We start from the raw sequence: 444,385 nt of genomic DNA, 5'->3' as shown, positions 1-444,385 counted from the left end.
TGGAATCCCCTTCCTTAAAAGTTAAGGTCCCCCAGGCTTTACAAAGCCCTGGCTGGGATGATATAGTTAGGGATTGGTCCTGCTCTGAGCAGGGGGTTGGACTAGATGACCTCCAGAGGTCCCTTCCAACTCTGATATTCTATGATTCTAAATTGGCATCTGGTAGGGGGATACTTTGAAACTATAGGCGGTTGAACGTGGATATATATGAAAGTGGAAACTTGTAAAAGACTACATTTTCCCTGAAAGTTAACAAATTCTGATGCTGTGTTTGTGATCCAAAGAGACCCAGATTTTCAAAGATGCAGTGTAAGGTGCAAAGTTCACAATGGTTTTCTGTAGCATAGTATATTTGCTTTAGCACAGGGCTTCTCTTTTTTTTACCCCCCCCCATAGAGTGGAATATTTCTTGAGAGAGATTATATGTGGATCACTTCCCACTTCACTTTCACAATCTCAGTTCCACAATGTCAGTAAGATTTTCCATGTATTTTTTTCTAACTGTGCTCTCTGTCACCATGACTGACTGTAAATGTTAATTAAATTCCTCACCTTTTGTCTTTAACTCCATTATCTCTTGTTTATTCCATTTCCTCTCCAGCAGACGTAATATGACAGCCTTTCCCTACAATTACCCTGGACATAGATGCTGCATTTTTCAGCCATTCCTCATGAAGATACATTGGGCTTTTCTTGTTTTATTTAGTTGTACTACAGTAGCACCTAGAGGCCCCAACTCAGATCTAGGCTCCATTTCACTAGACATTATACAAACACATTATAAATCCCAAAGAGCTTGCAGTCTAAATAGCACTTCCTTTCTTCCATCATTTTTTTATCTGATATAGACACATGGAGAACTGAGCCAGAGCATATGTTTTCATGGCAGAATTAACTCGAGTGATTGGCATCTAGGTTAGCCTAGCCTGGGTGTGACCAGCCACACTGTAAGGCCATACCCGGGTTACTACATCCTCATTGGTATGGGGGACTTCTGGGAGTGTATCCCATGGTTCCTTGTGTTCTGGTAAACTGAGCAGCAATATGATTTTTTCCTAATGAATCGTGGGAGAACTTGGCAGGACTTCTGGGCACATGGGGAAATTGTGAGAAGCCACTGGAGGACTGTCAGCATTCAAGTGATTTAGCCTGCATCCTCACTCCAAAGGGAACAGTTTACCAACCCGCAAGGGAAAGCAGCACCTAACCTCTAGCCCAGGGGTCAGCAACCTTCAGCATGTAGCCCATCAGGGTAATCCTCTGGTGGGCTGTGAGACATTTTGTTTACGTTTACATCCCTGCTGCCCATGGCTTCCTGCAGCTCCCATTGGCTGGGAACTGCGAACCGTGGCCACTGGGAGCTGCGGGGGGCCATGCCTGTGGATGCTCAACATAAACAAAATGGCTCACTGCCTGTCAGCGGATTACCCTAATGGGCCATGTGCCGAAGGTTGCCGACCCCTGGTCTAGCCCATAATCCCAGCCAGACCAGATAACCCAGGTTTAAAGCACCATCAAACTTGGGTGAGGGGGGGTTGTGTGTGAATGGGAGGAGGTTTAAGGTTTAGTGATTGGCCCAAGGAAATCTGTGGTTGAGCTGGGGACTGAACCCCGATTTCCTGACTGAATTCCAGTAGCTTGTGGTCACTAGTGCTGAACTTCCTTATTGTGATGATTTGGGGAATCTGTTTATGTACAACTGATGAATTCTCTGTAGGATTATGAATTCTCTGGATGTTTCTTTATCAAGCTACAAACCACATTTTGAATGTGCAGCTTGTTTGTCCTCTGTTGTCCTTTTACTTCCCCATGGGACTGGAATTCCAAGGAGTAGTGATACACAGGGCTAACAATAGAAGGTTGTTAAATCTGGATGGTCCTCTATTTAAAAGAAGCATTCTAGACAAAAAACTAGCTTCCACCCAGGAGAACTGGTTCATCAGAGGAGAGTTCACCTGGCAACAAAGTCACCTGGTAGGTTCTGTGATCACGTGATTAGGCAGCTCATGGCGTCACCTGACAAAAGGGGATGGAGAGTATAAAAAAGAGGGTCTCTGAGAAGCCACACACTCTCTGTTTTGGAGGAGAAGCCTGACTCTGTCCTGAAGATCCAATACCTGAAGAACTTTCCAGAGTAGTGAGGAAACCAAGGCAGGGAAAATGCATGTAGGTATGTTTATTTTGCCTAAATCTCTTTCTTTCAGGCTTAGCAAAGAGCAATGAGGTTTTTAGACTCCTGTGCAAAGTACAGCCATGTGTATGTTTTGCTGGAGTTTATCATGTACCCAATAACAGGTGAACTGTAAACCAGAAGGCTCATGCCTACGGTGGGATTCTGGGGAATGTGTAATAGCTGCTGGGGAGGCTTGGGGGAGATGGCATGAGCTTCAAGACCTAGGCAATTGGACCACTGGGAGTCCTCATTGCCAAGAGGAGGAATCAGGCATGAGGTCTGTACCTAGCATGCCTGCCTAGAGGGCCAAAGCCAGGAACAATGCCTAAATTCTTCCCAGCTTCAGCAGGCTCAGGGCAAATGTGATTCAGCATTAGGATCCCCTTAGAGCACTCTGGTGAGTGTCAAGCAGGGGAGCTTGACCAGATCTTTGATTGTTATCAATCAGAAAGAAGTGGATCCTGGATAGTTTCTTCCCTGGTTGGCCCACTACTTTATGGATTGTGAAACTGTCCCCTATGAAACAAAACATTTACAAAGAAGGTGCAGGAGTTGCAAGAGAATATTTTAAATGAGACAAACGCATCCTGAACAACTCTACTGCTGATCGTACTACCCAAAGCAGAATCCTGTAACTAAGCCACAATACACTAAGAAACAGTGTTCTGACTCTGATGCTCATCTTCCTGGGTGAAGACAACTTCCCTTTCCATAGAGCTGTGGAAATGTAAACATCTGTAAAGGGGCAACTTATTTACACTGATCTTTTTCTTCCTGCCCCATCTGTAGCCCCACTGGCAACCTTGTGGGATCTCTTCCATCTATAGCCTGCTAATATCCAGAAATAAAGGAACCTGTAGTTTCGCTGTGCCCCACCTTGGCACCTCCTCCACCGGTAACTCTGACCACATCAAGGAGGGTGAGAGTCGCTACTCATGGCTGATATCCTATTTAGGAAGTAATTTTGTGACTGAGGTTGGTGGTGTCTAGAAGGTGAGAGTTTCACTTGGCAAAAATAACTTCATCAAAGTCCCCAGACCCAGCTCTTCTGTGACAGCACTGGGATGTGCCTTTAAAAATAGTGCTCCCAGAAAATATATCATTGTTTGGTTCAGGACTTAAGGATGATGATGATGATATAGGGACGTGGCTCTCCACAGTTCCAGACTACTGTGCCCCTTTCAGGAGTCTGATTTGTCTTGTGTACCCGCAAGTTTCACCTCACTTAAAAACTACTTGTTTACAAAATCAGACATAAAAATACAAAAGTGTCATAGCACACTATTACTGAAAAATTGCTAACTTTCTCACTTTCACCATATAATTATAAAATAAATCAATTGGAATATAAACTGTACTTACATTTCAGTGTACAGTATATAGAGCAGTATGAACAGGTCATTGTATGAAATTTTAGTTTGTACTGACTTCACTATTGTTTTTATGTAGCCTGTTGTAAAACTAGGCAAATATCTAACTGAGTTACTGTAACCCCTGGAAGACCTCTGCATGCTCCTGGTTGAGAATCACTGCATAGGGTAGTTTTGTTTGGGGGTAGAAGGAAGCCGGGTTTGACTGTAGGACAGACAGAGATGTTAGCATATTTCTCTCTCTCTGTCATTAGGCTTTTCTGGGTTTATTTTTTGTGAAAGGTTTCCTGGGTTATAAGGGATAAAGTTTCATCTTGGGATTTGTAGTGTGTGTGTGGCAAAATGATAGAAAATCACCTCCACTTACATTATGATAGAAAATCATAACCACGTAGATGACTATTCAAGGTCAGGAATGGGTGATAAGCAGGAGGTGGCAGAGTTGGGCACATCTACAGCTTCTTCACCATCTCACTGAATGAGTCTGTCTGGGGGAATCTGTTCAAGGAAATAGGAGTCTCATTGTCTTTAGAGCTTGTACTGAGAGAGCAAAATAAAGGTTATATGCCCTTCACAACTATAAAAAGTGAAGAATTTGTTGATGTGGGGAAATTATGTACCAGTTAGTCAGGCCTGGTCTACACTAGGAAATTAGGGCGGTAAAACTATGTTGCTCAGGGATGTGAAAAATCCACATCCCTGGGTGACCAGTTAAACCGACTTAACCCCTGGTGTAGACAGCACTAGGTTGATGAGAGAATTCTCCCATCGTCCTAACTACGGCCTCTCGGAGGATTGGAGTATGCTGGTGGGAGAAGCCCCCCTGTTCACATAGGTAGCAACTGCACTGAAGAACTACAGCGGCACAGCTGCAGCACTTTTAGTGTAGGCAAGCGCTCAATCTCTTCTTCCCTGTTCTACAGTAGAAGCTGCTGCATTTTATACAATACCCGGCAGCAAGTGATAAGGGAGTTGCTAATCACTCTTTCTTTTATATAATATGTCCATGCTCTACCCACCTCCCTTAGAGTACTTTGAGGCCATTTGATCACCAAAAAAACCCAAAAAAAAACGTGTGATGGACTGATAAAACTATACTAAACCCAGCACTTGGAAGAGAAGATGGTGATCAGAGCAGTCAGCATGGATTCACCAAGGGCAAGTCATGCTGGACTAACCTGATTGCCTTCTATGATGAGATAACTGGATGTGGGGAAAGCGGTGGCTATGATATACCATGACTTTAGCAAAGTTTTTCATACGGTCTCCCACAGTATGCTTGCCAGCAAGTTAAAGAAGTATGGGCTGGATGAATGGACTATAAGGTGGATAGAAAGCTGGCTAGATCATCGGGCTCAACGGGTAGTGCTGAATGGCTCAACGTCTAGTTGGCAGCTGGTACCAAGTGGAGTGCCTCAGGGGTCAGTCCTGGGACCGGTTTTGTTCAACATCTTCATTAATGATCTGGATGATGGGATGGATTGCACCCTCAATAAGTTTACAGATGGCACTAATCTGGGAGGAGAGGTAGATACACTGGAAGGTAGGGATAGGGTCCAGAGTTTCCCTTGTCTTTCTCTTTCCCAGCTTTCACCTGAAGATCTTTACCTGGTGCTGTTGTAGCAAACTAAGGCAGTGGATGTACATTAAATAGCAGACTGGCACAAACATCTACTGTAGTCTTCTTCAGCAACTGCTAGAAGGTCCAACTGCTAGTGGTAAATGAATGTTAGACTACTTACATCCATTTGCTGCTGTTGTCTGTAGATGCCAGCCCACTCTGTCAAAGATAAACACCCCTCTACCAAGACTGCCTGATAGGTGGCCTGTGTAAAATTCATGTCCACACAAGGGTGCCAGTGGAAGGGGGTAAAGTATGGGGCTTTGTTGTGGGGCCCTGATAGTGTCTTGGCAAGTGAGAGACGGGAAAATAGAGAACCAGGGTTGCAAGATATGAGTTAGGGGGCTTGATTTTTATCTAGGGTGGAGGCTTGGGAGATGTTTTGGGGAACGTGTCATTGTGGCATTGTTATCTCACCCACTCTTCCAAACCCCTATTTAAACCACCGTCCTGATGCTTCTCTATTGAGTGCTGCCTCAACACATCATCAGCGCCATAGCCGCCGCCAATCAAGAGATAAGGTAAGGTTGCAAAACAAGAGCTATGCTTCAAACCACCAGGTAGGAATATATATATAATTTTTTAATATCACAATGGGTGTTCTATAGTTTAGTCTTACAGCCACTATAGCTTTAAATTTAACTTGAGGTAATGTGTACTAAAATTCTGACTTGAAGCTGTTGTAACAGATTGGCCAGCTAATGCCAGCAAGGGCAAATAGTACTAAAACCTTTTTGTTTTTGTTTTTTTGGAGCCAGGAATGACCTGGATTAGGTGCCTACTTCTCTCTGAGGGATGAGGCTTAGGCCATACCCCTTTCCTGGCATTTCCTCCTGGCTAACACAGCCAACTCCCTGCCTCAGCATGAGTCTTCTGTGAATCCCCTTTGTAGGTGCCTAACTAACTCTTTCCATGCAATGTATGGCACCTACCACTTGGTGGCAGGGCCTCTTAAATTTAGGCATTGGAATTCTCCTCCTAAATTCCCCCTGTGCTTAACTCACCGAACCCATCTTGACTCTGGTGGCCACTGAGAAAGGAACAGAGAGCTGGATTGGGAAGGAGAGGCACCACGACTATACTCTTACAACAAAAAATATATAAAGCTTTCTCAAGGGCTGTGACTGAGGCTGACAACCTCTCCACCTGAGCCTTTATAAATAAGGACAACAAATTACTGTGGACAGCCTTCATCTGCTACTAGTCCCTTCATTTGCATGCTGTGATAGTTTTGCAATAGCCTTTGCAAATAAATAGATCAGTACCAGTCCTTTATGATTATGAGCACTGCCTTCTCCTGCAGACTGCTATCCATTGGCCACATTTGATTTGTTTTCTGCTGAGATGTTGATACAATCTTGAGTTCCTTGAATCCTATCACTTATGGCTCTAGCCTGCAGTTGACTGTGGTTGCTTACAGTAGTGACTTTATGGACAGGAATGGTCAGTGCTATATTTAGAGAGGGAAGACTACCAACCATTCTTAAACAGGTGGAGGTCTAATCTCAAGAAATCCACTTCTGCTGCTGAACTGCGTGTTCCTTGCTGCTCAATTTCATATCTAGATATAGGGAAGCTGAGAATTCCCTAAATTTAATTCCAGGTGCCTTGGACCCTACAGTAGGTTCCAAGTTTCCTTTATAAGGAAGACTGCATTTTAATCATGATCCATCTCAAGCTGGCTTTAGGTTGTCAGCTGTCTAGAAGTTTTTGATACAAATGAACATGGGTTGTTGGTTTGGTAACTAACTAGTAGCTGAAGAAGTGCCTTCTACGTCCAGTCATAACTTCCAAATGACAAACTATTACATTCCACATCCACTGCTGATGCTGTCTCTCAAGGTTCTGTCCTATCTTCACTTATAGTAATAGGGAAGGTTTCTTAATGAGATCATTACTACACATTAGAGCATCACAATGATATACAACTAACTTTGCTACTGAGCCCATGAGACATATTGGGGAAATGCCTGAATTTTTTATTTTCACTGTTCAAGTCTGTATTACTGCCTACCTAAATGCAGTGTGTTAAATCAAAAGAGGCTGTAAAGCAGTGGGTAAGGAGCCAAGCAGGAAGTGTTGAATAATGACATTGGCTGATCACCTATCAGTAACCCAGCTTCAAGGGCACTAAGACAACAATGTCTTGGACAGCAGCTGGTAGGTTAGGATGTTTTACTCTACCCAAGGCTAAGCCTGAGATCAGAAGACCCTCACTATTTTTTGAAAAAAGCTCCTGGCAGAAAGGGAGAGGGGTAAGTGGTCAGAATGGTGAGCTAGGCTGTATCAGTGAAAAAGCAGAAGACTGACTGAGCTACTCTATAAACGATGTAGACTGGGGAATAAGCCAACTCCACCTAAACTATTGCTGAAGAGGTTAAGCTTAGTTAAATGAATATGGATGTAGGTGGGATTTTTTTGTTTATTTGAAAAACACTTCTCTGAGCTGTGTACACCTCTGGGGAAAAATAAATCATACTTTGTTTTAAAGAAGCTGTTTCTATAACACTACAAATATGTTGCCTCTGACTTCCAAAGGGAACTCCTTGCAGACGCTGACCCCAATTGGACCTGCTCTATTAGTCCCGCTTGGTACACAGGAGGTTGCAACCCAGAGACTTGATCAGAGTGTGGATGGATTGTGCAATCTCACCCCAAAGAAAAGTGGAGGCACAGACCTGCCACGTGAAAGGAGTACACTTAGGGTATGTCTACACTGCAATTCAACACCCACAGCTGGCCTGTGTTCACTGACTAGGACCCAAGGGGAGAAGGTCCCTTCAGCTTGAGCATCTACACCACAGTTAAACAGCTCCTTAGCCCAAGACCCATGTGACTGAGCTGAGTAGGCTGACAGGCATTTAATTGCAACGTAGACCTCCCTTAGAGGACAAGGGCTTCAGTATGGGCAACCTACCCAGAGACCATGCCTACAAGTGGAATTTCTGATTTGGAAAACTCCTTAATGCTATTGCCAACTAAATGTATTCATTTCTACCTAACAGAATGGTTCAGCTCTGTCTATATGATGTGGCTTGTGTCTCCATGCTCCTACCTGCTGGAAGGATTTACTCCTAAATAGCAAGTTAGGTTAAGATTTTTTTTTTTTTTTTGGAGAGGAGGGAGGGAGGGAGGGAAGTTACTAGATTATCTGCTTTCCATGGAAAAACATCTTCCTCATGTGGTACTAAGTCTAGATGTTAATCTCACAGCAGCAACACACACACTTTGGAAAGAGGGAGGGGAACTATGTAATTCTCAAATATTTTAAGAAACACTTGAGTTTGTTTTTAAGGAGGGTCCAGTTTCCCATCTATTCATTTTGTAGACACATAAATGTTTACTACATTAATAGTTCACTTCAAAATAAGCCAATACATAATTCAAGTAACCAGAGTGCTGGCTAAGCACTTTCATGTTTATTGTTCATGTGGAGGAAAGAGAAGAACTTTCCCAACATCCTCATTATTTATAGAAGCAACTTAAATGCTGCTGCATAGCAGTTGCAGTTGCCACACCATTAACCAATAGTTATTCAGAGAAGTTGTTTTCATTTACATGAGGTTTTACAAGTTAGACTGTAGGTTTATATACAGTACATTTTGCATATATGGTATCAAAATTCTTAATGAAGAAATAAATTACAAACAATGGTACAAAATACTTCAAGCCAACATTTGATCAACAAGAACGTAAGTGTGAACTTTACAAAGATTTATTATTTTTTGCATTGCTCTTATAGTAAGCAAACTAATAGTTTATACAAAATAAACTTGGAATTTTACATAGTTAAAAATCTTTGGCTAAACAAAGCTATATATACACATATATACATAAGATATTTTACATAGCCATACGGGAACCTGTACACATACTTACAATAGGCAACATTTAAAAAAATAGTTTAACAATTTACAAAAAAAGGAATTCAAGTCAGAACTAAACCAATCATTTTTTAGTTATGAATGTAGAGCAACAGAAAGAGGGGCCAAGTGTGCTTTATAATAATATTTATTGCTTGCCTTTGTGAGGGGGAAGAGGAGGGTCAAGCACTGAAAGCCATTAGCTTTTCTTTAGTGCCTTTGATACTGTACACATTTTGTTCTATAAAGGGATCAGGAACCTTTGGCACACGGCCAGTCAGGGAAATCCACTGGTGGGCTGGGATGGTTTGTTTACCTGCAGTGTCCACACGTTCGGCTGATCGCAGCTCCCACTGGCCGTGGTTTGCCGTTCCAGGCCATTGGGGGCTTGCGGAAGCGGCAGCCAGCACACCCCTTGGCTTCCTGCAGCCCCCATTGGCCTGGAACAGGGGACCGCAGCCAGTGGGAGCTGCGATCAGCCTAACGTACGGACACTGCAGGTAAACAAACGGTCCCGGCCCGCCAGCGGATTTCCCTGATGGGCCGTATGCCAAAGGTTGCCAATCCCTGATGTATAAGATGGAAAACTGCCAATTGCAAAGCCACAACCTATGTTTAAATAATTCACTACTTCTAACATTGTATAGGGTGCTGCTATCTAACACATAGGTTACATACTTTCCGGCAATGTAACAGTCATGACTCCATAGGTAATATTTGCAAAACAGAAAACATAACAGCACAATTGACAAGGAATAATCAATCCAACAGTCTATTGGGCTTCTAGTTCTAATATGTTTGTTACTGTTCCTCTTAGGATGTATGTGGCAGGGGAATAACATATGACATGCTGATGGTATAATAAGGGTTCACTGGCTTTTGGAAAAATGTAAGCCAACCTAAATTGTAGCACTAAACTGAAGTTAGTAAACCAGGGTGAGGTTCTTATTCAGGCAAAAGTCCAGGTAATTTCAATTTATGTTTTGATGCAGTAAAGACCACAGAATCTGGTCCTGAACCTTGACATCTATTTATTCAAATTACAAATTTGTCCAGTGCATAATTAGCAGACTGTGACCAAAATAGGCATCTGTAAACTTATTAGAAATCTATGATAAAATGGTAATGTGTATTTTAAAGAGAGTATACTAATATTTAAAGATAACAATTTCTAAGATTTTAAAGAGTTAAACACATGCACTTAGACATCTGATGCAAGGAAACTTTTGAACATTGACATGATGCTGCCCAAGTATATTAAATGGACGTAGGCTTTCAGTGGCTGTTTAGGAAAGGATTTTCCCTCTGGCAATCAAATATGATATTGCCTTTTACAAGGCAATTACAAAGAAGTCCATGTTTCTAAACCATTTAAATTAATGTGATTAATGCATATTAAATTTTAGTGCCAAAACCCTACACATATTGAAGGATGCTATTTAAATAAATGGCTATTTCTAAGATGCACGTTAGAGAGGATAAACTTTTGGCAAAATGACATGAACTTTTTGTAAATTTGTATTACTTAAACATTTCTTCTGAAGGAAAAATTCAGCTGTTCAACATTTAACAGACAAGGCTTTTTGAAACAGAATCCGAACAGCCACTTTTTCACCTTCAAAATACCCCTTAATAAAGGAATACTCCACAGCAGTCAATCTCAGAAGGTAAGCACTCATCTGAAAAACTGGCCACTGAATTAATGACTAGTTTAACTCCTTGACACAATGTCCGATTTTCCCCCCAACATGAATTCCACTGTTAGCAATTCATGCAGTAGGAAAGGATCAACTATGTCATTATGTGATAATCCAGCTACTAAAACAACTGACTTCAGGATTATTCCTATTAAGAACTGTATTTTAAAGTCACATTGGAAAAAAACCCCACAACCAACTAAAACAGTGTTTTACACACCCAAGATTTCCTAGCAGTTGGACAACAGGCAATTATTTAGGTTTATAAAACCCATGTTTCACATTGTCACACAAAGTCTGTTTACAGCACCTTTAACAGGCTTCACTAGTTTCATCAGACTGAGCAGGTTTCCTCAGTTATGTAACAAGTTTAACTAACAACTGAGTCTCCGCAGTTTTGAATTCACACTGTTCTATTGTACAGGAATTTTCTTCCTTCATTCAGCCTGCTGGTTTTGTTTGGCTTTTGTTTTCCCCACATATGGCTGACATACTATTGAGAGGCTATAAGAATGAATGCTCGTTGCTATTTGAGCCAAGATAAAGTATATGTCAACTATATGGAGAAGAGTGGGCTAATAAATGACAGTTCACCAGTTTACTGAACTAGGTGTTCTGACTTGGATACTTCCCAAAGTATCCATAAGTGTGTACTTGGAGTAGTCAGTCATTGCTGACAACAGCAAAACCCTGTACCACAACAGCAACTTGCTTAATAGCTACTTGCACTTTGACTTTTTGAACAACTTCATTAACTGCTTGAATCTTTCTGAAACCTAAGGGGAGAAAAAACAAAACACCACACATTATTAGCACTCTGGATTTCAACATCTACCAGTTCAGATTAATCCACCAATATTAGAATTTCTAGATGTAAATCTGACTGTCTCTCTCAACTGCTCGTTAGTTCTGTGAATTTTAGGGGGAGATTTTTCAGAAGTACCCAAAGGATTTAGGAATGTGACAGCAAATGGGTCTTCTGCTCCACTTTACACTTTCAGTGATTGAAATCTTCATTCTCCATCATAATTACTGAGATTCAAAACAGCTGGAGTCCAGTACTACTTTATTTTCCAACATAGTATTCCTGCCTAAGGACTTGAGACAGACAAAAGATGAATGCTTATAATTCAAAATAATAAAACCCAAAAGAGTCAGAGATTTCCCCTTCTCCCAATCCCCAGCTACATGTGCAAGAACAATAATAATTCCTAATTTGTGAAGCCTAACATCTCTGTCCTTAAGTGCTTTGAAGAAAAATATTGTTCCAGGACTATGGAATCAGAAATGTAACAATACAGGAGCTTGTCCAACTAGAATAAATATACATACCTGATCTGGGCTTTTGTTTAGCCTGGCAGCTATGGAAACAAATGTTTTTCCTGAAGGTCCGTTTTTTTGACACGCCAATAGAATTTCTCGGTCATCATTTCTAAGAAAAAATTCCAAGATTAATTTAATTTTTAAACATTACTTTGACACACAAAACCCCACTATTCCCAAACTATGAAGCATTAATTAAAACAGTGATATGAAACTGATAGCTTTACATCAGCAAAAGGAAATGTCTGCTATCAGCAGTGTTGTTGCATACAAGCACTGTTAATGTAGATATATAGGCAGACTAAATTTTTGGAATAAAAGATTCTCACTCTCCCCCTATATTTGTACAATAAAAAGGGCAATCAAGTTTACTCAGCCTAGAGACCTAGAACGTAGGACAGCATTCAAAACCATGGTCTTCTCATTTCATAGGGCACTGTACTACCATGTTAACCTCTAGTGTTCTACCATTTGTGCAAAACTCAGAGATCCCACATTTTGAAGTTTTGAATGTTCCAGACTCAAAACGTCAAACAAACACGCTACTCTTAAGAATACCAGTTATTTCATTTCTCCACACTCCTATTATCTACATAGAAGTTTAGTGATCAAAGCAGAAAAGAGTTAGGATTCTATTCCCAAATTTGCCATTGATTCACTATGTGACCTTTGGATAGCTCATAACCTCTTTGTGCCTCAGTGTAGCCATCTGTAAAATGGGCATATATACCACCTTCACAAATCGGCTAAGAGGAGTCATTTGTTTGTGAAATCTTTGGATGAAACGTGCTACATACACCAATAAGTGCAAAGTATGTTATTTAGAAATTCCACAAGAGCTCAAAGTATATAAAATTAAAAACGTATGTGATGACTAGCTATTTAAAATGAACTCTTCATTATCCTTTAGGAGGTAGTTCAGCAGGAGGAGAAAACTTCAGGCCTTTGAATTAGAACAGATTTCATAAATCAGAAATTGTAGCGCACTCTCAATATCTTAACTGATTTGCTTGTTTCTAGCAACAGTTATGATGTATTAGATTTTAAAAATCACACTCTTGTAGGAACAATTAACTTTCTGAAGAAATCAATGAGAACTTCAAAATAAAACAACATATGGTTAGGTCAAAAGGTTTCATGATAAAAATTTAGGAGTGTTATATAAGAACATAAAAAGGGCAATATTTGGTCAGACTAATGGTCCATCTATCCCAGTATACTGTCTTTTGACAGTAGCCACTGTCAGATGCTTCCAAGTTGTATGCAGTGCAGCTGCATCTGTGTCAATACCCAGATATTAGAGATGCAAGGTGGGTAATCTCGTTTTTGGACCAACTTCTGTTGGTGAGAGAAAATTTCAAGCCACACAAACCCAGACCTGAAGAAGAGCTCTGTGTGGCTCAAAAGCTTGTCACTCTCACCAACAGAAGTTGGTCCAATAATAAAAGATATTACCTGACCTAACTTGTCTCTCTGAGATGCTTCGAAGGGAACAAACAGAAAAGGACAATTATCAAGTGAGCCATCTCCTGCTGTCCAGTTCCAGCATCTGGCAGTCAGATGTTTAGGGACACTCAGAGCACCAGGTTGCATCCCTGACCATCCTGGTTAATAGGTCCATCGATGGACCTATCCTCCATGAACATATCTAATTCTATTTTGAACCAAGTTATACCTTTGGCCTTAACAATATCCCCTGGCACTGAGTGCCATAGATTGTGTGTGTGTTGTGTGAGATAGTATTTCCTTTTGTTTGTTTTAAGCTTACTGCCTATTAATTTCATGGGCTGACCTCTTGTTATGAGGAGTAAATAACACTTTCTTATTCACTTTCTCCACACCATTCCCGATTTTATAGACCATCATATCGTTGTCTCCTTTCCAAGGTGAACAATCCTGGTATTTTTAATCTCTCCTCATATGGAAGCTGTTCCACACCCTTAATCATTTTTGTTGCACTTCACTGTATCTTTTTCATTTCTACTATATCTTTTTTGAGATGTGGTGACCAGAACTGCACGCAATATTCAAGGTGTGTGCATACCATTGATTTATATAAAGGCATTATCTATCCCTTTCCTAATGGTTCTTAACATTGTTAGCTTTTTTGACTGCTGCTACACATTATGGATAGTTCTCTGAAAATATCCTATCAATGGCTCCAAGATCTCTTTCTTGAGTGGTAACAGCTAATTTAGACCCCATCATTTTTATGTATAGTTGGGATTGTGGTTTCTAATATGCCCTACTTTGCATTTATCAACAGTGAATTTCATTTGCTCAACAATGAATTTCATCTGTAATTCCAGACATTTTAAAAAAATAAAAATCACTGCTGGGAGGCTAGATAAATCAGAAATTATGAGATCTGAAACCTTTCTCCGTTAGCACACCTGTCTGACTCCAACCCACATAAAGTGACTGAAAATCACTATCTTCCAATAGCTGTTCAGTGGATTGTGAAATGAGTTAGTGTCTCAGACCTGTTTCCAGTGAACAGATGTCAATATGGTTAAAATAATAAAAAAAAAAACAACAACCCACACAACCACTAGCGCCATTAAGTGGCACCCCCAGAAAAGAGATCAAGAACTAAATGGATATGGAGACTAGATCACTCTCACAATCTAGGAGGTCTTTTCTGAACAAGGCTGAGGGAGGCTCAACTTATAGCAGCAAATGGGGAGGCTTGCACTGCTGTGGCCATTACTGTGTTTATTCTGTAGAAATATGGAACTTCAGTCACCAACTAAATTAATTTTTAACCCCATACTTCAAACATGTCCCCTGACCCCACCCCCCACCAAAATAGTATACTGTCAATACTCTTACCTTGTCCAAGAAACAACTACTTCTCCTTTCTTTTTAATGATGTTTTTGGCATATAGACTACGTGGCAATGTGGAGGAAGTTGAAGGATCTTTATTCTCAGGCAATTCAGTCCTCTCACCGGAAGACGATCTTTTGAGAGCTAAACCTTTCTCCTCAGACTTCTTACTACTTTTATTATTTCTTTCACTAGCTGATTCAGTTTCCTTTTTTGGTTTTTTTGACTTGGAATTGTCTGTTACAGACTCTTTTTTTCTCTTTTTGCTAGTTTTATCAAGACTTGTCTGGCATCCCAAATCAACATTTAAAGTGGATTTTGTTTTAGAGTTGCACTCATCTGCTTTAATCTCACTGGAAAGCTCTTCTGTTAAATCGATATATGCATCGATACTGCACTCTAATGGTTCTTCCTTTGTATCACCTTTATCTAAGTTTCCTGTATGAATTTCCTGTTCTGTAACTTTTAAAGTAGATTCCACTGCAAGACTACATAAATCTGCTTCACTTTCATTGACAATATCTTCTGTCAAATCTATATATGCATCAACACTACATTCAGAAGGAAAAGCAACTTCAGCTTTAACAGGACTTTCTACTGAAGTATTAGATATTTCTTTCTTGTTTTCAGGCACTTTCAATTCATGCATCTGAGACAGCTTAAAGTCTTCACTTGTGTTTTCACTACCATGGCTATTTTTGTTTGATGTTTCTGAAAAGGGTTCATACAAGTTAGGAGCTTCGTCTTTTCCAGGGGCACTATGGGGCTCCTTAAGAGGCTCAAGCAAATCATGAGCTTGTTCTTGTCTAGCACTGACATTACACAGCTCATCAGTGGAATCAATGGCGTTCATATTGCTCTTAGAATCATTTTCTTCAACAGTCGTGCCTGTAGCAGCCCGATTATCTTCTCTTATTTTGGCAGATATTATTTCTTCCTTTTCTTTCTTGGTTAAGGATACCAGTGACTCCTCCACCAGGGTAGTCTGACAAAGGGTCGGTGATGTAGATGGCACTGCACGCCTTATCTTAACAATGAAGTGATCATTGGATTTCTCCATTATTACTGCTTGCATTGGTAGGCTGGGGTCACAAGGGAAACCTGGAACAATAGGCCGACTTGTCCATGAAGAGCAACTTGATCTGCTGCTTGAGTTATCAGATTCTAAAGCCAAATGAATGTCTTGTTCGGTGGCATCCTCTTCTTCAAGAAGAGCATCTTCACTGTAATGTGCACTAAGAACTCCCTCAGGAGTTGAACCGGATGTGTTTTCAGGTTTCAGAAAGCTAAGATGAGCATCCGATTTCAAAGGTGATGGAATAGTTAAAGAAACTGCTAGATCTTCAAGGAGTATAGAAGAAACAAATGACTTATTCCTTTGTAAACTGCATTCATCATCTTTGCTAGAAGCTGCACTTGGGGGAACTTCAAACATACAGCTTTCATCCAACACATCTGGATCAACTGGCATCTGAAGTCTAGATGATAAAGATGAGGCTCTTTCAGGTGAAACTGCAGGCCAATTAATACCCTCTACTGGTCTAGATTTCACACCGGACGCTATTGGAACTGCCTCTTCTATAACAGAAGCAGGATTATTTCTGCATTTCTGACTTTCCAGGATCTGTTTTTCTGGTGTCCTGAACTCCCACTGATCTGCATCAATGCTGCTGATGCTTTTTTCTAAAAGATCAGAGCCTTGTAACAAACTTTTGAATATTTCACCCATTTGTGCATCACTCACTAGGTTGAATGTGAGGCTAGAAGTTTGCTGTTCTGTGAGAAGTTCATAATTAAAATCAGACTTGTGAGCATCTCTGACCAGGTGAAACCCTTCCTTTTCGTATCTTGCACTTTTCAGTGGAGTTAGGGTGCCTTGTAAATTATTTTCCTTAGAGGGCAGCACTTGGGTTTGGGAGTTCCTTGTATTATCAATGGAATTTAGACATTTTGTAATCACATTTTTTGGTGCAGCTATTTTATTTTTGTCATGGTGACACTTGTTAAATGGTTGATAAGTTACCACTGGTTTAGGAAGGACATATTCTTCAGACTTTTGAGATTTTACTTTTAGGGACTTTTTCCTGGATTTCTGTATGTCGTTTTTATGACCTGTTATGCATTTCTGGTTTTGTGTAGTTACAATTTCAAGCTTTCCTTCATCACTCTCATTTCTGATGCTTACTAAATCACACAGTTTTACTAAAATTCTCTTTATTTTTTCAAATAAGTAATCAAGCCGTTCATCCACAAATTTCCATAACTGTTTTTTCATATCTGACAGCTGTTGTTCAAAAAGTTGTTCCACTGTTGCATTCTTTTTAACATGCCTAAGTTTAGACTCTATAGTTTCACAGAGAGTCAGTTTTAAAGTCTCGCCTAATTTAGACATCTTGGAAAAGTTTAGGTACTTTATCAATGATGTAAAATTCAAAATGGCTGATTCTATAATTCTGTGAAAATGCTGAACTGGGAAATGCATCTTGAACTTCATATAATTTTTCCTTATCTGTTTTCGTATAGCTTTTAACATCTGCATAATTTCTTGTACTGTAGAAGGTTCAAGAATAATTTGAACTATTTTTTCAAGGCAAGCAATGCTCACAGTTTTATTTTTCTTTCTTTCCTTTGACGATCGGGTAGCTCCAGTTTTATGTTTTTCTCTACTTTTGTTTGCATTTACTTTTATGTAAACTAATTTTCCACTATCTTCATTGCAAGATGCAGTTTTATTCATTTGGTTATGTGGACTGCTGCTCAAATTGTGTGTTTCAGGAGAAGCTCTTCCCCTTGATATTTTACTATTCTCAGAGTTTCTTTCTGATTTGGATTTTTCATCATCACTTACAATTTCTCCTTCTTCTAATTCATCAGAGGATATGCTCAGCTGGGACTCCATCTCTGAGTGTTTGTCAGGTGAGCAAACTGGCTTTTGATTTTCTTTATTTACTTCATTTGACAGAGTCTTTGAGGGACAGGCAACTGTGCTTTCAGGAGTTAAATCTATAAAGAGAGAATAGTTTGTTAAGCATCTATAAAACAAAAATTCCACACAGAGCAAACATTTTAGGAAAAACCCAGAAGACTCAGCGGTTTACCTTTTATTAGAACTGGGTGCTTAACTGTTTAGAATTGTCAGCTTCTACTCGGTATACTTGATCTTAAACTCTGATAGCTATGAACAACACTGAGAAAGCAGATTAAAGATAAAAAATAAGTACCTCATTCTGCTCCCATTGATGTCAGTGGGATTTTTTCAGTCTTTATAAACAAATATGGATTATGCAAGTTTTGTTTGGTGAAAATATTATGATCGGCACTGAATTTTTTGGTTGAAGAAAAATAAAATACTTGAAAATTTTCACTATTTTACTCTTTACACAAATAAAGTTATTTGTTATGCTAATATTGTGCAAGGCTGTGTCTTTAGAGTCCAACTATGAAACCACAAAGCATAACAAGATTTACACCTGAATTCTGGTTTTCCTTTACTGGTTTCATAATAAGGTCAAAATATGTAACATAAATCACTTATTTACTTTGGCATTCATTTCTCTGAATCAGGGCCACCAAAAGGGATGTAACTGTCCTTTCAGTATTTAAAAATCTATGAATCTACTAAGTAAGGGTTGGGTCCCATCACACTAAGCACTATAGACACAATAAGTTAATTTCAGTTGCGGATAACTTTAAGATAAAGATTAGTCCAGAGGTTAAACCAAACGCTACAGCATAAGAGATTGTTCCTCCTATTAATTTTTGATAAACAAGTATTTACTTTAGTTGTTTGAATTACAGAAATGTGGGAGACAAGGGGAAAGGTCAGGATTTTTTTTTTTAATACTGCTTTCTCAAAAATTACTTATTTTTTCCCCCTCACAATCAAGTTTACCAATTGTTTGATCTTTCAATTTTTAATACCTTATTGTAAAACCAATCAATTAGGAGTTTTTTTTAAAAGGCATCTGGTTAGAGTTAGTGCAATATCAAGCTATTAGAGACAAATTTTGGCTCCCCATTATAAAAAATAATCAAAAAATCATCTACATATGTGTAATTAAGTGGTAAATACTATTCGATTAAGATTTGTAGCTGTTTGGGTTTGTTTGTTGGGCACCCATATTTATTAAATTCTTTTATATTTTTAATTACATAGGTATTAAATATCCTTTTTCTCACTGACATCTCACAACATTTCATGTCAAAAACAAGAGAAAATATGAATTCAAAATAATTGCTTTCCACAAACAAACATTCTCCTGTGGCCACCTCTTTGAAGTCAGTGTTCTTGGACATTCATTTTGTATAGCTTCCAGAGCAGTAAAACTGTTATTCCATTAATGATTTTTGGAAAGGAATGGAGACAAAGATATTTGACAGTTACATAACAATTACCTTCTACAAGTTTTGCAACTTTTACTGTTCTTAAACAATGTTTTTCAGCTTTCTTTATGCAAAAACTCCTGAACTTTCTACCTAACCAAACTTTTAACAAACTAAAGCAGCAGCATATGCATAAAGTGTATCCTGGGACACCTAAGCAGGAGTTATAATAGAGAGGAGTACTGAATTTCAGGACTAAGGGAGACTATAACTTCTTGCCTGTCAAAAACAGATGAAATGGCTATTACTATTAGAGAGTCTAACTTAAAGATAAAAATTACTACTTTGAGGTATGTGCAGTGTTGCTATAAACGTGCTGGTCCTGTGATATTAGAGAAACATGGTTGGTGGGGTACTGTAACATCTTTTATTGGACCAACTTCTGTTGGTGAAAGAGATGAGTTTACACAGAGCTCTTCTTTAGGTCTGGGAAAGGTACTAGTACAGAGGTGGACAAACTATGGCCCATGGGACTGTCCTGCCCAGCCCCTGAGCTCCCAGCCGGGGAGGCTTGCTCCCAGCCCCTCCCTCTTAGTGGCCTGCCGCTCCTTCCGGGGAGCGCAGCTGGCTCTGGCCTGGCGGCGTGCTCCTGCTGCTCTGAGCAGCATGGTAAGGGGGTGGGAGGTCCCAGGGGGCAGTCAGGGAGCAGAGGGTGGTTGGATGGGGTGGAGGTTCTGGAAGGGGGGCAGTCAGGGAACAGGGAGGGTTGGGAGTGGGAGTCCCGGAGGGCCTGTCAGGGGGCGGGGGGTGTGGATAGGGGTGGGGGTCAGTCAGGGGACAAGGAGCAGGGGGGGTTGGATGGGTTGGGGGTTCTGAGGGGGGCAGTCAGGGGCTGGAGGCCAGGCTGTTTGGGGGAGGCACAGCCTTCCCTATCTGGCGCTCTGTACAGTTTTGCAACCCCAATGTGGCCGTCGGGCCAAAAAGTTTGCCCACCCTTGTACTAATATATATAGTTTGAAATATGGCAGTTCAAGTCCTGGACCAGATGGATACTTTTTTTTTTTTTTATATAAACGACTCTAGGGATATGCTATAGAATGATAATCCTTCATTTGGCATTTATCTACTTGGGGTCTAATCTCCTCAGGTCCCCTATTTCTATTTTCTTATCAACTAGTATCAGCTATATTTGCTGTTATGTTAAATATCACGTTTGCAAATTTATGAATGGCGGTTCAGATGAAAAGATTTAAGAATTGCTGGTCAAGTGCGATAGAGTTCTACCAGTACACTGAGTTTTGCAGAAAGTAATGATTATACAAGTGTAGTAAAGTATGTGAAAAAGGATTTAAACTCTTCACCCTTTCCCATTTCTCCTCTGTGAATACACTAAAAGCTCCATTAAATCCCCCATTATAGTGATGGAAAGTGAAAGTTGAGATTTAACTACACAGGAGTCAGGAAATTCAGAAACAGGGTTACTGACTTTTCCCTAACTTCTCATGTTATTGTATCTCATGTGTACTTGATAGGACAGCTCTTCTGTCAATTTATGGTACACTCTAATGATTATTTGTATGTGAAATTTTCTGCTACTTTCATCCTGACTGTCTCATATTTGTAAAACATATTTAGACATTCAAATTCATTTAACTGAGGGGAAGAATAGTTTGGTGGCTAACGCACACCCCTGGAATTTCGGAGATTCAGCTCCAATTCCCATCTTTCCCACAGACAAGTCATTTAGGGCCAAATTTTTTAAGGTATATAGGCACCTAAAGAGGAGATAGACATCTAGTAGGGTTTTCAAAAAGCATCTAGGCACCTGACTTCCATTGCAATCACTGGAGTTAGGCATTAACCTGCCTCTTTAGGCCCCTCAGTACCTTTAAAAATTTGCTCCCTTTGATCCCAGTCTCCCATCTGTAACTAGGGATATCACTAGAGGTGATCAGAAAGCGTGTGCATATTCCCCCACCCCAATGGAAAATTTTAAATTTTAGGCAAGAATTTTAATATTTTGGTTTTCTGCTGAAATACTGCAATTCTGAAATGCCGCTGTGGTGCCTTGTCCTACCAGAAAAGTCAGTCTGTAGAGGAGAATGGGAGTACATCTCCCATAATGCACCAGTCTCCTTTCTTGGAAAGAAGCCAAGGTGCATCATGGGAGATAAAGTCCAGCTGCAGATCCTAGCTCATAAGAGAGAACGGGAGCATGAGGCACCAGAACTGCAACTCCCATGAGACACTGCAGCAGCATTTCATAATAATTAAATATTTTAGTTTGTGAGCATTGTGTATTTCAACAAAAATCTAAATTTTCCACAGAAAACCAAACACTTTTTGCAAAACAATTAATTTAAACAAAACCCCAATCTTCTGTTGAAAAACAATGTTGATGGAAAACTTTCAATCAGACCTAGCCCCTTCTACTTTCTACTCTACTTGGATGTTGGAAAGCTTAGTTCACTAATGTTTGTAGAGCAGCGAGATCGTTTGCCACAGAAGTGCAAAATATTTTGGAGGGCTCAATAGTTTGGGTTACTATCAATTTTTCTATGTAAGATAGGGTTTAAATCCTTTTGAAAAACAGGTATATAGAAGCCAACAAATAAAATTATTGCTGTATATGTTGGAAGAGTTTATGCATTCATTATGGATCAAAGTTATGTTTGTCAATGGATTGTAGAAAATGAATTTTCATCAATCAATCCTAATTGAATGTATAAACTAACATAACAGATGCTTACATGAGATCCCTTCATTGGTCTGTCCATCCCTTTAATGACTATGTTTTATGTTTATGTTTACGCAATGTTGTGTGTTTATTTTGCATAAGGTTAATACAAATTCCTTCACTCCTTAACTCCAAGGTATTGTGTGTGAATCGTAAACACTGAAGTCCAATTGCCCACTGCAATCAGGCAATCATAGATTCCCCACTATAAAGTGTGCATACAAAGGGGAATATGAAAGAGAAAGCAATGGCATAGACAAAGCCATTCTCTGGGTTTAAAAATCTCAAAAAGACAATCATCTTTACTTCCCACTAATGCAGGGGTGGCTAACCTGAGCCTGAGAATTTACCAATGTACATTGCCAAAGAGCCACAGTAAAATACATCAGCAGCCCCCCATAAGCTCCCCCACCACTCACAGGGCCTCCCACCCACTGGCAGTCCAACAGATCAGGACCTCCCTCTCCCCCCCAATCAGCTGTTTCCTGGTGAAAAGGGGAGAGGAGCAAGGGCATGGCAGGCTCAGGAGAAGGTGGAGTGGGGGCAGGGCCTGTAGCAGAGCCAGGGGTTGAGCAGTGAGCACCCCCCGACACACTGGAAATTTGGTGCCTATAGCTCCAGCCCAGGAGTCACTGCCTATACAAGAAGCCGGATATTAACTTCTGAAGAGCCACAGGTTGGCCACCCCTGCACTAATGCATATTTTGGAGAGATATCTAAAATTGAAAACAAAACTAGGATAAAATATAGATGAATACCTTTGTTATAACTCTTCACAAGTCCTTTGCAAGGGCTCTCCATCCTAAGTACTTTAGCCAAGGGTCGCATTGGACTATTCAGTGGGCTGATAACCTTTGGAATGTACCTCAAGTGATTGAGATCAATGCTTAATATTGAATTATCATCAGCAGGAACTGGGTTAGTTTCTCTTGCTTTAGTTCTAGGATCTATTTTATCACTATGAGAAGATGTTACTATACTGATTTCTGGTTCTGGCAAGTTTTGCTCCAAATTACAAGTGTTTTCATCAACTACTGGTATGCCTCCATCAGCTGGTATATCCCTGTCAGTTGGCTCAGATGTAGTCACGCCCTCCTTGTAAGGTACAGTTTTCGAAACACTGTTTTCCTTGGCAGGATACTGAAAACTTTCTCCAGATGCACCATCATTGGTATCTACCACTTGCATTAATGAGTCTGACTTCATTTGTCTAATATCATCTGTGACACTATGGGACTCAAAATCATCAGAACTAATGGTCTCCAAGTCATCATAATCAATGTTCCGAGCTTCATGATTCACAGGGCTTGCTAACTCAGAAACTCTGCATGTTGTGTCTGCCTCTTCCATCTCTTGTCCAGCCTCAGGAAGGGACACAGTGTTATCATTAGTCAGTTCAGGTTGCAGTGCATCCACGGTTTTTGTCAAAGCTTCAGGCTGCAGTAGGTCTAGAGTTTCTCCCAAAGCTTCATTTTCAGTTTTCCTTTTGATCTCAGAAACAGGTGTCTCTGGTTCCAAGTCTGTTTGAACTGGAACCTGGGTTTGCTCTACTGAACCAATACTAATAGGTTGGGCAGGTGTTAACATTTCTGTATGCCCTGGGGTCTCTGCACTGCCTTCACTACTGGCTTTTTTGGAATCTGTTTCAATTCCATTATTTTGACAGAGAGGCTGTGTTTTAGCAGGAGAAAGAGTTAAATTTAGCTTTTCCATAAAGCTTAGTTTTAGATCTTTCTTTTTTGTTCCATTTTTATCATCTTTAGCCTTTCCAGCTTTGTGCTCTTTTAAACCATCTGCTACTCTGGGTGTTCCTTCTGGTTTAGATGATTTGTTTCTCTCATTTTTTGTAGCATCTGTATTCTTGGATTCTTTTGTAGTCTGGTGTGTAATTTCTTTTGTTACTTTTCTTTCATTTCTAGGATGCCTACTTTCTTCCTGGTTTTCTCTCTCTCTTTTCCTTTTTTCTTCAGTTCTGTGTCTCTCTGATTTTGAATATGTAGTTTCCCATTCATATCTGCTGCTACTTTCCTTGGAGCGTGTATGTTTGTGCTCTCTGTTGCTGGAAGTGGAAGGTGAAGATCTTGCCTCTCGGGAACGATGATCATTTGCTCCCCCATCCCTCTTGCAATCTTCATCTGTTCCTCTTCTACAGTCTTCCATGGGGAACTTATGTGATTTGTGTGGGCTCCTTGCAGTTTCATTCTTTGAATGTGGACTATTCACTCGGCAAGACCTTCTTGGTTGTTCTTGTTGCTTTTCAGTTGATTTGTTTTTCTGTTCAAAATTTCTCTCATCTTTATCACGTGTTTCAAGGTCCTGTTTGTTTATGTATTGTGACCTTTCAACCTTTTCATCACCTTGAGATTCAACTGTTTGTGATCTCTCCTTAATGGTTGTTTGTTTCTCCCAGGTAGAAATGCACCTATCAGTTCTATTTTCCACAGGTGGGCTACATTTCAGCATTTTGCTCTTACTTTCTTGCTGCAGCTCACTTTTACCAGATTTTTCTGAATATATTTGCAACTTTTGATAAGAGTCTGTGTTTCCCTGTTCACTATCTGTACTATTGCCAGTGCTCTGGTATGTATCTCTTTTGTACCTGTTGTCATTAGCCCTGCTATACTGCTCACCATTTTTCATTTCTCTTTCCTTCCTATTACCCTTATTGGAGTAGTAGTCAAAGTTTTGGAAACAGATAAGAGAACTGTCATTACAAAGCTCCTTAGGAGGATATCTGAGTAAATATGGAGAGTTTCTTCTTTCTGTGTGTGATTTTCCATCCTCCATATTGTGAGATGAATAACTGTGATGTATATCTTTGGAACAGTCAGTTTTCAATCTATGATCTGTCTTTGTATTGTCTACTAAAGAAGCAGCTCTGAATTTAGGATCTTTTGTTTTAGGTATCTTGGAGCACCTTGTGTTAGTTGATCCTGGAAGATACGTTCTAGCGTAGTTATTTCGATGACTGGAAAATTCTGATAACCTATTTGTAAACAGAGAGAAGAATCATATTAAGTCTTGGTGTTTGTTTTTTTTATAAATTTAACTAAAGCCAAAATTCTATGAACACCTTGGTTCTTTCTTAAACTGTTATGCAGTGGTACTGATTAAAGGACAGCAAAGCTCACAATACAAGGCATTTATCTTAAAATTTCTAAGTTTGCAGCTTTTATAGGTGAAATTCTATAGAGTAAGAATTGCAGCTTAAGGGTCTATGTAGCTTGATCTTTCACAATTTACAGTGAATGTTTTTCGTATTTATTTTTCTAAATTCTCAGTTTGAAGGAAGAATTGGGTAAAACTACGACATTAATAAAAAAACATTTTTAAAGTACACCTAGAATTTTAAAAGCTGACAATCAATTCACTTGGCCTCAAAAAGCAACTCATTTGAAAAAAAGACTTGTGGTGAAATATCCCAAAAACAAATGCACAAGGAACCACAAGGCAAGAAAGATAGAATTGTATATTCTACATATTAGTTTTATTATTTGAAATTACTGTTTCATTGCCAAGCAGTGAAAAAGCTATAACCATCAGCACAAGACTCAAAGGTGGTCTCAAATATAATCAGGGCTTATGCCATTCGGAATCATAAAAATCAACCACGCTAACTCAGACAGCAAACCTGCCAGTATGTAGACAGGCAGTAAGAATAGGTGTAATATGATCAAACCAATAAGCAAATAAACTATTGTGTTGAACTTGCTGCACGCAAAAGAAAACAAGTAAATTATGATAATCAAGCCTCATCAAGGCCATGTGCAACTGCTGCAAGGTCATCACGGTGGGGGGGCGAGGGGAGGGGGAAGAAGCACAGCCTATGCAAATAGTGAGGGGCATGCAAAAACTACATAGCTAGAACAGAAAAGACTCACTTTTGTGCCAGGTCCAGCATATGGCACTCCACATAAAGGGCCTGGTTAAAAACAACGCCATGTTTCTTACACTCTCATGACTAATTCTAAATGAATGCCAGTCCATAATCCAGAAAACGAAGTAAGAGCATAGTGATAACATATAGAAGTCATACTTGTAGGTGTTTTCAGAGTCACGGATGAGATAGCTCTGATACCTACAACTTCTAAACTGAATCCAAGTATACCTTCAAAACTAAGAACAAACATGTAAGGAACTACAGGGCAAAAAAAAAAAAAAAAATCTCATGTCAGTCCCAAGTAGAGAAACATTATTTGCTGACCACTTAGCAGCCAAAAAATGGAATTTGCCTATGGATGAAAAAACGTGGTTGTCCCTATTTTTGGTCTTATGCTTTCCAGTCAATAAAATTTTGTTGCTGCTGTGATTGCCTAAAGCCATTTCCCTGTACTTGGAATAAAAATGAGAGAGTGTTCAAAACAAGCCTTTTTTCGTATGCCTGATTTTCATTTAGTGCTAATGTTTAATTTTGCCCTTAATTTAATACACACTAAAAAACCTACTGGTCCTTATTAGGCTGAGACTAAGTCACATTGGAGATTATGTAATAACTCATTTTAAAGTAAGTAAAAATTCTAATCCTTAGTATTATTTAGGTATTATGTTAATTAGGTTTGAAATCTAGATCTGATCAGACAGAACAGCTCACCTTTACCAGTTCAGCTTGCTACTGTTGTTAAGTGTTCACTGTGACTGCGTCCACCAAGATTTTTTAATCCTGGTCCTCTTTCACACTATTAGGGAGTAGCCTGATCTGGCTAGAAAGTATCTACACTGGGGCCATTCACCAGTATTTGCATCAAATCCTGTGGGCTTTGCTGAATACGTGTATGAGCTTGTTTTGATTATGCTAATTTTGGAAAACCTATGTTCTGACATCATAGTGCAACAATACAAGGAGAACAGTATTTCCATCAAGAGCAACAGACCCTGAAAGGCATGTATCCTGACAGTTAAAAGCATATGGGTACTTACATTTGTTGTGAACTTGATGGTATCGAAGTATTTTTTTTAATAACCCTTTTATTTCCCTCTCACTCAACCTCTATGTAAAGTGGCTTAAACAGATTAACAATCTGTATATTGTCACAATGTGCCAATTCTTCTTTATCACTAGGGCACTGTGTCTACTTAAAACATCAAAACTGAAATACATGGGTCCGATTTTTCTACAGATTTGTCTCTTAAGACCCAGAGATGTTTACTTTTTCACAAATTTGCCATTGCTATAGATAAGTTTTTGGACATAAGGGCCAAGACTTGGTTTCATTGTTTGAGTTCCAGTACATTGTATTCTATTCAGGTTCTTGTACTGTACCCATCACCACAGTATCTAAGAATATAACACTTTGTAGCTTTTTCAAAGCCTCAAACAAGGCATCTTTTCCTTATAAAGAGATTTCAGTCACAATGGTGATGAAGTCTGTCATGAAATATGTGCCCAAAATTTGTCTGTCGGGATTGCCATAAGAATGCCCGTAACACTGACTAAATCAGACCTTGACCAGTCATTTCCTACAACATATCCTAATGGGATGACAGATAGATGGGGACGACAGTGTGTTATGACCTGACTAGTAGCCTAGAGTGCATGATGGACACCTCTGAAATAGCTAATAATTGCTTCATTATCTTTTGGGGACTTATAGAAGTATAGTTTGAAAATGTTTTTCAAAATAAAGATTTTGAAAGAAAATAATAGTTTTGAGATCTAGAATGCTGAACTCAAGGTTGTGAAGAAAACAGCTAGCATGTCTCAGCCATCAATTGAAAGAACTAATAGAACAAGGCAATGTGTATTTATCAGACTGTATACTATTCAAATACATTCATGTGGACAATACCTCATGACAACTACGAATAAAGACAAACAAACATTTTTTGATCTCAGTCATAGCACTTCTGATAACCATCTCTAAAAGAACTTCATACAGTTTAGGTGCTAATGACCTCCAACACTGCAACATCTGATTATCTCACAAACAATGGTTTTATCCTCACAATACCCTTTAATAAGGTAGGGAAATTTTTATTTCCATTTTACTGATGGATAAACTGAGGCACAAATAAACTAAGGGACTTGCCTGAGGTCATAAAGGTAGTAAGTGACAGAGCTGGGAATGTAACCAGCTCTCTGGAGTCCCAGTCTTACGCTTAGCCTCAGAGTCCAAGACCCAGACAGTCAACTCTTTTCTAGTCTACACACTAGTGCTTTGAACTCCTGGCCTAGGACAGCCAGAGTATGACAAGTTGCTAATATAGACAGCCCCCTCATAACTAACAGTGGACGTAGAGCTCTTCAACATCTGGCTAGAAAGGCCAGCAAGAAGTATCCAAAAAAAAAATCTATGGGGTTTATCAATCTGAGACTTTTAGAGTAGACTAGCTCTGGAACAAAAATATGGATGAGATAGTCTACATCAGTGGTCACCAACCTGTCGATCCGGGAGCCTCTGCCAGTTGATTGCGATCTCCAGGCCGCTAAAAGTCTGGCAGCGCAGCAGGGCTCCCCAACTGGGAATCAGCCAGTGTGAGCTGCAGGGATGGCGCTTGTGGGCATGGGCAGTGCGTGGAGACCTGCTGCCCCCCTCCCGCCAGGGGTCACAGAGACATGCCATCAGGGAGACACTTCCGGGAGTGACATGGGGCCGAGGCAGCCAGGCAGCCTGCCTGCCTGAGCCACGCTACACTGCGGGCCAGGAGCTGCCTGTGGTAAGCACGTCCCGGCCAGAGCCTGCACCTGGCACCCCCTCCTGCACTGCACTCCCCCTGCCCCAGCTCGGTGCCCCCTCCTGCACCGAACTCCCTCTCAGAGGCTGCACCCCTCACTCTTTCCTGCACCCCAACACTCTGCCCCAGCCAGGAGCACCCTCCTGCACCAAACTCCCTCCCAGAGCTTGCACCCCTCACTCCTACAGCCCAACCCCCTGCCCCAGACTCAGCCAATGCACACCCCACAGTTGAGAATGTTATCCTGATTTGTGACAATCCCTAAAGGATTTTGAATCTATAAAACACAAATGACACTTAATAAAAAGTAAAATTCATAAAACATCCAGTGGATTCTATAAGATCAGATGCAGTGTGACCATATGACCCCTGCACCCAAACTCCCTCCAAGAGCTTGCACCACAATCCCCTACCCCAGGTTCAGCCCTTGAGCCCCCTCCACACGCCAAACCCCTCAGCCCCAGCCCGGTGAAAATGAGTGAAGGTGGGGGAGAGTGAGCGACAAGGGAGGGGGGAAATGGAGTGAGCGGGGCGGGGCCTCAGTGAAGGGGCAGGGTAAATCCTGGGTTGATCTTGAATTCAAGAAGTGATCTTTTGTGTAAAAAGGTTGGAGACCACTAGCCTACATTGAAACACATACAATGGGATGATTAAAGTCCCCAGTTCAAACCTGTCCCAAAGATAAGGTTAAGCATATGGTCAGGCCGTAAGAAATTCTCAATGATTCCTGGGTAGAACCCAGAGAGTTCAGATCAGCACTTCTGACAAAAAAAAAGAAAAAAAAAAAAAAAAAAGGACTAAGATTAGCTATAGACAACCATTTACTAAACAGCGATTTTTCATGTGTTCATTTCCACTTAAAATGCATAAAAAGTTTTTAATCGAAGGCTATAAACCTATGTTCAAACAAAAAGTAAATAATAAATTAGACTTGTCTACTTGTACCTTTGGTGGAGGTTACTAATTTCCTCATCTTTGCGATTAATTTCCACTCTAGCAGTTTTGATAAGTGCTGAAATATTCTTTTTAAGTGCCTGATTTTCATTTTGTAGAATGGAGTTCTATTTAAAAAAATGCATGGAGAATTAGCTTCAAATATTTACCCTCACACATGCATTAAAACATTATTAGACACATAGGATAGCAATTAGAAAAACAGACATTCCTATTAAAAGAGACTACAAAATGTATGGCAATAGTTATGTAAAAGGCAGTGAATGAATGGTCTCTACACGAGTCAAAAGTCTTCATTCTTACTGATGTTCTTTGTGTTTTTGATATATTAAAAATATATATCACCAAGATGTAACCATGTTTTATACTGAGTGCCCATAGAATTGTACTGATGTAATCCACATCCTTCCTTGCTCCAGGCCTTCTACTATTTGTTGCTCTCACTGTCATTGTGTCAAGTGTACAATTTAGCTTGGAAGCTGTACAATTCTCTCCTGGCAACATTAGTCTACAGCAGGGTCTACTGGGGTTGATAGTGGGCATCAGATTGTTCTCAGTAAAGCATGACAAAATACAATTATGTAGGAACAAATTCAGAGGCATTGAGCATTTTCAGCTCTCACTGCCATCAGTGGGAGTTGAAGGTGGTTCAGCATCAGGTCTTTATTTTTTGCTTTCAATTCCCTAATCTTCAGGATTAACTACTCTGAAGGGCTGTGGAGACCCTGACAAATTATACATTAAATAGACAATATCAACAAAAGAACTGAACATCTTTCCAGAAGCAGCCATCCAGCTCGCTCTCTCTTTTTTTAATTTTTTAGAAGTATAGAGTTAGGGTTCCTAACAGGCTAGCTTACATTATTGTGTGTCATTTTAGAAACACAAGTTTATCTAGTAATCTACTAAAGGCACTGTCTCATTTTGACATTTTGAATATATCCTACAGAGGCGCAACAAGTGACTGTCTTTTGCTTTAAAGATTCCTGGGAAAGTTCTTGCAGTAGATACCTACCAGAAAGATATGATGTTTAATTAGTTGTATTATCTCTTAAAGCAATATACTTTGGATGCCTTATTAGCGTATTTAAAGCAAACTGAATTCTCGTTGATAAAAGTTTTAAAGATACTCTTTAGCACACAGTACCTGTGCCTGTATTTCCTTAAAATTCTTCATCAACTCTTTAATCTGCTGCTGACATTTTCCATACTCTGCCTTCAACTGTAAAATAAAGGAGTTTTCACTTTATAGAGGATGACTATTTTGCAAAAGTTGGTTAAGTTAACGGTTCTAAGATTTGTATCTGGAAACTGTTCTTTAGTTAAGGACATAGCTGATAAAATGACATTTCTTCCCAACACCATTCTCATTTTAAAATATTAACTGGTCTAAAAAGCTGTCAGATTTAAAAAAAAAAAATCATGTTAGCTTATTTATGTGAGTGGATAAAATAACTTCCCCAGTTTGGGTGTTAAAAAAGGTATGAAAAAGCTCACTGACTTTCACATGAGCAGAGTAAACTTACATGTGCATATATGTACAACAGTAGTAAGCTAGGGAGGTACAGGGAGCCAAGCCACTAGGAGATGAAGATGAGCTTATCTGGAGTCACAAAACAAGCTTCTGCAGAAGTGGAACTTCTGATGAGTTCAAAAACTGTGCTAAGCAGCAACTCTGCATGCATTCCTTTTCTTACAACCTTTAAGAGCTATATGGGTAGAGCATGTATAGCTCTCTCTGGTTTTGTAAAGTACCAGTCCCCATCAGGGACCCTGTGGACTTTATGTAATACAGAGGACTCATATTTTAAACTAAATATAATGAAAAATGCCAAATCCCAACCTTTCCAAAAACAGTCAAGGAACAAGTTCTTGTAGAGGTAAAAAAAAATAAAGAAAGTTTTAGAGTTTCTAATTTAAGATATTTTTTGAATCATACAGAAGTTAGGAAACTTTTATAAAAATGAACATGCAATTTTCCAAACAGTCATACTTATATCACAGTTTAGCCAACTGCCTCCAAATTTTCAAAACATTTTTTTCTTTTTATTCAGGAACTACAATTCAGAGGTTTAAGGTAAAGTAGTTTAAGTTTTGCAGTTTCAAGATTAGTTTTCTGAGAAGCCCAATCACACCCTTAAGTATACAGACCATTTCTCCATAATCAGTGCAAGAGTTTTTTCATAATATAACTGGGAGGAGGACTGAAATGTCAAAGGGTATAATCTCATCATGACACTTCATATATTAACATGAGAATAGACAATGCCATAATTAGAACATAAGCCCAATTCTCTTACATAACCTTTGAAATTAAGATAAAATTGTTTAGTACATAGTTCTGTTATATTAAAGTTTTTTTTCTTCTATGATTTGACCACCAGTGTTGTTTTAAAAACAATTTTTGCAGTCTGCTAGCATGTGACATAGCTGTAATCATATTAATACACACATCATTGTAAGTTGCTTCCTTTGCAGTTCCTTCTTCAATCAGGATCTCATCAAATAGGTTTAAACAGTTTCTTGTGGGTGTAGAGTTTTGAGCAGGATTGTCTGAAATAAGAAATACTCATTAGGAAAAGGAAAAAAAATATGATCAAAGTAGTTTGTGTTATGCAGTGAGCAGACTTCTGTCAGAGGAGAGGCCTTTTAAACAAGACAGTTCACATTCTTCAGTGAGAAAGTCACAACAGTAAGAAGATTCTCCCTGCCCCACTTTAATATTTGTGCTACTTTTATTTTATTTGAAAATGTAAGGGCCTAATTTGCAGTCTAATGTAAACGTAAATGAAATTTACTTTTAAAGTCTGCTTGCAAATATTTTGTTTACATTTTTTTATTGTTGTTACTGACTCATAGGACAGCTACCCTCACTGAGATGCATTTTACATGATTGGTTAATACTGTTTTCAATTAAAACAGAGAGCAAATGCATAGCAAGCCCTTTAATTTAAAAGTGCTGAGAAGGGGTAAATCTAGATGGTAGGCCAAGTTTCCAGGATTTTAAAAGTCAGTAATTAATGGATAGCCAGAACAAAGTGTATCTTGCAATGCATTCTGCATCTGGCTGGGTTCAGTCTCAGAAACATTTCGAGTAGGAGAAGATTCCTGGGGCAGAGACCAGCTACCAAGAAAGCCCAGCCTGTGACTCCTGTGAGTTACAGGTAGCAGGCAGGTCAGTCAGAAAGAGAAGGGGCAGTCTCACACTCAACCCAGTTACCAAGAATGTTCCAAAATGAAGGGCACTTAGAATATAACTGGCAAACTTTCCTCTTTGTTGTTTTATGTCCCCTTTCACGTCTTGACTCACATGCTTTAGCTCCACTGTAATGCAAAAGCATAGACCACAGACGTCAAACACTCTCCCTCATCCTATCTGTATGTTTTGTTCATCAGTCACCTCCTATTCAGGCACCTAGACTTCAAAATCTCTGTGACAGGGATGTTATTTGGCTACACAGTGCCTACCACAATGGGGCCCCAATCCTTGACTGAAATTCTTAGATGCTACCATAATACAAATAGATATTATTAACATAATTCACCCAGTCAGGCAGGTGACACTTTATTTGTGTGTAGCATCAAGAATCCTCACATAGTAGATCAAACTGAATAAGACAATGCAGCAGTTTATTGTCAACACACCTGAAACAACTGAAGTGCTGTCCAAACCATCATAAATATCCACTGAGCTCTCATCATCATCCCTAAAAGAGGAAGCTGCAAATAAAGCAAGATCAAAAGCAAAATTTTTAAACTTTTAAGCTTTACTCTTTCTATGCGAGTGTGCATTTCACAGAACTACAATTAACACTAATGTATTAACGAACAACGTTTTACATTTGTATAGCACCTATCATCACCAACTACTTTATAACTAAGCATATGTACTGCTAATGGAATTCAGCTACCTCTGGGATAACAAAAAATAGGCAAAGGCTACACACTGGTGGGAAATAGGGACATTTTGGCCAATGACACTAAGGTAAGTTTCCACTCCTATGAAAAAAAAAGTCTTTAGTGTCAATGAGGAAAAGACAGACCCTTGGTTCCCAAAGTCTTAGACAGAAGATCTACACATAAATAAATTTGTAAGCAGTAAGTCATCCATATTGAAATTTGAAACCCTAGTCCAATGGCACTTCACAGCCAAAGCTTGGACCACTCTGGAAATTAGATAAAAGCATCATAACACCAAATGATGGAAAACTACTGCTATTTTAAAAATCTCCTCATAGTACATTGATAAGAAATTTAATATAGCAATCTGTTTATGTAATCTGTGTTTCAATTCAAATAGCTTATTCATATGATTAAAGTTTACTGATACTTTAATAATATAACTAGAGCTCATTGGAAAAAGCTGGTTCATCAAGACTGAAATTTCCCATGAAAGCAAGCCCGGGGTCCCTACCAACTCACTTGGCAGGCTTTGGGGGAGCCCCACCATGTGGACTGCCTTGGGCCAGGGACTGCAGGGCTTCCAGGCTTCCTGCAGCAGAGCAGGGAGCCTGGAAGCCCTGATTCTGCAGCAAGGAGCCTAGAAGCCCTGAAAACTCTGGCTTGAGCTAGGAGTCAGGAATCACTGGGAGCCACAGCTGTCAGGGCTTTCAGGTTCCCTGCCATGCAGCTGGGAGCCTGGCAGACTTGGTTCTCAGTGTTTAAGCTCCTAGCACTGCAGCAGAGATTTTGAAAGCCCCATATGAATCTGGAGCTGTCAGGCTCCTGGCCACTGAACCAGACTCCTTGGCCAGTTGGCTCCCTGGCCTGAGCCAGACTCTTGAAGCAGCTAGCTCCACAGGCTGTGGGAGTCAGCCAGCTGGCCTGGGAGTTTGGAAGTCCTAAAATCGCAGCCGCGGGGCAATCTGCATGGCAGGGCTGCCCCACAAGTGCAGCCCCCTGGATCTCTGGCAGCTGTTGACACAATTCACACCAGTTTCACTGCAGCTATTCAATGATGGGCAGGAATGAAACTGATATAATCATGTCTATTTCACTCAGCTGCTGCTGGATATCAAGGAGTCTATTTTATTTTAGAATCACCCTGTTTCAGTGTTCCAAAAGAAATTTTTTTCCAAATCCCCCATTTCACAAGAAATTTTGAATACTGAGATTTCTTGCAAACTTGGGAAATTCTGAACATCTTTTGTTTGTCTTATTTTTCAGGTTAACAATCCCAGTCTTTTCAATGTCTTTTCATATCAGACTTCTTATGCCTCTACTCATTCTCACTGGCGTTCTTCGAACCCCTCCAATTCTGCAACGAACAGTTATTACTACTGTAGATATTGGTATGCATAGTGCACCTGAAATTTGATATCTGGTCTTGTTTGCCTTGTTTTGATTTTCTCTTGGTTGGGAAAATAATATTTACAGTATCTTGATTGCTTGTGAAAGTAAATGTACTCATGAATATACAGCAGACACAAACTAGTACACCTCCTATAATAATCCCACATAAAAAACTATTTTAAAATGGAGTTCAGGTTGAGGGAAGCAATTTAAAGGTAAGACACTACTGGGATGTTGTAGTTATCTCAAAATCTTGCATTACAAACCCAGGAAATGCAGAGTTAAGGTTACACTTAAAATCTACACATGTTAAGATACCCACACAACCTTAACTCTGGCCTGTACTGACACCATGCATTAACCACATGATTATAGCATTTTAGTACTTGCAGTACTAATTAGATTTAAATGATTTTTAAAGACACATTCTATTATTTTCACTCATCATAGTATTACTATACATATGGTGTGGAGGATTTGTCTTCATCTTGCAAAGTAAAAAATTAACAACCTATTTAATAAAGGTCTTACCACCATAAGGGATATCACACAATGTCAGTCCATCATCATCTGTTTCCATTATATTAACTCCCTACAGCTTCCCCATCTGCGTGTACAATAAAAAAGCAGAACAGTTAGATTAACCAATATTTGAAAACTATATCATGAACTAAAAGCATCTTTAAGTATCACTCACAACAGGTTTGAATGTGGCACTCATTCTTTAATGAGATCCAACAACAAGCGAAGTAGATCGAGGTGGATTTTTGATGCCAGGTTACAGAATATAGCTCTGTAGTCTGGCAAAATAAACAAGCCTTTATCATATAAATGAAGGACAACTTCATGCAGAATTACAAGTGTTCTTAAGCAAGACAAAATTATATTAACCTCTATTTTATTTAGTATTGCTAAATAATCTTCTTAGGAAAAAGCTTTCCTAGGCAGCCAGTTCAGTTTACACTGCATAAAGATAATAGGTCTACCAAGTGTATTCCTAAACCAATTAATGAAAATAATCCAATTCCACTCCTGCCTACACTTAAAAAGTAAATTCCTGTTACAGTTAAAAACCAAAGCAGCAACCTGTATGACACTGCACATTTACGTGACATTTTTCCTGCCAATGGATCCAATAGCACTTAGCCCAAGACATTGTACACCAACTGGAAATTATCATTTAATCCTTCCCACCACCATTGACATGCGACCACCGCTGAAGTGAGGGTGGCAGCCTGGTGAACATAGAATAATACAATGGGGGGGGGGGGGCAGGGAGACTAAGATATCTGGATACCAGCACAAGTAACTATGCTATGAAATCTTTACCAGGGCATACACAAAGGGCAGCATCAAGAGTCTCAGTGGGTGGAGGTGTTGCTCTCCTCTAGACTTTCTCCAGTTTGTCCACATCTCTCCTGAAGTGTGGTGCTCAGAACTGGACACAATACTCCAGTTAAGGACTTGTCAGTGTTGAACAGAGTGGCAGAATTACTTCTTCTTGCTTACACCACTACTGCTAATACATCCCAGAATAGTGTCTGCTTTTTTTTGCAACAGTATTGTACTGTTAGCTCATAGTTTGTGATCCACTATAACCCCCAGATCCTTTTCTGCAGCAATCCTTCCTAGGTAGTCATTTCCCATTTAGTAAGTTATGCCATGCCAGGGATGGCAATAGGGAAAATAGGGGTTATGCCATGCCGGGAGGTGAGGGAAGAACAGGGATTGGGTTTATGACTGGCCAGGGATGCTGTGGGCTATGCCAAGGTGGTGATGACAATGACTGGGCAATGGGGCAAGGGCAGACAGGAGCTATTCCAGGCTGGGGGAAAGGGGGCCAGCCGGGAGAGGGCATGTCAGGCTGGGGATGGGCAACAGCTGGGCAGGGGGCCATGCCAGTCGGGGCAGCTCATACTGGGTGGGGTGGCAGCAGCTAGGGAGGTGTCGCTGTGCCAGGCTGGGTGGGGAAGGTGATGGTGGGGGCTGAGCCAGGCAGGGAGTGGCCGTGGCAGCAGCGGGGGGGGGGGGGGATGGCGGGGTTGTTCCAGGCTAGGGCTGGTGGGGGGGCTATGCCAGGCTGGTAGCTGTAGGGGGGAGGCTGTGCCAGTCCCGAGGGGGCTATGCCGGGCGGGGGGCGGAGATTGGGTCTCTCTCTTCCAACCCCTCCCCCTGGCTGCGAGTATCCGCCTGGCGCCCCCTGTCCCGCCCCCTTCACCAACCGGTTGGCGTCTCTCCCGCGCCGCGGCAGCTTCCCAGAAACCCGGGATCCCCCCAGGGCCGCCGTTGTCGCCGCCGCCGCAGGTCCCGCAGGCCGGGCCAAGGGGAGGAGGGGCGGGATTCGGGCAACGGCCAGCCACTCAACAGGGACGCACAGCACGTAACCTTATTGACGTCACTAGTTCCCGCCTCTAGGCAAAAACAGTTGGCGCGAAAGTGAACCGTCTGAGGCGGCCCCGCCCCCAAGAGCCTGGCCTCACCCCCTCCACTCGAGCTCCACCCCCTTTCCCCTGCGCCCAGAGCTCCGCTCCCAGACCCTAGCGCTGTACTCTGCTTCCGGGGCGCCTGCCCCAGCGCCCCGCCCGCCCGGAGCCGATGTACCTGCCGGGAGGGAGGGGTAATGCCTCGCGTCCTGGGGCAATGGGCAAACGAGGAGGTTCATTTTTAAGTCTCTATTTTCACGCCGCAGCTAAAAATACAGCTGCACAATCCTCGTGCTCCGCCCGTGGGCAATACTCGGGGCGGCCAAGGGGGAGCGAAACAGCGCCGCGAACTGCCTTTGCCTGTGTTAGTGGCACTGTTTGCAGCGCTCACATGACATTATTCGTTTTTCACCACCGCCACCCCCTCCAGCGGCGTGTTGGGTACAATGAGCTGGACAAGGTCTCCGTCATGAAGCATTTGCAGCTTGAGACCCTTATTCAGTGAAATCAAATCGACTCGGTGTGGGTATAAATGGATCCCCTTGTAGGATCAGAGTCTAAAACAGGAGGCCCCGATCCTGCTGTCACTGTATCAACGTCAAAACTCCTTGAAAATATTGTCAGGCTACCAGCTTCTCATCCAGATTCCCCCACCAGGCTCCAGTGTGCCCAGGTGTCTACAGACCACCGCCAACACGCGAGGAGACAGCAACGGTGCATGCGCCGCGCCGCTAGTCAGTATCAACACACGACCATGTTCTAGTTACCTCGTCGCCCTTCTCCCCGAGCCCGACCTGTTCGCCTCATACACCTGCTGTCTCCTCGCTGCCCATGTAGCTGCAGTGTCATATCAGTAGTTCGGTGGGCACTGAGGAGCCTTGGCAGCCGGCAGGACCGAACTCTGAACGCTGAACCCGGGCAGGAACGAGCAGTAGCATCCGAGATCACAGCGAAGGGACAGGGTAAGACTCGCCCCAGCTCCCGAGGCTGTGAGTAGAACTGCACCTGCTCCCGGGGAGCCCCTTGGAAAACTACAGATCCCAGTAGGCAGCGCTCGATCTTCCCAGTGGCCGCTCGGGCTCACGGGGGAGTGATGCATGCTGGGACGCGTAGTTTTCCACCGGCCCCGCGGCTGGGGTCGCGAGGCTTCTTCCTTTCCCTCAACGGCGCTGCTTGGTGACGTTTTGCCAGAAACGGAAGCTTGTCCAGCGCGAGCTGCGCGTCTCTTCTTGCCCCCCACGTGTCGCGGTGTATCGGAGCTTCCGAAGGGAAGCGCGCCCTCCCCCTCCACGAGAGACCCCGGAGCTCGCGGCGGCGGGGGCTGTGGCGCGGGGACATGGAGGCCCTGCGGCTCCACCTAGCCGGTGCGCTGCAGCTGGTGGCGCAGCGGAACGAGAAGAGCAGCAGCGAGCTGGGCAGGTTCCTGGCCAAGCAGGTGAGCTAGTGGCCGCGCAGCGCCAGCGCAGCTCCCGGGGGCACGGGGCAGCTCCCTGGGCAGCCCTCCCACCCCGCGCCTCCCCCCGCTGCCGCCTGCTGCGTCACCCGGCTATCGCTGTGGGGCTGGGGAGGAGAACAAGGGCACCCCCTTCTTCTGAAACACCCTCACCCGTCGTCTGCTTCGCCAGAGCTGCCCTCCCCAAAGACACGACCCCTCCCGCCCTCCATCTCCCTTCGGGCAGCGTCTGCTACGGAGAGCAAAGGACAGCTGCACCCTGTGCAGGGAACACCATGCACCCCCATCGCCCCTCCGTCTTTGTTTCCTGCTGGCTCTCACCCTGCAATGCTTGTCCAGCCCTGTCTTCTCACCCAGGTGTTTCCCTAATGGGGAAAGGACAAAACACCTCTTCTACTGTTCTGCGTAGTTAGATCTTTTCTTCTTCTGGTCTCTGTAGTTGGAGCCACGGGAGCTCCCCTTCTGACATCTCTGTACTCTATCCCCATCGATAGCAAACTGTTCCTCCTTGGTTTTAACCTCCACTGTCTTCCAGGGCTGTGGAGATGAATCTGCCCTACAGTGAGAGCTAGAGGGAGCTAGGCATTGAGATACCTTTCATGCTCTGGGCCTCAGTTTCTCTGCTTCAGTTCCCTACACTTCAGGATGTATTTTTCTCTCACTCTTCTTTGTAAATATTAGAGGGAATATGGCCTAGTAAAGTAATGAGTTCTGTTCTTAGCTTTACCACTTGCTATGTGATCTGGAGAAGATCTCTGACTTCTATGTGCTGTAGTTTCTTTAGTTAAAAAGTAGGGCTACTTATCTATGTTGTGTTGATGTTGAGATCTAATTCATTTATGTCTGTGAAGCATTTGGCAGTCTTCAGTTGGAAGGTGTTGGAAGAGGAGATAAAAGTGCAAAAATTTTGTATTATAGCATCTTTCGTGACTGACGTTTCAAAGCACTTAAACGGCATATCTGTATACATAGGGCTCAAAATACACTTTCCCATTTGAGTGTTCCTGATGTCTGAGAGTGAGGGAGCCTAAACCATCAAACTTTTTCAGATGTAAACTTTCATTTCAAAATGAATTTCTCTCTGCTAAAGTTAGGAAAAACCTTCCTACTGTGAAGCAGTAATTTGCAGTCTTATTTATTTTTAGACAGTGCTATTCATTGGTGGTTACAGTTTTCTCAAGCACTAGTAGGAGCAAAGTGAAACTGATGTGCAAGGATTTAGCCAACTCTATAAGCGAACATGTATGTGGGAGATCAGATGGATGTGAGAACTGCAAACATCATTGCACATGGAACTGAGTAATTGTCCGTGACTACTGTAGGCTGTTGTCTCCTTGCTTTGCGCTGTTTATTTTTTTCACATAAGGTGTTGATGCACTTTGCTTCAAAATAGTTAATGGTAACATGACAAACCTGCCACCACCTTGCTCTGTCATGGGCTGTTTCTTCCCAGTTACTGGGCTCGACCTCACATGTTTTCAGATTTGACTTCAGTGTATCTTTATACCATTTGTACCAACAACCATGAGAGTGACTGCCTTGTTGTAACTGACCACAAAATATGGCCTTGAGTGTTCTTGAGTCAGCCGTACAAACAAGGTGCCCAGACCAATGCAGCTGAGCCATTATGAGCATGTTTTGAGTGCCGGACGTCTGTCAGCAATTAAGGATTTTGATATTAGGAATCTTGATCAACTATTTGACCCTGCAAACAGACTGAAGGCAAATGGGACTGATCGAGTTTCCTGGAATGAGGCAATGTGTTGTTCATGTCTCACAACCATACAGAAGTGTCGTTAGATATTTTGATTATCGCTTATTTTGGTGCCCTTATCATTCTGTAGGTGGTGTGGCAACTTCCCAAATGCAGAGTTCGCCTTAGACAGCATGCTCTCCAGGTATCAAGAGGAGCGTTGAGAGGAGTGGTGTTGATCTTAATAAATGGGTAGACATGCACATCTCCCTGCACCGGTTCATACAGTATTTCAGGGTTTTTTTTAGACTAATTGTGAAACTAAAGCAATTAACTGCATGAACGAAGTGATCAGTTTATAAATTGAATGTCATTAATCTAGTGAACAACTAGTGCACAAAGAAAAGGAGTACTTGTGGCACCTTAGAGACTAACAAATTTATTTGAGTTTCTAAGGTGCCACAAGTACTCCTTTTCTTTTTGCGAATACAGACCAACACGGCTGCTACTCGGAAACCTGTAACTAGTGCACAGTCATCAGCAAATAAAAGTAAAAAGTAAATAATAAGTAAAGCTGCCACTTTTGTATGAGCACAGAAGTGTTGCAGATTAAACAATTTCCATCGGTGCAGAACTGAATAAATATTCCTCTGTCAGTGTTATGAAGTGCATGCATAAGCATAGCCAAAAAAAGGATGGAAAAGAGTATGGGAGCAAGCACAGAGCCTTGTTTGGGGCCATTAGTGACAGTGGTCTGCTATCTTTCCATTTTCCATCACTCTGACCATTATCCCATTATGGAAGGACCAGATGACAGAAATAAACTTTGCACAGCATCCAAAGATGAACAGAAGTTTCCGGAGTCCCTCATGATTTACAGAATCAAAAACCTTGGCTAAGTTGATTAACACCATATGAAAGCCACAGTTTTGTTCCTGGAATTTTTCCTGGAGCTGAGGGGCTGCAAAGATCATGTGTGTAGTGCCCCATTCAGACCGAAATCCCCACTGAGACTCAAGGAAAATAGTTTCCAAAAATAGTTGTTAGGTCTATTCAGTATAACCCAGGAGCCGAAGGTAGGGAAATGCTGAGAGATGATCACCTTAAAGGTGATAGGGCAAATTGATAAAGGTGAACAATATTGACATCCTCGAAATCCTGTGACACTGACTCTTGCTCCCATATAATTTGGAAGAGCCTTGTAAGGTGCCTTGCAATATGGTAGCCAGCCTGCTTGTACAGTTCTGCTGGAATGGCATCTAGTCCAGGTGATTTCTCTTGTGACATCTGCTTGACTGTAGTCTTGTATGAGGTAGGGGCTGGTGCAGGCCCTTCTTCTAAAGGGTGTTGCGGAAGGGCATTCATTGCTTCCTCAGGGATGTCTGAAGGGTAGTTGAGAAGTGAACTGAAATGTTCCATCCATCAAGCATTTATTTTTTGTTAATTAAAAGTTGATTGCCATCCAGAGTGCGTACAAGGGTTATCCCGTTTCACCTGGGAGCATACCCAGCATGGAGACCAGGAAAAAAGCTTTTGGTGTGTTTGCGGTCTGCTATTGGTTGTAATTTTGCCACTTTGTTTTCTGCCACTGCTTTATCATTTGCTGAAGTCTGGTCTGAACCATCTGATTTGCTCAATGATATGCAGCCCTCCTAGCAGCTGAACTTTATCTGCTTTGTAGGCTTGGAGCAAAAGCATGCAGCGAGTTCAAGAGCTGACATAGTTGAGAGTCATTCTCATCAAACCAGTCCAGATATTTCCTCTTAATGAAGTCAGAAACTTCAGCTGCCAAGTTATATGTTGTAGGAAATTGACAAGACTGTCAGAATGATACATTTGGGAGCTGAATCTGACAGGCAAGAAGCAGCGGAGTCAGGTATTGAAGTTATTCATGAGGGAGAAAGACCTGAGAAATGGAAGCGGGGAAGGGTAGAGTAGCAAGAAGAGGCAGAGCAGTCCATCTCTCTCTGACTGGAGCCAGGAGGGAGAATGTATGAGAAATAGTATGAGAGAGAGAATGTCCTTCCCCTTTCCTGTAGCTTTAGGAGAAGGTGAGCTTCAATTTTATTACTCTTGCTTGCTGGAAACTGATAGAAAGATGGATTGTAGAATAGGGGCCAGTGGTAGAACCTTGGTGGATAGTAGTTAATTCTTTTGGCGAGATGAAAGGCTGTTGTGGTATTGCCAGGCTTTGGACCTTCAGCTTCCGAGAACTTAGTACCTTATATATTAGGCTGGGGTCACTCAACAGCAATCATCTCCAGCCATCCTTTCTGTTCATCATTTTAATTTGCTAAATATATTATATCTTTATGGCTTTATATACAGGATACATTCTGCTTGTATTGTTCTGCAACTTCAGTACTTTTGTTTGGCTCCCTTCTCCTCGTCTCTTTAGTGTTTCATAAATAATTGTCAAAGGGACTTGTCCAAAATCTATTTGGTACTCCTGGGGGAATTCTGTGCCACTGCACAATGCAGAATTTTGCAGAATTCCCCGTTTTCCCCCACAGAATTGGGCTGCAGAGCTGCTGGCCACCACCAGGGGCCGCTGGACTTTGCAATGCCCAGCTCTGAGTGAGCGGAGCATCCAGCCTGGCTGGGCTGGAGGCTGCACTATCTGCTTGATCCTCATTCTCCCAGGGAGAGGAGAGGGCCCGGGAGACCCAGCTCTGGCAAAGGGTAAGGAATGGCAGGGCTGCACCGCACCACGTCCCCTGGCAGGACAGTAAAGAAGCTGGGGGGAGTAAAGCCTCTTGGGGTGCTGGTGTCTGGGCTGGGGGGTATTCTGCAGCTGAGCTTTGGGGAATGGGAATGCAGGGGTCTAGGCTCTGGAGGCCCCACATAGCCTCCACCAGCACCATCCAACTGGAAATGGGTTGTCGTAGGGGTTTCTTTAACTCTCTACTCCTGGGGGAATCTTTTTTGCTGCTGACTGTATTGTTGACATACTTGTTGACAGGTATTTTGAAATAAATTACAAAAATAATTGAAACTGGAATGATTATATTGTGTTATTTTGACAACTAAAATATGCAGAATTTTGCAAAATTTTAAAATATTGTGCGCAGAATTTTTTAAATTTTGGAACAGAATTCCTGCAGGAGTAATTTGGGGAAGAGAATCCTGCTTTTGGGATTCATTTTAAAGAAGCATTTAAAGCTTCTCCCTCTGGTTGTAAGGGATTTTGCTGTTCATGCTTAAATGAGTCATATAAATAGTGTCTCAGCTAAAGAAAAATAATCATGCCAAAATTTCAACCACTCTTAATTTCCTGACCCTGCATTTCTGGGTAATGCAAGCACCCTTGTGAGGGGCAGCAATTAATTTGAGTCTAAAATGAGAGGTATTGGTGTGATTATGGGCACGTGGTATTTATTTGGACTAGATGAAATGAGTTTGGCTTAGTACAGTTTTCACTTGCGGGGGATCCATATCATGCAGCACCCACACAATTGGCACCCTTGTTGGCAACTCTGTGAGAAGCTAAGTATTGAATTGTCATGGTAACAGAATGACCCTTCTCACATTTAGAGGGATTTTTCTATCTAGAGTAGGTTCAAGAAGGGCTGGTAAGGAAAAGTAGGGGGAAGTTTTCACTGCTGCTAGTTATGCCTTATTTACTCTATGAACAGAGGATTTCCAGTTTTCAGTGGTGTCAAGGGGATATCTTTCACAAGCACTAGCCTTACCTATTAAAACTATGTCTGCACTGCACAGTCCATGCTGGCATAGCCTCCTTGTGTAGATGCAGCCTACCACCAGAAGAAGAATTTTTCTATCTGCTTGTAGGAACACCACCTCGAATGATATTAGATAGGTTGAGAGCAGCACACTTCTGTCGATAGAGCTGCATCTACGTTTTTTCCACATCTAGTGATTGATATAGCTAAGCCGATATAACTTTTAAGTGTAGACCCAGAGTTGTGCTGCATCCATGTGAGAATGTATCTTCAATTTCTGTGTTTAAAAATAATCAAACTCAATTGTTCTAGTAATGTTTACAGACACCCTGGTCCAGTAGCAATGTAAACGTGAGTTAGCATAATAGGCATTATCACCAGTATTTGGGCATCTGCCACAATAAAATACTCAGCCTGAATGTTCATACCGTATAGGAAAAGGTACTGTCACAACTAACATACATTTTCTATTGTCCTTAATGTGCAGCAAATATTTGGACTTCAAACTCTTTTGAATCAGAACGTTGCATTTTCATGGGTGCAGTCTCATATGCTGGTTTTATTAGAGAAAGTCGTTTTGGCTCCTTGTGGCAGTGTGGGGTTTTGTGGCCACAGTTCAGAAATGTGAAGGTCAAACTACAAGCAGGAGGGTAACACAACATCCTTCTTTTTTTCTCCGTCTTTCATCACTCTGTGAACTGAGCAACTTGAATTGAAAGTTCTGAGTCTTTGGGCAGTATCTCTATGCAGTTATGGCTTAAGCAGCAAGTAGGAGAGAACATTTGAGAGAGTCTTAAGGGACATCTGGGACACTAGATTCTGGTTCTCAAATTGGTTGATTCTTTGGGATTACTTTACGTTTATGCTAGTTTATCTTGCATTATGACTTTCACTTCTCAGATGTATATGAACTGAGGGATTTTTTAATAAAATAATAATTTGCAGCTCTCCATCATTTTACCAAGGAGTTATTGTCATTACTCCCTTCACAGATGGGGAAACTGAAGAACAGAGAGGTGAACTCACTCCCCCAAGGTCACCCAGCAAGCCAAAGCAGAGCAAGAATAGGCTCTATGCTTCCGGAGACCCAGTCTAGTACCCTAACAACTGGGGCAAACTGCCTCCTCCTTAAAATGTTAAGCTTTAAAACAAACAAAAAGATTTAGCTACCAGATATGCAGTCACATAACATGTAGCAAAGGCATGGTTTGTGCTCAGTGCTGAGCTCTTTCTGCCTCTCTGGCTCTGAAGAGCTGTGGTTTCTGTGAATGATTCTATTAATAAAGAAGCTTCTCCTGCAGAGGTGGAAATCCTCCATCCCTGAGATGGGTGGTTTACAACAGTCTCTTCAAACACTAGCAATCTGAAGATATTTGGTCTTTACTGGGCTTTAACAAGCCTTGTATTTACACATACCATTCAGGGTATTGCCTGGATGTAATTGCACATATTGTTTTATCTCACTCTTTTTGGCCATTTCTTGGTAGTATTTAGCTTTTTCCCATTTACCATGCAGGAGGATGTGTATGTTAGACAGGTGTGGTTCTGTCTGACTTTGTAGATGGCTCTAGCTACTACGTGTAAAGCCACTAAAACTTTAGTCACAAAAAAATTAATGATCCTTTTTTAAAAAGGATCAAATATGGTGATCTACCATGACATGCATGTTCTAACCTTCAGTACAGAAATAAAAATAACTCGCTAGATACATGTTCAGAATTGGGAGAGAAATATCTCTAACAATTTATTATATGTGTTATCATAACATCAGATTGGCTTGTGATTGCTGCTCTCTAGTGTTATGAACCTAGTCTGCCGATGCTTTCCAAATCAAACTCTACACTGGAAATAAACTTTTGATACTTAACTTGCGCACCATTCATCTTAATGCCCTTCACCTCAGGATGATATGGGATCTGTGCACAGACAGAGTGAGCAGTGTGTACATGTTCTCCTTTCATGTGGGACAACACAAACCTGCAGTTGAATCTCCAGGTCAGATGAAAGTCTAGCATTCAAATTAAATGATACAACTTAACACTGCACAAAACATTTAGAACAAGGAAATAGTGTTTTGAATAAAACCCGACAGGAGCGCCATTTGGCTGTCAATACCTCCTCGCATGAAGGCAACTGAAGATTATTTTCATCTGCCCTTGGTGCGGTTATGCTTCTTCATCCCCTGACCCTCTCCTTTTCAATACATTTGTGATTAGTTTAAATTAGGCACAAGCCTTTACAGCTAGAAAATGGCAGTTGTTGCATTTGTATCTAGCCCACAGTAGTGACCATGTTATCTGTTATCCTTGATATTAGTTTAGGTGGGACTGTTATCCTCCCCAATCTTTGTCCTCATATTAAATAGTTTATTGCCTATTAAGTTTCCTGTTCCAAGGCAGTAGAATGTACTGTTTGTTCTCTATAGCAGTGGTTCTCAAACTAGGGCTGCCGCTTGTTCAGGGAAAGCCTCTAACGGGTTGGGCCAGTTTGTTTACCTGCTGCGTCTGCAGGTTCGGCCAATCGCAGCTCCCACTGGCTGTGGTTCGCCGCTCCAGGCCAATGGGGGCTGCGGGAAGCGATGCCGGCCAAGGGATGTGCTGGCCGCCCTTCCTGGCCCGCCAGGGGCTTTTCCCTGAACAAGTGGCGGCCCTAGTTTGAGAACCACTGCTCTATAGGTTTGTCTTGATTAGGAAATGTGGTTGAGCCTAGGTCAGGCTTAGGCTGTGTCTACACTACTCACCTTACAGCTGTACCGCTGCAGCTACACCGCTGTAAAGTCTCCTGGGTAGCCGCTGTGTGCCGGTGGGGGAGAGCTCTCTTGCCAGCATAATTAAACCACCCCCAATGAGTGGCGGTAGGTATGTTGACAAAAGAGCATCTCCCACCGACACAGCGCTGTCCACACTGACACATTTGTTGGTGAAACTTGTGTTGGTCTGGAGGGTGTTTTTTTCACACCCCTGACTGACAAAAGTGCTAGTGGAGACAAAGCCTTAGTTGACACATGCTAGCTAAGCCTGACCTCTTCCAGAGGTATGTAGGTTACCACCTCAGCTTATTTTATCTGTCTTGAGCTTAGAAGGTGACGAGCTAAAGATGTTACCCTATATCTACATGAGGAAAAAGGTCAATTTCAGTCTAGCTTAGCGTAGTTTGGCTAACTTAATTTAAACTCAGCGTCTTCCTACTGTAACTCTAAGGGTAAGTCTAGACTATAGTTTGTGCTTCCATTTTAACTTGATTTAAATGATCATCAGTTAATTTAAAACAGCATATTTTTAAATGCTAACCTAGACACTCCACAGATGTTTGTTTCAGAACACAAATGTTTAAACCAAACCACACGCATTTGTGGAGTGTCTCCGATCATCTTGGCAAATATCAAATGGTGGACCTATCTTCCATGAATGTATCTAATTCTTTTTTGAGCCCAGTTGTACTTTTGACCTTCAGGACGCCCCTTGGCAATGAGCTCCACAAATTGACTACATTGAGTGAAGAAGTACTTGCTTATGTTTGTTTTTAAACCTGCTACCTATTCTGTCATCAGGTGACCCCTATTTCTTTTGTTATGTGAAGGGGTAAATAATACTTCCCTATTCACTTTCTGCATACCATTCATGATTTTGTGGATCTCTAACATATCCTCTCTTAGTCGTCTCTTCTAAGATGAACAGTCCCAATCTTTTTAATGGGTTTCAGAGTAGCAGCCGTGTTAGTCTGTATTCGCAAAAAGAAAAGGAGTACTTGTGGCACCTTAGAGACTAACCAATTTATTTGAGCATAAGCTTTCATGAGCTACAGCTCACTTCATCGGATGCATTCAGTGGAGAAAAAATATATATATTTTTAATTTCTACTTGAATGGAATTTGTTCCATACCCCTAATAGTTTTTGCTGCTCTTTTCAGCATCTTTTCAAATTCTACTATATCTTTTTTTGAAATGGGGGCCATCAGAACTGCATGTATTATTCAGTGTGTGGGTGTACCATCGATTTATGTAGAGGGATTATGATATTTTCTGTCTTCTTATCAATCTCTTTCCTGTTAGCTTTTATGACTGAAGCTGCACATTGAGCAGATGTTTTCAAAGACCTACCCACAGTGACTCCAAGATCTTTCTTGAGTGGTAACAGCTAGTTTAGACCCTGTGGTTCTGAATGTATAGTTGGGATTATGCTTTCCAATATGAATTGCTTTGCACTTATCGACAATGAATTTCATTGATCATTTTGTCATCCACTCAGCCTGTTCAGTGAGATCCCTTTGTAACACTTTGCAGTCTGCTTTGGACTTAACTATCTTGAGTAATTTTGTGTTGTCTGAAAATTTTGCCACCTCACTGTTCACCCCCTTTTCCAGATCATCTATGAATAGGATGAACAGTACAGTCCCAGGACCGATCCTTCTGGGACCCTGCTATTGATCTTTCTCCACTGTGAAAACTGACTGTTTATTCCTATCCTTTGTTTCCTCTCTTTTGACCTGTTGTTGATTCATGAGAGGGCCTTCACTCTTATTCCGTGACTGCTTAGTTTGCTTAAGAGCTTTTGGTGAGGGACCCGGGGTGGATTTGATTTACATCAAATTGATTTAAATCATAATTTAAATGGTTGGTTATTTCATTTACCAAAGGTAATTGAAGCAGATATTTATGAAGTCATTGGGAGGTGAACTATCTCCAGTTCATTAGTATTAATGTATTATTAGTATTAGTATTAATGTAGTATTAATCATTAATATTTGGAAGATTTTCTTGCCATGCTGTATTAGGAGGAGAACATCGCCAGACAGACATTTAAATTGTTTTATTTAACTAAAACAACGTTATGTATTCTGGATTTTTTTCTTCAACAGCAAACATATAATATTTTAACAAAACAAGCATATGAATTTTTGAATGTAGTTAAACATTCAAGTTTTTTAAAATCAGGTTTGTTTTTGTTAACATTGTTTTTAACTAAAATAGTTAAATGAAATATTTTTTTTTAAAAACAGAAATTAAATCGACTATGTTAGCCAGGTCAACATGAGAAACTTAAAATATTGGCTTCTGCAGCTAACTCAGTTGTCCTCACCTTCGTTTTCCTGTTTGTTCATAATCTGGAAAAGAAAAACAAGCTTTCCTGCTTTTTCAGGTCCCAAACGATTTCTCAATTTGGAATGAATTAGTCCAAAGGAAGAAAATATTCTTTCTACACCGTCAGAAGAAGCGACTGCTGTTAAAAATTAGATTATCACTTCAACAGTCTCTGAATCCAAGTGCTTAAGTGACTTCCACCAGTTCACTGGTGTGACTTTCTTTAGAACATCATCAGCAAACATATTTCTTGAATGGTTCACCATTAGCTCTGAAGTTTATTATAGTTGGCATTATTGAGGGATGATTGATGGATGTCCATGTCATTGCCAACTCCTCTTCTTCAGCAGTTAAGGTTTGACCCTGGTCCCGAGTATTGAGAATATTTGCAAGAAAATGAGCTGGAGATAGTGCTTGTCCTATTCATTTTTTTTAATGCTTGTAATTTAACTCTGTCATTGCATATGTCTCTTTCTAAGATCTCACTCAGTTCCTTCCAATTTTCAACAGTGTCAGCAATAAAACGGCTGTTTCCCTGCATTTTGTTCAAGGCTACAGAAATAGGCTTCAGGGTACTCAGCATGTGTTCAACATTTCTCTTAAGCCCAATGCTGAGAACTTTGGCTGCTACCATGGGGGCCCTGGACTTTATTCTCTTAGTTGGCAGCCTAAATTTTACCTCGTTGCCTGTAGAACCAAAGGACTGTCTCAGAAACAAAATAAGCATCCCTGTTAGCTGTCTTATTGGAGTAGCTAAGGATTGAGTAGACTTGGAGACTAAATTACTCTTTCACCCTAGATGTGATCCCTCCATGCCAGTACTGAGGTATGTGAGTGGTATAGGGAAATTATGCTGGTGCTGTTTGTGTATTGGCTCCATGTCTAGTTGGCAGCCAGTGTCAAGTGGAGTGTCCCAGGGGTCGGTCCTGGGGCCGGTTTTGTTCAATATCTTCATAAATGATCTGGAGGATGGTGTGGATTGCACTCTCAGCAAATTTGCGGATGATACTAAACTGGGAGGAGTGGTAGATACGCTGGAGGGCAGGGATAGGATACAGAGGGACCTAGACAAATTGGAGGATTGGGTCAAAAGAAATCTGATGAGCTTCAATAAGGATAAGTGCGGGGTCCTGCACTTAGGACGGAAGAACCCAATGCACAGCTACAGACTAGGGACCGAATGGCTAGGCAGCAGTTCTGTGGAAAAGGACCTAGGGGTGACAGTGGACGAGAAGCTGGATATGAGTCAGCAGTGTGCCCTTGTTGCCAAGAAGGCCAGTGGCATTTTGGGATGTATAAGTGGGGCATAGCGAGCAGATCGAGGGATGTGATCGTCCCCCTCTATTTGACATTGGTGAGGCCTCATCTGGAGTACTGTGTCCAGTTTTGGGCCCCACACTACAAGAAGGATGTGGATAAATTGGAGAGAGTCCAGCGAAGGGCAACAAAAATGATTAGGGGTCTGGAACACATGACTTATGAGGAGAGGCTGAGGGAACTGGGATTGTTTAGTCTGCGGAAGAGAAGAATGAGGGGGGATTTGATAGCTGCTTTCAACTACCTGAGAGGTGGTTCCAGAGAGGATGGTTCTAGACTATTCTCAGTGGTAGAAGAGGACAGGACAAGTAGTAATGGTCTCAAGTTGCAGTGGGGGAGGTTTAGGTTGGATATTAGGAAAAACTTTTTCACTAGGAGGGTGGTGAAACACTGGAATGCGTTACCTAGGGAGGTGGTAGAATCTCCTTCCTTAGAAGTTTTTAAGGTCAGGCTTGACAAAGCCCTGGCTGGGATGATTTAATTGGGGATTGGTTCTGCTTTGAGCAGGGGGTTGGACTAGATGACCTCCTGAGGTCCCTTCCAACCCTGATATTCTATGATTCTATGATTCTATTGCCTGTCTTATAAAGCCTCAGCTTCTCATCTTCCACAAGTGATAAAATTAATACCCAATTTGCCTGCTTGGCTTTGTGTATTTTCATTGTTACCTTTTGATTTTACTATGCAGACTCATCTCTATACTGATCTATATTGTCTTCGTACAACTTATCAATTGTTACAGCAGTTAAAAATAATAGAATAGTTTTTGCTACTCAAAATCAGGCACCTGTTTTAAATTCTGTAATGAACAGACTCTTCCATGTCCCTGATGAACATAAAACAATTGGTTCAAACCACCTATAAAATAAAAATAGTAGACTCTTAGCTGGTGTCAGAGAAAAGTATGTTGTCTCTGGGTTTATTCTCCTCTGAGAGCTGAGAGGAAGTGAGGGAAACTCAGTGTTCGGTTTCACAAGAACAAAACTAATGGTAAATGAGGAGCTGGTCAAGACAATTTATGTTGTTTGGAGCGAGGGATAAGAATGTTGTATGAATGTATTTATACTGCTTTATGTTTTGCTACACAGAACCTTGAACAAGAAGGGAGATAAGTTTCCACAAGAACTGTTTTATGACTGGGAGATAATAGCAGTAGGCTGCAAAACAAAGACTTGAGAAAAGACTAGTTGTTTTTTTACATAAAGAGAATGGGAATGAACTGGTGTTGATAACCAGTCTGGGTCTTATTTGTTCTCTTTTGCAGAATTTGTGATGCATTTTCTTGTATAAATGGTCCCTTGGACATGACTGTTGAAAATATTTTTCAAAACTGCAAATAAAAAATTCCTTCTCTCAGAAGTGTTGTGTACCTTAAACACTATCAGAAACGTGGAAAGAAAGTCATTTATAGCATGACTGATTTAAGGTTTGGTGTCTTAAACAGAAATAATAAACAGGCATGTAACCCGAGGTTGTAACGGTGTTTCTTTATAACTGCTATAAATGCTTTTCAGACTGCGTAGTGGACTACGCTCCTTACTGATTTCCAGTGACAGTGGTGTGACTGCAGAGGGTGCCCTGAAGTACAAGTGTTTATGTATATATAATCAGTTGTGGAGCCCAGGTTCTGGAATGGGGTTCAGGGGGAGTAAATGACATACGATTGGTTATTGGTGGGCAGCCCTGCACTCACCCAGCAGTGGCAGCTCCTGTCCCATAGCGTTGGGTCTGGCTCCCCACTCTCAATGTTGCAAGTTGGCACATGGGATCTTAGAGTCATTTAGTTTTGTCCCTGGCTCTCTGTTCCATTATGATGCTCTCCAGAGCATCAATTTCTGGTGTGAAAATCACACAATTTCTGGTGTGAAAATTTGTGTCATTATACCTCCTTTTGCCAGTTGATTGAAAAGACACCACACACATTTCTAAAGGCTGCTGTGGGGAGTAAGGGAAGTTGGCCTCCTATCCTTCCCCACCTCCTATTACCTCTGCCTTTGCTACTTATCTGATGTGCTGCCTGATTTCTGTTTAAAATTTCTGGTTGAGTCTTAAACTGACTGGTGACGTAAGTAGCTGAAACGTGATTTGGAATGATAACTCATTTTTGATGTGATCGTGATTGTTAATTGTCCTTTTCCACTTTCTTCTCCAGATCTGGACTCGGCAGGATCGCCAGTGTATTCTCAATGCCTTAGCACAGTTATTAGTGGATAAAGAATGTACTCTACTGATTGGTCGTCAGTTTCGACCAATCCTGCTGGATTTACTGGAAAGAAATGCAGAAACCATTAATGCTGGTGGCCAAATCAACCACGATCTGCATGAAAGGCTTTGTGTAGCAATGAGCAAGCTAATTGGTGACCACCCTGATGTGCTTCCGTAAGTGATGTGATGTCTGCTTGTGTGATGTTTGAACTTGTTCGCTGTATACTAGGTAGTGCTGACTAGTCAGTAGATGGATCTTCTGGCTATGGGAGAATGGGTATTTTCATATATTTTTATTGCCTTGGTAATGGACATTTCTTGAATTGAAACTCTGACTGAGAAAACCCAAGCTTTTAAATTAAAGGACATGTTTAAATGAATGTCTGGCAATGTCTAACATGATATGCATCTTTTTCAATGATTGAAATAAAATAGAAAAATGTCTGACGTGCATGGTAGAGAGTTATGTGAAAATTATTCATTGGCTAAAATTTTCAAAACTATACATCTAAAATTAGGCTACTAAATCCAAATTTGACCTAAATAAAAGTGGTCAGTACTGGTTCAGCAAATTGGAATTAAACCTCTCTTGACAAGATCTTAACACTGGTTAGTGGAAATGGTGCTGACCACTGTTTGTCCTTGTAATCTGTATAATCAGCACTAGTCAGTTAAACTGACTGTTGACAAATGACTGCTAATGGTTGTTTGCAGTGTGGTGGTAGTAGTAAGTGGTGGTCTCGGGTTACAGTAGAATCTCATAGTTACGAACACTTCGGGAATGTAGGTTGTTCATAATTCTGGAATGTTGGTAACTCTGAACAAAACATGATGGTTGTTTCTTTCAAAAGTTTACAACTGAACATTGACTGAATACAGCCTTGAACTATGCAGAAGAAAAATGCTGCTTTCTCTTTATTTTTTTAGTAGTTGACATTTAACACAGCACTGTACTCTATTGTCTGTCTGTCTGATTGTGTACTTGAGGTTCCAGATGAGGTGTGTGGTTGACCATTCAGTTCATACTCTGGTGTTTGTGACTCTGAGGTTCTACTGTATTAGAGAGACAAGGTGGGTGAGGTAATATCTTTTTTATTGAACCAACTTCTGTTAGTGAGAAAAAACAAACTTTTGAGCTACAAGAACTCTTCTTTGGGTCTGGGAAGGGGAGTCAAGGCTGGTCTACACTGGAAACTTACACCAGCATAGCTACATCTGTCAGGTGTGTGAAAAATCTACCCCCCTGAGAGATGCAGCTATGCTGACCTAACCCCCTGTGCAGACAGTGATAGGTGGATGGAAGAAGTCTTCCTTTGACCTAGCTACCGTCTCTTGGGGAGGTGGATTAGCTACAGCGATGGGAGAATCCCTCCTGTTTCTGTGGTAAGTGTCTACACTGAAGCGCTACAGCAGCGCATATGTGTCTCTCTAACATTTTAAGTGTGTGTATATATAGGCTTCAGAGTGTCATAGGTAAATACAAGATGGAACAGATACAAGGTGAAATATGTTAACTACTTATGCTAAACAGTCTATTCCACCTTGTGTTTAGCTGTGATGCTCTGAGTACCTTTCCCAGACTTGAAGAAGAGCTCTGTTGGTGAAACAAATTTTCAGGCTACGCAGAAATTGGTTCAGTAAAGGATATTACATCACCCACCTTGTCTCAGATAAAATGGTACTATTTCCAATTGTAAACAAGGCTTCATTTTACATTTGGTTTGCATTGTATAGTACCAACAATTACTGTTTCAGGACTTTTGTGGATTAGAATTCTTTTGTAGATTGTTTTCTGTGCTATTTATGCACGTTTGCCTATCGTAATGTCTCCACTTATCTCTCTCTAAGGTTTGCTCTCAGATATTTTAAGGATACATCACCAGTGTTCCAAAGACTCTTCTTGGAAAGTTCTGATGCAAACACAGTCCGATATGGGCGCAGACGGATGAAGTTACGTGATCTCATGGAAGCTGCATACCTATTCCTTCAACAAGAGCAGTCTGTATTCCGGGAATTGTGGGACTGGAGTGTGTGTGTTCCGCTGCTAAGGAGTCATGATACTTTGGTCCGCTGGTAAGTTTAAATCCAAAAATCTTTTCCATTCATGGACAAATGTTCTGAATTTCTCCTAGCAGCCTTCACTTTTAAGGGGAAAGATGAGAGCAACCTTCAGCAATACCAGACAAAGAATGTGCCACTCCTGGGGGAATTCTGCACCACTGCGCAATGCAGAATTTGCCCAGAAATCCATGTTTCCCCTACAGAATTGGGGTTGCTGGCTGTCACTAGGGGCTGCTGGACTCTGCAGAGCCCAGCTCGCAGTGGGGTTGAAGGCTCTGCACACTCTGACTGCCCAGCTTGGTCTCATTCTCCTGGGAATGGGAGAGGTCCTGGGAGACCCAGCTCTGGCCAATGGTGAGGAAGGGCAGGGCCACACCGCAATACATCCCCCAGTGGGACAGTAAAGAATCTAGGGGGAGTAAAGGCACTGGGGGTGGAGGTTTGTGGGGCTGGGGGGTGCCCCGTGGCTGGGTTTTGGGGAGAGGGGGGTACGAATGTCTGGGCTGGGGGGTGCCCAGCAGCTGAGCACTGGGCGGCAGGGAATGCAGGTGTCTTGGTTCTGGTGGCCCCCAACACACCCCTCCACCCCCTCCCCCAACTGGAACTGGTTGTCATAGGACAGGGTAGTCAATAGGTGCACCATGGGCCAAATCCGGACCACCAGACGCTTTTGAATGGACCCCAAAATCTTTTTATTTACTTATTATTTTCATTATTGTTATTATTTTTTTACTTATTTACTCTGGTGTCTGGACCTTGACTAGACCTTGACCAAGAAATTTGGACTTTGACAAAAAATAATTGACTACCCCTGTCGTAGGACTTTCTTTCACTCTCTTCTCCTGGGGGAACTTTTTTTTTTTTTTTTTTTTTGGTGTTTTCTGTATTGTTGACAGGTATTTTGAAATAAATTACCAAAATATTTCAAACTGGAGTGATTGTGTTGTTTTGACAACTAAAATATGCAGAATTTAAAAATATTGTGTGCAGAATTTTTAATTTTTTTGGCCCAGAATTCCCCTAGGAGTAATGTGTTAAATTGGGGTTCAGATTTCATACATGTCTACCAATGTCTCCTAAGAAAAAGGTCTTAAGTTTCAGTTAAAATAAAAACTGTAAACATTTAAAAACATTAAAGTTTCTACTGCAAAATGGAGGGAAAAACCCCCACCCACCTACCTAACTTTCTAAATTATGATAAAGCACATAAAAGACAGCTCCTCTAAGCCTGGTGCATCACCCAGAATAGAAAGTGCACTCAGTGGGTGATGCACCAGGCTTAGAGAGCTGTCGTTTGTGTGCTTGTACTCCTGCCTCAGTTCCTTTTCCTTCTGATGGCACTGCTGTTCAATAACCCAGAGCTGCCACTTTTTCCAACGAGTGCTTGTAGATCATCTTGTTCTGGCTTGAATTTCTGAGCTGTGCCTGCACATGCTCCTCACACCAGAGCCCAAGGAAATCCGTGAGCTCTCTTTGGGTCCAGGAAGATACACAAAACATTTATAGCACCTTTTGCTAAGATCCAAAATGATCTGAAAGGTTGGGAGCTTGCTTACAATGGTGGTAGTTCACAGATGGGGTCTGTATGGGTTTCAATAGCTCTTCATCATGACTTCTGGTCAAACTGACTCCTGGGCAATGGAGTGAAGAAAGGTTAACTGTCTCGATTTTTAAAAATACACCAGTACTCTAAATTCACTTGACAGTAAGGCATGAGATAAGGTTATCATTTTAGAGTTACTGGTTCATTTACCGGAGTAGGTTTATATGGCTTTTTTACAGTAATTTTGGAAGGGAGAAACTAGCTGACTTTAAATTTTGTGCTGAGCCACTCTTCTTCTGGGGGCTTTCCTCTTTCAGCCTCACTGCACATTGATGGTGGTCAGAAAGTGAGAACTGACTAAACCTGATGAAAAATGTATTTGCCTGTCAGATTTTGTACTAAACATTTTTTAAGTTATATATTCATTATTTGAAGAGGCAGCTGTATCGAGTAGTGAAGTCAAAAGATTTGAAGTGGTTTTAGGATTCTGTTGGCACTGAGCCTTGAGCTAATGTCTTGATCTGTTGATACTATGGTCAATCTAACTGCTGAATTAGAGGAAAGCCAGATCTTCTAGAAAGCCAGATTCTCCATTTAAGGTGAAGATATCCAAGAGATGCTTCTATTTAAAAAGTGCACCTAATTGTTGTGTTTGCCGCAATATACCCTACTTATAGAAAGGCTTGTTACATTGTGAGGCACATTGTTTCAATATGTCAAGACTTGAGTCAGTTTTCTCTAGAGAAATATTTCAGATTATTATACTGTAAATAAAAACACTTAAAGAGCATTCACTGAAATGAAGCAATAAAATATGAAACAGGACACAGCAAATCATTTTAAAATGGTACTACACTTTTGCCTTGGGTAGCAAACTTTTATAGCTTACAATACAAAATTCATTGCCTCTATCAGTTATATGCCAAAAGGTGAGTCTTTTTTCTACTAAGAGTCGGACGACACATTCTTGATCTATAGCCCAGCTGTAGCTATGGGGAAGCCAATTCTTTCTCTCTACCGACCCCTCTGGGGGAAAAAGATGTACAAGATTCTTCTTCTAAAATTTTGTGTCTTTGTTTATGAATCAGAAAAATAGGTTTCTGAAGAATCTTTTGAAATCTATTTTGTTGAAAATGTTCTTTGCAGGTACACTTCAAATTGCCTTGCTTTGGTTACATGTATGAATGATGAGCACAAATTATCTTTCCTTAAGAAGATCTTCAATCCAGATGAATTAATACGTTTCAGACTAAAGTAAGATGCATTTTCACATTGAATACATTGCATGATTAAGTATATTTGGTGTAAATTACATCCAACTGCAATAATGAATGTGGATACTAATTTGACAGGCAACTGGAAGAATCACAGATGTGGAATGTGGAGAGAGCCCTTGTTTTGGCCAATCCAGACACCTCTCTTTGGCACAGAGAGAAAGGGCTGCAGTACACGCAAGGAGACATCATATCAGGTGACCTCTCTGCAAATGTAATAGCAGTATGTGGAGTTGTGCTACCAAGGCAACAACTTGTGCCTAAAGAACAGGTAGGTACAGCCTTAATTGTCTCCTAATTATTAAAATGTGAATGCTAAGAATTGACCTACATTGGTTGATTTCTTAAGTGAAGTTGAATGTATGTAGTACTGGCGGCAAATTTTATTTCACGCTGTGCCATTCACTAAGGCACTGTGAAGTGGAATGTTGGTACTTCAGAGAAGCTGTATGTTGGAATGAAGCAGTGTAAGGGTTAACACGGCGATTTGTTCGGTTTCTACATATCAGCTCTTGTAAACTGGCTCTGAGAGAATGTTCAGCAGCTACTTTTCCAGCTCTGTATAGTATCTCCTTGCCAAATCCAGAGGCTTTCTCAAGAACATGGGGTCATGGCCTAGCTAGCAAGGGGGTCTGAAACAGTCATTTGTACCTTCATGGAAATGTTTTTTTATGCCATATGAGTTTATACCCTCTCTTTGCCGGCAGTTGCTCCCCAAAATAAGACATTCTTTAACATTTATTTTTTAAATAAATTAAAACTTACTCTGTGGAGGCTGCCACTTTCCTGCTAATAGGCAGGAAAAGAAAACAAATAGGAAAATATTTCTACACTTACATTGATAGGAAAGGCACTGGACTCTGCACATTTTGGGTAGGTTTTAATATGCATATTTTAAACATGTTCACCTAAACAGTTTTTTAAAAACTTTTATTTCTTTTTGTAAACTGTTAAGGCAAATGAAGTACAGATTGACAAACTGAGAAACATGTCCATGTTCTGCAGAAAGGATCTGCCTCTAACCTGTTCTCCCCATTCCCACCCTCTGTACTTCCTGTAGCTTCAGCCAGTACTCTCAGACTAGACCACTCCCCAAACCACCTTTCTTGCTTTCGCTCTAACCTGATCTCAACTCCTGACTCTGTTCAGCCTTAGCACAAGTTGTTTAATCTAAAAGCACTGACCTGGAGAAGTGTGTGGAGAGCATCAGTTTTTCAGCACTTCTCAAACAGTGTGGGAATCAAGGAGACAGGATTTTCAACTTCTGAATTTCCCGGACTCTGTCTAGTAATAAAATTACAAGCAAAATAAAACTGTATTGACCATCTACCAATTCTTATAAGTAATTGAAACTTGTTTAAAATAGGAGTTCAAAATATTAGGCTCTTCATATTTTCAATGAAGGATAAGTTTGATTTTCTGTTCTAGCTCCTCTCTCCTTGCATGTCAGGAAAATGGCAATTTCTGTGGAATAAACTGAAGTTTTCACATCTGTAGAAAAGTTAAGATATGTTAAGAATGTGTTGATGATTCATATTACACCCTGATTGGAAAATATAACTTCCCATTAAAAAGTCTAAATGCACTAAAATAATCTGAGTAAAAGATGACGTATAATATTTAGTATATTTTTGTTAATGTTCGTACATCAGTGAGTTTAGTGGCTCCACATTGTTGTCTATGCAAATATGAATAGATTCAGCACTTTAATCTCATGAGTAAGGTTATCAGTAAACAACTGCTGTTGGATTATGGTAAGGCTTTGTTCTGTAATAGGGAGCTGCTCTAATGACTTAATTTGCTGTATACATCAAAGGATTTTTTTTTTAATAGGTAAATCTGATAAACATTGGTGGAACATTAAAATAATCACTCTACCATTATGGCATCTGTAGTATGACTGTTTTTTGAGAGCAAATTAGCTCATGCATATACTTTATAGATTGTATATTTTTATTGTAGGTTTTTGGTGGATTGAATCTGTATTTTAATACTAACCATTAAGTATTGTTTGTTCAATCTGCATTCTCAATGATCCATTATATCATTTGGCATAAGCTCCTAGTAAGAGCTATATAGCTGGCATTTTCTAGTATTCAGACTCATTTTTATGAATGCTGCATTGGAGCATTCCAGTAATACTGTGCACAACTCATCTATGAATAAACACTTCAGTATGGTAACTTAAGTTCTCTACCCTAACAGGAAAGTACCATTAAGCATTTTGTGCTGGTTGAATCTACCTGCATGAATCTTCAAAACCTTGCAATGGCAGTAGCTTTCCAGAATCCTGTATTATTAGAGGGACCAATAGGATGTGGCAAAACTTCTTTAATTGAGTATTTAGCAGTCATTACAGGAAGAATGAAGCCCCCTCATATTCTGAAAGTTCAACTTGGAGATCAGACAGACAGTAAGGTAATGGAAAAATATTCCTGCTATTGGGGGAAGGGTAAACTCATTTATGCTTGACACTCAAAACCCCATCCTTATACATGAATTTACATTACTTAAGTTTTTTGAAATGTGAAATATTGATCTGCAGCAAGTCCAAATTCCTAATGGGAATTGAAGAATTTGAAAATGAGAAACTTCAAGATACGGGCTTAGTAAGCTTTAAATTCTTCACAAAAACTGCATCACATCAATTCTTTTTTTTTTTATTTTAAAGTTACTACATTTTTTAAGACTTGTGTATATGAGAGAGCTGCTCTGATTAATTAAAGGGGTGATTTTAAAATGATTTAGCTGGTGTGAAAGGCTGCGTGGACACTCTTATTTCAGTTTTATACCAGGCTTTTTTCTATTTACCTTAAGACACTTGAGAGCAGGTTTAAGTTACATTGAAACAAGTTACTTTTAAACTGATGAATGTCTACACAGGGTTTGCACTGGTGTAACTATATAGATTTTAAAACTGTTTTAAGTTAAACTGGTGCAGCTCTGTCATGTAGACAAGGCCCTAGTGAAAATTGCACAGTTCAGATATTTCATGCATATCCTAGTGAGTTTGAGCTGATGCATTTTCTGGCTTTACACTGTGGCTGGGAGGGCACTAAGAATTTCATTTAACTTTGTTAAACACCTACAGTTTTGTGAGCAGGCTAACATTCACAAACAATGTTGACTTTGGGGATTTTGTTGCCAGATGCAGCAGCCTATACCGCTTGTATGGAAGAGCTAGTCCTTTTCATCGAGTCTTTGAAATATTTAGAAAGGTAGAAATAAAACTGCCTCTCAGAGCTTAGTTGTAAGATCACCATTTCAGGAGAGTGTGATGGGACTGGAAATAAATAGCAAAGTATAAAGGTTAAAAAAAAAATTAAATATATAACTGAACTATCCAAGAAATGCTTAGAAGAGGAGTGTATCTTTATGGCACCGATGAAGTGAGCTGTAGCTCACGAAAGCTTATGCTCAAATAAATTTGTTCGTCTCTAAGGTGCCACAAGTACTCCTTTTCTTTTTGTGGATACAGACTAACACGGCTGCTACTTTGAAAAGAATTTCTAGTGTGTTTCTAGAAAGAGCTTTTTATTTTAAAATGTATCTTATTTTTGCTTTATATATTTGACTGTATTCCAGTTTAATTGTTTCTCCTATATAGTTTGGTATTCTCTTTGTTGTGGGTTTTTCACACAGGGATGGGGAGGTAGAAAACATTTTTAGAAGTAGGAAAATATGGATGTGAAACTACAGTCTATTGGGGTATCCAGGGACAGGTGGAATACCTGTCTGTTTTATCTTTTTTTTTAAATGGGCTGCATTTCAAGTTGGTAATCTCCCTTTTAAGATAAAAGTTGTGTTTTAATAAAGATACGGAAGACCCTAGCTATGAGTGGATGCATTTAGCTGTTGTAAATTATTTCTAAAACTTCATTTTTTTTCCTATTTTATAAGTACCTTGAATAGTAACTTCATGTTTCATCTTGATGTAAAAGGCACAAAGAGTTGGGATGTGTTACATTAGCGGGATGTCAGATCAAGCCATGGAAAGTAATTGATTTAATAAAAATTGTGTATATACTCCTGACATTTCCAGTGTTAACTACTTTTCCTAAGAAGGCTGAGTCTAGCTGTAGATCACTTTGGATTGTAGCTAATAGCTGTTAAGAGAATAATAGGAGTGTTTCAAGAATGCTGTTGCTTACATTTTTCTTTGAACACTAAAATTAGTATCCTACTGAAAAAAACTATCTGAGGATGGTGTTGATATTTATAGAGCCATGCAAATCCACGGATACCTGCTTTGTATCCGCAGATATCTGCGGGCCATTTCTGTGGATCAGCTGTGGATACAAATTTTGTGTCTGCACAGAGCTCTAGAGACATTGCATCCACACAGGGCTCTAGGCAGGTTATGTGTATGACTTACATACTGGGGTTAGATATATTATGTAAGTTATTTGAGTTTATCAAGACATATAATAAACCAGTTTTTATTTATTTCTACTGGTTTTTTTTTTTTAACAGACATTACTGGGTATGTATCGTTGTACAGATGTGCCAGGGGAGTTTGTGTGGCAGCCTGGAACTTTGACACAAGCTGTCACCAAAGGACACTGGATTCTGCTGGAGGATATTGACTATGCTCCTCTGGATGTGGTATGCAATTTACTTTCTCCTATAGGCAACATTGTAAAATAAATGGGTGATGGCATACTGATAGTTGGTTTTAAAGGCTAATGCCCAATCAGCGGTAGTGTGTGCATCTTGGATCTGTTGAGTTGGGGCAGGAGGTGCAAGGGGGAGGAGAGGGGAAAAAAATGATCATTAATTAGGTAATCTGAATTGACCAATTGGTACATTCATTCTTTTTCACTCACCTCTCCTTGCCCCAGCTGAAACAGTGTAAAAGATTATACCATATTATGCTCTGGAACAAGTACTGTGACATTTATCTTAATTGATTCCTAATAGTCAGTTATAGAACTAGTGTTCATTAGAGAGAACTTTTCCTTATATCAGTGACTGGAATTCTACACTGCCTTCTACAAAGAGGTATCTCATATAAATATTATATTGGACGTTCTGCAAAAATTCAAATTCTTTCTTGCATCCAGTTATTTTTTCATAGCTCTGTAAAGAATCCTTTATGGCACTAACTCTGCTGCCAGTTTTATTGGGATGCAGACTTTCAAACCATAGGGACCCTATAACAAAGCCAATATATAGCCTCCTTATGAATTTAGGCCTTAAGCAATTTTATGGGGCTACTTGAAATATTCTGAAGTGTCTTATTTTAAAAGATAAATTACAGTTTAATGTAGCCTGGATTTTTTTATGATATCTGTATTTTTACTTTATAATTCCGTGCTTTTCTATAAACACCTTCTCTATATTTGAGTATTTTACCACTAGAGGGTTGTATACTTCCTCACTTTTGTAGGCTGAGCTTATTATATGCACCAGACTCCTTGCATCCTGCCATCCTCTCTGTCGCCCCCAAACCCCACCCCAGCAAGCTTCTTGTATGGCAATTTCCTCGTAACCCCAGCCCTTCCTCCAACCCGTTATTTCTTTTCTTTCTGTTTGGGATGTAAGTCATTCAGGGGAATCAACATTTTATACTCTAGTGGGGTGATGGGCAGAGTTGGGATGTGGGGATATTTTTGTGATAGAAGGTACTGATGGCTGCCATAAATGAGGTCTTTGATTTAGAGAGACACTTTCCTTGGCCAATTGGAAAGAGGAGGTTTCAAACATGCAAGGGTGAAACTACCTTTTAGTCTATTGGGCTATCAAAAGGCAAGATTTCTGACTTGTGTAATGCAGTGTAAAAATTGGGATACCACAGTGGTCAGAGTGAAGAAAGATGAAAAGGAAAATGCTGATGGTCATTTTTCTATTAAAATGTGAATGCCAGCAGAAAGAGTGTAGTAATGTATTCTCTTTATGGAACTTGCTGCTGAATGATGTTAACTGGGACTGTTCAATCCTTGTCAGTGTCGCTTAGAAACATGTACCTATGAGAGGAAGTGCTGTTTCTGGCTGACTGGCATATTAAGGTAGCTCAGTATAAGTGGGCTGGTGATTCATGAAAGAAATGCAGTCTGGGTGGTTGAGCTTCTCCCAAAAGAAGTAGGAGTATTGCTTTTTGTTTCCAAGGTAGGAGTTCTTTCTCTTTTTCAGATCTCTGTGCTGATTCCTCTTCTGGAAAATGAAGAATTACTGATTCCTGGTCGTGGAGACTGTTTAAAAGTGTCTCCTGGATTCCAGTTCTTTGCAACCAGAAGGTAGGCATGTAAGGTAAAATAAACATGAGCGTTAATTGGCTGCTTTTAAGCTGAAGGCAGCAAGAGTAAGGAATTCAGACCAACATAAAGTTCAGAGGGCTAGAATGCGATACACAGACTTCATTAGTCATAAAACATGTAAAAGAAATGCATTAAATATCGAACAGCCTTGCAGTAGGACTGGATTTATACTGTAGCATCTTATGCAACCATTACTTCAGCAAGATTGAAGGCTTTGTAGGTTAAAAGTAAGAAAGTCAACAAATATTCAGATTGGATGGTCCTTCATTTTCCTTTATGGAGAGTTTTTGGCTCAGAATGATATGTTCTGATTTTCATGTTGTTAAAACTAATATGTAAAATATTTGATTCTCACATTTTTGTAGTGCTTATGAAAGTTGGAAGAATACCGAAGTATATATAGTGCACCATTTAAAAGAATATTGTTGAGCAACATTTTTGCTATACTTTTCAAAACTTAAACAACTTTTTCCTACTGCTTATGTTTTCCTTCGAGAAAAGATTTTCTTCCTATTGATCATTGTTCAGGCTACGATTTAGTCACGGGTATTTTTAGAAAAGTCATAGGTCACAAGCAATAAAGAAAAATTCATGATCCCTGACCTGTCCATGACTTTTACTAAAAATACCCCTGACTAAATCCTGGGGGCTCTGGCCGCTCTGTGACTGCTGCTGGGGCAGTCCCCAGGGCCAGTCACACTGGCTGTTGTTCGGGCGGTCCCTGGGGCCGCCCCAGCAGCAGCTGATGTGGCTGGTTCTGGGGCTACTATAGAAGCAGCTGATGTGGCTGTCCCTGGGGCCACCAGAGCAGCTGGCCTCTGAGCCAGCTGCTTGGGTGGCTCTGAGGTCAGCCACACTGGCCTCTGCAGAAGTCACGGAGCCTTAATCATTGTTTGTTATTTGGGAGCTTAACCCAATGTGCATATGTCTTGATATAGTAGAATTGTAAGCTCTGTTGATGCTACTCTGGTGCTTCACACCTCTTTGGCGGAGCTGTGTCAAAGTATTATTGGGACAGTCTCTAAATAGTCATGAGTGGGTTTCGTTTTCTTTAAATTGAAGGAGTGAATTTAAAAAAAAAGGATAGAATTTCAAGATGTGTAAGTAAAAGGCTGATAATCAGTTGCATGCACAGGACTGCTGCCATGGCGGGCATGGCATGGGCTTTGAAGGTGTGGGAGGTGTCTTAATGTGCAGCAGTAGGTTTTGCTGGTGCGACCTCCTGCTGCTCTGGGAAGCCAGTAGATGGTGAGTTCAGAGAAAACTCTGTCAGGGAATTGAGTCAGGTGAGAAGATCCATGGGCAGCTCCTTGTTCATCCTTACACTGCTGCAAAGGAAAGGGGGAAAACAGGGCAAAAATGAGGGGTGTCTGGCAAGGAAGAAGGAGCAAAACAGGAGGCGGTAAAGATGGGAGCAGTGAAAACTGGAGTAACAAGGGCGGAGAGAGTGACGAGAAAAGTGAGACCAAGACAGGGTGAGAAACAACTGGTGACAGTAATACAGTGGCAAACAAGCAGGGATCGGAGGACAAGGGCAGTGCCCTTTCTTGTATGTGTGAAAAGTGATCTCTGCAACAGGAAATTCTCACTGATGCTATGTCTGAAGGAGCTCTTATGGATATTGGATATCTATGGATATTGAGGTCTGGAGCCATGGGGAAGAGCAATGTCCTCCCAGGCACTGTCTTGTCCAGACCTGACAGACTTCGCAGTTCACAGTTATAATTTCCCCTTGTCCACCTCTGCAGCTGCTTTGAGCCTAGTCAGTGAAAGCACGGATCCTGCAGGAGCAATGGGAGTCAGCATAGAACTCGGAGTTAGGACAGATGCAGCAGCTATGTGTGTGGAGTTGAGAACTGGAGAGGATCTGGGAAGTGAGGAGACATAACTCCCCTCCTCATTCCAAGCCCCTCCCCTAGATAGGGCAGCAAACTTGGTAAGGGAAATCTCCAGGGTAGTTTGCTGCTGCTCTGGCTCTCTCCCTTCTGCATGTTTCTCTGTGGGAATAGGCAGTTTGGGCCAAAAGGAGAAATATACACCAGTAAGGGGTGGGTAATAGGGAAAAGAGACAGGATGACATGCAGCTTCTGCTATGGACCCTAGAAGCCCTGTGCATTCAGATTAGACCAAGACAAATGTGCTAAACTTACTAGTTCTTTGAGGCATTGGAATAGTCCTATGGTAGAATATGGAATTTTAAATTCTTCAGTTAAACTATATGTAATAAGCTATATGACTCCATTGGGTGTGTTTGTTTAATTTAGAGTCTTCAGCTGTGGTGGTGGTTGGTACCGACAACAAAACAGTCATGCTACTCTTCTGGACAAGCATTGGACCAAAATTCGGATGGATAACATGAATAAAGCAGAACTCAAAGAGGTAGGTGGAGTAATGTCGTTATAGAGCACCAGACGTTGTTCCAGAGTTAAGGTTTACAACAGAGATTCCATAATAAACCTGATTCTTGTTTTTGTTGTTCAAAATCCACAAAATAGTCATATTGGCTTCAAAATGGATAGGTTAGATCTGGGGCAAAGGAATACTTATTCTACAAAGCTTGGAAGTGAATCAGAGAGAGATTTTGGGCAACCTCAAAATAGAACCGTTCAGCACAATTCTTAACATCTCTAGGGAATGTCTACTTTGGTTGAGCTTAGTATAGTACATCAAATGACTGCTGGAGAAGAAAGCTTCCATTTAAAAAGTAATTCTCTAGCCCTTTTCTTTGCAGGTATAGACCTCAAAGTGCAATCTGAGTGTGAAGAAGGCTTGTCAATGGGAGGAAGACTTTTTTTTGGTTCTTTTTGTGCCCCCCCCCCCGGTCCCCAATCAAAAGACTTGAGGGGAATTTTAACCCTTCTAATTCTCATGGAGGTGTGGAAGGGATCCACAAGCCTCTTAGGGTACGTTTACACTGCAGTTAAACATCCATGGCTGGCCCGTGTCAGCTGATTCAGGCTTGCAGGGCTGTAAAATTGTGGTGCAGGCATTTGGGTTTGGGCTGGAGCCCAGGTTCTGGGACCCTCCCCATCGCATTTCACAACATGACCTGGGGTTATGCCCTAATTTATCTCTAACTTGCCTCTGAATTGTCTCACTTCACTTGACCCATCTTCTACCAGGCCTCGTTTGACTGTTGTCAAGCCTGATTTTAGGAAACCGATTTTTGGGCCTAGAGTAGATTCCGTTTGTTAGCAACCTCTTGGTTGCCAGCAAAAAGTTGCTATTGTCCAACAATTGCTAATAAGCAGAAAGTAGCTTTCTGAGGCAGCAGCCAGGGAAGGAAATGCTGGGATGTGCCTTCCCTGGGTGCAGCCCACAAACCTGCTTGTGGGCAGACAGCAACAAGGAGGGGGGCAGCAGCCCGAATACCAGGGTTTTCCAGGGAATAGGTGTACTGGGGGCTCATGGAGCTGCACAGTACCTCTCTCTGCATCCTTTGGCTCAGCATGTCCCAGCACTTTCTTCCCTATATGGAGTGCCCTGACAGGGTGTAGTCGGGAGAGTGCAGGTACTGGGAGAGGTACCATGCAGCTCTGGCATCTGGGCTGCAGCTGCTTCCTCCCACTCTGCCTGCAGCCTCCTCTCCCAGCCCACAGCCTATCATCTCCTGTGTGGTCCCTATGTGCAGGTTTGCAAGCTGCCATCCCAGAAGGAAGCTATGGGACCAGCTGAGCACCAGCCACAGGCTCATTTGCACTGCTGCAGCCAGGGAAGGCAGGTCTCAGCACTTGCTTCCCTATCTGCAGCTCTGCAAACCTGCATGCAGTGTGCTCGGCCCATCCCAGTGCTTCCTTGTGGGGCTGCATCCCTACAAACTTGCCTGAAGGTGGATCCTTTTTTCTCAAAAATACGGCTAATAAGCAGCATGCTGTTGCCAATATCCAAACCCCATTTACATTAAAATCAATCGGACGGGATTGGTTCCTGGCAAAACATTGTTATTAACTGGAAGTTGTTAATATCCAAGTTTCTATTAAGCAGAATCTACTGTACTTACATTTCAACACAGTTCTGTATAACATAAGCAAGCATCATAGAACTGAAAGGGACCTTGAGAGGTCATCCCCTGCACTCAAGTCCAGTCCCCTGCACTCAAGGCGGAACTAAGTATTATCTAGACCACCCCTGACAGATGTTTGTCCAACTTGCTCTTAAAAATCCCCAATAATGGAGATTCCACAGCCTCCTTAGGCAATTTATTCCAGTGCTTAACCACTTAGACAGTTCGGAAGTTTTTCCTAATGTCCAACCTAAACCTCCCTTGCTGCAATTTTAGCCCATTGCTTCTTGTCCTATCCTCAGAGGTTAAGAAGAACAATTTTTCTCTCTCCTCCTTGTAACAATCTTTTATGCACTTGAAAACTGTTATGTCCCCTCTCAATCTTCTCTTCTCCAGACTAAACAAATCCAGTTTTTTCAGTCTTCCCTCATAGGTCATATTTTCTAGATCTTTTAATAATTTTTGTTGCTTTTCTCTGGACTTTCTCCAATTTGTCTACATCTTTCCTGAAATGTGGTGCCCAGAACTGGACACAATGCTCCAGTTGAGGCCTAATCACCATGGAGTAGAGCGGAAAAATTATTTCTCGTGTCTTGCTTACCATATTCCTGCTAATACATCCCAGAAGTATGTTTGCTTTTTTTTTTTTTTTTTTGAAGCAGCGTTACACTGTTGACTCCTATTTAGCTTGTGATCCAGATCCCTTTCCGCAGTACTCCTTCCTAGGTAGTCATTTCCCATTTTGTATGTGTGCAACTGATTGTTCCTTCCTAAGTGAAGTACTTTGCATTTGTCCATATTGAATTTCATCCTATTTACTTAAGATCATTTCTCCAGTTTTTCCAGATCATTTTGAGTTTTAATTCTATCCTCCAAAGCAGTTGCAACCCCTCCCAGCTTGGTATCATCCGCAGATTTTATAAGTGTACTCTTTAAGCCATTATCTAAATCATTGATGAAGATACTGAACAGAACCGGACCCAGAACAGATCCCTGCAGGATCCCACTCGTTATGCCCTTCCAGCATGACTGTGAACCACTGATGATTATTCTCTGGGAACAATTTTCCAACCAGTTATGCACCCATCTTATAGTAGCTCCATCTAGGTTGTATTTCCCTAGTTTGTTTATGAGAAGGTCATTCGAGACAGCATCGAAAGCCTTACTAAAGTCAAGATATACCACATCTACCCCTTCCCCCCCCAGTCCACAAGGCTTGTTACCCTGTCAAAGAAAGCTATCAGGTTGGTTTGACACAATGTGTTCTTGACAAATCCATGCTGAATGTTATTTATCACCTTATTATCTTCTAGGTGTTTGCAAATTGATTGCTTAATTATTTGCTCCATTATCTTTCAGTTACAGAAGTTAAGCTGACTGGTCTGTAATTCCCCAGGTTGTCCTTATTTCCCATTTTATAGATGAGCACTATATTTGCCCTTTTCCAGTCTTTGGAATGTCTCCTGTCTTCCACGACTTTTCAAAGATAACTGCTAATGGCTCAGATATCTCCTCAGTCAGCTCCTTGAGTATTCTAGGATGCATTTCATCAGGCCCATGTGATTTGAAGACATCTAACTTGTCTAAGTAATTTTTGACTTGGTCTTTCCCTATTTTAGACTCTGATCCTACCTCATTTTCACTGGCATTCACTATATTAGACGTCCAATCGCCACCAACTTCGGTGAAAACCGAAACAAAGGAGTCATTAAGCACCTCTGCCATTTCCACATGTTCTGTTGTTTTCTTTCCCCCCTCGTTGAGTAACAGGCCTATTCTGTCCTTGGTCTTCCTCTTGCTTCATCATTTTTATAGGCTACAAAAGTACTTAGCTTCTTTTTAAGACTGGATCCCCCCTTACTGGTCTTTGTAACTTGGCCTCTTGGGGAGTGATTATCTGAGTATATCCTAATAAAACTTGCATGACCAGTAGTTGGCTTCTGAGTTTATACAGATTGCAATTTCTGTTTGTCAGATTCTTCAGGGCAGATACCCCAACCTTGCTGCTGTGACTGATTGTCTACTAGACATTTATATTCAGCTGACTGGAGACAAGCATCAGACAACAGAAATCAGTTTTCCTGCCTGTGAGCAGGGAGTGGAAGATACATCAGAAATGAGAAAAGAAAACAAAAGGCCAAATCTGGAGGGAAGAGAACTATCTCTGAGGTAGGTTTGTCCCTTACACATTTATTCAGAGAATATTTAGCCAGCGAGTGAAAGTTTACAGTAAACTTGGCTTGGTTTGTGGTTTTTTCCTTGGGGAAAAACCATTAACATTATGAAACATAAGTTAAAAAATTAATAGTCTTGGAAAATTCTGTCATTCTTTTGTTTGTTTTAAAGTCATTTTTAATGCTTTGTAGCCCTCTGGAACTCTGAATCCAAAGGATGTAGAACTTCACTTTCTTGTGTAGTGTGGAATATAACTACTATGCAAGATTGACTGCATAATTTTGATTAAATGTAAAATGTCCTGAATGATTTGAACATCTTGGGATCAAGGGGTCAGAAATAAGAATTTAATATAAAGCCACAGGGATATTTCTCAATGCCTATTTTAGCAAAATGTATAAGGTCTAGTACAGGGGTGGGCAAACTTTTTGGCTCGAGGACCACATTGGGGTTGCAAAACTCTATGGAGGGCTGGGTAGAGAAGGCTGTGCCTCTCCAAACAGCCTGGCCCCGCCCCCTATCCGCCCTCTCCCACTTCCCACCCCCTGACTGCTCCCCGAGGAACCACTGACCCATTCAACTCCCCTGCTTCTTGTCCCCTGACTGTCCTGTCCTGGGACCCCCCGCTTCTAACCGCCCCCCTGCTCCCTGTCCCCTGACTGCCCCGATCCCTATCCACAGCCCTGCCCTTTGACAGGCCCCCCGGGACTTCCACGCCTTTCCAGCCCGCCCCAGAACCTCTGCCCCATCCAACCATCAGCTGACAGGCCCCCCCGGGACTCCCACACCTATCCAACTGCACCCTGTCCCCTGACTGCCCCCTGGCACCTCCGGTCCCCTTACCGTGGCGCTCAGAGCATTATATCTGGCAGCCGTGCCGCCCAGCCGGAGCCAGACATGCTGCTGCCCGCGTGGCACTGTAGCTGTGGGGGACGGGGAACAGCAGGGGGGGGCTGGGGGCTAGCCTGTCCGGCGGGGAGCTCAAGGACCGGGCAGGATGGGCCCACGGGCCGGATGTGGCCTGCGGGCCGTTGTTGCCCACCTCTGGTCTAGTAGGTAAGATTTGCTAATTACAACTAAAACTTCTTGTTGAAAAGGGACACAAATGAGATTAAGGGGTAACTAATAAATATTTTTTCAGCTGTATTCTTTATTTGCACATGAGATTAGTGCATCTTGGTGTTAAGCAATTGTTTATGGCATTCTAATCTATAGTTTGCTCAAAGAAGCCAATCCTGTAGCATACAATTATTTTATGGCTTTTTGTGACATAAGAACAGCCTTAGTGAGTCAGACCAATGGTTCATGTAGCTCGGTATCCTGTCTTCTGACAGTGGTCAATGCCAGGTGCTTCAGAGGGAATGAATAGAACAGGCAGTCATCAAGTAATCCCTCCCCTGTTGTCCATTTCCAGCTCTGGCAAACAGAGGGTAGGGACACTCAGAGCATAGGGTTGCATCCCTGACCATCCTGGCTAATAGCCATTGATGGACCTATCCATGAACTTATCTAGTTCTTTTTTGAACCCTGTTATAGTTTTAGCCTTCACAGCATCCCCTGGCAATGAGTTGACTGTGCGTTGTGTGAAGAAGTACTTCCCTTTGTTTGTTTTAAACCTGCTGCCTATTTTCATTTGGTGACCCCCTGGTTCTTCTGTTATGTGAAGGGGTAAATAACACTTCCTTATTCACTTTCTTCACACCAGTCATGATTTTATAGACCACTATCATATCCCCTCTTAGTTGTCTCTTTTCCAAATTTGAAAATTCCAGTCTTTTTAATCTCTCCTGACATGGAAGCTGTTCCATACCCCTAATAATTTTTTTTGCCCTTTTCTATGCCTTTTCCATTTCTGATATATCTTTTTTAAGATGGAGGAACCACATCTGCGCACAGTATTTAAGGTGTGGCCTACCATGGATTTATATAGAGACATTATGATATTTTCTTTCTTATTATCTATCCCTTTCCTAATGGTTCCTAACATTCTGGTCACTTTTTTGACTGCCTCTGTGCGTTGAGCAAATGTTTTTAGAGAACTATCCAAAATGACTCCAAGATCTCTTTCTTGGGTGGTAACAGCTAATTTAGACCCCATGATTTTGTATGCATAGTTGAAATTTCCAAAATGCATTACTTTGCATATATCAACATTGAATTTTATCTGCCATTTTATTGTTCAGTCACCCAGTTTTGTGAGATCCCTTTGTGAGATCTTTGCAGTTTGCTTTGGACTTAACTATCTTGAGTAATTTTGTATCATCTTCAAATTTTTCCACCTCACTGTTTACCCCCTTTTCCAGATCATTTTTAAATATGTTGAACAGCACTGGTTCTAGTACAGACCCCTGGGGACACCACTATTTACCTCTTTCCATTGCAAAAACTAACCATTTATTTCTACCCTTTGTTTCTTTTCTTTTAAACGGTTACTGATCCATGAGCGAGCCTTCCCTCTTATTCCATGACTGCTTAGTTTGCTTAAGAGCCTTTGGTGAGGGACCTTGTCAAAGGCTTTCTGAAAGTCTTAAATACATTAAATCCACTCAACCCTCTTTGTCCGCATGTTTGTTTGACTCCCTTGAAGAATTCTGATAGATTGTTGAGGCATAATTTCCCTTTACAAAAGCCATGTTGACTCTTCCCCAACAAATTGTATTCATCTGTGTTTCTGATAATTCTGTTCTTTAATATAGTTTCAACTAATTTGCCTTTTACTGAGTTAGGCTTACTGGCCTTTAGTAGCCAGAATAGCCTCAAAAAATTGGCGTCACATTAGCTGTCCTCCAGTCATCTGCTACAGAAGCTGATTTAAATGATAGTTACATACCACAGTTAGTAGTTCTGCAGTTTCATATATGAGTTCCTTCAGAACTCTTTTGTGAATACCATCTGGTCCTGGTGACTTATTACTTTTTATCAATTTGCTCCAAAACCTCCTCTAATGACACCTCAATCTGGGACAGTTCATCAGATTTGTCATCTTAAAAAGAATGGCTCAGGTTTGGGAATCTCCCTCACATCCTCTGTAGTGAAGACTGATGCAAAGAATTAATTCAGTTTTTCTCCAATGGCCTTATCTTCCTGGAGCACTCCTTTAGCACTCAATCATCCAGTGGTCCCACTGATTGTTTAGAAGGCTTCCTGCTTCTGATGTACGCTTTTTTTTTATGTTAGTATTTGAGTCTTTGGCTAGTTGCGCTTCAAATTCTTTTTTGGCCTGTCTAATGATGACAAAATGCAGAGTAGATTGTTGGATTTTCCTCTTTCTTCTCACATCAAGCACCGAAGATAGTTGTACTGAGTTATATAATCAGTATTATTTCATGAAAAAATATGCAAATACTAGATATATGGTAGTGCAGAGTAGCCTTGGAGTGTGATAGAAATGGCCTTTATTAAAAACATAGCCATTTGCGCGCTTAATATTAGTCATGAACATTGTCATCAGAAACATGTTTGCTTTATTCTGAAGTTCAGAAGGAATGAGGTTTTGGCAAGCAACTTGAGCTTTGAAAAGATTTTCCTTATAAATTACTCAATTACAAAAGCAAGCTTTTTGTAATAACTTTGTTTATCTGGAATTGTTAATGTGGTATGTATGTCTGGCTGTTTCTGATAGTTTGCTAGTACTTTGCCAAAATAGACATTGTGGCTCTTTAAGTACAGTAGAACCGCACAGCTACAAAAACCGAAGTTATGAACTGAGCAGTAAACCAAAGGCCTCATTTGGAACTAACAATACGGAATCAGGCAGCAGCAGAGACCAAAAAAAAAGAAAGAAAGAAAAAAAAAAAACAAATACAGTACAGTACTGTGTTAAAGGTAAACTGCTAAAAAAAGGGAAAGCATCGTTTTTCTTCTGCATAGTAAAGTTTCAAAGCTGTATTAAGTCAATGTTCAGTAGTAAACTTCTGAAAGAACAACCATAACATTTTGTTCAGAGTTACGAACATTTCAGAGGCCTTGTCTACACTACGGGGATAAATTGACCTAAATTATGCTACTCCAGCTACGTAGATTAGGTCGATTTACTGTGGCGTGTACACCACACTGCATCAATGGGAGATGCTCTCCCGTCAATTTAACTTACTCCTCTCATTCCAGTGGAGTACCGGAGTTGACCAGAGAGCTCTCTGCAGTTGATTTAGCGGGTCTTCACTAGACCCAGTAAATCAGTGGTGGGCCGCCTGTGGCCCACGGGCCACAGGTTGCCCACCACTGCACTAAATCAACCCCCACTGCATCGATCACAGCAGCGTTGATGTAGACATGGCCAGAGTTACAAACAATCTCCATTCCCGAGGTGTTCGTAACTCTGAGGTTCTACTGTAGTCATTTGCACTTTGGAGTACACATCCCACTTCTGTGATACCTTCATGTGTACATTTAAAAAGTAAAATGAAATCTGAATGAAAATAAAATCTAGTTACCAGCAGGGAGAGTAATTGGACTGAATTGAGGAAAGAAGAGTTGTGTATTACTGTTCAGCTGTACCCAACATATGGCTTCCTCTCTCTCTTGTCTTAGAGATTTATTGAATTGGTGCGGCAGGATTGCCTACAACTTTGACAGCTCTTCCTCAACTACTGCAGTGAATATTTTTCAGGAGGTACAGTAAGACTTAATCCATTTTACAGTTGTTCACTAAGGATGTTGGTGTTGGCCCTTAAGGCATAAAGCAAGACTCATTTTAAAAAAATAGTGCTGCCTTGAACAGATTCTAGTTGGAGTGATGGATGCAGTAACAGAGCCCATAGGCATCCCTATGGTCTTAGACATCTTGGACCTGGAAAAGGTCTTTGTGTAGTAACATACTGAATTTCTCTCTGATCAACTTACTGGAATGGTGGTGTGACGTAAGTTTTAGTGGTGTGAGTTTGGGATGGCACATTGCTGGTGAGTGGCAAAGTTATGTGTTATGTATATCATCTCAAATGCGTGCCATTAGTGCATCCTATGTGCTACAAAAACACAACTTTAGGAATATTTTAATGTCTTTTCTTTAAAAATGGTGGTAATATATCCCCCACCTATGACCCAGAGGCCTTTATCCAACTTCTAAATCCAACTTATGCAGGACTCAAAGGAAGGGAGAAATTAAAACGAATACATGTAAAACACCTCTCAAAGCAGCCTGTTTTTTAAACAAAAAAATGTTGTTTTAAAGTCTGATAGCCTGGGGCACCTCCAGGGCTATATGCAAACACTGAGCTCATCAGGAAGAGGCAGACCTTCCCTCTCCCATGATGACAAGATTCTGTTTTTGGCATTGCTGATACTTTAAGGCTGTGATGCTTATATTTAGAATTGCTTACTGGGCAGCTCAGGACAGGTTTTTTACCCTTGGCCTGGGGTGGTGATGGGTTACATGTTTTGGTATAGTAAAGATGCATTTCCTGGCTCATTTAAAAAAATAAAGATTGGTTGCTCTTTGAAGTTGCCAAGAGATTTGCAATGTTAGAGTAAGTCCTTGGGAGATGAATTTGTGGGCAAGTGATACAGTGGTAGCCTGTTGTAACTTTATTTCACAGGTCTATTAAATTTTAAATTTAAATTTAAATATTAAATTTATCACATGCTTCTGTGTGTATCCATAGAAGCAGGTATGTGGAGGTGATGCCATGTGTAACACACCTTTGAACCTCACCTGTGCTTTTCCATTACAAGACTTACTCTAACATTTCAAATTCCTCAGCCATTTCAAATGTCATTTGTTTTTTTTGGCAAGTGATTAAAAATGGTTTCCTTTCTCCAAATGTGGAATTTTCCCTATGTATTAACCTGGCTTGTTATGTAGAACTGGTATTGTCCAATCATGCCTCGGAGGTAGCTTTAAGGTGTAGTATCTTGTGACCCATGAGGAGATGCTTATCACCCAAGAAGATTCTAAAGCTGTGACACTCCCAGGTATAGAAATGTTATTTTAAGTAATTACAGGGTTTTTAGGGTTCTTTCTGAACTTTGTGTAGTTGGACACATGGGGTCAGATCCAAAGTCCACTAAAATCAATAAAAAGAATCCTACTGACTTCAGTGAGCTCTTGATAAGGCCCAGGGTACGTGAAGTGTCGTGATTACTGTCAAGTTACAACATATTAATTGAAAATGTGGTGGTGTTTTTTTCCTTTGACAGGCATTAGACTGTTTCACAGCTATGCTGTCCAAGCAAGGGAGCAGGCAGAAAATGGCAGAAATTATTGGAAGCAAACTAAACATTTCCAAGAAAAAGGTATATTGAGAAACGGTTAGCGTGGCCTTTATTTAAAATATTCTAAATTGTTCAATAAATGAATGGTAAAAGATGACTTTTTGCCTGGATGAAACCATTTAATTTCATAGTTACAGGCATAAGTAAAACTGGTTATTCATGTGCAACAAAATGCTGACGCTGATGCTGTTTTAGCTTTTTAGGATAGATACAGTTTGAAAAAATGTATGTATAAGAATGCTTCTCAGTCTAGGTATTAAAGTAATATTAGTCTTAGAGACCCTCCTTAAAAGGACAGATAGTGTATTTGAATTTTTTGGAAATGACTAATTTAAGAATATCCAGGCTTTACACTTCTTAGACTAAATTTTTAAAAATTCTTTTTTTCCCTGCTGTTCAGCTGATGTTTAGAATCGTCTTAGAACAGGGCCCAAGAGCAGCAGCACATACTTGGGCTCCCTCTTCCCCTTCCTGTCTGTGCTCATGACTGCTTTTTGACTCTCCAGTTATAGTTTCAGCCTTGCCACTAAAGCCTCTTTTAAAGGGCCTGGGGACAGTGGCGCTTAAATGCTTTTTATGGGGGGGGTTGAAAGCCAGCAGAACTATCCCCAAACTTTTTACCTCGTGCCGACACCCCCCCTCCCTCCCCGCCTCCCCCAGGCTGAGGCTGGGAGCAGGGTTGTGTCTCCAGGAGTAGGGGACAAGGACATGGATGAGGGGGCTGAGGTTGGGTCCATGGCTGGGGGCAGGCGCAGGGCCAGTAGCAGAGTCCCGTGTGTGGCACTGGCAGCTGGGACCCCACATGCACGGCTGGGAGGGGGGCCGGCAGCTGGGACCCCTGGGCATGGGGCCAGCAGCCATGATGCGGGACCCCGCATGCATGGCCAGGAGTGGGGCTGGCAGCTGGGACCCCGCGTGCGCAGCCGGGACCCTGCATAAAACCTGGGGGTACTGCAGCACCTCCGCGCCTCTACTTCCCATGCCTGTGCCTGGGGAAGAGTATAAATGTGAACTCCTTCCAGATCAGTGTGCAGGTGTTCTCATCATGCTAATGAATGAGAAACAAAGGCCAACTGACGATCTATAAAACAGTGAAGTTGATTAGCACTGTCAGATGCACAAAGCAAACAGAAAGTGTGTTTCCTCTAGTCTTTCACTGATGATTTACTTGGATAACTTACAACATTTTCAGATAAAAGTGTGATCTTCCTCTCTTCCTATCTCCATCCTTTACCCCAAAGTTGACAGTATCCCTCCTTTGCAGCCTTCTTTAATGAATGAAAACTTTAGAAGATCTTTGAGAAGAATTCAAAATGTCAAATATATATATACAGATTTTTCTGTTCACTTCCCTCATTCCCCATTGTTTAAGTATAGGAACAGAAGAATCTGTAACTGCCATGAATATCCTATTGAGACAGACATCCCACTCAGTGCCTGTATACACAAATAATATTATGCCTCACCCAAAAAGCTGTTTGCTTTCCTGCTTCAGCAGAGCACACGTTAAACTAATTAGATTCTGATACAGGTTTAAGTAATTGATTAGCAAAGAGATTGACAAAATAGACCCATAATGACATAGGTTCCATAAGAAGTACAGAGAGAAATCAATACTTGTCCAATGAAAAAGGACCATTGGGAGGAAGGAGTGGAACTTGGAAGATTCTTAAGTCTTCTAAGTGATGAGGATTCAAAATGTGTTCATGAGCAAATGAGCTTGTTACACAATGATACTAGAGGAACAGAAAACGTACAGGCTATGTTCTTTGCATAAAGTATCAGGCAGAATTATGATATACAGTGGAAATAATGGTGCTTTCTATTTAGGCAGAGTTCTATTGTCAGCTTCATAAACCAGAAATTCTAATAAGGGAACATGAAGTCGCTGTGGGAAGAGTGCGGCTCTTGCGGAAGCAAACTCAGGCACTTCTTATACAAAGGTAAAGATGACTGTAGTTCACCCTTCCTGTACCTTTTTCCCTGGGAGCTATACATTTTATGTTGGAGTCGAACGTATTGAAAGCTAAAGTATAAAAGTTGCATGTTAAGGGAGTCTGACAACATCATTTTAAGCAAAAGAAGAAGGCTGTTTGTTTTGATATCAGAATCTTATATCAGGACTGAGATGTCAGCATGGCATCTCTAACAAACGAAGGATGGAGATTCTCTGTACCTTTTAAATTAGAATATCCTGAAATCAGGCTAGAGCTGGAAATATCTGGGAAGGTGTTGAGTGGTGACAACAGCAAATCTGACTTGGTGAAGGGATCATTTGAAGGATGTAGCAATGAAAGCTGTTTTGGTGGCAGTAATCAGGTGGTAGGGAAGAGGGAAGTGTAAAAACCAAGGATTCTTGTGAGAAGCCCAAATTTCTTTAATATAATCAATAAAAAGTTGTTAACGAAAAAGTCTAGATTTCTGAGTTGTAAATAGAGAAAACAAACACTGGTGTGTCTAATCTGGTATTTAAACGCACATCTTGGAACTGTTTTTGTTAGACATATTTTCTTATTTAAAAGTCAAAACTTTAGTTGCAACCCTAAGGGGAAAAAAATTAAAATTGAAGTGAGAGTTTCTTGAGGTACCTTGTCCTTAACAGCTGCTTTCTCTGGCTTGGCAGGGAGAAGCAAAACTTTGCTGCCACACGCCCATCTTCGGTACTGATTGAACAGCTTGCGATGTGTGTTGACAAAGGAGAGCCTGTGCTGTTGGTGGGTGAAACAGGAACTGGCAAAACCTCGACTGTCCAATACCTTGCTCATATTACAGGTATAATAAAGTATAAATATTCCACTTTGTACAGAGGCAATAGAAAATACACAAATGATGACTTTTTCTTTTGTTTCAAGGACACCATTTGAGGGTTATCAATATGAACCAACAGAGTGACACTGCAGATCTGCTTGGGGGGTGAGTCGTTGAATTAGTTGATATAGAATGGACTGAAAATGTATTAAAGCAAGCTTTCATTCAAGCATATTTGATTATAAACACAACTGAACTATAGTGTAACTTATAAAAATGGGTAACCAAGTAGGTGTTTCAGTGAGCAGGAATCCTGCTATCACCACTCGCATTCAAGAGCTTGTGCTCTTAAATGGCTTAATTAAGTTCTGTGGACAAGTGTGCAAGCCACAGCTGCTAAAATAAAAAGCCAAACTTGCCTAGTATATATAGTTATCGAAATATCTACTAGGTATTTTGGCTGATAGTAGCGAGGGTGGATTGCCTATTAGAGCCGTACGGTTAGTATAAAATCGCTTTCTAAGGAGCATGTATGCATTTGCCATTTCAAATCTAATAAACCTTAGTTTATAATTGTTTGTTCTGAATTTCTATGTGACCTCATAACATCTGCAGTTCAGGGACACAAATTTTGTCAAATTTCACAGGAGCAGAGGGGAGCTGGCATTTGGCCATGAAACAAGTAACTAATTTCTCTCTTGGTCCTGCACAGCTATAAACCAGTGGATAACAAATTGATTTGGCTGCCCTTACGAGAGTCTTTTGAGGAACTCTTCTCTCAGACGTTTTCCAGGAAGCAAAATCAAACTTTCTTGGGTCATATCCAGACGTGTTACAGACAGAAACGTTGGCATGATCTACTCAAATTAATGCAGCATGTTCACAAATCTGCCATTAATAAGGAAGCAAAAGAAAACACATCAGGTAAGAATTCAACCTAAGCAAGCACTCATCATCAACAGTTAACTGTTGCAGAAGGTAAAAGTTGTGGTGGTCAGTTCCTTGTCTGCTGATTTGCACAACTTCATCTTCTCTGGCCTTGCAAATGCAATCTTGGCCCTCTCTTCTTATCTATTTAAAATGCTGCTCTAGTGATCGTTTTCCAAGCCTGTCGCTTTGATCAGGTCACTCCTCTCTTTGCATCCCTCCACCGGCTTCCCCTTCTCTAGCGCATCAAACATAAACTGCTTGTCTTCACTTCCAAGGCCCGTCACAGCCTCTCACCACCTTACCTATCATCTCTCAGTAGCTATCGAAATCGAGACATCCACTATTTATCAGGCCGTGATGCCAGCCTCCATCACCCACTTGTTCAATTTTCAAACAAGCTCTTCCATGCTTCTTCCTATGCTGCCCTCATACTTAGGAGGAGCTTCTCATAAACATCTGCAAGGCTACCTCATTGTCCTCGAACAGATCCTTCCTTAAAACTTCCCTGTGCTGTCATGCCTACAGAAAACTTGACAACCGATAGGCCACTGGTGTGCTGAGACCACTGCCTATCATGCTGAAAAATGTCTTGTAGTTCTCTTGCTCTGCCCCGTCTGTTAGTTTGTCTGTCCATCTATTGGCTTTTGTCTTGCACTTAAATTGTAAGCTGTCTGGGATGTGGACCATTTTTTGTTCTGTTTTTGTACAGCGCCTAGCACTATGGGGTCCTGGTTCATGACTGGGGCTGCTGCACACTATAGTAATACATATAATTAATAATAATAATTTTAACTTTCATTTGGTGCGGGCCAAACTGAATTAATTATGTACATTTTCTTGCCCTTCCTTTAGCTGGTTCTCCTCAGCTATGCAGGTACTAAAGAAAGCACTAGCCTAAACGGGGGTGAGCATTCTTCAGGGGAGTGTTAAAGACCTTTCCTGCTTCAGCAGAGCACAGATTAAACTAACTAGATTCTGATATAGGTTTAAATAATTGATTGGCTTTCAGGGGAGTGTTAATAATCCTCAAAGACAAAAAAAAAAAAAAACGTGATTGAAGTCCCAATGCAAATGAAAAGTAATGCACAATAGAAAATAAAACTTACAAAGCTAACCACGTCCGACATTGTGATGAACACTCTTACCTCAGGCAGTGACTTGATCAAAAACCAGACATTATGACGGATGAGTAACAGTATTAGAATATCATCAAGAAACCTAGTTTGTGGACCCCATTCAGTTACAAGAGTGTTTATTCTCAATTTCCTCCCTCCCCAAATAGGTTTTGCAGATTACATCATTTCCTGCAGCACCACTTACTGTCTCACTGGATTGGAAAGTACATTATTTCTGATACTATTGAATGTGTCAGCAAGAGGCAGTGGTGAGCTGGAGCCAGTTTGCACCGGTTCACATGAACCAGTTGTTAAATTTTGAAGCCTGTTTAGAACCGGTTGTTTAAGGGGTGGGGAAGCTCAGGCGGGACGGACAGGATGTGGCCTGCGGGACCGTCCTGTCTGTCCCGCCTGAGCTCTCGGCTGGGGAGGCTCCCATGTGAATTTTTACTGACCCGACGGCACTCCGAGTCTTCGGTGGCACTTCAGCGGCGGGTCCTTCATTCGTTCCGGGTCTTTGGCGGCATTTTGGCGGCGGGTCCTTCAGTGCTGCTGAAGACCCGGAGGGACTGAAGGACGTGCTGCCGAAGTGCTGCTGAAGACCCGGAGCGAGTGAAGGAACTGGTTCTTGAGCTTCTGGCAGCTCATCACTGGCAAGAGGCTGCTCCTAAGCTGGGAGACTTTTGCATGAATAGCAGGTTGATTATACTCATGAAATACAATTTTAAGCTCTTAGAACATTTTAAAAATGCATTTGAACAAAACTATAACAGTTCCTTGTTTTAATTCATGGGATCTAAACTGCAAAACTTGAGTATTTTCTTCTCCTTATGAGTTCAGCTAAGCTCCATCTTATTGCATTATATTCCATGGCTGCAGTGGCTTCACAAAATTCAGTGTTATAGCAATGTGTTTTATGCCATCATTCTGATGTTACAAAAATCAAATTTGTTTTTCTTGTAGGCTCACCACTGAAAGAAAAGTGGGAAGCATTTGGTCTTAGACTTAACCATGCCCATCAACAGATGAAAATGACAGAAAATTTTCTGGTGTTTGCATTTGTAGAGGTATTTAGATATTTAAATATGACATTGGGCTAGGAAAGTGGGGGGCAGTATTTACAGTTACAATTAACCAATATTATAAGATAATTAGGTGTACTGACAAGTCTTTTTATGAAGCAAAAACTTTACAAACAGTGGTGGTGTGGACTTGGATGCACTATTTTTCCTTGAGGCTGGGATGGCTAGAAAGAGTTTGTTTGGTTGTAAAGCAACATATTGATGGTCTGATGAAAGCTATACTTGCTTTGACACGAGAATATCAATAATGCTCATATCGTCAGTTCTGGTGCACCATGTTAGAAAAGCAACTTTGGGAAAACTTGAGCTGAAAATCAGGTTTAGCGGGATAAATGACTGCACTAAATTTTCCAACAGAATATCTAGATAATCATAATTTTGTATTTTTAGCTTCAAGTATCTACAAAGACTTTTATAAATGGTTCAAGTGAATTGCATTAGATTTTTAGTTGTTATCATTTCCCAAATTCTTGTTGATGTTGTAAATTATTGTTCCTTGTAATTTTATTAACTTTATTAATAGTGTACATTCAAAGTATATTTGAGTTGTCTAAATTCTTGACAAGTCATTTAATTTAAAAAAAAAAAATCTTACTGAGAGGTACAGCTCTCACTGAAGTGGAATTTGATTTTTCCATTCATCTAGACAATCCACAGATTACAAGATAGGGTGTAATTCGTGTTCACAGCTTCACCAGATGTTTCGTATATCCTCAACGTTAAATAGCTAACATTGAATGGGTTCCACTTTTTAGGGTACTCTGGCACAAGCGGTGAAGAAAGGAGAGTGGATTTTACTGGATGAGATTAATTTGGCTTCAGCAGAGACTTTAGAATGCCTGAGTGGCTTGCTAGAAGGATCATCTGGCTCACTGGTGTTACTAGACAGAGGAGACACAGGTACTATTAGTATGTTTGTTTGTGCTGTACTTTGGTGTCTGGCAACAATGTACTTTATAAGTGTGTATGTAAGGCAAATTGTGGGACATATGAGATGGTTTGGATTGCAGTGGCACCAGAATGCTGATGACATTCAGCTCTGTCATACTTGGTGGGTAGTGAAGCTTGACTGCAAGTGTCTAGCTAAGATCAGGACTTGAATAAGATGATGTGGCAGAAGCGATCCTGAAGTAGTGGAAGTAATCTGTAGGGTAATGCCCATGTGTTTTGTTACTTTGATGTGCAACGTTGGGATCCTGTTCCGTTATTGACTGGTTCAGAATATCCACCTAGTAGCTGAGGCCACAAGTGCTTTTTTCCATCTGTTTTACTGGAAGGCTGAGACTGGCTGTTTAAGAGAAAAGTATGTATCCTCTTGTCACCATTACAAACATTAATAGAACCATAAAATTTATGATTGGAAGGGATGTCATCAAATCCAGCCCCTGCTCTGAGGCTAGACCAGCTCTGACATGTGTTTGTCCAACCTGTTCTTAAAAACCTCCAATGATAGGGAGTCCATTACCTCCCTTAGAAGTCTATTCTAGAGCTTAACTTCCCTTATAGGTGGAAAGCTTTTCCTAATATCTAACCTAAATTTCTCTTTCTGAGGATTAAGCCCATTACTAGTCCTACTATGGTATGTATCTCTTAAATCAGTTTCTGTACCAGGTGGCTGGAGGATAGCTAATGTGACACCATTTTTTTAGGCTGATAAGCCTAACTTGAGTACCACACAAATTGGTTGAAACTATATTAAAGAATAGAATTATCAGACACACAGATGAATACAATTTGTTGGAAAAGAGTCAATATGGGTTTTGTAAAGGGAACATGCCTCACCAATCTATTAGAATTCTTTGAGGGGCTCAACAAACATGTGGACAAGGGTGATCCAGTTGATATAGTGTATTTGGACTTTCAGAAAGCCTTTGGCAAGGTCCCTCACCTAAGGCTCTTAAGCAAAGTAAGCAGTCATGGAGTAAGAGGGAAGGTCCTCTCTTGGATCAGTAACTGGTTAAAAGGCAGGAAATAAAGGATAGGAATAAATGGTCAGTTTTCAGAATGGAGAGAGGTAAATAGTGGTGTCCCCCAAGGATCTGTACTGGGGCCAGTGCTGTTCAACATATTCATAAATGATCTGGAAAAAAGGGGAAAACAGTGAGGTGGCAAATTTGCAGATGATACAAAACTACAGATGATACAAAAAGATAGTTAAGTCCAAAGCAGAATGTGAAGAGTTACAAAGGGATCTCACAAAACTGAGTGACCGGACAACAAAATGGCAGATGAAACTTAGCGTTGAAAAATGCAAAGTAATGCATTTTGGAAAACACAATCCCAACTGTATGTACAAAATGATGTGGTCTAAATTAGCTGTTACCACTCAAGAAAGATCTTGGCGTCACTGTGCATAGTTCTCTGAAAACATCTGCTCAATGTGCAATGGCAGTCAAAAAAGCTAACAGAATGTTAGGAACCATTAGGTAAGGGATAGATAATAAGACAGTAAATATCATAATGCCCGTATATAAATCCATGATACGCCCCTATCTTGAATATTGCATGCAGATCTGGTCGCCAGAATCCTCCATGAATTTTATTTTATTTTATTTTTTTGCTCTTTTCTGGACTCTTTCCAGTTTGTCCACATCTTTCCTAGTATAGAGCCCGGTTAAAGTTATTTCACTTCTGGATTAGATTACAGCTGTGTGCTGTTCTTGTGGTTTAGCTTGAAGACCATGCAAACATCAACTCATGCAGAATGCAGCTGCCAGTTTACATAACAGTGCTTCTCACTGTTCTGTAGCAACAAAGTCATCTGAATTGGCCAACTCCCCCTCCCATATAGCTTAAAATAATCATTGCAGAATTTTTCCTCCATAAGGAGTGAAAGGCAAATGCACTGGCAGTATGACTTCACTTCTTTATGTGAGAGGAGAAGTAGTACTTACATGAAGGGCCCAGTGTCTTCAGTCTTCAGAAATTGCTGTTGCTCTTGCTCTTAGCCTCTCTTTTTGAACAGATGTCTGGAGCATCCCTGAATAAGAATTTCATGTCTCTAGAGGTGATGCAGAAGGAACTCCGTACATTGGGCAGACAGTATAGTGTATAGCATACTGGACTGAGACTGTGATGACCTGGCTACAGTTCCCAGCTCTGCCTCTGGCTTGCTAGGTGATCCTTCCCTAACTGTGGACCCTACTGGTGTGCACTAAAAGTACTAGATTAAAGTGCTAGTATTAGGGAACTTTTAGTGTACACCTACAGGGTCTACATGGACTAATTAATGCACAACATGCCAGTGCACTTTAGAAATCACATCCCCTGTAGTGGTCATTACCCCAAGGTTGTAGATATGTCCTAACTCACCAGACCAGGTGAATCGCTAAAGTCTTAAACAGTGGCATTGTAGTTAAAAGAGGATGCAGGATAGCAATGAGTGGTAGAGAGGAGGGGGACTTAAACTGTTTTGGATTAACCAAGAAATGTCTTTGATTTACATTATAGTGTTTTGGTTTGCATTTTTGTGTTTGTGAATAGAAGGGAAACATCTTTATTTTTCTTTTTAGAACCTCTGGTGCGTCATCCTGGTTTTCGTTTGTTTGCCTGTATGAATCCAGCTACGGATGTTGGAAAGAGAAATCTACCCCCAGGAATAAGAAACAGGTTAAAAAAAATGAATGGATTGTAAAATAGTTAAAGTTGCTGTCTGTTTTGGAATTTGACTAGTTTCATGAGTCAACATGAATGGTACAACATCTGTGCTTGAAGCCCCAGGAGACAGACATTCTGAGAGATGCCTTAGAGACTAACAAAAATAAAGTAAGAAGAATATATATTATAGCACATAAAATAATATATATTCTTCTTACTGTATTTTTCACTCCGTGCATCTGCTGAAGTGGGTTTTACCCCACGAAAGCTTATGCCCAAATAAATTTGTTAGTCTCTAAGGTGCCACAAGGACGCCTCGTTATTTTTGCTGATACAGACTAACACGGTGTGAGGCAGTAGGGTGGGGGGGAGTGTTGACTTGGGAATGTGGCTGGGGAGTTTCATTGGGGATGGGATACCTGAGAGCCTGTAACCTGAGCTAGGAGGGGGCGGGGGAAGGTAACACCTCTGCCCGGGAAACTGGACAAAGGCTGGAGGAGAGAGCCTGCTGGAGGGGTTTTAGTTTCAGTTTTGTGCTGGGTGGTGGAACTCAGGGAACCCCCAAGGCTGGGGTCTAAGCTCCCTGCCCCCCAGAGGGACTTGACTGAGGGGTCCTGGTTGTACCCACAAGCTCTGTTTTAGACTCTGTTCCTATTGTCCAATAAACCTTCTGTTTTACTGGCTGGCTGAGAGTCATGGTGAACCCAGGAAGAGGGGGTGCAAGACCTGGACTCCCCCACACTCCGTGACACACAGCTACCATTCTGAAACCTGTCATTCTGAGAGGTGTTTGTTATCAGACAGTTGAAGAATGTTGATTGAATAGCAGGAGGAAACTACTGTTCTGCTGATGCAGAACCTAAAGAGCTGGTCTCGAAATAGTATAGAATGTTACTCTTTAGGAGTCCTTCCTTAAATGTAAGTTGTCAAGAGGCTGTAGCAGCATGCTCTGTGCCTCTTGGGAATAATAAAGGCAAATGCTTCACAGTCCTCTAGTAATCATTCTTGTTAACTTAGCAGTGTTGATGGGCTGTACAAAGAGCTATATATTTAGTCTTCAAAAGTTGGAGGAAGGTTAGTTGGACATGGGAGTGGATGTGTGATACCTGGAATATTTGGGACTCAAAGGACCACTGGGGCTGGGGAAAAGTGGGTCTGAGAGAATTTCTTTCTCTAGTGTAACACACCTGACATCACCTGGTGAGTGCTAAGTTCTGGACCTGCTGTGTCTTTCTCATGCAATTTCCCTGCTGATTGTCAGGAAACTTATACAAAATTTATACCACTCTGAAAAGTGACCACGTGAAAATCTTCACTGCTTACTCAGGAGATCTGTTCACTGTGTGTAGTTAATCATCTGCTGTCACTAGTGACAAAAATAAGGTTTTGTTGCTATTAGCTTTGCAGAGCTAATAGCAATAAGAGAGAAAGAGAGAGCTGGAGTAAATTTCACCTTTTGCATTATAGTCAGAATTGCTTATTTTAAGTTCCAGTAAATTACATTTTTCCAAAATCAGTAAAGGCAATGGAATTTTACAAATGTAGCTGGCCTACTTTGGCCTGCAGAACCATTGTTAGCAGTGATGTATGAGATGCAAAGAACCCAACTTGATTCTCAGATCCCAGGATGAGTTTCCAGGACTAAACAATCAGAAATGCTATTTTTATACTTGGTAAGCATAATTAATGCACAGTCAGTGAGACAATGAACATGAAATCCCATTACTGCCATTTTTGGAGTGGCTTAGAACTCCACTTCAGTAGCTAAATTTAAAGTAGATACTTTGCTGCTAATGTAGCTGCTTTGTTTCCTTTTTATCTTGATGAGTTGTTTTTCTCTATTTAAATGGTTGCTCCATTATGAAAAGAGGGAATATGCGAGGTAAGCTTGACAGCACAAAAATTGGATGTGTGGTATATTTCACAGCAGTTGAGTGATTAATATAGAGAATCAGTTTTCAAAAGCCCTCTTGCTGTGCCAATACTTTAATATTCAGTAACTGCTGTCTGGAGCTCTGTACCACAAACTCCTTTTAAAAGCATGTTTCTCGTATTGTGAGTTGAACTTGGTAGACTGTATAAAACAATACAGATATTGATACTTTGTCCTTAAGCAATGTAGTACTTAGCCTGTAGTTACATATTATTCTCTGCTTCAGTTCAGTTGGTATTTGTATATCAAGTCAATAAATCTTTATGTTGGCAAACAAATCAATATTTGATTTGCTGCTTATGCTATATTTTGAGCATTATATGTTCTGTGAGAGATTAACTGGGCCATAATGAAATTTCAGAGTGTCTGTTTTATCATCAGCAGGCAGATGTCTAAGTGTTATAGCTTAATTTTTCTCGTAGGTTTACTGAACTTTATGTAGAAGAACTGCAGAATGAAGGAGACTTGCTCATTCTTATCATGGACTATCTGAAAGGCTTGAATGTGAGCAAAAACACAGTACAAGGAATCATGAAGTAGGTTATATTTACATTTTTATGAAGCCTCAGTGGAATAAGCTGCAAATGAAAATACATAATTACAGCCTACAATTTTTTATATTAGTCTCTCCCACCCTAGGTTCTTGAAGAATGACACCCAACCTCCTTATTCTAGGACTACTTGTATGTTACCTTTTATTGCTGTTTGTCTTCCTTTCTTCCATCCTCATTCCAAAAAGTAGTTTATTGACATTACCAGTTAGAGAGAATTATTGCTTTAATTCTTTCCTCCATCTGAGAGGTTAGAAGGGGCGGCTACTTCAGAATATCATTGTGTGTCAGTTGTGGGGATGGTTTGCTTGCCTGCCACAGAACCTCTTTCCTTTAGAGCAGGCGTGTTGCCTCCAACGTGCTAAATTTCTGCAGTTCAGTTTTTTGGGGCAATCTAAAGTATCTGTTCAGAGGACTTTGTGAATACCTAGTGATACATGGCAAACCAGGTTATCTCCCTGAAATACAAAATATTGTCATTTAAAACATTAATAGTTCTTTCTTGACTTTTTGGGCTTCATTGCCTGCCAGAGTAGGCCCTATTGCAACACTGCGTGCTGACTTCAATTTAGACCTTCCAAGGAAAGTGGTGAATGAAGAGGCTATTTTGAATATTCCTATACAGGGATTAAATCCCTTAGAGAGATGTTTTGATGCTAGAGATTATCAACTCTTCAGTAACGATGAAACACAAACTGGCCTGCCAACGGGGGCCGGGGTCAGGGCAAGGAAAGGGATCGCCAGGGGTCTGGTGATTTAAAAGGGCCCAGGCGGATGGGATAGATACATACTTTTTAATAAAAATTAAGATAGAAATCCTGCTGTGCTGTACAGAGCGCCATCCCTCATTGTGACAGTAACAGTTTGCCAGAGCACTGCCGCACCCAGCTAGTCTGGCAGAGCTTCAGCAACAGCAGCTTGGGAACTGCGGAGCTTGCTGCCTCCTCTGGCTGCTGTGCCTGCCATGCTGTCTCTACGGCTGCGGGTCTGAGGACAGGGATACTTTAAAGAGGAACAAGCTCCTTCTGTGCTACCAGATTTCCTCCCCCGGGGCTGCAGCTCCTCACCAGACACAAGCCAGCAAGTTCAGCCACCCAATGGAGCCTCTCTGTTTGCCGAGAGGCAGCTGGGATTAGCGCCCACCCTCCCCCTTCTGCTGCTGCTAGCACTGGCTGACGAGCTAGCTGCTGTCTCGAGCACAGGATGAGGGGCCACCTCCACCGCTCAACCAGGGAACGAGGTGCAGGTTTTCCCTCTCCTTGGAGATCTCCTGGTTGATGTGGCGCACAATGTCTGCTGTCTCCTCATTGCTCTGGGTGTTGATGTCCCACAGCATCAGCAGCACAAGTATTGTACATTTTAACTTTGTTAGTCATATTCAGTTACATCTTGTATATCAGTTTCTTTCCTGGTCTTTAGATTGCACATGAATCACGATTAGGTGTTTAATTAGCCTACTTGATACTTCAGGTGTTTTCTTACTTTGTGCTTCTTTAAATGTTTTATATATTAATTAGTTTTATATATTAATTAATTTCATAATGTATTTATTTAATTTAACTGTATCATTCAAAATAACAAATTCTATAGCTTATATTTAGGCTCACAATTTGTTTAATACTGGTGCTGTAACTGGGGAAAAAAAAGTTAACTAGATCAAGCAATGCCACAATTTACGCATATTGAGTCCTAATGTGTTATCAATAGGATAAAAAGTAGTGTCGTAAACCTCAGCCATCACTTTCTCGGCAGACCATTGACTGTTCTGCCCTGGGGCTCGGAATTGTTGTCCGCTGGCCTGAATACAAATAAGTAACTGGTTTAACTCTTTATTTTGTAGCTTCTATTTATCTGTGAGAAAAGAGACAGAAGCAAAATTGGTGGATGGGACTGGCCATAGACCTCACTACAGCCTTCGTACACTTTGCAGGGCTTTGAGATTTGCAGCATCTAATCCATGTAAAAACATACAGCGCTCACTGTATGAGGTAATGATCTTTCTGTGTGATTTTGTTCCTAAGTGTGTGTTCAATACACAATCTACTTGGGTAAAGGAATACAAGGAAAATCATATTTTCTAGGGGCATCAGATATCAAACAAATGCCTTAAAAAATAAAGCTTAAAGAAATTTTCACTTCACAATAGAAAATAACTTTATTTTTGTAGGGCTTTTGCTTGGGCTTCCTGACACAGCTTGACAGAGTTTCTCACCCGATAGTTCAGAAGCTAATTTGCCAGCATATTGTCTCTGGCAACATCAAAAGCCTCCTTAAGCAGGTAGGAACTTCTGAATATTTTGGGATGTTTAATGTTATCAGGAAGATTGTTTTTAAATACATTTTCCCTTGTTGATCATGCTTTAGTAATTTTAAAAGTTCTCAAACATTTAAACTTTATCCTATTGGTCGTTTCTGATAAAATGTTATTTCATTTAACTTGAACTATATGGTTTAAGCATGGTATTTTCTTAGCTGACTTATTCTTTCATCTGAAAACATTGAAAGGATGTGGAGAACTTGCATATGACTGAATCTTGCCAAATTTCAGAGAATGACCAGACCAACTTTAATAGTGATGACTCTAATTCTGAAGTAGAGGTTGGGGAGGAACTTGCTGGGTTTTTTTTTTGTTTTCTTTTGTTTTAACATAAGGGGCAATACACATTGGTATGGAAAAGGCTTGTGCTCTAATGAAGCAAAAATCTGAGCTTCATCTTGAAGAGGGAGAATCCAGGTTGATTCTTGGAGCACAGAGTGAACTTGCAGGGCTGAAATACAAAATATTGTCATTTAAAACATTAATAGTTCTTTCTTGACTTTGTGGGCTTCATTGCTTGCCAGAGTAGGCCCTATTGCAACACTACATAGTGACTTCAATTTAGACTTTCTGAAGAAAGTGGTGAATGAAGAGCTATTTTGAAAGTTCGTATACAGGGATTAAATTCCTTAGAGAGATGTTTTGATGCTAGAAATTAACAACTCTCCAGTAACGATGAAATAAAAATAAGTAACCCCCTCAGTTCAAGAAATTCCTACAAGTCACTTTTCAGAATAGCATGTCACATTAAAGTCCAGAACTGGGAGTCAGAGGACCTGGGGTTCTGTTCACAGCTCTGCACAGATTCTTGACTTTAGACGAGTCACCTTCTCTTCCTTGGATTCAAATCTGTAAAATGGGGATAATACATACCTCACAGGAGTGCTGAGGATTAAGCTAATGTCTGTAAATTGCTTTTTATGGATGATGCTATAGTAGTGCAAAAATAGCTGCTGCTGTTAGAAAACAATATGAAACACATTTGTATAATCTGTTATTTCTATCCTGTTTTTCAGCCACTACCAGAGCCCCAAGGAGGGAGAGCTGTACAAATAGAAGGTTACTGGATTTCAGTGGGGGATAAGGAACCTGTGATAGATGAGACTTATGTACTAACTTCTTCTGTTAAACTTAATCTGAAAGACATTGTCAGAGTTGTGTCTGCAGGGTATGTTTGTTTAAATTTTTGTGTCAGAATACAAAATTAAAAAGATAACATACAATTCTGTAATTGAGGTTACCTACCTCTATTATATTTCTATACTTAATGTTGCCCCTTAAATCTTAATAGATTAAAATATGCGTTAACATTAAAAAATGATGAGACGCTTCTTCTGAGAGGAATAATTCTCCTTCATGACTGACCTGCAGAAAGCCTACTGTAGGAATTGCATGCCGAGCTACAAGAATGACCTTTGACCAGTAGCTAGCAGTTGTGGGGGGCGTGTGCACGTCACTTGTTCTTAGTATTCTAAGACAAGAGCATAAGTACAGTAGAACCTCAAAGTTACAAACACCAGAGTTACGAACTGACCGGTCAACTACACACCTCATTTGGAACCAGAAGTACGCAATCAGGCAGCAGCAGAGACCAAAAAAAAGCAAATACAGTACAGTACTGTGTTAAATGTAAACTACTAAAAAATAGAGGGAAAGCGGCATTTTTCTTCTGCATAGTAAAGTTTCAAATCTGTATTAAGTCAATGTTCAGTTGTAAACTTTTGAAATAACCCCCATAACGTTTTGTTCAGTTTTACAAACGGTGTTCATAACTCTGAGGTTCTACTGTAGTCCAGTTATCTGCATGCTTGAGAGGATATGAAACCAGCTTTTCTTTCATTGTCCTTAAACAGCCTAAATTTTGTCATGTACAGTCCCACTTAAGCCCTATAAAGCTTGGTATAAAAATAGTTTCAGTGCTGATATCGACCAGCCTCTGATTTCACAAGTGATGACGGAGGCAGCATGGTATAGTAGTTAGCATATGGGAATAAAGGTATTTGAGATTATGTCCTGGCTTTGACACTGACTGGCTCTGTGACTTGGGTGAGGAACATAAATGAGACCTTGAGAGGCTAAATTGTAGTCTCTTGATAATCTGTTACACAAGGCTCTGATAAATTGCAAACAGTACAGATGCATTACTTCCTTTTCATATACACACAGGATATTTTACTGTCAACCTAAAATACTGCTTCTAAAATATTGTCTTTGCTAATCCCTGAAGGACTCATCCAGTGCTGATTCAAGGAGAGACATCAGTTGGTAAAACTAGTTTAATTCGCTGGTTGGCTGCAGCTAGTGGGAACCACTGTGTGCGGATTAACAATCACGAACATACTGACATCCAGGAGTACATTGGCTGTTATACATCAGACACTTCTGGGAAGCTGATGTTTAAGGAAGGTAAGGTTATCGCTTATCACATTTACCTCTAATTCCCTTCCATTTTACATATTACGCAGAGATGAAAAAAGCTCTGGTCACGGTTGTGTCAATGCAAATATGAGCTTTCATGCAGTTAGTTCAGTTGTGCAGGTCTCTGGTTATTGTGTTAAAGGGGTTCCTTTAGGCGTTCTTCCATCTCTTATTCTTTGGTCCATTGCACTGACAGAGGGGAGAGCTAAAGGGTTTAACAGCTTCAGTGCTGTTGCACATCTTGCTGTGGGTTAACTTATTTTATTCTGAAGTAAAACTGGCTGCAAGGATTACTTGTGTTTGCTGGGTTTTTTGTATATTTTCATGCAGATTACCTTAAAATTTTAACCAGAACCTTTTGTATTCCAACACAGGTGTCCTTATTGATGCTATGAGAAAGGGCTACTGGATTATCCTCGATGAACTGAATTTGGCTCCTACAGATGTTCTGGAGGCACTCAACAGACTGCTGGATGATAACAGAGAGCTGTTCATAACAGAGACACAAGAAGTTGTCAGGGCACACCCTCGATTTATGCTGTTTGCTACACAGAATCCACCAGGACTGTATGGCGGCAGGAAGGTTTGTCGATCTCTCCTCTTGCTTTCGGTTATTCTTACATTACGAAGAAAGCTTCACCATATTATTCTTTCAGGGGTGCAGAGACCTGTGGCACAGAAACTTTCTCACACATATCAGATAACATGATAATATGAAAGTGTAAAGGAGTCGCGGAAGGGAAGATGGTCTTCTAGCCAAGGCACTGGACTGCCTGCCTATGTGAGCTTGGGCAAGTCACTTAGGCTATATCTACACTGCAACTTGGGAGGTGATTCCCGGGACCCATAGACAGATGCGCACTAGCTCAGCTTGAACTAGTATGTTAAAAATCATAGTGTGGACATTGCAGCATGGGCAGTGGGTTGAGGTAGCCACCAGAATCCAAGCCCTCCTGACCCCCTGGGTCCAAGCTGGGGCAGCTAGCTCAAGTTGAGCTGGTATGAGTCTGTCTGTCTACCTGCACTGGGAATCTCACTTTCCAGCTGCAGTGTAGACATACCCTTAGTCTCTCAATGCCTAAGTTGCCATCTGTAAAATGTTGTGAAGATACATTAATGTTTATAAGGTGCTCAAATGCTAGGGCTGTGAATGCCATAGAAAAGCCCGTGTGTAAATAAAACAGATATGTATTCTAGAGCAGTGGTTCTCAAACTTATTTTATCGCGGGCCCCCTTCTTTGTGTCTGTAATAGTAAGCTCCCCACCTCCCCTGGGTGCACAGCCAGCAGCCACATCTCTCCGGCCACCCAGCTCTGAAAGTGCGCAGAAAGTATTTTTTTTTTTTCCCTAACATTTCTCACGCACTCCCGCCCTAATATATTCTGCACCCCCCAGGTGAATGCTCTCCCACCCAGTTGGAGAACCCCTGTTCAAGAAAGAGATCTAGGTTGCCAGCCTAGGTAGAAGGAACCTTTCTGAGTTTTGAAGTTTCCTCAACAAGAATATATAGTAGTTCCAATAGTTTTTAATTTCAAAATTAATCTAGCATGTCTGTTGCAGTGACCAAATGCTGATATGATCTACACTTAAAAATTCTGTGTGTCTTGACTGACTAGCACATCACACTAGTGGATGAATATGAGAAAACTGGCTTCCTTTCTCTTCCTTGTAAATGAAGCTTAAGAACTACTGCATTTCATGAACAGCACACACATGCACTTTTTATGAAGTTCAGTATTGGATGCAACTGGCTGTGAGGTGCCAGAGAAGAATTTGGCAAAGAAGCAGAGTGGGTAGGCAAATAATCTAATTCTTCTGCTATTTGGTGGCCTTTACAAGAGAAGTGAAGTTGGAGAGCAGTGTTCAGTTTAAGCCTTTATTCAGACTTGCCAGTCAGAGAACACACCAAGAATTTTTAAGGGCAGGTCAGTAGCTTCTCTGGTGGACGCTAAAGCTCCAGTTCAGCAGAGATGTTAAGCACACTTTTAAGCACTTTGCTGAATCAGAGCCTAAGTAATTAAATGTAATTTGCCCTGACTGATTATTTGGTTGTCTCAGACTGCTGGAGAATAGACCTTTTGCATCTTTAATGTCCATTTTGTAAGTTTTAAGCACGATCTTATCTATTCCTTGTCCCATTGGATTTTAATCACTAAACCTTCAGGGTAGCTCAGCTTCCTTTGACTGTATGTGCAGGATGTAGTTTACAAGGATTAAAGGGAAAAAGCAAAGTTCAGAAGTACTATTCCCAAACGTACATTTTAGGTGTTGTCCAGAGCCTTCAGGAATCGTTTTGTGGAGCTGCATTTTGATGAGCTGCCAAGTGCTGAGCTAGAAACAATCCTTCACAAGCGATGCAGTCTGCCACCTTCTTACTGCAGTAAACTCGTCAAAATCATGCTGAATCTGCAGGTATTGGTGTCTTTTTTTTTTTCTTCCCCCTTTTAATATAGAAGTAAAACTAAGGCCTTTAAAAAAAATATTGTATGACTTAACAACGGAGAAGTCTCTAATTTAAAATAACCAAGTTTGCTGGCTTAAGTGAACCCTTTCAGTTTGAGTTTTTGTTTAAAAGCAAAACCAAGTCCAGTAGCTACCAGTGCCTCATTTTTGGATTTTTGTTTAAATACTTTAAAAAATATTGTGCTCCCACATTTTTCTAGATCCTAGGTGCTGAAATAGATTGTTGTGAACAACCATTTAGCTCTGGCTACTTACCAAAATATGTGTTTTCTTTAAAAACAAATGCAGTAATAAAACCTGGAGGTACCTCTTTCTTCCTTCTGTCCTTTCTTCCTTCTAGAATTGAATGTGCTTAGACCTTTTTACTGTATTGCAAGAAAGTGAAAACTATATTCCAGTTATTAAATGAGAGGAAGTCTTAGGCTGGGATTACGAATTTATTACGTTTTCATTTCACTGACGTTTGTTTGAATGAGGAATACATATTAAATTTTAACCGTCCTCTTTGCTCACTTGGTAGTCTTATCGCAGAGGTTCAACAGTGTTTGCTGGGAAGCATGGTTTCATTACTCTTCGAGATCTGTTTCGTTGGGCTGAAAGATACAGATTGGCAGAACAGACAGAGAAGGATTATGACTGGCTTCAGCATTTAGCAAACGATGGTGGGTCTTTGCTCCTGTTCTTCATGATACTTCATTTTTTTAAAGAACTAATGTAAACATTTTTAACCCCACTTTTCAAATACAAACCTTTGTCCCTTGTTACTGAGCAGTAATAATCTGTGATGGAATACACTCCTGTATTCACACCCTGCACACTATTGTAATAATCTCTGTACAAAGTATGCCTTGTAAGATGTCATTTGAAAACTCAGAATTTTCTGGTCAGTATTGTCCTGGCAAAATGTGTGGAAACATTGTATGTGTCATTATAAGATTCTACTTTTTGATGTTATGAACACATATTCCAAACCCCACAGCCCTGCCCAGGCAGAAATCAGGTCTGTCCTTAACAAAGGAAGGAGTGTGCACCTGACTTAATTTGCATTTAAGCAGTAAACAGAATCCTCACGTAGGCAGACAAAACAAAGGAAGTTCAAACAGGTGGAAAAAAACCCAGCAGGGAATAGCCTTCTACATAGATTCTTTGTCCCCTGGGTCTCAGCTGCAAATGTTTTTCAAGAGGGGGACCGATAATATAAAAAGGAGGGACAAACACCCCTCTCTCTCTCTCCCTGTCTATTGCATCCACTGCACCTGAAGAGACAAAGGAAGTAGCCATTGGACTTTGGGGGAAGGGTCTGGACTGACTGAGTTTGGGTCAGTAACACTGCTGAAAGCATGTGTGAGAAAACTGCTTTGAATCTAATGTAGTTTGTTAAATTAGGTACCGGTAAGTGTTTTATCTTTATTTTTCTTGTAACCATTTCTGACTTTTATGCCCCGTTACTTGTACTCACTTAAATTCTCTCTCTTTGTAGTTAATAAACTCATTTTATTGTTTTATCTAATCCAGTGTGTTCAAGTTTAAGTGCCTGGATAACTGTTTGGGGTAACAAGTTGTGACCATATTATTACCTTAAAGGAATAATGGACTCAGTATATTGGTACTGTCCATGAGAAGGCATACATGCAGTATGTAGAGGACATACATTTCTGGGTAGAAATCCGGGAGTGTGTTGGGGTCACCCTGTAGCATAACCCAGGCTGGTAAGAGCCAGGGTGCTGCTGGCTGGCTGGCTGCCTGCCTGCAGCACATACACAGACATAGTTGGGAGTGATTTATATGCTGGAGGCTGTGAGCAGTCCAGGCCGGAGACTACAGCAGCAAGGCATTGTAAAGGTCACCCCAGGTTACTGGGCAGGGGTGACACAGCTGCTCATTAGTCTGGATTGTATCCTGACATGTCACAGTGGTGCAGCGAACTAGGGTTTATGCACAGCTTTTTTAGTTTAAATGAGGCTTACACTTTAAGCACCGGTCTAGCAATTTTAAGGGAGTCTTAAGTATGGTGGCTGGAAACAATCAAAGAGAGGTTACAGTTTGTTGTTTTCTGTTTGCTTATTTCTGGTAAGGGAAATATAAACAGTAAAGCATAAGTATGAACACCAGCGAAACAACTGAAAAGCTAGAACTGGCCAGGTTGGAGAAAGAAGAAAGAGATAAAGAATGTGAGCACCAAAGGTGGCAAGGAGAGTGAAGAGCCAAAGACAGGCAAGCGGAAGAGCAGCAGCACGAAGCTGCCCACTGGTGAGCCATGGAGCTGAAGGAAAAAGAAATAGCTGCCCTCCAACAAGCCCTGGAAGCTCAGAAGGAAAAAGAAGAGAGAGAAAAGCTATCCATAGATGACCCAGGGAGCTGAAAGAGAAAAAGGCCCTAGAGAAGGAGAGGAAATATAATCTTGGCATGATGGCAAAACATGGACAGATCCCAGTGTCACCAATCTTTTGCTCCCTTCAAGGAGCTCTCAGCTGTAACAAATTGTGTCCTGCATAAGAACGTAAGAGCAGCCATACTAGGTCAGACCAAAGGTCCATCTAGCCCAGTATCCTGTCTTCCAACAGTGTTCAATGCCTGGTGCCGCAGAGGGAATTGACAGAACAGGCAATCATCAAGTGATCCATCCCCTGTTGCTCATTCCAACTTTGGGCAAACAGAGGCTAGGCCATTGATGGACCTGTCCTCCATGCATACAAGGCAACAGACTTCACTGAAGAATATCTACCACTTTTGAAAGGCTATCTGAGGTTCATAATATTCCTGAGGACAAAAAAGTACCCACACTGATTGCAAAGCTTTGAATGTATTTAATGAAATGCTTATTGAGGTAGCCTTGAGATAGTCTGAATTTTAAAAAGCTGCTTTTCAAATGTTTCAAATTATTCCTGGAGTGAATAGGTTGAAATTTAGAAATCTCAAGAAAAGTGATGGTACAAGTCATAGCGAATATGCCTATAAGATGTGTGACCTAATAAGAAAATGGGGAAAGGGAAGGGGGGCGGGGCATAAGGATTTTAGCCAATTGCTTGATCTCTTTGCTCAAGAACATTTCCTCAGTATATGCACTGATGAGATTTGGAATAGTTTATGGGATAAATCTTTAAAATTTGCAAGAAGTGGCCACCGTGGCTCATTCCTTTGTGCAAACCCAGATGTCCAATGAGAGCAGTCCAGAGAAGGAGGGATGCAAAGCCAGTGTAAAGGGTGATCCTGTTTTACGCCTCAGAAAAAAGGAGGGTATTTGGGAGCCCAGGCAGTCTGCCCCCTGCCCCCAAATTGTTCCCCTCCTGGAAATTTGCATCACAAACCTCCTGAGAAGGAGGAGAGTCCAAGAAGATGTTTCTAGTGTAACTCTACTGAGCACCTGAGAAATCAATGTCCCAAGCTAAAAGAAACTAAGCCCCATCCAATCTATTTTAAACTCACCTGATGAGTTTTGTGAGGACTGACCTTGAGGGGGTCGATGTGGAAGTTGTTAAGGTTGCCAGAGTAAATAGCAAGGAGTACCCGGGGTGGGAAGCGGGGGAGACACTGGAGCCCAGATCTCTCTGGTCAAGGGACGCAAGGTCCAACAGACTGAAATGTTACCTGATGAGAAAGTGGAGCTTCTAGTAGTGGGAGGACATATAATTCCTGTGCTTTTAGCCAAGGTGCATGGGCTAGGTTGAATGGGAAGGTTTAGAAAGTGCAATAGTTGTGCTGGGTAGTATCCCCATTGAAATACTTGTTGGGAATGCTATTTTGCATATGATTAAGGCTATTAATTTGGTAACAGAAAGATGTCAAAGGGAGTATTGTGTTGGATCCTAGAGGGGAGTGGTAACGTCCCAGAAACTGCTGGGGGGAGGTCTCTCTAACTCGGTGGTTTTCAAAATTTCTGTATTAGTGACCCCTTTCACTCAGCAAGCCTCTGAGTGTGACCCTCCTTATGAATTAAAAACTGGGGGAGGGATTTTACAGCTTCTGACCCCCCGTAACCACCATGAGATCCCCGAGGGGTCATGACCCCCAGATTGAGAATTCCTTCTCTAACTCTTCTGCAGCAGAAGGAAACTGTTTCCAGGTGTGGGAGGGGCTGAGGCTGGCGCCTGCATGGCAGAGAAAAACAGCATGCCGTCAGGGCCAGCTGGGGCGGAGATAACCCCTGTGACTGAAGAAGTGGTCCCAGATATCAGCTGCTAGCATTTTGCAGTTGAATAAGGGATAGATCCCACTCTAGAGAGCGTCAGAGGGTGCCCCAGGAAAGAAAAATGGGGAGAGGTTTTTTGAAGAAGATGGGAGATTGTATAGGGAGGCTCCTATGGGTAAAAACCAAAGCTCTGGGCAACCCTGTAAGCAGTTGGTTGTGCCCACATAGCACCATGCTATGTGCTAGGATATGATTGTCCTTTTGCTGGTCACTTGGGGGCACAGAGAACCGATGACAGGTTAAAGAAAAAATAATACAGGCCAGGAATACAGAGTGATGTGAGGAATTATTGCAGGTTTTGTGAATTAAGTCAAAAGTACCCGAGAAAGTTCCTCTATGCCCCTTGCTTGTAATATAAGAGGCATTTTTGAGGGTAACAATGGACATCGTGGGTCCTACCCAAAGGGGAAAGAAATGTATCTTGGTGGTAGTGGATTAGCTCTGACTAAGACTGAGGCAGAATCTGTGGCAAGAGCCATTTTCACTATCTTTAGCAGAGTTCATTTCCCTAAAGAGATTTTTATCTGACCTTGGGTCAAATTTTATGTCTCAGCTATTCAGTGAGCTATGGAAGTTGTGGAGTGACACAACTAAAAGCTACCTCATATCACCCAGAAACAAATGGTTTGGTGGAAAGATTCAGTGGGACCCTAAAATCTTTGTTGGGAGTGACTTATATGCTGGAGGCTGTCTGTGAGCCGTCCAGGCTGGAGGCAACAGCGGCAAGGCATTATAAAGGGCATCCCAGGTTACAGGGCAGGGGTCACAGCTATTCATTGGTCTGGATTGTACTGCTCATATGTCACACATTCCACTTTAAGAATCAAAGCAAACACTCTGATTTCTCTTGCCTTATTTACAGGTTTCATGCTTCTGGCAGGCAGAGTCAGGAAGCAGGAGGAGGTTGATGTTATTCAAAGTGTCCTTGAAAAGCATTTTAAGAAGAAATTGTATCCTCACTCTCTCTTCTCAGAGGAAAGCGTTAGAAAGTTATTGGGTGAGTTTGCAAAAAGGACTAAATCAAAAACCTGATGCGTGTGATTAAAGCTAATCAGCTTGTTCTTTGTTGGGCAGTTAAATCATCTACGCAGATGTCGGTGATGGACAGTGAGTTTAGTCATGTTGTCTGGACTCAAGGGATGAGGAGGCTTGCAGTTCTGGTAGGACGAGCCCTGGAGTTTGGCGAACCAGTACTGCTGGTGGGAGACACTGGGTAACTTGTTTTTCTATTACAGTAATGAATTGTTCTGTTTAGCCCTGTTCAGCAAGGTCCTTAACTGCATACCGACATTTAAACATGAGTGACCTCACTGAAGTTAGTAAAACTACTTATCCTTAAAGAGGAGCCTTGCTTAAATGCCTTGCTGTTTCACAGCCTTCGTGAATCTAAAACTGTCTCAAATGTCAAGTCAGGTTTGTAGCTGCTGTAATACAGAGTTAACTTTTTAGAGTGCTGTGTTGGAGTGCACCTGTTTTAGCAAACTACATTAAAAGTATCTCTTGTGGTTTTGCTTTATTTTATCTAATTTGTACAACAGTGTTATATAAACCTGTTAGGGATGTATTGAAACTGAACTGGAGAGGAGGGGGGTTGAGTTTCGTTCATGAACTGTCTGTTAGAATCTCAGTATAAGAATTACATACCATTCTCTTGAAACCTGGAAAAGTTAGTAATAAATCTGGTGGATAGTGGTGAATACATTTACATATGTTCCAGGATCTGACTGCATAAGGCCCAGCCCATCCTTTTTATTTTTTTCCTTTCTGCAAAAAAGAGGTCATGGAAGCAGATCTCTCATGCTGGTTATAAATTTAGTATTAAGTAATTCTGTTAGTCTTTGTCTACACTGACACGTCGTCGACCAATCTTTTGTCGTTCAGGGGCGTTAAAAAAACACCCCCCTGAACGACAAAGGTTTTACCGATGAAAAGCGCCGGTGTGAACAGTGCTTTGTCAGCAGGAGTGCTCTCTTTCCGACAAAGCTGCTGCTGCTCATGGGGTGTGGAAGATTTTTGTCCCTAAAAGCCTCGTAGTGTAGTCATAGCCTTAGAGAGTAAGAAGAGGCTGAAGTTGGGAAAGAAGAGACTCAAGTAATTAGATGCTAAAAGGGAACTTGGATGCTACTTGGAAAAGAATAAATCTTATGTAAGTATTTCAATTTAACAGTCAAGACCTTTCATTTCTTAGGAGTCCGGTGGCACCTTAAAGACTAACAGCCACTGGACTCCTTGTTTATTTTTTTGTGGATACAGACTAACACTGTTACCCCCTGATATTTGACTTTCATTTCTTAGTCTTTCAAAATGGATGATTGCTTGTGTTCAAGCCTGTAAGGAGAACTTGTTCTACACTAGGAATGGGTACATTGGCTGCTTGTCAAAGGTTTATTGTCTTGGTATTTAAGCTGCTGCTTGAAATTCAATTACTTCATTCACAAAATGTTAATCTGTTAATGGGGCTAGGTGTAGTCCTCTGTGTGGGTGGGCAGTGTTGCTTCAATTTTGGCATTCTCCTCAGACGACCTCCTGGATTATATTTAGTTTCCTGCAGTGGAGCTCTGTAGAGACAATTCATGAAAGGACAAAGAGAGGTCAAAATCCATCAGTCTCCACTTACTGAATACTGCCCCTGAATGTATGGCCAGTACAGATCTAGATTGAATTACCACTTCCTTCCTAGGAGTCCTTTCTGGGACAATTGGAGGTGGAAAGGAAGGAAGGATGGGTAAGGCCTTGTGTAGCCTTAAGCCTGGTTCAAACACATAGGCTATGACTACAATTGTAGAGTTTTTGTGCTGTCAGTTTAAATGGTGATAGTGAACTGGTGAAAGAAAAGCGCTGGTTTGTGTATTCACTTACTTCCACAGGCGTCAGAGAGTGTTTACATTTGCAGCACTTCCATCAACGTGAGAGCAGCACACTGAGGGCAGCAATCCCGCAGTGCAGCTCTCTTCATTTGGTGATAGGTCTTGTGGGAAGTCGGGGGTGTGATCGTGGGGCATCCTGGGTCCCTGCACAGCCTCCTCTCCCCAAGCACTGATCAGCTCCAGTAGGTCAGCATTGCTTCAAGCGGGGGATTGTTGCTCCGTGGAGCAGGCATTGTCACCTGGCCAGATAAGTGAGCACTTGCCAAGAAAACAGGAAGGGGAATTTCAAAGTTCCCAGGGCTTTACAGGGGGAGGGGTGGATGTCTGTTTACCTGGCGTCAGAGCAGCAGAGCTGCTGGCCAGAATGGTCATCTAGCACTGTGGGATATCCTGTGGAGGCTAAAAGCTCTGTAAACTGGAAGAACATGTCTTCACTTGCACATCACCGCAAAAGCATCACCGGTAAGACCTCATGGAGGTGGTTTTCTTTTTGCAGTGAAACTTCTGAGTTTCACTGGAAAAAGACATTGGCAAGTGTAGACATTCCCATGGAGTTTGTGCAAAAAAAGGGTCTTTTTCCACTTTAAATGGCAAGTGTACACATGCTCTTAGTTGCACCAGTTTAATTGTGATGTTAAACCAGTGAAACATCTGTGTGGATAGGTGCAAACTACACTGATCTAAGCTTGCTCTAAACCTAGATAAGAGCATCAATGATGTCTCATGACTCCTATAGTATGGATCTTCAAAAGGCAATACATTTGGAGAATTTAATTTACTGATAAGTTTTTTTTTTCTTCTTATAGTGAGAGGCTAACATTTTTCTCCGTGGCCCTTCTGATATTTTATGATGCCTTAATCACTGATGCATTATGCATCATTCAGAGGCGATTTGGAGATGTGAAATTTGTTACCTTTCTAAAGTCCAAATCAAATCTGAGGGTGCAGGTCCCTCACTATTAATGTTTTAATTAATAATAGTGGCAATTCAGCAATGTTTTGCGTGCCAAAAGTGGATGCAATTCATTTCATTTTTGTAAGGTGGGTCAGCTTTCAGAGAAAGGAATACGTGGGAGTAAGAGGAACAGCATGGTGGGGCCATTACCCTGCAGGGCTTTGAGGAAATCCAGCTGGAACGGCTTTGTTGCTGAAGTGGGCCATTAAGTGGTTGTGGACCCCTTCTGTTTTTGTTCTAAGTTGACTTCATTGGTTTTCTTTGTTCATGTTATAGGTGTGGCAAAACTACTATTTGTCAGATATTTGCAGCCTTGGCAAATCAGAAATTACATTCTGTGAACTGCCACTTGCATATGGAGACATCAGACTTCCTGGGAGGACTACGGCCAGTCAGACAGAGATCAAAGGACAAGGTCTGTCTCATGACAAGGGGTGACTGGTATCACTGAGCTTTAGTGTGGTCAAGAGAGCAGAGAATGACAAATCCCTGCTGACTCTTCTTTTTCTTCCCCATTACCTAGGAGGAATTTGACAGTTCTAGACTCTTTGAATGGCACGATGGACCCCTTGTTTTAGCAATGAAGGAGGACGGCTTTTTTCTCCTGGATGAGATTTCATTAGCTGATGATTCTGTGTTGGAAAGACTTAATAGGTATGCATTCTAAAAGTGTGTAATGTTAAGCAGCCCTTCACCAGGCTACATTTATCACACAAATGAGTTAGATAATCTAGCTTCTAATTGTTAATCTTAGCCAGCGTCCCTTTTTCTTAGTTGCTCAATTCCTGTTTAAATAAAAAAGATCCAAAGTAACTCAGTGGCGCATTCACTGTTAAGCTGCTGTACCAGATCACTTAGTTTGTGAACTAAACGGTCTCCAGCAGAAAGACGCTGACTGCACCCATATTAGTCCTGTAATTTTAGACAATTGCTTGCTATTGGGGAGGCTGCTGGCAACAGAGAAGGAGAAGGGATGGTAAGGTAGACCTATGAAAAGGACAGGATGAAAATTTACTCTTGCACTTCAATAGTGATTTAGCTGAACTTATTAGAAGAACTTAGAAGTATCCTGATCCAAAAGCAAAGGAGTCCAAATTTGTTCAAGATTATTGTGGCAATGATTTGTGTCCTTGGGTTGTTTATATCCGTAGCTGTGTGCTAAGCGTTACTATGAGGTTTGCTCTTCGTGAGTGGTTTTCAACCAGGAGTCCGGGGGCTGCGAGCAGATTTCAGGACGTCTGCCAAAATAAACCAGAGAGCAGGGCTGGCATTAGAGTCACTTTGGCCCAGGGAAGAAAGCCGAAGCCTGAGCCCCGCTGCCTGGGGCCAAAGCTGAAGCCTGTACGCTGCCGTATGGGGATGAATCCAACTTAGCTTTGCGGAGCCCCGGTGGCATGGGACCTTGGACAGTTGCCCTGCTTGCTATCTCCTAATGCTGGCCCTGGCTTTTAATTTACTGGATATGCAGGAAAAAACATTTTTTGTGGCACATGTAGGCCCGGAGTTTTCATAGCACGTTGGGGGGCGGGGCGGACTCGGAAAGAAAAAGGTTGAGAACCCCTGTTCTGTGGCACTGCTTCAGACTGAAGACCACCTTCATGTGCTTAACCTGTGCTCAAAATGTTATAGTCACCTTTCTGTGCATAGACTGACAGGACAAGAGAGTCCATTTGTTTTAACAGCTGGTTAATTTCCCCAGGTAAAATAGTTAAAACACAGTTCTCCGTAAAGGATAGCATGTAGGGACAGTTAACAACACAATAGAACAAAAACAAAATAAGTATACGTGATTAAAATGGAATCTACAATGAGACCTGTAGCTAGAGCTACAACCTTTCCTTATATAGAAAGATAGATGAAAGCCTTATTTTCTGTCAGTTCCTGTAAAAAAAACATTTCTCAGTCTGTCATTACGTTCATGGGAAGTAACATGCCTTGTCCAAGAACAGGAAAGGTGCCTAGCAAATTGGTGTCTTTCAATACCTTCCCAAATTTTTTTATGTAAAGGTGTTACAACTGACACTATATACTACTGTTAGATTACAGCACCCTTCATTTTAAAGTCCGTCTTTTCTCTTACCAAATATATTGAGATGACCAGCAATTACTTTCTTTGATGTCTCAATAGTTTCTTTATTTCAAGTAGATTTTTCATAGCTCATGTGCACCTTGCAAACTAATCTTCTTCAGTTAACTTTATTGTTTTGTTAATGATTCCAGGCAACATCTTCCTGACCACTTTTGCTAACATGCACAGTAATGGGTCACGCTTTTAGCTCCTTCACACAGTTCACTAGTGAGAGTACATTAGGGGGTGGGGTATGCAACTAAAAATATTAAATAGATATTTTAAGTTGCACTGATAGTGAATTTGTTGTAACTTGTCAGTTTTGTATTCCATAAACTTGAAAACTAATTCAGTGTGCTCTTCATCAAGCTTCAGCTGTGAATGTTACTTTTGGCATTGTATTTATAAGAGAGAGCTTTTGAAAGGTCCATGCTACAATGTAAATCTTTTGACCAACCACTTTACACAGACTTTCACATCAAGGTGTAGATGAGCTTTCCACATCTGTGTATTCAGAAATATTGTCAGTTGGAAAGGATAAGCAGAATTTATCATTTACTTTTGCTGAAACCCATTATATTGAGCTTTGTGACTTAAGCTATGTTGACACTGGTATTTGAATGAGAAAACTCTTGTCTTCTGCTGCCCCTCGGAAAGACAAAAGTTTTGCCGCGAGAAGCACCAGTGTGAACAGCGCGTTGTCGGCAGGAGATGCCGCTCGTTGCGGGTGGAAATTTTTTGTTGTCAGGAGAGGCGACAAACAGCAGCTACGCTGCCTGTCATCTAGCGGCACGGCTTTAGTGACACAGCCATGTCGCTAAAAGCTGTGTAGTGTAGACATAGCCTTAGAAATCGAGCTAAGCAAAGCTACCTCACGTTTATGTATTTTTAAAAAGACTGGTGACTTTCTAAAGTGCAAGCTATGGGATTTAAATAAAACAATTTTTATAACACAGTTTTTTTAAAACCTGGTTTGTAGTGTTCTTGAAGTTGAGAAGACGCTGGTGCTTGCTGAAAAAGGTAGTCAAGAAGATGAGGATAATGAAGTAGAACTTCTGATTGCGGGAAAGAAATTTCGCATCCTAGCAACCATGAACCCAGGAGGTGACTTTGGAAAAAAAGAGGTAAATTCTGAGAGGCCATTGGAATTATGACTTGAATGTGCAGCATGCACATGGTATAGGTCCCAGCATGCAGTATTGCATATTGGAGTCTGTCTCCTGGCTCTAAAGGAGGACTAAGGTGTGTCTTTCTTCTCCCACCCGTGTACTGTTATTTTGACAATGTAAACAAGCACTCAACAAAATATCAACAAAGAAAAATGTGGATACTGAATCACATAAGTAGACTTGATATGCAGAACATTTTAAGTAAATGAAGTGTAACTCGCAAAGGAAACTACATCCAAATCCAGTTCTTGCTGTAGAGTCTTTATGATGTGGTGTGGGGATGCAATGACAGATTGTGCTCCTGGAACAGACGAAAACTGGCAACTAGAAGTTGTCACCTAGGGTCTCCAAAAAATGGGCAAATGCCAGTAGGGCAAGATTTCCCACAAAATAAGAACAACAGTTCTAAAGTAACCCCTTACGTTGTTTTAAAAGGAACTTAATAACCGTCTAAGGAATGACAGACATTTGAACTCAAAGCTTCAGCTTTTTTACCCCTAGAGAGGGGGGTGCCCATTTTAAAAAAAAAAAAAAAATCAGTCATTTTTAGCATGCTAACAAATCTACCAGAAAGCCCCGGGTTCAGTAATTAAAGGGAAATTGCTTCTTTATTGCATATGTACTGGTTGATGATTGCTCTTTATAATCCAGCGCAAAGGAGCAATTAAGGAAAGGCATTCCAATTCAACCCTTTACCTCTATGGTGGTCTTTCTTTCAAAGGCCGAGAGGCAGATGAGATTATACAGCCCTTGTTTGATAGACTGTGTCTCTGAAGTTCCATCTCACTCTGATTCTTGCAATCTATCTCATTTTCTCCCCTATTCTCTTTCAGTATTTCAGATGAACAGTTGGTGTGTCCTCTTGGTCTTGCACTAAAAGAGCCACATTTTCTCCTACTAGTGATAGCTATAAACACCCTGTCATTATTAGAAGGAATACTACATGATTTCGAAAAGGAGTCAGTTTATTTACTGTTCTAATAATTCACATGCACTAGAACTACTAGCCTATGATAGTTTAAATGCAAGCTTAAGTAATGTAGGTCTGTAGTAGCCATGATGTATGCTGGTAGTGGCTATATAGTTATATTTTATTGCCTGCAGCTTTCTCCTGCACTGCGCAACAGATTTACAGAGATATGGTGTCCACAGAGTAACAGTCGTGAGGATTTAATACAGATCGTAAAGCACAATCTTCATCCAGGACTGTCTCTGGACAGGATAAACCACCAAGGTAAGTATAATTTAGTTTTGTGTCAAATTTAAACTCTGCATTGGAGAGAGAACTGAATTTGCAGATTGAGATGGTTTTGGCAAGGATTCACACTAATGCTTCTTCCATCCATAAATACAACTATCTCTGCAAACAGACTGATACATACACTGGCCTCTGTTCCTCCCTTCATAGCATTCCATTGCCATGTGACTGACCAAAAGTTGATAGCTTTCAGCAAAGCAATGCAAAGGTCCCCTCCCCACCTGAACTCTTCCCTCCTCTTCAATATCTTATCCTATTTCTCAGGTATTGGGGAGGAACAAAAGACCAGGACCATATCTCTCATTTCCTTTGCTACTGACAGCTTGGCTGTTGGTTTAATTTACTGAGCTCTCTCTTGTGTTCCCTTACATTTTAACTTTTGGGTGGTTCAGTCTTTGACAGTGCAGACGCTGGGTTCCTCCTCCTCTGTTGGTCTGGCACAATTTCCCCCCTGAAGTACTCCTTCCTCTGCTGCAGTTAGATACCTGCTTTACTCAAAGCGGCATACAGGAAAGTGACTTCTGTGTGCAAATCTGGCATCTACCAGAGAAGGCTAAAGAAAAGGATTGGGTTGGGGGGGAAGAGCAATGAACAAACCATCTGTGTCTCCTGCAGTACTTATGTGCTGTGGGGAGCCTTAAGAGTCCTCCTCTGAGAGCGAAACCTTTGCAATTGGCTCAAAGGCTGGATCCATTTCTGGAAATCAGATTAAACTAGCCCCTCAGCTTCTCTAAAGGGGGAGAGAAGTGCCCATGTTGGGAGTTGAGGCTTTCCCAGAGGCATCAATGGAAGCAGTTTTCTGGGGCTTTGAAAGGCCTGTAAAATAGGGCGAGGGCTCACTTGTGGGGAACAGCAACTTTTTCCATGATAGCCTCAGACTCTGAAAAGATTTTTCAGATTTCCACAAGGTAAAGGGCTTTCATTGGCAAACACCACCCCACTCCTTTGCCTAGCCTGTGGATTACATGAGTGGCTCAATGAGTTATTTCTGCCTGCTAAACCTTTCCAGGAGCCTTTAACCTCCGCTCCCAGGGGGTACTCTCAGAATTCTTCGACGTTTCCAGATTCTCTGCTAAGCTGCTGGTGCTTGCCCTTCCCCTTGAGTTTTCATGACTGCTCTAGTAGGTCACAGTTCAAAAGAGGGAGAGGTGTCCTTAGAGCTGAGCCCCAGGCTCCAATACAAGGAGCTCAAGCAGCTTGATAACTCTTGCTGTGGCACGTTTTTTTGCAGAATTCCTTCCCAGTCCCATCTCTCTCTCCAACAGATCATGTAGACAGCCTGCATCGCTCCTGATGTCAGGGTTTTTTGCCAGATCTTTCTGGGGTGGGGTTGGGGGTTCGGCAGTCGCTCATTTGTCAGGAATTTCCCTCTGAAGCATTAGACTAATTTCGTTTTAGGAATACCTGGAAGTGAACCCAAACATTCCTCGTCAGTCCCTAAGCAGAGGCACAAAGATTTGGTACTGTCAACCTTTTTCCTCCATGCTTTCCTTGTGGGAGAGGGTCTTTTTCTTTTCATCCCAGTGGATAATCCTTCATCTTCCAAGGGTATTTTCTCTTTCTTTGTTTTTTCCAAGATCAGGGAGGCCTTTTTATTCTGAAAATTATCTGGGGGATGGGAACAAATTTTGAAGGTTACTTCATATTCTTTGTAGCCCCAAGAAAGAAGAAATCAGATTTATTTTGGGTCCTTTAGTGTGTTGAACCATTTCCTAATCTCAGATTCAAAGTGGAATCTTCCATGTCTACCTTGTTTGCTATGGATGAGGACATTTTCAGGCAACCTGTTAAGCTACTATAAACTGGTGCTTCTGCTGAAATGCTTATAGCAAATACTTGATTAAAAAAAAAAAAAAAAGCGATACCCAATAACCAATTCATCTGTTGCTCACAATTCTGTATCTGGGAACCATTCTCAAAGAAAGGAGTTTCTGTATTTTGCTGAAAAAACTTTGACTTCAGGAACTAAATTTCATTAGTTCCTCATATCAGTATGACTTTTTTTTTGACCTATGCTATATATAAAATGCATGTGATGAATTTTGTGGATGTATTAGTTTTTAAAGTGTGTTGTAGAGGATTATAAATCTGTTCTTCACTCTTCTCCTCTCCCCCTTTCATTGAGCACTTTTTGAAGATTGAAAGCACCACACTTCAATGCAAATATTTTTTTAAAACAAATCTGAAGAACTTGATTGATTTTCTGTATTTCAGGGTTCTAGTTATACAGCTTTGTGCTGGAAATGACCTATATAATTCAGTTTATAATTGCAACATCTCCTTTTTTTTTTATGTTTTAGGGACAGACATAGCTGAGCTGATGATGGACTTTATTGAATGGCTAACCAACCAAGAATTTGGGCGTCAGTGTATTCTCAGTGTCCGGGACGTCTTATCGTGGGTTAACTTTATGAATGTCATGGTAGAAGATGAGGAGTACAGCCTATTTTACATCTCTCCTGTGACGTCTTTTGTCCATGCTGCGTGCCTGGTGTACATTGATGGAATAGGTTCAGGTAGGTCATCAGTGCTTATCAAAGAAGAGGTGAATATATTTAACTCTTTACATTTTTTTTCTTATTTTGCTCTTCATATTTGATTGATATCCCAGTGTTTAGTTTGGTTAAAATGAAGGCATGATGAAAATATTTGCTTCCATTTGTCAGTATCTTTAACTTAGCGTGTTTTTGCTTGCCATTTTTAACAGCAAGGACTTCTTGAATGGTTCAGCAAGCTACACACTGCACATATACAAAACTACATTAAAGTTGCAAAGTCAAGCACCATCCCCTTACGTGTATTTCTGGTGATACAGTTTTTAATTACTTGTTCACATACTATATTTCCATAGGATGCCTGCCTCATTCAGTGCCCAGTATGGACAGTGCTCAATAAATGAGTATCTAATTTGATATTATTTTATCCATCTCATTCAATGTGTGGCCTGAGGCCTTATTTACTGCAGTGTATTCAAGCCCTGCTCTGAAGACAGAATTTTTAATTTCCTCTTGGGCTCTTCTCTGGGACTCCTCATTGTAGTACCTCAGCGTTTCAGAAATATTAACTTACCTTCACAACACTCCTGTGAGATGAGTGGGTATTATCAGATGGGGTGCTGAGGCAGAGAGAATAAGGACAAAAATATCCAAAAAAGTTGGGTGCCCAATTTGAGGCCCTTAGGACCTGGTTTTTCAGCGTACTTAGCATTATATAGCACTTCATATGTTCAAAGCACAGCTCCCATTAACCTCAGCTGCAGTTGTGGATGCTCAGATCTTCTGTAAATCAGACCTCAGGGTTTCAAGTCAGGTGCCCAGAAAATGAGAAACAAACAATTAATGACCACATCTGACAAGTTTAGTTAAGCGACTTGCCTAGCATCACACAGGAGCTCCTTTGGCAGAGGCAGGGATGGAATTCAACTGCCTTAATCAAGAGAGCGTCCCTTCTCTTTTTGCAATCCCCTCCCTCCTTCCCTACATACTTTCCAACTTCTGCAACAAATGAGGCCAGGGTCCTACAGACAGTAGCTTCCTCCTTCCCTACACAACCCTGATTCATCCCCAGAGCAGGTCTGTCCTGTCCACTGATTAAGGGAGGGGTCCAGTGGAAAAACTATATTATCATGTAAATAAAGACTGTATCATGATGTATACACATAAGCGGGCTGAATTAAGGTTGCACAGGCAAACTTAATTCTGGCATTTCCTAACTTTTGAGTGCTTGAGTTTGCAACCTTAATGTTCTTTCATTGTAGTGTTTTTGAGTGTAACTTCCTAGGCTTTTAAAATAGTAAATTGGAAAAAACAGAAATTCTATTGTGGCCTCATATTGACACCCACATGGGTCATTAGCAGGGTTGGGACCTTTAGATCCGCAGCAGAGACCTTTGCCACTTGCATTCACAGAAGAACTGATAGCAATTAGTAGGTGCTCATCCTCTGTCGACCACCTCTAAAGGGGATGAGACACTGACTTTCCAGTGGGTTTCCACAGATATTTGCTGACAGCAGAAGAGTTGTAAGAGTCAGCAATCATGGGTTCTGTTCCAGGCTCTAGAGGGGAGTGTACTCTAGTGGGTTCAGACTCTTCTGCCTGTCTCCACCCTTCACGAAGCTTGATCCCTTTTTGCCCTGCTCCCTCCAACCTGTCTGGCCTGTGTCTGGTCCAGTCCTGTCTCTTCTTCACCCCTTGCCCCACCCACTCTGTTTCCATTTCTCAGGCTTCTCTTTCCAGTCCCAGTCTCCTTGCCCAGCCAATCCCAGTTCCTACCCTCCCAGTTCCTTATCCAATTCGTCTCTCTTTCCTCCTCCTGCCCCCACCCCCATGCTCCCAGGTTTCTCAACCTGTTTGTCTCCCCATTCCGGTAACTTTGCCTAATCAGTCCCAGTTCTTCCTGTGGACCCAGTTCCTTGTCGGATCTGTTTCTTCTCCCCCTGCTTCTCAACCTCTGGTTCCTACTCCCAATCTTCTTGTCCAGTCAGTACCCCCTCCTCCTATCTCCTGTTGTAGGGTGTTTCCCTTCTTCCCTCAGACTTGAAAACTGACAAACATAAGCATGTGAATTTCTCCAAAAAATCTGCCTTAAGCAGACATCTGGCCTGGAAAATTTCAGCCCAAACTGTTGAAGTTTTGCATAGTTATAAGCAGCTATAAACAGGATCTTTTAATGGGAAGTGTGAGGCAACTTTAATAATAGGCAGTGTTACCCTGCCCCACCTATAGTACAGTAGATTGATTAACCTTCACCTTTTTGATTTTTAATTCAAGGCAGTAATACAGTTGTGATGAGACATCAAGCACCTTGTGCCTTCTGGAAAACAATGCTACTGTATCTGTAGATCTATATTTCATACATGTGTGTGTGTCTTTGTTGAATTCACTAACAGTATTTGGTTGAGCTCAGCACTGTGCATTCACTGTAGTTTACTGCACTGCAGTTTCTATACTGTTGGCTGTCCATGTGTTTCTGAATTTTGAAATGAAAGCAACTGGCTGCAGTTGGAAATCTTATTTTACTTCCTTTTGTTTTCTTTAATATAGGTACAACATCTTGCTCTGCTGATACTGCTTTATCCGCTCGTGAAAAATGTCTGAAATTCTTATGTGAGAAACTTTGCACTATTGTTGAGCTTACGGAATATCAGAAGGATGAACTGAGGATTTACTACAGAACAAAGGAGAGAGAATTTATATGGATGGAAAACTTCATCGGAGTCCATCCATTTTTTATACCAAGAGGCAAGTGTTTTTTGTGGGGTGGGGAACATTCATCCCATGTTTTGTTTTTAATGACTTATCAAGTACTAGCCTTAGCCCCAAGATATGTGGGGAACTACGCTGTAATTCATGTGTTCTAAAAATAAAGACACAACCTCTTTTCTTTTTATAAAAGCGCTGCAGAGTATTTCCAAGCATATCTAATATAATTGTTCCACCCTTTTTAGAAAGCCATATCTGTAAGCAACCATTTTTTTTTTTACTTTGAGTGGCTGCTTCAGGCATATTACACTTCATCTGACCTCAATTTTGGTGTGTAATGATATCTCAGTTTTCATGGTCAGATCAGCTGCTAGCTTTGGGCCATGGGCAGTGCTCATCCATCCACTTCTCAAGGAATGGGAACCTATCTTATTGCTCCACTGTTAGAGACTTACTGACTGACCCATTGCAGCCTTAGAATTCCAAGGGAGAGTATGTGGGTACCACAGGACTGAGTATGATATGCGAACCTAGATATTCTTATTGTGTAATATTTGGACCATTCTGCTTGTGGACTGGCTAGGACAATAAGATCTCTTTTCCTCTTAAACACTGATATAGGGCATCAAACTTCCCCTCTCCTCCCATTGTTGTCATTGTGCCCCGTTAGTACACAGGTGAATTGGAGGGACACTATAGTACTGGTGACGTTCATGGCTCTGAGTTTGATTGTGGCATAGTTTCTGCAATCTTGTGCTGCAGCTATAATGAAGTCTAAAAGTTTTATTTTTATCTGCCTCTTCTTCTCCCACCATAGCATCTAGGGAATCTAGACCAACAGAATTGTGTTTTAGCATTGGACAACCTGGTGTATTGTATTTTACTTTGTTTGGATACAGGAAGCTGATATTTAAGATTCCATCCACAAAGTAGATGGAAAATGTGCTGTATTGGGGATCATTAGTGTCTGCTTATGGAGGAACTAGGTGAGTTGTGGCCTACAGCCTATGAGATACCAAGACCACATAAGTTCACCAGGTGTCTTGTTGCTGCTGCAAGCTAGCAGTTTGGGTCAGTTGTTGAGTGAAACTGTTTTCTCTAGTTTCAGAGTAACAGCCATGTTAGTCTGTATTCGCAAAAAGAAAAGGAGTACTTGTGGCACCTTAGAGACTAACCAATTTATTTGAGCATAAGCTTTCGTGAGCTACAGCTCACTTCATCGGATGCATGCATCTAGGCAGCTTCTGTCAGACAAGCGGTCATGGGCCCTTATATAAGAAACCATTTCTTGACAATGGTAGTCCTACAAATTACCTTTGGGTTTTGAGCCTTTTTTGTAGGTAAAGCTGGCTGAGAAGGTTTTGAGGAAGCGGCTCTAATGTTGTTTTGAAACTTCTGATTTCCTTGTCCCGGAGGGTTTTATTTCAGTGAATGATAGTGTCTATCTGCATGGGTTTTCTTGGCCAATGGATCTCTTGGTGACCGACTAAGTTCTGCTGTCTGTTCGATGACTTTATTAGACCTACTAGTTCCTTTTCCTGCTGTTTACTGTGGGGTGATACTGATCTGTCTATGGACTGTGGAATGAGTGGATGGGGTTATTTAGCATCTCTTCCCTCCTTTCTGAGAAGTCCAACAACAGCAGTGTTGGGGAAATTGCATGTCATTCCGCGAAGTTTTCATAAGAGATCTTGTAGGGTTTCATCTTGTTGTCTTCTCTTCTCTCTCTTGTCTCTTCAGACTTGCTCAGGGAAGAGGGCTGGATTCCATGTTTAATTCTGCAGGACATGATATGAATTCGGGATTTCATGATCCCAGCATTCCACAGCATTGGGGGTGCCATTAAGATCAGTGGGATGTTTGCAGAGAGATCAAGGGAGAAACACAGCCATTATGTAGTAACTGAACTGTTTACTCAGCATGTCATTGGCATATTTTGTATCACTTACAAAGGAAAATCTGCTCCTGTTTAGGCCACAACTACTTCTGTCCTTTGTTTCTCTTTTTCGTTCTCTTCTTTTCTCTTTTTCACTCTCCGTCTTCCCTCTGTGTATCTCCTCTGTTCTCTCTGCATTTTCTTCTCTGAAGCAACTCCTAATTCCCTTTCCCCGTAGGGCTTTACACCCATCCTTTTGCTGTTCCATTTGCTAAAATAATCAGCAATGGAATAATTAATATTGACATTGAAGTGTGGTCATTGTGCGTTAAAGTTGACAACTCTAGACTGGTCAAAAGTGGACAATAAAGTTCATACCCCTGAGTCTTTGTTTCAGGATGTTTTTTTCTGACTTGGCAGATATCATGGCATCAGTTACATTCAGTTCATGTGTGGAAGATTATCTCTGTTGCCATGAGGACTAGAAACCCTATTAAAAAAAAAAAAAAAGATGAGATTCTGCACAATCTGAATGTGTCATGCAGGCCACATACATCATGTGGGCTGTGCATTTTGATGCCACTGATAAAACCACATTAATGGATTCGTACTATAGTACCCATTGTGCTGATAGCTAAAAGCTAGGTCTTTCATCAAAGCCAGGCAATACAGTCTCTCTGCTTATCCAGTGTCTGCTTGAGAGGCATGGATCAAGGTGAAATGCCTGAAGTTCAACCCAGAAAAAAGAGAGGTGATGCTGGTGGGGAATGGGAGAACTGATCTGTGGTGGTGAGGGGTTCTATGCTATGAAGTGTTGTGCCTTCCCTTAATCCAAGGTGTGCAGCACAGGGGTTATTTTGGACCCTTATCTGCTACAGTGTCTGATCTAAGTGTCAAAATTTTTTTCTATCTGCGCCTGGTCAGGATGTTGTGACCTGTGTTCCCTCATGCAATCCTTGTCACTCTCTAGATTGGGTGACTCTGATGCACCTCTGAAGTCCACCGGAGATATTAGGGTAGTGCAGGACACAGTAGCCAACCTGTTTAGCTATGCTGAGCATGCTGCACCTGTGCTCTTTATGCTGCAAGGGCTTATCTATGTCCAGACAAACTGGAGATTGCTGGCTTCTCTGAAGCTCTGTATATGGTCTGGCTATGTAAGAGCTCACTCTCCCTTCATACTTTCATTACTGATGAGATTAAAGATAGTGTTTCTGTAACTAGATTTGCAGACCAGGGGAATAAGGAAGGGTGTTTCACTCGGCGCCACTTAACGAGAAGTTGCTGCCAGCTCTTTGGGGGAAGCCTCTGTCTGAGTTAAATTTGTGTATGCTTTTAATGACTGAGAAGAGAAGTGGATGGAGGTGTTACCTTAGCCTGTGTGCTCTTTAGTGTGACATCATGGGAGTTGTAAATTTGGAGACTGTCCTTTTGGTGGAGCCAGTTATTGGCAGGATAATATATTTTGATTGTGACTTTACTGATGTAAAGTCTCTTTTTTTTAGGCAGCAGGCATGTCGATTTTATTTAAACAAAAATAAATGTGTAGACAAATGGAGAGGTCTAATATAAAGAAAAATGGAAGAGTTCTAAATAAGAAGTTTGTCATATAACGCACACTCTTTTGGAAGGATGGAATGTTTTCAGGTGTTTATAAGTAAGGAGAAATGTGCTGGGATGGAAAAGAGTGGTGGGAGTCAGAGTGCTGACTCATAATTCATTTGGCTAACTTTTATTTTATAACATTGCACAATTCAGAGCAGTAGTACCCAGTCTGATTATGGAGGAAGGTCACATAAGCCTAACCCTAAATGTGTGTGGGCCAAACAGATTCTACATATTTGAATAAGTTTAAAGTCACCTGTATTGAGTTATATTTTAAGTTCAGCTTGTTTCATAAGTATTTAGATAGGTTGTTTCTCAATTGTACGGTATTGTCTATTTGCACACTTGTGCAAACTAAAATGATGTAATCATGACGACAAAATACTAATGAATCAGTTAGTGTATTGTGTTGAAGCAGGCCTTATGAAATGCCCTGGTGGGCCTTAGATTGGACATCCCTGTTTAGAGCATGTCTCTGTTGTATTATAGCCAGTGCCTAACTTGAAACATTCAAAAACATGGTGATGGGCAATGTTCCCTCTAATTTTTCCCATGCATGTGCAGAATGAATTTTGTTATGTGCACCAATATGGAGGTGATGTGTGGTGGGAGAGGGGCTGGGGCAGAGGGGTTCAGAGTGTGGGAGTGGGCTCAGGGCTGGGGCAGAGGGTTGAGGTGAGGGCCCCAACTGGGGGTGCGGGCTCTGGGGTGGGGCCGGGGATGAGGGACTTGGGGTGCAGGCTGCCCCCTGGCCACGTGGGGGAGAGGACTTCCCCCAGCCCTCTCCCCGCAGCAGTACCTGTGCTGGGGCCGGGGGAGAGGCGCCTCTCCCTGGCCATGGCAACGCTGGGGCTGGGGCACCTATCCCCGCCTCTACCCAGCCATGGCAATTCCGGGGCTGGGGAATAATCTCTCTCCCTGGCCGTGGCAGCTCTGGGGCTAGAGCTGCGGGGGAGGCACCTCTTCCCACTGTAGCCCTGAGCTCATGTGTGGCCCTTGATAGGCTGCTGCAAAGCCACACAGCTTAGAGGGAACTTAGGTGACTGGCTCTTATAAATACATCTAATCACAGAATCTTATACAAAGTTATACATGGTTTACTTTCTAACAGGATAACTGGCACCCAAAAGGGGAGAATACCTCTTTCCTAGGAAACAAATATCGAAATCTTTAAAGAAGGATAGTGACTAACACCTTGCATACGTGAGAAATGGTGATTTACTATTGAAATTACAGTGAGCTCTAAAGGTGAAGGTTTCTGGTGGGCAAGAAGATCAATGTTTTCTCCAGGATGTGTTCTATAACCAGAGTAAAGTAAATGCTTGCATGAGAGGGCACTTAACTTTGGCTCACAAAACTGGCAATGTGTGAACAGATTCATAAACTTTCCCTCCACTTTGGTTCATGAACACCTACAGGTTTTAAAATTCCATGTCCAAAACGCATTGCAAAAAGTGCATGTGCAGGTGTGTGTGTATGCACAAAATTATGCATGAACAAATGGAGACTGCGCTGAGGTCAAACCGAATATCAAACACTAAATATGTCTGCCAGATTTCTGAGGATAACTGCTTGATACATAATTTAGTTACTGGTCTATCTTCCATCACGCGCTGTAGTAGGGTGAAAAAGCAGTTGGCAAGTTAATAGGTCTTTAGAAAACGTGATCTAAAATATTCTAAATATCTGTAATATTTAGTCTGTGGTTTAATTTTGTTTTGCTTTCTCTTCATCGTAGGCCCTGTTTTTCAGAGGAACAGTGTTTCAGATTATGCTTTAAATGCAGGAACTACAGCAGTGAATGCACAAAGGCTGTTAAGAGCCTTACAGCTTAACAAACCCATTCTGCTGGAGGGGTCTCCAGGTGTGGGCAAGACCAGTCTAGTAGCAGCATTGGCAAAGGCTTCAGGAAATTGCCTTGTTCGAATCAACCTGTCTGAGCAAACGGTAGGGTAAAATATTACCCGGTAATTGATTTTTTTTAAAAAAATGTGTAGATCCATATGTAAAATATTATTTTGGTTTCTTATTTTATGAAGCATGAGTGGTTACACTTGTAAACTCAGATGTTGAGTCATAATTGTCCGGCTTCCCTCATCAGTCTTGAGATTAGACTAATGAGGAGTGGAGTGTCATGACAGAGCAGAGAGCCGCTGTTGTTTCCAGAAACTGTGCTCTGTGCTGATTACAATGTGCAGATCATCACGTACGCTGCATATAGTTTGAGTGCTGCAAACTTGTTTGAAAGACTTAAGCTGTAGTGTAGCCATAGCCGAAGTCAATATAAATTATATTGCTCAGGGGTATGAATTCGCCACCCCCTTGAGCAACATAATTTATGTCAATTTTAAGGCCGGCGTGGACAGTGCTATGTCAGCAGGAGAGCTTCTCCGCCGGCATAGCCACTGCCACTTGTTGGGGGTGGATTAATTAAGTTGATGGGAGATCTCTCTCCCATTGACTGTGGCCATGTCTACGCTACCTGCTGGGTTGGCGGGTAGCGATCAATCTATCGGGGATCGATTTATCGCATCTAGTGTAGACGCGATAAATCGATCCCCGATTGCTCTGCCGTGGACTCTGGAACTCCACCACGGTGAGAGGGGGAAGCGGAGTTGACAGGGGAGCGGTGAACATGGATCCCGCGCTGCGAGGACACGAAGTAAGTGATTCTAAGTCGATCTAAAGATACGTCAACTTCAGCTACGCTATTCTCGTAGCTGAAGTTGCGTTATCTTAGATCAATTTCCCCTCCGAGTGTAGACCAGGCCTTAGAGTGGCTACACAGGGATCTTACAGCAATGCAGCTGCATCAGTGCAGCTGTGCTGCTGTAAGCTCTCTAGGGTAGTCATAGCCTTTGCTGGAGGCTGACATTCATGTTCTTGCATTGTTCTGCATACTGTATTTGGTGACTGAAGTCCCAATATGGAAAATGTAGAATATCTTCTTTTAACTATCATCAATTTTAAATGCATAACTAGATCTTAGCTTTTAAAAAATAAGCAAAAATGCAAAGCAAGCTCGAAATCTGGTAACCTTTTATCTAGTTTTAAATCTTTGCTTTCTTCCTCTGTTTCCCCAAGGATGTGACAGATTTATTTGGGACAGACTTGCCTGTGGAAGGTGGAAAGGGAGGAGAATTTGCCTGGCGTGATGGACCCCTGCTTGCAGCATTAAAGGGTGGACACTGGATTGTATTAGATGAGGTGAATGCAAGTCTGGCAAACCGATAAAATGGGAATATTTAGGAGAAGAGAAGTGGTGATTTATGGGTGTTTGGGGTAAAATTTTCACAACCAGCTAAATGACATGGTTGGAAGTGCCTAAATCATCTTTGAAAATGAGACGTAGGCCCCTAATTCCACTGACTTTCAATGAAAGTTAAGCTCCTAAAAGTCTGCAATCACTTTTGAAAATGGATTTAGACTCCTAAGTTGCTTAAAGCACTTTTGAAAATGTTACCCTTAAACTGACTGCAAGTTATTTCTTTTTAAAAATGTTTTGTATGTAGCAAAGTATGCATTCCTCATGGAGACCTGGACTACAGTTATACTAAGTATGATGTTTTGAAAAGAAATTGTGTCTTTAGCTATTTGTGTATATTAAAAAACAAACCCACCCTAATTTCCTCTGTTGTGCGAAACACAATTTTTAAGCATTTGTGTAACATAAATATCTCAACTAACTTTATTAACTTGATAAAACATTTAATCTGTGGATTTAGGAGTAGCATGAAAATAGTTCAAAAGGAAAAATGAATGCTTGAAAATAGACATCTATAATGCAATCATGCTCAGATACGTTGGTGAGGGCATTGTAAAAGAATGTAAATAGAACAGAAAAACCTTACCTTACCCACTAGTGCAGTGCCATAATGTGGGATTTGTTAGCTGTGGATAGTCATGTATGATCATGTTTGGACAGGCAAGAAAAGTTGAATCACATTTGTGTTTAAATTATAGCCTGCTAAAGTGGAGGCCACTTTTGAACAACATTATTTCATCTTATTTCTTTTTTCAAATAGTTAAATCTGGCTTCTCAGTCTGTATTAGAAGGACTAAATGCCTGCTTTGATCACCGAGCAGAGATTTACATCCCAGAATTAGGGATGAGTTTTCATGTGCAACATAAGAAGACGAAGATCTTTGGATGCCAGAATCCCTACAGACAAGGAGGTGGAAGAAAGGGGCTGCCCAAGTCCTTTCTTAATAGATTTACACAGGCAAGTCATGCATTCATTTCAGGTTATGCCTATGATTCTTTTTTGTGTCCTTCTTGTGATGTAACCCACATGCACACTACATAAATTCCTCCATGTGTTCTTGGTCCTGCAGGTATATGTTGATCCACTTACAGCTGCAGATATGGAGTTCATTGGGAATACCCTGTTTCCTGCCATCGACAAAAATATTATTGCTAAAATGGTTGCTTTCAATAACAAGGTAAAATATGTTTACTTTTCAGATTTGTACTGATGAAAACAGTTGTCTGAGGTAGGCAGAATGAGTGAGAAACGTTTAAAAAAATATATAGAGGGTAGTTTTGGGGTGACAATGCTGACAGGTGAATTTGAAAAATAATTGTTCTCACTGAGTGTGGGCTATTCTAGAAACATGAGGGAAAACCAAAGCTTTGTTTTTACAAAACTGAGTTACATTTCTGTTTCTGGATTTAAGGCTGTTATTTATCATAGAATGCTGTGAAAAGGACTATACTCTAGGAAAAGTAGAAATTGAAGTATTTTGAGCAATAGAGGCTTTTGTGGGTATGCAGGGTATTTTTAGTATATTTGCGGGATGATCAGTTACAATCACAAGAGAAGACCATAATGGATAAATCCTTTTAGCAATAGATACAGAGATAACCAACATCCAGAATTTAGTCTATTTTAACAGGCATTCAATAGCTTCTAATTTATGGTGCCTCAAGACATAGAAGTGCTCTGTTTAGGGTTTAAGGCCTGTTGTTCTGCACATTAGTGTCCTAAACGTTTTCAAACTTACTTTTTCTAAGTCCACAATACATTGTAAAAGTTTAATTCAAATGAGTCTAATTTCAAAGACTTTTATTGCAGAAAAATCCCCTCCACTGAGTCATTGGGGTTGGACTGGTTTACAAACAAAGATAAGATTTTTGACGTGCTTATCGAGTTGCTTCTAAAACAGATAGTTATCCCTGTTTGGCCATATCTGAGGAGACTGGGGGAAGGAGCACATCTACTCTCCAAGCTGTCAATTCTACTAAAGTTGGCATTGTGATAAAGTCCACTGAAAGAATTTTATCTGAGGGGGCTTTTCTTTTGTAAGTGTGTGTGTGTGAGAGAGAGAGATAAAATAGCTGACCTTTAAAGCCAAGAAAAGTATGAAGAGATAAAAGAATATATATTATATGTACACTTGGCTGCATTAAATTTTTTTTTATTATTTCAACAGACAATATTGATGTTTAGTTTAAGCACTTTTTCAATTTTTATCAATTTAAATTTTCACAGTTGCACAAAATTATAGGTTTTAACCATTATTTTTATTTTTATCAAATTTTCACAGTTGAGGGAATTTATTGGGATATTGATTGGGTACACAATAATTAGTAAATGACAGTAAATGTTGTGATTCAAAAAGCTAAACCTTTATAACCATTAAAACACAAATTGTCAACATCACATATCAAAATATCCGAAGTAAATATCCTTAAATCCAACTCTTAAGTTCTCAAGCAGCATTTTTCTTTCTTTGCCCATCTGTAAATTTTGATTATTGATGGAAATATTTTTTCATTAGTTTGTGTGTGTACAGTTAAATCAATGTTTACTGGCATTACTGATTAAAATTTAATCCTTCCATGCCTAATTATATGCCTTATGTAGAATTATTATATGGTGGAATATCACTGAAAGGATATTGGCAGATTGCAAAAGAAATGTGAGTTCATGCAATGACTAAGATGTTAGGTCATTAGGAGATAAAAGACCACCTTCATTTTGGGTGGGCTGAATCTGGTGGCAACAGACCCCAGATGGCTCCTGACAGTGACAATGAAGTGAGCAGGGCTCCTAACTCCTATTGGCAATGTTCTCTACATCAGGTGAGCAGAGCCTAATGACACAGGTCTACTTGGCTTTTAAAAATATTTCTAAGATGACTGCATATGTGAGTGAAATAAAAAGATTTTGAACTGCTGCTTTCTCCAGATTGATCAAGAGGTTAATGCTCTCAAGAAGTGGGGACAGAAAGGAGGACCCTGGGAATTTAACCTGCGTGATCTTTTCCGCTGGTGTCAGCTGATACTTGTTGATCAGTCACCAGGATGCTATGATCCAGGCCAACATGTATTTTTGGTCTATGGTGAAAGAATGAGAACCAGAGAAGACCAAGAGAAGGTGAGCTGTACATCCTTGCTCTCTGTTCCTTGATTGTTACATGTTTCCAGTAATGCCTATGTAAATGCAGGTTTCAGAGTAACAGCCGTGTTAGTCTGTATTCGCAAAAAGAAAAGGAGGACTTGTGGCACCTTAGCGACTAACCAATTTATTTGAGCATAAGCTTTCGTGAGCTATAGCTCACGAAAGCTTATGCTCAAATAAATTGGTTAGTTTCTAAGGTGCCACAAGTCCTCCTTTTCTTTTTATGTAAATGCAATGATATTTGACAGTTTTCCTGTAGAAATTACTGTTGCACACAAAGGAAAATTTTCAGACATCCTTCATGTACCTTTTCCTAATTTCCTTTTGAAATACCTATTGTTTCTAAAGCTATTCGTGTAAGACAGTGGTTCTCAAACGTTGATCACGCCCCCCGTCCCCCCGCTTTGTATCTGTAATTGTTTATGCCCCTCACTCCCACCATACAAACACATATATGGATGCCCAGCTCTGAAAGCAGTGCCGCTGCCAGCAACAGCACAGAAGTAAGGGTGGCATAGTATGGCATTGCCACCCTTACTTCTCTGCTACTGGCAGCAGCAAAATACTTTTACAAGGGCAAAACAATATAAAACATTTCTCAGGTCATCTATTAAATATCAGTATTTATGCAAAAATACCTTACACGTTCTTATGGAATGACCTGAATTTCATGAGTGGATGGGGACCGAAGGTTGTGAAGTTGGGAAGAAAATTAGTAATGATATGTGGAAGGATCTAGGAATTGAGTAGCAATTGGTCGACAGCTGTGGGAGGGAGGGTGAGTAGTGTAATCTACTTAGTTAATGTTGCAAGGTTGTTGTTTTTTCCTCCACTGGCTTTGTTTCGTTTCTGCATCCTTCAAAGCCATTATCTGTAACGTGAATGTGTTGTACAGTGTCACCCTACTTACATTTTGTCGCCATCTACCACCACCCTTCTGTATTATATTCTGCCAGCTTCTTTGGCTTTATTGAACCCTATGTCTTCTCCCATTTGACAGTGCCTTTTTTCACGCCACTCCCCAGGCTTGAAACTGTCTCCCTTGTTCAGTATGCCAAGCAAACCCACTTACTTACTTTAAGTCCCCCCTAAAATTCATTTATTTGGGTTAGCTTTATACCACTCAGACTCCTCCTGCTCTCTAATACTCCTTTCATTTTCCTCATTACAGTTTAAATAAAAATAACCAAACAACCTAGACTGAAAATTTATCAAACCATAAGACTAAACTTTTGTGCCAAATAGCTGCTTGGTCATTTTTCCCTTATGTTTCATTCTTTCCCCTTTCCTTGATCCACATTGTCTCTTTCTATATGCTATTTCAGAAGCTTTACTGGCTGGCTTCTCTGCCTGTACTCAGTTAAAGAAAAGAGGTACTGGTAGTATTAAATTGTGTTCCATGTTCTGTGATAAGAAGCCATGATTTGCTAAGTCTGAAGGACTTGTGGAATTGCTGATGAGTGCTGCAAAACAGTTGCAGCATTTCATTGCTGGATGAAATGATCCCTTTGAATAAACCGTGAATAAGTTGGTAAAGCGCTTTGGGGTAGCTCACAGTGAAAATTTCTACAGAAATAAAACATAATCCCCACACTGTAGAAATCTAGGCTGATTCATCTTTTTTTAACCTTTCTTTTGGCTATTTTAGGTCATTTCCATATTCAGGGATGTTTTTGGCCAGAATTCTAATCCATATAGGGGAACCAGACAGTTTCTCATCACTCCTTATAATGTTCAGGTAAGATAAATTAAAAAGAGGTGATTTTTTTTATCACCGTAAACTTGAGCTTCCATTTTCCCTTCTCTTGCCTTCATCGCCCCCCATCAACATACTTAAGTGTGTTTATTAATTCTTTTTAGATTGGCTACTCAGTTCTTGCTCGTGGCAACTATATTCCTCCCCCTTGCAGACGTCTGTCTCTTTTACATCATTCCCTGCAGTCCCTTGAGTCCATAATGAAATGTGTGCATATGGGCTGGATGGTAATATTGGTGGGTCCTGCAGCTGTTGGGAAGACCAGCCTTGTTGAACTTCTGGCTCACCTGACAGGTCATCGATTAAAGGTTATGGCAATGAACAGTGCTATGGATACAACTGAACTCTTAGGTGGATTTGAACAGGTAAATATTATTTTTGGGGATGGGAGGTAATTTCATAGAATCATAGAATATTAGGGTTGGAAGGGACCTCAGGAGGTCATCTAGTCCAACCCCCTGCTCAAAGCAGGACCAACACCAACTAAAGTTTATCCAACTATATATAGTAGTTGTGACATTAGAGTTAAAGCACTGAATAGTATCTATATACTATGGCTGTCTGGATATAGTAACCGCTTAATGTTGCAGGTTGATGTCATTCGGCCATGGCAGTGCCTACTAGAGAAAGTGGAGAGTGCTGTGAGGACACTAATAAGGGACAGTCTCCTTCTGACTGAAATCTGTCCCGATGATGCTGAAGTTGTGTTGCGTGCTTGGAGCAGTTTCATCCTTAACTTTAAACCCAAATCTCTGGGTGAAGGGAGTAGAAGTGTCACAAGTGAACTGGTGAACAAACTAGAGGGAATACTTGCACTTATCCAGCGACTAAACAACAAAATAAACTCTTATTCAAAAGCAGGTATGTACAGAGCTTATTTGAAATCAAAGCACTGAAAATTAAATATTCCAGGTACGGACAACTCTGTGCCAAGTTATAGATCTAATGAAATGTTGAAAATGATTCCTGGTTTTTCATTGCTTATCTCTGAAGCTACTATGAACTCTGCATATGTAACACACAGTTCATCTGTTAGAAAGGTTCTTTATTAGTGGTTTCTTCAGATTTGTTTTATTATACAAATGTACTATGGTACTGCGCAGCAGCCAAAATCAGGGTCTTGTTGTACTGGATATTTTACAAATATGTAATGAGGGACAGCTCATGCCTCAAAGAGCTTATAATCGAGAACCCCAGAACTTCAGTGAGTTTGGTGTGGGTGGACTCCTGTGCCTGTGGGGAGTTCATAGCATGCAAAATATATGCATGTAACAAACAAATGGAGGGAAAGGGAACTGTTGGATTAAATTGACAATAGTAAATCCTCCCAGTTCAACTTTATAACCAATTACAAGGCCAAATTGAGAGATGTTCGATAGCAGTTGTATTGATATCTGCATCTTGATTTTAATAGTAGAATATTGTTGCATATAAGATTTATTTTATGGTCTTCCTCTCCACAAATTTTTACCACTGTCTTTCTAATTCCAATGGCTGGATTTCCAAAGCTAAAGGAAATGGTTATGGAGGTAGTTGGCATCCTTGTCTTGCCCCTCTGAAGAGGGGAACTTGGGGATGTTTGTTCTTGCAGTTAATGTCTAGAATAAAAAGTGGACACATTTTCATCAATTTCAGGAGGGTGATGCATTTCTAATTAAATCCTGTCAACTGCCCTTTTCAGCATTTAATAAAAATGCACCATTAGTATCTATTAACCTCGCCCCCTGTGTTAGATGTAGTAGACTCTAAGTTCCAAATCTTGCAGCTGTATCCACCCTGCCAAGACCCTGTATCCATGTAGATCTTGGGCACATGGATCCAGTTGCATAAGGGCCTAAATTACATAGTTCTCTTATGTGGAGGAAATGTGAAATCCAGCAGTGGCTCATTTAGTTTACTCAGTAAACTACTAGCTTGTCACTTCACTGGAAATGAAGGCTGTCTTGGCCAGTAATAGAAGTAGTGATTACAAGATGTGTTCTGTTTCAGAGTTTTCGAGACTGATGGAAGAATTTCGACATTTCAGGCTGCAGCTTGTTCAGTCTGTGGATGGTAACAGTCATGGCACTTTTGAATGGGTTGATGGAATGTTGATTCAGGCGTTGCAATCTGGGGACTGGCTTTTAATGGACAATGTAAACTTCTGCAAGTAAGAGCATACAGTAATTTCATTTCTTCAGTCAATAAACCTCTTTCTACCTCCCTTGTTCACTTGGCCCTTCAGTCGTTCATAAAAATTTTCTAAAGCTGAAAAAGTTAGTCTGATGGCACAGTATCTAGTTAGTAAAAGTTCTTTTCCAACTGCTTTGATTACCACTTCAGCTCTTCATTTTTGGATTATAGTGTTTTGATTAACTGTGGGATTGATGATGAAAGATAATTTGCAACTCATGTAAACTTTCTTTTGAATGTAGTCCATCAGTGCTGGACCGCTTGAATGCTCTACTCGAACCTGGGGGCGTCCTTACCATGAGTGAGAGAGGTGTGATAGATGGCACCACCCCTACTGTTGCCCCTCATCCGAATTTCAGGTGCTCCATTTCTTTACTTCTGTGAAGTTACTTTATATTTTTGTTGGGTTTTGACTGAAAAAACAACTTACACTGGTAGTGGCAATTTAAATGCTCTGAGGGCACATAGCAACTCCAGCATTGTTACAATTGGATGGTTTTCTACTGTCCTCCAAAATCTCTTCACATCTAAATAGCCTTCTGCAGCAAGAATGTCTTGTTAGGGGGTGACCACAGAAGAATTTGCCTGTGTTTTTGGGTTTTTGCTGAATGAGTTTAACACCTCTTTCTGTCCAAATAGAGAGGCAGAACAGAGGCAGAGGGTGCTTTATATAATTGATCCAAATAACTTTAAAGGGAAGTTAACATAAATTTGTGTCCTAATGCTAAGGTGAACTTACATAAACTGAACTCACATTGAGTTCACTGGGAATCTGCCTGAGTAAGTTCCGTGCATGCTGGTCCACTGTGGGATTGGAAGATTCTTGTTAGTAATGTCCGTTTTGGTCCACACCTAAGTACTGTGTCTCCTCGTGTTCTGAACCAAGGCTATAAGGGACAGTACAGACTGGGCACTTCTCCAATTCCTTCTTACTGCTGCACGGTGTGAGATGGAACACTCCAGTGTCCTCAAAACTCGTCCTTCAACTTTATGTGTAAATAGTTCAAAAACACATCTTGTTAGATAGTTTTAGTATAGTTAGGGTCTTGGGAGTCTGTTTTTCCCCTTTGGGGGTTTTCCTCTTCACCACACTGCTCTCCCTTCTTCCTGGCATGGAAATCTTGTCACGAGGTAATCTCATCAACTTCATCCTTGCTTACGCTCCTAACAGCGTTAGAAATCTGTATAAATGTAGAAAAGTCCACTTTGGCACCAAGGAGGATGAGGTAATATCTTTTTTTGGACCAGCTTCCATTGGTGAGAGAGAGAGAAGATTTCAAGCCACACAGAGCTGAAAGGCTTTTCTCTCTCTCTCTCCAACAGCAGCTGGTCCAGTAAAAGATATTACCTCACCCCTCTTGTGTCTCTAGTATCTGGGACTGACATGGCTACAACTACACTTCAGCACCATCACAGGCTATAGATTTCATGGGAGCATCTCTGGACTCACTCAGAGCCAGCCTTTCCAGAGACAGATTCCAATCCACGAGCATTCTGATCCGCCTTCTCAGAAAGAGTGCACAAACATTGGTTTGGACGTACCTCATCTGTCTTATGCCGAAATTACCCAGTTTTCCAGACTCTGACTCCAGTGCCTACATGCCTGGCTTTGCATGGTTTATGTGCTAAGCAAGCACAGTAGGGACAATCCCTAACAGTGTGTGGGATGCTCTAACTTTGTGGCAAGACAAAGAACAGGTGTGTGTGGGAGTTCCTTTCACTCCACCGCCTCCCCAGAAGATGTTAATCACGGACATGTCTCTGTTAAATTGTAGTGCATGTCTAGATGAACATAGAGCTGAGGGGACATGGACCCTCCTGTGAGCCAAGAATGTGTATAAATCTACTAGAACAGAAATTAGTCTCGGAGGCCTGCAAAAGATGCTTACTACTTATTCACTCCCAACATGTCCAGTGATGTTGGACAATATGACCAATATATTATACACCTCTACCCCGATATAACGCGGTCCTCGGGAGCCAAAAAATCTTACTGCGTTATATGTGAAACCGTGTTATATCGAACTTGCTATGGAGGGCTGGGTAGGGAAGGCTGTGCCTCCCCAAACAGCCTGGCCCCGCCCCCTCTCCGATTCCCACCTACTTCCTGCCCCCGACGGACCCCTCAGAACCCCTGACCCATCCAACCCCCCCTGCTCCCTGTTCCCTGACCGCCCCCCGAGACCCTCTGCCCCTTATCCAACCCCCTGGCCCGGCCCCCTTAACACGATGCTCAGAGCAGCGTGTCGGAGCCAGACATGCTGCCGCCATAGGTGCCAACTGCGTGGGTGCTCCGGGACTGGAGCACCCATGGAGAAAAATTGATGGGTGCAGAGCACCCACTGGCAGCTCCCCACCCCAGCTCATCTCTGCCTCTTCCCCTGAGCATGCCGCCGCGCCGCTTCTCCCCCCCTTCCCTCTTTCCCTTCGAGGCTTGCCACGAATCAGCTGTTTGGCGCGGCAAGCCTGGGAGGGAGGGAGCGGGGAGAAGCGGAGCAGCGGCACGCTTGGGGGAGGAGGCGGAGTAGAGGTGAGCTGGGGCGGGGAGCGGTTCCTCTGCGCCCCACCTCCCCAGTTACTTGCTGCGGCCCTCCCCGTGCGCCCCCCGCCCCGCCCGATCTCACCTCCACTCCGCCTCCTCGCCTGAGCGTGCCGCCGCTCCGCTTCTCCCCCCTCCCTCCCAGGCTTGTGCAAGCCTGGGAGGTACAGGGGGAGGAAATGCTTTACCTCGTTGTTATATACAAATTCGGGTTATATCGGATCGCCTTATATCGGGGTAGAGTTGTGTATCAACAAGAGGGTGGGGGGGAGAGGAAGAGGAGCAAGATCTACACCTCTTTGTATAGAGTCAGTTCACCTGTGGGATCAGTGCATCCATCATCAAATTACACTGTCAGCAGTACACCACCCTGGAATCCACAACACTTCGGTAGGCAGCTTCAGCCATCACTTCTTGATGGATCGTGAATGGGAGGCTCACAATATGTGAGAGAGATGTTCCATCAGTGGGGATCTCCGACTTTGGACCTGTTGCAGGACAACAAGAAGTGCGTGATGAACTGCTCCAATGGAGCACAGGGTCCAAACTCCAGAGGAGATGCCCTTCTGATTCCATTGTTGGGAAATCTGATGTACACCTTCTCCCCCAACCCTCCTAATTCGAGTTCTCAGAAAGATCCAGCAGGATAAAGTGGTGATCATCCTCATTGCTCCCAAATGGTTGCTGCTGTTTTGGTTCCCTGTTCTCCTTTGACTGTAATCCTGTCCATTGATCAGTACTTTATCCTTCCCAGACCTCCTGACGCAGAACGCAGGCAGGATCAGATATCTGAAGACACTTAGCCTGGCAGTGTAATATTTGGATGGGCATTGAACCTAGAGCAGCAATGTTTGGCAGCTCTTAGTCATCCGTAGCAACAGCAGAAAAGAATCTACCCGGAAATGTTAATTAGCTAAGTGGAAATGATATTCTATTTGGGCTGGATGTCACTATGGTCCCCGCAGGAAACAGGCATCCCTACCCTCTTGGATTGTTCTTTCCCCTAGCTCGCTTTGGTTTCACTTAGCAACAGTCAGCACCTTCTACCCTCTGACTGACAACTATTCCATCTTCATGAATCCAGCAACTGCAGTTTCTGAAGGGTTTACTCAGAACCTTTCCTCCAGTAATTAAACCTGCTCCTACTTGGGATCTGAACTTTGGTCCTTTCAACAGTAACTAAGTAAGCCACCTTTTGAACTGCTAGCACTATGCTCACTATCCCATTTAGCTGTGAAAGTTGCTTTCCTTGTGGCCTTCACTTTGGACAAAAGGGTGGGAGAAATGGGAACCCTAATGGATGACCCACCTTACACCATATTCCATAAAGATAAGGTTTCCTCATAATTCCACCCTAAATTTGTCCCCAAAGTAGTCTCCAATTTGCAAGTAAATCAGTTCATAACTTTATGTATATTTTCCTGAGCCTCACACTACCAAGGAGGAACAGAGACTCCATTCCATCTACAAAGCAAAAAAAAAAAACCCTTTAGGAATTCACTCAGACTCTTGGTTGCCTTTGCAGAATGCATGAGAGGGAAAGCTGTCTCATCGTAAAGACTAAGTGGATTTTGGATTGTGTCTTTCTCTGTTGTTGTCTGAGATTCCTCCACTACACCATGTGTGGTCCCACTTTGTCAGCTTCACTTCGGGGAGTACCTCTTATTTACATATGCCAAGCAGCCACATGGAGTTCCATTCCATACCCTCACAAGACACTATTCCCTGGTGCATGCCTCCTCAACTGATGCATCCTTTACCCTCCTCCTTCATGAGTCCTGTTTTGACAGTCATCCAAAATGAAATACCCTTAGGGACCAGCACTTGAAGAAGAAAGAGAGGTTACCTACCTTCCATAACCAGAGTTTCTCGAGATGAGACATCCCTGTCTGTTTTCTGTTACCAGCTCTCCTTCCCCTATGCTTTGGATCGTAGTAGAGAAGAAACTTGAGAGGTGGGTGGTCTGCACTGCCTCTTATACCCTCAGTCTTCAAATCATGATTTGAGGACTTCAGTAAAACAGCCAAAGGTTATGTGTCTATTACAGGCATGCTACGAGGGTGGGTGAGTTTCTGTGGCCTGCAATGTGCAGGAGGTCAGATAAGATGATCATGATGGTCCCTTCTGGCCTTAAAGTCTATGAGTCTTTAACTTCAGAGTACAAAGAGAGAGTGCACAGATATGCTACTAGAAAGAATCTTCCAGTTTCAGGCATGTGAAGTGCATGCATAGCCACTGTGGAACACAGATAGGGATCACACATCTCTGAGAACTCTGGTTATGGAAGAGAGGTAACCTCTCTTTCCTCAGTATTTAACACTTTATTAGCATTATTTAATTGATTATTTTATTTGCTGTGGCATTCTCTGCAGAGCAAACTTAGTGGTTCTAAAGTGAATCTTAATTATTTTATTAATCTGTTCTGCATATTTAATAGGCTTTTCCTTTCAATGGATCCTTTTCATGGGGAAATATCCCGAGCCATGAGGAACCGTGGGATTGAGATTTACATTCCTGGGGAAAGTGATGGGAATTTATTGGACAATCTGGACATGAAGGTGTTGCTGCATGGACTGGGCTTACAAGGAGACAGTGTATGCAATGCACTCATGGCTGTACATTCAGAAACTAAAGAAACTATAGCAGGTGAGACAAGCCGCCTTAACAGTTCAGTAAATACTCCCTGTCTGGGCATTATATATCTTGTGTGGCCCTAGGCTTGGCACTGAATGTTAAGACTGGAATATTCTGGTCCCTCCAATGTGCGTTATGTCCAGTTAAAGTAGAGAGGCAGATGCTTTTAGTATAATTACGTTTTTTCTTTCATTTCTGCTCTTCAAGGACTAGGTGTGAATTATAAAGCTCAAGAGATCCCACCACACACTTATGATTTCTCTTTACATTGCTATGAATTGTGCAAGAGTCCGCAGAATGCAGAGAGGGGCAGCCGGGGGGGAAGGTGGGTTGTGAATGACAATAAACTTATTCTGGTTGAAAATCAGCACAGGAGAAAAGACTTGCACAAGGCCCTTGTATCACTCAAGCCCCATGGTAAAGGCTAAAGTGGTGTTGTGGTCCTTAGTACTACTTTAAATTTCCTTCTGCATGATCAGTATGACATGTCTGCAACACATCTGTCTCCTTTGTCAGTGCAGTCTTTTATAAGAACTATAAGTATAATTTAATAAAGAATGAGTTATATTTACATTCTGTCTAGGCTGGGATTAATTCAGTTAGCATGGAAAAATTTCTCTCAGTGGGTGGCTCTGTGGAAAGAGATCATCTGAAAGAGAAGAACTGGGAATCTGGAAATTTGGTTTCTATTCCCAAATCTGCCACTTGATGTTTGACCTTGGCCAAGTCACTTAAAATGACACAATCATCTTAAAATTTAGACAATTTTTTTAAAAAGGTAAGGTTTAGATAGGCCTGGGATTTGAAGCAGGTGTGCTTTTGTAGTTTTATAATCACATTTTTAAAAGTCTTTTTCCCATGTGGCTGCATGATAGACCCATGGGAAACTTGAGTGTGACCATATAGCCGAGGCAGAGAGACTGGCTGTGCACTGAATAGCTAGGAAAAAATAGACATTTCTCTACTGTTTCAGATAATGTAATTTTAGGTCTGTCTTGTAACAGATATAATCATTTACAGGCAAAAAGTGATTTTTGAGTTAGTGATGCTCCATTTAACTTCTGTTGGTCTCATTTTCTCTGCTTGTAAAATGGGGATATTTGCTACCTTGCCTGGGGGTAATGCAAGGCATATTTCATTAATGTTGGGTGCTCTGCTTCAAGGCACTATAGAATGATAGTGTGTGCCCCCAGCAGGTGAGTATGGTCAGAAGGGAGGGTGTTGGCAAATTAAAGTATCTGGAATGTTCTACAGAAATGGTTGGCTGATATTAATATTCATTGCTTTTTCAGGTTCTGTGTTGTCATTGTCATCTTTGATTCATGCTACTACACTAATTGTACAACAGTTGCATCGAGGCCTTGGTTTAGTGAAGAGTTTTTACAGAGCTTGCTGGGAAGTGTACGTCCGCTCACAGCAGTCCCAGATGAACCAAAAGGTAAATGTTTCATTCTCCTTAAAACTGTGTTGTGTTTTTTCACAAATGAACAACAATATCGAAATTCCTAGAAAAGACTGCTGCCAGAAGGAGGGTTGGTGATGCTGAAAGCAGCACTCTGTCCTGTGAAAGGCCCTAGCATGCTGTTGGAGAGCATTGTGCTCTTGGGAGTTTCAGGCCCCAGTTTTGAGCTGCACTTGTCAAGAGTCGCAGCCTGATGGAGAGCAGAGAAAAGGTAGTTTTAAACTGCTTTCACACTTCCGGGGTTCAGTGGGTTCTAGGGGTTTCTTTGGCCCAGTGTAATCTGGAGTACCCCTGGGAATTCTCTGACTTAACCCATACTGCAGTGGTTTCCCAAGAGGCCTTTCTGTGCCACAGAATGGCTGAAGTGTACAGTGTACTTCAGCTACATCTTCGCCTTCCATGACACATTCTCCATGCCCCCAGGCATTCCCCTAAAACTGGTCATGGAGGTCATGGGAGCATGCAGTAGGATAGGGCATTTAATCTGAACCCGTGTGCTAGGTAATTCCCCAGCTGGCAAATCCAGCTGCTTCTAGCCTCCTTACTCCACTTCTGCAGTGTGAACCATTGTCTCTTAAGATGAGACTTAAAGATGAGATCTGTTAATTTATTATTTACATTCCATGTCTCCTCAAGCAATAGTTAGAGGCGGTAGCTCTAGCCGATTTACAGCCTGGAGAAATTGTTCTGTCAGCCTGAAGTTCCACCTGAATATGGTGGTATTGGCTTCCTATCTTACTGTTCACTATTATGTGCTGTTACAAGCAGCTGAGTATCATATGTTTTAGTTGTGGTTGAAGTGCTTTGAGATCTTTTAATATGAAATCTGTAATAAAGTAAGATTATGTATATTCTTAATTAAAACCCTGCCTGAGTAGTAGTATCTGAATGCATGTTTGAATACATAATGCTGAATTGCTCTATGCTGTTCTGTTTTAGCTTGTGCTGGAGTTGGTAATGAAGCATGTTTCAGCTCTGACTTCCCATGCAACTTGGGGTGACTCCCTGCTAGCAATGGGATTGTGGCCAGACTCTCTACCTACGGGTCTGTTTTTAGCTGAAGACTCACTTCTTTCTACAGTCCAGAGTGACGGACAGGTCCTAGCATATTGTCTGAACAGACTGAGCCTGAAAAACAGCAGGTGGGCAAGAGACACTTTTTTTTGGTTAAAGAATGAGCAACAAATAATACAGGTTTAACACTCTGTTACTGTATCCACTATCAGTAAATGGTGTCACCACGATGCTATTCAATCAGGGATGTGTGGCTAACTTTTTACGTTTACTCTGAACCCTCAATATCTGTTTTGTTTTGATTTTCAAATGAATAAACATTCTCAGTCTACATTAACCTGGATTAAGGTATTCAGAATTATATAGAAATGGGCAAGGCAAGGCATCTTAGATTTTAAGTATCTTTTTATTCTCTTCCCCAGCCCTGCCCCAGTTTTCTTACAAATTAATTGAATTAAGGTCCAATAGCGTACACAGTTCTTTCTGCCCTTACTGAGTAATCTACCTTACAGTTTAAGTAGTCTAACAAATATATTGAATACCCTGACACTATGAAGAAGGTGGGTGCCCACATTCTTACTCTGAAGTGTTAGTTGCTGGGCATATTGGAAAAGAGAGCCATCAGAAAAGGTTTGAATAAGAGTAGAAACTTCCTGTGTCAGAATGGAGGAGGCCGTTCCAGGTCTAAAGCATAGAGTAAATGTTAACGTTGGAGATACACAAATAAGTCCAATCAAGAACTGGCCCAAAACTTTTTGGATCCAAACCCTTTGAAGTTTAAAATCGTGTGGCTAATACTTCAGAATATACTAGCACTGCTCTGTACTCCGTGGTTTCATCCAGAAACAGAAATAACCACAAAAGGACCTGTTCTTATGCTCCTTTTTGAACTGGCAGAAAGAGGATTACTTGTTATTTGAGAACATTTCCTTACGAGATTTTGGTCCAGTAGCTTCAGATGAATAGCCAAACTTTGAGCTCCTTATCCAAATAGAGCTGCCAGATCTGAGTCCTGCATGTGGTGGTCAGAAGAAAGAGCTCCTCTTGTCAGTTTCATGCCCAATTTTTCAAACTTTCACAACGTTGAAGCAAAACCTCAGTTAGTGTTCACTTATATTGTAAACTCCTGGTGGCAGACTGGTGTCTTCCTGTGCAAATCTTTAAGTGCACTGATGCACAATGTCATGTGACAAGTCAGTGGCAGAGCAAGGCGTAGAAGTTCATACTGAAGTTAAATATTTATCTGAAAATAAGAAAGGAACATTGTTTTTCTCCTGTGCCCTCTCTTCCTTCCCTCTTCTCCCCTCATCCGTACCTGTATTCTCATGCTGTGGACTCTTTGGTGCAGGAACTCAGTTGTAATTTGTCCTGTAAAGCTCCATGCTTTGTCATTTGTGTGTATGAAGTAGCCGTAATACTGAGTTGCTGGTAGCAGACATCTTAAACTCAGTTAAAAATGGTAAAGTGGATTTAAAAATCTACTGAAAACAAAAGCTAAGTGAATTTGGAAAATAGGGGTATTTTCAAATAGTTATCTACCTGGGGCAAAAAGACTGTTCACATAAATTGTGGAGGTTATTTGGTGATACTTTACATAGTAATTATCAGTAATTTCACTTTGAGAATTGACTCATTTTGGAATTAGGGTGTTTTTTTCCTAGTCTTCACGTATTTAACCCTAATTATTTTCATTCATTTCAGAACACTGCCACTTACTCTGCAAGATTTGCAGAAAGTTATGCAATCCACTAATGCAGAGAGTCTCCGATTCAGTGCTGTTCAGATGGATGCCTATTGGACAGATGAAATTGAAGTCCTATCTACTTCTGTTGAATTGTTCATAGAAAAGGCATCCAATCAGGATTGGATGTTGAGAGTTAGATGGCTTAATCACTTAACCAAGAATCTACCACAAGTGCTTGGTAGGTATTATTCTTAATTATTATAGTTACCACAGACTGATTTAGTTCTCTCCATTGTTTTTCCTTCACAGCAGCAGTAAAAACTGTAAAAATTATGCAATTATGTTTACAGATTGCCTAGTCTTAAATAAATTAGCTGGACAGCCAGAGAAACTCTGCGAAACTGGGATTTTCCTGAGATTGTGTGATGTCTAACCACTCAGAATGATGAGTGTTAGATTGCAGGCTAAAAAGCATTAAAGATTTGATAGACCAGTTTAATTATCGTAGGATTGGAAATGCTTTTTGTAAATTAATTTATTACATTTGCTTAATTGAAACAGATAATTTAGAGTGTTTCTAGCAACAGACAAGCTGTGTCACTTGCCTGCAGAAGCCACCCGAGACTGAAAATGCTACTATGCGGCCAACCCCTGCTAGATTAAAACAAACTATTGTAGAGTATTTGGATATTTATACCTTGCAGCTCTATTTGTTTGGGACATCCTTTCACAGGAATGGAACGTACAACCACAGGGGAAAGCCACATAACTGTGCATGCTTGCAAATTCTATCACTGGTGTAATAGTTCACAATGCTGGCATTTAAATGATCATCATAATTAAAGACTCTAGGCTCCTTTGAAAATCCCAGTGGAAGGGAATTAAATGCCCAGTAGGATTTGGGAATCTAACTCCCTTAAGCTCCTTTGAAAATCCCAGTATTCGTTATATCGCATTGCAGTGGTTGAGATTCACGCTCTCGATGCTATTGTTTTTCTCCCAACAGCCATGTGTGTATTAATTATCTGAAATTGTAACCAGAAAATATTGCAAATGGCTAGAAAATTATTTGACTGAAAGTTAGATTCTGCAGAAAAAATCAGTGATAGATAATAAATAAATCCATGGGAGTTAGATACGTAACTTGCATTGACTTTTGAAAACCAGACCCTAAAAATCATAGAAGTACATGGAAATTCCCATGTGTTGATTTCTTGTGTCGTGACTGTCATGTACCCTGTTTACTGCTTTATCTGTTTGACAGTCAATCCCAAAATGCCTTCTGAAGCCTATGTAATACTGAGATCAGATTGTTGCAGAGCATGCTGTTACGGGCCTGCTGAAAGACTGGTCTGCTGTCTGTAGTTAGTGTAGAAAAGGCAACCATGAAGTGGGCAGATGAGATTTTGGCTGGCACATCTTGAGTATTTTTGTTGACTAAATATGCTTTGTACCTTCAAAGCTAAACACTCCTAACTATTATTCTCACCTACAGATTCAGTGCGCACTCAACTAGAAGCTGGTGCCGCATCGCTGAACAGTTTCTACTCCAGTCCCCTCTCTGCTGGAATCAGTAGTGTGATCAAGTTGCTACAGCCAAACATAACAGGTACCTTTACATTTCCCCCACCCCCCTCCTTTCTAGTCATTTGTGCATCCTGTTTTTCTTTTAAGGAGTGAAGACTGTAGGCAGATTGAGTTCTGAATGTGTCACAGCTTCTCTGGGAAAATCCGCTTAACAAAAATAGTTATGCATTATGACTCTGAAAGTGGAACTTGCAAGTTGGGTGGATTGGTGATATGCAAAATATTGCGAAGTTCACTGGAATTAACCTTAAATTGGCGTGTGGTTCCCTCTGAAATATATTGGAAGTGGTTATACAGCACATGTGTGGCACCATGGAGAGTGCTACTCTTGTACTATTTTCTTGGTTGGAAGTAGGTAATGTTGAAAAATATGGGTAGTATGTTAGGGTAACAGGCCACTCCACCTTGAATGGTCCTCTAGAATATGTGCTACCTACCTATGCTAAACAGTCTGCTCCACCTTGTGTTTAGCTGTGACGCTCAGAGTACCTGTCCCAGACCTGAAGAAGAGCTCTGTGTGGTTCGAAAGCTTTTATCTGTCACCAACAGAAGTTGGTCCAATAAAAGATATTCCCCCACCCACCTTGCATCTTGGGTTAACATTTGGCATTTACAGGAATTCAGGGACAAAGGAATGAATAGATTTCAAAAGAATGATAAGGAAATGGCTTTAATCTAGAGGTGTGCAGGGTGAGGCTAAGAAGTGCACCTTCTTAGAAGTAGTATGCTCTAGTAAGGCATGCCTGTTGGGATGGCAGAAACTTTCTGGAGCATTGAAAATGGCTGTTATCCCTAGTTTGTAGATGGGGACTGGGGCACAGACACTAAGTGACTTGCCCAAGGTCACACAGGAAGTCTGTGGTGAAGTAGGGACCTGAACCTGTATCTGAAGTGCCTTCCTGGTGCCTTAACCAGTGACCACCTCACACTTATCACTGAGCTTCCAGGGCCTACAGTCAAATTACTGCTGCCTTCTACTTGGGTGCTCTGTGGGGAGGAGCTTTCCTGCTCTACCTCTCTTCCTCTCACATGCCTGCACTGGAGCATTGTCCCATCCCCAAAATAAAGAAATAGTTGAAAGAATAGCTGACCTCATGAGTCTTCTTTGCATGCTGAAATTGACCCTTGCACTCGATGATACCCCAGTTCTGCTAGTGATCTCTCTCATTACATTTATGGAAATCCCATACCATTTCTTGGAGGGTTGGAGAAAGAAAAGCAATACCATTTTTATTTGGCAAAACACTGTCTTTCTCTGTAACTACTTGCCTTACCAGATGAACACGTGATGCCACTGGATCCAAGATGGAATATGCAGTTTTTGAATATCATTAGAAATTCAGTGAACTTTGATACAGAAGTGGAACACACAGATCAGCTTTTTGTCCTTCTGATGTCTGTAGCAAACCGGTGGGTTAAGACAAATGCAGAGTGGAAGCCTGGTGGCTTGTGAAGTTTACATTGCGATTCTAGCCAATGCTGTTGTGATTATTGCCAATGTTCCTGCTGAACATTTTGCTTAAAGTTTGACAGATAAGGTCTAAAACCCTAGTCTTGGTTTGTTTGGCTATAACATATGAAAATCTAAATCTTCAGCCCCTGCTTTTGGGTTATAGACAGGCTGGAGCCTGTCACTCTGCTGATGGCATAGGGAAAGAGCACATGGTAGTTTAGCAGATATTGTGCTAGAATACTTCCCCAAAAAAACAGAACCAGGGGAAGAAGCAGAAAGCATGGGAGTGGTGCTGTGATGCTACTGACTTCAGACTCAGAACACCTTTTTGTACGGAGGGAAGGAACTAGACTGCCTTTCCCACTATTGCTCTTCGCTTAAATAAAAAGGGGGGGAATGGGCAAGTTATAAAGTAAAACTCTGAGTTCAGAGTAAAAAGGTGGTTCTTGCCACCTGGCAAATGCTAACTTCCCACATAATCACCTGTAGTTGCATGGATTCTGCGGCATAATTGCCGAGTACCTTTCCTTTTGAGGTGTCCAGTCTAAGCTGTTAATAGACAGAGAAATCATTTTGTGTGTTCCAGGAAAAGTTTTAAAAATTGAAGATTTAATTTAACATCCTTTACAGGCCAAATTTAAGCTATCTGACATGTCACTGTTCAGACCTTTGATTCTCGCTTCAAATAGTTAGTTCTGAGATATCAAATCTCCTAATATGCTCTACCCTCCCTGATATAGTATAGAGGCTTTTCAGATGGTCATGTCTGACTTCTCCTAACACCCTTATGTTGTTTTTAATTCAGGGCAATATTATTTCTTGACCGGGAAAAAAGGAGCTATACTGAGAAGAACTTGATTACTAGCAAAAAGTTGAGAACTAGTGCCTTAAGAATGTCTCTAGAGTTCCATAAAGGTAGGACTGATTATCTCATTGTTTCTTTTACTGCATAATATGTTTAATGAACAAGAAAAGAATAGTTATATTGCATAGGATTCTGTTATAAAAGCTCAGTTACCCCAAGCATGATTTTATACTGCCCATCATATGTGTGAACGTTTTATATGTTTATGAAACACATGCAGACCAGAGCTATAGCAATATAAAATATTACTCTAGTAGAGTAGGTACGCCCCTCCAGTAGAGTATGTGTGGATAATTTCTCTCTCCTAAATAAATATGTATGTGTGTAGAGAGAGAGTGACATTGCATGCCTTCATTGGTAACGACTATAAAAAAGGTGTTTAGTGGAAATTGGAGAGGAGTAAAGCTTCAGACTTTTCACTTCCTTTTGGTGTGCAACTGGAGCAATGTTTGTTTATAGTTTAAGTGGAAAGACTTGATGACAAACACCAATTAGTGTCTCATATAGCAACTTTTTGGCACTAGTATTGTGGTTTTATTTTAAACAGAGTTCTAAGTTGATATTAAAATTATTTTATTAAATACAGCATCATTTTGTAAAATCGGAATGGTAGAGATTGGCATTTACTCTGCCTACTAGATATTTTAATCATGTATTCTGTATGTTTGCTGAGCCAACTGCATTGAGCAGGTTTAATGTAATTTTGTTTGTCCTTTTCCAGAGAATGCATGGGCAAAAACTGACTAAATATCAAAGCTTACATTTGTTCTGTGGTCTAAAGACCATTGTCCTTCTGGATCACTGAGAGACTGCAATAAGTTGAATTGATAGCCAGATGAGAAGTAGAATGACAAATGAAAAGAGAGGAGGGTCTATGTAGCTCAAATCTGCTAGGTCTTACCTTTTTGATCTGTGAGGCTGTCACTTCCCCAATTGACAATTTATTTCTTGCCATGGTATCGTTGATTATATATGAAGAATTCCCCTTTCTAATGCTATCCCAGTGTAACATACACACAAACCGTTACACCGCTGGTGGAACTTGATCTCACTGGCTGTATTTAACTCCCCAAGCAGAGAAGAAATTAAATTGCATGTAATAAAGGGAAAGAGAGGAGGTCTGTGGCTAGTGGTTTTTTATATCAGGAAAAACTTAGTTTCAGTCCTGCAATTTTATGCATTTACAGTTTGAATTCCGCCTCAGAAGAAAGTCGGTAACAACATGACTTTCACTTCACAGTTGCCTTTAGTTGACTGACCAGTGTTGCCTCCATATTTGCAGTATTCCCTATCCTTCCTACTTAGAAGTAATAGGGAATGCTGTAGATACCAAGGAAATATGTAGTTACGCAAGGAAAAACTGTAAAGTTTTTAAGCGATGACCACTGTAACCGTGAGATATGGTGGCCAGAGATTAACTCTTCTATGTGACTTTGTGGTGTTGGAATATTGTAACTTTTACCCCCTTTTTTTTGTTCTGTTCTTTAAATCAAGATCCAGGGAGTTATAACTCTCTTCCACATGCTATTGTGGCCAATCTTGCTGCTTTCTTTGAACTTTGGGATGCCTTTATGTTGCACTGGGTGAAGTCTTCTCAAGTGACCTTAACAGATGACAATGTGCATGAGGTGAGTAGAGTTTTTAAATTGCTCTTGCGACAGTTATTTAGGATCCAGAATTCTGGAGGAGCTTCTCTATTTTTAGTCCCATGGACACTGAAATAAATGGCAGGGTTTTGGTTAGAATGTGGAATGTGATTGTTTGTATAGTGTCAGGTATAAGGGGTTAAGCTGATCTGCAGATTTATAGTAAACTGTTGTGTCCATTTTCTACCACTCTTTATTCTAAGACAGTGGTTTTCAACCTTTTTTCATTTGTGGACCCCTAAAAAGTTTCAAATGGTGGTGCGGACGACTTTGGAATTCGTAAGCATAGTCTGTGGACTCCTAGGGGTCTGAAGGCCACAGGTTAAACACCACTGTTCTAAGATAACATGTAGGTTTTCAACATACTTTCATTACTTCCTTTTATATCATCTCTTCCTATCACCTCAAACAGTTCAAAATGCTTTTGTTAAAATCTCCCACCACATCGATCATGCCACTCTTCAAATCCCTTCACTGGCTTCTTCTCACTTCCTACATCAAGTTCAGGTTTCTCATCCTCCTCTCATACCTGAACAAATCTATTTCTTCTTACATCTCTGCTCTCATTTCTACCTACCTGACACCCCCAAACTCCCTTTTAACATAACCTTTGTGTCTTTCATTCTCTCTTGCCCTCTCTCCTTTTTCCGGGCCACTTTGTATGCTTGGAATTCCTTCCCCCATGACGTACCAAACAGTTTCCCCCTCCATCTAGAGTCTGTTTTAAAGCCTCTTGCAACAAAGCCTTTTAAAGGCAATCCCCAGCACTAATTATGTTGCTTTAACGCTATATCTTCTTCATCTGGTGTGTTGTCTGAATTGAATTGTCCGTATCTAATTTAGATTGTAAAATCCTTGAAGGAGGTCCATCTTGCTTTGTGCTCTGTTTCCTACACTGGTGGGGATCAGTTAACAATGGATTCTACAGTTACTGATATTTTTAGAACACATAGGTAAACCAGTTGAGGATAGATCTCTTGATTTAAAACATAATATTGTCTAATTATGAGAGTAGCAGAGTTAGGAACATCAGTGCCTCAACTACAATGCAAGATGTACTGTAATATGCCAGGCTTCAGCGATGGGAAGGCTATAACTTTCCTGACTTGCCTATAGATCTTCTACTGCTTGCTGTGGCGTGACCGGTTTTGGGCAGCATCTGACACACTGACGGTGGATTCTCCAGGCTTGGCACTCCTATCGCTTCACTGGCACTGGGTTGTGAAGCATTTAATGAACAGAATTCCTCAGATGCTGGCTGGACACGAGCAGCACAAGTAGGTTGTTTAGCTCACGCATAATGCAACTAATTGAAAGGGTTGCTTCCCACCCCCGGCCCCTTTGCTACATATATGGCCATATTAAACAGTTACGTTAGCATTCTTTTTAAAATACACCAGCTAAAACTGATGAGCTTCATTTACTCTGTAAGCACAAGTATTGATGTTCGTTATGTTCCACTCTCACTGCAAATACAAGTGTATTAGTTGAATGCGTTTGTTTTGGAACTTCTGACGTTTCTTAGCATTGGCCCCATCCTCAGTGAAGATGTGCCTGTATGTAATTTTGTCCAGCACCCATTTTTTAGTGGAGTATAGGAGAAGAAAATAAGTCTCTTGTTCTCCTTGTTGCATGTCCTTTTGCCTTTACCCGCTTGAACTTTTTTGAAAACTTTTTTCCTTTCTACTTGAAGGGTTTCCAAGGAAATTCAGTCTGTTTCACAGCAGATTCATAGCTGTTTGGCCAGTCCTGCTGGTATTTCTATTGGTGTAAAGAAGCTGCAGAAGTCTCTTGGGAGACCTCTTCCTTTCAAGGTACATTATTCCATTTGTGATGGAATGTTTTGGACAACTATAGCACCTTGCTTCCAAGTATATCTAAGTACATTACAAACATTCCTTAATGCTCGCAGCAAATCTCTGTAGGGTTCTTGTACTATTATACTCATTTCCCAAGCCAGCAAATGGACACTCCTATCTCCCTGGATTCATAAGAATGACTAATGCTAATTTTAACATTTTTTTTAATATGAGTTTCTTTCTGAAATGTATCAGCTGTCTAAATTAGTAATAACATTGTTGATGGATTGTCCAGAGTAGTAGTTCTTTAACGAATAGGTTAGGGTGTTGCATGAGTATGGAGATATTTCTGCTGTAAAGTAGTCCTGGATATTTGTTTCAGAGTAACAGCCATGTTAGTCTGTATTTGCGAAAAGAAAAGGAGTACTTGTGGCACCTTCAGACCAGGCAGAACAAGGGAGGTACACCCCCTGTGTGAACCGCACCATGCCTTTGCAAACCAAACCAGTGTTGGTAGATTTCAGTGTTCAGCCTAGTTGAGAATTTTACCTCCAGGTCTTCTATAAAAGGATAAACTTCTGAAAGAATTAACTTAAAAAGTAAAGTTAAATCCCCTTTTCAGAAGTGACGTAGGCACTTGGGAGCCTAACTTTACTGAAAGTCAGTAGGTCTTAGCTTTCTAAAGGCAAGAAGGTATTTAGGCACAAAGGCACCTAAAGATTCAAATAGGTGCTTGGTGGGATTTTCAGAAGTACCTAATGTGCCTAACTCCCATTGATTTCAATTCCGGTAGGCACCTATCTATATCTTTAGGTTTACAATCTGGCCCTTGGGCCCAGATTTTTAAAGGTAGTTAAGCACTGCTGTGCTCCTCTGTGCCATGTGTAACTGATTTAGGCACCTAAATCCCTTTTGAAAATGAGACTTAGGATCCCAAATAAGTTACACATTACAACATTGTGCACAGCAATGCCTAAGTACTTCTAAAAATTTGGGCCTTGGGGCCAACATCATCTTTGAAAGCGGGATTTGAAAGTCGGGTACTTTTAAAAAATTTACTCCAGGTTCCTACTTGGCTGCCTTCATCCAATCTAATTTCTGCCTCACCCTCACTTCCCTTGAAGCTAAATGGCTCATATACCCAAACTATTCACACTGATAGTACTCAATGATCAGGATACTTGCAGTGGCTTTCAATGTTTTTGGGTTCAGGCCTTGTAAACCTTGATGGGCTGTTGCAACCCTATAAATATCTTTAGTACAAAAAACATGTGGATTACCAAATATTTCTTAATCACAATATATAATATACACAGTAATGTAATAAGAAGTAAATAAGTATTAAATAAATACTCTCGGTGTACCAGATTGGTGGCTCCTGCTGCATCTGTCCCTGGGGCTGGCTAGGCTTGGCTCTGTTGTGACTTCCAGGATCACAGTACTGCTCAGATTGGCCTAGCCCTTGTGACAGGGGGCTGGGCCAAATTTGTGAAAGTGACATTGCATCTTGGCGCATAGGGTTGCAGCACCACTGCCCAAAATTGGGCTGGCCAGCCCCTTGTCATAATGATGAAGGGGCAACTGGGCCAATCCTGAGCAGCACTGGGATCCCATGCACCAGGTTACAGTGCCTGGAACGGAAAGCTGAGTCCACCCAGCCCCAGGGGACTGGAGCTGCAGGAACTGCCCCTGCGGGGTGAGCATGGGATGAGCTCTGCAATCCATCCACCAGGGACAGGATCTAACCCCTGCCCTCCTTCCCCCTCACTGAGCATCCTACGAGACCCTTTGACACATTCTGGCAACCCAATTTAAGAAACCCTGATTCAGAGAACTGCCATTTAAAATTGCCTACAGCCTTCTCAAATGTTCCCCACCCTGCCTCTTTAGAGAGAGATGGCAGCACTTAACCATCCAACAGGTGATGCTACCTCTTCAATTGTTAGATTACGAGGCATATTCTGCATTCCATTGACTAGTATTCAGTTGCTTGAGGAAGGAGAGTCCATCCTTCCAAACTTCCATAAGCAGCTAATGCATTATTGCATTGAGCTAATATGAAAAGCACCACGGTACATTTTCAAAGCAGGGTGTAGAGAGACTTAACCGTGTAAACTAGTTAATGTCAATGCAGCGTAGATGGTTCCAGGCATGACTTTGTAAACCCACTGTCATACAATTGTTAACACATGGTACATGCCTCACTATCAGTGAGAGATGAACGTGTTAAATGAAAGTATTAAAATGTTGTGAAAATTATTTTACCTTTTCCAGTTTACACAAACTGAATCTTAAATACTAATCGATTGGTCACTTATCTCAACATATCCATCTTCTTAATGTTGGATTGAACACATAAGGGAGATGAAGCATTAAGAATTGGTGTTAAGTTTTGCATAAAGTTGCACACCTTTTGCATGTGCAAGTACTCTTAATTTAGAAAGCATGAGCACGATGTTAGTGGACCACTGATTATGTTCATTATGTCATTATAACCTTTGAAACAAAAACTAATGATTGTTTAAATATCTTTTCTTGGGTTTTTTTACGTTTGCAGGATAAACTGGTGATGGAGTCTGTTGCTCAGTTGAAAGAACTCAGCAAAGCACTCAACATCCTGGAGATGAGACCTACCTTTGGAGAAAGCAGATGGCAGGACGAAATCTGTTGTCTGAAAACTGCTGCCACTGGATGGGAAATAAAGAAAGCACTGCTGCAGGCCACGGGTCTGGTTCTCAGAGCTAATCATTTAGAAGATGTTAATCCAGGTAAATAATTTGCCATATATGTGACAATCAAATACAGTCAGAAGCACAGTGTCAGAACATCTAGCGTATGTTTATTTCATCCAGAAATATTTCTCTTTCTCATTTGTATCTGTGTGAATGAGCACTTCCTTTCAGATTTGCTGCTTGGACTGTTAATTGATAAATAAATGTTTATGTGCATTCATGTGCTTTTTATCCCCCATTGTACAGGTGAATTAAGGACGTTCGTGAATTTACAGTGTTCACACCTGAAAGCAGAAGGAGTTAAGCTTGGTCATTCAGAAGAGATTCATACTGAAGACACGGTCTCCAGTCAGTTGGATTCTGCCTCATTAATCCAGCTCTGTAGTAGGATTCAGTTGTGGCCCGCAATGGAGTATTTGGCAGTGCTCTGGCAGTACAAACTGACAGCAGATTGTGTAACTAAGGCTTGCCTAAGCAGGTGAGGCAAGAGCAGGTTTTTTGAATGAAATTTAGAATCTGTTGTGCAAAGTTATGAGGATCAGTGTGTTACATCCCTCTGCATACAAATCAACATATATCATTCTTATCTTTATGCAAAACCACATTTCTTGGGACCTAGAGCCAAAGTGAAATGTCGAAGGAGTTGTTTAAACTTGAATATTTACTAGCTTTCTTCCCATCATCTCTTGGGCAGACAGGGGATTTTTATTGACGTGATTATACTAAGGCTATGGCAACATTAGGGGCGGGGCGGGGTGGGGGGGATGCCCTCCTCCGGTACAGTGCTGGCTGTCATTGAGCTGGCGCGAGTAGAAATAGCAGCGTAGAGGTGGTAGTGCTGTAGCAGCAACAGAGGCATGGCTGAGCAGTGCCAAGTACCTACCCACTGGTTCAGCGGTGCCTCCGAGCTACGCTGCTATTTATTTTTGCACTAGTTTGATGAGAGCTGGCAAAAGTATGTGTGCGCAAGCAGGGGAATCACCCCCTTAGTTCACCGTGTAGGCATAGCATAACTGTGCTTTTCAAGCCTCCTGGAATAATGTATTTAGACTATGAAAAGAAATCTTTATTGACAGTCGAATGGATTGTGACAGCACCAGAAAAAAGCCCACGGTTTTATAGAGAGTCCTACTAGGAAGTAATTTTTTTTTCTAAGTCTGCTCATTAGTCCCTTAATTCTCAATCCTCTGTCAAGCCTTCATGGTAATATTCTTGAGCTCCTGCAAAAAGTTCAATAAGAGCTTGAGAAACCAGAGATCTACAGTCCAAAATGAGCATCACCATATGCTCATTGGATGGTGTAGATGGACATATCTACAAGTGCAATTTGTGCAAAGAGAATATAGAAAAAAACAAGCCATTTGAATTAAATTAAATATTTTCATTGTTTCAAGTGGCTAAATGTAGGTGTGCTTTATGACTGATTACCAGTTCTTCGAAGAAAGCAAGTCTGTATTATTGCATTGCAGAGAAAATGAGGTTTATAGAGTAGCTTCCCTCATGGAGCTTCTAAAAAATCTGGTGCACTCAATACAGCATTAGGATTTCAGTGAAGGTCATGTTTTTATAAAAGAACAGTAAAACGAGATGGGTGAAATTGCCTCTAAATGACTTGTTTATGGTCTCACTGAAAAAGTGTCACATAGTTGATTTTGAACCTAGCAATATCCTGTTTCACACCTCTTTGCTACAGTCAAGACATTACTTTTTCTCATTCAGTTGTGCATTCAAGTTGCATACTATGTAGCATAGTTTTTTGTTGATAGCCTTTTCTTCAGCTACAGGGAGAACAGCAATCAACAGCTACACAAGTGTTCAGAGCTAAGTCAGTATGTAGCTTTTTGCCTTAAACTGACGCCAGCTGCCTCTCAACATCTGTATGGACTGTGGCACTTGTTACATCTTAATAAGGTAAGAACAAGTTTTAGTTTAATTTAGGCTTGCAGAAGTTTGTGTTCAAACTTCCATGAATGAGTGTTAATATCTGTAACACTAGTATTTTTTCTGTGTCTAGTTCACAGGTTTACAAAGTAATAATTCCAACACGTTTTATTACTTGGGAGAAAGGGTAGGCTAAATAAAAGTTAAAATTTAACAGTGGCGTGAGTTCATAGCTCCCACAGGCTTCAATACACCAGCAAGTTCTCAACAAGTATTTTTGGTGAGATTGTCACAGGGCTTTATCTGTTCTCTAGGCTTGTGGAACTCTGCGCACTATTGTGCAAAGTTGCAGAGTCACAGAACAGAGATTATGTTCGGAAAACTTGGCCTGTGAAGTTATCCCTCACAACAGTGTGTATGTGTGTGTGCGTGTGCAGGGAAGGGAGAGAATGGAAGCTGTTGCTGGGCACAGACACCTGATGGGGAAGCTATTGTATAGGAGTATAATTTTTTTCAGAGGAGATGTAAACCACACTCTATGGTGCTATAAAAGACTAAAGGTGATAATATCTCCATCCAGGGCCGGCTCCAGACACCAGTGTTCCAAGCAGGTGCTTGGGGCGGCAGTTAGAAAGGTGCGGTAGTTCCTCCGGCCGTGGCGGCAATTCGGCGGCAGCTTCTCTGTTCCGCCCACCACAGCGGCAAATCGGCGGCAGCTTCTTCCTTTTGCCGTCAGCGGTGGCAGTTTGTTTTCACTGCTTGGGGCGGCAAAAACTGTAGAGCCAGCCCTGTCTCCATCAGAAAAGAATGTCACACATACATTCTATTCAGTGTTTTTTCTTGTTTCTAGCATAATAATTTTCTTTCGCTGCCAGTAAATTATCCTAGGAGACTTAAATTTTTTTTCTCTCTCACTTTTAGGTATCCCATGAAGAAATGTCTCTTCTGTGGTCAGAACTGATCAGTAGCGTATTAGAATTCTTCTGGCACAGTACTGTAACCACAGATCCGGAGTACTGGTTAACCTGGAAGCCGCTACCTGGTGCAGAGGAAAGGAAAATGCCTAAATCCCCTATGTACCGTTTTATGAAGGTTTGTGTTTTGTGACATAATTGGATAGCTAAACTAAAATAAAATGTCTATTTTTAAAATAGTTTTGCTAACATGTTTTAAAACTCTAGTGTAGACAAGACAAGCTGGTCCACTGCCGACATTTGTTAGCTGGTAGAGGTGAATGTGAGCACGTGCTGCGTGTGTGTTAAAATCTGGAGTTGCTCCACCATTAGATTTTTTTCTAATAGTTTTGCTGAAGTGAGCAATTATCTTGTAGTTTTGGTAAAAAGCCTTTCATAAAGCTTATCTTTGTGTAACGTTAAAATAAATGAGGAAATGCTATTAACACTGCATATCTTGTAATCTTTTAATTTAGGGCCCAGGTGTTTTGAACCAAGCAGTTTTCTCAAAGTGCCTCTTTGAAAATCTAACTAGCAGCATCAAGACAAGCCAGTGGGATGCGAGTGGCCTTCCTGTTCTGTCCTCATCCCATGTGATACTGGGAGAGTGGATGGAGAGAGCACAACAGCTTCAAGAAATCAACACAGTTTTGTGGACCAACATGTCTGTTTCTTCCATGGCAGAATTTAGGTACTATTGAGGTCCTTCCGTTACACATCTTTTACCTAAACCAGCAATATTACAGAATCTTATACTCACCAGGCTGCCAATATCTTTTTATTCTTATTCCTTCAGGTGTACGGATTCCAGAATCCAGGATGTAATGTTATGTCGGCAGCTCTTGGCTCTGAAGGATCTGATTCCAGTAGACCTGCAAGAGGAATATTCACAGCGCTGTGATAAACTCTCCTCCAAGGACCCTGTGGCTTTTCAGTACATTCTCAAAGTACTTAAGGATGTCACTGGTCAGGAGGTACTGCCAAAAGAAGTCCTCTGTCTCTTGCTGACCTGCTTGCAGCAGTTCTTTGGGGAAGGAGAAGGAATTCAGGACCTATCAGAGACAGCTCGGCGAGGTAGCCTCTGGGTGAATATGGGTTTGGTGCAGATCCAGGTGTGGCTTCCACAGACTAGATTTGATCCTGCAGTGAAAAGAGAATACAAACTCAAGTACGCCAAGGAGGAGGTGAGTGTGGATTTTCTATCCCTTTTTTAAAGCTGACTCCTACTTTGGAATACATCGCATTTGTTCATGAAATTAATTTTAATTATGCACAGGTGAATGATGAAAAAGCATGAGCTCCATATTAGAGTACCATTATTAGATTACTCAGTCATATTTTCTTAAATCTCCTGGAAGGTGTGCTTTGTGTGCTACCTAAAAGAAAACCATAAAATTGTTTAATTTGTTCTTTACTAGTTACACCACCTGCAGTGTAAATGGAAGACACTGAATCTGTCAGCACAGTTACATACAGGAAAAGATCTTGAAGATGAAGCAATTACCAGTTTCACTCATCCGCATATCAGGTAATGGGAGAAGCACTTAACTAGTTTGTTGATGATTGGGAGAGGCCAGCGATATTCTTTGGGAGTCGCACCTGCTTATGTGGTCTGGATTTCTTCCGTTGCATTGTAATGTTGTTTGTATTGCTTTTTTGTAAATAATTTTTGTTTATATAGTTCAGTGGTCCCTTAACTTTCGAGGGTGGCGTCCTGCCTCACCCCATCTGTGCTGTCTGCTGAGCTGGAGCCAGGAGTGGGGCTGTTGCTCACAGGGGACTGGACGTGGACAGGGGTAGGGGGCTTGAGGCTGGGGCCATAGCGGGGGGTGGTTCTGGGGCCAGGAGCAAGGCTAGGAACAAAGCCACGGCCAGGGGTTGAGCCTGGGAGAGAGATCAGAGCCACAGCTGGGCCGTGGTGGGGGCTGGCAGCTGGCCGGGTGTGGAGCTGGGGCCAGGCATGGCGCTGGGGGTGGGGCTGGAGCAGAGCTGGGAGCTGGGTGGCGCTCCCTCCTGGCCCCCCAGGGGGCTGCCCCAGGCCCTCTTTGCCCCTTCCCCCAACATTCCTCCGTGCCCCCCAAGGGGGGCATGCCCCACAGTTTGGAGATCTCTGATATAGTTGATTCTGGAACAAAGACTTGCATATCAGGATAGTAAAGGCACGTATAGGAACTATTTAGTGGAGCACAAATGCCTGACTTAGGCTGGTGATCACTCATGGTGGGTCACTGTGTCTGGAAGGTATGATTCCCAGCAGGCTTGCACTAGCTCAGTTCAAACTAGCATGCTAAAAATAAGCGTCTGAGCCCATCCAACCCCCCCAGGGGCCAAGCTCAGATGGCTGGCCCAAGCTGCCACCCATATCGCAATGTCCACACTGCAAGCTAGCACAAGTCTTGTCTACCCACACTAGGAATCACACTTCCCAGCTGCAGTGCAGACATACCCTAAGGGTTTGTCTAGACATAAGTTGTATGGTTTTAACTACACTGGTATAATTTAAGTAGTACAACCCCTGAGGGTTGCAGTTGGTATACCAATATAAAGATGCCGTATACCTCTATATGGGAAGAGGAATAAGCTATGCCAGTGTGAGGAACCTTTATACTGGTGTGAAGTACTCTGATACTCCTAGAATTTGTGTTTCTTAAGCAGAGGAACTGGGGAAGAAATTTTAATGGGCAAGAGGCAACTCTCCTTCTGTACGCAAGAGATGGGCTCAAACTTCAGCATGCAATCATTGTTCACAATTTTCCCAAGTTAACAAAAGTCCCTGATCTCATTTCAGCACATGCAAACTGCTTTGACAATTCGTTACTAGAAGTTAGAATTAGAGCCAGTTCTAAATGGCTAAGCTTCATAAGGGACTTTCACTAGAGCTGCACTTTTTACTGTCTCTTAGGAAATACCACATAGCCTAGGTGATTCATATACTGTAGTCATATTGTGCACCCTAATGGAATAGTTAAGTTTATAATATGCTTCTAAAATTGGTCAATATCTTTATTTCCTAATAGACTTCTACCCCAAAGAATGCAACAGCTGAAGGAACAAATAGACAATCTTTCCAGAAAACAGGCCTTCAGACCCCAAGTCCCGCCATATGACTGCTTATACCAGGAGGTTCACCAGTATGTCACCAGCATTGCACAAATTTCCACAGTCCAGGATCTCTTAGCCCGTCTTCTACAGTTCCTTCGTGGAAATAGACCTAAGTCGCTCCAGGCAGTACAGAACCTGCTAAATGAAGAAGCATCCTGGCAGGAATCTCACCATCAATTTAGAAAACACTTGGCAGAAGAATATACTTTGTACCCTGATGCTATCACCCCACTGCAAGCTGCCATTTTACAGCTGCAGCATGGCATGAGACTAGTGTCCTCTGAAGTTTATGCAACACTCAATAGTATGGTCTGTCCAGCCAAACTTGACACCCTTGTTACCTCTTTGTTGGCATTTCCTTCTGTTGGTCCCACCTTCCCCAGTTACCTTTCACATGCGGATACTTTATGCTCAGTGCAATCTATGAACATCCTCTGTGGCCTTAAAAAGTTATCTCTGAAACGCTCTGAAGGAGAGTCTGATGAAAGGGTTCAGAGTTCCTACCCAACTCAGGAACAGCTGCTAGTGAATGCCTTATTGTATCTTCGATGCCATGTATTGTCTAAGGGAGAGCTGGACCAGAAATCTCTGCAGCTTTTCAGGCATCTGTGTCAGGTAAAGTCTTCTGAGTAAATGGAACAAATACTTCTAAAAGCCAAATGCCAGAGGTGCAGTGTAACTTTGCTTTCAACAGTGATGCCTAGATATGGGTCTCACCTGCTGAACCAGCTGGGTAATCTTCCAAAGTAACACAACATTCCATACCATGTCTAACAGTAGCAATTTTTTCATAGAATTAAAAATGGTAATTATGTTTAATGCACTATGATAATATGATTCATATATTCAGACATAAAACCAAATCCTACCGTACTTACTTCATGAAAACCTACCTTTCATTTCAGTGGGGGGTTTTCTCTGATAAGGGATTCAGTAAGGACTATAGGTAGGAGGCTACCAAATTCAGGTCCATTCTGGTCAATTTCATAGCCGTAGGATTTGAAAATAAGTCAATTTCATGTTTTCAGATGTTTACATTTGAAATTTCATTGTGTTGTAATCATGGGAGTCCTGATCCAAAATGGGGTTGGAGTGGGGGGCTTGCAAAACTGTTGTAGGGGGGTCATGGGATTGCTACCCTCACTGCTGTGCTGCCTTCAGAGCTGCAGAGCTTCCTGCAGCTAGAGGAGGCTTGTGGAGGTGGGTCTGATCTCCCTCATGCTGCTGGGAGCGCTCTGGCTGGAGGTTCCTAGCTGCTAGTTCCGGCCAGTGGGGGATTAACGCATGGGCCCACGGACCCTGGCCAATTTGGGGCACCCCTGGAAAAATGGGTGCCCCAAGCCCTGGCAGAAGCTATGAGGCAGAAGCCCTGAGCCCAGGCAGCCCAGGCCTGGCAGAAGCCATAGGGTGGAAGCACTGAGAGCAGAAGCTGCAGGGTGGGAGCCCTGGCGGGAGTTACTGGCATTTAAGCCCGGAGCCTGGGCGCCCTGAGCCCCAACAGGAGCCGTGGGGCAGAAGCCCCAAGCCCGACTCCCAGCTGGGCTGGGGAGGAACAGGACTTGCGTTTCTCCTGTAAGGCTGCTCTCCGGGGAAGATCAGACCCACCTTCAGGTACGGCTGCAGGAAGCTCCAGGGCTGCTTCAGTACAGGAGTGAGGGTGGTACAGCCTCACTTCTGCACTGCCTCCAGAGGTGGGTCTGATCTCCCCACCAAGAGTGGCTGTGCAAGGGAAGAGTAAATTCTATCCCTCCACAGCCCAGCTGGGACTAGCAGCTGGAGTCCAGTGCAGGGTAGGAGCCCCCAGCTGGGGCACTCCAACCCTCCCCTTCCCCTCCAATAGCTATATTTCATGGGGGAGGTTTGATTTGTATGGCCTCTGACATGTTTTTCACGGCCATGAATTTGGTAGGGCCCTAACTGTAGGATTTGGCCCATATTTGCATGATCTTTTTCATACAGTAGTCATAGGTGTGGTGTTCCAGGAATTTACAAGTGAAATGTTACTACAGTATTCACTCAGCATGGTTTGGACACTTGTAATAATATTGCATACTGTGAAAAACAAAGACATTGCCTCACTGCTGAGGCAAGTGTGGTTTGTGTGTGTTATAATTTCTGAAGAATTTTCACAGTGTTCTGGTTTTTCAGGCAATTATAAACGAATGGGATGAACAGGAGCGCTGCACCCAGGAGCAGGAGGAGCAAGAAAGTCGTCTGTACAGATACAGGAGTAAGAGCTATGGAACGGGGCGAAGTGAGGAAGAGGAGGAAGAGAGAGAATTTAGGAGGAGATTCCCTCTCTATGAGAAGGTAGAAGAATATCACTTTATGGAAAGATGCATTGTACAGTTTTAAAAAACTAACTTTGTTCTTACGTAGGGAGAAATGAATCAGTTTCTCTCTTCTCCAGGAGAAGAATGTGGGAAGGATTTTGAGATAATGGCGCACTCTATGTGTACTGTTAAAATATTTTGTTCTTTTGAGTTTGTGGACAGTCATCTGTGGATTTAAAGGCCATGTCTACACTTTCAGCTGCGCTGCTGCAGTGCGTCTTGTGAAGACGCTCTATGCCGACAGGAGAGAGCTCTCCTGTCAACATAATAAAACCACCTCCACAAACAACAGAAGCTCTGTTGGCTGGAGAAGCCTATGTCAGTGTAACTTATGTTGCTTCAGGGACTGGTTTATTCACATAATCCTAAGTGACATAAATTATGCCGACATAGGCTGTAATATAGACTTAGCCATATTGCGGATACAGAGTAACATGGCTGCTACTCTGAAACCAAAGTCTACTGTTCAGATGAATAAAGTACAGCAGAGGTGGGCAAACTACGGCCCGCAGGACCATCCTGCCCGGCTCCTAAGCTCCTGGCCGGGGAGGCTAGCCTCTGGCCCCTGTCCTGCTGTCTCCCCCTCCCCCACAGTCTCAGCTTGCCGCGCTGCCAGTGCTCTGGCCCACCGTTCCTGCCACGCAGCGCAGTGGTGTGGCTGGCTCTGGCTGGGCAGCGGGGTTGCAAGCTCCTGCTGCTCTAGGCGGCATGGTAAGGAGGGTGGGGGTGTTGGACAGGGAGCAGTTGGATGGGCGGAGGTTCGAGGGGGGCGGTCAAGAGATGGGGAACGGGGGGTTTGGATAGAAGTGGAAATCCCGGGGCGGGAGGGGCCTGTCAGGGCGGGAGTGTGGATAGGGAGCGGGGGGGGTTGGATGCGGGGTGGGGTCCTGAGGGGGGCAGTTAGGGGCGGGGGGGGTCCCGGGAGGGGGCAGTCAGGGGACAAGGAGCGGGGGGGGTTGGATGGGTAGGGGATTCTGAGGCAGGGCAGTCAGGGGGCAGGAAGTGGGAGGGGGCGGATAGGGGGAGGGGTCCAGGCTGTTTAGAGAGGCACAGCCTTCCCTACTCAGCCCTCCATACAGTTTTGCAACCCCAATGTGGCCCTTGGGCCAAATAGTTTGCCCACCCCTGAACTATAGGCAGTTCCTAAATGTAGTGAGAACACTTATTATGCAATAGTAAGATGCTAGAACTTGATGGTGATCTGGCAAGACTTGCTGATCCTAAAGAGTCTGCCAAAGAGAGTACTTCTGCTTTCTATTTCCGTTCCCTTAAATTGCTTGAAGCCACCAGATTATGCATGTAGCTAGCCTGTGTAACTATGTTCTCACTGTTTCTCTCTTCCCCTTCTCTCTCATTGGGCTTGTCTTCATGCTGGAGTCGATGTAGCATAAGTCAGCTTACCCCAGTGTCTTCACTGTGCTGCGTCAACAGGAGATGCTGTCCAGTTGACTTTCCTTACTCTTCTCAGAGAGCAGGAGTACTGGGGTTGACCAGAGAGCGCTCTGCCATCAATTTAGTGGGTCTTCATTAGACCTGCTCAATCGACCCCTGCTGCCCCTGTGAAGAAAAGCCCATTGTTAAGGTCACTTGTCTTTTTTTCAGATTGGATAGTAAACATTGCTACCTGTGCCTAGCACAGGGGGCCTTTGGTCACTAGTGCAATACAAATAGTAAATGTAGCATAAAGGCAGGGTAAAGTTAACTATTATTTTAATGTAACTTACAGGACTTTGAAGATATCACAGCTCAGGCAAGTCTAGAAGAAAAAATGGAAAATGAAGATGACTCCGAGGATTCAGTAGCCACTGAAATAACTCTCTTATCCCAGAGTTCAATGCAAACAGTGATGATGATTCATCAGCAGTTGTGCCTAAACTTCGCACGATCCCTGTGGTATCAACAGAGCCTGCCCCCACATCAAGCTAAACATTATTTCAGTGCGTTTCTTTCCTGCTATCAGACTGGTGCTTCTCTAGTGGCACACTGCTATCCCTTGATCGGTAAGGCTGTTAGTCATACTTCAGGCATACCGTTTTAATGCTTAAGGTTGTTGATAATGCCTAAGCTTTACCTGCAGTTGTTTCAGATTAAGTATACTTTGTCTTAGACCAGTGTTTTCCTGGCATTGTATAAGATACTAACCATGACTCTGCCCTGAAAAGTGATCTCTCAAAAATGATACCTTTTAACAAACCTGTTCCCTGTGTGTATTCAGAATCCTATCTTCTGAATTCTGTGTCAGATTTTTACAGCCTTTATTCATTCCACATTTCAGCCACGTGGAGCCAACTAGAAAGAGTGAGCTGGATCTTATTCCTTCTGTGGTTCATCAGCTGAACTGATGACATTCCAGTCTCTTGCATCTGTGCAGCCCTGTTAAAGACAGTGGGGTTGCACCTATTTCCCTGTGGGTTTAATTTGGATTGGAAAGGCTTTAATTACCAGAGGGAGGAGGAAAGAAAACCTAGCTTGATTTTTCCTTTCCTAAACTGGGTTTGTGGGGCTAGAAATGGGGGGGGGGGGAGAGGGGGAGGATAACATGGTCTTTACTTGGAAATTGAATATGGTTGATATGGAAATAATTATAACAATAATACATGACTCTCCAAGATATGATATTAATCACTTCTCAGAGTAGAACTTCTTAGTTACCTGTCACTCTGTCCATTCAACCTCAAACCATTTTTGGGAGCGTGCTGTGTATTAGGCTAACTTATTGCTGTTCAAAGATCTGGTAAAACAACAGACCTGAATTTTTAAGCCTTTTCCTTCTGCATTCATGCTTCGTTGCTTCATACTTTAAACATTCTCATACCTGAAAAATACACAATGTCCTAAGGTTTTGGATAATGCTCTAGGCATACAAAGAAACATGTAGGTTTCTGGTGAATGAAAAAGTGATCAGAGAATGTATGAGTTCTTCCTTTTTGGCTTCTTAGGTGCTGAAATGAATGATTATCTTCTTGGCAGCCAGCTTTTAGTTGGCACACTTCTCCAAAATACACTTTTTGAGGAAGTGACTTCAGATCTCGTCATACAACAAGATGCCCCGTATGACTTTTACCAGCACCCTAATATTCAGCAAGTTCGACAATGCCAGCCTGTACTTGATAACTTCACTAAAGAAGTAAACAGGTTACTGCAAGAATGGCCTGAACACCCTGCACTTATGCAGGTGAGAGCATTACAGTAAACTTTCAAGGTAAATAGGGGTGTGGGCAGGGGTGTCTGTGTAATGCACCCCAGTGTGTGTGTTTGTATATACACATCAGAATCTAATTACCTAGCTATTATGAAATAATGAATGTTTTACAGTAAAAATATAGTTATATCCTTGTAAATTATGATAATTTTGTAGCTTGTTAGCTACCTGTCAGCAACATGATCTAGTTACGTAACATTGATAAGTTTGTTCATGTAAACACGTGCTATCTTTAATTCAAGTATAAAAGTAATATGCTGTGTTTTACAGATCCTAAAGCCTCAAAGTTCATACTAATGACTTGTAAGACAATGTTTGTTCAGTATAAGTTCATTTAAGGCTCCAGATTTTCCAGAGTAACTTCTATTCAACAGTGAGGGTCTTCTCCTTTCTCTAACCCTTCACTTTGGTAGGATTTGGTGCGACTCCCTCTGGAGCTAGTCCATTATGCTCACTGAAGAGGAATGCAAAGTGCCATAAGCCTGATGTTGGCTGAAGCTCTTATCGTTGGGCCATGTGTGATGCTTTTATGTGTTGTGTAATATTGGCTTTCACTGGTCTAAATCCTAAAATGGAGAGGCCATTTTAAAATAAAAAGTTTTTCTCTTTTTCAAAGACGGGGAGCACTGATGTCGTTTGAATGTAGATTAGCTCAAACTCAAGTGTTGCATGTGGGTTGACCAACTATTCTGAGCTGGGAACTTCATCTGTCACTTACGTCTTTCTTGTTGCAGCTATTGGTTGTGATGGACAGAATCCGTAGCTTCCCACTCTCCAGTCCTCTCTCAAAGTTCCTGAATGGCTTAGAGATTCTGCTTGCAAAGTCACAGGTAAGAGGGGAAAGGAAACCATTTTAATTTCTCAATTTAATAGCTCACCTGCAGGTAAAAACATTGGTTGTGGCAAGAGACAGTGACCTAGGTGTTGGTACTATAATAAAACCAACTTAGAGCTTTTTGTGAAATCCAGTGCTGGTCACAAATACGTGGGACACGAGCCTGTGTGGTTATGGAGGGGGAATGTTCTGTCGTGCTTAATGCCTCTTTCTCCAGTGTGAGTTCTCGTCTTCCATAAAGAGGAATTTCTCTCTTTCAGGACTGGGAGGAGAATGCAAGTCGAACTTTATCTTTGCGGAAACATCTTGATTTGGTCACTCAGCTGATCATCCAGTGGCGTAGATTGGAGTTAAAGTAAGAATTGTCAGTTCCCTACTGTTCGTCATTTCTTTCTTGAGTGTCATGCACCATTGTCTCCATATCTTAAGCTCTTAATTTTAATGCAGTATCTTCAGAACTACATCTCACCCTGAATAAAAACTTTGAGGAGTCCCTTGTGGCACCTTAGAGACTAACAAATTTATTTGGGCATAAGCTTTCGTGGGCTAGAACCCACTTCCTCAGATGCATGGAGTGGAAAATACAGGAGCAGGTATAAATATATGAAAATATGGGCGTTGCCTTGGCATTTTTTCCTGTATTTATACCTGCTCCTGTATTTTCCAATCGATGCATCTGATGAAGTGGGTTCTAGCCCACGAAAGCTTATGCCCAAATAAATTCGTTAGTCTCTAAGCTTTCGTGGGCTAGAACCCACTTCATCAGATGCATCGATTGGAAAATACAGGAGCAGGTATAAATACAGGAAAAAATGCCAAGGCAACGCCCATATTTTCATATATTTATACCTGCTCCTGTATTTTCCACTCCATGCATCTGAGGAAGTGGGTTCTAGCCCACGAAAGCTTATACCCAAATAAATTTGTTAGTCTCTGAGGTGCCGCAAGGACTCCTCGTTGTTTTTGCTGATACAGACTAACATGGCTACCACTCTGAAACCTCTCACCCTGAATGTAGAGCATGTTTTCCTATTGTCTGCCACCATGCTAGTCAGGGTTGTTGCCCTGAGTGCCACATTTGTGTGTTTGGTGTTTGTTAGCTCAGCCATTCTGGGTGGCAGGGCGGTCAACAAATATTTTCAGCGCTGACTGGCAAAATACCTAAGCCCTGATGCTAGTGGTAAAATTGGTTGTGCTTCTTCAGGTGGTAGTGACAAAGTTGTGAACTTGAGTGGTTAGTTGTGCCTGTTACGTAATCTCTTACACACTCAGTTTTCTGCCTGAAAATAATAATTATCTTGGTTTCCCTCCCCCATCTATGTTTCCAGCTGCTGGTCGGTTAGTCTGGACAATAGTATGAAGCAGCACACAGAAAAATCCACAAAGCACTGGTTCTCAATCCATCAGATGATCGAGAAGTACATGCAAGAACAAACTGAGGGGAGCACAGAAGGTAACTATTGTCCTGCTACAAACGTATAATACAGCTCCATCAATTAATGGTGCACAGTTAAGCACTTAGGCAGAAAATACCACACAACCTTAATTCGTGCTCCTTTGGGTGAATGTGCTATTTTAATGTACATGTTCACATACAATTACTCAAATACAATGTATATTGCAGATTTTTTTTCTGCCACTTAAATACACATCTAATAGGAATGTGTACTCCTCTCTCTAGTACAGGCACCTTCCTAGTTTTGCTTTTCCTAAAATGCCTGTGATATATGACCAGTTAGAAGTAGAACTTCAGCAGTCATGCATCACACTAAGTGGTATTTTTAAGCTGGGGGGTCTGCGAGAGGGAGTCTTTCTCTGCAGCCACAGAAGGCACGTTGAGCTCATAACCTGAGCTCTCTTCTGCACACCATACAAAGTGCCCTCTGGCTCTGCACACTTTACAGTTATTTCATCACATAGCATGCACAGCAACTGTCCTCTGATGTCCACTTTACAGGCTTAGTGTAAAACAGCTGCACATGCTCAGCATGCAATTCTCTAAAGCTGCAAAATCAACTTCCTCTGCAGCAGGGAAGGGCTCCCCTCCTTAAAAAGGGATATTTTCATGCCAAATTTACCATTCAAGCTCAGCTATATTGATTCTAGGACTGTTCAAAACAACCCTTGTTTTGTTTTGTTTTTTCAACTGGAAAAGTGGTTTTGCTTCTCCACACCACCACCCCACATACTGTCCAGGTGCTGGTTCCATTAAGCCACTATCCTTAGGACTTTCAAATTTTTCTGAGACCCTCCTCTGCTATGAAGCCTACAAGGAACTAAACAACTGATGATCTCTAGATTGTGAGGTAGTCTGGGATGGTTGAGAATTCTTTTATTCATAGAGATTGAAAATAAAAAAAATGATTTGGAACCATCAAGTTGTGCATGTACCTGACCTCTGCAATCATATGATCTTATTATCATTTATCTTCCTCTTTCCTTTCTATTGTTGTGGCTTGTTTCAAATTAGAATGCAAGTTTTTTCAGGACAGAGAATATCTCTCCCTGGGTTCATACAGAAACTAGGACTGTCAAGCAATTTAAAAGGTTAATCACGATTAATCCATTGTTAAACAATAATAAAATACTATTTATTTAAATATTTTTGGGTGTTTTCTACATTTTCAAATATATTAATTTCAATTACAACACAGAATACAAAGTGTACAGTGCTCACATCATATTTTTTTATTACAAATATTTGCACTATAAAGAAAAAAAAGAAATCGTATTTTTCAATTCACCAGTACAAGTACTGTAATGCAGTCTCTTTACAGTGAACGTTGTATTTACAAATGTAGAATTATGTAAAAAAAAAAATTGCATTCAAAAATAAAACAATGTAAAATTTTAGAGTCTGCAAGTCCAATCAGCCCTACTTTTTGTTCAGCCAATCGCTCAGACAAGTTTGTTTACATTTGCAGGAGATAATGCTACCCGCTTCTTATTTACAACGTCACCTGAAAGTGAGAACACATGTTCACATGGCACTGTTGTAGCTGGCGTTGCAAGATATTTACGTGCCATATGCGCTAAAGATTCATATGTCCCTTCATGCTTCAACCACCATTCCAGAGGACATGTGTTAATGCTGATGGCAGGTTGTGCTCGATAACCATCCAAAGCAGTGCAGACTGACGCATGTTCATTTTCATTATCTGAGTCAGATGCCGCTTGCAGAAGATGGATTTTCTTTTTTGGTGGTTTCAGTTCTGTAGTTTCCGCAGGGGAGTGTTGCTTTTTTAAGACTTCTGAAAGCATGCTGCACACCTCGTCCCTCTCAGATTTTGGAAGGCACTTCAGATTCTTAAACCTTGGGTTGAGTGCTGTAGCTATCTTTAGAAATCTCACATTGGTACCTTATTTGCGTTTTGTCAGATCTGCAGTGAAAGTGTTCTTAAAATGAACAACTTGTGCTGACTCATCATCCGAGACTGCTATACCATGAAATATATGGCAGAATGCAGGTAAAACAGAGCAGGGACATAGAATTCTTCCCCAAGGAGTTCAGTCACAAATTTAATTAACGCTTATTTTTTTAATGAGTGTCATCAGCATGGAAGCATGTCTTCTGGAATGGTGGCTTTGTAATGAATACCTTGTAATGTCAGCTACAAAAGTGCCATCCAAGTGCCTGTTCTTGCTTTTTGGTGACATTGTAAATACAAGGGCAGCATTATCTCTCATAAATGTAAACAAACTTGTTTGTCTTAGCGATTGGCTGAACAAGAAGTAGGACTGAGTGGACTTGTAGGCTCTGAAGTTGTACATTTTGGTTTTGAGTGTGGTTATGTAACAAAAAAGAAATCTACATTTTATGAGTTGCTCTTTCATGACAGAGATCATACTACAGTACTTGTATGAGGTGAAGTGAAAAAAACTGTTTCTTTTGTTTATCATTTTTACAGTGCAAATATTTATAATAAAAAATAATATACACTTAGATTTCAATTACAACACAGAATACAATATATACGAAAATGTAGAAAAACAACCAAAATATTTAATAAATTTCAATTGGTATACTATTGTTTAAAAGTGCGGATTAAAACTGCAATTAGTCACGACTGATTTTTTTTAATCGTGATTAATTTTTTTGAGTTAATTGCGTGAGTTAACTGCGATTAATCAACAGCCCTAACAGAAACTAGCCTGAGGGAGCCAGATCCTGATTTGGACTCTCACAATACAGATTATAGCAGCCAAATGAAAATGTGCATTAGGAATTTTCTCTTTTCTTCCTTAAAATCCCACCCTGATGAAATCACAGAAACCAATGAGCAGCTGAGCTTAACAGTGCTGGTCCACACACTGCAAGCTTTTATTGAGGGATCTACCTTGGGGGAATTTCATACACGACTTCAAGCACTGTTGGTTTTCCACTGTCATGTCCTGCTAATGCCTCAAGTAGAAGGAAAGGGTAAGTACTTTTTTATCATTTGTAAATGGGTTCATAACTTGTCCTTTAGAGCAATAAACTATCCTTGATTCCAGGAAACTGATTACAAGAGTCCACAGGTGCAACATACAGCTCACTTACTGTAGTGGCTGCTGCCCTGCTTTTCATAGTGTTTCTATCAGTATTGCTGGGTTTCATGAACTTAAAGAGATGGATGTTGATATTGAAGAAAATGTTATCTTTGAAAGAAGCTTGTTGTTACAGCTCTGTTCTCTTCCAGACATGCTGTGCAGCATTCTGTGGAACCTATACAATTATTACAAGCAGTTTGCAGAATGTGTACAAGCCAGGATTACTGAACTTCGTCAGCCTATAGAAAAAGAACTTAAGGTAAGAATAGAAGCTTTCCTCAGACAATGTGCTGAATTCTGCAAAGGAGCAGTGAAGCAGATATTCTTGTTTGAACTGTACTGAATAGTTCTACTGGTTACTGAAATTCCTATTGAAATCTTCCTCACACTCTACTTTGTGTGAAAATTAGCTGAGTGGGAGGGTTGGCTGCAGTTTTTGTCTGGAGTTAGTCAGTTCCACTTAACCAGAGAGATTACTGCAGAGTGATGAGGCCCCTATGGATCGAACCACGTTGTCTGTGCAACGCTTCCAGCTCAAATGTGTACACTAGCAGAAGGTGAACATGAATGCCTTGCTGTTTGGGGCTGTCAGCTCATCTTAATGCATCCTTTTTTTGTGATCGCTTTTAAAAGCAAATACTGCATTGTATTTTTAAGGAATATTTCATTAGCAGTTTCTCTTCTATTACAGGAATTTGTGAAAATTTCTAAGTGGAATGATGTCAGCTTCTGGGCTATAAAACAGTCTGTGGAGAAGACACACAGGTAACATGGAAATTTTGGAAGAAAGGGACCATTTTGCGATCCAATGTGATAGACTGTATATGCACATACTGTATTTTTAACTTCCTACTAGTTGGATTCTGTGCAGCACTGAGCTTGTTATGTCACTGGGGTTTCATTTGTACCATAGAACATTTGATAATCCTGTGTTTTTCTGTGGTGATTAGGACCCTCTTTAAATTCATGAAGAAGTTTGAATCTGTTCTGAAGGAGCCCTGTCGACCTGCCCTGGTTGAGAGTGATAAAGAGGAAGGGCTAGACTGCTTGGAGAGGCAGGAAGAGTCTGAGAACAAAGAGACAAAAGTTCAGAGGTTAAACAGCATATTAAGAAAAACTTTGTCTGCTAGAACAGATGCTGCCAAGGTATCTGCACTTCTTTTCTAGTTACAAGCAGTATATGTTCTGCATTCTGATTTGAATGTTGATTTTGTTTTTATATGACTTTCTGCACAAGTCAGTGCCAAAAACCTCTTCTTTGAGTGTTGTCAAAGTTTTTTAAAGTATGAGTTTTGTCTTTCAATTGTGATTTGTGTGATAAAATGCTTGGTCAAGAGGGAGGGAATGCGATGAATATGCTTAGCGTCAGTACTGTACAGTAAGCTTTGCCATGCAGAGTAATATGTATTCCAGATTACTGGATCTGTTAGTGGATGACATTGTCTCCAGGTATTTAGGCATTGGCTGTGGTGGTCTTTTATCTAGCTAGTCAGTACAATAACAGTGACAGGGAAGACTGCTTATTTTGCCTTTTTGTCTGAAAGGGCTATGATGTTTCTGATTCAAATAAATTGATAACTCTTAGCCTTCCTGGATTCAGCTCTAGCATGTAGTCCAGCCCAGAGGGGAAGTTATCCAGTTTACATTCTGAAACAGATTCATGTTCCTGTTGAAGTATTAGTGTTTTAAGTGTTAATAAACTTAAATAATAAATACAGTTAATAAATAAAGTTTCACTGAGAATATTTGTGAGGATGAAATTGGCTCGGATATTCCCATCTGGCAGTTTCCTGGATTCTGTTCAATTTTTTCATGCTGGGAGAGTGTTTTGATTTTTTATTTATTTTTTTTTCTCCCTCTCTGTCCTTGCATTGTTACTTCAGTATGGCAGTCTGAGAGCGGATCTGATATAATTCTAATGTAGTCACTTTTACGTTATTGTATTCCTCTCAATAGAAGCATATACTGTTGCTGATTATCAACTATTAGCTTGTTTTTACTAGTTTAATGATGTAGATAATTCTGTCCTGGAGAGAATGAAACAACCACAGCAAATGATAAGCGAGTTGAGAAAGCCCTGAGGAATAACTGTTAACCAGCCCTGGGGATAACTCCTGACACTCTCAGTGGTTTATAATTATGCTACTTTGTAGTTAACTCTTAGCTTCCATCTGAGTATCTTTAAAGCTGTTTGCAGATACCAACTAAATCTCTCAGCCCTTCAGAGTGGGGGTAAATAAGTATGGTTATCCCTGTCTTGTGGATTGGGAAACAGGTATTAAACTGATAAGAACAGATTTAATAATTTTATTAAGATGATGTTGAAGTAGAAAGAAAACGGTACAGAGTTTAAGCATAGAAGTTTCTGGTTATCAGGGAATAAAGTACAGGTTATCAAGGGGTGCGAAATTCAGTTTAGGAACGGGTGGCGTAAGGAATACATAATCTGCAATCTCCCCAACTGGGGGTAAAAGTTTAACGGATCAAAGTACAGACATTGAGATATGGTATTTATATTGCAACTTACCCCAAGTGTTGGTGTGGACAAAATGTGGAATTGAACTTAGTATTTTGATTAAGCCACAACACTTTTGAATTATATGCTGACTAGATATAAAATGTTTTGCGTTTCAGCTGTATATGGAGCTTTAGTGTTGGCTTACAGCAAGTTGCTATGATTAAGGCTAAGATTTTGTCATGAATATTTTTAGTAAAAGTCACAGATGGGTCACAGGCAATAAACAAAAATTCATGGAAGCCCATGACCTGTCCTGACTTTTACTAAAAGTAACTGACACAATGGGGCTGAGCTGAGGGAGGAGAGCCCTAGGGGCCCTGGCTCTCCCAGTTTTGAAAGTGGATGGCCGTGGCCTGTGTCCTGGGCCCCCTTCCAGGGCAGGTGGAGGGCCCGCGGCTCCTCACAGCTGCCTGGGCGGGTCTTACTTCGGCCCCTGAGGTCCTGCCCCCAGACCAAGCTGGAGCCAGGTCAGGTTAAGAGCTGTGTGGGCAGCTGTGAGGAGCCGCGGACCCTGTACCTGCCCTGGTTGGAGTACACGGGTGGTGGGGACATGGGCCGGGGGCTACTCTCTGGCCTCCAACCCAGGGCAGGTGGAGGGGCCCAGGCTCCCCGGCCCAGCTCTAGCCTGGGTGGGGCTTTGAGGGGAAGAGGTGGGGCTATGGAGGGTGGGAGCCTAGTGGCCCCCCCACTTTTAGAAGAATCCATCGCTCCTGGAACCCTGGGGAAGGAAGGGTGGGTCCAGCACCCACTGCCACTGTGGCTGACAGCTTCAGGGTCCCCCTCAGCACCCATGGTGGCTGGGAGCAGCGGGGGCCCCCACCCGCTCTGGTGGCTCGGAGCTCCAGGACCTGTGGCTCAGAACTCGGGGTCCCACCTGCGACAGCTGAGAGTTCTTGGAGCTCTGGGTCTCTGGCCACCTGCGGTGGCTGAAAGCTTCAAGTTTCCCCACCGCCCACAATGGCTCGGAGCTCTGTGCCCCCCCCCATGGCGGCTGGGAGCTGCGGGGGCCCCTACCACCCTCTGGGCTCCATGGCCCCGCTGGCTGACAGCTCCAGCCCCGCTGCCACTCCGGGGCTGAAGCAGAAAATGTTACGGAAGTCATAGATTCCGTGACATAATCTTAGCCTTAGCTATGATCCACGTGGAGCTGTCTGTTGATATGGATGCTGATTTCTTCCATTTTCACAGACCGTGCTCTTAGAAGAATGCTATGGTGGAGTTATGTTTGATACAGAATCTCTTCAGTGTCGTTTGCCCAAGCTTACAAAGCGAATGAAGATGTTATGTGCAACTCTTATGAAGAAGAACTCATTTCTAGACCTGGTGGAGAGTCTTGAGCAGTTTACAGGGGAGTATTGGAAATACACGACTACCTGACCAAAAAAATCTAAGAGCATTTTCTTAATCAGCTATGTATATAGATCCTTTCCATAATTAGTTTATGCATGTTGAGGTTTCAAGTCTCTCTCCTACTGTCTCCCATACAGGTGATATCATTGTCTCTGTGGTTGAACTGCAGAACTTAACAATTAATCAGGCTGCAGATAAGGAAAAGCAGAAGTCAGAGGTCAAACATATTCTTATGCAGAAACAACGGGCCTTATCAGATCTCTTTAAAAGCCTTACTACAACAGGTGAGATTTAGTTTAAATGTGATTGAGTTAAAAATTCAGAAGATGTAGAATGAATACTTTTGCTAATAAAAACACACATTGAGTGATACCAGTTTCTTTCTCCAAATTGAGGCATCATTGTGCATAATGTTTTCATGAGCATGTAAACCTGTATTGAACTGGTTTGGATTTGTGTATCAAAGCTTCATGTAGGTCAATATTTTGGTGTCAGTCAGGATTATTAGAACAGACCTTCCATTCAATTGTGTTGGATTACATTGTATGCAATATGATTTCTGTTTCAAAGAATTTATTCAGAATATTTAGTCAGTGGCCACTGTCCTACTTTAGAAGTGGGAGGGGACTCTATAGCTCATACCCATTTACTGATTCAAAGCTAATGTGAAATGAGTTGGTGATTCCAGTCTCATCCCTAGTGAACAAGGGCCTACGTTTCAGTGGCTGATATTGGAAGAGAAGCTAAGGAACAAATGGACATTAAGGCTGAACTGTTTGCCCTTAAGAACAAGCTAAGGCATGTTAGAAAGGCAGTGCAGGAAGTTCTAAAGATAAATGGAGAGCTCCAAAGCTACTGGTCCAGCATCGTTTACATTCTTGTCACATTGACTCATTTTCACAAGCTGTCCTGGGTCACTGAAATTAACAAAATGTGGAATCTCCACACAAGCAAATACTTCTCAGTGTTTCTCTGTGGCGTCTCTTAGCTTGGTAATTGTTTTACTGGCCCTCAGGCCCCAGCAGCCTTCTCAACAGCTTCCTGAAGTTTTTTTTTAAACCTCAGCTTTTCCCCAGCCTTACATCCTACCCAAGTCTCTCTTGCCTATCTCTTGGCTGAGTAACTGTGTTTACAGTAAGTGACCTTATAGACTGACTGACTGACTGGTAAAAGCTGATTGCCCAATTTAATGCCCTGACACTTTAGGCTTTTTTTGTCTTACACGTTTGTGTGGTAAACTTTAAATACTTTGTAATAGGCCACAATGGATGGCTGTTACCAACATTTTCTTTAAACCTTTTCTTTTTCCCTTATCGCTATTCTACCAATCTCTAGCCAGAAACATAGGTTCGCAAGTCACAGTGTGGCTAACTCTTGTGATTTTTATCATGAGTCTTATATTATTTGGTGTCTCTTTTTAAAGCCCCAGCTTCTGGAGGCATGTGGTTAGGTGAGATTCTCAACTTTCATTAAAAATAAGTTAAGTTCCTAGGTCTTATAGTTGCAGAGAAAACCTTGGAAGTGTGATCCAAGCGAGTCACTAAAGTGCGCCCTAAAGGCTCAGACCAGAAGGCAAGTGAAAAGCATTAAATGTATTATTTTTAAAATCTCATGATTTTTAAGCCAATTTCATTACTTCTGAGGGGCTTGGCTCATGATTTTTGTGTGCTGGCAATACTTGAAAGAGAACATTTCTCAGGGCATGCTGTATAAGTAGTTCCCAGAATACCAAGATCTATTTTATTTAGATGGCCATATACATGAATGGCTCTAAGTGGAATCTGTCCCCATAGATGGACTTCGTGCCTTTGATAGTGGTCTGTGATAACTCTAGTGAAATAAATACTTTGCGTGAAGGTTGCTGGTCAATGGATGTAATGTTGTAGGCAGGTGGTGGTTTCTGGTAGCTAGGGCACTGGACTGGATATCACATGTGGGTTCTATTTCTACCCCTACCACTGCAACACCATGGGAATTTAACCTTTCTGTGCTTCAGTTTCCTCGTGTAAGATGGGGAAAGTGCTGTGTGCTTGCTGCCGTGGTTATTCTCCATTTTGTTTGAGAACTTGGTATATGATGATGTGACTTGAAATAATTTGATGCTATTATATAATACTTATTTGACTATAAAAATTATATTCACAAGTGCTTTGAAAGTACTATTTAAGTTGGCTTGTGTGAAAGCAACATTACACTTAATCCAGTTCAAAACAACTGCAAGAATAACAGGGTGAAGACTGATTGTCTTTGTCCCTGGTTTTATTTGACACTTCAGTTTTTGCCTTTCAGATGCAGGTTTTTTGGTTTGCTTCTGCCACGTCTTACTACTCTCCATTTTTAAATCACCCGTAAGCTAACTGTCTACTTGTCTTCATTCACTGCTTTCCTGTGTGTTTCTCCATCATAATCCTGAATTAGCTACTAACGTATGGTTGCCTAAAGGGCAATTGGCCTCAGAAATATCTGAAACCTTTTGTGTGTGTTAGCGTAATTGGTACTGACTAGATCTCATACTGTATATCAAAGTACCAGAGCATGAAGACATGGTATAAGTGGTTTGTTTTTTTTAATGTCTTTCTAGGTTTGTCATATCGAAAGGGCCTTGCTTGGTCTCGTTCAAAAGACCCTCAGGATATGCTTTGCCTGCACCCCTTGGATTTACACAGTGCACTAGCCCTAGTCAACTGCACACATGAATTGGATGCCAAGTATGTACTTAGCATTTTATACTTTTGGATTGTAATATTAACCGTCAACATAAGTTACAAAATGAAGTGCATCTGAAATGACTTGTTCTGCCTAGTCTTTTCGGATTATTTTTAGGGTTTTGGTTTTTTTTACATCTATGAATTACTTTTACTTTAAATATACGGTCAGTAAACACTGAAAATGTTACTCCTATTGTTGTAGCACCTATGATTTTACTATAACTAAAAACGCTTAAGGGGGAAATATTTTTCAATCAAAATGGAAGCAGAAAAACACTTTACTTTTTTAAACGAATGTTTAGAAATCTGGACCCATAGGAATTCCTTTTCAAGATCAAACCAGTGGTCCATCTAGTCTAGTTTCCTGTCTCCAACAAATGTTTGAGAGGAAGATGCAAGGTCTCCAAAGCAGGGAGTTATGGATTAACCTACCCCTGGGGAAGCATTTTTTGTAAACCCCTCAATCAGATTTGGTCTTATGCCCTGAAGCATGAGGGTTTATAGCCCTTCCAAATGTAGGGGTTTGTTTATAATATTACTTTCTCAACAACAAAATAAGGACAAAGAATTCTGTACTGGAATCTAGACTAAGGATATGTCTACGCTGACACTTCATCGGCAAAACTTTTGTCGTTCAGGGGTGTTTAAAACCTCTCTCCTGCCCCGCCGAACAACAAAAGTTTTACTGACAAAAAGCACCGGTGTGAACAGCGCTTTGTCAGCAGGAGCACTCTCTTGCTTATAAAGCCACTGCCACTGGTGGGGGATGGAAGTTTTTTGTCGGCAGGAGCGCCCTCTTCTGCCAACAAACAGCAGCTACACTGTGCGGCTTTTAGCAGCACGGCTGTTACTGCACAGCCATGTGTAGTGTAGCCATAACCTTAGTCATTTAAAAAAATTCCAACTTAGTGTCCCTTTAAATTGTAGAGTGATTTTGGAATGTCACATAGGGATGAGTTGGGTCACCCAAGTCTCAGTTATAATTACTACTCAGATTCTTCAGTAGCTTCAATTTTTTAGTATTTTTTTCCCCTAAAACAGGCATAGAGGAACCAAAAAACGTTGTTTACTTATGTGATCATTCACTTATTTAATAAACTTGCAAAAAAATTACTGGCTAAATGCACAAATAAATCCAGCTTCTCTAAGCTTGGTGATACCAGGCCTGCTGTTGCACTTTCCAGGATCCTAACTTCTTTAAAGTCAGACTTATCCATATTCTTTCAGGTTGCTGACAGAGATCTCTTCTGTCTGGGATGGATGCCAGAAGTACTTCTATCGATCTCTTGCACGCCACTCTAGGCTTCAGACAGCATTATTAGCACCTGCCAAGGTAAAGGAGTAACAGCAAGCAAAAATGGAGAATGCTTTTTATCTGAATTTTATTTTACAACTTTGAACTTGGGAGTTGGGATTTTCTGATTCTGAAGGGTGGCATGACTTGAGTCACAGTCATAGAAGATCTATGTTTCTTTAAAATCTGGTTTGGGGACCGCATTCCAACTTAGTGATTTAAAACTATTGAGAGTCTCTGGTTTTGTGAATATATAACTTAAAAAATAACCAAAGATGTTATTTAATAATCTATATTGTATGTACAGCATCTTTCATCCCAAATTGCTTATTGCGTTGTACATATACAGGAATCCCATTAGCCTCTCTTGCACTGTGGAAAATATTTAGATAGACAAAATTCAAATTATCCAGTGTGGAATTTGGTCAGTACAATAGCATTGGTATCTCTGCTTTCATGAAACATGCTCTGGGATTTATAATGATCAGACTTGGTCAGAGCCTCCATTATGTGTCTCATGCAAAAGATAACACCTTCAACAGCAAAGTGCCTATACCTTTTCTGGGCTTTAGTTTAGTATTGAAAGGGGAAAGAATGGTTATTCTGCACTTTCTGCAGTACCTGAGGCTTTCCAGGTATTCCCTCATCCAATCACTGACTAAGCCTGATGCTGTTTCGCACGTGATCTTGTTAGATCTCACAGTCCAAGGCAGTGTGATGTAATTGAACACAGTTTTAGTCACTTTTGCTTGCTCTCCCACCTCTCTTCAGGAAATTGGACTAGGTAGCATTGATAGATGTAAAGGATTCACTGCACACCTTATGAAGACACTTGTTAAGCAGAGGAGCTCACTCACTGCCTTGACAGAACAGTGGATTATACTGAGGTATCTCACATTTTATTAATATAGCCTTATTTTAAAATGTTGAAGAGGAGGTTGACTATAAATATTTATAAAAGGATGGAAAATTGCATGATAAAAGGAACAGATTTCTCTTCTGTGTTTTGTATTTTTTGCCTATACATCTGATGTCTCAAATAAAAGGAAAAGAATTGTGATTAGATCACATTTGTCTCCACTCTTGGTGCAAACATCAATTTCAAACCAACATTCTGGACTCTAATACTAATGTGTTTAATTCAGTAGACTAACAGCTCCACCTTCTGGAATTAAAATGTGGAGCAAGAGTCACAGCTGAGCTCAAATCTGGGCAAGCAGATTGAAAATTTAGTAAACAAAAAGCCTACCAAGAATCAAAACATTTAAGAGAAATGAGAGAGCTACACAACTGAAGACCAGACAAGAATCACAATATAAAATTATATCAACATCCTTCGATTGTCAAACATAAGCCATTTGATAGTGATAGTGCCTTGTGATCTGACTTAAGTTGGTTTAATTTATATCTTAGCTTGTCAAGTTTTTGGGAGAATTAGTTGGCTAGCAAGTGGCTGACACACGTTTACTCCTGGGGAAATTCTGTGCCAAAAAATTAAAAATTCTGCATATTTTATTTGTCAAAATAACAATACAATCATGCCAGTTTCAATTATTGTGGTAATTTATTTCAAAATATCTGTCAGCAAGTATGTCTGTAACAATACAGACCAAAAAAAAAAGATTCTAATCATATTTTTTGACATATAGATTCCTTACTAGGCATATTAATATGAAACTTTGAGTAATTCATTTAAATTACAATACAAAACTATATTTCCTGCACTTGTCAGAAGTAGTGTGAATGCTTGGGGGGTGAGGGGTAATGGGGGAGCTGAGTGAGAGGGAAAGAGCCTGGGAGTGAACCTGGAGGAGGTTTTGGGGGGGTGGGAGAGGATTGTTAGGGAGTTGGGAAGCATTCCTCATGCAGACCCTGGCTGTCCCCAAGCCTCTCCCATTCAGTCAGGCACATCGGCCCCACACTCCCCATCCCCATGTTCCCCCTGCAGTCCCCCTCCCCCAGGCTCAACGCTGTCACACCACTAGCTCCTGAGCAATGTTCTCTCTTAATTTGTTTCCACCCATGTGCGGGATAAATTTTGTTATGTGCACCGAGGTAGTGTGTGGATGTGCGCCATGAGTAGAAACAAAAAGCCTAGATATAATATATATTTTTTAAAAGTTACCAATAGGGATAATTACTCTAGCCAGGACAGGTTAGGCATTTTAGAACTCACTAGTCAAAGAATTAAATTTAAGTGTAAGAGAGAAATAAAAATTATTAAATGCATGGACCAGTCAAAAAACTAAAATAACGCACTTAGAAAGAATAAAATTACAGAGAATGTATGTGCATTGCAGGAAGTGCTCCTTCTCAGAACACAAGAACTAGGGGTCACCAAATGAAATTAAGAGGCCGCAGGTTTAAAACAAACAAAAGGAAGTATTTTTTCACACAACGCACAGTCAACCTGTGGAACTCCTTGCCAGAGGATGTTGTGAAGGCCAAGACTATAACAGGGTTCAAAAAAGAACTAAATAAATTCATGGAGGATAGGTCCATCCATGGCTATTAGCCAGGATGGGCAGGAATGGTGTCCCTAGCCTCTGTTTGCCAGAGGCTGGGAATGAGTGACAGGAGATGGATCACTTGATGATTTTCTGTTCATTTCCTCTGGGGCCCCTGGCATTGTCCACTGTCGGAAGACAGGATACTGGGCTAGATGTACCTTTGGTCTGACCCGGTATGGCCGTTCTTATGAAGTACCAAGAAGTAACAACAATAATAATACAAGTATGTGTTGGGAGGTGAGTGTGAAAGACTGTGTGTGTGAGTGAGACACAGAGACTCTGTGTGTGTGTGTGTGTGTGTGTGTGTGTGTGTGTGTGTGCGCGCGCGCTGTTTGCTGGGGAGGTTTCTGAGAGACGCTGTGCGCTGTCTTTTTAAAGCGCTCACTGAAAGCTCTCCTGCTCTGTCCTGAGCCCTGTCTCCCCTCCCCCACTCTGCAGAGATGGGGTACATGGGCAGGGGGGAGGGGGAGAGACAGAATATGTGGGGGTGTGAGTGTGACAAAGAGAGAAGTTGTGTGAGCTGGCTGCTGGGGAAGTCTCAGGGCGTGTCTATACTTACCGGAAGATTGGCACGGCTGCAAGCAGCGAGTGTCGATTTACTGGGTCCGCTGAAGACACGCTAAATCGATGGGAGAGCACTCTGGGGGAATTCTGCAGCACTTGGCATGCATAGAATTTTCTTTTCCCCACATAAAATACATGCTGCCCCAGAAGTGCTGTGTGGCTGGCTGTTCTGGGGCAACAGCAGCCTCTGGTGGGCAAAAGGTGGAACTGCAGCACTTTTGGGCAGAACGCATTTTATGCGCGGGGGGGAATATTATGTGGGACAGATGAATTCTGTGCATCTGCAGATGTGCAGGATTCCCCCAGGAGTAACACATGACTCTCCAAGTGAAAATACAGAAATTTCAGCAGAGTTTAAAAGAAAAATCATGTATAGTTGGATGTTATTTTGTAGGGGTTTGCAGCTCTTGGGCTGAAAAAAATTATCACCAGTGCAAAATACCTTGACTTTAGGCATTTTATTCCACTCTCAATCACTTCTGGATGAGTTATTGATATCCCTACCAATTCCACTCTCTTGCTCATGCGCCCACAAACTCTTTCTGTACCACTATAGAACTGTCTATGATGTTAAGTTAGGGACTGTTCTCTTAGGTTTTTGTATGACTCCCAATCTGAATTAGAGCCTTTTGGTGCTACTGTAATGTAAATATTTATTGATATTTTTCTGTACTTCACATAATTCCTTGCAATAGTCTGACTGCATAAAGTATGCAGAGATATTTAGCTGCATTGCTGTCACTTGAAATTTATGGCAGATTCATGTGATCATTTTTCATGAGTTCTCTAACATACAGCATTTGGAAAATGCTGTCTTGGTAGGATTTATCCACTCTAAATAGTGGAAGAAAGTGAAGAATAATTGAAAGTAGGCTAGGGAGTTTGTTAATCTTCCTTGTTTTTAATAAACCTGCAGTATTTTGATGGGGGAGGATCTCAACGAACTCTTGTGTACAAAGTGTTGGGGGGAGTCATTAAACAAAGCTTCATTTTCTAGCTTTCAAGAGATTATTGCAAATCAATCAGAAAATCTATTGAAATAATTAAAAATATCCTAAATGTCCTTTAATAAAAGTTATTTGTATCTGGATGGGAAAAGTGGTATTATAACAATATTTTACTACTTCTAATTTTATAGTGTCTTGTTTCTAAGATTCTACTTTAAGGAAATGTGATTCAATATTTGAATAGAAACTGTCTTTTTAACCTTTCTTCTTGTATGACTCTTCTAAACAGGAATCTCCTGAGTTGTATACAGGAAATTGATTCAAGGATGAATGTTACTAGAGAATATAATGTAGCCTTTCCTCCTCAAGATAGTATTCAGCAGTGGACTGAGAGACTGCAACATCTTGCCATGCAATGTATGATGATCCTTGAGCAGCTGTCTTGGTTTGTACAGTGCTGCCCAAGAGAACAGTCTTTAATCTGTAGTCATGATGTAAGGACGGATATGAAAACAAACATTCCTCAGTGTAAAGGAACTGAACAGAATCTGGAAAATGCCCAGATGGGAATACCTGATCTAATCCAATCAGAGCTAAAATACCTATCTCCAGTGACTGCAGAACAACTGCCCTCTGGATGCAGGATGCGAAAACAGGATCAGCTCTGGCAGCAATTGTCTGCAAGAGTGACTGAGATGCTCACAGAGATTAAGACCGTGAAAGCAGATATAGACAGACTAAGACAACAGTCTTGTGAGACCTTATTTTATTCCTGGTGAGTTGTGTGCATGCATAGAATCAAAATACTTTCTGTGCATTTTGGAATTTGTAAGATTTAACAATACACCTGGGAAGTAAATTAAAAAGCTTGCCAATATTGCTGCATTTTGAAATATTTTTTTTTAAGAATCTGAAAGATATACTTTTTTCCTGCTTATTTTTAACCTCAGAAATATTTGGGATGTCAAGTCTGGCCTTTCCTGATTTTGCTGGAGTACTTGTTGGTAATCTCAGATAGAAATTGGGATGTCCCACATCCTTAACTGAAAGAGGCAGGCTTGTTGAGTCTTTAATGAAGATTTCCTCTCCCGCTAAGTGTTTCTCTGTTGTTTGAGTTAAATAGTTATTAACAAAAACAAACAAATTCTTTTTAATAAACCAACCAAAAATTCCTTGCCCTCTGTTGCTCAGCGTTTGTCTCTGGTTTCCAGTGATATCATCCCACTGGTTCTCCTGTTATTCCTATAGTTCCAGTTTAGACAAGGCATGAATTTCTAATGTAAAAATAAAAGTAGAATTTTTTTTTAGTTTAAAAAAAACAACACCCCAAACCACCACCATCTCGAGCTTTTTTTATACATCACAAAGAAGCAAAGCAGTACATACTCCACCTGTCCTTTTCAGGTACCCTTTAAGCAATATTGTACTTCGTATGGGTGGCATCAGTGCTTGTTTCCATGACTTTTATTCCATTAGGAAATAAAGTAATCTCCATCTTAAAGAGTAAAGGCATAATTTTAAATGTATGTTTCTTTCAGTATTATGCCATTTCTTTCTTCTTCCAGGAAAGATTTTGAAGTTTGCAGTTCAGGGTTGAGCTGTTTGTTGAAAGTCTCAGCTCAGTTGCAGAGCATAGAGTCCTTATATGTTCTTCAAGGGATGGAAGGTAGGCAGTCCACAAAGCAGATGGCATTAATCAAGAGCCTAGAATACATCCAAGGGGAAGTTAATAAAACTGCCGCAGACTTCACTACCTGGAAAACCCAGCTTCTCAGTTTGACGTCAGACTGTGATGGTAAGGACTGCTCCTCTAAATCTTGAAATTTAAATGAGAATTCAGGACATCTGAGTTTAAATGTGCCTAGGGCACAGTAAAACTAGTTTGGTCTCGTCTGAAGTTTTTGTCCGTTGCAAAGTCATCACACAACTTGTGTAGTCTATAGTGTCTGCTTAATTTTGTAGCTGTAGTTCAGGATTAAGAAAAAAAACTTAGGGAGGGATGTATGAGGAAACTTGCATGGTGCCTGTCTGCATTATGTGCACCATAATTCCATGAGTGTAAACATTCACCCACACTGTGTGGGAGAAAATTAACAAGACTATTTTGTTGGCTGTCGTCTTCCATGAGCTTGCTTTGAGCAAGTATATTTTAAGCCAAAGAATTGTCAATGTCTTGTGTGTTCTTTAAGAGTATCTCTTTTAATGTTGGGCAAACCTTCCACATTTCATTTTGGCTAACCCCTGAAAGGTTGGAATGCTTTGCTAAAAATTTTGAGGTTCCCTGCTACACAATCCCCCACCACCTTTTTAGAGATCTCTGGTTGGTCCCAGATGCACCAGTCCTTTTAAACTTCCTATGCTTTTGGATTCTCCCGGTCAATGTGCAGTGGACACCAAAGTCTTAACCCAGATGCTGGGGCTGGAACTGCTGGACCACCGCAGGGTTGATTAAATGCCTCCTTGCCCAAACTTTTAAGTCTGAGTGCTCTGGTTCTCTTTGTTTAATTAAGCTTTCAGCACATCCCTAATAACATCCATTGCCTATCCCTGGAAAAAGTGTAACTCTCCCAGTTTAAATAGGTGCCAGTCAGTGTATCATGTAGAGCAATGTGTGCTGTATATGAGGAAAATATGACGACTACTAATGCACTTAAATTTAATGCATTCCCATGTTAAGATGGCTATTTTATGTTTCAAAAGGGAACCAAGAATCAGATGATGGGTTTGTAGAACATTTCTCAGTGCAAGTAGAAACTGCCATCCATGTTGTCCTGTATGCTATCCAGTGTTTAACGGAGAGAAAACAGGAAGAAGGAAAGGAGGAAGAAAAATGCTCGGAGGAAGATGGTAAGTCTGTGAGTGTAAATTATGCACACCTAGGTTACACCTGTATTTAAGTAGCATCTGTTACTGAATATCACAGATTTCATGTTAATTGGAACTACCTATGAAAACTTGATAAGGATAGGAATTGGTGGATTTCTTACTTTGAGAGTGTAGAGACTGTTTTTGGTAACTTTGTGTTTCTGTATTTCTGTCAAAGAGGAGGAGGCCTCAGCCGACAGACTCAAGTCAGGGCTTTTAACTCAGCTCTTGGATGAAGACCTCTATGCTGATGTGAGTTCTCTGCATGTGCAGAAAATAATTTCAGCCATTTCAGAACTCCTGGAAAGACTGAAATCTTATGGAGAGGACTGCACAGCAGACAAACACAAGGTAAATTCATTCTTCCCTTTCTCTTTGTATTGTGATCCCAAAGGGAGGAAGATTTGAACATGGGTTCATAAATATTCACTGTCTCTGCCTCGCCACCTATCCCATCTGCATTTATCCTTAGAATTGGAAAGATGTGTGAAAACAGGGTGGATCAAAGTGCACTGTAGAACTTCCATTGCATGGAAGCAGGGTCCACATGGACAGTTAATGTCTGGCAGACTAGTGCGAGGTAGATTTATATCCCAGCTTGCCACCGACTAACTGTTCTTATAGACAAGCCTTTGCTTTTTATAGGGAAAGAAAGGTTTGGCTTTTGTGAAATGCAAAAGATAGAAAAAGCACCAGAAACCGAAGGAATTTAAGTAAAATATGTCCAATGGCTGTCTATCTGAAAAAATATTTTCATGTATTTTTCTAGGCTTAAAATTGAGTTCTTTAATACAAAAGAAGTCACTTCACTCCACACAGTTATTTCTTGAGAACAGATAGTTACAATACATTTTTCAGGATGGAGAGTTTCTAAAAGGCACCTGTTAAACTAAACTGCATTTATGGTGCAGACACATTAGTTAGTCAAGGCAGCACATGATTTAAGGATTTATGTTTTCAGTATTGTTACCCTGACTGAGGACTCATTTTAACGTAGATGGAGTTATATGACTGGAATCTCTTTTTCCCTTATCTTTAATTTGCAGTTCTTCAATCAATCCTGCTACTTACTTGTGCGCCTAATGCCCATGCTTTCCAAGTATTCAGATCTTATCCTGTTCTATCTCATTGTTTCCTTGGCATCTCACAGAAGTACTGGGAAATTGCTTTCTGTTCTAACTAGTATATTTACAGAGCTCACCCAAAAGGTAAGAACCTTTAGAGAAATTATTAGATTGATATTAATTGTACATAATGTAGACAAAAGTCTACAATGGTTTAAATGTAAATATATACATTGTGTAAGTACAGTTTGAATTTACTTACAAATGTCTAAAATTTGCTTTCTCCATTGATTTTTCAAGAGATTTCAGGGATTTTCTGGTTCATTTCTTGGTTGCATGTAGCGGCAGCGTGGTAGAGTTACAGTGTGCCAGATGGGATGCAAACAAAAAATGTGAGACTGCTTCGAGATTTTGAGTCTTTTTTTTACGCTTTTCATTGCTAATGAAACAATTGATTTCTATTCAGGTTTATTCAAATTTGCACAAATATATATTTCTAGGAAGAAATACTGTAGAAGTAGGGCCAATATAAGGAAATGGATCTCAAAGTATAACACTTCTTGTTCTTATTGTTTAAAATACTGTCACTTATACTGTCTTTACTTGTCAGTACTAATTTTTGACTATTTATCAGTAAATATGTTTCCCTTTCGTAGGGATTTTGTCTGCCAAAAGAATTAATGGAGGATGCAGCTGGAGAGGGAGCAACAGAGTTCCACGATTATGAGGGAGGTGGTATTGGAGATGGGGAAGGCAAGAAGGATGTGAGTGACAAAATAGAAAACGAAGACCAGGTATGTGTGTGTGGTTTGGTTCAAGGATAACTAGGAATGAATCGCTGGTCAGTTATTTGAAATCAAGATTTATTTTGAGGATTAGCATGAGCCACAGCAAACCAAATTTGTAGTATAACCCTAACATTGGTTACTGTGAGTGGAATTTGTTGTAAATTTGGTCTTTCAGAGTAAATTGCCTTTTCCTTCTAAATTCCAGCGGGGTAAGATTCGATGTTTAAGCAGCATTCTTGGCTCCTGTAAATTGCTGAACACTGCAAAATAGTTTCTGTTAGGTTCAAGTTCTTTTTTTGGGACATTTTTACCAATGAAAAGGACGGTAGAAAGTAGAAATGTTCAGACCTTCAATCCTGTAAATGTTATACTTTTTAAAAATGACAAAAGGCAGCAATACTAATATAACCATTGATTAGGTTATAATTCTGGTACTGGTATGTTTTGAGGGATTCAGTAAGCAATTTTGATTTATATGAAACTTCCTAAACTCAAAGGATAGGAATATGTTGGTTATTCTTTTTTAATACAACCATGGAAAGAGAAAATCTGTGTTTTTTTTTTCCTTTAATTTCAAGTTCTAAAAAATAGAATACACAGATTGTATTTAGGTGAAAGAAACAAATGGAGATGCTTTACTGTTCAACGAAGAAGTTAGGTTTTATATCAAGATAAAAATAGTTACAATGAGTTAGTTATCAAGGTAATGTTAAACCAAGCATTAATCTTGAAAACAAACCCATTGTAACTGTTGATTTAATAATCCAGGTGGAAGACACTTATCAAAAAGGTCAAGAAAAGGAGAAAGAGGATCCAGACTCCAAACCAGACATTGAAGGAGAGGACAATGCAATTGAAATGTCAGAGGACTTTGAAGGGAAAATGCATGATGGGGAACAGGACAAAAAAGGTTTGTTTCTTTCATTAAGGCAGTCTGGTAAGATATCACTCTTGTAGTTTCTAGAAATGCAATTGACTAATTCAGTAACAGTTCCTGCTTTCACATAGCAAAGCATACAGACACTCTTAAACCAACTCTAAGAATAGAATAGAAAAAAATAAAGTATAAATAGTAACAAGTCAGAGTTACAAAACACAAACTACAGCCAACTTCACAATCCTCAGTTGTAACAGATGCTTGGAACTGGAACAAATGAATGGGTTGTCCTTCCTATTGTCAAATGACCTATCACAGTGCTACAGATGGGTTAATGACTTCAGATGTCTTTCAAAGTAATGAGTGTTTCAGTAAATGCCAATATTCAGCAAAGCTATAATATATTTGTACAAAAGAAATAGGCTGTTACTGACTTTTGACTGTCACTTAGGAAAATAGAGCAAACTTTTTAGGGGGAAAATTTTGATTTTACAGTGCTTTATAATAATTCATAACAAATTTCACTTAACTAAAAATCCTGCAGCAAAACACACATGCTTGCTGTGCAGCAGCATATTGTAATAGAACTTGTACAGGATAGACTTGGCAAAATTATTTCTTGCCTTAGTAGATTGTGTGTGCATAGAATCACCAGCTGCTTCTAAACAGGCTTCATGTTTGAATTGCAAGAGGCTATCTTTTAATGCTTTTCAGAGTAAAGTGACATTTTGGAAAAGTCCAGAGTCAATGCATTTTCTCATCAGTGTACTTTAAATAAAAAAATATATATGTATATATAGCACTTTGACAGAATTAGTGTTGCGACATGTTCCATTGAGTTGTGGTATTGTACACAGAAGACAGTGAGAAATCAGATGAAGATGAAGAGCTGGATAAACAGATGGGAAATCTTGGTGACGCTGAAGCTGATAAACTGGATGAGAGGCTCTGGGGTGATGACAATGACGATGATGATGAAGAGGACAATGACAATGACGACAGTAAAACAGAAGAATCCGGACCAGGAATGGATGAGGTAAAAAAACAAAAGGAGATCAAAAGAAGTAAAAAATAGTACAATGTTATTACCATGTGTACAACTGTTTCCTCCTGGGTGAATTCTGCGCTACTTCGCATGTGCAGAATTCATGTCCCCCGCAGATTTCGTTGCTTCCCCGCAGAAAAATGACTTTCTGACAGGGAAGCCACAAGACAAGTCATATGACCCTCCCCAGCAGTATGTTTTGGGTGCCCAGGACAGCCAGTAGAGAGGTAAATCACTCTGGGACAGAGGGCGGGACTGGGGAAGACCCAACTGGTGGCTCCTACCCTGTGCTGGACTCAGCTCCTAGTCCTGGCTGGGCTGGGGAGGACTGGACTTCCTCTTCCCCTGCATGGCATCTGGGGCCGGTCAGACCCATCCCCCAGATTTCTCCACAGGCTACAGGAAGCTCTGAAAACTCCCAACTCATCGCTCCTCAGCTGCAGGGGGAGGAGAGCTGCTCCTCCATCCGCCCAACCCCCATTCATCCAGACCTTTTCATACCCAGCCTCTCTCACTGAGCCTCACCCCTCCACGCCAAGCCCCACTGCACTTGCACCACCCTGACGAGCCACCTGCACCCAGATCCCCACTCCACCAAGCCCCAACCAGCTGCACCTGGATCCCCGCCCCACTGAGCCTCACCCTCCCACTGAACCCCCCCTTCCAGACTCCCCTGCTGAACTCTGTCCCCCCCTACACCCAGACTCTGCCTCGCTGAGCTCCAACCATCTTCACCTGGACCCCCCCCCCACAGAGTCCCATTACCATTGAACCCAGAATCCCCCAACAAGCCACTGTGCATCCAGATTGCCTCCCGCACCCAGATTGCCCCACAAAGAACCCTCTCAACCCACACCTGGATCTCCCCACACTAAGCCCCTCCACACTTGGATCCTGCCGGACTGAGCCTGCCTGCACTTGGTGAACCTGGCACAGAGGGGCAGGGCCCTGGGGTGTTTCTGAGGCAGGCTCAGTCTTTGCGGTGTGTCAGGATTGGGTGCAGCCCCACTGTTGAGCCATGTCCCGGCGTGGGAGCTGCAGAGTGATCTCCTACCTCTGTGCAGCCAGTGGCCTGTGCTCCCCAGTGCCATGCTGGAGCCTCCACATATTTGACAAAATTTGCACAATTGTAAAATACTGTGCACAGAATTTTTAATTTTTTGGCGCAGAATGCCCTCAGGAGTAATAACCTCACTAACTCAGTGTGACCTAGAGTATGAGACCTGTCATAAAGGGGGAGAGTAGTTAAATTCTCCCTTCAAAAGAGGGGGTATGTAAAATGGAAGCAGTAAGGGTTTGGCTCTTGTCCCTAATTCAGCAAACCCAGATTTCTCCAGAGTTGATCTTCAAGAGTTTGGACTTTCCTGACCAGCCTTAGGAAAGCATCTGATCCTCATAGTTATAGCATGATATGGAGAGTTTCAAACTCACAATGCAATCACATGTCCAACTGAATTAAATCACCCTGAACCAAATATGTCCCCTGTGAACCTTTTGCCTTGCCCTGATGTAAGGTTGTCCATGCTTGCTGAGTATGGGTAAGTCAGTCATGACTGTAGTAGTTGCACATTAATTGAAGAAGGTAACCACTTCTGTAGTGGCCTCAGAAGGGGGCAATTTGAATATATCCTAAATGTGTTTGGTTTGTTTCCTTTGGGAACTGCGGCCCTATAATTACACAGACTTTTTAGCATTTTGCATAATCACTTTCTGGATTTTTTTTGTCCATACTCAGGGTGATTCTGAGCTTGTTGCAAAAGATGACAACTTGGATGCAGGCAATAAAAATGATAAAAAGAAGCCATCCAAGGATGAAGAAAAAGAGGAACAAGCAGAGGATGGTGAAAACAAAGAGAAAATTCACGAACAAATAGATGAGGTAAAAAGGTTTTAAAACAGAACTAAGAATACTGTACTTTAAAGGGTCTTCAGAAGCGTGTAATGTTGTACTACTTATGCTAAGGGTTGTAATGGCATATTACTGGCTGATTAATATATATATTTTTATAAATTAAAAATGGCTAGCCTAGTTTAAAAGAAAAATCAAGATTGTTACAAGCTATTTATTATTTCAGTGGGAATACTGATCTGCTGTTAAAATACCTCTAGTCCATTATGTATTGCTGAGAACTTGAATTGTTTTTATCTAGTAACTGAAAAACCTTGCCAAAAACTATACTATATCTTAGTGACAAAAATAACACATTCAATATACTATATATATTCTATTGCTCCAAAAGTCAGAGATTCCTTACATTTACTTTACCTAAAAATACTAATTGATCGGGAGAGTGCCTCTCCATTCTGTGCTATTCTGAAGTTTTGCTCTCACAATTCAGTGATATTTATTCAAACTGCTGCCTATTTTGTCCTTGGTGCATTTGTCATAAGGTTTTAAAAATAAAGAATTAAGTACACAGACTTAGTTGCATCCTAAACTGAGTAGTCTTTAGTTTTTGTGACTTTCTATGTCTGTAAATTGCTAGTCCTCAGAAACCCATCTATGCCAGCCCAAACAATGGCTATGCAACCTAGGGATGTGAAATAGAGCTGGCTGCTCTAAGACTTTGGACAATAAAAATTATATTCTAAACACAGTAGCATGATGTTTGGGGACAGAAAGGATTGATTGGCACAGCAAGGCTTAAAGAAAAAGCCAGAGTAGTGGGTAAGAAATACTTTTCTTTAGCATCCCTCTCTGCTATTCAGGCAGCTCTAGAACAGACAGCAGGGCGCATACTTTAGAAAAGATGTTGCAGGCAGCACCTGTTAATTGAGGATGGCAGCTATACAGCCTAACCCCACTGAGTCTTTGAAAAGGTATGAAAGGCTTCCCGGGGGCAGCTTTGTACAGTTCTTGAGGAGAAGCATCACCTTATTCAGCACAAAAGGTAAAGATGACTGCTGGAATTAATCTTGATAGAGAGCAGGGTGTCTTCACCAAAAAGAATATGCTGCTTTAATAGAATTTCAAACCCACCGTTCAGGCTGGCCTAGGGACTTGGAGAAACTAATTAGTAGAAATTACTATTTACCATTTTTGAATGCAAAATTTAATGTGCTATATATGTATCTCCATTTCCCAGAGAAATTGCTTCTTAACCCGTTTCCCCTTCCCCTGTACTTACAATATGTTGCTTCCTTCTCCTGCTTATCAGCGTGAATATGATGAGAATGAGGCAGATCCCTATCATGGTAAGCAAGAGAAGCAGCTTGAAGCTGAAGCTTTGGACCTTCCTGATGACCTGAACTTAGAGAATGAAGAGAGGAGTGATGAGGACAAGGAAGGAGAAGGTACCAACTAAGAAATTGTCTCTACAACTACGCAGTGAAGAACTATTTGAGAACCTCAAATAGTGAGGAGCTTGAGGGAAGAGTCAGATAAGATCCCTTGTAAGAAAATCTGTTGCACAACAACCCAAATGTACCATTAAGACCAGAAGATAAAAATTGCTAGTTTTACATACTGGTTAGTTCACAGTATGTTTTGGCATCAAGAATTGGACAGTAGGGCTGGATGAGAGTCTATTTGTTACAGTCACCTGTATGGAATACATTTTATCTCATAATTCAAGTATTTCATCTAACATATTCTGAGGGGTTATCTAGTAGTGATGATTCAACAGCCTCCCCAGGCAGAATGTTTTATTGCCCAGTTGCTGCATTCTCTGTACTTTCTATAGTACCTCCAAGTATTTGCACTTAATAAAGTCTACTTAAAGCTGAGAAAATTTAGATCAGGGCTAGTTAATAGGAATAGACCCTGATGGGCCCTTACATACATACCTGAGAGGAGGCAAATGGCTATTATGAAAAATCATAGATTCTGCACACAAGGGACTGCTGTATTTTTTTTCTGTTATGATTTTGAAACACTAGGCTTTTTTCTTCCAGTTAGGCTTTCTCTGTTTGCTGAAAGTTTTATATCACTTCTTTATCCTTTAACTCAGAAGAAGAAAATCCTTTTGAGATAGAACAGAAGCCAGTGGATTTAGATGAGGCTGAAAATAGAGAAGATAAGGATGGAGAAGATACTCAAGATACAGGCAGAGATCCAGAGCCAGCTGAAGGAAGCACCTCTGAAGATAAAGCAGAGGGTGAAGGTGAAGTGGGGGAAGAAGCTGATGACCAAGAAGAAGGAAATACAGAAAACTCTGAGGAAAATGAAGAGGAGAAAACACAACCACTGACAGAAGATAAAGAATCTGCTGAAGAGGAGAGAGAGAAAGGAATCCCAGCTGCTGACCAAGGCCTTCAACCTCAGGTTAAAAAACATGTTTTAACTCTATATGGATAATCGGGGTTTCTTTTAATAAAATTTAGCAGAGGAATTCTCCCTTATTTGAAGAATAACAACTTTTACTTCTCCATTAAGAGGCTTATGATATTTTTTTTCCTGTGGCAGTAGTGGCAGAAACACCTGAAGAAAATTCCAGTGATATTGTGGGAGAAATACGGATTCCCCACTTAGATAAAATAGACACTGCTTATTTCTAAACTAGCTTATGTCACCACGATGACCATGCCCCTACATTTTTAGAGTGCTAGACCTGTATTTGATATCACTTCAGGAAGAAGAGGATGAAGATAGTCTGGAGAAGGATGAGCAGTTACCTGAATCTGTAGAGAGAATGGAACATGAAGCTCATGGGTCGACAGGAGAAGAAAATCTGCAGAGTGACAGTGCTGTTGAGCTGGCTGGAGCAGCTTCAGAAAAGGACCAGGCTAAAGAGGTGAAATAAATGGAAATATCTTAGTTGAACTTCTATGGATTTTTTGTTTTGTCTTGTTAAATGCTTTTTAAATAAGCAGTTTGGGCATTATATCTTTGAAGTGTTTTGTCCTTATTAATACTTAGGGAATCTAACTTCAAATTTATCTGTGTGCTTCCTTTCGTACGTCTAGAACAGAGTGAATACTCTTTAAAGGGTTATCTGAATGTGGAAAGCGCTTGTGTATATACTAAGTTTAAATACAGTTAGGGACAAATTACAAGCAAGAAACAATATTAGTTTTCTCAAATTTGAGTCTGAGTGTATCTATATGAATTTATCTGCAGTTTCTTCAGATAACTCCCAGGCACTCAGAGGTGTTTGTTTTTGCTAATTCTTCAGCCATGGAATTGTGTATTATCTGCACACTACAAAAATAGCACATATACGCAAGCTCTTACTTTTATTCCCCAGAACTCAGTTCAGCTCAGCCATAGCTCAGTTGTATAAGATGAAAAGCCATAGTCCCATTTAGTTTCTAGAATTTTTGTATAGTAAGTGCTAAAGCATTTGTGCCTAGTCTTGCGACGACAGTTTTCTTACAAGCCAGCAGAACAGCAGGTGAATATTTTTTCCTTGTGGCCTTTTGTCTTTTAGGAACATGGGAGTGGAGCTGCAGATGCAAATCAAACAGAAGGCCATGAATCCAACTTAATGGCACGACTGGCTTCTCAGAAACAAAGCAGAAAAAATACACAGGTTGCGTTTTCTTTTTCTTGTACATTATAGTAGTAAAAATTAATTTCTAACATGCAATACCAAATAAATAAATTACTTGTTGTTTACTCTGGTTCATAACCTTTTGGTCGGATTCCAACTTCCTTATCAGAAATGCCTGGTGTTTATTTGCCATTTTCAGAGTTTTAAGAGGAAACCTGGTCAGGCTGACAATGAGCGCTCAATGGGGGACCACAGTGAACATGTCCGCAAGCGACTGAGAACCATAGAATCCAGCAGTGAAGCCAAACAGAATACAACTCAGCCTGAACAAAATGTGGAAGAAGCTGATGCGTTTGAACACATTAAACAAGGCACTGAATCCTACGATGCACAAACTTATGGTATGGCAGTGTTTACAAGGCTTCAGAGATTAACTTCAGATTTAAAGAATGAACATTGCAGAATTGAGGGCAAGGCTCCTATTATCTGAAGAGTTTCTTACTAATTACACCATTTTGGCTCAGTGTATAGGAACAAAATAGTTTAAAGATTTTTAGCAAACTTTTGTTTTTAATAAATTTCTTGATTTTTTTTTAATTTTTCAGATTTTTAAGTAATTTTTGCTCTTCTTTCATAATAAAATCACTGTTTCATTGGTACTGGTAAAGTTGGACACAATAGATAAAGCTTAAAGTTTTTAGAAGTACCTAAATCCCATTTTCAAAAGTGACTTAGGTACTTAGGACCTGAACTGCCATTGATTTTGAGTGAAACTTAGGGTTCTAAGTGTCAGTCACTTTTAAAAATGGGACTTAGGCACCTACATAAGTTTGAAACTTTTAAAAACTTTACCTTAAATCTCACTTTGTTTGCCTTGCAGTCTTCATTGTTAACACTCCTGTGAAATATTCAGGTTAACCAAGTACATTTTTTATGTTTACTCCATATGAAGTAAGTTGCTGGCTTTTTTAACGCATTGGAGTATTTTTTTTTTATTATTATTATTTTTTGGGTTTTTTGGGGCAGAGAGGATGCGGGGTTTGAAAAAGCAATAACTTAAAACCATTATTAATTTAAGTAGATTAACACCATTAGTTTCCTAGCATAGCACAGCTCACATTGTACAGTTATTGAGACAATAGCTCAGACTGATTTTTCCACCCATTCAACGGCTTCACAGATTTAAGTTTTACTTAAGTGAAACCTTGAGAGAAAACAAAATAGAGGTTTCAGGTATTTGAAATATGATATGTGTTTTTCTGTTAGAGTGCTGATATGGAAGAACCTCAAAATGCAAAGTAGTTGTTTTTTTTCCTTTAATGTGTGTCTTGTTCCCTTTGTTCAGATGTAGCTAGCAAGGAGCAGCAGAAACCTACTATGCCTCTTGGTGAAGAGAAGGAAGAGGTGGTTTCTGAAGAAGCAGCCATGGAGACAGAAATGCAGAACAATGAAGATCTCAATGCTGTAGACACAGAGGAGCTGAAGCCAGAAGTAAAGAAGTATAGTGCCACTAAAACCCTTGGTAAACTCTCCTTAAATAGCCCCCTCACTTCCTTTAAAGAAGTTCTATATAGATATTTCTGAAACGCCTGCTTTTAATGGGCTTGTCTGAAGCTGCGACTGTAAGTCCCAGTCAGCAACCAGCATTAACTATTAAATTGGTTGAGAGGCAGAGTACCTTGCTACTCCCTTTCAAGGCAATGGTCTCCTTAATCTTTTTTCACTTCCATAAAGAAGGCAAATGGTGTCCGTTTAGGTGGGCAGATGTCAATTCTTTTCATTCTTAACTGGCTTATAGATGCATTTCAATCTGAGTGACAGGAGCGCACAGATGCATGCAAGAAAACCCAATTTTAACAAGACAATAGGGGTCTGAGGGGTGGGCTGAGTGGTCTCCTCAGGCGCAGCAGCATAGAAGTGCCAATTGGAGAAGAAAATGGTTAGATGGGCTGAGTGGGAATGGAATAAAGAGAAGTGAACTGTCTCAAAGGGAAAGGGGCAATAGAACTGAGCTGCTCTCAGCTGGCAGGAAGATGGGCCTGACTGTTGTCAACCATAACTGCCCAAAACAGGAAAAGCTCCAAAGCACATGATAGACTTGGGAATTCTCTGCCCATGGGAGCCAAGATATAGTAGCCATAATTTAATTTAGTGGACACGATGTTTAGTAACTGTGCATTATGTAACTATAGGGTCTGATGAAACGGAGTTGGAAATCCAGGCTTTCAACTCCGAGGAGGTCAAAGATGCTAACGCAGACAAACAACCAAAGGTGCCAGAGGAGGAACCAGAAAGAAACCAAGACTCTACTATACATACGGCCCATCAATTTTTGATGGACACTACAGTCCTGGTACTGTACCAAAAGCATCCCACTGCTGTTTTACATAAGGATATGAAATAGTGAGAGAGAGAGAGAGAGAGAGAGAGAGAGAAGCTATCTAATGTAATTTACAGCTGAGAAGTGCTCATTTAGAATGTAAACTCTTATTTCCCCCACTACTTGGTTACATCTGGGGTGTCCCCCGCTGGTTAAACACCCATGCAGAGGAGGAAAGGTGGGCAGGAGTGTGTGGCCTGCACTGATGGGTTGTGGGAGCTGTGCATCAGTGGCATTGGAATAGCCTTAGTGGCAGGGAAGATTTGGGGGAGAATTGTGGTATCGGTTGTGGTTGAGCAGTCTATAGATAGCAATTCTGGTATAGACATGTGCTATGTGGAGGGCCAGTTTATGAAAGAGGAACCTTTTCAGTGTGATATTGCCAAAACCCTTTCATCTTAATTTGTTGTCTTACTATATCACAATTTCAGATATTTTGGGATAGAGGGAGTGTATTTTGAAGTTCCTGTACATATTGGTAGTGTCAAATGACCTACCAGTAAGAATGAAACAACATTATGAGAAGTGCTACTGACTGCAAAGATGCCATATAATTGTGGTCCGAATAGTCTAGCTCTTCCATGTACAGGTGAAACAAGAGGAAACATACAAGTAGATCAAGTGATTAAAATAGACTAAAACAGGATGGGGAGCTCCTGTTGCACCAGATGAGGAGGGGAGGCATCACTTACCTAAGCCATGGGGAAAAGGGTTGAGGTCTCCCTTCGCTTTTAGCGAGGGAGAGGGAGCTGGGTCCTATACATACACACTCCCATTCCCCCCTACGCTTAACCTGCAGTAGATTACAAGAGAGATTTACAGTTCCTTGTGGGATCAGAAATTATCAGCACTTTTCTGATTCTCCAGTGATGTGCTGAATATTTTGTTTAAAACAAAACCCAATAAAGAAAAATATTTTTAAACTTTCTAATATGCAGGTTTTAGAGATTATTTAATACCAATTATGTGGCCCATTTACTGTAGTCCTGTTAAGTTACTCTCTAAGATTAAATGTCTGAGGTCCTGTTACCATCAGTGAAGACTGAAGAAATATAATTTAAGTTATTTTAACAAAGCGTGCACAAGCTATCAAACAGTAATATATTAGCCTGATAGGTGAGTTGCCATACTATGTTAATACATTAAATAGAAAAAATTATTTGAGTCTACCACTAGCTGCTGAGTGAACTTTTTCTTTTGGGAAATTTAAATAAATTGAAATAGACTGATTTTTCTTTTTACTGTCATTATTAAAATCAACAGTTTGATGCAAGGCAACTTAATCATCTTGAAATTCAGTACTTCTAATACATATTCAAAATACATGTAACAACCAAAATTATGTGTCCGTACAGAAGAACAAGAAGAGATAATAGCAATCATGGAAATTTAAAATGAAAGCTAAACTTGGTTTTCTAGGTATCTTAGCCATTATTATAATTCTCAATGGCTCTTACTAATTTTTTTATGATGCTGTAAAGATTGGAGGTTACTGATATATGGACTATCTCCGTTTCTCATAAATCTACCTTTAGCATATAATTAAAGATCCTGAAGAGTTGAGACAGGAACTGGAAAAGCAACTGGAAGCTTGGCAAACTCAGCAATCTGGAAACCCAGATGAGGTTAGTGATCTTAACCTGCAATAGGAATCCTTAATGTGCGCTCTTTCATATTGTATTGTATTGAAGTTATGGATGAAGACTTACAGTCTGGAATCTAATTTTCAGACTAAGCCATTTGAATCTCCCTCTGTCTTGTGGTGTTTAGCTTGTCCTTTAAACTTCTTAACACAAACCTTACACCTGGGCAATGATTCAAATCATGTTTCCAAAGCATTATCTGCAGTTTAGAGAAAGCTGCTCTGAACTTGCTCTGGTAATGACCTCTAACCTGTCAAGTTAGTGAGACACTTCTCTCTCAAACCTGTCAAGTCCTTACACATTGAGTAGGTGACACCTGCAATTTACCAGGGTTACATGCCACTGTACCTGTACCAGTCTGTAGACATTACTACTGGAAGCTGCCCCCTTTGTCTGCAGTGTTACAATATCTGTTTTTAGATTGTCTAATGCCAGAACTTCCTTCAACTTGGCTGCGATTACCACAGCTATAAACTAAATTGTATTGAAAATTACTCTTGATTAAAATTGTCATTATGGAGACTCCTCTTATTGGCAGTCACCCTGCTAAAAAGTGATGTCATTTTTAACACCCAGTCTCAGAGACCATGGGCCAGCAGCCATCTTGTTGTGGTGCTAGTTTAACTATCAAAACATTACTGTTTATAAAGTGGCAATTGTAGTGGAAATGTTAAAACCATTTGGTGTAGGCTTGGAGGCAAGAATGGCCATTGGACATTAGAATACTGTGACGTTTAAAGGGAGGTTTTTAAAATCTAATGCTAATAAAGTCTTCTCTTTACAGCTGAGTTGACTAAAATAAGAGGTATCTGTGCACCATTTTCTGCTGTCTTATGATGTAAGGACCCTGTCCAGCAAATGAAACTGCACAGGCAGACTCTCATGCCTGGGCAGGTCCATTTGCAGGAGAGGTACACAGATATCATCCTTACTAATCAAAGAGAAGCTAGTATTCGAGCCCTTAGTCGACATTTTTCCGTACACGTTACAAGTTTAGTAAGATTAATTTTAAAGGAGAAGACACTTTTCTGTTTGTTAAGATTGTAAAAATTGCTCTTTAAAACAATGTATTTTGCAAATTCATAGTGAGAGATAAGATACTGCTTGGTTCTCTAGCTCAAACCAGTTCAGAGTAACATGTTTCAGTAGCACTTTCCTTGGCATGGTAGGAGTCATTGGAAAAAATAAATACATCGACTGCCCCTTTCTAGATAGCAATAAGGCCTGATGGTATGGGCCTCTTTCCAGGAGATCTATTCAAAATTTCTTTTCCTTCTTTCAGGTCACTAGCAAGTCAGCTGCATGGAAAAGCCACTTAGCTCCATTCCATATAAATTCTTTCTTTATGGAGAGTGATATATTGGTTATTTATCCACCCACCAGTACTTCTCATTACCTCTGTCAAGGACTTTTCCAACTCCAGGATGGATTCCTCCAATAGTGCCAGTATACTACACAGCAGTAGTTATACCTCCAATAACAGTATTATCAGCTGCTCAGCCTGCTGAATTGATTTAATTATTTTTTTTTAGCCTTTAAAACTTCAGTTGCACATAAGTACACTGTTCTGCCTTTAGAAGGCTTTCTTTTGAACATTCCACTGGAGCCCAGAAATAAGTCCTTCGTCAAGCATTTCCCACTAACTTCACCAGAAGGACTTACTTTGTCCTATTAATGTTGTCCTCAGACTTGTGCTCTCTCCTTCCAGCTTTTCGCAGCTTTTCATTTGTCCATAATGAATGTAGTGAGTTTTGTCTCGTCTGGTACTGTTACAGGAAAAGACGGCAGCTGAGATGTGGCAGAGGTATTTAGCACTGACCGCTCCTCTTTCACAACAGCTTTGTGAGCAGCTACGACTCATACTTGAACCCACTCAGGCAGCCAAGTTGAAGTAAGTCTTTTCTGTTTAAGGCTTCTAGCCTCTTAACCTCTCGTTTTGTGGGCCAAGCGTCTTTACAGCCACAGCTTGTTGCTTTTGGGCCTCAGCAGTATCCTCTAATATTTGTAGTAACTGTTTCCTATATGCATGCACATTCATTTTATTTTTTAATTAGAACTCTTAGAACTCTCAAATCTGATGACTTGCAAATGTGATTTGGTAGTGAAGAATTGTAAGACTTCACTGTCTTGAGTCTGTAGTTTTTTTGGTGGTTTTTTTATACAATGATCGAACTGATTTCAGTGGAAGCTCTAGTGAGTCAAAATGATGTTAGAAGTCAAAATCTTCTCCGCATTATTCACCGTTTAGCTCCAAGTGATTGTGAACAAGATTTAAGTCAAACAATTTTTTACCAAAATTTTCAACACTGGGTACCTAAAGTCAGGCTCCTAATTCCATATTTAGGCACCTACATTAAAAATCTGTTTTCAAAAGTGCTGAGCATCCAACTCCCCATAGAGCTGAAAATCAGACCAATTTGTAGGGGCCTAAATATTGACATAAGAGCCTAATTTTAGACATCCAGTTCTGAAAATCTCGGCCTGTGTTGCTGTGCATAATTACCAAATTGTATAAACTATTATCAATAAAATGACTCTCCCCACTAATATTTTTGTTGGCTCCTTAACTCTCAGAGGTGATTACAGAACAGGAAAAAGACTGAATATGCGCAAAGTGATTCCATATATTGCCAGTCAGTTCCGAAAGGATAAAATCTGGTTGCGAAGAACCAAGCCCAGCAAACGTCAGTACCAGATTTGCTTGGCCATTGATGACTCGTCTAGTATGATAGACAACCACTCCAAACAGGTAGGGCAAATAAAACCTTGGAAGGAACCTATTCCACAAAATAATGATGAAGCAGTACAGTAAACAAGGTCTTTTTTTATAATTGTATATCAGAAGAAGAGCTGATTTATATCAAGAATTGTTCTGCATGGAAGGTGCTGTTATTGAGTAGACAGGGATTGGTGACTCTGATAGAGGACTGAATTTACAGGAGAGTCCACTATTAATTGAATATGTCTCACATAAAATATGAAGATAGTTTAAGCAGTTTCTAATCCTTAGTCAAACTCTACTATTAAAATATTTTAAATTGCAGTATAGAATGCATATTTTGTGCTTCACTGGTAAATGAGTGACACATTTATATATCTATAAAGTACAGCATTTGTATTGAGTAAAAATGTTTACTCCCCTCAGTCTGATTATTGCAGCATTTTAATTTACATTCATAAGCCTAAACTGTTAGTGTGTATATCCTATCTCAGGATTTCAGTTGACTGCAAATAGCAGCAACATAATCTTTCTGTAATTCATTAATACCTCAAATCAGATTTTTTCGAATGTTTTGCTTGTAATATCTCTAGGTTTGTATTTGATATACACAGATACACAATTACATAAGGAAACAAATATTTAACGGGCGGTATTTAAATTTGATTTTCCTGGATTATGAAAATGAACTTTGATATGCTTTTAATTCAGCACCAAAAGATTGAACTGGCAACACTTCACCACAAAATGTGGTGTACCTCATCCAGTGTACTAAATGCCCCAATAACAACTATGTAAGTGAAACCAGACAATCACTACGCTCGCGAATGAACTCACACAGGAAAATGATAAATGACAAAACCACCATATCACCTGTGAGCGAACACTTTTCACAAAGCAATCACTCTATATCTGACCTATCAGTCCTCATCCTCAAAGGGAAACTGCAAAACACTTTCAAAAGATGAGTCTGGGCGCTTAAATTCATAACTTTGGTAGACACTAAAAATCGTGGTCTTAATAAAGACACTGGACTTCTGGCTTATTTCAGCAATCTGTAACCCACTAACCCTCCTTTTCATCCTATGACTACAGGGATGTTAACTGGCCACTTCATCTCAAATGGTCCATTAGAATATGTGCCAACTGCCTATGCTAAACTATCTGTTCCACCTTGTATTTAGCTGTGATACTGAGTACCTTTCCCAGCCCTGTGGAAGAGCTCTGTGTAGCTCCATAGCTTGTATCTGTCACCAACAGAAGTTATTCCAATAAAAGATATGACCTTACCAACCTTATATCTCTCACATCCTGAGACTGACATGGCTACAACAACCCTGCATACAGAAATACTTTTGAACATTTTGCTTCATCTTGATTAACTTCATTTTTCCTAGCTTGCATATGAATCCCTGGCAGTGATTGGAAATGCATTGACTCTTCTGGAAGTGGGGCAGATTGCTGTATGTAGGTGAGAATATTTTAAGCATGGATTTATTTTAAGATTTTTAGAGCAAATTAGCAATATAGAATTCTTATTAAACATATTTTTAACACACACATATGACACTTAATTTCAGCTTTGGAGAGACAGTTCAACTTCTGCACCCATTCCATGAACCATTCAGTGACCAGTCAGGAACACGGATATTACGCCTCTGCAAATTTCAACAAAAGAAAACTAAGATAGCTCAGGTATGCAGAAGTACCTCTTGGACTGCAGGGTTGCAGAATTTTTGTTCCAGACAAGACATTCACAATCATGGCTTTAGGCACTGTTCATGTTTACATAAAAACAAAATACATGAATGGCATGGCTGTTCCACTGTACATCAATTTAACCTTCAGTAGATAAGGGATAGGAGAGCTTAGCATCTTGTTGCAATAGTTAATCCTCAGCAGTGTCAATTTTGTTTGTGCTCTTCTCCCCTGATAGTCCCCCAGCTCAGGCTGTACTGTATTTTTGGTACAGGTGCTAATCCTACATTTGGATTTACTAGTATAAGTTCTGCACTAATGCAGAATCCCATTTAAGTGCGTAGGGGAAGAGTCCCATTTTAAGTCCAGCAGGAATTTATTTTAGTGGATCCCAGTTAAGGTTAAGATTTTGTCATAACTTTTTAGTATTTTTAGTAGAAGTCACAGACAGGACGTGGCAATAAAGAATAAATCACAGAAGCCCGAGTAGGCTGGAGCCAGAGCACCACCACCCATAGGCGCCGACTCCGTGGGTGCTCCGGGGCTGGAGCACCCACGGGGAAAAATTAATGGATGCTCTGCACCCACCGGCAGCCAAGTTGCCCTCACCTCTGTCTCCTCCCCTGAGCGCGCTGCGTCCCCGGTCCTCTGCCTACCTCCCAGCACTTGCCGCCGCCAAACAGCTGTTTGGCAGCATAGCAAGCTCCGGGAGGGACAGGGGAGGAGTGGGAACATGGCTCACTCAGGGGAAGAGGTGTGCCTGGGTCGGGGATTTGGGGAAGGAGTTGGAATGGGGCGGAGTTGGGGCGGAGATTTTGGGGAAGGGGTTGGAATGGGGGCAGGAGGGGTGGGGCAGGGTGGAGTTGGGGCGGGATCAGGGGTGGGGGGGGGTCAAGCACCCCCTGCTGCGAGTAGAAGTTGGTGCCTGTGCCATCACCTGGGGCTGACAGCTGGAGTCCTGCTGCTCAGGCTGAAATTGTGGAGGTCATGTGAAATCACGGAATCCGTGACCTCTCTGACCGATTCATAGCCTTAATCCTAATTCAGGATTATGGCCACAGGGAGAAAGAGAACTCCGGACGTGATTACTGGTATCTTTTAATTGACCAAGCACCAGGACTTGCTCTGAAGAGGATCAGTTTACCAAAGTCATTCTTTTGCTTTTGGCTGGTTCTTGAAAAAAATCTTGTAGCGGTACCTTTTGGACCTTGCCTGAGTTTTCTCCTTTGTTGGACTGTCTTGTGGTTCTGGCATCCCTAATATGCCCATACTGCCATCAAGAACAGCAGCCATTGATAGGCACCCAGACAACTCCAGCAATCTTCCACATTCAGTAGCAACTTTTAGGAGATGTAGAAAAGTCTGATGAACTCTCTTAACCAGTTCAATTGTTTTAAAAATCTTTCCAGCATTAATGCATCGGCTTATAATTAGCTTGCTTTTCTCTTGTTTGTCTTCGCTGCAGTTTCTAGAATCATCAGCAAATATGTTTGCTGCAGCACAGCAATTGTCTCAAAATATCAATCCAGGTAAGCACTTTTTAAATGCTAATTATACTTGTTACCATCGCAACATAGCTCACTACAGTCTTAATGCAATATCTTTCCTATGCTGTCATAGAGAAAAACTGTGAAGACTTGCAGCATTGAGATGACACTTACTTTTCAGCACCATGGTCTTCAATGTTCAAACGGAATGTTTGGTTAAGAGGCTCTTTTGGCACTTCCATTTTAAAAGCTGAAACTTTGAATACCATTTGCAGGACTAAGTAGCAAATTAAGCAAAACAAAAAAGATCCATTTGATGATCTTTCAAATAAAGCCAAAAAAAAGATGTGTTCAAGACCATGTTTTGTGCTTCATTATCTCAAAAAATATTTTAATAGACATTCTGTATAGACTTTTGGGTATTTAGCCAAAAAAAAAAGCAACTAAGTTGTGTTTAGAAATAGTTTATTGCACTAAAGTTGTAACATATTTTATTCAAACACCTTTGAAATCATTGACCTTCAGAAAGGCTCCCACTGATTTTAGTGAAAGTTGGATAAACCCCTTAGCAGATATGTGCAGTAGTCAAGTCTGCAGAGCTGGTGCCTAATCTTTGAATTCCTTGTGCACCCAAAATTCCTATCTAACTGACAAGTGTGGTGAGCAAGGAATGCAATACCAGACCTTTATTCACTAGTTTACTTTTCCTGCCTGTTATCTTCCCTTATGGAGGTAATGGCCATTTAAAAATTGCCTAAGGCTATGTCTACACTACAGCAGCACAGCAGTACCCCTGCAGCTGCGCTGCTGTGAGGTCTCCTATGTAGCCGCTCTATGCTGGTGGGAGAGCGTTTCCTGCTGACATATCACTGTCCACACCGACACTTTTGTCGGTGAAACTTATGACGGTCAGGGCGGTATTTTTTTCACACCCCGATCAATAAAAGTGCTCGTGTAGACAAAGCCTAACTCATATCTCTAGGAGAGAAATTCTCTTTCCTGATCTGCTTGGGGCTGTAATTTAATTTTTAAAAGTCACAGAATAATAATTGACCAGAACTTTGTTTTCTTATGGAGGTTATTGAGGTTTTCCATTGTGCATACAACAAAAATAAATTGTGATAAAATGCAATGTTTTTGTTTTCAATTTAAATGAGTTAGAAGTTCTTATTTATTGGAACTGAAAATATTGTTTTCCCTGTGCTTAGAAACCGCTCAGCTGCTCTTGATAGTATCTGATGGAAGAGGCCTTTTCCTAGAAGGCAAGGAACGAGTCACAGCAGCAGTTCAGGCTGCTCAAAATGCCAATATCTTTGTCATTTTTGTCGTATTAGATAATCCTAATTCCCGGGTGAGTGAGTGAACAATCAAACAGCATTCTGGGCAGTGAAAGGAAAGCTACACACAGTATTCTTAATGGTTGCCTTATAAAATTAGCTGGGAATTTATACCAAGATCATTTTTTCTAGCCATCGTACATTTGCAACTACAGTTGGGTTATGCCTTTTGTAGGAGTCAACAAAGATATTTTGTTTAATATAAAATAATTCTTTGGTTCACTTTTCTGTTCACTATCCTTTAGTGAAGTAATTAAAATTTAATTAATGTGCAACATCTGTCAGTGCTCCCTCAACCTCTCTCTACTGTGACTCCTTATGTCATATTTGAAATTAGATTTTAAACTCTTTGGGTTTGGAACCGTGTCATTTTATTTGTACTGGGAGGCAACCAGCACAATACTGTGTGCTGTAAAGTATTTTCTGTTGGCTGTGCTGTTGAATTGCCTAAATCTACCATAAATTGGTTTATAGAAAAATATTTGCTGTAGTTTTCTGGTAGATAGTAAGAATGTATTTGTATTCTGATCGTATGCAAGGGCCCTGATCAGAATCAGGTCCCATTGTTCTGGGTGCTGTACACAAATATAGTACCATACCATTGCATTATGTGTAACCATCTCCTAGTTATGAACAGTGTGCCCCCAACTATTCAGAAAGGTTCTGTCTGACAGAAAAGCACCCAGTTTTCATCACACAAAAGCCTATGCAAGGACTCTTCCTTGTCCTGGGCTAGTTTGTCACTTCCTTGGCAGACAAGGTGTTGGGACCCTAAAAGTAATTCCAGGGTGTTTCGAACTCCATTGATAAAATTGTGAGCATGATTGTGCCTCAAGATGTGGGCAGGAGAGGTGCGAACTGGGACTTTCCACGTACTTTACAAGTTTCAGAGTAGCAGCTGTGTTAGTCTCTATCCGCAAAAAGAAAAGGAGTAGTTGTGGCACCTTAGAGACTAACCAGTTTATTTGAGCATAAGCTTTCGTGCTTTCAGGGCTGCTACTCTGAAATATATTTGAGCGTAAGCGCTGTTGTAGTTCACGAAAGCTTATGCTCAAATAAATTTGTTAGTTTCTAAGGTGCCACAAGTACTCCTTTTCTTTTTGCGGGTACTTTACAAGGAATTACTTCCTTCATTTGCACTTCTTGCATCCACAGTGATGGATACGCTAAAAACTTTGAGGTGATTTATAATTATTTAGGGACTGTCATCATAAATTTTGGCTAGAACAGAAATAGCTACTAGATTTCTAAATTTAAAAAGTTGAAAGCAAAAGGAATTTGAAAGAGCTGATTTATTCCCTCTCAATTGTGATTTAAAATGATAGTTTCTGGCAGCTACCTCTATTTGACATGAAGGTGACAGGGATCCAATATCAGACAAAGTAAAACAGCTGAGAGAGTGAGCTGCTAACTAGGCGAGTTTTGCAGCTTTTTAGTGTTTGGATTGGGCAACTTGCAAAGAGTGTTTGGTAGCTGGGTGTGTGACATGTGCTGGGTTTGGAAGCTGAGATGTGGGAGGGTTTCAGGAGGGTTCCATAGTGGAGTAGAAAGCGGAATTTCAGTATATTTAGCATTACTGCAGTGCACCTTTATTGAGGAAGAATCAACTCAAGTGCAATGCTCTAAGGATGAAAGTAGGAAGAAAAGGTTGCCAACAGGATAACTCTAAGATAGTTAAATAAACCCTTCCTGATTTGTTATTAAAACCTTTTCCTGATTAATAGTAGTTTGTCAAAGTTCTGATTAAACATGGTTTTAATGTCAAACTTAAATTTGAGGTGGTAAAATTTGCTTCTCACTATGGGAACTTTTAGATCTGCTACACAGAGCAATCTAGGCTCTATTTTCCTTTACAAGAAGCAGGGGTAGGGTTAATCTGGGTTTGTAATTTAACATTTGTTACGAAAGCACCAACTCAGGAACAGGGCCCCATTGTGCTATCCATTGTACAAATGTGAATAGAAACAATTTCTACCCAAAGAACTTTACAGTCTTAAAAGTCAAAGGAAGGGCATACTCAGGGAATGACACAACATAAAAGCAAATTGATCCAGGTGATAGCAGGTTCATGTCATGTTAGTCTCTTGTCTTTCCTTAGCATTTATTTGTATGTTTGTTTAATATTACAAAAGCTTAGAGTTTAGTCTATTTCATTCTGTAACTCTCTGCTCAGTACAGTTTTAGGACTAAGCATATGAGAAAAAAGGCACTTTTTTTTTTTAATTTTCAGCTTGTCATACCTGTCCCTATTTGACTTCCCTGAGGGGGTTGCATTTAGGGTTTTATTTTAAAATATTTTTGCCTTTAATTGTCCAATGTTGGGGAAATGTGTTTGAAAAATTGGATAAATGGTACCTACAGTCCAGTCATCCCTTCAACTCTTTTACAGGATTCCATCTTGGACATTAAAGTACCTATATTCAAAGACCCCGGAGAAATGCCTGAAATCAGATCCTACATGGAAGAGTTCCCATTCCCATTCTACATAATCCTCAGAGATGTGAATGCCCTCCCAGAGACTCTCAGTGATGCACTGCGACAGTGGTTTGAACTGGTGACTGCCTCGGAGAGTCTATAGAATTTACAAAGCAAGTAAACATCTGATTGCTGCTAAATTACTTAAGTGTGACTGCATTTCATCAGTGGTTTGATGAGATCTCTCTATCCAGAATTTACATGCAGGAACTGCCTTCTGATATTCAGACAGCCTAGAAAAGCAATGCTTTAGGTGTGCTCTCCCCCATTTGCTAGTGCAGGAGACTATGCAATGGTGAAAGACTCTGTACTCACTTATTTGCCTATCCCTATAACAATGCAAACCTTCCACCACCACTGTTGTAATTTATTATTTTTAAATTTTATTTGGAATGTTCATGTAATTGAAGGGGGAAGTAGTCTTTTTTCTAGGAAGTAACTTCTTGTATTGGAAGAACTTGAACAGCCTTGGAACTGTTTTAGCTAAACACATGGTGGTACATGTGGGTGGGGAAGGATGGGTTTATACAACCAAAATATAAGTACTTGAATACTTAAAACTGTGTTTTGTGGTTAAACACATCCTATTTAACAATTGTCGCTGGTTGTTGGATAATGCCTTCAGGGTATTTTTATGAAACATGCCATGATATGATCTTCCTTGCATTATCACTTTACACTGTGAAGTTTGCCCCCTGTCCAAGGCAGACATTAAAGACGCATTTAGTCAAGTGTCTTAAAGATTGTACATGATTTTTTTCATTGCAAAAGCTATGCATCTTACTGTCTGTACTAATAAAAAGATGTACCACTGTTTGTAATTATGGTGTCCATTCTTTGTCATTTGATGAAGCAAAAATAGCTATGCCACAGGAATAGTACTTGGCGCACATATAATGCTTTACATTTTCAGAAAATTATACAAACAGTCCTCAAATCAGATGGGTTCTAAGCTTGCATAACTTCACAGGTTTCACTTGTTCTGGACTGCAAGGGGTTGCCAGATATGTGAGTTTTTATTGGTGGTCTCATCTTCCTAAACATTCTGGCAGATTTGTTCTACTTGGCCAATGCAAATCTGCTGGCAAGCTATATTAACTGGCCCCATCAGGATTCTCAGTGGAAACTCTGAATATTGAAGTGCTGGCTCTTCTTCACAACCAGGTATAGCTGGGAGGGTGTGATGATCTGGGGAGTCTGACTATAACTTAGAAAATTCTGGTTGATTTTATGAAATTGTATCACTAAATGCCTCAGGGGATACGGAGTCAGCCACATGTTATCAGGGTCTGTAGGAATAGTTATGAAATTAAAGTTAGATTAAGTTTAAGAAAATAATGTATTTGCTTTATGGTTTGTGGCTAGTAACTCCCCAATCAGCAGGTAAAAGAAGGTCGTGAAAATAATTAGTGGCATTATTTTTACTTGTTGTGTGGGAAGGATGTATGGTTCAAAAAAAATAAAAGGCTGCAGTAACAAGACAGGTTTCAGACTAGCAGCCGTGTTAGTCTGTATTCGTAAAAAGAAAAGGAGTAGTTGTGGCACCTTAGAGATGAACCAGTTTATTTGAGCATAAGCTTTCGTGAGCTACAGCTCACTTCATCAGATCATAGAATCATAGAGTATCAGGGTTGGAAGGGACCTCAGGAGGTCATCTAGTCCAACCCCCTGCTCAAAAGCAGGACCAATCCCCAATTTTTGCCCTGATCCCTAAATGGCCCCCTCAAGGATTGAACTCACAACCCTGGGTTTAGCAGGCCAATGCTCAAACCACTGAGCTATCCCTCCCTCATGCATATGCTCAAATAAATTTAAGGTGCCACAAGTACTCCTTTTCTTTCTAGTAACAAGACAAACTGTGTCTTAAAAGAAACAAACACGAACTTTCCCACTGTTCTGCTGGTAAGCAAGGAGTGGGGAAGAGAGAAGAAGGGAAGACCTTGTTGGAAGGAAAGTAGCAAGGATAAACTTTTTCAGACTGGGCTTTTGCTAAAGCTAGCAAGTTTAACTGAAGGGTATAAAGAGAGCCATGAAGCTGAAGGTTATCAGATCCTACTTGATTATGCCAGGATGAGAGTTTTCACTCAGTCTGGCCTATATGTAAGTATACTGATCACATGCTTATGGATACTTTATTACTGTATTGGGTGTTTTTAGGCTTAGGAATGTTTAGGGCAATTGATTAAAATATCATTTAGCCTTTGGGCTTAATAAAAGAATTTATGGTTAAATTAGTGTCTAATGGTCTCCTATTTTTAATAATTTCAGTTAATTCCAGCAGGGCTGGTATCACATCCCTACCTGACCAGAGACACTGGCGAGTCATCATAAAGCTCCCATTCAAATGGGAGGGCCACATCCTAGGTGAAACCAGTTTTCTCCATCTTCTATGCAAGGGAACAGGATTTGAAGCAGTGAAAATTCTCCAGAAAGGGGGAAACAGAGAAAGTAGGAGTCAGTGCTAGGTGCTAAAATCACAGAGATGGAGAGAAATGAAGGGACATGCTTTTGTAGCAGAGAGGACCTTTTTGTACTGCAGGCCCAGCCAATGTCAAAAGAAGCTGGCTGTAGAGAGAAGACACTCAATGATTCAGAGAAGCAGCTGTGTGCAGGAGAGGGGATCCTGCACACCCTAAAGGATTCTGACCAAACCCCCAAACTACTGCCTTGAGTGATGAGGAAACTGAGGCAGGGAAAAGCACATAGGCATTTCATTGTTTTGTCTAGATGTGTATGTCTCTTGTCCTATGGTGGTTTGGGTCAGAAATCTTTACTAAGCCTGCATGTTATGTGCTTGAAATCTCACCTGTCCCTGAAGAAGTAAACTAAACCAGAGAATGCCTGTAGGGTTGGAGCTCTGGGAAGGTGCTTAAGCTACTGGGATTTTTAGAGAGGTCTTTGGAGGGGGGGAGGGTCCACATTTAGCTTGGGGACTGTGGCCAGCTGGATTGCAGGTCCCAACTCTCAAAGGGTAACAGAATCTGTGCCCACAAAGTGTGCTAAAGAGGCCAAAGAGATACTGCTTGATCCTAGAGCCTCTTTAGACCAAGGAGAACTTAACAGTGTTATGGGACTTAAATGCATCAGCCTTGTGTGCATTCAGTTGGGGGCTCTTTAATAGGGCTGTGATGGTGTGGTTAAGGGGGAAAAGTGCGTGGCTGGAGTTTTGCTGTATTCCTGCAATTCCCAGATGTCTGATTATCCTCAACCCCAAGAGTATAGCCAGGCATAATTTAAAACAGCCTCAGGACTGCTGGGGAGGAAAGTCCTTGGGATTCCCTCTGGGATCAGTTTCTATGATGCTTCCCAAGAACGTAGTTGGACTCCAGCCTTTGTCACTGAGATATCTTTATTTAGTATACAGCAGTGCTATACTGAGTTGATTAGACTCAAATGCAGGTGGGATGGATGTAGGGTGACCAAACAGCAAATGTGAAAAATCGGGACTGTCCCTATAAAATCAGGACAATAGTCACCCTAGACGCATGCAAAGTATATTGCAGCTCCAAAAGTACATGACAACTCTCTCCCTTTATAGACATTACACATCTCATTACATTTACTATACATTGCCTCACCCATTTTTAGATGGGCTTGGTTAATTTGCAGGAACCAACCCCTCCTGTGCAGCAAGCTCTGTGCTCACTTGCTGTACTCAGCCTCGTCTTTACATTCCTAATAATAGTGCCCTTTTATCTTAGCTAGCTCAGGCATTGTCTTTCTAATCTACTGCCTTTAGTGATTTTACAATATCAGGGTTGGAAGGGACCTCAGGAAGTCACCTAGTCCAAGCCCCTGCTTAAAGCAGGACTAATCCCCATTTTTTGCCCCAGATCCCTAAACGGCCTAGGATTGAGCTCGCAGCCCTGGGTTCCGCAGGCCAATGCTCAAACCACTGAGCTATCCTGTTTGCAGCCTGCTGGGTTATTTACCTTCCCTAATCCCATCGTCCAGGGAAAGGAGGCCTCCCCCCAGGCGTTAACAGTCCCAGCCTCTCAGACCCCCCTCCCAGCTCGCCGGCTGCCCACGCGGGGCGGGCTTGGGTCTCGCTGGCACAAACACGCAGCTGCAGCGCTGGGGCAGGCGGACGCCGGGGGGCGCTGTGCGGCTCCTCCCTCGGGGGCGCCCCCAGGAGCTGGCGCCGGCTCTGCGGCCCGGGGCGGGGCACGGCCCGGGGCGGCCCGGAACCCGCAGGTTTCCCGCCCACGCCGAGGCCAGGCCTTAAAATCCCTTCCCCGCCCTCTGGCTGAGCCTCACGCCCTCGGGGGTGTCCGCCCCTGCCTGAGCAGCGGGACCCGCCGCTCCCCGCGAGCAGGAAGGGGACCAGGGGCCCCGCGAGGGCGGGCGGCGGCGGCGGAGGAGGCGGCGGCGGCGGCGGCAGGGCTGCGGCGCGCGCGCAGGGCCTGGTCGGTGTCATGGCCGCGTCCCGGCTGCCTCCGGCGGCGCTGACGCTGAAGCAGGTAGCGGCCCGGGGGGTCCCGTCTCGCCGCCGGCCAGAGCCCCTCCTCCCTCAGGGCCGCCCAGCTGGGGGGTCGCGGTGGCGGCTGAGGGAGTCGCTGCTGCCGGAGCGAGGGGGGGGGGCTTCAGCCCCTGCTGTTAGGGGCCCGGGCGCAGCCAGCGACCGGCCTGACCCGGGGCCGCTGCCGGGTTACAGGGTGCAGGGGTCCCCGCTCGGGGGGCTGGGCTCAGAGGCTGCCCCTGTTACCTGCCACCTGGGCGCGGCCGGGTGACTGGCACAAGCCCCGGCGTTTTTCAGAACCGGAGCGAGGGGGGGGGGGCAGCTGGCAGCGCCAGAGACTCTGCTCAGCCGCTTGCGGGGGGACTTTGGGTGAGTGGCTTGGACCAATTTTCAGTCGGGCTAAGCACCCACAACTCCAGCTGGACGTCAGTAGCCTCCCCTCCGTTTCCCTCGTAAACCCCTGCCGAGCCTGCTGCCCTGCCCTGAAACAGTTCTTGCCACAGGCTTGTCTCCACCCTAAGCCTGTGTCGGCAAAATTTTATGTTGCTCAGAGGTGTCAAAAAGCCACCCCCAAGCAACATCAACATAAACATTACATCAACATAAGCACTCCTGTGCACAGCGTTATGTCGGCAGGAGAGCTTGTCCCGCCAGCAGAGCTTCTGCCTCTTGTGGAGGTGCTTTTATTATACTGACGGGAGAGCTCTCTGTACGTATAGACATTGGCCAAATCTCTGATGCCCCCCTCCGTGGCCAAAGCTCAGAAACAGTGCTGCATCCCCTCCTCCACCTCACAACGGTTTTTGACATGGTCAGCTGTGCTCTTCCTCTGGTAATCTGACCTGGCTTGGCTTTCATGACTGAGTCCTTTCCTGATTCTTTCATCTCTCTAATTGCTCCTTCAGCATGTTGTTTGAAGAATCCTTCTAATCCCCCCCCCCCTCCCAATTTGCTGTGTGGGTTCCACAGAGCTCCCCCTCCTTCTTTTCCTTCTCCAATACAGCTATAATTTCTATGCTAACAACTCTGATATTTAGAGCTTGTCTGTGCAAATGTTATAGTAGTATAGTTAAAGTAGTATAACCCCCCCTAAGTAAGAGTGGACACTGTAGTACTGATATAAAGGTGCTTATACTGGTATACCTATTCCACATGTGATGGGGAATAAGATGTACCAGTGTAATATACTGGTACAACCCTAGTGTGGATGAAGTTTTACCAGTATAAAAGTATAACTAGGCTTGGTAGAATTTGATTTTTTTTTTAATAATTTTGATGGATAACATCAATGTTTATTTTTACGCATTTTTTATAAATTTTAGGCTATTTCAATTTTCACAGTTGTGGGGAATTATGAGGGGTTCAGACAATGATTATTTAAAGACAGGAGACATTGATATTCAAAAAGTTAATGCTTTATAATCTTTAAAACCTAAATTGTCAAAATATACAAAGTAAATAACTTTAAATCAACTTCTGATAAGTTCTCAAGCAGTATTTTTCTTACTTTGCCTATCCATACATTTTGATTATCAGTGGAAATATTTATTTATTTGTGCATGTATAGTGAAATTTACATTTACCAATACACATCTGATCCTCCCAAGCCTAAATATAGTGATGTCAGTAAAAAAAAAATCACATCTCTAACTGAAATAATTATATTGGCGCAAAAGCTATATGTAGACCAGGCTGTAGATCATAAGATGTGTGGGGCAGGGACCATCTTTCTGTTGTGTTTATAGAGGGCACAGTGGGGCCCTGGTCTATGACTAAGCACTTTGCAATATACAGTAGCTGGGAGTTTCTAGTCCTTTTTATAGATTTCCTTCTATTCCAGCAGTTCTCAAACTGTAAGTCAGGACCCCATTTTAATGGGGTCCCCAGGGTGACTTACACTTGCTGGGGCCCAGAGCTGAAGCCTGAGCCCCATTGCTCGGGACCAAAGTCCCAGGGCTTTAGCCCTGTGCGGCAGGGCTCAGGTTACATGCCCTGGGGTTTCAGCTTTGGCCCTCCTGCCCAGGGTGGTGGGGCTTGCGCAGACTCAGGCTTCAGTACCTCCTCCTGGGCTCGTGTAGTAATTTTTGTTGTCAGGGGTCCCGGTGCAATGAAGTTTGAGAACCCCTGCTCTATTCCAATAGCCCACCTCAGATTAGATCATTCAAATTTAAAATTTACTCTGTTTTTCTTCTCAATTTTAAGGTTATTATAGACTAAACTTGCATAGCAGGTACTTTCTCTTGGTTCATTTAATTTCCAGGTGGTATTTGGCTTAAATCTCTACAAAGGTTTTAAAAAAACCTTTCTTTGATAATATAACTGACTGGAAACCACTGGAGTAGCAAACATAACTGGCATTTCCCCTCTTCTTTGCAGTTCTTGAGACGGCAGCAGGTTCTTCAGTTATACAGAAGAATTCTCCAGGCTATTCGTCAGGTACCTACCGAAACTGATCGGCACTATCTAAAGGAGTGGGCAAGGGAAGAATTCAAAAGAAATAAAGATGCAACAGATGAGGTGAGCAATCGGAGGCAGAAGCCTCGTAGCAATGTCTTTTATATACTTTGCAGCACTCTTAGTGCTACAGATTATGGTTTGTCATATGCTTTGTTTTTTTAAGAACTGCAATTAGACTTCTATAACACCTGTTTTTGTATCTATTTTGCTGATTTTTCTAAAACAAGTAATGTTTATACAAAAGCGATACAATATATTGGGGAGAGATTTCAGAGTGGTAGCCGTGTTAGTCTGTATCAGCAAAAACAAGGAGGAGTACTTGTGGCACCTTTATAGACTAACAGATTTTTTGGGCATAAGGTTTTGCGGGCTAAAACCCACTTCATCAGATACACGGAGTGGAAAATACAGTAGGAAGATATATAGCAGTACACAAAAAGATGGGAGTTGCTTTACCCAGTGGGGGGGTCGAGACAAATCAATTAAAGTGGGCTATTATCAACAGAATGAAAAATCACACCATGAGAATGATTAAAAGATTAGGAAACAGGGCTTATAGTGATAGAGTCAATCTATTTAGGTTAACAGAGAAAGTTAGGGGTGACTTGATTAGTCTGTTAGTATATACACAGGAAACAAATATTTAATAATGGGCTCTTTAACCTAGCAAAGAAAGGTATAACACAATCCAATGGCTGAAAGTTCAAGCTAGACAAATTCAGACTGGAACTGAAGCGTAAATTTTTGACAGTGAGGGTAATTAGCTATTGGAATAATTTAAGAAGGCTCAGTGTGGATTCTCCCATCACCAACAATTTTTAAATCAAGATTGGATATTTTTTCTAAAATATATGCTCTAGGAATTATTTTGGGGAAGTTTTATGGCCTGTGTTGTACAGGAGGTTGGACTAAATGATCACAATGGTCCCTTTCTGGCCTTGGAATCTATGAAAACTATCAACACTATCTCTCCTTTTCTTTCTTGCTTGTAAATAAAGTTTTTCTGATTATTTTTTTCTGATTTCTTAAATTAAATAAACAAAACAAAACCTGCTTGCTTGAAATAAGAATCAGACAAAACTTTTAATTTTACAACTTTTGTATTGAATAGTGGAGAGCAAGTTTAAGTTTACTAATGCTGGACCTGCCTTTTATGATATCTGTTGGGGTTATGTTTAAATTAGTATTTATTAATTTTGGCTGAACAAAACAGACTTGACTTGATATCTGTATAGGAAGCAGCAATGGGTGGGGAAACTTCACCTTTTCTCAAACATTTCTACACCCCGTCTTGCCAGTTGTGCACCTTTCCTAGTCAGTAGTAAAGAATTACTGGCTGGAATTATGCAGACTAAAGAATTTCAGAAGAATGTCCACACAATTTATCTCTTAAAAATCCCTCTCTACAATGCACATCTGTGGTTCTTACCATTTATTCACAGAAACATTGGAAAGGACATGGATGTATAAAGAAAATACTAATGTAGTTAGATTTTTGAATCAAAGAAACTTTTCCACTTACTTTTAAGCCACAGAAATAACCCCCAATGGCACTATTAAGAACTTAAGGAAAAATGAATGGCAAATTAATATACGCAGTGTTGTAGCCGTGTCGGTCCCAGTATGTTAGAGAGACAAGGTGAGTGAGGTAATGTCTTTTATTGGACCAACTTCTGTTGGTGAGAGACAGTTGCTTCACCTATCATAATGAACATATTGTGTTGTCTTCATTGTTTTAGAGGCTGAATGCTTTATTGTGTGCCGTTGACTCAGGCAAAGAAATTGAGTGAAAAATGCAGCAACTCTGGCAAAAATCTGTGTACTGTAGTGTGTTATACGTGTTCAGCCCAACAGATTCCATTTCACTTTACAGGATGCAATTAGGATGATGATTACTCAGGGCAACATGCAGCTTCAGGAGCTTGAGAGAACACTTCAGCTGGCAAACTCCTAACCTTAATTCTGAGAGCCAATGGACTTTCATCCACTGTGAGAAGTACAGTACTTTCTCCAGGATGCAGCACCTCATCTTATGCAAAGATACCGGTAATGTTTCAAGGTGGAATACAGTACAATTCCATTATTTCCTTTCTCTTTTTGAGTCTGTTACCTGAATATTTGGCATAGACAAATTACTTACGCCATATTTGTTCAAATAATCGAAAGTGTGGCATAATACCTGCTGAGAGAAGAGCAGCATTGCCAAAGAAAAAAAATAAATTCAAACCAGATTTTTGTTTGTTTTTTTCCTACGTTAGTACTTCTAAATGTTACAATCTTATGGGAGTCTTCTCTAGAGTCCCAAACTCCTGAAGTTTGTTTCATAATAAACTTGTTCAAAATACTAAGAAAATTCCCCATGTGTAGGTGATATCTTGATCCTGTTTGTTTGAAGTAGTGTCTTTAATCATAATCATGATTGATTAAACCTTAACAGTGTGAGAGAATTTAACCTAGGATATGGTTATTGCCAAATTAAGAAATAGCTCTTGTGATTATACTGACAAGTGTTCATCTCTTACATAAAGTAGAACAAACAGAAAAGGTATATTAATGTTGTGGCCCTTCCTCATGTTGTATTTCCCACATGAATGGCAACATATTTTGTTTATATCAATTTCAAAAGTAAAGGAGGTTGAGTTTCTCTGAATGTAAATAGCTATATATCCAAACAACAGATGTACACAGCTGCCAGCTAGTATGTCTTGGTTCAGCTCTAACAAGCAGCAGACCAAGTTTCTTCAAAGCTATACCTGCAGTCTTGGTTGAAAGACTTCACAAGGCTGGTTAGCCAACCACTGACTGACTGACGGGCTGTTAGAAAGAAATTTCTCCTGTAGTTAGGCTATATTCCAAAATTGTTGTCTATGGGGTTTCTTGAGCTTCTCTCTGAAGCATCTGGTTCTGGCCACTACCGAAGACGAGACTCTGGATTAGACAGCTCTCTGGTTTGTGTTGAGAGAGGTTGCTCCTGTGGATTTTTTAAACAGACACTGACAAGATGATTTTAAAAAAATGGAATTCAAAGGAAAATCAATATTCTGGTAGTAGGCTCTTTATTAGTATGTCCTGATTTTTTTTCTTCAGTTCTTTAAAAAACAATCTGCTTCCTTGATGATTAGAAGGGCCTTTTTGAGCAGAGCCTGAGTATATCACCATCAAAGGCCAAGTCTTCCCACCCCTCCCACTCCCCTTTCTCTATCTCTATCTGCACACTGCTGCAGGGTTACAGTTTCTTGCAGATCATGCTGACCAGTATTGTCTAATTGTTTCCTTGTCTTTTTCTGTCTGTATCACCTAATGTTTTTATATTGTACATAACACTGTAGGCTCTTTGGGGCTGGGACCATCCTTGTTGAGGCCGTGGGGCTTCTAGGAGCTACCACAAATAAATAACATGCACTCTCAACACACTAGTGAACTTGAGTAAGATAAGATTTTTTTTCTTCATTTTAACTTGTCTTCAATTACAGTAACCTTAAGGGATAAGAAAGTGATTTTTTTTTTCAAGTTGGTGTCTCTTTAATTTCTGCCAACTTGTTGAGCTTGTCATTAACACTCTGTCCCTTTTACAGTATTGAGCTCAGGATTTAAAATGTACTAGAACCCTTTTATTGTAACATTAAATTAATTGTGCTTTATATAAACTTATGCTAGCCTACTCCCACAGTAACACAAACCTTTTAACAAATTCACAAAAAACAGTTAAAACATTTGAAACTTTGTTTTGAAAACTTCCCTTTTTCTATCTAGAGAGAAACTTTGCTTGGTAGTCTTAAGGTTATAGTAGAAGTCTTTGCTGGAAAAGTCAGATTTAGCTGGCAACTTCTGAGGGTTAGTGGGTGAAGTTCAACCAACATACTTTTAAAATAAACACACCCAGTGGGAGATATAAGCTTCATGGATCTTTTCTAAATTGCAGCTTCAGTTTGTTCCTTGCTTGCACTTTAGCTGCTAGAAACAATCACTGGCAAAGCACACAAACTTATTAGCTATTCTAGTACTTAGCAGTCTCGATCAATCTTGTTTTTAGCTTGCCTCTTTGGTCACAGGCTTACAGCAATATTGCAAGGGTAGATTACTCCTCGCGGGCTAAGCTGGTCTCTTAGAAGGCAAAAGAGGTAGAAGAAATAAGGAGGCACTGACACATAGGTAGGGAGTAATATTAGGAACATCAGGTTCATATCCCAGCTGTTGCTCAGGATTTAGCTGACCCTCTAAAGGTGATGTCATCTGGCTCCTTCTACTTGTCTGATCAGATTAGGACATCATTCAGATGCAGGAAAATGATGTCGAGGTCCCAACAGGTGGTGAGAGTGGTGACAACCATGATTAGTGAAGCTCTGACTCACAGTAAGGCCTTTCTCCTCCTCTCTCCCTTCAACAAGCTGCCAGCTGCCCCCAGAAGAACATAGTACAGAAAGAGATGACCCCCTTAATCAAAACCAACATCTAGCAATCCTAATGGGCATTTCCTTTCACTTGTATTCTAGCAATTGTGATTTTACCAGAGTCTTGAAACTGTGTAATCACAGTTTTTAGTTCAGACATTCAGATTGTAAATTTCTTTAACTCAGCTTGTGCTTAGTTTTTATAAGCAATTTTATATAACAAATTGTACAGGTCAAAATGAACTTTGTCACTCCTTACCCACTTTGGGCAATATAAGACTTCCAACCAGGGTACAGTCCTTGACTGAGAATGTCCCATGAAGCAGTTGAGAATGTCCCAGTTGGTTCCATAAGTCTGTAGGAGCACAATGTGCGGACTCCATCAGAGTCCATGTGAGTCTCTCTGCCAGAAGCCTTTTAGGGGTTATGAGATCTGCTGCAGGAGTCCATGCAGGAATTAGAAACTCTCATGGAATAATGGGATTAACTTTGGTTGTGTATGTAAAAGGGCAGGGTGGATTATGTGGGTAGTAGCCAAGAATCACTTCAATTTTGCCTAATGTGTAGAGTGTGGGGTAGGGGAGAATGCCAGAAAAGGCTCCCTTTCCCTGTGTCCCATGGTAAACGTTGTGTTGAATGAATAATACCTGTCACTAAATTAGTTAATCCTTATAGAACCTCTGTAAGATAATTTTTGTACCTAAGTATTATCTGCATTTTATAGATAGTAAATTAATGGGAAAACTGGGATTAGAATTCAGGGGCTTAGTTCCCACTAGGGCTGTCAATTAATTGCAGTTAAAAAAAATTAATTGCAATTAATTGCAGCTTTAATCGCACTGTCAAACAATAGAATACCAATTGTAATTTATTAAATATTTTGGATGTTTTTCTACATTTTCATCTATATTGTATTCCATGTTGTAATTGAAATCAAAGTGTATATTTTTATTACAAATATTTGCACTGTAAAAATGATAAACAAGAAATAGTATTTTTCAGTTCACCTCATACAAGTGCTGTAGTGCAATCTTTGTCATTAAAGTGCAACTTGCAAATGTAGATTTTTTTGTTACATAACTGCACTCAAAAACAAAACAGTGTAAAACTTTAGAGCCTACAATCCACTCAGTCCTACTTCTTGTTCAGCCAATTGCTAAGACAAACAAGTTAGTTTACATTTACAGAAGATAATGCTGCCCTCATCTTCTGCCCACCAGAAAGTGAGAACAGGCATTTGCATGGCACTTTTGTAGCCAGCATTGCAAGGTATTTACATGCCAGATATGCTAAACATTCTATGCCCCTTCATGCTTCGGCCATCATTCCAGAGGACATGCTGATGATGCTTGTTAAAAAAAAAAATGCATTAATTAAATTTGTAACTGTACTCCTTAGGGGGAGAATTGTATGTCTCCTGCTCTGTTTTACCTGCATTCTGCATATATATTTCATGTTATAGCAGTCTCGGATGATGACCCAGTACATGTTGCTCATTTTAAGAACACTTTCACTGCAGATTTGACAAAACGCAAAGAAGGTACAAATGTGAGATTTCTAAAGATAGCTACAGCACTCAACCCAAGGTTTAAGAATCTTAAGTGCCTTCCAAAATCTGCAAGGGATGAGGTATGGAGCATGCTTTCAGAAGTCTTAAAAGAGCAACACTTTGATGCAGAAACTACAGAACTCGCACCACCAAAAAAAGAGAATCCACCTTCTGCTGGTGGCATCTGACTCAGATAATGAAAATCAACATGCGTTGGTCTGCACTGCTTTGGATTGCTAGTGAGCAGAACCCGTCATCAACATGGACGCATGCCCGCTGGAACGGTGGTTGAAGCATGAAGGGACATATGAATCTTTAGTGCATCTGGCATGTAAATATCTTGCGATGCTGGCTACAACAGTGCCATGCGAATATCTGTTCTCAGTTTCAGGTGACATTGTAAACAAGAAGGGACAGCATTAGCTCCTGCAAATGTAAACAAACTTCTGTGTCTGAGCAATTGGCTGAACAAGAAGTAGGACTGAGTGGACTTGCAGGCTCTAAAATTTTACATTTTTATTTTTGAATGCATTTTTTTTGTACATAACTCTACATTTGAAAGTTCAACTTTCATGATAGAGTCTGCACTACAGTACTTAAGTGAATTGAAAAATACTATTTTTACAGTGCAAATACTTGTAATCAAAAATAAATATGAAGTGAGCACTGTACACTTTGTATTATGTGTTGTAATTGAAATCAATATATTTGAAAATGTAGAAAACATCCAAAAATATTAAATAAATGGTATTCTATTATTAACAGTGCAGTTAATTGCGATTCATTTTTTTAATTGCTTGACAGCCCTGGTTCCTTTGAATTTATTATTTTAAACTGCTTCTCATTTCCCACTCTGTATCTGCAGTTTTCAATGTGATCAACTCTGTAAAGCTAGAAAACACATGAAAAATAGCTTTCTGAGCAACATTTATGTTTAATTACTAGGCAAAAACATTCACTTTTTATCAAGATGATACAAAAATTAAATAGATAACATGCCTCTGCATTCCTACAGTAGCTTAAACAATTGACTTAAAAAAGTTGTAAACATATGAAAATGTCTAATTCTTTATTTTTGACTACTGAAGTCAAAGCATTAGCATTAACAAATATCTCCCTTACTACAGATATACTGTACTTGTCTTAATAGTGCATTAATAAGAATTAAAAATACTGTAATATAATACAATTTTCTTTGCTTTATACATGTACTAAAAAGATATGAGCTCAATTTCTAAAGAGTTAATGTTTACAATACTGTAAAGTACGTTTTGTTCATCTGGATTTCCAGTGTCAAGAGATTGCTTGTTTGGTTTTTTTTTTTCCTTGGCATAATATTGCAGTTTTTTTTTAAGTGGAATGATTTAGGATAGCTGTTCCTGGGCTATTGTGATCTCTGTTAAATAACCTTGTCTCTATTGTCAGTATCTTACGGAGTCTCCTACTAGATTAAAGCACAAAGCCCTAGATGGATAGAGCTGCAACTATCTATGGTAACTTATGTTTGTACATTACTGAGCAGAATTGGGGCCCAACACGGTTGAGGCTTTTAGACACTACTGCAATATAAACGATAAATAATAAGCTCAAAGATTCTCAATAGCAGTTCACAAAGGGGAATTTTCTGTCCATCAAAGTTGGACATTTTCATTTATGGCAAACGATGTGGCCAAACTGCTATCAGAATTTTCTGTTCAGTACAGTCAGCCTTGGTGTTCTGCTAGTCAGTTTGCAGTTGTCTAATTATTAAGCTTGGTGGTCTGGAATGGATTTTCCTTTAGAAAACACTGGACATATAAGGTCCCTAATTCTTCTTTTTTTCACTTAAAGGGAAATGGATGTGGGAAAACAAAAGAAAGAGGGGGTTACTTAAGAGGTGCTAGGCAAGTCATTTGGAGTGAAATCTTGGCCTTACTGAAGATAATGGGAGTTTTGCCATTTACTTTAGTGGAGCCAGGAATTCACACTGGGTCTGTGTGTTTCATGCTCCTATAGAAAATTGGAATTTAGGCATCTCAGAGGAAGAGTCTTGCCTATGAACGTACTGCTGCTCATAAAACATAGTGAGGACTTGGTAAAATATTTGCCACTCATCTGATATAAGAAATTACAACTTTTCAATAAGGTTACTTGAATAGATACCTTCACTAATCATGTAACCTGTAATAATTATTCAAACAATAATTAAGGAGAAGTCAAAGTTACAGTATGCTTGAACAACGCAAACCCAAGGCAGAGGAAAGTATCAGTGGGAAGCTTCTGTAAACAAAACTTATTTCTAACAAAACCATTTCTATTAGGTGTTTTTTGTGACCTACAAGGAAATGGGAAAACTCTCTCTTTAGAATGTGATTTGAGTTATTGGTACCTGGTAATTCTTATCTCTGACTGTAAAATTTTATGGACTCATAGTATCATGAGTGTGTCCCATCTGCAGAGACTTACTGTTTTATGACTACATAAACTGTCTTTTTGGATATTTACTCCCGGTATTTCTGGAACTTCTAATTTCTAAAATTAGATCTCATTAAAAAGGGCAGTTCTTATATTTGTATGTATTGGGTTCAATACTCTACATACTAATAGATCTCAATCAGCCACACTGCAGTTCATATAAAAAACAATTCCTCAGTTTCCATGCCTGCACCTGTTTTCTTGATGCTAGCTTTCTTTTTGCACCTTAGTCCTTAATTTATTGAGCTCCTCTTCTAAACTTTTAATATGCTCCTTGAGTGCAGCTTTGTCTTGCTGTGCTTTTTGATTAGCTTGGCACTGGGCTTCGTCAATCTTCCGCTCATACCACTTTTCCATTTGAGTGGAAACAGCCTCAAAAAAGTACTGAGTAATCTCCAGAGCTTGTGAAGTGTCTTTGATCTGAGGGGCTGGTTGATCTCCAGGCAGAGCGGATGGTTGCTGTGGCTGGGTATGTGTTACTGTGTGTTGCTGGGGCCTGTGTCTTGACTGCCCACTTTTGCCAGACTTCTTTGTTTGAGTTCCTTTGTCTATGAAGTAGCCACTCTGTTGCTCAGTCTTTGCAAATTCAGTCAAGGGCTGCAAAGCAGTTTGTACCTTAACATGTCTTAATTTGGAACCTGAATGCTCTGACAGTGGCACTTCCTGTTGGAACCTGTCAAAAGCACTGGAGCTAAAAGCTTTGTCTTTAGGCCTAACAACTTGAGGGACTGCAGAAGGAGCTGGACAAGCAGATATCATTTGTTGCTCTGCACCTATAAATTAAAAAAAGAATGAGAGTTCTGAGCAGACATTTATGCAAATATTAAGAGAATCTCCCGTTCTGAGAATTGGGAAGGCCAAGGTTTCCTATATACCATGCTATACATTTTGTAGACGTTTATAATATATTGTCTTATATTTAGGGCTGTCAATTAATCGCGAATAATCACACTTATAACAATAGACTACCACTTGAAATATATTAAATATTTTGAATGTTTTTCTACATTTTCAATATTGATTTCAATTACAACACAACGTGCACAGTGCTCACTTTATCATTTTTACAGTGCCTATATTTGTAATCAAAAATATAAACAAAAGAAACAGTATTTTTCAGTTCCTCGTAAAAGTACAGAAGTGCAATCTCTTTATCGTGAAAGTGTAACTTACAAATGCAGATTTTTTTTGTTACATAACTGCACTCAAAAACAAAACAGTGTAAAACTTTAGAGTCTACAAGTCCACTCAGTCCTACTACTTATTCTGCCAATTGCTAAGACAAAGAAGTTTCTTTACACTGCCTGGTTCTTATTTACAATGTCACCTGAAAGTGAGAACAGGTGTTCACAGGGCACTTTTGTAGCTGGCGTTGCAAGGTATTTACATGCCAGATATGCTAAACATTCCTATACCCCTTCATGCTTCCGGCACCATTCCAGAGTACATGTTTCCATGCTGATGATGCTTATTAAAAAAAAAAAGGTGTCAATTAAATTTGTGACTGTACTCCTTAAGGGGAGAATTGTATGTCTGCTGCTCTGTTTTACCCACATTCTGCATGTATTTCATGTTCTAGCAGTCTCAGCTGATGACCGAGCACATGTTCTTTTTAAAAACACCTTCGCAGCAGATTTGACAAAACACAAAGAAGATACTGATGTGAGATTTCTAAAAATAGCTACAGCACTCTCCTCTCAGATTCTTCAACTGTGGATTATGAGGTGTGGAGCATGCTTTTAGAAATCTTAAAAGAGCAACACTCTTATGATGGTTTGGGTTCTGTAGTTTCCACGTTAAAGAAAATCAACCTTCTACTGGTGGCATCTGACTCATGATGATGAAAATGAACACGTCAGTCCACACTGCTTTGGATCATTATCAAGCAGAACCCATCATCTCCTGCAAATTGTAACCAACCTTGTTTGTCTGAGTGACTGGCTGACCAAGAAGTAGGACTGAGTGGACTTGTAGGCTCTAAAGTTTTACATTTTTATATGCAGTTTTTTTGTACATAATTCTACAGTTGTAAGTTCAACTTTCATGATAAAGAGATTGCACTACAGTACTTGTATGAGGTAGAATTGATTTTTTTTGTTTACAGTGCAAATATTTGTAATAAAAAAATATAAAGTGAGCCCATACACTTTGTATTCTGTTGTAAACATCCAAAAATAATTAAAATAAATGGTGTTCTAGTGTTAACAGTACAATTAATTTTTTTAATCGCTTGACAGCCCTACATATATCACTTCTTCCTATTGATAAATTCACAGGCTAGTGACTTGACTTACACACATTTGTTCAAAGAAAATGCAGCCTACTTGCCCGAGAACGTAAATTGAGGCATGATCATAGGATGCCTTTTCTGTAGGCCAGCAAGATCAGGCTTTTGGTCTTTAGGTTAGTGTGTGCTAGAAGAACTACACTTAGCAAGCTGTTCATTCAGTAATATTAGAATCAGAAAACCATATGTTCAAGAATGGAATGTACTCCTATGGTGATCATCAAGGGAGAAAAAAGGAAGAATGAACAAAAAGGGTGTGTGGAGTTAGGATAGATAAACCATAAAAGAATAGTTTATACATATGGGGATAAGGTCCATGCACCAATAAAACAAATATAATATAGCCGCTTCAATGGAAACTTGACAGTTTAGTGCACTCTTACATGGAAGACCCTGAGTTGGGAGAAAACCCAGCCCTCCACTGTCCCTGAAAGTGGTAGAAACTACATCTATTTTCACCAGCTGAGGATTTGCCAAGAAAAATATAATAAGGTAAATTCCTGCCAACTAAGCCCTGAAACTTTAGTGGTTGCCTTGAAGGAGGCAACATGTTTTAACCAGAATGTATGGAGATGGGGGAAGAGGGGTATTGATGACTGGAAGGAAAGCATACCACTAAAGTTAAGTAATCTTGGCATTTTTATTCCCCTGTGAATCAGCACATGCCTTTGAAAACTACAGCTAAATGTCTAACAAGATTATACCTGATACAGTGTCTTGTTCAACAGCAAAATAATGTGTTCCAAAGCTTTGTTCTGATGTCTGGACTCTACTCCTTCCCATGTCTTCTGAGAGACTGTTTTGAAGTGTGATATAGGAATGCTGCTGTGAGTCCTCTGACTGTAGTGGACTCTGGTTGGTTTTACAGTCCTTGGCACTATGGAGGTTCTCTGTAGCCAGGGTCTCGGTGAGGGACTCACAAGTGGACAGAGTTGATTTTGGTCTTGAAGATCTAGAATCTCCAGAAAGCTTCATCTCCAGATTCTGAATCTTTAACATGCACCAGGTTTTCAATTCATCCACCAAGGAAATCTGTGAAAGAAAAATGTTTTGCCAGATTTTAAGTCAGTATGTATTACTCCAGGTACAATCTTCAGTCCATCTACGATGGAGCTCGCTATAATGTGCCTGTGCCATAGTAAAGTTACTGTTTACAACAGCAGCCCTCGCTGACAATCACTACACATCACAGTAAATGGTAATTTTCTAGTGGCATAAACAACATTTATACACAGATGTTACAGTTATGCAAGACAGTGATTAGAGCTAACAGATTTTAGGAGAAAAAAGTCCAGATCAAACTCTATTGGGTTTTTGGGGACAATGGTGCCACCTCTGATTTCTGTGCTTCTCTTGTTTTTGTGCTAGAAGAACAGATAACACAGTCACTTACAATCAAACGCTGGTTTTCAGGTTACAAAAATGCTTAGTATTAGAGGGCATTTGCTGATGAACATTTTAAAAATTCAGTAAGAACTGAATTATATAGAAAGAACAGTCCCTGTATACTTCAGTTTGCCTGTTATTTATGTGGCACTGTGACTTTGTGCCATGCAAATAACATGTCCTTACCCAAACAGTTTACTAAGGGTCTAAGCCAAAATCTATTGAATTCAATGGGAGTCTTTCCACTGATTGAATCAGGCCCTTATAGAACAAGAATATATATTATGCTTCTTAAGTATAATTCAGATAGGAGATTGCCTGTTATGGATCACTCTTTCTTTTGGAGTATTAGAAGACTGAGGTTTCTTCAGTCTTCATGGAGAAGGCTCAGAGACCAGCAGGTAGAGAAGACAGTTTGATACCCAGGCCTCTTGCTATAAAACTTTGGGCAGCTCTAATTGTTGTTTCTGCCTCAGAAGTATGTCCTCTGGATAAAGTGGTTTTGGCGATGAGAGAGAGATCAATGGATTAAATGATCATCCCTGTCTCCATAGGCATATCCGGGCAGTAGTTATTTTAATATTACGCCCCTATTCTTGTTTATGGCAGCTTTGCAAAGTTGTGTCATGAAAATCTACCAGTACAGGTATGAAATGTATTTCTCTACTCTTACTGGGATTTTCATAATGAAAATACCTAGTTTTTACTTCCCAATCAAAAGAGAGTTACTAGCCCTCGGTGAGTGTGCAAGTAGAACTTTACTAGCATGTTTGTGGGGAGTTTGTACCCAAGAGATGGATTCAAAACAGCAGATGGGTATCTGCTAGAGGACAACAATATCTGTTCCAGTATTCTGTTAAAGAAATAAATCTAAGTAATAGTGGCTTATTTGCAGCAATGCTCAATTTGGGAAAAGTGTGGTATTGCCATAATGCTACAGGGAAGGGATTGTAGTCTTCTGCCTCTCTCCATGAAAGTGTTTTTCAGAGGAAGAGGGCAGGAAAAGATCAAGGAAAAGAGTGTTTGAGGAAGGGGATCGTCTCAGCGTACAGTGAAAAGATCACCTAAGGAGGAAAAAGTAAAGTATCCTTTTTAGGTTGTAGAAAGCAGGTTTAAAATTCCTTTAAAAAAAATTGTACATTTAAAAAATCACGCTTAGTCTATCCAAAAGACACTCTGGTGACAGAAGAACTAATAAAATGACCACCAGGATCAAGAGAGTAAAAGTTGAAAGGGATGTTCTTGAGTCAAATTTTCAAAATGTTGTGTGTTGTTAAAACTTCTAGTGATTATTTTAAGGAAAAGAATTCTTTGTTAAAAGTTTCCATACACCCAACCCTGAGTTGTCAGAGCTCAGACCAGATTTTACCTTCCTGACTTCTGGAAACTCCCCAGCCCCACCAAAATAACCTTTTAAAGTCCACTTCAAATATTTCAGAGGGCCAGATAAGCATCCAGACGTTTCACTGCTTACTGGAACCAAACTTTCAACTAATCCATCCCTTACTGCTATTTATTTATGTTAATTGTGTAGAACAGTTGTTCCTCCCATACCTGCCGTTTCTCTCCCTCAGTTTTTTCGAGTTCAGCGTGCTGCTGAAGGCGATGAAGGCACTCTCTTCTCTCTGCAGACAGCCTCTCAGCCATTAACTTATCTAAAACACGGAGCTGTGGTAGAACACAAAAGCTCAGTTCAAAAGACCACGTTAGGAAAAAATCAGTGTACACTGATAAATTATCATGAATCTTTTGACTCTCACCCTTCATTTCTAGGAACAGTATCAACTAGTATTAGAACTTGCTTACAAGAAGGGGGATGGGGAAGGGGCACTCACAAAGCTGTACAATTAAAAGTAATTAAAAACTTGTTTTCACTGAAATTTTAAAGCATGATAATTTTAAACATTCCCTTCATTGAATCCCAACAGCTGCAGCATTGTCTTCAGTCTATCAGACCCTAAAAGTGAAGCTAACCAGTTCTGATTCACTATGCAAAGTGAGCACAGAAGGTCACCTGTACAGTTTATTTTAACTATTATTCTTCTCAGGACTCTGGCTTGTAACAATAGATCTCCCGGTGGAACATCATAGTTTAAAGGTCACAAGTGTGAATTAGATTTATTTATATATACATACACACACACACACACACACACACACACACACACAATGAAAATGAAAATATTTACTGAGACTTAACCATGTTTCTAACATTAATAGCATATCTCTGGACCATTTTCTTACTTGATGTTGAGTTTTGTTTTCCATCTGTCCCAGCTTGATATTCATCTTATCCTGCACTGTCCCAAACTCAGCTTTTATCTCCTCCACGGTTGCCTCCAGCTGATTCTCCAGTTTATTAATCAGTGGCTCACAACGACATCCATTTATTGGGGCCTAAGAGCACAAGGAATTGCAAAATAGCTTTATTTTATCCCTCTGTCCTATTAACACTCAAAACAGTCAGTAAATTTTCACTACTTCTTCTATAATTGAACTTCCTGCCACCCTAGCTAATCTGCTTTGGTACTGTATTACTGTCCTGATAACCTCTCATGGCCTGCATGAAGAAGGAAACAAATATATGAAGTATATTTTGTTTGGGAATGATGTAGGCTGGGGTTCTGCAATCTGATCTGCATGGAGCACTGTTGACTTCACTGAGACTCCAGACGGGTAACAAGGATCCATCTTGCAAATCCAATTACAGGATTGGGGCCTGAGACCTAACGTTATGATTCTTATTGATGCTGTAAAATTGGGGAGGGGAGTTGTTGGTTTTGGGGTGTTCTTTTGCTTTTGATGCTATAAAACTGATTTGTTTTGGCTTCTGACTTTTCTTTAACCTGAACATTTTGCTCAGTTTCCTTCAATTGCAATTTAAAATCCCATATATATCATTGCATAACCCTCTTCGCTGCACTAGCATTCCTCTCATCCTCACCTGTCTGCTGGCAACTTCTCTCACACACATCTCTTTGCCTTCTTCCTTGCAGCCTCCCTGAGCTCATCGGCAAGAACCCTGCTATGTCCAAACGTAAGTCTCTCAAAGCCCCACTCATGCCATGCTGCCTATAAGTAAATGTAACTGACATGTATGCAGATCCTTACTTCTTGTTCCTTTCCCCCTTAACCTTTCCCTACCTCTGTCCTTAGACTGAGGGATTCTTGGGGCAGCAGGAACCATCCCTCATTGAACGTATAGAAATTGCCCAGCTCTTCCTGGGCACTACCATAGAAATAATTAAATAAATAAAATAACAGCTCTGCCTCAGGTTTCTTTCTTGAATCCCACATCTAACATCAGAATAGTCCTCATTGTGCTCGGCTCTGGAATTTTCCAATCCTTCCTCCAAAGTTTCTACTTCTTGAGGCCTCCGGCCATCATGGCAACAGAGTATATGAGGTCTGCAATAGATGCTCTTCAGTTTCTGTTAAATTCCATCCTACCTTCTGATATACACGATTCCCCAAGTGCAGCAAGGGAGAATAAAGGTTTATGTTCAGATTCAGAGATGGGAAGCACTGCTTTCCTGAATGTGTCTTGGTACAAAATGCATAAAAGCAGCAGTAGTTAGATGGAATAGACCCATCAGATCAAAGTCACTTACATTTCAATAGGGGAATCACTTGATAATTTATTGCATGCTTTTGTGTTGTTCTAAAAATGGCTTTAAGTGAATATTTGCAGATTCACATTTAGGGGAACTATACTAAGTCAAACAAATGGGTGGAATATCCATTGCATATTCACGAGGTTAGCAAATTACAGTGTCTGAAGTGCAGTGAGTTTATGTGGTTTGGTATTCCCTGTTCACTAACCACTCTGCTCTATTTCATATGGGTTGAGTTAAATCTCAGTGAAATTGGGGAGGGGCATAACCATCACCCTTCATTTAAGATAGTTGTAAAGAAGCTATTAAAGCATCTTTATGGAACCAAGTAGCTGAAACAATAGGAGCTTCTACCCAACACAAAAGCACATAGGAGGCTGTTCAGGAATTAGAACTAGATGGGTTCAGGGGCTTTGCTGCATATTGTTTTAGTACAGGGACATGTCTGAGAAAAAGTAGGAGAAACGCCACAGAAGGAGACACAAGCAAGCAGCAAGCCTGTTTAATTCTTCTTGTGTTCACAGAGAAAGGTCTTTGTTCATTATTTGTAAGTAAGCAGGATTGTATCAAAGAAATACCTGACATCAATTTCTTCTTAGGGAAACAGCTTGCAAGACCCTGAATTTTGGCTAACCTTACAGGTCAAAAAGGGGCAATAGTATGTTAAACCCAGCCTCTAGTAATTCTTGAACTCCAACAGACACAATTTAGTAAAGAGAAGAAACTGAAACATAAAGGTATTGCACATATTCAGGCTTTCTGTTTGGACTGTAAACTCTTCAGGGCAGAGACTGTGCATTTCTTTTCATTTATAAAGCTTCTAGCTTTTCCTACTGGAAATAGGTAATAACATTCCAAAGTGGAAACTTGCAAGATTCTAGTGTCATTTTCAATCATTGTGTGCACCTTGTCTACAAATAGAAAATGCTTCATTTATCAAAACCTCTTAAACATACACTTCATGGTATGCATAAAACCACCTTACTGTTGCCAGGCTTCATTCTAAAATACTGGTGAATCCCATACAACAAACTGAAGAATTAACAACATAATACATAGTCAGAGGCCATCTCTGTTTCATTTCCTAACTGTGCTCAAATCCAGTTGGCACTTGTACTTCACTAATTTTTTATTGTGATAGCTTGTTTACCTGCATTACTTTACCATCCTTTCCACGATACAGTGTGTAAAGCTGGTAGGCTCTGAACTCATGTGGGGGTGGTGGAGATGAGCAACGATGTTTACTTCTACGATGCTTAGGTAAGCTCTGCTGCGGACCAGAGAGTGTCTGCTGGTCAGCTGGTGAAGCAGGGTCTGAGAGTGCTGAAATCTGAAACACACACAACATTCCCCAATTTACAAAAAAAAACAAACAACCCAATAAATGACTGCTGCTTGGAATCTGAGAAAATTAGCTGACTCCTGTCTCAGACCGGAAGGCTGGAGAGATGGTGTACTTACCCCTTTGCTAGGAGATGGGAACTCTGTATTGTTTAACAGTAGTCCCTCTCTGTTACTTTAAATTTATTGGTACCTTTTCTCTGGGCTTTTTCTTTTTGTTATTCTTTCCTTTGGGCTCTGGTGAAGTTGACCGTGGTTCATCTTTCAGATCTCCTTTCTTCTGAGGCACCTGGTCACTGCTGTGAGTATCCTCAGCAGCTGACACACTGCCCTATTTAAAACAGAGACAGGGAGTTGTGAGGGCTTGTCTTTGCTACATCCCTAATTTTAAGTTGTTTTGCACAGTAGTGCATAGAGAATCACCACCAGAGGGTCTTCAACAGCAATGCAAGATGCACTGCGCTGGCCAGGGTTAACAGTATACCTTGCTCTGAGCATCCCTAAGAATTATAAAGCTGGAAACTCATATAGGATTGGTTGCAGTCAGGGACCTGTGTGTTTCTCCAGGTGCCTGCTGCACAGCTACACAAAAGGTGAATTCAGTGCTGAAGGATTTTATTGTAATCGCTAGGTCAGACTTCCCTGCCTTTCAACACATTAAGCTGGAAATGCTTGGCTGTACCTTACTCTGTACCACCTCATCTCTTGGTACAGACTGAGCTCGTCTTTCCTCCTTGAGTTTTTCTCTCTTCTTTCTAAGGCTTCTTCCACGGTTAAAGCGTAAGACCTGAAGCAAGGAGGCATTTCCAATCAATAACATCATCACTTTTTTCACTGTCTTATTACAAAAACTGGGTAATGAGACAAGCTTATTTATTTGCTATCCCACAGAGCCTTTTTAGGGGGACACACTCTTCTAATTTGCCCTGCACATCAGTGCACAAGTGGGCATTTAAGGCGGTAGAACCCTAGCAACACTGGAACCCAACTGCCGCTGTGTGCGCGCTCCAGGAGCTATCCAAGAACATTCCTGCCAAAGGGTGCTCTGGGGTTTGTTACTAATAAAGACATTTATAATGTACCTGTGGTGCCTTAGCAAGGAGAAGAGCAACGTCAGGATTATCATGCTGTCTAGCAACCTCTAGAGGAGTCTGACCTGCCTGAAAAGAAAAAAAAATACATTATTTCCTTCAACTAGCATCAAAAAAATAAATTTCTGAAATATCTCCCCTAAAGTCAAAGAGTTGTGTGTGTGTTTGTATAAAATAATCAAGCATTTTAATTTACTTAACAGCTAATGTCTACATATTATCAGCCAACATTTGAAAAATCTGCAGAAAATATCTTTGAAACATTATCATAAAGAATCAAAGTAATTCTGCGTGTACTTACATTGTTGACAATTGACCCATCAGCCCCTGCTTCCAGTAAGAGTTTGACCACCTTTTTGTGATTTAAAGCAGCAGCTACATGAAGTGCAGTATCTCCAGTCTGAAATTTACAAAGTAGAATACAACATGCTAGCAGACATCTTTGATTTGTATGTACTGCATTTCCAGTTTCTTCGTGCCCCTTTATGGTTCAGTAGGTCCAAATGTAGTTACATGAACTGAACTTTAATAAGGACTGATCAACAGAGAGGCAGACTAAGATTTGGGCTAAATCACATCATTTTGAGGAAGGCAGCTAGGGTTGGGATTAGCCATATTCCTATTAAATTAACTGATCCATGTGAATATGCTCACAGAGGAAAATTATGTTGGAGACCCAAAAGCGCTTGACCCAAATCTGTCCTCAAATGCAGGGGTGCAACATTGCTGAGGGCAGAATGTTATAGTGTATCCTCATCTCTGAGACAGTTTTATAGGTTTGATTATCTGGACTTCGATGCCCTCGTGTTACGAACATACGAGCCACTTCTTGAGCTTGACAAGCTGGAAAATGATCTTGGATAAACTGCAATAAGACAGTTTGTTTTTTACTTGATATGTTGATGTTTCTTAAAACAACTCTTAGAACATAGCAACCTAAGTGATTACACAATATATACGTGGTCAGAGCACTAGAGCATTCATTTCACCTTTGGACATGTATTGCAAGTACAAATGAAAAACAACTTTGGTACCACTGAACACATGCAACACAGATAACATATGCTTGCCAGCAACAATTTAGGAGAATCTGGCACTGAAGACAGATATGTTACAGGTCAGCTTTAGGCTGTCTGGGTAATATTGTGGAGTACAGGCAGAATGGTTTCTGCTTGTACCATGCTAATCCTAGTCAATATCATCACTCAGTAACTCACAAGCAACTAAATTCATCCCCCTAAACAATACTGCATATTAATGTATGAAATTGCATAGCCAATTTAAATTGGCTGAAACCCATTCAATTTGCTGTAATATTTTCCATTTGAAAAACAACATTGTACATACAAATCAGAAAACATAAGTATGATCCTGCACTATGCCTATACGGAAAATGTCTCAGTAACATTAGTTCGTAAAGTACCATATAAATTATTTTTCTTAGCAGATTTAGTACATTTTTTTAAATGCACTAATCCATTCTGTTGTACCACCCAGCTAAGCTGTTCAGTTGGGGCAGCATTTGCTTGTTTCTCCTGTAAAATAAACCTGGATGGTTAATCCTCATGTAGCTTAATCATTCCATTGTACTTAACACAAGTTTTCCTTGAATTTTCCATGTTTTTGCTTCCCACTAAAGCAATAAGGACTGGACAAATAGAGAATATACTACAAAATGTTAATAAAAATGTAATTTATGTAGCATCATAAATCGCCTTACAAACATTAATCAGTTCTGCCTCTCTACACTTCTGTGAGGCAGGTAATATTATGATCCCTCCTTTACCGGGGAGTAAACTGAGGCACAAAGAGGTGAAGTGTCTTGCCCAGTGTGATCACATCTAGTGATCACAATCTGCTCTAACCACTAGTTCACTCCTGTTTCCCATTTAAAAAAAAAAACAGAAATATATTTCTATATAGCATAATAAATAGAAAATGTTATAAATTAGAAATGTAAATGCAGCAACATGTTCTGAAATGATAACAAACCACAGGCACCCCATTTCTTTAAGGCTATTCTTAGAAGCCCAGGTATCTTTAGATTACAGTGAAATGAACATTAAAAGGGAGTATTTACAGTGGGCCCCATATGTGATCAATGGTCCCTCATTTCAGTTATTAGCCCTATAAAAAGGGTGCCTGGCTGCAGTGAATAGTTCATGCACTGACCTGGTTCTTTTCATGGACAGAACAGAAAGCACTGAGGAGTACCCTAATGATGGGCAAGTGATTATAACGAGCAGCAACGTGCAAACAGGTATCTCCTGCCTGCAAACAGAAATAAAGCTCTAAGCATGTAGTCACAATAGAAAAGCTAATGCTTGTCAGGGTGTTTGGGGATGAAGTAAGCTATTTAACACTGAACTGGAGATGTGGTGAATGACATAGAAGCATCTTTATTTAATTGTTTTTTGGGATCAAATGGCTTAGCTGCTTTATATTTTTACCTCTGAATTTGTATGGAAAGCCAGTGAAACCAAGCAACTGTTTCTGTTATTGTACAATGGGGGAAGTGCAGAGGATGTATCTCAAGGAAGCTATGGACTAGATTTTCAGCTGGTATAAACTGTCATAGCTCCATTGAGGTTCTGGCCCTATGTTCATTATATATAGCCAGCACTGTTAACTTCTTCTTAGCATATGTGCAATATGCCTCAGGTGGCATGTGACCAGGATTCATCACCAAATTTGGTCCACTGGTTGAATCATTAGCTTCTCTGGCTCAGGCTGGGTACTGATGGGGAGTGCGACATAAATGCTGATCCACTCCCCCCAGCACTGTTAACTTGGAAAGGGTATTGACTGCCCTAGACCTTCAACACATCTCAAGCATTACACCATTATCAACCTGAAACAAATGGGGAAAACATTTGCTTCAAACAATGCTAAAATTACTTAGTAGAGGAAGTGGATGGAGAGGCGGTGGAGAAATTATGCCTGGTAGGAGGGGTCAGGAAGTAGCATATCCTAGGGACTTTTTTGAAAAGCCAGTTCTAATACACCACATGCTATTTGGTAAAGAATGAATAATCATGGCTGGAAAGATTTAGCAATATCCAGAGCGGGGGTGTGAATTCCAGTCAAGGCAAGGAAATGCCCCTTTCTATTTCTGTGTTGCCTTTTTATTGCATGTGTGCTAGATGAGTTGGTTGGTTCTACTGAAATCAAAACTAATGTGAACTTTTTATAGTATCTCAACATAATTAAAATGGGACTCGTATGACCTTCTACAACAGGGTCACCAATATAGACACACACAATTCACAAAGTTCTTGGACATGGGCTGGAAATTCTATAATGGATGCAAAACGCAAGGCCTCAAGCAGTTAGAGTACAGTGCTCTTTTGCAGGCTTTGCTATGTTTAAACTCAGGTATATCTGGCTCCAATTTTTGTTTTGTTTTGTTTCTGTTTTATGCCAGATCCCCAATAAAGGGAGGAAAGCAGTTTGAAAATTCAAAACCATGTGAAGTTCTTCGGTTTGATAGATGAGCCCCCCCCCCCCCCCCAGGAGTGTCTCTGAAGAATTTCCTTGGACTCTTACAGAACCCTCTAAAGATTTCCACTTTTCAAACACAGGGGAGGACTCCACCTGCAGACTTCTATTACAGTATTCGGGTGGGGCAAAGAGGATGGATCTAGACTATTCTCAGTGGTAGCGGATGACAGGACAAGGAGTAATGGTCTCAAGTTGCAGTGGGGGAGATTTAGGTTGGATATTAGGAAAAACTTTTTCACTAGGAGGGTGGTGAAACACTGGAATGCGTTACCTAGGGAGGTGGTGGAATCTCCTTCCTTAGAAGTTTTTAAGGTCAGGCTTGACAAAGCCTGGGATGATTTAATTGGGGATCGGTCCTGCTTTGAGCAGGGGGTTGGACTAGATGACCTCCTGAGGTCCCTTCCAACCCTGATATTCTATGATTCTCTGTCTTCAAAATGAGCAACCAAGGATAGCTTCCGTTCAGGTGCATGTAACAGCAGAAAACAATGCATACATCTTTAATTTTTCTGTCCCCCTCCCACTTCAAAACGGTTATAAGTAACACCTTCATTAGTCTTATCACAAAACATTTTTAAACCCCACTGTTTAGTCACTTAGTTGTTATTTTCCTCCCAGCCCTCATAACAAACAGAAAGGCAAAGTTTGATATTTTGAAAGCTGTATTTCCACAAGCTGAAGAAGAATAATCATTTTAAAAAATATTTTTTTTTAAGCTTACATTATTTTTGAGATCTGCCTGAGATCCTCCAAGTAACAAAACACGAGTACTTTGGGAATGGCTATTTTGGCAGGCCAAGTGCAGAGGTGTGTTACCTGCCTTAGGAAAGAGACAGAAAAATACAAAAGCCATCTTTAGAAAATAGACATAAGTCAAAAAACAAAGCAAGCAAACACTACCACCCCATCTCAATAAACGTGTGTCTCATTGAAGGTCTCCACATTTGTGCTCTGACAAAACAAAGGTGGAAGTGAATTCTAGACCCCGGGATCCCTCATGGAATGCCCGGCTCTCCTGTTTACACCTGGAGGGGCTGTCAGCTCACATATGCATATATGTGCGTGTTTGTGGGCACAGTGTGAGTAAATATGCACATGGTTACATTTGTCTTATAAATGTAATTCCTGTTTCTTTGCACAAAGAAACATGCTGCTCCATGGCTTTGTACTTTAATTCCTGAATGAAAGTATGTTTGAATTCCTGTGGTCTGTTAGGTAATCAAGGGTCAAAGCTATTTCCAGTCTATTAGGGTAGTTATGGAAATCAGCACATGTATAGATAATGGGGGCAGAGTGATGGTTTTAGGCTGCAGAGAGCTTGTATATTTACAATGCATGAAAGTCTTCAGGCAGAAATAGGAAAAGAACTTGGTGAGTTACTAAGGGTCCAGAGAAAAGCAAAGATGAGTTTTGTTACAGGTGGAAGTTCACATGTGGAAAAGTTTGTGTGTTTATTCTTCTGAAGGGCTGAGGGGTTTTGTTGGCCTGAGAGTTTAGGGCTTGTCTACACCAGTGAGGCAGGGTTATTTTATACTAACTGCAATTTTTTGCTTGTTTTTTCAATAAAATGGGCTCTGTCCACATGACACAATCCTTCTTTCAAATTAACTGGCCAGTTAGTGTAAATTGGACAATCCACTTTGAAAATGGCTTGAGTTCATTTTGAAGTAAGTTAGTGCAGAAGAAGGTTTGTGTGGACACATCTGCATTCTAGATTAATTTTTCAGTCCCTCCGATGGTATCCCTGACTGCATTGCTTCACTCCATGCTGGCTGACAGCAGTTTGAAAATGGGCTGACTTGCAAAAGACATGAACCATGGGAGACGAGGAAAGGAATCCTGGAAATCTGCTGCTGTGAACCTCAAGTCACAGAATTCTAGTGGCTTCAGGTAGGGTATCCTATAGTGCACCATCAGAAAAATCCCAGAATACATAGAGACCAGCAGCGGGGAAAAGCACCATGGGATACCTGCCTGATATGTTGAGAGCTTATTTCAAAAGAAGTCAGTGCTGCGTGTGCACACTGATTAAGAGGGAAGTATATAGTAAAAGCTGTATGGATACAATTATTTCGGAATAGTTATTCCACAGCTGTTAATGTGCACAAACTTAATCCAAAAGCACACACCCACACACACATGTAGACAAGTCCTTAGAGTATTTGTTTTGTTGATCTTTGTCGTTGAGCCTGCAATAGGTTTGCTTGGATCTGAAAATGTGATCAGCTCAAGTAAAAGGGTTTTAGGCATTATCAGGCTCCCTGCTTCTTTTTCATTCTCCTCCCAATTATCCTCCTTTTCATGTCTCACCTACTGCTCAAACACCAGTCATCGCTTGCACATTTTGAATTGGAAGAACTCTTAGAGGAGTCTTAAGTCTTTGATTCAACATTACTGTGTAGTGCAGTTCTGAATACAAGTCTCTGAACTGTAGCAGGCATTACAGACTTTTTTTCTCTGAACAAAGTTAAATGAAGAGATTTTTTCCCTTGGGTTATTCTCTGAAGAGCCTGTACAGTTCTTTCATTATTATCTGTTAGAAGTGTAAATTCGAGCAGCAAGGCAGAGAAATGAGGCTGCAGCACTTTGGTAGAAATTCACAAAAATTACAGAGGAAGCACAGGGAACTTAGAGCTCAAAGAGTGGACCTGGCTCCTGCTCCTACTGAATGGCAAAACTCCCATTGACTTTAGTGACAGGAACTGGACTCAAGTTGTACTGATTTGGAAAAAGACCCCTATGATTTCCCAGCCTCCTAAATATGACCGGAAAGTTACAGACTGTTCACGGATGTAAAAACGCTAGTACTGATCTCACAGAATAATGTTTGCCATAATGATGCATCCAATGAAGTGAGCTGTAGCTCACGAAAGCTTATGCTCAAATAAATTGGTTAGTCTCTAAGGTGCCACAAGTACTCCTTTTCTTTTTGCGAATACAGACTAACACGGCTGTTACTCTGAAACCATTCATTGTATAGTTTAGTTTTACCAACTGTAGTTCTTTTGAACTGTTGGCTTATTTCATAGTTTTATAGACATGTTTACTGAAATTGTATGGAACGTTTTTTAAAGGAAAATTACAAGGTAAAATAAGGTTTCAGAGTAGCAGCCGTGTTAATCTGTATTCGCAAAAAGAAAAGGAGGACTTGTGGCACCAAGTATAGAAGCTCTACATTCCTGTTGCCTGTAACAACACATAGTGATGTCCAAGAAATCTGACTGCTCAACTGGCTGAACATTCCCAACCTTAATTTAGCATATATTGCCCCTTGCTGGTTTTCAGCTTATTCCATTAACCTTTTGACTAGTGAGTGGGGAAAAAAATCTCCCAAAGGTATTTCATTTTGATCTTAGCAAAATTGTTTATGTCACGGTATATTGCACCAATTTATGATATAATTTTACAGTCCTCACTTGGTACTCTATGTTTGTGTTATAAAATATCTTGTTTGCAGTTCTGGTGGGTCATATATTCAGTTCTCCTGAATTGCTCATAAGATATTATAATAGAAAGAGAGACACACTTGGAGTTCCTCACAAATTTTTAACAAGACTAAATCCTGGTACATTAATGGAAACATTGTAACAAAAGATATACGGTTTTCCTTGTTTTGTGGTTTATGCATTCATTTGACTGTAACTTCTGATAAATTGGATTTTAATGCTATTTCCCTATTAGTTCAATTAATATTCATTTTAATCATGCCCATCACAATGAATCCACTCAATATAAATTAGGACACAGCAGAGGTTTCTCTAAGAATTCCAGTGTTCTTCAGCCATAATTAATGTATCATTCAAAGGATTACTGAGCTCCTCCTGTTTCAGCTGTCACAATACAAAATTTCCTCATGGTTGCAGTGGAATCATCCAGGCATAATTAATTCAAAGAGAATGAGAAATCCCACGAGGAACTAGACCACCACCTGTTAAGAAATGCCATTACCAGAGATCACCACCAATGAGAAACAGCCATTTTACATCGGAACTGAAAGCTCTTTCTACATGCATCTCACCTTGTTTCTGGCAAGAACATTAGCGCCTGCTTTAACGAGCAGTTTGGCAGACTGACTGAATCCATGCCAACATGCTTCATGAAGCGCTGTATTCCCATCCTGAAGAGCACACACACAAGAGCAGCAGTTTAGGGTGTTGTGTCCACACATACAGGAATGTTACATTCAGAATGTAAGTGCTGTACCCCTCTTCGGGCATTAAAAATCATTTCCCTTTTCTTGCTATCTAATTCTGTTTGGGGATAGGCATATGTATGCTAGACCTAGGCTTAAACAACTTCCATGGGCATCCTCCTACTTTCAACCCTCCCTGCCTCTACTTCACCAACCTCTGAGTTCCTAACCAAGCATAACATTATACTGACATGTGTGCAGTATGTGCTCCATTGCTTTTCTTTGTTGGCATCCTTTCGTCTGCAAGAGATGGTGGGAATTGCAGCCTATGATGTAGATGGTTTCCTTTTCAACAGTTAGAATTAGACCTGTTCATGTGTTTGTGATTGACTTGTCTTCCAGTGGCTGTCGCAGAAAGACTATAAGCCCTAAAGATAGTAACAGCTAATCAAGAATTGTCCTTTAGTGACCTGTATTTGGAACAAAAGGTGATGGGAATTCTCTATGAAGTTCCATACAGTATGATTTAACTGATGACTGTGGTGGTGTTTATATAGAATCATAGAAATGCTGGGCTGGAAGGGACCTTGAGAGGTTCTCTAGTCCAACCCACTACACTGAGACAGGACCAAGAAAGCCTAGACCATCCGTGACAGGTTGTGCAATCTGTTAAAAGCCTTCAATGATGGAAATTACACAACCTCCCTTGGAAGCCTGTTCCAGCACTTTGTAGTTAGAACGTTTTTCCTAATATCTAAGCTAAATCATCCTTGCTGCATACTAAGTCCATTACTTCTTGTCCTCCCTTCAGTGCAGACTGAGAACAATTGATCACCATCATTTCTATACCAGCCCTTAAAATATCTGAAGACTGTTATTAGGTCCCCCCCTCAGTCTTTTCTCAAGGCTAAACATGCCCAGTTTTTTTAACCTTTCCTCATAGGTCAGGTTGCTAAACCTTTTATCGTTTTTCTTGTTCTCTAGATTCTCTCCAGTTTGTCCACATCTTTCTTAAAGTATGGCACACAGTACTCCACATGAGGCCTCACCAGTGCTAAGTAGAGTAGGACTGTTATCTCCCATGTCTTACATACAACACTCTTGTTAATACACCCTAGAATGATTTTAGCCTCTTTTTTGCAACTGCATCACACTGTTGACTCATATTGAATTTGTGATCCACTGTAACCCCCTAGGTCCTTTTCAGGCAGTACTGCTGCTTAGCCAGTTATTCCCCATTTTGTAGTTGTTTTTCATTCTTATGTGTAGTACTTTGCACTTGTCTTTATTTAATTTAATCTTGTTGAATTCAGACCAATTCTCCAATTTGTCAAGGTTGTTTTCAATTCTAATCCTCTGCTCCAAAATGCTTTCTACCCCTCCCATCTTGGTCTCATCTGCAGATTTTATAAGCACACTCTCTCCTTCATTATTCAAGTCATTAATGAAAATATTGATTAGTACCAGACCCAGAACAGGCCCCTATGCACCCCAATAGATACACTCTCCCAGTCTGACAGCAAACCAGATAACTGTTCCTTAAACCCTATTATCCTCTATCCTTTGCTTTCAAATTGGTTAACTTTTTTCAGTATCTTTCCAGGTATCAAAGCTAGGCTGACTGGTCTGTAATTCCTTGGGTCCTCTTTGTTTCCCTTTTAAATGCTAGGGGAACTTAGGTACTATGTTTCCTCTTCTCCAGTCCTCTGGGACCTCAGATTTCCTCCATGAGTTCTCAAAGATAATCGCTAGTGGTTCTGAGATTGCCTCAGCTATTTCCTTAAGTACCTTAGGATGAATTTCCTCAGGCCTGCTGACCTGAATATATACAATTTATCTAAATATTCTTTAACCCATTCTTTCCCCATTTTGGCTTGCTTTCCTTCCCCATACGTACATGGCAATGGGTTTTTACACTGTGCATAGTTGAGAAATGCAGTGAATTCTCACCAGGGCACATACATTTGTGCTACAGGACTGAAGGCAAAAAATAAGATCTGGGGGTGAAAAGGGTATCCCAATACCATCCCAGAGAGGGGTAAGGGTCCTATCAGACTTTTTGCTTTCATTTTGGTGCTGGGTCTGCAGACACCAAGGAAGTTCAAGGGCTGGGGAGAAGACTCTCCTGAAACCTCATACAGGTGGCTAGTAAAGCAAACCCCATAGAAGGCTTTTGCTTTATAGTTTTGGATGTCTCCCTCTGCCTAGAACTCAGCTTCTGACCTAAGCAGAGAGAGAGAATGTGTGTGTGTGTGTGAGAGTGTGTGGTTAGTAGATACTGGCTTTTATTAATAGCCTTATCTAAAATGTGGATTAAATAAAATCTGAAGTAGAATATGAGCTTTCACATATAGACCTACTTAGCTCATGTTTTCTCTACAGTCCAAAGCACTTCCTAGAGAATCAATATTGCAGCACTACCCTATGTATTGTTGCCCCCAGGGTACTATTTAACTTGATTCTCTATCTGATTAGTCTAGAAATATATTGGGAGTCAACTTGACGGGGTAGTGGTACATTATGTTGCTCAGCAACCAGCACTTTTTATTGCCCTGTCTGGCCACATATATATTACTTAGTTGGGCAGAAGCATCTCTGATTATATCAGGTAAATGACTTCCAGTTGCAAATGACAAAGAAATGATTCCCTCCCTAACTAATGATACCTCTGAAGAGGTATCAACATGGTTCCTTCACAGACATTCAGTTCGTATCTTTGCTTAACAAACAGCACTGCTCAGCCTCCACTGACCTACACCTGCCTCACTAGCTGGCTGATTCCCAATGTTTCCTTTGAAGCCTGTGGTCTTTATCATGTTGCCAACAATCAGCATCATGAGGAGAAAGTCAGACTCCTGGCTCAGAGATGATCTACTTATGTCAAATGTAAGTAAAACAGGAGTATATTTCCAAAGGGAAGTGGGGTTTCTTATCTGCATAATTGCTATTAAATTCAAATTAAATGGTTTACTCCAGAGTATAAATTCTAAACAGCATATTCCAAAGAATGATAATATTACAGTCTAGTGCAGTTATTATCCAACAGGTCTTCTCATTACCTTGTCTTGTCTGTCCAAAGCGCAACCCTCTTGAATGAGAGTTGCTATTACATCTGTATTTCCTACAACAGTAGCTCGGTGCAAGGCCGTCTGATCACCCTGTAAAAAGAAGCAATTTATTTTAATCAGTGCCTGTCCCATCTAATTTTGAATCCATATAAATATACACATACACATACTTTATACAGATATCATACACACATTCCATATACTGTAACTATATTTACATCACACATACCATTCAAATACTGGCTGTTGTTGAAAGCAATACCAATAAACTACAATCATTAAGGTTTCCAAGAGTAATGGAACCATTATATGGTTTACTATTGCAGACTAACAGTTTAGTATCTTTAATTCCTGAAAACACCTACAGCTCATTGTTACAACTTCTCACCAGAAGACTATCCCAGATGCAATATGGGGGTTACTTAGCACCTAGTTTAAAAATTATTACAGCATTACTAGATAGCCAGTTTAACATTAATTTTGGTTCCATACTTCCAAGGACCAACAATATCTAGGGAAGAAAAGGGCATAGAATTAAGATCTCTTAGTTGTATCTCATTACATCAGTCTTACAAGATCTTATCTTTGTGCTGGTTTGTTCATTCTCTGCAGCTATTTTGAGTCTGTGGTGCTGAAACAAATTCCATGATCTCAGCCACACAGTGAGAGAGAAAAGACGTTCCACAGTACCATACAGGAGACCTGGTTCTGATTACCAGTCAGAGCCTTTCGCTTCCCAGACTGGGAATCCTGTACAGTCCAGCTCACCTACATGGTGTTTGCCAAAACAAATGAATAGAAGAAATGTGGAATGTGTACAGAAAAGGAAAGTCTGGAGACAGCGAGAAGTAATAATCACAAAAATGACTTGTCTGATACAATCAGTATGACAGACTATAATGACAGACTATAATAAAACACTAAAAAGTGAAGATTGCCATGTTTTTGTCATACTTGACTGCAAGTATTTAGATCCAGATAACTGAATATAATTGGGGTAGTTGAATAATTGAATAGTTTGCTCCCGTACAGAGGGTGCTAGACAACTGGCAGGTGAGTTATAAATTGTTCTTAAGGGGGCTGTTTTTTTCTAGTGAGATTGAAGACATTATTAATTTTTACAGCAGTATTGCCAACCCTAAGCATTCAAAAATGCCGCCAATAAATGATGAAATTGGTTTAAAATCATGAGGCTGATTTTTAAAATAATACATTTTGGGTTAATTGTATTTCTTTTCTGTGTTTTGTGCCTTCAGGGCTCATGTTTTCAAGCTTTTCTCCACTACTGTGAAAGCTAGAATTTTTTTTAAACAAAAGCTAAGATTCTCATATATTTACATGGCTCCAGGATCTGAGACCTTAAGAAAAACACCAAGTATTGCAAGAGTTGGTAATACTGAGTATTTTAAATATGTCTGAACTCTTCCATATTTCCTTAAATTAAAGCCAAAATAAAAAAAAAAAGTAATCAAAAACCCCTAAACTGAAATAACCCTAAGAGACTATATCTCATTACAATTTTATGGGTCATGTATTTATTGACAACTATTATTATGCGGCAACCACATGTTCAGGGTCTAACTGACTGCCACATTTGTAATCGGAAAGGAATTTTCCCAAGGTCAGATTGGCAAAGACCCTGGGGGTTTTCGCCTTCCTCTGCAGCATGGGGAACGAATCACTTGCTGGTTTGAACTAGAGTAAATGGTGAATTCTCTGTAACTTGGTCTTTAAGTCAAGATTTGAGGACTTCAGTAACTCAGCCAGAGATTATGGGTCTATTTCAGGAGTGGGTGGGTGAGGTTCTGTGGCCTGCAATGTGCAGGTGGTCAGACTAGATGATCATGATGGTCCCTTCTGGCCTTGAAGTCTGTGAGAAGATCCAACAATGTCACAGCATTCTAGGCTGCCACCGATATTGCTAATGCAGCATAATATTAACTTGAGTAGTATGAATGATGCACAGACCAGTTTATTCTATCATTAAAATAGAAAGAAATTCATCATTTACTATTGCTATGACACATTTACAAGGCCCAAACTGTGAAAGACATGATAATAAAGTATATAGTGAAACAGCATTTGCCTTAAAGGTCTGAAACATTCTGTGTGACAGAGTTCAAATGGGAGAGAAGAATGGAGTGGACCCATTGTAGCTTTAAATAAGGATCTTCTCATAGTGCTAACTCAATTCATTTTTATTGTTACATTATTTTTTCTTATTTCTCTTCTGACCCAATTAAAGTAATTGCAGTTAATTAAACAGACATTTAACTTACTGGCTTTTGGGAGATAACAGCTACTCCTGTGAACATTTCACTTTAATTAAAAAGAAACCAATAGCTGAAAAGCAGATAAGCTCACTTTTCACGGCTGCAGCAGCTGATCCAGCTTGGGACCAAGCCATTCTCCAAGCACCCCACTCTGCCACCAGGCAACATGGGCCAGCTTGCTTAGATTGTCTCCAGGTAGTGAAAGCATTCTCCAAACACAGAGTGCTCACTGATTGAAGGTTGGATCACTGAAATGTAAGTGCCACGTGTGCTCAGATTTGAATTAAACTGTGTTACCACTTTGATCCTAATCATATTCTACTCAAAGGCACAAAGAGACTAATTTTACTCAAAGGTTCTCAGTCATTTGCAGGACCCTTGATATTATAGAAGACTTTTCTCCTTAAGTTATAGAGCACCTAAAAGATATATATTATACTGAATACATATATTGTTTTAACCTGCCCTTTCCCCCCATTTGTAGAATTCTAGTGAAACTATTTTGTCTTTTAGGACAAAGCTAATATCAGGATGCCTTTATGTGGTCAACTGAAAATTTTTGTTTGGTTGCTTTTATTTTGTGCATCAGCTTCTCTCTGCAAGTGCAGAGTCTGAGCTTTCAAAGCAGTGTAATCACTGACTCACATTTCTCTTTCTGCATTTACATTTTTCACATTGCCTATCTCTTTCTTTTATTAAAAAATATCTCGTCTCCAAAGAGCACTTGCCCGAGCCCTGTCTTTAACAGTGAGCATTCTAGAATGCGTGACAGGATACTGTTCTGGAAATTGTTAGAAAAACAATACCTATAGTGCATATTGATTTTGTAGACAATCAGTTAAGTGTATAAATCTGAAGCAAACACTTTATGATCTTGTTTGTAAGTGACTTGCTTACAAGGGACAGTTTGCAGACTGCAAGATCAGTAAAAATGAAAAAAAGAGAATTATAGTGCTGTTGTACAGGTGCGACCTTTACCACGATGATGGAGGAGATTTGCCTGAACTGAAACATTTAGGAGATAGATTCACAAGGGGACTGAGCATTGTACCACCTAAGGCCTGGTCTACACCTAAAAATTATATTGACCTTTCTACATTGCTCAGGGCTGTGAAAAATTTCACACTCTATGTGACATCGGTCAACCTATACCTGTAGGTGCAGGTAGGTCAGAGGAACAATTCTTCCATTAACCTAGCTACTGCCTCTCAGAGAGGTGGATTAACTACATCAATGGAGAAATCCCTTCTGACAGTGTAGGAAACATCTACATTACAGTGCTACAATAGCACATCATAGCTGTGCCGCTTTTGCATAGACATGGCCTAACTTTTAGGCATCTTGCCATAGGGGCCCCAGAACAGGGGGGGCCAAGAGGCCATGGCCTTCCCACTTTTGAAAGTGGACGGATGGGCCTGGCCCCCTGCTCCTCCTCTTCCCCCTGAGGCCCTGCCCAGGCTGGAAGCTGGAGCCTGGCTTGGGTCAGAGGCACAGGGAGCCTGGGCAGCTGTGGACCCTCCACCTGCCTGGGATGGGGGGCCGAAAGCAGCCGCTGGCCCATGTCCCCACTCCTTGGGCCCCCGCCCAGGGCAGGTGGAGGGTCCGCGGCTCCCCAAAGCTGCCCGGGTGACTCTTACTATGGCCCGGCTGTGACTCTTCAGCTCCTGAGGCCTTGCCCCCAGGTCAGAAGCCGGAGCCGGGTCAGGCTAAGAGCTGCGCTGGCAGCTGTGGACCCTCCATGTGCCCTGGATGGGGGGCCTGGGAGCAGGGAAACGGGCCAGGGGCTGCTCTTGTTGGATCATATTAAAGAAGTTCTGTATTAAAATCACAAATGAGTTTGATTCCCCAGAGTTTAAATTCCAGGGTATTACTAATTAAGAGGTCTCTTGGTTTTTGGTACTGTTTCTCTCCCTCTCTGTGTGAAACTTGCAAGCTGCTAATTGTGTTAGTACATTCTAAGACAGAGTCTGTTCTCAAAGCAATTCACAGAGAGAGACTCAAAGCAATACTCTAACAACAGAAACAGCACCCAGAGACTCCCCGCCCTTTTGTTGTATTAACAATTGTGATTAAAATAGAGATAGGGGATGTATGTGGATGGATGCTTGGTGTGGATAATAACTGAATGATCAGGGAGGTGCCAGCCTAAGAATCCAGTGTCCATCGGCTGAAGAAGGCGTCAATTGGAAATAACCAGAGGACCCCCCCCCCCCCGCGGAGGGCAGACTGGAATCCACCCAACAGCCTCAAGAATGGGAGAACCAAAGAACAAGATAACATCTTGGAGCCGTCAGGAATGTGCTATCTGCTGATTGATTCAGCAACAGCATGATGAAGCAATTCCCATAGACTGGCATAGGAAGAAATTCCTATAAAAATAGACTCTAAGAAGTGAGAACTTTGGGGTCTGATTCTGCAAACCAACTTCCAAGAGCATCAGATGAGCATCTGACAAGGCCCTGCTCCCTCCTCATGTCCAGGCCACCTGGACAGTGGCTTGGCATGAGCAACTCTAAGGCTGGTAACTATGATAACAACCTTGCAGAACCTGTGTGTGTGTGTGTGTTTGTATGAATGAATGTGTGACTAAATATGAGATTGAATGGAATGTTATAGCTATAACTAACTAACTGCTTACTATGATTCTTTCTGTATTCACAATAAATGTGGTATTTTGCCTTTTTCCCTTTAATAAGATCCTGCTGGTTTTTATTTTATTGGTACAACATTTTGGTGGAGAATTGCGAAAGGGGGAATATTGGTAAAAAACCTCAGTTATTGTAAATATTGGTGTGCACACCGCCAGCTCTAGTGAGCTAGGCATTTCTATTAGGTTAACCAGACCTGCTGGCCTCCAGGAAGGTAGCAGGGGACCTGCTGGCCTCCGAGAAGGTAGCAGGGGACCTGCTGGCCTCCGAGAAGGTAGCAGGGGACCTGCTGGCCTCCGAGAAGGTAGCAGGGGACCTGCTGGCCTCCGAGAAGGTAGCAGGGGACCTGCTGGCCTCCGAGAAGGTAGCAGGGGACCTGCTGGCCTCCGAGAAGGTAGCAGGGGACCTGCTGGCCTCCGAGAAGGTAGCAGGGGACCTGCTGGCCTCCGAGAAGGTAGCAGGGGACCTGCTGGCCTCCGAGAAGGTAGCAGGGGACCTGCTGGCCTCCGAGAAGGTAGCAGGGGACCTGCTGGCCTCCGAGAAGGTAGCAGGGGACCTGCTGGCCTCCGAGAAGGTAGCAGGGGACCTGCTGGCCTCCGAGAAGGTAGCAGGGGACCTGCTGGCCTCCGAGAAGGTAGCAGGGGACCTGCTGGCCTCCGAGAAGGTAGCAGGGGACCTGCTGGCCTCCGAGAAGGTAGCAGGGGACCTGCTGGCCTCCGAGAAGGTAGCAGGGGACCTGCTGGCCTCCGAGAAGGTAGCAGGGGACCTGCTGGCCTCCGAGAAGGTAGCAGGGGACCTGCTGGCCTCCGAGAAGGTAGCAGGGGACCTGCTGGCCTCCGAGAAGGTAGCAGGGGACCTGCTGGCCTCCGAGAAGGTAGCAGGGGACCTGCTGGCCTCCGAGAAGGTAGCAGGGGACCTGCTGGCCTCCGAGAAGGTAGCAGGGGACCTGCTGGCCTCCGAGAAGGTAGCAGGGGACCTGCTGGCCTCCGAGAAGGTAGCAGGGGACCTGCTGGCCTCCGAGAAGGTAGCAGGGGACCTGCTGGCCTCCGAGAAGGTAGCAGGGGACCTGCTGGCCTCCGAGAAGGTAGCAGGGGACCTGCTGGCCTCCGAGAAGGTAGCAGGGGACCTGCTGGCCTCCGAGAAGGTAGCAGGGGACCTGCTGGCCTCCGAGAAGGTAGCAGGGGACCTGCTGGCCTCCGAGAAGGTAGCAGGGGACCTGCTGGCCTCCGAGAAGGTAGCAGGGGACCTGCTGGCCTCCGAGAAGGTAGCAGGGGACCTGCTGGCCTCCGAGAAGGTAGCAGGGGACCTGCTGGCCTCCGAGAAGGTAGCAGGGGACCTGCTGGCCTCCGAGAAGGTAGCAGGGGACCTGCTGGCCTCCGAGAAGGTAGCAGGGGACCTGCTGGCCTCCGAGAAGGTAGCAGGGGACCTGCTGGCCTCCGAGAAGGTAGCAGGGGACCTGCTGGCCTCCGAGAAGGTAGCAGGGGACCTGCTGGCCTCCGAGAAGGTAGCAGGGGACCTGCTGGCCTCCGAGAAGGTAGCAGGGGACCTGCTGGCCTCCGAGAAGGTAGCAGGGAAGAACAGATTAACCGGACCTGCTGGCCTCCGAGAAGGTAGCAGGGAGAAACAGGTTAACCAGACCTGCTGGCCTCCGAGAAGGTAGCAGGGAGAAATAGGTTAACTGGACCTGCTGGCCTCCGAGAAGGTAGCAGGGGACCTGCTGGCCTCCGGGAAGGTAGCAGGGGAAAAACGCATAGATTAAGCTATGATTTCAGAATCTAGGCTGTGTCACTTGCTAAGTAATACCAGCAGTGACAAAGAGATTGAAATATCCATGTTAAGATGTTTAAAAGAAAACAGGGTAAGCCAGTACCAGAGGGAGGAATGGAGTCAGAAGGAACTCCAACCTCACCTTTTGTTAAAGAAATTACACCTTTTAAACAAATCCTTCAAAAATGTGGGCACAGTCCTTGGACTAAACAAGCCCTAGCTGATGTCTGCACTATTTCGGACCTAGAGGATAGATTGGCTCAGTATATCCTCATATACAAACCTTCTAGTGCTGCCAAAAGAGATGCAGCAGCAATTTGGTTGTTGTGGGAGGCATGTAAGGATTCTTCCCTCCGCTTGTCTTCATGTAAAGAGGAAAAGGCACAAATGGAAAAGGGAGCAGACAATTGGAAGGTGCTGGCTACAAATACCCAAAGCCAGATGAAAATAGTGAAAGAGGCACTCCAGGAATACAAAAAGAGTGAAAAAGTTAACTCTGCAGAGGCTGGAGGGAGGCAGGTAAAGGGGGAGAAGGTCCTATGTACGGCACCCCCAGGCATAATTACAAAGAGAAAAGAGAGTAAAAAAAAAAAAAAAGTTAACTCTGCAGAGGCTGGAGGGAATTAAGCAGTTAAACTTTGTATTTCACCCAAACAACTTTTAACCGAAAATGTTAAAAAGGAAAAGTGTTAGAGCATTCTTGGTTTCTTTGCAGCCATTCTGAAAGAAAAATGGGCCCTTTTCCAAAGGAATGTCTGTAAATTAGCCAGGCAAAAATAAACTCTCTGATTAAAATCATTTGACTGGACAATTTAGTCAAATTTGCTAAAAGAACATAAGAGGGTTCTATTGGAACTTAACTGCCTCAAATGTATAAAGGGAATGTAAGATGTAAAAAACAGAGCAGTGTGGAAGGGATGTTAAGGAAAAGAAAATGTGTATGTATCTGTCTGTGTGTGTGTAAATATGTAAAGTTCTAAGGACCAGTTAGTTTTGTTTTTGTTAATGCCACTAAAAATCCATTTGACTCTTTAATTCAAAGTTGCAAAACTGACAGACCTTTTTGCTAGACACAGGTAATTAGTGTTGTTTGGCTTTGGGATTTGGCATTTAACCCTTAAAAGGTAACTCAATGCTTTACAAAATTTAAAATGTTTTTAAGTTGTGGCTGCAGCAGGGCAGTCAAAATCAGGAGAATATATAAAAAAAAAATTTGGATTCTTTGTTTGTTTTTTGTTTGTTTGTTTTTGTAACAAAATAGCAGATGAGAGTTGTAGTAAAAAAATAAAAATAAAAAAAGACAGTGCCTCTCTGAAGCAACAGCAGGGGTGAGGTGCACAAAACAAAAAGAAGCAATGTTAGAAATACTGAGTCTTAAAATGGCTCTGAGTAATCAGACTGTCACTTTGATAAAGGTACATGAAAACTCTGTAAGCAAAAAAAAGAAATAGTGACACCTTATGTAAAAATGGATCTGGATAATGTTATAGAAGTTAAACTATGGAAGGAATGTGCATTTGCCCCAGAACATGTGCAGGGTATATTGTAGAAGGGGCAAAAGAAATGCAAACATACCATGCTACTTAATTAAAATGCTATTAGGGCTCCAAAGGGAGCCACAATAGGTTGGGTTTTCTTTTTCAGATTGCTGTGTGTTTTGGAAGCAGAAGTTAAAAGTAATCAAAACTCCGGTGAAAGTTGATTGTGTCCCTTTTAAGATAGAGTCTCTGAGCTGCTGATGGCTTTAAATCCAAAAGCAGGAAGTTTCTGTGAAAATGCAAATTACCTAAATGATAAAGGAAGGAAAGAACTAGCAGCACAAAGGAGCTGCAGATAAAGGACATACCTGGTCAGCAAACAAATTGTCTAAATAAAAGGCATGGGATAACAAGATAATTTTAATAAATTTAATGATAATAAGTATCCCTGTAACAACGTATAGTGTGTATGATTTTTGGAAAAATCCTTTAAGGTCGTATGGTAATGATGCTTCTCAGTTATTACCTGTAAATACAACTTAAAGCTTAACACAGCAGGAAAAACATTATAAACTTGGTCTGCTGTATAAGAAGGAAAACTCAGGGATTTAATGACTAAACAGTGGTATAATTTCCCCATAACCCTTAAAAGATAAAAGCCTTTGAAACCTGGCCTGCCTATAGAACAAAAACAGGAAAATATGGGGGCAATTTCTCTGTTTTGCCTGCAATCAGCAAGGGTATTTGTAAAAGAAATATTTTAAGCAATAATCTGCCACCCCAAAAGGGGTAGAAACATGTTTTTTTGTCTTTCAGAAAATCAGGAAAAGCTGCCAGCTGAAAAGCAACCCAATACCATGAATCTACTGTCACAATAGAAATTGTGTTCTGTGTTCTATGTTTTGTCTTGTGTTTTGTGTTGTTGCTAGCACTGTTGTGTGTTTAAAAAAAAAATACTGAAGACCTCCAGGAACTTAAAAATAAATTAAGCTTTCTGTCCCAGCTACAGGACAGCCTGATACAAAAACAAGTACATGCCAATGTAGACTTGGTCCAAATTGGTCTGGGTAACCTAAAAGGCCGATGGAATCTTTAGTAATGGCTTAATACTACCACATGGCTTATCCATAAAAAAATATATATATATTAGAAATAGGAAACTACACAGCCATAGCTCTGGGATGCACTGAAATGCAGATACTTGCACTAGCTACTTTGGAACACAAAATGTTCTGGGTCATATTGGGAAATATTAAGGGTTTGATGCATTTGTTAAAAAAGACAGAGATCATTGTTTGACACTTATCAATATGAATGGATGCAATATGTTTCCAGTATTGTAAACCAGACTTGTTAATGGGAGAAATTGTTGTCAAAATTGCACACCAACAGTCCCTGGAGGCAAAGGTATTGAAGGTTAACCCACTCCCCATATTACACATGGGATCCTTTTGGCTACCCTGGAACTTGAGCCAGTGGGCTGGGGAGGGAGGGAAGCTATTGGACACTAGAGGTTGTACCGAATGGACTCCTCAAAAGTGGGTGTGCCTCACCTTGCCTGTTGCCCCAGAACCTTGTAGTAAAGATACATCACTAGGATCATGTATGTGGCATGAATTGGAATCACAAACTCAAATTGCCTCACAGTACTTTCTCTTGAATAGGCTACATAGAAAGTGACACTGACGATTATAAATCTTAGTGTCAAAAGGGGGATTATGTTGGATCATATTAAAGAAGTTCTGTATTAAAATCACAAATGAGTTTGATTCCCCAGAGTTTAAATTCCAGGGTATTACTAATTAAGAGGTCTCTTGGTTTTTGGTACTGTTTCTCTCCCTCTATGTGTGAAACTTGCAAGCTGCTAATTGTGTTAGTACATTCTAAGACAGAGTCTGTTCTCAAAGCAATTCACAGAGAGAGACTCAAAGCAATACTCTGTAACAACAGAAACAGCACCCAGGGACTCCCCGCCCTTTTGTTGTATTAACAATTGTGATTAAAATAGAGATAGAGGATGTATGTGGATGGATGCTTGGTGTGGATAATAACTGAATGATCAGGGAGGTGCCAGCCTAAGAATCCAGTGTCCATCGGCTGAAGAAGGCGTCAAGTGGAAATAACCAGAGGGCCCCCCCCCCCCCCCGGAGGGCAGACTGGAATCCACCCAACAGCCTCAAGGATGGGAGAACCAAAGAACAAGATAACATCTTGGAGCCGTCAGGAATGTGCTATCTGCTGATTGATTCAGCAACAGCATGATGAAGCAATTCCCCTAGACTGGCATAGGAAGAAATTCCTATAAAAATAGACTCTAAAAAGTGAGAACTTTGGGGTCTGATTCTGCAAACCAACTTCCAGGAGCATCAGATGAGCATCTGACAAGGCCCTGCTCCCTCCTCATGTCCAGGCCACCTGGACAGTGGCTTGGCATGAGCAACAGTTTGGATGAGCTATTACCAGCAGGAGAGTGAGTTTGTGTGTGTATGGGGGTGGGGGGGATGTGAGAACCTGGATTTATGCAGGAAATAGCCCAGCTTGATTGTCATGCACATTGTGTAAAGAGTTATCACTTTGGATGGGCTATCACCAGCAGGAGAGTGAATTTGTGTGGGGGGGTGGAGGGTGAGAAAACCTGGATTTGTGCTGGAAATCACTTTAGATAAGCTATTACCAGCAGGACAGTGGGGTGGGAATAGGTATTGTTTCATATTCTCTGTGTATATATAAAGCCTGCTGCAGTTTCCACGATATGCATCTGAGGAAGTGAGCTGTAGCTCACGAAAGCTTATGCTCTAATAAATTGGTTAGTCTCTAAGGTGCCACAAGTCCTCCTTTTCTTTTTGCGAATACAGACTAACACGGCTGTTACTCTGAAATCTAAGGCTGGTAACTATGATAACAACCTTGCAGAATCTGTGTGTGTGTGTGTGTGTTTGTATGAATGAATGTGTGACTAAATATGAGATTGAATGGAATGTTATAGCTATAACTAACTAACTGCTTACTATGATTCTTTCTGTATTCACAATAAATGTGGTATTTTGCCTTTTTCCCTTTAATAAGATCCTGCTGGTTTTTATTTTATTGGTACAACACTCTCAGGCCCCTTCACCCAGGGCAAGTGGAGGGGCCCGGGCTCCCTGACCCAGCTTCTGCTTAGCTGGTGGATGGGGTCTCAGGGGAAAGAGGAGGGGCAGGGGCAGGGCCATGGAGGGGGTGGGGCCTCATGGCCCCCTCTCGCTTTTAGGAAGAATCCATCACCCCTGCCTCATCTCCTAGTGGAATTCATAACCTTGAGTTTGGGACCCAGGCTCCCTATACAATGCAAGAGGAGAGTTAGGCACCTAAAAATGGGATTCAGAACAGCCAGCATGCTGAGAGGTTTGTGAATCCCACTGGTGCTTCAGCATGATCTAATCAAGGCACTTCACTTCTTCCATTATCTACCAGAACCCCAACAGTCACATTCTCTTCTTTACTGCCTCCATCAATGCTATCATCTCCTGTAAGGGTGAAAGATTGGATACTCCTTCCAATCTCACTTGTTGCCTCCTCCCACCACTCTATCTTGCTGTTTACACCATTCACTGCCCAAGTTGGTCAAATTATTTGTTGTGAACAAAATATCCTGCCCCGGGAGTGTTGAATTAAAAAAAAAAAAAATCAAAAGAAAGATAATTATCTTCACTCCTGAGACAAAACTGCTAAGTTTGGAAAATTTTAACTTTTGAAATCAAAGAGTGAACGGCAATGTTTCTTTAGCATATTGCTAATTAAAATCGGAAGGTTTAAAATAGGGAAAATTATATCAGTAAGAGTACAGTACTCCGAATAGCATCTGAATATTTCAATATTCTAAAGTAGTTGAATCAACCATTCATGGCTTTCAAGCATTTGATGTGAACTTACTATTCTCTTCTCCCTTGCTAAACAGAGAGAATCATCATGAAATCACAATAATAAGCATATTACTCTTGGACAATAGTGATAAAAGGCCAGCAGAAATGATCAAGGCAAGAAAGTATAAACATAACTAAAGGAAATTAAAAAGTCAGTTATTGGAACTACAGAAGGCACTTTGCATATTTACATTTTGGTTGAAATAATTTTAAACTTTGGGTTATGGCCCATTTGTGTTAGTTTCTTCAACTTAGATTTTCACATGGGACTCCCAGAAGTAAAATTTCATTTTTTTTAAAAATGACATACTTTCCATTGAGATAGTCAGAAAGCTTTCAGTGGGATGTCAAACGAGGGGTAGATAATTTTATGCAAAGCATCAAGAATGAAACCCAGCCATGCAACCATGCACCATTTTAGGAACTCTAACATGCCAAACTGCCAATCCAAGATTTTACATGCAGCCATGTCAGAGGGAAGCTCAAGGCAAGATTGATGCACAAGATTTCTAACCTCCTTCTCTCTTTCTGATCTTCTAGGTTCCTTTCTAGCCTTTCTCCTCTGGTTTTTCTCATCTTTTTCTTCCTTGATTCCTTTCACCAGGGCAACTTTCTCCTTGACTATTTCTGAAGTATGTGCTGTATGAATACTCATTGACCAATCAGAGTTTGCATTAGCATTCCAGTAAGAGTTTGCAGGATTGGCAGGGAGAAGGAAAGAATTAGATCCTGGAGTTGCATACTCTACAGAGCTGGTTTCCACAGGTTGAAATTCATAATAATCCCACTCCAGGCCACTGGAGGTCATTCTTCAACTAATTCTCATGTCTCTTAGTGTTTTAAAGTACTTCATCTGCAGAACATGAAGTTAGTATTTTAGTCTCTCCACAACATTTAGAATTATCTTCTTCTATTCGCCATGCGGCAGATGGAAAGTTAGTCCTTGCATTTATGAATTAGCTATAGATATTCAACTCAAAATTAAAATTTTGTTATTGGATTACCCCTGTCTTTTTAAAAAATGAAATAGAACATGGATCCGATTTTTAAAGTTGCAGGAGGATAATTTGCACATGTAATCACAATAATTCTGCATAAAAATGGAAAATTAGACATTTTAAAAAATATTTTTTAAATAAATTATCTGATTATTTCCCCAATGTATAATTTAAAAATCTGGACCCAACTGCATATTTATGAATAATATTAACGAAATGGATGTTAATAGACAATATTTGATGCTGAAATCCATCAATGCCAACAGAATAAAGGGTTTCTTCCTCAGTTTCTGACACTCAGTAACAGTGACTGAAAAGCAACAGAAGCATCTCTGTGTGATGCATGTAAAAAGTGTGCAAATATGGATTGTACAACAGGAATTTATAGGCAGGAATCTTTTTTTACCATCTGAAAGCAAAACAGACATATTTTAGCTAACACATTTCATCTCAGACAGTCCTGTGATAATCCCCAAGTTGGGAGTTTTATTCTCCTTCCCTCTTTTCCCTAAGAAACAAATCAAAACGGCACTTCTCAGAATGCGCAACAATTCTTGATGCTCTCATTATATCCAGAGGAGATATCCAGTATAATATAAGGGGATCCAAAAATGGAATTCAATTCTATGAACATAGGCTTTACAACATAACCACATTTCTAGTTTGTTATTAAAATTAGTTACAGTGCTTGGTACAGCAACACACTGTGGTGAACTAGGACTTGGAGAAAGTTACAGGAAAAGTGAATGAACTGAATATATCTGCAGAGGAGTAAGACTCACTCTTTGGCTGATGTAATGATAAATTCCGATTTACAATTTTCCCAGCATGCCTACTTTTATCACTTTCTTCAGAATGCAATGTTAGATGTACATATAGCACAGATTTTGTGATAACAGCATTCAAAAAATGCAAGTCCCACTGAGAAAATAGTTCATTTTCTTTTTTCCCCCAAAAAATCCCACCTGGTAAACAAATAATTGGCATAACTTGGATTCTCAGAGTAGTTACTTTACTTCAGGAAAGCTGACTGTACTTATATACTTTCTGTAATTTTGTTATAACAACAATACTCTGCACTTACTGTGCACATCACCATTCATGGGGAGGATCTAAAAACACTTGACAAATATGAATTAATCAAGCCTCCCTATACATCCGTATAGCAGGTATTAGCCCTATTTTACAGAGATGCAAACTGTAGCAATGAGAGGTTAGGAAATGGAATTACTGACTCAAGAGCAACTCCCTTAGTACAAGAGCGGTTGCAGAAAAATCAACGTTACAAGCCTACCAGAGACTATCCTAAGTTTCACTGTCAAGTGACAGCTGGAAATAGAACCCAGCTGTTTAATAGTGAGATTTTTGAAGATATTTAGGCACCTAAAGATTCAAATAGGTGCGTAACGGGAGTTTCAAAAGCACCCAATGGGAATTAGAGGCACCTAGGTGCTTTTGAAAAAAATCACACTAGGTACCTATCTGCATATTCAGGCACCTAACACCTTTAAATATCTGGCCCTTAATGCCTAGTCCTGAATTCTAAGCACCATAGCACATGGCCTTGCTGACCACTAAATAGTGACCTAAATAGTGCAACTATGCGGACATCACTCAGGTCAGGTCTACACTACACACTTACTTCAGTATAACCACATTGATCAGGGGTATGAAAAATCCACACCCCGAGCAACATAGTTACGCTGACATTAAATTCCGCCCTCCCCCGCACCCTGTAGATAGCACTATGTCAGTGGGAGAGATTCCCTCACCGATGTAGCTACTGCCTCTCATAGAGGTGGAGTAACTAAACTGATAGGAAAGCTCTCTCCCATCAGCTTAGAGCATCTTCATCAAAGTGCTGCAGCATTTGTAGAATAGACCTCTTGGGTCAGAGACACAAGTAACAATGTTAAGTCTCCTGGGAGCAGGGTCATTACTCCTATCCTGAGTTGGAGCACCACAGAAGAAATTAGAGGCAAAATTACAGTCTGTGAACGGGAGTCAACAATGAATCTGGACAAATTTATTTCAATCTGTTAAAAACAATTCAGCCTAACTCCTTGTTTGTTAGATAATGCAAATTGATAATGCAAATAATTCCAATGTCTCATCATCTAAGCAACGTTTTCTCTAGCATTCATCTCTAGCATTATCACTGTTTTTATAGAAAAACTGAGAAATACCAATGATTTACTTTTTGAAAACTATCATTTGCTAATTGTAAGGATGATCACAAATAACTTACACTATTCATTTATCATCCCAGGTTATGAGACACAGGGAATAACTCATACCGCAAGCATTACACTGGTAGCCAATTTGCTGTGGTACTGTACAGTACTTCAAGCCAATTGCTCATTTTCCTATGCTCTCTGGAGAAGAGCTTCTGCCTTTTGAAGTCCTCTCTGTTGCAAATATTTCTGGCAGATTATATCACGTAAAGTGTTTCAATGGGACTCTCGTGTGACACAAATGAGCTCATATTTCCATGTATGTACCAAATGGCAGGCAACATCCTCTATTGCTACTCACTCAGGCCTGGAGTAGAAAGGCATCTTTTAATGCTCTGCTACAGCTTGAAAGTAAGGACCAAGCTACTCATCTAAAACTCTAAATTTTACTATGACTCTGATACAGTTTTACTTGTTATGCTTCAAAGTTAGAATAGGTGGGAGACTGATTCTGTTCTAATTTCATCCCCACCTTTAAGAAGCAAAACTCTAGCTCTGTTCAGAATTTGAATCATTGATTGGAAGAGCAGGCCCCTTGGTAGAACAGTGGTTGCATCTACTTACATCATCCTGAATGTCCAGGTCACAGCCTGCCTTCAGCAAAATCTGCACAACACGGAGATGCCCCTTATAGGCAGCAAGATGTAGAGGGGTACGGCCATGCTGTGAATGAAGAGAAAATACTGATTTTTGTAGATCACTGGTTAATACATAGTGTTCATTAAAACTTACGCCCGGCATTTCTTTTCTTCATATTGGTCTGTCCACACCTCTGTCTGGGAAGCCTACTGTTTAAAGCTGCAAACTACTATAAACCTTTACATGTTCATTTTATAACAGGACTTCCCTTATATTGTGTGTGTGTGTTGCAACTGCCTACTTCCTCTCCTGCTTTCTGCTTCATTTGGATTTATTGGCACCAGCCTTGAGACAACACCTTGTTGCAATAATATAAGTCTACAATAAACTTTTTTTTTTTTTTTTTGCTTCTTGCAAACTCTGATCCAGCTCTGCATTACAATTCTACAGTAGAACTTAATCAGTTTTTTGCTTCTGTCTTTTCCACTGGACAACCATTGAGGACTTTCAATTCCACTACTAACACATCCCCTTAAACACCCTTCCAAAAACACCCGGTATGGCAAATGTACTATAAATCATTATAAAGACAGTGGTAAAGTCTTGCAAAAGAAATAAGCACTAGAAGACTGATGTTTATGTCAGCAGCTCCCCTTTGAAAGAATGACAGATATGTCACATCTAGTGTTGCCACCTTTCTAATGACTGTAACTAGACACCTGAGGCCCTGTCCCTGCCCTGCCTCTTCCCTTGAGGCCTCATTCCTTCTCCACCTCTTCCCCCAAGGCCCCACCCCTGCATGCCATGCGCCACCACGAGCCACACAAGCAGCCTGGTCCTGGAGGCAGGGATGGCTGCTGCTGCTACACTGTCTCCTTCCTTCTGCTTAGGGTTGCCACAGATTAAAAAAATGGACATTGTGGCTTGTCCAATGGCACCCGGACACACAAGCAGAAATCTGAACTGCCTGATTGAAAACCGGATGGTTTTCACTAGTCACGACAAGTGACTCGAGTTAACATATGTGATAGCCAATCCCTTACTGCCTATAAACTAGGAACAAATGTCTCAGTCTTTCAGATATCACTTGTTAGGATATAGATATTCAGGCCTGTCTGTAAAGGCCTATACTCTAAGAATTTAGGTGTATTCTTATCACTTGGCTAGTGATAGAGGTATAAAAGAAAGAATCAAAACCACTGTCTGCCAGTGTAAGGGCCTTCTCTTACTGTGACAGTTTGTGGCCCTGTGCTTAGGCTCAGGCCTTTGGCTAAGCAGCAGAGGCAGCCATAAGCTGGGAAGCGAACGGTCACATCCTCACATTCCAAACTAGTCACATTGAAATAAGGTGCTATTGGGCTGTTAGGCACTATCAGGACAGGATTGTATTCCTATCACCTCCAGAGAAAGGGAAGTGCCTAGAAAATGTAAAAGGAAACTTAGTTTGATAGCATCCTGTCTGGCAAGAACTCACTTATCAATAGCTGGGATGTGAAATCCTCACTTCTGCATTGTTTTGTCATTATAGTTCCCACTTTGCTGTTGTTTGTCTGTATAATCTCTGTCTGGTTCTGTGATTGTTCCTGTCTGCTGTATAATTAATTTTGCTGGGTGTAAACTAATTGAGGTGGTGGGATATAATTGGTTACATAATCATGTTACAATGTGTTAGGATTGGTTAGTTAAATTTCAGGAAAATGATTGGTTAAGGTATAGCTAAGCAGAACTATATAATCTGTAGTCAATGAGGAAGTGACTGGGTGTGGGTGTGGGTGGGCATGTGGGTGTGTGAGATGGGAACAGGGAATGGGGGTAAGAAAATTGGAATCATGTTTTGCTAAAGGGGGAAATGGGAACAGGGAATGGGAGTAAGGAAGTTGGAATCATGTTTGGCTAAGGGTAGGAATGGGAACAGGGACACAGGTGTAAGGCTCTGTGGTGTCAGAGCTGGGAAGGAGGATACTAAGGAAGGAAACTGGAATCATGCTTGCTGGAAGTTCACCCCAATAAACATCGAATTGTTTGCACCTTTGGACTTCGGGTATTGTTGCTCTCTGTTCATGTGAGAAGGACCAGGGAAGTAAGTGGGTGAAGGAATAAGCCCCCTAACATCACTTATTTTACTACCTTAAAAAGAAAAGGAGTACTTGTGGCACCTTAGAGACTAACCAATTTATTAGAGCATAAGCTTTCGTGAGCTACAGCTCACTTCCTCAGATGCATATCGTGGAAACTGCAGCAGGCTTTATATATACACAGAGAATATGAAACAATACCTACTCCCACCCCACTGTCCTGCTGGTAATAGCTTATCTGAGGAAGTGAGCTGTAGCTCACGAAAGCTTATGCTCTAATAAATTGGTTAGTCTCTAAGGTGCCACAAGTACTCCTTTTCTTTTTGCGAATACAGACTAACACGGCTGTTACTCTGAAACCTTTACTACCTTACTAATCCCTAACCCATATAATCAGTGTTTAACACAGTATCTATCAGAAGCCAATCCACAGTTCAACTGGGGTCAGGTCCCTTGATGGCTACACGGAACAGGAAAGTTTTAATTAGGAAGATGCAGAAATGATGTACAGTTTCCGGGGATAGGAGAAAAGGAAAGTAAGAGCTGACTTTAAAATAAGATTTTTTTTAATTAGGAAAATAGCTTTTCCCAGTAAGTGGGTAATAAAAGTCTACATTAAAATGACAAGAGAGGAACGTTGTTCAGTTTTAATTGCACCCAACTGGATTATCATTTGACAGACTTTAAAATGAGAACACAACAGAAAAAATGGGAGCAGCTGCTGCTCCTAAGGAAGGCACTGGGATATGTGTTTTAAAAGAAGGTTCAAAGTGTAATCATACATTAATAGGTTCATCAGTACAATAAAGAAGAACGAAAATAAGGAAAAAGAAAAGGAATACTTGTGGCGTACTCCTTTTCTTTTTGCAAATACAGACTAACACGGCTGCTACTCTGAAACCTGAAAATAAGGAAGTTTGCTAAGATTGTAACCCTAATAAACTAAATTAGAAAATATCAGCATAAAAGGAATTGAGTGTGTAAGTAAAATAATTAGTGTCAGGAATGTGAGGAGTAAGTGAAAGACCTTAAAGAACTGTAAAACAAGAATGTTGGAAGACTGTCCATCATACGTTTTATTTCATCACAATTCCAAAAGACAAGTAATTAACAACCCAATCATGTACTAGACCACCCACTCTTCCACTGAGAATCACAATTCCTCCACCCAAAAGCCACCAGTAGTTAATAAGTACAAACTGATGTTTTAGCCTGGCCTGGATATTCTTTTTTTCAGGAATCCATCAGGTTTATTTTACTGTGACTGAGCAGATTAAACTGCACTGGTAAATCTAGCAACAGAAGAAGTGAACACTTCTAGCACTGAGTGACTACTGGTGGCCTTCAGTAACTGGAAAGGAATAAGCCAACGATTAATCATTATTTATTATTTGTATTGACGTAATGCCTACAAGTCCTAGTCATGGACCACAGTCCAATTGTGCTAGGTCCTGTACAAACACAGAACAAAAAGGGAGTTCCTACCTCAAGGATCTTACAATCTAAGTACATTCTTGGGGTTAGTAAGAAACTTCCCCAATGGGAATTTTACTCCATGTAACTGAAACATTGGTTGGAGGCAGGATACTTTACTAGATGCACCATTGGTCTGGTCTGGTATGACAATTCCTATGTTCCTAAGAAGGTGGTTAAGGCCTTGGAAACAGCCTCCATGTAATGAAAAAAGTTGAAACCTTCTTCTCCCCCCACAGAACTGCTGGAGGGAGAACCCAATCGCAAATTAATTAGTTAATGATTATACAGCACTTCAAAGTTGTGGAGAGTGCTAGTTAATTGTTATTTCCCCTTTTTAAACTCAAACGAAGGAAAAGTTCATACCCACTCCGGAACTCAAATATTTCAAAGTGCAAATGTTTTCTCTGGTATTTTTCCCCAAATAAAAGTGAATGGCTCATTCCCATCCAGTACATTTTGGTTTAACTGCTCTGAAGCTTTGAACACAGCTTGATTTCTTCTTTCACAGTCTGCCTTTGAAAGCACTTGAGGTGCTTAGGCAAACTCAGTAAACAAAACAGCCACAAAAAAAAAGTCAGTGAGAACACTGCCATAAATTTAAAAACTCCACAAACAAAAAGTTGTAGCTTTGTTTAAACAATGAATAACCTGCTGCTTTTACAAGTCCAACCTGATCTAAAGACGGCCTTTATTAAGACTGTAGGTAAAGTAATGGCTGGCCCTACTGCCTGGAGTACATTTCCTTTTATTACAGCTTGGAGGAGATCCAGAGCTTAGTGTCGGTTTCAGGTAACTTAATAGCAAAAGAAATAAGAGAGTCTCTAGGCAACATAAAAAAAAGGCCAGATTGACAAATGATTCTGGGGCATGAATTGAATGCTTCGATTATGAATATGGATTCAAACAAGTTTAGGCTTATAGGTTCTTTCTCCATTACTTAATTACAATAAATAAATCACATAATCAGTTGTCTCACTTCCCAGTAAGCTACTGATACATCACAATAACATTTTATTGTAGTCTGTGCATGGAGTGGAACAAAAGCCTGCTTGAAGCCAGCTCACAAGGGAGAGAGCAGGGCTAACTATGTGAATATGTTCGGGGGGGGAACTTCCTGATACGATAACCATCTCCAACCAGTGCAACAATGCTGGGGTGCAGCCAAAGATATTTTGTTAAAAATAAACTCTGAAAGGAAGATGAAGCATTTATTTTAATGCGAGATGTTTACCCCTTGGATCATTTCCCTCACTCAGCGTACCTCCCCCCCACACACACACACAGCACACACATACCCCTATGCGTTATCTGAAGACCTGTGAAACGTACAAATACAACTCAGGAAATTCACATTGGGGGGGCATGCCATTGTTAAACTGTCCACTGTGCACACGTACTGTGACATATTATGGTACGTGCTGCATCATTCAATGACCTCAGGCATATAAAATATAGTGGCTCCAAAGATTATACTAATCTTTAGGATACTAGCTAATCCCTAGGGCCCACGTTCCTCCCTGGTGTAACTCCATTGACTTTACTGGGGATGTATTTGGTCTCAGGTTTTTAACTCTTTGGACTAGCTAGTTTCTTACTGTTTGGAAGTGGACAATGCAGGAAAGGGAGAGGGGATCTCAGGCTGCTGGGAGGTCGAACAAATCACAACTTTTAGGACAGTAAGTCTGTCTGCCTGGGGCTTTTCTGAAGTATGCAGAATATGCAGTCCTGATTTACCCTGTCTCCCCTATCAGTTACCTCTCCCATCGTCTTCTCCCTCTCTGTATTCCTGCCTCATCTCCCCCCTTGCCTACCTGTTCTTGACTCCTTTGTCAGGCTGCAACTAAGGAGTAAGGTGGTCAGATCAGGAGCTGAGGCACACACATGGGAAAACTGGCATGGAGCCAACTAGCAGCATGACACCAGGCAGGTGGGGCTGGCAGATCAGAGGAAGCAAAAGAATCGCTTATGGTTGGTTGTAGACCTGCAGTGCCTGATAGGGAAGGCTAGTTCCAGTGCTGGGAGATACTCATGTCCTTCATGCTCTAGGCCTAAGGAAGCAAGTTCAGGGCAACTTAAAATGTCACAGTTCTTTCCTGGGTGTCTGGCTGGTGAGTCTTGCCCACATGCTCAGGGTTTAGCTGATTGCCATATTTGGGATTGGGAAGGAATTTTCCTCCAGGGCACACTGGCAGAGGCCCTGGGAGTTTTTTGCCTTCCTTTGCAGCGTGGGGCATGGGTCACTTGCTGGAGGATTCTCTGCACCTTGAAGTCTTTAAACCACGATTTGAGGACTTCAGTAGCTCAGACATAGGTTAGGGGTTTGTTACAAGGATGGGTGGGTGAGATTCTTTGGCCTGCGTTGTGCAGGAGGTCAGATTAGATGATCATAATGATCCCTTCTGATCTTAAAGTCTATGATTCTCTGATTCTATGTCCTTGCTTTGGTTCATCTGTGTCACTAATGTACGATACATACCACATAACTTTGTGCATTTCATTTCCAGTACTGGCAACCCCTAACATTTGAATATCATGAACGAGGCCCCAAAAACTCCTAAGATTAGCTTAAAATTCGTAAGGTTTACAAATAATAAATTTAGAGTTCTTTTTATTTGCATGATGGCTTTTCAACTTTTAGGGTTCATGTTTCCAAGCTTATCTCTGCAACTTTGAGGGCTAGAAACATTTTTTTTTAATGAAAGCAGAAATTCTAGTGTTTCCATATGACTTCAGTGCCCAAAGTTTTAAGAAAAATACCAGATATCATGTGTCTCATGATAAAAACTGATACTCATGATAAAAAGTTGGAAACTGCATCTCCTTTTTATACCCAATGGCATTAAAACTGGAGGTGCAGAAGGGAGTTGGGAGATATAGCAATGGTACAACCTGGAGAATTAAGAAAACTGAGTTTAGGTCCAGAGATCAAGCTCATGCTCCTTAGGCCAGCAGAGTCTGGGGCTATGTGGAAAAAAAACTCTCAGCAAACTCAGTGTGGGAGAGAGCTTGGGAGTCACTCTCCAGCAGCCCCTCTCTGGCTAACACAAGTAGCAGGGCTGACAGACTTTGGGGAGAGAGTTATCCAGCCCTATTCACTGGATAAAAGGTTAATGCCATGTCTACAGACCCTGGCAGCAATAGAGATGTGCTTGCATGGTTCTGTTCTGGTCTTCTACAATTCCATGTCAGAATGGTGGCACTAGAGTGCCAGCTGTAATGGGGGGTACTGACAACACAATCTCACTTGGCTCAAATTTGTATTTTTTTCTTTTTAAAAGGGTGCACCCTACCCACAAGGCTTGGGGAGAGAGGGGTAAGAAGATGAGTCTCTCTTTTGAAAGTAGTGTGTCTTTCCTCCCGCAGCATCATTTGCCATCCTCCACCATGACACCAGAGAAGGTCTTGTGTGAAGGCATATATGGGTGCTAGTGAAGGTGGAAATACAAGCTAACAACAGGCTTTCACAGCAGCTCACTGCAAGGAAGGCTTGGTCATGGAGGTGATTGTGAAAACAGACACAGGCTTTTTAATATGCAGATCACTGACCTAATAGTTTTTAAACAGCTCACAAATATTTAATATGATAGATAGATAATTTCAAATCCGATTACTAATGCTGGCTTGATAAACTTTGGAGTTGTCATGGTCTACGATGCAGATATGAACTGGGGACTTTAACAACTTAGATTAATGAGCCAATAAAATGGTTTGTTATATGTGTGTAGGAACTTTTATTCAAATGTGAACTGTTGCCTCAGGTGGCCACAAGTCATGTAAATCCTCCTTAGCTGCTAGTTTATTGGCCAAATAATTCCTAAAAGTACTGATTTTTATTTTATTTTGGTACCTTTCTAGCTTAATAATAGAGGATTATTTTCAAGATCTGTTAATAATGTGTGCTCAAGATGAAACCTTGTTGACAGCTCTATGTCTATCATACTATATGAAGTGTCACCAATGACAGACTAGCCATAATGCAACGAGTTCCAGGATTTAAAAAAAAAAATCAGTGAGTTAGCTACAAAGCAAAATGATTATAACCATTCCATTATGCAATTCAATTTTATAGATATGATTTTAACTTTACGATCTGCAGAAAAGCTATGCTCTGTTTTACCTGAAAAATATACTTTATAAACCCATGATACTGGAGTGACTATGTCAAAATAGACTGCACTATGCTAGCAGTGCCTCTCGTCAATCTGGTTTGAGTAAAACAGATAAATTACACACATGTGTTTAATACTACACACATTTTTCCTTTGTCACATTTATTCTCACTATTAAGTTCAATGAGACCATCTGGAACATGTTCTGCAGTCCCAGTGAATCCCAGTATCAAACTACACATATTACATTGTGATAAGCGACAAAGCAAACACTGTCCTGCTTTGTCTCAGGGCTTGTCTTCATTACCAGGGTAAGTCAATCTAAGTTACACTACTCCAGCTATCTGCTTAATGTAGCTGGAGTAGATATAACTTAGGTCGACTTACCCCAGTGTCTTCACTGCACTGCATTGACAGGAGACACTCTTTGGTTGACTTACCTTACTCTTCTCGGGGCTCATCTTCACCACTGGGAGATAGATGCTGCTGCAATCAATGCAGCAGAGGTCGATTTAGCCGGTCTAGTCAAGACCCACTAAATCGATGGCAGAGCACTCTCCGATCTACTCCTGCTGCAGCGTCAATCTCCCTGTAGTGAAGACAAGCCCTCACTGTGCTTACCTCCTGGAATTGCCTCTTGGGTGAGTCTTCCTCATTTTAACAGAATGATTATTAAGTTTAGCAGATTTCTCCTGTGATGTTTTGTCAAACAGAGAATGACAACAACAAAAAAGCATTTGTAACCAGGGTCCTAGTGAGGAGCCAGCTGTGGTCACTCAATTAGGGTGAACTGCAAAGAATAGGGCAGACAATTTCCAAAAAGCTGGTGGATATTCCAATACTTAGATTTACCAAGTCAGCATTAAAACAGCTTCTTTATTACCTCACTGGTTACTCAGACGTCCAAACAACACAGTTCCCTTAAAGTAATCCAGCCTCAGACTTCCATCCAGGTACCAACGTCAAATATGATGATTTCTGAAAATTTTATTTCATCATATAAAAGAAAAGGTTCTACCAATCCCAAAGGATCGGACACATTACCTCCCAGGTTAATGAATGTTTCAGATCTTACTCAAATACACGCTATAGCCAATTCTTATTAACTAAACTAAAATTTATTAAAAAACATAAGAGAGTATGGTTAAAAGATCAATATACATACAGACATGAATTCAGTTCTTAAGATTCAGATTCATAGCAGAGATGGTGAGCTTTGTAGTTACAAAGAGTTCTTTTAGCAATAGTTCATAGGTTATAGTCCAATGTCCAAATATCATATTCAGGGTGTACCAGCATAACTGGGACCTCAGTCTTGTGACTCAAAACTACCCTGATGAAGCCTAAGCAGATCTGAGATGACAGAATCAGGACCCAAGGATCTTTTATACAATGTCATGTCTTTTGAAAAGTTGGGAGTTGAAAAGGTAATTAGCATGACTTTGAAGGAGGTCCATCTCCATTATTTAGCTACAGAATTAACATAAGGCAATTTGCTTGTTCCTCCACAATTCACAGATTATTTGCTATCACGGTGGATTTGATTTAAATCAAATTGATTTAAATCATGATTTAACTCATTAGTCAGGAAGACTCAATTTAATCATGGATTTCTACATGAAAGTGCATTCTTGTTGGTTGTTATAACCTTAATACATATTCTTCACAACTCAGAGATAGATGTAGGTTTTATTTTTAGAAGGTACACACTATACATTTTTTAATTTTGAAAACTTTTCAGATTAGTTTTACAGCTATATCAGAAAAGGAATGATTCTTTGGTTATTTCATTTACCAAAGGTAATTGAAGCAGATATTTATGAAGTCATCTGGAGGTGAACTATCTCCAATTCAACAGGTTAATCATTAATATTTGGAGGATTTTCTTGCCACGCTGTATTAGAAGAGAATATCATCAGACAGACATTTAAATTGTTTTATTTAACTAAAACAACAACGTTATGTATTCTGGATTTTTTTTTCCAATAACAAACATAATATTTTAACAAAACAAGCATATGAATTCTTGAATTTAGTTAAACATTCAAGTTTTTAAAATCAGGTTTGTTTTTGTTCAAATTGTTTTTAACAAATAGTTAAATGAAATATTTTTTAAAAAAATTAAATCGACTATGTGAGCCAGGTCAACATGAGAAACTTAAAATATTGACTTCTGCAGCTAACTCGGTCATCTTCACCTTCATTTTCCTGTTTCTTCATAATCTGGAAAAGAAAAAGAAGCATTCCTGCTTTTTCAGGTCCCAAACGATTTCTCAATTTGGAATGAATTAGTCCAAAGGAAGAAAATATTCTTTTTACACCAGCAGAAGAAGCTACTGCTGTTAAAAGTGAGATTTTCACTTCAACAGTCTCTGAATCCAAGTGCTTAAGTGACTTCCACCAAGTCACTGGTGTGACTTTCTTTAAAACATCATCAGCAAACATAGATTTCTTGAATGGTTCACCCTTAGCTCTGAAGTTTATTATAGTTGGCATTCTGGAGGGATGATTGCTGGATGTCCATGTCATAGCCAACTCCTTGTCTTCAGCAGTTAAGGTTTGACCCTGTTACTGAGTATTGAGAGTATTTGCAAGAAAATGAGCTGGAGATAGTGCTCGTCCCATTCGTTTTTTAAATGCTTGTAATTTAACTCTGTCCTTGCATATTTCTCTTTTTAGATCTCACTCAGTGCCTTCCAAATTTCAACAGCGTCAGCAATAAAACAGCGATTTCCCTGCATTTTGTTCAAGGCTACAGAAATAGGCTTCAGGGGACTCAGCATGTGTTCAACATGTCTCTTAAGCCCAATGTTGAGAACCTTGGCTGTGACAGTGCCATCTATTTTTTCAGGATTTTGTTCACAAACTGTCATCAGATTAGGCCAGTTCTTGATGTAGTGCTCAGAACAGTCCACTGCTGAGTTCCATCTCACGTCTTGTGGGAGAGTTAGCTTGGTTCCTCCCACTTTTTTCAGAGCAGCTGCTGAAAAGTGGTTGTTATGGAAGTAATTTGCAATTTCAACAACATTCGCCTTTATTTCTGGAACACTGAAGTCTTTGGCTAGGAGATGCATCAAATGAGCACTACAACAGTATGTTATTAGCTTGGCAATGTCTTCACTCTCTTCTAAATAATTTCTTCACATCGTGTATACATTTGCAGCATTGTCTGACTAAGCTGTGTACTAGACATTTGAACTTTTTTTCACAGTTTGTTATAGCTTTTACTGCTACTTCTTGTAAGTGCTCTGCTGTGTGTGAATTTCCTGATCTATCAATTGTTTCTGTAAGGAAGACATTCCCTTCTTCTGTTGTCACACAAGCACATACAACAGGATCATTGTGGAGACTGCTCCACCCATCAAGACTCAGGTTTACAATTTCACCCTCTAGACCTTTTGCAACACTGCTCAATTTCTCTTTCGTACACTTTATCCAGCAATTTGCCTGAGACATTTGTTCCATTGGGTGACTGTATCCTGGTCTTAATGACTGAACCATGTTAATGAAGTGTGGGTTCTCAATCAAATGAAAAGGAGAGTTTGTTCCATAAACAAACTGGGTAATTTTTTCATCAATTACCTTTTTTTGTCATCTGCTGGTTCTTATCACAAACTTATCTATGGTTGTTTCTGAATGATGGAGGGTTTTTTTCTTTTTGCTACAGGTGATATACTGTGGCTATGTGACATACATGATGTGACTGAAACACTATCATTGGCAGATAACTCTGAAACTATAGAAAACGATGGTCATCTTGAAGGTGGATAGTCTTCAGAATTGTATGTTGCGGATGGTTTCTCCTAAACAAAATAAGTCAATGCAGTTATTTATTAATACCATACTGCTCATTTAGTATTACTCATTGCATTCACTGACACTCAATACTACTTTAAAGGTGAAATTGTAAAAGGAAGATCTGCTTATTTCAGCTATTTATTTTTTATCACAACTGCATCTAAACAGATAGTACCATAGAGTAACAACTATATTTTTTGCTCAAACATGAGAATTCAAGAATAGCCCAGAAGGAAGACAGGCAGTCCTTAAGGAAGAATTATGAAATAAAAAAGTTTACCAACCTGAAGATCCTGCATATTCTGACACGTTCCTTTCATCATCTTCAAGGCAGCATCCTCCTGAGAAGGAACACTTCTCATGATGTTGTTTCATTTGGGCAACCAGGCCTTGCATTTCTTTGCTGCACTGTTTGCATTTTGCATGCATGCCTGTCTTATCCACAGGTAGAGGAACTTCATTAAAATATTCCCGAACTGGGTCTCTTTTACAGCCTGCTGCCATTATAGGTTTTCCCTTCTCATGAGAGAATGGTATGGTAGATCTCAAATCAATGAAGGCTACACTCAGAAAGACCTCAAGACTTCTGGAATATGCTGCTCAAACAGTTTCCCTGTTGTTTCTACTGCCTGTCCCTCACTTCTCACATTTATCTCAAGACTTCTTCTCCTTGTCCAGATCTCTTCCGCCCCCAACAATCTTCTATTCAATGAACTTTTTGAAACTTTGCACTTTTAGAAAGAGATAAGGGATTGACTTTGTGTACACAAATTTGCAGAGGAACAATAGGTTTGAGGTCTGTTATTTCTCACCTCTATATATTATTTATTTATTGAAAAACATTTTTGCTGTTAACAAGCATGTTATCTCTGGAGACACAAATCCACACTTTGAGAACTGCAAAACTAAGCATCTCTCATGGTATCTTCTAGACTGAGCACTGAGATAGAAAGATTAACTTAAATAATCTATACAGTAGCCCCTGGAACCCCATCAGATTGGGTCCCTAATCCATGAACTATTGTAACTCATTTACAAAATTTTTTTAAACATTACATGAATATATTGTCTCATACTATGGAATTAGAATTTATAATCCCTATTCCATAATGAGATATCTTTGAGCTATAATGTATCTTAATTAAAACTATCTTTAGGATTGTTTTTTTTTTTCATAAAAATGCTTTTTGAGGAAAAAACCTATTTAAATAAAAAAATTGATTATATCCACCCTGTTTGCTATACATTTCAAAGAGAGATGAATACTGAGATATCCCGTGTTTACAATTCATTTAAATGATAGGATGTTCTTTTGACCTCTGAATTATCAGAATTACAGCATATACAGGGACTGTTGATTACATTGTCGGACCCTACTCATATATATGTAAATACACAAAAACACAATCATTACCTCCTCACATGTCTTTTGAGGGTTATTTAGTTAGCGGGATGCTTAACCCTTTCTAGTCATGCATCACAGCATGACAAACAACTACTCTTTTTTTGCAATACAACCAGTGAAAACAAGCCACCTCAAAAGTTTAGAAGTACATCTCCCTGATGTCATGTCTCAGCTAACGCTGGGCCTCATCCTCCAAACACTTATTACACAGCATAGTCCCAACTATTGTGATTAGTCACACTGGCATCAAAAAGAATAATTCCGTGACTTCAATGGGCTCACAGTCATAGGAACTACACTTAATAGTTAGAATTTGCAGAATTGTAAACTGTAAACTCTCAGAGTTAGCAGTATGTCTCTCCTCTTTCTGAGGAGCATCCAAGTTACCCATGACACCAGCTACAAATGCTAAATAGTAATTATTACTATTAATAAAAGTAAAAAAATGTTAGAACAGCATTAAGGTTGCTATGGAAAGCACTCAAGTCAGAAAATGCCAACGTTAGGGTTGACTGCATATCCTTCCCTTTGCCCTAGGTGCACATTCACTACGACACATTCTTTAATTACAAGACAATATATTATTATTTCTGCCAGTTCACTGTCTCATTCAGTGAGCAGGTCACATGGTGCTCCACAGAGGGGAGAGTTGTTCAATATTTATTTGTATCCTCAGTGTTCAATAAGGAAAGGTCATCTCATGCACTGTACAAGACAGGCTGTCTCTAGACACCTACACAGCCAAGCTTCCTTCACTACACAATGCCCATCCAAAGCTGAACATAGTTGCAAACAAAAAAGGCCTTTGAAAGTGATACTCTAGCTGTTGCTCCATGCGGCAGCTATAACAGCAGCAATCATAAGTGGACACAGAACACTAATTAAATCATAGCAAGAATTAAATATACTTACAGAATTCACTCATGCCTAATCAAAGAGAAATAAAACTTCAATTTAAAACATTCATCCATTAGTAACTTTCCCAAAAGAAAGTTGTGTCACAAACTGAGAAAAAGGCAGGAAATTTAAAATGAAGGTGACTACTACTCCCTAACTCTGGGGAGAAAAGGCAAAGTATAGTATCATTTAAGAGTTTAACTGAGCAGGGTTGGGGTTTTTTTTTCAATTTTGGCAGCCAATTATTTTTAAATGACCCAGTCTATTGGATCAAACAGCCCACATTTTCAGATTGATGGATTTATTTTTTAAACTCAAAAAGTAGCTCATGAAAAGACTGAAGGTCCTGAAGGCTGAAGTCTTGTATTTATTCCCAGAGCAGGTGACGCACACTCAGTGGCATTCCCCATGCTGCCACACAAATATACCTAAACCACGTCCTACAGGGGCGATCGAGTTGGATTGCTGAGCAAGGAAACTGCCTGCTGCTGTTTGTTTCTATTGTGTTCAAGGAATCAGGGCTTTGTGTACATTTTTGTAGATACACAGGATTGAATTACAGAAGTACCTGACTTGCATCATCAGTTTCTCCTGCTAACAGAAGCAACCCGTCACGGCCCAGAATATTGGCTAATCACTCAGGCCAAAAAGGGCAACAATACAAATAGAATCTTATGAGGGTCAAGGGGAAAGAATTGTCATGAAGTAAGTGCTGGCTGGGACCAGGGATGGGGCTATTGATGTGTACCTGTAAAAGAGGGGTATTTTTGTTCCCTTATGAACTCAGAGACTGTTTGAACTATTGATTCCTAGCTCTACCCTGTTCCAGCCAGTTCTCTGATTTTTGCTCTGTGGTAGCAGCTCACCATTTGTGGTGACTGCTCCTTTGCAGGATTAGCATAATTGGTATGTGTACTTCCCAGCAGCACAATAATAATTGTAATGTAAAGTGGGAATGGTAGTGTGACACTTCACTCCATATTCTTTATGAAAATATACTTATGATATGAATATGACATAACTGAGATATATTTTATGCAAGATGGCTCATGTGAGATATCATTGGAAAGGTTATGATTTACTGAATGTGATTATCCAATCTGTATTCCTTTATCATTTCTGTATCTGAAATTAGGAATACTGACTATGTATCTGTATTTCAACTATGCTGCTTTGGGTGATGCCCACTGCTAACACTTCAAGTACTACAATGGAAAAGCCAGACAGGGCGGCTGGCCCATCAGCGAGGACAATGGACTGTGAAAAGGCTTGGCCTTCCTGCCAATGCTCCATACTGCCACTGACTCATGGATGCTGTGACACTACTAGGTCAGGTGGTCTTGTCACCTGATACTAAACATTACCTAGGACTTCTTGTAACTTTCCACTGGAAGGGAGGGGGGGGGTCAAGTTTGGGAAACAAATCCTATTTAAGGGGGGAGGGGGAATAAGGCAAAGGGGGCTCCTCCTCTTCATGGCCTGTCTGCCCAAGAAGAGAGACTGCTAAAGCAACCTGAAGGGAAGGCAAGGGGGGAGTCCAGACTGAGATAGGTGTCCAGTCTGAAAATATAACTGGAACTCTGAACCACAGAAACTTTGCAACCTGCCTAAAATAATATTTAGGATAAGAAATTACATTTTGTAAGCTGTTTCTTAAGTATATTGAGCTTAGCTTGCGGATTTTGCTTTAGTTGGTCAGTAATCTGCTTTGTTCTGTCTATTATCTCTTATATTCACTTTTGTAGTTAATAAAATTTGTTTTGTTTATTATCAGAAACAGTTTCTGTAATTTCTAATGGGGGGGGGGCTGCAAGAATTTGTGCATATCTCCTTCCACACTGAGGGAGGGGGCAAATTTATAAAACCTTTTGGTTTGTACCCCTTAAAGGGAATGGACAGCAGGGTGTTGGGGCAAGCCCCTGAGGCTGAATCATTCCAAAGCAGATCTCTGTCTCTCTGTGCAGCTGGGTGTGGCCCTGCCTGTGTGCTTGGTTGGAAAAGGCTTGTGAGCCTCACCCAGCAAGGCCAGGTAAAGGGGACCCAGGCTGGCAGAACAGTCTGACTCAATTAAATCCCAGCACATGAGGTGACACCCCAAAGGGCCCGAACCCTTACAGGTAGGTTTTACAATTTAATAATTACTGCACAATAGCTGCAGAAATATCCAAACCATGGCACTTGGAAATCACCATTTACAGTGCTTCAGTGAAGAGCCAGAGTAACAGGTAATGAAGCCCAGGGAAGTAGAAAAAGGGGAGGAACATATGGCTCAGGGCTGTCCTATTATATTTTAAATATAAAACCTGAAAAGATTCTGAGTGCCCTCAACTCTTATTGACTTCAGTGGAGGTGCTGTATGCATGCAACTCCTATGGACTTCAATGGAAGTTGACAGTCTCAGCTGAACACAATTACTAATCTGACTAAAACAAACAATAAAAAAATCTTTGAGCAAACACTGAAGTGGGCATTTCAGCGTTAATGAAAATTATATTGAATTTTCTTTCTTTAGTTTTATTCATACTATGCAAACATCTAGCCAATGCAAACAGCACTTTACATATAGACATAGCAGTCTAAACTAAAACAGCATTTTGCAATAAAACTCTTGTTTATTGAAGCAGCGATGAACACATCATGTGACCTTTCATTTTTAGGATAAGAGAATTGGATTGGCTTGCCAGCATTTTAAATGACTTGGTTTTGAAAGGTAAACAAGTCTCACTTTTACTTGACTGGTGCCCAATAAATCAACTGAGGATAAAGAACTATAAAGAATTTCTAGACAAATAGCTTGCTCTAGAGCCCAGCTACTTCAGGCATGCATAGTTCTGTATAGTGTTTTGTGAAGCCAGCTACACTTCCCAGCACACATTTGCAATCGATTTGGTGTCCTAAAGTACAACAGAACTTTTCCTTTTCCTCCAAACTGAGGGTCTGCTTCTGCACTTCTTACTCCAAGAAAACTCTTGTTGACTTCAAGAGGAATTTTTCCTGGGTAAGAGGACAAGATCAGGGCCCCTGATTGTAATTTCCTTTAAGGGTAAATCTTATAGAATGTAATGTCAACTCTGACAGCAAAAACTGACAAATGTAAATAAAAGATGTAGAGTACAGATCAGGCATAAAATACAGATCTGAATAAACAGATCTTTATTTATGGTTAATTTTGTAAAGACTTTTCTGTTAGGGAGGAAGAAGAGAGAATCTGTGTTTCAGTCATACTAGAACAATCAGCTATTAAATTTTATTATTTTTATTACGCAGGTTTGAAAATTTTAAATCAGTAATAGTCATGGAGTGATGTGCCAGTTGGGATAAACAATAAGCACCAACTAAAGTTCACATTGTAACTCATGCCATGTGAAACTCACCATGCTTCATAATTTGTTATGAACTCCAAACTCATACTAAATTCACAGAAAAGTTCACAGACCTTTCTTGTGAACCTGGGCTGATATAGAAGTTTGCACCTTGGGATAATTTTGTTGCAAAATCAACAGTTCGTGGTTGACTGACTTTTGCTTTGAGATTGTAGGCCCATTCAAATGTGGAAAACAAATAAAATGGGGAGGATATGAAGCCACATGGATCTAAAATATATATGATCCTCTGCAAATGAAATTTGCTGAATTTTACTTAGCTCTAGAATCAACCTGAACTTGTACTCCAAAACAAATTGAATTTTTTTGGTGGACTGAGACATCCAACAGATTTTATCACCATCACGAACATTCAGTAATAAATCAAACATATATTCAGGGTCAGGTCATAATTTGCACTTCCGTTGCACTCATTGTAACAAACGGAAGTTGTCAATAATTCAAAGTTAGACTATATCGGTACCAAGTCATTATCTACTGATCTCACATTAGAACCATAGTTTACATTAACTAATTTGATGGAGTAGTTAAATCAGCTCCATGGTTACACTGGAATCTATAATGCAGAGCACTGGATTTTTCAGTTGACACTATGTGGAACCTGCATTCAAAATTATAGTGGGGATGAGAGTGTGTAGTGTGCCTGCTGTTCCTTTAATACTTTCCTTACCATCAGGGCACACTACAGATCCAAAGTTGAGTCCTCTTATTAAAAATCCCACCACCATTCAAATATCTTTCTTTAGACAGATCATGACAAGCAGAGATGCTTGGACAACAGAGTCAAAGGAAGAATTTTACTACAGCTTTTTACATTTGCTATGACTATGGCCTATGCACTGAGTGTCACCATATCAACAAGAGGCCATCTGGTTGTGGTCAATAAACAGGAAAAAACCCTGTAAAACTGATTTTCCCACAGGGCACTCTGGCTTTAAAAATAAATAACTATGATCCAAACACGGCAAAGGGAGCATCTCAAAAAGCAGGTGTCATTGATAGATCATTCCAATCCATTTCTACACCTTATCTAATGTATTCACATTTTCTGTTTAAAACCTACCGACAGCCCTTAGAGCTGTGTTGTGGAGGCTAATATTCACAGTCAAATTTTGTGTTCTCAATTGATCCATGAACGTAATTAAAACTAAATATGCCTCAGGGCAGCATTTTGCCAAATACTAAGCTTTTCCCAGATCTGATAGACCTTGCAGGTCTAACCTCACCCACTTCCACCTCCCCAACTAATTTGTATAGTTTTAAAATTCTGTAGCAGACCACAGACCAGCCTTTCCATCTCTCACTCTGTCACATTCTCTCTCCCACCCACCCACTCCCTCTCTCTCCCTCTCTCATGGCTCCTGCCTTACACGCAGTCCTGCAACATCCTAACTAGCTTTGTGACTAGGCAGTAGAAAGCTAGGGGCAAGCCTCATTAGCAAGCAAAGCAGGTTCCAGTGACAACCAACTATATGCAAAATTAGTTGCTGGGGTGGGAGATGCAGTCAGCTCCTTCACAGGCAGCCACTGACCTATTCAAATAAAACATCTCCTCACACATCACTAAGTGTGAGGTAAAAACCCCTGAAGGGCTGGTTGTATGTCTTCTCTTCAGCTCCTAGAAATGTTTTTCTTTTAAATGTTAATGACACTTTTTCACAGAGAATCTTGGCTTGTGATTTATGTGGTGACCACTAGGAAACTTCAGAGGAGGATGGGAGTACTCCAAGTTTTTGTGGTTTAAAATAAAATAAAAAAAGAGGGAGCGAGGGAGAAAACACCATCTTCCATTCGTATTCCTCTCACATTCAGATTTGATTAACAAATATTGAGAAAAATCATTTCAGGCCTATTTGTGTTCAGATTCAAACTCTTCTATATTTAGCTCTCAGACTGAGCAATTTTTCATAGGTCACCTGCACTATTTGCAAATATTATTTATAACATGGTTAGAGCTGGCAGTTGGTTCATTTCAATTGCATTCTTTTTTAAATCTCACTATAAGTGTTGTTATAAGTCCTTTGATACAATGGGCCAAATCCTGACTTTCCAACCCTGGAATAGAAAATGAAGTTTATAATCCTCAACCTTGGAATTGCACTGAGATTGCACATTAAGTGCGGCCAGAGTTTAGCCCATACTATCAAAGGACCTTTCTCTTAAGGAACAATACATGATTACAGCTCAGGTACCTTTATCTTACAAGAATAGGTAGCTTTTATTCCTTCCTCTCTGAAGGATACCCTGAACTTTTTGCAGAGCCTCAAGATTTCCCTTCCCCACCAATTTTCTCCTCTATGGTGATGAATTTTAAAAGCAAAAAGAAAAGGAGGACTTGTGGCACCTTAGAGACTAACAACTTTATTTGAGCATAAGCTTTTGTGAGCTACAGCTCACTTCATCGGATGCTTAGCTCACGACAGCTTCTGCTCAAATAAAGTTGTTAGTCTCTAAGTTGCCACAAGTCCTCCTTTTCTTTCTGCGGCTACTCTGAAACCTGTCATTATTTAGAAGCATGTTCATTCCTCAAAAGTCAAAGCACATTTTAAAAATGTCATTGCACAGGCATCCAGGACAGCACATTTTTCAAGGTCCAGTATGCAGTGATGCTCTGTCTTTTCCCCTTCTTGGAAGCAGAGAAGGAAAATAAATGTATTATTTCATGTTAATGCTGGCTAATAAATGCAGATTTAAAGAAAAATCAAAACACTTCGAATCCCCCCCCATCCCCCCGCATATGTTTAAATTTGTAAAGTAACAAGAACATTATCACAGACAATGGTTTCGGAGTTACACTAGTTCCCAGGGAATTTGTAAAGAGTTTTTCTCTTGTTACCTTGGTAACTGCTACCTTGGCACCCTTGTTGATAAGCTGCACCACATTATCCACTTGGCCTTTGTACGCAGCTATGAGAAGGCGTTCTGAAAGCACGGCGACCGCATCCTGCTGGCTCATGAATTAGGAGAGAAAGGTTTCCAGGGCAAGCAGTGGACAAGTCCCTTCAGTCCAAAACGAAAGCTTCAGATCAGTCCAAACATTGCATGCAGAGGCAAAAAAGGACCCCAGCTCGCTGGATGGGGAAATTACTATTCCATCTTCTGGACCTAGTGATTAGAAAACAAAACTGCCATCAGCAACATTTTACAAACTGAAACACTACAGCCACTCATCACCGAACCTCTGAAATGCTCTTGAATTTTCTTCAGATCAGAGAGCTACGGAAAAAACGATCGCGCATCCTACCGGTGTAACTTGCATTTCTACATGCGACATACAGGATTTGGATACAAAACACCTTCCCTCTTGTTTCCGCTTCAACCACATTGGCATCAAGGCTACAGATAGAATTATGGTCTCATATAGGTACCATCTTCATACCACAGTGAGGCTAGAAAGAATCCAGAGACAATGCACTGTAGAGAATGCATCCTTTTTTAAAGTACTCCAGGGAGGTTATTTGTGAGTCAGATCTTCCCCAGCATTCCCACTCATTCACAAAAGTACTCTGTCTACTGCCTCCTTGATTGACATGCTCACTTTGTTTCTCATAATTTAACCACAAAGTATATTTAAATAAATTCTCCCCTGAAAATTTCTTCCATCTCCAAATTCATCAAGTGTTACACATATCGTAAAATTTGCCTTTGCACAGAATTCCTTGCACTCATCTATCTGTCCACACTTGCAGCCATTGCTAACACAGCGTGCAGCACTGTGCAGATCCTAAGGCAGACAAAGAGCACCAGCACAGAACTTAGACAGCCAACGATGAAGTATATTCAGGACCTCTCATTCAAATTCAAAACTCACAGAATCCATAGGGCTATTTAAAGCCAATACCAGGTGTAGTGTGTATTTCAAATCTTTTTGTTTTTAGGTTACAAGGGAGGAGGATAACGATTCAGTTAACTGAAAAGCATGTCTCTTACAAAGAGCCACATGCTATTCATCAGGAGCAAAGACAGAGTCGTAATAATGCAAGCTACTGAAATAGAAACCACCAGTCTCTAAGTGTATGGCTAACTTTCTGTCAGGCAGCTAGCACATCCACATAAACATAATTTGCACGCCTTATAATCGGCAGTCTTAATACTCAAAACCATATTCCACTGCGTTTCCCTAATGCTGGGGAGAGTCCACAGTCACATGGGTAACCTAGGGCCCTATTGCAAGACAAAATATGCCAGTTTTCATTAATATCACAAACTAATATCTAGGGTCAAAGTACTGTAAATTTTATTATTCATAAGCCAGAAACTTCTCCTTAGATAGAAGACTTTTACAAAATTATTGTTTATAGAAGTCCAGTTGGGGCGGGTGGTGGTGGTGGTGCGGATAGAACTTCACAAAACATAGGTAAGACAGCTCCACACCTCAAGGAAATTATAGTCTATCTTGGACAGACACAATATAAGCCAGGAAGGGATCAGGCATTTAGCTGGTCAGCCGCGATTGGGAAAAGGTGACAATTGGGGGCAGTAAAGGAAGATTATAGCTGCAGCTTTTTTGAATAGACTGGAGAGGTAAAAGGCCCAAAAGGCCAGAAAGTGGGAGATTACAGCAGTCAAGACAAGAGATAACTTAGGTGTGGTTTAGGGTTTTAGGTTGTTGAAATGAAGGAGGAATAGACTTTAGCAATATCAAGAAGGGGGATGGTGGAGCGGTATCCACAGTGAATCAGTTGAAAGGCAGGTAGACATGCAAGATTAGACAGAGTTCGAGAGGTCAGAAATGAAGCGGTACAGTTGATTTGCAAGATGTCATCATAAAGGTGGTAGCACAAACTGTGGGAGCAGCTGAGATTAGCAAGGGGCAGAGCATACAAAAACGTGCAGTGGGGAAACCTACCTATCCCCGTGGAGTCTGGGTAACTAAAGGTGGAAGTCACGCAAATGGTTGTAATAAATAGGCTGGTCTATAAGATCTATCAAATTTATATCTTACCCCCAAGATTTGCTTTTCAAAGCTTAAACAAGATGAACCACCCAGAGCTGTAGCTGCATTGTTAATAACATGTCATTGATGCTTCCACGTTCCTTCATTACTGTTTCTCCTCATTCCCTGTCCTTCATGACCACCTATTTGCTTGCTTGTTAGAATTCCCCCTCAGTTTTACAGTCACTTATTTGTTCCTATCCTTACCTCTAATTTGGCTGCTCATGCGTTTGAGAAAGTTGCACATGTACAACTGTAACTGGTTTTGATCATCTTAAAATATTTATGGCCAGACAATTTATTTTTTCTCCTTTCATAAAAATCAGTGACATCAGTGAGATTTTGAGAGTTTTACAGTGAATCTCTGAGGAAGGCACAATGTGAACATTTTCCCGACAGATGTTTCAAAGGAGATTTACAAAGAAATTCCATGTAGGCATTATGCAAGCTTTAACCACACAGTTAGAAGCCATAGAAATGTTCACAAACACTCAAATGATTTGTGGCTCAGCAGACGCTTAGCACCATCACTTAGTGCAAAGGATCTCACGTTAGTTACCCTACTAGCAAGTAAAACATGAGAGATTGTACTCACTTTTTGGTCTTAGGGTTTTTTCTTATCTTGCTCTCTTTTCTGATTACTGCAGTAAATTCTTTCTGGAAGACACCATTAGCCTTCTCAGCTTGTCATGCTCTGTGATTCTGAAGTGATTTACAGTTATAGCACTGCTGCTATATTGCATTTTCCTTCTTTCCTCTTCCACTGATTGAATCACGTATAAAAGCATATTAAGGAATGGATCCAGCCATCAATTTTTATGTCTTTCTAATGTGCTATTTACATCTCCTAAAGTCATCCTCTCATCTTCCTCCTTTTCAGAAATGTATTGACCTATGAGCTGCATTCCCATGTTCAGACCCTTTATATTTCTTTAGCTGCTATGGACTGCGGATTACTCACAATTCAGAAAAGTATGTTTGATGTAAATAAAGCTTGGATGATCAAGAGACCAACTTTTTCTCTCTCCTGAGGAGAGTCAAAAGAAGCAAAAAGATGGTGAGAAAGGGAAGGGGAACAACCCCCTTATACTTACTCTGACAAGTGACCCTTTCCCAGTGCAAAAGATACATGGAAACTCCACCTCAACAAATCCGCCCCAGCTGGGAGTTACTGCACTAGGGCAGGGAGACATCAGTATATGCCCCTCCCAGTAATATTTAACTCTCTGTCCACCTCTTTAAAATGTTCATATATGCTGTAAATAGAAAGACAACTGCCTAAGTGCTACACTAAAACCCATTATATGCTGTGTTCTCACTCTCAAATTGTGCACAAAGAATTCTGCAATGTGGTTTGTGCTTCATACCAATTCCCTGGTGTCAGTGACCAAGCTCCGAACAATGCTTCCTCATTAAAGAACTGAAGCATGAAACAATTCAAACTTATTGCATCACAAGCTAAAGAAAGTATATGAGAACTTATTTTGGTTTTACATATTTTACATTCACATTCGTCCTCGCTGCATCATTGTATCTAGTATCAGAATACTTACCTTGGGAAGGTAAGCAAAGCAATACCCACTTTTTGCATCAAAGAAAGCCTGCCAGATGTGATGACCACAGATCCAGTAATAACATAGCTCCATAGAGTACTCAGTTCTGAGAACAGTCTTTCCCCCCAGCATCCCTCTCGTCACTGCAGCATCAAAGACGACGGTCCTACTAACATCATGAATTAGTAATTCAGACCCGTAGCAATGACTCAGTGCTATGAATCTTGACAAGGTCTGATATTGATATCCGCAACATGTTCTCAGATTCTACCAAATGGATGACTCAGTCAGTACTGAATGTGCCTTAGGACATTTTTGTATCTGGAAGTGACAAAACAAGGTGCATGGTTGCTCAGTGACAAAGTCAGAAAGCTCTTTGGATTCAGTTTCTCCTATACATAGCCCAAAGAACTGACAAAAATATAGGTTTCTCTGAACCTGTATAGGCCCTCCTCTGTGATCATTACTAGACTAGTTGGTCAGTAACGTTACCTACACAAAGACTCAAGTAGCAAAAGGCATAAGAATGATTATTTTAAAAAAATAGGCCAAATAAGTTTGGAAATTTGTAGAAATATCAAATCTCAGGGATGTTCAAAGGCTGGTGGATGACATCTGGTGATGACATCATTCCATACATACAGCTCACTATCGTGGCACTTTCAGGACATATTGCAAAGATAAACCATTGCTTGATTAATGCTGTTCTAACGTCACCCTAGAGAAGAAGAATCTTTTAGTAGCAATATTGTTCGTAAGAAAATGACAAAAATCACAGGATTTCCTTGCTTTACATTCAGTAGATTATTGAAAAGCTTCCAAAGGAATCAACATATATAAATCCATCAAATATATAAACCCCACAAACACTAAATAAAACAACAAAATAGACAGGATATAACACATGACAACAGGTCATTAATAACGGCGGTCAAGTTAAGTTGCTGTCTAGATAAAAGAAAAATTTCATCTCTAACAAGGAATTTCCGTCGTGCCCATCACCATGATATCAAGGCACATATACTATAAATAAAGAATCACAATTTTTTTTTTCCTGCAATGGACAAACTCCATTCCTCACCTGCCCACCAAAAATGTTCCCAAGTCTTTCAAGAAAAACACCCATCACAACTTCTTGCTATACAGTATAATGAACAAAAAAAGGAGGATTTTAATGCTGCTTTACGTGCAAATCACTACATAACCCAAATTATGGGCTCACTACTGACACTTCCATAATAAAGACCATGCATTTTGCAGCAATATTTTACACTATTAATATTTAATAATCATAATTAGCTCTTAAATGACACTTTACATGCTCATATTGCAATTCTCTTCTTTTGCTCCAATCACTTTCAGTGCAGCATATGTTTCCTTTCCTATTAATATGCACATCAGTGCATTAAAATCTGTACAAAGGTCTCTCTACTCGCTTTCTCACTGTAAATGATTTGATCATATTTTGAACAAAGGATGCAACATAAATAATATTTTGCATTCTGCATATTTATCTGCTACGAAGAATTTGATTTTTTCCCAGCAGCTTACTCATGGGCCGTTCGCTCCCCGGTCTCCTGGATACAGGTATAGCTTTTCAGAGGCGCCAACTTTCTAATTTCCCCAGGGGGTACTCCACCCCTGCTCTGCTTCAAGCCCCACCCCACTACACCCTTTCCCCCAAGGCCCCACCTCTACCCCGCCTCTTCCCCCAAGTGTGCCCTGCCCTTGCTCTGTCCCCTCCGCCCCCAGCACCTCCTGCCCCGCCACCCCCAGCACAGCTGATCCGTGGCAGGCAGGAGGAGCTGGGAAGGAGGGAAGGAGCTGATCGGCAGGGCCCACTGGCTGGCGGGAGGCGCTGGGGGAAGGTGGAGGAGCTGATCAGCGTGGCCACTGGTGGGTGCTGAGCATCCACTGTTTTTTTCCCATGGGTGCTACAGTCCCAGAGCACTCACGGAGTCAGTGCCTATGTAGCTTTTATTTCTTTCTAACAACCATCAAACTTTTGATATTTTAAGGATTCTCCAGGATGTCACATCTTTTCTTCCTTTAACTGCTCTTTTCAGATTCTCAAATGTCTCCAATACAAACTGATCCTGAATGTGTTTTGCAAAAAAAGAGAATACTCTTTCCAAAGGAGGACTTGGTCAACAAATAGTACTATAATGGAAAAATCAAAGTGTAGCAGTGCTATCCAGAAAAAGGCAAAGTGATATGAATTATGGGACAATATACATTTGATTCATATTTTTCTTCACAAGTAGATATATTAATATAATTTATTTGCAGCACATTTCTTACATTGGTGAACATTTTTAAACTAAAGAAAGATGGTGACTAATAAAAATGATTACTCTGGAAAACTAGAGTATTGATCTTATAGCTATTTTCCTCTGTTGTATAAAGTCCACATTTTGAAATGTTACTGTATTGAACAGGATTCCTGTTTTTTATATATACACTGGATTTGGGATTCATCATCTTCTTACAAGTCTAGGACAATCTGGAACATCCGAGACTATTTTTTGTTTTTATTAATTCTTATTAGTTACCCTGGCTGCCAGTCAGTCAGTCTCCCAAAATGTTCACAACTCTTGTTAGGCAAAGTAAATTAAACTGATTTGTGCTACCCTTCTCTCACATCTGACAATTGCTTGCTTCTAAATCAACAGTTAGCCATGCCAGCCACAAACATAAGGAGCCAGCCAAGGCAGCTTCTCCTGCTGCTAGCTGAACTCTTCATCAAATAAGGTGCTGTCATCCTAGCACCACTGTCAGCTTAGTTAAATTTAAGCTCATCTGACTGACAGTTCTCAAATCACACCTTGTTACCACCCACCCCAAAATTGTGAAGTGGTGTCAGCCAAGTCTGAGGGCTTGGCTCCACTTACTTTTTATAGCGCTCTAACTTGCTGGCTCAGGGGGGTGAAAAATCACCCCCCTGAGCGCAGCAAGCCAGAGCGCTTTAAAGCGCTAGTGTAAACAGTGCCCCAGCGCTGGGATCCATGCTCCCAGCACTTGGAGCTAATCCCCTCGTGGAGGTGGATTACCAGGAGCGCTGGGAGACTTCTCTCCCAGCACTCGTGCTCAACCACACTCGCACTTCAAAGCGCTGCTGTGGGAGCGCTCCCGCAGCAGCGCTTTGAAGTTTCCAGTGTAGCCATGCCCTAAACTTTTAAACACAGGCAGACACACATTCAGATGGGATTATATGGGGATCAAGGTTGCAATTTAGGCTATGGCTACACTTGCAGCTGTAGAGTGCTTTGGGTTAAACTAGCCTTCGGAGAGCGTACTAGGGAAAGTGCCACAGTCTGTCCACATTGACAGCTTCAAGCGCACTGGCATGGCCACATTTGCAGCACTTGCAGCGGCACTGGGAGAGGTGCATTGTGGGCAGCTATCCCGGCGTTCAAGTGGCTGCAATGTGCTTTTCAAACGAGGGGGGTTGGGTGGAGTGTGTTGTGTGTATGTGGGGGGAGAGAGAGTGGGTTTTTGGAGTGCTGAGAGTGTGTCGGCATGCTGTCTTGTAAGTCATGCCCCCCCACCACCACCACCCCTGCCTCTCACTCACTCACTCAAAGCAAACAGTAAATGTTTGTCTGATCAGATAAGCAGCCGCTGTCTGAAATGGAGCTTTGAAAGGACACTTCCTATTCCTGCAGCAATTTCACAACAAAGGGAAGAGTGACCACTTGGCTTAATTACAGGTTTCAGAGTAGCAGCCATGTTAGTCTGTATCCGCAAAAAGAAAAGGAGTACTTGTGGCACCTTAGAGACTAACCAATTTATTTGAGCATGAGCTTTCATGAGCTACAGCACACCTCATCCAATGAAGCTGTAGCTCACGAAAGCTTATGCTCAAATAAATTGGTTAGTCTCTAAAGTGCCACAAGTCCTCCTTTTCTTTTCACTTTGCTTAAGGGGATTATGGGAAGTTTCCGGAGGTCAATCAGAGCACAGTAACTTAACTCCTTGTTCACACTGACCCTGGGGCATCTCAGCCAATACGCAACAGCTGTTATCCCTCTCGGGGAGGTGGACTACCAGGAGCGCTCCAGCCAGGGAGTCAAAGTGCTCTACGTGCCTTGCCAGTGTGGACAGGGAGTAAGGTAGAGCGCTCTGGGCGGCTTTACTGTGGTATAATGTGCAAGTGTGGCCAAGCCCTTAAACTCATCACTGAAATGCCATTGATCTTCTTGTACAGACAGCTGCTTCCTCCTCCTCCCCTCACTCCCACCCCCCCACACACTTTATGTATTTTCTTTCTTACCAACCTGACGCCCTGACTTTCATTGCCCTTGGGAAAAACCTGTGTAAGGGCAACATACTCCGCATTGATTCAAGAGCATATTTGTTTATAAATGCTCTGACTGCTGTGCTGCACCTTCCATAATATTCAACGTTATTAGTATTTTATATGTAGCGTTCATCAGGTTATCTTCTTACTATAATTAAGTTTCAAAACTTTGTTTCCCCTCATCTCCTTCAAAACACACACACCAGTGCGCGCACACACTCTTCAAAAGACAGTCTATAAAAGCAAGCTTACCGCTCAGTGAGCATTTTCTAGCCAAACAATACTGATAAAACAAAATACGTTATTTAATACGAAACAGTATGTGTGTGTAAACACACATGTTAGACACTTGGGTGTTCATTTGCGTATTAACAGCCAGAATGTTCTTCCAGCTCACTGCTATTTCACAGAAGTGTTGGGGTCTGAGCCCTGGGAACTGACCCAGACATTTGGTCGGGCTTGAGTGAGAACAGAGCTCTTTGTGCTTTGCATGCATGCAGAAATTCAAGCACAGTGGGATTACTAGATGTTGAGAAATCTCCCTTACTGCCATCATCTTCTGCATTAGATTCGGCTACTGCAAAATTAGGACCTTATCCAACTGCCCCTGAAGTCAATGGCAAAACTCCCACAGAATTTAAAGGGAGCACGATTGGGCCTACATTTTAAAATCCTTTCCAAAATTCATTTCTCTTCCTCTTGCGCCTGCTATTTTGCCCCTGCTTTGTTATTCACAGATTCTTCTCCATGGCAAATTCTCTCATTTGAGTTCTTTGCTTTGCTTTCCTCCAGATGACAAAAATGGTTCTGAAATGAATGAGTTTTATTTCTGGATAAAGTCTCCTTCTGGGAGTGGGTAGTGTATTGGATTAAAGCAATGCTGGTATCAACCTTTCACCTTCAAGAGTCTGCGTTCCAATGTCAAAGTGAAAATGACCACAGTGGTCTTATTCTCTTCCCACTCACTAGTGGACAATAACCCCCACTGAAAAGCTACCTTACAAGTTGATGTAACTCTTCACCTTCTGCAGCCTGCACTTAAGAGAGACCCAGGACAGAAACAGAGGAATGTTGCAGGTCAGGACTGAGGAGCACTGAAAGAGATATGTGGGGAAGCTTGCAAAGCAGTGGTCTGCACCAGCACTATCAATCTTTCACTTTCAAAAGGCCTATCTTTAGCCAATGGTAAAGAAAAAAATAGTAAATTTTGTGAACATTTTAAAAAGTAATGACATACTGGAAAAGATCAGGAGAGAAATATGATCATAGAGGCGTAGATTTTAAGGCCAGAAGGGATCATTATGATAATCTAGTCTAATTTACTATATAACACATGCCATAGGAACTCACCCAGTAAACCCAACATTAAGACCATAATTTCTGGATGAATGAGAACAGATGTGCATCAGTGCAGCATCAGGAGACATTTGACTGTCAGAACAGGAAGAAAGGCTATATCTGCATTCACATTCTTTGAAAGATCTTCCTGATGCCAAAATAGCACTGAGTATAATCTCCATGCCACTGACCTTCTCAAGATCCTATCAGTATCTTGTAAATGGTGGTGGGACAGCCCCAAGAATCCAGCCACAATTAACATCCTTTGATTTCACGTAAAGATGCAATGAATGGGCTATGCCAGCTTAGCGATCCAGGAGTAATTCACTGAATAAACATGAACATCTGAGCTGGTGATTCTAGCCTGGTTCTTTGATGCTAAATCAGATGCAGGTGGAAGTAGTGCTGAGGCAATGCTCACAAGTCCTAGGAAGTGGGCAGATGATTTGCTTTACGGCATCAGCAATTCCTGCCAGTGTTTTCTCGGGGAAATAGAGGTGTTAATATTTATATTAGTACAGTGCCCAAAATGTGCTAGGCACTGTATAAAGATAGTAGCAAGAACCTAAGAGTTCTGAAGGGAGCTCTGCCTGTATCCACAACATGCTGTAGAACTGCAATAGGTTACATAGGCTCTGAGTTGTATTTGTAAACAAGGTGGCAAGAAACTTACTGGAAGGACACAACTGCATCTCATCAGAGAAAAGTTGTTTCACACTGAAACAAAGGACAGGAATATGTGTAGAGAGAGAAAATTAGTGATTTTTTCATTGGCACTCTTTCCTGGGACTAAAGATATTTGTTGAATGATGCTTGCTCCATGACCCAGACTGCTCTCTGGATTGGTCACATTTGTCAGATGATCAACTTTAGATGAGAATACACCTCACCGGTTGTAAACTAGTGACTGAAATTCAGAGGGGAAGTGTCTCTAATATATTTTAGAAGTGGACAGTTTTGCATTAGGTGTGGCTCATGGTGTTAGATTTAAAAAAGGAAAGTGCTGAAATGCACTTCTAGTACTTCCAGAAGCGATAGTACTGGAAGTGCTGGAACACCGTTACAGTTCCCAAAAGAGTGCCGGAATGGTGTTCTGGAGCATTCCAGCATGACTCAAGCCCTGATCATATCCAACACAACACAGCATTTCTAGTGGTGTCGCAGTGTATGATGTCATGATCAAGATAAGAGAAAGCACAAACATTCAGCGAGCTGCCACACCTTGGGAAATTCTGAAATGAGAGAGCAAGAAACCGAATGTGTGTCAGTGTGGAAAGTTTTCAGAGTAACAGCCGTGTTAGTTTGTATTCGCAAAAAGAAAAGGAGTACTTGTGGCACCTTAGAGACTAACCAATTTATTTGAGCATAAGCCATCCGATGAAGTGAGCTGTAGCTCACAAAAGCTCATGCTCAAATAAATTGGTTAGTCTCTAAGGTGCCACAAGTCCTCCTTTTCTTTTAGTGTGGAAAGTGTATGTACACTTTTCTGTCCAAAGCAGCAGTTATATTAGAAGTCAATGTAATAATAATTCTCACTGATGGAACTGGATGTGCTCATTCTCCCTCACCTTCACTTTTCACTGAGCAGCTGTCTGTCACTGCTGAACAGAAAAACTGTGTAGATAATTCAAATGATCGTCTGTTTTAGGGCCCTATTAGATGTTCATTGATGTCAATGTATTTTGGATTAGGCCCCTAAGCAGTAGGTGACCTACTGGCAAGTGAACTAAAATCTTCTCTGAATTGATCCTAATATAACAACATCCAACCCTCATTTCTGGAAACAGAGCCTGGCTATTACATTATACAGTTCATGTGATGCCCAGTGTCTTGGATTATACTGTAGGAGGGAATACTGAAGGAATACTGGATGGCTCAGGGGGTTTGCTCATCTATTATAGAATCATTTGCCCCTAGGTCACAGGTTCAAGTCCAGGCCAGGTTAATAGCAATCCAAAATTATCATCTCATGGCTGCGTAGGGTCCTAAGCCAAAATAATTGAAGGTCTCCATTCAGCTCCAAGTAAAGAAGTGACCATAAGTCAAAATACAGCACCACAACATACATTAATTGATACCCTTGTAAGTAGTTTCAGCAGACAATCAAAGAAGCCAGCCTTGAGGCTAGACTAGTTTATCACCCTTACCTGTTGCCCTGTGGGTCAGGGCTGAGGTACATTGGCATGGAAATGAGGTTGATAGAGGATTTGAAGATTGCAGTGCTGTACAGTAGACATTCACTTAATTCTTTTCCCTAAAATAACACATAAGATCATGACTACCCTTGATGTATTTATGCTGTGTACCACACTCAGTAAATACATTAACACAAAGCATTAAGAGGTGATGTAAACATCAGGATGTCCATGACATTGCAAACTATCTGTACCAAAATTAAAGTAACACCTCTGTTATAAATGTTAATTGGAAACCATTACTATCTGTTGTTCTCTCATTAAATGTTCCAAAGGAATTCTAAATCTTTGAGCCTTAACCAATCTTTTATAAAAGCAGCATAATAAATTCTTCTTATTGTCTTTTTTCCTGGACTTATATCTTTGATCTGAAAATCTGGGTATCCCCTTTACCTTGTGATGTTCACCTCAGATCATGCAGCGCCTGAGGCAAAATTCACAATGCTTGAGAAGTACTAACTTAACACTAAAAAAAGAACAGGAGTACTTGTGGCACCTTAGAGACTAACACATTTATTAGATATGTTAGTCTCTAAGGTGCCACAAATACTCCTGTTCTTTTTGCGGATACAGACTAACACGGCTGGTACTCTAAAACCTATCTTAACACTGCATTTCCTGGATTTCTAACTTTTTATATTTTTTTGACTAGATTGTCTGAGAGGTAATATTCCTGCAAATCATTGATATATGCCTGCAACTTTAACTTCAACTTTATTAAGTTTGTGTGTGGGAATGTAGGTATACTATTAAGTGAGGTGACATTAACAGTAACTACTGCCAAAAATAAAACTTCTGCTCTTCTGTGATTTGACTTTCATTGTCACTGTGGCAAGTTGTCTGTCATGTCTTTGTGACAAGCTATAATATGATCCTTTTGGCTTGTCATTCACTGCTACTACACTATAACTCACCAAACAGAAGATTTCGTAAAAGTAATATTTCAGAATTGTGTACGGGTTATTCTATAATTATCTAACGTCTTAGGACGATTTACTCATGGTACAAGGTGTTTACAGTCATTAATAATCCTTGTGATGTTTTCTCCCTCTGACTGCCAGTCACTTTATTATCTCTTTCTAATTTAGGCCTTTCCAGTGGAAAGCTAGTAGTTACTGGATCTTTAGACAAAGGAAAACACTAGGAGCTGTCTCCACAGATTATATTAATGTCTTACCTTGGGCAGATACTCATTATTCATTAGTACATATTGGAGGCTCAGAGTCAGGGATGTACCAGTGCAAACTGGATTGGGGGCTTATTTCGCTGACAGACACTCCTGTTGCACCATAGAGCAAATTACATTTTCCATCTAATTTTTTATTTTCAAAGCAATTCTCTACTCTGCTAACCTCAGGATGAGGTATCTCAAGCACTACTTCTTTTGGCGTTGCTGCTCTTTACTCTAACACACGCAACCGTCCAGCCAGTACTCAAGAAATCTGCATTCATCACTAGTGTCCCAGTACTGTCAACCTGAAGCATTCAAATATCGTAAGTCAGGCCCTAAAAACATGAGAAAAGGAGTACTTGTGGCATCTTAGAGACTAACCAATTTATTTGAGCATAAGCTTTCGTGAGCTAAAAATCAAGAGATATTGGAAAAAATAAATTTGGAGTTATTTCTATTTGCCCTCTGTTTGCCCTTCAAGTTGCACTTGCTTAATGTTTTCAAGTTTTTCTCCACCCCCACGAGGACTTGAAACGTAATTTCAGCTTTCATTTAAAAAAGAAAGTATCATGCAATGACTTTCATTCCAGAAGCTGGGGCATTCAGAACAAACACCAAACACTGTGATACTTACAATACATTCACAAGAGCTGGCAACACGGAATTCTTGCAAATTACCACCCAGTTTCTGACCTTCCTTTCCTCAGCAAACTAACTTGAGAAGATATACAAGAACTGGTTACCTCCCTGACTGCCAACATCCTGAATGCCTCCCAGTCATTCCATTGCACATACTCAGCATTTGATGCTATACTGGATGGCTTCCTCCTGTCTTTCAACAACATTACACCCATCCTCATCCTACAGGACTTGGTCACAGCATTTGATACTGTAGACACTCCTGCCCTGCTTCCAAGAGGCTGCAGGAGTGAATGACAATGTGTTGCAATAGCTTGGTCTTTCCTTGATGACTAAAATGAAAGAATTCTTACAGACAGTTGTTCATCCATGACCAGGCCCTCACCTGCATCCTGCATGGTTCAAATCTCTCTCCCTCCCCATTCAATATTTACATGAAGCCACTGGGAGAAATTAGTGAGACATGACGGGCTGATGTGCCAGCCAGTAGCATGTGAATGACACCCAGCTCTACACCCCCCTTTTATCCAACATTAACAGCAGCCTCCCCCAGCTTTCCAAATGCCTGGCTCAGGCCAGCACTTGGTTGAAGGGCAGCTGGCTGAAACTGAACTCCGACAAAACTGAGGTGATGCTGGTAAGAAAAGAACAGTGTTTTGAAAAGCTCCCCTTCACTACTACAGGCCCCACCAGAAGGGATCTGCCCTCAGACTGTTAGCCCAGTTCATAGCCGTGCGGGTCATTTTGGATTTTGCACTGCACTTAGACACTCAAATAGCAATGGTGGCAAAGAACACCCATTTCCACCCATGGCTAGCTAGAACATTACCCCTGATTCTTTCAGGCACAGATTGGCCATGGTTGTCCAATAGCTCGTTACCTCCAGGCTCAACTACTGTTCCTTAGAATGAGGAATGAAACTCAATGTCCTGAGGAAACTACAGCTAATCCATAATGCAGTGTCTCATCCACTCATGAATACAGGCTACTGGGAACACATCATCAAAATCCACTACTCCCTACACTAGCTACCCATTGAACACAGAATCCAGTTCAAGGCTGCAGTATTGATTTTCAAAGTCCTGCATGATACTGACCTTGGTTATCCAAGAGATTGCCTCTCTTTCTGTGATGACCACCTCATATGATAGCTTCACTCCACTAGAAAATTAAGCTTTCAACAAAAGAGGGGAATACTCATATCCTCAGGAGAGAGAACTTTTAGATTAGCTGGGCCAAGACTCTTGAACTCATTTCCAGATGAAATATCACAATCTTGTCTGCGTACAGAATTACATGAACTCTCTCAAAACACATCAGTATTTCTCAGACTATGCATTGTGCGTGTATATAGGCGTGCATGCACACACATATACCCTACCAATAACCTTTAAACTTGTTACTGTTGGTTGGGCTGGAAAAAGGAGATCTTTCTGTATCCAAGTTCATTTTCCACAGAAGGCACTCAGAAACCAGCATGATGGGACACCGTATAAAAATGAAGAAAACTAAAGATAGATAACAAATGCTTAATATCGAAATCTTGTCAAAGATTTTTGACTGTTCTATGTATTTTACTCTGCCATTATTCCTGGCTGCTTATGAGTTTTTTGTATTAAGTTCCTGAATTAAGAGTCACCCTACGGAAGAGCCTTTTCAATACAGTCATTTTTTGCATATTTAAATTAGCAAGGCAAAACAGTATCATGGCAAAGGAATAACGATCACCATGTCAGCTATCAGCCATATAACAGGGACCATGTCGTAGTTTTCTTTTCAACACAGTAATAAGAACATTTATTTTACATTTCACGGATATCATCCTTCCAAAACAGAGTGAGATTTATTAACTCTTTTCTGCCCTGGATACAGGAAGAATGCCCATGCCCGTCAAGTAAGCGAATGGCTCCAGTAAAAACTTTTTCCTTTACTTCACTGGATATTTCATACTCCTCAAGAAAAAGGCTTTATATGTTGGTCCAAATCTAACCACCACAAAATGTGTTCTCATTTTTTCTCCGATGTCCATGAAATGATCAGATACAATTGTTATTTGGAGAATCAAATCTAACTATGAAGAAAATCTGCCATTCCAAGCAGAACTAAAGAGCATGGCTATCCCAGAATTTTAAATGTACTAGACTTCTAGAGAAAGGAGTTTTCTCAGATGAGTGACATTATGTATAGAATCACACTGAACCTCAGAAGATCTCAGATCGTGGACACCTCACAGTCCAAAATAACTATTTTAAAAATATGTTGGTGGGAGGTGTGATACTTTTTAGCTCCCCACCACTACATAACAGCAGCATCAGTGAAACACCATTGCAATGTCCTTTTTAGGAACGTCACCTCTCAGAGGCCATATGTACATAAAGTCAGAAACATGACATTCTTCCACACTCCTGAGTGCAAATATGTAGTAATACACCATGTGTTTAGCCCAAAAACCTCAATATTTGAAAGGTATGGGTAACCTTGCTCTCACGGCATCTTGCAGGGATCATAGTTGAGACATATGCCTCACGTAGAGGTCCCGTCCAAACCAAGCATGGACATCCCCATTAGAAAGTGGTACTATAACCCATTCAGTAGAAGCATAGTTTCATTTTTAACAACAGTGATTGGGGGGTTAGGAAATTTTATTGCGGAATAGCACACTTTTCTTGAAGCTAGGAAGTCCTGCATAGACGAGACTATGGATCAAAGCTTTTGACCAACTTTTAGACAATTTGAAGAAAGGGTCACAACACTTAAGAATAAGCCACATACAGCAAGGCAAAAGTTACAGGAAGTTGGCATGCCTGCCACCCTTTCTCCCGTCCTTAGCTCTCTGCAATAAACTATAAATTATGAGGACGCATATTTCTTAAATCAAACTTGTATCTGACTGGCTCCCATTACCACTTCCCAGCCACAGCCTTCATCAGTCATATCTCCCCCTCCATTTCGTACTGATTTAAGCACACAATCCTGCTTCAAATGTGTAGCTAGCAGGCCTATCCACTGCAATGCACTCACCAGCTGAGTAGTCAGGATTATTAGTGGGGGCTGTGATGCTCTGTACCTCGGGGGAACACCCAGCACCCCCATGTTCATCCTTCTAAAATGATTGTGTGGTATCCAATGCAAAGTTTGTCATGTTGGGTGTCTTCGGAAGGCTCACGATGCACTGAGCATTGTTGTTACAATGATGTTATAGTAATTGTTGTTACAGTAATGTTATAGGTTATAATTTCATGTATATAGTTATGAGGCTGAAAAGGTATCCTCATGGCTTAAAGCAAGTCCAGGCAAAAACTCTCCAAGAGCAGAGCAGCAGTTCACACCTCATCAGGGCATGTATGGGACAAACCCAGCCCAGCCTCACAGGAAGAAAGGACACTGGCCTAGGCAACAACAAAGGATCGGTTGGACTCTCGAGTGAGTCACCCCCCTTCCTTTGGTCAGTTTGGGACTGCGATGAGGTAATGCTCATCTGACTCTGAAGGGGGGGGAGGTGGCAAAGCCAAGAGGGAAGAAAGGACATGATGGAAGGGAGAGACATTTGCCATGCTCTCTCTCTCTCTCTTCCACCTCCATCTACAGACACCACCAAGCGACTGAAGCGCTGATCAAAGGGGCAAGCCTGCCTGAAGGGCAACCAGCCAGCCTGTGATGAGAAGCATCTAAGTTTGTAAGGGCATTGAAAGCGTTAAGATCAGCTTAGAATGCGTTTTGCTTTAATTTCATTTGACTAAATCTGACTTGTTATGCTTTGATTTATAATCACTTAATATTTATCTTTGTAGTTAATACATCTGTTTGTTTATTCTATCTGAAGCAGTGCGTTTGGTTTGAAGTGTGTCAGAGACTCCCCTTGGGATAACAAGCCTGGTACATATCAATTTCTTTGTTAAATTGATGAACTCATATAAGCCTGCAGCATCCAGTGGGCATACCTGGACACTGCAAGACGGAGGTTCCTAAGGTTGTGTCTGGAACCAGAGATATTGGCTAGTGTCATTCGGTTACACAATCCAAGGGGCAGCTTACATGCTAGAGGCTGTGCGTGAACAGCTCAGGAGTGGGAGTTCTCACAGCAGAGCAGGGTAAGGCTGGCTCCCAGAGTCAAGGATTGGAGTGACCTAGCAGATCACCAGTCCAGATAACACCAGAGGGGAACGTCACAGGGGCATATCTAGGGCTGCAAACTTTCTAATTTCAGAAAACTGAACACCCTTGCCCTGCCCAGTGCCCTGCCCCTTCCCCGAGGCCCTGCCCAGCCTGAGGCCCCACCTCCGTTCACTCCATCCCCCTTCCCTCTGTCGCTTGCTCTCCCCCACCCTCTCTCACGTGCTCATTTTCACTGCAAGGCCCAAACAGGTATATTTATTGTTTTGACAGCCGTATTATGCAAAGTTCAGGTTTTATTTATTACAGGGTGCTAGAGCTGGAAGCAAAATAGTCAAAAAGGGTAACTTAAAAAAAAATGAAATTTCACAAAGGTTTTCACGATTCTTTCCCTCCCCTCTTCCCCATTTTTCATAACCAGCTCCATGTTTTTTGTTCACTAAAGTTATTGTAATTTTATGTGTGGACTTAGGACCACATGTTATCACAGCTGCAATGGGTCCAATAAAGGCCCGCTCCCGAAGCCCAAATACAAATCCATAGAGCACAACCACAGAAAGGCACACCTGGTCAGTGTGCTGACCGGAGCCATCAGGATTCCTTTTCGACTGGGTGTTCACCTAGTCACCCTAGGCATATCTGCAGGACACAGTTACTTATCAGGTAACAATTTCTTTTTAGTATCTGAAAGTTAGTAGAATAGGCAAGTTCTGTAGGTGATTCTGGGGATTCATCTTCTTGGGAATCATGGGGCTCTGACGTTTTGCACATTTTCAAACACTAGGAAGCTCAGGGGAAGGGATTATAGGTTTGCCTACTTGCTTTCAGATGACATCTGTCCAGTGGCTAAGATCGAGAAATTTGTTGTGCAACTTAGGTAATAAAATACTGATCTCAGCTTCCAGGACTCACACATACTCTTCAGAGGAGGCTTCACTAATGTTTCTAGTCTCTACCTTACTCATTATATTTGCATTCCCCTCGCCCCATTTCCCCCAAAAAGTTTACAGTAAAGAGAGACAGTAAAGATTACATTTACCTTTCCATAAACACCCTTCAAACAATAAACAGAGCTGGTGGATGAGAAAAACCAAAAGAAAATACAGATAAAACAAAACTAGTAGGTATTTCACAGCTCATTCTGTAGCTAATGCCCTGTACTATCAGCAATAAATCAATTTCTAGCCTGACAAGTCTTCTAGATCCTGAACAAAAAAATCCTATTCCTTACCTCTCTTTAAATGAAATGAAGTATGCAGCTTTACACACTGCTTTAAAAGAAACGGTTTCCAAGGAAATACAGGCCAATAGTGGCTTTTATATGCAAGGACTAAGCAAATTAAATGGACTCAAAGTGGTTTACAGCTTCTTGTAACGTGTGTGTGTGTGTGTGTGTATATATACACACACATACATACATACACACACACATACTGAATATGCCACAACTGATAGGAATCTTCTCCAGCCTTTCATCGTTCTTAGTAAAAATACTCTACCTCTACCCCTAGGAGTGCAGCATCTATTAGGGAAACCATGCTGGCCAAACTGATCATTTATATTTGTTACTTTTGTGTATTGCTGTGTCTGTTTTCAATGGTCCAACACCTCCCACTTCCTTTATCATGAATGTTGGTACACCCATCAAAACTTAATATACAGCTAGACTCCTAATTGGATCAGCATAAATAATATGTTATTTAAAGAGCTGCTTTTCTAGGAACAGTACTTCTTTTTGGCAGGGTGCATAAAAATCTATGATTTTTTTTAAACAAAAAAAAATTGGGTTTTTTTTTGATAAAATGCTTTTTGAGGAAAAAAACCTATCTCAAGATAGTTTTAATTAAGATACATTATAGCTCAAAGATATCCCATTATGGAATAGGGATTATAAATTCTAATTCTATAGTATGAGACAATATATTCATGTAATGTTTAAAAAAAGTTTTGTAAATGAGTTCCAATAGTTCATGGATTAGGGACCCAATCTGATGGGGTTCCAGGGGCTTCTGTATAGATTATTTAAGTTCATCTTTCTATCTACCCACTGGGATAGAAGTCTTCAGTCTAGAAGATACCATCAGAGATGCTTAGTTTTGCAGTTCTCAAAGTGTGGATTTGTGTCTCCAGAGATAAAATGCTTGTTAACAGCAAAAATGGTTTTCAATAAATAAATAAATAATATATAGCGGTAACGAATAACAGACCTCAACCCTATTGGCCCTTTGCAAATTTGTGTACACAGTCTCAATCCCTTACCTCTCTTTAAGTGCAAAGTTTCAAAAAGTTCAATGGATAGAAGATTGTTGGGGGCAGAAGAGATCTGGACAAGCAGAACAAGTCAGGAGATAAATGTGAGAAGGGCGGGACAGGAAATAGAAACAAAAGGGAAACTGTTTGAGCAGCATATTCCAGAAGTCTTGAGGTCTTTCTGAGTGTAGCCTTCATTGATTTGAGATCTACCATACCATTCTCTCATGAGAAGGGAAAACCTATAATGGCAGCAGTAAAAGAGACCCAGTTCGGGAATATTTTAATGAAGTTCCTCTACCTGTGGATAAGACAGGGATGCAAAAAATGCAAGGCCTGGTTGCTCGAATGAAACAACATCATGAGACGTGTTCCTTCCCAGGAGGAAGCTATGCTGAAGATGATAAAAGGAACATGTCTGAACATGCAGGATCTTCAAGTTGATAAACTTTTTTATTTCATAATTCTTTCTTAAGGACTGCCTGTCTTCCTTCTGGACTATTCTTGAAGTCTCATGTTTGAGCAACAAATATAGTCATTACTCTATGGTACTATCTGTTTAGATGCAGTTGTGATAAAAAATAAATAGCTGAAATAAGCAGATCTTCCTTTTACAATTTCACCTTTGAAGTAGTACCAAGTGTCAGTGAATGCAATGAGTAATACTAAATGAGCAGTATGGTAATAATAATTAAATAACTGCATTGACTTATTTTGTTTAGGAGAATCCATCCTCAACATATAGGATTCTGAAGACTATCCACCTTGAAGATGACCATCATTTTCCATAGTTTCAGAGTTATCTGCCAATGATAGTGTTTCAGTCACATCATGTATGTCAAATAGCCACACTGTATCACCTGTAGCAAAAAGAAAAAAACCCTCCATCATTCAGAAACAACCATAGATAAGTTTGTGATAAGAACCAGCAGATGACAAAAAAAAGGTAGTTGATGAAAAAATTGCCCGATTTGTTTATGGAACAAACTCTCCTTTTCATTTGATTGAGAACCCACACTTCATTAACATGGTTCAGTCATTAAGACCAGGATACCGTCACCCAATGGAACAGATGTCTCAGGCAAATTGCTGGATAAAGTGTATGAAAGAGAAATTGAGCAGTGTTGCAAAAGGTCTAGAGGGTGAAATTGTAAACCTGAGTCTTGATGGGTGGAGCAGTCTCCACAATGATCCTGTTGTATGTGCTTGTGTGACAAGAGAAGAAGGGAATGTCTTCCTTACAGAAAAAACTGATAGATCAGGAAATTCACACACAGCAGAACACTTACAAGAAGTAGCAGTAAAAGCTATAACAAACTGTGAAAAAAAAAATTCAAATATCCAGTACACAGCTTGGTCAGACAATGCTGCAAATGCATCCAAGATGAGAAGAAATTATTTAGAAGAGAGTGAAGACATTGCCAAGCTAATAACATATTGTTGCAGTGCTCATTTGATGCACCTCCTAGCCAAAGACTTCAGTGTTCCAGAAATAAAGGTTAATGTTGTTGAAATTGCAAAATTCTTCCGTAAAACCACTTTGCGGCAGCTGCTCTGAAAAAAGTGGGAGGAACCAAGCTATCTCTCCCACTAGACGTGCGATGGAACTCAACAGTGGACTGTTTTGAGCACTACATCAAGAACTGGCCTAATCTGATGACAGTTTGTGAACAAAATCCTGAAAAAATAGAATGCAGCACAGTCTGAGGGAGGAGATTGGCTGCTGGGGTCTCTGGGAAGGGGAGAGGGTAGGGAAGGGGGAAAGAGGAACTCACCTGCGAGTGTAACTCTCTCCCCCGCTGTGAGGTGAGGTAGGCTTGGAAGCTGCAGTATCCTTTGTTGCCCCCTATAACATCCATTCTTCTCCCCCACCCACATGAAGCGCCCCTCTCTCCCCCCTCCTCTCTGGTAGGCCTGGGTTGGGTGAGGGGAAGGGGGGGGCTGACTGGCTGCGTGCTGAGGAATGAAAGTGAAAGTAACTCACTTCCTTGGCAGCCAGCCAGGATTGGAATGGTCACAGTCAGCTGGCTAAGCCAGATAGCATCATTAGCATGTGTGAAAAATCAGGATGGGGGTTGGGGTAGAGTGACCAGATGTCCCACTTGTATAGGGACAGTCCCAATTTTTGGGTCTTTTTCTTATATAGGCTCCTATTACCCCTCTCCCCATCCTGATTTTTCACACTTGCTACCCGGTCACCCTAGGTGGGGGTAATTGGTGCCTATATAAGACAAAGCCCCAAATATCGGGACTGGCCCTATAAAAACAGAACATCTGGTCGCCCTAGCTGGGGAGCGCGTCTCTCCCCCGGGGCTGGCAGCGATCTCTCTCATCCGGGGGGGGGGGTAGCTACACAGGGCAGGATGAGCTGCTGAGGCTCCGTGGGTGCCCCGTCCCTGAGATCAGATGCTGTGCTAACTTCACCATGGTCCGTTGGACTGGCGGTGGTGCCCATTGGTGTGTGATCAGACCTGAGGGTTTGCTGCTGCTGTTGCCACTCTGCACCCCAAGAGGTGGATTTTGGGGTACTGCAGTTTTCCATCTATCTCCTCCTCTACTAAAGCTGTTGGACCAGCAGGCTGGGGGGGTGAGTGAGCCAAGTATGAAAGCAGTACTGTGTTGCCATTTAGATTGTCATTTAACAACTTTGTTTGCCAAAAATGCTTGCTAACAATCCTGAATCCAATTTCAATTTTTAAAAAAAAACAAAAACAGTATTTTAGCCAAAAACAGAAAATTAAGTTGTTGACAATTATTTGTGACAAGTTTGGTTTGGGGCAGGAAGTGGGCCAGTTTTCATCAGAGAAACAAAAAATGTTGACTGGCTTTACAATAGCCCTGTTACTGCTAAATAGAGCCCTCCAACAATTATAATATGGTCATCTCCTTACTAGTGTATAGAGTGACCATATGTTGTACTAAGAGTCTCTTGCTTTTTCCCCCCAGTGAGTCAGTATAGCTTTTGCCAGCCCAGAGGTTGGGCAGCCAATGTCTTACATTTTCACAATGTTTTGTCCAACTTTCATAAAGTAAATACACAGTTAATATGAGTTAAAAAGGCCAAGGACACTTCCTTGTGAAGAATCTGTGCAGCAGATCATGCGAGAGCTGTGAAAATGTCAGTTTTTGATGGAACTTTAGAGGCAATGATTTATCATGCATTTCTGGCAGTGCCCAAAATGAGCTGCTATTGCTAATGTCTTTCCAAACAAAAATAAGGCACAATAGGACTTCTGTAACAGTTCTGTGCTGCCTTAATCTAGATGAGATGATTCTGTGCTGACTTCATTTTGGTCACTTTCTGCTTTACCTAGGAGTAAAACTAGGGTTATATTTTGCCACTGTTTGGAAACCCAGCTTATTAAACTGGATAATGCCATTGATCTATTTACAGTATAAGGTGGATATAGAGTTGTAACTAACATTAAGACTGATGCCCACTATACATTTAAAACTAAAAAGTGGCTTTGTAAAAATGACATGGGTTTCCAACTCTACTGTGTCTCAGTCAGGGTAGAGTGCCTTGTGAGGTGTCTTCACACTAGCTCATGGTCACAGGCTCATGACTATCCTATATTAGTTATTTTAAATAATATTTCTGATAATTTAAACAGTTATTTCTTTAAAAAACACCCTTATAAGTTATGTCGTGTTGAAAACAACTTTCCAGGTCACAAAAAAGAAAATGGAAAGATGAAAGAGGATTAGCTGTACAAGCACAGAAGGGTTCCATACTTAAGTTTGTAAGTCATGAAAACAACAAAGTTGATGAAGATCATCAAGTAACTGCCGAAGAAAATTTTTATGCAGACGAAGCTCAAGAAACGCAACACCACACAGAACAATCATTTGAAACAGATGCAGTCACAAAACAAGAAATTACAACAGTTGAAACTGTACTAGCATGGGATATAGATGACATTGTCACATAGCCACAATCTTTAAACAGATTCTGTGCCATTATACTTGAGAAAGGCCCTGGGAGAATAAAAAGTCTTGAATATCCTAAAGACATTAGAGGTAGGAAATTCACAGAAAACAATTACTATAAAAGACTTTCTAATGGTGAAATTGTCAACAGATGGTGGCTTGTGTACTCTAAATGCAAGGATGCTATATTTTGTTTCCCATGTAAGCTTTTCAATAGTTGCAATTTTAAGATAGCAACCATGGATATTAATGATTGGAAAAATCTTAGTCACATATTACCGCAACATGAAAAGGCACACCACCACACTGAAAGTATGCACAAATGGTGTGAGCTGCGTGTAAGGTTAAAAAAAAAAATCAGACAACTCTTGATGCCCAAAATTAAAGATTGTTGGAGTCACAGAAGCAGCATTGGCGTTGTGTTCTTGAACATCTATTATCTATTGTTGAATATCTATCAACAAAACAAACAATCTTGCTTTTAGAGGGAGCATTGAGAAATTATTCCAGCCCAAAAATGGCAATTTTATGGGCCTTGTACAACTGCTTGGAAAATTTGACACAGTGATGAGTGAACATCTCCGAAGAGTAACTAAAATGAAATACATGACCGCTATTTGGGACCAAGAATTCAAAATGAACTGATCATGCTAATGAGTGATAAAGTGAGAGACAAAATTGTTTCATTGGTTACTTTGGCAAAATATTTCGCCGTAATTCTAGATTGCACTCTGAACATAAGTCATCAAGAACAGATGTCGTTAGTAGTGAGATTTGTTGACATTAGTGATTCAGCACAGATTACAGTTAAGAAATCATTTATCACATTTTTAGAAGTAGAGGACTCTACAGGTTTTGGACTTCTTCAAGCTCTCCTTGATGAACTAAAACAAATGGGATTGCCAGTAATGAACATTAGAGGACAAGACTAGGATAACGGTGCCAATATGAGAGGATGCATTTTTGGCATGCAAGCTAGATTGCTGGCAGAAAATCCACTAGCCTTTTTTGTTCCATGTGCATGCCACAGCCTTAATTTGATTTTGTGTGATATAACCAAGTCTTCCGTAGAAGCTATTTATTTTTTTGGTTTGCTGCAACGCATTATATGCTCTTTTCAGCTTCCACTCAACAATGGCAAATATTCAAAGCACATGTCAATGGTATTACTGTTAATCCTCTATCTGAGACACGCTGGGAAAGCAGAGTAGAAAGTGCAAAAACACTGAGATATCAATCTCAGGAAAAAGAAAAGGAGTACTTGTGGCACCTTAGAGACTAACAAATTTATTTGAGCATAAGCTTTCGTGAGCTACAGCTCACTTCATCGGATGCATGTAGTGGAAAATACAGTGGGCAGATTTTATATACACAGAGAACATGAAACAATGGGTGTTACCAGACACACAGTAACAAGAGTGATCAGGTAAGGTGAGCTATTACCAGCAGGAGGGGAGGGAAGGGGAGAAACCTTTTGTAGTGATAATCAAGGTGGGCCATTTCCAGCAGTTGACAAGAACATGTGAGGAACAGTAGGGGGGGAAATAAACATGGGGGAAAAGTTTCACTTTCTTTGTGTAATGACACATCCACTCCCAGTCTTTATTCAAGCCTAAGTTAATTGTATCCAGTTTGCAAATTAATTCCAATTCAGCAGTCTCTCATTGGAGTCTGTTTCTGACTTTTTTTGTTGAAGAATTGCCACTTTTAGGTCTGTAATCGAGTGACCAAAGAGATTGAAGCATTCTCCAACTAGTTTTTGAATGTTATAATTCTAGATGTCCGATTTGTGTCCATTTATTATTTTACATAGAGACTGTCCAGTTTGGCCAATGTACATGGCAGAGCGGCATTGCTGGCACATGATGGCATACATCACATTGGTAGATGCGCATATGCCATCATGTAAAAGATGCTCTCCTGCTGGTAATAGCTCACCTTTCCTGATCACTCGTTACAGTCTGTATGGTAACACCCATTGTTTCATATTCTGTGTGTATATAAAATCTCCCCACTATATTTTCCATTGTACGCATCCGATGAAGTGAGCTGTAGCTCACGAAAGCTTATGCTCTAATAAATTTGTTACTCTCTAAAGTGCCACGAGTACTCCTTTTCTTTTTACGGATACAGACTAACATGGCTGCTACTCTGAAACCAATCTCAGGAAGTTTACGAAGCACGAGTTGCTATTTCGGAAGAAGCCAGAGATCCAAAAGCTGAAAGTGAAGCACAGTCATTGGCCTCTGAAATATCCAGCTTCAAGTTTCTAATGTCTGTCGTAATCTGGTATGACATTCTTGTTAAAATTTCAAGTGTAAGCAAAATAATGCAGAGTCCAATGATGCAGCTGGATTCAACACTTACCTTACTAAACACCACACAAGACTTTTTAGTGAAATACAGAGGAAATGGATTCAAAGCAGCACAGGTTACAGCAAGACAGCTTGCACAGGCACTCGGTGTAGAACCAAAACTTCCATATCCGAACGTGAAACGAGTTTCAAGGCAAAAACGGCATGCGGAATATGAAGGCACAGATGAGCCCATAGATGATCCAGAAAAGAAATTTGAGGTTGAATTTTTTAATGTTGTGATAGATAAAGCAATATTTGCCGTTGAAGAAAGGTTTAATACCTTACGAGCACACCATGAAAAGTTTGGATATTTGTATGACATAACTAAATTCAACGAAATAGGAAAACAAGAGCAGCAAATAACGAAGTGCATGAACTACAGAGCCTCCTGAAGCACGGTGATAGTTTTGATTTAAATGGACTTGAACTGTATGAAGAATTGAGTACATTGTCATCAATGTTGCCACATGCAAAATCGGTGATGGACATTGTACAGTTTATTCATATCAGCAAACTTGTTGACATATATCCTAATGTGTACATTGCCACTTGTATTCTACAGACAATTCCTGTAACAGTAGCATCAGGAGAACAGAGTTTCTCAAAACTAAAGCTCATTAAAAACTACCTCCATTCTATGAGTCAGGAATGATTGACTGGTCTTGCTATTCTCGCAATCGAACAAGACATCACTTTGTCTTTGTCATACGATGACATTATTACTGATTTTGCAGCCAAAAAAGACAGAAAGATCACTTTTAATTAAAAACAAATCCTGGTTTCAATACCTCTTCATAGAAATTTCCAATAAAATGTTGACAAATTTAAAAAAATATATTTGCATCATTCTGTCAATAAATCAGATTTTTTTTCTATAGCGCTACTTCTTTAGTGCTAGTCCATCAGCATTACAGTGTCCTTAATTAAGTTAAACTGTTTTTACTAAAGTGCATGTGGCAAGTTTTCCAGTACTGTAAGCTTATGTTTGTGTTGCTAAGAGCAAGTCAGGCATAGGGGCACCAGTTTAATAATCCCGCCTAGGGCACCATAAATCCTAAAACCAGCCCTGACTCCAGGGATCATTTGGCTAGAGCTGCTAGTTCATTAAGCATGGTGAGTAAGCAGCCAGCACATTCACTTAGTCTGTGGCACACCTGAGCTTTAACAGCCACAAGGCAAAAGATCAAAGGCCATTCCCAAACCTAGATCACCAGCGCCTCTCCCTACCATGTTCCATCTAAGCCACCAGGGTTCTCATTCAACAGTTTTCTTTACAAATTACAGTAATTCTCTCAACATCAAAGCCACAATTCTTCGAAGTCTACATTTACATAGAAATTATACCCTCTGAGAACCAAGAATTTTACACATATGAAAACAAAATAAACATGTCACTTCATTTTTATGAATTAGACAAAAATGACCATATACTAAGTCGCTCTTTACTTATCTCCACTGAGACAACACACAAAGCTTCAGGATCTCTCAGTTTCTGCTTCTGAACATTTTACAAAACATACCTTGCAGCACACCCCATGATCAGAGATGAGTGGGATATACACTGCTGAAATGTATAGCCTGCAAGCTGATTCCTGACTTTAATCTTTTCTTTGCCAACAGCAGTCATAAGTCACTGTACTGTAGCATGACAAACTGCATAAGTATGATCAGGAGCACATTACAAATGGACTGTCACAGCAAACAGAGAAGTAACAGGAAATCTAACACCTGGGCTTTTTGCAGTGTATGACTTGCTGAATATGTATGTGAAAAAACAATCAATCATTTCCTTCTGAGGTTTTTACAACTGCCGCCCACCTAAAAATACAAGTTTGAACCAAGATTTTCCGAAATAGGGAGAGCTGACAGTTAGGTTCCTAAGTAAATAACGACAGGTTTCAGAGTAACAGCCGTGTTAGTCTGTCTTCGCAAAAAGAAAAGGAGTACTTGTGGCACCTTAGAGACTAACCAATTTATTTGAGCATGAGCTTTTGTGAGCTACAGCTCACTTCATCAGATGCATACCGTGGAAACTGCAGCAGACATTATATACACACAGAGACCATGAAACAATGTTGGATCATATTAAAGAAGTTCTGTATTAAAATCACAAATGAGTTTGATTCCCCAGAGTTTAAATTCCAGGGTATTACTAATTAAGAGGTCTCTTGGTTTTTGGTACTGTTTCTCTCCCTCTCTGTGTGAAACTTGCAAGCTGCTAATTGTGTTAGTACATTCTAAGACAGAGTCTGTTCTCAAAGCAATTCACAGAGAGAGACTCAAAGCAATACTCTAACAACAGAAACAGCACCCAGAGACTCCCCGCCCTTTTGTTGTATTAACAATTGTGATTAAAATAGAGATAGAGGATGGATGTGGATGGATGCTTGGTGTGGATAATAACTGAATGATCAGGGAGGTGCCAGCCTAAGAATCCAGTGTCCATTGGCTGAAGAAGGCGTCAAGTGGAAATAACCAGAGGACCCCCCACCCCCCGGAGGGCAGACTGGAATCCACCCAACAGCCTCAAGGATGGGAGAACCAAAGAACAAGATAACATCTTGGAGCCGTCAGGAATGTGCCATCTGCTGATTGATTCCGCAACAGCATGATGAAGCAATTCCCAGAGACTGGCATAGGAAGAAATTCCTATAAAAATAGACTCTAAAAAGTGAGAACTTTGGGGTCTGATTCTGCAAACCAACTTCCAGGAGCATCAGATGAGCATCTGACAAGGCCCTGCTCCCTCCTCATGTCCAGTCCACCTGGCCAGTGGCTTGGCATGAGCAACTCTAAGGCTGGTAACTATGATAACAACCTTGCAGAACCTGTGTGTGTGGGTGTGTATGTGTGTGTGTGTGTGTTTGTATGAATGAATGTGTGAATAAATATGAGATTGAATGGAATGTTATAGCTATAACTAACTGCTTACTATGATTCTTTCTGTATTCACAATAAATGTGGTATTTTGCCTTTTTCCCTTTAATAAGATCCTGCTGGTTTTTATTTTATTGGTACAACAACACCTCCTCCCACAGTCAGGGTGGATGTGGCCCATTCCCAACAGTTGACAAGAAGGGGTGAATATCAACAGAGGGAAAATTACTGGGCCACATCCACGCTGATTAAATTGGCCTTATTAGCAATACAAAAAGTAATTTTCCCTCTGTTGATATTCACCCCTTCTTGTCAATAGTTGGGAATGGGCCACATCTACCCTGATTGAATTGGCCTCATTAGCACTGACCCCCCACTTGGTAAGGCAACTCCCATCTTTTCATGTGCTGTATATTTATACCTGCCTACTGTATTTTTCACTCCATGCATCTGATGAAGTGGGTTTTAGCCCACGAAAGCTTATGCCCAAATAAATTTGTTAGTCTCTAAGGTGCCACAAAGATTCCTCGTTGTTTTTGCTGGTTTTTGAAAGTGCTAAGTAATGGGAGCTGCTGAGTGCTTGGTTCTTTTACTGTTTACAAATAGAGACACTGGGTCACAGGGCTTAAGTAGCTACAGTTTAGGGAAGATTTGGGTCTTTCTGAACCATTTTTTGGGGGCTATTAAGAAATGCATCTCTTATCTAAGTTATGGCATCATCATGTGTACATGTTGCTGTCCTATTGTCACTTCCACTGTCTTGTGTTTATACTTATTATAACTTTTTGTCTCTCTTAACCTAGATTTTTGTACTCTCTGAGGTAGGGAACAAATCTCTCTGGCTCTTCAAAGAATCCAGCACATTTTTTGGATAAGCATAAAGACTTGCTGCTTACATAGGCCATGCTGCATACTCAGCCAGGCCCCTGACCCCCACCCTGAATGCCCATTTGGTCAGGCAGAATACAGGGGTAGAAGGTGAGGGATCTGCCTGGAGTGGAGCGGGGGTGAAGAGGGGCCTGGCCAGGGGGACACTAGGTGCCTGGCCAGGGTGGACAAAGACATGGCTGGAGGAATTCATCAGAATGAGGGTGAGGGGCTGCCTGGGGAGGCCAGCCAAGTGGGGTGGGGTCAAGTGGCTCCCAAAAGCTTGATTTCCATTAGGATCTGGCCCACAGACTGCCCACTGAGTACTGCAAGCAGAGGAAACTCTCTGGCACCCTAACCTGAACCACTGTATTCTGAATAACCAAATGGTGAGTTAAGTGGAAATCAGTCTTTCCTCATTTTCTGATCTTCACTAAAATCAATCGGGTTCAGTCCACTGATGCCTAGAACATCCCCTGAAAATATTGGAATTGATCAGATGCAGCTTTCAAAAACTGTCACATTCAAACAGACTGAGCAATGTCCTTGAGTTCAGCTTCAGGTGTCACTTCGGTCAGTCAACAATTTTATGGTCTCTCATGCCGGGAGTCGGGACACAACATTCTGGTTTTTCAAAGGATCCAGCATATCTTTGCGAGAGGTACAAAGAATAAATACAAAGAGTAATGAGGTTTTTGGTTGATTCTTTTCAGATTTATCTCTAGTTCTTTGACGTAATTCTTTTTCTGACACTGGCATATGTATGTCACTTTTAATGACCCAACAAAATATAGGTAAATCCACAAACACTTTCATATTTGAAAAGCTGTTCACCTATTTAATTAAAACAAAGCCAAAAAAAAATTCAATTAACATATTTAAATACATCATAAAAATATGTAACTTCTTAATACTTTGCCCAAAAGTAATGCTTTTCATTCATGGCCATCAAATAAAGTTGCATCCCTCTGGTAAATATATATGTAATACATATTATGAAAGGAGTCCTAGTGACAGCTATAGTTAATGCTGCCTCACTGTTCCCACTATACTCCCTTGTTTTCAGTTGTTTGTAACATTATGAACCTTTTACCTCTTGGGCTGCAGTTTTGCAGGACTAGTCTTCACTCAAGGATGATTTTTTTTAAAAAAGTTTGTACAAAAACATTTTTGCATATGAGGAAGGCAGGAAAAAATACTCTTTCCCAATAATGAAAAAAAACTCAAACAGCTCTAGTGCCAAACAACTAGGCCTCAATGGCTAAAATTTGGCAAACGGACAGTCCTTTTTAAAAAATGCCTTTGAATGTCCTAATGAAAATCATTTTAGGTTAGGCCAAGAATTCCTGACTCTGAGACCCATGCTCAATCCCTAGACTACAGTGGCTCTTAGCAAACACTCCATATCTCTATCAGCAGGTTTCATTGTTTTACTTGTTTTGTACAAAGTGTTCTTGGCATCCTGATTGCTGTTACTTCTACAACTACTCTTTTTCTTATAGACAAGTGATGAAGTATGACTGCGTAAGAACCTCACACCACAGCAATGTCTGTCAAATGTCTGTAACAATACCAAAAACACTGCAGTTCCTAATGGAAGCCTATTCATCCAGCAGACATCTCAATTATATTGTTAGATAATGTCTTCCAGTCCCTTCTTACGTGCCCCAATTCAGTCACCAAAGAAGTTATAGATGCAAGGGAAAATGAATCTTCTAGGATATATGCCCATTTCTCTCAATTTTCTGACTCCTGAATTGAAGAAAACACTCAAAGTACTGGCCCAGATCCATAGCTGGTATAAATCAATGTAGCAGCATGTCTTGCTGATTAACACCAGCTGAGGGTCGGACCCATTGTCCATGAGTTTGTACAATGATGAGAATAATGTTGATGCTAAACAAATACAAAACATGATGGGTAAAAAACCCCAAGTCAGTTAAGTTGCGATAGAACACCATTAAACCAGAATTATTTCTGTTTAATGGTTACCATAAAAATTGTTCCAATTGCCACTTGCAAGTAAGTTGAATCCCCACAGTGTGCCATCTCCTAACTATAGGCAACACCATGGTAACGCTAGTTAACTAAAATTGTAACGCTATTTAAAGTGGACCAGTGTACAGCATTGTAATGTACAGAACACTTTATAATTAGAGAGCTAAATTATGGCTCTTAAAGCCAGCAGAGTGCTTGTAGCAGGGTGGTCACTACCCAAGCACTTCCTCATGGCCAGGGTCACTTTACAGGCATCCTGTTAGCCTCCTCTTGCAGGCCGCTTAAGCACTCCACTCAGGGCATGTCTACACAGCAATGTAAGGCCAACCCCCGCCCCCCTGCATCCACACACCAATTGGGCTAACCTAGGGCTTGGTTAGACCCTGAAGGACTGGAGGGTCTGAGCTCATGTTAAGCTGGGACTTAAGGCATGAGCCCTGTGGCTTTCCTGTGTGCACGTGGTCCTGGCTTCACTCGGGTCCCAGAAGTCCTCCAGACATAGCCCAGAGATCCTGGCAAGAGAGGAGCAACACTGCGGGCAGCCAGCGCAGCGGCCAGAAGCACCATTACCACTGTTCCTGCTTCTCTTGCTGTGGCAGCAGCTCCTACTCCAGTGCCTCCTCGCTGCTACATGGAGCTTGCCCAGAGCAGGGAGCAAAGGAGATATGCGGCCACCAGGACGTTGGGGGTCATCACTCCCTCAGCCATGCTGAGCCAGGAGCTCTGCCACTGCCCCTCGCTTCAGGGCAGCTGCTTGGTCTCCACTCCACTTTCTGGCCCTTGCTCGCGCCCCTCCATGGGGCTGCATAAGCAGAGGCGCCCGGGCTGCGGGCACTGAGGATGGTGAGTGGGAGCCAGCCCCAAAACTTCACCACAGTCTCCTGGGGATCACTTATCCCTGCTTCCCAGGGAGTAGCAGGGGCAGGGATAAGGGATCTCGGGATGGGGAGTGCTGTAACACATTGCACCCCATGCCCTGGGGATGCACTTCACTTCTGCAACCAGCAGCATCCACACTGGGTGGGGGGAGGGGTCTTTCCTCTAAACCTACCTTTTATGTCAAACTTCAAAACAAACAAACAAAAATAAAATAAAAAAAACAAACAAAAACATCTTCATTGAACACCCCATTTTAAAAATTAAGAATTGCAAAGTTTCATTTTAATAGTTTGACAGCCCTGGAGACGGATGCCCTAATTATCCTCACAGGTGCACATGGGCATTTTCCTGCCAACGTGACTCAGCCTAGAGGTGGAGAGCCCGATTCTCAGATGAGATGGTAGTTCAGTATAAAGCCTTCTCCAACTGCAGCCATTCTACTGAGACAGCCACCAAAGGAGCTAATTATGCAGTTCATGTATCATGTGCTCCTTATGGGCACCTGAGTCTCACAGACAGCACCATCACAGTTACGTAGAGTTTTTCCATAGTGCAACACATTCATAGGGCTAGAGTGTCAACATTGGGAGGACCGGGGGGTGAGGAGCTGGGCACTCTGAGATAGAGTTACTTTGACTTGGGTCTGTGCACTGCAGTGTGGACAAAGAGCCTTAGGTTTGAGCACAGATCAGAAAATCCTTAACCTAGGGTTAAAATTAGGGCAGTTGATTAATTGCAGTTAATTCACACAATTAACAAAAAAAGTAATAAAAGTAAAGGTACCAATGTGAGATTTATAAAAATAGCGACAGCACTCGACCCAAGGTTTAAGACTCTGAAGTGCCTTCCAAAATCTGAGAGGGACGAGGTGTGGACATGCTTTCAAAAGTCTTAAAAGAGCAACACTCAGAAACTAGAGAACCCAAACAACCAAAAAAGAAAATCAACGTTCTGCTGATTCAGATGATGAAAATGAACATGCGTCAGTCCACACTGCTTTGGATTGTTAACAAGCAGAACCCGTCATCAGCATGGATGCATGGTCCCTGGAATGGTAGTTGAAGCATGAGGGACATATGAATCTTTAGCACATCTGGCATTTAAATTTCTTGCAACACCGGCTACACAGTACCATGAGTACACCTATTCTCACTTTCAGGTGACATTGTAAATAAGAAGTGGGCAGCATTATGTCCTGCAAATGTAAGCAAACTTGTTTGCCTGAGTGATTGGCTGAACAAGAAGTAGGACTGAGTGGACTTGTAGGCTCTAAAATTTTACATTTTATTTTTGAATGCAGATTTTTTGTACATAATTCTACATTTGTAAAGTCAACTTTCATGATAAAGAGACTATACTACTATACTTGTATTAGGTGAACTGAAAAATACTATTTCTTTTTTATTTTTACAGTACAAATACTTGTAATCAAAAATATAAAGTGAGCACTGTACACTTTGTATTCTGTGTTGTAACTGAAATCAAATATTTGAAAATGTAGAAAACATCCAAAAATAGTTAAATAAATGATATTCTATTATTGTTTAACAGTGCAATTAATCCCAACTAATTTTTTTAATCGCTTGACAGCCCTAGTTAAAATGCAATGGTCAAGCCCAGGGTTCCCTGACATGGGTCAGCTGACGTGAGTCCCATTAATCCTAGGCTTACATTGCTGTTTAGATATACCCAGGTTTCAGAGTAACAGCCATGTTAGTCTGTATTCGCAAAAAGAAAAGGAGTACTTGTGGCACCTTAGAGACTAACCAATTTATTTGAGCATGAGCTTTCGTGAGCTACAGCTCACTTCATCGGATGCATGCCGTGGAAACTGCAGCAGACTTTATTTATACACAGAGAATATGAAAAAATACCTCCTCCCACCCCACTGTCCACAGCACCCCTACCGAGCACTAGTTTAATATTAAATAAAGTTCATACAAACCTCAGACTCCTTAATCACATAATCCAAACAATCTTCAATGAGTCCCCAACATAAAGTTCATAATCATAATTCAACAGTCCTCTGTCAGTCTGCTCCACCCAAGGGCACCAGTTCACAACTCTTTCTGGCTGGAGCTCAGCCTTTTGGCCCTGGCTTCTGTCTTCTATCAGCATCTCCCCTGTCCTGAGGGAGAATGCAATTTATATACTGTCTTTCTCCAGAGAGCTCCTTCTGATTGGCTGGAAGAGATGGGTTTTAAAAAACTTCTTGCAACTAATTTGAATATTGGCAGGTTCAGGGGCCTGGAATGGTCACGCTACAAACTCCTGTTCATACGATGTTGGAGGTTTTAAATTAAGCTTCTGGCCCTTTACCATAAAAAATTGCGTATTCCATCTTCATATTACCCATTAAGTATGGTAAGTTATGGAGAACAATATTTAAGAATGGATTTTCTGAATATTGATTTGTTTATGCCATCTACTTTATGGTGCAACATATATTCCTAGTCCTAGTATTATATACTGAGGCCAATGCCAACCACTGGATGTTCAGCACTACTGAAAAATCAAGCCACTTATTTAGGAACCTAAATTCAAACCTACACACCTAACTTCAGGCACTCAACAGGGCCATCCTTAGGCATACGCAGCATATGCAGCGGGCACCTGAAAATTTGGGGCACCACTTGGTCTTAGTGTCCCCCCTCCTGGCTTTCCTATCCCTGTTCTGACCCTTCCTGAGACTCCCACAGCTAGCTGCTGCAGCCTGGTGAGTCTTCCTCAGGAGGGGATCTAGTAGTTAAAACTGAAAAAGCCTCCAGCCTGCCAGCCCTATTAGCACAACACAAACTGTTAAAGAGCTATTCAAGGGGTAATGAAGCCATTTAACAGGCATTTGCCAAACCCCAGGTATATACTGTCAGTTTCTGAATTTACTGACAAAAACAGTTGTGCATTACTGTAATATTTACTCAAAACATGTCAGTCTACAGGACCTTAGTTTAAAATTTGCTTTAAAAATATTTCATTCGTGTGTTGGTGAAGATTATAAAATCCGGGTATAGATTTTTAGATGCACAATCATCTTTAGCCCTAAATGCTTGAATCTTCAGCCATAGTTCTTTTAAATAAATCCTTCAAAAGACCACCCTTATCTAAAATACACATTTCAATTACTATAGTAAAAAAAAAACTTGCTTCCAAAGTCTTCCTGTCTTTTCTGCCCATCCCTTTCTCCCTTCACCCCCCACCCCCGTCACCCTCCACTGCCATTGAAGAGGTCCCTTTAAGGGACAACACCCCTTTCCTTCCAGATAGCTGGACAAAGAGTTTCCCTTTCTTTACTTCTGACTATCTGATGAACTAATTTTAAGAGAACCCTGCAGCAAAATCAGTACCTTAGTAAGATATAAAATCCTTTGTTATGCCTAAAATCTTTGGAAACATTCTTTAAAGTTAGTGAAATTTCATAAACCTGTCTATTGTTATGGAGATCACACAAAGTAAATTATTGTTCCCTTTTTCTAAAAGCAATGAACATTGTTATGAACACACTAAATCTCTGTGACTGATTATTTTAAAATAATGTCTTTGTTTCAGTGAGTTAAATATGTAGTAATCTGGAATGATTACGAAGGTTTAAGAGTACATTTAAAACATAAAATCAGCTCAGAAATACTGATTAAAAAATGTAAAACAGAGAAGAGCTGCATCATGTATTCCATAATATTTAATATTGTATTCAGCAAAACAGCTGACTCGCCCTTACTACAAAGTTTTTGCAAATAAATGTCTGACAAACTTCAGGGCATATCAAAAAACCTCTGACTGACCTTTATTATTCCCAGGTTTAGTGCTTTTAATTAGGTACCTTCCTGCACATCCATTCTGCGTGAGGGCGAGGGTACGGGGGTCTCTGAGGGGAACTGTGACTCTCCACCACTGTGAGGCGGGCTGGGCGTTTTGTTATCCTTTGCTGCCTGCCTCCCTCCCTCCCCCCTTCCTTCCCCCCCAGCCCACAGCCGGGTTGCGAGCTAGGGCTGCCATCAGGCACAGGGGCACAAGTTTAATAATACTGCGTGGGCCCCCATAAATCCTAAGGACGGTTCTGGCACTCAATTTTGAAAATAGTGGCCTATACTATACTGTGCCAGAGTACAGCCCTTCCTAAACCTTCACTTTCCCAAAAATGGCAGTACTGTGGCTTAAAATCATACTACCCTTATGATGCTAATGCAATATTTTGGATCACCTAACACATAAAAATGTATGGTTTCAGAGTAGCAGCCGTGTTAGTCTGTATTCGCAAAAAGAAAAGGAGTACTTGTGGCACCTTAGAGACTAACAAATTTATTTGAGCATAAGCTTTCGTGAGCTACAGCTCACTTCACGAGCTGTAGCTCACGAAAGCTTATGCTCAAATAAATTTGTTAGTCTCTAAGGTGCCACAAGTACTCCTTTTCTTTTTATAAAAATGTATGTGATAGGCATACAAAAAGTAATAGAAATATTTGGGAAAAGGAGGTAGAGCTTGGTTTTCCATTTTAAAAAAGTACAAAATATAATTAGCATATCCTGGATATGACCTACATTTCTTTTGACATTTCCCACAGCTTCAGCTTTCCCTGCTAAGAACTAGGCAATTCTTTGTTTAATTGTCTGTCCTGGGAAACACCTAACACTATGAACCTCTGTATGTAACTGATCAGTTTAGTCTCCTGTTGTTATTAACAGAAGTAACACAATGCAATATTTTTCTTCTCCCTCTTCTTTCCTTCACTTATTCTATGTGACAGCACATTACACGTTCTACTTCAGTAAAAATGACTAGAATACCATTATACAGTAGTTATTTGCCCCCAACAATCTGATTGTATATTGTCATTTTCTACAATTTGAAAAGAAGCAGATTTATCCTTTCAGCAGCCTCCATACTTTTTGAACACCACCAGGAAGCGTTTAGATACAGTTTGTTTCTGGTTTTGTTTTTCAGCTGAATATCTGCACTATTTCTACTCACTTACACACAATTGGTATGCTGTGAAAACAAAATCCACATAACGCTGATTTCATGGGTGCTATAGAGACCAAGGAATTACGCTTACTGGTTGATGTAACACGACAACCTATAATGAGCCTGTAAAACAATAAAATGCCTTTTTTTAAACAAAAAAACCCCAAAACAATAGTCCTTTAACAGCAAAGTCTTGCAATGTAATAATATACCTTAATTGGAATTGCATTTTATTTTTGTCAGTTTCTTGATTATGTGGCTCCACCCACAGTAGGATTATAGTTAGTATAATTTCCACTGTAGCATATTGATATTCATATCTACCTATTGGAAATCACATACTTTGCCTCCCGAATGAACGTAAGTAAATTTATACACACATAAAAGTGATCAAATGATAATCAGTAGCTAGACTGCTAACTTCAATACATTTAGGAAATTATAACTATACATTGGGAGATATACATTACACACTATATATTTAAAAAATGTGACTATACTCTGAAATATGACTGTGAAAATATCAGAGGAATATTTATAATATCCCAATTAGTCCTTCTTAAATTCACTCCATTTAAGAGTAAAATGATGGCTTTTCTAATGACTTTCTTAACTGCAAGTGCAAGCTAGAACCTGAAAGTCAACCTGTGTTATTTTGGCTCATACATAACCACCAGTAGCAAATATTCTGTAGGTCAAATCCTTCCCTCAGTTCTACTTCAGCAGCTCTGCTGCTTTTTCATTGGAGTTGAATTTGGCCCTGCAGTTAGTACTTAGCTAACAATTCTGTTGCGGATAAGCCAGAGCAGAACCCAGTTTATTTTTTCACAGCTGTGCTGGTTCTGCAATGGTAACAGGAGTGATGTAAGATAAGACACTGAATATACACAAAGGCAAAAAGCAAGGTCTATGGAAAAAGAAGGCTGGTATTTTTACATTACCACTTCCCAGAACAGAAGTGCATTTTAAATTATTCTTGATCTTAACCTCATTTAAAATGAAAACATCAGTATTTTGCAGTAACAGTTTAATTAAAGTTAATCGTTTTAATTCTTCAATTATAATTACTGAACAGTGCTTGAAGCAGTCATCTTGCTTAAAAGTGAAGTCATATATGATACTAACAAAATGAGAGCCTGTGGCTGGGTGTACTGGCCTTTAGTATTCATTGTCCTTCTGAGCTGACAAGCTGGGCCGTGGGGGGGAATACCCTATTTCTACTACAGTGTTTATCCAAGACCAAAAGGAATTAAGTGGGTGGATTCTTCATTAACAAGGCCAACTTGCCAAACAAATCAATTTGTTTAAGCCATGCTAGTCCTAGATAAACCCCTGTTGGTGGAAGCAGGAGTAATAGGGTCTCTTTCCCAGTACCAAATTGAAGGGGTGTTCTGTCAGCTCAAAAAGTTCTTCCTATGAACTGTAAAGACCGAGCACACCCACTCCATCAGCCCAACAGAAGAGAGAGCAAACAACTTTTCAGTTTGTTTGATATCCACATTTGGGAGCTTATATCATTACTTAGATACTCAAAGCAAATATTTGATGCCCAACCACTATTTTGAGTCTCTCTCACAATAACAATTTTTCTATCTCTTACTTTGCACACCAGACTGATAGATTCAAACCTGATAGGCTGTTTCAGACCTGATAGGCTGTTTCCATGGACAATTCTGTGTAGGCTGGACAAATATAATGTCTTATCTTAGTGAGTTTCAGCAGTTTTGCTCACTTAAATTCTGGAAGAACTTGGGGAACTTCAAATCATCATACTGATTTGGATCTATGCCCTCCTTCACAAGCTAAATTTATCACAGAAATAATGGTCTAATATTGCAAGAGACTGCTCTCCCAAGAGACACATTAACAAAGTGTCAGCAACTCTTAATCAAGCAACTGATTTGCAGATTGATTTGCAAATTTGCAAATTAATTTGCAGATGATACAAAGCTGGGAGGTATTGCTAATTTAGAGAAGGACAGGGATACCCTACAGGAGGATCTGGATGACCTTGTAAACTGGAGTAATAGGAATAGGATGAAATTTAATAATGAGAAGTGTAAGGTCATGCATTTAGGGATTAATAACAAGAATTTTAGTTATAAGCTAGGGACGCATCAACTAGAAGTAACGGAGGAGGAAAAGGACCTTGGAGTATTGGTTGATCATAGGATGACTATGAGCTGCCAATGTGATATGGCTGTGAAAAAAGCTAATGTCGTCTTGGGATGCATCAGGAGAGGTATTTCCAGTAGGGATAAGGAGGTTTTAGTACCGTTATATAAGGCACTGGTGAGACCTCACCTGGAATACTGTGTGCAGTTCTGGTCTCCCATGTTTAAGAAGGATGAATTCAAACTGGAACAGGTACAGAGAAGGGCTACTAGGATGATCCGAGGAATGGAAAACTTGTCTTATGAAAAGAGACTCAGGGAGCTTGGCTTGTTTAGCCTAACTAAAAGAAGGTTAAGGGGAGATATGATTGCTCTCTATAAATATATCAGAGGGATAAATACCAGAGAGGGAGAGGAATTATTTAAACTCAGTACCAATGTGGACACAAGAACAAATGGATATAAACTGGCCACTAGGAAATTTAGATTAGAAATTAGACGAAGGTTTCTAACCATCAGAGGAGTGAAGTTTTGGAATAGCCTTCCGAGGGAAGTAGTGGAGGCAAAAGATCTATCTTGCTTTAAGATTAAACTCGATAAGTTTATGGAGGAGATGGTATGATGGGATAACATGGTTTTGGTAATTAAATATTCATGGTAAATAGGCCCAATGGCCTGTGATGGGTTTTTAGATGGGGTAAGATCCAAGTTACCCGGGAAAGAATTTTTTGTAGTATCTGGCTGATGAATCTTGCCCATATGCTCAGGGTTTAGCTGATCGCCATATTTGGGGTCGGGAAGGAATTTTCCTCCAGGGCAGATTGGAAGGCCCTGGAGGTTTTTCGCCTTCCTCTGTAGCATGGGGCACGGGTCACTTGCTGGAGGATTCTCTGCTCCTTGAGGTCTTCAAACTACAATTTGAGGACTTCAATAGCACAGATATAGGTGTGAGGTCTTTTTTAGGAGTGGTGGGTGAAATTCTGTGGCCTGCATTGTGCAGGAGGTCAGACTAGATGATCATGATGGTCCCTTCTGACCTAAATATCTATGAATCTATGAACTGATGGGCTCCTGACCCAATAAGTCATCCCTTAATGTTGATAATCTTGCCAATTATATCCTTGTCTCCAACTTTCCTGTTCTAGAATTGAGAACGTAGTGTCCAAGCAGCTCTGGTATTACCTAAATTCTTCAGATTTCCTGCAACCTTTGCCATTTGTATCCAGACCTGGTGATGGGACGGAGCAGGCACTCATCCTGTTAATCAGTTACCTTCTTTTAGCAATGGACAAAGGTGAACAGCAACTGTGTTGAATTTCCTTTATTTTTTTTTTATGACCTAGGTGGCACTGTTGGGTAATTGGTCTTCTGTTCAAAGGTCACACGTGTGTATGAGAGACTGCTGAAGGATGTTGATGGCTGGGGTTCCATAAACTTCACTTTCCTGATTGGGCATTGCCTAGAAAGTGAAGATTTCTGACATTCAGATGTTCTTCCCCTTGGTCAGAAATGTTTTCCAACCTCTTCAATACTATGCCACCCTAACACATATATAACCACTGAATGAGTGATTACATGACCAACTATACAGAAACCTCTCCAAAGTTATTAATACAGACAAAATAGTTGTAGTGTATATATTAGCATATGACAGGTTATTGCTGTACAATGAATAAAAAATGCAACATTTAACATTCCAGAAACAAAATAAATTGTAAGAGAACTTGATTTTCTTTACATAACCGATCCCCTTTCTTTCTGCAATTATTCACCTGGACTCTTTAGCATCACCATGATTATTTTCTATTTTTTCCTCATTAACCAAAACATCTCCATAAAGAACACACTGAGGGGCCACATTCAGTCTTTCATGAATGTAAATTTCATAATTCAGGTATGTGGGTTCATGATTATGATGTGAATTTGTTTTTCTTTTGCGAATTGCTTCACCTTCCTTTGTTTCACAGTTTGGGGCAATAGCAGTAATACTCACTTCCTCTCGGAGAGGTAATTCCATTATATTTGTGTAAAAGCTAATTGACATTTACGTAAAAATCTGTTTTCATCTTAAATTTTATGTATAAGGATCACCTTATGATAGCTGATGCAAGGGAGGCAGACACACTTTGCCCGTTTTCTCCATAATGTTATAGGCTTAATGCACAAACAAGAAAGAATAAGAAGAAAAATTATAGTAACTAAAACTTCTTGTTATATTCCTTTTTAATTTTCTTGCCTCTGCATTACCGTCTACCTACCATACTCCTCAGGGTCTCTTCATTATGGAGACTTTGCCAGTTCTATTATTGTCTTCAGACAACTCTAAGCTCAGTTAATGGGACTAAATGAGATACTTTATTCTTGTACCATTTTATCTGTATATGTAAAAAAAATTTTATAAAATGCAGTCAGCTTACAACACACCTAGAATCAGTTGGTGACTCAGAAATGGGTCCTCATCCAATGGTTGGAAACCACTAACATTTTCTGCTTTGGTTTCATCCAAGGAAATATAAATGATACTTGTATGCCTTTCTGAGGAACACATCTGACACTTCAGCCCTCTGGCTAACCCTGCTGGGGGATCACTTCAAACAGAATAAAAAGAGCCAAAGATAATGATGACAGGGAAAACGTTGTAAACATAATCTAGACATAGATACACCAACACAAAAAGAAACAATTTAAAGTATTTAAATTAAACTCAGAGCATTCTTGGTGTAATTAAAAACGTAAGTGCCTGAGAACACAAATCTCTTCCTTCAAGTGCAGCTGCATTTCATCCTTTAAAAACTATTGACTTGAATCTCAGCATCATGATATTTCTCCTTTTGTGGTTCCATCGAAGCAGTCCCCACTATTGTTACCCTTATTAATCCTTTCCATGCTTCTCTTTTACTGTATATACCAATATATTATCCTGTATTGAGCTGTCATTTAACTCTTTGCAAACCCTCCTGAAGTCCAAATAGCAAAAGGTACCAATATGAATGGAGGATTTCAAAGTCTAATATCCCAGTATTCATTCTAGAAATTAAATTGTAAACCTCCTTCGTCTAACAGACCTATAAAAATGAAAAATATTTTAAGCTAGTTTTAAACTAGTGATTTCTGGCCCACCTTGAGCTTTTTTCATCCCAATATTTTCAGATGCTTCAGTCTAATTTCTCCTCTGTAATCTTTGGATTCTTCACCCCTTTGCACTGCCCCATTGACTCCATCATTCTCTGCTTTGACACCAACTCCAAATCACTGCAGTGAACAGAATTGCAACGTTATGAATAAATCCAAGGACAAATTCCCACCACAAAATATGAACAATTTTTTCTGCTTCACTTTATATAGGGACTGTGAGGTCACTAACATTAGGGAAAACTGAAAGAACATAAGGATCAGAAAAGTATATGATTGTAGTCCATAGGGCAAAATTACAAGACTCCCAAATAAGTAAACACATCATTATTATTGATACAGAGACTACCTAATTCAGCCAGAGTTAAAAAAAAAAAAAGGCATTTGAAAGATAACTTTAAAAAAATTGCACATTCACACAATTTAAATTAATTATGTTGTCATTACCAAAATACCTTGACTTTATTTATTAATTATTAATATTATTATTATTTATATTGTGGTAGGGCTTATGATCTCCTCGTCGATAATCAGAATTCCACTGTGTTAGGCACTGGACAAACAGAACAAAAAGATGGTCCTGACCACAAAGAGTTTACAGTCAAAGTACTAAACAAGAAAGGGCTATAGACCAATAGATAGATGAGGGAGTACAAGGAAACAATAAGGCAACATTGCTCAGTAGGACAGGCAGTAGGCTCAATACACCAGTGGCCTAACTGTTGTCAAGTTTTTGTAGGCATCATGGAAAAGGAGAGTTTTAAGGAAGATAATGTATCAGTTTTGTGGATGTCTACAGGGAGCTCCTCCCAAGTGTGAGGGGTAGCATAGGAGAAAGCATGAAGTTGCTTGTTTGAAAATTTAACAAGTAGATGATGGAGGCTGGGCTGATAGGAGGCAGCAGTCAACATCTTAATAAAAAGAAAAGGCATATTTGTGGCACCTTAGAAACTAACATCTTAATAGTGAATGAGAGATGATAGGTAGGTGGGAACAGGCTGTGAAGAGCCTTGAAAGCGAAGACAAATAGCTTATGTTTGATGCAATAAAGAAGGCAGGGCCAGTGGGGGGATACAAAGAGACAGATGATATATGGTCAAAGTGACAAGCTAGGAAATTATCTTTGCAGCAGCATTCTGAATAGATATGAGAAGGGCTAGACTACCAAGGTTTGTCAAGGCCAAAGAAAAGGATATTGCAGTAATCCAGATGTTTGATAAGAGCTTGGACAAGAGTTTTAGCTATGTGGACAGATAGGAAAGGCCTTATCTTAAAGATATTATGCAAAATAGAATTGGCAAGATATAGACATAACCGGGATTTGCGGACCTAGAGAGGTCTGAGACAAAGATGATGCCCATATTACAGACTGAGTAACAGGCAGGACGGTGGTTTCATCCACATGACCACAAAAGGGGAAAGCTTACGGCGCAAAGATTAAGACCACTGTTTTAGCTGTGACAAGCATGAGCTTATGGCTACACGTAAGTGAGGAGATGCCATAGAGACAGGTTGAAATTTTAGTTTGGACAGGAGGAGACAGGTCTGGAGTACAGAGGTAGAGCTGAGTGTCATCAACATAGAGACGGTTGTTGAATTTGTGTTTGTAGAGGAGATAACCTCAGGTGCAAAAGGAGAAGAGAGGGGACAAAGGACAGAGCCCTGTGGAACCCCCACACAAAGTTGAAAGGGGAAGATGGGGAGGAAGATTCTCTGAAGGACATGCTAAATGGGTGATCAGAGAGGTAAGAGGAGAACCAGGAGAGGAGAGTCACAGAAGCCAAAGGAAGACATTATTTCAAGAAGATAATTGTGGTCAGTGGTATAGGCACCGACTCCGTGTGTGCTCTGGGGCTGGAGCACCCATGAAAAAAAAATAGTGGGTGCTCAGCCCACCCACCAGCAGCCTCACGGATCAGCTCCTCCCCTTACCCCCCAGCTCTCCCTCCCACCGGCAGGCCCCACCAATCCGCTCCTACCCCTCCCTCCCAGCGCTCCCGGCTGCCACGATCAGCTGTTCAGTGGTGTGCAGAACGTGTTGGGGGGAGGCGGGGGAGGAGCGGAAGCAGAAGAGGTGGGGAAGAGACAGGGCAGGGGCAGGAAGAGGCTTGGGGGTGGGGCCTGGGGCGGAGCAGGGGTTGAGCTTTGGCCAGAAAGAGATCATTAGAGACTTTGGCAAGAGCAGTTTCAGTGGCAGAAGCCAGACTGCAGGGTCTGCAATGGAACCAGAGGGGAGGCGTTCCAGACAACAATTGTAAACAGCACATTCAATGAGCTTAGAGATGGAAGGGAGATGGTGAAGTAATTGGAGAGGCAAGAGGGATCCAGGGTTGGGTTTTTTTCAAATGGGAGAGAGCAAAGCATGATTGTATTGTGAGGGGAAAGAGCCAAAAGAGAGTGAGCAGTTAAGGACAAGAGTAAGGGAGGGGATGTGAGTGAGTGCAAGAAAGATCAGGAAATGGGATGGGGTCACTGGGGCAAGTGGCGGAGTTAGAGAAGGGCAGATGAGAAACTTCTGTGTCTGTGCTGGAGGAGAGAGTTGTCAGTGGGAAAGGGAGAAAAGAAGGCAACCGAGGGGAGGAGGAAGGTCACATTGTATTCTGTCCATTTTCTCTTGGAAGAAATCGGGGCAATCCTGTGTGGAGAGAGAAGTAGAGGCAGGAGGTGGGGAGAGTTTGAGGAGTGAGGAGACAAAGGTGGCAAAAAGGCAGCTGGGATTGAGGTCACGTGATACAATTAAGTTGGAGAAGTTGAGTTGTTCAGCTAGGAAGATGGCAGAACTGAAGGAGGAGAGAAATTTGTAATGGAGGAAATCAGGCTGGTCATGGAATTTCTGCCAGAGACACTGCAGAACTAGAGCAGGTGTGGAGGATGCAGATGTTGGGGGTGAGCCAGGGCTGGGGATGGCAGGGCAGACCTCAAGCTGCTCAAACAGTGGGATATCCAATGTATTAAAAACTGACCTGAAATATGAAGCACTCAAAAATGCTAGAATCATATTTGGTATGACGTAAAGAAGCAGACAGAAGAAATGTTTTAATCGCTGTCTTTTTAAAGGCATAAGTGAAACCATTTTGATATGTACATCATGTAGCATTCACTGCTGGCTTGACTTTATGAGTTTTCAGTTGTGAGTCAAATACTGTTTGGTTTCCCAGGGCCTTCTGAGAAATCTTAACATTTCATTTCACAAAGATTTATGCCACATAATGTCATCTAAATGATACATGAATTATTTGACACCTCTATGAAATTCCCTATTCAGATGCTCCCCATTTCTTTAGGGCTTAACATTGGGAGATATTAATAAGGTCTGAAAATAAATGAGCACTGAGACATTTCCAGACATGATTAACATGCACAGAACCAGCTTAGTCCACAAAAAGATGTATTTCAAGTCAAAATCATGTTCTTCCATCATGGAAGAGTGAAGAAAAACAATCCCTCCTGTGCATTGTTACCAAATATCTGTTTTGATTCACTAAGGTATTTGGGGGATTTTTGTTTTTGTTTTTTTAATAAAAGTTATACAAAATAACATTTAGTCAGACAACATGTTGGTATAGTGAAATCATTTCTGAAATATTGGCAAAAATCAGACATTTCGGTCTACTGGTTAAAATATTTGCCAGTCATTACAATCCAGGCCAAGCAATTAAATAATATATTTAGTTTATTGCATGTAACAATAAAAAAAGGTTTTTTTAATGCCTATGCATCAGGAAATGCACACGAAATGTCCCCAAATTTGATAGGTGCAAATGGGCCGAGTTACAGTTAGGTATTTTATATTGGAATGTTGCTTTAATTTTCTCTGGTGGGATAGGGGATTGCACTTTCCTGTGGTTATTCTTAGTCAAGCAGTACATTTTTCGGGCAGTTTGATAAAATTCTGTCAGGCTCTTTGAGATAGAACATGAAAATTCAGTATTCTTCAGAAGTTAAGCAAATTTTCAAGCATTTGGGTTCAAACAACAAAAAAATAGCTGCCAAGTAAAAACTTGCCTTGGATTTAGCACTTAAGGATAAGTGCCCTTGCTGTGCTTTGGAAATATGATTTACCAGACCACAACAGTGATCTAAATGGAGGGCCATATGGTACAGTGGCTACGCATGAGATAATGGTGCTGTGCTGGCTTCAACTTTGATTGCCTCTCTTCTTTCTGCCTCCTTTGATATGTCTGATTTTTAAGAATTTCATTTCAATAAAACTAGAGATACATCTGCACAATGCTATGCATGTGAGATGGGATTTATGGACCTCCTAATGACCAACGCACAGGGCTGTTTACTTTTGTTCTGTTCCTTCCACGTTTCCCTAGTTCTCCTTCTCTATGCATGTATCTGAGCTCATTACAGAGATTTCTCCATCTACACAAAATAACCCCTGCTGATTGGCAGTAGCTGGAGCAGGTGCAGGCCACTAGTCAGACATCAGCATTGGGTGCTTGCCAACACTAGCTTCAGACCACTTAGCATGAATGGTGAAAACAGATTTTTTTTCCCAGGGGAAAAAAGGCTACACATGAGTATTAGAAACTTGCCTTTGTCACCCCATGTAAGTTCACATTTCTGCCTTTATTGCAGGGACTGTAATTCATGCCTATGTAAATAAATATGCACATCATTGAGTCAGTGCCCTAGCCTACAGGGCATTTCAAATACAGGAAATATCTGATGTGTACCAAACTCCTAGCTAATGGAACAAGATAGACCTTTCCACTAAAAATAACTTCCCATTAGATATTAAGAGAAAAAATGTGGATACAAATATGCAAAATGATTTCAGACGAATAAGCACTTTTTGCTGCTATCACACTGAGGTTTGAGTGACTGACTCAATAAATAGCCATATCTGTAGGATGGCTAAACACCATTACTGTTCTGAGTACATTCCACAAAACACATTGCACAGTTCAGTACCTGCTTTCTTTCTGTTCTGTGATTCAGAAAATAAAATAAGGATGTAAGCTGGCAATGAATATAAATATTTTAATGTAAAATCTATCTTCTTGGTGTCCATAAATACTGTTTAATTACTCGAGTTGTAATGCACATACGAATCAATTTAAAAGTGCTTCATCACTTACTAAAATAGGAGTGGGATTTGGCCCAATTAATTTAAATTTAAAGACAGTGTGATCCTAAAAGAGTAATAAAAAGCCTGATCTTCATAGTGCTGAGCACTAGGCAATGGATTTCATTTTACGTTTAATAGATTTATAAAATTATATGCACACTGTAGACACAGAATACATATACAAAATGTTTAAATAATTCATGTTTTAAACATTCAGCTCTAGCTAACATCACTCTTTACTGTACATAGAACAAAACATTTATTTTAATAGGATGATTATGCTATGTGGGACGAGAACCATTCATTTGTATTGCAATGGGTTAGATAATATATTCATGTCATCACTTCCATGTAATTGAATGCAAAATATTTGTGTATTTTATTTGTAATATAAATAAAGCTCTGCCCCTCAATCTCAGAATATAACTGATGGCAATCAATATTATGTGCAAATAAAATAAAAAGACTGATAAGCCTGGAAAATGTTGATATGGTTCTGCAACTCAGGCAGTTTTTAATCTCTTAACTCCTTAAGTGCTGGAACTAGGTGTGCTGGAGGTGCTGCAGCAACCCCTGGCTTCAAGTGGTTCCCATCATATACAGGGTTTACAATTTGGTTCAATGGCTCTCAGCACCCCTGCCTAACTCCACAATATTAATGTTTATTGCGTCTTTAACATCTGACTTGCCAACATAAACACAGCTTAGAAAACCACCTCCGAGAGGAAAGTTTATCTGTATGCTCCCCAGTAACGAAAAAGCACAATGCAATGTGAAGGCTGCATATTTTCTGAACTTTTCAGAAGAGACAGCATTGTTAGTGAAGCCAATCTATTCGGAGAGCCACAAAAATCCTCCTCATCTTGGGGTTTTTACTTGGTGGTTTTTAAATGGTCAGAGTTTGTGGTTTGCTATACTGTGAATCACATTATCACTTCTTCTAACAGGGAAAGTGATCATAACACACAAAAAGTCCAAACATTCTTAACAATACGTGTGTTGTAGTCCAAATATCTGCAGTGCAACCTGATTGCTTGCAGGTATTTTGATGCTTTGCTATCTGTTCCCATCCCATTGCACCAAAAAAAAAAAAAAAAAAAAGTGCACCCCCTGTACTGGTTGTGGGTATCCGAAACTGAAGCAGTGACATGCAATATGGGGAGACAGCATAGCTGCTTTCCCTCAAGTGGATTGGGCAGGTCTTACCAGTTACTAATGTTTTGTTTATACATTTCTGACGTGAAAGTCTAGCTCCATTCGTGAGCACGACTAATTACAATGAAAAGTAAAGTGAACTCCTCCACGATGGATTGATTTAAATCAAAGCTGTTGAAATCACAATTTAAATTAGCAAGCTTTTGATTTAAATCTAATTTGTGTTTTTTAGTAGTTTTCCTAAGGAGAAGTTGATTTCTTGGTAACAATTAAAACGTTGATTTGCAATAAACATATGCTTTACGCTAAATTTGGTGCTTCTTTTTGCTAATCAGGACAATACTCTGTATCTGTACACAGTTATCTAAGCAATTATGTAGCTTAATATTTTACTGAATGATGATTAATTTTTGCTTGACTTGTATGAAGCTATATTTGGATGGAAATTCAAATTCAATAAAATGTATACATACAGCATTATATTTATTGTTAAAAAACTACCTTAAATGTGCTGGATCCATGACAAAAACGTTAATTAAAACATGCTTTGCATTTATTAAACAAAGGAAATGTTATCAGTAGTTAGTCAGTTGAACTGATTGTTTCTCATCTCCATATCCTTGAAGATTTTAAAACTAGTAGATCTCATCCTCTAACACCTAGTTTTTATTAATAAATTGGAAAAGGAAAAAAGCTTTCCTGCTTTTACGAATTCCAACTGGTTTCTTAATTTTGAATGAACTAGTAATTGAACTCATCTAGTTCAGTGGTTCTCAAACTGTGGGTCAGGACACCAAAGTGGGTCGCAACTCTGTTTTAATGGGGTCACCAAGGCTTCCATTAGATTTCTTGGGGCCCGGAGCTGAAGCCAAAGGCCTAGCTCCACCACCAGTGGTCAAAACCCGAGCCCACTGCCCGGGGCCAAAGCCAAAGCCTGAGGGCTTCAGGCCTGGGTGGTGGGGCTCAAGTTACAGGGCCCCACACCTGGGGCTGAAGCCCTTGGGCTTTGGGACCCCTGGGGCAGTGGGACTCAGGATTTGGCCCCCAGCCCGGGGTAGCGGGGCTTGGGTGGGCTCAGGCTTCGGTCTTGCCTACTGGGGTCGTGTAGTAATTTTTGTTATCAGAAGGGGGTCATGATGCAATGAAGTTTGAGAACCCCTGATCTAGTTGAAGAAGCTGTAACAAAGAAAATATTCTCTGCACCTGCAGAAGACTATTGCTGTCAAACACTGGTTTAGCTCTTCAAGAAACTCAGATTTCAGGAGCTTAGCCAGTGACTTCAAGCAGTTCAATGGTTTGACTGTTTTTAAAACCTGGCAGCAGACATATACTGTTTAATATTTTTTGTATTAAATTAAATTTTAATAGATTATAAGAAGTTTAGGTCTCAAAGGTTGTCAATTTCAAATTAATTTTAAATAGGTGTATTTTAAAAAATAAACCTGTAATTTAAATAAAAATCCAGTTTTAATTTAAAAAAAAAAATCAGCAATTTTTATGTACCTGAGATCCTCCATCTAGCCACAGAATATTCTACACACTACCCAGCTGATGTGCCTAAACCTTGCTCTTCTGAGGGAACATATAGTGAAGCAAGATGGTAGTTTAGGCATGGTCTACACTTGAAAGATATATTAGCGTAGCTACATCAAGGCCATGGGCGTGAAAAAAACCACACCTCTGACTAACACAGCTGTGTCGACATAACTGACAGTGTAGACACAGCTATGCTGACGAAAGAGTGCTTCCGTTGACATAGCTACATTGTTTGGGGAGGTGGTGTTCCTATACTAATGGAAAAAACCCTTATGTCATCGTACACTTAGTCTACATTAGGGGGGCTATGCCAACATAGCTATCCAGTACAGTCTCCAAAGGGGGACATAACCTTAATGTATGTCTACATTGCATGCTTTTTTGGCAGTGTGCAGTGTACATAGCCATATAGCCCTCCCCAGCACAGGTACCAGTGTAGACCAGGGATTCTCAACCTTTTTCTTTCTGAGGTCCTCCCAAAACATGCTATAAAAACTCCATGGCCCACTTGTGCCACAATAACTGGTTTTCTGCATATAAACACCAGGACCGGCATTAAGGGGCAATTGTCCAGGGCCGCATGCCACAGGAGGCACCGTGAAGCTAAGCTGCTCAGACTTCTGCTTCAGTCCCAGATGGCGGGGCTCAGAGCCCTGGGCTTCAGCCCCATGCAGTGGGACTCCGGCTTTCTGCCCTGGGCCCCCGCAAGTCTAACATTGGACCTGCTTGGCAGACCCCCTGAAACCTGTTCGCATCCCCCCAGGGGGCCCTGAACCCCTGGTTAAGAACCACTGGTGTAGACCATGAGGCATGGCTTATGGGAATGAAGACATATCTGATGGGTGTGGGCGTGTATGGGAGTACAGTATCTGCAAAGTTATTAATCCCTAGGACCCTGCTTGGATCTCCTCAGTACAATTCTTCAGGAACCTCCCCCATTTATAATGTGGCATCTGGAGGAGCCCAGATAAACCTGTGTCCTTTTCTGCTGGATCCAAAAGGCCTCAAAAAAATGTGTATGTGCTCTTTAGGATGTAAGGGTTCTCTTGCCTTGGGTATAACTCTCGAATGCACAAACTTTAAAAAAAAGAGCGACTGTTCTCTTGATTCCTGTGTTTATATGAGATCTAGCAAGCCTCCTTATCTTCATTTCCTTAACTTCTTTAATCCTTTCAAAAAAAATAAAAACCCACAAAACACACCTATGTGAGAAGTTTTAAACACATAAAAGTTAGGTCATTCAAAGTTAGAGTTTCCAAAAGAACATCCACACGGCACATATACTAAAAAGCATAGGATTTAAACCCATATATGACACTAGAAAAGAAGTACATACACAATAGGGTTCCAAGTTATGGTTATTGTAGAAAACTTGGATTTATTTGGGGTTTTTTTCCCCCCCCTACTTGTGTACTTAAAATCTTAGTGATAACAGTGTTGACACAGCTGGCTACCTTTACATTTTAGCTAGAGGTTTCAGAGAGACATATGTACCTCCACCATAAAAAGACCCCAAAAAGAGGGCAGGGGAGATAAAGGTTATATGTTAGTATGATGTAGTGAGGTGCTCTCTACATCAGTTAAAATGGAAAAACCTCTTTCGATAACAAAATTGATAGCCTTTGAAATTCACTTCCTTATGTCTCTCTCAAAATTATGGGGAGTTTTGTGGACAAGAGGTTCAGAAAGTCATTCAAACAACACAGCAACAAGTAGCCAAGTATCTTCCTGACCTGACCCCACAAGATTATGGGGTATTAACAATTTCCAGTTTCCACGATATGCATCTGAAGAAGTGAGCTGTAGCTCACGAAAGCTTATGCTCTAATAAATTGGTTAGTCTCTAAGGTGCCACAAGTCCTCCTTTTCTTTTAACAATTTGGTGACTCAGTTTGACTGCTCTTTCTCTTCCCAGCACACTGGAATCAAACGGAATTGAGGGGAAATGTTTCTTTGGTTATCATGCCAGCCCACACGTTTTCAAACATGACTTGCTCTGTCTACACCAGGTGCAAAGTCCTATTTAAAATCATGTTAGTTAAATGTGTTAGCTAACACATTTTATAACATAACTTATTTTCCTAGTCTAGACATGGCTTAAAACAATAAGGTTAATGCAGTCAAATGTCCCTTTCTAATATCAGGTTCAAACATTGACTTTAGGTGCCTTGTGAAAATGAGTTTGTTGGTTTCCTCCTAATCACAATTGGTTCACATCTCAAAACCATCACTGACATAATTTGCAGCCTTTATTTGAGACACGCAAGCCTGCAATGGACGCATGTGTTTTTCTCTCTGCAGATCAGTAGGAATGTGCATTGGTAGAGCCTGTGCATGGAAACTTGCACAGTACACTGCCAGCATTAGACCAGTAGTTCTAGAGAATAGAAGGGAAGAAAGGCTCACAACTGCCACTTGACCCTTTTTTTTTTTTTAATTGCCACTTTCTTGGGAAGATTCACAAAATAAGGATATTTTCTGTTCCTGTCCCTCTCTTCTAGCAATAACCAGCAGGTACTATTCCCAGACTCTGCTGTCATTATCAGTGATGGTTAAGAAATCAGACTAATTTGGTATATAGACGGCTACATATATTGAAATTATTGTGAAATGAAAAAAAGGAATATTAGCATTGGCTCCAGGAGAAATACTGGCAGGAGGAAAGGTAAAATTGTCAAAAGTTAAAGGCAAAATTCAGTAGCTAAAACAAATCTTCAAGCCTCTCTGTGGGCTTTCAGAAAAAAATGGAACAAAATTAAAGCAAATCGAAAACATCTGACAATGTCCTTTTAAATTACCCATGTTCTGAATATATATTTCCATGATACACAATAATGGATGTTCATTTTTAAAAAATGCGTATGTGTGACTGAAAAATTGAGGCTCTTATACAACCCATGCAGTTTTTTGGTTTGGGGGTCTTCAGCTACAGAAATCTTCAAAAGAGATTTATTTCTAAAGAATGTTTAAGCAAGCTTAAGTAGTTCAAAGAAAGTGAGATATTGACTGGTTCCTGAACTCTATCTGAAAGACAGGGGTTTCCCTTTTGCATGCAAATGAGGGATCAGGTCTCTATTGATTTAACTTTCTAGTTGGATGTGTATGTTTTCATAGAGTAGGAGGGGAAAAAATGTGGCCATTTAGAGGACTTCAGTCTATTGTTTGATAACAATCAGAACAAATCTTCTGCTTGTTTTAAAAATATACACTGTTATACAGTACACAGAATAAAACTATACTGATTAAATGTGCCATTCTCCACTAAGCACTCTAGTACACCGTAGCCAGTCAGTGTTTTGCTGATTCATGGCTGTATAGATAGGTAGTGCTCAGTTAAGAAACCAGGTCCTTTATTCAGAACTAGAATGTACAACAAAATGTAGGTTTCCAATCATAACTAACCTTACTCTTAACAAAAAAATGTTAGAGGTTTTCTTAAAGTGATTCTGTCAAAAAAATTGTTTAATAATGCATAATATATGCACCATGAATAATTTAATGGGCTTTTTTACACCATTAAGGACAAAACAGAGCTATTAGCCTTGTTTGTACTTGGAACTGAATTAAAGAAATTAATTTAGCCCTACAACTTGGTAGGTTAATTTTCATTTTAAAGATAATATGAGGTTCTACCATATCTACCCTATCATCTCAATAAAAGGAACATGACTCAGTACTCATGGGACCTACACTGGGTTTAGCCCTTCAAACAAGATACAGAAGATGAACATGCACGTGGCAAAGAAGCATGTTCTCAGAGAACCCAACTAAAGATCAAGTAACTTTAAGCTGAGTCTGTCCATAGCCAATTGACATTCATTGACCACTGTGCCCAGTGACAAATGTGATAAGTCCATTTTCAAAAATACAATTAAGAAATACAGTATTTAACTAGATCAGGAAAGGTCCCTGAATGAGAATAAGTCTTTGTATGCTGAAGATTATTATAAGGCGGTAAGGAAGCCCAAAAACAATCAAAGTCTGTAGCATAGTCTTAGGAATGCTAACAGGTTTTTCCAACTTGGATGAGCAGTGAAGTAACCCAATGTCAACTCAGGGGAAGGTATTTTTACTTCAATAATATTGAACTTCAATAACATGTTTTGCCATCAAAAAGGATATATGAATAAACTTACACTTGAGAAAATCTTTTAGTATACCAGAGATATTTTGGAGCAAGCATATTTTAGGGGAGGGGAAATTTGTCATGTTAAGGACTGCTGAAATTCCATTCCATAGCTAGATAACCCTGAACAAAGAGCTCAGACATGTTGTTGCCTCTCAGAAAGGATGCCCTTTCACAACCGCTAAGTCTCCAGACCTGGAACAATATAACTGTTCATAAAAGTCACCAAATCTGGCCTTAATTTTTAATGGGTCAGTCACAATCATTCCACCACTACATTCTGTGTGGGAGCTATTACAGAAAGCTTCATCATTACAAAAAGAGCTAAGCCAAAAGTGTCAGTCTTCTGTTACAATGTCAATACCCTTGAATTCTAGCCTGGAGAATAAAGTAATTGCAATATCAAGAGCTTCTAAATTCCATTCAGCTTTAGATTTCCTGAGCGGGGCCCTGACATATATGCGGGGCCCTGACATATATACTGAACCTTCAAGTCTAAAAACGGTATCTGTTAATTCTTTAATAGTAGATTCACTGTCCTCCTTTAAATGCATACAAAATAATTAAACTACCAATGGTGACTTCACAGCCTGCAAAGGCTGAAGCATCAAACTCCTATGGAGTATTTTCAGATGAGGTTTAAAACCACTGTGTGCTAAAAGTGAGGGATACAGCCCTCTTTTAATACTTCTACTACTACTACGTATATTATAGTAGAGCCCAGGGATCCAGTCAAGATCAGGGCCCAATTGTCCTGGACACTGTATAAACATAGGCACCTTGGAAGTGGTTGCAAGCACTTTGGAGGACAGGATTAAAATTCAAAATGATCTTGATAAATTGGAGACTTGGTCTGAAATCAACAAGATGAAACTCAATAAAGACAATATCATTCCGGGGTGTATTAACAGGAGCATCATGTGCCAGATATGGGAGATAATGGTTCTTCTCAATTCAACACTGGTGACACCTAAGCTGGAGTTCTGTATCCAGTTGTGCGCACCACTCTAAGAAAGATGTGGAGAAATCAGTGAGCCTACAAGAGAGCCACAAAAACGATAAAGGGTTAGAAAACATAGCCTATGAGGAAAAGTTAAAAAACTGGGCATGTTTAGTGTTGAGAAAAGAAGACCGAGCGGGAATCTGGTAACAGTCTTCAATTATATTAAAGGCTGCTATAAAAAGGATGGTGATCAATTGTTCTCTGTGTTCACTGAAGGCAGGACAAGAAGTAATGGGCTTAATGTACAGCAAGGGAGATTTAGGTTACATATTAGGAAAAACTTTCTAGCAATAAGGATAGTTAAGCGCTGGAATTGGCTACTGAAGAAAGTTCTGGAATCCAAATCACTAGAATTTTTTAAGAAGAGATTAGACAAACCCCTGTCAGTGACGGTCTAAGTATACCATGTGGCTACATGTGCCAGCTAATACATCTATGTAAGTGCATATAATCTGTTGGTCATATCAGTACACCTACCCTGCCCCTCTCCAAAATCCCTCCCTGCACTCATGTGGATGGGTTCCCTGTGGAGCACAGTTGTGAGGCATAGTGGGGCTTCAGATCCCGCTGTGTAGTATCCTGGCATCCTGCACACCCTTTCCACTGCCTTTTGGGCAGTACATGCCTGCGGAAGGGAGCAGGATTTGGGCCATAGGCTGTCACAAAGTAAAGGAAGACATTTCGATCAACTGATTAAATCAATCCCTCCTTGGGGTTCTGCTGGTGATAAGGAGACTTGTACTTGACACCTGAAAAGAATTTTAAAATGGACAAGAACTCCTAAAATTTCAGAATCTTAGCATGGGACATAATGTTTACTGACAATCACAGAGTGCATGCAGTTAAGAGAATTATATTAAAATATTGGACAAATTATAAAGATATAGAAAACACTCCCCTGAGAAAAGTCACTCTTCAAATTTATGGCCAACTAAGCCTCTAGAAATGATAAGACATATGCTGTTAAATCTGTAAGACACTCAACATGCCACTATACTACTAGACTTCTAAAAGATAGAGACAAGAAATTCAGTTAAGTGTGAAATTCCACCCACAATGCATGCTTATAGTAGCATGCATTTTAAAGGAATCAAAGAAACAGGAGATGGAAGAGAGCTATTCGATCAGAATTGTTCCCTACAATATTTCCTAGTACTTTCTTTAGTCTAGTTTCTCAATGATCCAGGTGATGGGCTGTTACTCTGAGACCTCCTGCATAATCAAGGTACAATGGAGTAGCTCAAAGACAAACTTCAAACCTCAACTTCTGTCATTTCAACTCCAATCCTTTCATGTTATACAATGTTCTCAAAAAGAAAAAATCTACTTGTCTAAAACCCACCTAATGAGCTGGAATATGTTTGCTTTATATATTTTTGACTCTCTTCATTTTGCAAGATAAGGGCTTTGAACTAGCACTCAAGCAGAATAAACAGAACTAATATAAACTGAAAGCTATCAATTAATCTACATAACAGGTAGTCTAGAGGGCTTTGTTCATCCAGAAGACTTTGTTGGCTACAAACCAGGAGAAACAAAAACAACTTGAAATATTCATTCACATCCTCAAGCATTTAATTAAACAATAGCAGCAAATTCTTTATCTCATCAGATGCTGTGATAAAGTACAACAGTCTCAATGAGATAAGGAATTAAACCTATTTTTTATTGTTCAGGTGACATAATAGGTTCCTTATCTCATTGAGACTGTTGTAGTTTATCACAGCATCTGATATATATATAAAATTTGCAACATACATACACACACACACACCAGGGACAAAGTAGAATCAAATTCTTGTATAGCTACTAATATATGAGAGCTAGAAATGGAAGGAAATTTGTTTTAATTTGTGATTTCATCTGAGTCTCAGAGTAACAGCTGTGTTAATCTGTATTCGCAAAAAGAAAAGGAGTACTTGTGGCACCTTAGAGACTAACCAATTTGAGCATAAGCTTTCATGAGCTACAGCTCACTTCATCGGATGCATCTGAGTCTGTTATACGTACGTTAAAATCTAATATTATATTCCAAATTCCTCATGTACCTATGTTCCAAATGTGCTTGAATGGGAGATATGGCTGTAACAAAAACAGAATGTGCTTTTTGGTATTAGCTCAACTATTTCAAGATAGAGTACTATGAAAGAGCTAAAACAGAGCTCCGTTGCAGGTTCATATGATTGTAAGTATATTGGTAGTATGGTGCAATGTTTAGTGATTGTAGCTGTTTTGTCAAATTTCTTTTTATATAATTGCCAGTAAAAATAAAGCAGAACACTAGGAGAGCACCTCTTGTTTTTACAGTAAAACATCATAATTTATGTCCTTTTTATGTAAGCAGAACAAAAATATAGTTGTTCTATAACAAAAGATCTAGTGCTCCACTTTGAACGATTTTTGTTGTCAAAACCATCACTGATCTAAAGTTATTTAGTCTTGTCTTTTAATCACTGTGAAACAAATGACCAAAACAAAACTGTTCATCAAAAACCATGGCAAATAGGCAAATAAATTAATCTTTGTCCATCTGGCCTTTCTTAAGTAATGAGGTGGAAAGCAGGACAAAAAAATAGACATGACTGTTTAAAAATGTTTCCTGTATTCAGATGACGACAACTCTGGAGCAGACACGTTACCCTTTCATTCTACCATGGAAGTTAAATGGAGTTAAATCTAAACTCCACCGAGACAATTCTAAGTAGCAGGTCATGTAATTGGGAAGGTAGTTTTCCCTAGATCTAATTTTGGAGCTCAGATTGGGTTTCACTTTTAATTTATGATGCTGAAGACACAGTACTCAATTATTATTAATAAGCATTTATAGGGTGCTCATCACCATAAGGCCTCCATGTCACTGACCAAATTTAGAAGAATGTAAAATCCTTTTTGAAAAGAACCAAACTTTCTTCTCTTCCTCTTTGGATTAAAGCTAGTTTAAAAAGTTACATCTAAATGGTCACTAACATGGCCATGGGCATTTTAGAGCTCATTTGCCAAGGCTGCAAGAATCAAGGCTCAGCATGGTCTGTGATGGCAGTGAATTTCTTGGCAGAGGAATATCAGGCAAACCCAGGCCCCAATACCCATGAGTTCAGATTTGGGCTCCTTTATCTATAGTAGTGGTTCTCAGCCAGGGGTACACATATCCCTGGGGAGTACTTGTGGCACCTTAAGACACTAACCAATTTATTTGAGCATAAGCTTTCGTGAGCTACAGCTCACTTCATCGGATGCATCGGATCCCATTGGTCAGGAACAGGTTACCGCGGCCAATGGGAGCTCTGGGGGAGGTACCCACAGGCGAGGGAAACACGCAGAGCCCTGTGCCCCCTCTCCCCCAGAGGCTGTGCAGGGACGTAGTTCCGGCCGCTTCCCGGAGTGGCGGGGCGTGGGGCCAGGGCAGACATGTAGGGAAGCCTGCCCTGGCCCCAGTGTGCGCTGCTGCCACCCCAGAGCTGCCCTAGGTAAGTGGCACCGGGCTGGAGTCTGAACCCCTCCTGTACCCTGCCCCCCAACACCCTGCCCTAAGCCCCCTGCCTGCACCTTGCACCCCTGCTGCACTCCAACTCCCTGCCCTGAACCCCCTCCTGCACCCCACACCCCTCCTGAACCCCAATCCCTTGCCCAAGCCCCCTCCTGCACCCACACCCCTCCTGCACCCCAACCCCGACCTGAGCCCCCTCCTGCACTCCACACCCCTCCTGCACCCTAACCCCCTTCCGTGAGTCCCCTCATGCACCCCGCACCCCTCCTCTGCCCCAACCCCTTGCCCTGAAGCCCCCCCCCACACACACACACACACTCCGCCTCCACACCCCAACCCCCTGCCCTGCAAGCAATTTCCCCACCTGGATGTGGCCCTCGGGCCAAAAAGTTTGCGCACCCTTGCACTAAAATGTAAGTACAATATTTATATTCCAATTGATTTATAATTATATGGTAAAAATGAGAAAGTTAGAAATTTTTCAGTAATAATGTGCTGTGACACTTTTGTATTTTTATGTCTGATTTTGTAAGCAAGTAGTTTTTAAGTGAGGTGAAACTTTGGGGAATGCAAGACAAATCAGACTCCTGAAAGGGGTACAGTAGTCCGGAAAGGTTGGGAGTCACTGATGTATAGAACCACCACTGACTGAAGCTTTCAGAGAGGGGTGGAGAAAGTGATTGTAGCCATTTATGGGCTTTTAGATAAAAAACACATTTTGAATTGGACATGGAATTGGATTGTTAACCAAAAAAGCATGTGGAGGAATAGTGTAACACGCTCTCATCTGTCCATTCTAAAAAGCTAGATGTTGGATCACATGTAGTTCCTAAGTAGCTTTCCTGTGTTCATTTTAAAAGCTAAATATGCTTTACAATGGACAGAATAGCTCTTCATCTTAGGATAATAGTAAAAGGTGATGAAATTTGAGTTTTGTTAGACTGGCACAATTCCCTTGAATACTCCCTCCAGGGCAGTTCATGAGAGAGGGGGCTGGTGTGGGTGCTACTACTTCTGTTTTTTTAAAAAACTTTTCTTTTCACTTTTAGAGACACAGACTCTTGCTGATATGTAGAAATGGGGCCCAGAATGCTGTGCCATGAGTTGTTACATGTGCAGTGATGCCACTTTAAAAACATGCAGTGCTTTTTTAAAAGCATACACCATGAATATTAAACACGCACTGGAGGTTCCTGGCTTCACTTCCTATGAAGCTGCACCACATTCATAGGCAGTGACTTTTAAAAACAGAGACTTTGAAACTTTGACAGAAAACAAGACTCCATGCAAGTAAAATGAGTGAGAGCCCATCAATGAGGGCAGGTCGCCTTAATCTAAACAGAGCACTGGTTGCATTAGTCTGGGTTTGTGTCCTAAATCGAAATTATACATGGTCTGATTACCGTAGAAGATTCTTGTGGCTGTATTAGTAAGGATGCTTTACATTTATATAACATTTTTCACCTGATGTTTTCAAAGCACTTATAAAGGTAAGTATTATCCAATCTGTAAAATGGAATAATAAAGATAAGAGTGTCAAAAGAGAGTTTAATTAACTTGTCCAAGGTTACACTGAAAGACAATGGTAGTTATGAATAGAATTTGAGTTGCCTGCCTCCAAGTACTGTTCTCTAATCTGTAGGTAATGATGCCTCCCATCAATTGATATTTTTGGCTAAATTCACTACTGCGACACAGAGGCCCATTTGTGGCTCATCTCAGCAGGCCTGACATACTCACTACACCTCACACACACGATATTTATTGAAAAGGGGGAAGACAGAAAATAAGCCTGTAATCATCATTAAGTAGTTCAACCAGTGCATCTTGCCTTATCTGTATCTGTTACTTAACTTAGTTTGTAAACTCCCAGGAGCAGGATCTATATTAGTGTCTTTTACAGTGGGAAGCACATCAGTACTTGACAAAATTAACAGTATTAACAGTAGCATAAATTGTTTCTGTTGGGCTAGTTTCTACTGATGTCACATTGATGTGAGAACCATCACAACACACTTCGGGTTATTATTGTAACTGACCTCACTGCAATGTGTTGCTGTGGTACAACACCAGATTCTTCTAGATGCTTGGTAGCGTGTTCTGTGTACCAGAAACTTGGAAGCAAGCACTGAAAGCATCCCACACGCTACGCTCTTTAGGCTCTAGCCCTTGGAGAGTTCCCATAAACGCTCACATGCTCTGAGTAAGAGAGGACTGTTTTACTGGGGCTGCCAGAAACCAAAAGGTGCTCTAAGGTATACAATGGAAGATTAAAACTGTAGTTCCTAATTCAATAAATTACATGGCTCATTTAAGAGATTAAGTAACATGGCAGGGATTAAGAGCTGTAATTAAAATGGCTATTTTAAAGACATAGCCCCATTGCCAAAACACACACACCCACACACACCTCTGCCTCTTTAATTCATAACTGTACAAACCACAGCACACAAAAATAATAATCTCCCTGCAAAAGTACTGCCAACCAACTACAGAAAACCTTTGGGAGGTCGGAAAAGGAAAACCACTACAATTAAATCTGCTGAAATAAAATATTCCAAACACCCAAGACACTTTCAAAAAAAAAATGTGAAAGCAAAACAAAAACTATAAATTAAAAATAATGTTCACTTGTCAAAAAAAATCAATGAGGTGCATCAGAGGCTTCCCTTAGCAATGTCAGAAAGTGAATGTGCAGCTCACTTAATCTCCTTCCCACCTACTGGGAAAATAGCTTGCTTTTTCTAGCTGTGTGCATTTGTCATTTCTAGCATGTTCAACTTTACTATTAAGCATTCTTTTCTCAGTATTGTGAATTAATCCTCCCAATAGCTGACGAAAATTCTGATTTCTAAAAAGAAGAGGGTGGAAAAAGTTGCAGGAAAGGAGACTGTAACAATTAAACATCCACCAATGTCTATTTTACCAAGGACTTAACCTGAGACTGGAAGAAGCGTACGTTAAAGCTTTCCACTCAAAAGAAAAACAGATCACCATTTTACATGGCAGATGTTCCATTTGTTGTCAAAGTGGAAAAACTCCTCATTATGCCAGACATTTGAGGATTATAAAAAATAGGAAACAATACAGACAGCATTCTGCAGAATAGAAAGGGCAGATGGAGGAAATATGTTTTTGCTAAACTCTCTTATTATGAATAAACAAAACTAATAGGGCTAGGTAGTTTGATGGGATAATGCACTTGCTCTTCTACTTGGAATAACTGGGTTGAAATCAGATTAGGTTAAATATTAGTCTCATCCTAATCCTCACAGAACATTTGCCCCAAATTATATATGTTGGCACAATTCTGTATGACTGGCAGTTTCTCAAGAGACACTCAGTGCTGAGATAACATTAATATATTGGGTTAGAAAAGAGGTGCATTGGCAGAGTTCTGTGATGAAGCTTTCACGGTGCTTGCCCAACTATTACTAGCTCTAACTAAAGCTATGAGCACATCAGCCCATCAACCACATCCTTAAACAACTCAATTGGATCCCTATATTTCAGGACCTAGTTCAATATTTGCTTTCTCTGTGCCTAATATCCACAATGGATTTGCTCCAGCCTGCTTCACAGACCATGTCATCTAGTGCTGGCCTCTTCTCTATCCTTCGACATAAACTCATCACTGTTAGCGTGAAAGCCGTCTCATTTGCTGCTCATGTCATCTAGGACAGTCTTGTATCATTTCTCTGCCTCATCAACTTTCCAACTCATTTCAAATCCTAGATAAAAATGTATCTTTCCCCCCTTTCTTATACTACTTAATTTCTCTGTTATTAATTATTTCTGTAATAGTATTATTTAAATCAGTGAGATATTCTGGATTAAAGTTTGTGTTAACGACTGTTAAAGTGACCTGCAGAAGAAAAACAACTGTTCTGTACCTTTTTCTACTTTTTTTTTTTAATATAGCATATACAAAAAGCCTAAGAAGTTTTCTGTTTGTTTGTTTCGTTTTGTATGAGGTTCTGCCTTTTTTTTTTTTTTTAATTAGAAACTTGGATCAGGTTTTGTCTTTCCTTCTTTTCCTGGAAGACTAAATGACTGACTAAAGAACTGGAAAGATTATGCCATCACAAAAGTACAAAGGTAGAGAAACTTGAGCAGTTGAGGGGAAGGAACATTTAGTCAGACATATCCTGTTTGTTTTGTTGGTGAAATACCTAATTGCTGGGGAGAAGGATCAGTTTGCTAAAGGTTCCAAATCCCTCCTTTCACCCTGCAAACCCTCAGTTTAGAACTGAATAAGGCCAGGCCTACACTACAGACCTATATCTGCATAACTACATCACTCAGGAGTGTGGAAAAAAATCCACACCACTGAGCAAAGTAATTAGAACGACCTAAACCCCACACATAGACAGCTCTCTGTCGATGGAAGAGCTTCTCCCATCGACACAGTTATCACCTCTTAGGGAGGTGGATTATCTACGCTGATGGGAGGAGGTCAACGTAGTATAGGGTGGCCAGATGTCCTGATTTTATAGGGACAGTCCCGATTTTTGGGTCTTTCTTATATAGGCTCCTATTACCCCTTACCCTATGTCCCGATTTTTCACACTTGCTGTCTGGTCACCCTAGCATAGTAACAGGTTTCAGAGTAGCAGCCGTGTTAGTCTGTATCCACAAAAAGAAAAGGAGGACTTGTTATATATGTTCACTTGTCAAAAAAAATCAATGAGGTGCATCAGAGGCTTCCCTTAGCAATGTCAGAAAGTGAATGTGCAGCTCACTTAATCTCCTTCCCACCTACTGGGAAAATAGCTTGCTTTTTCTAGCTGTGTGCATTTGTCATTTCTAGCATGTTCAACTTTACTATTAAGCATTCTTTTCTCAGTATTGTGAATTAATCCTCCCAATAGCTGACGAAAATTCTGATTTCTAAAAAGAAGAGGGTGGAAAAAGTTGCAGGAAAGGAGACTGTAACAATTAAACATCCACCAATGTCTATTTTACCAAGGACTTAACCTGAGACTGGAAGAAGCGTACGTTAAAGCTTTCCACTCAAAAGAAAAACAGATCACCATTTTACATGGCAGATGTTCCATTTGTTGTCAAAGTGGAAAAACTCCTCATTATGCCAGACATTTGAGGATTATAAAAAATAGGAAACAATACAGACAGCATTCTGCAGAATAGAAAGGGCAGATGGAGGAAATATGTTTTTGCTAAACTCTCTTATTATGAATAAACAAAACTAATAGGGCTAGGTAGTTTGATGGGATAATGCACTTGCTCTTCTACTTGGAATAACTGGGTTGAAATCAGATTAGGTTAAATATTAGTCTCATCCTAATCCTCACAGAACATTTGCCCCAAATTATATATGTTGGCACAATTCTGTATGACTGGCAGTTTCTCAAGAGACACTCAGTGCTGAGATAACATTAATATATTGGGTTAGAAAAGAGGTGCATTGGCAGAGTTCTGTGATGAAGCTTTCACGGTGCTTGCCCAACTATTACTAGCTCTAACTAAAGCTATGAGCACATCAGCCCATCAACCACATCCTTAAACAACTCAATTGGATCCCTATATTTCAGGACCTAGTTCAATATTTGCTTTCTCTGTGCCTAATATCCACAATGGATTTGCTCCAGCCTGCTTCACAGACCATGTCATCTAGTGCTGGCCTCTTCTCTATCCTTCGACATAAACTCATCACTGTTAGCGTGAAAGCCGTCTCATTTGCTGCTCATGTCATCTAGGACAGTCTTGTATCATTTCTCTGCCTCATCAACTTTCCAACTCATTTCAAATCCTAGATAAAAATGTATCTTTCCCCCCTTTCTTATACTACTTAATTTCTCTGTTATTAATTATTTCTGTAATAGTATTATTTAAATCAGTGAGATATTCTGGATTAAAGTTTGTGTTAACGACTGTTAAAGTGACCTGCAGAAGAAAAACAACTGTTCTGTACCTTTTTCTACTTTTTTTTTTTAATATAGCATATACAAAAAGCCTAAGAAGTTTTCTGTTTGTTTGTTTCGTTTTGTATGAGGTTCTGCCTTTTTTTTTTTTTTTAATTAGAAACTTGGATCAGGTTTTGTCTTTCCTTCTTTTCCTGGAAGACTAAATGACTGACTAAAGAACTGGAAAGATTATGCCATCACAAAAGTACAAAGGTAGAGAAACTTGAGCAGTTGAGGGGAAGGAACATTTAGTCAGACATATCCTGTTTGTTTTGTTGGTGAAATACCTAATTGCTGGGGAGAAGGATCAGTTTGCTAAAGGTTCCAAATCCCTCCTTTCACCCTGCAAACCCTCAGTTTAGAACTGAATAAGGCCAGGCCTACACTACAGACCTATATCTGCATAACTACATCACTCAGGAGTGTGGAAAAAAATCCACACCACTGAGCAAAGTAATTAGAACGACCTAAACCCCACACATAGACAGCTCTCTGTCGATGGAAGAGCTTCTCCCATCGACACAGTTATCACCTCTTAGGGAGGTGGATTATCTACGCTGATGGGAGGAGGTCAACGTAGTATAGGGTGGCCAGATGTCCTGATTTTATAGGGACAGTCCCGATTTTTGGGTCTTTCTTATATAGGCTCCTATTACCCCTTACCCTATGTCCCGATTTTTCACACTTGCTGTCTGGTCACCCTAGCATAGTAACAGGTTTCAGAGTAGCAGCCGTGTTAGTCTGTATCCACAAAAAGAAAAGGAGGACTTGTTAGACTCTAAGGTGCCACAAGTCCTCCTTTTCTCCTAGCATAGTAGCATCTTCACTAAAGCATGACAGCAGTGCAGCTGCGCAGCTATATGTGAAGACAAACCCTAAATTTCCGTTCCAGTCATGCTGATTCCTCCCAGGAGATCTCCAGCAAAATCAGGAAACACAAGCTCTGATACTTCAGCCATTTCTAAAGTGAAAATCAAGCAGAAATTAACACTCTTTCAGGATTACTTCCTGCATCATTAAGAAATACAAAAAATACTCACCTCCCTTTTATTCCTCCTTTTCAGGTAAACTTTAACCAAATAAAGTTGTACACTATATTATGTTGTATCCATTCCTAACCTTCATGAGCACCATTATATACCGCGTGTACTAAAAAAAACAGATAAAACATTTATATTTAACTTTCACAGACAACAGCTGAGACATGCACATGTTTAGGGCTATGATTCTAGGACAGCAATAAATCAGTATATGCACGGAAACGGCTTGTGTATTCACTATATATATATTGTCTTTCTTTCTCTTCTTTTCCTTCCCCTCAAACCACAATATCTTATCCTTTTTATACTCCTCCTCCTCCTCAAAAATAAGATTTTTCTAACTACTGATTATTTAAAATACCAGCACTGAATCTCTTTATCAAAAGGGTTTTGAAATAATCTTTGTTTTACAGAAATAATTTTGCATTTGTTTGGTTCATGTAAGAATACATACTCCTGCCTCAATTCTCTGTCTGATGGCCCTCAGCAACTAATGCCAAGTTTAGCTATAACAGAGACAAGGTGAGGTAATATCTTTTATTGAACCAACAAGCTTTTGAGCTTCACAGAGCTCTTTCTCAAGTCTGTGAAGCTCAGAAGCTTGTTGGACCAGCTTCTGTTGGTGCAGGGGACAATAAAAGATATTAACTCACCCACCGTGTCTCTCTCATATTCTGAGACGAATACAGCTACAACAACATTGCAAACAAACTTATCTCCTTCTATAGCAGTGATAGTAGAACAGACAAAGGACACGTTCTGATAAAAATGTATAAAATTATAATACAAATTATTTTCTGTCAGAACATTTGCAGCAACAACAACATTGTGGTGAAAGAACAATTTCACCTTAATTGCATATATAGTCGAAACCTTTTTTTTTTAAATGAAAAAATATATGTTTACAAAATACTGCAAATAAATACTGGGCCATACTCAGCTGTCAATTATCCTAATTTAAATCCAGAAAAAAACTAAGAAGAGAATATGGCCCATTGTTTGAAGAACAAAAATACGTTCAATTACTTCTTAATTCTTTTAATGGTTCCTTCTGAAGGGTAAAGAACAAAGTATTTCAGCTATCCAAATAAAAGTACTGTCGTCTTGTCTGTTTGTGGCAGGAGCAGTACCACAGTACCTGTATTATTACACTTGTACAAACAAAAACCTAGTAGTTTGCAGCATACTACTCACAGGGATGTACTGTGACACTGAACGAGGCCAGATAAGCAGCAGTGAATCCTCACAAAGACAAGTGTTTGCAAAACATCCTCTGGTCTTGGACACTGAGCATGAAATGAATGACACTCACAATACAGGGGCAGCTGAGACAACCGCCCCTGTGCCCATTCTCACTCAGGAAGACCAATTTACATGACAATAGCTGAATCCCCAGGGCCCATTAGGTTAAAGAATTAAGGACTCTCCAGCTGATCTGGTCAAGCAAAACTGGCTGAGTTGCTCCTGCAGCACGTCATTTGCTCAAGCTTCAGGGAAGGGGGCTAGAATCAAGTTGTTTCTACAGCATGTCTAACAAACTACTTAGAGATATTAACAGCTTGCTTTATCACATCAGAATTTGTAAATAATTTCTTAATTTGGTGTACCTAATCTTTAGCATATACCATATATAACATGAGTATCTGCTTCAAAAGTAACAAAATGTCAATACATTGAGAAAAAGAGATGTAAAGGTTAAAAAGGTGATGTTTCTTTCTTTCACAACAATTTTTGTAAACGGGAACAGCGTCATGAGTAGGATGACCAAATTTTCAAAGTGAAAAACCAAGACAGTTATAGAAAGGTGAAAAGAACGTGGGCAACCAGACAGGAGACTATTTTGGTGAAGGGCCAGGGAGGTGTGAATAGGAAAGCTTTGGCTGTTGGGAGTGTACAGCGGGGGGGGGGGGGAGGCGAGGAGGGGAAGTGGGGAGGGTGAAGAAGCAGGAGGCAGCATCTAGACACTTTGTGGAGAAGATAGAATGGCAGCACACAGCAATGAAAAGCTTGATGGGGAGTGGTCCTTGAGGAACACGTGTGTTTAACCAGCCTGTCATAAATTATAACTGCCAATAGGCTCTTTTAGGTGTCCACAGCTTACAGCTGGATGCTTTACAAAAACAAGGTAGAACACCCTTTCCATAAAACTAGTACACACTACAAGATTGGCCCTGTTTTCAGAGCCTATTCCCAGTTTTCTGAGACACTTGCTCACCCAACTCATAAAATAAACTATACATTATAGGTGCTGGAACTAGGGGAGCTGCACCCCCTGGCTTGAAGTGGATTCCATCATATACAGGGTTTACAGTTTGGTTCAATGGTTCTTAGCACCCCCACGATACAAACTGTTTCAGCACCCCTGCTATACATCCCACTGATTAAAACATTAGTCCACGCCAGGACTCTGAGCTGGATTTCACTATTGTACTTGTAAGGTGTCAGTTGAGCTGGCAAATTATCATAGGAATGGCCAAGGCTTTTTTTGTTTTGTTTTTTCAAATGAAAACTGGAAGTTGAACAGATCATTATTCATCTGTAAATTAACACAATTAGTTGCAGGGGCTGGGGTGAATTGGAGAGCTAAAGTAAGCATGTTTTCTTATTGTTGCAGCAGCTCTTTTCAACTATCATCCTGTCTCTAATCTCTCTTTCCTTGGCAAAATCATTGGAAAGGATTGTGAAAACAAATATCCAATATCCAAATGTAACCCTTCTGCCCGTCAGAGTTGGCAGCAACAAGGGCCGGGTTCAATATCTAGGGGTTCCATTCCAATAACACAATGCAAACCGGCTCGAGACCCCACCCAGTGACCTGGGACAAATATATACCACCCCCGCTGGGCGCCTCCAAGAGGCAATACTTCCCCTCTCGCAAGCACATAGTCTGAGTGTAGCAAAAGCCTTTTAATAACAGAGAGAAACAATGTGGCATTATGTTGGGGAAACACCACCAACAGGATTCATAACACAACCCATGAGCAAAAAAAAAAACCCACCCCAGGCAAATGGGGGCATGCCCTTTTCCCTTTGGTTCTTGAGTCCAGCAACCCCAAATCACCCAAAGTCCCAAAAGTCCAATGCCCCAAAAGTCTCTGTCCCTGGTCAAGGCAGCCCCAGAGTTCGAAAGTTTATCTGCAGAGCTTTACCTCCCAACCTGGGTGGAAATGGGACGGGGGTAAGAGGCACCTTACATGATCTGAAGCTGACCGCCCCATAGCTCCATAGCGGCGCTCCGCTCCGCCAGCCGCCCCACAAACTCCTTCGCTCAGCTGCGCTCCGCTCCGCCAGCTGCCCCACGAACTCCTTCGCTCAGCTCCACGGCCCACAAGCAGCTCCTGCCATCCACACACTGCTCCGCGTCGAACTGCTTCACCAGCCGTCCCGCAAACTGCTCCACAATATATCTTCAGGCTCCCCCACTACTTAACACAACACTCAGTGATTTCAGCTCTTAGGTGAATTCAGCTTGTAGTAGGGGAGCCCCAGTGCTGGTGCACTGTCAGCCCAAAGTGAGCTCAGCAGCCTATAACTAGACTTCTAATGAAATCAAAATTAGCTCTGATATTCCACAGTGGAGAGAGGAGGAAGTGCAATTAGCATGTAAGGCCCTCACCAAGGGGCCCATGCCACCAAGTATTACTACTTGTCCCCAGCCTCTCTCCATTCACACAGTTTTGGAACCCATGACCCTTGCCTAGCGAGTGCTACTTAGTTGATGGTGAATCCCTCCATCATAACAAAAGGCCACGTACAGTTCCAAGCACAGTTCCCATAATCAGGGTAATAATTTATTCTTCCTGCCCCAATAACAGAGACACTGGGGATCCCACAGCAGCCAAAGTGACCATTTGGGCAGCTATGGTCTCATTCTAGGTGTGGTGGGTGTGCCTATGCAAATGAGATCGGCCCCTGAAGTTCTTTTCCACAACTTGCCACACCTCACCACCAGATGTCAGGGTGGAGCTCATCCTGACACTGCTTACACAAATATCCACTGGCACCTACCAATATCCTGTGCCATTTGTAATTGGGCTTCAGACCCATTGCAAGTCTCCTTTCTACCCTTTGCTGCTTCCATATATTTCTCTGTACTAGGGTAGAAAAGAGAAGGTTCTCACCGCTATCAGGAAAGACAATTACATCAAATAGTAAATGCTAGTGATTGTAGAGGATAGAGAAGTGTGGATTTTAATGAGCAGATGAAACAAACATAGGGGGTTTATCTCCATGAGAAAGATGCACTGGTTTAAGTTAAGGTGTGACTTTAAACTGATTTAGTTAAACTGACGCAAAAGGCTGCATGGACACTCTTGCTCTGGGTTAAGCCAGGGTTATTCTGGTTTAACTTAAATTGATTAAGCATAGGTTTAAGATAAACTGAAAAAAAGACATTTTGAAAATGAAATAAGTGTTGGCATATGGATTTGCACCAGTTTAATTAAACCCCGGGTAAAATTACTATTTAAGTAAATTCAGTGCAGCTTTCTTACATAGACAAGGCCAATATAACAAAATTTTCTCATTTCCAGGAAAAAATATCTGTGTGCGCAAATGGGATCTTATAATTTTGTTTCCTGTGCTTCATCTTTTACATGTGATGACAGCAAGCACCCATTTGCTGCTCTCTCCTTATGATAATGCAGGGTCCCAGGGCTGCCACTTTCCCTCTTTGTGAGTTTTGGGGCTTTTCCACCCCTCCTCCTCCTCCTTTGTTTTCCTCTTAGCAAGGAGCAAATTAAAGTACTGGGACATTATTATTTCCATAGTCATTTAAGCTCATGGGTAGGGCCCTACCAAATTCATGGTCCATTTTTGTCAATTTTAGGGTCATAGGATTTTTTAAATTGAAAATTTCACAGTTTCAGCTATTTAAATCGGAAATTTCACCGTGTTGTAATTGTAGGGGTCCTGACCCAAAACAAGAAGTTGTAGGGGGTCATAAGGTTATTGTAAGTGGGCGTGGTACTGCTCCCCTTACTTCTGTGCTGCTGCTGGTGGCGGCGCTGCCTTCAGAGCTGGGCTGCTGGAGAGCAGCAGCTGCTGGTTGGGAGCCCAGCTCTGAAGGCAGAGCCGCCGCCAGCTGCATCCCAGAAGTTGTGCTACCCTTACGTCTGCGCTGCTGCCTGCAGAGATGGGCCCTCAGTCAGCCGCCGCCACTCTCCGGCTGCCCAGCTCTGAAAGCAGCAATGCAGAAGTTAGGGAGGCAGGGTATGGTGTTGCCACCCTTACTTCTGTGCTGCCGGTGAGGTGCTGCCTTCAGAGCTGGGAGCCTGGCCAACAGCCGCCACTCTCCAGCTGCCCAGTTCTGAAGGCAGTGCAGAAGTAAGGGTGGCAATACCACGACCCCCCTAAAACAACATAGTGACCCTCCTACAACACTCTTTTGGGTCAGGACCATCCAAGTTGAGAAATGTTGGTCTCCCTCCTGAAATCTGTACAGTATAGGATAAAAGCACACAAAAGACCAGATTTCAGAGTCCGTGATGTGTTTTTCATAACTATGAATTTGGTAGGTCCCTATTCATGGGAAAAAATAATTGTGATTAGGGCTGTCAATTAATTGCAGTTAACTCATGTGATTAACTCAAAAAAATTAATCACAGTTTTAATCGCATTTCACCTTTAAAGTAGTACTGGCAGTGAATGCAATGAGTAATACTAAATGAGCAGTATGGTAATAATAATTAAATAACTGCAGTGACTTATTTTGTTTAGGAGAATCCATCCTCAACATACAGGATTCTGAAGACTATCCACTTTCAAGATCACCATCATTTTCTATAGTTTCAGAGTTATCTGCCAATGTTAGTGTTTCAGTCACATCATGTATGTCACACAGCCACAGTGTATCATCTGTAGCAAAAAGAAAAACCACCTCCATTATCCAGAAACAACCATAGAGAAGTTTGTGATAAGAACCAGCAGATTACAAAAAAAGGCAATTGATTAAAAAAATTGCCTGGTTTGTTTATGCAACTGTCATAAAAATAAAGGGAAGGGTAACCACCTGTCTGTATACAGTGCTATAAAATCCCTCCTGGCCAGAGGCAAAACCCTTTCACCTGTAAAGGGTTAAGAAGCTAAGATAACCTCGCTGGCACCTGACCAAAATGACCAATGAGGAGACAAGATACTTTTAAATCTGGATGGGGGGAACAAAGGGTCTGTCTGTTTGTGTGATGCTTTTTCCAGGAACAGATCAGGAATGCAGTCTCAGAACTTCTGTTAGTAAGTAATCTAGCTAGAAATGCGTTAGATTTCCTTTTGTTTAATGGCTGGTAAAATAAGCTGTGCTGGGTGGAATGTATATTCCTGTTTTTGTGTCTTTTTGTAACTTAAGGTTTTGCCTAGAGGGATTCTTTATGTTTTGAATTTGATTACCCCGTAAGGTATTTACCATCCTGATTTTACAGAAGTGATTCTTTTACCTTTTCTTTAATTAAAATTCTTTTAAGAACCTGATTGATTTTTTTCATTGTTCTTAAGATCCAAGGGTTTGGGTCTGTGTTCACCTGTACAAATTGGTGAGGATTTTTATCAAGCCTTCCCCAGGAAAGGGGGTGTAGGGCTTGGGGAGATATTTTGGGGGAAGACGTCTTCAAGTGGGATCTTTCCCTGTTCTTTGTTTAACATGCTTGGTGGTGGCAGCATACGGTTCAAGGACAAGGCAAAGTTTATACCTTGGGGAAGTTTTTAATCTAAGCTGGTAAGAATAAGCTTAGAGGGTCTTTCATGCAGGTCCCCACATCTGTACCCTAGAGTTCAGAGTGGGGAAGGAAACTTTGTGTATGATTGAGAACCCACACTTCATTAACATGGTTCAGTCATTAAGACCAGGACACAGTCCACACAACACAGCAGATGAAGCAGGTAAATTACTCGATAAAGTGTATGAAAGAGAAATTGAGCAACATGCAAAAGGTCTAGAGGGTAAAACTGTTAACCTGAGTCTGGATGGGTGGAGCAATGTCCACAATGATCCTGTTGTATGTGCTTGTGTGACAACAGAAGAAGGGAATGTCTTCCTTACAGAAACAATTGGTACATCAGGAAATGCACACACAGCAGAACACTTACAAGAAGTAGCAGTAAAAGCTATAACAAACTGTGAAAAAAAATTTCAAATGTCTAGCACGCAACTTGGTCACAGACAATGCTGCAAATCCAGGATGAGAAGAAATTATTTAGAAGAGAGTCCCAAGCTAATACGGTTGCAGTGCTCATTTGATGCACCTCCTAGCCAAAGACTTCAGTGTTCCAGAAATAAAGGCTAATGTTGTTGAAATTGCAAAATTCTTCCATAAACCACTTTGCAGCAGCTGCTCTGAAAAAAATGGGAGGAACCAAGCTAACTGTCCCACCAGACACGCAATGGAACTCAGGAGTGGACTGTTTTGGCACTATATCAAGAACTGGCCTAATCTGATGACAGTTTGTGAACAGAATCATGAAAAAATAGATGGCACCGTCAGACAAAGTTCTCAATCTTGGGCTTAAGAGACATGTTGAACACATGCTGAGTACCCTGAAGCCTATTTCTGTAGCCTCGAACAAAATGCAGGGAAATAGCTGTTTTATTGCTGACGTTATTGAAATTTGGAAGGAACTGAGTGAGATCTTAAAAAGAGAAATATGCAAGGACAGAGTTAAATTACAAGCATTAAAAAAACGAATGGGACAAGCACTACCTCGAGCTCATTTTCTTGCAAATATTCTCACTACTCAGTACCAGGGTCAAACCTTAACTATTTGTTAAAAACAATTAACAAAAAAAACCCTGATTTTAAAAAACTTGAATGTTTAACTACATTCAAAAACTCATATACTATTTTAACAAAATAAGCATATGTTTGCTGTTGAATACATAACATTGTTGTTTTAGTTAAATAAAACAATTTAAATGTCTGTCTGGTGATGTTCTCCTCCTAATACAGCATGGCAAGAAAATCCTCCAAAAATTAATGATTGACCTGTTGAATGAGAGATAATTCACCTCCCAGTGACTTCATAAATATCTGCTTCAGTTACCTTTGATAAATGAAATAACCAAACAATCATTCATTTTCTGAAAGAGCTGTAAAACTAATCTGAAAAGTTTTCATAATAAATCACTTTAAAATTGTATAGTGCGTACTTTCTGAAAATGAAACCTACATCTCTGAGTTGTGAAGAATATGTATTAAGATTATAATCTACAAGAATGCACTTTTATGTAGAAATCCATGATTAAATTGAGTCTTCCTGACTAGTCAGAGAAACGGGGTATGGAGCATGCTTTCAGAAGTCTTAAAAGAGTAATACTCCCATGTGGAAACTACAGAACCCAAACCACCGAAAAAAGAAAATCAACCTCCTGCTGGTGGCATCTGACCCAGAGGATGAAAATGAACATGCACTGGTCTACAATGGTTTGGACTGTTATCGAGCAGAACCCATCATTACCATGGATGCGTGTCCTCTGGAATCATGGTTGAAGCATGAAGGGACATATGAATCTTTAGCGCATCTGACACAAATATCTTGCAATGCCGTCTACAACAGTGGCATATGAATGCCTGTTCTCACTTTCAGGTGACATTGTAAACAAGAAGTGGGCAGCATTATCTCCTGTAAATGTAAACAAACTTGTTTCTCTTAGCGATTGGCTCAACAAGAAGTATGACTGAGTGGATTTGTAGGCTCTAAAGTTTTACATTGTTTTACTTTTGAATGCAGTTATTTTTTGTACACAATTCTACATTTGTAAGTTCAACTTTCTTTCAAGAGACTGCACTACAGTATGTGTATTAAGAGAATTGAAAAATACTATTTATTTTTACAGTGCATATTTTATAATAAAAATATAAAATGAGCACTGTACACTTTGTAATCTGTGTTGTAATTGAAATCAATATATGTGAAAATGTGGAAAACATCCAAAAATATTTCTATAAATAGTATTCTATCTTTTTAATCACACAATTAATCACAAGGATTTTTAATCACTTGATATCCCTAATTGTGATGAACCTCCATGGTTCCGCAAGCAATGGTCACTCCCTATATTACCAGGTCCGATTTGTATTTTTAATCAGGCTTTGACACACAGCATTGGAACTGGTAAAATCCTTCAAGGCTTATAGACTTTAACAAAGGATGCTATTTCACCTTATGGCACCTTAAGGTATTTTTTGTTCTGATTTTTCAACATATAGCTATTGAAAAACTTAACACAACAACAAACTGCTTTACCAATAACAAAGGGAGTATCTTTGAGGCACCTGTGTATCCTGATTCCACTGTAAATGTGATGGATACATTGAAAACAAACTGGATAAGAGGATTAGTTTCAAGAAATCCAATTCCCTTGGTGGTGATAGGAAGTTTTGCCACAAAACATCTTTCAGATGCAAGTCAGGATGCAATGCATATCAGCTGTTAGAAGCACATGTATTGGAATACTAATGTGTTTTCAATAACAATGTAGCAGATGTACCAGTTGCATTATATTAGAATTGGTTTACCAGTGCATGATATTTAAGACAATCTAATGGGTTAAAAAAAAAAAAAAAAAAAACCTTATGAACTGCTCAAGTTAAATGCACTTTATTTTCTAGGTTTTTTTTTAAAGTTACTCCAATCCAGAACACTGCCCACAATATTGCTGTGTTATGAAACTGAATTTGGATGTGCAAAAGTAAAAGTGCACTATGCTAGGTATGTCACACCCAAAGCAACAACATTGGGAAATTGGTAACACATCCTGGCTAGAAAGGAGCAATTTTAATCCAGAACATGTCAATGATTAAAAAACAGCAGTTGTCAGAAGAGAATTCTAGGGGTTCTAACCCTGAAGAAAAAGTATCTTCTCACACTCATCTATGCACATTGAGGGGGTCTCAAGGATATTCAATAGGAAACCAAAAGTGGCAAAGCTCAGTAAAAAAAAATTTTACTTCTGATTGTAGATAATTGTATTAATCTCTGTGGCATCAGTTACTCTGTATTAAGGTTTGCCTGATGGAGGAGTATAAATTTGGAAAAGTAATTACCATTCATTTAGAAAAAAATGATGTTTATTTTCACATCTGGTATGCCCCTAACTTGGCCTCCCTTTCCCCTTACATGACAGAATCCCCTTATGTGAAGCACATGACTTGGTACAAGAAGTCACTCCCCCTTGAGAGTTGAAAAAAAATAAGTAATCTGGACTAGCCTGTATCATCTCTCAGGATGTGACTATCTCTGTGTCAGTGCATGGTTAAGGCATCAGAGATGTTTATTATGTTCTTGAAGAAAGGCTAGGGAATTGAGTACCATGCTGAAGTAATATGACGAATGCATGTAATGTTAAAACCAGCACTGTAAAAAATATCACACAGCTAATGCAAGAGGAAATAATGTTTTAAATTGACTAACACTCTTTCCTCTGTTCAGGCATTTCAAGTATGTGTAAGATTTTATCCCATTCCCCACTTTCGAAACGAGCTCAACATGGGTCTTATTTAAGGGTAAACTTTTCACAATGTTTATATAAAAACAATGTTTTTGATAAGGAGTTTCTGTTACAGAATTAGAAGCATGTCCTGTACATGATAATGCAGTTAACCATACTAGCAACTCACTTCATTAAAAAAAAATCTCAAGTGATTTTTGAAACCCTTCTTGTATCAAATTGCCTACATTCTTCCCTCATTACAAAATATATTACTCTTGATCTTGCACACTGAATCAAAGTATGTCTTTTATATTTAAAATATTCTCTACTCACAACACACACCTTCTGAGAGTCATCCTCTTTTGTAACACCATCTGATCAGTAATATATTGGGGGAAATTTTCAGTAAGCTGCAGTAGCTCTTTTACTTCACTCTGAAGAAGCACTAGTTCTACAAAAGTAATTTAGACATTCTGGTTAAATGGTGCATATAATTTTATAACCAGAAGCCACCTCTGTGAACAGCAGAAGCTATGTTGATGGGAGAAGCTCTCCCTCCAACGTTGCGCTGTGCACACAAGCATTTATGCCTGCCTAACTTATGTTGCTTAAGGAGCTGGTTTATTCACACCTCTGAGTGACATATATTATGCTAGCATAAGCTGTAGTGTAGACACAGCCTGAATGTCACTCTCCAAAGAAATCTCTCTCTCCTATCTTGAGGGAGCCAGAAAAAGGGGGCAGTGACAGCTTTTATTTCGGCCAAAGGGGCAGAGAAGACTAAGATCTTCCAAAGCATTGTCACAAAGCCATGTGTGTTCCAAGGTGGGCACAAAAGGCCCAAACAACTTAATGGCACAAGGTATTGTCAGAATCTATCAACCATGACAAGGCTCCTTCAATACTTAAGGACAGGTTTCAGAGTAACAGCCGTGTTAGTCTGTAATCGCAAAAAGAAAAGGAGTACTTGTGGCACCTTAGAGACTAACCAATTTATTAGAGCATAAGCTTTCGTGAGCTACAGCTCACTTCCTCAGATGCATATCGTGGAAACTGCAGCAGGCTTTATATATACACAGAGAATATGAAACAATACCTACTCCCACCCCACTGTCCTGCTGGTAATAGCTTATCTAAAGTGATCATCAGGTGGGCCATTTCTAGCACAAATCCAGGTTTTCTCACCCTCCACCCCCACACACAAATTCACTCTCCTGCTGGTGATAGCCCATCCAAAGTGACAACTCTTTACACAATGTGCATGACAATCAAGTTGGGCTATTTCCTGCACAAATCCAGGTTTTCTCACATCCCCCCCACCCCCATACACACACAAACTCACTCTCCTGCTGGTAATAGCTCATCCAAACTGACCACTCTTCAACTTTAAATCCAAGTTAAACCAGAACATCTTGGGGGGGGGGGGGGTAGGAAAAAACAAGAGGAAACAGGCTACCTTGCATAATGACTTAGCCACTCCCAGTCTCTATTTAAGCCTAAATTAATAGTATCCAATTTGCAAATGAATTCCAATTCAGCAGTTTCTCGCTGGAGTCTGGATTTGAAGTTTTTTTGTTTTAAGATAGCGACCTTCATGTCTGTGATTGCGTGACCAGAGAGATTGAAGTGTTCTCCGACTGGTTTATGAATGTTATAATTCTGGACATCTGATTTGTGTCCATTTATTCTTTTACGTAGAGACTGTCCAGTTTGACCAATGTATATGGCAGAGGGGCATTGCTGGCACATGATGGCATATATCACATTGGTGGATGTGCAGGTGAACGAGCCTCTGATAGCGTGGCTGATGTTATTAGGCCCTGTGATGGTGTCCCCTGAATAGATATGTGGGCACAATTGGCAACAGGCTTTGTTGCAAGGATAAGTTCCTGGGTTAGTGGTTCTGTTGTGTGGTATGTGGTTGTTGGTGAGTATTTGCTTCAGGTTGCGGGGCTGTCTGTAGGCAAGGACTGGCCTGTCTCCCAAGATTTGTGAGAGTGTTGGGTCATCCCTTAGGATAGGTTGTAGATCCTTAATGCGTTGGAGGGGTTTTAGTTGGGGGCCGCTAGCCGTCACCTTCAGCCCCCAACTAAAACCCCTCCAACGCATTATTTTGTGTGTGTATGGGGGTGGGGGGGATGTGAGAAAACCTGGATTTGTGCAGGAAATAGCCCAACTTGATTGTCATGCACATTGTGTAAAGAGTTGTCACTTTGGATGGGCTATCACCAGCAGGAGAGTGAATTTGTGTGTGGGGGTGGAGGGTGAGAAAACCTGGATTTGTGCTAGAAATGGCCCACCTGATGATCACTTTAGATAAGCTATTACCAGCAGGACAGTGGGGTGGGAGTAGGTATTGTTTCATATTCTCTGTGTATATATAAAGCCTGCTGCAGTTTCCACGATATGCATCTGAGGAAGTGAGCTGTAGCTCACGAAAGCTTATGCTCTAATAAATTGGTTAGTCTCTAAGGTGCCACAAGTACTCCTTTTCTTTTTTCAATACTTAAGACAATTCTCAGGTGATTAAGGGGATGCTATCAGAGGGGAAGGTGCCTGGGACTGGGACAGAGGTGAGAAGATTAATTGAAACAACAGGGAGGGAGCAGGAGCAAAGAGATCTACCAGCTCCTGCTAGTTGAAGGACAAGAGAAGACTCCAGTCCCTCAGTAAAAACCACTAGAGATGAGCTTTTGATGTGGTAAGAGTGAAACTGTAGCTCACGAAAGCTTATGCTCTAATAAATTGGTTAGTCTCTAAGGTGCCACAAGTCCTCCTTTTCTTTTTGCGAATACAGACTAACACGGCTGCTACTCTGATACCCACTTCTAGTGGATTATAAGAGCGCAACTCCATTCCCTAACTGACAAACTTTTTTTTAAAAGTGTAAAAAAAGCTATTTTCTCTAGTAGCTGAGACTCTGTGCCATATTTCCAATCAGATAATATTACGGATGAGTTAAATCCTTCTATACACATGGATTTGTAACAGAAAGGCTGTCAGACTCAAGTGTAGCAACAAGCAAAGCAGTATAAATTGGTTTTAGATAATAGTATGTTCAGTGTTAAAATGTGTTTGCTTTACTGTTAATAACAATTTGAACTAGGAAGGAACTTACACTTTAAATAGCCTAACAAGGGAAACACTTTGTATACAATCTTGCAGTGCAACTACACTGATTTCAGTACTTAGGCAGATTAGAGTACGGTTCCTTCCGCAAGAGACAAATCCACTGTTCAAATGATCTTTAGTCGAGAACACACAAGACATGTTGGATCATATTAAAGAAGTTCTGTATTAAAATCACAAATGAGTTTGATTCCCCAGAGTTTAAATTCCAGGGTATTACTAATTAAGAGGTCTCTTGGTTTTTGGTACTGTTTCTCTCCCTCTATGTGTGAAACTTGCAAGCTGCTAATTGTGTTAGTACATTCTAAGACAGAGTCTGTTCTCAAAGCAATTCACAGAGAGAGACTCAAAGCAATACTCTGTAACAACAGAAACAGCACCCAGAGACTCCCCGCCCTTTTGTTGTATTAACAATTGTGATTAAAATAGAGATAGAGGATGTATGTGGATGGATGCTTGGTATGGATAATAACTGAATGATCAGGGAGGTGCCAGCCTAAGAATCCAGTGTCCATTGGCTGAAGAAGGCGTCAAGTGGAAATAACCAGAGGACCCCCCCGGAGGGCAGACTGGAATCCACCCAACAGCCTCAAGAATGGGAGAACCAAAGAACAACATAACATCTAGCAGCACAGACCTGTCAGGAATGTGCCATCTGCTGATTGATTCAGCAACAGCATGATGAAGCAATTCCCATAGACTGGCATAGGAAGAAATTCCTATAAAAATAGACTCTAAAAAGTGAGAACTTTGGGGTCTCATTCTGCAAACCAACTTCCAGGAGCATCAGATGAGCATCTGACAAGGCCCTGCTCCCTCCTCATGTCCAGGCCACCTGGCCAGTGGCTTGGCATGAGCAACTCTAAGGCTGGTAACTATGATAACAACCTTGCAGAACCTGTGTGTGTGTGTGTGTGTGTGTGTGTGAGTGAATAAATATGAGATTGAATGGAATGTTATAGCTATAACTGCTTACTATGATTCTTTCTGTATTCACAATAAATGTGGTATTTTGCCTTTTTCCCTTTAATAAGATCCTGCTGGTTTTTGTTTTTATTGGTATAACAGACAAACTACCAGCAGGTATTATAAACACTAGAAAAAAGGCACATCAATGACTGGAGTAAATGAGAGGTCTAGCAACATGCAGCGACCTTCCTTCCTCCCATACTTTCCGTTGTTCCTCAGAATGGTGCACATTAGCATGAGAAACAATTTGTCATATATTGAGGCAGAAAGTTTTAAAAGACAGCAATATCCTTCAAATTCGTCAACTGAAGTTGGAAACATGGCTCTTCATTTCTAAAGAAAATCTATTTGAAAACAGTACAATTGTTGTTCTGTAGTATCAAGAAGAACATTAACTCCTTAACACAAAGGCTGCATTTGTATTCGTTTGTACAGTGCTAGTACAATGTGACCCAATCCTCATTTATACGTTGTGATTACTTTATAAATATTTATAACAACCACAAGCTTTCAAGGATCATAGGAGGAAACCAGACTATCAAAAGTACTTATTTCAATTTTCACATCCACTGAGCATAGATGAATATGTAATCGGACAAGTCTCTCAACACTGTAAAACTGATTCAGTGTATTTATCTCCGGATGCTCAGTAGTACCATTACAGTGTACCTATATGCACACAGCTAATAAAATATCTTTTTAGCATATGAACATCTGGGTCCACATGAGCTTAGAATATAGTAGATAAAGAATTACATAGAACAGGCTGTAAAATCATTGGGAGGTGACAACAACTTGCATGCATAATTACTGGAAAGGAACTGGCTCTCACAGGTCTCAAGTCACTTGCATAGTAAGTATCTGTGCAAGGAGGATAGAAGACTGAGGTCTGGGCTCGGCCTATGATAACCTGGGGCTGGTGGGGAGGCAGAGAGATTCCTCCCCAGTAACCAGGGAATTTGCTCTTCCCCAGAGGGAAACCCCACCCTGCTATGCCTAGTGCTTAGCTGGTTCAGTGTGGAGCTAGCTGAGCCAGTCCAGAGGGGAAAGGACAGGAATCTTTGAAGAAAATTCTCCCCATATGGACCAGGGAGCAGTAGCTTCTTTTGAGTGCCCCCTCACCCACAAACACAAAAGATGGGGGAGTGGGCCAGCCGGTTATCCCCAGAATCTTGGGAGAAAGGAAGTGAATCAAGATCCCCAGGCCACCCAATAGTAGACTCCAAGACACAGAGGTCTGTCCACTTGGGGCCTAAAAATAAAAACAAGTATGTATCCAGTCTCCCCAAAAGGATGTTCCTAATGGACTTTGATGTACATTAAGAAGACAGAACTGTCCATCATCATGGGCCAACAATACAGAAAACCTTGCCTCCTGTCCTCTCAACCACCATGGGATGTTCAGCAGGTCCAATCTTGTTCTCAAAAACTGCACTGTGAACTAGTGTAATAAAAAGCTTTAGAACATCTAATGTTATTGCAGTATTCAAACCAGACAATATGGAGTAAGAAAGTATAATTTTGTCCTTGTATCATTGGAACTCTTCAAGAATCAAGGAAGTATTTTATGGAGATGTGCCAAAGTGTGGTGTTACCCATGCACAAGGCACTCTTGAATCAAACCAGCTTCATCAAGGACAGCTGCTCAGAAAGGCAAGAAAGAGCAATGAAAATAATTAAGAAACACAAATATGTGTTGGGATGACTCTTATTTAATAGATGATGAATTGAAGCATTCCAAGACAGCCAAGCTCTCTACTAAATCTTTTGGTCTTTACACTTACCTCTAATCTGAGGGAAAACATTAATACATGAGCAATCTTCACAATGTTCCATGATAACGAAAACAGAATGTAACTGTAATAGAACCTATGAAGAAAGTCCAGAATCTTTAAAACCTTAGCCAAAGTTAAGGAAGACAGGAGAGTAGCAAAATATGGACCCTGGACCTCAGAAAAGCAGACTGACTCCCTTAGGGAACTGACGGGCAGGATCCCCTAGAAAGCTAATATGAAGGGAAAAGGAGTCCAGGAAAGCTGGCTGTATTTTAAAGAAGCCTTATTGAGGGTACAGGAACAAACCATCCCAATGTGAGGAAAGAATATCAAATATGTCAGGCAACCAGCTTGGCTTAACAGTGAAATCTTTGGTGAGCTTAAACACAAAAAGGAAGCTTACAAGAAGCGGAAACTTGGTCAGATGAGAAGGAGGAGTATAAAAATATTGCTCAAGCATGCAGGGGTGTAATTAGGAAGGCCAAAACACAACTGGAGTTGCAGCTAGCAAGGGATGTGAAGGGTAACAAGAAGGGTTTATATTAGTATGTTAGCAACAAGAAAAAGGTCAGGGAAAGTGTGGGACCTTTAATGAATGGAGGAGGCAACCTAGTGATGGATGATGTGGAAAAAGCTGAAGTACTCAATGCTTTTTTTGCCTCGGTCTTCACAGAAAAGGTCAGTTCCCACACTGCTGTCCTGGGCAACACAGTATGGGGAGGAGGTGAGCAGCCCTCAGTGCTGAAAGAACAGGTTAAGGACTATTTAGAATAGCTGGACATGCACAAGTCCAGATCTCATGCATCCAAGGGTGCTGAGGGAATTGGCTGATATGATTGCAGAGCCATTGGCCATTATCTTTGAAAACTCGTGGTGATCAGGGGAGGTCCCGGACAACTGGAAAATGGCAAATATAGTACCCATCTTTAAAAAAGGGAAGAAGGAGAACCCGGGGAACTAAAGACCAGTCAGGCTCACCTCAGTCCCTGGAAAAATCATAGAGCAGGTCCTCAGGGAAACCATTTTGAAGCACTTGGAGGAGAGAAAGATGATCAGGAACAGTCAACATGGATTCACCAAGGGCAAGTCATGCCTGATCAACCTGATTGCCTTCTATGATGAGATAACTGGCTCTATAGATACCGGGAAAGCAGTGGACGTGATATATCTTGACTTTAGCAAAGTCTCCCACAATATTCTTGCCAGCAAGTTAAAAAAGTATGGATTGGATGAATGGACTATAAGGTGGATAGAAAGCTGGCTAGATTGTCGGGCTCAATGGGTAGTGATCAATGGCTCCATGTCTAGTTGGCAGCTGGTATCAAGCAGAGTGCCCTAGGCATAGATCCTGGGGCCAGTTTTGTTCAACATCTTTATTAATGATCTGGATGATGGGATGGATTGCACCCTCAGTAAATTCATAGATGACATAAAAGTCCTGTTGGTGCGGGGCCAGCAGGCTCCAGACCTGGCTCCGCATGGCTCCCTGCCAGTGGCAACATGTTTCTGCTGTTCCTAGGCGGAGGCCTGGCTGGGTGGCTCTGCACGCTGCCTCCACCTACAGGTGCCACCCCTGCAGCTCCTGGCCAATGAGAGCTGCGGAGCCAGCGCTCGGGGCAGGGTGGGGTGCTGGGAGGGCGGCACGCAGAACCGCCTAGCTGTGCCTCCACCTAGGAGCAGCAGAGACAGGTCTCCACTTGTGGGGAGCCACCCAAGATGAGCACCCACCGGATCGAGCACCCCAAAACCCCTCCCGTGCCCCAACCCCTTCCCCGAGCCCCCTCTTACACCCAAACTCCCTCCCAGAGCCCTCACCCCACACTGCCTCTTGCATCCAAACATCACACCCAAACTCCCTCCCTCTTAGTTAACCGGAATTTTTCCCTTACCAGCACCTCCCATTCCCCCAACATGGCGAATAAAAAAGCTTTTACTGTACATATTTTCCAACCTTCTCAAGTCCACCATCAGGTGGTGCCTTCATAGTAGGAGTTTACCATTAGACTTATGGCCAAATCACTTTTAAAAGGTGATCTGCAAACAAAAACAAAGACCTGAATTTCTGCTCATTTTTGATATCTTAAGTTGTATACAGAAGGCTTGAAATTTTGGTTTTGTTTCAATTTAAAATACAAAGTATTCCTGTTTATGTTTTCCTAGAAATATTAGGAAAGTGAAATCTTTTCTTCCTTTCTCATTATTGGGGGTGTGGGAGAGGAAGGGAAAATTAGGAAAATGTATCTGTACTTACCCGAAAATTTCCTCTCTTTGAACAAGGTCCACATATTTATTACGAGTACTTCAGCATGCTTACAAGCCTGGGGGTAGAACCAGACCTGTCAGTCACTGGCAGCAGGAGATTACTCTGCCTCCTGTTCTCTCCAGCTGAGAATTTCCACAGCAGGCATAATTCAAATCTACTTTCCTAATTTAGATTGTGTTAAATATACTTTGAGAAAAAAGAACAATTTCTTTTACCGCAGAACATGTTAAACCCTCATGACAACAAACCCAAATGCTTGTACATTGTCAATTTCCATCTCTGTTCTGGATTATCCACTTGTCCCCAGGATGGGCCAGATCTATTGATGTTACTGCTTGAAAGGAAATTTTCAGGTAAGCACAGATAACTTTTCATGTTCTTCTTCGTGCTGAGGTCTACAGTGCTGTTATAATAGGATTTTCGTAGCAGTGTGCCTCCAGGTTTGGAAGCAGGATCATCCTTTACATACAGATAACCAAAACAAGACAAATTATATATAAATATCTCCTCCATCTTCCCAAGTGCACTAAAGCATGGAGAAGACCTCTGTGAAAAGAAAAGAAACGGCGGTGGCTAAGATTGGATGATCAGTAGGCAGAATTTGGTGAACGAATAGCCATGTAGCTGACATGGCTAAGCTGTGCTGCAATTATCAGTGCTCCTGAAGACCGGACTTTGATGCTTCAGTGAAGGAAGAATATTTCTTGAATTAATTTAAGGAACAAATGTCATGATAGTTGTGAAGACTACCTGTCTGAATTAAAAATACTATCACCCCTTTTGACCAGAACCATTAGGCACAAATTGTCTTGTAGGTTGCGCCAATTAGGAGGAGAAATTGGTGATGATGGACTCAGGTGTTTCTTTGATGCAATCATGTTTATTTACAAAAAATATACATAAAAGTCCTGTTTCCGTGAACGCTGCAGGAAATGAACAAGAAGAGACCGTTTCTTTGCGCACAGTTTCAATCCCCTTTTCCAGTTTGCACTTAGCCCAAAAATCACTCTCAGATTTTCTCAAGAACACATTCCCAGTGCTCGTTCTGAATGCATCCTTAGCTTTACTTTGCCCCTTCTCTGTCAGCTTGTCTGGTGTTTTTCCTGCTTCTCTCTCACAGACATGCAAACCTTCACAAAACAATAGACAGAGGAACTCCTCTGCTCACATGTGCATTGCAAAAAGAAAAGGAGTACTTGTGGCACCTTAGAGACTAACCAAATTTATTGAGCATGAGCTTTCGTAACAGCCGTGAGCTGTAAGCTGTAGCTCACGAAAGCTCATGCTCAAATAAATTGGTTAGTCTCTAAGGTGCCACAAGTACTCCTTTTCTTTTTGCGAATACAGACTAACACGGCTGTTACTCTGAAACATGTGCATTGCAGGTGCCTTTGTCTTGGGCAGTGATGTGTGCCTGTGTTTGGGGTACAGGCCACTATTATTTCAGCTCTCTGGTTCCATAAAGGAACTTATGAATTTCTTACAACTATCTTAAATGAAGGGCAGCAGTTACTCCCAACCTACATCACAGACACCCCCTCTCAGCTTTGCCCACTGCCCTGGTGGAGCTTACAGTGGTGACACCCTAAAGAGGAAACAAACTGACAAATTACTATTGATGCAGTCTTAACTATTTACATATCCACTGTGTGTGTTGGAATATATTCACATCATCAACCCAAGTTTTTCTTTCCCTGCCCCAAATGCCTAATAGGGACCTTCTTTCAATGACCCCTGAAGAACATCTATTATTTCCATGGAATCTGCTCTGTGGAGCATGGCCCACCTTGTGATATTACACCCCATATACTTCATAGAAATATTGTTATGACATGAACATGGCATAACTAAGATTTGTTTTATGCAAATTGGGTCATGTGAGGTATCATTGAAAAGGTTATGATCTACTGAATGTGTTTATCCAATTTTTATACATGTATCATTTCTGTATCTGAGGTTAGGATTATTGACTTTGTTACAATTACAACTGTGTCTGTATTTGGGGGTTTCAGAGTAGCAGCCGTGTTAGTCTGTATCCGCAAAAAGAAAAGGAGGACTTGTGGCACCTTAGAGACTAACAAATTTATTTGAACATAAGCTTTCTTGAGCTACTCACGAAAGCTTATGTTCAAATAAATTTGTTAGTCTCTAAGGTCCCACAAGTCCTCCTTTTCTTTTTGTGTATTTGGGGGAACGCCCACCAGACAGTAGGCAATCAGCCTGAATGAGCTATTTAAGAAGGACAATAGAACTTTGAACGGTTTCAGAGTAACAGCCGTGTTAGTCTGTATTCGCAAAAAGAAAAGGAGTACTTGTGGCACCTTAGAGACTAACCAATTTATTTGAGCATGAGCTTTCGTGAGCTACAGCTCACTTCATCGGATGCATCATGCTCACAGCTCACGAAAGCTCATGCTCAAATAAATTGGTTAGTCTCTAAGGTGCCACAAGTACTCCTTTTCTTTTTGTTAATAGAACTTTGAAGACACTAATCTCCCACTGTCCTGAGGAACTTCCTGGGATGTTGCTTTGACACTGCAGGGTCATTTGATGATGTCACTGGTACAGAGTACCACCTTGGACACTGCTGGTATTTTTCTACTGGAAACAAAGGTTTCACGCCTTATATAAATTCTATTTAAGGCTGGGGAGTAAGGCCATCAGGACTCTTCTTCATTGTCTCCCCATCCAGGAAGAAAGATTGCTAAAAACATCTGCAGGAAAAGGAACTAAGCTGAGGGAAAGGCAAGGGCTGAGTCCAGGCTGAGAGGGGTCTAGTCTGCAAAGAGAAATAACGAAATCTAAACTACAGAAACTCAGCAACCAGTCCAAAAATAACATTAAGGTGAGAGGTTTCAGAGTAGCAGCCGTGTTAGTCTGTATCCGTAAAAAGAAAAGTAGTACTTGTGGCACCTTAGTGTAATAAATTTACTTATTTATTTATTACTTAGAGTAATAAATAGTAACTTAGAGATTTGTTAGTCTCTAAGGTGCCACAAGTACTCCTTTTCTTAAGGTGAGAAATTACATTTTGTAACCTGTTTCTTGAGTGTATTAAGCTTAGTTTGCATGTTTTGTTTTATTTGCTCAGTGATCTGTTTTTTTCTGTTTGCTATCCCTTGTAATCACTTAAAATTTACATTTTGTAGTTAATAAACTTATTACTTGTTTATTTCAAAACCCATTTTATGCAATTCATATCTGGAGGGGGCAAAAAGCTAGAAATATTTCTCTACACATTGAGGGAGAGGTTGAATTTTTATGAGCTTGCACTGTGCAGATCTTTCTATACAGCTCAAGACATTATTATTTTGGGTTTTATACCCCAAAGAAGGTGTGCGCGTGAGTGCTGGCCATTCTCCAAGCTAAGTCCTTCCACACAGAGCTGATTTCAGTCTGTGTCTGCAGCTGGGTATGTTACCTGTGTGTGTGCTGGAGAAGGCTTGAGGGCCTAGCACAGCAAGAACAGGGTGAGGAAACCCAGGCTGGTGGAAAGGTCAGGCTCAGTGAGACACCAGAACATCAGGTGGCACCCTGAAAGGGGGGTTCAACCCATCACACACCCATTCTGTTCTAAAGGGGAAACTCATTACTGTCACAAATTTTCCAGCCTCAGTTTCCATAGCTATATTTCTAGTTTCAGGTGGCTGCCATGCTGAAATCTTGTCCACATGATACCTTCTCAGATGGTCCTTATATATAACTCAGAGTTTAGTCTTGGGACTCAATTGTTTACACCAATTCATTTATTTGGGCCAGTATTACCTGGTTAAACCTTGGGAAGACCATGGGTTAAAGCTCTTACTCTTCTTTCCCCTAGGATTGTGGAATCAGACAAGGGACCCTCTTAAAACTTTCCCCATTACATCATTGAGCCTTTTCATTTTATCAGAGGATATCCTAAAATTTTCTCTAGAAAAGATGTGAACTTTTTCGGTTTTGGACTGTAGGGTTTCTATATAGTCCAAATGGTACAAATTGCTTTGTTCCTTGTCAGGAACTCCCTACCAGAGGTTCACTGGGGTCCTTTTCATCATGCCCAAACATGAGGAGTGCTGGAGTACATTTTGTACTCTCTTTGACAGCTGTTCTATAAGTAATCAAAAGAAAGGGGATATGCTGATCCAAGTCCCTTTTGTGCTGTTCTACAAAGGTAGCCAGCTGAACCCCCCCAGAATCCAATTGAAACTTTCCACCATCCTATCAGATTGTGGGTGCGCTGAGGTGGTGAGAGTTTTGTGGTTCCTTAGAATCTCAGAAGCCTACTGAAACACTATGGATTCAAAATTGCTCCCTTGATCCATGCGTAAAGCGTTCACGACACCAAATCTGGTGAAGAATTCATTCAGTAGAAACTCTGTTACAATCATACAGTCTTGGTTCCTTACTGGAAATTCAGGCCACTTTGTAAAGTAGACTAGGGCTACCAACAAATATTGATTACCAGACTCTGTCTCAGGCAAAGGCCAAAGCACATCAACAGTAATGCACCCCTGTAAGGATAAGGCCTTTTCCTTTAGCCATATTGTAAGGTCTGAGGCCTTTGTCTGCAGCCATATTAGGAGAGCAGAAACCAGAAAGTCACATCCTCACATTCCATCTAAATCATATTAAAACAATGTAACATTGGGCTGTTAAGAAGGTGATCCTGTCCTAATAGCACCCATCATCACCAGATAAAGAAACAAATCTTAAGATGGTTAAAGAAAACTTTGTTTGATGGCATCCTGTCTGGCAAGAAATCACTTATCAACAAGTTGTGGTTGTGAAAACCCTGCTTCTTTATTGTTTTGTCTTTATGATCTCCATTTCTCTATTTCAGAGTAGCAGCCGTGTTAGTCTGTATCCGCAAAACGAAAAGGAGGACTTGTGGCACCTTAGAGACTAACCAATTTATTTGAGCAGAAGCTTTGAGATGAAGTGAGCTCTGCTCTATCACAGATGGTCGGGGAGGAGGAACACCCAACTCTCTACCTCAGTAGGAAACTCCTTCCGAGGGAACAGAAATATGCAGTGGTGGAGAGAGGAGTGCCTCGCTGTAAAATGGGCCATGGAAACATTGCGCTACTACCTGCTTGGGCGCAGATTTGTCCTCGTGACCGACCCTGCCCCTCTTCAAAGGAGAAGAGCGCAAGGGTGACCAAGTGGTTCTTATCCTTCCAACCTTTCCAGTTCCGTGTGCAGCATGGAGCAGGGAGCCGTCACGGCAATGCCGATGGCTTGTCACATGTGCACTGTCTGGCGTCCCAAGCTGCCCAACCCCTTGGTGTTGAGCAGGGGGGAGGGATATGTGACAGACCCAGACCAGTGGGGTACAGGAGTCTGGTCGAAGGCAAATATACTGGCCACTGGAATAACAGTTTTCTGTTCCCTGAGTGACCAGGGCAGGGGCTGCACTAGAGCAATCAAGAACCTGATAGAACCAATTAAAACAGGCAAGCTAATTAAGACACCTGGAGCCAATTAAGAACATACTAGAATCAATTATGGCAGGCAGACTAATCAGGACACCTGGTTTAAAAAAGACCTCCCATCAGTTAGGGGAGGATGTGCAAGGAGCAGGGAGTGAGGTGGTGTGCTGCTGGAGGACTGAGGAGTACAAGCGTGATCAGGCTTCAGGAGGAAGATTCTGCGGTGAGGGTAAAGAAGGTGTTGGGAGGAGGCCCTGGGGAAGTAGCCCAGGGAGTTGTAGCTGTCATGCAGCTGTTACAAGAGACACTGTAGACAGTTGCAATCCACAGGGCCCTGGGCTGGAACCCGGAGTAGAGGGCAGGCCTGGGTTCCCCCCATCCCCCTCAATCCCTATTTGAGACAAGAGAAGGTGACCTGGACTGTGGGTCCCACCAGAGGGGAAGGTCCCTGGCCTATCCCCCAACCCACTAGGTGGGTGAGCAGAGACTGCGGGGATTGTTCTCCTCCCTTCCCCCATGCTGGCCAGCGATGAGGTTAGCTGAGTGAACGGCAGGTTTGAGCCACTAGCAAAAGTGGCCAAACTGAGGGTGGCCGTGAATCTCTGAGGCAAGCAAATCCACCAGTAAGCGCAGGACTCACCAAGGCAGAGGAGGAACTTTGTCACAACTGGTAAAAGTGGTGAAAGGTCACTGGTAAAAGGTCCGGCAAACCCACAGAACAATACACCCTGAGCCCGAGAATTGGGCAAGGGTGGGTATTTAAATTAACCAGATTACACCCTGGGAAAAGTTAGGTGCCTTTTGCCTGGAGCCTTATGAACTGGGAAAGGGTGGTGGTGCCTAAATTAGCAAGATTACACCTTGAGCCCATGGACGGGTAAAGGTGGATGCTCTAGAGTGTGTGTAACAGAGAATTTTGTATGGGTAACACCTCACTGGTGCCCCCACAAGATACTGCTGTCTTAAACAAACCTCCTTTTCAATGCAAGCATCACACTTCCCCAATAGAATTTTTCTCTAATCTTGAACAAGGTTTTTACAACTTCAAAATGTCCAGCAGTTTTAAAATCATGACAAAATCAAAGGACCTTTTTCAATGAATCTCGTACAACCAACTGATACCTGAACTAATCACCCACTGGTTTTTTCCACATCTCCTACAAAAATCTCTGGAGAAGGAAGATCTGATTGAGCAGTTGGCCACTGTGGAGGCAGAAAAAACTGGTGGGAACTTCAGGAGGTGGGACATTTCCCTGCTGCCAGTGACAGACAGGTCAGGGTCTGCTCGCAAGCTGCCCATTGTAATGAATCTGTGGACCTTAGCATGAAGAACAAACTTTTTGGAGGAGTCAAAAATACATAGCAGCAGCTTTTTCAGCCATTAATTAGGGGGGCAATGATGGTGAATTCTTAACAAAATGAGTTTTTCTCCAAATGTTTCTGTTAAATAGAAGCTAACAGAAACAAACAAAAAAATAGAGTTTAAAATAATGGAATAAAAATCCCTTCTCCTTTTAAGGTTTCATTTCTTTGACCCTTACAATGTAACATAATCCTACTAGTTCTCCAGTTTTCTATAGTCTTCCAGGATACTGTTACACCTTCAAGAATGAAGTTTGAAAGTAAGTTTATTAAATTTAGTTCTGACCTTTGAGGGACTTACCTCCAAAGTGTGGTAGAACTTGCCAGTGTAACAGGCACTCACTTCTCTTAGCTGCCTGAAAACACTTGACACTCAAGTGCCCCGACCTGTTTCTAAAATAACTCCCATTTCTATGCTTACATAATACTTCACACATCTGTGAACAAAAACAAATACATTTACTACATATTACATTTTTCCATTAGCATTTCACATCCATTGCACCATACCCCTTTCTCCCTGGACTAAATCCATTAATCCTTCTGGTTTATCCAGACCAGAGCATAAGGAAGTGTCACAAGACAATAATTAACAACTTCTCCTCCCTACACAAAAGGCGGCAACAAAAGACTCAGTCATAAAGATTTAGTGCCTCAGTGAAAAGCTCTGATTTTACAAGATTCATCACAAACAAAGTCCTTCATTCAGTAACAGTCTAGGCATTTTTGTCTCTCTCTCTCTCTCTCTCTCTCTCTCTCTCACACACACACACACACACACACAGAGAGACACTCTCTGGAATGTGTTGCAGACTACTGAGCGAGAAAGAGGATAATTGGTGACACAGCAGAAAAAAAGGGAAAAAAGCAGTTCTGAACCCAATCCTGCACCTACTGTAGTGAATGGGATTTCTGCTATTGATACCAATGTGGACAAGCATGATATAGTGTACTTAGATTTTCAGAAAGCCTTTGACAAGGTCCCTTACCAAAGGCTCTTAAGCAAAGTAAGCTGTCATGGGATAAGAGGGAAGGTCCTCTCATGGATCAGTAGCTGGTGAGAAGATAGGAAACGAAGGGTAGGAATAAATGGTCGGTTTTCAGAATGGAGAGAGGTAAATAGCGGTGTCCCCAGGGGTCTGTACTGGGACCAGTACTATTCAACATATTCATAAATGGTCTGGAAAAAGGGGTTAATAATGAGGTGGCAAAATATGAGATGATACAAAACTATTCAAGATAGTTAAGTCCAAAGCAGACTGTAAAGAGTTACAAAGGGATCCCACAAAACTGGGTGACTGGGCAACAAAATGACAGATGAAATTCAATGTTGATAAATGCAGAGTAATGCATATTGGAAAACATAATCCCAACTATACATATAAAATGAATGGGTCTAAATTAGCTGTTACCACTCAAGAAAGATCTTGGAGTCATTGTGTATAGTTCTCTGAAAACATCCACTCAATGTGCAGCAGCAGTCAAAAAAGTTAACAGAATGTGAAGAAAGGGATAGATCGGGGTCTCAAACACTTGGCCCGCGGGGTTATTTTCTGCGGCTCACCAGCTTCCCGTAGCCCCCTCCACCCCCCCAGCATTTACCTAGAGTGGCTCCGGCTCAGCGCACACCAGGGGCAGGGCAGGCCCCCCGCACTGCTCCAGGAAGCGGCCAGAACCTGGGGGGGAGGAAGGGGGCGTGGACCGGGGTCTGTGTGTTGCCCTGGCTGCTCCTCTAGGTACCTCTCCCGAAGCTCCCATTGTTTTTCTTTCACTGTTCAAATTTTATCCCTCCCTTTCCTGCAGGGCTCAAATAAAGTTCAGTTAATTTCAGCCTACCTCTTGGGATCATTTCACCTGCATTTAACAAACCCTCCCTAGACTAGGCAAGAGGGCTTATGGACACAGCTGTTCACATGTTCATGGGATTGCATAACCGTTATGTCCTCAAGCGAGCAGATTCTTCATACTTCTCAAAAATACTTAAAATCCATTACACATAATGGTTTCCCCAAAGCAGTTTTCAATAGATTTGAGGTCTGGGCAGAAATGCACATGCCTTGTTCAGCCTATTGTTGTGAAACCTATTAAAACCACTTAAACATAATGGGTTGTGCAAAAATCTCAACTTTTAGCAAAGGAGGGGGAACAGCTAAAATAAATGGAGTTACAATTTCAGTTCTCACACTGCAATTAAAGAAGAGATTGTAAGGAGTGTCGTATACCAAAGTCCTTGATATTTTTTTTACTTCCTCTAAATATTTGGAATTAAAATCTCTGCTGGTACATCTCTTTCTATCTATGCATTTATACTGTACTCATCTGCACATCTGCAAAAAAGTCTATACACATGCACATCAAGCAAGCATCAAATTATATAATTAGTGTGAATGCACATGCACTAAAAAAATTAAACATATTATCCTGATACAGAATAAAAATATTTTATAGTTCGAGATCACCATGATTATTTTTTTCTTTTCTTCATAAATCAGGCCAGCTATTTTAATGCATTTTTACATTCAAAATGCCCCTTGGGTTCTATGAAGACACGTACTGACACAGGAGCTAGATCTGCACAAATGCAAATTTCTGTCTTGTTGTCTAGGTTTGGGAAAGTTTGTGGCTGGGATGGGATGGATTATGCAACACCGTCCTAGGAATTTAGTTCATTACAAGATTTTTGCTTCATCAAGATGTACTAGAATGATTACATTATATAGGTAACATTTGCCGATTCTGAAAGTATGCCCTAACGAGCCCAGAATTAAGGTTCCACAGTATATGTAATGCACACTTATTTCAGAAGACAATCTTGATACACGGGTGAATAACCTTGTAAAAGTTATGAAAAAGTTTTGAAGAACTATGTCTACTAAAAAAAGAAAAAAGTTTTGAAGAACTATGTCTACTAAAGGCCTTAGGCTGCCTTGATCTGCCCCACATTATGTTCGCTCCTGTATCTTTCAAACGGAATTAGTGGAGCTTAAATCATTTGCAGCAGTCTTTTCAAACTCCATACCTTTCAAATGCCTTGGATGCCAGGCATTATGGGAGGTTCCTAACCACACAAGACACTGTGATATTACTGACCTGTCTTTTGACCTCTCAGCAAACATTTTAAATATCCTTAGCACAACTATAAGGGAACAATGTATCATTAAACTGTTAACAATTAAAGGCCTTATGGGGCTTACTTTGGAAAAACCTAGTTTCAGGGAGTTTAAAAAGCAACAACAACAAAAATCAGCTTTAAATGTAAACTGCAAAGCCTAAATGAAAACTCAATTAATCACAGATTTTTGTGCTAAATAATTACACTTTGTACTTACATGGCTCTTCAGAGATCTTGAAGTTCTTTATACAAGTTGGTATTATTATCCCCAACAGATGAGAAAACTGGAGAGAGATTAAGTGACTTGCCTTGTGACTAGTCACAAAGAAAGTCTGTGGTACAGCCTGGAGTACAAACCAAATCTCGGCTCTTAGTTCCATGTTCTAACCACTGCCCCCAGCACTCAGCAGAACACAAAGGGCATTCAACATTTTTAACTTTAAGTCTTAAATTATTATTTCTCCTCCACACTGTCTAATTCTCTAGTATAGCCTGATTTGCTACATGGAGGTCTTAGTACCAGAAGATTTCAAAGTGATGAAAATTAAGTTTTAACTTTTAAAACTTATTTTTCTGCAGAACTCTCCTTGTTTAGGGAGCATTAAGTGCATAAATCAGTGCTGAATTAATTTTTCATCTTGGTTTTGTAGTTCACCTTTAAGAGATCATGCTGGGATAAGACATACATGGTCTTCGGCTAGGACCAACAACTATTTTGAAAGCTCACTTTCTACACATGCAAAAATCAATTTAACTGAGTTGCCCTCCTGCAAATAGCTCTATGATTCTCTGATGAGAGACTAAATTCCCCCATTCCTTTTATCTTTTTGACACTATTTATTAAACCAATCTTTCCCCCATTCACAATGGCCATCTGTGGACCTAATATTTGCAGTTTTCTAGGACTGCATATCGGTGAAGCCCACATATAATTTTGCCTAACGGAACTCTGCTTAGTTCAAAAAACAACCACCACCACAACACACAAAATACCCTCATGTTAAGCATTCAAAAACCTTCAGATATGGGCACTTGAATCCATTTCAAAATGATTTGTGATATACAACATATTCAAAAGCTCCTTTTGAATAAATAGGTTATGGATAACAAGCTGTCAGCACACTCCATATAAACTTGTGATTACTTGACCATGCATATGCATGTCAGACTCACTACATGAGGTGGCTGTTGAGATATAAATCGTAAAATTCAGAGATGGAAAAAATAATTAAATCATCTAGTCTATTCTTCTGACAATGTTGGATATACTCCTCAGACAGACACACAGAAAACTTAAGAGTTTTGGATTGGAAATCTGAACTACCCCAAATTTATGAATAAGTGGCAAAGTTAATTTGTAATGGGACAGAAAAACCCCAGTATGATGCGGGGGTTTTTTTGTTTGTTTTACAGAAAAACATTATAAAAACAAAAAGACTACATTAAAACAAAATTAAGTGTGCCAGAAAACTAATTTTAACATGAATGGCACACGTCCGGCTTCTGATCCTAAGCAATTATCTGACTATTGTATGTAAAAGCTAGCAGATTCACAATAAGAGTGAGAAATTCACCATATTTCAATCGCTGTGTAAGTGAGTACTGTATATACTCTTGTCTACTTCCTTAATTCATTCCTTAATTCATTCTGGTGCCTTTAGACATTGCAGAGGTGGGAAAATTCACTGAATTGTAAATTTTTAGGTTTTTTTCCCCCCTTGGTCCACTGTAAATAATGTTACAATCTCTCATAGTGACAGGGCCTAGATACAACTCTAATAGGCACACTATAAATGCCTAAGTTAGATACACCTTAAACACCATGTGCTTTGCATGTATCATGTGACAATCCTGCCAGCTGTACAAACAAAAGGTTAGGTAGATGTTACAAAAGGTCAAATCTTACTTCAAATGAGATATAATGAGTGTTGCATAGGGGTTACCTGCAGGTAATGTTACAGAGACCCAAAGAAAACACTGTTACTAATGCGAATTCTACAAAAGCACGCCATCTGCTATGCTGCAACATGACACCTAATCAGGTAGAATGAAAATCCGCTGTGCCAACAGGAACTTAGCATAGATAAAACATCATCACTAATGGGCAATCATTTTGGAGATAATGGCTAAACTTTTTCCTCAGAGACTGAGATTCTTTTCCAGACTGCTGTCCCAAAAAAACAGTGGTCTCATATCAGTCCTGGTTTAAGAACATGTCCTAATAGCAACATACACAGGGCCTCATGCCAAGACACACATGGAAGTGACAGAACAATAAGTAATGGTCTCAATTTGCAGTGGGGGAGGTTTAGGTTGGATATTAGGAAAAACTTTTTCACTAGGAGGGTGGTGAAACACTGGAATGGGTTACCTAGGGAGGTGGTGGAATCTCATTCCTGTGAGGTTTTTAAGGTCAGGCTTGACAAAGCCCTGGTTGGGATGATTTAGTTGGGGATTGGTCCTGCTTTGCGGGGGGGGTTGGACTAGATGACCGCCTGAGGTTCCTTCCAACCCTGATATTCTATGAAGTGGAAACTCAGCAAATTTATACTCATGAATTTTCCTTCTAATTCTTCCATTGTATGAGGAGACGGTTCTGGAAGTGGCAAGAAATTCAGCGCAGTCCTGTGGGATCTGCCAAAGGCAAGGGGTATCTGTGTTGGTCCCTATGCCTCACATTACCACCCAACTCCTTCACCTCCTTTATCATCCCTTGAAGATACCTTGGCTCCAACAGAATCCAAGCTGCCAGGGTCTCCATAGCCTGTCATTACCCTGAAACCCCCACCTTGGGGACTGGGGTCTCCTCCAGAGCACAGGATGAATCTGTACCAAATTTGCTGATCAAGTCTGCTATAACATCATGCTTTGCCACACACATTTGGGAGAAAGAAGAATCTGGAAGAAAGGAGCTCTGATAGGCAGGCCGCATTATCACAGTTCTTGTAAAGTCAGCAACACTGACTGCATAGAGCATAGAGCAGCCAATTTTAAGATATGCAGTTTGCGCCCCAGTACCATTGCACCCTAATGTATCTCCATGTAGTCCTAGTCCCACTACACGAGGAAGGAGTGTTACAACTGGTCATGAGTACCTGTGCTATGTGCTAACACATAAATGCCCTGAGATTTCAGCATTCCTTGCCCCTTTATCTCTACTATTGGAAGGAACCAGATCGAGGCGAGAGCTCATCTACACTGTAAAAATCGAGAATGGTGTTACACCTCCCCAATATCCCAACTTGGCTAAAACACAGTTGGTATTGTGGTATAAAGAAGATTAAATCATATACCTGAACTGTGCCTCAGCTTTGGATCTTTGCACACTGTAACATGATTCAGGAACATTTTGGTTTTGACCTATCAATCGTAGAAGACTGAATTATGTTTTACCTGTATTGGTACAATACTGCTTTATCACCAGCTCCTACCAAAATAGTAGATTTCATAATACATAGATGGGACATTGGGGAGAGGAAGTATGGAGAAAGGAAAGGGACTTCTGGGTTCTCCTTTGCTTTGCTTCCAACTGTCTCCTTTCTGCTTGGCTGCCTATCAGCCTGATAAGGGGAGGACAGCAGGTTAAAAAAGAAAATAATAAATAGTTCCTTTGTGTTACTCTTGTTTTCCATACCTACATATGACAGAATCAGTAATCAAATGAGAGCTTAGATTTTGTTGTTATCCTGTCAACTAATCCAGTTATTGTAATGTATTGTGCACAGTTTATAGGTATGTCTCTGTTAAACATTTCTATTCAACAAGAAAGCACATTAAGATTGTTTACCATGCAAAGCTATTTTAGTCAGGCTCTCCTGAACAGGCCTTGAATAACATTACCAATAAAACCAAGTACCCTCTCCTGCTGATTAATGAACTTCTGGAACAAGTCCGCTCAGCTGAATTTTTCACCAAGCTCGACCTGTGCAATGCATACAACCAGGTTCACATCCAGGAGGTAAGACAATGTTCCACACCCACTACAGACACTATGAATACCTTTGACCTTTCCATCACCCTGGCTACATTCCAGCACTCTGTGAGTGGCATCTTTAAGGACATTCTAGACCAGTTTGCTGTAATCTACTAGGATGATATTCTCAGTTTCTCCAAAAGCCTCACACTGGACAACCACACATCCAACAGGTACTGGAGTGCCTCAGGGCAAATGACTTATGTGCAAAACCTGAAAAGAATGAGTTTGACTACACCACCAACTTCCTGGGTTATGTCATCTTGCCTGATGGAATTAGCACCTAACCTCTAGCTAAATTACTGAAGTCCTCAAATTATGGTTTAAAGACTTCAGGTTACAAAGAATCCACCATTTACACTAGTTTAAACCTGCAAGTGACCAGTGTCCCATTCTGCAGAGGAAGGTGAAAACCTCCAGGGTCTCTGCCAATCTAACCCATGGGGAAATGCCTTCCTGACCCCAAATATGACAATCTGTTAGACTGAGTGTGTGGGCGAGAATCCCCACCCCCAGATACGGACTCGGTAGTAAGGCTGCACCCAACCCTAATACAGTGCAAGGGCTGGGCCTACCCCAGAAACAACCAAGGGCCCTGCCCCTCCACACCAGGTGCGGGCAAGCAGGCTCAGCCCAGCAGGATGGTAGTAGTCATCATCCCAGGTGATGCTGGTGATTCAGCTGGAGCTGATGGGGTGAAAAGACCCCTGGCCCCAGGGCATCATCATCATCCTGATCCTGAGAAAAGGCCCTGTGTCCAGAACACAGCAGGCATGGCAGTCATGATGGGGAAACCTAAGTAGCCCAAGTCTGTTCTTCATTTTGTTCTTTTGAGGTTTTCCACTGTGACACTGCACCCCATATTCTTCATAGTGATATTATATCGTTATAGCGTAATTATGATGCATTTTATGCAAGATAATGCATGTGAGATGTCATTGGAAAAGTTATGATTTGCTGAATATGATTATCCTATCTGCATGCATGTATCACTTTATCTGAAGTTATGAATATTGACTATGTATCTGTATTTCAAACATAGTTACACCTGGGTAAGGCCCACTGGACAAGACGTTTCCAGGCTAGACAGTGGGTGGGTAAGGACCTATTCAGGGGAATGGGCCACTAGGAAAAAAAATAGGCCTCAGAGAAAGCTTATCTCCCACTTGGTAATGAGACATCTTGAGAACACTCCAAACAGCCTGGGAGTAATGGCTGCTATGACTCTACAAGGACATGTGATCAAACCACGTATCTCTGGACTCCATCTTGGGATGTCAGTATTCTTCCACAGACTGCTCTGGGAACCGAGCTTTGAAACAGAGGGTTTCCGCCATATGAAAAAGCTACATAAGGCCAGGAGTGACATCTGGGGTTCTTCACTCCCTATACAAGCCAACTCCTGGAAACACCTGAGGAACAAAGGCTGAACTGGGGGAAGTGCTGGACCCAGGCTAAAGGGATTTCTAGCCTGTGAATGAAACACCTGGGGATTCCAAGCTGTAAAGCAAGTGCAGCTTGCCCCTGAAGAATCTTCAGCCTGCTTGTATCATCTCTTAGGGTGAGAATCTGCTAATTCATATCCAATCTATTAAGCGTAGTTTGTGTTTTTTGTTTATTTGCTATGTAATCTGTTTTGATAGGTTTGCTATGCCATATAATCACTTAAAATCTAATCTTTTATAGTTAATAAATTTGTTTTTTCTTTATCTAAAGCAGTGAGCAGGAGTGAAGTGTATGGGAATCACAGCTCAGGGGCAAAGGTTGTTGCATATTCCTCTCCACATTGAGGGAGCGGGTGAACTTTATGAGCTTATGCTGTACAGTTCCCTGTGCAGCGCAAGACAGTATAATTCTGGGTTTATACTTCAGAGGGGGTGCACGCCTGGGGAGCTGCCTTAGCTGTAGCCTTCTTATGCAGGAGCTGGTCAGAGAGTCTGCATTTAACTGCAGCTTGGCGTGTCCTATACCTGTACGTATGCTGGTGAAAGTGCAGGCTGGACAGCTCTGCAATTTGTTACAGCAGTACAGTGTAAGAGGGAGCCCAGGCTGGTGGGTCAGGGGACCCAGTGGTACCCCAGATCCAAGTGGCACCCCAGGGGGAACCTGTCACATCCCTACAAAATTTTTCTTTCCAAAAAGGGAGTGGTGAGTGGAACAGCCCATCCCCTTATTATTTTGTCCACTAATTATGCTTAATATCCAACATATCAATTTTGGCTCATTAACTTCTGGCTCCACATCTCCTGTTTTGAAATAAGCATAATTTCAACACAGTCCTTGAATCGTATCAGTGGACCTTTTCAGTTTAGACTAATTCAATTTTTGTGTCTCTCTTTTACACTTTCTCCCGTCAACATTGGTTATTATAGGTTATTGTAATATCTTATGAACTTTTTCATACTTCTTACAATTAAGGTCACAATTTGGGTAAATTTGAGACCCAATTGTCACAACATCTCCCCCTTCTGCCAAGAGCTATTCCTGGTCTTGGATGTCTACCTGCAACCAGTGCTCCCTCTAATTTTTCCCACCCACGTGCGGAATGAATTTGATTATGTGCACCAATATGGAGGTGGTGTGTGACACATCACCTCCATATTGGTGCACATAACAAAATTCATTTGGTGGGGGTCGGGCCGAGGGGTTCAGAGTGTGGGAGAGGGCTCAGGGTTGGGGCAGAGGGTTAGGGTGCCGGGGTGAGAGAGCTCCAGCTAGGGGTGCGAGCTGTGAGGTGGGGCTGGGGATGAAGGGTTTGGGGTGCAGGAGGGTGCTCCAAGGCTATAGCAGGACAAGAGGACTCCCCCCAGCTCTCTCTCCCTGCAGCAGCACCTGGGCTGGGGCAGGGGGGAGAAGAGCTTCTCCCCGCCGCAGCAGCTCCAGGTCTAGGGCTGCAGGATAGGCGCTCCTCCTCCGGCAGGTCCGGGCTGCCCTGGCAGATTTGGGGCCAGGGGAGGGGTGTCCCAGCCATGGCAAGTTGGGGGCCGGGCTAGGTTGGGGCTGGGAGAGGGGTGCCCTGTCCCCAGGTGGGTTCCCTGAGTGCCTGCGCAGTGCCAAGAAGGCTGCTGCGCAGCCGTGCGGCTTACAGGGAACTGAGCCTGCAACCTCCATAGCATATCGCCCCCAGATGCATGGACAGTCAGGATGTGTGAGTCAAATTTTGGAGCAATATTTGTGCTTTTATTAATTATCACTAGGATGAGTGGGTCCTACTTTTACCCTTTGCAGAATTCACTTGTAACAACTCTGATTACAAATCCACCTGCCAGAGCCCATTCTTTTCCAACTATGGCTTTCATGTATGGTTCCACCCATCCCTACAATGGACTTCCTACATCCCCACAGCCTTCAACCTGCTTTAACACCTCCACCACATCCACGAGGAACTGAAACCCCAGTTGGATGCTGCCAGGAAGAACTATAAGCACTTTGCCAACTGCCATTGTCAAGTCAACGCTCCAGTTACTGTGGGAGACAAGGTATAGCTCTTCACACAACACGTGGACACTTTCCATCCCTCCCACAAACTGTACTGGTATGTTGGCCCCTTTCTGGTCTTTCAACAAACCCGGTGGCCTTCTGCCTCCAGCTGCCCCTTCCGTGTTTCATGTGTCCCATTTGAAGAAACACACCCAACTCTCTCCCCAGATGAACACAGCCTCCTCCTTTTCCTCTGGTCATGTTGCAGGGACAAGAGAACCACCTTGTTTCCAAGATCCTTCAGGGAAAGCTCCTATACCTCAAATTGTAGTTCACCTGGGGCACGCTTTAGTTAAAAAAAAACAAAACAAAAAACAACCACCTGTCCCCCGCACCAAAGCAGTGTACTTGAAATGTACAATAATTCTTCGAGAAATGTAGAAGGGGAAAAAAATGTTTCAACACCTTACATCTTAACTCTCACAAGAACTGGGGAAATAGGCAGAGCAGCATATGTGCCTGTGATCAAAAAGAACCCATGCTGTACATGTTTGTACATGAAGATTGTTCTGCCTAGAATAGGAAAACTGATCTGCAATTACCTGAAAATATCCTTTAGCTACGCTGATCCACAGATCCATTACAACACAAACTTCAGTCTGCTTGCAGCTTGTGGGGTAAAACCAGACCTGCCAGTCATTGGCAGTAGGGAAATACCTCACCCCCACCTCCTGAAGTTCCAGCTGAGAATTTCCAAAGGATAATTCAGATCTACTTTTTAAAAATTAGAGATTGTGATAAATATATTTTGAGAAACAGTTTCTACCACCTAATAACAACAACCCCAAATCGTCGGAACTGGACGTCATGTGCCACTAAAATGTTAAATTTCCATCTCTGTGCTAGATGATCACTTTGTCTCCAACGTAGGCCAGATCTGTGTAACTTATTACTTGAAGAAAGGATATTTTCAGGTAAGCATGAATACATTTTCCTATTCTTCTTGGTGTTAAATTCCACAGATTCATTACAATGGAATTTTCATAGCACTATGTCCAGGCTAGAAAGCAGGGCCATCCTTTAAATATAGACATCCAAAACAAGGTAGACAATATAAATATCTCCTCCATCTTCCCTGGCACTAAGGCTTCTCTATGGTGCTCATCACTAGAGCAGCTGAGTGCCTCACAAATACTATGTTCACAAAATCCCTGTTAAGTGAGGTGGTATTTTTTTATCCCATTTTACAGAAGGAGAGCTGAGGCAAAGAAAGATTAAGGTCAAAAGTATCTACTAATTTTGGGTGCCCACTTTTAGATGCCTATGGCTTGAGTACTCAGAGCACTTAGTATTATATCTCTTTGTGTGTTTAAAGTATGGCCCCCAATTATTTCAGTTGCAGCTGGGAGAGCTCCACACTTCAGCAAATCAGCCCCCAGGACCTCAAGCTGTGCTTCCAGAAAGCAAGGAGAAAGTTAGTGGCCACCTGTGAAAAGTTTGGTTTAATTAACTTGACTAGCATCCCAGAGGAACTCTGTGGCAGAGGATACAATCCACTTCTCCAAAGCATCGTTCTATGCCTTAACTACTAGAGCATCCTTCTTCTTGCTGCAAACCACTGCCTCACTCACGTTACCCCTTCCAATTTCTGGAACAAATGAGGCAGTGGTCCTACAAACTTAATTCTGGCACATCTTTACCTTTGAGTGCTTCACTTTGCAATCTTAACGTTCTCGTAACGTAGTTGTTTTGGATGCAGTAACTAGACAGACTGGAGGGGGACAAGAAAAGAAAAGGAGGAGGCTGGAAAGGAGTTTGTTACAGTAATCAAGTGAGAGATTAGGCCCCTAAGAGCTCCTCAGAGTCAACTAGGGTGACCAGACAGCAAGTGTGAAAAATCAGGATGGGGGTAATAAGCAGCTATATAAGACAAAGCCCCACATATCTGGACTGTCCCTATAAAATCAGGACATCTGGTCACCCTAGAGTCAACTGGCAGAGGGTCCACCATACAGTAACTTGGATGTACTCATATGTATCTAAAGGGTGTCATGTAAGGTATCATATGTAAAGTGGTGACATGCTGGTCCCAAAAAATCAGTGTGATTTATGTATGGGTTATGTATAAAAAATTGTGTACTGGAAATATGTTCTTAAAATACACCTTGGAAGCAGTGCATAAATGCAGTCATCCCTAGACAAAGAAGTGTGGGTTTACCTATCTGACTGGCTTGATTACAGGTTGAGGACAATTAAAGTACAATTACATATCAGGTAAACAAAACAATCAAGATAAGAAGCAACAGAGAACAATTTAGTAAACATACCAAGTGTCCAAGTCTGCACTCCTTGGAAGTCAAGATAATGGACTTGGGAAAATATGAAGGGGAGGAAAAAGGACATTCCTAGTTATCCATCACCCAGGGGACAAAGGGAACAGTCCCCCCTCTGAGCCTAGGAAGGATGGCCCTCTCAGCCTAAAGGGCAGGAACTGCTGATAATCTGCTATAAGTGATAAATGGCTTTAGGCTATACAACTTGCTAAAATTAAGTTTTATGCACTAGAAAGCATGTTTTGTATGTAAACAAACCTGTCTCTTTTCCATTTGTTTAGTATCACTTAAATCCCTGTTCTTTGTTAATAAAAACTTCTTAGTTTTACTATAAACCACCTCTGTTATATTGACCAAGTGTGAGCTTCAGTTAACTGACAGGCTGGTGTGTGCTGTGTCTTCCTGGAGGCAGGAACTTAATTTCTGTGAGTGTCCTATGAAGGACTGGACACTAGAGAGAGAGAGAGAGACAGAGAGACAGAGATACCTCTGGGGAATTCAGGAACTGGGGTTCACTGATTACCTTGCCCTGCAGGTAACAAACACAGGTAGAGTCTTGAGGAAGTTGTGAGTGAAGCAAAAGGAATGGAGCTGGCACAGAGTCTAATTGTTGGATCATATTAAAGAAGTTCTGTATTAAAATCACAAATGAGTTTGATTCCCCACAGTTTAAATTCTAGGGAGGTTTAAATTTTAATTAAGAGGGAGGTCTCTTGGTTTTTAGCTGCTAATTGTGTTTGTACATCCTAAGACAGAGTCTGTTCTCAAAGCAATACTTTGTAACAACAGAAACACACAGAGACTCCCCACCCTTTTGTTGTATTTATCTGGTTTTGTTAACAATTGTGATTAAAATAGAGATAGAGGATGTATGTGGATGGATGCTTGGTGTGGATAATAAATGAATGATCAGGGAGGTGCCAGCCTAAGAATCCAGTGTCAATCTGATCGGTGGAAGAAGGCGTCAAGTGGAAACAACCAGAGGACCCCCGGAGGGCAGACTGGAATCCACCCAACAGCCTCAAGGATGAGAGAATGGAAGAACAAGATAACATCTGGCAGCATGGAGCGGTCAGGAATGTGCCATCTGCTGATCGATTCAGCAACAGCATGATGAAGCAATTCCCATAGATTGACATAGGAATAAATTCCTATAAAAATAGACTCTAAAAAGTGAAAACTTTGGGGTTTCATTCTGCAAACCAACTTCCAGGAGTATCAGATGTGCATCTGACAAGGCCCTGCTCCCTCCTCATGTCCAGGCCACCTGGCCAGTGGCTTGGCACAAGCAACTCTAAGGCTGGTAACTATGATAACAACCTTGCAGAACCTGTGTGTGTGTATGAATGAATGTGTGAATAAATATGAAATTGAATGTTATAGCTATAACTAACTGCTTACTATGATTCTTTCTGTATTCACAATAAATGTGGCATTTTGTCTTTTCCCCTTTAATAAGATCCTGCTGGTTTTTATTTTATTGGTATAACATAATCTCCAGTTAAACTCACATTTGCTAAAGGAGACGGGTAACAGCGGCTTACAGTTCTGGGTGTCCAGTGCAGATCACCACAGAGAACAGCAAGATGAAGGAATAGTTTTATGATTAGGAACGGCAACAACAAAAAATGGAATCCCAAATTTCAAATGGTTTAAAGCATTAATCTCTAACTCCAAATGTTTATGAACTAAATCCACCATGTTGCAATTCAGCAACCATCAAAAAAGGTAACAACAACACTTTCACAATTTACAAAACCAAGATGGTTGAAAGCTTATGCTCTAATAAATTGGTTAGTCTCTAAGGTGCCACAAGTACTCCTTTTCTTTTTAAGATGGTTGAAGTAACTTGTGCAAGAGCAATAGTAAATCAGTGACAGAGTTGGGAACAGAATTTGTCTCCTGATATCACCATGATTAGAAGCACTTTGAAGAACTATAAAAATACTTTCAGGAACAATGACATCCGATGAAGTGAGCTGTAGCTCACAAAAGTTTATGCTCAAATAAAATTGTTAGTCTCTAAGGTGCCACAAGTACTCCTTTTCTTTCTGTGGATACAGACTAACATGGCTGCTACTCTGAAAGCTGTCATTTTCTAAGCAGAGGTCCATTAGTTTAAGACACAAAGTTAATCTGTATTTGTATTCTTTCTATCCCACTGTACTGGGCAACAATAATTAGGAAATACCAATTTTATATGGATAATACTTTTTTTTTTATACTATATTACACAAAATTATAAAGCAAAATTCATGGTCATGCATATTTTCACTGCATGGTACCTAAACTTTCAGTTACTAAATTCATTATATATGAACTTGAATAAAAGTTCTAAGTCATTCTTTGATTACTGCAATATCGATAGCAACTGGCTGATAAGAAATTATACGGATTTCGACAGGCAGAAAGTGAAGTATTTCTTTTCATACTAACATCAAGATAGCTTGGCCTAATCCCAATAAAATATCCAGATTTAATTCCTGTAGAAAACATCAAAGTCATTAGTTGTTTTAACAAGTTTTATTTTTAATTTAACTTGGTGGCTGAAAAAGTATATTTCCCTCAAAGTATTAATTTTAGGGAGGCAAACCAAACTTCAGCTAAGTATTTTACTATAATGTGCAAACCAGCTTCGACGTCAAGGGCTTTCACTATTATTCATTTCTGCCTCAACCACTCCTTAGAATATTAAGCCTTTAAACACTAAAGAAGTGAAAACAAAGACTTCAGTGAACAAGCATTTTGTTCCGTATCATTAACTCCTAATAGATTCTGAAGATTTAGAACATTTTAAAGAATTAAACAGATTTCAGCAATAAATGCAGTTGTTTCAGACTTTCTTTCCATCTCATGTCATAACTCATCCTTGGCTTTAAGTTTTAGCTTGCGTTTCACTGGAGCCAAACACAAGAGAGGCACAAAACTAATTTTAATTCCATGTGAATTCCAGCAAATTCTGGCTTGCAATGTAAACTAACTTCACATAACACATACGTATGTCAGTCCTATTTTATTTATTTCACCTTGGCACTAAAGCAGTGGAGGTGTTCAATAAATTAACCCCAGGCAGCTGAGTAGGCTATACTTTTTTGTAATTATTCAAATAGTTCTACATACAGCTTACACAGTATATCTTGTATGAACATATCCACACTATCTAGGAGTTGGTTGTAAAGTGTCTTCAAATAACTCTTGGAGCCAGAGAACATGTATATTTTTGCCTCCTTTAAGGAGAGTTGGCTCACACCTGTGCTTAATCAGCAGCCTCCCAGCTGATGCCAGTGACATGTTTGATATATTGAACTTGTGTTACTTAGAAAAAATAAAACTGAAGCCCTGAAGAAAGAGGGACTTGAATCCTGTGGAGAATATTCTTTGGTGCACATAGTGCACAGTTAGTCCACCAGCATACACCTACTTTGCTACTGCCCACTCTCTTCCAGCTGCAGTTATATTTCTTCTCTTCAGGGCTGGGTGATTTTGGACAAGACACATATATGCCCTCTCCTTCCCCCCCAGTAAATATAGAGAACTAAAATTACTTATTTCCATTTTTATTTGCCCTGAGGAATTACAACCCCTTTATCCTTACAAAGGAAATATCACTAGGCCCATTCCACAAGTGAAATAAGGCATCTCATTTGTAGTTTTAAATAAAGTACTGCCTCTGGTTAGATGTTAATCTGATATACCTCTAAGGAAAGATATAGCTATAGGCTCTCTGGAAGTTCATCTGAAGTCCTCACTGTTGATGGAAAAATGAGAGATTGAAATACTTGAATACATTTTTATTTATTTCCATTCTATTCAAATCTTCAAAGTGGTTCAATTAAGTGTCACAACATCCCTACAAAGTCAATAAACATTATTGTTTCTGTTGTACTGAACAGGCTATGTCCACACACCAGCCTATATCAGCAACTCTTATGTTGCTCAGCGGTGTGAATATTCCACCCCCCAGCAACATTTGTTCACACTGCTGTCAGCAGGAGAGCTTCTCTCCCTGACATAGCTACTGCCGCTCATTAGGTGCTTTTATAATGTCAATGGGAGAGCTCCCTCCCACCGGCATAGAGCAACTACATAAGTGATCTTGCAGCAGCACAGCTGCACCGATACATGTGTGCCACTGTAAGTTCACTAGTGGCCTAACCTTGAATTTGGCATACTGGGTTCAGACCTTCAGTGTTGCCTGTGTATAGTCTGAAGGAGCTAAGCCATTATCATACATAGAGAAGTACCTAGCAAAGCTTTGTTTGTTTTTGGAACGACCATAATTAGTCTTATGTAGTGTTGTTATAGCAGTGTCAGTGCCAGGTTTTTAGGCAAGATGGGTGAGATAATGTATTTTATTGGACCAACTTCTGCTGGTGAGAGAGACAAGCTTACACATAGATCTTTTTCAGCTCTGGGAAATGTAGTGTCACAGCTAAACAGAAGATGGAATAGATTGTTTAGCATACGTAGTTGACCTTGAATGGCCCTTCGAAATCTGTAGGGCCCTTCATATTCAGTTTGTATTTTATTTTATTTTTCCCAGGATTTATCAGTGTTTATTACACAAAAACAGGTGAAAATCAGTACAGAAACTAATATATTTATGGGTAGATATTGGGGTTTATTTTGGTGGACTGGAAGATGGGGAAAGAGTACTCAATAGATTAATGCTTTTAATTCAGTGCATCAGTGTGGTTTGCTGCAGAACTAAAACAGAACTCAAAACACAATGCCACCTCTGAGTTTAAGGAAACAATATCTCTCTAATCCCCAAATAAAACTTTTTATTTGAATAAACAGTTTACTGGTGTAGACTTAGAACTATTAGCCTATAAATATGTACATTTAATAATTGGGACACATCACTTACACTCAACTTCATCCTTTTTTCTTGTTTTTTTAAAAACCTTTCAAATACTTCCTTGTGTTCTGAAATGTATTCTGATACAGATTTTCATTTTAGTGTATCAAATCTTTAAACCATTATCTGCTAACAACTTGAAATGTGTATGTGGTGGGCGTGAGCTTCATCAGTACGTTCAGATGCACATGCACTTCAGAACTTGTGTGCGTCTGTTTATTGTGTACATCTTCTAGACTAATACATAGCCTTACTTCAACAGGCAGCTTTGCATATACACACAGACAAATTTATCATAATACATATATCTCATGCAATGTATTGTATTTTCCTAATAAAACAAGTTTCAGAGCAACAGCCGTGTTAGTCTGTATTCACAAAAAGAAAAGGAGTACTTGTGGCACCTTAGAGACTAACCAATTTATTTGAGCATAAGCTTTCGTGAGCTACAGCTCACTTCATCGGATACATACTGTGGAAAGTGTAGAAGATCTTTTTATACACACAAAGCATGAGAAAATACCTCCCCCCACCCCACTCTCCTGCTGGTAATCATGAAAAAATACCTCCCTCCACCCCACTCTCCTGCTGGTAATAGAGGAAAGTGGGGTGGGGGGAGGTATTTTTTCATGCTTTGTGTGTATAAAAAGATCTTCTACACTTTCCACAGTATGCATCCGATGAAGTGAGCTGTAGCTCACGAAAGCTTATGCTCTAATAAAACAAGTAATTTTTATATATATTTGAATGATACAAAAGTAGGGTAAAGGTCAGAAAAAAATGAATACGTTTTATAAAACTGAAAACGAAGGAGCTTAAATGTGTGTTAAGTGGCCCATTAACACCCCTCCTGTCATAGGGAGGAAAGGAAGGAGTTCTTAGGGGGTTATAGATTGTTGCATAAAGCCATAAATTCAGTCTCTCTCTATTCAGTCCACAATTTTTAGTATCTAGCAAAGTTATGAATTTAAGTGATTAGTCTTGTCAGTACTTGGGCTGTGACCTTGTAAAAGGTGATGCCCTGCTGTACTATTATTCCCACACAAAGTCCCATTGAAATCAAGCAATGTATAGCTTTCAGAGGGGTAGCTGTGTTAGTCTGTATCAGCAAAAACAACGAGGAGTCCTTGGGGCACCTGAGAGACTAAGGGCTTGTCTACACTACTAAGCAGCATCGACCTAATAGGTTTGAGCATTGGCCTGCTAAACCCAGGGTTGTGAGTTCAATCCTTGAGGGGGCCATTTAGGGATCTGGGCCAAAAATTGGGGATTGGTCCTGCTTTGAGCAGGGGGTTGGACTAGATGACCTCCTGAGGTCCCTTCCAACCCTGATATTCTATGATTCTATGATATGCAAGATCAGCTATGTGAATAGCGTAGCTGATGTACTTAGATCTACTTACCATGGTGTCTTCCCTGAAGTTGACAGCTGACACTCTCCCGTCAACTCCGCTTGCGCGTCTCGTTCTGGTAGAGTACCGAAGTCAACGGGAGAGTGCTCAGTGGTAAATTTATCATGTCTATACTAGACAATAAATCGACTCCCACTGGATTGATCGCTGCCTGCCGACCCGGCTGGTAGCGTAGACAAGCCCTAACAAATTTATTTGTGCATAAGCTTTCATGGGCTCTCATTTAATCAGATGCATGGAGTGAAAAATACAGTAGGCAGGTATAAATATACAGCACATGAAAAGATGGGAGTTACTTTACTAAGTGGGGGGGGCGGGTCAGTGCTAATGAGGCCAATCCAATCAGGGTGGATGTGGCCCATTCCCAACAGTTGCCGACTCCGACTCAAGGAATATTTCCAACACACCTCTGAACAACATACTAACCCAGAGACCTTCCTACCAACACTACAAAAAGAAGGATTCTGGGTGGACTCCTCCTGAAGGTTGAAACAGACAGGACTTCTACATAGAGTGCTTTTGCCAACGTGCACGGCCTGAAATTGTGGAAAAATAGCATCACTTGCCCCATAACCTCAGCCGTGCAGAACACAATGCCATCCACAGCCTCAGAAACAACTCATACACATTGTAAGGAGAGTGATCACTTTAGATAAGCAGGAGAGTGGGGTGGGGGGGAAGAAAACCTTTTGTAGTGGTAAACACCCATTTTTTCATGCTTTGTGCGTATAAAAAGATCTTCTATACTTTCCACAGTATGCATCCGATGAAGTGAGCTGTAGCTCACGAAAGCTTATGCTCAGATAAATTGGTTAGTCTCTAAGGTGCCACAAGTACTCCTTTTCTTTTTTAGAAACAACTCTGACATCATAATCAAAAAGGCTGACAAAGGAGGTGCTGTCATCATCCTGAATAGGTCTGAATATGAACAAGAGGCTGCTAGGCAGCTCTCCAACACCACTTTCTACAAGCCATTACCCTCTGATCCCACTGAGGGTTACCAAAAGAAACTACACCATCTGCTCAAGAAACTCTCTGAAAAAGCACAAGAACAAATCTGCACAGACACACCCTGAGAACCCCAAAACCCAGGGGTATTCTATCTGCTACCTAAGATCCATAAACCTGGAAATCCTGGATGCCCATCATCTCGGGCATTGGCACCCTGACAGCAGGATTCTCTGGCTATGTAGACTCCCTCCTCAGGCCCTATGCTACCAACACTCCCAGCTATCTTCAAGACACCACTGACTTCCTGAGGAAACTACAATCCATCGGTGATCTTCCTGAAAACACCATCCTAGCCACTATGGATGTAGAAACCCTCTACACCAACATTCCACACAAAGATGGACTACAAGCCATCAGGAACACTATCCCTGATAATGTCATGGCAAACCTACTTTGTGACTCTGTCCTCACCCATAACTATTTCACATTTGGGGACAATGTATACCTTCAAATCAGCGGCACTGTCATGGGTTCCTGCATGGCCCCACACTATGCCAACATTTTTATGGCCGACTTAGAACACTTCCTCAGCTCTCGTCCCCTAATGCCCCTATTCTACTTGTGCTACACTGATGACATCATCATCTGGACCCATGGACAAGAAGCCCTTGAGGAATTCCAACCTGATTTCAACAATTTCAATCCCACCATCAACCTCAGCCTGGACCAGTCCATACAAGAGATCCACTTCCTGGACACTACGGTGCTAATAAGCGATGGTCACATAAACACCACCCTATGCTGGAAACCTACTGACCGCTATTCCTACCTACATGCCTCCAGCTTTCATCCAGACCACACCACACGATCCACTGTCCACAGCCAAGCTCTACAATACAACCGCATTTGCTCCAACCCCTCAGACAAAGACAAACGCCTACAAGATCTCTATCAAGCATTCTTACAACTACAATACCCACCTTCTGAAGTGAAGAAACAGACTGACAGAGCCAGAAGAATACCCAGAAGTTACCTACTACAGGACAGGCCCAACGAAGAAAATAACAGAACGCAACTAGCCATCACCTTCAGCCCCCAACTAAAACCTCTCCAATGCATCATCAAGGATCTACAACCTATCCTGAAGGACGACCCATCACTCTCACAGATCTTGGGAGACAGGCCAGTCCTTGCCTACAGACAGACAGTCCCCAAACCTGAAGCAAATACTCACCAGCAACCACACACCACACAACAGAATCACTAACCCAGGAACCTATCCTTGCAACAGAGCCTGTTGCCAACTGTGTCCACATATCTATTCAGGGGACACCATCATAGGGCCTAATCACATCAGCCACACCATCAGGGACTCATTCACCTGCACATCTACCAATGTGATATGCGCCATCATGTGCCAGCAATGCCCCTCTGCCATGTACATTGGCCAAACTGGACAGTCTCGACATAAAAGAATAAATGGACACAAATCAGACATCAAGAATTATAACATTCAAAAACCAGTTGGAGAACTCTTCAATCTCTTTGGTCACTCGATTACAGACCTAAAAGTGGCAATTCTTCAACAAAAAAATGTCAAAAACAGACTCCAACGAGAGACTGCTGAATTGGAATTACATTTGCAAACTGGATACAATTAACTTAGGCTTGAATAAAGACTGGGAGTGGATGGGTCATTACACAAAGTAAAACTATTTCCCCATGTTTATTTCTTCCTCCCCCCCCCCAGCTGTTCCTCAGACATTCTTGTCAGCTGCTGGAAATGGCCCACCTTGATTATCACTACAAAAGGTTCCCCCTGCCCCCGCTCTCCTGCTAGTAATAGCTCACCTTACTAGCTCACTCTCCTTACAGTGTGTATGGTAACACCCATTGTTTCATTTTCTCTGTGTATATAAATCTCCCCACTATATGCATCCGATGAAGTGAGCTGTAGCTCACAAAAGCTTATGCTCAAATAAATTTGTTAGTCTCTAAGATGCCACAAGTCCTCCTTTTCTTTTAACAGAGTGAGAATTACTTTTTGTAGTGCTAACGAGGCCACTACTCACTTGGGGAAGTGAAGAAACAGATTGACAGAGCCAGAAGGGTACCCAGAAGTCACCTACTACAGGACAGGCCCAACAAAGAAAGTAACAGAATGACACTAGCCATCACCTACAGCCCCCAGCTAAAACCTCTCCAGCGCATCATCAAGGATCTACAACCTATCCTGGAGGACGATCCCTCACTCTCACAGACCCTGGAATACAGGCCCATCCTCGCTTACGGACAGCCCCCGAACCTGGGGCAAATACTCACCAGCAACTACACACCACACAACAGAAATGCTAACCCAAGAACCAATCCCTTCAACAAACCCCGTTGCCAACTCTGTCCGCATATCTATTTAAGGGACACCATCATAGGACCTAATCACATCAGCCACACCATCAGGGACTCATTCACCTGCACATCTACCAATGCGATATATGCCATCATGTGCCGGCAATGCCCCTCTGCCATGTACATTGGCCAAACTGGACAGTCTCGACACAAAAGAATAAATGGATACAAATCAGACATCAAGAATTGTAACATTCAAAAACCAGTAGGAGAGCACTTCAATCTCCCTGGACACTCAACAACAGACTTAAAAGTGGCCAGTCTTCAACAAAAAAAGCCTTCAAAAACAACACTTAAATGAGAAACTGCAGCACTAGAATTAATTTGCAAACTTGATATCATCAAATTAGGCCTGAATAAAGATTGGGAGTGGCTGGGTCACTGCAAAAAGTAATTTCCCCTCGGTTGATACTCACACTTCCTTGTGAAGCGTTAGGAATGGCCCAGATCCACCCTGATTGAATTGGCCTCATTAGCACTGACCTCCCACTTGGTGAGGCAACTTCCATCTTTTCATGTGCTGTATATTTATACCTGCCCACTGTATTTTTCTAATGCCTACACTAACTCACAGTATGCTAAATGTTTACTACGTTAGTGTTAGCAATAAAATGAATGCTGCAAGACAATGACACTCCAGATCATCCATTGATGGAAACAGCATATATCCAGTTGTAGCTGAGCATACTGTAATCACAAGGTGTTAAATCAATGGAAGCAGTTAGTACGTGTAATAAACAAATGGAAACATTTGTCAGTTTTTATTTGATGTCAAGAAAAGGAAGGATGACTTTGGGCCAGATTTCCATTTCTGAATAGAAGCCACTATAAAAGCTTGAAATACGGATATTAAAGCCACTTAAGCCCTGATCCTGCAATCAGACCCACACAGACAGACCCCCTCTATCTCTGTGGAGCCACAATGACTTCATGAGGACTTCACACAGGCATCAAGGTCATCTTCACAGATCCAGTTGCAGGATCAGGCCTTAGTGAGGAAATCACACCTTCTTGTCAACTATTTGAAATGGGCCATCCTGGTCATCACTACAAAAGGTTTTTTCCCCCTGCTGACAATAACCCACCTTAATTGATTGGTCTCCTTACAGTTGGTATGGCAACACCCATTTTTTCATGTTCTCTGTGTGTCTATATCTTCCTACTGTATTTTCCACGGCATGCATCTGATGAAGTGGGTTTTAGCCCACAAAAGTTTATACCCAAATAAATGTGTTAGTCTCTAAGGTGCCACAAGTACTCCTCAGGGTTTTTTTTTTTAATCCAAAATTATGTTACTGTTTCAACATTGCAGATAGTAAAGCCTTACTCTGTCATGTCCCTGGTGTAAAACAAACACTTTAATATTAAACATCAACTGGCTCCAAGCTCACTCCCATCCAAACACTTACTTATAACATCCAGTCGGAAAACCTCCCTCACAGTTCATATCAACCTTTGATTTTGTTCCATGCCTCCAAGCAGCCTAAATCACATCCCAAACCAAACACAGCTATGACTGATGCAAACGCCTGAAAATAGGGGCTTTCATAATGAGAGGGGCTGATAAAACATGGTGTAGTAGCCAATACTACATCTACAGCACAGAGTATTTGCCAGAGAAAGAGGATCACTCAACTATGTTCCTGCAAGGCTGGAGGGCGTAGATGGGTGTCTAGCTACGGTGAAGAGACACCTTTCTGTCCTGACTGCCTGTTTACAAGGAGCAGCCCGGGGGCTGCAGTCGCAGAGGAAGGAGAGTGGGGCCCAATCCTGCAGTCCTCCTGACTCAACTCCAACTCCCCCTCGAGCCACCGGGAGCGGAGCTCGAATCACCACTGCGGAACTTGGCCCCCGGGGGAGTCGAGACCGCGTTGTCCCTGCGACACGGAAACTAACTCCCCCCTTCCCCAAGGCAGGGACGCGGCTCTCTGGCCGCTCTCCCGGGGAGGGGAAGGAGCCAGCTGCTCCTCACTCTCCAGGTCGGGCTGAGGGAGGGACCGAGCCGCTGCTGCATTAACGCCCAGCGCCCCCACGCCCTCCGCTTGTTTACAAGCGAGGACCAAGTCCAGTGCAAAGGCGGGCGTGGGGGGAGGAGCGGCGGGATTAGGCTGCAGGCCAGCTCCGTTAGTAGAGGGGTAATTCAGACACCTGCCGAGCTAGCAGGGCCACCACACGCCGGTCTCTCAGCCCAGCCCGTGCTGGGGAAAGGGAGGGTCACTCTTAGCTAGTAAATGGATGGGGGGGGCACACACCCACAAAAGCCCTACCTTTTCCTCTGGCTCCCGCCTGCGTGTCCAGTGCGGCCAGGCCGTGCAAGGGGGGGGTTCCTGCTGCTCCTCCAGCCTCCCCCCGCCTTCCTCGGGGACCTCTCCGCTTGCTCCTCGCAGCTCCCCCGGGACGGCGTGAAGTTCCTGCGAGCTCTTGCTCAGATTCCCTCCGCAGGTAACTAGCCCGCCCCCCTTGCTTTCTGCAGCAGCGACACCCGGCGGCCGTAGCGGGCAGGGACAAAGGCTGCCGCAGAGGGTGGGTAGGAGCGAAACGGCTCTCACTGACTTGCGGGGAGGAAGAGAGGGGATCCATTGACCACAACCATGGCTTGGGGAGGGGGGAGGGAAGAGAAGTGCCATTTCAACAGAAAAAAGTGTTAAGAAACCCTTCTATTTCCCAACCAGCTAAACCCACCACCCCAGGCTTATGACAGACAATCTGCAGCTATGTCTACACTGGCACACATGGACACAGTTAGCAGACCAGTGTACATGCTCATGCATGCTCCCCATACACACATATGCTGTGCTGGTGTCCTGTAGTGCATTAGTCACTCCACGCTGTGGGGATTAGCTCTGCCAGGCCAACACCTCTTCCTACAATTGCGCTCAGTCACTCTCCTTGGGACTCAACTGCTCCCCCTCCATGGCTTGGCCCACCAGCCAGCTCACTGTAGTTTCCCCTTTGGGGGTGGGGGCAGTGCTTTCTGGTAGTCTCTCAGGACCCACTGTCTCAGGCAGTTGTCTCATTCACTGCTCCTTAAGGGTGCCACTTCCCCAGGGACTGGCAGAGGTACCCAGCCCAGGGATCCTACAACAAGCAATCAAGGTCTGCACAATCCTGAACCTTGCTGGTGTATCTGGGGTGACCAGATGTCCCAATTTTATAGGGACAGTCCCAATATTTGGGTTTTTTTCTCATATAGGCACTTATTACCCCCCACCTCCATCCCAATTTTTCACACTTGCTATTTGGTCACCCTAGGTGTATCCCTGGGCTGCTTCCTACCTTGTCTTCTCTTCTCATCCCTCCCCCAAAAAACAACTTCTGTAATCTCACACTGTGCTGTTCATTGCTACTGTGTTTATACAGGCCCCTCCTATTCCTGTCCAGCTGAGCCTTGTCCCTAATTAGTCCCCACTCCCTGGCTCCTCCCCCCCAGGTGCAGTATAGCTGCCTAATTGGCCCACCGGGCCACCTTAACCCCTTCAGGCCTTGTGTGGGGTGGACACCCCATCGCAGCTGAACACAGGCATAATGCTGTGTACACACATATACCTACATCCATGCTGCACTGTTGTTATGCAATGTTAGCGCTACCATTTCAGGAGTGATATCCCAGGTTTTGTGTGTCACAGGGAGACACTTTAGGAACTAGTTTGTTGTGTATTGTTTGTACTGTCCCCCGCCTTCACACATTGGTCAATGGTAGTTCCTGATCACATCGCCCCTCACTGTTATTCCCTGCCAAACTGGGTGGAAGACATGGAGCAATGGGATGATGATGTGGTTCTGCTCCTGCTCCTTATCATGGGACAAATGGTTATGCAGTGGAGTAGGTAATCAGCAAGATGCTGGACAGAATTTGGACAGATTTTTATGACATGTTGAAGATGGCTGACTTGGAGGGTCAATGACAATTCATTCAGCTCATATGGTACAGATATAGTAAATGCTGATATTGCCACAATCTGCTCTTGGATGGATCATCTTTGGATACAAGAGAACCAGTCATGGTTCACAGGTCATGGATCACAGAGTTTTGGAAACCTGGGGTGATCAGCAGTGGCTTCAGAACTTCCAAATGAGGAAAAAGATCTTCCTGGAGCCGTGTGAGGAGCTTGTGCCAAACTCCCAGTGCCAGAACATTTGATTCAGGGAAGACAAGACAGATCTTGCAGGAGCAGGTTGCTACTGCCCTTTGGAAGCTGGCAATACCAGACAGGTAAATGTCCATTGCAAACCACTTGGGGACTGGAAAATCCACTGTCAGCATTGTGGTTGTGCAGGTTTGTGAGGTAGTTAGCACTGTGATCTACCTATGGGTAGTTGGAATAAGCAAAGTTGCAGAAATAGTACCTGGATTTGAGGAGATGAGGTTTCTGAACTATTCTGGCCTATCAATGGCACACACATCCCAATACTTTGTTCACCAAAAAGGGCAAGTGAGTATGTGAACCGAAAAGGTTACTATTTGCTCATTCTTCAAGTTTAGTGGACAGATTTAGAGGCAGATTCATGAACATTTAACGTGGGAAACATTGGAGAGGTTCATGAAGCCAAGATGTTGAAGAGATCAGGATTGTACTTGAAGAAGGGACTTTATTCCACAGAAAGAATATGGTTCTCTACAGTGTGTCTGTACCAATTGTTATTTTTGGGGACACTGCATACCCATTCCTGTCTTGGCTCATTAAACTGTACCCCCAACATCATTTACCCTGGAAAAAGAGACTTCAGTTACAAGCTCAGTAGCTGCAAAATAGTCAAGGAGCATGCTGAAATCTTGTTGGCACTTCCTATTCTGTCTGGCTGCCAGTGTGGACAACGCTGTTTGTATAATCATTGCATGCTCCACATTCCATAACATTTGTGAGAGTAAAGAGGAGTGCTTCTGTCCTGAGTGGGTTTAGAACAAGTCTGGTTTACAAACTCTGTGCACACTGGTCTTGGTCCCCGGTGGGCAAGGGAAATCAGGAATGCCAGATGTGCCATCTTGGCACAGCAAGGAGACAGAAGATGATATATTCCCATGCTGAGGGACATCTTTACACATTGTCCAGCTGCTAGAAAAGCATGTGATGGAACATTGGCATGTACAAAGGGGCTACATACTTTATGTTCAGCAGCATCCTGGGTGGCAGCAGGAGAAGGAAGAGGAGGTGGCGGTTTACAGACTGTGCAGTGGCCTTGGAAGCAGGCAGACCCTGAACTCATTTGGCTACCAGTTCTATGAGCCTCTCCATTAGGGAATGCTCCTGTTCCTTGTGGGCATCATCCTGTTCCTTATGGTGTAGCTCCTGTGCTGTTAATTGGTTCATCAGTGTCTCTTCCTGCTGAAGAGCCAATCCTCCCATGCCTTGAGAAACTAAGACTGCTTCTAGTTCCTCTTGTCTATCCCTATGAGCAGCTCTTCCAGTGTCCTTCTCCATCTGCCTCCACTGTGTGGGGGGTGCTGCTCCTGTCCTCCTGGCAGAATGGTGGAGCCGGGGTGGGAAGAGGTAGGGCGGGGGTAGTGGCTTGGCAAAAGGGGTGGAGTGGGGGCAGGGTCTGGAGCGGAGCAGGGGTCGTGTACCTCCCCAGCAATTCAGTAAGTCGGTGCCTATGAGCTACCATATGTAAGGTGACAGTAATATAAGGGTTGGTGGGGTAGAAGCACCAAAACTGTAATCTTCCAAGGGACAAAAGACAACTGGTACTAACTTTAGACAGACAACTATGTTTTCTACTGCTGTTCCATCCACAACCAGGACCTTTCTAAACCTGATCCTTCCCTTCCCCCTGTGCGGCCCTAGGACCAACACTAATTGACTGCTGGCCAAAAAATACACCAACATAGGGGCACAATGATTGTTCATTAATAATCTATTTTTCAGACATAGCTTCTACCAAATGCATATTAGTCAATCATCAGAAATCAATAAAATCATTGATATATAAGTCATGTCCTTCTCAGGGACCATTTTGAGGTGGAGAAGAGCAAGAGTTGGGCTTAATATCAGGAATTTATAGAATCATAATTACATAGAATAGTCCATCAACTTCAATGGGACTACTCACATGACTTAAATGCATTTTCAAGATCAGAACTTACATGAATTAAAATACTGAAGTAACACAAACATTAAAAACAAATTTTTGTGATAGTTGATTTCTCTTTTTTATTTATTTTACATATAATTCTGTGTATATATCATTCCAATATAACTAAAATGGTTTACAACAAAATATATACCTTGCTTATATGCACACTACATAGTTCACCCCCAAAATGTCTGTTTCTCCCTATTGTTCAAGGAAAGATTTCACAACAGAGGTTTGTATTGTGAAGACTTGTGTTAGTAAGACTTCGTAATTTTACAAAATATACTACAGCACTCTCTGAAGTTCAGTATCATAATTAAATTACAATTGTTAAAATAAAGAACATTTTCTTGTTATTTTTATTTGCTTGTTCACTAAGGCCCCAATCCTTCTTCTTTTGATGGGAATTATATCTTATTCATTAATGTATAAAATTCAGTACTCTTAGGCGCCAACTTAACGGAACTAGAACTATTCACACATCTCTAAAAGTTAAGTACTTGTGTCAGTGTTTGCAGGATCAGGCCCATATTTTGGCAGTCCTGGATCATAAGCATAGAGGAAATTAACACCTCACAGAAGTAAGTCCTTTTGACCTACTTAGCATCCACTGGAATCAATGGTTTCAGTGAAGTGAGCTGTAGCTCACGAAAGCTTATGCTCAAATAAATTGGTTAGTCTCTAAGGTGCCACAAGTACTCCTTTTCTTTTTGGAATCAATGGGAGTTTTGTCACTGAGTTCAACATGAGCAGAATTAGGCTTGTCTCAGTCTTGCAAATTTACATATGTGCATAAGCATGTGCGCTCTCTTAAACTCCATTGACTTGAATGGGACTGTTTGTATGTTTAAAGTTATAGTTACCCCTTTTGGCCTAAGCAGTCAGCTGATTTGGGAGTGGGTTGCAAGTTTTTTTAATTAGGGAGAGAAATCAATGCTGGAATTAGGTATGTCTTTGATGCAATGCTGTTTATGTACCAAGAATGCCTGTTTCCCTGAACACAGAAGAAACCAAACATCAGGAGACAGTTTCTTTATTCACAGTTCCAAGTGTCTTTCAAAAAGAAAAGGAGTACTAGTGGCACCTTAGAGACTAACCAATTTATTTGAGCATAAGCTTTCGTGAGCTACAGCTCACTTCATCGGATGCATTCAGTGGAAAATACAGTGAGGAGATTTATATTTCATGTTCTGTGTGTATATAAATCTCCTCACTGTATTTTCCACTGAATGCATCCGATGAAGTGAGCTGTAGTTCACAAAAGCTTATGCTCAAATAAATTGGTTAGTCTCTAAGGTGCCACTAGTACTCCTTTTCTTTTTGCAAAGACAGACTAACACGGCTGCTACTCTGAAGTCTCTTTCAAGCTCTCTCTCAGCTTTTTCTCAGGGTCACGCGATAACTTCTTCCTTGGATATCAATTGGGCTTCCTTTCTGCTTTCTCTGTCTGCATCTGTATATTTTTTTGCTCTCTCTACACACACACACATACACACACACACATGCAACAAATTAAGATTCTTTCTCTATTTGTATTTAGAGACCTACGTCCAAATTTCCCCATGACTCTGTTCCAAGTGGTGTAGTCATCTCCAATGCAAGCATTGAAGTCACTCAGTAATAAGATTTTGTCATTATTTAGTATGTTTCTTAGAGTGTCACTCAACTGGCTGTAGAACTGAGTCTTCATTTCTTCAGGAGCAAGTAGTGTTGGGGCATAGGTGCTTGTTATTGTCAGAAAGTTGTTGTGGGACAATAGTATCTGCAATGTCATTAGGAGCTCAGATATTGACATAGGTTGCTGTGGTAGTTTATTAGTGATGGAGTTCGCTATTGCAAAACCTACCCTGTGTAGGCTGATGTTTTGATCTGCCTTGTAGCCTGACCAGTAGAAAGTATATTCTTTTTCTCTAAGTGCACCGCTGTCATTTAATCTAGTCTCAAATAAGGCAGCAATGTATATTTGATACCTGTATACCTCTTTTGATACAATTGCAGTTCTTCTACGGGCTCAATTTTCCTTTGAGCCAAGTAGTGTGAGAACGATCCAGCATCCAATTGTCAGTTTCTGTCCATTTTAAAAATTGTTTCTCCCACTTAAAATGGAGATCCTGATGATTGTGGGAAACCAGCCAGGAGTCAGTGAGAGGTGAGCCCTTTTTACCCCCAACTTTTATAGGGGCCTCCTTGGATTGAGGTAGGTGGGGTCTGGTTGCCTAAGTAGGACCTCATGTTCCCATCGCAGAGCAAGAATCATGCAACCATCACACCTAGACTGCTCATGTGGAGATTGTTGACTACCAGCTTTTAGCTTCTCAGGCCTAGCAGCACTGCCCAGGAAACTCACGCCATGAGTCTTTTTGTAAGGGTTTGATGAATGATGATGGGAGAACTGTTGGTACCTGTAGATTGTCCACACAGAATAGTTTAACGTGCAACCTGTGGTGCATAGTAGCTGGATGCGCGCTCTCAGATACCGCAACCTTTACCCAGTGGAGAGCCAAGGCTCGAAGGCTGAAGGGTGCTGCGTCTGCCCCGCAGTGCTTGCTAATTCGTCTATATGGCTCCTGCCATTGTCTAAAGAGTGTCCTCTGCCAGGCACCTGAGGTTTGATGGCCGTTAATCCATATTAGAATTCTTCTGCCCATTTGAGCCCTAACTGTTCATGCTGCTGCTGATGAAAGGTGTACACCTAGATTCACCGATCCCAGATCTAGATACTGGACAATTAGCCCAGATGAGGACCTATAGGAAAGGCAGGCGTGGTCTTGAGGTGGGGCTCTAGGTGGGAGATTTTCCCCTATGCTGCTATGGCACTATGGTACCACTAATTAACATAAGTATGTCCGTGCCTTCATGTTTGAGTGCCCATGTGTATAAATGGGTGAGCCTCTGAATATGCATTGGTGTGCGTGTGTGAATTAGTAGATGTAGATTTTTTTAAAAATATGTGAAAACTAGCTTCCACTAGTGTGTACATCAATAATTTTGTGTGTGTGTGTGTGTTGTGCATGTGTTACAATAGATACCTTTCTCTCTAAGTACAGTCTATAACTGTGTGAGTATACAATATACCAGGGCCTGTATGTGTTCCTGCATAAGTGTGAATGCCAAAGTGTATGGGTCTAAGAGCCCATCTGTAAATGACAGAGTGCATGACAGTGGGCACAGAATGGCAAAGACTATGTGGGAACAATGTGGGGTGTGCTGGATGGGTGGGTGGCTGGCCTGGGGCATGGCTGCACATGCACAGTACCCGTCTGTAAATGACAGGGGATAAGCTGTGGGTGTGACTGGCCTGCGGAACAGCTTGCTGTGCAGTGTGGCAGTGCCCGTCAGGACTGTGCATACCCATATGCAAACTGCGCAGCTGTGTAGGGCACCCCAAATTTCCTGGTGCCCTATGCAGCTGCGTGCTGCTCCAGCGGCCAGCCCGATCCCCCGGCCTGCTGAGCTGCCCAAGAAAGCTGCCCCCGCCCCTGCTCTGCCTCTTCCCCAAAGCCCCTGCCCCTGCTCCGCCCCTGTCCCGCCTCTTCCCACCCCTGCTCCACCCCAGCCCCGCCCCACTCCACCCCTTCCCCTGAGTTACATCCCGGGAGACTGCAGCAGGGGTTGGGTGTGCCCTACACTCACCAGGCAGCGGGAAGTGGAGCGACCTGGCCCCAGCCCGCTTTGCTGGCGCTCAGCAGTGCCGCCAGTGAATGCTGGAGGGCGGTTCCCCCCTGACCCCCAAGTCCCAAGGCTAGGAGCCAGGGGAGCAGAGTGGAGCGGGTTGGGCCCAGGTCACTCCACTTCCTGCTGCCTTGTGAGTGCAGGGTTGGACCTGCCCTGGAATCACCTGGCAGCAGGAAGTGGAGTGACCTGGGCCCAATCCACTCTGCTGGCTCGTGCTGGGGGGCGGTTCCCCCTTGCCTCCCAAGCCTGCTCCTACCCCCCTTCCCCCCGCGGAGGCCTGGGGCCAGTCACCCCCCTCCCCCGCAGGGGGACTGCATAGGGCACCACAATGTCTAGGGATGGCCCTGGTCCCAAGTCTGAATAATGGGGGTAGGCTATGTGAATGGGTGGTCTGGGGCACGACTTGGTGTGCACAGTGTGCCCGTGCCTGTCTATGAGTTCTGATGGGGGGTGGGAGGGAGGCTGTGAGTGTGACTGGCCTGGGGCACAGCTCAGTGTGGCAGTGACTGTGAGTGATGTGGGGAGGCTGTGAGTGTGACTGGCCTGGGGCACAGCTCAGTGTGGCAGTGACTGTGAGTGACGGGGGAGGCTGTGAGTGTGACTGGCCTGGGGCACAGCTCAGTGTGGCAGTGACTGTGAGTGACGGGGGAGGCTGTGAGTGTGACTGGCCTGGGGCACAGCTCAGTGTGGCAGTGACTGTGAGTGATGGGGGAGGCTGTGAGTGTGACTGGCCTGGGGCACAGCTCAGTGTGGCAGTGACTGTGAGTGATGAGGGAGGCTGTGGGTGTGACTGGCCTGGAGCACAGCTCAGTGTGGCAGTGACTGTGAGTGATGGGGGAGGCTGTGAGTGTGACTGGCCTGGGGCACAGCTGTGTGTGGCAGTGACTGTGAGTGATGGGGGAGGCTGTGAGTGTGACTGGCCGGGGGCACAGCTCAGTGTGGCAGTGACTGTGAGTGATGGGGGAGGCTGTGAGTGTGACTGGCCTGGGGCACAGCTCAGTGTGGCAGTGACTGTGAGTGATGGGGGAGGCTGTGGGTGTGACTGGCCTGGGGCACAGCTCAGTGTGGCAGTGACTGTGAGTGATGGGGGAGGCTGTGAGTGTGACTGGCCTGGGGCACAGCTCAGTGTGGCAGTGACTGTGAGTGATGAGGGAGGCTGTGGGTGTGACTGGCCTGGGGCACAGCTCAGTGTGGCAGTGACTGTGAGTGATGGGGGAGGCTGTGGGTGTGCCTGGCCTGGGGCACAGCTGTGTGTGGCAGTGACTGTGAGTGATGGGGGAGGCTGTGCGTGTGACTGGCCTGGGGCACAGCTCAGTGTGGCAGTGACTGTGAGTGATGGGGGAGGCTGTGAGTGTGACTGGCCTGGGGCACAGCTCAGTGTGGCAGTGACTGTGAGTGATGGGGGAGGCTGTGAGTGTGACTGGCCGGGGGCACAGCTCAGTGTGGCAGTGACTGTGAGTGATGGGGGAGGCTGTGAGTGTGACTGGCCTGGGGCACAGCTCAGTGTGGCAGTGACTGTGAGTGATGGGGGAGGCTGTGAGTGTGACTGGCCTGGGGCACAGCTCAGTGTGGCAGTGACTGTGAGTGATGGGGGAGGCTGTGAGTGTGACTGGCCTGGGGCACAGCTCAGTGTGGCAGTGACTGTGAGTGATGGGGGAGGCTGTGGGTGTGACTGGCCTGGGGCACAGCTCAGTGTGGCAGTGACTGTGAGTGATGGGGGAGGCTGTGAGTGTGACTGGCCTGGGGCACAGCTCAGTGTGGCAGTGACTGTGAGTGATGAGGGAGGCTGTGGGTGTGACTAGCCTGGGGCACAGCTCAGTGTGGCAGTGACTGTGAGTGATGGGGGAGGCTGTGGGTGTGACTGGCCTGGGGCACAGCTGTGTGTGGCAGTGACTGTGAGTGATGGGGGAGGCTGTGAGTGTGACTGGCCTGGGGCACAGCTCAGTGTGGCAGTGACTGTGAGTGATGGGGGAGGCTGTGAGTGTGACTGGCCTGGGGCACAGCTCAGTGTGGCAGTGACTGTGAGTGATGGGGGAGGCTGTGAGTGTGACTGGCCGGGGGCACAGCTCAGTGTGGCAGTGACTGTGAGTGATGGGGGAGGCTGTGAGTGTGACTGGCCTGGGGCACAGCTCAGTGTGGCAGTGACTGTGAGTGATGGGGGAGGCTGTGAGTGTGACTGGCCTGGGGCACAGCTCAGTGTGGCAGTGACTGTGAGTGATGGGGGAGGCTGTGAGTGTGACTGGCCTGGGGCACAGCTCAGTGTGGCAGTGACTGTGAGTGATGGGGGAGGCTGTGGGTGTGACTGGCCTGGGGCACAGCTCAGTGTGGCAGTGACTGTGAGTGTGACTGGCCTGGGGCACAGCTCAGTGTGGCAGTGACTGTGAGTGATGGGGGAGGCTGTGAGTGTGACTGGCCTGGGGCACAGCTCAGTGTGGCAGTGACTGTGAGTGATGGGGGAGGCTGTGAGTGTGACTGGCCTGGGGCACAGCTCAGTGTGGCAGTGACTGTGAGTGATGAGGGAGGCTGTGGGTGTGACTGGCCTGGGGCACAGCTCAGTGTGGCAGTGACTGTGAGTGATGGGGGAGGCTGTGGGTGTGACTGGCCTGGGGCACAGCTGTGTGTGGCAGTGACTGTGAGTGATGGGGGAGGCTGTGAGTGTGACTGGCCTGGGGCACAGCTCAGTGTGGCAGTGACTGTGAGTGATGGGGGAGGCTGTGGGTGTGACTGGCCTGGGGCACAGCTCAGTGTGGCAGTGACTGTGAGTGATGAGGGAGGCTGTGGGTGTGACTGGCCTGGGGCACAGCTCAATGTGGCAGTGACTGTGAGTGATGGGGGAGGCTGTGGGTGTGACTGGCCTGGGGCACAGCTGTGTGTGGCAGTGACTGTGAGTGATGGGGGAGGCTGTGAGTGTGACTGGCCTGGGGCACAGCTCAGTGTGGCAGTGACTGTGAGTGATGGGGGAGGCTGTGAGTGTGACTGGCCGGGGGCACAGCTCAGTGTGGCAGTGACTGTGAGTGATGGGGGAGGCTGTGAGTGTGACTGGCCTGGGGCACAGCTCAGTGTGGCAGTGACTGTGAGTGATGGGGGAGGCTGTGAGTGTGACTGGCCTGGGGCACAGCTCAGTGTGGCAGTGACTGTGAGTGATGGGGGAGGCTGTGAGTGTGACTGGCCTGGGGCACAGCTCAGTGTGGCAGTGACTGTGAGTGATGGGGGAGGCTGTGGGTGTGACTGGCCTGGGGCACAGCTCAGTGTGGCAGTGACTGTGAGTGATGGGGGAGGCTGTGAGTGTGACTGGCCTGGGGCACAGCTCAGTGTGGCAGTGACTGTGAGTGATGAGGGAGGCTGTGGGTGTGACTAGCCTGGGGCACAGCTCAGTGTGGCAGTGACTGTGAGTGATGGGGGAGGCTGTGGGTGTGACTGGCCTGGGGCACAGCTGTGTGTGGCAGTGACTGTGAGTGATGGGGGAGGCTGTGAGTGTGACTGGCCTGGGGCACAGCTCAGTGTGGCAGTGACTGTGAGTGATGGGGGAGGCTGTGAGTGTGACTGGCCTGGGGCACAGCTCAGTGTGGCAGTGACTGTGAGTGATGGGGGAGGCTGTGAGTGTGACTGGCCGGGGGCACAGCTCAGTGTGGCAGTGACTGTGAGTGATGGGGGAGGCTGTGAGTGTGACTGGCCTGGGGCACAGCTCAGTGTGGCAGTGACTGTGAGTGATGGGGGAGGCTGTGAGTGTGACTGGCCTGGGGCACAGCTCAGTGTGGCAGTGACTGTGAGTGATGGGGGAGGCTGTGAGTGTGACTGGCCTGGGGCACAGCTCAGTGTGGCAGTGACTGTGAGTGATGGGGGAGGCTGTGGGTGTGACTGGCCTGGGGCACAGCTCAGTGTGGCAGTGACTGTGAGTGTGACTGGCCTGGGGCACAGCTCAGTGTGGCAGTGACTGTGAGTGATGGGGGAGGCTGTGAGTGTGACTGGCCTGGGGCACAGCTCAGTGTGGCAGTGACTGTGAGTGATGGGGGAGGCTGTGAGTGTGACTGGCCTGGGGCACAGCTCAGTGTGGCAGTGACTGTGAGTGATGAGGGAGGCTGTGGGTGTGACTGGCCTGGGGCACAGCTCAGTGTGGCAGTGACTGTGAGTGATGGGGGAGGCTGTGGGTGTGACTGGCCTGGGGCACAGCTGTGTGTGGCAGTGACTGTGAGTGATGGGGGAGGCTGTGAGTGTGACTGGCCTGGGGCACAGCTCAGTGTGGCAGTGACTGTGAGTGATGGGGGAGGCTGTGGGTGTGACTGGCCTGGGGCACAGCTCAGTGTGGCAGTGACTGTGAGTGATGAGGGAGGCTGTGGGTGTGACTGGCCTGGGGCACAGCTCAATGTGGCAGTGACTGTGAGTGATGGGGGAGGCTGTGGGTGTGACTGGCCTGGGGCACAGCTGTGTGTGGCAGTGACTGTGAGTGATGGGGGAGGCTGTGAGTGTGACTGGCCTGGGGCACAGCTCAGTGTGGCAGTGACTGTGAGTGATGGGGGAGGCTGTGAGTGTGAGTGGCCTGGGGCACAGCTCAGTGTGGCAGTGACTGTGAGTGATGGGGGAGGCTGTGAGTGTGACTGGCCTGGGGCACAGCTCAATGTGGCAGTGACTGTGAGTGATGGGGGAGGCTGTGGGTGTGACTGGCCTGGGGCACAGCTGTGTGTGGCAGTGACTGTGAGTGATGGGGGAGGCTGTGAGTGTGACTGGCCTGGGGCACAGCTCAGTGTGGCAGTGACTGTGAGTGATGGGGGAGGCTGTGAGTGTGACTGGCCTGGGGTACAGCTCAGTGTGGCAGTGACTGTGAGTGATGGGGGAGGCTGTGAGTGTGACTGGCCGGGGGCACAGCTGTGTGTGGCAGTGACTGTGAGTGATGGGGGAGGCTGTGAGTGTGACTGGCCGGGGGCACAGCTCAGTGTGGCAGTGACTGTGAGTGATGGGGGAGGCTGTGAGTGTGACTGGCCTGGGGCACAGCTGTGTGTGGCAGTGACTGTGAGTGATGGGGGAGGCTGTGGGTGTGACTGGCCTGGGGCACAGCTCAGTGTGGCAGTGACTGTGAGTGATGGGGGAGGCTGTGGGTGTGACTTGCTACCGCCTGGGGCACAGCTCGGTGGGGCACTGCCTGTCTGTGGGTGACGGGGGCGGAAGGAGTGGGTGTGACTGGGCCGGCTCGGCGCGCAAGTGTGGCAGTGCCCCGTGCCAGCGGCGGGGGCTGGGCGGAGTGCGTGGCGCTGCCGTGCGTGTGCAGAGCGTGGCGGCGGTGCCTGGGTGAGTAAGTGACCGCCCGGCTGTGTCAGGTGACTCGGGTCACGCAGTCTCTCTCGCTCGCTGCGCTGGGAGGACGCGGGGCTCTGGCTGGCTGCTCCGGTCGCAGCGCCGCCCGGCCCGAGACCTGCGGGGAGGGGATCGAATCGGAACCTCCCGCGGCAGCGGCGGGGGGCGGCCGCGATGAGCCAGGTGCCGAGGAAGCCGCAGCAGGAGGAGGAGGAGGAGGAGGAGGAAGATGAACTTGTTGGGCTCGCGGACTACGGGGATGGGGCCGAGTCCTTCTCGGATGGAGACCCGGAGACCGGCGCCGACGAAGCGTGTGAGTGCCCCGCCGTGCTGGGGAGGGCAGCGCCGCCGCCGCGCCAAGCCTGCGGGGCCGGGAGCGGACCCGGTGCTGGGGGAGGGGCTGGCACTGTGGGGTGAGGCAAGGCAGGGGCTGGCTGTGTGGGGTGGGGAAGGGGCTGGCACTGTGGGTACGGGGGGATGAGGCAAGGCAGGGGCTGGCTGTGTGGGGTGGGGAAGGGGCTGGCACTGTAGGTACGGGGGGGATTAGGCAAGGCAGGGGCTGGCTGTGTGGGGTGGGGAAGGGGCTGGCACTGTGGGTACGGGGGGATGAGGCAAGGCAGGGGTTGGCTGTGTGGGGTGGGGAAGGGGCTGGCACTGTAGGTACGGGGGGGATGAGGCAAGGCAGGGGCTGGCTGTGTGGGGTGGGGAAGGGGCTGGCACTGTAGGTACGGGGGGGATTAGGCAAGGCAGGGGCTGGCTGTGTGGGGTGGGGAAGGGGCTGGCACTGTGGGTACGGGGGGATGAGGCAAGGCAGGGGCTGGCTGTGTGGGGTGGGGAAGGGGCTGGCACTGTGGGTACGGGGGGATGAGGCAAGGCAGGGGCTGGCTGTGTGGGGTGGGGAAGGGGCTGGCACTGTAGGTACGGGGGGGATGAGGCAAGGCAGGGGCTGGCTGTGTGGGGTGGGGAAGGGGCTGGCACTGTGGGTACGGGGGGATGAGGCAAGGCAGGGGCTGGCTGTGTGGGGTGGGGAAGGGGCTGGCACTGTAGGTACGGGGGGGATGAGGCAAGGCAGGGGCTGGCTGTGTGGGGTGGGGAAGGGGCTGGCACTGTAGGTACGGGGGGGATGAGGCAAGGCAGGGGCTGGCTGTATGGGGTGGGGAAGGGGCTGGCACTGTAGGTACGGGGGGGATGAGGCAAGGCAGGGGCTGGCTGTGTGGGGTGGGGAAGGGGCTGGCACTGTAGATATGGCGGGATGAGGCAAGATGGGCTGTCTGTGAGGGGCATGGGCTGGGGTGACTGGCTCTCTCGGGAGGGCACAGAGGTAGGGTGTGGGGGAACAGAGAATGGGGCAGGGCTGGGGCTGGTTTTATGGGGATGGGGAGGAGCTGGCTCTGGATGCGGGGATAGGATAAAGGCATACACTGACTGGAGAGTGGGTAGGGGCTAGAGAGACTGGACTGGCTCTGTGGGGAGCGGGGACTGGCTCTGGGTGTAGGGGGATGGACCAAGGTAGGGTCTGAGTGTGGGGGAGGGAGAAGAGTCTGGCTCTTTGGGAATAGGGGGAGGTCCTGGCCCTGAGGATGGGATAAAGGAAGGGGTTGGCTGGGTGGGTGTGGGATGGGACAGGATTTGGTGATGGGGGGGGGGGGTATAGGATGGGGTTAGGGCAGGGGTAAGCAAACGTTTTGGTCTGAGGGCCACATCTGGGTATGGAAATTGTACGACAGGCCATGAATGCTTATGAAATTGAGGTTGCAGTGTGGGTGGGTATGCGGGCTCTGGGGTGGGGCGAGAAATGTGAAGTTCAGGGTGCAGGAGGGGGCTCCGGGCTGGGGCAGGGTTTGGGGTGTGAAGGGGATCGAGGGCTCTGACTGGGGATACAGGCTCTGGGGTGGGGCTGGGGATGAGGGGTTGGGGGTGCAGGAGGGTACTCCGGGCTGGGACCAAGGTGTTCGGAGGGTGGGAGGGGGATCAGGGCAGGGGTTGGGGTGTGGGAGGGGGTCAGGGGTGCAGTCTCCAGCCGGCGCTTACCTCAAGCAGCTCCCGGAAGCAGCAGCATGTCCACCCTCTGGCTTCTAAGGGGAGGCGCAGCCGGGCATCTCTGCATGCTCCCCGTCCGCAGGTGCCGCCCCTGCAGCTCCCATTGGCCATGGTTTCTGGCCAATGGGAGTTGCGGAGGCTGTGTGTGGAGCGCCCTGGTTGCCTTTAGGCATAGAAGCTGGAGCGGGGACATGGCACTGCTTTTGGGAGCTGCACAGAGCAGGGCAAGCCCCCGGCTAGAGTGCTGGAGTGAGGCAAGCACCGGACCCCGCTCCCCAGCAGGAGCTCAAGGGTTGTATTAAAACTTCTGAAGGGCCAGATATGGCCCCCAGGCCGTAGCTTGCCCACCCCTGGGATAGGGTCTGTTTTGGGAGGGTGTAAGGGATACTGAGTAGGGAGGTAGGGCAGTGATCACTGTATTGTGGCGGGAGGGAGAGTAAGCAAGTGTGAGCTTGTCAAAGTTGGCTGTGTTATGGAGTAGGAGGCAGGAAGGGAGAACAAGGTGGCTGTATGGTGAAGAGAATGTACAAGGAATAGGGATGCATTAGGAAATGTGAACAGGAATGGATGGTGGGACATGGGGACTCAGTGTTCTGGTGGGGGGAGAAGGAGAGCAGCACTGGTTATATGTGTTAGGGAATGGGAATAGGAGACATTCAAACACAAAAACATCTCCATATAGTACTTACCATGTCTTCTGCCATGAAAGTTTTCCATGTATAATATGAATGGACATAGCTTGGTGATGTTTCTTTAGAGTGCCAAGAAGCGGGGAGGACAGATGTCAGGCTATAAAAGGCAGCAGCAAGCAAATAGTTCTGTGTCCAGGGCTGCTCTGCAGCTGTGAATGTCAGTCCCCAGATTTCCAGGCTCTGCTTAAATGCCTGTGTGACTGTGTGCATATACGTGTTGCTGTGGGTGCCTGCGTTGCCATTTGCTTCATCCTTCAGTGCATGTGGAGGCAACAGTGATGCTACAAAACAAATGCTTGTTGGGAAATACATTACAAAAGAGGTAGGCCAGGCCAACACCTGTTGCTTTCACTTAGAATGTGCACTGTTTTTCCCTTGAAACACTGTTACATTTTACAAAAGAGCTTGGAGAACACTGAATATTTCAGGGAGTTGCTTTTTAAGTACAAAGCCAAATATTCATTGATATACAATGATATGGTGCAATAGGTATTATTACTTTTAAAGTCACTTAAAAAATCTGAGTAAGGGATTTTCTGTGTTTTTCAAACTACTTATTTATTTAGGAAGTTTTAACTAGTTTACAAATCCTTGTCATGTAAATGTCAGAAACAAAGCAATTCATTACAACAGTTAGCTTTTGTTTAAAGAGATACAGGAATATATTCATGCAATCTTTCTAACAGGATATTACCATATTACAGAATGAACATCATTATAACACTTATGTAATTTCTAGTGATTTTATTATATTGAGTGAAATCTCTGTATACACATTTAACAGACCAGGTATGTCTATCAAATGTCAATATATATCAATATTCAAAAAAATTGGACAGGTGTCCTGGTGTTTTTGCAGGTGAATGTACTACGTCTGAATATTGAATAAAATGCAACCAAATAGCTAAGTATCTATCTGTTCTCTGTCTATTTTGCTGGATACATAGTTTTTGTGTTAATTTTTTCATAACCACAGCCTTCCATATTTTTGAAGCATTCCTCCGAAGTTGGACTATTTTTCTTTTTACAGTGAGATGCCACCAATATCCTAGCAGCTACTAGCAGATGAGAGATTAATTCTTTATTTCCTTTGTGTGACCACTAGGAAGTCCCAGGATGATTACCAAAGGATCATTTGATAATAAATATCCAATAGTTTGTGATATGTGGCTACAGATTGCATCCCAATACTTTCTAATGACTGGACATGTCCTGCATACATACATAAAATCTCATCTTTCACCACAGTTTCTCAACATTTATCCCCATACAATCTCTCTCTCTTTTTAAGCTGTCTGGTATGAGGTACAATTGAAACAGTATCTTAAAGAAATTTTATTTTGTTGTGCTACAGATGTGTGTTGCTGATCCTCTTTGCCAAATCAAACCCCATTCCTCTGGAGTAATTTGTCTGTCCACATCTTTTTCCCAACGTGTCATATATGAACACTTTTGCTAGGAAAGCTGTCTGCAAAGATTGATATAAATTAGTTATAATTTTTTTGTTTCCTAATTGACAGCATGTTTATTTTTAAATAACTCTTAATTTGGGTAGAGTTTAAGACTTGCTGTAGACAAGTAATCCAAAGGAATTTACTGAGAAGAGAATGGTGGTTATTTCTCAGTAGACCCTTGCTGTCACTGCAGCAGTTAAAAAAAACAACTCTAGAAAACATTTTTTTAGTAGCATAATAATATTATATTTAACTGATGAAAACAGCTGTGTCCCAGAAACATCTGGAGGAGGCAAAAGCACTGAGGGAGGGATCCCCTTGTGGAATTTATCCTCTGTTGTTCCTTCAGGGGTACTCTCTTTCCCTTGAATGAACCATGAGACCCTCTTCTAAACAGGATGGCTCTCTGGAATCCACAGGTGGGTAGGGCAGTTCATAGAGACTCTGTGTCTCCAAGAAGGCTCTGGCCACCAACAGCTCTCTTGGAAATTGAGTGGATCTGACCTGCCTGTTGCTTCTGAGGCCTGAAAAGGGCAGAGTCTCTATAGAGGGATCCTGGAGCTGTGTTATCTCCTTTACTTAACTTCCATTGGGCTGGAGAGAAACATGTCTTTCTCTTACCCTTGGCTTACTTGACTTACCTGTACCCTTGTCTGTGACCCATGGAGCAAACTCTGAAAAGATCAGAGTCACAGATCCCTCCTTCCCATGAAAGAGGAGTGGAGGAAGATCAATACATGGCAGATAACTTTTTCCAAAAGTTATTAGTTTGCTTTGTCCCTGTACTCCAACATATAAACATAGGGGTTATGATTGTACATGCAAAGGGAGTGTCTGAACATACTGTGGATCACCTCCCAAGACTAGTAGTTACTTGCCTTTTGGCTGAACACTGGAAAATGTTAGTGCATAAAACACAGTAATCTTCTAGCTTTCCACATATAATCATTCTTTGTTTTTCCATTCAAAGACCTCAGAGCACTTAATTTTGTAAAGCCTCACAACCCACTTGAGAGTATGTAATAAAAAATCTTCTCACTTGCAGATGGGAAACTGTACAACAAAGCACCTACGTGACTGGCCAAAAATCATACAGGACCAGAATGCCAGATCTGGGTTCTGTTCTGCGACAGACCCACCAGATCTTCTGATTCTCAGTTTGTTCTTTAGCGATAAGAACATCATCTCTCTCCCACCCCCACTTCTAGTATGTATGAACTAGGGCTGTTGATTAATTGCAGTTAACTCACATGATTAACTCAAAAAATTAACCACAATTTCATAGAATCATAGAATATCAGGATTGGAAGGGACCTCAGGAGGTCATCTAGTCCAACCCCCTGCTCAAAGCAGGACCAATCCCCAATTTTTGCCCCAAATCCCTAAATGGCCCCCTCAAGGATTGAACTCACAACCCTGGGTTTAGCAGGCCAATGCTCAAACCACTGAGCTATCCCTCCCCTCAAAAAATTTAAAAAATTAATCACGATTAATCGCAGTTTTAATCACACTGTTAAACAATAGAATACCAGTTGAAATTTATTAAATATTTTGGATGTTTTTCTACATTTTCAGATACATTGATTTCAATTACAACAAAAATACAAAGAGCACAGTGGTCACTTTATATTACACCTCTACCCCAATATAATGCAGTCCGCGGGAGCCAAAAAATCTTACCGCATTATATGTGAAATTGAATTATATCGAACTTGCTTTGGCCCCCCTGCTCCTTGTCTCCTGACCGCCCCCTCCAGAGGACCCCCCCCCCATCCCTAATCATCCCCAGGACGCCACCCCTTACCTAACTCCCCTGCTCCTTGTCCCCTGACTGCCCCGACTTCTATCCACACCCCAGCCCCCTGACAGGCACTCACTGCCAGCTCCCAGCTACGGTGCTCTGCTTCCCACCATCGGTGAGTGCGGGGAAGTTGGGCAAAGGACGCCCCCCTCACTCACCGGTGGCGGGAAGCAGAGCGCCGCGGCTGGGAGCTGGCGGAGTGAGGTGGGCTGGGGCCTTGCTGCTCTGCTTCCACTGCTGCCGGTGAGTGCGGGGAGGTTGGGAAAAGGATGCCTCGCGCACTCACCTGCGGTGGGAAGCAGAGCGACGCGGCCCCAGCCCCCTCGACTCCGCTAGCTCCCAGCTGCGGCGCTCCGCTTCCCGCCGCCGGTGAGTGTGGGGAGGTTGGGGAAAGGACGCCCCCGTATTCACCGGTGGCGGGAAATGGAGCGCTGCAGCTGGGAGGTAGCGGAGTGGAGCGGGCTGGGGCCGCTGCCGGTGAGTGTGGGGCAGGATCCCTTCCCCCAAGTCCCCTCCCCTGAGCGACGGGGCTGGGGCGTGGGAAGCAGAGCAGGCTGCTCCCAGCCCCCCGTTAATCACCCGGGCCGCTCTGGGCCTGTGGGGCCCCCAATAGTGCCCCCCCACAGCTCCTGCCTCCCAGACCTGGGCTGGGGGGCAGGGAAGAAGAGGCTTGCTTTGCTGCGTTGTATGCGAACCAGTGTTATATCAGGTCGCGTTATATCGGGGTAGAGGTGTATTTTTATTACAAATATTTGCACTGTAAAAATGATAAACAGAAATAATAATATTTTTCAATTTACTTCCTATTGCAATCTCTTTATCGTGAAAGCTCAACTTACAAATACAGATTTTTTTTGTAACATAACTGCACTCAAAAACAAAACAATATAAAACTTTAGCGCCTACAAGTCCACTCAGTCCTACTTCTTGTTCAGCCAATCACTAAGAGAAACAAGTTTGTTTACATTTACGAGAGATAATGCTGCCCACTGCTTATTTACAATGTCACCTGAAAGTGAGAACAGACATTCACATGGCACTTTTATAGCCGGCATTGGAAGGTATTTATGTACTAGATATGCCAAACATTCATATGCCCCTTCGTGCTTTGGCCACCATTCCAGAGGACATGCTTCCATGCTGATGACACTCGTTAAAAAAATAATGCGTTAATCAAATTTGTGATTGATCTCCTTGGGGAAGAATTATATGTCTCCTGCTCTGCGTTTTACCTGCATTCTGCCATGTATTTTGTATTATAGCAGTCTCAGATGATGACCCAGCACATGTTGTTCATCTTAAAAACACTTTTCACTGCAGATTTGACAAAACACAAAGAAGGTACCAATGTGATATTTCTAAAGATAGCTACAGCATTCGACCCAAGATTTAAGAATCTGAAGTGCTTTCCAAAATTTGAGAGGGACAGATGTGGAGCATGCTTTCAGAAGTCTTAAAAGAGCAACATTCCAATGCAGAAACTACAGAACCCGAACTACCAAAAAAGAAAATCAACTTTTTGCTGGTGGCATCTGACTCAGATGATGAAAATGAACATGCGTTGGTCTGCACTACTCTGGATAGTTATCGAGCAGAACCCATCATCAGCATGGACGCATGTCCTCTGGAACGATGGTTGAAGCATGAAGGGATATATGAATCTTTAGCGGATGTGGCACGTACATGTCTTGCAACGCCAGCTTCTGTGAACTAGGCAAGGGATATATCGTAATTGTCCCCCACTATTTGGTGTGGGACACAGGATAGGGACTTAAAGAGGACTATTTGAAAGAAACCTATAAAGCATGGAGTTTCAGAGTAACAGCCGTGTTAGTCTGTATTCGCAAAAAGAAAAGGAGTACTTGTGGCACACCTTGATTATCATGCACATTGTAGGGACAGTGGTCACTTTGAATGAACTATTACCAGCAGGAGAGTGAGTTTGTGTGTGTATGGGGGTGGGGGGTGAGAAAACCTGGATTTGTGCTGGAAATGGCCCACCTTGATTATCATGCACATTGTAAAGAGAGTGGTCACTTTGGATGGGCTATTACCAGCAGGAGAGTGAGTTTGTGTGTGTGGGGGGGGGGGCGGAGGGTGAGAAAACCTGGATTTGTGCTGGAAATGGCCCAACTTGATTATCATACACATTGTAAGGAGAGGTTTCAGAGTAACAGCCGTGTTAGTCTGTATTCGCAAAAAGAAAAGGAGTACTTGTGGCACCTTAGAGACTAACCAATTTATTAGAGCATAAGCTTTCGTGAGCTACAGCTCACTTCCTCAGATGCATGTAAGGAGAGTGATCACTTGTAAGGAGAGTGATCACTTTAGATAAGCTATTACCAGCAGGAGAGTGGGGTGGGATGAGGTATTGTTTCATGGTGTCTGTGTATATAATGTCTTCTGCAGTTTCCACAGTATGCATAGAATCATAGAATCATAGAATCATAGAATATCAGGGTTGGAAGGGACCCCAGAAGGTCATCTAGTCCAACCCCCTGCTCAAAGCAGGACCAATTCCCAGTTAAATCATCCCAGCCAGGGCTTTGTCAAGCCTGACCTTAAAAACCTCTAAGGAAGGAGATTCTACCACCTCCCTAGGTAACGCATTCCAGTGTTTCACCACCCTCTCAGTGAAAAAGTTTTTCCTAATATCCAATCTAAACCTCCCCCACTGCAACTTGAGACCATTACTCCTCGTTCTGTCATCTGCTACCATTGAGAACAGTCTAGAGCCATCCTCTTTGGAACCCCCTTTCAGGTAGTTGAAAGCAGCTATCAAATCCCCCCTCATTCTTCTCTTCTGCAGGCTAAACAATCCCAGCTCCCTCAGCCTCTCCTCATAACTCATGTGTTCCAGTCCCCTAATCATTTTTGTTGCCCTTCGCTGGACTCTCTCCAATTTATCCACATCCTTCTTGAAGTGTGGGGCCCAAAACTGGACACAGTACTCCAGATGAGGCCTCACCAATGTCGAATAGAGGGGAACGATCACGTCCCTCGATCTGCTCGCTATGCCCCTACTTATACATCCCAAAATGCCATTGGCCTTTTTGGCAACAAGGGCACACTGCTGACTCATATCCAGCTTCTCGTCCACTGTCACCCCTAGGTCCTGCATCCGATGAAGTGAGCTGTAGCTCGCAAAAGCTTATGCTCAAATAAATTGGTTAGTCTCTAAGGTGCCACAAGTACTCCTTTTCTTAAAGCATGGAGTGTTGCTTTAAATATTAGTGAGCATCTCCAGTAATGTGAAGGAGCTAATATGGTATAGACTATGTACTACCCTCACTAGCAGAACACAGTAAAGACTATATACTGCTCTCAATGATTATAAATTCTCTGAGAAGGGCTTTTGTTTTGCTTTTTCTCTATAACACAGTGTGTATGCCAGTGACACTGTATAAATATGTGCAAAACTGCTGTTGATATCTGAATTCTGTCATGGCCTAAAGGCATCTCCACTGTGTAAGAAAGTGCTTCTGGATAGGTTGTTTTGCACAAAACTTGATTTGTGAATACTTCCGAAGGGCACATTATTTAACTAGCAATCTGGATTTTCATGGTTTCAGATGAAAATTAAAATAAAGGATCATGCTGCCCTCCAGTGGAAACTGTTGACATCTTTAAGATTTGTACTATGCGTAAACTTCACTTTTATAAATGTTAGCCTTTTCAGTAAGAAATATCAATGATTATACTAATTTTATTCTGTAAAGGGAAGAATAGATTTTTTTCCCCACTACCAGAGTAAGTGAAATGTGTAGAGTAGTGTTTGTCATATCATAACTACAATTCAGTAACCTAGTCTGGAAAGTTGTAGTGACGTATCTACAGGCATTTCTGTGGCAAGCTGGGGAGGGACTTGTCATGCATTCAACAAAAGAATGTGGGCGGACAATGTATCTTCCCATTCCTCTACATATAAGGAAATCTCTAATCTTCTCAAAGGAAAATGCTCTAGCAATTCTGCCATCTCGTCATAGGTCTGAAAATATAATTTATCTATCTCCAGCTCTGAAACTTGAAAAATAAGAAAGCTAAATTACAGTCCTAAAAGCAATAGAATTCACATCAATTGTTTTTAAGTATAGTTTTAACATTAAGCAGTCTTTAAATTAGGATTTCAGAAAAAGTTGAGCAGTTTGGCAAAGTTTACCCAACATGACAATTCATTTAAAAATTCAAGTCATTAAGAATAATTGGTTTTGGACAAAATAATTTTTTTTTAATTCTTTGAAACATGCAAAAAAAAAAAAAAGCACAGACTAGAAGGAAAGCAAAAGACAGTCTTTCATCCAAAGTGTTTTTTATTAAATAAATCATCAAAAGTTTTTCACTTATGATCTTGAGTTGGCCAAGACAGTTAGCAAATTGCCCTATATAGGTATATCTACACTGTAATTAAAAACCCGCACTGGCCTGTGTCAAGTGGCTTGTGTGCTCGGGCGAAGGGGCTGTTTAATTTCAGTGTAGATGTTCAGGCTTGAACTGGAGCCTGGGCTCTAGTACACTGCGATGTGGGAGGGTCTCAGAGCTTGGGCTGCAGTCCAAGCCCGAATGTCTTCACCACAATTAAGCAGCCCCTTAGTCCCAAGCCTGCGAGCCTGAGTCACGGGGCATGGGCCAGCTGCAGATATCTAATTACAGTGTAGGCATACCCTATATAAACACGTGTACATACACATTGATGCGACTGTACTGTATATTTTGAAGCAATGGGAATCTTTCAAATACCTTTTTTTCTTTTTCTTTTCTAGAAAAAAACAAACTATGAAGTCCCAGAACTTTGGTTTGTTTTGTCCACAAGACCATACCTCCAGCAATGGAATTATCACAACACCATGCTTGAGCTAGGGTTTGTTATTCATGAAGAATAATGAGATCCCTCCCTTCTCCCCCCGCACCAAATTGCCAACACCACTTTCTGCAACAACTATGTTTTACTTGGAGGGCTTTCATCCATGTATTATCCAACCTGACACTGTTTAACTCGTGATATCTAATGGGATCATAGTACAAGAGGGTATGGGTACAGGCCTTTTAGAATTATCTAAAAATCATGGGATCAGGGAGTTTATAGCATCATCTGCACTTAACCTCAGCCATTCCGGTAACACTATGTCACAATCAGTGGCTGCCTAGTCTAGCTGCTCTTGAGCCAGTAGGTGGTGCCAATGTGATGCTCTGTGCCAATACAGAGAAGATATTAGTTCCCCTGGAATAACACTTGAATAATTAACGCAAGACACATAGCAGGATATGCACTACATTTTTTTACATACCTGATGTGCACACCCCAAGCATGTGTACTTCAAGTAACATACCCAATTTCTGGAAGAACTTATAGGCTTGATGACAACACATAGCTTACACTTTATGGGCAAAATTCACCCAGTGCAGAGAATCTATACTACTTCAACCCCTCTTAGGTTCTTGTGTAGGTCTCCCTGCACTGACATGAATTTTTCCCGCATGCAAACAAAACATCAATTTATGTAACATTAGTCATCAAGAGGTGCCTGTACTTGTTTAACTTTAATAGTATTTCACTTTGAATACATACACTTGTGTAGCGATAAGAGTACATTAGATTACTACTCTAGAATCTTTTGTCATGTCATACATAACTGTCTCCTACAGTACTTTATAAAGATGGGCCTGAGCTACAACATTTATTTCTGGATTTCAAACCTTCCAAAGCTGGGAGATGGTTGAGTTTGGGGAGATTAGTTCAGGTCATTAAATTTTTCTTTTGAAATTGGAACTGAGTTTGAATTTCAGATGCTCAAAGTTTGACTCTGGATCCAGATTACATATTAAATGCTTGGTGATCAGAAGATGACATTCAAGTATGCCAGTCATTGAGATAATTTTCCATACCAGATTTACTTAGAGTGTTTCCCTGAATTAAGTCAATTATAAATTATGACAGTGTCATTAATTGTAAAATGTTTATTGGGGAATGAATACTATGAGTTAGATTGGATCTTAGACTGATCTCATAAAGCTCCTTTCATTGTCAGGTATCTTGCAGATCTCCCTTCCCCAGCAACTGTTTTTGCTGAAGGCATATATATGGTCCTAATCAGCAGTCAAGAACTTTCAGGATCAAATCCTTCATTTGCCATTCCTGAACTCATTCATTTTGAATTTTGGTACCTTTTCATGAAGGTTGGTCCTTTGTCTAAAAAGTATCATTTTTGGTTTTTGGTCCAAAAGATGTTTTCAGAGAAGTGAAGGAAGAAGAGTAATTGTTACACACACAACAAGTGAAGACAATCTCTCTTTGCTGCTATAATATATCTGTACACTACACCAACAGTGAACTAACAATATGTCTTTCATGGTGGGTGTGAGAGTTCTCTTTTCTGTTGAGGTATTTAGTTGTTGCCAATGTTGTTAGTCTGCTGCAACGATTGTTCTCTGAGGCAGACCACTGTCTGCTGCTATCTTGATCCTTCATATATGCTGTGTTCATGTGTCTGTTCCTTATATGTGCTTTATGGTACAGACAAAATGTTGCAGAACTGCATGAAAGTACTTTGTAATTATATCCAGTAACACCTTTCAGCCTAAGGTCTCAAAACATTTTAAAAACTCATAAGCCTCATATAAAGCTTTTTGTCAATTTAACTATTTCGGTTATCTTTGTAATTTACTGAAAAAGTTAAATTGTTATGTCCCTTTGTGTGGATGCTTATACTGGTACACTGGTGCTTATGCTGGAATAGTTTGTTCCTCTAAATTTCACCTCTGTTGAAAAGCAACCACCTCTGGAGTTTAATACAAGCTGTCTAATAGCACACAGTAACATCTCTTCTGTTGGAGATCGAACTTCCAACAGCCCAATGAGCCTCAACGCTGTGCTGAGGCTTTGGTTCAGTACTGGCCTAGAAGGAAGACTGCTGCCTGCTAAGTTGCCACCTTCTCCTCCTGAAGCACCTATGGCATGTATTTTCTTTAGAGGCTTACAATCCTGCATAGGATGGTCTGTAACTCTAGCAGACTGAGTCAGCAAGAAAAAGTATTATTCTACTCTTCCCCCTTCCTCCCACCCCCAACTGGATAGAGCCAGTAGCTGTCTGGATAACCAACAATAATCCTTGCTATTGGATAAAGAGAAATTAGATTATTTTAAAAAACATTTTTAAAGTATTTCAAGTTTAATTAGACAACAAAAGGACAGTGATATTAGAATCACATTGTTGATACTGTTCTTAATTCTTATCTTTTGCATAGAAATACAAGGAAGATCACTAGGCAAGTGCTTTCTGAGTCTGTGTCAAGATCCACAAAATTATCTCTCTTGAATCAAAATGACATAAATGAAGGCTAAACTGCAGCCTGGTAATCACTTTCTCTTTGCATTACTAGTGGGACCATCGTTTCCTACCTACATCAGTACTATGACAATCTGTCTCTGGTGTTGTTTTTGAATGCTATGGCTGTTAACAGATAACATGCCTGCACATATGCACAGATACATACATACATATGCAAGTTTTCAAAGCTGGGTTGCATGTGAGAGAATACTGTTAGTTTTTTTTTAAATAAAACCAAATAAGAAAGAAGCAAATTGTTTAAAACAAAGCATTAATCGAAAAAGAGAGATGCTTCTAACATTTCTTTGATAGTTACACAATTGTGGATGGAAGGACTGAGTCATAAAATGAGAGTGCAATAGAAAATGATCCTGGTTTGTTTTTTTTTAGTTTGAGCTGCAGTGGCAGGTGTTATAAGAATGAAGATTTTTAGACTAGAGCTGTGGACAATAGCTCCCCTGTGCCAAAAACTACCTGATAATTTTATTATCTGTGATTCTTTTACAGTTTGTGAGAGGCTCTCTGATCTCCACCTCATGCACATATTCCTGAGGTGATACATGATAGTGTGTATTCAGTCTGGGTGAAAAGGGGCACGTGCCCCAAAAGATTTTATTATCTAAAGACATGGTATAACAGGTGTCTAAAATAAGCAATCAGGATGCGTGGATGAGGTAACAGTAACAGAAGCATGTTTCATCAAATGTTGGTGAACCGTTCACACACAGCTAATCAGCAGTAATAGCAACCTTCTACTTACTGAACCATTTTCAGTCAGCAGTGACTTGTAGGCATTGTCGTAGAGGTGCCTTTTTAGGAAAGATCTGAAGGAGAATAAGGAGGTAGCCGTACGGATTTTGACAAGGAATCTTTCCCTTGTGTATAGGTAAGCATAAGAGAAAGAGTGAAGGGAAGCCGATAAGCAGGTGATGAAGACTGGCATCCTTGGCAGAACAAAGGCAGGGATTTATCTCATAACAGAACAGTTAATTAGGTAGGTCTAAATTAAGAAAGGCCATTAAAAAATCAAGGAAAAGTTTGTACAGTATTTGTTGTGGTGGAGGAGGGAGAGCCAATGGAGGGACTCGAAGAGGGGAGTAATGTAGTTAGAGTGACAAGCCAGGTAGAGTATCTCAGCGAAAGTAATTTGAAAAGAGTTGCGGGGTTGCAGCAGTCAAGGCCAAAAGGAGTACGTATTCTTAAAATCCTGTACTCCAAAGCAGCTGATGCAGGTAGAGTGAGAGTCTGAAAGGTTGCTGGGTTGCAGACTTACTGTAAAAAAAAAAATGGTGATCTTGCTGTGGCTGTAAGGCTTCAAGCTGGGGAGAAATGAAGAGCGATTATACTTCTGGCTTTATATCAATGAATGGGTACATTTTAAAGCCCTCTGTCATCTCAGTCACTGCAAAACGTGTTATCACTTTACACTGTGGAAAAATATATGGCCTCACTGGGGACTTGCAACACACATTTGATTCCCCCTCATGCCGTACTGTACCTCATTTAAAAATGTTCATTGAGGCTTCAATCCTGCAAATGCACAGCACACAGAACTGTGATTTCTTCAGTGGGAGTTCTGTACATGATGATTTGCAATATGAGGTCCAAAATTGTCAGCACTGATAGGTCTGGTCTATTAACTCTGTTCTGATGCCAATTACAGTGCAGTACAGTAGTAGCATACCAAATTCTCATTCTAGGGCTGCTGAGCATTCAGGCTACATGGTGGGCATCAGTGAGCAGTAAGATAAATAGTGAAGTGACAGCAGGGAGTGATGGTCCTTAAGAGTGTACATTCCCTAACTGGATGCTGGTTATTTCTATTACTCCACAAAAACACAGCTGCAAAATACGTATCTGATTATAATGCAAATTAGACCTAGATGTTTTTAGGTTGTGGGAGGCATGAAGAGTTTGTTTTTGTGTGAACATGTGTGTTTGATGCCACCTAATAGCTCTCTACTCAGGTATCTTGCCCTGAGCACTCTTCATCTTTTTTTCAGGTGAGAAGTAGTAGGTTCTCAAATATTAGTTTAGGAGGGGGGAAGAAATCTTATTTTAAATATCTTTCTTTCCACTTTCTGAGGTTGGCAGTTGTAGTCTAGGTGCAGATATAAATGCACGTAAACTAAAGTTAAACTAATTAACATTGCAAAATGTAAATAAATATAAACTGCATATAATATAGTATTTAATATAAATACAACTGTTGTAATTTATCCCTGCTGGAGTGTATCATTCTGCTTATTGTGTGGTTTATTCAGTTTTGGATTTCAGTGACCCCTTCAGTACTGAAGTTAAGCCAAGAATCCTACTCATGGGACTGAGAAGAAGTGGGAAGTCTTCCATTCAGAAAGTTGTCTTTCACAAAATGTCTCCAAATGAAACCCTTTTCTTGGAGAGCACTAACAAGATCTGCAGAGAAGATGTTTCCAACAGCTCCTTTGTTAACTTTCAGATATGGGACTTTCCTGGGCAAATTGACTTCTTTGACCCTACATTTGACTATGAGATGATTTTCAGAGGCACTGGAGCACTGATATTTGTCATAGATTCTCAGGTAAAGAGAAAGTTATAAGGGTGGTATTCAGGTCACCTGTTTGTCTTCGTTGTTTTTCTCCTCCAGCTATAAGCAAATGGAATGGCAAACATGGAGACAGTCAAATTTTCAAAAGCACGTAAGGGACTTAGAGCCGAAGTCCTGTTGACTTTTAATGGGACTTAAGTGCTTTTGAAGACTATAACCACCAATTACAATTAAGTTGATAGAGTTGGTTTATTTTTAACCTCTCTTTTGCAAATAAAGGTTCAAAACCTAGTTTAGTTTTTATTTTAAATGCAAAAATAACTAGTCTGCTTTAAAGTCTCTGGTTCCTTTCATGGAGTTGCTAGTGACGGCAATTGGACTTTGTGCAGATATAGGCCTTTATGATCCCAGAAGTTTAAAACAAAGGAATTTTGAACTGTAGAAGTGTCTGCAAGTATCTTATAAAATTTAGCTTTTGTCTCATAACTGTTTGTCGTAAGGTTGTGGGTTTTATTTTTCCATTATTAGGATGATTATATGGAGGCCTTGGCTAGGTTGCATCTCACTGTGACCAGAGCTTATAAAGTGAATCCAGACATCAACTTTGAAATCTTTATTCATAAAGTGGATGGTTTGTCTGATGATCACAAGATTGAAACCCAAAGAGACATTCACCAGAGGGCAAATGATGACCTTGCAGATGCTGGATTAGAGAAAATTCACCTCAGGTGAGTGAAGCAACTGTGCACAGAGTCTGCTGGAAAAGAATAAAAGCCATGTTTATTGCTAAAGCCAGAACCCAGAGCAACCTATCTTATAGACAGTTTATCACTTTCTAATCTATTGAAGTAGCAGGCAACAAGAATTTATTAGATATGACTATTAAGGGAAAAGGTAATGCCTTTGACTAAATTATTCAGTCTGTAGAAAGAACAACAGGTTATTTTAGCAAATAATTGAAAATAATGCACTTCAACAAACTGGGAGCTACAGGACATTAAAAACTTTAATGCTGTTCTTGGGACTTGTGAAATAAGAAATGCCATCATAATGCATATAGTGCTTCACAAACACGTTAATTCATAGAGTAGCTAATGACTTTGGTGGCATTTTTTCATTGTTAATTTCATCCCTACTATTTTCAAGATGTAAAGCAATACATAAAAGCTATGTAATATTGCTCTCCTGGTATACAGAAAATGTTTTCCAGAGGATATTGAAGTGGGATCTACATCATTAAACTCCATATATAGCACAGATTTGCAGTATCTATGGTTTTATGTATTCATATTGTATACTGTCATGCTAAATATAGCCTTGAAAATATATGTAATTGTTTTAATTATTGACTTCAGTTTGTTGAAGAGCTGTGTTTTGGAAACATTATGCAACTTCTGATCACAAGGGAAAAATGTATAACTTCAAGTACTTTGTGTTTCAAAATATTTTACACGCTCATTATGACAGATTCAGAATGTTCCTTTTATATGGCTAAAAGGAAAATATGGTGACATTTTTTCCAGCTTTTATCTGACAAGCATATATGATCATTCTATATTTGAAGCCTTTAGCAAAGTGGTACAGAAACTGATTCCACAGCTCCCAACCCTGGAAAACCTCCTTAACATCTTTATCTCAGTAAGTACTTTTGTGTACTTTCTAGATTTTTGCATAGAACTGATTGAGTACAAGAAAACTTGTGATTTATTCTGTAACAATTGAATCCTAAAAACTGCTATGTGCCTTTTTGAAAGATGCTGTGCACACCCAGTTTCAAGTGAAGTTAGTAGGAGCTGAGGGTTTCTACCTCATGAAGGATTTGCACCCAAATGCCTGCAAGATTTACAGAACAATGTAGCTGCATTTTTTCTAAACTGAAAATATTTTGAGATCGTCAAATTATTTTTCAAGGTTAGATGGTGCATAGAGTGAGCTGACAGTCATCCCTCATCTGTTTAGACATTGGTTTGAATGTGACCTAGGTCTGTGTGGTATGGCTTCTGTCTGTTTGTTTTTAAACAGCACTTGACATTTTCATAAATTATAAGGCCAGAAGGGATCCTTGTGATCATCTAGTCTCACCCATTCCCAATCTCCCATTATCATAGACAGTGATTGAAAAGGTGGTGGTAGTTCAGTTCTGGAGGCACTTGGACAACAGTACTAAGATACCATACTGAGGATTATACAAGATCTGAGACAGATAGCAGTATAGCAGTATCCTGGATAGGTTCCCATTTGGGTGACAGCCTTCACTGTTGTTGACAACATGCCAGTCATTAAGAATCAGGGTCATAAATAATCTTATGTTGGGATCAGCTGCCCGTTCTGGAACTAGCAGAGGGTTTGTGCTGAACCATTCTGCAGCTCTTGAGATGATTGACCATAGGCTGTTTCTTCAGTGATGGAGGGATGTTCTGGTGTGTCTGGAGATGCCCTGTAGGTGTTTTCAGTTATGCCTAGAATGCAGGAATCAGTTGATAGTGATGAACAGTTCTCTATCAAGTCCTTGAAAAATGGTGTCCTTGAAGGATCTGTACTGTGCCTCCCATGTTGCGCAGGGTATATCTTGCCAAGGAGGCTTGTCCAATTCGTAAACACAGGGAAAAGTATAATCAGTAAACAGTGACATACAACTGCCTCTCTTTTGCCTTTTGTACCTGGCTAGCTCTGCAACATATGAACAACAATGTAGGTGTGATGGCTGAGAACTATCTTATCTTCAGTGTTGGGAAAATCAAATTCTTACTCCTGGGTAGAGGTAAACAGATCACAAAATTAAGAGGCTTGTTCTTCCTTCACTTCAGATATAATAAATCAGATTAAGAATCTTGATATCAGTTTTGATCAGGCTTTTTCCATGGGAAGCCATGTGTTGGAGATGAAGGGTGTTTTTTCAGCTGAGCAATATGCACAGCTGAAACTTATCCCATTAAACACAACTTATCCCATTAAGACCTTCCAACAGCAATAGTGATCTATTGTAATGATTCTGGGGGGTGGAGTAGTTGTAGCAAAGTTTCTCTGTCACTGGGAACTCTTTCAGAATGCAGTAATATATTTGCAATCATGATCATAGTATGCCTGACCTGTAGTCTTTATAGACTACCTACCGCTTTCCAGGCAGCCAAAATAAACTAGCACTGTTGGTCCTTAACTGTGTAGGCCTTTGCTACATACAAATCCTTCCTTTTGAGCCTCAGTCAGAGGAATATTTGTTGTTTGGTTTGGTTTTTAGCAGGATTTTGTTTATTTTTTATCAGAGTATCCCCTAGGATATAGAATTTTTTGGTCCAGGGGAGATAAAAATCAATAACTTTTTGAATTAAAATCAAACTAAAGCTTACTTTTGTTTTTTAAATCTGACACTCTCTTAAAAAAACTGAAATTGGATTTACAACAATCTATCTAAAGGGTTCAGTTCAAAATCAGTTTAATACTATGGAATGGATCAATATGTGACAAAAAATGCAAAATACTAGAAATCATTATGTGTCCTATACACTGTATAGCTTATTGAATAAAAATCCTAAATACAGCTGGATGAAAACGTTACAGGCCTGACTGTGGAATTACTTCTGATATTCCTTAAAACTCCATATATATTTAGGGACAAATCCTGGCCCCCTTCACTTTGAGGATAGACACACAGTTTGTTTCTGTTCCTTAATTAGATAAATGTCATACATCATAGCTATCCCATCGCTAAGCAACACAGCTTGAATTTCAGATATTGAATATCTCTAATCAATCCACAGAGTAAAGAAATGTGTCAGACATATTTGATTACTGAGGAAATGGTTATTTGTTTTGTTTTTCATTTTTTGCTTGCAGATATTTAGCAAGAGAAAGACGCTAAATGAATGAGAAATTATTCATTATGAATTACTCAGCTATATTGAGAACTCTTGGGAAAATCTCAGTCCCAGAGCATTCTAAGGGGCAGTTACTGCAAACACTCACTACTGGACGTAATCCATGTGAGTAGTCCCATTGAAGACAATGGGACTATTACCAGACATAGTGCTTGGTAGGCATTTTGGAGCATGGAGTACGTCTTCCCTTTATGGAGAACACTTAGCATGTTTTAGATTTTAATACAATCTAAGTAATAAGCAATTTTTAGGATTGTGTCCCAAGTTACTTGTGAATGCTTAGATCCTTAGTCTGCTGCTGTTGAAGTCAAAGGCAAATTTCCATTGAGTAAAACAAAAAGTGGGAGCAGGTATTTGCTTTTGTTCTGTTTTATGGCATCCTGAACACTTGGGAGGAAGTAACAACAAAACCTATGTTTTAAATAGCATAATCCTTCATGTGACGGGAATGTACTGGCAATGTCTTTTTAACTTTCAAGCAGTGAAATACTTTGTTGATTGTAAAATTATAAACACAAAACATTAATTTCTAACATACCAAGTTCAGTGGTTTTGTTTCATTCTCACAACCTAACTTACATATCCTATATATATGTACTATATACGGATGAATATAGTAAGATGAGTAAAATTATCAAGTGCCTAAGTGCAATTTCCAAAAGTAACGTAGGGTATGTGTGCAGCACAACTAAACACCTATAGAATCATAGAATATCAGAGTTGGAAGGGACCTCAGGAGATCATCTAGTCCAACCCCCTGCTCAAAGCAGGCACAATCCCCAATTTTTTTTTATTTTTTTTTTTAGCTGGCCTGTACCAGCCAACTCGGGCTCGCAGGGCTTGCGCTGCATGGGGCTGTTTCACTGCTGTGTGGACATCTGGACTCAGGCAGGAGCCTAGGCTATAGGACCCTGCAAAGTGAAAGGGTCCCAGAGCTCAGGTGCCAGCCCAAGCACAGAAGTCTACACAGCAATGAAACAGCCCCGCAGCCCAAGTCTCGCGATGTTCACAAACCTGACTTGGCTGGCACAGGCCAGCTTCAGGTTTTTTTTCCCCTGTGTAAACGTACCCCTAGGCACTTGGTAGCCTACATCTCATTGGATGTGAATGGGATTTAGACCCCTAAGCCAATTACGCACTTTTCAAAATTTTATCTGATATCTATGAAAATTAAAAGTAAATATTCTCCATTTTTACAAGAATTAATTTTGTTAAACCAGGTGTCTGCATAAAGAGACGTACATTTTACTAAGCCAAAGATTTAGCTTGGTGGATTGGGAATATTTCACTTTAAAATACATCAAACAGTTACATGTTGTTGGCTCTAACACCTGCTGATGAAAGTGAAGTTTTCGTTAGGAAACTTTAAAGATAAAGTTGATTTTTAAATTAAGCTTCTCTACAATAGATTTAAACTGGTGATTTTAATTGCCTTAGTTTAAATCGATTCACTCTAGTTTCACCTCCTTTAAATCCAGGGCAGCTGGATATTACCTCTTCCTTCCATTTCTTTTTCCTACTTATGTATTATCACTCTCTCAGATTTGTTTAATATGTTTACTTTTAATGTGTGTTTACATTTTTGGATATATTAGAAACTATTTTTATGTTGTACAGCACCTTTCTTATCTGTGAAGTGTTGTGGGGTACTCTGAAAACAATAAAAGACACCTTATTTAGAAGTGGGCCCAAACTAGAATCACAGGTGCACATTCCTGAAACTTCAGTGCTGATTTTTTTTGAGGTAAAACAAACTTGACTCGCTTTCTTAAAAGCAAAACAGTATATAAGGCACAATCCCATCAAAGTCTGTTAGGGTATTGTCAGTGTTTTCAACAAGGGCAAGTTTGAGCCAATGATATTTCAATCATTCTTCATACACTTTCCTAAAAAGTAACATAATGCTGATATTCTGTGCACTTCCTATTATTATTACTGGAATATTTTAGGGTATTGACTTGTTACTATATCTTACCTGACTAACTAACAATATATAATGATATTGATCCTTCTTGTTTCATATTTTCAGACTTCTTTTTCTGTGTATGTGTACCCTTTTTTGTACTGTCGCTAATTTTATCTGAGCAATTTCTTCTTTCCTTCTGAATTCTCTCATCAACCCTCTCCTTTCTCCACTAAAGGTATACTATGTTGATTATGCCCTCTTAGATTATAAAACTCTGATTTTACATTTATCTTTACTCTTCTTTACTCTGTATTTCTCACACTTGGAAATACAAAATAGAGTAGTCATTTTAATTCTTTTTACAGAACTTTTCTATTCAGTTTCATATTCAACTCATGTATGAAACTACAATATTTGAGTTTCAAACACTGCAGGAGACTAAAATAATAGGGGATTTAAATAATTTAAATTGAAATTAAAATCTTGTGTTTTTGTAAAACCTGAATTTTTAGATGAATTTTGACATCTGCTGAAGTACATGAGGAATTTTTGTGTTAAAATGAATCTTTTTTTCTCTTTTTAAATTGTACAGATGCCATTTTGGTCAGATGTGACAATCAAATATTATTTTTTTGTTCTTGGGTTTTGAGGAATTGTAAGATATCCAGAGTGTGTAGTCTGTAAATTTCAATATACTAGAAAGTGTTATTAAGAACAATCTATGGTGTATGTTTTCCAATTGAAATAAAAGAAATTCAAGCCCATGACACCTATTATTACTGATGGGAGTTCTCAGGATTAGTCCCCTTTGTATTGATGGATGAATTTAGGTCCTTTAAAATTAAGCTGCCCAAAATGTTATGGGCTATTGTGCTGAACAATACCCCGAGCTGAAATCCCTTAATTCCTGGAAATGGGTGAAAGGTAGCAGGAAGGTCACTTTAATCTATAAATATTTGTTAAATAGTTCTTTTGAAAGAAAACAGGACTGAGTGAAATGATTGTTAACTGAGTTTGTCTGAACTATCAAAACTGTTTATCAGAGGTTTTCAAGGCTTCTGGTGGAATTATGGAATTGCTGTAGCAACAGTTCAGACCTGTATTAGGCAGCACCTATAAATGGACTTTCTTCTTATCTGAAACTTACTTTGATTGGCAAGTTTGGAAAAGTTGCCTCTCCTTCTGGATGTTTCTTTTCTGGGGAGCACTTGGCAATTTTGTCACGATCCCCACTGAGAATTTTCCCTTTGTTTCAGCCGCTGGTGCAAATCTTTATTGTTAACACTATGTTTTAGTCATGGGTATTTTCAGTAAAAGTCATGGACTTTTACCTGTCCATGACTTTTACTACATACCCCTAACTAAAACTTGGGCTGGAATGCCGCCGGTGCTCTGGGGAGTGTGTGTGAGGGGGTGATCTTGGGGCCCTGCAGGTGCTGGGGGTGTGTGGCCAAGGATCCCCGCTGGTGCTGGAGCATAGTGGGTGGGCTGCGGCATGCAGCTGGGACCCTCACTGGTGCTGGGAGGAGGGGGTGGTGCTGGTGGGGAGGGGATTGGTGGGGCTCACACGCTCCCTACTGGTCTCCGCATGTCTGCATAGCTCCAGTCAGGAGGGCTCCTCGCGCTGCTCCTGCCACAAGCACTGGCTCCTCAGGCGCAGCTCCCATTGGCCTTAATCCTGACTGTGGGGGCGCCTCTATGCGTTACCACACTATAAATATGAAACTGCTTTAATGTATGGTTAATATGATTGCATATTAATTTTCACTTGTACTTGCTGTCTGTGTGGTAGGGGTGGGGTATACAAGCTTGGTATTATTTGAAGAGACGTATACCTTGAAAGGATTTTTTTCTTTGTTTCTAGAATTCTGGGATTGAGAAAGCATTTCTGTTTGATGTAGTCAGTAAAATTTATATTGCAACGGACAGTACTCCAGTGGATATGCAAACTTATGAGCTCTGCTGTGATATGATAGATGTTGTTATCGATATTTCTTGTATCTATGGGTAAGTAGATTGTTGTTAATCATGCTCGTTAATCTTGTTTGGCCACCTTGTTAGGCTAGAATACATAATATGGTAACTAAAAACTGACTGTCGTACAGATTGGAATGACTTCGAAACATTGCAGATTTACAGGCAACACAGTACTTACTGTATGTCGCAGTGAATGGGAAATCGCCTAAAGTATCCCAAATACCTGTAATCCCACAGAGACTTTAAATATGCTATGATAATAGCTAGAGCCTTACCTAATACACCATCCATTTTGGTCAATTTCATGGTCGTAGGATTTTAAAAATTATCAATTTCATGGTTTTGGATATTTATATCTGAAATTTCATTGTGTTATAAGCATGAGGTCCCAACCCAAAAGAGGGTTGAGGGGAGGTCTCAAGGCTATTGTAGGGGTGTTGTGGTGTTGCCACCCTTACTTCTGCACTGCTGCTGATGGAGGTGCTGCCTTCAGAGCTGGGCAGCCGGAGAGCAGCGGGCAGCACAGACATGAGAGTTGCTTGATGTGTGCGGGGTCATCACTTTTTTGTGGGGGAGAAAGGGCTGGCCTTATGCGTGGGTGACCGCCTCTGGCCCCGTAGTCAGGGGGTGCTGTGGGTCCCCCCCTTGCCAGCCCAAGGGCCCTTTAACCCTTGAGCACTGGGGAGGGGCAGGTCTGGGGACAAGGTTCCAAAACCTTTGTAGAAGTGGGTGTCCACCAGTACCAGGCAGGCTGGGGGCAAGGATGTTGTTGCGCCTCTAAACTGCAAGCCTCGGGCAGACACGGATCAGCACTGGCAGTTCCCCCTCTGTAAAGCGCAGTCCCAGCTGGCACCACTTCAGGCCTGCCTGAGGCTTGCAGTTTGGGGCGGACAATATCACCCCTGCCCCCCAAACTATGCCCATGTTAAAAGTGGTGGGGCATGGCTCCCTGGTTCTGGTGCAGTTGGCTGGGGGCGCCCCAGCCGGAGGCTCCTACCATGCGCCAGGCTCCAGCTGCTAGTCCTGGCTGGGCTGGGGAGGGACAGAACTTCCGCTTCTCTTGCAGGAGCCACTCCTGGCACCAGGTCAGATCCGCTTCCGGGAACCTGCCTGGCTGCAAGAAGCTCTGCTCCTGCTCTCTGTAAAGTGACCCCTCCCTCTGTGGCTGGGGAGCAATGGGGGCAGGAAGCGGGGTGGGGGCGCAGAGCTTCCAGCAGCCAGGGAAGGTTCCCAGCGGTGCGTCTGACCTGGCCCTGGGAGTGGCCTCTGCAGAAGAAGAGGAAGTCCTGTCCCTCCCCAGACCCGCCAGGACTAGCAGCAGGAGACTGGCGCATGGTAGGAGCCCTGGCTGGGGGACCCCCAACTCTGCCCTTCCCTGTCAGATTTCACAGGGGAGGCAAGATTTCATGGTCTGGGATGTGTTTTTCATTGTCATGAATTTGTTAGAGCCCTAATAATAGCCATTAACATAGAAATGGGGAGGGGAGGGGACCATTCTTTTAAAATGACATTCTTTTGTGAATCTCACTGTTGAATTTCACACACAAATGTTTGCCATTTTGTTTTAAAGTGCAGCTTCCATTACTATTCTTATTTAGTTTGCCACCAAATGGTACTTGAGCATATGCTACTCCTTGCCTCCTTCCTCCTCGTACTCTTGTTCCCAGCTATCTTGACTTTCATTTTCCCATCCCCTTCCATTAGCAATCATACACTTCACTGCTGTAACTGTAAATCTTCTAAGGTATCTGTTATAGCTTGATCCTGAGATATGTGGAACATCCACTGTTCCCACTGAAGTCAGGATCATAGTGAGGTAGAAATAGAGCATCCTGGAACACGGCCCTCTAAAGGCTAATCCATAAAATACTCAATAAAAAGTGTGTGGTGGCCTTTGGTACCTGCAAACACTGCAATAGGGTCTTTAACGATAACAAGTGGGCAAAGCTCTTTCTAAAAAAGGATCCTATCTTAAAGGTACCAGTTGAATCATTTGCCTGGCTCTCAAAGTTCTACAGTCCTGTTAAACGTATAAAGCATAGTTTTGGCTGAGGTACAGTACACTTAGATTTTTAAAAAGGGAGAAAAATTGTAGAATGTTCTTATAGTTTATATTTTATTACAGATTGCACACGTTCAGATGCTTCACTAATCTTACAAAAGCTTGTGCCTTGCAGATACATACAATACTTCGGGATCAGCTTCTGTAACATTATATTTTAAGGAAAAAGCTGCTGCTGTGTACATCAAAAATAAACAGATCTAATTTATTACTTGTTGTGCACCATTAGTGGACATGGCACCTTAAACAGTATAGGTGTGCAAAAACTGTGACTGTCCCATGCGCTCTTTAAATAACGGTTTAGCATTTGTGACCAGTTAAAAATCTCTGTTTGTCATCTTATTGAGATATAGTGTAGCTTAGAGACATAAGGTAAGACTTGGGTATAAAGATTTTTTTAACTGATTAGGATTATTTTAGCTTGCAGAGATGTGCGAGAGTGAGAAGAGTAAGTGATTGAGACATTAAACTGCAGAGATGCTGCTCTGATGCACATTTGACCTTTCCCCAAATACAAGATCAAGAAGCCATATAATGAATTGAAGACAAATGTAAAAGCAATAAAAGGAAATGCATATCCACAGAATGTGGAATCTTGAACTTGCTGCCCCAAGATATTGATGCGAATAGTTCATGAAACTGAGGCGCCCATTTAGAGTAATAAAATTGCTATGTGCATTTACACTACTGGGATCAAATTACAAGGTTTATCACAGGTATTTGCTGATTATCAGCTTGAGTCAGGAAGAAGTCTCTCCTCTTGGTATACTGTTGCATAAGTAGGTGCATTGTGGGGAATTTAATGCATTGACTTGAACTGTCAGTCATCTGCCACTGCCCAAATCAAGTTACTGAACTCAGAATTATCAGGCCAGAATAGAGTAATTGTTTCACAGTCTTTGTTTGGACTAAGGTCAGAGTGTTGTATATTAATAAAAATGCAAACAAGTTTGTGGTAGATTGGTCTATAACAGACAGGAAAGAAGTGTGGTTTTACTTCAGGTATGTGACAGTCAGGATATCTGGGTTCTGTTCCCAGCTCTCATAGACTTCCTATGTGACTTTAAACAAGTCCTTTAATCTTCCTCTCTGTCTCCATTTTCATAGTGTGTAAAATAAGGATAATACGTATCTCACAGTGAAGTTATGAAGCAGAATTTTTTATAAGCACATTTTGAGGTATTTAGGTGAAATATATCTATACAGATAAGTAATTTACATTTCTCCAGTGACTTACTACATGTTTTTTTTTTAATTTTGCCATTTAGGCTCAAAGAAGATGGCGCAGGAACACCTTATGACAAAGAGTCAACAGCAATCATAAAACTGAACAATACAACTGTCCTTTATCTAAAGGAGGTGACAAAATTCCTTGCTCTTGTTTGCTTTGTAAGAGAAGAAAGCTTTGAGAGAAAAGGTATTTTTTATTTTTTGGTAGTAATAGATTTTTTACTTTCTAGTGGTATCACAAATATAAAATAAAAGCATATTTTGAAATGGCTTACATATCATTGTGCTTAAAAGTATGAGGTGTTTGTGTTGCCACTCAGATAAGATGAAATGATAAATACATTAACAACTTTCCTGTATGAAAGAAAGCCTTACAATCAAATGTCAATGCAATAAGACTTCCATTTATACTAATACAAAAATAATGATTGTTTCAGCACACCCTTGCTAACTTTGCATTGCACTTATTGGTATTAGAATATGCAATTGTAATATCTTATCCACACAACCCAAGGGAAAATCATTTGAGTCCTTACTTTTCAATAAGAAAAGACTTGTTTTGTTATTGCCTCTTCAAGATTTTTTTTTAAACTGCATGTTTGGAAACCAGGCAGTTTTCAGGTTTTGTGTATCAGGTACTAAGCTTGTGAGTGACCATTCTGACTCTTGCCAAGGTGAGTATTAACAAATCTAGTTCACTGTCCAGCTGTTCATTGTCCTGTGTGTATTGAGCTTTTGGTCTTAGTCAGATTCCTAGTGGAGAGGTATCTGTGTGTCTCACAATCCACCCTTACTATTGGTTCTAATAACCATACTTGACAGTCTTATAGACTGAGCTGTGAAGAATGAACTATTGTTGTAGCCCTAGAATGCACCTCCTCCCTCTCAAGATTACTGTACGTAAGCAGGTCAGTATGTAGTAGTCAGCAATACTGGTGCTGTCCCTGTTCAGTGAATTGATTAGAGGACTTGTCTCATTTTATGGAATTCCAGTCATAGTGGGTATCTTATCAACATTGAATGATTGATTGGTGTTGGTGTGAATATATAGCTCTAGTATCTTTGGTGTTGTCAAACTGGGATATTTCCTTAGCCCTGAAGCTGGAATTAACTCTTATATTTTTAATATTACAAGTTGTACTAACACTAATAGTCATCAGAGTAACAGCCGTGTTAGTCTGTATTCGCAAAAAGAAAAGGAGTACTTGTGGCATCTTAGAGACTAACCAATTTATTTGAGCATGAGCTTTCGTGAGCTACAGCTCACTTCATCGGATGCATACCGTGGAAACTGCAGCAGATATTATATACACACAGAGATCATGAAACAATACCTCCTCCCACCCCACTGTCCTGCTGGTAATAGCTTATCTAAAAGAGACTGGGAGTGGCTAAGTCATTATGCAAGGTAGCCTATTTCCCCTTGTTTTTTCCTACACCCCCCTCCCCCCCGGACGTTCTGGTTAAACTTGGATTTAAACTTGGAGAGTGGTCAGTTTGGATGAGCTATTGCCAGCAGGAGAGTGAGTTTGTGTGTGTGTGTGTCCCCCGGGGGGGAAGGGGGGAAAAAGGGGGGGGGGAGAGAGCCTGGATTTGTGCTGGACATGGCCCACCTTGATTACCATGCACATTGTAGGGAGAGTGGTCACTTTGGATGAGCTATTACCAGCAGGAGAGTGAGTTTGTGTGTGTGGTTTTTGGAGGGGGGTGAGGGGGTGAGAGAACCTGGATTTGTGCAGGAAATGGCCCACCTTGATTATCATGCACATTGTGAAGAGAGTTGTCACTTTGGATGGGCTATTACCAGCAGGAGAGTGAGTTTGTGTGTAGCGGGGTGGAGAGTGAGAAAACCTGGATTTGTGCTGGAAATGGCCCAACTTGATGATCACTTTAGATAAGCTATTACCAGCAGGACAGTGGGGTGGGAGGAGGTATTGTTTCATGATCTCTGTTTGTATATAATATCTGCTGCAGTTTCCACGGTATGCATCCGATGAAGTGAGCTGTAGCTCACGAAAGCTCATGCTCAAATAAATTGGTTAGTCTCTAAGGTGCCACAAGTACTCCTTTTCTTTTTACTAATAGTCATGACATTGTAAAGAACTCCAAAGCAAGTCTGCCAGGCTTAACCCAAATTTTGCTGTACTTGCGCTACTGTGTTAAGACCTTCTCCAGTATATCCTTTTATTATGGTGAATTTTTCTTTAACTATACTGCATTATAGTGTACAAGGAGTGTAATTTTGGGGTGCTTATTGAAAAGGCTACACTTTAGAAAACAAAGCATGTAGTGAACAAACAATGCTTAATAGGCTTGGTGCTAGATCAGGGGAGGGCAAACTACAGCCCATGGCCAGATCCAACCCATCAGGGCTTTGGATCCGGCCTGCAGGATTGCCACCCCCATGACACCACGGGGCTAAGGCAGGTCCCTGCCTACCCAGGCCCAGTGCTGCTCTCAGAAGCGGCCGGCACCTGCAGCTCTGTGCTCTGCCCTTGCCTGCAGGCACCGCCCCCGACAGCTCCAATTGGCCGAACCCGCACCCCCTCCTGCACTCCCTGCCTTGAGACCCCTGCCGCACTCCGCACCCCTCCTGCACCCCAACCCCCTGCACTGAGCCCCCTGCTACACTCCGCACTCCCTCCCACACCCCAACACCCTGCCCAAGCCCTACATTCATTGCCCTGCATACAATTTCCCCACCCAGATGTGCCCCTTGGGCCAAAAAGTTTGCCCAGCCTTGTGCTAGATCATTCATTATTTTATATACTTTTATCATGTCCCCTTTTATTCATCTCCTTTCTAACAATCCCATTCTTTTCAATCTCTCTTCATATGAGAGTCTTTCCAGGCTCTTTATCATTTTTTTTTCACTCTTCTCTGAACCTCCACTGGTTCAGCAATAACCTTTTTGAGATTGGATGACCAGTACTGCACACAGTATTCCAGCTGATACTGCAACATTGATTAATATAAAAAGCATTATAAGATTAACCATCCCATTCCTTATGCAACCTAACATCTTGTTCGTTTTTTTTTAACATATTTGCACACTGATCAGAAGTCTTCTCTGCAGTGATGCCCAGGGCCCACCTGTGAGCTGATCCAGTTAATTTAGAACCCTGTTTGCTCTATGAGAAGTTTTAAATGTTTTCCCTCCAATATATATTACTTAGCATTTATAGACATGGAATGTCATTTGCCATCGTGTTGCCTGTTCACCTACCTTGTTTAGGTCTCTCTGAAGTTCCTTTTAGTCCTACTTGGTCCTGACTAAGGCTATGTCCTGGCTACAGTGGAAGGGGTTTTTCCATCAGTGTAGGTGATTCACTCTCTGAGAGGTGATCGCTAGGTCTCCCGTTGACCTAGCTGCATTTATAGAGGGGGGGGTTAGATCAACTTAAGTACATTACACACGGCACAAAACTTTTTCCAGCTCTGAGTGATGTGGCTAGGTCGATCTAATTTTTAGGTGTAGACCAGGGCCAAGTTAAATAATTCTGTCACGTGCAAATTTTGCTACCACCTTCTCTCTCCACCGCTTTTGCTTTTCAGATCATTAATAAATATATTAAATAATATGGGAATCTAGTATAGAATCATTAGCTACTACACTGTAAATAATTCTGTTTTAATATTAAATGTGCTTTTGCAGTAAATGAAAAATTGTTGTCCATAAGATTGACTGACTATAGCCCAAGGCCAGTTAAGTGAGTCATTAGTAAATAAAATATGGAAATAAGTTAATTTGATATTGTATTTTAATATTGTGTAAAGATTTTAAAATTAAAAAATCTTTTTTTTCCTTTTTGTCTCCCTCTTTTTCTAGGACTAATAGACTATAACTTCCATTGTTTTCGCAAGGCCATACATGAAGTATTTGAAGTGAGAATGAAGGTAGTGAGATCTAGAAAACATCAGAGCCAGATGCAAAAAAATAAGAGAACTACCCCTAATGGCACACCTAGAGCACCACTGTAGCTGAAGTTCTAATGGCATTGTTGACAGCAAGGCTCTTGTTGCACTGACTGAAGGGGAAGAGAAATGGGACTGATGTATTACATGGATTTTCCTCCCAACGCCTCAAAAAAACACTGTTTAAACATTTTTATCTAGTCAGTTTTTTCATATACAGTGAATACTTTGAGCAAAATATTGTATATAAACATTGAGGTGAATATATGTTCTTGTAAGGATTCTCTGAATATATGCTGTAAACTTTTTTTCCAGGCCATATTAAGAAAAATCAGCTGTGACAGAAATGTTGGGTACATAATTTGCACTTTTTTCGTGTTCTCCTCATGGAGTTAAACTTTGATAAACTTAGTTTTTTATGCTGATTTTCATGCATGGTGTCAGGTAAAACGTATAGTGTAGTTTATATACGTGCTACAATCAAATTGTTTACTAAACAATCAAGAAAACTTGATACAATTACTTTTTTAAAATTTATGACAGAATACATAACATTCATACAAATCTAACTTCATATATTTTTTTCAATTTGTAAGTTGAAGAATTCTTATTTTGAAGTATGATAGCAATAAGAGCTTTACCAACTGGTAGGTAAAAATTAGCTTTTGTAAAACAGGCCTTTGGCTAAACTCTACCCAAACTTCTCCATAACACTGGTAATGCCCTCAGTTGGGCTTTTTATTATAATTTACCTCAACATATGCTCTAAAATAACTTTCTATAAAGATATTATTTTGTAATACTGCTTTATGTTGCATTGGTGTTTTTATAACATTTCAGGAATAGGGTATGTAACTAAAGGATTTTATTTATATGCTTAGTTTGAGAGTCTGAGCCTCTACAATTGGAGGAAGAAAAAGTCTGTATTTCATTTCTGCCGTACCACTATAATATAATGTTTCAGGTATATTAAAGCATTAGAGAAAAATCATAATAAAAGTTGCTCATGTTGGGGCCCAGTTCTGCTTGCTTTACTTGGGTCAAATTGTTTCATGGTCTCTGTGTATATAATGTCTTCTGCAGTTTCCACAGTATGCATCCGATGAAGTGAGCTGTAGCTCACGAAAGCTTATGCTCAAATAAATTGGTTAGTCTCTAAGGTGCCACAAGTACTCCTTTTCTTTTTGCAAATACAGACTAACACGGCTGTTACTCTGAAACCTTTGATTTCAGAGAGAGTTCTTAAGTAAGGACTGAGGAATTGGTCTCTTTTACTCTAATCTACATAGATGTAACTACTTTCTGTTTTAACACTGATCACAGTGGCATATCTGTCCTTGCAGCAATTATGGCACTGCCCACCCCAGAAAGGAGGGCACGGGGAAGTAAAACTTGCCTTCTCAATTCTGTATTAATTTTATAGTTGTAGCTTAAAGAATAGCTCTTCCAAATGAAAGAGCACACAGGGAAGAGCAGCTCCTGTACCCATGCCTCCTATATAGGGCTTATGTGCACATGGCTCTAGAACAGCTGCAAGAGTTCATTGAATAACCTGGTAGCCAGAAAAGATAACGGAGGAGCACTTTTGAAAGTTTCCTTCGTTAAAAAGCACACGTTCAGTTAAAACAAATTGTAATGCTGCACCTTTAATTGTGCATTAGAACCACCAGTATTTTCTGGCTTATGACAGATATGGAGAGTTTTTACCAACAGCAAACATAGTCATTGAGAGACTTGCTGAATACATACACTGTACTCTTTTATAAGACCATCTTGAAATGTCTTATGCAATTCTTTAGCTTCTGTTACTGTGCCCAACATCAAGGTAGTAGAGTGCCAGCTGATATAAGATGGAAGATACTACTATAACCAGTAGTATCTTCTTTGGGAGCTAATAGTCATGTCAGTGAGTGCTCCCCTGTATTCTCCCCTCCATAGCACTTCCCCAGAAGTGGATTTGGGCCACAGTGTGTGCAAAGGTTAGGATTGGAAGGGACCTTAGGAGGTCATCTAGTCCAACCCCCTGCTTGAAGCAGGACCAATCCCCAATTTTTGCCCCAGATCCCTAAATGGCCCCCTCAAGGATTGAACTCACAACCCTGGGTTTAGCAGGCCAATGGTCAAACCACTGAGCCTTTGTCTCCCTCTTTTGTTGCAGTGGTTGTCATGAGTATCGGTCTTCACCACTTCACTTCTCTTAGATGTATCTGATTATGTGGGGCAAGGAACATCTTCAGTGCTGCCCATGTATTGGACCAGACACTTCAAAGAATGCTACTGTTTTTTTCCTGCCACAGAGATGCTGCTGTGGGAACCAGGAGAGGTTAATTAAGATGTCTGGTTTCTTTATGTAAGCATCCACATTTTTCCATTAAACATGCAATCACAGTAACATATTTGTGTCAACTTAGTTAAGCCTTACATTTTACATTATGTTGTGTATTATACTGTAACCAGGATGACTCTTGCAGCTATCATACAAAACTTCCAAATGGATAAAATCAGGGTAAAAATCAAATAATCTTACCTATGTTACAAATAATATGTTGGATTATTAAAGCTGAAAGAACTGAAAGAATGTTAAAATAAAACTACTTTTGTTGTTCACTTTTTGCATTCCTCAGCTTGGATGATGATTCATCTTTCACTTTTGATTAGTCAGTTACTAAAAAAAAGCCTTGTTAGGTACTCATGTACTACCAGGAGTCTGAAGTGTTTGAGCAGTGAAGCGTAAGGGAGATTTTTTTTTTTTTTCAAAAGAACACGGGGTTTCCTTTCTGTTTCTTTAAATTTCATAGTCATTTTACATTTTGTAAAAACAAGCTTTTACATAACCTAATTTAGGGCTGTATTTGAACAGACAGTGCCTCTTTAAAATAAACAGCTTGAATGTCCTTTATATATTTTTTTACTTCCAGCTGCAGGAGTTGGTCAGTGTTAACATACACATTTCCATCCACTTGATTTTGTGGAGTAGGGCTATATAACTAATGCAGTAAGCAGAAGCCCAGAGTACATAAATGCAACTGATAGCAGTGTGATTTCTTTTAAGAAGTTAAAATGTGTCCTGTCTTTCTGGGACTGGGAAGATTTTTAAAGATTAGAATATCAGAATACCTTTCTATAATGCTGTGATTACAGGTACAAAGTGCATTATTGAAGATGTGTGTTCAGCAAGAAGGTGCTTCAGTGATATGTAATTGAAAACATAGTCACTCAAAAGAAGGGTTGCCAACCCTCCCGGATTGGCCGGGAGTCGTCTGGAATCGGCATCAATCTCCTGGTGACTATTGAAAGCAATCCGGGAGATTTTAATAAATACAGTACAATGAATGACATTACATCGTGTAGAAAAAAAAAATCTCCCGGAATAGCTTCAGTCAGAGTTGGCTCAAGAGTTAACTTTTTTTTGTGATGGCACAAAATAGTTTCTAGAAAATATTAAAATTGTGACTTGTATCATGGGGCCTGAAGCTTCATTCTTGTGAGGGGAAAATACTTTGTGAAAAGTTTGAGCCTAATCTGACAAGGTATTATGGGACAAGGTGGGTGAGATAATATCTTTTATTTGACCAACTTCTGTTGATGAGAGACTCAAGCTTACACAAGCTCTTCTGCAGGTTTGGGAAATGTATTTGTGTTGCCATACCTGAAGAAGAGCTCTGCCTCAGCTCAAAAGCTTGTCTCTTTCACCAACAGAAATTGGTCCACTAAAAGATTTTACCTCACCCACCTTGTCTCTCTAATAGCTTGGGACCAACATGGTTACAACACTGCATAAGGCATTATAGAAACTTGGGGCAGGGAGAAGTCTGCACATTTGCAAGCTTACTAACAATTTTTTAGTTGTGTAGTATCTCAGAAATGACTTGCCTTATAAACCTCAAATCCATTTTTAAGCACTCTCAAAGTAAATCGACTATTTCAATAAATTGAGGAATTAGTAAAGTTAAATAATCCTATACAGGTCACCATGTATGGTATCGATTGTTTGCTTCAGAGAGACAATTCCTGGATTCTTTTCTTTTCCAGATCTTTTAATAGTAATCATTACAATTGTGTTACATTTTATAGGAGATTTTAAAAAACTTCTCTTTTGCTAGCTAGAGCAAAATGGGAAATGACTGCCTAGGGTAGAATACTGCGGAAAGGGATCTGGGGGGTCATAATGGACCACAGGCTAAATATGAGTCAACAGTGTAACGCTGTTGCAAAAAAAGTGAACATTGTTCTGGGATGTATTAGCAGGAGTGTTGTAAGCAAGACATGAGAAGTCATTCTTTTGCTCTACTTCACGCTGGTTAGGCCTCCACTGGAGTATTGTGTCTAGTTCTGGGTGCCACATTTCAGGAAAGATGTGGACAAATTGGAGAAAGTCCAGAGAAGAGCAACAAAAATGATTAAAGGTCTAGAAAACATGACCTGTGAGGAAGATTGAAAAAATTGTGTTTGTTTAGTCTGGAAAAGAGAAGACTGAGAGGGGACATAACAGTTTTCAAGTACATAAAAGGTTTTTACTAGGAGAAGGGAGAAAAACTGTTCTTGTTAACTTCTTAGGATGGGACAAGACGCAATGGCCTTAAATTGCAGCAAGAAAGGTTTAGGTTGGACATTAGGAAAAATTTCCTGTCAGGGTGTTTAAGCACTGGAAAAAATTGCCTAGGGAGGTTGTGGAATCTCCATCATTGGAGATTTTTAAGAGCAGGTTGGACAAACAACTGTCGGGCATGGTCTAGATAATACTTAGTCCTGCCATGAGTTGAGGGGGACTATACTAGATGACCTCTCAAGATCCCTTCCAGTCCAATGATTCTATACTCTAGAATAGTAACGCCATATGTTCCCCTCACTGAGGAAAGCCTATGAGTATAAGTTTAAAGCTAAGGAAAACTGAGACATCTTCACATAACAGAAGGTGACTACAGCATCTTCAGTAGCTTAATCTAGGCCCTGGAGCACTAAATTGTGAACAACTGCAGTATAACCTGAAAAATAGGATGGAAGTGGGGAAGGAACAGGAGACCAACAAGTACACCTAGCATTTTCTCCTTGCAAAGCAGTTATTAGATCCAACAATATTATTAACCAAAATCAGTTCTGGCTATGAAACTCTTATTTCTGCTATCTGTGTTGCTCTGGATACATACCAGAAACATTTGCTATTATTTCCATATCTGGAAGATGCGAAAACTAGAACAGTGAGGGACCTGAAAGCAAGAGCACCCAAATGCAGCCACCCAGTCAGCAGTATGCAGGTCCTAACACAGGCCTTCATCAGCTCCTTCTGTACTTTTGAACCACTATTCAGTTAATTCTCTGGCTACAACCTTGTCCCCTCAATGTGTGTTGTATGTCCATTCCAACTAGGTATCTGTGGTGCAAGTTTCCATGCTATCAAAAGAAATAAGAACAATTTTTAAAAGGAACCCCACAGCATGGTACACCACAGCTTAACACAAGCCATTTGGATGGAGATTGGTAGATTTTTTTTTTCTCCTTCCGTGCTGTTGCTCTATGGAAGATATGAATCTGACTTAGAAATTAGGGATGGAAAAGACCTATCAGGTTATCTTGTCTGTTCTGATCAATATTTCTTACACTATATTCTCTCTTGCTGTGTCCAATCTAGTTCTAAATTGAAAATAAAATGTCTTCCACTGCTAATATTTGAGAAATTGTTTTACAGTTTCATAGACCTCACTAGCAGGAAACTTTTTTTCTGATATTTAACCTAAATGTTCTTATGCTTAGCTTCAACCCTTTTTATAATTCAAACTGATTTAAAACTATGGTGAAAAGGGAAAGCAATACCGTAATTTGATATTATTCCTCCCTCTTTGCAAAAAAAAAACAATTTTTTCTTAATTTAGACTTCAGACAATGAAGACTATGCTAAACTACTGAAAGTTCTGCTTCAGCCAATCAAATCAAACAAAGCTGGTTCCTTAGTTCTTTGTTTCATTTGTGCGGTACCACTAATTACAAAATGATTTGGCAAAGCTCTTGGTTTCATTACACTGTAGTTTTAGAATTAAACTCAGTGGAAACACAGTAATCTTTCACCTGGAAAGAAGGTGCTATGTGTGGTGGTTCAATGATGAGACAGAACACAGCTTTATGCAAGCAAGCAGGCTGGTCAGCTGAGATGGGCTGTTCTGCCCCCCGCCTTCCACCTTCTCCTTTTATTATATTTCTCCCCCCTATGCGTTATACACTTCTACCGCAAAAAGATACACAAAGGAATGTATGACGTTGATTAATATACTTATTTACCATCTTTTATCTACTACAATCCTGGTTCTCAGGCCTTGAGCCCAGGCTAAGAAAGCTTCCCACAGTCACTGTCCCTTAATCAAGTTCTCATGGTTCATATCTAGCCCTTGTCCTTGGATAGAGCAAAGTGTGCATTGCTTCTACAAAACAGTCAGGGTGTGCCCTGCCTGTTTCCAGGTGGAATAACTAAACATGAACCCTTCAGCTACGCATCTGTATGTATAGTTATTATTGAAGCAGATGTACCAGGTCTGACTTCATAGGACTTCAAAAGCTAAGACTACTAGTTTGTCAGTTGTAACAGTCACAAGAGTGAAATGTCTGCAAGCTGCATCAAAACTTTTAAAAACACCATAATAAAGGCTCAAATTAAATATACCCCAAATTAAAAAAAAAAAAAAACAGAAAGAGGATCAAAAAATGTCACTGTGGCTAAACAACAGAGTAAAAGAAGCGGTTAAAGGCAAAAAAGCATCCTTTAAAAATTAGAAGCCAAATCCTACTGAAGAAAATAGAAAGGTGCATAAACGCTGGCATGTCAAGTGTAAAAGTATAATTAGGAAGGCCAAAAAAGAATTTGAAGACCAAGTAACAAAACGCTCAAAAACTAACATAAAAAAATGTTTAAGTACATCAGAAGCAGGAAACCTGCCAACCCATCAGTGGGGCCACTGGACATTTGAAGTGCTAAAGGAGCACTCAAGGAAGATAAGGCTATTGCGGAGAAGTTAAATGAATTCTTTACATCGGTCTTCACTGCAGAGAATGCGAAGTAGATACCCACATCTGAGCCATTCTTTTTAGGTGACAAATATGAGGAACTGCCCCACATTGAGTTGTCAATAGAGAAGGTTTGGAACAAATTGATAAACAGTAATAAGTCACCAGACCAGATGGTATTCACCCAAGAGTTCTGAAGGAACTCAAATATGAAACTATGGTATGTAACCTATCACTTAAAGCAGCCACTGTACCAAATGACTAGAGGATAACTAATGTTATAACTAATAACTAATGTTATAACTAATGTTAGCCAGTTTTTTAAAAAGGCTCCATAGGTGATCCTGGCAATTAAAAGCCAGTAAGCTTAACTTCAGTACCTGGAAAACTAGTTGAAACTGTAGTAAAGAACAGAGTTATCAGACATAAAGATGAACACGATTTGTTGGGGAAGAGTCAACACAGCTTTTATAAAGGGAAATCTTGCCTCATCAATCTATTAGAATTCTTTGAGGAGGTCAGTAACCATGTGGACAAGAGTGATCCAGTGGATATAGTGCATTTAGACTTTCAGAAAGCCTTTGGCAAGGTCCCTCACCAAAAGCTATTAAACAAACTAAGCTGTCATGGGATAGGGAAGGTCCTTTTGTGGATCACTAGCTGGTTAAAAGACAAGAAAACAAAGGGAAGAAATAAATGGTCAGTTTTCATAATGGAGAGAGGTAAATAGTGAGGTCCCTTAGGGATCTGTGCTGGGACAAGTGCTGTTCAACACATTCATAAATTATCTGGAAACAGAGGTAAACAGTGAGGTAACAGAGTTTGCAGACGATACAACATACTCAGGATAGTTAAGTCCAAAGTAGAGTGTGAAGAGGATCAAAAGGATCTCACAAAACTGGGTGAGAGGGCAACAAAATGGCAAATCAAATTCAATATTGATAAATGTAAAGTAATGCACATTGGAAAACAATCCCATCTACACATATCAAATGATGGGATCTAAATTACCTGTTACCACTCAAGAAAGAGATCTAATCATAGAATCATAGAATATCAGGGTTGGAAGGGACCTCTGAAGGTCATCTAGTCCAACCCCCTGCTCGAAGCAGAACCAATTCCCAGTTAAATCATCCCAGCCATGGCTTTGTCAAGCCTGACCTTAAAAACCTCCAAGGAAGGAGATTCTACCACCTCCCTAGGTAACGCATTCCAGTGTTTCACCACCCTCTTAGTGAAAAAGTTTTTCCTAATATCCAATCTAAACCTCCCTCACTGCAACTTGAGACCATTACTCCTCGTTCTGTCATCTGCTACCATTGAGAACAGTCTAGAGCCATCCTCTTTGGAACCCCCTTTCAGGTAGTTGAAAGCAGCTATCAAATCCCCCCTCATTCTTCTCTTCTGCAGGCTGAACAATCCCAGCTCCCTCAGCCTCTCCTCATAAGTCATGTGTTCTAGACCCCTAATCATTTTTGTTGCCCTTCGCTGGACTCTCTCCAATTTATCCACAATTTATCTAGGAGCCACCATGGACAGTTCTCTGAAAATATGTGCTCAGTGTGCAGCGGCAGTTAAAAAAGCTAACAGTATATTAGGAAACAGAAAGATAATAAAACAGAAAATATCATAATGTTACTATATAAATCCATTGTATGACCACACCTTGAATACTGCATGCAGTTCTGGTCACCCCATCTCAAAAAAGATATATTAGAAATGGAAAAGGTACAGAGAAGGGCAACAAAAATGATTATGGGAATGAAACAGCTTCCATATGAGGCGAGATTAAAAAGGCTGGGACTATTCAGCTTTGAAAAGAGGACTAAGGGGAGATATGATTGAGGTCTATAAAATCATGAATGGTGTGAAGGAAGTGAATAAGGAAGTATTATTACTTACCCCTTCACATAACACAAGAACCAGGAGTCATCCAATGAAATTAATAAGAAGCAGGATTAAAACAAACATAAGGAAGTAATTCTTTACACAATGCATAGTCAACCTGTGGCTCTTGTTGCTAGGGGATGTTGTGAAGGCCAAAACTATTAACTGGGTTCAAAAAAGAATTAGATAAGTTCATGGAGGGTAGGTTCATGAATGGCTATTAGCCAAGATGGTTAGGGATGCAACCCCAGGCTCTAGGTGTCCCTAAACCTCTGACTGCCAGATTCTGAGACTGGATGGCAGGGGATGGATTAATTGAAACTGCCCTGTTCTGTTCATTCCCTTTGAAGCATCTGGCATTGGCCATGGTTGGAAGACAGGATGCTGGGCTAGATGGACCATTGATCTGACCCAGTATGTAATGAGCACAATATAATAATCTATCAATATGTGTTCCAAATAAGAAAGAGTTGTTCAGTTTTATAATAGAAACATATTATAAAAACTATATAAATTAATATATTAGTTTTAAAAAAGTTTATTTTGGTTATTTAAATTCTTTCAGCCAAATGCCTGAGTTGAAAGGCTAGACATTGTAAATCAATAAAGCAATGTGTTTTAAATGTTCTGGTCCTTGGTGTCAGTGGAGGATACTGCTTTTTAAAAGAAACTATTATACTTTTCCACAAACTTTTGAGATCTCAAAAAACTCCCTCTGAAGAAATTATTTGCATGTGTATTTAAAAGATCAAAATATATAAAAATGCAGTTATTTACATAGGCTCTAGTTAACAAGATGTTATATTGCAATTCGTCTTGAACAGACCAAATCCCTGTTGTATGAAAACCTGGGCTCTGTGTTGAGCTCCATCAGCCCTTGTCCCCAGCTGCTGGGAGCTGAGAGGCCGGGAAACGGAAGGGGTGTTTTTATCAGCCATTCTCACATAATTACTTGACCTGCAGGAGAAAATGAACAATGATTAAATTTCACATCAGTTATTTTAATTCACTAATATCCACAAGAGCACAGAAAAATGTATCCAACCTAGATATAAAACATGCATTAACCATACCATTTTCCTTTACCAGTGTCAAAAACCATGTGTTTGTGAGCTGATTGTGTAAAAAGTAAAAATGTGGTTAATCTCTTTTTCTGAGGCCTGATTCATGATCTTTTTTAATGCTTGGGGTCAGCAGTAGTGGTTATCCTAAGTATCCTGAAGGAGGCCACTATTTATGAAGAGCTGTAAAATCTTGTTTCTTTCTCTGGTGACTGCATATAGTCTTAAAGAAGGAAATATTTGTTTGCTGTAGCAATGTAAAAACAGGTACATTTTAGTTTCTGTGTGCTACAGCTGAGCTCTTTTAGTTTTTCAGCATGGGAAATAGTCTAGTTAGATCATGTGACTGTGTGTGCAGGTCCAATGCAGTATTGCCAACATTTGTGGCTTTACTACAAGTCTCATGGTATTTGATGTTTTTACTTAAAGTCCCAGATCTGTCAAGTGATTATATGAGAATCTCACCCTTCATTTATAAAACAAAGTTTCTAGCCCTCAAGGTTGCAGTGGTGCACGATAAAGGCTTGGAACCAGAAGGCAAATAATCCCCCCACACCTCTAAAAATGTAATTTTAAAAAAATCATGATACTGGGGGCCCTGACTTCTGAGGTTGGCAATATTGCCTATGGAAATTAGTGAAGCTGTGCTTGCAGCCATGGTTCACCCTGTTCTTCAATTGGAGGCTATTACAAGCCAGCAGGTAGCATGGAGAGTTGGTAGTTAAAACCTAGCTTCCTACATGTATCTAAAGGTAATCAAGAGGTGGAGTTAAACCTAGTATGGTTACCCATGTTCCCAAACTGGCAAAGATATAATTTAATTGAATGGGTAAAACTACAATGGAGTCCTACTTTTTAAAAATTAAGTCTGTATTCGGATTGTTTCAGTAATATTTTGTCTGATGTAGTTATGATGACTGTGTATTTCTTCTTCTAGCTAGAAACTAATTGTTCATATTAACTGCAGGTGCTTCCTTTGTGAGCTATATTAAGTGATGCTGTAACCGCTGTCAAGCACAATTACTATAATCCAAACAGAGACAACAGTCAACTCATCTAAATTTTACTCTATTTGAACTACACAAGTATTCACCTGATGACATCTTTATTTAAAATGGCCTTCAGCAAGGAGGATTCTAAATTTCTTTACAGATTGTGGGCAAAATACTGCCCTTATTATAATAGGTTTCAGAGTAACAGCCGTGTTAGTCTGTATTCGCAAAAAGAAAAGGAGTACTTGTGGCACCTTAGAGACTAACCAATTTATTTGAGCATAAGCTTTCGTGAGCTAAGGTGCCACAAGTACTCCTTTTCTTATTATAATAGTGAGTGAAAGGGTCTGGCCATGTACTGAGTCCCAGAGCCATTCTACTAGTATGTGGCAAGATGACTCAGGGTAGCCAAGTGAGGGAGGATGGGCAAGTTTGTGTGCTATGCCACTCCTTACTGATCCTTTAAAAACAAGTGGGAGAAATTCACATGTACCATTCCTCGTGCCTGCAACATACCATCTGAAGATGTCAGACCCCCTAAACTGCTGATGAGAGAGATTGGAGATATTTCAGAGGACTGAAAGGTGGCAAATATAGTGCCGATCTATACAAAGAGGAATAAGGACAACCCAGGGAATTATAGACCAGTCAGTTTAAATTCAGTACCCTGACAGTTGGAGCAAATAAGCAATCAATTTGCAAACACCTAGAAGATAATAAGGTGACAAGTAACAGTCAACACGGATTTGTCAAGAACAAATCATGTCAAACCAAACTAATAGCTTTCTTTGACAGGGTAACAAGCCTTGTGGATGGGGGGAAGTGGTAGATGTGCTATATCTTGACTTTAGTAAGGATTTTGGTACAGCCTTGCATGACCTTCTCATAAACAAACTAGGGAAATATAGCGTAGATGGAGCTACTATAAGGTGGGTGCATAACTGGTTGAAAAAACATTTCCAGAGAGTAGTTATCAGGAGTTCACAGTCAAGCTGGAAGGACATATCTAGTGGGGTCACACAGGGATCAGTCCTGGGTCTGGTTCTGTTCAATATCTTGATAAATGATTTAGATAATGGCCTAGAGAGTATACTTATAAAGCTTGTGGAAGATTATCAAGATGGAAGGGGTTGCAAGTGCTTTGGAGGATGGGATTAAAATTCAAAATGATCTAGACAAACTGGAGAAATGGTCTCATCAGTGCTAAATCACTATTTAGCACTGATGAGGCTTCAACTGGAGTAAT

The 444,385-nt window shown here is 41.3% G+C and overlaps 5 protein-coding genes across 29 annotated transcripts; 3 read left to right on the top strand and 2 right to left on the bottom strand.

The window, feature by feature from the left end:
- Nucleotides 1-8,546: 8,546 nt before the first annotated feature.
- On the bottom strand, nt 8,547-38,276 carry CASP8AP2 (caspase 8 associated protein 2). 5 transcript variants are annotated; one of them, XM_073336756.1, is made up of 11 exons: nt 37,075-37,202; nt 36,182-36,315; nt 35,384-35,459; nt 33,206-33,280; nt 32,013-32,113; nt 30,708-30,782; nt 29,552-29,667; nt 22,693-24,920; nt 14,880-17,877; nt 12,057-12,156; nt 8,547-11,500 (listed from the first exon to the last, which is right to left on the bottom strand). In XM_073336756.1, the coding sequence occupies exons 3-11, from the start codon at nt 35,430-35,432 to the stop codon at nt 11,444-11,446; spliced, it is 5,799 nt and encodes a 1,932-aa protein (XP_073192857.1). In that variant the 5' UTR covers nt 35,433-35,459; nt 36,182-36,315; nt 37,075-37,202; the 3' UTR covers nt 8,547-11,443. The 5 variants fall into 5 exon arrangements, with proteins under 5 accessions (XP_073192857.1, XP_073192856.1, XP_073192855.1 ...); XM_073336755.1 differs by having other exon boundaries at nt 36,182-36,290; XM_073336754.1 differs by lacking the exons at nt 36,182-36,315; nt 37,075-37,202 and adding an exon at nt 38,043-38,276.
- A 104-nt stretch (nt 38,277-38,380) lies between these two features.
- Nucleotides 38,381-201,678, top strand: MDN1 (midasin AAA ATPase 1). Of its 6 annotated transcripts, none has more exons than XM_073336749.1 (102): nt 38,384-38,710; nt 52,655-52,881; nt 54,556-54,780; nt 57,458-57,565; nt 57,664-57,856; nt 59,791-60,003; nt 62,059-62,190; nt 63,718-63,821; nt 66,107-66,221; nt 69,821-70,014; nt 74,551-74,632; nt 76,156-76,251; nt 78,061-78,173; nt 78,854-79,002; nt 79,083-79,143; nt 79,691-79,902; nt 81,987-82,090; nt 82,861-83,005; nt 85,618-85,714; nt 88,058-88,171; nt 90,027-90,174; nt 90,354-90,464; nt 91,520-91,671; nt 92,731-92,909; nt 93,296-93,504; nt 95,187-95,333; nt 95,905-96,046; nt 100,436-100,570; nt 100,648-100,786; nt 103,672-103,810; nt 103,919-104,049; nt 106,443-106,587; nt 107,737-107,866; nt 110,191-110,406; nt 112,934-113,131; nt 118,312-118,520; nt 119,658-119,780; nt 120,599-120,796; nt 120,909-121,016; nt 122,765-122,953; nt 124,626-124,715; nt 124,838-125,098; nt 125,324-125,594; nt 126,723-126,882; nt 127,148-127,264; nt 131,882-132,090; nt 133,371-133,516; nt 134,480-134,682; nt 136,256-136,476; nt 137,734-137,847; nt 139,103-139,235; nt 140,084-140,193; nt 141,638-141,771; nt 142,906-143,066; nt 143,483-143,603; nt 146,146-146,356; nt 146,567-146,798; nt 148,105-148,231; nt 149,123-149,293; nt 149,631-149,845; nt 149,951-150,338; nt 150,573-150,682; nt 152,172-152,871; nt 154,405-154,566; nt 156,316-156,589; nt 157,529-157,764; nt 158,526-158,621; nt 158,887-158,981; nt 159,955-160,079; nt 162,897-163,046; nt 163,306-163,415; nt 163,848-163,921; nt 164,107-164,302; nt 166,863-167,023; nt 167,163-167,308; nt 169,606-169,732; nt 170,960-171,065; nt 171,798-171,913; nt 175,337-175,822; nt 176,613-176,842; nt 177,748-177,894; nt 178,091-178,263; nt 178,959-179,120; nt 179,633-179,770; nt 180,533-180,674; nt 181,499-181,677; nt 183,422-183,565; nt 184,845-184,980; nt 185,637-185,950; nt 186,258-186,419; nt 187,056-187,157; nt 187,318-187,519; nt 188,464-188,640; nt 189,311-189,471; nt 191,034-191,123; nt 192,917-193,032; nt 193,716-193,890; nt 195,258-195,331; nt 195,441-195,555; nt 197,024-197,087; nt 198,254-198,396; nt 200,772-201,678. In XM_073336749.1, exons 1-102 carry the CDS (start codon nt 38,612-38,614, stop codon nt 200,958-200,960), a joined length of 16,731 nt encoding a protein of 5,576 aa, XP_073192850.1. In that variant the 5' UTR covers nt 38,384-38,611; the 3' UTR covers nt 200,961-201,678. The 6 variants fall into 6 exon arrangements, 5 of the variants coding, with proteins under 5 accessions (XP_073192850.1, XP_073192849.1, XP_073192848.1 ...); XM_073336748.1 differs by having other exon boundaries at nt 148,099-148,231; XM_073336747.1 differs by having other exon boundaries at nt 148,087-148,231.
- A 3,318-nt stretch (nt 201,679-204,996) lies between these two features.
- Nucleotides 204,997-267,624, top strand: LYRM2 (LYR motif containing 2). Of its 7 annotated transcripts, XM_073336733.1 has the most exons (6): nt 204,997-205,317; nt 207,693-207,833; nt 209,647-209,819; nt 222,837-222,877; nt 236,251-236,405; nt 267,362-267,624. In XM_073336733.1, exons 1-3 carry the CDS (start codon nt 205,273-205,275, stop codon nt 209,725-209,727), a joined length of 267 nt encoding a protein of 88 aa, XP_073192834.1. In that variant the 5' UTR covers nt 204,997-205,272; the 3' UTR covers nt 209,728-209,819; nt 222,837-222,877; nt 236,251-236,405; nt 267,362-267,624. The 7 variants fall into 7 exon arrangements, with proteins under 7 accessions (XP_073192834.1, XP_073192837.1, XP_073192836.1 ...); XM_073336736.1 differs by lacking the exon at nt 236,251-236,405; XM_073336735.1 differs by lacking the exons at nt 236,251-236,405; nt 267,362-267,624 and adding an exon at nt 225,687-226,036.
- ANKRD6 (ankyrin repeat domain 6) lies at nt 214,630-388,815 on the bottom strand. Of its 10 annotated transcripts, XM_073336726.1 has the most exons (18): nt 388,634-388,815; nt 338,570-338,678; nt 315,207-315,338; nt 272,446-272,714; nt 252,452-252,550; nt 236,579-236,677; nt 233,406-233,504; nt 230,109-230,207; nt 228,059-228,157; nt 226,188-226,286; nt 225,878-225,955; nt 225,478-225,582; nt 224,989-225,126; nt 224,605-224,784; nt 222,085-222,237; nt 221,395-221,508; nt 219,159-219,486; nt 214,630-216,940 (listed from the first exon to the last, which is right to left on the bottom strand). In XM_073336726.1, the coding sequence occupies exons 4-18, from the start codon at nt 272,563-272,565 to the stop codon at nt 216,375-216,377; spliced, it is 2,376 nt and encodes a 791-aa protein (XP_073192827.1). In that variant the 5' UTR covers nt 272,566-272,714; nt 315,207-315,338; nt 338,570-338,678; nt 388,634-388,815; the 3' UTR covers nt 214,630-216,374. The 10 variants fall into 10 exon arrangements, with proteins under 10 accessions (XP_073192827.1, XP_073192829.1, XP_073192828.1 ...); XM_073336728.1 differs by lacking the exon at nt 315,207-315,338; XM_073336727.1 differs by lacking the exon at nt 338,570-338,678.
- Nucleotides 388,816-401,427: 12,612 nt separating this feature from the next.
- On the top strand, nt 401,428-433,365 carry RRAGD (Ras related GTP binding D). The gene is made up of 7 exons (XM_073336718.1): nt 401,428-401,715; nt 416,979-417,274; nt 417,770-417,969; nt 418,765-418,879; nt 424,887-425,029; nt 428,330-428,478; nt 432,121-433,365. Exons 1-7 carry the CDS (start codon nt 401,577-401,579, stop codon nt 432,270-432,272), a joined length of 1,194 nt encoding a protein of 397 aa, XP_073192819.1. The 5' UTR covers nt 401,428-401,576; the 3' UTR covers nt 432,273-433,365.
- The last annotated feature ends 11,020 nt before the right edge of the window (nt 433,366-444,385 follow it).

The sequence above is a fragment of the Lepidochelys kempii genome, chromosome 3 (assembly GCF_965140265.1).
Source record: "Lepidochelys kempii isolate rLepKem1 chromosome 3, rLepKem1.hap2, whole genome shotgun sequence".
Classification (NCBI taxonomy): Eukaryota; Metazoa; Chordata; order Testudines; family Cheloniidae; genus Lepidochelys; species Lepidochelys kempii.
This window is presented reverse-complemented; position numbering and strand designations above follow the sequence as displayed.

Bases quoted from the DNA above. Each gene is read 5' to 3' on its own strand.
- LYRM2 (XM_073336739.1), top strand. From the start codon at position 205,273: ATGGCCGCGTCCCGGCTGCCTCCGGCGGCGCTGACGCTGAAGCAG. The intron at 205,318-207,692 runs GTAGCGGCCCGG...TCTTCTTTGCAG, and splicing joins CGGCGCTGACGCTGAAGCAG to TTCTTGAGACGGCAGCAGGT. The intron at 207,834-209,646 runs GTGAGCAATCGG...TTCACTTTACAG, and splicing joins ATAAAGATGCAACAGATGAG to GATGCAATTAGGATGATGAT.
- CASP8AP2 (XM_073336754.1), bottom strand. From the start codon at position 35,432: ATGGAAACAGATGATGATGGACTGACATTGTGTGATATCCCTTATGGT. The intron at 30,783-32,012 runs GTGTGTATTAAT...TTTATTTTACAG, and splicing joins AGGAAGCAACTTACAATGAT to TTGAAGGCAGAGTATGGAAA. The intron at 12,157-14,879 runs GTAAGAGTATTG...ATTTTTTCTTAG, and splicing joins GTAGTTGTTTCTTGGACAAG to AAATGATGACCGAGAAATTC.
- MDN1 (XM_073336747.1), top strand. From the start codon at position 38,612: ATGGAGGCCCTGCGGCTCCACCTAGCCGGTGCGCTGCAGCTGGTGGCG. The intron at 154,567-156,315 runs GTAGAAGAATAT...TGTAACTTACAG, and splicing joins GATTCCCTCTCTATGAGAAG to GACTTTGAAGATATCACAGC. The intron at 177,895-178,090 runs GTAAGTCTGTGA...TTTCTGTCAAAG, and splicing joins AAAATGCTCGGAGGAAGATG to AGGAGGAGGCCTCAGCCGAC.
- RRAGD (XM_073336718.1), top strand. From the start codon at position 401,577: ATGAGCCAGGTGCCGAGGAAGCCGCAGCAGGAGGAGGAGGAGGAGGAG. The intron at 417,275-417,769 runs GTAAAGAGAAAG...TTCCATTATTAG, and splicing joins TATTTGTCATAGATTCTCAG to GATGATTATATGGAGGCCTT. The intron at 418,880-424,886 runs GTAAGTACTTTT...CTTTGTTTCTAG, and splicing joins TCCTTAACATCTTTATCTCA to AATTCTGGGATTGAGAAAGC.
- ANKRD6 (XM_073336723.1), bottom strand. From the start codon at position 249,463: ATGACCTCCAGTGGCCTGGAGTGGGATTATTATGAATTTCAACCTGTG. The intron at 230,208-233,405 runs GTGAGATGCATG...CTCTTTCCTAAG, and splicing joins ATGTTCTTGCCAGAAACAAG to GCAGGTAACACACCTCTGCA. The intron at 225,583-225,877 runs GTACATTATAAA...TCCTTGCTTCAG, and splicing joins TCCTTGCTAAGGCACCACAG to GTCTTACGCTTTAACCGTGG.